This window comes from Schistocerca nitens, chromosome 2, assembly GCF_023898315.1.
Source record: "Schistocerca nitens isolate TAMUIC-IGC-003100 chromosome 2, iqSchNite1.1, whole genome shotgun sequence".
In the NCBI taxonomy this organism is placed as follows: Eukaryota; Metazoa; Arthropoda; class Insecta; order Orthoptera; family Acrididae; genus Schistocerca; species Schistocerca nitens.
In genome coordinates, this window is record NC_064615.1 from 194,942,905 (window position 1) to 195,507,956 (window position 565,052).

Consider the following 565,052-nt stretch of genomic DNA (forward strand, 5'->3'; position numbering starts at 1 on the left):
TTACTGCAAAATATTCCTTGCACCTTTTGCATATATCACCTGAAATAAAGAAAGCTATACAATAATTTATTCAAAAAATATCAACATTTTATTAATTTAATAAAGTGCATGTAACACACAACAAATGTGATAATACCTGCTCTTGTGGAGCTTTAACAGTATTTGTGGAATGTTGGGACAAATAAAAAGAAGAAAAAATAAACAGGCCAATTAAATAAGTATTACATAATACTGACATCCATACCAAATTCACAAAACAACCATTACAGTCTGTAACATGTAAGCTTTAAAAAATATATCATTTGTGTATCTGTCTTTGTAAATAACCATAAAAATAGTAAAAAAGAATACTACACTATAATTTCAGCTAAGTTCTTTGCAAAATAACTTATCTGTGACTGCAGAAAACAAGAACTTTGAACAACAGTTTCATTGTTCTTAATGGAACTGTTCGGTGGAGTGCCCAGTTCTGGCTGCAGTGAAACATTTGTGGCAAGATCCATTCTCCACAGACACTTTAGTGACCATCTTCGTTGATAATCACAAATGAAGGAACAGTTTTCAACATTCTATTTTCTGAGCATTAAATGTTTTCATGTTGTATATTTGCATGCCATAGTCTAATAATTCTGTACATATTTTCTGGTGTTAATACTTGGATTTCAATCCATATTTAAATGCAAGAGGTATGAGGACTTCTTCAGTTAAGTATCACTGCCCATCAAAACAAAGCCATGGCATTTCCATTACAATATTCAAATACTTATGACCAATGTTGATGTAAATACCTTTTTACATTTACAGATATATCCTTCACTTAAGCTGTACAGGAGTTATAAGTAACAAATTATTTTCGATAGATGAAGGGCACCTACTTTAGCATTTGAATCTGAATTAATGAAGTTCGACAACCATACAATACAGTAAACAATATTGCATTCTGAGCTTTGTTGTAAGGAACAATAGCATACGGAGAAAGAGTACCAGAATGTGAACTACATATTAAAAAAAAAGAGCAAATGTCCCACAATATTGCATCAAGAAAGGTTAACAAATACATAGATAACAGGTACCCAATAACTGAATTCCATTACTTTTGACTCTGCCACAGTTTCTAAAACATTTTATAAAATTTAGCATTCTGTTTCTAGGCACTGCCTGTTATTTTCTATATGTCCTTTAACACTTATGTGGCTTCAAAATTTTGCTTTATATGTATTAACTGAGTCACAGCTGATAAGAGGACTTGTTATCTACTTTAATATGGTCAGTGAACCTAATTTTCAATGCTATCAACTCAGCTCATTTGATTAGAGTGTTTATGACAATCTTCAAAAACTTTTATTGCTGACAGATACAGATTTCACAGTTGTAACCAATAATGACTGCTACTTTTACTGATATGTTTCAAAGTCAGTCTGTATTCTGACTAAAATTTAAAATATTGCTTCCCGTCAATTTTTATTATTATTTTTTCTCAACCAATACAAGATTCAACCATACCAAACTAATTTGCTGCTGTAGTTCACTGATGGAGGAACATTTATCAAATTTTTAAAACAATTATGTAAAAGGTTTTAAACATTTCCTTCTCCAGCACATGCAGACGAGATTTAGGGATAGTTTTAGAACAACTTTTATGCTGTAATAATGCGCCCAAAACATGTGGAAGCCCAGCATAGATTATTTTACAACATAAATACAGATCTGCCACACAATTTGTGACAGACACGTTTTTCCTCCCCAACACAGCTTATCAATTCCAAAAAATGTAAAGTGAACGTGCAGGAGGAAGCAATTTTATGCTTTTTAGGTATGACCAGAATATTACTGTTCCAGTGATTACATCTCAGAAATAGAAAGTTTGTTTTAGTTATTTTTAACAATCAGATCAATAATTAATATTTGCATATAAATAACAAGTCCCACATAAATTTATTTGTTATGTTCGTGGAAAAGTGCACTTGGCACACACATTTCATTCATGAAGATTAAATAACACAACATGAAATTCAATCTTAATATTCACACCTTTTGTCACATTATAAATTGTATTTGTCACTTTAGATTTTCCATTTAATAATGAGATTGTGTTGACAGTAGAATTACCAATGCCCAATGCTATTAAGTACAAAATTTTCAATTAAAATGTTCAATAGATATGGAGCAGGGAGTGGCCTTCCACTGCTACGAGCTTCTGGCTTTGTGCTGCTACACAGTCATCAGTTTCCTTTGCACATTGTTGATGATGCAGAAAATCACCATTCTTTATTATATCCATTTGTCAAATACAGCTTCTGTAGACTCCAGCCATAAGAAGTCTTTTCCCCTCCAAAACCACTTCTGTAATTTTGAGTATCAGAAAATGCAGTCTCCAATCCAGTTAAACTGAGAAGGATGAGGCACACACGGAGTGTAAAAACATAAGTATTTACCATCACACGTCAGAATACTTCAGGCACATATAACAGCTGCACAGGCAGTCAACAGAAATACTGCAACAGCAGGGTGTACGTCTGTCAATATTTCACTGTTGTTCTTTCTGTTGCAGATCTGCCATGAGTACCGACTGCAGGTAGGATTTTTTCAGTTTTAGTGTAAGCTTGTAGCACACACTGGAAGGCATCAGGGGGCAGCCTGTGCGTGGTGTCAGATTCATCCCTGCTACTGTCGCTACCGCGAGGCCTGCCAGCGAAACTTTCCCTTCATTATCCACTGCTGTCCAAGGGAACCGTCACATGGCAGCAGCAAAGGTTGGCTCTGGTCCCGTGGATCCGGTTTTGACAAGCAGTGCCCCGTGTTCACATGCTTGATTGTCCGATCCTGGAAATAGTAATATCTACATATTAGTTTCACTTTAACCATAAGCTGTATGAACAATGAAAGACAGAACCACTACCGTATTTACTCGAATCTAAGCCACACTTTTTTTCCGGTTTTTATAATCCAAAAAATCGCCTGCGGCTTAGAATCGAGTGCAAAGCAAGCGGAAATTCTGAAAAAAATTGGTGGGTGCCGCCACAACTTACTTCTGCCATCGAATATATGTAGCGCTACACAGGCATGCTGTGTAGTCACAAAGATAAATACTGGTGCCAAATAAATACTGGTGCCAAAACCTCTGCGTCAGTAAAAAAAAAAAAAAAAAAAAAAAAAGGGGGGGGTTATGGAAGACGAGCTATTTTCTTCACTCCGAGTTTCGACCGCTGCATTTCAATGTACTACGAAAATCCGACTGGCAAGACTGTTTGGGATGTTTGTCAATATGGCCAACTCTACGTTCTGAATTTTTTTCTATCTGTGATAAGAGATGGTTGCTAATAGGAACTTTTATAAATTGTAAATCACATGCAGTATTCTCGTCACCATAAGAATAATACGCATATAAACATTTTGCCATGTATTGTTTCATGTTTGCTGCTATCTCATTTAAATCCTGTCTGCGTAATAAACTACGAAACTAGAGTGAGGCAACAGCAAACGCGGAAGAATATACATATCATGTCGTGTTTATATTCGTATTATTCTTATGCTTAGTAGCAATACAGTCAGAAATGAAGCACGGCAACTGACTAGATTTTTAAATCTAAGATGACTAATTTCTGTGTAGAATGTAATGTACTAAAGAGGCGTCTGCAAATATTTTCAAACGGAGAAAAATTTTCGCTAAACTCTCATTCAGAACGTCATCTATCATACACAGTCTATTATTTGGTTCTTGTTGATCATTATCAAAGAAAGCAGCAGTGTAAGTAACAACAAATAGCAGTTTCTTGCCATTGTTTCGCTAATGAGACGATTCCTCTCTCTCTCTTTTTTTTTTTTTTTTAAATTGTAAGCGGCGGAAGCAAGCACAAAAGCAAGCCATGGCGTGAGTGGTGACAGGCCGTAAACATGCACTATCAGAATGCGACAAACAATGCATGACACAGTACAGTAATGCATTTTCAGCTTAGAGTGACGTAAACACCTACAACAAAGAAAACTGCGCTTATCAGATCAAAGAAAAATAAGCAATCAATTCAAACCAGACGAAGCACGTGAAAAAGGAAGGGTACCTGTATAAATACGGACGGAGCGCCTGACGCATAGCAATGGCTACCTGGTAAAGCTTAATTGCTAAGCTTGCGACTCGAACCAAACTACTGTAGCTGTATCGTCATTCATTCAACCTAAATTGTGTCTCATATTACAATGGACCAACTTTGTTTCGATTTGGAGATGCGGCCTATAATTTTTCTCTCCCCTTGAATTTCGAGTCTCAAATTTCAGGTGCGGCTTAGATTCGGGAAAATTTTTTTTTCCTTGATTTCGAGTCTGATTTTTCAGGTGCAGCTTAGATTCGAATGCGGCTTGGATTCGAGTAAATACGGTACACATTACTGAAAGCTTTGTCCAAAAATTATCTGTATTAATACTGAAGCCAGATTAAAGGTGGGGTGCAGGGCATGTCTACTCTGCAATTCATACTACTGCACCTGGCAGAGGGTTCACTGAACCACTTTCACAATATTTCTCAAACATTCCACTCTCAAATAATGCGAAAGAAGAACAAACACTTAAATCTTTCCATGCTAGCTCCGTTTCTTTATTTTATTACAATGATCATTTCTCCCTATGTAGGCAGGTGTCAACAAACAAAAACCCTTCTGTTTTAATGATTGCCACCCCAACTCATGTTCATATCTGACACGCACGCGCGCACGCGTATTATTGTGACTTGGAAGAATATTACTGAAGAGACTGCTTACACTACCAGATACAATTGGTGGAGGTCATCAAAAAAAGTTCAAAGGAGGCGCGCGCACGCACGCACGCACACACACACACACACACACACACACACACACACACCCATGTCACAATAATACAAAATGATGGCCTCCTTTGAACTTTTTTTGATGACCTCCACCAATTGTATCTGGTAGTGTAAGCAGTCTCTTCAGTAATATTTTTCCAAGCATTCTGCCAATAAAATGCAGTCTTCAGCTCGCCTTCCCAATGATATATTCTACATGATCATTCAGAGTTGGGTCATTCTTAATTGTAAAGTCTGTGCATTTAGTTGAATTGACAGCCTTTAGATTTGTGAGATTTATTATGTGACCAAAATTCAATGGATTGCTTTTAATGATCATGTGGATGACTTCACACTTTTCATTATTTAGAGCCAATTGCTGCTTTTTGCACCATATACATTTATTATCTAATTATATTGCAATTCGTTCTGATCTTCTGATGATTTTACTAGATGATACATGACAGATTATCTGCAGACAGTCTAAGAGGGCTGCTCAGATTGTCTCCCAATTCATTTATAAATATTCAGAAACAACAGAGGGCCTGTAACGCTTCCTTGGGAAACACCAAATATCTCTTCTGTTGCTCTAAAAGACTTTCCATCAACTACTATGAACGGTGACCTTTCTGACAGGTAACAATAAATCTAGCTGCACAACTGAGATGGTACTCCATAGGCAAGCGATTTGATTACAAGTAACTTGTGAGGAATGGTGTCAAAAGCAGATGAAAAGGAAGATGGACTGAAGATTGATGGAGAGGGGGGAGGTTTAGTTCAAATCGAACATTAAAAATATTTGAGACATGAGTGTCTATTTGCTAACCATTGAGACAGTAAACATAAGCACAGTCAGCTCCTGATGATGACGATGCAGGTAATCGTCGAAAGCTCGAGATTTTATCTAGAACTGATGCCGCAAGAATACCGAGAATGTTTTATACATAAGCATACTAAGATAAAAAATGTGAGTTAGTATTTAGCAGTCAGAAGTTTGAAAAGTCTGTGTAAGGCAATGAAGCACTTAAGCATTAACCACTTCCCTACACCTATAACCTTGATCAACATCTTTTATAAAAGCTGTTTTATAAAATCTGACAATGTAATGTGTGTGCTTTCATAAAATATTTTGTAAAAATATTACACTGGCTTATAGTCTGATTTAAAGTAGTTGTCACTTGACATTTGCGCTGCGAAGTTGCGGCGTTGTCACGTCAAGCACTGGCTGGAGGCAGCCGCCTCAGCCATCGCTACCCCCGGCGATAGAAAATCGTTTTAAAGCCTGTATCTTCTACAAATAGTAAGTAAAAAATTTCAAACCCACATATGATGTATATCTCTACAATGTCTCTCAATCTGTCAAATATCTATTCTTAATTTTAATTAGGACAAGAGTTACGTTATTTTGTTTGAAACCATTTAAATTCTCGATTTCGCAAACAGCTTCTAACTTATCACGTCATTACTGAAAAACTATTGGTGTCACAGCAGAATATTTTTTTCCATTCATTACCGAAATAATGCACTCGGCAAAGAATCCTTAAAAGTTTTCGTAGTGCATTACGTTTCCTGTATATAAATTTCTGAAAACAGCATTTTTAAGGAACCCTATCAGTACTGAGCTCAAAACAAGTATGACGTTTAAAATCTCTATCTCCTATAAATATTGTGTAAATATTTTGAAATGTACGTACAGTATCGGTCTCAGTGGTATCTATAAGCATATCAAATATCTTTTCTTAATTTTAATTAGGGCCGTTGTTACATTAACTATTTAAGTGTGAGAAATTTTCGCTTCCGTAAAAGTTTTCTTCTTTAGATTGCAAATCTCGAAAACTCTTAACACACATTGAATAACATCTTGGTGTATATACAAAATGAAATAGAATTAAAATTCAGTTTAACTTACAGTAAGGAGATGACGAGAGCTGGCCAAACAGTATTTCTTAGTCTCACAACAAGAATAAGAATTAATCGAAATAAATTCACAAACACACTATTTAATGGCAGTAAGTACAGTACACACTAATCAGACAATGCGAAAACACCGCTTAATTCATAGTCAGAGTCAGTGGAACTATCCGTGTCGCTGCTCGTATTGACAGATATAATCAAGTCTTCGACACTTTGTTGTAAGATACCTTCATTGTTCCGTGCGTCCTGTATCACTCCTTCTGCCAGTCTTCCGATGTCACAATTTCAACTGCCTCTTTCAAAAGGCGTTCCACTTCGGTTAATGTGAATTTCTTATTTTCTGCAGCAATATGCCGTTTAACCTGAGCCCAAATCAGCTCTATTGCGTTGAAATGGCAATGGAAAGGAGGCAACCTGAGCACTTTATGCCCGCAATTTTTTGCTACTTCATCCACAATGTAAATCCAGTTCTTTGGCCTGTGTTGCGATACAAGTTCTAATAATTCTGCCCTTGTCAAATTACTGTCGAACTGTACCTTATGTTTCAGTAACCAGCTAACAATGTCGCTTTTCCTCGTTGCCTTTGTGGGTGCTTTATCTTGTATTACTGAGTGATAAGGAGCGTTATCCATAACAATGACAGAGTTTTTTTGTTAAGTTCTGGAGCACACAGTCTTCAAATCATTTCACAAAAGTATTGTGGTTCATCTCTTCGTGGTACTCGGAGGTCTTATTTGAACTGAATAGCAGCAGACAATTTGGAATGAAACCTTTTGAATTTCCGGCATGTACTACAATTATCCTTTTTCCTCTGCCGATCGGAGCTGCCATACTACCTCTGATCGTACCGTCTGTCCAGCCTTTGTTTAAACTGTGTCCTACATTCACCCACGTTTCATCAAGCCAAACGATATCATCAAAATTCGTCCCCACTAATTCTCTAAGAAAGCGGCATCGCCAGGCTGCGTTTTATTAGAAACTTTCTGCCATGGATGGATTTATAGCGGAATCCTAACATTTTCACGAGTCTTAACAAAGACGATTTACTACCCTGGAACAGGTCAGCCGCTGTGAGGGTAGCATGTAGTTTTTTGAGTGTTGGATACTATTTCCTCGAAAAAAATGCGTATATTTGACGGCGAATGGCATCTTCCTGAAAAGAGTCAAGTTTTGTGACCCTCTTCTCTAGTCGCCTCTTTTTCCCAGGTGTCTCCAATTTAGATGATTCACTTTAGCCTTCTTTCGTGAATTTCTCCTTGCAGATTCTAATTACTGAACTTGCAGAGCAGCTGCAGTTCGGTCCACCATCTTATCCAAAGGAACGAGAGGCCCTTCTGCATCCCTCTCTCTCTCAAAATAGTTCCCTAAGGAACACACGTATTCACGTGTATAACGACGCCATGCCCGCCAGTTTTTGGAGGTTTCCGAGGAGTGTGTAGCCTCGGCCTCCCTCTCTTGCGACTGCTTTCATCAGACATCGTAAACACGCGAAGCTATAAGTCACTCAAATCTCTCACCCGCACGTCTACGACAGCTCGCTAAGGACTGGCTGTCACAATGCCTTGCCTTAGTCAGCTCAGCAGAGCGAAGTGGCAACGCAGTGGCAGCCGAGAGCGCCGGCTGCCATTGCTTTATTGGTAGCGGGAGCCCTGCAGCCCCTTGCCTGTCAAGTGACAACTACTTTAAATCAGACTATAAAAGAAGTGGATAAAAACACCTTAGTCTGGCAACATCTGTAATGAATCATTTCACTGGTCCCCATTTTGTTGATAGTACTGTGAGTACCTACACTTCCTAAGAGATATGCTGCTGCAGTTATTAGAAGACATTCCCTACACATCAGGCAATCCACATGATGTAAGATGATATATGGTATCAAAATAATGCATCTCCCACCTATTCACACAGATAATCACATATCTTCTAAACAAAGCATTTGGATACTGTTGGATCATTCGTTCAGGACACACTAAATGGTCCGCACACTCACCAAACTTAACTCTTTCAAGACTTTTATCAGCGAGGAAAATTAAAATACAATCTCTACGCCAATGACTGCTGAAGACATGACTTGCTATAGAACACGGGCCCATACTGCAATAAGCCTAGGTGAAATTCAATGTACAGTATGGTCCGTTCAGAATCACTGCATAATTCTTATCAAAGTTTTAAGTCAACATTTTGAGCACTTGATATGATCATCATAATAATAAGCACACAAACCTTGCCTGAATTATGTATTTGTTGGCATGTGATATGGTAGGCAGATGTTTGTAAGATCTCTTTTCCTGACAACAGGACAGGGGTTAGCAGTGCTGTTATCTTTTTTGTATTTGATCAGTTAAACATGTCATGTTACTGATGTCCTCTCCAAAGGTTCATTCCAATGTCACAGATCAAATTTTGCAGAACCACAAAAAAAGTTGCTTTCATAATTTGGCTGTTATGAATATTAAAAACTGCTTGTACATGACAGAAAAATTGCCACATTATGTGATCTGCCTAAGCAAAAACAGCACCTTGATATACTTACTCATTCTGGATACATTTTGGGTGGCTTGTCTTAGCTACCTCACCCTGTATACATCATTCCATCTCTATGACCTAACTGAAGTGCGAGTTGTCAGCGGGAGTTCTTAACAGTTATATGCAGACATTACACTGCGAGATATAAACAGTTCACAATGACACCTAGGAAACATAAGCCATGGATGTACCTCCATCCTCACCTGTGTATGATAAACCCATGCCTGGTTACCACCCATACCGTGGCAACGGACAAGCATCACAGGTCCCTTGCGACTCGATGCATCTAGGCAGTTGTCATCAGACATAATTTGCTGACGTTTCGTGTACGCGAATACCTGCAGGAAGAAAAATTTAATGCAGTTCTTTTAAAAAGCATACACTTTTTAAAGAAGTGTTGGTAGTACGATGTAACACAGAATATGCTTATTACATTTTTACAATAACATCAGAGATGGCACTTCACAATGTTGATGTTCTCAATAATGTTGAAATATACTTCACCTGATTGCCTCCAAGACCATGGCAGTAACTCATTCCAACTTTCTCTCCTCCTTTCCGTCCCAACGTATCCAGACAGTTCTGCGTTTCTGCATTTCTCACCTTAAGTGGGAAAAAAGTTCACTTTTAAACTCATAACAGTGATAGCTTTGTACATTAACTTATTCAGAAAGGGGTGAGTAAACACAAGAAAGTTGGACTATTGCAAATAATTTGAATTGTGGCTAAATAACCTATATTCCATAAGGTTAGAAAAACTGATTTTATATTCTCAAGCAAATTTTGTTTCTTTCCCACATAGAGTTTAAGCCAGATTTTTGTCAAATCAGTAGTTTTCAGATTATAGTGCGTTCTCTGGAATGTTTTCATATTGTTGCAAATTTTCTCTCCTCACTGATGAATCTAGTTTCCAAACACAGATATCATAAAAATAGACTATTATGTGCATTTATTGCGGCAAAGACTTTTACTCCAACTTGAACAGAATTTCTTTTTTGCAAACTGTAAACAACAAAAAGAATGTTGATGCAGTCACTAAAATGTAGCTTTATTCAAGTAAAGGTCTTGATTTAACTGTTCGTTTTCATTAATTATTATTCATGGCATAGATTTATAAAGGTGACAAATGTCTTTAATTTACCATCTTTAAAAGTCCTCTGATAACTATTTGGGACCAGCTGCAGTGTAACCAATAATGGAAGCTGCCGAGGATGATGGAATATATGCTGATAGTGATGGATACAGCCTGTACGAATTGTATGGTTCCATGTTTCACACCAGCATTGTAATTTAACAGGGACTACTACCCACTGTGATATTTAAGGTTGCATTTAGAGTTCTGTGAGAAAGATTACTATTTAAGTATTTCATTAATTTTAGAGGCTGTTGCTGAAGTATTTTTGAATTCTAACTCTGTCATCCCTGTACATACGAGGTCAGTTTAAAAAATTCTGGAACTTTGTCCACAATTTTTTTCTTTATTTACCTTTTACTTATTATGCACGGTCTACTTCAAAATACTGCTCTACAACTGATACACCGCTCTCAATGCCGTTCCCACTTCCGGAAGCAGTCTTGGTATGCCTCCTGCTGGACTGCAAAAAGTGCCGCCTGCAGTTTCTCTTTTATCTCATCTATCATTGCAAATAGTCATTCTTTCAATGGGGTTTCAACTTTGGAAATTAAAAAAAACTGCAGGGGCCAGGTCTAGAGAGTAAAGAGGATGAGGCAGCACAGTGATTTTGTTTTTTGTGCAACAGTCAAGAATGAATGTGCAGGTGAATTATCGTGATGCAAGAGCCATGAATTGTCTCACCACACCACATTTCAGGCCATTTGCTTCTCACATTTTCTCACAGACATCGCACAACATGTCCCAATAGTACCAAATATAAACAGTTTGTCCCTGTAGCACAAATTCACATTGAACTACTCCTTCGAAGTCAAAGAAAACTATTAGCCTGGCTTTGACATTTGACCTGATAACACAATCTGTTTTTGGTCTTGGAGAACTTTTCCCGACCCATTGTGATGACTGAATCTAGGTCGCAACATCATAACCATAGACCCACATCTTGTCACCAGTTACAATTCTCTTAAGGAAGATATTGTTCTCATTTGTGCGATCAAAAAGCTCTTCGCAGATTGTGACGCCAAGATCTTTCTGGTCTTGACTCACAAGTCACGGGATGAACTTGGCTGCAGCACGATGCATTCCGAGGTGCTGTGTAAGGATTTTATGACATGATCCAACTGAAATGGTCTATTCTTCTGCAGGCTCTTGGACAATCAATCTTTGATTGGCATGCACAGTTTTTTTGGGGTACAACATGGAGGGAGCCTCGTAGAAGGTGAACCCCAAACAATGCTGTAACATGGGACAGCAGCAAAAAGTCTACATAACTACAGCGGCTGGACGCACTAATGCCTCCCGGCCCACACAAAGGCAAATGGAGCATGCAAGGAATTTTGACATGAAGAGACTGAATGCATGTCATTTCGACACAGAAGGCTACACAAGGACAAAGGGAGAAATCCTTGAAAAAATCTTAGCGAGAGAACGAGTAAGTGTCTTATTTCTACAAGAGACCCACTTCACAGATGAATATCAACCAACTCAAAATACCTGATTTCACTAATGTAAGCTACATTGGCCACGACAAATGTGGTGTGGCCACCCTAGTGAAGAATGATATCTTAGACACAAAAATGGCACCAGAACACACAATAGGCATAAAACGGGAGAATTGAAATTGTATAATGTCTATAAACCTCCAACACAGAAATGGTCCATGGATATCTTGCCCAAGGCTAACCACCCAGCAATTTATGCTGGCAATTTTAGCTCCCAACATACCAGATGGGACTACCAGAGTTCCACAGATGAAGGTATTGGACTAAATGACTGGGCAAACAACCAGGACCTTCACTTCCTGTTCGACCGTAAGGACAAAGTGACCTTCAAATCAAAGGCTTGGGGCACAACATTTACACCCAACCTGACCTTCGTCATACGTGGAGCAACAGGCATACCCGTGCAAGCAACGAGGAGGGTCCTTAAGGCTTTTCCACAGAGCCAGCACAACCCAGTAATAGTAGAGATTGGACTGTCAATCCCAGTCATAAGAAGCCCTCCAATCCCCCGCTGAAATCTCAGGAAAGCTGACTGGAATAAAAACCGATCCTATGTCAAGAAGACAATAAATTGGATACCGCCGAAACCTGAGAACTACAAAAGAGTCACTAAACTGGTACACAAAGCAGCCTTAAATGCTATTCCATGAGGGCCAAGGAAGGAATACAACCCCTGCTGGACAAAAGAGTGCGAAACACTAGTGGAGGAATTTGAGAAGTGTGGGGACACTGAGACTCCGTACCAACTGATAAATGCTATGAATGAGGAACAAAGGAGTAGATGCAAAGAGGCAATGGAAAATCTAGATTTCACCCATTCTAGCTGAAAGACCTGGGGTCTGCTGAGGAAATTAGGCAGTACTACAGTGCCTCAGAGGCCGTCTCTTGGCACAAGTGCTTCTGAGATATCAGCTGTCCTGAAACACTCCTCCAAAATCCAACTAAAGGCAGATGAAAAGAAAGAGGTTTCCAGAAACATGAACAATTTATTAGTCAATAATCCAACCAACATGGACATTGTGAAAGAAGTGGAGACAGAAGAGATTACTCAAGCTCTGAAGCTAATGAAGAAAGAAAAGCAACCGGACCTCATGAGATCCTGCCAGAAATCCTGAAGGAACTGGGAACTCTAGGAAGAAGGTCGCTTGCAAAACTCTGCATGGAATGTATCAATACGGGTGCTCTCCCCAAGATTTGGAAAGAAGCAAAAGTCATCACTGTGCTGAAATCCTGAAAGACTGGAGATAACCCAAAGGACTACAGACCAATATCTCTGCTACGTACCTCCTATAAATTTTTTGAGAGAATATTACTGACTAGATTAACTCTGTAAATTGACACTAACCTTCCAACATACCAAGCCGGTTTTTGAGCAAGCAGAAATTGTTGCAATCAAGTGCTGTCCCTTACAACCAACATAGAGAAAGGCTTCCAAAACAAGATGAAAAGCTAACTAGAATCATAAAATGCAGACAGACCTACACAATACTCAAGAACATGTTAACAGGCAGGAAAATCAAAGTCTCACTTCATGGCACAAACAGCAAGAGCATGGTTCTAAATAATAGTCTGCCACAGGGTTCGGCACTAGCACCTGCTCTCTTCAACCTGTATATAGGTGACATGATAGAAACCAAATCACGTAAATTTGCACACGCTAATGACCTGGCTATCGCGTATCAAAATAAAAATTTTAATGATCTCGATGAAACAATGAATGCAGACTTGGAAGTCCTGAACACATATTACTCCAAGTGGCACCTACACCCAAACCCCAACCAGCACAAAAATGCATTTTAACAACAGAGAAGCACATACAAAATTACAGCTTTCTATGAATGGACAGCAGATCAGACACGAGAATAAGCCTAAATGTTGAAACTAGATAGCGCTCTAACATACAACGCACACCTAGAAGACACAAAACAGAAACTAAAATCCCGCAATGCTATCCTCTCGAAACTGGCTGGAACGACATGGGGTTGTGGGGCGAGCACTTTGAGGACATCAGCACTAGCTCTTGTCTACAGCATAGCTCAATATTGCTCACCAGTCTGGATGAGAAGTGTACACGTAGCTAAAGTGGACGTCCAGCTGAGGGAGACAATGTGAATAACCTCGGGATCACTCAGGACCACTCACTGTGCCTGGCTCCCTGTCCTAGCCAACATAGCGCCCCCTGATGTCAGGCAGTCACAGCTAGCCTAAGAACGTACTAAAAAATCCTAGACAATCTGGACCTCCCTATCCAGCAAGATCTAACAGCTACAAACAGGCTTAAATCCAGGACAGCTTTCTGGAAAATCGGCAAAGAGCTTCAAGGCTTCAACTGAAAACAGCCTGGAAGGAACTATGGGCTGCAAGTGCGCACAAGAACTGCAATTTGGTGGATGACCCCAACAAGAAGATTGAAGGACTCAACCTCCCAAAGAAACTGTGAACAACTTTGAACCGCCTAAGAACAGTTGTCGGCAGAAGCAAGCAACTAATGAAGAAATGGGGCCTGTCGGGCAGTCCTGAATGTGTGTGTGGTGAAATCCAAACAATGGACCATTTACTCGTGTGTGAAATGTATGAATATGATGGTGATTTGAAATACATAGACTCAGTGACTCAGCCTTTGGTAAGTGGTTGGAGAGTATTTGTAACGTTGTATAGTATTATAAGAGCACCTGTAAAGAGTATTGTTACCATAGTATATTGTAATTAATGTAAGAATGATTGCCTTTGTATATGCCGAACGAGTAAATAATGCACAATTTTGTTGACATACTTGACATGAGTGTCATTGGTAGAAGTTGAAGGGCATCCTGAAAAAGTTTTGTCTTTAACTTTCGTCCGGCCATTTTTAAACCACGTGAACTATTCATAACACTAAATATGTCTTAAGCATTCAGCACGTTAGGCTTCCTGCATCACTTAGTGTGTCTCTGAAAACGTTATCTTGAATTTCTCGAAAAATTTAACGAATTCACGTTGCTCCTCTAATTCTGTTATCTCAAAATTTACAAACTGTGTGACAATGTTCTACTCAGTACAGCAAACAACAATAACTAACAGATACATAACAAAGAAACTTCCGGCAGTTACACACTAAATATAGGCCTGTGCAGGGATGCAACTGCATTTTGCCCCAACACACAATTGGCAAGAAATTACAAATGTTCTGATATTTTTTGAACAGACCTCGTATGCTCCATCGTTACATAATTTGTTGTTGATAATACTGACTTGTGCAGAAGGAACTGCACATTTCATTCAATGAACAACAACAACACAATGGTTTGCATTTAATCATCATACAGAAAGGTGTGTACTATTTAGCAGGTTTCATGTTCAACAGGCTTGCAACAGAACTAAAAAAACGGTGATGAACCCGAAGTGTTCAAACCCTAGTTAAAAGTTTCTTTGTGGCACATTCTTTTTATCCAGTGCAGAAGTTCCTCACAGTAGTTTAGAAATTTCCTCAGTGTGTTATTTATTTATTGATTGGCGACTCCATGTTGTCTTGTGCACTATGACCAGATAACAGGTATACTTGAAAAAAGGAGACAGCATTGGTCGTATATTTTTTACTATTGCAAAATCGATTTTCTGTCACTGAGTGACCATCTTCAGTGCTAGAAGTTAAAAATTTTATTTCACATTACGATCAGAGAGTACAACATAGAAAATCACAATTACATCTGCATATGAACATAACACTTGTTAGAAACAAACCTATATTGTATAACTTAAATTGGGATGCACTGTTGTCACTAAGCTTATGGCAATCACATAGACTGAGGTCGCTGGTTACCTGCACTTGTTCAGCAGACCTCGGTGTGACGGGGCTTGACACGCCCTCTATGTGACATGTGTCACGTGAAGACATAGTATTATTGGTTTTGCGAATTATTAACACTAAATAACTCTTGTACTTTTGTGAATGGTGTAGTAATTCAAATTTAAAATGTACGTACAACACATAGCAGACGCAGGAGAATATCTAAAATACATTGGCATATTGTTTTTTATAAACTATAAAACATAAAATAGATCGATGATAAGTTGTTAAAGTGCAGAACATATAAAAAGCAAAAGATAATGCCAAAGAATAATAAATGAACAACATAAAAAGAGGCACAACACAGGTCTTTCTTAAAAACATAACACCCACCATCTGGCGTGGGAAGTCAAAAGTACAACGTTTGTAATTTATGTAACAAACGTTAATACCAAGGAGTCAATATATAAAAAATAATAACGTTAATACCAAGGAGTCAAATATATAAAAAATAATCACAGTACGAAACTGGCGTTACTTAATAATTAAAATGCCGTGCAAATGTAAGGTGCGAACAAGTAGTATACATCAATCATCGAGAAACCATCATGAGGAAGGACAAGTAATAGTGTCACTTATACCAAAATGTACATCGTACTTTAGAGAAATAAAACATAGACTATGCACGATATCCAGCACTTATTCAAATAGCAAAAGAATTGTTAACATACATTAAAAATAATTACGTAAAGTGATAACCGGTTTGTATTACTTTGTGTCAACGCCTATGAGAAGTCGACTGTCGTAAAATTATGTTCAGTAGGCGTAGGTTTTTTAAAAGATGCTTCTTTCTTTTTTGTTCTGTAATTTACACAACTTATGGACGCCTACTGAACATAATTTTACGACAGTCGACATCTCGTAGGCGTTGACACAAAGTAATACAAACCGGTTATCACTTTACGTAATTATTTTTAATGTATGTTAACAATTCTTTTGCTATTTGAATAAGTGCTGGATATCGTGCATAGTCTATGTTTTATTTCTCTAAAGTATGATGTACATTTTGGTATAAGTGTCACTATTACTTGTCCTTCCTCATGATGGTTTCTCGATGATTGATGTATACTACTTGTTCGCACCTTACATTTGCACGGCATTTTAATTATTAAGTAACGGCAGTTTCGTACTGTGATTATTTTTTATATATTTGACTCCTTGGTATTAACGTTATTATTTTTTATATATTGACTCCTTGGCATTAACGTTTGTTACATAAATTACGAACGTTGTACTTTTGACTTCCCACGCCAGATGGTGGGTGTTACGTTTTTAAGAAAGACCTGTGTTGTGCCTCTTTTTATGTTGTTCATTTATTATTCTTTGGCATTATCTTTTGCTTTTTAAATGTTCTGCACTCTAACAACTTATCATTGATCTATTTTATGTTTTATAGTTTATAAAAAACAATATGCCAATGTATTTTAGATATTCTCCTGCGTCTGCTATGTGTTGTACGTACATTTTAAATTTGAATTACTACACCATTCACAAAAGTACAAGAGTTATTTAGTGTTAATAATTCGCAAAACCAATAATACTATGTCTTCACGTGACACATGTCACATAGAGGGCGTGTCAAGCCCCGTCACACCGAGGTCTGCTGAACAAGTGCAGGTAACCAGCGACCTCAGTCTATGTGATTGCCATAAGCTTAGTGACAACAGTGCATCCCAATTTAAGTTATACAATATAGGTTTGTTTCTAACAAGTGTTATGTTCATATGCAGATGTAATTGTGATTTTCTATGTTGTACTCTCTGATCGTAATGTGAAAAAAATTTTTAACTTCTAGCACTAATGATGGTCACTCAGTAACAGAAAATCGATTTTGCAATACTAAAAAATATACAACCAATGCTGTCTCTTTTTTCAAGTATACCTGTTATTTATTTGTTGACACTCTCAAAAATTTTAAATGGTTTATTAATTTTCTTTGTAAGTATTGTTATCATAATTCTATAAACTATGTGCTGACTCAGTCCATGACCAAGAAGCTTTGCCTCTGGTGGTCCCACAAATATAGACAAATAAATAAATACATAAAATTGACTTTTGAGCCTACAAAAAAACACACTGACCCAATGTCAACAAAATCTGAAACAATGTGTATCTGCTACACCAAGCCCTCATCAGCTGTGATTTTTTTATGTTATCAAAAGAAATGTGCTCACTGTTCAATAGAAATGTCTAGTCATACATATTATATTTAATTATGATGCTCAGAAATGAGTGGTAATTATTCTGCAATGCATATTTGACACAACAGTACTAAATACAAATTGTCCAAAATTTAAGTCTCTACATTACAGTTCCCCAGGAAAGGGTAGTGATAAAATGAGAGAGGATTAGAACAACAATAGTGTTGTCAAAACATGATGCCTGATGAGGGAAACTACATGAAAAATTAAAAAATGCACTTTTCATCACCCTTCCGTAATTCATTCTTATTGGACAGAAAAATTAATTTATTACTGAAAGATATGTTTAGTGCATAATTATTGCAATAAAATAAATTTCACAACCAGAAATCAATAAAGGAAAATTACACACTTTCAGTACGCAATTCGATCTGTTGCATCCACTGTGAAAAGGTAAATAAATAGATATCCACAAATAAATCCAGAAATGTCATACTCTGAATTTTCCATCAAGGTACCTATGTAAAAGCTATTCCAAAATGCAAACAAGAAATAGCAGCTCATTCTTCCTACACAAACATTATCATCTCCCATTGCAATCATATGTAAACGCAGACACAGCAGCACTTCCAAAGTAATTAGATGAATAAATGGGTTATACACAATTTTCAAGTCATAAAAGTAAGTAAATAAAAAATATATCAAGCATTCTTAGTAAAAATATGTGCAGCAGAATGGCCACTTTAATATGGGTCATTATATCTGATGAAGTCACCCAAAAATAAGAAATCAGACTGTTTGTTCACCATCACTCAACCTAGGTTGAACACTATGGCAGCACAACAGGAAGCAGCGCAGTATTGTGATCCAATAAATACAGTACAACCATGTTGCACTCAAGAATGTAGAAACCATTCCTAATAAACTAACCACATCTTACTTACCAGGTTAACTACAATTATACTACTCTATTAACATTATCAAAATTGCAGGATTAGCTCTGATTAAGTACAAACCTCTCCTAGGTAGTAGTAATCAAGTGGCATCTGGGACTCAGGATATATATTTTCAAGATACCATCGGAAGCTCTTGCACTTCAGGCGTTCTCGAAGAGCTTTTCGCTCTGTCACATCACCTACATCCACTGCTCTTGCGCCTGTTTGGACACACATACATGTTTTTCAGGTGAATGAAAGAAAACAAGGGACATAGAATTTTACTATACTGAAATGTAAAATGCTTAAAAGACAAAAGCCAATACTGGATCCCTCTAACAGATGCAATTTAAAAAAGTTTGTTTTAAAACTACATCATAAGTTCATTATTATTATTATTATTATTATTATTTCTATATTTATTATTTCAATGGTAATTTGATGCCATATTAGGAGACATATATTGTGTCTTTTAAATGAAAGCATTTTGATGTGTGATTCCATAATATTCTGATTTTCAATGAAAATATATGATAACATAAACAGTATGGCAGTCAGTGGAAGGTTAGTATGACTGACCCGTATAAAATAATACAAGTAGTGTTACCCATGAAATGTTATTAATGACTAGTTGTTAAAGAAGCAGAGCACACATTTCATCACTATACATTCACAAAAAAAGAGAGAGAGAAAAAAAATTTCCAACAGCAGAAACAAAAATGACACAGTGAAGATAAGTAACACTTAAAATGTATGGTTCTGGAAATCTACGTAAACAAATGATTTTAAGATTAACACATGACAGGAAAATCCAGGAAGGAAAATGAAAAATGTAATAAGTGACAATATAAACTCATTCCGGGAACACACACACACACACACACACACACACACACACCTACAATGTCCTGATATCAAGTGGTATAATTAGGATCACAGGACTGAGAAAATGTTGTGGTGCTTGTCTCTCTCTCTCTCTCTCTCTCTCTCTCTCTCTCTCTCTCTCTCTCTCTATGTGTGTGTGTGTGTGTGTGTGTGTGTGTGTGTGTGTGTGTGTGTGTGTGTGTGTGTGTGTCTCCACTGTTCAGATCTTCACTATGCACTGAGCATTTAAAATTAGTTATTTCATTGTTTATACTTTTAGGATTACATACATAAGTAGCAACATCAAAAAATTTGGACCCCCACCCCCCCACATAAATACCCACACACTTGTGCACATACTAAACTTTGGCATTTGCACAGACAGGTACATGAAAGTGTTTACTGAAGCAGGAAAAACAACAAACATTCAAAAGCTAGCCATTATGCAATCTTTCTGCGTGTCTGCATGTTTAGGCAATGGTTGTCTTGTCCTCATTTTTTGTGTGGTGTTTCTATCTTGCAATTTACATTATCATAATATATAAGTGTTTTAGTACAAGGTGGAAAGTGGTTTGCATATAGGACTAGCCCCAAAAAGGCCAAATATGAATGTGAAAGATGCCCAGAATAAATGATTCTTTTCTTTGACCAACTATGTCTCATATTATTGGACACAGAATAGGCATCACTGCTTCTTTCACTTTCACTAGCACAAATATTGTTACGGATTTCACAAAACTCAGCAGTTATATTGTGCTGGCAAGATATGTCACAGATCTCAACATTTGCCACTTCTAATGCAGATACTAATGACTGAAACAATAAGCTGTTCCTCTACAGTTGTGAACATCCATTCAAGAATATTTCATGGCTCAGTTCTTTCTCAGTTTTTAATGTAATCCTATGATTTTAGTTGCTAAGTTTCTCCACTGCACAGACCAAATGCAGTGCACTGAAAGGATAGGAAAACAAACTTCTGGCAGTCCAATTGGCGGGGTAGGTGAGCAATCTGTATCCACTTAACTGAATCAGCAAGTCAAACCATTACATCTAAGCACAATCTTGTAGCATACCCCAAGATGAGAGGAATCTCCTACTGTGAGGACATGGGTGGTTTCCCCAACGTTGTCATAACAGTTGGATTCCTCTCACTGTAGGGTCTGAGTGATCCGCTCCTCCTTTCTAACTTTCCCGAACTTACCCGTTTCCTCCTAAAGGAAGAAACTAATAGTTTCGAAAGCTAGGAATAGTTATTTCACTTTTAAAGGTATCTATTGGTAGTAGTGGAAACCCCCCTTTAAAGTAATTATCAGTGGCATTATTAATTACCTTACACATGCTGAATTCCAGTACCCTCAATTGTCCTGTATGTTTTAGGGACGTCTTTTATGAATGCAAAATGTTAATTCAATGATATTTGAAGAGAATACAGAAAAATTACCCTGGAGTGGAATCAAACTGCTGTTCAACATTAGGAATACATGGTAATCACAAAAAGTTATTTAAGATGCCTCAAAATAAAAGTTAATTTTATATGTCTATTGCTCTATCAATGGAATGAAAAATATATACAAAACTTGGGATAATTACTATCACAGTGAGACAGTTAAAAGCAGCTGACTATGATTAAGAGGTATGGCAATTTTGCTACATGTTCAAAATATTAGTTCAACTGAGTATTTGGTGTACAATGGATACTTTGGTGTATCTTTCATGTAACAAAAGCAGGTATCATCATATAATGCTCAGTCTTGTGTGATAAAGGCCACCGATACTTATTATTGCATCTCATGGAAATTTTGTTGAGACGCAAAAGACGTAGCAGATGAATGTCCTGATAATTGAAGATTATTTGTCATTCAAAGCAATGTTTACTCTCACCTACATATAAGATGACAAAAGAAGTAGAAAATAAGTATGAAAAACATAATTTTGTTAAGATCAGATCAGCACCTACATTGGTTGGCTCCTACATTTAGAGCAGACCAATTAAATTTCAAGAGCATGGAAGAATATTTGCTATTTTGTTGTGTAAACAGATCATGCCTTCTACAACGGTGCCTTCCCAAATGACATAATGTTCCAATCTCTGAATGTGTTTTTATTGGGCATGTCAGCACATGAACTAAAGAGTTGCAATTAGTGTTCTTTCTGCTTTACCATACACAAATAAATTAGAATCAAATTACTGACAGTACTACTGAAATTTTAAAAGATAATTTGATCTACACACATTAACACAATAAAATTTCTCAAATGTAAGTGATATAGCTTGTTAACAACCAGGTGATATAATACTTATTTTGTAGTATTAATACAATTTCAGTTTTGCTTATATTTGGTTAAAAGACACAAATTAAGACGGGATTACAAAAAAAGATGCATTCATCTCTCTCTCTCTCTCTCTCTCTCTCTCTCTCTCTCTCTCTCTGTCATGCACACATCACATCACAAAAGCAACACATTTACTCAACTGATATAAAAAATATTTATGGAAGTCAGTTTTCTACAAAGATATGAAGAAGAAAGGCACGACAAATATTAAGATACATAAATGGACCCGAAGCAATACAAATATTATATTCATTCAAATCTTTGTTAAAGCATGCATGTTACAGATAAAGTGAAGTCATAAGCATTCTGTACTGCAATATCAAACTCCTGGAAATTTTTACACATAAAGACTCTGTTCAAGTGAAGCTGATTTAAGTCCACTCTGTTGAAAATTATTAGTACGCACTTCCCCAATCGGAAAATGTGCTATTTTGCAATTATTTGGTGTCTCCCATGTATACTGATGCTAACTGCTCTTTACTATGAAGTCTTTCACAGCACTACTGCCAGTCAGAACTATTTTCTGTCACTGCTAACAGTCACACAAATACAATCAGATATGTGGAGACAAGTAAGTACTATCTTGCATCACTTGCTGAAACGTAAATTGGTAAATTTAAAACAATATACCACCAGAGAAAGACAAATGAAATCATCTCCCCTGCTCATTCCCCCCCCCCCACCCCCACCCCCAGTTTGGACCACAGCCAAGAGAAAATGAATGTGTGTGTGTGTGTGTGTGTGTGTGTGTGTGTGTGTGTGTGTGTGGTGGTAGTAGTAGTAGTAATAGTAGTAGTAGTAGTAGTAGTAGTAGTAAACAAATCAAATTCATTTTCCACCTTGTATGTGTGAGGGAACATTCAAATATACCATGCTTCAAAATTGCTGTCCACTACCCCACTCCCTGACACATAGTGCACATGGTGAATTTAATTCTGGGGTCAACACTGTCCAGGAGCTTGATAGTGCAGTTTACAAAGATAGGAAGAAGCTCACAGCCTGACCTGGGTTAATGCTGTAATAAAAGTCCTTCCATTCGTCCAACCAGACCTCTGCGAGTCGTGCATTGTTGTGATTCACTATCCTAGAGGTACCACCAGGAAATGTGTAAGGAGTTGACTTGCGGAAGACGTGGCCTACGTGGGAACATGTTGCGATCTCCAGGCTACCTCCACACATCCAAACCTGGCACAGCAAAGGGAAGGCTCACTAAAAATCTGTGTGGGTATGAGGAACAGGGAGGTAAGGTAATTGTGGGAAAACCACATTTACGGTTCTGGAATTATAGTGAAGTTAGATTTCCATGCTGAGTGGGTAGAACTCGTGCCTCAGAACAAAATCTGAAAGAACTAAAGGTATTTTACAACAATCAGAGTTTCCTGACCTTGAGATTACACAGTATACTTGAGAAAATAAGACAAATACAGATTTTTCAGCACTGCAATAGAAGTAACGTGTTACCTAATTAATGGCAAGGGTAGTGGAAGCATTGTTAGTAAATTGCAGTCCACTATAGGTGATGACAAAACACAAATAATATTGAATAATGAAGTGAATATTGTGCTGTTACAAAACATATATTATTGCTCAATATGTTACACTGCTACATGACACACAGTGACGAACTATGTACACCCGCAAACTGCTGCCACTGAGGTCGACCAAACTGTAGTCTCACGAATTCATTATTTTCTCTGCCCTGTGACTGTCAGATTGCTACATAAAATTTTTTATCTATGTGCATCATTCATCAATTAACTAATTTTCTCACTTATAGCCCTTTCTATACACTTTTCATTTACGTACCAATTGCAATACTGACAAACTTACCAGCACTTAGCAGTCTTTGAATGTTTTCACTTTCTAACACACCATACTGGAAGGCACAGTAAAATAATTTATACATTTTTGTATGATTTTGGTAGCTGACAGTGCAACAACTGCGAGACACACAGAAGAAGCATTTGGTTTTCTGCACAGGTATAAGAGATTACTCAAGTTCGCACTTAGATGTCCTACCAATCCCCTGCCATTAGCAGCGGCAGTATGCATTAACTATCAAACCACAGGGTGCAAACTCTCAGAAACCTTGATATAGCACAAACAAAATAAATTCTTTGTCATCATGTAAAGATAGTGCATGAAGAGAAAGTGTGTCATATTGAGAAACATGTAAAATCCAACAGGCTGCAACTACAATGTGAAGAATAGCATCAGCATTCCCATAAAACATGATGTAGCCAGCCAGACCTTACAGAGAAATGGGATATTTGTTATATTACTAAAATTATGGTGGGAGACTAGTATGTCAGTTGGCCTAGGTCCTGGCTGCCCTTCTGATATTTCACAGTACAGTAGAATGTTCCCATCTCTTAGTACTACACAATTTTTTACTATCTGTAAATGATGCTGTTTGATGTTCCACAGAAAATCTCTTATTTACCACCTTCCCTGACACACACATGTAACAAGTGAGATTATGAAAGCATGTGTATCAGATTATTTATCTAAAGACACATTTTTCTGCTGCATAATCCTATTTTGAAAACCCACAAAATCATCTACTATGCGAAGACCTATTTTTCACTGGAAACTAGTTTTGATCCATGAAAGATATTTGTAATCTTTTTCTTCTAGACAAGTAATGGCCAAAGGTTCATTAAAAATAGACAAACATATTTATGCAACTATGAAATAACTGAGACAGAAGCACTAACTTTGTTTTTTTGCAAATGGACTGCTTATAGATAATTATTTTCACCTCAGTCCACAGTAGAACAGAAAAGGGAATGACTAGTAGCAGCACAAGGTACCCCCTGTCATGCACTATAGTGCAACTTATGGAGCATATTTGGATACAGATGTTTTTTGTGTCAAAATATTATATATGTATGACACAAATACAGATACTTGACCCTCTTGAGAGTTATACTTAATAAGTGATTTTTGCATTGCTGATGTGGTGCACCAACTGGGAAGTTTACTAGACACTATGTCAAGAACGGCATCAATGTCACCTGTCAGTTACATGTCAACTTCCACAGTGGTGCACCTAATAATTTAAAAATAGCGATAAAAAAGAAAATATGGGGAGAGTGACTGGACAAAAGAGACACCTGTGAGTAGCCAGATACTGTCATGGATAAATTTAGCTGTGTTTACCAAAAAGACGACAACTCGGTAAGCAATTCCAAATGGTGCACTTCTTCAATTGCGAAGTATGAGAGAACAAGAATGAATACATCTGTTGTGATTCACAAAATAAACAGAAACCTGAGAACGAAATGAAAGCTCGAACATCTCTCCTACATATACCCTACTCCAAACTCATTTCGTTTTTTCCCAATAAACACTTACGCAGATAATAACAAAGCAAGTATAATATCAACTGTAACCCTTAAGCAGCTGCATTAGTGAAGACAATCACAGAGATCTAATGAAATGTGAATCAAATCTGATGCAGTTCTGCAAATAGCAAACTAAAATAAGCTATTCAAAAAATACTAATAGCTACCAATATACACACATAAAAGTACACACACTATCCTAGCTTTAGGAACAACTAGTTCTGAACTACTTCACCTCTGAGAGCCAGACCTACAAACAAATCAGGGGTATTGCTACAGGAACCAGGATGGTGCTGCCCTATGCCAACCTTTTCAAGGGCTATATAGAAGAGGCATTTTTTCAAGACCAAGAAGATGTAACTTCTCCCTGGCTTGGTACAGATTTAGTAACTACACCTTTGTGGTTGAGATTCACAGTGAAGAAGAACACCTCCATTTCCTGCAAGAGCTAAACCTCTTTTCCCAGCTCAAGTTCAGTTTGAAACTGAATCCCTCAACACTTACACTAACAAACTCTCCCACAAATACCCCATAGATACTGCTCACAAACAAATCTCCCATGCAGTATCCTGCTGTCAACCCATGGACAATAGAGATCCCACATCCATGAAGACTCAGAAGCAGTCCCTTTGTCACCCTGTATCACTCAGCACTTGAATACCTCCATACTTTACTCTGTAAAGGCCAGTGCTGTTTTTCTGGGAGAATGCTGGGAGATGCGTACCCCTAAACTTTTTCGTCAACAAAATAATTTTTTTTACGATGTTGAGAACTTGGAAGAGTGCCAAAGATTTATTTCACAGACAAATTTTTTTATTTCAATTTTTCGTGTTGGTAATTGCAATACGAACGATACCAGTGCAGTTTTTGGTGGGAAAAGTGATGTCATTGACTGTTTCGAGCATTTCGAAGCTGCGGCAACCGTTCTCGGCAACTGAATCGTTGGCAACCAGTTCAACAAGCATGTAGTGCCCTCGCCAGCTAATAGTGGGCGATGGTAGTGCTAAACGGATATGCGTACGCTCAAATGCCGAGCTATCAATAGATGTCTCTACGGTCCAGCTACAAGGCTAAAAGCAGACAGGTGGTACCCCATGCTTAAGTTATAAGTAATTTTCGCTGCATTATATCCAATGTTGGAGTAACCTCAAACTTTTTTTCATAAAAAAAGCACTGGTCAAGGCTATACATTTCTCACATCAAACCCCAAAATGAAATCCTCCCTCCCTAATAGCCTCCCAATATCAGCAACTGTCATCTTGTCATTCTCCTAAATTCCATAGCTTGTTAGTCAAATAATATGATGTTCCTAAACTCTCATCCTTAGCCCAAGGTCCCTGCTTCTGAAATCATTCTTGCTGTAAAGCAACTTTCTTGTGCCAACAGCACAGTGTTTCATAATCACTATTAAACTGCATGAGTGCAGGAATGGGCATAGAGAAGAACTGTCTGCCTTTGTGTACATAACATCTCATTATTTTCTCCAGATCTTAACTTTGTCTCCTTTTTCCTACTCTTCCCCCCCCCCCCTTTTTCATCTTTGTCTCCTCTCGTCCTCACCACTACAGGTGGGTCCTGTTCATCCTGCAATGTGAGTGACTGTCTTGCCTTTTTAATGTTCCCTAACTTATCACTTTCTCCTCTTTAAGACAAAATTAATAGCTCCTCAGCACATATAGGAGGCACTGAGTCACAGACAGGTACAAAGAAAAAGAATGCTAAAAATATTTCAGATTTTGGACACTCTTCCTTCAGTAGTAGAAAACACACTGGGGTCAAAGGCACCAACCACCTTACTACCCGGAGACAGTCATCGTGTGTGCGAATTGTTTTTGTATGGATGTGTGAGAGTTTTCTGCTTCTGAAATACAACTTTGTCCAAAAGATAAAATGTTTCTAGTGTTCTTTTTTATTGCGCCTGTCTGCAGCTCAATGCATCCTTTATGTGGTGAGCCGCTATCTATTCTTTCCACATGGTTGTTATCCCATCCTGGATTTTCCAACGGTTTTATTCTGAACTAATAGTTTTGAAAGCTAGGATAGAGTGTGTACTTTTACATGCACTCTATGTATTGGCAGTACTAAACACGTCACATCCTAAAGGTAATCATTACCCAACAGTTATGTCTCATATGTTCTTAGTTTTCCTGAGTGAAGTTTTCTTTTGATAGAATAAATATTTACTTCCAAGTTTGTTTCTGGCTTAATTAGGACACAAACACTCTCACAGTGAACATTTTCAACATCTGCACAGGAGAGTATCATAGCATTAAAGTAAATTCCCACACTTAGGAGCAAATTGGTTCATTACATTAGTTATTATTTCAGTACTGCCATACTGAAAAAGTGCTTTCTTTGAACTGATGCTAACAAAAGTATGTGTACTGACTACATGTTAATAATCACAGGTTAGTTAAGCATTCCCAAAACAATGCCTTCAAAGCAGTGCAACAAATTCATTACATATTGAATACCACCCCACTGCAACCACACACAGGTAACATGTTAGCACACCAATGATACTCATGCTGCTAATCAAATTACCTTTCAGACAGATGACAAAGATATGATAAGTACCTATAAGAAAATTAGATGAATGACACAGTAAATTAAGGGTTTGTAAACACAGTGCATTTGGAACAAACACTGGTTATTTCACACCAAAAGAAAGTCATTGCCAACACAGTCAATTACTCTGTTTCTTGGTTAAAAATATAGTTCTGCCAGGATAATTGTTACAACCACATCTAAGAAAGTTAATCTGGTATGTTTATATCTACTTGTTATTAACCTGTCCATACAGAACACTTAAATTATATGGTTACTACTAGGACTCATAAACAAATAGCCAATGCACAGGTTTTAGAGTAGCTAACATGTAAAACAACAGTGAGGAATAAATTTTTATCTAATGATTGTTACCACATCTGTTTCCACAAAACAAATCAGAAACAGCGAGAGAGGTATGTGCCTTGTTTCTTGATTTAAGAATAAAAACATAATGTATAAAGCACAAAATATAAAAAGGGTAGATTGCTACGTATCACATAGAGGAGGCATTGAGCCACTGATAAGACCTATGACAAAATTGCTATATTTATATTCAGCTTTTGGACTAAGTCCTCCATCTCACTTGCACACGGGCGGGCGGGCGCACGCACGCACGCACGCACGCACGCACGCACGCACGCACACACACGCACACACACACACACACACACACACACACACACACACACACGGCCACTGTCAACTCCTAGCATTAGGGCCTCAGTGACCGGAGCTGACAGCGGCCATTTTATGCTGATTGTGCTTGTATGAATATGTGTGAGTTTTCTATGTCTGATGAAAGACTTAGTCCAATAGCTGAACATAAATACAGTATCCTTTTCAGTGTGCTGTCTGCTACCCAACAGTTCCTCTATGGAGTGAGTAGCAATCTATCCTTCCCATATTATTTTTAATCCATTCAGTATTTTCCATCGTTTGAAAGCATAAATTATGGCGTATTCCCAATTACACTTTTCTTTCTTACTGAATTACAGAAGCTCCACATAGGATTCATACAAGTGACGTGCACCAACATAACCGTTATTCGTTAGAGCAAAGAGTTATTGAAACCCGAACCCACATGCCGACCAAATGGCTAACTGCCATGATGATTATTCGGTCTGACCGATATGTCGGCAGGCCTGTAGCTGACCTGGATTCATGGCATAGTAAAAGTCACGCCACTCGTCCATCCAGACCTCGGCGACACGGGCGGCGTTGTGCAACACTATCTTAGACACTCCGCCAGGGAAAGTGTAGGGGGACTTGTCCCTGAACACGTGGCCGACGTGCGAGCAGGGGATGATCTCCAATTTTCCGCCGCACTGCCACACCTGCAAACACAACGCTCATGCTCCGCACAGTTTTCTGCAGCTTTATGTGGTACATGACCCAACATTCACAGCAATATAGTCTATTTCAAGCAGATGATCAGTCTGTCATAACAAAACAGGTATACTACCTAATATCCATGGGTTAATTTAACATTGACTATTTGAAAAGTTAACATGTTAAAAAGTAGATAACAATACTTGTACAATACAGATTCTTTCTCTAGTGACACCATAAAATCATGTGTGTATATCAAATCAGTCATACACAGTATTTCCATTAACTACAGTTTCCTCTCTTCTATATTAAATGGGCCTTATTCTCACTCTTCAAAAAATGATTATGACACATCCAATAAATGCAAAAAACAGTCCTGTCTCAATATTCTAAAAGGATTGTGATGTTTTGAAGGGAAAAAGCAGACAATTGTCTTTATGGGAAAATCTCAACCATTATCTTTTATCAGAAGCTTGCAACCATAATCCCTTCCCCATGACTATGACCAAAAGAAATAATAATTTAAAAAAATGTCACTATGTGATTGGTGATTATAACTGAAGTCATTAATGTTGTAATTTCTCTTGATTCCCTTAACTGATGAGATTACTGTACCTTATGGTTGCATCAAACATACCTTTCATTGGTGTCCAAATAAAAATAAGTCTTTATTGAGAAACAACTTGTAACATTGGTCCACTGGAAATAGTGGTTATGTTCTCCTAGAGAAGATAGGTTACAGGAATTCGACATGCAGTTTTCATGGAAATGTGCTTCCCTCCATTATTGGAAAAGATTGCTTTAATTGCAAGACTGAATTGAGATCCTGTCCATTCTAGTCGGCACAACATGAAGCATGAACTAACAGATTTTTCCACCTCTTTTTGGTAGAACAACATTATAAATGGATAGCACAATACTATGCTTTTCATTAATAATTATGAAATCAGCTAAGTCAAACATTAGGTAAAACATTATGGCAGCAGAGACCGAAACAAATATAAAATAACACAAACAGCAACGTTCAGAACCAGCTTCTCCACCCCATTCCCACACAATTAAACAAAGGTCGACGTGGCACCTAGATTTTTATCAAATATTACTCCATTTTGCAATTTTTCTTACAGCTAGTGCCCAAAAATGATGTGCTAATTTAATTTTTATTAACTAGCAACACCCTCCCCCCACCCTCTCATCCGCTTTATGTTTTACTCCATTAGATTTCTGTGAGCAATAGAGGCAACGAGACAGTAGTGTAACATCAATGATGTGATGCAAGACTGGATTACAGAATGGTGGGATGGGAAACAGACCACGGCCTTTTCCAGGGGACCATCCCAGCTTTCACCATTTACAAAATTTAATTTTAGTTTATGGATCCTGAATTGCTAAGTTATCTGGTGTGCTTTTGTTCATTACTGTGATGTTTCATTTACGTACAGTACACAAGTAGCAGTAACTTCATACCTATTGAATACTGAACACATATTCATATTTGCATTCAAAACTTCCCATACTTTAATATTCTCAAACGATAATTGCTCTTCTACCTCAAACAACATGGACAGCCTGTGAGGTGATCAAATTTAATTCATTACTGAAACTACTGTTCTCCATGACGAAATAGTTCCTCTGCATGGAATTGTGTACTATGAGGGGGGGAAAAAAGTCAGCATAATTGTGTACTATGAGGCCAGAAGCTCTTTAAAAAAAAGTCAACATAATTTAAAGAAACAGAAACAGTCCTAGTACACACATAATATGACACAAATTGTAAACTAGTCCACTAATTTACTAGGGAAGGTACAGACAGTAGAGATATGCCTCACTGCAGTAAAAATGTGGCATCAAAAAATCTATTAAAAATGACAAATTTTAAATCCCAGCTGCAACAAACCACAAGCATCTAAAATATAGCATTCACATGAGGAGATTCATAAAAGACTATCCATACAATTTCAATAAAACACAGCAGAATAACTAGATAAGATCAAGAATTAAATATCAGTACACACACAGTTAAAAAGGTTGCTGATTACTTTGGCTAGGTGCCTATTTAAATATAATGGGTGACCAAGCCACTATGTGACACATTAAACTCTTACACCCAATATTTTGGGAAGGAGTCCTAACATCACACAATACCTTAAAACATGAATCACACTCATCTCATTATCAGTTAAAATAGAGAGCAGCCCTGTTGGAGACCAAGGTCTATGATAAGGTGGTCTACAAAGATACTCAATTAAAATAGGCTGTATTGACACCTGTGTTCCACATCACTGATGCAGTAGTGGCTCCTTGCAATGGAGGAGAAAGCCATGTGTCAACAGGCAATATCCTACTCTGGCCTGTAAGGTCTACTTCTTCAGCTCATAATGGTCGACAGGAGGTAAGCCGTGGTCGCAATGAAGGTTCCACTGATGGCAGCTTATTACCAGCCATTTAGCCTCCCACAAACACATGGTCTTCTGGGTCACGTATGTGGCAACAGCCTGCAGGGGGGGGTTGAACAGCAATCAGGAGGTGGAAGGTGGCAAGCTGCCTTGACAGCTGTGTCTGTGAGTTCACTGCCCCAGATCCCCTGTATGTCCTGATACGCAGTAGAAAATTATTTGCTTTTCACGTCTTTCCAAGAGAAAGAGAGTGTCCTGCACCTCTTCCACCATCCTACCTACCGGGTACATCAGACCAATGAAGGAGAACACTTTGTGAATCTGAGCAGATGAGAAATTTCTTGCCACTACGTCATCTCATGTGCTCTATTGCCCTTAGGATAGCAACCAATTTTGCATAATAAATTTTAACTGCTCTGGGACCCCTATCCTAGGCCAAAGTCATGGAATATGGAGCACCTGATACAATCCCCCTGCATAGGATCATCCAAGTAAACACTAATAAAATGTAGTAAACACTAATAAAATGTAGGTCGCAGTTTAAAATCTTGTAAAATTTTGAAAGTATAAGATGGTGCACAGTTCTTCCTGTGCTCAGTGAATTCGAAAACTAACCTGAGCCTCTTTAGTAGCCAATGGCCTCATTGCCCTGGTGATCTTGGAACAGCCAGAGCCCTGTGTGCTTGATGTACGATGAGGAGGAAATATCAAACAGACAGTGGAGGCTTACTAGCCTCTGCACACAAACTAGCAACTGGACTCGTCCAACAAGCACAATGCTCTCATGGTGAACTACATTCAGCATTCTGAGGTATGAAAGCCTCACAGATCCATAAATCTGGCATCCGTATTCAAGCAAGGTTTCTGCAAAGACTTCGTAAAACTGGAGCAAAACTGCCCCATCGGCTCCAATATACTGATGAGTGAGCATTTGGAGATGTTTCAAGCCTTGAATTTTCTTAATTTCTGATCTTTAAGGTGTGGTGGCCACATTAGCCAATCACCAAATGTGAGGCACAGATATTTCAGCTTTTCCTAAAAAGTGTGAATAGTATCCCCATTTTAAAACAGGCAAGTTAAAAAATGAATGGGAGCGATCAAAAATCGCCATACAGGATTTAAAAACTGCGACGTTCACCCATTCCTCCATCCACCTGATCATCAAATGCAACTGTCAAGCAGCTGTTGCAAGGCTGGAGGAAGCACAGTTTCAGGCTCTGTCTCAGGCTGATACTGATCTTCGGCCTGACATGGCTGCTTGTCCTGTTCCAGAGGTTGGCCCTCAGTCTGCAAGATCCGGGCGGTCGCAGAGGGTGGGCTTACTGGTAGTTGGGAGCTCCAACATCAGGCGCGTAATGGGGCCCCTTAGGGAAATGGCAGCAAGAGAGGAGAAGAAAACCAATGTGCAATCCGTGTGCATACCGGGGGGAGTCATTCCAGATGTGGAAAGGGTCCTTCCGGATGCCATGAAGGGTACAGGGTGCACCCATCTGCAGGTGATCACTCATGTCGGCACCAATGATGTGTGTCGTTATGGATCGGAGGAAATCCTCTCTGGCTTCCGGCGGCTATCTGATTTGGTGAAGACTGCCAGTCTCGCTAGCGGGATGAAAGCAGAGCTCACCATCTGCAGCATCGTCGACAGGACTGACTGCGGACCTTTGGTACAGAGCCGAGTGGAGGGTCTGAATCAGAGGCTGAGACGGTTCTGCGACCATGTGGGCTGCAGATTCCTCGACTTGCGCCATAGGGTGGTGGGGTTTCGGGTTCCGCTGGATAGGTCAGGAGTCCACTACACGCAACAAGCGGCTACACGGGTAGCAGGGGTTGTGTGGCGTGGGCTGGGCGGTTTTTTAGGTTAGATGGCCTTGGGCAAGTACAGAAAGGGCAACAGCCTCAACGGGTGCGGGGCAAAGTCAGGACATGCGGGGACCAAGCAGCAATCGGTATTGTAATTGTCAACTGTCAAAGCTGCGTTGGTAAAGTACCGGAACTTCAAGCGCTGATAGAAAGCACCGAAGCTGAAATTGTTATAGGTACAGAAAGCTGGCTGAAGCCAGAGATAAATTCTGCCAAAATTTTTACAAAGGTACAGACGGTGTTTAGAAAGGATAGATTGCATGCAACCGGTGGTGGAGTGTTCGTCGCTGTTAGTAGTAGTTTATCCTGTAATGAAGTAGAAGTGGATAGTTCCTGTGAATTATTATGGGTGGAGGTTACACTCAACAACCGAGATAGGTTAATAATTGGCTCCTTTTACCGACCTCCCGACTCAGCAGCATTAGTGGCAGAACAACTGAGAGAAAATTTGGAATACATTTCACATAAATTTTCTCAGCATGTTATAGTCTTAGGTGGAGATTTCAATTTACCAGATATAGACTGGGACACTCAGATGTTTAGGACGGGTGGTAGGGACAGAGCATCGAGTGACATTATACTGAATGCACTATCCGAAAATTACCTCGAGCAATTAAACAGAGAACCGACTCGTGGAGATAACATCTTGGACCTACTGATAACAAACAGACCCGAACTTTTCGACTCTGTATGTGCAGAACAGGGAATCGGTGATCATAAGGCCATTGCAGCATCCCTGAATATGGAAGTTAATAGGAATATAAAAAAAGGAAGGAAGGTTTATCTGTTTAGCAAGAGTAATAGAAGGCAGATTTCAGACTACCTAACAGATCAAAACGAAAATTTCTGTTCCGACACTGACAATGTTGAGTGTTTATGCAAAAAGTTCAAGGCAATCGTAAAATGCGTTTTAGACAGGTACGTGCCGAGTAAAACTGTGAGGGATGGGAAAAACCCACGGTGGTACAACAACAAAGTTAGGAAACTACTGCGAAAGCAAAGAGAGCTTCACTCCAAGTTTAAACGCAGCCAAAACCTCTCGGACAAACAGAAGCTAAACGATGTCAAAGTTAGTGTAAGGAGGGCTATGCGTGAAGCGTTCAGTGAATTCGAAAGTAAAATTCTATGTACCGACTTGACAGAAAATCCTAGGAAGTTCTGGTCTTACGTTAAATCAGTAAGTGGCTCGAAACAGCATATCCAGACACTCCGGGATGATGATGGCATTGAAACAGAGGATGACACGCGTAAAGCTGAAATACTAAACACCTTTTTCCAAAGCTGTTTCACAGAGGAAGACCGCACTGCAGTTCCTTCCCTAAATCCTCGCACAAACGAAAAAATGGCTGACATCGAAATAAGTGTCCAAGGAATAGAAAAGCAACTGGAATCACTCAACAGAGGAAAGTCCACTGGACCCGACAGGATACCAATTCAATTCTACACAGACTACACGAAAGAACTTGCCCCCCTTCTAACAGCCGTGTACCGCAAGTCTCTAGAGGAACGGAGGGTTCCAAATGATTGGAAAAGAGCACAGGTAGTCCCAGTCTTCAAGAAGGGTCGTCGAGCAGATGCGCAAAACTATAGACCTATATTTCTGACGTCGATCTGTTGTAGAATTTTAGAACATGTTTTTTTGCTAGAGTATCATGTCGTTTTTGGAAACCCAGAATCTACTATGTAGGAATCAACATGGATTCCGGAAACAGCAATCGTGTGAGACCCAACTCGCTTTATTTGTTCATGAGACCCAGAAAATATTAGATACAGGCTCCCAGGCAGATGCTATTTTTCTTGACTTCCGGAAGGCGTTCGATACAGTTCCGCACTGTCGCCTGATAAACAAAGTAAGAGCCTACGGAATATCAGACCAGCTGTGTGGCTGGATTGAAGAGTTTTTAGCAAACAGAACACAGCATGTTGTTATCAATGGAGAGACGTCTACAGACGTTAAAGTAACCTCTGGCGTGCCACAGGGGAGTGTTATGGGACCATTGCTTTTCACAATATATATAAATGACCTAGTAGATAGTGTCGGAAGTTCCATGCGGCTTTTTGCGGATGATGCTGTAGTATACAGAGAAGTTGCAGCATTAGAAAATTGTAGCGAAATACAGGAAGATCTACAGCAGATAGGCACTTGGTGCAGGGAGTGGCAACTGTCCCTTAACATAGACAAATGTAATGTATTGCGAATACATAGAAAGAAGGATCCTTTATTGTATGATTATATGATAGCGGAACAAACACTGGTAGCAGTTACTTCTGTAAAATATCTGGGAGTATGCGTGCGGAACGATTTGAAGTGGAATGATCATATAAAATTAATTGTTGGTAAGGCGGGTACCAGGTTGAGATTCATTGGGAGAGTGCTTAGAAAATGTAGTCCATCAACAAAGGAGGTGGCTTACAAAACACTCGTTCGACCTATACTTGAGTATTGCTCATCAGTGTGGGATCCATACCAGATCGGGTTGACGGAGGAGATAGAGAAGATCCAAAGAAGAGCGGCGCGTTTCGTCAAAGGGTTATTTGGTAACTGTGATAGCGTTACGGAGATGTTTAATAAACTCAAGTGGCAGACTCTGCAAGAGAGGCGCTCTGCAACCCGATGTAGCTTGCTCGCCAGGTTTCGAGAGGGTGTGTTTCTGGATGAGGTATCGAATATATTGCTTCCCCCTACTTATACCTCCCGAAGAGATCACAAATGTAAAATTAGAGAGATTAAAGCACGCACGGAGGCTTTCAGACAGTTGTTCTTCCCGCGAACCATACGCGACTGGAACAGGAAAGGGAGGTAATGACAGTGGCACGTAAAGTGCCCTCCGCCACACACCGTTGGGTGGCTTGCGGAGTATAAATGTAGATGTAGATGTAGATGAAGTCATCCACGAAACAGGAACACTGTATGACACTCCTTACTGTGGGTGCAATACTGTCTAAAGTAATGGCAACCGAAGTTACACTTCGAACACGCTCTTGAGGGATGCCGTTCTCCTGTATCTAAAATACCTTTCTGATAGGAAGGTATATTTGAATGTGGTCAGGATCCCATAGGAACCTCACTTGTAAAGCTGCAATGTAATGTCATGCCTCCAGGTAGTATCGTAGGCCTTTTCCAAATTGAAGAATACACCGACATTATGTTGCTTAAGTACGAAAGCTCATTGAACTGTTGCTTCGAGCAGAGTCAGTTTATTAAGTGTCAAGTGATATGAGTGATACCTTGTGTACCTGCACTAGGTGTGGACAATGAAGACTCCAACTCCCAGAGAAAAAAGGCCAGGTGTTTCCTTCCATGTTAGTGGAATGGAAATCAAAACCAACCTTCTCCTGTGTCAACTGATGACAGAAATCTGGGTCCCAGCTACAATCAGCTGTAATATTTGTATAAGATTCAGCCAATGTCTGAGTGATGTCTCCCAGCAGTGTGAGGTGGCACCTCCATTCTCTTGCAGCTGCTACTAGTGGATGGGAGCTTCACCTGGAAATCCTCCTAATCGCTTCCCAATACTTGACTTGTGGATGTGGACCCACTGCTGGCGCTCAGGAACTCTTGCCAAAACCTTTCCTCATTTTCTCAAGTTATTCTCCTTCCTTTTTCCCTTGCCACCCAAATGTTGCAAATTTCCCATGTCTAGGGCACCAACTGAACCTTCTTGTAGCTACCCCCCTGTCCCCGATTGCAGAAAACCACTTATCAATCCACCAAGGGACTTACTGCTTCCTCGGTTTTCCTGAGACTTTGGAATGGATGCATTAGTGGCTTCTTGTATCATGGCTGTAATGGGATGCACCTAGTCCTGGACGTACCCACATTGCTAAAAAACAGCTAACTAGCTGTAAAGGATCCAGTTAGCCTCTCTGAACAGCCATCTCAGCAGCCTCCTTTAGAGATCTGCTCCATCTGGCAGATGGATCTAGACTCATGTTCATCAGTGTGATGTTTTCAGTTTGAGTGCAATCCTTAAGTACTTGATCCCTGAGACAAGTGGTGCTGGATCACCACAGTCCACTGTGTGTATTAAAATCTCCTAAAAAGAGAAAGGTAAGGGGCAGTTCCAGCAACAAGCTGTTGAGGATCTCACCGTCAACTTCTCATGGTGCAGTAGTACAACATAGCAGACTGTGACCTAATGTCGACCGCTAGTAGTGTTGCGATTAAGAGCACTGTTGAGTAATGGAATGTGTCCTTAATGAACATTGCTACCTCACCTCACCAATAAGGTAGTCTTTTCTGCGGGGGTGATAGCCTCCAAGAAGGTGTGTGTCAGTGGTTTTAAAATGGGTCTCCTGGAGACACAGGCAGACAGGTCTGTCCTCTAAGATGAGCCTCAATTCCCCAATTTGGATCCTGTATCCATTAATATTCCACTGAAGTAAGGGAACCATTTCAATGATGTTGTTTCAATTTACTCCTATCTTTGTGTTGGGACGTTGAGGCACTTGTAGAGCAAGGGGGAATGGAGGGGCTGTTAGGGTCTCGTCATAAGGCAACTAACTCTATGACACCCTTCTCGTCAGTCAGACATGCCAGAATGATGTTTGATGACATCTGGGGACAATACTGTGAATCTTTCCCTGTCCCTTTTCCCTTCAAGGATGATGGAGCAAGGTGACACTGGAAGACACTCTGCTTTAGGGCTGCCTTGTCTATGTTCACTGCTGAAGTGATGCACTTCTCTGGGTGTCAATGTTACCTGTATTGGTTTGACTTTTCTATGTTTGCTTTGGGATGTACAGCTGCAATTTGGGTGCCAGTGGAGGATAATAGTTCACTCGGCATCATATGCATTGAAGCACTTTTTTTGGAAACAGGTTTCTTCAACGAGGAAGCAAAAAATGTGGGAAAGACAGGGGTTTCATAGCCTCATATTCCTTCTTGGCTTCAGCATAAGGAAACCACTTTGTCACTTTTATTTCCTGAATTTTAAGCTCTTTGGCAAATACTGTGCAGTCTTTCCTCCACACTGGGTGACTCCCAGAGCAGTTGGTGTATACCACTGGAAAAGGGCAGTCAGTACCACATTCATGGGCTGCCTTTCCACATTTCCCCCAAGTTCCTTCACCTCTGTAACTCAGGGTTGTGTGGCAAAACCGATGACAGTCATTTTTATCTCACCATTATTTCCAGCACATTCTTTGTACAATGTTGAATAAGACCAGTGACACCCACTCTTGTTTCAGTTCCTAGATGTCCAAGTCCATTATATCATAGGATTGACTACACCCATGCTTGAGTTGAAGGAGCTGTATGTCTCAACGCTATCACAGTGGCCCAGTTTTTTTTTTTTTTTTTTTTTTTAGTTCCATAGAAGCACCACCTGCTTTGACCCGTTAGTTTCAACCAAAAAGATTTTAAGGTACCAATCTGACCCTTTATGAATATAGAAGGGCGACACTTTTTCAAATGTCCCCTCCTTCTTGTTCAGTAGAAACACAGTCTAGTTTAAGACTCCTTGATCCCTATTACAAAATACAATCTCATTAACAGGAGAACCAACCTCCCTCAGTATTTTTGTTGAGTAGGTGCGAATACTTCCAGATGGTACACCATCGCATTGAGAGTGGAGGTACTAATTTGATTCACCATGGTTTTCCCTCGAGCAGCTAGGGACATGACAGTCCACCCAGACAGAACCCACTTGCCTGGGTAAGCCTTACACAAAGAATATTAAAGTGGATGTGTTATTCTGATTATGACGCAAAGTTCCCTTAGGCATGCATGCATGCATGTCCATTGCAGTGACTACAGCTGTTATGAAATACATTACATGTATTCACAATTGTGAATAAGGACAACCATCAGCTGTAGAATGGAATGACTACAATGAAAATTTGTGCTGGACCGGGACTCGAACCCAGATTTCCTGCTTACTGCAAGCGGTCGCCTTACCATTTGGCTATCTGTGCACGACTCACGGCCAGACCCACGGTTGACAACATATGGAAGTTTGGGTCTGGCCATGAGTCATGCATGGATAGCCAAATGATAAGGCGACCTCTCGCGATAAGCGGAAAATCCAGGTTCGAGTCCCTCTCTGGCACAAATTTTCATTGTCATCATTCAATCCTACAGCTGATGGTTGTCCTTATTCACAATTGCAAATACATTTAATGTATTATATAAATTAGGTGCGGTGGCAGGTCCCCAGAGGTTGCTTGATAATGACTTCCACCTCACCAGCCACACATCTCATCAGTGCACACCATACCTTGACACTGACAGCTTTCTTTATAGAGGTTTTAACCATTCTCACAATTCGGGTGGTTAAGCCACGATCTCCGCTCCCTGTGACACACAACATTCCACGATTGCACCACATGGTGGTCGCGAAAGAATAGCCACAGCTTATGGTTACAGAGGACTGGCGACCTTGGATCACTAAACTTCTCGCAACAAACGAATGCTAAGCTCTCTCAGGTGCTCGTCATTTGAAACAACTCGAGACACAAACGAGGCTTTATCAAAAACATCACGGATGTGGCAAGCATTACACCCCTCTACCCCACAGGGAGGGAGGGAGGGAGAGGGGTGAGGGGAAGGGGGGATTTAAAATGGCATTCTATTTGACATCGAAGTTCCTACAGGATTGGACATTTCTTTCTGCAACTATTTTCAGAGAACTGTTACCATCCAGCTGCTGTAAAAGCATGTTATGAAGGAAATGACATAGTTGAGTTAACAGGTTGATATTATGGGCAAATACTATGCTGTAATGTTTATGGGCATTGTTATAGGCTTGGTCTTTGAATTCTATCAATAAATCATGGACTGAATACTGGCTACTGAAGTAACTGTTTCTATGTTGTACAAACAACATTGTTCACCACTGTATTTAGTTCCTGGAATAAAGCAACAACTGGGAGCTCAAAGACAAGGTATCAAATGCCAACGGAACTCTATGTTTTCTGTGTACTCCAGTTTTCAAACTGTCCGCGAGTTCAGAGGCAGCACTAGAAACAGAGAGTTATAAATGGTCTTAGACTCTATTTAAACTAGATACTGAAAAATGGTACATCTTGCAACTAAAGCTACTAAGAGTTAAATCTGCTTCCTCAATTTTAGGTGGACTTACCCTGAAAGACATTTCCAGATTTTCACCACCCCAGATGTCCATTCCTTCATCATATGCTCCTAATTCATAGAAGTAATCACGGTCAATTGAAAACAATCCACCTGCCATTGTTGGTGTCCGCAAGGGGGCAGTGCGATCTCCACTCCGCCTGTCCATTTCCCTCTGAGGCACCCGGTACCTGTAAAAAACAGATGCTGACCTGTTGGTATGAGCTTGATTTAACTTCCAGTGAGTCAATTACAAGTTACATGTTTCTGTCTTGTTCACTTGAACACTTTTACAATGTTATCACAAAACTTTTCCAGAAGAAAATTTCATATTACTTTGTTGGGATACACTAATCGGATACAGTTTGTATAATTATTATTAACAAGACAGGTTTCTAGCCACTTTAATAATGTAGTCGTAACAGTTGAGGTGAATAGGGATGAATAATTTTTAATTTTGTAAGACACACTTTTCTCCAAAGTTAATCCCTAGGATCACTGTGATGCTATGGCCTAGAGAGTATGTGCATGTATGTGTGCATGCATATGCCCACATGTCCGTGAAGGTACATGTTCTCATGCTTTATAAAAACAAGGCTATATCAATTATTTTGATTTGTTGTTTAGCTGTTAGCATTTTTTCCTTGTGGTAAGTATTTGCCTACCTCCCAGATAACAGTATGACCTTCCATTCTGTATCCTCTGCTTTTGCTGCTATTGATTTATTGACAATTTTTCATTCTTTAAAAAAATCATCTGTAAATATTACAGATGGTCCTTCTTTTGCTGGCAGCAAATTCTAGAACAACTAACTGGATCCATTTTTATGAATAACACTTTGTCGACAGTAATATCATTCGACACACATAATTAGCTTAGTTTCAATACATTTACAGTCTATACACCTCTTCTTCTACAATATCTAATTTTCCGTTGTGATTTTACATTATTAGGACTCAAATATATGTTCAGACTGTTTTCTTTCTTCACCTTTTCTGTCTCATTCATGATTTTCTTTTCTGTTTTACCACTGTCTCATTCATCATTTTCTTTTCTGTTTCACTATTTTCCTTGTTTGCTTAAGTGCTGCTGTTTTGTCTCGCATCACATGCACCTGATAGACATATCACTAACTTGGTAATAGAGCTGTATCAGGAACACAGCTGGTAAGAAATGGTTCAAGTACTGACACAATACAAAAGGGAATAAATTTCTCTCTTTCCTACCTGATAATCTTTGCATTAAGTAATGTTAAGTTTCCACAGTTTTGCACTACAAATATTTGTGGAAAAAAAAACAACATTTTGTCACATGTTCAATTAATACCAAAATAGTAGGCAAATCATATCAGCCAAACACAGAAGATCATTTTGATTCACAGCAGATCATATGCCACCCTCAACAACGCTAGCCGTGCTAGCAATGTAAGCTAAACTGCAGAGCAGTCTTAAAGTTCAGCAATCAGTTTCTAGTTGGTCCAGGTTTTATTTTATTTATTTTGACCTAATATCACTTTTATCTCTGGAAAAACTTTTCAAAATGTGGTTGGTCATCAAACACACACAAATTCATGCAATTAAGAACTCGTGCCCATATTGCAACACAAATAATGTTACTCTCATGTTTGCTTCTTTGTTATGGCATAATGCCAAACGTGCTAGAAGATTAAAATGTGCACTTGAAACGCAGTGAACAGTTGAAACTAGCCAATAATGTGGAATTAGACACTTCGTTTCAAGTAAATTCACTGCCTCAGCAGGAAACCCTTTTAAAAGCCAAACTTCTTTAGCAAACTGACAAAAATAACTTTATTGTTCTGCAAGGCGATTAATGCTTGACTGTCAGAAAGGTGGAAACAAAATAAAATCTGAAACTAGTAACATATTTTAGGCTTCCGTAATTATGTGAATATATTTTAATTCACTTGATAGCTCACAGCCACAGATATCCGTCTTGTTTTCATTTGATGTGAGAGCAGTAAACGAAGAGGAAACAGAAAAATCACTAAATGTAAACACGGGTCACGTGGAGACTACACCCCCCCCCCCCCCCCTCACTACAGCTCAGACTGCTCTGTGCATCAGACATCTAAAAAAAAAAAAATACTTTTCAAAAATAAGTTCATTTTGCAGCGCACATCTTTCTGAAGAGTCTGATACATAAAACATATATCTTCGAGGAAATGTAAGACACATTATTTGGTCTTAAGTGTGCAGTGCAGTGCCACGCCTCTTCAAACAATATTCTTATAGCGCAGGTCACTGTATTTCGCTCTGTGGAACTCAAACGTGTATATTTTGTAATGGATGCCATCAAACTATTTCAGGACAGTGGACATTAATATGTCCTGAAGTGCCTATCCTGCTCCCAGTGGGCCAGTTTGACATTGTGCCCAACCTCTCGCAATTAATACTGGATAGGATTGAGAATGAGGTCCCGAGTTCGAGTCTCGGCCCGGCACACAGTTTTAATCTGTCAGGAAGTTTCATTACTGGATAGGATTATTTGTAACCAGGAGAACAAGTACTCTTCAGAAAATCTGGACTCTTTATTGCCTATTAGCAAATAACTTGCTCTTCTGTGTAACATAAAATTAAATATAGGATACCTAAAACCAGTAAAGACAGGAGACAGGCAAGACAGTACACATTTCTTCAATCCTTAGGTCCTAGCGATTTTTCTCTCTGATCTTGCTACAGCTTTACATGGCGTTCTTTCCTTTCTGCGAAAGAACTATTACCTTATCAAAATTCGTCAAACGTTTTGCTACGTGAAGAATGGAAACGTCATTGTCTAATACTGAAAAAGCTGTTAATACAATTAGTACCCAAGACTGGTGTGGTTTCTCGATCTGATTACGTCTATTCTGTCACTGTGTGCCGGATAAAATGAAATAGGCCTTTCTAATATTGCAGAAATTGTAACACACACCAAATAAGCGACACTGTTTTGGCAATAATTATCAGTTTTATAACACGACAAAATAATTCAGTATCAATACGAAATACCTATTTGGCCTACTACAAGCAAAAAGCTTTACGTTAGAAAATAGTTTCACATTTCATTATTGGCTCCAGTTTCTCACACACGAGACCGTCATATTCTTTCATAATTTATGTGATGTCCCCATTTCTTCTCCTTCCTCATTCTAACAAACAGTCTTATCATCACTAATTCTGTAACTATTCCTACCACTGTCAAAACTCATTCTCCGGTTAACTTTACTACCCCTGCCACAATCACCGGTTTAGTTATCCAGAGATATCCAGTTAGTCGTTATTACAAGTTTGTACAATGCGTTTCCCACGCTACTCCCAGAATGGGACTTAAACGGCTGCTAGCCGGGGACTGCAACTGGCCCTGTCTAGTGTAACGATCTGGCCAAAAATTTTCTGTCAATATTTCACTTTCATGGATACATCGATAAGATAATACATAATCTTTCTTACCTGTTATTCCTGTTAGTCATTTATTTCCACTCTGGTGGTCTGAATCTATGGATTTCGCTAGTAATTATAACAATGCTGAACATTCGCAAAACAAATCAACCACATAAACAAGCAGCAGTTGGCATTCTCCGGTTCAGTTTTATTCCGCTCAGCTCATTAAGCCCCGTCCCATTTTGTCTACAGGAAAGTTTGTTTCTAGATGTGACGATGATTCCCTGGCAGAGGCATCACGTATAATATGTACGCATTCAAAAATCAACTTATAATTCATTCAGAAATCAGCTTAGAATGTGTTCAAAAACCAGCAGGTGTGCGTTTCAAAATCGTATGAATAATTGACTTGTGCTGGATGCTAGGTGCTTTGTGAAACAAGAATTTTTTCCTCAAAAATATGAATTTGCTCCCTCCCTCCTCCCCTCCCCCGAAATTGCCACCCGGTTCAGATACCCCGGTTTGCACCATTTTGTCATATTGATGTACTGTAACCACAGCGGTGCACAAACACTTTACACACTTAGCCATTTCGGAAATGCTTCCACCCTTGGCCCGAAAGCCAATGATCATGCCCTTTTGGATGTCAGATAAATTGCTCTGTTACCGCATTGCAACAATGATTGCAGTTTTCTGCATCCCCGACATGCTTTATATACCCTCCACTGCTAGTGCTGCCACCTGCTGTCTGTAAGTGGTTATTGCACATTGACATCGGACACAGGTGCTGGTCACAGTAACATGACTGGACTATATACCTAAAGCAGAGTGTATGTATGTATGTATGTCCGGGATCACTTCCCAAACCCCTGGATCAGTTTCAACCAAATTTCGAACACAAGCAGAAGGCTTCACATATATCAGGACTGTGGGGTTTATAATGTCCTAGCTCCAATAGAAGCTGATATATGGGCAAAAACATGTTGGACAGAGCATGGGGAAGAAGGAAATGGACAGAGAGAGGGGAGATGCATGAGGCAGGTGGAAGGTAGAAGGTGTAGAGGGCCGGTGAAAAAGGAAGAGGGGTAGTGGGCAGGTAGGAAAGGTAGAGGGCGAAGTGCAGATGGAAAAGGAAGAGGCGAAGGTGGAGATGTAAATGGAAGAGGGGATGTGCAGATGGAAGAGTAAGAGGGAGAGGTGCAGATGGAAAAGGAGGAAGAGGAGGAGGTGTAGATGGAAAGAGTAGGGGAGGTGTAGATCGAAAGAGTAGGGGAGGTGCAGATGAAAAGAGAGGAGGTGGTGCAGATAGAAAGAAAGGGGAGGTGCAGATGGTCAGGGTGAGGGTGGAGGAAGATATGATCAGAGGGTGGAAGAGATTGGGGGGGGGGGGGGGGGGGGAGATAAGAGAGAGAGAGAGAGAGAGAGAGAGAGAGAGAGAGAGAGAGAGGGCATGGTGGGGGGGTGGGGGGGGGGCAGTATAGGGGAACACAGTGAGTGGGAGAAAAAGAAGGTATGTTCAATATGTGCATCAAACACATTTGTGGATGAACCAGTGGGGAGAGGCTAGTACCACAATAGACAAAAATAAACAAAAATGAAAATATGCAAATGGTATCAACTTTGAATACATATATGCAAAATTATCTTGGCCTATACTGTAATTTATACATTCAATTGCTCTGGAAAATTCTCATGTAGCACATGGATAAAACATTTTTGCTTTGTTTATCATTTCTATTAGTTGCTCTACTAAAACTGCACAAAAAAATTAAAGGTACATATATTAGTAAAAGCAAACCCCATTAACTGAAAGCTGTTGTAGAATGTTCTTACCATCTGAAATTGAGCTTCCAGTTGAAACCTCCCCATGTCATGTCTGAGGCTGTTATGTACTCAAAAGTCTCATCAGATATGACATCTATAATTGGACAAACAACAGTTTTCCTGAAACACAAGTATCATGAATAGTACTTCTATAAGTTATTTATATACAAAAAATATTACCCACAACTAACTTATTGCAATTTCGCTAGCAAGCAAAGCCTGTTTCCATCACTTGTTAATAAAAAAATATAGACAACTCTGAGATACAAGTTTTATTCTACATCTACACTGATATTTTGCAAGTCACAGTATAGTGCATGATGGAGAGTATTTCACAATACATTCTTTGTCTGATTCGATTTAGGTATTGAGCAAAGAAAAAGTGGCTGTAAGAATGTTTTTCTAAGTGTTCTAATGCCACTCACCTTATTAAGATGATATACATATGAGATATACAACGGGAGCAGCAGATCTGCCGCACTGTTTACTAAAAATACCTTTGAAAGGAAGTTATTTTTCTGCAAGGGCAACTGTTTTATTTTCAAACACAATTTCATAATTTAGCAATTATCTAAAGTCGTCCACGTGTAAAATTGGTAACACACAACCCTAGCATGTGTTTAGTAACCCCGCAAGCATACAATACATTAAAATATGTTACTACAGCTACAAATTTTACACATGTTGCTGCATCCGACTTAATATTTATTTTAAGTGTAGTTAAACTTGGAAAAAATTTACCTTCCACACAAGCCTTATTATAACAAATGCACTCTCTCTCTCAATATTATGAAAAGGATAGTTGCTACTCACCATATAGCAGAGATGCCGAGTCGCAGTCGGGCGCACACACACACACACACACACACACACACACACACACACACACACACACACACACACACACAAACAAAAAAAAAAACTGCCAAACAAAGAGTTTGGCCAAACAGGCCTTCTTCAGAAAACACACACACACACACACACACACACACACACACACAGTGACTCTGGCTACCAAGGCCAGACTGCAGCCAGAGATTTTGTGTGTGTGTGTGTGTGTGTGTGTGTGTGTGTGTGTGTTGTGTTTATTCTGATGAAGGCCTGTTTGACCAAAAGCTTTGTTTGCCCTTTTTTTTGTGCCTATTTGCAATTCAGCTTCTTCACTGAAATGCGAGTAGCAATTACCCTTTTCAAAATATTGTCATTATTCCATCCTGGAGTTTCCATTGCTTGTACTCTCAAGAAATCCACAGTGATTGGACCTGTACTATATAAGACTATCGAGAACCTGTTCTTTACATTTCCCACAATGGTTTTGTGAAAACATCACCATTTTTATTCCAAGTATTCCATTAAGTTTATTGAGCTTCTGTTATACTTGCTTATGGGCAATAGTGAGTAAGTTACTTGCATGTTCTATGGATCACAAATACAACCTGTCACTATGATATGGAAGTTCTAAAATTATAGTAAATCTTCTCAGAGGAAAACATGACAACATGCTGATCATTTTCATGAACTCTTATCCTCCTCCTCCTCCTCCTCCTCCTCATCATCATCATCATCATCATCATCATCATCATCAGTGATCTGTGTGTTTTGAACATTGTTCCTTTGAATTAGGTATGCTTCATTGTTGTACTAAGCTGACACCTACAATATCTTCAAATTGTAAAATAACCCATGGATGAGTAAACATTTAATTCTGTGATGTCTTCTGACAGGCCTATCAGGGTTGCAAACACTCAAAGAAAACGCATATTTGCCCTAACACCTTTGGTGAAAGTTGCAATATTCAGCTTTTTGTTGACCATGTGACATGTATAACAGAAAACACAAAGAGGGGGCAGGAGGTATTTTATGAATTTTAATTGGATAGGTGAATACTTGCAGATATAAAAGGTGAACAAGCTGAAATTCATGAAAATTTTGCACTGGCAATGTTCATTAAGTCTTTATGGATAAATGACTTTAAACATTCAGTTGCAAAAGAACAGATGATTTCACTCCGGACAGTCCACTAGAATCAAAACAACACAAACCATCTACAACATTCACGATAGGGCAATGGAATATCAGAGGCTGTAGATGCCCTAGAAAGGTGACACACACCCATCTTGGCTAAGTGAGACTACTATGTACGAACGAGAAACACAACGTGGATGAGCCCTGTACTCCACGATTTCAAGGCATATCTGACAATATCTGGACACAATCCTCAGGACCTCTTGTGCGTGTTTGGAACTGGATGGGACTTTAATCCATTACAATATTCCAGTGTCCAAGCAACAACCCATAAATAACAATAGTTTTAAGGCTGTCAGGGTATCATCCAACCCGATAACTTACGACACAAGCAAAACTGTGACTGGAACCTTTACTCCTTCACACAAAAACAAACAACACATCATATAAGAATGACCTCTTTCACAAGAACAGTATCCAATTGCATAAACTAGCTGACAAAGCATCTCTTCATCATACACCTTGGTCTCTTGATTTAGCCCCAAGTAATTTCTTCCTGCCTTCTGCCTCAAAACCTCAGCTTGCAAGGAACAAATTTTCATCAAAGACTGAGCGGCAGGGGGTTGGACATGGTGGAGGGAAGTGAATGTCTTCACAATGCAATATTTTGCTGAGTCTCAAAGATTCTATTTTTGCTAGTGGAAACAGAAAGTTAGAATATTTGTGTGCCAAGTTTACAGGCACCAAATGAGCCTAAATGTAGAGACAAGGTGGATTTTCTCAGTACCAAAAACATTAATTTTAATTTTTTATCTGGTTAGTCATTCTAAAATAATTAATTGACAGCATTAAATTCAGTCCAGTACAATAAACATTAATGTACCGAATACAGGAAAAGATCGTAAAATGGTGAACTGATTAAATAAATTCTATATTGACACACTTTAACTAGCTGAGTAAGTTCAAAGGGCAGAGGAAGGCACTGTCTTCAATAGGAATATGCCCAGTAACACGCTGCCTTTTCAAATCGACATTTGAGCTGTCGACAGCTTTGACTTATGCAGACAACTTTGGTTTGGGGTGGGGCATAAGTTACAATAATTTTTCCTGAATGCTCTAAGAAAACATTTACCTGATAGCAGAGATAGTGACATTTAAAGTATGACCTGAGCTATTTATTTCATACACACCTGTCCTCTGAGATACGAGCCAGAAGGGGTTCCAGCCAGCCTTCGGTGCACTCACAGTGTGCATCCAGGAATGTAATAACCTCGCCCGTGACATGTTTGGCACCCAGTAGGCGGGCACGGATCAGGCCTGATCTCTTGTCTGTGCGTAGAACCTTCACTGGCACAGGCAGCCTTGATACGTATTCCTCAAGCTGGTGACCTAAGTGCTCTGTAAACATGTGGAAGGCCATAGTACATTCCTCTATTTTATGAGTACACTGCAAAAAATAAAGACAGAGAGAGAGAGAGAGAGAGAGAGAGAGAGAGAGAGAGAGAGAGAGAGAGAGAGAGAGTTTTATCCATTTATTTTCAACATAGTACAAAAATACTGCTTGTGCAAAAGCTGACAAATACTGGAGGATTCCTCTCAGAGCAATAAGAGTACTCCAAATATACGACGTCAACATGTACACAATTACTCTTTGAAAGAATATGTCACAGTTAATTAAGTGATGAATATTTAGAAATAACCAAGTTACTTATTTCAGTAATGGATCAATGCCTTCGATGGTGTACTGCCAGAGCTCGAACATTATCGTATATCAATTTTTCTGGAGCTAGGAAAAGAAATAACCTGGCCCCCCCTCTATATCTTCACTTGAAGCATGAGTACGAGTCACGTATTTTATATTATTATTATTATTATTATTATTATTATTATCTTTACTTTCTCAGACGTTAAGTCTGGTTAAGAATGGAGTGACGCGGACCTTTATCAAGTGTCACTTCCTTTTAACTGTACGGTATATGTTATATTGCATTTAGGAATTTTCAGGTAATTGAACATGTATCAATAATTATGGATTTCTGTAGTTGTATATATATGTTTGGATGTAGCTGTATTGCATTGATGTATTGGTGGATATTGTGTGGTATGACTCCTGTAGTTGATAGTATAATTGGTATGATGTCAACTTTATCCTGATGCCACATGACCTTGACTTCCTCAGCCAGTTGGATGTATTTTTCAATTTTTTCTCCTGTTTTCTTTTGTATATTTGTTGTATTGGGTATGGATATTTCGATTAGTTGTGTTAATTTCTTCTTTTTATTGGTGAGTATGATGTCAGGTTTGTTATGTGGTGTTGTTTTATCTGTTATAATGGTTCTGTTCCAGTATAATTTGTATTCATCATTCTCCAGTACATTTTGTGGTGCATACTTGTATGTGGGAACATGTTCTTTTATTAGTTTATGTTGTATGGCAAGTTGCTGATGTATTATTTTTGCTACATTGTCATGTCTTCTGGGGTATTCTGTATTTGCTAGTATTGTACATCCGCCTGTGATGTGATCTACTGTTTCTATTTGTTGTTTGCAAAGTCTGCATTTATCTCTTGTGGTATTGGGATCTTTAATAATATGCTTGCTGTAATATCTGGTGTTTATTGTTTGATCCTGTATTGCAATCATGAAACCTTCAGTCTCACTGTATATATTGCCTTTTCTTAGCCATGTGTTGGATGCGTCTTGATCGATGTGTGGCTGTGTTAGATGATATGGGTGCTTGCCATGTAGTGTTTTCTTTTTCCAATTTACTTTCTTCGTATCTGTTGATGTTATGTGATCCAAAGGGTTGTAGAAGTGGTTTTGAAATTGCAGTGGTGTAGCCGATGTATTTATATGAGTGATTGCTTTGTGTATTTTGCTAGTTTCTGCGCGTTCTAGAAAGAATTTTCTTAAATTGTCTACCTGTCCATAATGTAGATTTTTATGTCGATAAATCCCCTTCCTCCTTCCTTTCTGCTTAATGTGAATCGTATTCTATATTTGTGGCATTGTGATCGTGTAAGTGATTGAGTGCTTCTAGGTCTGTGTTACTCCATTTCACTACTCCAAATGAGTAGGTCAGTATTGGTATAGCATAAGTATTTATAGCTTTTGTCTTGTTTCTTGCTGTCAATTCTGTTTTCAGTATTTTTGTTAGTCTATATTTTTCTTTTAGTTCTTCTTTAATATTTGTATTATCTATTCCTATTTAATGAAAACTTTCGCACAATAAACACAGATGAAATGATTTATTTAATTTTCGACTGCCTTCCCAAACTATGGCAACGGCCTTGCCGCAGTGGCTACACCGGTTCCCGTGAGATCACCGAAGTTAAGCGCTGTCGGGCGTGGCCGGCGCTTGGATGGGTCACCATCCCGCCGCCATGTGCTGTTGCCATTTTTCGGGGTGCACTCAGCCTCGTGATGCCAATTGAGGAGCTACTCGACCGATTAGTAGCGGCTTCGGTCACAGAATACTGTCCTAACGGTTGGGAGTGCGGTGTGCTGACCACACGCCCCTCCTTATCCGCATCCTCCTCGGAAGATGACACGGCGGCCGGACGGTCCCGGAAGGGCCACTTGTGGCCTACAGACGGAGCTTTTTTTTTTTTTTATTTTTTGTCTGTATCCTAGATATTTATAGGCATCTGTTTTTTCCATTGCTTCTATGCAGTCGCTGTGGTTATCCATTATGTAATCTTCTTGTTTAGTGTGTTTTCCCTTGACTATGCTATTTTTCTTACATTTGTCTGTTCCAAAAGCCATATTTATATCATTGCTGAATACTTCTGTTATCTTTAGTAATTGGTTGAGTTGTTGATTTGTTGCTGCCAGTAGTTTTAGATCATCCATGTATAGCAAATGTGTGATTTTGTGTGAGTATGTTCCAGTAATATTGTATCCGTAATTTGTATTATTTAGCATGTTGGATAGTGGGTTCAGAGCAAGGCAGAACCAGAAAGGACTTAATGAGTCTCCTTGGTATATTCCACACTTAATCTGTATTGGCTGTGATGTGATGATATTTGAATTTATTTGGATATTAAGTGTGGTTTTCCAATTTTTCATTACTATGTTTAGGAACTGTACAATTTAGGATCTACTTTGTATATTTCCAATATTTGTAGTAACCATGAGTGGGGTAAACTATCAAAAGCTTTTTGGTAATCAATGTATGCGTAGTGTAGCGACCTTTGTTTAGTTTTAGCTTGATATGTCACCTCTGCATCTATTACCAGTTGCTCTTTACATCCTCGTGCTGCTTTGCAACAGCTTTTTTCTTCTTCATTTATAATTTTGTTCTGTGTTGTACGTGTCAATAATTTCTGTGTAATGACTGAAGTTAAAATTTTGTATACTGTTGGTAGGCATGTTATGGGGCGATATTTAGCTGGGTTTGCTGTGTCTGCTTGATCTTTAGGTTTCAGATAAGTTATTCCATGTGTAAGTGTATCAGGGAATGTGTATGGGTCTGCAATGTAACTGTTAAATAATTTAGTTAGATGTGAATGTGTTGAGGTGAACTTCTTTAGCCAGAAATTTGCTATTTTATCTTTTCCAGGGGCTTTCCAATTGTGAGTAGAATTAATTGCTCGGGTGACTTCATGTTGCAAAATTTTCACTTCAGGCATCTGTGGCATCATCTTGTATGTGTCTGTTTCTGCTTGTATCCACCGTGCATGCCTGTTATGTTGTACCGGGATTGACCATATGTTGCTCCAGAAGTGTTCCATGTCTGTTATGTTTGGTGGATTGTCTATTTTAATGTGTGTGTTATCTATTGTCTGGTAAAATTTCTTTTGGTTTGTGTTGAATGTTTGGTTTTGTTTCCTTCTATTTTCACTTTTTTTGTATCTTCTAAGTCGTTTGGCCAATGCTTGTAATTTCTGCTTCTTTTCATCTAATTGCTCTATTGCTTCTTGTTGTAAGATTTTACCTAACCTTTTTCGTTTTTTTTCTGACATTTCATTTCTTATAAATTGTGTTAGCTGTCCGATGTCTTTTCTCAGTTTTTCTACTCTGATCTGTAACCTGTGTTTCCATGCTGGTTTTGTGGGTTTCTTCTGTGTGTTGGTTGGTTCTGATCTCTGCCTAGTGTGTATATTTAGTGTAGTGAGTGCTCCGATATAAACCAGTAGTTGTAACTCTTCCATAGTTGTGTTTTCATTTATTTTGTTGTGTATGATTGTGTTGATAGTTTTTATTGTTGTTTCGACTTGTGGGTTATTTGGCGGTCTATGCAAGAATGGTCTGTATTTGTGTCTTTGTATTCTATACATGTCAGCTGAAATTTTTCTTCTATATCTAACATGTGTGTCACTTCGTGTTGTATTTGTACTTGTGCTGGTGGCTGTCTTAAGATTTCGTTTTCCTCTGATTGTTTAATTGATGCGTGTTGTTCTTTGTTTGTTTGCTCTGGGATGTTTGAGTCCATTACTGTATTTTCTTCTTCTTCTGATTGCACATTATTTGGTTCCAGTATTTGTTGTACTTGTTGTTTGATGTTTTCTAATTCTGACTGGGGTATCCTGTTATTTTTGATTATTACACGGATCTGATCAGCTAGTCGTTGTTCTGTTAAAAATTTTAATTCTGCGTATCTGGTAATAAATGTTGTGTATACTTGTGATCTGTATCCAGTTGTGTTGGTTCCTAGGTTTGTTGCTTGGTAATAACAGAACATGAGGTGTCGATTAACTTCATCTGACCATCTCATCCTCTGTCTGTTTTCCTTCTAGGGTGGTTGCAGGAAGCATATCCTGCAAAACACCGTTATTTGGATTTAAATCATCTTCCAGTTGGCTAGCAGTGTCGTTACCATTGTGGGCGGGCATAGGGTTCAAACGTCATCCCCGACCATGACGGCGCTTGTCCGAGGCTTCTTTAGTTCTGTCCTGAACCAACTAATCACACTAAAAGGGGGGTTAGCCCTATTAGCGGTTTGTTCTTTTCGTCGCCTTTTACGACTGGCAGAACATACCGGAGGCCTATTCTTTTCCCGGGCCTCCACAGGAATTATTATTATTATTATTACTACTACTACTATTTCTTTCCTTTCTCAGACGTTGTCTGGTAAAAAAAGGAAAGTGAGGCGGACCTTGATCAAGCGTGACTCCCTTTCAACTGTACGGTATATGGGACATTGCATTTAGGAACTTTCGGGTAATTGAACGTGTATCAATAATTACGGATTTCTGTAGTTGTACATATATGTTTGGATGTAGCTGTATTGCGTTGATGTACAGGTGGATATTGTGTGGTATGACTACTGTACTTGATAGTGTAATTGGTACAATGTCAACTTTATCCTGATGCCACATGCCGTTGACTTCCTCAGCCAGTTGGATGTATTTTTCAATTTTTTCTCCTGTTTTCTCCTGTACATTTGTTGTGTTGGGTATGGATATTTCGATTAGTTGTGTTAATTTCTTCTTTTTATTGGTGAGTATGATGTCAGGTTTGTTATGTGGTGTTGTTTTATCTGTTATAATGGTTCTGTTCCAGTATAATTTGTATTCATCATTCTAAAGTACATTTTGTGGTGCATTCTTGTATGTGGGAATGTGTTGTTTTATTAGTTTATGTTGTATGGCAAGTTGTTGATGTATTATTTTTGCTATATTGTCATGTCTTCTGATGTATTCTGTATTTGCTAGTATTGTACATCTGCTTGTGATGTGATCTACTGTTTCTATTTGTTGTTTGCAAAGTCTGCATTTGTATGTTGTGGTATTTGGATCTTTAATAATATGCTTCCTGTAATATCTGGTGTTTATTGTTTGATCCTGTATTGAATCATGAATCCTTCCGTCTCACTATATATATTGCCTTTTCTTAGCCATGTGTTGGATGCTTCTTGATCGATGTGTGGCTGTCTTAGATGATACGGGTGCTTGTCATGTAGTGTTTTCTTTTTCCAATTTTCTTTCTTCATCTCTGTTGATGTTATGTGATATAAAGGGTTGTAGATATGGTTATGAAATTGCAATGGTGTAGCCGATGTATTTATATAAGGTGATTGCTGTGTGTATTTTGCTAGTTTATGCTCGTTCTATAAAGAATTTTCTTAAATTGTCTACCGGTCCATAATGTAGGTTTTTTATGTCGATAAATCCCCTTCCTCCTTCCTTTCTGCTTAATGTGAATCTTTCTGTTGCTGAATGTATGAGATGTATTCTATATTTGTGGCATTGTGATCATGTAAGTGTATTAAGTGCTTCTAGGTCTGTGTTACTCCATTTCACTACTCCTAATGAGTAGGTCAATATTGGTATAGCGTAAGTATTTATAGCTTTTGTCTTGTTTCTTGCTGTCAAATCTATTTTCAGTATTTTTTTAGTCTTTGTCTATATTTTTCCTTTCAGTTGTTCTTTAATATTTGTATTACCTATTCCTATTTTTTGTCTGTAACCAAGATATTTATAGGCATCTGTTTTTTCCATCGCTTCTATGCAGTCGCTGTGGTTATCCAATATGTAATCTTCTTGTTTAGTCTGTTTTCCCCTGACTATGTTATTTTTCTTACATTTGTCTGTTCCAAAAGCCATATTTATATCATTGCTGACTACTTCTGTTATCTTTAGTAATTGGTTGAGTTGTTGATTTGTTGCTGCCAGTAGTTTTAGATCATCCATGTGCTCCTTTGCAACAGCCTTTTTGTTCTTCATTATTATTATTATTATTTCTTTACTTTCTCAGACTTTTTAGAAGTCTGGTTAAGAATGGAGTGACGCGGACCTTTATCAAGTGTCACTTCCTTTTTGCTGTACGGTACATGTTATATTGCATTTAGGAACTTTCGGGTAATTGAACATGTATCAATAATTACGGATTTCTGTAATTGTATATATATGTTTGGATGTAGCTGTATTGCATTGATGTATTGGTGGATATTGTGTGGTATGACTCCTGTAGTTGATAGTATAATTGGTATGATGTCAACTTTATCCTGATGCCACATGTCTTTGACTTCCTCTGCCAGTTGGATGTATTTTTCAATTTTTTCTCCTGTTTTCTTTTGTATATTTATTGTATTGGGTATGGATATTTCGATTAATTGTGTTAATTTCTTCTTTTTATTGGTGAGTATGATGTCAGGTTTGTTATGTGGCGTTGTTTTATCTGTTATAATGGTTCTGTTCCAGTATAATTTGTATTCATCATTCTCCAGTACATTTTGTGGTGCATACTTGTATGTAGGAACGTGTTGTTTTATAAGTTTATGTTGTAAGGCAAGCTGTTGATGTATTATTTTTGCGACATTGTCATGTCTTCTGGGGTATTCTGTATTTGCTAGTATTGTACATCCGCTTGTGATGTGATCTACTGTTTCTATTTGTTGTTTACAAAGTCTGCATTTATCTGTTGTGGTATTGGGATCTTTAATAATATGCTTGCTGTAATACCTGGTGTTTATTGTTTGATCCTGTATTGCAATCATGAATCCTTCTGTCTCACTGTATATATTGCCTTTTCTTAGCCATGTGTTGGATGCGTCTTGATCGATGTGTGGCTGTGTTAGATGATACGGGTGCTTGCCATGTAGTGTTTTCTTTTTCCAATTTACTTTCTTCGTATTTGTTGATGTTATGTGATCTAAAGGGTTGTAGAAGTGGTTATGAAGTTGCAGTGGTGTAGCCGATGTATTTATATGAGTGATTGCCTTGTGTATTTTGCTAGTTTCTGCTCGTTCTAGAAAGAATTTTCTTAAATTGTCTACCTGTCCATAGTGTAGGTTTTTTATGTCGATAAATCCCCTTCCTCCTTCCTTTCTGCTTAATGTGAATCTTTCTGTTGCTGAATGTATGTGATGTATTCTATATTTGTGGCATTGTGATCGTGTAAGTGATTGAGTGCTTCTAGGTCTGTGTTACTCCATTTCACTACTCCAAATGAGTAGGTCAATATTGGTATGGCATAAGTATTTATAGCTTTTGTCTTGTTTCTTGCTGTCAATTCTGTTTTCAGTATTTTTGTTAGTCTTTGTCTATATTTTTCTTTTAGTTCTTCTTTAATATTTGTATTATTATTATTATTATTATTATTATTATTATTATTATTTACATGTGATCCCATTAGACCACACACAGTGTACAACACAGCACACTTTAAAATGTTCTTTTACCATGGCCGTACTACTTCCATTCTTTCAGAAAGGGTTCTTCTCATTTTCTCGGTCCAAGTGGTTCCATTCTCCTTGTGTTTTTCTGCCAAGACAACTGTATAGCCACGAATTGTGTGGCTAAAATTTTCACGTTTTATGTCCTGTTGGGTTAACCATTCTTGTTTTAGGACTTATTTTATCGCTGTGTTTCACCTTATTGTATCTTAAGTATGGCTGCCAGCAGACATCGATATGGACGCAGGTGATGTTACCACATGTGTTTACTTGTCAGTGGTGATAGGCGTGGCTGGTCAGTTCTTATGACGACTTCAGCTACCTTGGGTACAAGTACGTAAAAGAGCCGTGGTCCTTGCTCGCAACAAAATGTTAAGGATTCAAGTGTCTGCAGATTCAAGAGTCAGTTTTTGAACTCTTCACTATAATTTATCATTGTCACTTGTGAAGCAAGATATAATTCCACACCCATAATAACTGAAACTTCAAGGTCCCTGCAGAATATCAAAAATTTCATCTCCACAGCAAAATATCATTTTTCTTTCCTTCACGTACCAGTCAAACTGATTGCCTGACATCAAATATTCCTAATGACTTATGTTCACATTGATATAGTTCTATTTTCCAGCTACAGTGAACTGAATGAAGCACTTGTCTAACTAGAATTGATTGCTTCTACTCAGTTTTAGAAAGGAGGCAACAAAACAAGTTTCTATTGGAATAATAATTAAACATAAAACAAAGTTCATAAGAAAAGGGAACTCTACCATTTTAACACATTTTTATTAGGTCTCTTTCTTGTATATCTATCCAGTACAAATTTTGCAATTGGTTTTGAACTAACTTCCCAATGAGCTAGATACTTGAAATCTTACAGATAACTCGTAACTGGATGACACTGGAATATTAACACACTTTCTTGTCTGTCTGTTCAGTAGGGGTGGGTAATAGCCGACATCTCAATGGGCCTGGAGGAGCAGTATGTTGTTCAGGTACTATCTGGTATGTTGTACATATATTATCAGAATGTATTCCAAGTGGTATGCAAGAGGACAGGCACGACTGACCATATGGTGTGAGGTGGGGGTGGGGGGGGGGTGGGGGGGAGACTGACAGAGAGAAGGGGAAAAGCAGATGTGTTCAATATACATCATACAAGTATACAGACAATACCATGGGTACGAAGTCAGTATATATACCCTGACATGAGAAAAGTCATGGAATGCATGTTTACAGATGGTGGTAGTATCGCGTACACAAGGTATAAAAGGGCAGAGCATTGCTGGAGCTGTCATTTGTTCTCGGGTGATTCATATGAAAAGGTTGCAGAATGGTTGTCATAGCCGAACACATGGGACATTTCAGTTCAGAAATCATTAGGAAATTCAATATTCCAAGAGTCACAGTGTCAAGAGTATGCTGAGAATAAAAAATTTCAGGCATTACCTCTCACCATGAGCAATGCAGTGGGAAATGGCCTTCACTCAACGACCTAGAGCAGCGGTTTTTGTGTGAAGTTGTCTGTGCTAACAGACAAGCAACACTTCATGAAATAACCACAGCAATCAATGTGTGACGTATGATGCACGTATCTGTTAGGACAATGTGGTGAAATTTGGCATTAATGGGCTATGTCAGCAGGTGACTGATGCGAGTGGTTTTATTAACAGCACATCAGCTACAGAGCATCTCCTGGGCTTGTGACCATGTTGGTTGGACTGTAGACAACTATAAAACCATGGCCTGATCACTGGAATCTCAATTTCAGTTTGTACAAGCTAATTGTAGGGTTCAAGTGTGGCACAAATGCCTCAAAGCCGTGGACCCAAGTAGTCAACAAGGTGCTGTGCAAGCTGCTAGTGTCTCCATAATGGTGTGGGCTGCTTTTACATGGTATGGGCTGGGTCCTCTGGTCTAACTGCACCGATCATTCACTGGAAATGGTTATGTTTGGCTACGTGGAGAACATTTGGAGCCATTTATGTACTTGGAGCCATTTATGTACTTCATGTTCCCAAACAATGACAGAATTCTTATGGGTGACAATGTGCCATGTCACAAGGCCACAATTGTTCACAATTGGTTTGAAGAACATTCTGGTCAGTTCGAGTTAATAATTTGGCGACCCAGATCACCCAACATGAATCCCATTGAACATTTATAGGACATAATCGAGGGGTCAGTCAGTGTGCAAAATTCTGCACCAGTGTCACTTTCGCAACTTTCAATGGCTATTGATGCAGCACAGCTCAACATTCCTGCAGGCGACTTCCAACGACTTATTGAGTCCATGCCATGTCAAGTTGCTGCATTATGCCAAGCAAAAAGAGGTCCAACACACTATTAGGAGGTATCCCATGACATTTGTGACCCCACTGTATATAAAAAATTATTTATATAAAAAAATCTGATTAAAAAGTTTAAAATACACTGAGAAAACACACACACACACACACACACACACACAGAAAAATTATTATTTAAATAAACATTAATTTTTAATATTAAACATTTTTTTAATCTGACTAAGAGGTACAATTTCTCCTAGCCCCCTGCAGATTCCTAAGTCCTTACAGAAAGTCCTGAAAACTTGTGCTTACAATTTTTTATAGGCTTGACAATACTTGTTAAGGTTTAAAACAAAAATTTGGGGCACTTACAACAGATAAAAGTTAGGAGGTGAACCATTTGTGCATCAATTACGTGATGCTTGTGCCCCACATTTTTTGTTATAAATCTTAGGAGTCTTGTTGTAGCTATTAAAAATTCACAAGCAAAAATTTTCATGACTATCTGTATGGGGTTAGGAATCTGGCTGGGGTCTCGAAGAAATTGTTCTATACTTTTTACTTCATTTTAAAAAAGTGTCATACTAGTTTCTTTTACCAAGCCCTTTTGGAGCCAGTGGCTCCTCCTTAAGGCAGAAGGGTTGAAGGAAAAGGACTGGAGGTCTAGGAAAAGGGGTAGATTTTGGTAAAGTCACCCAGAACCACAGGTCAGGGGGGGCTCACTGTACGGGATGAGAAGGAAAGATTGATTGCTGGGAATTGCATCAGACGAGATTTGAAAGGTTTTCATATCTCGTCTACATGAACAAATGGACATTTAAACTATGTAAAAGGAAAGGAGAAGGAAGAGGAGGAACAATAGGGTTTAATGTTCAGTATACCTGGTGATCATTAGAGAATAGCACAAGCTCAGACTGGAATGAACAGGAAAGAAATCAGACTTCAGGTGTAATATCTGGATGTCCAAATAGGAATTTGAACCTCTCTTCTCCTGAATAAGAGTCAACTGTTTTAAGCTGTGCCTCCTCACTTGGTGCATACATGGAGGAAAAACCGAGCGAGGTGGTCCAGTAGTTAGCACACTGGACTCTCAGTCAGGAGGACGACACTTCAAACCCGCATCTGGCCATCCTGATTTAGGTTTTCCATGACTTCCCTAAATCGCTTGAGGCAAATGCTGGGATAGCTCCTTTGAAAGAAGCATGGCTGACTTCCTTCCCTAATTCGATGGGACCGATGAGCTCACTGTTTGATCCCCTCCCCCAAATCAACCAACCAACCAACCAACCAACCAACCAACCATGGAGGAAAAACTGAAATACAGTAGGGGATTTAGAAACACTTACCCCTCTCACTGGCATCATCGACCAGAATTATTTCATGCAGAAGGGCACGAGGAGACCTGTTTATAGCACTCCAGATTGTCCGCAGTAGAGTTGACCAGGCCTCATTGTGGAAGACAATGACAATTGATGTGGACGGCAGTAACTCTGGATACTGTTTTGTTTTACACCTGTACAGAAAATAATAGAAATGAACAACAGACACAAAACATCTTTCAGTTAATTAATACAACAGAAAAACAATCAAAGTTTCAACTTGTCCTGCAGTTACTCCAGTAGGCTGAAAGTTCACATCTTTCAGCTACTTTTACATTAAAAATCAGGATACATAATCAGATAACTTGCTAAATATTTGCTATGATTACATCTAAGAAAATATGGTAAACCGCTTCTAATAGTAATACAATGTGTACATTAAATTCACGAAGAGACAGATAAACTGACTGTTACCTGAAAATTACCAGTACAACTGAAAGTCATACATACAAATATATGAGACAGTATCCCTAGCTTTTCGAGCTGCTGGTTCCTTCTTCAGTGGTGAAAAGAGGAAATGGTTGGGGAGGACCCCTGGAAAAGAGGGAGTTCAGGGGCTAGAGGGGTAATAGATTTCTAAATGTAACGTTACATATTAAATAGTATGCATGCTTCTTTGCAAGTTCAAAAACACTACACTCAGAGTAAAGAACATCACATTCAATTTACCACTATCTACGGATGCCAACTAAAATAGCAGCATTTGATTATTTCTCAGTGTGCCTCTCTCAAAATGGTTTCTCGTTGGTCACTGCTCATTCAAATTTTGCTTTTAGTAAGATAAATAGTCACTGATAACTTAAACTGACTAATATTATAAGGGGCATTCAAAAAGAAATGAGCCGGAGGAATAATTACAGAAACCAGTACCTGTATGTTAGAAATATTGACCCTGGCTATTGAGGCACTTGTCCCACTGTGACGCAAGGCAGTGAATGGCTGTCTCATAAAATTCTCGGGGCTGCAATTTTAACCAGTTCTGCACATACAGCTGGATGTCGTCATCCAAGGCGAATCGTTTGCCCCTCAGAGCCTTTTTAAGGGGACCAAAAATGGCATAATCACAGGGAGAGAGGTCCAGACTGTATGGAGGTTGGCCGAGAACCTCTCATTTGAATTTCTGCAGGAGTGCCGCGACTATGTTGGCCATATGACACTTTGCATTGTTGTGGAGCAGAATGACCCTACACATGAGATTGCCTGGTCGTTTTGATTTGATTGCTTGGCAGAAGGTGGTCAAGGTTTGCGAGTAACTCTGGGCATTCACTGTTGTCCTGTGCTGCAGGAAATGAATCGGAAGGGGGCCATCTTGGTCAAAGAAGGACGCCAGCATCACCTTTCCAGCACTTGTGTGGATGGCACGTCCAGCTGTACTTGCAGAATGGGTTAACATTGCAGCCCGGGGAATTTTATGAGACAGCCATTCACTGCCTTGTGTCACAGTGGGACGAGTGTCTCTAGAGCCAGGGTCAATACTTCTAACACACAGGTACTGGTTTCTGTAATTATGCCTCTGGCTCGTTCTTTTTGAACGCCCCTTATACTTAGACAGTAACATCCAAATTGTTTTGTGTCAATGTTGAGGTATGAAATTTGAGTCAAACTGAAATAAAGGGAGGAGAGGATTAGGAATGTTTACAAATGCCACTCAACCATGTCCTAAATCACGTGAGACAAAGACCTCACAGGGTTGTTTTTTAACACACAAATATACCACAGAAAATCTTACTGAATAAATTATTTTACTCAGTTCATTGGAGGGGGGATTAAGGGATAAACAGCGAGATCACCAGCCCCCCTGTCAACAGATGGTTCTGACACTGGTCAGAAATTTGACTGAACAGTGGAATCATGTAGGAGTAGTAAAATCATGGCATTGAAAGCAATTTTGACAGGACAGTGGATTCCTTATGAAAGAAATGTAAGGAGGCATGCCATATAGCAATAGGCCACCAAATGATGTTCCACATCTGATTGAGGAGATGTCTTAACTGTGCCCATGAATCTGAAACTGAGATCAGAATGTTGGGTGGGTAATAGCTTCTCAAGCCAAATGGTTGGCCAGTTCATTCCTTGGGACACCCATATGACTTGAGATCCTGATAAAGCCAGCGGAGCATGTATCATGAAGGAGGTCACAGATAGGACCTTGAATAGCAGCTATCACAGGGTGACAAGAATAACATCGATCAATAGTCTGGAGACTGCTCACCGAGTCACTGAAAACTATAACACTGTTGCGAGAGGGCTCTGTTAATGGTAAGAGACCAGAGCCTGCTAAATCTGGTGTCGAATAATGCGATCCACACTTCACGTGGTGTGGGCAAGGATGCAGATAGTGTTAAGCTTTTGCATGCATCTAGTCTTTAGTCAACGAATGTAGAGCAGCCATGGCAGCTTTCAATCAAAGAGGTGTTCCAAAAAGTGGAATGAGCAACCTAAAGCTGTGAGGGTGGGGCGTGAGTCGTGCTTGGGTAGCTCAGTTGGTAGAGCATTTGCTCGTGAAAGGCAAAGGTCCCGAGTTCGAGTCTCGGTCCGCCACACAGTTTTAATCTGCCAAGAAGTTTCAGATAGGTAGTAGTTCACATGGTGAATTTTACTGAAGTGGGTGGCCACAATACACCAGGAATACATATGCCTGAAGTTATTTAAAGCACCGGCATTTAAAGCACTGTGTTTTATTAAATCTGGTCTACTGCATACCTTTCTGATGAACTATACTTTATCAGGCTTACTTCCCAGCAAGTGGATGATGATTTGACAAATTCCAGTTCATTCATCATGTGGGTATTAGTATAGGTCCAGAATGAATTTTCATTCTGTAGCAGAGTGTGCCCTACTCCGTGGCAGGCTAGAACTGCATGCTGGACCAGGACTAGAACCTCGACTTTCACAGGAAAATGCTCTACCGATTGAGCTATCCACGCACGACTGACGACCCACTCTCACAGCTTTAGGTCCGTCAGTACCACTCTCCTACGAACTAAGTGATATAAATGAGATGTCTTTACTATGAAGATATACAATGCTTGTCCCAAAACCTTTCTTTGATGGAAGACATGGCATTTACTCTTCTTTTATGATGCAGTTGCCTAGCTTCTAGAAAGGGCCATAACTTGCTTTAAAAAAATCCTCACAATTCTCCCCCGCCCCAATCTCCTATCAACCTCACAATCCTCTTCGTGTGTGCGCGCGTGCGCGCACACACGCACGCACGCACGCACGCACGCACGCACACACACACACACACACACACACACACACGCACGCACACGCACACACACACACACACGCGCGCGCACGCGCACGCGCACGCGCACACCTGCAACCGCGAATTTAAAATAATAATAATAATAATAATAATAAATGTAGTTTCACAGGTTGGCAACGATTACAAACTGCACGAAAACAAACGAACAGACATAAGCACTGTAATACTGTACAGAATGGGAAGCCGGCCGTTGTGGCCGAGCGGTTCTAGGCGCTTCAGTCCGGAACCGCGCGACTGCTACGGTCGCAGGTTCGAATCCTGCCTGGGGCATGGATGTGTGTGATGTCCTTAGGTTAGTTAGGTTTAAATAGTTCTAAGTTCTAGGGGACTGATGACCTCAGATGTTAAGTCCCATAATGCTCAGAGCCATTTTGAACCAGAATGGGAAAACACACACACTTCAGTTCGATTTACGAAGGTGAAATGTAAATAACCCAAATGCAGTACAAGAAGTATTGCGGAATGGCAAAAACTGCCAAGAGTCTATGTGAAACGAAATCTTTCGATATCAACTGCTGCTGCTAGCAAGGAGGGAAGCAACAGTAATTTGGAGAATATGCAAAGAAACACCGTAAGTAGCTTGCGCTCCAACTTAATAAACAAAAAGATTTTTTAATTTATAACAACAAAAAATATACAAATATATGCATCCACTTTGCAGAATAACCACGGAAGGTGTTTTACACATAAAAGCGAAACGCATCTGGTGCAAAATTCTCTTTGTGATTAAATTGCAGTAAGCGCAAGACGGAAAAACCAATAATAACTGACCCCACAAAACATTTATGAAATGTATTAAATGTGGACTCAAAATATCCCGGCAGATTTTGGCCTTTCATTTAGCACATTTACTGGACTGTTTTCCAATATGCTTAAATACGGACATTAATAAATGTATCACCAAGCTATCGAATGTCTTTAGAAGTATTTAGTTCCATTTTAAAACCCATAGTTATTCCAAAACATGAATAAATAACAATATTATGAAAATTAAGCACACTATAAAAAATTGTTAAGATTTTCGTGGCCACTTGTTTGACAAACTGACCGTTGGTTTCTGTCTCGGGCTCCACCGTCAATAACAGACGATGAAGCTTTGACACTGCCAGCCACTTCGTGCTGGACCAACTTCAGAAAAAATCACCAAACAAAACGTCGGCCTAAGAATCCGAGACAGAAGCCAACAGGCAGTTTGTCATACTACACAAAAAAAATCGCTCGCCCGTTTGCGTTACCAAAGCACGCCAATAGGTTTGTTTTGATATCGTGAACCATTAATGAAATGTAAGAGTACGTTGTAACTATATAAAATTGAGAAGCCGTGTTAATGAGAGAGGCAATCGCAGTCGAAAGGAAATTAGGATTAACTTAGAGATTTCTGACGACAGGTCATTCGATTGCCTTAAGTTCAGCGCTGTACTGTTATCAAACGCAGTCAGCAAAATAGTTGTGGAAACCTATGAAGCAATTATATTTACTAGAGGATTTGCTACGTCTTTGCTACTTTATTAATTTGTAAACATAGCTTTTTTGTTGTTGTTGTTGTTGTTGTGGTCTTCAGTCCTGAGACTGGTTTGATGCAGCTCTCCACGCTACTCTATCCTGTGCAAGCTTCTTCATCTCCCAGTACCTACTGCAACCTACATCCTTCTGAATCTGCTTAGTGTATTCATCTCTTGGTCTCCCTCTACGATTTTTACCCACCACGCTGCCCTCCAATGCTAAATTTGTGATCCCTTGATGCCTCAAAACATGTCCTACCAACCGATCCCTTCTTCTAGTCAAGTTGTGCCACAAACTTCTCTTCTCCCCAATCCTATTCAATACCTCCTCATTAGTTACGTGATCTACCCACCTTATCTTCAGCATTCTTCTGTAGCACCACATTTCGAAAGCTTCTATTCTCTGCTTGTCCAAACTGGTTATCGTCCATGTTTCACTTCCATATATGGCTACACTCCATACAAATACTTTCAGAAACGACTTTCTCACACTTAAATCTATACTCGATGTTAACAAATTTCTCTTCTTCAGAAACGATTTCCTTGCCATTGCCAGTCTACATTTTATATCCTCTCTACTTCGACCATCATCAGTTATTTTACTCCCTAAATAGCAAAACTCCTTTACTACTTTAAGTGTCTCATTTCCTAATCTAATCCCCTCAGCATCACCCGATTTAATTTGACTACATTCCATTATCCTCGTTTTGCTTTTGTTGATGTTCATTTTATATCCTCCTTTCAAGACACTGTCCATTCCGTTCAGCTGCTCTTCCAAGTCCTTTGCTGTCTCTGACAGAATTACAATGTCATCGGCGAACCTCAAAGTTTTTACTTCTTCTCCATGAATTTTAATACCTACTCCGAATTTTTCTTTTGTTTCCTTCACTGTTTGCTCAATATACAGATTGAATAACATCGGGGAGAGGCTACAACCCTGTCTCACTCCTTTCCCAACCACTGCTTCCCTCTTCATCTACATCCTCTTCCATTTCCATAATATTGTCCTCAAGTACATCGCCCTTGTATAAACCTTCTATATACTCCTTCCACCTTTCTGCCTTCCCTTCTTTGCTTAGAACTGGGTTGCCATCTGAGCTCTTGATATTCATACAAGTGGTTCTCTTGTCTCCAAAGGTCTCTCTAATTTTCCTGTAGGCAGTATCTATCTTACCCCTAGTGAGACAAGCCTCTACATCCTTACATTTGTCCTCTAGCCATCCCTGCTTAGCCATTTTGCACTTCCTGTCGATCTCATTTTTGAGACGTTTGTATTCCTTTTTGCCTGCTTCATTTACTGCATTTTTATATTTTCTTATTTCATCAATTAAATTCAATATTTCTTCTGTTACCCAAGGATTTCTATTAGCCCTCGTCGTCTTACCTACTTGATCCTCTGCTGCCTTCACTACTTCATCCCTCAGAGCTACCCATTCTTCTTCTACTGTATTTCTTTCCCCCATTCCTGTCAATTGTCCCCTTATGCTCTCCCTGAAACTCTCTACAACCTCTGGTTCTTTCAGTTTATCCAGGTCCCATCTCCTTAAATTCCCACCTTTTTGCAGTTTCTTCAGTTTCAATCTGCAGGTCATAACCAATAGATTGTGGTCAGAATCCACATCTGCCCCTGGAAATGTCTTACAATTTAAAACCTGGTTCCTAAATCTCTGTCTTACCATTATATAATCTATCTGATACCTTTTAGTATCTCCAGGATTCTTCCAGGTATACAACCTTCTTTTATGATTCTTGAACCAAGTGTTAGCCATGATTAAGTTATGCTCTGTGCAAAATTCTACAAGGCGGCTTCCTCTTTCATTTCTTCCCCCCAATCCATATTCACCTACTATGTTTCCTTCTTTCCCTTTTCCTACTGACGAATTCCAGTCGCCCATGACTATTAAATTTTCGTTTCCCTTCACTACCTGAATAATTTCTTTTATCTCGTCATACATTTCATCAATTTCTTCCTCATCTGTAGAGCTAGTTGGCATATAAACTTGTACTACTGTAGTAGGCATGGGCTTTGTGTCTATCTTGGCCACAATAATGCGTTCACTATGCTGTTTGTAGTAGCTAACCCGCACTCCTATTTTTATTCATTATTAAACCTACTCCTGCATTACCCCTATTTGATTTTGTATTTATAACCCTGTAATCACATGACCAAAAGTCTTGTTCCTCCTGCCACCGAACTTTACTAATTCCCACTATATCTAACTTTAACCTATCCATTTCCCTTTTTAAATTTTCTAACCTACCTGCCCGATTAAGGGATCTGACATTCCACGCTCCGATCCGTAGAACGCCAGTTTTCTTTCTCCTGATAACGACGTCCTCTTGAGTAGTCCCCGCCCGGAGATCCGAATGGGGGACTATTTTACCTCCGGAATATTTTACCCAAGAGGACGCCATCATCATTTAATCATACAGTAAAGCTTTATCTTGTTGAATACGACAGCGTGGCGAAAAACGCTTTTATTTCGATAAGTCCGTCACATAAATGCAATGAGTAGTAAGATAGGTGTGAAATGCACGTCATATTCACTACATTATCACAAAGGGTAATAAACGGTATATCATTGCAGGGCCGATATGATGGCTTCACAGGCTTCCACAACGATTTTGCTAACTGTGTTTGCTAATATTACAGCACTAAACTCAAGCATTCGAATTACCCGCCTGTCGTCAGAAATCTTGAAGTTACTCCTACTTTCTCGTCGACTGCGATTGCCTCTCTCATTAACATACCTAGCTTCCGTATTTCCTGTAGTATCAACATTAACAATTTGTCATAAGATGCAGGACTTATCCTATTATATTTTAAGAAATCTTAGGACCTATGGACGTGATTTCTGTCAGTAAATTAACATGCGACAAGTAGCTTCTTTTTTCAGCCATTCTCGGACCCATTCCCTCTTTTATGTTGTTAGCTGCCACCTATAGCTAATACAATTGCAGCATATTCCATTGCCAACAGTCAATAGTATTTATGGAGTTAGAGTGGCTTCAATATATTGAAGGTTTGACAAACTAGTACTGTCAATCAATAAATCTTGAGAGCGTGCAGGCCGCTTTAAGAATGACAAACTTGTTTTCTTCTTTCTTTATTGATACAACTGATTGTGCTACACATGCTTTTTTAGTAAAACCCATGTCAGAAATGAAAATAAACGATAATATTCACATTACTCATGAAATGTATTCGCAATTGCAAATATAAACAACCGTCAGTTGTATAATGGAACGAAGACAGCAAAAATTTGTGCCCGACCGGAACTCGAACCCGGGTTTCCCGCTTATCGCGAGCGGTCGCCTTACCATTACGCTTTCCGAGCATGACTCACGGCCAGACCCAAACTTCCATAAGCCGTCATGCGTTTCCTTGCGAGATATAACCGGGAAGTCTGGATTCGACTCCTGGTCTTGCGCAGATTTTCATTGTCGTCATTCCATCATAAAGGTGATGGTTGTCTATATTCGCAACTGCGAATACGTTTCGTGTATTCCGTAACGGCTGTAACCGGCTCAGTGCCTGTCATGCACGCATGTTCAAAGGAATGTTGTTTCGTACTTCTGAACAACACAGTCGCTCCATATATTGTATCGTGTAGTTTACCAGCCGCTTGGAGCGCTGCTGTCGCTATGCGTGACAGAGATGAGCGGGAGTATCGCTATTCGCGACTGTATGTATTAGCGGTTCTAACTTAAGGAGGATGTCAGTCTGCTGACTGTACATTAGTGTGGTATTATACACGCGGACGCCCAGAGACGCGTCCCCAAAAACGTTAACTAAGCCTGTAGATGGCACCCGAGCACGCGCGTGCCTGTGCTTTCACTGGCAGCGCGGGTGAAAGGTGGCTCTTCTCCGCACTCCCCAAGACTCCTGCATTCGTCTCGTGACTTCTGCTCCTCCGCTGCGGGTCGAGATAGGCAATCTGCTGGAAGCGCTGCTCTTCCCACAGTGGTCAAAGCTGTACCTAGAGAGCGTTAACCACACTGCTCTCCGTCACCTTACTAGATTTCCACCTGCCTCCCGCGCCTCAACTGCCCGCTTATCTGTGCATAAAGCGTGATGCTGGCTGTTCTCGCTCACTGGACCTCTTTCTCCGTCTCGATCCCTTGGCGTTTCTCAACAACTCGTGAAAGCAACTTTAGAAAATCTGGTAGTAAAAAGACCTGCCCAGCATCGACGCTTGGCATGGAGGGCTGGCTGTTGACCCTTAACCCTAGGCGGATCACAAGGGAGAGGGGGGGGGGGTCGTCCCCTCCTCCCAGCAGCACAGGAACAAGTGGTATTTATAACTCAGCCTGAAAATTATGCACTGTTTTCGATTTCCTGGACGATCATACAACTGGCAACTGATCACTAGAAACGGTACCTACCATGAAATATCTACAAGTACAGGGTGTTTCAAAAATGACCGGTATATTTGAAACGGCAATAAAAACTAAACGAGCAGCGATAGAAATACACCGTTTGTTGCAATATGCTTGGGACAACAGTACATTTTCAGGCAGACAAACTTTCGAAATTACAGTAGTTACAATTTTCAACAACAGATGGCGCTGCGGTCTGGGAAACTCTATAGTACGATATTTTCCACATATCCACCATGCGTAGCAATAATATGGCGTAGTCTCTGAATGAAATTACCCGAAACCTTTGACAACGTGTCTGGCGGAATGGCTTCACATGCAGATGAGATGTACTGCTTCAGCTGTTCAATTGTTTCTGGATTCTGGCGGTACACCTGGTCTTTCAAGTGTCCCCACAGAAAGAAGTCACAGGGGTTCATGTCTGGCGAATAGGGAGGCCAATCCACGCCGCCTCCTGTATGTTTCGGATAGCCCAAAGCAATCACACGATCATCGAAATATTCATTCAGGAAATTAAAGACGTCGGCCGTGCGATGTGGCCGGGCACCATCTTGCATAAACCACGAGGTGTTCGCAGTGTCGTCTAAGGCAGTTTGTACCGCCACAAATTCACGAAGAATGTCCAGATAACGTGATGCAGTAATCGTTTCGGATCTGAAAAATGGGCCAATGATTCCTTTGGAAGAAATGGCGGCCCAGACCAGTACTCTTTGAGGATGCAGGGACGATGGGACTGCAACATGGGGCTTTTCGGTTCCCCACATGCGCTAGTTCTGTTTATTGACGAAGCCGTCCAGGTAAAAATAAGCTTCGTCAGTAAACCAAATGCTGCCCACATGCATATCGCCGTCATCAATCCTGTGCACTATGTCGTTAGCGAATGTCTCTCGTGCAGCAATGGTAGCGGCGCTGAGGGGTTGCCGCGTTTGAATTTTGTATGGATAGAGGTGTAAACTCTGGCGCATGAGGCGATACGTGGACGTTGGCGTCATTTGGACCGCAGCTGCAACACGGCGAACGGAAACCCGAGGCCGCTGTTGGATCACCTGCTGCACTAGCTGCGCGTTGCCCTCTGTGGTTGCCGTACGCGGTCGCCCTACCTTTCCAGCACGTTCATCCGTCACGTTCCCAGTCCGTTGAAATTTTGCAAACAGATCCTTCATTGTATCGCTTTTAGGTCCTTTGGTTACATTAAACCTCCGTTGAAAACTTCGTCTTGTTGCAACAACACTGTGTTCTAGGCGGTGGAATTCCAACACCAGAAAAATCCTCTGTTCTAAGGAATAAACCATGTTGTCTACAGCACACTTGCACGTTGTGAACAGCACACGCTTACAGCAGAAAGACGACGTACAGAATGACGCACCCACAAACTGCGTTGTCTTGTATATCTTTCACATCACTTGCAGCGCCATCTGTTGTTGAAAATTGTAACTACTGTAATTTCGAAAGTTTGTCTCCCTGAAAATGTACTGTTGTCCCAAGCATATTGCAACAAACGGTGTATTTCTATCGCTGCTCGTTTAGTTTTTACTGCCGTTTCAAATATACCGGTCATTTTTGAAACACCCTGTATATGTCCGGAGTGGCCCGCCCGGTTGGTCGTGCGGTCTAACGCACGGCTTTCCGGGCGGGACTGAGCGCCTGGTCCCCGGCACGAAGCCGCCCTGCGGATGTGTGTCGAGGTCCGGTGAACCGGCCAGTCTGTGGGTGGTTTTCCATCTGCCTCGGCGAACGCGGGCTGGTTCTCCTTATTCCGCCTCAGTTACACTATGTCGGCGATTGCTGCGCAAACAAGTTCTCCATGTACGCGTACACCACCATTACTCTACCACGCAAACATAGGGGTTACACTCGTCTGGTGTGAGATGTATCTCTGGGGGGGGGGGGGGGGGTCCACAGGGGGCCGAACCGCACAATAAGCCTGGATTCGGTGTGGGGCGGCGAAGGGGTGAAGTGACTGCGATAGTCGTCGTGGGGTTGTGGACCACCGCGGCTGCGGCGGGGACGGAGCCTCTCCGTTGTTTCTAGGTCCCCGGTTAACATACAATACAATATGTCCGGAGTGACCTAAAGAGAACGACTGTGGCAGTAAAATGAAAATGAGACAGATGGAAAAAAGTAAGCTGTTTATTATTTCAAAAGAAACGCTGCAACTGTTACTGTACTTATTCCATTGTGCGACAAGACGGCCAAACCATCGTGAAAAAATATTTCCGGTTGTCTATGGAACCACGATTGTAATTAGGCGTGCACCTCTCCGTCCGAAGCAAATCGACGGCCACGAACGCCTTTCTTCAGGGTTCGAAAAAATGTGGACAGAGCACGGGGATGGATCGGGACTTTATGGAGGATTTTTAAGGAATTCTCAACGAAACTTCTGCAGCGTACTCCAAACAGCCTTGGCAACATGTGGGCGGGCTTTATCCTGTCACGTAATGATGCCGTCCGTCAACATTCCTGGGCGTTTGGACTTGATGGCTGCCGCGCGGAGGAAACGTTAGTGACAGCCCCGGACATTTGCACAAGCCCCGCTCATTTACCCCCCTCCACACCTACCCCCGCCACACCAACCAAGAGCCCATCAATATGATCTTTGGTAGTCCTCGTCGCTGTCGTGTTTTTGATCGTCGTTTTTTGTTTTACCGCGGTTGTTCATACTAGCAGTGTTGTGCTGTTAGTACTTCTTAGCAGTTTGTGTAATTCTGCCAAAATGAAACACAGATATGCACTCTCACTAATGTTACCATACACAAGGTACCTAATCTTGACTGTTGTGGCCAACTGCTGTCAAAACTGATATCTAACAGACATTAAAGTACGATAAGATGTGTTGGAATGACACTGACGAAATTATGTGCATATGTTTAACAATAGGCAGCTCTAAAGCTCTCAAACACTGAAGAAGAACTCAAAGTAATCTCCTGTCTGCTATAAGCAAGCAGTAATAAGAGTTCAAAAGTAAAAAATTCACCCATTACACAGGCAAATATTAATGAAGAATGTCACTGTATAAATATCTGACTGCCTACATTACGCATTTCTACATTATCCCACTCTTATATTCTTTAGTCTTAATGAGGTAATCAGAAACAAACCAAGACATCGACTTTGCCTTGTTTATGCACAACATTGGCTTTAGACAATCGAGATAATGGACAGCATCCTTGGCAATACTACCAATTAATATTTCCCAACAGAATTTCTTACACTACGCGAGGTGACGGAAATTTGCGCTCACTGCAGTTAATAAATATCAGACGTTTTGATATAGTGCAGATGAAAGCTCATGAAATAAAACAGACAGTGTTGATACCATCTTTACTTTTCATTCTTATTGATGATTTTTCAACTCGCATATTCAATGAACATTTTTCTAATTCTTTTCACTATGGTACCGGAAAAACTATTTCGTACTAACTACTGATTTTCTTCCTTGTTATGACTGGCATATCTGTGATACGAACAACTTTGATGTTGGAACATGCGTCAGACCGTGGGCGGAGCTTAGGATATGGATTGGTGTGGAGGGGGGTGATTGGGCGGGACTTGTGCACCGTTCGGGGCTGTCGCTAACGTTACGTCCACGCGGGATTAGCCGAGCGGTCTATGGGCGCTGCAGTCATGGACTGTGCAGCTGGTCCCGGCGGAGGTTCGAGTCCTCCCTCGGGCATGGGTATGGGTGTGTGTGTGTGTGTGTGTGTGTGTGTGTGTGTGTGTGTGTGTGTGTGTGTGTGTGTCCTTAGGATAGTTTAGGTTACGTAGTGTGTAAGCTAAGGGACTGATGATCGTAGCAGTGAAGTCCCATAAGATTTCACACACATTTTAACATTTTCTTTTACTTGATGGCCCACTTCAAAATTCGCAAGTGTCCACATACCGCCGAGCGTTAACTGTGGCGCCATGTTCCAGAAAAACTGGTGTGAAGCCATCATACAACTGTTATTCAAATTTGAGGATATTGAGCCCAGTTGTCAATTGTGCCCGTCCGTTGTGGCCGAGCGGTTCTAGGTACTTCACTTCGGAACCACGCGGCTGCTACGCAGGTTCGAATCCTGCCTCGGGCATGGATGTGTGTGATGTCCTTAGGTTAGTTACGTTTAAGTAGTTCTAAGTCTAGGAGACTGATGACCCACCAGATGTTAGTGCTTAGAGCCATTTGATCCATTTGTCAATCGTGCGATTATTGCCATATATTTCGGGACATTATCATATCATTTTCAAATGCTACAAACAAGGAAACCAGGTAACACAGTCCTCCTTATACCGACAGACGCATGAGGATTAGACTTCCTGAGTTATAAACTACATTAAAAAAAATTTTTATGCCTTTAGGCCTCGTCATAACTTAAAAACAAACTGCACACTTGCACTGTCAACACAAACCATGAAACATAAAACATCAGAAGCTAGTGGAGGAGGAGGAGATTAGTGTTTAACGTCCCGTCGACAACGAGGTCATTAGAGACGGAGCGCAAGCTCGGGTGAGGGAAGGATGGGGAAGGAAATCGGCCGTGCCCTTTCAAAGGAACCATCCCGGCATTTGCCTGAAGCGATTTAGGGAAATCACGGAAAACCTAAATCAGGATGGCCGGAGACGGGATTGAACCGTCGTCCTCCCGAATGCGAGTCCAGTGTGCTAACCACTGCGCCACCTCGCTCGGTCAGAAGCTGGTGCATCCATCCTTCATGAGGTACAGTTTCAAACAAAGCCACTGTCATCACCTAACAACGCATAATATTTACGTAAAGACTAACGCTCAGCACCAACGATACTACTGTCTGTCATAAAATGTCTGAGAAATGCCTGTGTGCTCCTATCCCATTCTAACTTGAAACTTACTCTGTGCTGCGGCTGTGAACAGAAATAGCATGCGATAAAGTGAGATGCTTCGGAAATGGTATACTTATAATGAAACCTTTTCGGTTAAAAATACTAAGAAGGTAGCGCAAGCTACTTGCATGACGGTGCAATGTTGGCATCATATGTGATTAATTTGTATGCACTATGTGTCAGTGGAGAAAATGACAGACGTTATAGGAAACAACTTACGAGAGCGTGGTCAAATATCTGATGTGGGAATTGATGAATTTATACGTTTATTAAAGTTTGTTTTATCATTCAACTATTTTAATTTAAATGATAAGTTTTATGTACAGGATAAAGGTTTAGCAATGGGATGTGCACTAGCACGCAGACGGCAGACATCTTGGTGAATAAGTACGAAACGGCTTTTTTAAAGGCAAATATTAAGTACAGCGACAAAATACAGGTGTACATAAAGCACGTTGATGATATTTTCATAGTATATCAGCGGTCCCTGGAAGAAATAAATGAGTTAGAGAATGATTTTCATAAGATGCAGGAGGACATAGCTTTTTTAGCAGAGCATGAGCAACATGGAGTCTTAAATATCTGGAGCTGAGGATCGAGAATAAGAATAACAGGCGAGAGATAGGAATTTTTAGAAAAGCCAAGAGTTCACAGGGGCTGTTACTGGTAAGTTCTCATGCCGCCCCCTCCCCACACAAACATGAATTACCATTTTTCCAAAATGCGGTAGAAAATGTATTTGATGCACGGTTGATATATCGGTTGGCTGTAGCAGTTAGACTTGGTAACCAGGAAAATGATAAAAATCCAGACAAATATAGTCTTACCGTATTGGCGGACCATCTCACATGAATTAGTGAGGTGGTTTAGCAAGAAAGGGGTTAGAATTGCTTTCAAGACGGACAACAAATTAGGACAGAGGCTGAGGCATAAAATCGACACAGATGAGGATTGCATGAGGAAATCGGGATTGTATGAAGTAAAATGTCAGGATTGTGAAGCGAGATACGTGGGACAGACGGGACGGAATTTTAAAGTTAAATTTAAAGAGCATAATAACAGAGTGAACGGCTCGTCACTTGTAGCAAAGTATATCAAGAATGAGCAGCTTTCGCTGGCGGTTATAATGGAAAGCCTGAGGAGGTTGCACGTTGAAGAAAAAGGTTGGTTGCTATGAAATTTAGAGGAGGTAGAGATTTACTGTGCCTTGAAAGAGCTGTGTGTCGGCGCACTTCTGAGCACACTTCAGCTTGTGTTCTCATCAAGAAGCAGCCACCTACATACAGTATATTACCTAGTGACACAGGATTTTCTCGTGCTATTTCTGTTCAAACTGCAGCGTAGATGCAATGTTAGGTTAGAATGGGCTGCGATCCGACAGGCATTTCACAAAGATTTTATGACAGGCAGTAGTATCTTTGTTGCTGAGCATTGGCATTTAAGTAAATATCATAGTTCGTAGGTGATGGCAGCGGTTTTCAGTTTGCAACGGTACCTCGGGAACGGTGGATGCGCGGGCTTCTGATCTTATGTTTCATAGTTTACGGTTTGTTTTGACAATGCACGTGTGCAGCTTGTTTTTAAGTTGTGACGAAGTCTAATAGCATAACAAGAATTTAAGGTAGGCTACAGCTCAGGAAGTCTGTAATCCTTATAACTCTGTCGGTATAAGGAGGATTTGATGTCTGGTTTTCTTGTTTGTAGAATGGAAAAACTGGTAGAAACCGACCTCGGGGAAGATCAGTTTGGATTCCGTAGAAATGCTGGAACACGTGAGGCAATACTGACCCTTCGACTTGTCTTAGAAAATAGATTAAGGAAAGGCAAACCTACGTTTGTAGCATTTGTAGACTTAGAGAAAGCATTTGACAACATTGATTGGAATACTCTTTCAAATTCTGAAGGTGGCAGGGGTAAAATACAGGGAGCGAAAGGCTATTTACAATTTGTACAGAAACCAGATGGCAGTTATTAGAGTCGAGGGGCATGAAAGGGAAGCAGTGGTTGGGAAGTGAGTGAGACAGGGTTTTAGCCTATCTCCGATGTTATTCAATCTATATATTGAACAAGCAGTAAAGGAAACAAAAGAAAAATTCGGAGTAGGAATTAAAATCCATGGAGAAGAAGTAAAAAGTTTGAGGTTCGCCGATGACATTGTAATTCTGTCAGAGACAGCAAAGGACCTGGAAGAGCAACTGAACGGAATGGACAGTGCCTTGAAAAGGAGGATACAAGATGAACACCAACAAAAGCAAAACGAGGATAATGGAATGTAGTCGAATTAAGTCGGGTGATGCTGCGGGAACTATATTAGGAAATGAGATGCTTAAAGTAGTAAATGAGTTTTTCTATTTGGGGAGCAAAATAACTGATGATGGTCGAAGTAGAGAGGATATAAAATGTAGACTGGCAATGGCAAGGAAAGCGTTTCTGAAGAAGATGGGTAGATCACATAACTAATGAGGAGGTACTCAATAGAATTGGGGAGAAGAGAAATTTGTGGCACAACTTGACTAGAAGAAGGGATCGGTTGGTGGGGCATATTCTGAAGCATGGAGGGATCACCAATTTGGTATTGGAGGGCAGTGTGGAGTGTAAAAATTGTAGAGGGAGACCAAGAGATGAATACACTAAACAGATTCAGAAGGATGTAGGTTGCAGCAGGTACTTGGAGATGAAGCTTGCACGGGATAGAGTAGCATGGAGAGCTGCATATCACACACACACACACACACACACACACACACACACACACACACAGCACTTGAAAATGTGATAATGTTGTCCCGAAACATGTTGTGACAATAATCACATGATTGACAGCTGGACTGAATATCTTCAATATTGTGTGTTCCAGGAAGTCAATGGGCAGCGGGTTGACGGACAGATTCATTCTGTTGCATGATAATGCGCGCCCACGTGTCGCCAAGGTCGTTTCGACTACGCTGCACAGGTTTCGGTGGGAAGTCCTTACACATCCTCCATACAGTCCGGTCTAGTCCTGATCTCTCCCCGTGCGATTTACATATTTTTGGTGCCCGGAAGAAAGACATTCGTGGCCGTTGATTTGCTTCGGACGAAGACGTACGCGCCTGGGTACAACCTTGGTCCCGTACGCAACCACAAGCACTTTTCCATGAAGGCATTGAGCGTCCTGTCTCACAGTGGGATACATGCGTTAACAGTTACGGCGATTACTTTTGATATAACAAACAGTTTAAGTTTTTCCCTCAGTCTCGTTTTCATTTGAGGCCCCTTACCTGAAGCTAATTGGAAAAGCAGATGTCAGTCTAATTTGTTGGGAGAGTGGTCAGGAAATGTACAGTCCACCTACGAAAGAGGTAGCTTACGAAATTGTTTTTCGACAGATTCCTCAGTTTAGGACCCTTACCAGGTAGGAGTAATACAGGAGATAGGTGAGATCCAAAAAATAACGAAGCGTATCTTCGTGGTTTCGTTTAGTTAGTGCGAAAATATCATGGAGATGCTCACCGTTCTTCACCTGCAGACACTACAAGAGAGAAACAGTACGAGAACACATTTCAAACATGTTATTTCCTCCTACATCCTTTTCGCGCAATCAGAGATATTCGAGCACCTATGGAAGCTTACCGTCGCCGACAGTTGTCCTTCCCGAGCAACCATTCGCGAATGGAACACGAAATGGGCGCGAAAACCCTCCGCCACACACCCTAACACAGCTTGCGGATTAGATGTAGGATCGGATCTTTTCTCCCAATATGACCGATGATATTATCCTGATCTCTCAAATGTTCCTCTTCGAAACGTCATGCTGATCAGTACCACACTAAAACCGCGTTAAAAGAGTACGGAATGAGAGACAAATAAAAATTAAAAATAAACAGAAGAAATAAGTGATCACGATATATGCATCGGCAAAACTTGCGTCATTATACAAGACTGTGACCACATTTTTCATTCTCAAAATTTGATACAGTTACATGCTGGGTCCATGATGACGGACTGTGCTCTGGATGTAGAGGAGAATCAATTTAGTCGTAAACCTGGTGGATAAAACCAGTTAATTCTTTCTTTCAGAGAAAAAGGAAAATTGTCGTTGCATTATGGAAAAACTGCGTTCGTAAAGATAAATCTTATGAACCATCGCCTTACATGAATAGATAATACATGACTGCTGCGTTTAAAGAAACTTACTACTTCATCTCAGAATTTTCCAGGCTGCAACACGAAAAGTATTGTTATCAACATCATGTATCAAACAGCTGCTCATAAGTTCTCTCTAGGCACATTATGTATCATCACGTATTTTCACATACTTGTAATGCATTTTTATGTACAGTATAAATACTAATTCACATCTATCAGCAAGAAAGTTGAAACTTTTCCACTAGAGTAATACTGTTTACTTTCTTCGATGTTTGCTGGAAGTAACTCCGACTGGACGACAGTCCGGTTTCATTTTTGTTGTTATTGATCAGTTTGTGCAGAAATTTCCTAACGTCCCGAAAGTGAAATTACACAGCGGTAAGTGTGAAGATTAGAATGCGCACCCTTCAGAAGCAGAACACGCATTCTCTGACAACTTTCCACACTGTTTGGCAACTGTCCGTGGAGCCTCGGTTGTGAAAGTGAAGCCTATGACGACGTCTGTGGAATATACGAGCAGGAAGCCTAATGCCGCGGCGTGTCCAACGAACTGTCGTTGTGATATGTCTTAGAAGTTGAAATCTCTCGTGACACCACTGTATGATTAATACTGCAGCTTCCACTAGACTTCTTCACGATAATGAGGAATTCAGAATAGAAAGAGGAATTAGGAAATGAGGTTCCACCTCATCAAACCATTTTTGGAAGACCCACAAAGTTTTCAAATGACTCTAATGGGAAAACAAAGATGGAATAGGTGTTCCTGCAACAACCTCTACGTCCTTCTTTTTGATGATGACACTGAACTGTTTGCCTCGAGTGCAGATAAATTTAAAAAATGAATAGAAAAATGCAATAAAGAAACTATGAAAATAAGTCCGAAGATCGGTTATAATTAAACTAAAACAAATGTGTAATTACCACATCTAAGTGAAAATAGGATAAATTAGCAAGGAAGTAATAGTAAGTTAATGAATTTTTTGTTTACATTATTTTATCGACGACGAGTGAATGACAGCAAAGGAGAGAACAGGACAGTAAAAATAATCTGGTGTGCTCTTGGTAAACCAAATAAGGGCTTAAAAAACATTCAAGGGCAGAAATCTTAAGAATTAATATGTATTATTAGATTATACTTTGCCAAACACGAAAACCAATCAAGAACTAAGAATTGCCGGTCGAGGTGGCCGAGCGGTTCTAGGCGCTACAGTCTGGAACCGCGCGACCGCTTCGGTCGCAGGTTCGAATCCTGCCTCGGGCATGGATGTGTGTGATGTCCTCAGGTTAGTTAGGTTTAAGTAGTTCTAAGTTCTAGGGGACTGATGACCTTAGAAGTTAAGTTCCATAGTGCTCAGAACCATTTGATTTTTTTGAACTAAGAATTATTTAGCGAAAAATGACGAGATGCTTGATGTGAAATACATGAAAACAAACAAATGGCTTACGGGAAAACTAGAGTGGAAGACGTAACTATGACTGCAATGAAAATGAAATGAAATTAAAGTGGGCGGAATATGCAGACAGGCGGACAGAGGAAGGATAAGCCAACTAAGTTCTTTGTTGCATACCAATAACTAAGGCAGACCGTGATCACAACCTAATAGAAGGTGAAAAGATGATATTCGAAAACATGCAGGAACGAAAGGGATACATACTTTTGAATGACGCATATAGTGGGGAAGTTTTACCTAGCTGTGGATGTCCAATGGGTGGTGGAGAAACCCACCGAGATTTGGGCGTTACATCTTCCTGCCAAGAGTGTCCACTATCTTGGTCGTTTCGTCGGTGTTGACTACAAATTCAGTTTCAGCATTCGATCGATCCTCCAACCCCTGTCCTGTAATTTCTTTCTGCCATTTACCCCTACTTTCATCTTCGCCAGCGCTTTTGTACATGAAAAAGTTTCCTCTTGGTTCGGATTGCACCTTAATTTACAGATTTCCTTATAAAAAAGCTAGAAAATAACTGGTTCCTACTTTCCTGCCAAATATTAATTACTGAGTAAAATTATCTACACAATAAATTTTATTCGTCTAAGTTCCACGCACATATTGATCTCCACAGATAACTGTTTTACACCACTGGCTGGTTGAAACAGTCACTTAAATATACGATCTTATAAGTTCACGAATTTTTGGCGCCTTTCGTGTGCAGATTTTTTTACGCAGCGTTGAATGGGGATCAGTCTGAACATTTACATCTTATGGTGTGTGACAGAGGGCACAATGGCTTAACATATGATATCACTCCCACAACCCCCACCCCCGTGTTTTGCTGTTCCATTCGCGAACGGAGCGCGGGAGGAATGACTGTCAGTAAGCCTTTTCACATACTCGGATTCGTCAGGGTCATTTAATAAGATAAATATTGTTCTTGGAATGAGCGCTCTCGAGATTTTGTCAATTTAATAGTAAGCCTGCCTCTGAGGCACATCATCGCGATCCTTTCTGGTGACTTAACAGATTCGTGACGAAATGTTGCTGCTGGTATAATATTCCGCATCCGCCTGCCCCCCCCCCCCCCCCCCCCCCGCTCATAAATCCCAATCGCCCTCCCCGAAATACTCATGAACCAGTCGTACTAGGGTTCCATTACTAACTTCATTCGTGCTACTTAGATTTACTTAAGATTCTTCTAAATGTAAATTTCTGTGGTTCAATCCATAGTCGATCCTCGAGTTTTTCCTGTCACCTATCTGTGTGTAGAAGAAAATGCCGAAGTTGCACCGTGCATCTGAGGGTTGTTTGGTTTTAACAGACATGGCGTTGATGTCAATACTTTTGTCATGTTGTTATATCTTGTGCAGTCAGGTAAGTGAAGTCTCATCATGGTCAGAGAAGTATTTTTTTGTGATACGGCTTTGTAAAGTAGTCTTCTCGTCTGTATTTTGTTCAAGAACATAAACGAGAAGACAGTGCCACCATGAAATTCTTTGTTTTGAAAGGTTTATCGTGAACGAAGATGCATCCAAAGTTGGCGAAGGTTTCGAAGCGATGTTTTTTCTTCATTTTTAAATCTTAAGAAGCTGCGACTGAAATCAAAAGCAGGTTCTGAAGACAATGAACCCTCAGAACATAAAAAACTACAACAGATGAAAAAGTCGAGAAAGTGCAAAATATGGTACTGGGCGATAAGCGATTAAATGCCTGACGGCACATTTTAGATGGATGGTGATCAGCTTAGATGGCTCTGAGCACTATGGGACTTAACATCTATGGTCATCAGTCCCCTAGAACTTAGAACTACTTAAACCTAACTAACCTAAGGACAGCACACAACACCCAGCCATCACGAGGCAGAGAAAATCCCTGACCCCGCCGGGAATCGAACCCGGGAACCCGGGCGTGGGAAGCGAGAACGCTACCGCACGACCACGAGATGCGGGCGACGGCACATTTTGAACATAACACGAGGAAGCTTGATGCATTTGTGCCCTTTTCAGATTACCAAAAGCAGATGTTCAAACGAATTTTCCAGCAGTGTCCAGACAGTTATCAAAAAATGCAACTGATCGTGTACCAGTCAGTAACCTGTGGGTGAAGTGTGGCTCTAACAATAACCTCTGTACTTCGACCACAAAAAGTAGAGCCACCGTCAGAGAGTAGATCCACCGTCAGAGAGTAGAGCCACCACCAAAAAGTAGGCTTCAGAGACGTTAATTAAACTGACTATTTAAAAAGTACGCTTCATGAAAATTTACATTTATTGGAGATGAAACTCTAAAGACGCACTTTTATTCAAGTCGGACACGAAAGTGTAATGAAAGAGGTGTGGTAAGCCAGTGGCAACACAAAAAATGGTGAAAGTCGATTTCATCTGACGGAAAGGTTACACCTAGTGTCTCGCTGGAGGCAAAAAAAGATTCTTCTCATTGATTACCTCGCAAATGGTGCGGCAATACTGGCCCATCTAACAGGGGGAAAAGACAGAAAAGGGGTGGACATAAAAATGAAGGAAGGAAAGATATCTTCTGTCAGGGCAATGCATCCGGCCACAACAGTACACTAAGGTGACAAAAATCATGGGATACCTCCTAATATTGTATCAGACCATCATTTACCCGGGTAGTGCAGGATCTCGATATGGCATGGACTCAACAAGTCGTTGGAAGTCCCCCGCAGAAATATTGAGCCATGCTGCCTCTATAGTCGTCCGTAATTGCTAAAGTGTTGGAAATGCGGTATTTTGCACATGTGGTCTCTCGATCACGTGCTATAAATGTCTGATGGGATTCATGTCGGGCGATCTGAGTGACCAAATTTTTCACCCGACTTGTCCAGAACGTTCTTCAAAGAAGGCGCAAGTAACAGAGGCCCGGTAACATGGCACACTGTCATCCATAAAAATTCCATGCTTGTTTGGAGCAAGAGGTCCATGAATGGCTGCAAACGGTCTCCAAGAGAACATACATAGGAGAACATACCATTTCCAGTCAATGATCAGTCCAATTGGACAACAAGACTCAGTCCATTCAACGTAAACATAGCCCACATCGTTATGGAGCCACGACCAGTTTGCACAGTGCCTTGTTGACAACTTGGCTGATGACTCCACGGGGACTGTGTGACATTCGAAACCTACCATCAGTTCTTACCAACTGAAATCAGGACTCATCTGATCAGGCCACGGTTTTCCAGTCGCATAGAGTCCGACTGATATGGTCACGAGTCCAAGAGAGGCGCTGCAGGCGATGTCGTGCTTTTACGAACGTCACTCACGTTGGTCGTCTGCTGCCACAGCTCATTAACGTCAAATTTCGCCGCATTGCTCTAACGGATACGTTCGTCGTACGCCCATATGGATTTCTGCAATTATTTCACCCAGTGTTGTTTGTGTGTTACCACTGACAGCTCTACGAGAACGCCGCTGCTCTCGGTCGTTAAGTGAAGGCCGTTGGCCACTGTTGCTCTTGGTGAGAGGTAATGCGTGAAATGTGGTATTCTCGGCACACTCTTGACACTGTGGATCTCTGATTGAATTCCATAACGATTTCCAAAATGGAATGCCCAATCCGTCTAGCTCCAACTACCATTCCCTGTTCAAAATCTGTTAATTCCAGCCATAATCACGTTGGTCACCTTTCCAACTGAATCAGTTGAGTACAAACGACAGCTCCGCCAATGCACTGCCGTTTTTATGCCTTGTGTTCGTAAAGCTACCATCACATGTATACGTACATATCGTTATCCCATGACTTTTGTCACCTCAGTGTAGAGACAGTTGTATTTTTTTCTAATGAAACAATTGAGCAGAATACAAAGAACGAATCGTTCACCGTATTTGGTACCTTCTGGCTACCATCTATTTCTGCACCTAAGGAAATTTGTGACTGGAAAAAGTTTCGAGTTCAATGAAACTGTAATGGTAGTTATAGACGGGTGTTTTGCAAACCTTCCAGAATCCATCATAAAGATGGAAGTCTACTAGTGATAAAATAATTTGAGAAAATACACTGACATAAAATTTGATAAGTTTGAAAACAGTCCCTATTTTACCAACAAAAAAGTCTTTCCTTGCCAGGTCGAAAACTTTTAACCTCGCTCTCGTTTCTAGTGTAGTCTCTGACCTTGGGCCATTCCATGCAAAGTGGTGTAATTTCGGAAAAAATTCCCGCATGCCCATCAAGGATTTTGCTGAAATTTTGTGTGAACATTCGCACATGTTCCTAAAGAACATTGGTAAAGATTTACTTTCACTGATTTAATACTTGCAAAGAAATAGTCATTTGTTATTACGTGTTAAGTTTCAGGTTTATCCCGCAGTTCTTTTCGGAGACATAAAAAGCTAATCTTCACATGTTTTTTGAAGCGTCTATTTTTTCGGTCGACTTTGATTCAACTTGTTACGTTTTAGGGCGTTATCTGCAAGCACGTTAAAATCAAATGCAGGTTTTTAGATGGTTTAGAACACGGTCTTTCTAATGAAAACGATTTAAAAGACTTTGCAGAAGACTCTTCTTTGTAAAAGTGGACCAAAAATAACCATTTTTGGCGTTTTTTTATAAAAAATAAAATGTGCCCTCAATTTGTTAACCACTAGAAATCAGGAGGAGACTGAAATTTTATATTCTAAGACCTAGTATTGGTAAGTTATTATGTGCAAAGTTTCAGGTGTATCCCGCAATTACGTCCCGGATATATAAAAAGCTAAACGCAACTTTTTTTCGAGCGTCCACTTTTTCGACCGCTTTTGCTTCAAATGATCCACATGCAAATCGCTCAGAAAGTCATTTTTTATTATTTCACCTAAGAGAACGCAAAATGTTGTGAAAAGATGGCCTAGTTTTCTTTCTTTCAAGAAACTACTGCCAGAGATCATATGTCTCACAGCTGCCGAAACTTCGCGGTTTCACCGTTGATGATGCTCTATGGGATCGAACAAATGACAATACCTCAGCAAGTATTAAATTCGCGAAAGTAAAACTTTAATTGACGAAAGGAGAAAAAATAAAATGAAGCAGGCAAAAAGGAATACAAACGTCTCAAAAATTAGATCAACAGGAAGTGCAAAATGGCGAAGTACCCTCAGACTTCAAGAATAATATAATAATTCCAATCCCAAAGAAAGGAGGCGTTGACAGATGTGAAAATTACCGAACTATCAGTTTAATAAGTCACGGCTGCAAAATACTAACGCGAATTCTTTACAGACGAATGGAAAAACTGGTAGAAGCCGATCTTGAGGAAAATCAGTTTGGATTCCGTAGAAATATGGGAACACGTGAGGCAATACTGACCCTACGACCTATTTTAGAAGCTAGATTAAGAAAAGGCAAACCTACGTTTCTGGCATTTGTAGACTTAGAGAAAGCTTTTGACAATGTTGACTGGAATACTCTCTTTCAAATTCTGAAGGTGGCAGGGGTAAAATACAGGGAGCGAAGGGCTATTTACGATTTGTACAGAAACCAGATGGCAGTTATAAGAGTCGAGGGACATGAAAGGGAAGCAGTGGTTGTGAAGGGAATGAGACAGGGTTGTAGCCTCTCCCCGATGTTGTTCAATCTGTATATTGAGCAAGCAGTTAAAGGAAACAAAAGAAAAATTCGGAGTAGGTATTAAAATCCATGGAGAAGAAATAAAAACTTTGAGGTTCGCCGATGACATTGTAATTCTGTCAGAGACAGCAAAGGACTTTTTTTTTATTTTTTTTTTTATTTTGGTTTTAGGGCGCAAAACTGCTATGGTCATTAGCGCCCGGTCCGCGACTGAGGAAAGAATAAAAACTGAAAATGGAAAACAGCAAAAATGGGAACAAAAACTCAAAAAATTGGACACGAAAAGCAGAAACAAGGCTTAAAAGTCCACTACAGAGAGGGGTTGATGGTCCCCGATAAAACTTCAAATGACTGACGTCATTTCACTGTCACTAATAAACTGGAGAACGCGGTCGGCTGAGCGCGTGTCATCTGCTAAAATCGACGATAGATCAGGCGATAGCTGTAGACGGGAGCGTAACGGATTAAAATAGGGGCATTCAATTAAAAGGTGTCTTACCGTCCACAGCTGAGAGCAGTGGGGACAGAGTGGGGGAGGATCGCCGCTTAAAAGATGCCGATGGCTAAAACGACAGTGCCCTATCCGGAGTCTAGCTAAAATTACCTCCTCCCGACGACGCGTTCGGGAGGAAGAGGTCCAAGCGCAAGGAAGGGCTTTCACTTCCCGCAATTTATTACGGGGAAGTGTTGACCAATGCGCATGCCATAAATGAGCAACTTTGCGACATAAACCGCTCCGTAGATCGGTGAAGGGAAGCGACTGAATAGCTGGCCGAGGAAGAGAAACTGCAGCCTTGGCTGCTATATCAGCCGCCTCATTCCCACAGATACCAGCGTGTCCCGGGAGCCAGAGGAACGCCACCGAGACGCCCCCCAGGTGGAGCAAGCGCAGACAGTCCTGAATCCGGTGGACCAGAGGGTGCACAGGGTAAAGAGCTTGGAGACTGAGGAGAGAGCTGAGAGAATCTGAGCAGATTACGTACTGTATCCGCTGATGGCGGCGGATGTAGTGGACAGCCTGGAGAACAGCGAAAAGCTCCGCAGTATAAACAGAACACTGGTCGGGAAGCCGAAAGTGATTTGGGGCGTCGCCAACAATATAGGCACTCCCTACACCCAACGATGTTTTCGAGCCGTCGGTGTAAATAAAGGTGGCGTCTGTCATTTGTGCACATAGAGCAGCAAATGCCCGACGATAAACAAGTGAAGGCGTACCATCCTTGGGAAATTGACAAAGATCACGGAGCAGACAGATCCGGGGACGAAGCCAAGGCGGTGCCGTACCCCAAGTTGTCAAGAAGGTTTTAGGAAAGCGGAAGGAAAGAGAATGGAGCAGTTGACGGAAGCGGACTCCCGGGGGTAGTAGGGAGGAGGAGCGGCCTGCATACCCTACATCAAAGGAGGCGTCGAAAAAAGGGTCGTGGGCTGGATTAGCAGGCATGGAAGACAGATGGCTAGCATAACGGCTCAGAAGGACCGCTCGCCGATTGGACAGCGGAGGTTCAGCAGTCTCAGCATAAAGGCTTTCCACAGGGCTAGTGTAAAAAGCTCCAGACGCTAAACGTAATCCACGGTGGTGGAGAGAGTCGAGACGCCGAAGAATAGACGGCCGAGCAGAGGAGTAGACGATGCTTCCATAGTCCAATTTCGAGCGCACTAAGGCGCGATAGAGGCGGAGAAGGACCACTCGGTCCGCTCCCCAGGAGGTACCATTCAGGACACGGAGGGCGTTGAGCGTTCGCAGACAGCGAGCCGAAAGATAGGAAACGTGGGAGGACCAGCACAGTTTTCTGTCAAACATAAGACCCAAGAATTTAGTGACGTCTGAAAACGGAGGGTTGACAGGACCTAGATGTAAGGAGGGCGGAAGAAACTCCTTACGTCGCCAAAAATTAATACAAACGGTCTTACTGGGAGAAAAACGGAAGCCGGTTTCGAGGCTCCAAGAGTGGAGGCGATCGAGACATCCTTGAAGACGTCGTTCAAGAAGGCTGGTCCGTTGAGAGCTGTAGTAGATCGCAAAATCGTCCACAAAGAGGGAGCCCGAGACGTCAGGAAGGAGACAATCCATAATTGGATTTATAGCGATGGCAAACAGTACAACACTCAGCACGGAGCCCTGGGGTACCCCGTTTTCTTGAGAGAAAGTACGGGAGAGAGTAGTGTTCACCCGCACCCTAAATGTTCGCTCTGCCATAAATTCGCGAAGAAAAAGGGGCAGCCGGCCTCGAAAGCCCCAAGAGAACAGTGTGCGGAGGATGCCTGTCCTCCAACAGGTATCGTATGCTCTCTCCAGATCAAAAAATATTGCTACTGTTTGGCGTTTCCGGAGAAAATTGTTCATGATATAAGTGGAGAGAGCAACAAGATGGTCAACGGCAGAGCGATGCTTTCGGAATCCGCATTGGGCAGGTGTTAAAAGACTGCGGGATTCCAGCCACCAAGCTAAACGGTAATTCACCATACGCTCCAAAATCTTACAGACACTACTCGTGAGAGAAATGGGGCGATAACTAGAGGGGAGATGTTTGTCCTTTCCAGGTTTCGGAATGGGAACGACGATAGCTTCCCGCCATCGTCTGGGAAAGGTACTGTCGGTCCAAATTCGATTATAAAGGCGAAGGAGGTAACGCAGACTATGGGTTGATAAATGCAGCAACATTTGGACATGGATACCATCCGATCCAGGGGCGGAGGAGCGAGAAGAAGAGAGGGCATGTTAGAGTTCCCGCATGGAGAAAACAGTATTGTAGCTTTCGCGATTTTGAGAGGAGAAAGCAAGAGGTCGCACTTCCGCTGCACGTTTCTTCGGGAGAAACGCTGGCGGGTAATTTGAAGAGCTCGAAATCTCAGCAAAGTGCTGACCCAATGAGTTAGAAATTGCGACGGGGTCCACTAAGGTATCATGCGCGACAGTGAGCCCAGAGACCGGGGAGAAACTAGGCGCGCCTGAGAACCGTAGAAGCCGACTCCAAACTTCCGAGGAGGGAGTGAAGGTGTTAAAGGAGCTAATAAAGAATTGCCAGCTTGCCTTCTTGCTATCGCGGATGACGCGACGGCATCGCGCACGGAGTTGCTTATAGCGGATACAGTTTGCTAAAGTAGGATGGTGACGGAAAATGCGAAGAGCACGTCGCCGCTCACGGATTGCGTCACGGCATGCCTCGTTCCACCAAGGAACTGGGGGGCGCCGGGGCAATTCGGAGGTGCGTGGAATGGAACGTTCCGCAGCTGTAAGAATAACGTCGGTAATATGTGTGACCTCATCGTCGACGCTGGGAAAGCGACGGTCATCGAATGTCGCTAGAGACGAAAAAAGTGTCCAATCGGCTTGGGCAAACTTCCAGCGTCGCGGGCGCATATACGGCAGTTGAGGCTGCAGCCTAAGGACACATGGAAAGTGGTCACTCGAGTGTGTATCATCAAGGGCGAACCATTCGAAGCGCCGAGCAAGCGGAACAGTACCGATCGCAAGGTCCAAATGAGATAAATTTGTCGTGGAGGCAGACAAAAACGTGGGGACCCCAGTGTTGAGGCAAACTAGATCCGCTTGGTGGAAGACGTCTAGCAATAGGGAGCCACGTGGACAAGGATGTGGAGATCCCCAAAGCGGGTGGTGGGCATTGAAGTCCCCAACCAGCAAATAGGGGGGTGGAAGCTGACCAAGAAGATGAAGGAGATCAGCTCGTGCCATTGGTGTGGACGATGGAATGTATACAGTACAAAGAGAGAACGTGTATCCAGAAAGGGAAACACGGACGGCGACAGCTTGGAAGGAACTGTCTAAGGGGATTGGATGATAATGGAGAGTATCATGGAGAAGAATCATGAGTCCTCCATGGGCTGGAGTGCCTTCCACAGAGGGGAGGTCATATCGGATGGACTGAAAATGAGGGAGAACAAAGCGGTCATTAGGACGCAGCTTTGTTTCCTGAAGACAGAAGATGACCGGCGAGTAGGATCGTAAGAGGATCGACAATTCATCCCGATTGGCTCGAATGCCGCGGATATTCCAGTGGATAATGGACATAGGGTGAACAGAAAATGGAGGAATGTGACCAAGGGTGCTGTCAACTCAACGACTGCTCAGAGCTTGCGACCGACAGCATGGAATGGCATTCGGCCGAAGGCAGAAGATCCTGATCCATAGGTTGGTCAGGAGCAGCTCCTGCCACCAGTGATCGGCCGGTGGACCGGCCACCAGCAGTGCGCCTCGGCGACACAGAAGACGGCCGAGGGCGATTTCCGCCAGGTGGCGCTGTGGATGGGACACGCCTTGGCGGAGAAGGAGAGGAACTGGGTTTCTTTGTAGCCTTCTTGGAAGTATGAGGTTTAGAGGAAGGAGGAACCGATGGTGGTGAAGTTGCCGTACGTAAAAACTCTTCACGAGTATGCTCTTTCTTCGAAGACTTGGTGTCTGACTTTTGGGCTCGAGATTTAGCAGAACCCGACGAAGGGTGAGCCAAAGAGTGGGCAGGCGAAAGTGGTGAAGTTGAACGGGCGATCTTTGCGCTGGCCGATCGGACGACCGTGGCACTAAAGGTGAGGTCGCAAGTCTGCGTGGCCGCCTCCTTTGTTGGCCGAGGAGAAGCAAGGACAGTGCTGTATTTGCCTGTCTGAGGCACGGTGGGCTGTCGACTGGCGAACAACTTCCGAGCAGCAAAGGTCGACACCTTTTCCTTCACTCTTATTTCCTGGATGAGCTTTTCGTCCTTAAAAACTGGGCAATCTCTAGAGGAAGCAGCGTGGTCACCCATACAGTTGATGCAGCGAGGGGATGGAGGTGGACAAGCACCCTCATGGGCATCCCTGCCACACGTAACACATTTGGCCGGATTAGAACAGGACTGGCTGGTGTGATTGAATCGCTGGCACCGATAGCAACGCGTAGGGTTTGGGACGTAAGGACGAACGGAAATTATCTCATAGCCTGCTTTGATTTTCGATGGGAGTTGCACTTTGTCAAATGTCAAAAAGACAGTGCGGGTTGGAATGATCTTCGTGTCAACCCTTTTCATAACCCTATGAACAGCCGTTACGCCCTGGTCTGACAGGTAGTGCTGAATTTCTTCGTCAGACAGTCCATCGAGGGAGCGTGTATAAACAACTCCAAGCGAGGAATTTAAGGTACGGTGCGGTTCCACCCGGACAGGGAAAGTGTGTAGTAGTGAGGTACGCAGCAATTTTTGTGCCTGGAGGGCACTGTGTGTTTCTAACAACAGGGTGCCATTCCGTAATCTGGAACAAGACTTTACAGGACCTGCAATTGCGTCGACACCTTTCTGAATTATGAAAGGGTTGACTGTGGAGAAGTCGTGACCTTCGTCAGACCGAGAAACAACAAGGAACTGTGGCAACGATGGAAGAACTGACTGTGGTTGAGACTCAGTGAACTTACGTTTGTGAGCAGACATAGTGGAAGATGAGGAAACCATTGCGGAAGAATCCCCCATGATTACCGGCGTCTCCGATGGCGCGCTCCTCCCTTGTGGGGGCCCTCTCTGAGGGCACTCCCGCCTTAGGTGATTGTTCACACCTCAGGTCACACCTCCCGACAAACGGACGGAGGGACCAATCGGCACTTTCGGAAGGTATCAGCTCGGGTAATCACCCCTCCCTGGGCCTGGCCGTTACCAGGGGGTACGTACGTGTCCTACCTGTCTACCCGGGGCGGGGAATTACGCGTTACCCCGTCACCGGCTACGCATGGAAGTGCGTGGGTCGGCCTTCAGACACGCACAGGGAGGAAGAAAGAGAAAGGGAAAGGGAAAGGAAAGAAGAGGTCTCAAACGCCGCAGCGGAGAAAAGGGTAGAGAGAAGAGGTAAGGAAAAGAGAGGGACAAGGGAAGGACGAAGACTTACAAGTAAAGAAGGCGAAGAATGTGGTGCATTTACGAGCGTCCGTCTCCGGACGTAGGCACAAACCATTCCCCCAGAGGGGGAGAAAAGGAAGGAAAGAGCCAGAGGTGAGGGGGGGGGGGCGAAGATGGGGGATGGGGAAGGATGCGGAAAGGGAAGGTATGCAGCCCGGAAAGGAAGGAAGGCCACATCAGCTCGGGGTCCCGTGTTCGCTACGCACGTATCCACAAAAGAGTTGTGGATCCCCTGGGGGGAGCAAAGGACTTGGAAGAGCAGTTGAACGGAATGGACAGTGTCTTAAGAGGATATAAGATGAACATCAACAAAAGCAAAACGAGGATAATGGAATGTAGTCGAATTAAGTCGGGTGAAGCTGAGGGAATTAGATTAGGAAATGAGACACTTAAAGTAGTAAAGGACTTTTGCTATTTGGGGAGCAAAATAACTGATGATGGTCGAAGTAGAGAGGATATAAAATGTAGACTGGCAATGGCAAGGAAATCGTTTCTGAAGAAGAGAAATTTGTTAACATCGAGTATAGATTTAAGTGCCAGGAAGTCGTTTCTGAAAGTATATGTATGGAGTGTAGCCATGTATGGAAGTCAAACATGGACGATAACTAGTTTGGACAAGAAGAGAATAGAAGCTTTCGAAATGTGGTGCTACAGAAGAATGCTAAAGATTAGATGGGTAGATCACATAACTAATGAGGAAGTACTGAATAGGACTGGGGAAAAGAGGAGTTTGTGGCACAACTTGACTAGAAGAAGGGATCGGTTAGTAGGACATGTTCTGAGGCATCAAGGGATCACAAATTTAGTATTGGAGGCCAGCCCCGGAGGGTAAAAATCGTAGAGGGAGACCAAGGGATGAATACATAAGCAGATTCAGAAGGATGTGGTGCAGTAGGTGCTGGGAGATGAAGAAGCTTGCACAGGATAGAGTAGCATGGAGAGCTGCATCAAACCGGTCTCAGGACTGAAGACCACAACAACAACAACAACAAAACTTTACCAATACTCATCGGGAGAATAAGCGCTTGTTCACACAAAATTCCATTACAATCCGTTCATGGTCATGAGGGAGCCTCTAGACTGCTTGGCACGGAATGACCCCCGCGAAGCTAGTCCTCACGGTACGCGCACACAGCGAGCGCCCGGCTGCGGAGGGAACTCGAGACGGGGAGGGCAGTGGCCTTCGCGGGGGCGGCTGGGAACGGGACGGTCACGCCCCGCCGACTTGGCTGGAGTGCCTCGGAGGCCGCGGCTGCGGCTGTTGCCAGTTTATTATGCTCTGCTTCCAGCCAGTTCTACTGCCTCTCCCACAACACTGTATTACCTCCATCCACAGCAAATCCAGTTTCCAGACACTGGCGATCAGGTGAAGTTCAGCGCTCCCTCGGGCTGGCGCCTCCTGCAATACGGGGAGATGCTGCCGATGAGGTTGCCACCCTGCTCCAAACTGCTAGGAGGAGAGGGGCTTGTTGAAATATCCGCAAAATCATCCCACCAAACATGGGAGGCCCGCTGCAACACCACAATTTATCATCACAGCTTCCCGATCTCAGTTATATGTCCTATGACTTTTTTCCCCTCCGAATTTGTTTTTAGGCCAAATGTCAGAGTACTGTCTTGCACTCTCTTCCGTCAGAGACGTCTTAGTGAACGGATCGAATAAACAGAGGTTTGGTTCAAATGGCTCTGAGCACTATGGGACTTAACATCTGTGGTCATCAGTCCCCTAGAACTTAGAACTACTTAAATCTAACTAACCTTAGGACATCACACACATCCATGCCCGAGGCAGGATTCGAACCTGCGCGGTTCCAGACTGTAGCGCCTAGAACCGCTCGGCCACAAAGGCCGGCTAAACAGAGGTTTCTTGTGATGTTATTTTGAATAAGCAGAATTACACTACTGTGGTTATTTACTTTATTCGTCTGTACTATTTAATTTACTCGTCTGATAATTTTTAATATTTTTCAACAAATATTCGTTGATTGTTTTAATACGATGATGCAATGGATTGGCTGCCAGTGTCGCAGTCGTAAGTGAACCTATCTTCATTCAGTTGCATGGTAACGAAGTCCGATGCCGATTTATGAGCATCATTTTATTGCAAAGTTTAATTCTGACGCACAAAACTGATTAACAATCTTTCCACTGTCGTCTTAAAGTTAGACCTACAAACATAGGCTTCGCCGATTTTCGTCGTTCTTCTCATCGTTATAATCGCTCTTTCTCTCTTGTGCCAATTACATACACTACAACCAATATTAACGTAAACGGAAAGAGAGAATATAAGAATATAGGAGCAAAGTTAGATCCGTAACCGAGAGAGTAAGTAATCCAAAGTACCATCTTGCTATTCCGTCCCTGTAGGTGTCACAAAACGCACTAATGTAAAGGCCTGGATTTTTCTTTCAGGCTGAGGTACGTTGCTTCTGCGATGTTTCAAAAAACTTTCAGGTGCCACCTTGTCATCCAAATTCTGCTAAAAAGTCCTGAAGCGAAATTTGTATTTCTGGTAACGGTAGAGTAAAAAATCCACATGTGGTTATTGTGGAAAAGAACGAGAGCATAACGTCAAGTTCGCTTAATAAAGCGGAGCAGCTTAGAGGCGCGCGCGCGCGCACACACACACACACACACACACACACACACACACACACACACACACACAGAGAGAGAGAGAGAGAGAGAGAGAGAGAGTCCGCAGCTCGTGGTCGTGCGGTAGCGTTCTCGCTTCCCACGCCCGGGTTCGATTCCCGGCGGGGTCAGGGATTTTCTCTGCCTCGTGATGACTGGGTGTTGTGTGCTGTCCTTAGGTTAGTTAGGTTTAAGTAGTTCTAAGTTCTAGGGGACTGATGACCATAGATGTTAAGTCCCATGGTGCTCAGAGCCATTTGAACCATTTTTTTAAGAGAGAGAGAGAGAGAGAGAGAGAGAGAGAGAGAGAGAGAGAGCTCTTCCCGTTAGGATGAAGATGTTTCAGTTGTCAGGTGACTGGGGTGTCTTCGGGCCATGTACTGGCAAGCATGCAGACATGTCGAGTGCAAGATATGGAAGACGCTCGATATATCGATGCATTTGATGGCGGCTATTGCAGATGCTCGACGTATGGGACGCATCCTCTTCGAGATCGAATTCAGGGGTGCCCATTGAGTACCTCGAATGGAGAAAAACCACCCCAGCTGTAAATGCTATTTACCAGCACTTCAGTATCCGCAATCACTTAGCAATTCTTGCCTAACTTTCGGTGTTTCGAAACAAACATAGTCTTATATATTACAGTTTGTAACAATGGCACGACTACACTTGTGCATACGTCGTATCGGGTAAACCATTGGTTTCCAGACCAATTTTTATTAGGATAATGTCTCTCTCTCATATCCTCTACCCGCCCCTTTCGATTGTATGTCTAATGGGCAAACACCCTGTATATTCCACTGAATACTGCATCGTACTAATGTTACCGAGTATCTTTTCTATTCCATTCGCTTAATGAGATCAAAATGCCTCTACGTGTATTCTACTCTCTCTCATCTTAATCTCTATGGGATATGTACGATGGCGGCAGCGTAATGGTCGCACAGTTTTGTTTGAATATTATAGATTCTCTAAGCATACCAAAAAGGGTTTCGCGGGAACTAACTAGTCTTGCAAGGATTCCCACGTTAGCTCCCCGAGAATTTCTGTTACAATCCTTGCATACCGTATCTCAATTCATTCCTTTCTGTTGTCATACCTACTTGACAAAGACTCCACACACTAGAACAATATGTAAACACTCTAGAATTAGTCGCTCTAGCGACTTGTACGCGATTTACTTTACAGATACACTTCATTTTCTCAGAACTCTTTAACAAATCTTTATCTTTCATTCGCCTTCACAAAATACTTATTTTACGCGATCGTCCCATTTCCTATCGGTTCTTAATATTACCACTAAATAATTGTAGTATCTGACGTGCTCTAGTTGTTCACCACTGATTTTGTAATATTGTGCTGTTCCTTTAGATAGTTTAACGACACTATCTTCCTGTCCACAGCAGAATCGTCAGCTAACAATCTTTTAGTGATCCTTTTTTTTTTACATCGTTTATATGTACTGAAAACATTACGGTTCCTAATACGCTTCCTTGTATCAGTTCCTACTACGCTCCCTTGTATCAGATCCGATGTTACTTTCGTTTCTTTGGAGCATTCGTTGACGAGTATAACTTAGTGTTTCAATTATTTAAATAATATTTGTCGAGGCTGTCATGTATCAGCAAACACACTCGATATTATAGCACCTTCGTTAGTAGCAGAAGGTCGCCTTTTGGAAATCTAGGAAGACGGAATCTAAAAGTTAATCGGCATCTACTGTTTGCAAGTTATGAATGAAGCAATGTGTGTATCACGCGAGTAGGTGACAGATCCTCTCTCATACAATGAAGTGGTACGGTCGCACCCAAATAGAGGAAACAGTAAGATAAACTATGTTCGTTGCTTGCATATTCAAGGCTAAGTAACGGCTTCGATAATAGGTCGTGAAACTGATAGTTCTAACATTTGTATGTGTAGAAATGCATCCAACACGATGCTGCTATTTTCAGTCGGATGATAGAGAGTTACCAGGGAGAGTGCCGAGGATTTTCTCACTATTTTCAGTACTTCCAAATTAAGTTAGAAACATATTTACCATCTCTTTTTTTCTTGTATTTAATTTAGAATGTAGCACTCTATGAACGCCAAGATCAAGATTACTTAACTCAGCTACCCGAAAATACACTCTCTCAGCTTGCGTAATCTGAACCATAAAAATCTGAAAAATATTTAAGAACCGCCTAAGTGGAATAACGCAAAGTGTCAGTCTGCAGTCAGTTAGAACACGATATGTCGGACATGGGTGGGTTTAGAGTTCAGCTGGTAAGCCTGAAGCAGCTACCACCTGAAATGGTGCATTGGACTTGCACTGGGCGACGGCGGTTCAAATCCCCGTACAGCCACATACATTCAGATATCCTAAATCGCTTACGGTGAATGCTACGTAGTTACTTCGAAATGAGCGGGGTCGAATTCCTTCTCCATTTTTTTTTCCAGTCCGACCTGGTGCTCTTTATGTATTGACATCGTCGTCAGACAGAAGATAAATCCTAATCTTCTTTCTTTCAAGCAACTCCAGGTAACGCACAGTGGTTGGGAAGGAAGTGAGACAGGGTTGTAACCGCTCCCCGATGTTATTCAATCTGTATATCGAGCAAGCAGTAAAGGAAACAAAAGAAAAATTCGGAGTAGGTATTAAAATCACTGGAGAAGAAATAAAAACGTTAAGGTTCACCGATGACACTGTAATTCTGTCAGAGACAGCAAAAGACTTGGAAGAGCAGTTGAACGGAATGGATAGTGTCTTGAAGGGAGGATATAAGATGAACATCAACAAATGCAAAACGAGGATAATGGAATGTAGGCGAATTAAGTCGGGTGAAGCTGAGGGAATTAGATTAGGAAATGAGACACTTAAAGTAGTAAAGGACTTTTGCTATTTGGGGAGCAAAATAACTGATGATGGTCGAAGTAGAGAGGATATAAAATGTAGACTGGCAATGGCAAGGAAAGCGTTTCTGAAGAAGAGAAATTTGTTAACATCGAGTATAGATTTAAGTGCCAGGAAGTCGTTTCTGAAAGTAAATGTATGGAGTGTAGCCATGTATGGAAGTGAAACATGGACGATAAATAGTTTGGACAGGAAGAGAATAGAAGCTTTCGAAATGTGGTTCTACAGAAGAATGCTGAAGATTAGATGGGTAGATCACATAACTAATGATGCATTGAATAGAATTGGGGAGAAGAGGAGTTTGTGGCACAACTTGACAAGAAGAAGGGATCGGTTGGTAGGACATGTTCTGAGGCATCAAGGGATCACCAATTTAGTATTGGAAGGCAGCGTGGAGGGTAAAAATCGTAGAGGGAGACCAAGAGATGAATACACTAAGCAGATTCAGAAGGATGTAGCCTGCAGTACGTATTGGGAGATGATGAAGCTTGCACAGGATAGAGTAGCATGGAGAGCTGCATCAAACCAGTCCCAGGACTGAAGACAACAACAACAACAAAGATATTCACAATTTATTTTACAAAAGGAGAATATATAAAAATACAACAAATGAAGCAGGTAAAAGGGAATACAGACGCCTAAAAAATGAGATTGGCAGAAAGTGCAAAATGGCTAAGCAGGAATTGCTAGAGGAGAAATGGAAGTCTGTAGAAGCACGAAGGATAATGCGAAAGACGCGGGAAAGGCAGATGTCAGAGAGAGCTTTGGAGAAAAGAGAAGCATCAGCATGAACATATGTAACTCACAATGAACGCCTGCAGCGCGAGATCGCAACAGGCCAATGATTGTTTACGGCACTCGACGCCCCACGTATCGTCTAGCACGCAACCACAATATTGGCAGCTAATGGCAACAGGGAGCGGGACTGGAGGTATCCAGTGGTGAGCACAGCATGAAGCTACGGGGCTAGTCGAACTGCTTAGTCAACTAGTAACTCACAACAGTGCTACAGTGCTAGTGGTGTTGATACAAAGCACGGCACATGCAACGACAAACATCCATTTCGGATATCGTTAAGGGATTCAATATTCCGAGATTCATGAAGTCAAGAGTGCGTCAACAGTACCAGATTTCATGCATTACCTCTCAAGGACAACGCAGTGCCTCACGGCCTTCACGTAGAGTTACACTATGTGATCAAAAGTATCTGGACACCCCCCAAAACATACGTTTTTCATGTTAGTTGCATTGTGCTGCTACTTCCTGCGGGGTACTCCATATCAGCGACCTTAGTAGTCATTAGACATCGTGAGACAGCAGAATGGGGCGCTCCGCGGAACTCACGGACTTCGAACGTGGTCAGGTGATTGGGTGTCACTTGTGTCTTATGTCTGTACGCGAGATTTTCACACACCTAAACATCCCCAGGTCCACTGTTTCCGATGTGATAGTGAATTGGTAACGTGAAGGGACAGGCACAGCACGAAAGGGTTCAGACCGACCTCGTCTGTTGAGTGACAGAGACCGCCGAAAGTTGAAGAGGGTCATAATGTGTAATATGCAGACATCTATCCAGACCATCACACAGGAATTCCAAATTGCTTCAGGATCCACTGCAAGCACTATGACAGTTAGACGGGAGTTGAGAGAACTTGGATTTCATGTTCGAGCGGCTGCTCATATGCCACACCTCGCGCCGGTAATTGCCAAACGCCGCCTCGCTTGGTGTAAGGAACGTAAACATTGCCCGATTGAACAGTGGAAAAACGTTTTGTGGAGTGACGAATCACAGTACACAATGTGGCGATCCAATGGCAGGGTGTGGGTATGGCGAATACCCGGTGAACGTTATCTCCCAGCGTGTATAGTGCCTATAGTAAAATTCGGAGGTGTTATGGTGTGATTGTGTTTTCATGGAGGTGGCTTGCACCCCTTGTTTTGCGTGGCACTATCATAGCACAGGCCTACACTGATGTTTTAAGCACCTTCTTGCTTCCCACGGTTGAAGAGCAATTCGGCGATGGCCACTGCATCTTTCACCACGATCGAGCACCTGTTCATAATGCACGGCCTGTGGCGGAGTGGTTACTCGACAAGAACATCCCTGTAATGGACTGGCGTGCACACAGTCCTGACCTGAATCCTACAGAACACCTTTGGGATGTTTGGGACGCCGACTTCTTGCCAGGGCTCACCGACCGACATCAATACTTCTCCTCGTGCAGCACTCCGTGACGAATGGGCTGCCAGTCCTCAAGAAACCTTCCAACACCTGACTGAAGTATGCCTGCGAGAGTGAAGTTGTCATCAAGGCTAAGAGTGGGCCAACACCATACTGAATTCCAGCATTATCGTTGGAGGGCGCCACGAACTTGTCAGTCCTTTTAGTCATCTGTCCAGATACTTTTGATCACATAGTGTATTAGTGCTAACAGACAAGCCACACTGAGTGAGATACCTGGAGAAATCAATGCTGGACGTACGACGAATGTATCCGTTTGGTCAGTGCGGCGAAATTTGGCATTAGACTGGAAAACCATTGCCTGGTCACATGGGTCCCGATTTCAGCTGGTAAGAGCTGATGACAGGGTTCGAGTGTGGCGCAAACGCCACGTAGTCATGGACTTCGGGTTATCAACAAGGCACTGTGCAAGCTGGTCGTAGTTCCATAATAGTGTGGGCTGTGTTTACATTTAACAGATTGGATCCTCTGGTCCAACTGAACCGATTATTGCCTGGAAATGGTTATCTTCGGCTACTTTGTGACCATTGGCAGCCATTGATGGACTCCATAGTTCTCAAACAACGATGTAATTCTTATGGATGACCATCTGCCATGTCACGAGGCCACAGTTGTTCGCGATTGGTTTGAAGAACATTCTGGATAGTTTGGGCGAACGATTTGGCCAATCAGCTCGGCCGACTTGACTCCCATCGCACATTTATGGGACATAATCGAAAGGTCAGTTCGCGCTCAAAATCCTGTACCGGTGACACTTTCGCAGTTATGGACGGCTATGGAGGCAGAATGGCTCAATGTTTCTGCGAGGGACTTTCAAAGATTGCTGCTACACTACGCCAGGCGAAAGGATGATTTGAGGAGGTATCCCAACGTTTTTGTCACCTCAGTGTTTGACCATTGGGCACCGCGAGACTGAGACCGCACCGTGGCATTTGGGGACGTAAAACGACCAGTATCGTGAGCAGAGACGAATGGGGAATCATTCTAGCGATAATACGGATCGTACACGTGGGGAAACCCACTGGCAAAAGCGACTTTGACAAAAGGCTAGATTGTTACTGGGTGGGAACAAGCGTCTCTGCAACGGCGAAGCTGGTGGGCTGAGCGCGTGCTACTGCAGTGAGTAATCTACGGAAAATTGTTGAAGGTCGGTGAAACCACGAGTAGCGACAAGGTGTGCGGCCACGCCTCGTTACAGAACATAGAGATAGCAGGCTTGGCTGCTCTGCAATGAACGATAGGCAGCCACTGTGGGAGATCGGGTACAATGATTGTGCAAGACCATGTTTTTCGGAGCACACCGTTCAGCGCACATTGCCGAAAATGGGCCTCTGGAGCTGACGATCTCTTTTGAGTTCCCGTATTGACCCAATGATACCGCCAATCACGATTCCAGTGGGCTTGGGATCACTGAGATTGGTGAGTGGATCCGGTCGTAGAGGCCTTCACTGGAAAGGGGCCTTCTCTCAATGAATGACTCTGCAGCGGAGTGTTGCTGTTACGAAACTTCCTGGTAGATTATAACTCTGCATCGTGCCAGGATGGAACTCTAAGACGCTCTTCGCAGGCATGGCTCTTACCGACTGAGCTACCTGTTTTTTAAATTTATATATCAAGTCTGTCATTGCGCTGAAATACAATGAACTACAACGTCGTAGAAACGCTGATGGAAAGCTTATATACTATCAACACTTGCTTCAAATTTTCTCCATTAAGCAAGGAATTCAAATAAATAAATAACAGATGACAGTACCAATAAACATTTTTATCCACAAGAAAGTGACTCTTTTAAAACCATGTTCTATCAGAAAATTTTCTCTGTGCTATTGTGGTATATTGTTCGAAATGGTTTTCGATGAATAAAAGAGAGAAATAAAACAGTAGACCTGCAACAGTTTGCACAAAATATGTCATCCTAAAACAACAATTTCTAGTGTTTCACAGGACATCGAATATATGATATTTATATTAATGATATGAATGGTTTGTTCAAATTTGTTGTAGATTTGAACGAATTACTTTAATTCGTTCAAATCTTTGCTATCTAAACTTTGTATGTGACGAAACTAACAAGATGTATCATAAAAAAATATGCAAAGTTACACAAAACAATACTTTTGTATCTAGTGCATGCTCATCTGGCAAACTGTTCATACTGTAGACTCAAGAACAGTCTGATTTTCTTAATGGTCTTGTTCCATTAGGTGTTTTTGATGTTGTTTTTATTATGTCTCTATGCTCGTCGTCAACTATGTGGAGTCTAGGAATCCTACATACTATCTTCGCTAGAAAAACAATTCAGACAAATCGAGGTAAGTTTTACTACAAAAAAGTAAATGACAATAATTCGACAATTACACAGATGTGTCGCAACGCGAAGTACGACATACAAAATAAGTTCTCTCTTCAGTATAACAATTCCCAAGTCTGTGTTACATTAAGTGTACAAGCGAAGTAACGAGCGCTGACGCTTGTATCCAAGTCGCTAGTCCTGCTTTTCAACTGAGGCGTCGCCAGTCGGTCGCGGCGCTTATGTCCTCTTCACACACGGGCCGCTGCTGTCGCGTTCTCGTCCTGGAAAGGAGTTGGTCAGCGTGCGATTCACTGACGTCTTCTCACAGCCGTCTCTTCTCTATCGTTCCCGACTAGCAGGCCGGCGCTTGACTTTACGCCGTAACAGTTTTGTATGCGAAATCATTTTTAGTTCTTAGCTAGTTCACAGACGGATAATTGTGCGATTACAGTTTATCAACGGCTCCTAAGCCCCAATGTTGCAATGAAAAAGTGTCAAATTTCTGTGTGTCAATGCCCTTCAGTTTGGCGAGAAAATATGTAAACGACCATCAATGCAGCAAAGCTATTGTTCTAGTGTCCAATAAAATTTCCAGTTGGCCACAAAACTTAGTCGACGTTTATCGAATTTATGGCGGTTCTCGTAAAAGAGCTTTTTTCCTTATCCCGTTCCGAATGGTGATCGTTTTCTTGTATAGATTATATGCGCCGTATTCGCATCGACATTAAAAGCACACATAAAGCTGAAGGAGCAATTTAATTTTATATCACTTGCAGCTTCATTTCAACCAGTACCTCTATCCAACGTTCTAAACTTCATACAAGTTGTCCTGCTAAATTAAGAGACCAGAGCATCTGGAAGAAAGGGTATTGCAAAGAAATGACGTAGTCACAGCCGAGGGGATTGTTTCCAGAATGAAATTTGTGAAGGGGGTGCCGTTAGTCGTGCCTGGATAGCTCAGTGGGTAAGAACACTGCCTGCAGAGGACAGAAGGAGCAATTTAATTTTATATCACTTGCAGCTTCATTTCAACCAGTACCTCTATCCAACGTTCTAAACTTCATACAAGTTGTCCTGCTAAATTATGAGACCAGAGCATCTGGAAGAAAGGGTATTGCAAAGAAATGACGTAGTCACAGCCGAGGGGATTGTTTCCAGAATGAAATTTGTGAAGGGGGTGCCGTTAGTCGTGCCTGGATAGCTCAGTGGGTAAGAACACTGCCTGCAGAGGACAAAGTTCCCAGACCCAGTTGAGCACACAGTCTTAATCTGCTTGGAAGTTTCATGATAGTGAACCCTCAGCTATAAGATGAAACATTTATTGAGGAAAGGACAACATTTTCCACTGGCGGCCTTCACGACCGGGTGTCTTAGCTGCTGGTGAATCTTTTGGTTGTGTGGTCGTGGTCCATGAAACACACTCGTTTCTGACGTTTCGCCCATAGCTATGCTGTACATCCTTCAGAGGTGCTCCTAGTTACGTTGAGTCTTGCTGAAGCATGTGTCAGACGCCAGAGAGCTACAAAATACTGGGAAAAAGGGCGTGGTAGAAGCTTACGCAAGATTACCAGATATAATCTTTGTCAGAGATAAAACTTATCTATCGATTCTGTAGAGCTATTGCCAATATATCGTGATGTTTCACAGCGGCTTCTTTTCTGTTAAAATCTCGCCCCCCCACCCCACCCCCCGCCCTATATCGATGGGTTCTCTGTATCGTCATAGTAAATAGTTAAAGTTTCATTTCGGAAAACACTATTTCATGATTTCCTGACTGAGGAACATGCTCTGCTAAAGGAAACATTTTCTTTGTTGGTCTAAAAACCGATCTGATGTAATGTTTCTGTAAGATCTTCCCGATCTGATCAGTTACTTTTTTAATAAAAGGGAAAGAAACATCTTTCTGCCTTCTTTGTATTTTAACTTTCTTCTTTGGACTACTGTTATTTCCTCGAAGAACTCTATTGACTTCTTCCCTTGCATATCACTTTTCTCAAAAGCGTGCTTCAGATGTTTTAATTCGGCATCTAGGTTTCTAAACCCTGCTTCACATGTTTTAATTCGGCGTCTAGGTTTTTGCTCTTTCGAGAAAACGTTTAATGACACCCTTCTTTTGTCCAGGATGATGATGGGGCTGCAAACATCTATCCGTATGTGTAACTTTGCGAAAAAACGTTATGTTCCAGCCTTCCATTGGTCGGTCTCGTAACTAAAACATCCAAGACGGACATTCCGTTGTCATTTTCCATTGTCATGGTAAACTGGATTTTTTGATATGTATTATTTAGATAAAAGAATTCTTCAGAAGTTTTTTACTATATGACCAAACCACATATGTAACATCCACAAAACGATACCTTAGAGGTGACTTCTTATTTGCTTTTTTTTAGAGCTGAATGTTCGAATTTTCCTACATAAAAATTAGCGATTGCACGACCTAATGGGTACATTGCGACGTCATCAAATTGTTTATAAAATTGTTAGTCCCACCGGAACTGACTATAAGTAAGGCAAATTGTAAAAAGAACAGTCATATCTCTGAGTCATTAATTGGAATCACAGTAAATACAGACACTATGTCGAAACTTACAAGAATATTTCCAGGAGCCAAAATTAGCCTTCAAGTTTCTCGATAAAAAAACTCAGTTTTCCCCATAAATGGTTGTAAACGAATTGCCAGATATCTGATACGTGGGAAATTGGTAGCAGTATCAATTGGTCTAAGTTGAAGATCAATTTTATGACTTTTGGGTAGGCCATAAAGTCTGGTATATCCACTTTCCGTCTTCAAAAAGTTTTTTTTTTTAATCTTCTTTCCGGATTGAGGTAGATGACTAAATCAGAATATATGTTTTCTTCAGTACATTGGCTGTAGCGTCTTTCTTAAGTCTTTTGCGCTGCACTCATACAAAGAGATTCAAAATTTTCGCTTCAATTATCCTCTTTAATCATAATAGTAGTGTTCCCTTTGCCAATACCAATAACCACTGTATGTTCACCTGCATTTACATATTTGTACCTTTAATGTGTTAAGACCTTCGATCAATCCAAAATTTTGTCTACAATGACGAACTATTGCCCACTGATATACAGAGGACTCATTGGAAACACATAATGATGGGAATGATTTCAACAGAAGAAGCGATGAAACTTAGTGGTATATGCACAGTAGACAGAATTGATACGTTTTATCTTTGACAGACGACTGTTCGTTAGTAAAGTTTTACCTCTGACCAAGATTACCTCAGAATATTACCAAAAATACTGTAATATTTTACGAACAGTCGTTGAAATGTCAAGAAGTATATACGTACTGACAGGCACTAATAAAGCGAATAATAAGATTAAAACTATATGGGATATTGTCAAATCGGAGAGAGGACAGCCAATCAGTGTACAAGATACCATACCAATCAAACTAAATGACAGTACGCGACTGATAAATCACAAGTTGCGAGTACTTTCAACAATCACTTTCCAAACATAGAAGCAAAAACAGAACTGAATAGTTCAGCAGAAGAAGTAAGAAAATATATTGAATTGTCATTCCACAAAATTTTAAACAACTAGAAATAGCAGCAACAGTCATCATTGAAATTAATAGAATTATGAATATTCTAAAAAGAAATCGATGATAGGCAATGGAAACAACGTAACTACAGTTTGTTCAGTTTTATAGGTCACGCAAAACGGTTTCCTGAAAAAATATACAGAAAGTTGATAAACGTGTAACTGAATAGTAGAAGCCTAGTCATAGACAAACTAGAGAAATACAGGCATTTTCAAATCTCTCTTTGCCTGCGGCATTTACTGGTTACTAGAAGTTTTCGCAGACATATGGAGTTACGAAGTTTTCATTGATTACCACCGAAATGGTTATGTTGTGCCCATGGAATTTCAAACAGAATTCTGAAAAGTTGTTCCTACTTAATAAGCAATGTCTTTAGCGATATAAGTGTTGCATCACTGGCACAGGGAATTCTTGCAGACAGAATAATACACTCCTGGAAATGGAAAAAAGAACACATTGACACCAGTGTGTCAGACCCACCATACTTGCTCCGGACACTGCGAGAGGGCTGTACAAGCAATGATCACACGCACGGCACAGCGGACACACCAGGAACCGCGGTGTTGGCCGTCGAATGGCGCTAGCTGCGCAGCATTTGTGCACCGCCGCCGTCAGTGTCAGCCAGTTTGCCGTGGCATACGGAGCTCCATCGCAGTCTTTAACACTGGTAGCATGCCGCGACAGCGTGGACGTGAACCGTATGTGCAGTTGACGGACTTTGAGCGAGGGCGTATAGTGGGCATGCGGGAGGCCGGGTGGACGTACCGCCGAATTGCTCAACACGTGGGGCGTGAGGTCTCCACAGTACATCGATGTTGTCGTCAGTGGTCGGCGGAAGGTGCACGTGCCCGTCGACCTGGGACCGGACCGCAGCGACGCACGGATGCACGCCAAGACCGTAGGATCCTACGCAGTGCCGTAGGGGACCGCACCGCCACTTCCCAGCAAATTAGGGACACTGTTGCTCCTGGGGTATCGGCGAGGACCATTCGCAACCGTCTCCATGAAGCTGGGCTACGGTCCCGCACACCGTTAGGCCGTCTTCCGCTCACGCCCCAACATCGTGCAGCCCGCCTCCAGTGGTGTCGCGACAGGCGTGAATGGAGGGACGAATGGAGACGTGTCGTCTTCAGTGATGAGAGTCGCTTCTGCCTTGGTGCCAATGATGGTCGTATGCGTGTTTGGCGCCGTGCAGGTGAGCGCCACAATCAGGACTGCATACGACCGAGGCACACAGGGCCAACACCCGGCATCATGGTGTGGGGAGCGATCTCCTACACTGGCCGTACACCACTGGTGATCGTCGAGGGGACACTGAATAGTGCACGGTACATCCAAACCGTCATCGAACCCATCGTTCTACCATTCCTAGACCGGCAAGGGAACTTGCTGTTCCAACAAGACAATGCACGTCCGCATGTATCCCGTGCCACCCAACGTGCTCTAGAAGGTGTAAGTCAACTACCCTGGCCAGCAAGATCTCCGGATCTGTCCCCCATTGAGCATGTTTGGGACTGGATGAAGCGTCGTCTCACGCGGTCTGCACGTCCAGCACGAACGCTGGTCCAACTGAGGCGCCAGGTGGAAATGGCATGGCAAGCCGTTCCACAGGACTACATCCAGCATCTCTACGATCGTCTCCATGGGAGAATAGCAGCCTGCATTGCTGCGAAAGGTGGATATACACTGTACTAGTGCCGACATTGTGCATGCTCTGTTGCCTGTGTCTATGTGCCTGTGGTTCTGTCAGTGTGATCATGTGATGTATCTGACCCCAGGAATGTGTCAATAAAGTTTCCCCTTCCTGGGACAATGAATTCACGGTGTTCTTATTTCAATTTCCAGGAGTGTATATGCAGTTATTAAACCTCTTCATAAGATAGGTGGCAAGACGGACTTCGTTTACCATCCAGTTTCCATACTGTTATGTTTTTCCAAAATATCCGAAGAAGTGATGTACACAAGAGTAGTCGCACACTTACACTGATGAGCCAAAACATTATGATCACCTGCTTAATAGCTTATCTGTCAGTCCTTGGAACGAAATACATCACTAATTCTGCGTATCAGGAATCCGACAGTTTGTTGGTAGGTTTGTGGAGGTAAGTGGCGCTAAATGCCCAAGCACACGTCACGTAATTCACGCAAATAACGGACCGCTGATTTGCGTACGCTGTGATGGCGTCCGATAGCGACCCAGATGGGTTCCAGGATCGACATCAGGAGAATTTGGTCGTCGAGACATCAACTGAGTTCACTATAATGCTCCTCAAACCACGGTAGCACGGTCCTGGCTCCGAGGCACGGAAAATCGTACTGCTGAAAGACGACATCGCCGTCGAAGAAGACATCAAGCATGTCAAGCATGAAGGGATGCAGGTGGTTCGCAGCTGTCAGCATGTCTCATATTACCACCACAGGTGCAGGAGACTCTCCCACAGCATAATACTGCTCCCAGCAGCCTGCGTCCCTCGTGAGCTGCACGTTTTGAGCCGCCGTTCACCTCGATGACCGGTTTGTGGAGACGACCATCGACCTAATGAAGCAAAAATGTGATTCAGCCGAAAAGCTTCCACTGATCAGCGGTCGAATCCCGATGGTCCCATAGCCCCATGCCCACTGCAGTCATAACTGACGATGTCGCTGGGTCACCATGTGAACAAGTAGGGGTATTTCTTGTTCTGATTATTCTAATAAATTGCTTTGTCAGTCTGAGCGTCTTTACGATAGTACGTACAATAAATATGATAAAATAATGGACATTTCCACTTTTCCAGTCCCCTAAAGTTGTATACGCAGATGAGTTCCCCTAACGTTGTATGCGCAGACGAATCTTCGTAAGTCACACTGTACGACTCGCTGAGAAGAACGTTCAGGACATTGTAGGCAGATACAGCTGCTTCCAAGGACCCGAAACGTTCCACAAATATTGCATTCCTTCACTTTCTGGAGGAGGAAAAATATCACGTGGCGGTACGCTGTAAGGATAGTGTAATAAGTTATTCGGTTGCCTTGTGGAAAACAGGCTTCTTGGTGTGGGACGGCATACCAATCTAGGTCTCTTCTACTCGATTCTTTTGATTTTTTTTTCCAAAATGTTTGGATGGCATACATCAGTATACCACTCTAAAAGTACCATCTTGTCCCGATCAAGTGTGTCAACATGCACCGAAAGAATAAGACTTACGTAGCCCACATTCCTCATTCATTGTGTGTGGCAATAAACTGTGTTCTAGGCGAGCGTTGGTTTCATGATTCGATTAATCTCGTTAAACATTATATCTATCTTATTTTCTCAGGTAGGCGTGCAAATTCTGCACGGATGGACACACGTATGGTTACCACAATGATGTTAATTTGTTTTTCCACATCCATCTCCGTCAGTGATTCCCAATCTTTCTGAGATCATTACACCTGAGTGTAACAGGATATTATATAGTACACCCGCTCCACCCTCCCCCTACCCACATTAACATTATGATTAACTAAAATTTGGAATGAAAAAAATTCCTTGAACACTTTTATTTTTAAACTGACGAAAGGTAGATGATATTTAGTTTTTTAAGGGGTTTTATTGGCCCACGAACTAGGTCATTCAGACAGTTGGTACAATTTATTTATAAAAACCTTTTTTTTATACGATAACGAAGCAATATTTTCTGAGCATCACGAGTGCTACTCGAAGCTCCTTCCCAAAAAAGAAAGGTAACTATCCGCAGTGATGGTAGAAACCGCTTCCTTTGCAACCATTCCTCTCCCGAGCGACACGTGGTTCAACCATACCCTACACAGCCATTTAAATGCAACCAAATTAAAGTGTTTGCACTATACTTACTGTTTGTACATCACTTGATTGCAGGACTTAACTTAGGAACTGACAGAAATTGGAAGACTTCAGGCTGGCAATGCTTTTCTGAGCACTGCCATTATTACTGTTATTATTATTATTATTTTCGGTTATTCCCTTTTGAGAGAGCGATTGAACTTGAGTTGTCATTGTAACAAACGGAAGAAATATTCGGAGCTCGAAACAATCACAGTAACAAAAGAAGGCTGGGTGACCATCCCAACCAATTGTCAGATCACAATCTAGATATACGCAGGTACGCCAACTCTATGTGACTGAATTGGTCGAACACTTCGCTCGTTTATTTGTATCACTTTTCTAGCTTTTGTGTTGTATCCTTCGTAGCATCGAAGGCAAAGTAATGATCTTGCTATCATCGGACGTAAAAACGAGGACGCGATTGTGTGTAACTATTTGTATTTCTTTGACATCGCCATTTCTGGGGAATTTATGCTGAAGTAAGCGAATATAAAGTAAAGCGCCGTTCGAAAACGCTATTGCCTGCTCGCGTATCTCGTGCCTGCAGCCTATTAGCAAGAACGAAATATAAAGTTAGTGTAAACAGTCGAGCAATTTAACGAGCTCCCCAGGCTGTAAAACAGAGGCGAAGTCAGACCACTGTGCCCACAGTTTGCCAGAACTTTGCGAGGACCGAACTCTCCCCCCTCTCGGCCGGACAAGCATTTTTACAACCGTCCTTTGCAGTATGCTGCTAAGGATTCATTCCTCCCTAATAAGAAGTGTGATTAATAAAACACACATCTTCAGGTATCCAAAGCGATTTTAAGTTTGACAGAGTGCAAGATATCTCGGACTCCAGCGTCCATTTTTAAAAGCCTTTGTTCTTCAGTTTTAAGATCCTATCATGATTTTATCGTTATTTATGTGGGCGGGTCTAAGCAAGGGAATATACACTTATCAGCGAAAACATCATGATCACACCGACCTACTGCCGATATAAACCCGCCCAGACGATAGCAGGGTCACCTGGCGAGGAGTGGCTTCAAGTCAGACGCAAGCACGGCGCACGTAGTATCAGTGAGTGAGCTGTCCGTTTTTAGAATGGGGAAGGTGGGACCTATCTGAGTTTGACCAAAGACAGATTGTGATGGCCCGGAGGCTCGGCACGAGCGTTTCGGAAACTGCACGACTTGTCGAGTGTCTTCAACACGTGGCGAAACCAAGGTGAAAACACGTCCAGATGTCGTGGGACTGGGTGGCCACCCCTCATTACAGATGTCGATCGTCGTAGACTGGTAAAACAGGACAGGCGGCGAACTTAGGCGGAACTAACATCAGACTTTAATGCTGGGCAGTGTACAAGTGTGTCCGAACACACAGTGCACGTAACGCTCCTAACGATAGGTCTCCGCAGCTGACGACCAATGCATGTGTCAGTGTTGACACCACGACATCGTTAACTACGACAGAACGTTGGGTTCGGAGGCTTGTCTGCTCAGTACAGTAGGATACATGGTGGGTGATCTGTGGCTTCTCTGCCGTAAGAGCATAGTGCGGGCGCGAACACTCACTCAAAACTCTAACGATTCGATGATGAATTCGCTGATGTTGACGCTTTTTCCAAAAACATATATTCCGGTAAAGAGGTAGTCGAAACTGCAAACAATTTGGCTACAATTACCTTCAACGACGGCTTCATGGGACTCGCACAGACAATGAATGTCACGGGCATTCAACTTAGCAACACGGCGTTCGAATTCTGCAGAAGGCGAAACGCAGACTGCCTTTTGCTTTCAGAGCACCGCGCGACTACGGCCAACCCGATCTACGTACGCCCCGGGAGGAAACGGTGCACGCGAACGAGATTTTCGAGATCGAGGAAGGCATACTGTATGCTCAAGGCATCGCATACTGATGGTAAGTCCCAAAAAGTCAGAGAAAACCATTTCCAAAACTTTAAACGCTTTTTCCTGAAAGTAACTTATTTTGCTAGGCGTTTGGACTGTCAAAAGTTACTCGGCAGATTTTAATGCCGCTTAGCTATTTTTGTAGGGAATTGAATTGGCTATGATCGGAACCTCTAAAGGTTACACACCTTACAAAATATCGATTTTTATGTACGTTTTAATGCCCAAAAAAGTCGATTTCTCGTACTTTTTTCCCAAATAGCCGCCATTTGTAGCTACACCCACATATTTTAATAATTTTTTTGTTCTAGTCTGTTTCAGACCACCAGTTGCCTGAACCAGGTCCACCCGCCTGCCGGTGCATGGAGTGCATTACGGTTTTCGGCGCCATTTTGTTTAAAAAAACCCTAATATTTTTGGAGAAAAATTTTTTAATGCAAGGAAAAGATAGATGAATAAAAGAATACAAGCATTGTTTAACTTATCTTTTGATTACACCTTTAAAAAATGTTCAAAATGAGATAAGAATCGGACCTCTAGGCCATAAAACTCATTTAACGATAGACTTTCCATTCGATTTGATGTGATATTGTCTGTTATATACTGTCTTGATGCAAGGGTGTACGCGTACGTCGCAAGTGTGTGTGTTGCAAGACTTTACTTCGAGCGGCGTTTCATCTATCATGTCTCGCCAGTGTCAAAAGGTCAGCGACCGTAATGAATTGTATAAAGCAAAAAAGAGATACGTGTGTACTTACGCCACTGAGCTGTGTGTCACGTTTATTTTTCTTCTTCGTCGGCAACGAGGAGTCCAAGAAGGAACGCAGAAATGTTAATCAAAGAGGAAGATAAAACAAGTAGAAAGAAAGACGAAAAACTCTGTTTCAGTATGTATGTGTGTGTGTGTGTGTGTGTGTGTGTGTGAAAACTATGGGACTTAACTGCTAAGGTGGTCATCCCTAAGCTTACACACAACTTAATCTAAATTATCCCAAGGAGAAACACACACACCCATGCCCGAGGGGGGGGGGGGGGACTTGAACCTCCGCCAGGATCAGCTGCACAGTCCATGACTGCAGCGCCATAGACCGCTCGGCTAATCCCGTGCACTGATGAGATCGAGGTCGCACTTTAAAAACCATTCATAAAGGCATTCGTCTTTTGCTGAGATATGTGACACAACGATAACTGCCTAGTGGCTCAAAATAGTTTCAAAATAAAGAACGGTGAGCGACTTCTGCAGAACTTCAAGAAGCAGCAGCTCGCCTCATGGCGATTTTGATAGCGCGTTGTTTGGAGGATATGAAACTGAACACCCGGCATATACGAGACGACGCAAGCGAAGAGCGAGACTGCTCGTGAGAGAACTCTGGCGAACATAAACTAACAGACTTGATGGGCGGGGATGGCGGATCAACAAACAGCGACTGTGGAAGGCGGCCGGCCGCCGCAGCACAAGCGCGAGTTCAGTGCGGAAGGGTCTGCACGTCGTCTGCGTCTAAATCCGTCCCGGAGACTCCAGCCTCGCTGTATGAGGCAGAGAACTCGTCTTCAGAATTAACTGTCTGCCGTCACAAGTGCCACCAAAATGGATACCGATAACGTCTGATGCCTTCATGCAACTTGCAGAAATGAGGATACTGAGGGACCAAGTCGACACTGCCGCAGACCGTCCTTTTACTAGGCGGACAGAAATTCTGTAGGAAACTGCTAATAGGTGACCTGAGTTATCTCTACATTTCAAATGACAAGCATCGTTGGTTTTCACGATATGAACGAAGAAACAAGAAAAACGAGGGACGTTGGGTCTATATAACGACTAAGGAAAGTTTGTCTACAAAACTCCTAATTAAACACAAATTGACATGGAACTGACAGATCTAACTATAAACAACGTTCCTAAAAGAGACGACATTCCCTTGGAGTTATTTAGTCCACTGGAACAACCAACCGTTCCTCCTGGTACGCAAAATACCTGAGACGAGAGAAATACCATTGGATTTTAAGAAGAACGTAATAATCTAATATATGAGGGTCACCCCAAAAGAAATGCACACTATTTTTTTTAAATCCATCTTTTATTCTACATGTTTGAAAGTTTTACAGTGTGTAGATGTATCATTTAGGAAGAATATTTTCATTTTTCCACATAATTTCCATCCCTCTCAACTGCCTTACGCCATCTTGGAACCAGCGCCTGTATACCCGCACAGTAAAATTCTGGACCAACCTGTTGGAGCCACTGTTTGGCAGCGTGCCCAAGAGTGTCATCATCTTCAAACCTTGTTCCTCGAAGAGTGTCTTTCAGTTCCCCAAAGATAATAGTCACATGGAGCCAGGTACGAGTTTTGTGATCGCTTCCATGGTTTTTATACTGCCATGTGGCCGTGCAACAGCAAAACATCCTGCTTTTGCCGATGTGGTCGAACACGACTCGGTCGAGCTTGAAGTTTCTTCAGTGTCATCACATATGCATCAGAATTTATGGTGGTTCCACTTGGCATGATGTCCACAAGCAAGAGTCCTCCGGAATCGATAAACACTGTAGCCATAACTTTTTCAGAAGCAGAAGGTGTGGTTTTGAATTTTTTTCTTGGGTGAATTTGCATGATGCCACTCCCTTGATTGCCTCTTCGTCTCTGGTGAAAAATGGAGCCATGTTTCATCACCTGTCACAATTCTTCCAAGAAATTCATCTCCACCATTCTCGTACTGTTCCGAAAGTTCGCTGCATACTTTTTTCTTGTTTCTTTGTGAGCCACTGTCAACATTCTGGGAACCCACCTGGCACAAACCTTTTTTAACGCCAACACTTTCAGTATTCTGCAAACACTTCCTTCCCCTATCCCAGCCGACCTCAGTGGCCGTGCGGTTCTAGGCGCTGCAGTCTGGAACCGCGAGACCGCTACGGTCGCAGGTTCGAATCATGCCTCGGGCATGGTTGTGTGTGATGTCCTTAGGTTAGTTAGATTTAACTAGTTCTAAGTTCTAGGGGACTAATGATCTCAGCAGTTGAGTCCCACAGTGCTCAGAGCCATTTGAACCATCTGAACCCCTATCCCAACGTAGCGTGACAATTCGTTCACTGTGATGCGTCTGTCAGCAGTCACCAATTCGTTAACTCTCTGCACACTGTCTGGGGTGTGTGCTGTACGTGGCCTGCCGCTGCGGATTGTACTGCGATCGACAGCTGCATCTCCATACACCTTTTTCAACCTCTTGTGGATGTTTCCCACTGTCTCCTTTTCACAGCACGGGAATTCTACGACAGCACGTTGCTTCTGACGAATCTCAAGTGTAGCAGCCATCTTGAAGACATGCTGTGACGGCGCCACTCACGGGAACAGGTTGAACTAAGTTTGAAAACAAGCGGGAAGGATGTATCTACACACTGTAAAACTTTCACACATGCAGAATGAAAACAATATTTTTACAAAAATAGTGTGCATTTCTTTTGGAGTGATCCTCGTAAAAAACCAGCTGCTGAAAAAGAGTATTAGCTATCAGTTTCGTAAGTCTTGGTTGCGAAGTACTAAAACAGTTTTCTGTACAAGAATGAAACGACTGGGAGAAGCCGAACTCGAGGTAGGATCAGTTGGGGTTCTGGGGAAACGTAGGAGGAGGCAAGGTATAGAGTCATGCATTTATAACATTTGAGACTGAGGAAAAGCATTTGATAACGTTTACTGAAATACACGGTATGGAATTCTGAAGTTGTCAGGGATAAAATGTAGGGACCGAAAGCTTGTACAGAATGCAGTTATAAGAGTCGAAAGGCTTACATGTGGGCAGTCGTTAAGAAAGTTATGAGACAGGGTTACATCCTGTCACTCATACTATTCAATATGCATATAAATCAAGCAGTACAGGATATCAAACAGAATAGCTTTGTGCGTGTGTGTTTCGGTGGATAACTATTCCGAGGTGGCATAGACTGACGACTATGCTAAGCCTAATTATGCATGGCGTGCGATTTCTAATTTGTACTAATTGCGAGGATGACTTATCCACATACATGTGCCGTAGAGAATGAGCAAAGGTCGAAATAAAAAAACTGTTTTAAAACAACAGCCCAGTACGCAGTGTAGCCTCGTACGGAAGTGAAACGTGTACAATAAACAGCTCAAGCAAAAAGAGAACAGAAGTTTATGAAATACGGTGGCTACAGAAGAATACTGGACATTACATTGGTACATCTTGCAACTACTGAAGTAGTACTGGACAGAAGAGGGGTCAAAACATTTATGGCACAACTTAATTAAACTAAGTGATCGGCCGATGTGAGACATCGAGGAATCGTCGGTTTGGTTCTGGTAGGACGAAATGTATGCCAGAATACCGAGTGAGTGCCACAGACTGGTAAAAAGCATATAAAATACGAGAGAAACATTTCTTATATTGCTCGTAGCAACAACTTTAGTAATTTCGTAAGCCTTCTGCAAAGTTAGGAACTCAATACTGTAAGACATTGTAATTCATTTATACTATGAAAGTCAACATGTGGTTTCAGTTTGATATCAACAACGAAACTTCATCTTTGGTCAACTCTTACTGTGCAGTATGTGAGCTTTTTCCATCTTGCCTGGAAAATATTGAGCTCTGAGTGAGGCGCAGACTTCTCGTGACGAGCAGTTATTAATATTTCATGATGAAGTCAAAAAAATTATAAAAATTCTCCCATCTTCTCTGGTAAGTTCTCCTCATACTTCCCTTTCTTTCTTTCTTTGTTGTTCGGTCATATTTTGTTAGTCAGTTTTTCTTTTTCTTTCTCTCTAGTACAAAAATGGGTACTTTTACGAGATCTACTCGCTTAACACTGATGAATACTATATGAATTACACCTACATATGCGCCTACACGATCCGAAACGAATCGAACAAACCATAACAAGCTTTTCCCAAACTGAACGGAAAATTTTCAGCGTATGCTTCTTTAAATGTGAAACAGTTAAATTTATTGGTGACACTAATGGACAACTACAAAGGAAACAAATTTAGGCAGTCTCCTTGGAACTAGGTCGCTTGTTCATTACTTAGGCCGGTCCAGTAACGACTTCAGTCGTAATATAAAAGCACTGAAGGTCTTTGATAACGACGCGACTTTTTAGAGCGGATGCGAGCGTCAGCGTCGGCCGACGTTGGTCTTCGGGCCTTTACAGCATTTCCGCACACCCTTTCTACAAAGCTGCTCGAAACTTTAATAAGGAATTTCTTTTTGTCATTCAGAACGCATCCCTCCCGGCGCGCTTTTAACTTTTGCAGGCACAAAGCGGGCGCCTGTAGCAACTTCAACCAGCACGGAAGCGTTCAGACTCTGTAGCCGAACCAAGCTTAATACGAGCCAGGGTCTATATATTCCTGTTACGAGACAGTTCAATTTTTTTATACTAATGCTTCTTACACATTTTATTTTGGCCTTCTCCTCCACATCGACCCTCAACTGTAGTCATTCCTGACGCTCCCAATACTGTTACATAAAATTGTAGCTTTACTTTCCTGTACGGTGTTGCAACTGACCAATGTTAGCGAAATTTTGGAACAAAAAAAAGTAACTATATAAAATCGTAGTGAAAATTAAATTTCTAAAACAACTAAAAACGCGTTCTGAAATACAACTTTTACGGATATGTGCCGCGTTGTCTTTTTTGTGCTTATTGGCCTTTAGTTGCATCCGTACAGCCAGTCCAGGTACACAACGTCTTAGAATAATACTGAAATAAATGATACTAATTATTTACAAATATCTGAATTCTTCGTGAATAAGAGCACTAACACAAGAGAAGATTGACGCACTCCCGTTAGTGTCAAAATACAGCGTACAGGGACAGCGTCTGCTTCAAAAGTGACGTTAAATTGACGAACTGTGTTGGTACCAAGTACGAGCTTGTTTGACAAATCCATGTCTAGATAAGAGCAAATTTGAGAAACAAGTCTGACTGCTTACGAGTACTGCCCGCGAAAGGCGAGGTTCCGTGTTCGAATTCAGATCCGGCTCTCCGTCCATCATCAGCCAATATCGCGTTCTTAAAACCCGAGATTCAAAGGTGAGCTATAAGGAAGGGCGGCAAACTACGAGGATATGGGACGTCAATAACGAATCACCAAAGCCACACTTGCGAGTTTTGTTGTACGGGATAAAACTATGAGTCATTATCAATACGAAGCTGGCATAAGGCAGTGGAATTTTTCCGTGACAAACATGAGGAGGAAAGTCATACAGAAGTGATTTCCTTGACGGAGTACAGTTGATTAGAGGGAGCAGCAGCCAACAACTCCTGTTACAGTTGCGATGGATCACACCTCATCTGTGCCCGTCCATTATCTTCACCATACCGATTAAGGCCACTTGCAACGGTAGCCGAACCGTTGGTCTACGTCTACATAACAACACGACGAATCTCTCACATAGCCGGAAAAGCTTTATTGAAAGTAACAACCACTATGGAAACCTACAACAGTAAATGTGCGTTGTCTGCTGTTTTAAATAATCACAGTGTGTATACGGGGATACGGGAACAGCAAATGTTTCACTGAACATTTTGAGATGGTATCTGCAAAAGGAGGTATGGGTGTACAAATGTCAGTTGGCAGGTGAACCGTTCACGACAGTAAATTTCTTTCCACTGATGTATTCTCTATAAAGCCCTGCGCGTGTAATTTACAAGTACGTATTTCCCAAAATACCTGGGAATCACTCTAGATAGAACCCTGAGTTACAAAGAGCACATCACCAACGGCTTTCTCATATAGTTGCTGCAAGGAACAACATACTACATAAGCTCAGTGGTACGACCTGTGGAACCACTGCTGACTGACTGCGTTTAACTGGAATCAGTCTTGTGTACTCTGCTGCTGAGTACTGTGCACCTGTCTAGTTGGAAAATGTACATGTGAAGAAGGTAGACACAAAACTTAGTGACACAATGCGCTGTATTACTGGTTCCATCAAATCAACCCCATGCCACTGGTTACCTGTACTGAGTCACATCCCTCCACCTCACTTAAGGCGGAAACAAGCTCTACTGAGAGAGCGGACAAGAGAATGTCTGCATCACCCTCTCTACCACTGCACCAGGAATTCTGTCATCCGCCACAGCAACGATTGCGATCAAGAATACCAGCAAGTGTTACTGCAGGACAACTCATCGCGGATGGTTTTGATCTAAATGAAAGCTGGAAGCATGAATGGACAACAAAAACATTGGGTACAAGAGCCCATCACCTTGATCCCACAACGAAGCCAAAAGGTTTTGACCTACCGAGGAACCTCTGGTGCCGTCTCAACAGGTTAAGGACTGGACATGCTTGTTGTAGCTACTTCAGGTACAAATGGGGCTGGATCAGTTCACGAATGTGTGAACGTAATCAAGAAGAGCAGACAATTGAACATTTAGTCCAACGCTGTCCACTTCATTCATACCCTAGAATTCCCGACGAGTTGTTGACTCTCACACCCAGCTTAATTAATTGGTTGAAAAACACGGACCTTAAGGTTTAATCTTGCCTTATATCATATGTATATTGTATAAAATCACTTGCCTTGTATCAACTGTATATTGTATAAAATCAACATACGATTAAATAAATAAATTGTGACCGTTCACAAGATGATTGTGATTACGTTGCTAGTGACGATTCATAACAACGGAGATCCCTAGTGTAGATGTGCACAACCGGTATTTTCTGGATGTTGGAGGTAAGGTGAAGAGCCCTCTTGCTTGTCAGATGACTCTATGAAATCCTAGCGGACATGACCACCAGTTTAGTTATTAGAATTTTAGTTTCTTGTGGAAATATTTTAAAAGGGCCAGTGACACGAATGTGTGGCCAATTCGAGCAAAGTGAAACTACGGGATATCTCAATTAGTTTGCCAGCTCGGCCAGTTGGACCTTCCCCCTCTCGTATAAGAGTCCGATCCTCAACCCGCATTGCCTTGCATGAACTCCGAACATGTAGACTTGCACAGTCGAACCAGTATCTACATATTTTATACATATTATAAATTAAAATTCCCCACCGCGGCTTCTGTCTGTATGTTCAGGGTAATCTCAGTAATTACTATAAGAGTTTTATACAGCTTTCAATAATAGCCTGATTCATGAGGAAGGTTTCTGAATATTATTTATTATCGCTAGGTAACGATGATTGTGTGATATATGTACTGTTATCCGTCCGATATTTAACTGGCTTTTGGAAATAACAAGTGGTCAGCTACAAAGGAGGCGGTATCTGGAGGGAAAAGCAGTAAACAGCCGCTGCAACTCGAGAGAGCAGCGAAGCTTGACCAGAATATACACTCCTGGAAATGGAAAAAAGAACACATTGACACCGGTGTGTCAGACCCACCATACTTGCTCCGGACACTGCGAGAGGGCTGTACAAGCAATGATCACACGCACGGCACAGCGGACACACCAGGAACCGCGGTGTTGGCCGTCGAATGGCGCTATCTGCGCAGCATTTGTGCACCGCCGCCGTCAGTGTCAGCCAGTTTGCCGTGGCATACGGAGCTCCATCGCAGTCTTTAACACTGGTAGCATGCCGCGACAGCGTGGACGTGAACCGTATGTGCAGTTGACGGACTTTGAGCGAGGGCGTATAGTGGGCATGCGGGAGGCCGGGTGGACGTACCGCCGAATTGCTCAACACGTGGGGCGTGAGGTCTCCACAGTACATCGATGTTGTCGCCAGTGGTCGGCGGAAGGTGCACGTGCCCGTCGACCTGGGACCGGACCGCAGCGACGCACGGATGCACGCCAAGACCGTAGGATCCTACGCAGTGCCGTAGGGGACCGCACCGCCACTTCCCAGCAAATTAGGGACACTGTTGCTCCTGGGGTATCGGCGAGGACCATTCGCAACCGTCTCCATGAAGGTGGGCTACGGTCCCGCACACCGTTAGGCCGTCTTCCGCTCACGCCCCAACATCGTGCAGCCCGCCTCCAGTGGTGTCGCGACAGGCGTGAATGGAGGGACGAATGGAGACGTGTCGTCTTCAGCGATGAGAGTCGCTTCTGCCTTGGTGCCAATGATGGTCGTATGCGTGTTTGGCGCCGTGCAGGTGAGCGCCACAATCAGGACTGCATACGACCGAGGCACACAGGACCAACACCCGGCATCATGGTGTGGGGAGCGATCTCCTACACTGGCCGTACACCACTGGTGATCATCAAGGGGACACTGAATAGTGCACGGTACATCCAAACCGTCATCCAACCCATCGTTCTACCATTCCTAGACCGGCAAGGGAACTTGCTGTTCCAACAGGACAATGCACGTCCGCATGTATCCCGTGCCACCCAACGTGCTCTAGAAGGTGTAAGTCAACTACCCTGGCCAGCAAGATCTCCGGATCTGTCCCCCATTGAGCATGTTTGGGACTGGATGAAGCGTCGTCTCACGCGGTCTGCACGTCCAGCACGAACGCTGGTCCAACTGAGGCGCCAGGTGGAAATGGCATGGCAAGCCGTTCCACAGGACTACATTCAGCATCTCTACGATCGTCTCCATGGGAGAATAGCAGCCTGCATTGCTGCGAAAGGTGGATATACACTGTACTAGTGCCGACATTGTGCATGCTCTGTTGCCTGTGTCTATGTGCCTGTGGTTCTGTCAGTGTGATCATGTGATGTATCTGACCCCAGGAATGTGTCAATAAAGTTTCCCCTTCCTGGGACAATGAATTCACGGTGTTCTTATTTCAATTTCCAGGAGTGTATGTTGGCCCCGGTGGTCTAACGGTAAAGCCCGTGCCTAGAAGCCGAAAGGTCGCGGGATCGAATCCCTGGAGCACATTTTCTCAGTGATGTGGAGATTCTGCAGAAACTACATGTGGGTTGGGATTTCACATTAATCTGTAGGTCCCCTTCCATCGGTTGGGTAACGGGAGTAGTTCCGACAAAGGAGTAGGAGAAGTGGCGTTCAATTGAAAGACTTGCACCAGATGAGTGAGCCACATATAATAATAATAACAATAATAATAATAAACCACGTGGAGGCCCGGGAAAAGAATAGGCCTCCGGTATGTTCTGCCAGTCGTAAAAGGCGACGAAAAGAACAAACCACTAATAGGGCTAACCCCCCTTTTAGTGTGATTACTTGGTTCAGGACAGAACTAAAGAAGCCTCGGACAAGCGCCGTCATGGTCGGGGACGACGTTTGAACCCTATGCCCGCCCACAATGGTAACGACACTGCTAGCCAACTGGAAGATGATTTAAATCCAAATAACGGTGTTTTGCAGGATATGCTTCCTGCAACCACCCTAGAAGGAAAACAGACAGAGGATGAGATGGTCAGATGAAGTTAATCGACACCTCATGTTCTGTTATTACCAAGCAACAAACCTAGGAACCAACACAACTGGATACAGATCACAAGTATACACAACATTTATTACCAGATACCCAGAATTAAAATTTTTAACAGAACAACGTCTAGCTGATCAGATTCGTGTAATAATAAAAAATAACAGGATACCCCAGTCAGAATTAGAAAACATCAAACAACAAGTACAACAAATACTGGAACAAAATAATGTGCAATTAGAAGAAGAAGAAAATACAGTAATGGACTCAAACATCCCAGAGCAAACAAACAAAGAACAACACGCATCAATTAAACAATCAGAGGAAAATGAAATCTTAAGACAGCCACCAGCACAAGCACAAATAGAACATGAAGTGACACACATGTTAGATATAGAAGAAAAATTTCAGTTGACATATATAGAATACAAAGACACAAATACAGACATTAGACCATTCTTGCATAGACCACCAAATAGCCCACAAGTCGAAACAACAATAAAAACTATCAACACAATCATACACAACAAAATAAATGAATACACAACTATGGAAGAGTTACAACTACTGGTTTATGTAGGAGCACTCACTACACTAAATATACACACTAGGCAGAGATCAGAACCAACCAACGCACAGAAGATACCCACAAAACCAGCATGGCAACACAGGCTACAGATCAGAATAGAAAAACTGAGAAAAGACATCGGACAGCTAACACAATTTATAAGAAATGAAATACCAGACAAAAAACGAAAAAGGTTAGGTAAAATCTCACAACAAGAAGCAATAGAGCAATTAGATGAAAAGAAGCAAAAATTACAAGCTTTGGCGAAACGACTTAGGAGATACAAAAAAAGTGAAAATAGAAGGAAACAAAACCAAACATTCAACACAAACCAAAAGAAATTTTACCAAACAATAGATAACACACACATTAAAATAGACAATCCACCAAACATAACAGACATGGAACACTTCTGGAGCAACATATGGTCAAATCCCGGTACAACATAACAGGCATGCACGGTGGATACAAGCAGAAACAGATACATACAAGATGATACCACAAATGCCTGAAGTGATAATTTTGCAACATGAAGTCACCCGAGCAATTAATTCTACGCACAATTGGAAAGCCCCTGGAAATGATAAAATAGCAAATTTCTGGCTAAAGAAGTTCACCTCAACACATTCACATCTAACTAAATTATTTAACAGTTACATTGCAGACTCATACATATTCCCTGATACACTTACACATGGAATAACTTATCTGAAACCTAAAGATCAAGCAGACACAGCAAACCCAGCTAAATATCGCCCCATAACATGCCTACCAACAATATACAAGATATTAACTTCAGTCATTACACAGAAATTAATGACACATACAACACAGAACAAAATTATAAATGAAGAACAAAAAGGCTGCTGCAAAGGGGCGCGAGGATGTAAAGAGCAACTGATAATAGATGCAGAGGTGACATATCGAGCTAAAACTAAACAAAGGTCTCTACACTACGCATACATTGATTACCAAAAAGCTTTTGATAGTGTACCCCACTCATGGTTACTACAGATATTGGAAATATACAAAGTAGATCCTAAATTGGTACAGTATCTAAACATAGTAATGAAAAACTGGAAAACCACACTTAATATCCAAACAAATTCAGATAATATCACATCACAGCCAATACAGATTAAGTGTGGAATATACCAAGGAGACTCATTAAGTCCTTTCTGGTTCTGTCTTGCTCTGAACCCACTATCCAACATACTAAATAATTCAAATTATGGATATAATATTACTGGAACATACCCACACAAAATCACACATTTGCTATACATGGATGATCTAAAACTACTGGCAGCAACCAATCAACAACTCAACCAATTATTAAAGATAACAGAAGTATTCAGCAATGATATAAATATGGCTTTTGGAACAGACAAATGTAAGAAAAATAGCATAGTCAAGGGAAAACACACTAAACAAGAAGATTACATACTGGATAACCACAGCGACTGCATAGAAGCGATGGAAAAGACAGATGCCTATAAATACCTAGGATACAGACAAAAAATAGGAATAGATAATACAAATATTAGGGAAGAACTAAAAGAAAAATATAGACAAAGACTAACAAAAATACTGAAAACAGAATTGACAGCAAGAAACAAGACAAAAGCTATAAATACTTATGCTATACCAATACTGACCTACTCATTTGGAGTAGTGAAATGGAGTAACACAGACCTAGAAGCATTAAATACACTTACACGTTCACAATGCCACAAATATAGAATACATCACATACATTCAGCAACAGAAAGATTCACATTAAGCAGAAAGGAAGGAGGAAGGGGATTTATCGACATAAAAAACCTACATTATGGACAGGTAGACAATTTAAGAAAATTCTTTATAGAACGAGCAGAAACTAGCAAAATACACAAAGCAATTACTCATATAAATACATCGGCTACACCACTGCAATTTCATAACCACTTCTACAACCCTTTAGATCACATAACATCAACAGATACGAAGAAAGTAAATTGGAAAAAGAAAACACTTCATGGCAAGCACCCGTATCATCTAACACAGCCACACATCGATCAAGACGCATCCAACACATGGCTAAGAAAAGGCAATATATACAGTGAGACAGAAGGATTCATGATTGCAATACAGGATCAAACAATAAACACCAGGTATTACAGCAAGCATATTATTAAAGATCCCAATACCACAACAGATAAATGCAGACTTTGTAAACAACAAATAGAAACAGTAGATCACATCTCAAGCAGATGTACAATACTAGCAAATACAGAATACCCCAGAAGACATGACAATGTCGCAAAAATAATACATCCACAGCTTGCCTTACAACATAAACTTATAAAACAACACGTTCCTACATACAAGTATGCACCACAAAATGTACTGGAGAATGATGAATACAAATTATACTGGAACAGAACCATTATAACAGATAAAACAACGCCACATAACAAACCTGACATCATACTCACCAATAAAAAGAAGAAATTAACACAACTAATCGAAATATCCATACCCAATACAACAAATATACAAAAGAAAACAGGAGAAAAAATTGAAAATACATCCAACTGGCTGAGGAAGTCAAAGACATGTGGCATCAGGATAAAGTTGACATCATACCAATTATCAGGATAAAGTTGACATCATACCAATTATACTATCAACTACAGGAGTCATACCACACAATATCCACCAGTACATCAATGCAATAGAGCTACATCCAAACGTATATATACAACTACAGAAATCAGTAATTATTGATACATGTTCAATTACCCGAAAGTTCCTAAATGCAATAAAACACATACCATACAGTTAAAAGGAAGTGACGCCTGATCAAGGTCCGCGTCACTTTCCATTTTTAACCAGACTTAACGTCTGAGAAAGTAAAGAATAATAATAATAATAATAATAACACTAAGATAGAAACGACACCACGAAGCAATTATAGGAACGGTACAGATATAGGTAGATAATTAAAAATAATTACAACTTCACAAAAATTTGATGATTTATTCACAAAAAAAAAAAACTTCACGATCGAGCAGGTCAATAACGCATTGGTCCTCCTCTGGTCCTTACGCATGCAGTTATTCGGCTTGGCACTGATTGACAGAACTTTAATTTTACCCATACTGGATCATTGATTGACAGAGTTGTTGGATGTCAACCTGAGGGATATCGTGCCAAATTCTGCCTACCTGGCATGTCAGATCGCCAAAATCTTAAGCTGGTTTGAGGGCCCTGCCCATAATGCTCCAAAGGTTCTCAATTGGAGAGACACAAGGCGATCTTGCTGTCCAAAGTAGGGTTTGGCAAGTACGAAGACAAGCAGTATAAACACTCGCCATGTGCGGGGTGGGGGGGCAATACCTTGCGAAGTGTAAGCCCAGGATGGCTTGCCATGAAGTGCAACAAAACGGGGCCCCAACTGAGAATGTTTAGAGCCTCATGCGCAGGACCTCTAACCAGCTCGGGATTTCGACGATCTAACGCGCCGATTGGACAGATCCCTGAGGAGCACATCCAACAACACTATCAGACAATGCCAAGCCGAATAACTGCTTGCATGAAGACCAGAGGTGGTCCAACGCGTTATTGGTTTGCTCAATTTGTATAGCTCTATCTCTTGAATAAAACTTGCAGTTTTTTTCAGAAATTGTAATCATTTGTTTGTCTGCACTTGTGAGTCACATCTATAGATTTCTGTCCCATTCGGGTAATTCCTAAGTGCTGCGTCTTTTTTCCTCAGAGTATATTATTATTATTGTTATTATTATTAGAGTATACATAACTTCTGTTCCATGTTTCTGTTGTATGTGAAGGCTAATGTCAGGAACTGCTGTACGAATTTTGATACGGTTTTCACTAATAGATAGAATGATTAACTTTTCCTGTCGTAGATACTTAGTGCTGCCCGTGCGAAGCCAGGGAAGATCGCTGAACGTTCTCTGTAGCTTACTAGATCTACGGAGACAATAAACAGTAACTTCACACCAGAATCACTACGAAAACTCTCAGACTCTTCTTTCTCACCACTCAGAGCTGCTGAGATGAGGATGGTGTCTATCGTGACACCAGACATCAAAATTTTATTTGATTTCTTATTAGCACGTCTCACTAGGTAATTACTGGGCTACGATACGCAGGAAATACTTCTTAGCTTTCTGGGTTCGTACTGACGTCATAAGTATTACCGCTGACGCTAAAAAAGAAAACCTTTAGATGCCACGTTACTTTGATATCTCCGATCGAGCTCACTCGACAACAAAGTGCGGGCGTGGTCTTATTGACACCCAGCGAGAACAATCCAAGATTACAAGTCTTATCTTTGAATTGTCTGCAGTGCTAACAGCTCTCGTTCCTTGAACACAACAGCCAGCAGACATGTTATTCTGAGTTCCCTGCAAGAACGATGATGGTGCATCACACGCTTCGTGGACATCACTGCACTGATATTCTGCCATATCCTTAAAACGAAGCATTTCGCTCAAACCGCGAAGTCATATCATGCACATTTCACTTCATTTGAAGTTACTAATTTTATTAGGAGATGCAAATTAGCCAAAAAAAGGATCGCGTCCTAACAAGGCGATAAGGTGATATCTGTAGCGCTTGTATGTCAATGTTATCGATTCCATCCTTACCAGCTATTTCCCCAAACACCCGTTACCTACCTAGGAAAAGACGAAGGAGGTTTGGAGTATAACGTCCCAACGACGAGGAGGCCACTAGAGACGAAGAATACGAGTGGACTGGAGGACAGGGAAGGATATCAGCCATGACATTTTCAAAGAAACCATTCTGAAACTTGCCTTAAACGATTTAGGGAAACCAATGATAGCCTAAATCTGGATGGTCAGTCGTAGATCTGAACCACCTACGCTCGAAACTACGTCCAGTGCCTCGTTACTGCACCATCTCACTCTGTGCGTTCCTGGAAGATGGAGTTGATTGTATAAGAGCGCACTGTAGTATTAATATGAAGTACATAAAAATAGTAAAATTTTTGCATCGGGATGCAACGAGACTACAAGAACTCTATTTCCTACAGTCAGATCTGCCGTAACTGTTCATCATTTAACTTTTACGTCGCTCTGGGATATACACTTTTCTCGGGAGCTGAAAGTGGATCAAAGTTTTTAAGATAAGGGTCCAGTGCTTGGGGGAAACTGATCCAATCGGACAATCTGTCCAATTGGTTCAAACACATAATTTCAAACTTAAAGTGCTTCACCACTCAAGATCCACTATCTGTTGCTGAAGCGAATCTGACGCGGTAACGAAGCCAGCGAGAGAGAAATCCTTCAAATAATTTACAGCTGAAATTCCCACAATTCTTCAAGACCATATTAAAATGTGGTTTCCCTTAGTCAATGATTTTCTATTCACTAAATGTGAAAGCGGATCGTGAGTCCTCCCAGGGTAGTTCAGTCCGTAGGAGTACGTCCCGCCAATGGTAAGGTTCCTGGTTCGAATCTCGATCCTGCACACATTTTTCACCTACCACCACTTCTTTTAAAAAACAATTAAAAATAAAAAGTGCACACTTCATTGTTGGTTGGTTGGTTGTTTGGGGGAAGAGACCAAACAGCGAGGTTATCGGTCTCATAGGGTTAGGGAAGGATGGGGAAGGAAGTCGGCCGTGCCCTTTCAAAGGAACCATCCCGGCATTTGCCTGGAGCGATTTAGGGAAATCACAGAAAACCTAAATCAGGATGGCCGGACGCGGGATTGAACCGTCGTCCTTCCGAATGCGAGTCCAGTGTGCTAACCACTGCGCCACCTCGGTCGGTCACTTCATTGTAAACGAGTTATTCTGGACACACACACACACACACACGACCCATTACCACAGTTATTACGATCGAGAGCAAATACATCAGACCTACTGGTTTTAAAACTTTAACTATTATTATTATTATTATTATTATTATTATTATTATTATTATTATTATCACATTATTTTTCTACCAGTCCATTAATTGGTAACAAATAGAATAGCACGATGTCCAATAAAACGACCAGAGTGACTATAGTGAAATATGGCTGACCTATTCCACAGGATCCCTCGTTAATGAAATTAGTAGATAATTAATGAAGCCGCAGCGAATGCACATTAAAATTAATGATAATAGGGTTTAAACAACGTACACACTCAGGAGGCCTAATATTTACGCTGCTGTGGTCACTCTATAAAGATGTAAATATTTAAATATATATTCATAATTAAGAATAATCAGTTTGTTCATTGTAGGACCCACTGAAAATTCCTGGGACAACGTGGCGAACATGTTTGCGTAGTTAAAAATAAAAAATAAAGCTGAAAAATACGTCCAATTACAAAAGGAATCTACGAAAAGGCTAGAAATATTCCGCATATGTTGCGCATGGACTACTCAGTTTGTATATTTTGCTTATTTTTTTCATAGTTCCACACAACTTCTTCCTGTTATCTCGATTGATCTGTGTTCAGTTTTCAAGGCCTATCCACTGTGCCAACTTGTAACTAAATCTGAGGGGGGTGCGATGGGGAGGTTCCCTTGTGAGTAACACAGGCGCTATAACATCGAGACAGATTAGGGCCCTTACAGAGAGAGATCCATCCGCCGTATCGTACTCAAGTGGACTATAGTACAGAATCGTCAACTTACGCAGGACTTCGATTGTTTAAAATGAACTGTGCACTACAAAGTCCCGACTTCTGTGAGGTCAGAGATTTTACTTTGTTTATGAATGCTAAAGGAAGTGGGTGGTGACACGACAATGGGCGAAAGAAATGTGAAAGAAGGAGTGAGGATAGTCTCACAATAAAGAAACTCCACCCAGAGGTCCGTCACTCATCACAGATGAACTGAAGAAATCATGTGAATAACGAATAACTCAAAAAGGTTTCTTGACTTTTTTTTAAGTAATGGCGAGGTGAAGAATGAATGATTGCCTTAACGGAATAGCGATAAGAAACTACATCTGAATGCTTTTACAGAGAAATGAGGTACATCGGAATGCTTATATAGAGAAATGAAGTAAGCTTCAATTTTGTGACGTTTCTTCCTTTATAAGCCACATTCCTCCGATTTATTGAAGGCGAAGGACCTGGAATGTCGTATAATGGTTGAAATGGCTCTGAGCACTATGGGACTTAACTTCTGAGGTCATCAGTCCCCTAGAACTCTAACTACTTAAACCTAACTAACCTAAGGACATCACACAAATACCCATGCCCGAGGCAGGATTCGAACCTGCGACTATAGCGGTCGCACGGTTCCAGACTAGCGCCTAGAGCCGCTCGGCAACCCCTCGTATAGTGACCTGAAGGAATGGGACGATGTATGTGCCCTACTACCAGAAGACAGCTGGGGAAAATGATTTATGATGGGACACACTGAAAATAATTGTGACGACATAAACCGTGTATACTGATAAATTGGAAAAAAAAAAATCGCAATAACCGGGGCCAGACAGCTCCGAGTGGCTTCCCCAAGCGGGGCCACAGTGTGAGCGGAGTGACGCGCATATCCGCTACCTTGTTGTAGGCACCGTATGCTCCTTGCTGAGTGAAACAGCAACGCTAAGCACCGCCGATACTGGCGGGCAATCGTTTTCGATGGCGGATCACGAAACCGCAGCGGAAGGGAAGCGCCAAGTCACGCGCGCCGCCACCAGGAGAAACCTGCTTGCGTCACGCTCAGAGGCAATCCTGCCAGCCAGCAGGTGTCTTCCGTGCTGGAAGGGCAAACCGAACTCAGGTGTTGTGAACAACATTCACAACCAGCGTTTAATCGGGCCTACACCGTTTTTCTTACTGGTCGCTGGTATTTTACAGGCGAACTAGTTTATGTACACTGAGGTGAGAAAAGCCATTGGAATGGCGTTATGCAAAAATAACAGATGGCAGTACTATCGTGTACACAAGGTATAAACGTCAGTACACTGGCGGAGCTGTCATTTGTACTCAGGTGATTCACGTGAAAAGGTTTCTGAAGTGACTATGGTCGCACGACGGGAATTGAGTCTTTGAAGGAGCAACGGTAGTTGGAACTTGGCACATGGGATATTTCATTTCGGAAATTAATACGGAATTCAGTATTCCGAGATCCAGAAGAGCGTGCGGCGGACACCACTTCTGAGGCATTACTTCTCACCACTGAAAATGCAGTGGCTGACGGCCTTCACCTAACGGCCGAGAGCAGCCACGTTTGTGTAGAGTTGTCAGTGCTAACAGGCAAGCAACACCGCGTGAAATAAATCTGTGTGGGACGTACGACGTACGTATCTGTTAGGGCAGTGCGGCGAAATGTGACGTTGATGGGCTCTCTGAGCTCGTGACCATATCAGTTGGACCCTAGACGACTGCAAACTGTGGTCTGGTCAAATGAGTCCATGTTTCAGTTGTAAGAGCTGATGGTAAGGTTCGAGTGTGGCGCAGACCCCGCGAAGCCATGGATCCAAGTTATCAGCAACGCACTGTGCAAGCTGGTGCCGGCTCCACAATGGTTTGGGCTGTGTTTACATGGAATGGTCTGGGTCCCCGTGTCCAAATGAACACATCTTTGACTGGAAAAGATTATGTTCCGCTATTTGAAGTCTATGACTAGCTGTAAACGGTCTCCATGTTCCCAAACGACGATGTCATCTCACTGGGCCACAGCTGTTCGCGACTGGTTTGAAGAACATTAGGGACGATTCGAGCGAATGAGTTGGCCACCCACATCGCCCGACTTGAACTCCATCCAACGTTTATGGGACATAATCGAGACGTCAAATCGCACATAAAATCCTGGACCAGCAACACTTTCACAATTGTGGACGGCTATAGAGGCAGCATGGCTCAATATTTCTGCAGGAGACTTCCAACGATTTCTGGAGTCCATGCCATGCCGACATCCTGCACTTCACCCGGCAAAAGGAGTTCCGACAAGATATTAGAAGCTAGCTCACGACTTTTATCACCTCAGCGTACAGTATATGCACTGTTACATATTTTGTTGTGCGTTCGCTAAAAATGAGGAGAGAGAATACAACACAGGAAAACAACGCGTGTTTGCCTATGTTTCGTTATACAAGCCCTCTTTCTAGGGTAACTCCTTGGTGCACTTTGTGAAATATCGAAGAATCTACAACCAACTAAGAAAATTAATTGATATCTCCGAACACACCACTGTCTTACACTGTACAACAAAGAAATTAAAAATCCTTGGTAAGTACGTACTAGATTAGTTTTCCAATATATAGTGTAACGAGGAACTTCATATTTAACCTGTAATCTATAACACATTTAACCACCAATCCCTCATAAACCCACATAACTTCTTTGTATCAAACTGTTACATATGGGTGTATGTCTAATTACCACTTAATTTCTCGACTGGAAGTACACTCTTTGTTTCCTAGTACAGCTGAAGACCTGAACAACATCGAAACAGCAACAATAGGAAATGCGATTTTAACCTGAATGCCACGTCTTGTAAAATTAAATGGTTGCGAAGTAATTGTATCTTTCATTGTGGAGTAATTTACGATGTCTCACGAAGAACAAACAATAAACATGTTTGGAAAGAAGTGACTCTAGTTGTTTTCTTCTTCTTAATAAGAAAGTAGTCCATTACATTGTTTGCACATTACAACATTTCAATGAATTCATCTCTGGCGTTTACACAAGTAAAACGCCATCAAATTCACTGGAAATGAGTATCAAACCGTGCAAAATGTCGGGCTGTGACACAAAGTAAGGCATAGAAAAATGTAGATAAAGAGTATTTAAGTTGACACTTTGACAACTGGTTTGGTCCCATGAGTGAGTAGTGAATGTTCATTTTTAAATGATCTCCAATTTACTTAATGAGGTACTTGTGAGACATACTATGAAGATTACATAGCGCTAAACACTAACGAACGCCCATTTCACTCAGACGTATCGCAAAACAGTGACCAAGGACATCCAGTCATGCGGCATACCGAGTGCAATTACGAAACAAACGAGATGCCCGGTTTCTTTCGAAACCAGTTCCAATCGCAAACAACAGTTCTGACAGAGCTACATTATGAAAGTAAAGGAACCATTAACCTGATGTTTTGTTGGGACACACTGAGCGGTATCACCCACGGCTGTTTTGGTGAAGGACAGAGATAGTTGACCTTTTTACGGGAGCAGGGTTAGTAGAGCACTGTAGTGTGCAGGCAAGCCATCGACCTGAGAGAATACATCGTTAGAATAATCTAACAACCGACTTTACGGACTGCTCCTCCTGAAGATTTGATGATTTACGAGCATTGTTAATTATAGAACGTTCGTAGCGCATTAGGGCAGGCGCTAGTACTTCAGCAGCAGCATAAATGTTTTGTAATCGTAAAGTCGCTGATTCGAATCTCGACTGTAGGAACACTTTTTAACTTTTCCTTGAATTTTACATTTATTAACGAATAGAAATGTTGAATCATAATTTTAAAACATATTTTTAGTTTTGATTGTAATTCGCAAAAAAATGCGAGATTTACAATAACTTTAAATTTGCCAAAAGTGCGAAACCTCAAATAGAAAATAGGATTAAATAGTATTATCGATGTAGTAATCTTTAATTTCACAATGTGGCATTTCGTGTGTCGTCAAATTTTATTTTCATACCACCAGTAATAACATAAGAAATGTCGTTTTAATTAAAAATTATGAAGCAATATTTATTAATTAAAATTTCTATTTAATAATAAATATATAATTTTAATAAAATAAAAAAGTTACTCGTAACGAGAATCAAACCAGCTACTTTTAATTAAGAGGCATGTACGGTATGTGCACTTAGTAAATAGCTACAAATATTTTTCTTTTAACAGCTCTTGGAAATCTAATGTTCAAAAGCGATTTTTTTTAGAATTTTTTATGAGAATTGCGTCGCACTGCTTTGGAAACTGATGACCGGTCAGAGACTTTCAAGTTTTATAAGTATAAAGAGAATGTAAGAGGGTTAATACGTTAAGGTCCCCTCGTAAGCCAAATCTCAAGTTGCGGAATCCATCTTGCGCGGAAAGAAGGGAATGAAAACGGGTTTCAAGGCTCCTGGACAAAATGGCTATTTTTTGAGACGGAATAAATCTCGTACTGGACAAGGATGGGAAAGGAATTCTGCTTTACACACTTCAAAAGAACCAACCCAGCAATCGCCTAAATCGACTTAGAGAAATTGCGGAAAATCTAAAACACGATGCTCGCTGGACTGAACGCCTCTCCTCATCCAGAATGTGATTTAGCGTCTTTCCACTGGACTCCCTCGCTCGGTTTGGTACGTAGAGCTGGTTTTATGTGATCGTCAGGTAAACACACGATAATACGTTATGATTCAAACTATAGCATGACAGTCCGCCTCGCCCATACCAACGCCACCAAGCAAATAGCCCGAAACGCCTGAGTCTCCAAAGAACTTATTTATCCTGCACCGAATATCTCTTGAAATAATTTTACAGACACTGAGAGAACACCCTCCCTGGTAAAGGCAGTGACGAAAAATGAAAAGTTGTCCTTAGATATGTCTGAGATTAATAAAAGCCATTTTCTTAGTTTCTGCTGAAGGTTTAGACTAATTCGTTCTCTTTCTTGGCAGATTTTTCCCCATGAACAAGAGTTATTAAGCAAGTAACAACAACCACAGGTTGTGTGCATGCTCAAAAACCGTGAGCCATCTCAATTAAATCGGTACTCACATCAAACCTGCAACTATATAAATAGCCATAGAATTGAAACTTCCTGGCAGATTAAAACTCTGTGCCGGACCGAGACTCGAACTCGGGACCTTTGCCTTTCGCGGGCAAGTGCTCTACAATCTGAGCTACCCAAGCACGACTCACGCCCCGTCTTCATAGCTTTACTTCTGCCAGTACCTGCTGGGGATGGGGCGTGAGTCGTGCTTGGGTAGCTCAGATGATAGAGCACTTGCCCGCGAAAGGCAAAGGTCCCGAGTTCGAGTCTCAGTCCAGGACACAGTTTTAATCTGCCAGGGAGTTTCATATCAGCGCACATTCCGCTGCAGAGTGAAAATCTCATTCTGGAGCCAAATAATTATCTTAGCAGGTCGTGTTGTCGTCGTCTTAGGCGTGTTCAATCTGATAACTGGTTTGATGCACCTTTCCACGCTGGTCTACCTTGCTCATGTCTCTTCATCTCTGTGTATGTGGAAATAAAAAAGTTAACTCTATTCATGAGTATCTCTCCGAAGCCGGTTTTTGCTAGCGTATATTCCAAGAGCGAGACGTGACTGTACGAATAGACTTTTGACATGTACTTTACTCGTACACGCAATTCTTCCTCTTAAAACATTACTTTGCTGCAGATGATCGGCGTACCTGTAACGAAAGTTTAGAGCCTAGTTGGTACATCAATCTCTCTTAGGACAGAACGTACAATTCTTTCCATCCTCTACGTTTCGCTGAAACGAAAATGTGGTTGCCGTGCAATATAAACAGTTGAGGTCCTTAGGAATAATGGCTGTTAGGTACATGTTCTGGATTTCAGCCGTAAAATTTGTAAACGATGTAGCTCAATACGGATTTAAATCGTCTACTGTGAGAAACGTTACGCGTGGATTTTACATCAAATTTTGCGGCTGAGCATTTCCTTTAGTCGGCGTTTAATCTTTTGAGACCTGTGACCTCGATATACACTGACACAAAAAAAAGCGACATTCTCAGAGGAGGAGGAAACTAAATGGAACTTCCCGGGTCGAGAGGGTATGCGATATTTCAGTGAATACAAAACAGCGTCACACTTACAAAAAAAAACTTGGCAGTAACAGCCCAGTTATCAGTATGACGCTACGCCCCCTCCGGCCTGCATGCATGCACTGAGAGGCAGTCATGAAGTCGATGTATTCTCTCCTAACGCAAGCTGTCTCACAACTTTGGTAACTGATCCTTGATATCCTGGTTACTCGCACCAATTTTAAATGGTAACTAACAACAAATAAACCATAATAACATTTTAAAAAGCTACAGCCTACAAAATGTCGGAAAAATTCACCATGTTATTACAAGTTTTTCGCAGAGCACTTTATTCCGCGAAACACAGTTTGGGAACCCCTGGTCTACGGTCGCTGAACAGCTCCCTCATTCATTCATTGTTCCGGTTCCGCGAATAGCATTCCACATCTCAATACCACACGAAAGAAGAAAGAAAACGAATTCGCACTGAGGGAGTTGACGTCCGACCGAGCGAGGTGGCGCAGTAATTAGCACACTGGACTCGCATTCGGTAGGACGACGGTTCAAACCTGCGTCCGGCCATCCTGATTTAGGTTTTTCTATCATTTCCCTAAGCTGCTTCAGGCAAATGCCAGGATGGTACCTTCGACAGGTCATGGCCCCTTTCCATCTCCATCCGTCCCTATTCCGAGCTTGTGCTCCGTCTCTAACGATCTCGATGTTGACGAGACGTTAAACGCCAATCGCCGCCTCTTCCAGTTGACGTCGCAGTTGGTCCCACACATCTTCTATCGAGGGCAAATCCGGGAATCATAGTGGCCAAACAAGCGCCTTAACATCACGCATACAGTTCACAGAAACACATGCCATGTGTCGATGAACACTATCCTGTTGAAAAATGACACGGGGATACTGTAATGTGAGAGGTAACAGATGTGTGCGCAGGATGTCCATGGTGTACTATCGCGCTGCCAAGAGTTGCTTCAGCCCTTACCAGCCCTGGCCTGATGTCATACCTGACGGTTGCCCATACCAAGACACGAGGAGCAACACCGCCGTGCCTCCCCAAAAATCGGAAGAATGATATCGCTCCCTAGGTTGCCTCCACGCTCGCCGACGATGCTCATCTAGGACTGTGCACAGCCGCCATTCATCACTGAACGCCATGCGAAGCCATTCATCATCAGCACTCCATGTCTCCTAGTCGAATCTCCACTTCACTTCAAACAAAGCATAAGCATGGGACTCCCACCAGTTATGCGGGATGATGCAAATTGTCACAGGGAGTTCATTACTTGTTCTCGGATGGCGGCACAGATGTGAAGGGGTTAGATGTGCTTGAAGCACTGTCCTCTTTTGGTGGTCAGACAAGTCGACAGGAACCTTGACGACAAGAATACGTGCTCTCATGTTTCCATACAGTCCAAAATTCCATTGCCCCGTAAATCAGCATATTGCACGATTCGATCAGTCGGCCAAACGAAAGTCTACGATGAAGCCCCTTTCAAAGTCTGTCAGGTGCTAACGCTGCTTCACATACAGACGAGACAACTGTGACTCATTCGCAGTGATCCCTGAACCTCTGACGCTGTTCACGCCCGTTATATAGGCCTACCCTACAATCGCGCTTGGAAACAACATTAATGCACTTTGATGGTCGTTCTACCTGTCACAGAGAATTGCTGAGAATACGCGCCGATGTATACATGTACTAAATTATAACGTCATCCAACCAAAATCTTCTGGGTGCTTCAATTTGTCAGGTAGTGTAATAGCTTATATGGATGAACAGAAATTAATCAACATATCTTTTGTTTTTTAGACCACGTCAAATTTACACAGACACATAACTGCGGAACAGTCTATACGGTGCGTGGTGGAGTGTACACAATGTACCATTCAACTCTACTTTTCCCCCTCTAAGCCTATTCCAACCGCGGTAGTGCGTGAGAACCTCTGTATTTAAACTATCTCGGCCATCGCATCGCGGATGGCAATGTTCTTTGATTACTGTGAGTAACTGTTAGTCTTGGAATTTCAGAAGCTGTGTCTTCCTTTTATCATCTGCTGTTAGTCCGATTTCCTCTTCATGGTCTCTAAGCGGGGCGACACGTACGGGGTGGGAGAAGTATTTACTATGATGGCCGTTTTCTTTTCAGTTTCTCATGGCATATTTGAGAGGTAGATTCTTTCTTCAAGAGCGCCAGTTAGAATTTTTCTGCAATTTATTTTAGAGTCTCTCGACGATCAAACAAGCTTGTGACCATTCGCGCTGCCCTTCTTTGTACACTGAAGAGCCAAAGAAACTGGTACACCTTCCTAATATCGCGTAGGACCACCGCGAGCAAGCAGAAGTGCGCAACACGACGTGGAATGGACTCGACTAATTTATGAAGTTGAGCTGTAAGGAACTAACACCAAGAATCCTGCAGGGCTGTCTATAAACCCGTAAGACTACGACGGGGTGGAGATCTCTTCTGAACAGCACGTTGCAAGACATCCCAGATATGCTCAATAATGTTCATGTCGGGGAGTTTCGTGGCCAGCGGAAGTGTTTCAACTTTGAAGAGTTTTCCTGGAGCCAGTCTCTAGCGATTCTGGACGTGAGGAGTGCCGCACTGTCCTGCTGGAATTGTCTAAGACCGTCCGAATGCACAGTGGACATGAAGGGTGATCAGACAGGCTGCTTATGTACGTGTCTCCTATCACAGTCGTATCTAGACGTATCAGGGCTCCCATATCATTCCAACTGCACACGCCCCACACCATTACAGAGCCTGGACCACCTTGAACAGTTCCCTACTGACATGCAAGATCCACGTGTTCATGAGGTTGTCTCCATACCCATACACGTCCATCCGCTCGATACAATTTGAAACGAGACTCGTCCACCAAGCAACATGTTTCCAGTCATCAACAGTCCAATTTCGGTGTTGACGGACCCAGGGGAGGCGTAAAGCTTTGTGTCATGCAGTCATCAAGGGTACATGAGTGGACCTTCGGTTCCGTAAGCCCATACCGATGATGTTTCGTTGAATGGGTCGCATGCTGACACCTGTTGACAGCCCAGCATTGAAATCTGCACCAATTTGCGGAATGTTTACACTTCTGTCACGTTGAATGATTCTCCTCAATCGTCGTTGATCCCGCTCTTGCAGGATCTGTTTACATATCTCTGTATTTGAGAACTCATGCCTATATCAGTTTCTTTGGCGCTTCAGTGTATATGAACGATGTATATGATCCGACACGACACGATCTTTTCAAACAGAGACGTTTTATTCCAATAAAGGAAACACACGTGCATTAGAAAACCACACCTTTGTTAGGTAAACTGCACTTTCTCAGTAGCCCACACAACAAAAAATCAAAGACTGCTATTCGCTTCGCCTTCGCTTTTCGGCTCTTTCGCCTATCATGATCGTTCCATGTCGAATCATGGTGTATTTTTGCTCTTCGGTTATTATTTCGACATGGTAGTCACCGAATATGATTCATTAATCTTGGAGTCAAAAGACACTACAGTTTACATTCCGAAATTTCCATACGTTTGATGTTAATTCTCAGTGCGACTTCGCTTTCTTCCTTCTTTCGTGTGGTATAGAGATGTGGAACAATGAATGATTGGGGGAACTCTTCAGATGTCATACTAAAGACTTTGAAAAGTACCTCCATCACTGTCTTCCGACGCGGTCGCATGAGCTCGGGGTCTGAACTAAGGCAATGAAGAGAAGTACCTCGACCGTGGAGCAAGGTTTCCTAAACTGCGTTCCGCGGAAGTGAGCAAGTGCTCCGCAAAAAACTATTAATAACATGGTAAATTCTTTTTTCAACATTTTAATTTTATTATTATTTCTGTGTTGTTAGTTATGATTTAAAATTGAAGTAATCACTGAACAAAACAAGTTTTTCTTATGTTTTAAAATTCTAATAACCTTCAAAATAAGCAAGGTGTTCCATGAAAGTTCCAGGGTTCTCAAAGTGTTCCGTCGGAAGTAAAGTTTAGGAACCCCTAATATAGAGGGTGGGAAAGCAGGTTCCATCGATCAAACGCGCCACACTGTGCGGGGAACATGTTGGCATTGTGAGAAACGAGGACGCCAGGATGTATTTATACTTCAGTACATTGAAGTGACAGACATTCGCTTCCCATGCCGTTTCCGCTTACAATTTCGTCAGTTACTGCAAATGTATCACGATGTGTCGTCTATTGTATTAGATAGTCTACTAACATGGACATTACCAGTAAATAGCCTGAAGTGATATTCAGAAAGTACAGAGGGCGTGGCTCATGGCAGTAGGACGCTAACTTGACGCCCACATCTTCCGAACAGATTTAACATCTTAACCAAAAGAGTCATGTAGCTACATTCAATTTCTGGTTCTTGGTAATATTTAGATCAGTTAGCACTATCGCCCTGTACAGAACACAATTTAAAAACTGTATAATAGCATACTAGATTAAATGCGAGAGAGCACCAACTGCTAATTCTCCCATTATAAGGAGCCCATTAAGTGGAGATATCCTGGCTTTATCGTAAGAGGAGAGTATGTACACAGCTGTTTCGTTGCAGCAGTGCGCCTTAAAATGCAAAATAATGTTATTTTAGCATTCACTGCGGACGTAGAAAAAAATTACAGCACCAGCTACAATTTTATTTTTTCAAGACCATTACATGTTTCAGCCACCAACGTCATTTTAAAATGAACAAAGATATAAAACAAAATTTTAAAAATGTGCAAATGGAATAAGTTACATAAAAAGAGAAAGTAACAACAATCATCATCAGGGCAACATAGCACAGTATGAATTAGACAACGCAAAATAAATAATGGTGTTAAAAAATAAAATAGCAACGAGCGTTGTAATTTGTTTCCGTTTAATGGCTACAGTTGCGGATACCCAGAACCATCACGTTCAATATGGTTTGGGTGGTGGGCGAACTGCGTAGTTACGCACAACGGACAGGGTAAGGCAACGGTAGATAGCTGTGTGTGGACGAGGAGGGAGTTACACTTTCGTATCCCGTCAGTATCCTGGTTATCAGAGACTTAGCATTCGCTTGGAGACACAAAGAGCAATCTGCCGAAGTCTACGCAGATCACTTTCATATCGAGTCCAGTGTCGTGGTGGCAAAGATGTAAGATTACAAAACGTAAAGTTGTCACATTCGATCCGGAAGTACCCCCCCCCTCTCTCTCTCTCTCTCTCTCTCTCTCTCTCTCTCTCTCTCTCTCTCTCTCTCTCTCTCTCACACACACACACACACACACACACACACTTTTTTCTCCTTTCTGCATCACTTATTCCTTCTTTCTCATCACTGATACAGAGCTGCAAATGTGAAAATGCGAAGTTGCTTCGCGTCTGGAGTCTCGTTACACTGCAGTTTTTCACAGGTCAAAGGTATGCAGGGGCACTCACCCTATAAAAACAGCATATCTCATAAAAAGATGTGCTTTAAATAACATTCGAACATCGGTTTTATGATTATTTACCAATCAAGAATCCACTGTCATAACTATTTTTAGTTATAGCGCTCTTTTTTGTATGATTTTTCCCCCAAAACGAAGCTCTCTCAAGACAGATTATCGTCCCAATTAGTATGTCGCGAAAGAGCAATTGTCAGGCTAGTACACAGCTCAAGCATCTGTTCTCTCCGTGAGAATCTCCACATTTAAGTCTCCGGCAGCAGTTTTATTATGTGTATGCAAAAATCTCTCATGCCTGTTTAACCGACAACTTTTTGTAACCAACGCACTGTCGCGCGCGCCCATAGATTCCCGGGGCAGCTATCTTTCGTTAACATCACACCCAGAACGCACCGCTCTCATCTTCCTAATTAGCTGACAGAGAGGGTTCAATGCTCCATCGCAACCCACATTGTTAGCGTTGCAACACTGAAGAAAATTGTGAGAACAGTCTCTTGGCACACTGAAATCACAATAATACTGCTGCAGCTTCAAAGACCAACGAAATCCAGTTTCGTCCAGAAGGAAACCACGGAAACCACAAACGAATATTTCTCTTTTACAAACCCATGTTGTATTTACAGGGCAAATAGACACAGTGCAAGAAATATCACGATTAACCCAAAAGAAACGAGAATACTTGCATGACCAAGAAAAACTTAGTGTCACGTTAGTGCGCAATTGGTTTTAGACGTTGTACTCTGGTCTCACGCCGTGGCAAGTCTCAAGAGCTAGTAGAGAGAAGTTTATTCAGGCGTTTTCTTGCTCAGTATCAAAATATGTTGAAGGCACTCTGACAGGGAAAAAATCTCTGTTTTCGATTATTCAGCTGATTTCTATACACCACTTTTCGTGAGGCTGTGCAAGGCTCGGGCGTTTTAGCGCAGAGCCAAAGAAAACGTCTGGAAAAAAATTCTCGATTCTGATGAAACCGGTCACAGCGTAATGACTCAGTTCAAGGTTATCATCATTTGTTACGCATGCACGGTGAGATACACCCTAAGTATTTCAGCACTGTGTGCTAAAAACACGTTGGATGTGCCTGTCACAAACACAATGCACCTGATGACATGGCCATTGTTATCCGCAATGCAATTAAAGAGAAAAAGGACAAAACCGATGTTATTTGTGGGCTAGAGAAGCTTTTCAGTTTTAGTGAGAGAGGACGCACTCGCCGTTGCCTTGCATTCGCAGTAGCATAAGGGTCCCGAAAAATCCTAAAGTAAGACTTTGTTTCCAGAATAAGATTTTCACTCTGCACCGGAGTGTGCGTTGATATGAAACTTCCTGGCACATTAAAACTGTGTGCCCGACCGAGACTCGAACTCGGGACCTTTGCCTTTCGCGGGCAAGGGCTCTACCATCTCAGCTACCGAAGCACGACTCACGCCCGGTAGTTTGGAAGGTAGGAGACGAGGTACTGGCAGAAGTAAAGCTGTGAGTACCGGGCGTGAGTCGTGCTTCGACAGCTCAGATGGTACAGCACTTGCCCGCGAAAGGCAAAGGTCCCGAGTTCGAGTCTCGGTCGGGCACACAGTTTTAATCTGCCAGGAAGTTTCATAAGACTTTGTTGTTGTTGTTGTCTTCAGTCCAAAGACTACTTTGATGAAGCTCTCCATGCTACTCTACCTCGTGCAAACATCTACATCTACTAGTAACTACTGCAACCTATATCCTTCTGAATTTGCTTAATGTATTCATCTCTGTCTCCCTCTACGATTTTTACCCCCACACTTCGCTCCAGTACCAAACTGGAGTTCCCTTGATGCCTCAGAATGTGTCCTGCCAACCGAGCCCTTCTTCTAGTCAGGTTGTACCACATACTCCTCTTCTCCCCAATTCTATTCAATACCTTCCCATTAGTTATATGATCTTCCCATCTAATCTTCAGCATTCTTCTATAGCACCTCATTTCGAAAGGTTCTACTCTCTTCTTGTCTAAACTGTTTATCGTCCATGTTTCACTTCCATACATGGCTACACTCCATGCAAATACTTTCAGAAATGACTTCTTGACAAATCTATAGACGATGTGTATAGATCTTCATCAGAAACGCTCTCCTTGCCATTGCCAGTCTACATTTTATATCCTCTCTACTTCGACTGTCATCAGTTCATCAGTTATTTTGTTCTCCAAATAGCAAGACTGATCTACTAATTCGAATGTCTCATTTCCTAATCTAATTCCCTCAGCATCACCTGATTTAATTCTACCACATTCCATTACGTCTGTCGATTCCGTTCAACTGCTCTTCCAGGTCTTTTGCTGTCTGACAGAATTACAATGTCATCGGCAAACCTCAAAGTTTTTATTTCTTCTCCATGGGTTTTAATTCCTACACCACATTTTTTTCTTTTGTTTCCTTTATTGCTTGCTAAGTATACAGATCGTATAACATCGGGGATAGGCTACAACACTGTGTACTCCCTTCTCAACCACCACTTCAGTTTCGTGCCCCACGGCTGTTATAACTGCCATCTGGTTTCTGTACAAGTTGTAAATACCCTTTCGCTCCCTGTATTTTATCGCTGCCACCCGTAGAATTTGAAACAGAGTATTCCAGTCAACACTGTCAAAAGTTTTCTCTAATTCTATAAATGTTATAAACGTAGCTTTGGCTTTCCTTAACCTATCCTCTATGAGAAGTCGTCGAGTCAATACTGAGTGTTCCTACATTTCTCCGTAATCCAAACTGATCTTCCTCGAGGGCGGCTTCTACCAGTTTTTCCATCCTTCTGTAAAGGATCCGTGTTGTTATTTCGCAACCGTGACTTATCAAACTGATAGTTCAGTAATCGTCAAACCTGTCAGCACCTACTTTTTTTCGGAATTGGAATTATGTTCTTCTTGAAGTCAGTGGGTATCTCGCCAGTCTCATACATCTTGCTCACCAGATGGAAGCGTTTTGTCATGAATGGGTCTCCCAAGGCTATCAGCAGCTCTAACGGGATGTTGGCTACGTTATTCCTTACAAATTTCCGGATAGGAAAGTCCCGCGGGGAGGCTGTCACGAAAACAGCAGACAGATAGTTCCTGAACACTAGAGGCTGACTGTATCGCTGAAACGTCAACCACAGATATAAAGGTGGTGTCAATAACCAATCTTCAGCTTTCTTATACGAGTATGTTAAGAGAGAGAGAGCGTAAAGGAAGTACCATTAGAGCATTTACATGACATAAGCAGAGATCGAACAATGACATGGCAAAATGACGCTAATAAGGTTGTTAGAGTTCTCTTCCACGCGCATCGAATATCTTTGTTCGTTACTAGTATAGTTTCTAACGTGATCCATCCTGACACGCAGATTCTCATTTTCTCGCCGAGTAGATTCTCCCTCCGTGAACGTTAGGCACACGGAGAATCCGCCTGTTGCTTGAGACCGGCCCATTGACAGAATGTAGCAGATGCTGGAGGGGGTAGGGGAAAGGTAGCGGAACGGAGCCCACTCAGCGCCCTGAGGTCAAATGAATAGATATTTGAATGAACACACAATGGCATGATTCACACCGACTCCTGCCATCGCCAAACTCGCTACTCACGCTTCGTCCTTGTTTGGCAATAGGCGCAGGTCACGGACCCCTATGACGCTGCAGAAAACTGATGAATACCTGTTGAAGGCCCGCACGGCTTTTCGGGCGGGACGGAGCGCCTGGTCCCCGGCACGAATCCGCCCGGCGGATTTGTGTCGAGGTCCGGTGAATCGGCCAGTCTGTGGATGGTTTTTAGGCGGTTTTCCATCTGCCTCGGCGAATGCGGGCTGGTTTCCCTTATTCCGCCTCAGTTACACTATGTCGGCGATTGCTGCGCAAACAAGTTCTCCACGTAAGCGTACACCACCATTACTCTACCACGCAAACATAGGGGTTACACTCGTCTGGTGTGAGACGTTCCCTGGGGGGTCCACAGGGGGCAGAACCGCACAACAACCCTGGGTTCGGTATGGGGCGGCGGAGGGGTGAAGTGGACTGCGGTAGTCGTCGTGGGGTTGTGGACCATTGCGACTGCGACTGCGGCGGGGACGGAGCCTCTCCGTCGTTTCTAGGTCCCCGGTTAACATACAATACCTGTTGAAGACGAGAATAAAACACACACACACACACACACACACACACACACACACACACACACACACACACACACACACACACACCTTGTTTGTGTATGAAACAATTGTGTAATGAAAGTGGTGAGACCATTTCGAGATAAGCAAGCGTGTAGTGTTAGCGGTGAAAGTAATGAATAATGGCTTACCACAGGGGTCCGTCGTTGCTCTTTTGTTTAATCTACATATATCTCATATCCCTCAAACATAGTCAGGCAAGTTTGGCAATGCAGACGACTGGGCAATAGCTAAACAACACAAAATTTTTGATAAAACTGAAGAGATCCTAGTAGCTTCTGATCTACATATCTTAGGTCATTATTCCCGCAAATGGAGGCTACAACGAAACTCAAAACAGAAGTTTCATGTTTTCATCTGTCCAATGATTGGCACACAGAGCCCTCCATGTATATTTTGAAGGAAACAAACTTCATAATAATATGCACCCAAAATACATTGGGAGCAAGTTAGATAGGACACTTCCTTTTAAGGAGCACTTGACACGGACATCTGCTAAGCTCAAAACCAGATACAAACTCTCCATAAACTCTGCAGCTCCTACTGCGGATCGTCAGCAGACACTCTCCGGGCGTCAGCACTCGGCTTGGTATACTCAGCAGCAGAGTACTATGCGCCTGTCTGGCTTAATAGACCACACACAGAAAAGATAGACCGTGGCCATGCGCATTGTTAGTGTGTCAGTACCATCTACTCCCACATACTGACTTTGTGCCAAACAACTGTTTACCAACATGTCAGGTGCTAAACGATAATGAAATAAACTTCTTTTTAATTATATCCCTGAGCATTGTTACATGTCCTGAAGATGGAACATCACCACGCCTTCTTCGTCCGACTTATCCCGTCTAGCCAGTGTGTCTGTCCCTGTTAACATATATCTTTAAATCGAATATCATACCAGACTATGTTCGGGACATTCTTTCGAATAGGCACATAAAATTGCGCTTTACTTGGTGCAAGAAACGATGTAATTGGTGACATACAACGAAACGTTCCTTCTCATCCGTCGTCTAAGAGCGTTAAAATACAACCAAACCCCAACGCTAAGAAATAATTAATGTATATAATGAAATTTCTGGAATACATGTGTCTAGGTAAAATATTTAAGTTATTAACATTGCAAGATTACAGGTTAATGAAGGCGCGAGATAAGTCATCGCAAATGTGAAATGCTGGTACATCAATAACTGGTGTAACCGTCAGAATGTTGAATGCATTTGCTCATGCTAGGGCCGGACGTCAGTTTGTGGTTGGTCAGTACAGAGACGTTAATGCTGTTATGGATGATGCTGGAGTTGTCTGTGGTGACCGTGCAGGCCAAGGCAACATGTCGACATTCTGTAGAGCATATCGGGTTACAATAACGGTATGTTGGCGAGCGTTACTTGTTGGAAAACACACTCTGGAATGCTGTTCTTGAATGGCAGCACAACAGATCGAATCAGCAGACTGACGTCAGTTTTGCAGTCAGTGCTCCAGCTTGTCATACAAAATCCCATCCCAGATCATAAATCCATGTGTAGAACCAGTGGGTCTAGCATGCAGACAGATCGGTTGCAGGCCCCTAACCGGCCGCCTCCTAACCAGCAGACAGCTATCGCTGGCACCGAGGCAGAACCAGCTTTCATCATGAAACACAATAGCCCTTCACCGTGCCCTCCCATGAGCTCCTCGCCTGACACCTCTGAAGTCGCAAATGGCGGTGGTTTGGGGTCGATGGAATGCACGCTACAGAGCGTCTGGCTCGAGGCTGTCCTCGGTTGGTTGGTTCGATGGATGGATGGATGGATCATTAAAGGGACCAAACTACTAGTCCATCAGTCCCTTTGTCCTCGAACACACAGGTCTACATGACTGTATACCAGATATGGCTTAGCGCGCAAAACCCCCGGAGAAGAAAATCCCAAGGTCTACCAAAGGTCAACGAAGACTAGATAAGCGACAACAAAAGAAGAAAGGGTAGATAAAGGAAGGAAGACGGGCGAGATGCTTTTATCTAGGGAGCAGCCGCAAGCCCCTGAAAGCAAAATGCAATGAAGGGACATACATCCCCCTGCCCCTCCACCATTTACTAGAGGTAAACCACCCAAAAACTGCCTAGAAAGACTGAACTCGGACAGGTCAAGAGCAGCACAGATAGACATACGATAAAAGAAGTCGAACAGGCCATGCGAGAGGTTGGGAGAAAGAGTAAAAGAGCAGTTCGGGTGAGGGCCTAGGTGGAACGCCAAGCGCGGACAGCCGCAGCCTGGTCTGGGCAGAGGAGGCAACAGAGTGTACTTCCAATTCCTCGATGGACCGCTAAGCTTAAGTGGCCCTCCTTCAAAAGGGTGCTAAAAGATTCAGTCTCGAAGGAAACGTAAAACTAAGTCATCCGCTGAGGCATCGGCTCCCAATACCAGGAGTAACGAGTCAGGGAGATTCAGTGTCCGCTGCAGGGCGGCTAGGTTTCATCAGTCCAGCAAAATGTGGACCACCGTCAAACGGGAGCCACATCGACAGTGGGATGGGTTCTCGCGAGCTGTCCTTGAAGTAACAGTTCGTTATGTCACTTTGGTACCAACTGCTGCTCAAATTACTGCTGCAGATGCAGTACGATGCGCCAGAGCCATAGCCGAAATCGACGGTCTTTTCTCTAACAAGGGAACCTCCCCATCGCACCCCCCTCAGATTTAGTTGTAAGTTGGCACAGTGGATAGGCCTTGAAAAACTGAACACAGATCAATCGAGAAAACAGGAAGAAGTTGTGTGGAACTATGAAAAAAATAATCAAAATATACAAACTGAGTAGGTCATGCGCAAGATAGGCAACACAAGGAGGGTTTGAGTTCAGGAGCGCCGTGGTCCCGTGGTTAGCGTGAGCAGCTGCGGAACGAGAGGTCCTTGGTTCAAGTCTCCCCTCGATTGAAAAGTTTACTTTCTTTATTTCAGCAAAGTTATGATCTGTCCCTTCGTTCATTGACGTCTCTGTTCACTGTAGTAAGTTTAGTGTCGGACGGACAGATAATAATTGTCTGAAAATAAAAAATTAAACTTTTCACTCGATGAAAGACTTGAACCAAGGACCTCTCGTTTCGCAGCTGCTCACGCTAACCACCGTGCCCCTGAGCTCACAGTTTCCTTGTGTTGCCTATCTTGCCCATGAACTACTAAGTTTGTATATTTTTCTTATTTTTTTCATAGTTCCACACAACTTCTTCCTGTTTTCTCGATTGATCTGTGTTGTTTTTCAAGGCCTATCCACTGCGCCAACTTATAACTAAATCTGAGGGGGGTGCGATGGGGAGGTTCCCTTGTCAGTAGCGCCACGTTGTCGTGGGAGCCCGGTCTTCCTGCGATCGTGTCTTCTAGTGACGACCGCTGCTAGCAGTCATGTACAGTGGCTACATTCCTGCCAAGTCTTCCTGCAATATCATGGAAGCGACACCCAGTTTCTCGTAGCCCAGTTTCACGACCTCGTTCCAACTGTGTGAGGCGTGTTTGTCGTCTTGAAGGCATTCTTGATAACTACCTACGTCTAATCTCAACGCTAAGTAACGCTCACGACCGTTACGGCGCGTATTTAGGGCAAACCCGATTTGCATCCTCATAGTGGCGGTACGAACGCCACTTTTATGGTTCTGTCACGCAAGCTGAACAGATGACGTCTCTCGTTTATCTCGCGTAACTCCTCCTTAGTGTTGGAATTTTTTTAGTCAATATAGTTATTTCTTCTGTGTCACACGTAGATGTCCTATAGCAGCCTGGGTCCTTAAAAAAGAACTTCCGAACCAGATCACTGTACGGGAAAATGAACACGCAGTCAGTGACAAAACCGTCACCAAATGGTTTCTACAACCTCCTTTGTAAGCAAAACTGGATCACAGTCTACAGCCAAAGAGCATCACTTCAAATATCCACTTAGGTAAAACGGAATTTATTAGAATAACCATCGTCAAGCCAGCCTTGTCAGATAACGCCAACTGCCTAGTTGCTCCACACTCTGCTAGGCGGCCTCTTGCTAAACCAGTCCGTGTACGCTCGCTAAAGAGCTACACCCGCCTTGAAAAAACGCAACTGATTAAGCCGGTTCGCAAGCCCGCGAACGAGACTGCACTTCCGAATACTTTCTAAACATTCTACACAGAGAGAAAAACTTTACTGATCCCATTTCCGAAATACACAGAGCCACACCATCTCCGTCCCAGAGGGTCAAAAACTAGACTCCTGCATACCACCTGCCGGCCGGCGTGGCCGAGCGGTTCTAGGCGCTTCAGTTTGGAACCGCGCGACTGCTACGGTCGCAGGTTCGAATCCTGCCTCGGGCATGGATGTGTGTGATGTCCTTAGGTTAGTTAGGTTTAAGTAGTTCTAAGTTCTAGGGGACTGATGACCTCAGATGTTAAGTCCCATAGTGCTCAGAGCCATTTGAACCATTTTTTGCATACCACCAGGACTGCCGGCAGACTTTCTCGACTTCGCCCGCTCCCAACTGCTCAGTCAAATTTTAACATGGAGGCGTTTGGGCCAATTAGCTTCCAGAGCAGAATTCAGGCATTTCGCTATCTCTTGTTAACGCCCATGCACTGTTCAAAAGAATTAAGGTAACGTCCAGTATGTTAGATCTATTTTGATCTATTTTGGTGTTTCAGTGTTTTCTAATGAGTTACAAAGATGGCAATTGTCATTTTTTAGTGGATGTTGTATTCAGCCAAGCACATTCAATGCGACATCTTAATGCAGTATTAATTGCAAGGTCGCTCTGTTCGATCCCAAAAGAACGGACTTGCGGTCGTATTGCTGCAGATGCAAATGCCGCTCCAGTGTAATCCACAGGTTGTGCACACCCTACAGGAAGACAGGTCAGCACACAACGCGATTTGGACAAGGTCGCCGTTGCATTACAACCCCACGTGAAGACCAATATCTGGCCACCTCTGCGTTGCGGCGGTGTACGGATACCCCCATCAAGGCACTGCAAGACAATCTCAGAAGGGCCATTCGTGCCGCTGTGTCCGATCAGTCTGTAATTAACAGGACATGAGAAAGTACTTTACGACCCACATGTCCTGTTCGAACACCTCGCTTGGCATATCATCTTGCAGCTCGCCTTCAGGTCTGCCATTCACATGTCTATTGGCAACTTCGTGACTGGCGGAACGTGTTACCCACAGACGAGTGCAGATATACTCTGACGCAAGATTATGGCCGTTGATGATGATGATGATGTTTGGTTTGTGGGGCGCTCAACTGCGCGGTTATTAGCGCCCGTACAAATTTCCAACCTTTGCTCAGTCCAAACTCGCCACTTTCAGGAATGATGATGACAACACAAACACCCAGTCATCTCGAGGCAAATGAAAATCCCTGCTCCCTCCGGGAATCGAACCCGAGACCCTGTGCTCGGGAAGCGAGAACACGACCACGAGACCACGAGCTGCGGACGGTTATGGCCGTGTTCATGTGCGGAGACCCGTGGTGAGCGGTGCTAAATGTCGTCCAGGAAATTTCCAAAGTCTTATGATGAACTGGGGAGGCTTCAGTGGTGACACCGACCACCGACACGGATTTTGTCGTTGTCTATGAGCGAGTTACCGCCAGGCAATTTATCGAGCAGATCCTGTTGGACCATGTGGTGCCTGCTGCATACGGTGGTGGGCTTGAATTCCTTTCTAATGCCAGGGCCTATGTGACGGGCGTCAGCAAGGATGTTTTGCGAAGCCTAGACAGTGAAGAAATGGAATGGCCGGTGGTGAGTCCCGACGTAAGTCGCTTCGTGCAAATGTGGGATATGCTTGGCAGACCTGCTCGTGGTCTACCTGTTCCACCACAAACTCTAAAAGAACTCTCATTGAAGAGTGATAACGGACACCATAAGGCGACTTCTGCAGAATTATACGGAGCTACGTTTCAGGCAGTAATAAACGCTCACGGAGGACATACAAGTTACTGAAGCTCTCAAAGTCCAAAGAAAAGCACCCAAGATGACGGAATAATTGTTTCCACAATGTCTTGGACACCTGTCGGACATTTCAGTTCTTTTTACGTAAACGATGGAGGATGTAATGATGTTTTGTTCCATGCTTAACTTTCTAAAGATAAAAGAATAATTTGCAACATACCCATCCTTAATTATTTCTCAATGGAGGCCGAAAGTAATGTTCCTCTAATTCTTTTGAGCAGTTAATTACCGCTGTAAGGCACTGCTACCTGCTGGCACTCCTAGTACACTACTGGCCATTAAAATTGCTACACCAAGAAGAAATGCAGATAATAAACGGGTATTCATTGGACAAATATATTATACTAGAACTGACATGTGATTACATTTTCACGCAATTTGGGTGCATAGATCCTGAGAAATCAATACCGAGAACAACCACCTCTGGCCGTAATAACGCCCATGATACGCCTGGACATTGAGTCAAACAGAGCTTGGATGGTGTGTACAGGTATAGCTACCCATGCAACTTCAACACGATACCACGGTTCATCAAGAGTAGTGACTGGCGTATTGTGACGAGCCAGTTGCTCGGACACCATTGACCAGACGTTTTCAATTGGTGAGAGACCTGGAGAATGTGCTGGCCAGGGCAGCAGTCGAACATTTGCTGTATCCAGAAAGGCCCGTACAGGACCCGCAACATGCGGTCGTGCATTAGCCTGCTCAAATGTAGGGTTTCGCAGGGATCGAATGAAGGGTAGAGCCACGGGTCGTAACACATCTGAAATGTAACGTCCACTGTTCAAAGTGCCGTCAATGCGAACAAGAGGTGACCGAGACATGTAACCAATGGCACCCCATACCATCACGCCGTCTGATACGCCAGTATGGCGATAACGAATACACGCTTCCAATGTGCGTTCACCGCGATGTCGCCAAACACGGATGCAACCATCTTGATGCTGTAAACCGAACCTGGATTCATCCGAAAAAATGACGTTTTGCCATTCGTACACCCAGGTTCGTCGTTGAGTACACAATCGAAGGCGCTCCTGTCTGTGACGCAGCGTCACGGGTAACCGCAGCCACGGTCTCCGAGCTGATAGTCCGTGCTGCTGCAAACGCCGTCGCACTGTTCGTTCAGATGGTTGTTTCTTGCAAACGTCCCCATCTGTTGACTCAGTGATCGAGACGTGGCTGCACGATCCGTTACAGCCATGCGGATAAGATGCCTGTCATCTCGACTGATAGTGATACGAGGCCGTTGGGATCCAGCACGGCGTTCCGTATTACCCTCCTGAACCCACCGATTCTGTATTCATCTAACAGTAATTGGATCTCGACCAACACGAGGAGCAATGTCGCGATACAATAAACCGCAATCGCGGTAGGCTACGATCCGACCTTTATCAAAGTTGGAAACGTGATGGTACGCATTTCTCCTCCTTACACGAGGCATCACAACAATGTTTCACCAGCAACGCCGGTCAACTGCTGTTTGAGTATGAGAAATCGGTTGGAAAGTTTCCTCATGTCAGCACGTTGTAGGAGTCGCCACTGGCGCCAACCTTGTGTGAATGCTCTGAAAAGCTAATCATTTGCATATCACAGCATCTTCTTCCTGTCGGTTAAATTTCGCGTCTGTAGCATGTCATCTTTGTGGTGTAGCGATTTTAATGGCCAGTAGTGTAGTTTGTTCCCAAAGAATTTAAAAAAGACCAGCCATCCAGTGCAAACCACTCGCCTTCGAAAACAGTCGGGTCTGCCCAGACAACCTCAATTTAGAAGGATTAGGGGAACCCTGCTATATCTCCAGACTGGAAAATAGCTCCAGCAGTCCCGCGTAAAACGGCGCTGCCGATCACAATAGCGACCAGCTATAGCCAACTGGCACGAGCCGGAAATGATAAGTTACACACACACACACACACACACACACACACACACACACACACACACCCGCGCGCGATCGCGTCCCGGCCGATATTGGAACACACTGGTCGCGGAGACTGCTACCTGCAGCTGCCAACATCCGGCCGGCAGCTGAGCAGGAATGTCTCGATTCGTGACCTCCAACTGCCCGCGGTGCTCAGCTTCCGTAAGCGTGAGCGACGTCTCTTGGGCTGGTGTGGGCTGCGTGTTTTAGGCCTGTAGGTAGGCGGCAGCTACGCTGCCTGACCTTGCCGTATAACGGTGACAAGAGGAGGGGCCAGGCGCCACACAAGCGAGCAGCACCGCCTCTTTCCCTTCGTTCCTCCGACCGCCGATAATCCCATACAGCTGGCGCACGCGATGCAGCGGCTAAACATAACCGAGTCGTTCATGTTCTGTCGCTAGCAAACACTTTTATACTAGTCACGAAGTGCATCTGCAAGCCTTATATCTACACAGGTCTTATTTTTTGGTGATGTATTATGATACTGTGTGGTCCAAGGTCCACCCTTGAGTATATAAAATTTCCTCTCGTATACGGTCCTGCTATCGTTCGCACACATTACACTATGATTCAAATAAATGAATACATTTGTGGCCGGCCTGGGTGGCCGAGTGGTTCTAGGCGCTACAGTCTGGAACCGCACGACCGCTACGGTCGCAGGTTCGAATCCTGCCTCGGGCATGGATGTGTGTGATGTCCTTAGGTTAGTTAGGTTTAAGTAGTTCTAAGTTCTAGGGGACTGATGACCTCAGCAGTTAAGTCCCATAGCGCTCAGAGCCATTTGAACCATTACATTTGTGAAAAAATGAGCTGAGAAGTCCCAAGACAAACTAACATGTGTAAAAGCTGAAAATACTTGGCATCAACAACTACAAACAAAATTACTACATGGTAGTTCTGTTCTAATGCAACAGTAAACATTCATTTCAATTGCGTGAGAGAGAGAGAGAGAGAGAGAGAGAGAGAGAGAGAATTTTGATGGTGCGTGCCCAAGTACCGTAAATTTCGCTTTTGTCCTGCCCATTCGTTTAGTGGTTGTGGTACAATCTTCCACTTGAGTGCCACTTACCTAATTTAGACCGAGTTACTGCAGCCAACGTCTCCTGTAACATACTTACTAGTTCTAGTTGATTCTCCACAACGAGTACTGTTACAATTATCTGACTCACTGTATTGCCATGTTTCGCATTTTCTGCCAACCACATCCCCACCGTGACGATCAGTAATACTGAGGACGCCTGTTGGGCGCACGTGGCAGATAATCTTCATAAGTCACACCTTGTACTGGACGGATAAACCTTAAACAAAAATTCTGATCCACTAGTAGACGTTTCTTCATTTTTAATGAATATTCTTGGCTTTCCCTATACTCGCTAATATCTACGTTTGTGTGATACTAGAATGAGATCTAGTGTCCACCCAGGGTGAACTCGCTAGAACTTGGATAATTGGTTCAATAAAGGTCACATCAGCCCACATAATGCATTCATGTTTCCCAGTAAATCAATGTCTCGTGTAATCGAAACCTGTCCAACCGCGCCCTGAAAATCTTGAATCGCGCCCATTACTTGTACTACGGTAATCCCAAAAGTAAGGTCTCCTATTTTTTTGTAAGTACATATACCTGTTTATTTCTACAATGGTTTACATCAGTTTACAGCTTGAACATTTAGCTATTTTTCGACATAATCACCATTTCTGTCGATGCATTTGTAGACGGTGTAGCAGTTTTTATATGCCCATGTTACACCAGCTCGCCGCCATGCTGTTATGAAAGTTATGAACCTCTTCTTCCACCTCGTCGTCGGAGCTGAATCGCTGGGACCACAATTAACGCTGACAGGTACTGTGAGACTCTGAAAAAACTCAAACGGGCAATTCAGAACCGGAGAAGAGGAATGTTGAGCAAGGACGTACAGATTCTCCATGACAACGCTCGCCCACACATCGCTCGGCAAACCGTTGCTCGCCTGCAACAGTTTCAGTGGAACATAATCACCCACCCACCCTATAGTCCTGACTTGGTGCCCGGTGACTGTCACCTGTTCCCTAGGTTAAAAGAACATTTGGCCGGAAAGCGATTCAGCTCCGACGATGGTGAAAGAAGAAGTTCGTAACTTTGTGAACAGCATGGCGGCGAGCTGGTATGACATGGGCATACAAAAACTGCCACAGCGTCTACAAAAATGCATCGACAAAAATGGTGATTATGTCGAAAAATAGCTAAATCTTCAAGCTGTAAACTGATGAAAACCATTGCAGAAATAAACAGGTCTATATACTTACAAAAAAATAGGAGACCTTACTTTTGGGATTACCCCTCATATAATCAAAGGGTATAATATGCAGTCCTATTAACTACACATCTAATGGGTCTCATAGTTCATTTAAGCCTGAATTTCCCAAAACGCATTTCATATACCTATACGGTCATGTGACAGCCTGTAACGCGAACTCGCCGAAAAGTGGAATGTTTAGGGAAAAATTATTTCCTTGAAAGAAAAGCTGCAGGAATGTGTATTTACTGGATGTGTCCAGTTATTGGTATTGTCTTCAAAACAGCACCTAACACGTTTGCATTTGTTCTTTTCAGCTCCTCGAAGCACTGCTGCCTGTCGTTTCCTTTGATGTCGTGCAGGGACACACGGTCGCGCTTGGCTTTCGGCGGGAAGCGAGAATAAATCTAAAGTAAAATGCTCGTCCAGCGACAGTGAGTTGATCAACTTCGATGATAAACGTCACAGCTTAACGACGCAATTCCGAGTCCAAAAGCAGTCACGCACGAACACGGTCCGTCGTTAGCTCAGTAAATTGATAAGTCTAGTTTGCGTCAAGCTGGTAGCTGCAGCCGGCCGGTGTGGCCGTGCGGTTCTAGGCGCTTCAGTCTGGAACCGCGTGACCGCTACGGTCGCAGGTTCGAATCCTGCCTCGGGCATGGATGTGTGTGATGTCCTTAGGTTAGTTAGGTTTAAGTCGTTCTAGGTTCTAGGGGACTGATAACCACAGATGATGTCCCATAGTGCTCAGAGCCATTTGAACCATTTTTGGTAGCTGTAGCAGTAAGCTAAAGACTTTGGGATTCTATCTTCTGACGCCGTTTTATAGTAAAATCAACATGACTTTTAAATCGCTCTTTACGCTACTTACCATACAAGGATGTTGTGAATAAGCCCAACAGTTTTTTGGGTTAACTCTCACTGCTTTAGCGAATGATATGGGTGGTATATGAACCTATCTTCACGCCGACGATTTCTTTATTACTCGAGAAAGCGAAGTGGAGACCCGGCCGCAGTGGCAACTGAACTGATCATGTAATTAGGTACAGCCAAGTTTCATTTCCAAGTAGTGTGTGTTGTTACGTCGCAGTGCAAGAATCGAATGTGAGCGCGGAAAATGCCTTCTCGGGCATTCATGGCAGCTTTATGTTAAATGTCGTTAAATTTACTGAAGAAGAGATGGAAGTGACTGTGATGTCGGAAAAGATGACGGAACGTGCAAGCAAAATATTACAGTTTAGTAGATGGAGTGCAAATTAAAGTAGGAGGGACACGACGCTGGATTCAGGTGTCTACCCCAAAGAGGACGTAGCAAAATATTCACAATAAATATCCTACTTACCATATGAATAATAGGCAGCAATTTCTGGGTTCGTATGAATGACAGAAATAAATACCAACTTTACGAAACTTGAGAGCCAATGGTCACACACAACTGGACTTCTTGTTCTGTTTATGAAACTTGATTTTAAAAGGTGCCAAAGGAAACAAGTCATCGTTTGCCAACGGGTCGATGTGGTGTCTATAAATGTTGTCACGGTAATAGTTTAGGAGGACTATTGTCCTACAAAATACCGGTCTTCTTTGTGCTACGCACAGCACTGGCGTGCATAGGTGTAGTGTGTGTGTGTGTGTGTGTGTGTGTGTGTGTGTGTGTGTGTGTGTGTGTGTGCGTGCGTGCGCGTGCTCCACTTGCAAGAATACTGGAGTGTATGCTATTGCTACCTTCTCTCCCTTTTTCTAGGGCAGGAACATGACGCAACCCTCGTCAAGTTTTCATTTCTTTTTGGCAGACAATACTTTCCAGCCAATTCAGCCGGCATCCCTGTTATGAATCGTGCGCTCACTACCTAAGCTAGACAAGAACTAGGATGTAAATCGACCACCACCTTGTGTATAAAACTTTCTCGGACAATTCAGAGTAAAAGCTCGAGCTTTCGACGATTTCCTTCGTCGTCTTCGTCAAGAGCAACTGACTGTCAAAATTGCTGCTGCGGTGGCCTTATATACCAAAGACGGCTTCTGATTGGTCGGTGGTAATTATGTCACGCTGTCGCAGATGGTGTCAACTTCTACGCTGGTGCAGTCACCGCTAAAACGCAAGCGTAAACATTGTGACGAATATCTGCATCTGCATCGACAGCTCGCTTCCATGCACCGCTAAGATTACATCCGCAATCACGGTTGTAGATTTACCTCCACATTCTTATTTCTACAGCCTCTGTAATTATAGTGTCCCAGTAAGCGGAAGTAATTACATCGGGTCAGTCCATACGCACCGTTTCCGACCGCTGTGCAGAACATCAACGGCATTTTACCAATCGAGAACTCGATGAATCTGCTGTTGCTGATTACAGCGACACAAACGAACATAAAATACCGTTTGACGAAACAAAAGTTTTGCCGCAGCTCCTGCATACCGGGATTCTATAATTAAAGATCCTGTAGAAATAAGAATGTGTGAGAAAACCTTCAACCGTGACGGCGGATATAATCTTAGCGGTGCATGGAAGCGAGCTCTCTATGCAGAGAAGAGGGAGAGATATTCGTCGCAATTTTCACGCTACGCAATTTTCACGCTACGGCGGGAGCTGTGACACCACCAGAGCACACCGAAACACCATCAAGGGTCAAGCATGGCATAATTACCGACCAGTCAGAAGCCGTCTTTGGCCTATATAAAGGCACCACTGCACCGATTTTGATAGTCAGTTCCTCCTCACGAAGATGAAAGCTCGAGCTTTTAGCCTGAATTGACACGACAATAAGTCCGAGAATGTTTTATAGAACAGTGCCGTCGGGGAAGACTTTTCTAGATCACATCCTTGTTTAATGCGTCAACCCCGCAGTGATGTAGATAAAGCAGAGAAAACCTAAACAGGATGGCCAGACCCCGACTAGACAGCCGCGAATTCGGAATGAGAGACAAATGTCTTCTTCATTGAGCAACCACCATTTCAGTTTTCGCTCCAAGCCTTTACGCATCTAGCCTAGATTAGGAATTGGTCTAGAACAGAAACTGGCAGGCCGTGACAGCGAACAACAGGTATGTTGCTGTTGTTATTGATGTTCTTACGACACGCGATTGTAACAGTTGTAGTACACCTCGCTGCGCTGACCGTAACAATGCACTTCATTCATACAGGAGCGGGAGAGTTAGCGCGCTGAACCACACCTGTGGCCGTGCAGAGCAGCGTTATGCAAGACGAAAGCAGAACCAGACTGGCTGGCGACTGGCACGCGCCCGCCAAGTGTATCTCCGCAGAAATCTACATTCTACGCGAGCGCGCCTTTCGGTCCAGCACGCGTTGTGAAGGACGAAAGCTCTCAGGGAGTTCCGCCCACCTCTTACCGCATGCTCTGCTAGCGTGAGCCAAGGAGTGCTACTGAAGTACGACGCACGTCTCGGGAACAGCCCAGCAGTCAACAACTGCGGGCGTGGCAAATGTTAACTGACAACATACAGTCAACAGAGCCAAATCACCGTCGCTGACAGTTAAGCGAACTAACTGCGTGATTTCTTTTACACAAAAAAGTACCACTTTCGCACGTGATAGTATTGCTCAAAGCTAGAATAAACAATCCCAATGAAAGTATAGCTGAAAATAAATACTTCATGCGACATGGGTGATTTTATCCTTGGATAGCCATTTGTCTGTTGACACTCTAGAACGTGTTCTTTTCGCTCACCCTAAAAATAATTACGAACGCATGTCGATGTCCTAGGATTTGGTGATATAAATGTCCAGGTTATCGAAGGATGAGGAATACACGAATGCCTTTATATCTACAGAATTGGGGTCGGAGACGTAGGCTGGTTGGTTTTTGGGTTTGATGGGGGCGAAACATCGAGGTCATCAGACCCCTGTTCCAAACAGACATACTTGTAAAAGGCCTATACAGTAAAAGCGTAACCTCTGCACCCACAGGGAGGGAACACCAAGGGGTACAGAGCTAAAGTGAACACCGCAACAACACAAAATAGAGGACACTTAAAAGGAGCAGAGCAAATAGTTGATTAGAGTAAAACAGACCACAGTGGTTGATGGATCAGGTAAAAGGTCAACCACTCAACGGTAAACGAAGAACCTCCAGCTGGAAAACGTTGATAGAGGTACCAACACAGCTTGTTACCATAAAAGACACTATTTTGGTATCCACGTCACAATTAAAAGTCGCTGGAGTGGGTGTAGCCTGAGAAATCATGTGAGAGCGCCCGCACTAGAGTGAGTGATAAAACCAGCTGCACGGATAAAACTTAAAACTGAGTCAGCTATAGAGGCATCGTCGTCTAGAGTTAAAGGGAGTAAAGCTGGTAAATTAAAGGACTGCCGCAAGGGGGCAGTCCATCAGAAGATGGACCACTGTCAGTCCTGCATCACAGCGACACATGGGCGGGTTCTCACGGCGAAGGCGATAGCTGTGGGTCAACTGCGAGAGACGTAGGAAATGTGGTGATACCCCGCCGTGAGTAAACCATATCCACTGTGTTTCTGCAAGGGTATCACTCACCAATAACGTGGGTGATCTCTCTCTCTCAGATACTGATGATAAACAGCACCTTTTAATTAGTTCAGTAAAGTTTGAGCCCTAACAATCTCATACACAATTCCTGACCACAAACTGGTACTAAATGGAACCTAGTGCACAACTTCCTTGATCTTTAGAGGACTTGCGACCGCCCACGCAGCGCTGGCGTAATTTATTATTCCAAACTGTATGAAAATCGCCTCAACGAAAACAAAATGCAAGCAGCGGGCGAACTGCCTATCTTCAAATCCTCTCTTACAGCCCACTGCCAAACTGTAATTCGGCAAGTTCGTCTTGTGCTCTGATAATTTCCAAAAGGTGGAAATGACACGGATAAATTGGCTGGTTGGTTGATTTGGGATGGGGGGACAAACAGCGAGATCATCGGTCCAATCGAATTAGAGAAGGATGAGGAAGTAAGTCGGCCGTGACCTTGGAAAGGAACCATATGAGCATTTAGGGAAATCACGAAAAAACTAGATCAGGATGCCCGGACGTGGGTTTGACCGTCATCCTCCCGAATGCGAGCCCAGTGTGCTAACCACTGCGCCACCTCGCTGCGTAACACGGATAAAGTAACTGCTTCTGCAGAACTGAGCACACATGAGCGTCATCAGCCGTCCCAATTCTTCTCACACTTGCGAAGGAACCTCTACTTACCGTCAACACTATCGCTTACGTACCCGGTGTCCGAGCTGTACGAGGTGTAAATCGTATCCTTTTGCTTGTGGCTACAGATCTAACGTACAATGAGGTGACAAAAGTCATGAGTAAGTGATATGCACATATAACGATAGCGGCAGTTTCGCGTACACAAGGTACAAAAGGCCGATGCACTGGACGAGCTGTCGTGTGTACTCAGGTTATTCATGTGAAAACGTTTCCAACGTCATTACGGCCGCACGACAGGAATTAACAGGCTTTGAGCGCGCAATGGTAATTGGAGCTAGAGGCACGGGTCATTGCATTTCGGAAATCGTAGGGAGTTCAATATTCCGCGATCCACAACGTCAAGAGTGTGCCTCTCACCATGGATAATGCACTGGCCGACGGCCTTCACTTAACGACTGAGAGCAGCGGCGTTTGCGTAAAAGTGTCGGTGCTAACAGACATGCAACACTGCGTGGAATAACCGCAGAAATCAACGTGGGACTTGTGACAAACGTATCCGTTAGCACAGTGTGGCGAAATTTGGCGTTAATGGCATACGGTAGCTACCATCACGACATCACCTGCAACGCCTCTCTTTGGACTCGTTACCGTATCGGATGGACACCAGACGACTGGAAAACCGCGACCTGGTCCAATGAGTCCCGATTCAAGTTGGTAGGAGCTGACGGTAAGGTGCGAGTATGTGCAGACCCAACGAAGTCATGGACTCACTCGTGGTACCTCCAAAATGGTGTAGCCCACGTTTACATGGACTGAACCGACACTGATTGAGAATGGTTATGTTGGGCTCCTTGCAGACCATTTGAACCTGTTCATGGACTGTTCCCAAACAACCATTGAATTTTTATGTGCCATGTTATCACGCCACAATTGTTTCGCGATTGGTTTGAAGAAAATTTTGGGCAATTCGAGCGAATGTTTTCGCCACCCAGATCGGCCGACATGAATCCCATCGAACATTTATGGGACATAATCGAGTGGTTTGTTCGTACACAAAATCCTTCACCGGCAACAATTTCGCAATTATGGACGGCTAGATATAGCTATAGATGATGATTATTAGTTTGTGGGGTGCTCAACTTCGCGGTTACTAGCGTCCGTACAAATTCCCAATCTTTACACAGTTCAATCTCGGCACTTTAACGAATGATGATGAAATGATAACAACACAAACACTCAGTCCCCAACCCGGCCGGGAATCGAGCCCAGGCTTCCAACGACTTGTTGACCCCATGCCACGTCGAGTTGCTGCACTACGCCGAGCAAAAGGATGTCCGATGCGATATTAGGAAGTATTCCATGACTTTTGTCACCTCAGTTTATATACATGTACAGGTTATCGATGGGTGAGGAATACACTAATGCTTTTAGAAATATAGAATCAAGGTCAGACACGTAGGAAACGGGGTGATACTACATCGAACCTAATTAATGTATTACTTGCTTGATCTCTAGAGGACTTGCGTTGCCCACGCAGCATTGTCGTAATTTATTATTCCAGTATGTATGAATCTCGCCTCATACGTACACAATGCAAACTGCAGATCTCCAAAAGGCCCTGTGTATTGTGCTCTGCCAAACTGTAATCTGTTAAGTTGGTCTTATGGGCTTATAGTTCCCAAAAGCTAGAAGTGACACTGATAAAGTATCTGCTTGTGCAGAACTAATCACACAAGAGCGTGGTTATGTCTGAAGCAGCCCCCATTCCTTGCACACGTGCGTCAGGAAAATCTTTCTGTCGCCAACACTGGCTCCTCCATACCTGTGTCCGAGCTGTGCGAGGTGTAAATCGTACCATTTTGCTTGTTGCTACTGCTCCGATGTATAAAAGTCGCTGGAACAAGTTGCTGAAAATTTTCTTTGACAAAATGCGGCGTTGAAAACGCCATTCAGCGTACATCAAAAGTGGCTGTCGATTAATGCCGTTGACTAAACCATAGCAGAATATCAGAGCCTACCATTCGCGCATGGAACAAGTTTTTTGCGTTTTTCACACTATACGGAATCACCAACTTTGTTCTGATGCCAGCATATCCTCGTAACGCTACAAACTGAATGGTTGCTGGTGTCAGGACCGGAGCTAATACGCAAACAGCAGAGCAGTAGTATTTTTGTCATTTTAAAAAAAAATAATATTTATGGTACGTTATGTTAGCTGCAACTCTCAAAAATTCTCGAGGAAATGGACGTTGGAAGTTTCCGAGCGTCTTTGATTCCGTAATTCACGGCTAAATTTGAGGATGGGGCAGCGTGGGTTCGATTCCAGGCCTGTGCAGATTTTTGAACAACGGTGCATCTTCGACGATTATATCCGTGAGGTGTTAATTTCATAAACATGAAAATAATATGTAATGGCTTTTTACTTAATTTTTATTCACAATTTCTTATAAGAGTATTATTTAAGAATTTATACTAATATTCTGTGTGCGATACCTACAAATAAGACGTGCATTTTTTCATAAAAAACTTAGAGTATATTCGATGAAGTTTGTATTGAAAAGACGTAGGTATTAAATCTGCACGGAAAATACAAAAAAATAATTACCGAAACGAGACGCGAACCAGTGCTTATCACCTTCGAGAACTGCCGATTTTTTTCATCTTTATGTAGTTTACGCTTCTCGGAAATGCTCGTAGAAAATGCACCAAGGTTAAAAAACTAGCATCAGCCGAGCTTTCTACCACAGAGCCATGTGACTAGTCGAGAAAACCGGCGTGAATCACTGAATTAAAGACCATCAGAAGATTTGAAAGTAATTTTCTAGAGACTGGTATTTGAGTTCTGAACTTCACGTACCATAAATGTAAAAAATTACAAAAGCTCTATTGCGTCGCGGTCGCTTATACTCACATTGACACGTGGTGGCTGTTCTGTTGGATGTGTCCGACAGAACATACCAGGCGCCACTGGTGGTACACCAGCTATAAGGGAACTAAATCAGTCTTCAGCCGCTTATACGCATTGAAATAAATCAATGATAAAAATTGAATATTTGTGCCGGACCGGGACTCCAAACTGGATGCTGCGCTTCTTTAGAAAGGTTGCCTTATCGCTCGGCTATCCGGATACGCTTCCCCTCCAACACAAATTCTCAACCTGTCAGACAGCGCCCCAGTGTTCGTAACATTCGCTAGGTCCTGAACGAGTTCAGAAGATATTGTGCATCAGTAACGAAAGTGCTAAATTAAATTTAATGACAGTCGCCGTCCCTATTACTACAAGAGGATCTGACATTATACAGTTACTGCACTTTAAAAAACGATCCGGTTGAACCGGAGATCTGGATTAATGAGGACCGGATAAACGAGTTTCCACCGTGCACGCCTATGACAGACTACGACTATGTCGAAAACTGGGTCAGGCATACTGATGGTGGAGGAAATCTAGTATGGAGAAAGTTGGCATGGGATTAAATGTGTCTCCTGAAGAGTCAGCCATCGTCTCCCACTAGCGAAACGGTACAGGCCAATAATAAAAACTTCGCGTGGCTCAACGGCCTGGTGAAGTCTTTCAATTGGACACCACTCCGGCAACTTGCGTGGCCTCCATACCAGTGATTCTGCTGTGGAAAAATGGGGGCTAAAATTTAACGTGGAATCCGAATCGCGTGTCGTACATTGCGAATCTTCACATCGTTGATATGTGAAGGTTAGGTTGGAGGCAGACGAAAAAAGAGTGGTCCGATCACGATTAGATCCCTCGACCTTTCGGTTTCTTACCGCTAGATCACCAGGCCCAATTGACCAATGATGTGCATCCGTCTGTATCCTGCAGACGATCTGAAACTTTGACAAACATCAGGCTGTCGTCCCAGACTCCCAAGTCAAAAAAGTAGCTGTCTGTTTTCAAAATTACTTTCTTTAATTATACAAGTTCGCACGGTCTCCCCCCCCCCCCCCCCCCCCACACACACACACACACAGAGAGAGAGAGAGAGAGAGAGAGAGAGAGAGAGAGAGAGAGAGAAATTTGGTCGACTAGGGACAGACTCATTTTATTTTCTCTTAGGCTGTTTTCACAATCTGTATTTTCCCCCCTTGTCTTACGCTGTCCGCGCATTGACCTGAAATAACTTCCACCACTTAAACCGAAACAGCAGCAGGGTTCTTTGGAATCTCCTGATTTCAAATACGAGTAAAAGTACCCAGGATCCAGAGTGTCAGGGAAACCTATAATTGAACATGTGGTCACGGGTTGCAGCTCAGATCCTCCCATTCGATCGGAGGTCATTTTACCAGCGAGTCACTCAACATTTCAGCGTTGCAAGTAAAGCCTCCTTGATAGCTCCTACATTCACCGGCCTAGAAGACTTTAGAAAGGCGTGACAACTGGAGAGCGTTCTTGCAGGAGCGGCGACTGGAAGGCAGTGAAAGGAGAACGACCCTAACCGCAACATCGGAACACACAAGCTGGAAACCCGTCGAAATTACACAAATCTCTTCGATTCCAGAGGAGGGATGGTTCTGAGACGATGTGAACAGTACGTCAAGCTGTCTGTTTAATTAACTTGCAGACACCTGCTTTTTACAGCCATACTGTCTGCTTAAATGCCGTCGAAATAATAGCGTTCCCTGTTTAATTAACCTCTATTTTTTTGTTAAAATTATATTTATTTTGGCGTAACTTAAGTCTGTCATGATGTCCCTGCCATGACGTGGCGGCAATATGAAGGCGTTGGCGAAATGTAGTCCGACTGGTTTTTTCACTGATACGGGCAAATGTAATACATTTAACTTAAAAGAAAAAAGGTGGAACTTTAAATGAAGTTGGCTTGTAATATTATTCCTTCGCAGCCCAATATCCAATGTAATCCAAGAATAGTTTTTACTTGTCGCTACCCTAACAGTAAAATCACCTTTACCGCATATAGGGAAAAATGTAAACATTATAGATACGGGAGCAGATAGTAATGGCCATCTCAATTAAAACAGTCCAGCTATGTTGGAAGAATGGGGAGAGGGAGCGAGGGGGGGGGACGGGGGGGGGGGGGTCTCCCGCTGAACGGGATGGCTTGGCATGACGTACAAAGTTGCACTTGTTGTTTAATGACTGTTGCGCAGAGGGTGGGCGGTACCAACATCTCAGCACATTTGCGCTGGCATTAGGGCTAGCAGTATGGGCATGCCATCGTAGGCGCCGTTTTGGGGCTAGGCGTATAGGGACGAGATAGTAATGACGTACCGTGTACCTCCATTGGTGGGAGACCACCAAGAGAAGATTAGAAAGCCAGGACCAACAATACGCGACGAGTGAGATCGCGGTCAGCTTGTTCGCACTGTAACTAGAGGTAGACGTTCTGCTGTAGAACGAACCACTTACCAGTTCTCCATTTGACAGTTCAGTATGTTACTAGTCAATCTCCCACAGTCGCCTTCCAAGACATACCAGACAGCAGCGCCCCTATGAGCACCTTCAGTAATAACACGTCGTCTGGGCTGATAACTTGCAATACACATCAAAGGTAAGGTACCAGTTGGAGAAGAGGAAGACAAAAGAAAAGAAAAAAAAAAAAAAAAAACCACACACACACACACACACACACACACACACACACACACTACACAGATCTGCTTGTCACAGAGTACAGTCTACGCTGCTGGTTATTTGCTCTTAAGACACCATGAGCTGTGACAGCTTACTTAAGATGTAAACTCTTTTCGTTCAGGGGAACAGAAACCTTAGATGCCCGAGAAACATTATCACTAGAACAGAAAAAGAAAAGAAAAATGAATTTTAGCTATGACACCCAACGTTCAGGGTCGACCGACATTCCTGAAAGCTGAGATCGCATGGTAACTTTCGGTTCACAACAGCAGCAATTCCACCTTCAGTTTCGCAAGATATGCGCCAAACCGAATTACAGAGACGACGGTGTCTACAGGACAGAGTAGGTTAGAATGGTTATCATCTTCCATTTGGGTCATGGAAGGCACACAACCGACTGAGAAATGGAGTTGCAGGACTATTTAGGCCAAATAGGGCTGCACTGAAGGAAATGAGATTCCTGGACTTAAAATCACACTGCAACAGAGTGTACTGTGGATAATCTAGTAAAAAAAAAAAAAAAAAAAAGGGACTTAACTTCTGAGGTCATCAGTCCCTTAGAACTTAGAACTACTTAAACCTAACTAACCTAAGGACATCACACACATTCATGCCCGAGGCAGGATAGGAACCTGCGACCGTAGCGGTCGCGCGGTTCAAGACTTTAGCGCCTAGAACCGCTCGGCCACCCCGGACGGCAATTTAGTCTCTGCAAAGGATTCGACCTTCACACAGGCTAATGAACATTAGTCTGTTCCTCTCCTAGTTCCAATGTTATTTTAAAATGTACTCTCCACTGGTTTCAAATTAAGGTAAATGAATAAACCACGGATGAAACGGGACCTGGATCAAGCGGAAGATCATGTGGATCCACTTGTCCAGCTAAACCACTCCGTTGACAAGCTTTACATTCAGTAAGGCAATCCACCACTTCTACACTCCCCGACTGTTTTCGGAAGACATAAAGGCCACTTCCATAGACTTCCTTCGTAAGTCATCTGACTTAAGTATTACTGAGTGTGTCTGAGGAGTGGGATCACCCTGGAAGAATGTTTCGATAATCATCCGTGAACAGCACGCCTATGAATTTATTGCTCACGTTTATAACATGAAAAGATTTTCCATAAAGCCGTGGGCTCCGTAATCGTACACATAAACATATTCTTTGAGGTATGTGCACATCTCAGTCATTCCATCAGTTTCCCCCAGAAGGGGACTACCGGCTAATAACGCCCCACACGATAACTTCAGTTCTACTTCGAGGCCGACACAGTCTCTTCAGAACCTGCAGTCCATGTTTTTATCCCGTTTAGACGCCACCTGATGATGATGTGTAAATAAAGTAGATAATTAATAAAAATCACCGAAACCCCTTCCGCGCAAGCCCTAGAGATCTTCAAAACACTTTTATAATCAAAGCATGGTACTGTTTGTTCCATTGTTCCGTGATTGGTTAAAGGTGTGGTTGCCTGTAGATTACAGTCTGTGTGTTCCACACTGCACACGGCATTCAGGAAGCACTTAAGTTCTCGTTTTTGTTTCGATTTTATTCTTTGTTAATGTCTACGTACGGTCTTTTTCACAAATCTGAGTTGCGTGCAACCTTATTCTTTCCGTTCCTTAATTTATGACGTGCAGTGTAAATACAAACACTGTACTAGCGAAATGAAGTGGATACTTCCTCAGATAAACGTCCCACAATCGCCCTGTTTTTATTGCAGCATCGATCCTTGTTGTTTTAACCTTACCCACATTGCACTCTTGGCTTATGGTTTAACGCCCTTTTTTCACTGTATGAGCGAGTTGTTACCAGAAACGTTTATCTACACGACACAATACTCCAAATTTCCGAGAATTTGAATAGATATGTTATACTCGTGTAGTTTAGCACCGTCTTTTGCGATTTTAACGAAAGTCTTATTTAGAAAGCACGTGTTTTGCTTCATTTTAAAGCGTCTTCAGTGGTCACACGGTATAAGCCAAACAATACCAACGCATTTTCCATAACGCGTACTACCAAGGAGGGGTGGGGGTATTTTAGCCCTACTACAAAAATTTAAAAAAAAATTTAACTGCTGTTAATTTTTATTAACAACACAGTTTTAAATGGACACTGATGGGTAAGTTGTATCCAGAACCTGAAAATATCCTTTAGCATAAACTTAGCAACACCGACGTATTTTCCGTAATGTGTACACTGTGGGGAAGGGTACTTTATACTCACCACAAAAAAATTACAAATTTCATTAACTGTCGTTGACATTTATTCACAACATACTTTTTAAAGATATATAGATGTGTAAGAAGAGGCCTGAACCTCAAAATGTGGATAAGACGTTTCTTGCAAAGTAACATTCACTACTAAGACTTTTTTGGGTTAAGTTACACTGAAAATTTTAAAACAATTATTAAATCTGGTACAAGAAATCATTAAAACAGTACACAGTTTTTAAATAATTTTTTCAAAATTTTAGAACGTAAAGCACATGGCATAATATAATCCTCCCTCCTCTTGATATTGCGAGCATTAACCTACATAACTTGCACACTTACGACTGCGGAAAAAGAGTACTGCGCCCGAACAATCAACAGTGCAAACTTTCGCCGCAAGGCGCCTTGTAGTTGTGTATGGCCTTCAGGTCTAAAGTCAAAATAAATAAATAAAACTGCCAGATTGCCACGCTGTGCCTTGCGAGTTGCTTATTCCTTTACACCATGTTCTACTTTGTCTGCGAATTGCGAAATGGTTGGCCCGAAGGAATTATGCTTCGTTTTAAGCTCCGCAAAAACTGCAGCTGGAACTCATCGAATGCTAAGGGAGGCTTTGCTGGGCAAGATTTTAGTTCAGCAGGAACATCGCGATTTGAAGACGGCAGAGTCTGTGGAGGAAGACCAACACGCGGACCGGCCGTCATCATGGACAACTCCGGAAACGATTGCGAAAGTGTGGAAGTTAACTACAAGAAGAGGAAGCAAACAACCCATGATGTTCGCGCACGATAAATATTTCATACGGGGCACATCCACGCATTCTAGCTGATGAGTTGAATAGGGGACGAAATTAAGTTCATTCCTCGTCTTTTGAACACCAGCGAGCAACACAGTAAGCTTCAGGTGCGCACTGAACTGCAAACAATAGTTCGAGATGATTCAGACTTGTTGTCCAGGGTATTATTGCCGATGAATCGTGGGTGTACGCTTACGACTCTGAAACAAAACAGCTATCTTTGCAGTGGAACACACCATCTTGTTAGCCGCCCAAAAAGTCGCGACCAGTTCCTGGCAACATCAAGGCAATCCTAAATGATTTTTCTGACATCCATGTCCATAAGGGAATTTCTTCCAAGTCGTCAAACATTCAGACGGAAGTCTGCTGTTATGTTCTGAGGAGAATGAGGTAATATGATGGATACAAACTGCATGAGAGCTTGGTGAGTGAAGACGTTGTGTTGCATTATAACAACACACCTACGTAACACCTCGCTCACTGTGAGGGAATTCCTGACAAAAAGCAACAGGGCACAGCCCAGCATCCACCTTATACCTTGCAATTCCTTCTTATATCCGAAAATGAAATTAAAGGTGAAAAGGCGGTGATCTGACTCCATTGAAGAGATTGAAGCGGAATCGCAATTCTGAACACGAATTAGTAAGCAGACTTTCAGCATTGCTTCCAATAATGATTTTATTTTTTCCAATTTACTGGCTCTCTGGTACGGATGGAGGTTATCGCTGAAGCAACCGGTTTTCGGTAATATCGGTAGTTTTCAACGCCTGTGTTCCGGCCTATTAAAACTGCTTGCAATAACCGGTTTCTGATATTACTGATTTTCGGTTTTTTATTCCTATGATTTCTTGTACTAAATCGAAGAAAGACTGAAAAATTTTCTCTTTCTCAATTTTACAACTGATAAGTTACAGGTATTCTCCTCACACTACGTCACAATTTTTTTTTTTTTATCTTTTAGGGCAACTTCGCTGAGATCGCACTTCGTACTAACTTCCACACTAGGGATGCTGCCACTATGTCATACAACTGACGACGATAGCGAGAAACTACCATTAAGACCGGATGGGGCAAGTCTTACATACTGCATGTACTCACATGCCATGTTATCGGCCACAACACATGGTAACACGTACATGAATGATCGTCTTACCAATTTTTATGCCGTGTGTTTGCTGCTCCTTTCTGTCAACACTTATTAAAATAGCACTGATCTCCTTTCCTACTTCAATAATAGCGTAGCATAAAATTTCCGAACAAAAATTACTCGTTCTTTTAAAAAATTATTTAAAAACGAAAAATTTTAACGCTGCTGCTATACCTAATTGTATTTTGGTTTTTGGCTGGTTATTAGAAAAAAATAAAAACACCTATTAAAGCCGAAAGGAAAACAAAAAACCGGAAAAAGATCGGTTTGGTTCAAATGGCTCTGAGCACTATGGGACTTAACTTCTGAGGTCATCAGTCCCCTAGAACTTAGAACTACTTAAACCTAACCAACCTAAGGACATCACACACATCCATGCCAGAGGCAGGATTCGAACCTGCGACCGTAGCGGTCGCGCGGTTCCAGACTGTAGCGCCTAGAGCCGCTCGGCCACCCCAAACATCGGTTTGTCGGAACTAAAATATCGGTATCTGTTTTTCCCATGCCTACTTTCAGGTGGTGCCCATTCACCCAGGTCAGCAGTGGAATGTCAATTATGACGATACGAATGTAAGAACAACACAACACCCAGTTCCCGAGCGGAGAAAAATTCCGACCCAGCCGGGAATCGAAATTCGGGACGCCTCCCTTGGCAATCCGCCGCGCTGAGGGTACAGCTACCGAGGCCGACAACAATGGGAAATTACTGGAACCTTTGCATCCGAGCGCGAGGGAACTACTTTCACCGTGACGGCGGAAATAAGGATGTAAATTAAGTTCTCTGGTTTGTACGGGGATTTTCTTGGAAACTACTGGTAGCAACTCTTACAGCAGATGCGAATTGCTTTGTAGTTTTTGCTATTGCAATTGTGTTCGGCACTGATTGTACGGATGGCCGTGAACAACTGACGCCCTCGACGACAGCATCGCGCGACGGCATCAAATGGTAGCACAGGAACGGCTCGCTGGGTGTTGCCGGGCGCCTTCCGCGGACGATGTAATCAACTAGGCGGAAATTGCGCCTCGTCGCTGCTAACGCCGTGCCGTCTGCCGTCGATCTGGAGCGCGTCAATGCTCCGTGAGCCACCGTCCGCAAACACGCTGGCGAGCTCCGCTAGGCGGTACAGTCTGTGTTTGTTCTACTGCCACTGTACAACGTGGTTCTTATAAAATCTTTAATGCTACTGCCCGTGCTTCTGTTCTTTAGTATACTAAGCAAAATCATAACACAGGATAGACAGACGTATACGTTCAAAAAGAAGCTGCTTAAGGTCACGAGGTCGTGATGGACCAGTTAAGAAAATTTTGAAAGACTGAGCGATCAGGAGGTTAGGCCGGTATTACACTATCAAATTTCTTTGTCCAATATCTTTGTCGAAGATATTTGATGGTGTAATAGGGAACTTTGTCAAATGTCGTCCAATATTTGATCAAATCTAGGGCCTGGCTGTAGATTTGATCAAAGAAATCGCTTGTCTTCTGTTCACTGCAATGTGACATGTTACCACATGGAGCGCTAGCATCGCTGCATTCTGTCGTCTGTAGTGTTTTTATAAACATTGCCGGTAAATACAACTGGTGTGTGCCGACAACTACAAAATTAATAGAGACGTATGAAGCTGATGAGGCGCTTTACAACGTGAGGCACGCTGAATACTAAAATAGATTACGAAGATTGGAGACCTGGCCTGACCTAACCTGACCTAACCTGACCTAACCTAACCCAACCCTCTCCTGTAGCAAGGAACCGGAGTGTTACAGTGAGCCTGTCTTCTGCAGATGTAGCAGTTCTTAAGTGAATATTGTGCTTTGTGATATGAGGATACACTTCATTAAGCACATACAGAAATGTATGCTCATCCATTCTTAACTAATTGATGTAAGACTTAACGTCCTCCACTATAAGCTCACGGAACAAGTTTTGTTGAATGCTTTTATCGTGTCGTCGTAAAACCCACGGCTTCACCCAGGTATGTCTCCCGTTTTTTCCCCCAGCTTCTCTTCCGCATATGCACACAGTGCAATTGTGGTGCGGTTAATAACAAGTTGTTGTTGTCAGCCATCTTGAACTTTGACGAAAAATATGATGACAGTGTAATACTAATACCCCTTCTAGCGCTACGTCAAAGATCTTTGTCAAATATATTTGACGGAATATCTGATCACATCTTTGATCAAATCTTTGACAAAGAAATTTGATAGTGTAATACCGGCCTTATCGTCTGAAAAGGAAGGAGTCTGTATTGAAACAGCACTATTCAAGAAGGTTATTTGTCATTATGAAATCTAAGGAAGTCCTAGTTTATCTTCTGCAGATTTGTGATTGGGAGACATGCAGTATGGTCAACGGAGAGAGTATATGAGTTCACCTGAAGCACACGCAGGATAGTGCACATTACGAACATGTGTAAAAAAAACTTTTTGGATTACACAGAAACAGTCGATTTTAGTGTGCACAGTAATCTGTAAAGATTTGAGGATATCTGCTCATCCACTTCTAGCCCCGAAATATTATCATTAAATACAAAAAAAAGATGTGTTTGTACTCCGTAATACTACGCGACTTGGCTATGTTAGGATTATTAAATCACTGCCAGGTGAAAGAAACGAGAGATTACAGAAACAAATCCTAGAATTGATTGTTCATCAAACACCAAACCTTTACATCTCCCACAGAATAATTCCTTCCTTGCCCCAGAAATTCTCCTGATGCACTGTCTGTTGCGGACAGTTCGCAGATGTGGACTTGAAACGAACTGGCTTGCAGCTGCAATGCGAGAAACCGGCGGTTTTGCTCAAGATCATGTTAAACTAAAAAGAAGAAAAGAGTAACCCCTTGTTTGAAAGACGCTACATTTCGTAAAAGGACAAATGAGGCCATACTATAGTTCAGCGTTTCGCCTGATACATTTTATACTAAGCACAACGCAAATTCCCTTTTCTGTTTACAATTTGCGCTACAAATTTAGCACTGACAGGACAAAAATCACAATACAAATATTAATTATAGTGCAGAATCCAATTATGGTTCGACTCAGCAAGTTGTTGGAACACCAACAGATACATATTGAGTATTGCTATTTTCATAGCTGCTCCTGAAAATTATACTAAGAGGGATCCCAGGCACGAATGCAAGTGTGCTCAGGTTCTACAAAAACTCTTTCGAGGTTCCGTGGGGCGTACTTGCTTGTTAAGGCAGCTGTTAGAAATTTCCCCCGATACATTATCAAAACGAGTTTGCAAAATGCTTGCCCCACGACTTGGTGCATTGTGTAATTACTCGTCGTGAGGACATGCGAACAACGTGAAACGGCGCCAGTGGTATTCAAACAACATTCACTGCGTATACAGTCTGGGACACGTGAAGCAACTACATGTGTATGGAAGAGGCACCAGAGCGTTCAGTGCCTTTACAAAAAGGTTGGGGCCATCTCAAAAACTCTGCGTCCTTTCCGAATCCAATCACCATCTCGAAATCATCGTTAATCACCTGATTATGCTTTTTCCACTTTTTTTCACTATGTGAAAGATTACAGAATTCCTTAGGCAACACTTTACTGATGCTGATGTTTTAACAAACATACGATCGATTGTGGACTATACTCGTACCAGGAAGCTGGTGACCACTGATATCCACTTTATCATGTAGGAAAATCACGTAAATTTGTGCTTTTTTAAAATTTCTGTATTGTGTTTTAAAGCGCATATGAAAACGAACCACCGTGAAGCGTATAAACCAAATTTAAGGATATCGAAAAGGCTGTATTTAAATTCGAAAACCTTAATTTCACAGATGATATAGCCCTTTTTCGCGCAAAATCTGGATATCGCAAATAAACCAACAAAAGTCCTAAAACCAATAGCAGAGAAGACAGGTTTACAAATCCCCTTTGGAAACACAGTACATGAGCGTTGATGCAAGAGATCCAATGTGAACAATGAAGACATGGTGACATCAAGAGAACACTGAGGTTCAAGAATTTAGGTGAAATTATCAATCCAAACATCAACGAGGTGTCAGGAGTCTAAAACAGGGCCAGAAAGAGGAAGATAGCATTCAGACTACTCCAGAACATGTTGTTGTTGTTGTCTTCAGTCCAGAGACTGGTTTTATGCAGCTCTCACGCCAGAACATATGCAAATCCAAATCACTATCTTGTCAAATTCAGGTACTACAGTACCATAGTTAAAACTGAATATTTATTTGCAGCAGAGAGAATTACCAGAAAAGGACTGCCAGGAATATAGGAAAAAGAGAGGAAATTTTTAAGGAAGATCCTGGGAGCGAAAAAACTATCGGCAGGTGAGTTTACGTTTCCTCTGTGATAAAACACGGAATTATTTGAAAAGTTTGAAAATCACACAGCAAAAACAAAGAAAACACGGCTAACATCCTATTAATTAAAAAATAAACCTTGCAAATAGGAGATTCTTATCGAGTGAACATAAATTCATAGTTCCAGCAGATTAAACTAGTACATCAGGATTCAGGGAAGCGTGGATCAGTAAAGACAGTAAAGGAAACAGCATGAATAACGAGAAGTGTTCTCAGAAGGTAATGAACGGAGGAATATTCGCGAAAGAGAAAATAACTTAAAATATGCAAACACCTGGATGTAATAGTATGAACCTGGAAAAATGCAGTCAGTTTACCAAGGAAACTACATATAAACCAGTTGTACGTCTAGTTATCCAATTGTTTGGGATCCGCACCAAATAGAGCAAACAACAATTACTGAACTTATACAGAGCAGAGCGGCACGAATGGTCACAGATTTCCCTCACTCATGCGAGAGCGGCTTGGGAAAATTAAATTTTATATTGACAGATTCCTGAATATGAACGCAAATTCTACCGCGAAAGCTTACTTGCAAAATTTCAAGTACACCTACTTACATACTCCGCAAGCTACAGTGCGATGCATGGCGGAGGGTACCACGTACAATTATTAGTCATTTTTTTTCCTGGTCCACTCGCAAATAGAGCGAGGGAATAACGATTGCTATAAGCCACTGTACGAGCCAAATTTCTCTTATCTCCGTGGACATTACGCGAAACTGCTGGCAGTAGGACAGTTCCGCATCCGGCCTAAAATGCCGATACTCCGCAATAGTTCCACGAGAAAAGAAAGTAATCTTCTCTGCAGGGATTGCCATTTGACTTCACCCAGCATCTCCGTAATATCTGCGTGCTGATCGAATCTACCGGTAACCGATCTCGTGACGATCGGCAACAATCTAGCAGTTCTTAAGAATAGGTCGCCGTCTCTTTTACGGATGAACCACACTTTTCCAAAGTTATCGAATATAACAAACTACACCATTCGTCTTCCTTTCTACTGACCACTCCTCATTCCATTTCATATTGATTTGCAAGGTTAAACCCAGAAATTTAATCGATATGACAACCAAGCAGCGCACTACTAACGCTCCATTAGAAGAAATTGTGGCTTCTTTCGCTTATTCATCCGCATTAACTTACTTTTTTTCTACATTTCGGGCAAGCTGCCATTCATCACATCACCTAGAAATTTTCTCTAACAAGGGGAGGCCGCCAATTGTGAAATTCAGATTAGATTCATACTGCGCATAATAAAAGCTCATGGCCAGAGGTGTAATGTGGCAAAGCACCAAGATGCACTTCTCAGCCGTTGTCGAGAAAATCGACAGTTAAAAGAAACCGTTGCGTTGAAATACTCTCTACGATTAATAGTTTTCTACAGCATCGTGGCGCCGCGGTAAGCGCTCGGGTTCGTAATCCGAAGGTCGCCGGATCGAGTCTCGCGCCATGCAATTTTTTTTATTATTAGATTTTTGCAATATATATATACTATTAATGAATTGCTTATGCATGTTGGTGAAGGCGGATCGCTCTCCAATTGTACCGCCTCCATTTTTCAGTTTTCAACAGGGTGTACCAAAGCACTCCCGTCCGCACTGATTTTCGACGATGTTATAAGTTGCGCTAGGGACCGCATCTACCTTCTTTCGAAGTTAGCAGGTAACTACGCTGTTATGTGGCGGCTCGTTTCGGCCCATTCAACATCTGTCCTTCAAGTGTAACGAGCGAGTAACGGAGTATATATTACATACCCGCCACAGCAAATTTGTGTTCGTGGGGTCTCTACTCTAATTCGAAAGTTTGACTTACGCTATACGTATTCGTTTCGGAATATCGTCTATACGTCTTCCGTTAACTATACGTGGTTAACATTATGAAGACAATTAATAACATTTGTGAAATACAACTTTCTTTGCGGAAAACATAATGATGTTCGAAGTCGCCAGTTTTTCCACGACAAACGACTTTCAACAACTTATTATATGCATAATTGTTGCAACTGATTGCCGGGAATATATATATATATATATATATGAATTACAAAAAACAAATACTAAAAAAAAGGTTCCATGGCGCGAGATTCGATCCGGCGACCTTCGGATTACAAACCCGAGTGCTTACCGCGGCGCCACGACGCTGTAGAAAGTTATTAATCGTAGAGAGTATTTCACCGCAACGGTTTCTTTTAACTGTAGATTTTCTCGACAACGGCTGAGAAGTGCATCTTGGTGCTTTGCCACATTACACCTCTGGCCATGAGCTTTTATTATGCACAGTATGAATCGAATCTGAATTTCACAATTGGCGGCCTCCCCTTGTAAGTACTCTTGTATCCTCCTACTGTAACTCAATGACGACACCGTTCCGTAGACCACAGCGTCCTCAGCAAACAGCCGTAGATTACTGCTAACCCAGCCCGACAGATCATTTATTTATATAGAGACTAAGAGCGGCCCTGTCACACTTCCCTGGGGCACTCCTGACGATATCCTTATCTCCGATGAACATTCGCCGTCAAGGACAATGTATTGGGTTCTATTACTTAAGAATTCTTCGAGCTATTCACATATCTGGGAACCTAATCCGTACGCTCGAACCTTCTACAGTCTGCAGTGTAGCTTCGTGACTAACTAGAATTTGAAGAATCTACATAGAACGTGGAAACAAAGCAAGGATAATTACAGCGCGCACAAACGCATGTAAGCAGCTATTCTTCCTGTGCTCCATACGTGATCACCGAACGAGGTGGCGCAGGGGTTAGCACTCTGCACTCGCATTCGGGAGGATGACGGATCAAACCCGCGCCCGGCCATCTTCATTTAAGTTTTCCGTGATTTCTCTAAATCGCTTTAGGCAAAAGCCGGGATGGTTCCTATGAAAGGGCACGGCCGATTTCCTTCCCTAATCCGATGGGACCAATGATCTCACTGTTCGGTCCCAGCTCCCCCCCCCCCCCCCCCCAAGCCAACCAATCAGCCATAAGTGATCGGAAAGAGAGGTGGTACGGACAGTGATACCATGCTGAGTACCCCCTGCAATACACTTTACAGTGCTTCGTATGCATTGTATGAGTAGACATGAAGGCAACTGTGCAACAGTAGCCCATACGTGGGTGTAAGAATCAAAATAAAAAAATAAATAAAAGATGACTGCTTCAAGAAAAATTTATATCTAACTTCCTTCTTATTTGCTATGCTACTGCACTGAGGTGTCAGAGGTCATCAAATAGCTGTATACATATATACAGATGGCGATACTATCGCGTACACAATGTGGAACAGGGCAGTGCACTGGTCCAGCTATCATTTGTACTCAGGTGATCATTGTGAACAGGTTTCCGACATGATTATGGCCGCACGACGCGAATTAACGGACTTTGAATACGGAATGGTAGTTAGAGCTGGACACACAGGGCGCTCCATTTCAGCAATCGTCAGAGAATTCAATATTCCGAGATCCACAGCGTCAAGAGTGTGCCAAGAATACCGAATTTCAGGCATTACCTCTCATCACAAATAACGCAGTGGCCGATGATGGCCTTCACTTAACGACCGAGAGCAGCGGTGTTTGCATACAATTGTCATTGCTAACAGACAAGTATCACTACGTGAAATAACCTCAGAAATCGGTGTGGGAAGTACGACGAACGTATCCGTTAGGTCAGTGCGCCTTTGCTAACAGCACGATATCGCCTGCAGCGCCTCTCCTGGACTCGTGGCCTTATCGGTTAGACATTAGACGACTGAAAAACTGTGGCCTCGTCAGATGAGTCCCGATTTCAGTTGGTAAGAGCTAATGGTAGTGTGGGAGCAAACCCCACGAAGCCATGGACCCAAGTTGTAAGCGAGGCACTGTGAAGCCTGATAGTGGTGCCATAATATTGTGGGCTGTATTTACACGAAATACGTTGCATCCTCTGGTCCAGCTGAAGTGTTCACTGACTCGAAATAATTCCTTTCGGCTACTTGGGGACAATACACAGCCATCCATAAACTTCATGTTCCACAAGGACGATGGAATTTGTATTGGATGGCAATGCGCTGTCACTGGGCCTCATTGTTCGCGACTGGTTTGAAGAACATTCTGGTCAATTACAGCGAATGATTTGGCCACCACTTCGCCCGACATTAATCCCATCAAACATTTATGAGACATAATCGAGAGGCTAGTTCGTGTACAAAATCCTGCATTCGCAATTAGGGATGTCGGTAGAGGCAAAATGACTCAGTATTTCTGATGCGGACTTCCAACGACTTGTTGAGTCCGTGCCACGTCGAATTGCTGCACTGCGCCGGGATAGTGGTCCGACACGATTTAGGAGGTATCCATGTCCTTTGTTACCTGTCTGTATATATTTAGGTAGCAGAGCACGTTTTCGAGACACGCTGTACTGTGACCTACCGAAAGCCCGTCTCTCTCTCTCTCTCTCTCTCTCTCTCTCTCTCTCCCTCTTTTTTTCCGTACAGTAGCCACGACATAAGGAACGATAATACCACTGCCTCGGTGGGCCACTCCTCACAGCAGAGTGGCGGGCTGTCGCAATGCAGATGGGGGCGTGTGCGTAGGCGTAGCCGCCGGCAGGGCCGGATACCCGCCGCCCCACATCTGCCACCAGATAAAGAAGGACCGCAACCACGGCCCACGCCCCTTGCCGCGTCTGCGGCAAGTGTTCGCACGCGCTCGGTGCGTGACGGGGCACTGTCGTGGCCTGCTGTTCGTTCTGGCACGTGACGGCCATCACGAGAGAAATAACTTATCTATTATAATTACCAGCTGAAAAGACTGAGCCGGCTGGGGTGGCCGAGCGGTTCTAGGCCCTACAGTCTGGAACCGCGTGACCGCTACGGTCGCAGGTTAGAATCCTGCCTTGGGCGTGGATGTGTGTGATGTCCTTAGGTTCTTTAAGTTTAAGTAGTTCTAAGTTCTAGGGGACGGATGACCTCAGATGTTAAGTCCCATAGTGCTGAGAGCGATTTGAACCATTTTTTTTGAAAAGACTGAAGTCATCTGCCATTGATGGTCTAATTTTCATTCAAAACGCGTTTGTTGAAATATACACACATTTACGAATTAAACTACATCCACGCAACTGAATTGGAGTCACTGAGGATGGAATCAATGAACTGCCAGGTTACCAAACAACCCCACTGAAATCCGTTCGGAAATGCTGAACTTACAATATAATGCCCACCTAAAGCTGTCATCGATCCAAAGGGTGGTTTGAACATCTCAGTGGTTTACCAGGTCCAGATGCTCTTCCTCCGACCTTTGAACCGATTAACCTAGTCAGTTATACGGAGGACCTACAGTTTAACGTGAACGACGAAGCAACTCAGAATTTTTCACGTTGATAAACACTGTAAGATGTGAATAAAGTGATAAGTGACAGAAAGTCCTAGCACTGGCCGGGTATTGAACGCGAGTTCTTCGAATAGAATGTGACACACTTAACCAAGGATCTATGTATGTGACGACAAATAGTGACTAGTAACAGACTGGGATTCAAACTCTTTCTCAGCCTAAATTATTTTTGTTATTTTTTCTCAACTTATTTTTTATTTAAGTTTGGTTTTGATTTTTATCGTTCCTTTTCGATATTTTCGTACATTTCATTTTTTCTTCTTCTTTATTTTCTATTTGGTATGTTATGTTTCTATTTTATTCTTTTTGTGTTTTTTACGACTACCATTAGTTTATCAGCGCTAACTTCGAAGTCTGACTCAGATTTTTATAGGTGCAAATGTTTCCACCTATGATTTGCGAACAGTACAATCATATGTGGAACTTTAGATTCTCCCGGCGTATCTAATTTTCATATAACTTGAAGGAATGCAACCGGGTGACGCCCTCGACAATTGCTTGTCGAGTAGTTTACCCAGTTAAAAAACCATAAGTTATTTGAAGAGGACAACCAGATGTTCTGTCACGGGGTATATGGTAATAACACCATTGGGAAAAAATTGTTGGAGGACCGCGGCTTGCCCAGCTTCACTGACAGAACATAACTGTACCATATTCACTGAAATGAATCAAATCAATGAAATACAGAGACATAAAAATCATTGAAATAAGTGCTGAACCTGCAATGTAATGAATATGATGTGAATAATCCAAGTTGGTTCCTTCCTTACATATCGCATGGGGGAAACTACGGCTGTGTGTCTACATCACTACTCTACAATTCACAATTAAGTGCCTGGCAGAGGTTTCATTGAACCACCTTCAAGCTATTTCTTTACCGTTCCACTCTCGAACGGCGCGGAAAAAGGAGCACTTAAGTGTTTCTGAGCGAGTTCTGATTTTTCCAACAGAATATTTTCGCAGTTGGAGGAGAAAATTCACTACAAGAACCTGCCGCAATGAAAAAGGCGTTTGTTTTAATGATTGCCACCCCAACTGGCGTGTCATGTCCGTAGCATTCTATTCCGCGATAATACAAAACGAGCTGCCCTATGTCCTCCGTCAGCACACGATGCGGATCCCACGCCTCACAGCACTTTCTAAGTATTGTGCCAATAAATCGCAGACTTTAGTTTGCTTTACCCACAACATTATCGTTCCAATTTAAGTTATTCGTAAGTGTAATCCCAAAGTATTTAGATGAATTTACAGCCTTTAGATTTGTGTGATTTGTCATATAATTGAAATTTAACGCATTTCTTTTACTACTCATGCGGATGACATCACACTCTAAATAGAGTCAGTTACCACTTTTCGCACCATACAGATATCTTGTCTAAATTATTTTGCAATTGGCAGTGTTTGCCAACAGGAGGAAATATCAGAACGAGAATATTGTACTAGACTTCGAGGAGTGCTTAGATGGCCTACGTTGTTAAGACCAATGTTCACGATAAGTAGATCTGGATTCGAATCCTAGTCTGTTACTAATTTTTATTTGTCATGACGTACTCTTTCGATCACAACTGTGCTCGATGACGTCGTTGTGGCCTGTCTACAATGTTAAACCACCCCTACAAACAAGAGGCCACTATTCCAACGACTGCACGGGCTCATCGTTGTGATTCACTTGGATCCTCAGCGATCACAGCAATGTCCTCGACTGCCTTCTGTAACTACCTCAAGAAAATTGTGTTTCCACGGTAGCTCTTCACTGCAGTTCTTTTAATATTCCACTGGTTCAATAACAGTAACTGACAAACTAACGAAATTAAACGAGCTTTAAGTAACGGTACTCGAAGTGTACGCAGAACCTTGAAAGCGAAATTTCAGAGTTCTTCATCAGGTTACACGACAGTTGAAGACAGTAATTTGTCATTTAGCTTGAGCGTATATGAAGCATTGTGTGTTAATGAGTTAACGAGTGCCCTACTAGGTTGTAAGTCGTGGGACGATGGTATTTCTTTTCCGCACTTTCAGAGCTGAACGTCAGCTCTACTCCCCAAGGCATCTTACGGTGTATGACGGAGGGTACTTCGGGTATCACTGTTCTTCCCCTCTTTCCTGTTGCATTCGCGAATGGTGCGTGTGAAGAATGACTGACAGTAAAGCTCCGTATGGCATCTAACTTCCATGATTTCATCGTCGTGATCATTTCGTGGGAAGTATGTGGGAGACAGTGGTACTTTGCCCGAATCTTAACGTATGCCCTCAAAATTTCAACAGCACGACGTCTTTCTTCTAGCGTCTACGCTGGCGTTTGTTAAGTATCTGCGTAACGCTCTCGCACGGAGATTATTATTCCGCGATTCGTTGGATCTTCTCTACCTCCACTATTAACCCTGATTGGTAAGAGCATCAGGCTAATGAAAAATGCGCAAGAATCAGTTGAACGAGTATTTTGAAAACTAGTTTTTTCGTAGATGAATTACATTTTGTTAATATTTTCCCTATGAATCTCATTCTGGCATCTGATTTTCCTACTAGTTGTTTTATGTCGTCGTTCCACTTTATGCCTGTACGAATGGTTACTCCTAAGTTTTTTTACGGTAGTCTCCGATTGGTGCGATCCGTTTCCAGTAGTGTAATCGAATAGTTGTGGACCTTTATTATAAATTTTAAATAGTAGCGTTCCTCTGGGAACTCTCAAAATTATCTTTACATTTGAAGATTGTGGAATTACAGATTTTTGTCTAATGGTCCCGAACCTCCACGTCTCGAACGACGTGTCTTAATATTCGTCTGGTTTTCCTTTCAACCTGACTGGACCATGTCGTGGGATTTCCAACGGTATGGACCGCCATATTCACGGCGTGACTTATACTTGATCTGGTAACGCATCGTGACAACTATCTTTGCGTCAGCTGCGATCAGGTTAGTTACAGAGCGATTTCAAACTAACAAAAGATCGCAAGACTTTCTGCTTTTCCTCATAGTAGGATGTGTTATTACGTCTGCTTCTTATTGGCGGCGGTGGTGTTTCGTTTTTCCCTTGGTCGTCTCAATGATTTTCGCATCCCTAGCAGATTTTTACGTACATTTCTATTTGCTTATTTTCGGTTACTATTTCGCGCGTGGTACGCTATGATCGTCTAAATATCTAGTCTTTAGTCTTACTGGTCGGGAAATGTAAAGACTGTGTTCTACTGATAGGCGAAGTTCATGAGTAGCCTTTTGTGTTGATACAGCTCGCTTTTTTGTCGCACGGCATCTTACAAAATAAGCAGTTGCATGCGGACAGCTAGATATCGCCTTACTACATTTCCATACGGCTTTTTACACTGTACCTTACAGTTGACACAACCAACATTACCTTATCAGTGTCTTCACTGCCGCGAAAACTTTTTCACTGACAGAACAGCTAATTTTCAGTAAAAATGAATGTAGCATTGCATGTCCTCCGCGGAAGCTACGAATACCAGTAGTCACATAAGGTTAGCAGCACGAAGGATTGTCCGTTGACGATTCTTTGGCTGAAGTATCGTCGCTGAGCGATCGCAACGAAATGTAGGCCCAAGACAGTAATTCCATTTCGTATGTTGAAATGACAGCGGGCTTCAAATACAATTAAATGCATTAAGCGAGATGAAACTGAACGAAATAAGTAATTTTAAGTCGAAAGGAAGACTTTTAACATTTCTAGCAACATTTCCCGGAAAGTATAGCGTACTTTAACAAACAAGCGCTGCAGAAAATGTGATCGCATCATACCTTGTAATAACTTGGTATTTGAATTATTTGACGTGTTTAATAACTGGGTTATTGTCACACATTAGAGAAAGAAATGGGCGAATAAAACCAAGCTTAGATACATTCTCCGCCAGATCCCAACAAATGGACACAGAGAAACTAAAAGTTTGTTCAAATTAACGCTATTCTTTTAAAAAATCATTCATGTTATCCTCAAAGCTAAAACGAAACACACCGTTCTGTAGTTGCAGTATCACTGCAAAGATATTTCCAAAAATTCTCGAAAAAATCTTAAAAAGTCCTTCAAAAGTTTTTTTTTTAATGAATAAAAATTCTTGCAGGTCTTATTAGTTGTCTGGAGGTTCCTTCATTAGGCAACAACCGCGGCTTCACACCATTGTGGGTGCATTTTCAGGTTATGATAACTTTTCACTCCATGGGACTACAAAAAACGTACGATGTCTCAACATTCGAGTCGTAAACTGATTAGTTGCGTAACCTCTTAAAGGGTTTATCATTGATGGTTAAACACGCAATTATACACCACAAGGTAAACGTCGGAAACGTCAAAACTCATGCTCCAATAAAAAACCATCGTAGTGTTTTACTAGACACAGGGTCTAAAAAGTTGACTTCGTATTAAACTTGGTCCTGAAATGCAGTTCCCATTAAAACACAAGTGCAGTTACCAAATACAAGGTCTCAGTCTGGCAGATAAAAAGCATAATTCATGTAGATCACTGTCATAGCTATCATATTTACATGAACTACGCTTTTATCTACCTGCTGGAGACGTTTTATGTGGTAAAAGCACTCGTCTTTTAATGGAGACTGCATTAGGACTACGGTTAATAACCCTGAGCCTATTACAATATAGCTTTGGTTTTGCTACTGGAGCAAGAGTTTTGACGCTTCCGACGTTCACCTTACGGTGTACGATTACGAGCTTAGCCATTTGATAATATGCCGTTTAAAAGGTTACGCAACTAATCGGTTTACAGCTTGATTGTTGGGACGTTTTTCTCTACACTCATAGAGTGGTAAGTTATCACCACCTGAAGATGCACCTATATTGGTGTGAAATCGTTTTTGTTGCGTAATAAACGAACCTCGAAACAGCTAATGAGGCTTTGAAGAATTCTGATTCATTTGCAGAAAAATTTTAAAGGATTTTTTGGAAAATTTTCGCAATATTTTTACAGTAACAACGTAAAATGAAACAGTTGAGAAAACAGAGATCTGTGCCACGAGATTCTAAAAACACACTGTATCTTCAACTGGTCACCATTTCTCCCACTTTCTAACTCCTGAAGACTGCCGCCCGTGTTACGATCCCTTGTCGGCGGACACGAAAGCGGACGCCTCGCGCCATCCTATCTGCAGCGCTTCCCGCCTTGCATTCAACTCTCACTCGCCACGTAGCCTTCCCAGCTGATACGAGACCAGTTAACGCGAGCAACAAGACGCGCCACTTCCGTGTTCACCGGCTTACCTGGCTAATTGCAAAATCGCACAACGCTTCACCTCGTTATCGCTATTCCTACGACGTGGCGCAGCATTACAAAGTACCGAGGCTAACAACAATGTCGACGACATTTCCCTACTGACACGGCCTCACGGCTATAGCGTTCAGTAGTAATGATAATACACTAATGGCCATTAAAATTGCTACACCACGAAGATGACGTGCTACAGACGCGAAATTTAACCGACAGGAAGAAGATGCCGTGATATGCAAATGATTAGCTTTTCAGAGCATTCATACAAGGTTGGCGCCGGTGGCGACACCTACAACGTGCATACGTGAGGAAAGTTTCCAACCGATTTCTCATACACAAACAGCAGCTGACCGGCGTTGCCTGGTGGAACATTGTTGTGATGCCTCGTGTAAGGAGGAGAAATGCGTACCATCACGTTTCCGACTTTGATAAAGGTCGGATTGTAGCCTACCGCGATTGCGGTTTATCGTATCGCGACATTGCTGCTCGCGTTGGTCGAGATCCAATGACTGTTAGCAGAATAAGGAATCGGTGGTTTCAGGAGGGTAATACGGAACGCCGTGCTGGATCCCAACGGCCTCGTATCACTAGCAGTCGAGATGACAGACATCTTATCCACATGGCTGTAACGGATCTTGCAGCCACGTCTCGATCCCTGAGTCAACAGATGAGGACGTTTGCAAGTCAACAACCATCTGCACGAACAGTTCGACGGCGTTTGCGACAGCACGGAGTATCAGATCGGGGACCATGGCTGCGGTTACCCTTGAAGCTGAAAGGAGCGCCTGTGATGGTGTACTCAACGACGAACCTGGGTGCACGAATGGCAAAACGTCATTTTTTAAGATGAATGCAGGTTCTGTTTACAGCATCATGATGATCGCATCCGTGTTTGGCGACAACACGGTGAACACAAATTGGAGGGCGTGTATTCGTCATCGTCATACTGGCGTATCACCCGGCGTGATGGTATAGGGTGCCATTGGTTACACGTCTCTGCCACCTCTTGTTCGCATTGACGGCACTTTGAACAGTGGACGTCACATTTCAGATGTGTTACGACCCGTGGCTCTACCATTCGTTCGACCCCTGTGAAACCCTACATTTCAGCAGGATAACGCACGACCGCATGTTGCAGGTCCTGTACGGGCCTTTCGGGATACAGAAAACGTTCGACTGCTGCCATGGCCACCACATTCTCCAGATCTCTCAAGAATTGAAAACGTCTGCTCAATGGTGGCCGAGCAACTGGCTCATCACAATATGCCAGTCACTACTCTTGATGAACTGTGGTATCGTGTTGAAGCTGCCTGGGCAGCTGTACCTGTATACGCCATCCAAGCTCTGATTGACTCAATGCCCAGGCGTATGAAGGCCGTTATTACGGCCAGAGGAGGTTGTTCTGGGTACTGGTTTCTCGGGATCTATGCACCCAAACTGCGTGAAAATGTAACAACATGTCAGTTCTAGTACAATGTATTTGTCCAATGAATACCCGTTTATCATCTGCATTTCTTCTTGGTGTAGCAATTTTAATGGCCAGTAGTGTAAAATGCAAACACCACTCACGGATTAGACATTTCTATTAGTGGTATTTACCGTGTATTCGAAGTTTAACGGAATTTTTTAGTACTAATGTGGAGGACATCTCGCTTTTTACTGATCAGGGTCAATCACCACTTTTCGCACCATGGAGATATCTTTTCTAAATCATTCTGCAATTTGATTTCACCTTCTGATGACTTTACGCATCATCTGAAAACAATCTAAAAGGACTGCTCATATTGTTTCCTAAATCGTTAACATACGTTAAGAATAGCGGAGAGCCTGTAACACTTCCTTGGGGAACCCCACAATCATTTCGGTTTCACTAAAGGGCTTCCCGTCTGTTACTATGAACTGTGACTTTTCTTAGAGGAAATAACGAATCCAATTGTACAACTGAGACGACACTTCATACGCACGTAATCTGTGTTGAAGCCACTTGTGAGGAACTGTCAGAACCTTTCAGAAAATACAAAAATGTGAAACCAACACGCTACTCTTTCTTAAGTGAAGATGATTGAACACTTTTAGAGGCAAGGTTCTGCTGGACTTGTATGCCCTCGCCTTCCCCTGACCTGTGAACTGATTCATCAAATGATTCAAATGGCTCTGAGCACTATGGGACTTCACATCTGAGGTCATCAGTCCCCTAGAACTACTTAAACCTAACTAACCTAAGGACATCACACACACACACACACACACACACACACACACACACACACACACACACACACACACACACGCCTGAGGCAGTAGTCGAACCTGCGACCGTAGCGGTCTGAAGACTGAAGCGCCCAGAACCGCTCGGTCACTGCGGCCGGCACTGATCCATCGAGCTATGACGGGACAAACAGCCCGAAGTTGAAGCCGAATCACAGAACACAATCTAATTTTTCAAATATGAAAACAGTATCAAATCCGAAAATAGTATAATGTGACAGGAGGAGTCCCAGAAATAATGGACCTCCAGATATACTGGTAATTTCTGACAAAGTGACATGGAGCGACAGTAAGTTTTGAGTTTATAGTAACGTACGACACAAGTCTCATTTGCACAGTGAAATTTAGTTAACGACCTGTTTCAGGTTACAATTAGCGGCGAAGTCACGACTTCGTCACAGTCTTGAGGCGCCAAGGCACTGTGACGAAATGGTGGTTTCCATGCTAATTGTAGCTTGAAACTAGATGCGTGACATCCGAAACCGGTAGTTAAATTTAGCTGCGCAAGTGAGATTATATATTACCCCACATATTTAGTTATCCTGACATACATTACGCCATCAAAAAATGGCTCTGAGTACTATGTGACTTAACATCTGAGGTCATCAGTCCCCTAGAATTTAGAACTACTTAAACCTAACTAACCTAAGGACATCACAGACAACCATGCCCGAGGCAGGATTCGAACCTGCGACCGTAGCGGTCGAGCGGTTCCAGACTGTAGCGCCTAGAACCGCTCGGCCACCCCGGCCGGCATTACGCCATCAAGTCCTTTTGATTTACAGTAACAGTGTTAACAACAATGTATACAGGCTTTTTAATTAACGGGTTAATTAACTTTAAATACAGCAACCGCAAGTTGCTAGCGTGCGTGTAATTAGCATAAATGCAGATAAACGGTTACTAATGAGCTTTCTCTAACGGAGTAGGAGCGGTGAGTACCTGATTTGGTAGTTACGTACTCTTCGTCCGCTGAGGTGTCCCGTTAGGGCCACAAGCGTCCAGCTACCTAAACTCTACAGTTAACGGTTTCAGCCATTCATACCGAGCGAGGAGGCGCAGAGGTTAGCACACTGGACTCGCATTCGGGAGGACGACTGTTCAAACTGGGATTAGGCCATCCTGATTTAGTTTTTCCGTGAATTCCCTAAATCGCTTCAAGCAAATGCGGGGACGATTCGTTTGAAAGGGCAGGGCCGATTTCCTTCCCCATCCTTCCCTAATCCGAGCTTCTGTTCCGTCTTTGATGACCTCGTTGTCGACAGGACGTTAAACATTAATTTCCTCCTTCCTCAGCCATTCATTCTACGGCTACATCGGTTCCCCTCCAAAGGCGTGTTTACAGCTGTGCGCCTTGTAGATAGTCACCGCGCGACTACTCTTGCTTCACAAGTAAGCAGAGGCACGCGTGTACCTCCGTGCCCTTTCCTCAAGATGTGCGTGTGAGTGACTCCTTTCACACTTGTGTTCACAATAGGTGCCATATGAGCCAAGCTACAGCCACACGACGACTAGCTGCAAGATGTACAGGTGTAAACGCGCCAAAAACACTCGTGCGCGCACGCACGCACGCACACACGCGCACACACACACACACAAGCGCGCGCGCAGTTCTGTTATAGCACCTAAAGCCGTCGGCACACGGCCCGTGCATCCGAACGTTGAGGGTTGAGTGTGCCGAGTTTCTGACGTCATAGAGTGGAATAGCACGTTCGGGAGTCTTTCCGAAAGACCAGAGCAATATCTAGCATGTCAAGAAATTCTGAGCGTGCGTCTGGGCGTTGACCAATCAGATAAAACGCCACCTACGTCACATGCACGCCATCTCCCTTCAGCATTGAGCTGTGAGGCGCTATATTGGCATACAGTTCAAGCCGATACATATATATGTCGTTTCTGAGCACCAGCGAATTGAGAATTACTCGAAAACCCGTTGTTAACTGCGTGATTCATTGCAATAAAATAATGAGACACATCATATTCGTGGCAAAAGAATTATTGTAACTTGCGTATTATAAGAGTATGTCATTTGAAGGTAGCGACACACTGAGGACCCACCAAAAACACACTGTTCTTGGTACAATTTGTTATAATTACATTTCAGTTAGTAACATAGCTACGATCAAAGCATTTAGCAAGTGGCAACGTCTTAGAATTGGCCATAAATGAATTGTTGTCACTTTACCATAATGAGTAGCGTTGATGATTCATGAGTTTGTTCGACTGGCTTAATCTACAGGACAGCTTGCGCTACTTGTATAAAGATATTTTGTTCCTTTTTCTTTTGAATTTCGTAAGATACATGTTGTAAAGATTCTGCTATAGGTAGGAACAGTGATCAAGTTATTATGACCTTAGGGTTTTACTAAAATGTGGTTCAAATGGTTCAAATGGCTCTGAGCACTATGGGACTCAACTGCTGTGGTCATCAGTCCCCTAGAACTTAGAACTACTTAAACCTAACTAACCTAAGGACAACACACACATCCATGCCCGAGGCAGGATTCGAACCTGCGACCGTAGCAGTCGTACGGTTCCGGACTGCGCGCCTAGAACCGCGAGACCACCGCGGCCGGCACTAAAATGTGGGAAAGACAAAATAGTGTTTATCTAATGTGGAGAACTATTGCAAATTTGTGTCGGACTGTTTATAATGGAGCTTTTATAAGCCTGTGTCCTTACTGATTCGACATGGTACTTTTCTTTTTGTCTTTACATACGTAAAATGGATACGAGCGTTTGGCGTCATTGGCTGGGAGATATAGAACAACGTGACTAGGATATGAACAATGGAGGAAATGTGCGTTTTAATAGAACTAACGTGGGAATTTTACGCGTGCCTATTGAGGAAACTGTGATTTACGAACTAGAAAAATCCCCCAAGTGCCGCTGGAGTGCGTTGCGATCGCCCTATACCACGTTTGGGGCCCACGTACCGTACGCACAAGTCGCATAGTTCCTGAGCGTTCAGCAGCACGTTGAACTTGGCACGCTCAACGTTAACGTTCTACAGCACGGTCCGTGTGCCGACGGCTTTAGGCACAGGAAGCTTGTTACAGAATAGCATACGCAACCATTTCTTCCGCGCTCCATTACAGAGATAGCAGAAAAAGAAATCTTTCGCGCTACATAATTTATTTACAGGTTATATCTGTGTAGAATTTATTATTATCTTTACTTTCTCAGACGTTAAGTCTGGTGAGGAATGGAGTGACGCGGACCTTTATCAAGCGTCACTTCCTTTTTGCTGTACGGTATATGTTATATTGCATTTAGGAACTTTCGGGTAATTGAACATGTATCAATAATTACGGATTTCTGTAATTGTATATATATGTTTGGATGTAGCTGTATTGCATTGATGTATTGGTGGATATTGTGTGGTATGACTCCTGTAGTTGATAGTATAATTGGTATGATGTCAACTTTATCCTGATGCCACATGTCTTTGACTTCCTCAGCCAGTTGGAGGTATTTTTCAATTTTTTCTCCTGTTTTCTTTTGTATATTTGTTGTATTGGGTATGGATATTTCGATTAGTTGTGTTAATTTCTTCTTTTTATTGGTGAGTATGATGTCAGGTTTGTTATGTGGCGTTGTTTTATCTGTTATAATGGTTCTGTTCCAGTATAATTTGTATTCATCATTCTCCAGTACATTTTGTGGTGCATACTTGTATGTAGGAACGTGTTGTTTTATAAGTTTATGTTGTAAGGCAAGCTGTTGATGTATTATTTTTGCGACATTGTCATGTCTTCTGGGGTATTCTGTATTTGCTAGTATTGTACATCCGCTTGTGATGTGATCTACTGTTTCTATTTGTTGTTTACAAAGTCTGCATTTATCTGTTGTGGTATTGGGATCTTTAATAATATGCTTGCTGAAATACCTGGTGTTTATTGTTTGATCCTGTATTGCAATCATGAATCCTTCTGTCTCACTGTATATATTGCCTTTTCTTAGCCATGTGTTGGATGCGTCTTGATCGATGTGTGGCTGTGTTAGATGATATGGGTGCTTGCCATGAAGTGTTTTCTTTTTCCAATTTGCTTTCTTCGTATCTGTTGATGTTATGTGATCTAAAGGGTTGTAGAAGTGGTTATGAAATTGCAGTGGTGTAGCCGATGTATTTATATGAGTGATTGCTTTGTGTATTTTGCTAGTTTCTGCTCGTTCTATAAAGAATTTTCTTAAATTGTCTACCTGTCCATAATGTAGGTTTTTTATGTCGATAAATCCCCTTCCTCCTTCCTTTCTGCTTAATGTGAATCTTTCTGTTGCTGAATGTATGTGATGTATTCTATATTTGTGGCATTGTGATCGTGTAAGTGTATTGAGTGCTTCTAGGTCTGTGTTACTCCATTTCACTACTCCAAATGAGTAGGTCAATATTGGTATGGCATAAGTATTTATAGCTTTTGTCTTGTTTCTTGCTGTCAGTTCTGTTTTCAGTATTTTTGTTAGTCTTTGTCTATATTTTTCTTTTAGTTCTTCTTTAATATTTGTATTATCTATTCCTATTTTTTGCCTGTATCCTAGATATTTATAGGCATCCGTTTTTTCCATCGCTTCTATGCAGTCGCTGTTATCCAATATGTAATCTTCTTGTTTAGTGTGTTTTCCCTTGACTATGCTATTTTTCTTACATTTGTCTGTTCCAAAAGCCATACTTATATCATTGCTGAATACTTCTGTTATCTTTAGTAATTGGTTGAGTTGTTGATTGGTTGCTGCCAGTAGTTTTAGATCATCCATGTATAGCAAATGTGTGATTTTGTGTGGGTATGTTCCAGTAATATTGTATCCATAATTTGTATTGTTTAGCATGTTGGATAGTGGGTTCAGAGCAAGGCAGAACCAGAAAGGACTTAATGAGTCTCCTTGGTATATTCCACGCTTAATCTGTATTGGCTGTGATGTGATATTATTAGAGTTTGTTTGGATATTAAGTGTGGTTTTCCAGTTTTTCATAACTATGTTTAGGAACTGCATCAATTTAGGATCTACTTTGTATATTTCCAATATTTGTAGTAACCATGAGTGGGGTACACTATCAAAAGCTTTTTGGTAATCAATGTATGCGTAGTGTAGCGACCTTTGTTTAGTTTTAGCTTGATATGTCACCTCTGCATCTATTATCAGTTGCTCTTTACATCCTCGTGCTGCTTTGCAACAGCCTTTTTGTTCTTCATTTATAATTTTGTTCTGTGTTGTATGTGTCATTAATTTCTGTGTAATGACTGAAGTTAATATTTTGTAGATTGTTGGTAGGCATGTTATGGGGCGATATTTAGCTGGGTTTGCTGTGTCTGCTTGATCTTTAGGTTTCAGATATGTTATTCCATGTGTAAGTGTATCAGGGAATGTGTATGGGTCTGCAATGTAACTGTTAAATAATTTAGTTAGATGTGAATGTGTTGAGGTGAACTTCTTTAGCCAGAAATTTGCTATTTTATCATTTCCAGGGGCTTTCCAATTGTGCGTAGAATTAATTGCTCGGGTGACTTCATGTTGCAAAATTATCACTTCAGGCATTTGTGGTATCATCTTGTATGAGTCTGTTTCTGCTTGTATCCACCGTGCATGCCTGTTATGTTGTACCGGGTTTGACCATATGTTGCTCCAGAAGTGTTCCATGTCTGTTATGTTTGGTGGATTGTCTATTTTAATGTGTGTGTTATCTATTGTCTGGTAAAATTTCTTTTGGTTTGTGTTGAATGTTTGGTTTTGTTTCCTTCTATTTTCACTTTTTTTGTATCTTCTAAGTCGTTTGGCCAATGCTTGTAACTTCTGCTTCTTTTCATCTAATTGCTCCATTGCTTCTTGTTGTGAGATTTTACCTAACCTTTTTCGTTTTTTGTCTGATATTTCATTTCTTATAAATTGTGTTAGCTGTCCGATGTCTTTTCTCAGTTTTTCTATTCTGATCTGTAGCCTGTGTTGCCATGCTGGTTTTGTGGGTTTGTTCTGTGTGTTGGTTGGTTCTGATCTCTGCCTAGTGTGTATATTTAGTGTAGTGAGTGCTCCTACATAAACCAGTAGTTGTAACTCTTCCATTGTTGTATTTTCATTTATTTTGTTGTGTATGATTGTGTTGATAGTTGTTATTGTTGTTTCGACTTGTGGGTTATTTGGTGGTCTATGCAAGAATGGTCTAATGTCTGTATTTGTGTCTTTGTATTCTATATATGTCAGCTGAAATTTCTCTTCTATATCTAACATGTGTGTCACTTCGTGTTCTATTTGTGCTTGTTCTGGTGGCTGTCTTAAGATGTCGTTTTCCTCTGATTGTTTAATTGATGTGTGTTGTTCTTTGTTTGTTTGCTCTGGGATGTTTGAGTCCATTACTGTATTTTCTTCTTCTTCTTCTGATTGCACATTATTTTGTTCTAGTATTTGTTGTACTTGTTGTTTGATGTTTTCTAATTCTGACTGGGGTATCCTGTTATTTTTGATTATTACACGGATCTGATCAGCTAGTCGTTGTTCTGTTAAAAATTTTAATTCTGGGTATCTGGTAATAAATGTTGTGTGTACTTGTGATCTGTATCCAGTTGTGTTGGTTCCTAGGTTTGTTGCTTGGTAATAACAGAACATGAGGTGTCGATTAACTTCATCTGACCATCTCATCCTCTGTCTTTGTTTTCCTTCTAGGGTGGTTGCAGGAAGCATATCCTGCAAAACACCTCTATTTGGATTTAAATCATTTTCCAGTTGGCTAGCAGTGTCGTTACCATTGTGGGCGGGCATAGGGTTCAAGCGTCGTCCCCGACCATGACGGCGCTTGTCCGAGGCTTCTTTAGTTCTGTCCTGAACCAAGTAATCACACTAAAAGGGGGGTTAGCCCTATTAGTGGTTTGTTCTTTTCGTCGCCTTTTACGACTGGCAGAACATACCGGAGGCCTATTCTTTTCCCGGGCCTCCACGGGGGTTATATCTGTGTAGAATTTATTATTATTATTATTATTATTATTATTATTATTATTATTATTATAGAGCTGGGAGCGTACATGTTAAGACGATTTTCCTACTTTAGGAAGACTGCAGTGCCCATTCCATTTTAAGTGCGGGATACATGGAAAAGTGACCTCACCATGACTGGACTTGGTATCAACTAATGTCTCTCCACATACGAGCCAAGTGTGTTAAACAATACGCACCAAGGTGCTTCGGGTGCTCAAGGTCAGTAATAGGTACCCTGCACCTCACGGTCACTTAGGAGTTATTGGTACAACCAAATCATCCAGGAGTAACAACAGGCACCTTACAGGTTTGACAATTCAATTATTCCGTGCTATATACGGTGAAGCCGAAGTCCGACAAAATTTCAATGATTGTTATGGGTCATTTTCTGAATTTGTGACAGGGACACAGAGCTCCGCTAGCTCGTTCCAGAGGAATAAAGTAATCATGATTAACTCGGTTTGTTAGTCCAGCTACCTTTATCTCTGTGAATATAACCTCACATCAGTGAAAGCCTGCAATACGCATTCACCAAAAAGTAAAACACACAACGGACTGATGTAACAACCGTCGGACGCAAAAGCTCTCTGATGTGGCTGGGGTCGCTGCGGGGTACGTTCAGCATGGCGCTCTTCCGTCGCGTTCAGTGAATCCATACACGAGATTCACATCTGCCAACTCTGTCTATACTGCTGTGTATATCTGTAGAAGAACAAATAACGGTTCCGGAAAAACAGACCACAGACACAATCGAGCAATATTTCACGCGAGCGTGGAGGTGAAGTGTAAAGTGGGCATTACTGTCATCAATTGCAGATACCGTGAGTGAACGGAACAAGTCTGTTTACAAACACCACACACAGCGCGTACCGTTGACATTTGTACCGTTGGGCTGTCTTTTTTTTTCTGCGCAATGCAGATACAAAGATACTGTGGGTAAGAAATCGAACTATTCTGTGGCGAGCCAACGGAGACCAAGACTCATTTCACACTCAACTACCAAGAAAATATCTCCGAACAATCTTGTCAGCGGAGTTCAGGTCCACCTTGTACGTCAACGGCTGATATATTCGTGTTCGGTAGCAGTCTCGAAACGCAGCACCGGAAGATTTTTTTGGTAATTACGAGGGCATGCTGATGAGTAATGCCTACGAGTTTACGTGAAAGTTCTTAAAACTTTTTAAATGAAACGAACGTTATCAACATTCTACATATTTATTATTCATGTCTACATATTCATTTCTAACTGGTCATCTAAGGATATTACAAAGGTTGCGACTTTACTTTGTCTATCTTATATAAAGCGTTAACTTTCATCAGGGACGTATTCTTCCTAGTGACGTCATTTTTAAAAGATGACTCACGGAATTTATTGTTCCACCGGGTTTTACCGATTTAGGCCTTAGTGTTTTGTAATTCAAAGTTATTAACAAAATTCGAAAAAGAACTTAGTACTTAAGTTTTGATGAAGTGAAAGTTACGAGTGGTCTATATTTTCACCAGGCAGAGGACATTATCGAAGGAACACACAACAATGCTCAAATTATGGTTATCAGAAGTTTGGTAGGAAAATGGAAGCAAGCCTATTTATTATAACTTTGTCATAGCTGTTTCTAAGGATTCGTTGGCTGAAACGATTGAAGTAATATAAAACGTTGAATTTACGATGAGAGAATTTGTGTGTGATATGGGGGCCACCAAATAGAAAACTTATGGGGAATCTAAAGGTCACATTTAACAACTCAGGATCCGAAAATCAATCGACTCAAAAGAGGAAAGTATGGTTTTATGCTATGTGCTTCACGCCTTAAAACTGTTACGGATTCATCTGCATCAGTCGACACAGGATGTTAACTGGTCTACCCGAATAACATTACATCTGTACGAGTATTTACGTAATTTGCAGGCTAATAGTTATAGCTATTAAACGTCGTATATTTTTACGTTGAGTAGTACTTCCATGTACATATGGCAAGAGCAAGCCATTAATGCTTATTTTCCGCTGGCAGCAGGTCGGGTGTTGAAGTGTGGACGCAAAACGGGTAGTCAGCACTCCACAGACAGGCGGAGTTTACTTAGTGGAGCAGTTGCGACCGTGCAGAAAACGTCAGGACGCAAAGTTTGTGACGAGTTTGTGGAAAGACTGTTTAACACAGAGAAAAAACACTGATGATTAAAATAACAAACATAAACTGGACGGCTACGGAACGAAATGGATCGGAAGGCGACGTCACCGCGCAAAGACGGTGTGTTCATACCACGGATACTTCAATATGTCACTTCGCACGGCACGGCACCGAAGAGTGAACGTTAGGTTATGAGATACCATCCGCGATGCAAACCGTCGAAGTATAGTATCAGAATTAGGAACTTGCAATGATCAAATTTATTAACGGCCAAAGCAGAATTCGTAACGAATATTTTGCCAAATTTGCACATGATACAATAGGTAAAGCGTCATCCAAGCATCGATATTTACTTGCTAGAAAACATAATCGCAGATACATGCCAAACAATGTTTAGAATGCTGTACATAAAGACTTTTTATCTCTACGATTGTTTTTCCTCCAAGTAACAAATAACGTCAAAAAGAACTGTATTTTTCCTCGTCAATAGAGGTGACTTTTTCAAGGATCCAAAAAAGATTTTTTTTTTCATTTATGTGCTTACTTATGCACAGTAAAGCTTTTTCTTTGTCCAGATAATGTATAACCTAAATGATTTTTCGCTTTCCGATTCCTGGTCTCTTTTGTAGAAAAAAAAAATACAAATGCGCTTGGAACTTTTGCAACGTGTCACGAAAACAAAGCAAACAAAATAAAGGCTAAGCAGGCACAACACCACAAAATCTACTACTAATATACAACGACACGAGGGAATGCAAGTTAATAACTGGTACTAAATTATAAATTTGTCTCAATAGATGGACAATGATTTTTATGTAAATTTATTCTCCCCCGCCTCCCAACCACCCGCCTGTTCCCACCCATCCAACACCTATAATTATATTTCGGCAAATGCTGAGATGACGTAAACAGAAAGCTGGTAATTGTTTGGTGCCTTATCGCTTTTCAAGCATATACTGTCCCTCGACTGTAGTACTTTTATGCGAGAAATATTTGTCATCATTCATTAATTTTCTTAGAATTTATTTAATTAATACAGTTCCATAATACCAATCACTCTTGCAGAAATCGCACTTTGTACATCGCACTGAATTTATCTTATGGATCACTTTTTATCCAGTCATGATTCCTTGCATTCCCACGCCATTAAGCGTTTCGGCATTCTGACAAAGTTCACTATTAAGAAAACAGCTAGTCACAAGCAAAGGTGAAAAGCTGAACTGAAAGCCAGTTATTCGCACTCAGTAAAAGACAAACATGCAAATACGGGAACGACAATAACAGTGACAACACAGTGCAGTCAACAATCCCATGGCAAAACGGTTCAGTCTCACACGTAGAATGGAATGCACAGGATTGCGCTGACGTTTTTCATTCTGTTGCTCCCACAGGCTGGTTTTTACTCGAAAGAATGAATGAACAGTCCAACCGATACGTAAAGCTAAAATCGCTAGATTGTTTTCATACAGTTGCTCCGATAGACCCGTGTCACTCAAAAAAATGAATGAACAATTCAACCGAAACGTTTTCGAACAACCCACTGAATAGACTGTTTTCATTAGTTTGTATTCATCAGTGGACTGAACTCTGAACTGACTCTCCCACGCAATTATAACGGGACTTTCACTGTAAGCAAGCTCCATACATTTTTCGTGGGAGTGGTACTATGGCGGAGAACGATAACCCGTTGTGTTTTTTTTTTTAAAGAACAATCCGGCATTCACTTTAAACAACTTTCGAAGAGCAAGGAGAAATTAAATCTAGTAGTCCACGCGAGGATCTGAACTCTGCTCGTCCTGAATGCAATTCAAATGTCTTACTCACTGTGCCATCTAGACAGACTTGTTTCGAACTGCTCACCGCAAATTATTTCGTTTTTAAAACAGTATCCAGTATCCCAATCACGCATTTGCGGATATTTAAATTTTTGCTCGTATCACGCAATGGCCTGAAAAGAAATCTATAGCGATTAAGCTTACGGCGAGACGATATAGCGAAACCACATTGCCCATCGGTAAACGCTTACTTTCATCAAAAAATGGCTCTGAGCACTATGGGACTTAACATCTATGGTCATCAGTCCCCTAGAACTTAGAACTTCTTAAACCTAACCAACCTAAGGACATCACACAACAGCCAGTCATCACGAGGCAGAGAAAATCCCTGACCCCGCCGGGAATCGAACCCGGGCGTGGGAAGCGAGAACGCTACCGCACGACCATTACTTTTATCCGTGAACTGTTGTGTTAATAAAAACAGATCGTAACACTAAGCAACCTTTAGTTTCCTGAGTCTCGTACCTAATACACTAGTTTCTGCTGAAATTCTGGTTTACTAGAAGTAGTATGAATCAACAACCACCATTCGATTCATTTAGGTGTATGTGGAATATTATTATTTTGAGAGTCGCGGCTCGTATTATTGTGCTGGCGTTCGTATGCAATTAGTCGCATTTTCCCTTCTCACGTCACTGGTGAGACTGTCACGAACTTCTTTTTGGGTTTTGATGGTGAACATTGCGTCGTTTCTACATTGAGGTGACGAAAGTCATGGGATGACTCCTAACATCGTGCCAGACCGCCTTTTGCCCGGCGTAGTGCACCAAGTCGACGTGGCATTGACTCAACAAGTCGCTGGAAGTTCTCTCCAGAAATGCTGCCTCTATAACCGTCCATAACTGCGAAAGTGTTGGCAGTGCAGGATTTTGTACACAGACTGAGCTCTCGATTAAGTCCCATAAATGTTCGATGGGATGCATATCAGGCGATCTGGGTGGCCAAATCATTCTCTCGTATTGTCCAGAATGTTCTTCAAACCAATTATGAACAATCGTGCCCTGCTGACACGTTTGGGAACATGAAGCCCATGAATGGCTGCAGATCGTTTCCAAATAGCAGAACACAACCATTTACAGTCAATGATAGGTTCATTTGGACCAGAAGACCGAGTCCATTCTATGTAAACACAGCCCACACATTCATGGACCCACCATCAATTTGGACAGTGCCTTGTTGACAACTTGGGTCCACTGGCTTCGCTGGGTCCGAGCCACACTCGAACCCTACCATCAGCTCTTACCAACTGAAATCGGGATTCATCTGACGAGGCCATGGTTTTCCAGTCGTCTACGATCCAACCGATACGGTCACGGGCCCAGGAGAGGCACTGCAGTCGATGTTGTGCTGTTAGCAAAGGCACTCGCGTCGGTCGTCTGTTGCTGTAGCTCATTAACGCCAGAGTTCGCCGCACTGCCCTAGCTGATACCTTCGACGTACGTCCAACGTTTCGACCGCGATTACAGTGGCCTTTTTTCTGAGACTACTGGTGTGTTTTAGCTGTGCAAAGTCACTTATAAACTGCTCGCTGAGCATAATGTTACATCACAATTTTAAAACATCGCTGTTATGATTGGTCTCTTGAGACGAAATGACTGGGAACGATATTGTGGTAGGCTCCTACGGTGGAGGGAGTGGGGATCTCCTGTGACCTATTGCTTCTTGCATTGCATGCCTTGATTGGTGGTCATGCTGGCAGCCAGGATGGGGTAAGGCCGACTCCATCCTATCTATTCATGTTGTTAGAGTATTTTAATATTTCCATGGCTTCTCTGATCTTGCGTTTTATCAAAGCGGCTGCGTGGCAAGTAAGCTGGTTTCCTTAAATTTTATTTCCTTGCCGCATTCTTGCTGTTGGTCGGCCGCTGCAGATCTGCTGAGTTCCCCTAGACGAATGTAACGCTAGTGTTTTGTAATGTCTCTTGCAGCGGTCTCTCCGCGATATTTTCAGAAATTTTCTAAATTATATCAGTACATATCTCGAAATATCTCTTCTTATCTTACCGATTCCTAAACTTTAATATACGATGATTATCAATGCAAAGTAGTTTCAAGCCCTATTATTCCTTGGAGCGTCCATTTACTGCATGGAATAGCTTCTCTGCTATCTATGTTTTTCTCTTATGAAAAGAATGAAGGAGATCTTGCCGATTAGCCGTAAAAGAACGAAGATGTATATGTATGTATTGTTGAGCTAGTCACCATCTTTTGAGATTCTGTATGAGAAGGAACTTAATACATGAACTAAACTAAAGTAAGTGTGTTCGCGTATTGTTTAACTGATTATTATTGACAGTGTCTACTTACTACGCTGTGTTGCACGGGATCAGTGGGAACGTCTGATTTGCACTGGACGAACCTGCCGTTTTGTATGCTCAACATATCCAGCTTATTACTTTCAATAAATAGGCTAACACGGTCTTACCAGCAGATCTCCGGTCTTCGTCATGTGATCACCGAAAGTTAATAATTATTACAAATGTTTTCAGGAGATCGACTGACAATTTTCGTCGCACCGAGACTTCGAAATTGCTTCACTGCCTTATGGAATTTAAGTTAAGCTCAATTTAATCAGGATAGAACAGTATTGAACTGTGTGAATGTGATAAGCCTGCTTTGTGAATGAAAATTCCCTTAATATACGCATGTTTTTTACTATCCTGCTCAGTGAAGCTAAATCAGGCCGGTGTGTCAGAGGTTTTTAAATTTTAGATCCCACAAAAGTTTCCGTATGCGTTAAGTTCACAACATAATTAGAGCAAAAAGAGAAGTTTCATACCCCAAATGTTTCTGCTACTGCTGTCTCATAAGAAGCAAGGCGTAACTGTAAGTCAACACATACGACACCAAAGTCGACTAAAGCCTGAAGACGACAGCTGTGAACGACAACGAAGCCCGAAGGCTCTACGATCGTTTGGCTCACTACCGGAAGTGTGAAGGAAAATGGGCACAAGTGTACCTAAGAAGAATCAGTAATAATATAATGGCGTGTGACGAGGGCCTCCCGTCGGGTAGACCGCTCGCCTGGTGCAAGTCTTTCGATTTGACGCCACTTCGGCGACTTGCGCGTGAAAGATAATAATTCTGATTCGCCGTCATGCTGTCTGGAGGCAGCAAGATATTGTTGGACCCGACAGCGTGGCCCATATGGTGCGGGACGTACAAAAAAACTAGATACATTACGAGGGGGAGGGGGGGAGAGAGACTTAGAGAAATGGAAATGAGCGTATGGCATTGTTGGCTGGGAGACCCCATGCGGGGGAGTTTGGCCGCCGTATTGCAAGTCCTTTTTAGCTGACGCCACTTCGGCGACTTGCGGGTCAATGGTGATGAAAATGATAAAGGACACACAACGCCCAATCACCTGCCGGGAATAGAAACCCGGGCCCCCTGCGTGATAGGCGGAAATGCTACCGCTACGCGACTGTGTGATTGAGAGTTTGGATAGAGGAGGGAGGCATGATAGGGTAGTCCGTGCAGTTGAGCGAGCAAAGCCATTGCGCCAGCTGACGCGCATCTGCCTAGTGTGCAGGTGGAGCTAATTTCAAATCCTAGCCTTTCATTCATCGCTTGTCTGCATATATACGTTAAGAAAAATTAGTGTGTTGGACACCGCAAACTTACTTTTCTTGATGCAATAAGTTACCAATAGCCGTATGTATTGTAGAAATTTATTTTATGAACTTCTTATGTGCTACCAGTATCGGCATTACACTGATGCCATCTTCAGGCCCTACACATCGTAGTCGTAAAATCGCTATACACGGAAGGAGCCATAAAACTGGATCCGTGAGTCAAATCGCTATGCAACAGCGCTTGGTGGCCAGGCGACACCTGGCCTCCAGGAGCTGTTGCATAGCGATTTGATTCACGGATCAATGTAATGCCGAAACTGGTAGCACATAAGAAGTTCATAAAATAAATTTCTACAATACATAGGGCTGTTGGTAACTTACTGCATCAAGAAATACGTGCCAGCCGTTATCCCACAGTCCATATTGGATCAACGAAGACCGCAAACTTAGTTCAACATTCAGAATAGAAAACAAATAAAAAGAAATGATTACCACAAAGATTCAGATAAATGTAATTTTATACGCAACATCCCATTGTTGTCCTCCAGAAAGCTGACTAGAATAAATAAATGTAAACCTCAATAAAATGACTTCCATTCTTACGCAAAGTGGTATCAACTACGTGGACTGAAGCGTTGCTCATACTTTTTATGCGAAGAGGACTGGAGTAGTCGCAAGAGGAATTGAATACTCTACGAGGCCAAAGTCGAGAAAGGTGTAAGGCAAGGTTGATCACTGTTACTACTGCTATTTAGATTGTATACTGAAGAGGCAATGAGAATAGTAACCGACTATCTAGCTGTGGACGTTGCTCCTCTGGTACAAGAAGTCAGCATGTTACGGTTCGCTGACGACAAAGCGATAGGCTCAGAAGTTTAATAAAGTGGAGTGCGTGCTAGCTGATGGCTGTGATATGCACATGAAGAGAGAACTAAGGTAATAGTGACCGCACCTAGTAGACATGCTGAATGGCTAAATACTGAATTTCGACAACACACTCTTTAAGCGGAGGACGAATAGATAAAGGAGAAGGAAGATGAAAGACACTGTATCAACAGTCGCACGCAACAATAAACCTTTTTTTTTTAAGAAAAAAGAAGACAACTGCTAACATATAAAAATATAAATCTTGAGACCAGAATAACATTCACACTGAGCTGTTTGGGAAGACGTGTGTACAAGTGAATCTAAGTACGACCAAGCACTTGTGTCTTACAATTAGTCGCCGAAATGTACGCTTCAGCGCCTGCAATAGTCAGCTATGCAATGTGTCAGTCATAAATAAAGGTAACGTAGAGTGGATTAGCGAAAGCGTGATGCCGTCGCTCATGTTATCGATAAAGATAAGCAACGCTTCATAGCGAATGAGCAACTTCTCAGCTTGTTCGATGAACATGTTGACTGCGAGTAAGTATCTTCGTCAAATACCAACAAAGTAATTCAGAACGACTTGCATGAAAATTCCACTTAAAACTAAATAAGTGTAGTGTAACACGCGTGAAAAAAAAATATTGTGCCCTGCATCCCATGGTTGACAAAGGTAGTACTCAAGAACTGGCTCAGTAATCATTTTTCACTTCCAAAAAGAGGCTACCCGCAAAACAAAATTTCAGAAAGACTTCCTAAAACTTTCATTTAGGTCAGATGCGAATAGATTTATCTTTTCAATTAAAGCTTTTCATGATAATGCCAATCTGCATTTTATATAGTCTTTAATTCTAATTGCGAGCTTTCCGCTGTTCATCCGAGTAGTGAATTCAGTTTTTCTGCACGGTATTTCCGACCACAGGCGAGTAGATGTAACAGCACAGACTGCACCACCACCTCGAAAACTGCTGGGTCGGTCGAAGAAATGTCGTAAAAAATTGAATAAAATATTCGATTGCACACCCGAAAGCAAGCAGAGAAAGTCTGAGACCTCAGACTTTATTTCTGCCTTTGTCAGGTATTTCGCTGTCCAAATAGTACACCCCATCTACCACAACTCGAATATCCTTAACGTCACTTGATTTATTTCGTCTGCATTTCATTACTAGTGTTAATCTTCATGTCATAGCCTCCATATAAGCCAGCATCCATTCCGCTGGACTAACCTACATCTACATAATTGCTCCGCAAGCCACTGTACGATCTATGGTGCACCGTACCTTGTACTACTGCCAGTCATTCCCTTTCCTGTTCCAATAGGCAAATGGGACAAGAGAAAAACAACCGCCTACATGCTTCCGAACGTACCCTGAATTCTCTTATTTGTCACGTTCCTTACGCGAGATGTATGCTGACGGTAGTAGGGTCTTCCCAACTCCTATGCTGTCACTTACAAACTTACAAAGTCATCGGCAAACCTCACAGTTATTATTTCCCCTCCCTGCACTTCAATTCGTTTTCCAAACACCTCCTTTGTGTCCTTTACTGCTAGCTATATGTAAGGAATAGGTTACAGTCTGCGTCACTCCCTTCTCAACTACTGCCTCCCTTTCATGTCTTCCTATTCGGTTTCCATACAGCTGTTAGGTGCCCTCTCACTCTCTGAATTTTATCCCTTATAACTTCAAAATCTCAAAGTGTCATTCCAGTCGACAGTCAAGCGCTTTTTTGCGTTCCGTACCTCCATCGGTAAAAACAGAAGCCTTATAGGATCACACTGTTTGCGTCCGTCTTTATTTCTTTCTTTCTTTCTTTCTGTCCGACTGTTAAAAACACATTCTCTCAGGAACGAGTGTACGTATCAAGTTGAAATTTTATGTCACATACTAAGGTCTACAGGCCCTTGGCGGTGTTAAAAATTGAAGCTTCTAAGTAAGTGTAATCAAAAGATTTTATGTCACATATTTTGGACTCGCAAAATCATAAAATTTCGCAAGAAGCAAGGTTACACAATAAAAGAGTAAAAAAAACTTAGAAAAATGCTAATTTGTAATTATAGCACACGAAAAAAAATATTTCGTTCTTCATTTGTTACCTGACTACAAATTTGAAATTAAAACATTCTCGAAAGCGTTGTCATCCCCCGGACCGCTATCTTACCAGTGTCAATTTCAATAATAGGCAAAAATCGTCAAAATTCTCAATTTACGGAATGGATGAACTGTCTATATGCATAATTGAATTTGCACGGAATCTCAGTGCGAGATTTCTACTCGCAGCTGGCAAATTTTTCTAAATCTACAACTGCTGTAAATGTAGGTATATTTCATAGTGCGAAAAAATTACAAACGTCGATAATGAAGTCCCTATGTGCATTTCCAAAGCTCTCTTTGCCTACCCAATGTTGTCTCATACCTTAACCAATCCCTTTATATTTTCGGAACAGCGAGAGCGTCGTAAGAGTGGCAATACCGGAAGAAATGCATAGGACGAAAATAAATTACAAAAATGGCTCTGAGCACTATGGGACTTAACATCTATGGTCATCAGTCCCCTAGAACTTAGAACTACTTAAACCTAACTAACCTAAGGACAGCACCCAACACCCAGTCATCACGAGGCAGAGAAAATCCCTGACCCCGCCGGGAATCGAACCCGGGAAGCCGGGTGCGGGAAGCGAGAACGCTACCGCACGACCACGAGCTGCGGACAAAATAAATTACAAATTCTGCCTTTCGCTAAACGTGTGTTACATATGTGGGAGCATTGATATATCTTGCTTTCTTCTCGGCGTACGCGTGTTACTCCAGTCCAGACGTCAGACAATGACCAAAATGCCGCATCGGCGTTAGCGCTCTTATCGACCAGTCACTGGAGCGCGCCAAGCATTGAAGTTCAGTACGATCATAAAAAACTCGGCTATCTCGGGAGTTTAACTAACGTCGCCACGAGCAGCCCAGTCCAAAGACGGAATACTGCACTCGTAAAAGGTCGACTTCAGGCATCTGCTCAGTTAATATGCAGGGGCGGGACATACCAGGGGAACCGTCCATTAATGACGCTTTTACCGAAATGAAAAGCAAGGTTTTGTCCCTCGCTAACATTAGCACAGAAATCAAAACTCTACGGTTGGATTCGAAGTGGAGCGTGAGCGGTCGACAAACCAGAAAATATTTTGCCAGTACTACACTGATATGCCACAACATTATGGCAAACTGCCCACCGCGAAATTTAACTCCGCTTGGTGGTGTTGCTGGCACGTTATGCCTGAGGAAAGTACAAAGTGCGCCCACGTGAAAAGGAGATTACAGTTATGTGTAAAGAACCTTTAACAACAATATTATAATTACAAATATACTTAATTGCCATTGGCGCTGATACACCGATCCAGGTGGGTAGGAAGGGAGTAGATACCTTCAGTACAGAAACTCATGGGTTGCAGACTGATCAAGTGTTCCCCGGTGTGCTGCACCTCCTAGTCACAGGTGAAGCTATGACCTACCAGAGATTGTTTTAAGGGGGGGGGGGGGTAAGGGGTGAAGATATGCGAAGCATATGGAGAAATATCGAGGCAATAGGGAGGATCTTCCACGACACCCCATCGAAACTTTTGATCGAGCTTTAGGGTCGTCTTGGCCACATGTGGCCTAGCGATATCCCAGAGAAGCAATAGCACATTCGAGAGCATGCCCCTAACGCTTGTTCTTGATGGCCTTTTTGAGCCTCAGCAACGTGTTGCTATATTTTTCAACATTAAAAGTTGCACCCTGTGTTACACATTCGATGAGTAGAGGTCAATCTCTGTCGAAAAAAAAAAAAAAAAAAAAAAAAAAAGAAAAGAAACTGAGCACCAATTTTCTGGCCTTCTGGGAAGACTTTTCATATATTTTTTAGATTAGGAGGCCGCGATGCTACCACTCCATGCCTCATTTGGAGGCAGGGTCGAAGTGATGACGCCAAGTTTCATCGCGTACAACAAACTGAGCGGTGACGTCCATTCCTTGTTCAATGTATCCCAACAGATGGGTACGGCAAACAGTTTCCCGCCATCTTCAGATTATCTGGAGGATGCTTGGAAGCCCACTGTTCACAAACTTTGCCGTAACTAAGTTTCTCTTGGATTATGTGATGTTTGTTTATCGACAGTTGAACAGCAATGTCACGTATGGTGATACGATAATTCGTCCGTATGAGCTACTCTGTAGACGAAATCGTGGCCATATCGCTGATACAAATGGAATATTGTTCACCGTGCGAGACACTGCTCTCGGTACACCTCTTTCATCCCGCGATAATTTTATGAAGCATGCTCACATTCTGCAGGAAGAAATTGGATAATCGCTGTTCGTGCTGATCGAGACGAATACATCATGCAACGAACTGCGGAAACATCTATCGAGATACGAGGAAACTGCTGAGAAATCAACTAAGGTTGTGCAACTGGGATTACCACCACGCAATCTCACAGGTACAATGGGACTGCAGCGAAGGTCTGCTTTTCAGTTGGGCATACCTTACATCTAAGCGGAGCGGAGAAGAATGGGGAACAATCTAGCGACGATACGAGATGTATGTGATGAAATCAACAGACACATATGCGACTGTGATAGAGGTATTGTTATCGCCTGGGAACAAGCGCCTCGAAAACGGCAAACCTGGTCGGCTGTTGGTGTGCTACTGCCGTGATCATCTGTGGAAACTGGTTGAAAGACGGTGGAACCACAAGTAGGCGAAAAGGTGTTGGACGCCCACGCCTCAGCACAGAATGTGCAGGTCGCAGGCTTGCCTAGTCAACAAAGCAGGATAGGTGGCGATTTGTGGAACACAGAGTACAATGCTGTTGCAGTCACAAGCATTTTAGAGCACACCGATCAGTGCACATCGTTGAACACGGCGCTCCGCAGCAGCAGCCCCTACGTGTTACCATGTTGACTCAGTGGCAGCGTCAATTACGACTGCAGTGGGCATGGGATCGTCGAGATTAGACCATAGAACAGTGGAACGTGTCGCCTTGTCGGGGGAATCACTTTTTTGTTACGCCTTGGCGATGTTTGTTCCCAGATAAGCCGTCATCCAGACGAACGGTTGCTACAAAAAAGCACCGCGCGACGGACGTGGGTGGTAGAGGCAGTCTTAGGCTTTGGGTGAAATTCAACTGGGCTTTCGTGGGACTTGGGGTAGTAGTGGAAGGTACCGTGACAGCTATGGACTACTTCCGCAGGATAAATGTCCGCATCACAAGGCCAGTATCGTGCTACAGTGGGTACAGGAAAGTGACAGTGAACTCATGCTGAAGTTCTGGATACTGAATTCCCTGATCTGAAACCGATGGAACATAGTGGGATGCTATCGGACGCCCGATGCGCTCCTACAAATCTCCGGCCGGCAATTTAATGTAATTGCTTGCCTGTGCGTACACATCCTATGCCGTATTCCTCCGGAAACCTACCAAGGGCTTGTCGACTCCACTGCAGGCAGAATCGCTTCTGTATTGCGCAACTAAGCAGGTGGTCATAATATCATACGATCTTCAGTGTATGTTGAAATTTTCGTAGGTGTATGGTAAAATAGAAATGTCAAACTGCTACCAACCACGATGTAATGCAATATTTCAGTAATTATGGCGTATAAGCTTACGATCGCCAAAATGAGGAAGGAAGCCGCAGATAAACGTCCCATCGACGAAGGAAAATTTCAATTTAACATCTCGATGACAATGGAGTCATTCGAGAATAAGCACAGCCCGCATTCAGGAAGGATGGAGAAAAAATAATAGAGAGTACTTTTTTTAAAGAAACCATAATGGCATTTAAGCCATTTAGGGGAATCACGGACTACTGCACGATCCCGATAGGTCCCACTACTCTTTCAGTGGGAGGACGTCGTGCAATTTGGACAGCTTATCTTCGTATGGCTTCAGTTCATTTCCGAACAAGTGATATCAAAGACTGTTACTTCTTAATGCAATGGTGCAACTAAAATCGACCCATTCTGGTGCTCTGTTTATGCTCGATCGCTAAGTAGGAACTCTCAGCCTAGACATACAAAGAAGCAGGTTTCGACCGCCGGTCCGTCCTAGATTATTCGTGTTACTTGTAGCTTATTTGACATCTGGAAATATCTACACATGTGAAAGAAGGCAAGCCAACCGTTGACTAGAGCCCATGTTAAGCAGTAGGTCCTCTTATAAATGGATACGGAAGAAGGAAGGCAAAGACACACCGTCTCCCATAGTACCTGTAATGATTCTCGTCGTCAGTTGTTATGATGACAGGTAGCCAATGCTAAATAGAGAGAGATATTGCAGGTTTGGCAGTGAAGTCGGTAAGAGGCTGGCTGCATAGTCAGTATCTGCAACGACTAAAATAATTAGTAGTCATTGGTAAAAAATAATATATATTGTACTTGTGGCTTCTTCATATGCTACATACATATAATTACAAACAGATATCTAGAGAGGCATTCCTTATGCCATACTTGACTAAACGCCTTGTTAGAGGTTGCTTCCTATCAGCTGAAGGCTATGCTACATTCCTAGTGGACGACCCGAGCAAGAGTGGCCGAGAGCTCGCTAGATACTTTTCACAAGCCGCGGAGCGGCGCTAGGGGGCGCTAGTCGCGACTCGCGGGTCCAGCGACATCTATTACGGACCGCGGTCGATGTCTGCAAGCCCTAACAAGTGTGGTACCGAACGTTGATACCACAGTACCATGTTTAGTAAAGCACTGTGATGTTCAAATCAACATTCCGGCTGATGATAACTTTACTTATCTAAAGACAAAACAGTACTGCAGGAAAATGTGAACGAATCGTTCGTACTTTTCACTGTCAACAACACGATTCTTTGGACAAAAATGTAAGTAGTGCACCACACACCTATGAGAAACCAACAAGACCTTCCACTATTCAAAACGTGATGTTATTAATTTATAATAAAAATATACACTGAGGTGACAAAATACATTGGATATCTCCGAATATCGTGTCGGACCTCCTTTTGCAAAGTGTAGTGCAGCAACTAGACGTTGCAGGGACTCAACAGGTCGTTGGAAGTTCTCTGAAGAAATATTGAGCCAATGTGCCTCTACAGCCGTTCATAATTGGGAAAGTACTGCCGGTGCAAAACGTTGTGCGCCAACTGAGCTCTCGATTATCTCCCATAAATATTCGTTTGGATTTATGTCGGGAGATCGGGGCGGCCAAATCCTTCACTCAAATTGTCCGGAATGTTTCTCAAATCAGTCGCGAACAATTGTGGCCCAGTGAGATGACATCGTTGTTTGAGAACATGAAGTCCGTGAATGGATTCAGATCGTCTCCGAATAGCACAATACAATCATTTCCAGTCAATGATAGGTTCATTTGAACCAGAAAACCAAGTCCATTCCATGTAAACACAGCCCACACCATTGTGGATCCACCGCCAGCTTGCACATTGCCTTGTTGACAACTTGGCTTCGTTGGCTCTGCGCCACACTCGAATTCTACCATCAGTTATTATCGGGACTCATCTGACGAGACCACGTTTTTCCTGTCGTCTCTGGTCCAACCGATATGGTCACAAGCCCAGGAGATGCGCCGCAGGCGTGTCGTGGTGTTGGCAAAGGCACTCGCTTCGGTCGTATGTTGCCACAGCCTATTAACGTCATATTTCGCCGTGCTGTCCTAACGGATACGTTCGTTCTACGTCCCACATTTTTGCTGTAGTTCGCCAGCACGAGAAAAACCTTCTATAGAACATGCGATTCAGAGTTCTATGTCAATGCAATTAAAAATCATCAAATAACACAGGTATTAGAATCTGAAGTTGAAGCAGTCATTTGGAAATCAATAAAATGTTTCTTTCAAATGAATAGGGCAACTATGGGGCATATATCTACAAAGTCTGGGACATGTTCTTACGGACATGTCCTTTCATGATTCCGTAGTCGCAGGTCTCAAAGAACAGACACCACACATGTAAATATATGCACGTTGACGGCAATTAATGATCATTCGGTGCAGAAGCACTCTTCGTATTAACTATTGCGGTAATTAGCGTGAGGCTGGGAGCTATGAAGACAATAGACAGGAGACGCTACATCTATAGTATGGGACAAGTTGGGAATTTGGATTGGACGGGAAGCGTACTCTGATAGCTAAAGCGGTTAAGGCGACGGCTCGCCTGAAGCGGGAAATCCAGGTTCGAGTCAGGTCCGGCATAAATTTTCACTTGCCGCGACTGAATTTATTTCAGTGCCCGATTGCGGCTAAGATCGGAATTTCAATTTCATCAAACTCAAGAGTTCTTCAAACCCCCTCACTGCACTGTATAACGCTCCAAGATCTCGCTTGAAGTCCCGCAGAACTGCATGGGATGAAGGTGTCCTGTTGCAGGGTCAACCTTTTCTCCAGAAGGAAGCACACATTGAGAGAGAGAGAGAGAGAAGTCTACTGTAGGTTTCCATCGTAAAGGCTACAAAGACCCTACTCATCCAACGTGAGGGTCTGAACTGCCGAGGAAGATACGGTGCCGTCCGAATAGCCCAGGGCTACACAAATGGGATATCGTCTATTGCCTTGAGCGTGACTGAGGAGCTGCAGAGTAGACGGTGGAGGACTTTGTCAAACAGTGCTCCAAGGGACGTTACTTCGGGAGGGAGGGAGGGAGGGAGGGAGGGAGGGAGATTGGGTTTAACGCCCCGTCGACATAGAGATCTTTAGAGACGAATTACACGCTCAGATTGTGTGGATGGGGAAGGAAATTGGGCGTGCCCTTTCAAAGGAACCATCCTGGCATTTGCCTGAAAGTGATGTAGGGAAAACACGGAAAACCTAATTCTGGTTGACCGGACGCCGGTTTGAAGCGTCGTCCTCCCGAATGAGAGTTCAGAGTGCTAACCACTGCGCCATCTCGCTTCTCTGTGTAATCGAGTAATGTCCTGGAAGCTTCAGCTGAAGATGTTAACTAGATATGGAATACTGATATACATCTGTGAATTTAGAATTCTGTGACCGTTTTTTCGTAGGATTTACGATTTTCATTATTTCTTTCGTTGATGTTGTAATTTGTTTGTTTCGTAAAAAATAATCGTCAACACAGTGTTGTGAGTGTTCAATGGTGCCGAGCAGAGCTTTAAACCTTTAACGTGGAGCCATCAGGGCAGTAAATACGAGGGTTGGAACTTTAATAGTGGTAACTATTTATTTACAGCTCGTACAAAATAGATACGTGTTTCAAAGTTTTACTGACCTTCAAAGTGGTCACCTGCATTGTGTATAACCCGTTGCCAGCGATGTGGAAGTCGTAGGATACTCTTAGCAGTGCCAGTTGTGTTGACAGTTCGAGCGGCGCAGTCTATTGCCCGACGAATTTGTAGCAGTTCTGAATCGAATGCCGTGAAGTGTTTCCTTCAGTTTAGAAATCGAGTTGAACTCACGAGGGCTTAAGTTAGGGGAGTGCAGTAGGTGGTATAACACTTGGCAGCCCCATCAATCATACAAATCAGAAACAGCTTGCACCGTACGTGCTTGAGCATTGTCCTGCAAAATGATGGTCAGGTCCTGCAGAAAGTGTCACCACTTCTGTCGCTAAGCTTTTCATTTATGGAACACAACCTAAGACCAGCTTAGAGACAGAAGTGATGACACTTTCTGCAGGACCTGACCATCATTTTGCAGGACAATGCTCAAGCACGTACAGTGCAAGCTGTTACTGATTTGTATGATTGATGGGGCTGCCAAGTGTTATACCACCTACTGCACTCCCCTAACTTAAGCCCTCGTGAGTTCAACTCGATTTCTAAACTGAAGGAAACACTTCACAGCATTCGATTCAGAACTGCTACAAATTCGTCGGGCAATAGACCGCGCCGCTCGACCTGTCAACACAACTGGCACTGCTAAGAGTATCCTACGACTTCCACATCGCTGGCACCGGTTTATACACAATGCTGGTGGCTACTTTGCACGTCAGTAAAACTTTGAAACACGAGTCTATTTTTTACGAATTGTAAATAAATAGTTGCCACTATTAGAGTTCCAATCCTCGTATATACAAAAATGCTAGCGTGTAACGAGGGAAATTAGAAATAGAGGGGTTGGACAAAAATATGGAAAAACAGCGAGAAATGCATGCTTGAACATAGACGCGGATATTAGCCAAGCCCGCAGGTGGTGCTGTTGTATTTGGCCATGAATGGCACAAGTGCGATGCCCGCAATACGTTGCAAGTGTCAGTCGTGGTCAGAATAGTGTTTTGTTTAGTTGTGAGTACATTACGTCGGGGGTCAGTGAATTCGAAGGTGGGTGAACTGTTGGCTTTCTTATGGTGTGGGTACTTCAGCAACCAAGGCAGTCTTAAGAGTTTCAAGGGACAACGTATCGAAGATTAGTACCGTCTACAAGGAAAGATGAAAAGCACCATCCGTTAAGTCGCAACGTGGACGAAAGTATTTGTCGAGTAATCGTATCAGAGGGTCATGAGGAGGAATGTGGCGAAAAATAAAACTACGACAGCTGCAAAAGTGACTGCAGAACTGAATGTAGATCTCGCGAACCCTGTCCTGCCAAAACAACACGAAGGGAGCTCCACAAGCAGGGAACTTCAGGGGAGCTGGAATTCCAAAACCACATATCAGTATTGCAAACGCCTGTCACACGAAAACGTGGTGCCGGAGCCATAAAAACTGGTCTATGCAGCAATGGTACGTCAATTGGTCGGATTAGTCTTGTTTCCAACTTCTGGCCGAGTTTACGTCCCAAGAGTGAAATGTGGTGGGGGTTCAGTGATGATTTGGGAAGCGATATCGTAGTATTCCATGGGTCCCGAGGTTAATAGTCAAGGCTGCATTACTGCCAAGGATTTTGTGATCATTTTGGCTGATCAGTACATCCATGGTGCAACGTTTGTTCTCCATTCCCAAACGTTGACGCTGTGCTACAGGTTGACAGGGCTCCTAATAACACAGCTCGCATCGTCCAGGACGGTTGTGGGAGCACCAGGATGAATTGGTCGCATCTCCCCTGGCCACAACAGTCACCAGATCTCAATATTATTGAACCTTTGTACTCTACTACGGAGAGAAAGGTGCGTCATCGCTATCCACTTCCATTATCGTTACCTGAAGGTTATTTTGCAGGAAGAATTTATAGGATTCCCACGAAAACCAATAGGGCCTGAATTTATCCATTACGAAATGACTGCAAGCAGTTTCGAAGGCACAGTTCCTACACCGTAATAGGCATGGTAATGTGTTTTTGGAGTTTCCATGTTTTTGTCTATCCCATTACATCAAATACACTACTGGCCATTAAAATTGCTACACCACGAAGATGACGCGCTACAGACGCGAAATGTAACCGAGAGAAGAAGATGCTGTGATATGCAAATGATTAGCTTTTCAGAGCATTCACACACGCTTGGCGCCGGTGGCGATACCTACAAGGTGCTGACATGAGGAAAGATTCCAACCGATTTCTCATACACAAACAGCAGTTGGCCGCCGTTGCCTGGTGAAATGTTGTGATGCCTCGTGTAGGGGGAGAACTGCGTACCATCACGTTTCTGACTTTGATAAAGGTCCCGATTGCGGTTTACCGTATCGCGACATTGCTGCTCGCGTTGGTCGAAATCCAATGACTGTTAGAAGAATATGGAATCGGTAGGTTCAGGAGGGTATTACGGAACGTCGTGCTGGATCCCAACGGCCTCGCATCACTAGCAGTCGAGATGACAGGCATCTTATCCGCATGGCTGTAACGGATCGTGCAGCCACGTCTCGATCCCTGAGTCAACAGATGGGGACGTTTGCAAGACAACAACCATCTGCACCAACAGTTCAACGACGTTTGCAGCAACATGGACTATCAGCTCGGAGACCGTGGCTGCGGTTACCCTTGATGCTGCATCACAGACAGGAGCGCCTGCAATGGTGTACTCAACGACGAACCTGGGTGCAAGAATGGCAAAACATTATTTTTTCGGATGAATCCAGGTTCTGTTTACAGTATCATGACGGTCGCATCCGTGTTTGGCGACATCGCAGTGAACGCACATTGGAAGCGTGTATTCGTCATCGCCATACTGGCGGATCACCCGGCGTGATGGTATGGCGTGCCATTGGTTACACGTCTCGGTCACCTCTTGTTCGCGCTGACGGCACTTTGAACAGTGGACGTTACATTTCAGATGTGTTACGACCCGTGGTTCTACCCTTCATTCGATCCCTGCGAAACCCTACATTTCAGCAGGATAATGCACGATCGCATGTTGCAGGTCCTGTGCGGGCCTTTCTGGATACAGAAAATGTGCGACTGCTGCCCTAGCCAGCACATTCTCCACATCTCTCACCAATTGAAAACGTCTGGTCAATGGTGGCCGAACAACTGGCTCGTCACAATACGCGTCACTACTCATGATGAACTGTGGTATCGTGTTGAAGCTGCATGGGCAGCTGTAACTGTACACGCCGTCCAAGCTCTGTTTGACTCAATGCCCAGGCGTGTCAAGGCCGTTATCGCGGCCAGAGGTGGTTGTTCTGGGTACTGATTTCTCAGGATCTATGCACCCCAATTGCGTGAAAATGTAATCACATGTTAGTTCTAGTATAATATATTTGCCCAATGAATACCCGATTATCAACTGCATTTCTTCTTGGTGTAGCAATTTTAATGGCCAGTAGTGTAATAATGGCGGTTTCACCTGTTCACTAATTTTTATTTTCAGTACGAAATAGTGTCTCAAGACACTTGTCGACAAGATAGCATACCTACTTTAATTCCTCGCCGTTTATTTCGTCATTTCTCCTTTTGTATGTCACCTGCTGCACCAATGACTTGGTTTCGCGGTGCCAGTTTGTAGGCGAAGCAGTGCGTACTACGTCAGCGGCTTGTGACCACCGCCCTTGCGCCGCAGTGTGGAAACCGGTTACAGCAGGCAGCAGGTTACCAGAGCGGAGCGTGAAGTGGCCGACGTGCCAGTCTGGGCCGCTTCAGAGGCCTCTGCGGATCGCATGAATGGCTGCTTGTAAACTGAGCGTGGGCGCACTAACTGCACGTGAGGGGCATTGCTATTTCACAACGAGGGAACCCTGTTGGGGAAACCTAATTACCCGTGTCCTCCATCAAGCTCACTGCCAACCATATCTTGTTGTTTTCATCTGAGCGTAACTTGAATGCAATTTTCGCGGCCCTCGGGCACACAAGTTGACTTACTTCTGCGAAAAACCTTCGGGGCTAGTAGAATACCAGTGAACAACCCCCCACCCCCCCCCCCTCCCACGATTCTTTGAACAAAGAAATCCTATCAGTCAAGTTTGTTGGAAGTGACCAAGCGCTCTCATTCTAAAGTACTGGATGAATACAGCCTGGGTAATTCGCGTGCAATCAGTATCGCTGCCTCAACACTCACGAGGTGTGTGAGGAAAGCAATGAGACTGATTTTTTACAAGCCAAAGCTTTTTTTCCGGACAACAATATTGTCCCCTTCAGAGTAGTTCCCTTCGGCAACTATACACTGGCGGAGTCGTCATTCCCAGTCTTGGTATCAGCGCTGAAAGGCATTAACTGGTAGGGCCTGTAACATGCCAGTCATATTCTTCTAAATGTTCTCCAGATCCCCAAAATGACTTCTGTTTAAGAAATTTTTCAACTTCGGGAAAAGAAAAAATTCACAGAGACTCTGATAAGGTGAACAGGAGGGCTATGGAAAACAGGAATGCCTTTTCAGGTCAAAAATTCCACAATGAAAGTGGAGGTGTGACATGGGGCGTTGTCATGATGCAGCACCTACTTGTCTGCAACGTCCGGTCTCACTCGATTCACCATTTTCCTGCGCCTTTCAAGGACACTTTGTTAACAATTTGTCCTGGAGGAACAAATTCTTTATGCACGATACCCCTCCTGTCAAAAAGACAAATCAGTATTGTTTCGATCTTTGATTTGATCATTCGAGCTTTTTTCGATCGAGGAGATGTCAGAGTGCCACTCCTCATTTTGCCGCTTTGTCTCAGGACCGTACTCAAAAACCACCTGTGATCACACGACTGAACCATTCGTGGTCATTGGCAATCCACTCAAGAAGATCAACAGACACATTTATCGATTGTCCTGAGCAGTCGTGAAGCTCTTTGGCACAAAATGGTTCAAATGGCTCTGAGCACTATGGGACCCAACTTCTGAGGTCATCAGTCCCCTAGAACTTAGAACTACTTAGACCTAACTAACCTAAGGACATCACACACATCCATGCCCGAGGGACGATTCGAACCTACAACCGTAGCAGTCGCGCGGTTCCAGACCGAAGCGCCTTTAACCGCACGGCCACACCGGCCGGCTCCCTCGTGAGGGATTCACAGCACTTTTACTCGGAGTTGTTTTCATGTGACAAAGGTTAAAAGTTTAATACTTTACTAAAACACGGCGTTTGGGAGTTTAGTTTGCCTACCCTATTATTATCATTCCTTATTGATTTACTTCCAGACTGTAGCGCCTAGAACCGATCGGCCACTCCGGCCGGCAGATGTAAGGGTAAGCTTTTAATTTTAACAGATAACCGATTATCTGTTAAACGACGGTCTGATCTCGGAAGACGTTCTCGTTGGTTTTTAAGGCTAAAGGTCTCCCTGAGAGAGGTTCGTCTTCAACGTCTTCTCGGCCCTCCAAAAATGGTTTGTACCGGCGAAAAACTTGTGCTCTTAATAAGGAATGTTCCCCATAGGCCTGTTTCCAACTTTTCAGATGTCACACTAGCAGCTTCCCCAAGTTAAACACAAATCTTGATGGCATAAAATCGTTCTAAATTCCGCTGTTCCATTTCCGTAACACACAACAAAAACACAACTTCATTGATGGCACTCTCACAAATCACTTGATGGCTGTTAGGAACTGAAATTCAGGCTGAGGAAGGGATGGACACACCGGCCTATACAAGCAGAACAACACAGCGATGTCAGATCGCTCGCTGTGTTGTCAATCTCATTACTTTTCTCACACACCTCGTACACGCACTTTCTAACTTTGATACGTGATTTAGAGCGTTAAACCTATAATTTACGATTATACCGCTTATTAATTAGATTATAGCAGCATTTTAAATTTTTAAACTCGGTCAGTAATTAGACGATATATTAAAAATAACATTTTTGTTGCCCCTGGGAGCCCTACAGAGGCAACCTGAAATTGGGATCGGGTGAGAGTTTTAGTCGTTCCGTAATATACTGTGCAATTTGACTAGCTCGCAGAGCTTTAAATTTTAACTAGACTGAAAACCTTTGGCAACCGCCTGGAGCAACGGAACAATTCAGGAACGGCATCTACGCTATTTTATCGAGCGTCATTAGCTATTGCAGAACGGTTCAATCCACGAGTATATTACTCGTAAAGTAGTCATAAACCCAGAGGCTTCATTATGCAAGGCCCTGGCAGAAATTGTGCCCCGTTGCCGTCCTTCAACCTGAGACCAAGATCTCACAGCCGACGTGCTAACATTGTACTTTCCACAATGAAGGAAAATTACTATGTCACGTTCCGTCTACAATTAGATTATTGGAGTAACAAGGATGGAAGTCGGCCATGTCCTTTACAAAGAAAAGAGCCCAACATTTTTGGCCACAGATGATTGGGGGAAACCATCAAAACTCAAGAGTCTTTGAGAGCAGATAAGGATTTAGATACAGATTCTCGATAAACAAATTTCATTGTGTTTCCCAGTACTGGCTAATTGATATTTCGGTTTTCTTCCCGGTTATTAGTAAAATTTCTTCCTGGTTATCAGTAAAACATAAAAGCACCAGTCACAACCGAGACAAAACAAATACCGAAAAATGCCGATTATTCAGAACTAAAATAGTGGTATTGGTATTAACAGTCCCACCTCTGCTCCACATGCAACAATTCGAAACAAACAATCTGCGTTGTTAGCTTGTCGGACGCAGTAATGTGTCATGGCAGGAACCCTTCTTACCTCACCCAATTAATTTATTAGTTAGAAATCGGTTAGAAGTGGAAATTCTACGCGAACTCAAATGGAATCCCTGGAGGAAAGAAGACATTCTTCTCGTGAAAACTGTGAAGAAAGTTTAGAAAACCTGCGTTTGCGATGGACTGCGCAACGATTTTACTGTCACCATCATGCATCTTGCTTAGGGCCTGTGAAGACAAGTGTGGGCTTTTACAGAACTATAGAGGCAGTTGCTTTTCCCTCGCTCCATTTGCAAGTGGAAAACGACAGGAAGTGGCTAGTAGTACGAATAGTAGTACAAAGTACCCTCCGGCCTGCACAGTGTGGTGGCTTGCGAGGTATGTACGTGCGTATATGTACACTGAAGCACCAAAGAAACTGGTATAAAGCATGCGTTTTCAAATAAAGAGATATGTAAACAGGCAGAATACGGCGCTGACGTCGGCAACGCCTATATAAGACGACAAGTGTCTGGCGCAGATGTAAGGTCGGTTACTGATGCTACAATGGCAGGTTGAATGCGGTGTTATAGTCGGAGTACGAGCGATAGGACACAGCATCTCCGAGGTAGCGATGAAGTGGGGATTTTCCCGTACAACCATTTCACGAGTGCACTGAATATCAGTAATCCTGTAAAACATCAAATCTCCGACATCGCTGCAGCCGGGTAAAGATCCTGCAAGAACGGGACCAACGACGACTGAAGAGAATCGTTCAACGTGACAGACGTGCAACCCTTGCGCGAACGGCTGCAGATTTAAATGCTGGGCCATCAACAAGTGTCAGCGTGCGAATCATTCAACGTCGGAGCCGACGGCCCACTCGTGTACCCTTGATGACTGCACGACACAAAGCTTTACGCCTCGCCTGGTCCCGATAACACCAACATTGGACCGTTGATGACTGTAAACATGTTGCCTGGTCGGACGAGTCTCGTTTCAAATTGTATCGAGCCGATACGGGTATGGAGACAACCTCATGAATCCATTGACCCTGCACGTCAGCAGGGGACTGTTCAAGCAGGTGGAGGCTATGTAATGGTCTGAGGCGTGTGCAGTTGGAGTGATATGGGACCCCTAATACGTCTAGATACTACTCTGACAGATGACACGTACGTAAGCATCCTGTCTGATCACCTGAATCCAGTCATGTACATTGTGCATTCCGACGGCCTTGGACAATTCCAGCAGGACAATGTGACACCCCACACATCCAGAATTGTTACAAAGCGGCTCCAGGAACACACTTTGTGTTTAAACACTTATGCCGCCCACCAAACTCTCCAGACATGAACATTATTGGGCATGTCTGGGATGCCTTGCAACGTGCTGTTCAGAAGGTATCTCCACTCCCTCGTACTCTTACGGATTTATTGATAGCCCTGCAGGATTCGTGAAATCCATTCCCTCCAACTCTACTTCAGACACTAGTCGAGTCCATGCCACGTCGTGTTGCGGCAGCGGGGTCCCTATACGGGGTGTTACAAAAAGGTACGGCCAAACTTTTAGGAAACATTCCTCACACACAAAGAAAGAAAATATGTTATGTGGACATGTGTCCGGAAACGCTTACTTTCCATGTTAGAGCTCATTTTATTACTTCTCTTCAAATCACATTAATCATGGAATGGAACACACAGCAACACAACGTATCAGCGTGACTTCAAACACTTTGTTACAGGAAATGTTCAAAATGTCCTCCGTTAGCGAGCATATATGCATCCACCCTCCGTCGCATGGAATCCCTGATGCGCTGATGCAGCCCTGGAGAATGGCGTATTGTATCACAGCCGTCCACAATACGAGCACGAAGAGTCTCTACATTTGGTACCGGGGTTGCGTAGACAAGAGCTTTCAAATGCCCCCATAAATGAAAGTCAAGAGGGTTGAGGTCAGGAGAGCGTGGAGGCCATGGAATTGGTCCGCCTCTACCAATACATCGGTCACCGAATCAGTTGTTGAGAAGCGTACGAACACTTCGACTGAAATGTGCAGGAGCTCCATCGTGCATGAACCACGTGTTGTGTCGTACTTGTAAAGGCACATGTTCAAGCAGCATAGGTAGAGTATCCCGTATGAAATCATGATAACGTGGGTAGGTGAGAGAACATGGGGCCCAATCAAGACATCACCAACAATGCCTGCCCAAACGTTCAAAGAAAATCTGTGTTGATGATGTGATTGCACAATTGCGTGCAGATTCTCGTCAGCCCACACATGTTGATTGTGAAAATTTACAATTTGATCACGCCGGAATGAAGCCTCATACGTAAAGAGAACATTTGTGCTGAAATGAGGATTGACACATTGTTGGATGAACCATTCGCAGAAGTGTACCCGTGGAGGCCAATCAGCTGCTGATAGTGCCGGCACACGCTGTACATGGTACGTAAACAACTGGTTCTCCCGTAGCACTCTCCATACAGTGACGTGGTCAGCGTTACCTTGTACAGCAGCAACTTCTCTGACGCTGACATTAGGGTTGTCGTCAACTGCACGAAGAATTGCCTCGTCCATTGCAGGTGTCCTCGTCGTTCTAGGTCTTCCCCAGTCGTGAGTCATAGGCTGGAATGTTCCGTGCTCCCTAAGACGCCGATCAATTGCTTCGAACGTGTTCCTGTCGGGACACCTTCGTTCTGGAAATCTCTCTCGATAGAAACGTACCGCGCCACGGCTATTGCCCCGTGCTAATCCATACATCAAATGGGCATCTGCCAACTCCGCATTTGTAAACATTGCACTCACTGCAAAACCACGTTCGTGATTAACACTAACCTGTTGATGCTACGTACTGATGTGCTTGATGTTAGTACTGTAGAGCAATGAGTTGCATGTCAACACAAGCACCGAAGTCAACATTACCTTCCTTCAATTGGGTCAACTGGCGGTGAATCGAGGAAGTACAGTACATACTGACGAAACTAAAATGAGCTCTAACATGGAAATTAAGCGTTTCCGGACACATGTCCACATAACATCTTTTCTTTATTTGTGTGTGAGGAATGTTTCCTGAAAGTTTGCCCGTACCTTTTTGTAACACTCTGCATTAGCGAGGTGTACCAGTTTCTTTGGCTCTTCAGTGTAAGTCACGAAGGAAATCAAAAAAATTATTTACTGCCTGCGCCGTATAGGGTCGCAAAAATCGGAGGAGTAGGTGCGAGTCGCTTCACGGGGAAACGCGCACGAGGTGTGAACGCGGGGAGACGGAGGACAGTGACGGATGAGCGCGCGGCGCCAGAAGCGGGCAGAGGGGGACGGCTGCAGCGCCTGACCACAGCGCAGCCAGAGGGGCTCGCCTCGGTGAGCGCGTCCATTAGAAGAGCCGCACAGTGCTGGCGCGCGCACAATGGCCCGGAAAACCCAATAACGAGCCGCCCCAAAGTGCGCGAAGCCGCGACGAACTCGCCGGAACACCGCGAGAGTGTTTGCTTCTGCAGCTACCGGCGTGTACGAGCCGACAGGCGGCATTCTCTTCACGTTTTTGTTGTAGTCCGAAGACAACTAGCACTCCCCACCAGTCTATTCCGTGCATGGCTCTTTATTCTGTTAACTACTGCAACCCACATCCGTGTGAACTGTTTACTTCAGAGTCTCTTGGTCTCCATCTACAATTTTTGCAGCGTCACTTCCATTACCAAATTGAGGATTCTTCGATGTCTCACAATGTGTCTTACCACCAGATCCTCACCTTTAGGCACGTTGTGCCATAAATTTCTTCTTTCCTCAACTCTATTGCGTACATCCTCATTGGGTATACGACCTGTCCATCTAATTTTCACCATTCTTCCGTAGCGCCACTTTTCTAGGGGACTGGTGACTCAGAAGTTAAGTCCCATAGTGCTCAGAGCCATTTGAACCTTTTATTCTCTTCTTGTCTGAACTGCCTATCGTTCATGTTTTACATCCGTACCAGACTACACTTCCCGCAAACACTTAGCAGATAATATTAGTTCTTATACAAATCTTACACGACGAGTGAACAGGAAACAAAAATGGTTCAAATGGCTCTAAGCACTATGGGACTTAAACATTTGAGGTCATCATTCCCCCAGACTTAGAACTACTTAAACCTAACTAACCTAAGGATGTCACACCAGCCATGCCCGAGGCAGGATTCGAGCCTGCAACCGTAGCAGCAGCACGGTTACGGACTGAAGCGACAAGAACCGCTCAGCCACAGCGGCCGGCGAACAGGAAACACTAAAGCCAATCGTGTCATATCTAAAAACTTCGCCATCGTAACCACCCGAATGTGTTAAATTCAACTTCCCGCATTCGCTTTGCGCTGTGTTCGATTCCAATGCGGTCTTCATTCAGGAAACACACTAGACTGCTTTCCATACGTCCATAAAAATGTACAAAAATACCGACAATTTAGAGAGTCCTGTGTCGTTCGCGACGAAACGTAGTCGTATGACAAGTCATAAATACCTGTCAGCAAAAATAGCATTCCTGCATCGAAGATGTTCACCAAACACTGGATCCTTACATTAATTTCAATTATTTCTCATACCGCAGACGTTTACGCCTAGTACTTCGGCGTTGCACGTATTTAAATGTGACAGCCTGGCTTATATGTTTGTATAGCGGTAGCTTATACTTTAGCTTTGAGCTCATGTTGTTGTTGTTGTTGTTGTTGTGGTCTTCTGTCGTGAGACTGGTTTGATGCAGCTCTCCATGCTACTCTATCCTGTGCAAGCTTCTTTTCTCCTGATAACGACGTCCTCTTGAGTAGTCCCCGCCCGTAGATCCGAATGGGGGACTATTTTACCTCCGGAATATTTTACCCAAGAGGACGCCACCATCATTTAACCATACAGTAAAGCTGCATGCCCTCGGGAAAAATTACGGCTGTAGTTTCCCCTTGCTTTCAGCCGTTCGCAGTACCAGCACAGCAAGGGCGTTTTGGTTAGTGTTACTAGGCCAGATCAGTCAATCATCCAGACTGTTGCCCCTGCAACTACTGAAAAGGCTGCTGCCTCTCTTCAGGAACCATACGTTTGTCTGGCCTCTCACTCAACAGATACCCCTCCGTTGTGGTTGCACCTACGGTACGGCCATCTGTATCGCTGAGGCAGGCAAGCCTCCCCACCAACGGCAAGGTCCATGGTTCATTGGGGGGTTTGAGCTCATATACACCAGAATCTGTAGTATCAATGCTGTTACCATCAATCCTGGAAAGTTTTAAAGCCAACCACCATTTTCTTCTCCTTCCTCCTATTCTCATTTCTGTCCTTTCTTCCTCTTTGCAAGATTTTATTTTGTACGTAAGCAAGGTGGTAGTTTCCCTAATCCTGAAGATTGGTTTGAACACCAAAGTGCTGCACTAGGCATGATTCTATTAGGGGTGTAATGCCTTTGCCCTCCTTCGGCCTTAGAAGTGACTTGCCCATCTATTTATAGAGGCACCTAAGCGTTAACGAGGACTCCAAACCACGGGGCAACCTGTCACATTAAACAAATACAAATCGTTGACAGAGATGGTGGAACCGTTAAGTGATGGGAAAATCCAAGAACAATCTAAGAATGCTTGATTTGTAGCCTGACAACCATTTAGCCTATCGTTGCTCTAACTAAGACAGTACGCCATATATAAATCGCTCATATGTTCTCAGATTATCTCTTTTTCACGTAAAAATATGTACTCGCAGGCCTTACAGAATAAGATTATCATAACAGATTTTACTGCTCCAGTGTTCACAAAAGTTTTGTGTAGCATATGTGGCGTGCAGTACACAAGGTAGACAGGCCGTAATTTCAATGCTCGCTTTAAGGAATACACTACTGGATTTGCATTCAGTAAATGCTTATTTGGACAACAACTGTTATAAAGTAAACTCTCGGGGAGGGAGGGGGGGGGGACAATCAGCGACAATGTAAAGATTTTACATTACGCTTCTGAAGGTCTTATTAGATGCACTGGAAGAAATGGTGTTTTACGGTCAGCATAAAAATCGGGCCCAAAGTCTTTTGAACGAACAAATCAGTTTTAATGAGAAAAATTTTTACGATTTGTTTGATGATTTTTTATAATGTTCTTATTGCTCTTCTGTTTTAAACTTTCCTATTTAGCTTTGTGTTTTCCCGACTTTTAGAAACAGTCAAATTCCGAGTTGTTTTAGAATATTTTTATTTCTCTGCAGAATTCCTCATAAGTTCTTTATCTTTTTAAATATGACATTCCTATATTCTACAACAAATAGCAATGCTATGCTCCTTCACTTCATTTCTTTACGCCTAGTTTGCACTTGTTATTGTGAGCTACTAATAACCTACACTACTGTCCATTAAAATTGCTACACCAAGAAGAAATGCAGATGATAAACGGGTATTCATGGGACAAATATATTTTACTAGAACTGACATGTGATTACATTTTCACGCAATTTGGGTGCATAGATCCTGAGAAATCAGTACCCAGAACAACCACCTCTGGCCGTAATAACGGCCTTGATACGCCTGAGCATTGAGTCAAACAGAGCTTGGATGACGAGTACAGGTACAGCTGCCCATGCAGCTTCAACACGATACCACAGTTCATCAAGAGTAGTGACTGGCGTATTGTGACGAGCCAGTTGCTCGGCCACCATTGACCAGACGTCTTCAATTGGTGAGAGATCTGGAGAATGTGCTAGCCAGGGCAGCAGTCGAACATTTTCTGTACCCAGAAAGGCCCGTACAGGACGTGCAACATGCGGTCGTGCATTATCCTGCTGAAATGTAGGGTTTCGCAGGCATCGAATGAAGGGTAGAGCCACGGGACATAACACATCTGAAATATAACGGCCACTGTTCAAAGTGCCGTCAATGCGAACAAGAGGTGACCGAGACGTGTAACCAATGGCACCCTATACCATCACGCCGGGTGACACGCCAGTATGACGATGACGAATACACGCTTCCAATATGCGTTCACCGCGATGTCGCCCAACACGGGTGGGACGCTCATCATGCTGTAAACAGAATCTGGATTCATCCCAAAAATGATGTTTTGCCATTCGTGCACCCAGGTTCGTCGTTGAGTATACCATTGCAGGCGCTCCTGTCTGTGATGCAGCGTGAAGGGCAACCGCAGCCATGGTCTCCGAGCTAATAGTCCATGCTGCTGCCACGTCGTCGAACTGTTCGTGCAGATGGTTGTTGTCTTGAAAACGTCCCCATCTGTTGACTCAGGGATAGAGACGTGGCTGCACGATCCATTACAGCCATGCGGATAAGATGCCTGTCATCTCGACTGCCAGTGATACGAGGCCGTTGGGATCCAGCACGGCGTTCTGTATTACCCTCCTGAACCCACCGATTACATATTTTGCTAACAGTCATTGGATTTCGACCAACGCGAGCAGCAATGTCGCGATTCGATAAACCGCAATCGCGATAGGCTACAATCCGACCTTTTTCAAAGTCGGAAACTCATTGGTACACATTTCTCCTCCTTACACGAGGCATCACAACAACGTTTCACCAGGCAACGCCGTCAACTGCTGTTTGTGTATGAGAAATCGGTTGGAAACTTTCCTCATGTCCGCACGTTGTAGGTGTCGCCACCGGCGCCAACCTTGTGTGAATGCTCTGAAAAGCTAATCATTTGCATATCACAGCATCTTTTTCCTATTGGTTAAATTTCGCGTCTGTAGCACGTCATCTTCGTGGTGTAGCAATTTTAATAGCCTTTAGTGTAAGATAACGTACGTAAGTTAATTTATACTACTATTTAAATACAACTCGGCCCTATATTCGCGTTAGTTTAATATTCGGACACTTTGCAGAAATAATCATTTCAAGACGAGATTTTGTGCAACATTAAATGTTTCAATATCTTGTCGGGTAGCCATTCTGCTTTATCACTTCTTTCCAACGCTGCGGCATACTGCAAATGACTTCTTTTTTAAATAGTATCCCATTCTTCTTTTAATCGACGCTTCAGACTTTTCTTGGACGATACTGGTGTTTTTCTTACACGTCGCTCCAGTTCCCCTCACACATTCTCAGTGGGGTTGATATATGCTGATTGAGGTGGTGGTTGTAAGACTTTGGGGCAATTGTACAACAACTATTCCTGCACAATGCGAGTCTTATGTTTCGGGTCACTGTCCTGGTAAAACTTGAACGTGTTTGATATCGCCACGGTTTCAGCACTTTCCCGTAAATTGTTCTTTAACATGTTCAGATAATACTGCTGATGAACACCAATTCGTCCGCTCCAAATATCGATATACAGCCCCAGGCAAGAACGCTGCCACCTTCATGTTTTACAGTCGGTTTAATATATGTGACTAAGTTCTTCGTTCTTCTTCCACCACACCATGCTTCGTCCATCCGACTCACAAACGTTAAATTTACTTTCGTCGGCAAAAATTACGTCGTTCCACCATATTTCATCCTTCGTAATAAACTCCCTGCCAAAGTACAATCTCTCCTTCCGATTCTGTTAATTCACATACGGTTTCTTCGTGGCCACTCTATTTTCATTCCATGCTCTGCGAATCGTTTGAGGATGTACCTTCTTGCCAGTCTCGTTTAGCAGCTCACGTGCTAATCTGGGTGCACTGAGTGTAGGATCCTTCGTTACTTTCCGTATTAGCTGCGTCTTGTAACGTGCATCCAGCTTCGGTGGCTGGCCCTTTTGCGGTATAGAGTCGATAGGTCCTCTTTTTTTGAATCGTCTGACGATATCTGCCACAGTACTCTTACTTATGTTGAGCGTCGCAGCAATTTGTCTATATGATTTACCTTTCGTGTTGTGAAAAATCACAAGCTGTATCTCAAAACTAGTATTAGCTTTGCATGGCATCGTACCATCTGGACAGTCGACCGCGCTTGTAACCCACACTTGCCATCTGACTCGAAGATGTGTGTGAACGGTGAAAACAAGTGCGGCACTGCCATTTCTCCGGCTATTAAAGTAACGTGACCATCGAAGCGTGCTTTATTTCAATCGAATTATTTAACAAGTGGTATACGTTGTGTAAACATCATTCATACTATTATTTACTAGACATTTACCTTCATATAATACGTGAATATATTATATTTTTCTTTTATTCAGTATACAGTTACGATGCAGCAAAGAAAACATCTCTTAGTGTACGAATATTAAGGTTATTCATTGTAACTCCATCCCACAAACTGACATCCGGACCTGTACAACAAAATGCATGCACGTCTGCATGTTTGCATTCACCATCCTGGCGGTTATATACCGAAATAATAAGCAATCAGTTGAAATGTAATTTCTCTACAGGTTTCGGGCACCTGGGCATAACCTTCTGAAGAAGGGCAGTAAATCCCCGGAACCGGTAAGGAAATTAAATTTCTTTTATGCTACTGGTTACTTATTATTTCGTTGTATATGACTACAGTTTCTAAGGACGGACAAAATACTAAATTCTGGCGGTTACACTGGTTATTAATGTACCAGCATTTCTCCTTTGTAATGGATTATCTCGCGCTTACATTAACCTGTGATCTTGCAATGTTAATCACTTAAATATATATTTACCTAGACAAAAGCTTTCTCGAACTTTCATTACTCTCCATTAATTATTTTTTGGTGTTGCGAATTTCTTCCGTCAGTGTATTTTACAAAGATCTTGCAGTGGAATGCACTTCCTGTACTAAATGCCAGCGGACGTAAATTACCGCTGTAGCAGCGGCCCTAGCCAGCACCGTTCCCTTGGACACCCGTTCTAGACACGTTTGTGTATATGTCTGCATTGTCTATGCCATCATCTTTGGCAAGATTTGAGTAAATAGTTTTAGCTATTGCGAATAGACGGCAGTTCTTTGTATTTTAGCCTCCACGAATCTGCTACTCTAGTACTTAATTTTTTTTTTCAATTATGTCTAACATGTTTAAAACGTTTTTATCTTTTGTAACTAACGGTGTAACCTTACTCTTATAGTACTCAAATCAGTATAATTATACACCCACTATTTTGTATGTATCAATGTTATTGGATGTTTAACGTATCATGTGCCGATCGAACGGGGGAGCTCTCTCTCTCTACAACCTATTATCATCCCTCAGCTAGCCAGCAGTTACATGTACCTCTTGCACTTACAATAGATCCGCGCATCGACTCCATGCGTCACCAGTGGGTATATACACGACGTATGTTATTTAATATGCAACTATGTTGCTTACCCAATATTATTTAAGGTAAATAGCTGTGTTATTTCTGACCTACTCTACTAATTTCAGAGACATTACTGATATGAAGATGGTCTACGTACGACTAAAACTGGTTACCATACTACAAAAAGAAACATTTGCGATCTGGACTGATTGGTTTTCTTTTGTTACATTCAGCGTTGAGAGTAAAAATCGTAGAGGGAGACCAAGAGATGAATACACTAAACAGATTCAGAAGGATGTAGGTTGCAGTAGGTACTGGGAGACAATGAAGCTTACACAGGATAGAGTAGCATGGAGTCCAGTCTCTGGACTGAAGACCACAACAACAACAACGACGAAGACGACGACGATACAAGATCGCTGAAGTTCCAATTATGAGTTCAGAAATTATAAAATGTGTACGTCAAGTATGTATGTATAAGGAATGTTCAAATAAGAGGAAACGAAAGGTCTTAATAATCAAACCGACTGAAATTTGCACATGCCGCTTTCGGATAACATTACGAGACATCTAGGGACGCGAATGCAGTGTTCCACCTGTCCCTAAAAAATTAAAAGGTATATCCTCTGCAGGAAAGGTGATGAACACCGTCTTTTTCGACGTCCGAGGTCCGATACTCATTGGACTCCTCGAGTATGAAAAAACGACTAACAGTGATGTGTACTGACACACACTCCGCAGCCTACTCCAGTCCGCCAAGAGGAAACGGCCTAGGCTGTTCACAGAGGGAGATATTCTGCTCCACGATAAGGCGCATCCACACGTCTCCAACGTCACACGAAGTGTAGTGGTCAAGTTCAAGTGGGAGCAGCTTGAACATCAGCCCTACAACCGGAACCTGTTGCCCTGCGACTTCCATGTGTCCGGTTCTCTAAGAAAGAATCTCAAAGGAAAGTGCTTCAACTCGGTCGACGAACTGAAGGACACAGTGGAGGACTTGTTCTGTCACAGCTACAGGAATTCTGGGAACAGGGATTCCATCGACTCATGAAACAGTGGGATCATGTGCCTCTGGTCATTACTCTGAATTACTTCATTACACTCAAAGTGTTGTTCTGTACCTTTTCTTTTGAACGCCCCTCATCTGTATGTACTTTACGAAGGCCCTAATCTGGAAATAACCAAATAGGAAATAATCAAATAAAACGGTTTTCGACAAAGTATTAGGTTGAAATTACAATTAAATCAGACCTTTAGCCGCTTACAGGCATTGATAAATACCAACGGGGACCGTTGAAAAATGTGTGCCACGACCGGGACTCGAACCTGGGATCTTCTGCTTACACGGCAGACACTCAATCCAGCTGAGCCATCGAGGACACTGAGGATAGTGCGACTGAAGGGTCTTATCTCTGACACGCTCCCCGTGAGACCCACATTTACCACTTACTGTCCACACACTACATTAGTAGTGCCCCTGTCCACTATACTCATTACTTCGGACATGTCCGAAAGAACAGATGCCATTGGTGATCTTGCAGCTCTCCGAGAATGAAATTACAATGAAATCTGGTGGCACTACAAATGTAGTGCGTGGACAGAATGTTGGAAAGTGTGGGTCTCACGGGGAGCGTGCCAGAGATAAGTCCCTGCAGTCGCACTATCGTCTGTGTCCTCGGTGGCTCAGTCGCTTGCCGGCACGGTAGCTCAGCGTGTTCTGTCAGAGAGCTGGTTAGCCTCTGTAATAAAAAAACTGAGTGAAAGGATTAACTACGGACTTGAACGGATGTCATGTGACGTCCGCAACGACCTAACACAATGATCAACAACGAACACAAGGAAAAAACGAATAAGACAGAGCGCGCGCCCGCCATATAAGCAGGTGGCCCCGGGTTCGAGTCCCGGTCGGGGTACACATTTTTCAACTGTCACCGTTGATATATATCAACGCCTGTAAGCAGCTACAGAATGGTTCAAATGGCTCTGAGCACTATGGGACTTAACATCTATGGTCATCAGTCCCCTAGAACTTAGAACTACTTAAACCTAACTAACCTAAGGACATCACACAACACCCAGTCATCACGAGGCAGAGAAAATCCCTGACCCCGCCGGGAATCGAACCCGGGAACCCGGGCGTGGGAAGCGAGAACGCTACCGCACGACCACGAGCTGCGGACAATCAGCTAAAGGTCTGATTTCATTGTAATTTCATTCTTTGTGAGCAACAAGATCACCAATGGTGTCTGTACAGATACCAGCTTCAAGTAAGTATTTGGTTGGTGCATAAGTTCGTTGCGTTTTTGTTTTGCATGTTGGTATTTCGGTTGCTATGGATTTATTTATCGACTGTCATTTTCTATTTGTATTTCACTGTTGCTACTCGAGTTTACATATTGTCATTTTATCGTCTGGAGGTACAGTGAGTGCAGTTGTGGACGCTAGAGACTAGAGTGCCAAGTGGAGAACTCTGAACATTTCCGACATATTTTTCTGTCGGAGTTCAACAGAGGGGTGACAACAGCGGAGTCAGCCAGAAACATTTGCGCCGTGTGTGGGGCTACTGCAGTTGGCCAGAGCACGATAAGCAAATTATTTTCTCGTTTTAAGGAGGATCGTTTTGACGTCAGTGACTCTCCACGTTCAGGAAGACCTTCGGGGTTTGAAGAAGATCGTTTAAACGCATTAATCCACAATCATCCCATTCAGTGCACTCGAGAACTGGCAAATGTGATGAACTGTGATCGTTCCAACATCGTACGACATTTGCTTGCAGTGGGAAAAGTTCAGAAATCGAGTGTGTGGGTACCGCATGCCATAAGCCAAAATCACAAAAATCAGCGGGTGGTCATATTTGCATCTTGCTTGCTCGTAATCAATTGACTCGTGAACAACATCCGCCTTTCCTAACCCCTATCGTTACTGTTCACGACTAATGGCGTCTTTATGCTAACATAAGGAAAAGGGAGGAACGACTGAGCCCTAGCAAAGCAGCAACTTCCCGTAAAAAGACCTGCGCGCGTCCACAAAAGATAATGTTATGCATCTGGTGAAACAGCAACAGTGTGGCGTACTACGAATTGCTGACATTTGTTGTCAACAACTGAGACGTCTTGCAGATGCAATCCGAGAACGACGACCAGTAAGACTGCGTGAAGTGATGCTACTTCACGATAACGCACGTCCGCATTCCGCTAGACCGACAAAAAACACGATACAAGAGTTAGCTTGGTAGTCATTCCGCACCCACCTTATTCACCTGATCTTACGCCTCAGATTTTCACCTTTTCCGTTTTCTAGCAAACAGCTTTCACGGAAAATGTGCTCCGAACACGGCTCGATGAATTCTTCACATTAAAACCACGTGATCTCTACAGTTGCCGAATCGAAGAATTACCCCAGTGTTGGCAGACTGTTGCGAACAGTGAAAGACAATATATTATTGATGACTAATTTCTGTTATTTTGTATCTGTTGCGTAAACTTATAGAAAAATGCGAAGCACTTATGCAGCAACGCAATATTTAAAGTAGGGAACAGAAACTGCTTAAAGAGTACAAAATGTACTTTTTCATTGATACAGCTAACCTAAGGAAAATACGGTCAGTCATTGCCCCACGAAGTAATACAGTAGCACATACAACGAATGGGGAAATTTTTAACCATGGTGTGTATGAGCTGCATTCGAAATGAATGTGCTCTTCCTGTAAAGCTACTTTTAGGGCAACAGGTATTTGGATAGAAGGACTGCGGGAAGCAATTGTACCAGAGTGTGAAAGCTGAACTGTTTGTTTTTGAAGTTACTCACTGACGTGAGGGGTCGTGTGTGCTCGAGCAGTAGTTTCTTGTAGAATGGATCGTCTGCTGCACTGATGTAAAGAAGGGCATAAAACATCAAGAATACCACCTCTACTACTCCTACGTATGAGAGTCTTTCTCCGCAGTTCTGTATACCTACGTGCTATAAACCTGAAATGGTGCTTCAAGAACGGTCGTCAACGTTTTCAGCTTTTAATGTGTAGTTTCAGCGAAATACTACCGGCAGTGACGTAAGAGGCATGTGCCATCAGGCGATGGAACAAACAGGAAACTAAGGAGACATTCGCATCTAGAAGCCGCCGGCTAAACACAAAACGAACACCTGTTTTAAGAGAGGTTTTTTCGAGAGTGTAACGGTACTCTAGCGTTGGTTGACGAAAGAAGACTGGACCATTAACGAACCACCAAGTCGCTCACAGTTGTTTTCGTGGGAACCAGGAAAATTTTAAGTTGCTGCTACTGTATAACTATCGGTAATGGGCCAAGCTCATAGCACTGCGACGCATCTGCTAGCACTAACATCTGATTTTGTGCTACAGACATTGCTTCGTTAGATGATTCAGCAGTAGCATTAGAAGCTATTTGAGACTTTTTTGGGTTGAAAACTGCAAGATAAAAATTTCGTTATTGCAGTAGCTGCCTAGGAACTGAGGCGCCGACAAATACAAACTGACTTTACGGTGAGTAAATGCCTTCGATTAAATTAGTATCTGGAACCCCCTTGTAACAGACAAAGAATGCCAAATTTGCAACTACATATTTACTCCCCAGGCTTCCCACGGCTTGTGGCAGACGGCATATATTTTGTTCAAGTGTGATTTTACTCTCGCTGTATTTTATTTTCATGGGCGAGAGGCACAGCTATCAATACATTTTTGTGTAGAGAGGAATCTACGTAATTTTGTAGAAATGGTCACTGTGCGAGATGTACGTGTGAAGAAGTAACATGTTTCTCGAGTTTTGGCTGAAAGTTCGCCATCGCATTTTTAAGAGTGCACCTGGCATAACTTTTGTTTCACATCCTTCACTAGAATTCTCTGAGAATTCCAGTAGTCTCCAATCAATAAAAAAAGCTCTGAGCTCTTCTCTAAATCCCCTCTTACTTCTTTATTAAGGTAACTTGGTGAGGGTCCCATACAATACTCAAAAAACAGTTGAACGAGTGTTTAAAGCAATACCCGTTTCGTATGGACTATCTTCTATTACGACAAGAATCGCTCCTGAGAGCTGGATTTCAAAGTATGGTGGAAGGAAGAGGCTGATACGCGACGCAGGATGAAGAAGCTATAATAAATAAAGATTCCAGACAAGCAACAATAATGCATCAAACTAGTATTAAATGCTGCTGAGCGACACAATAGGTTCCGTTATAAGGAAATTGAAGGGGTGTGGGTGGGGGGGTGGGGGGTGGGGGAGGAAAGGGAAGGGATTACTGATGTCCGCTGCAACGGTACATTACGTGGAATCAGCGGCGATGAGTGGAAAATGTTGCCGGACCGAGATTCGAACCCGGGATCGCCTGCTTCCTAGGCAGGTGCGTTAACCACTGCGCCACCCGGAACACAGTGTAATCGCAACTGCGCAGATATCTCGGCACGCCTCCCGGCCGACCCACAATCCCACCGAGTGATATCTATCCGCAGTCCTTGTCCATTTTCTCCATGCTCGCTACTCAGAGCCCTGCAGGAGGTCGGACGGAATTGTACAATGGCACTGACGAAGGTGGATCCATAGCCCATCCAGGCGAATCAGTTTTATGAATGCGCGTGTCCGAAAGAACAGGCACCACGCATACATACAACAGGTTCCTTTCAGTGAATTTAGCTTACCATCTGCCCTTTCCACAACTGGATTTATGTCGTCGTTCTATCTTATGTTGCTCCATACTTTCACACGGGCGCCGTTAAATATTTGTAGGTTGAGTGTCACCAGCAATGAAATAATATTGTGGCTTTTCTCCAGTTTGCTGGCCGCGCGGGGTATCCCCGCGGTCTTGCGCGCCTTGCCACGGTTCGCGCGGCTCCACCGATCGGAGGTTCAAGTGCTGCCTCGGGCATGGGTGTGTGTGTGTGTGTGTGTGTGTGTGTGTGTGTGTGTGTTGTCTTTAGCGTAAGTTAGATTAAGTAGTGTGTAAGCCTAGGGATCGATAACCTCAGCAGTCTGGTCCTATAGGAACTTACCAGAAATTTCCAAATTTTTTCCAATGTCCTGCCACTACATTACATATGGATATGTTGAGTGTCTAAAGCCTTCTTTGAACCAAGTGTTTTTCGTAAGTTGCATCTAGCAGCCAATATAAGAGCTAAGGAATGACGTCAGCTTTTGTTAACCGAAGAATGGCACTACACCTGATGACAATCGTCTGCGAATGTGTCAGCGACGTTGGGTGAGATCCCATTCTTCCAATGTTTTGGAAAGCACAGCTGTGTTACTCCTTGTGTCACGGTAGTGAGAGCCATCGGGTATCACTTCAGGTCACGGCTGGTAGAGGTTCAGGAAACTGAGGGCACGGCGGTATGTCACAGACATGCTGGGACCTCACATGTTACCCCTCATGCGACAACACGTGGTGCCATTTTTCAACAGAGCAATGCTCGTCCATACACGGTACGTGTCTCCCTGAACTGTGTGCGTGATGTTGAGATACTTCAGCGGCCAAAAAGATATATCTGTCCCCGATAGAACGTGCGTGGGGCCAGCTCGGAAGTCAACTCAGTTTCAGCGTTCAAGGTATCAAGTACCAGATACGCCAATTGTGGACCAGCTTGTCTCAGGACAGGATAAAACGGTTTTGTGGCAACCTTCCCAATCGAAGCAGTGCATCCATTCAGGCCGAGGGTGGTGTGCAACATCATACTGGTAAGTGGGTTTAAACTCCCCAGTTGGTTGTAAATTTGATTTGATTTTGTAATCATTTGAATAACATCACATACGATCTCAGCCAGTCACGTTTCATTTCACCTCCGCTTCCAGGTGCTTAATTTTTGTCAGGCAGTATACAGGGCGTTTCTTATTAACGTGTAAAAACCCCCGAAGCGACGTAGATGACGCTGAGGAAAGCAATTTAATATACGACACACGGGCCGAAAATGTCGGGAAATATCCCAAAAATTGATGACAAATGTTCAGCATGTGACGTCACCAGATGACACCTCGCCGCACGTGCAGCGGGCAGGCATGGGCGTGAAAGGATGACTAAGCGATGCAATACTTGCACACGAGCAAACCAGGCATATTTCCAACACCTTTTGTAAATGTGATCTGTTGTAAATGCAGAAGTCCCACAATTACTGTCCTCGTTGAAACCAAGTAAAAGCTGTTCTTATTTTCTATTCCTTACGTCTCTTCTTTATTGTTTACACACATTATTTAGTATAGAAAACATGTCATTTACTAGTAAGGACATAATTCGGAAGCTTATACCCATTTACTTGTGAAGCAATACGGTATGTTTTTCTTGTACTTTACTTTGCAATAAACCAGTGGAGGCCGCGAGACGGGCAAAATAAAATAAATTTTACCTAAATGTCAATTCAGAACTGTCTAACGCAATGAAAAGAAAAATGCCAGACGCAAGATTCAAACCTTGAGCTCTGCGCGCTAAAGTCGACGTGAATTCTTGACTTGGGTTGGGATGATCAGGTGCGAAAAACCGATAAGCTCAACCGCTGCACGTGCGGGGAGGAACTTCATCTGGTGACGTCACATGTTCAACATTTGTCATCCACTTTTGGAGTATTTCCCGACATTTGCGACCCCATGTGTCTCACATTTAATCATTTGTCCCAGCGCCACCTACGTCATTTCGGAGGTTTATAAACGTTAGTACGAATCACACTGTATATACATGGTGTCCCATTTATCTTTACCACCCCAAACGACTTTCTGTACGGAAGCAACTGGTATCAAGCATGCGTATTCAAATACAGACATATGCAAACAGGCAGAATACGGCGCTGCGGTCGGCAACGCCTATATAAAACGTGTATGCCGCAGTTGGCAGATCGGTTACTGCTGCTCGAATGGCACGTTATCAAGATTTAAGTGAGTTTGAACGTGGTGTTATAGTCGGCGCACGAGCGATGCGACACAGCATCTCCGACGTAGCGATGGTTCAAATGGCTCTGAGCACTATGGGACTAAACATCTATGGTCATCAGCCCCCTAGAACTTAGAACTACTTAAACCTAACTAACCTAAGGACATCACACAACACCCAGCCATCACGAGGCAGAGAAAATCCCTGACCCCGCCGGGAATCGAACCCGGGAACCCGAGCGTGGGAAGCGAGAACGCCACCGCACGACCACGAGATGCGGGCACGTAGCGATGGAGTAGGGATTTTCCCGTATTACCATTTCACGAGTGTACCGTGAATATCAAGCAATCCGGTAAAACATCAAATCTTCGACATCGCTGCGGCCGGAAAAAGTTACTGCAAGAACGGGACCAACGACGACTGAAGAGAATCGTTCAACGTGACAGTTGCTGCAGGTTTCAACGCTGGGCCATCAAAAAGTGTCAGCGTGCGAAACATTCAACGAAACATCATCGATATGAGCTTTCGTAGCCGAAGGCTCAGTCGTGTACCCTTGATGACTGCACGACACAAAGCATTGTCTCGGCCTTTCAACACTGTCATTGGACTGTTAATGACTGGAAACATGTTGCCTGGTCGGACGAGTCTCGTTTCAAATTGCATCGAGCGGATGGACGTGTTCAGGTATGGAGACAACCTCGCGAATTCATGGACCCTGCATGTCAGCAAGGGACTGTTCAAGCTGGTAGAGGCTCTGTAATGGTGTGGGGCGTGTACAGTTGGAGCGATATGGGACCCCTGATACGTCTAGATACAACACTGATAGGTGACACGTACGTAAGCATCCTGTCTGATCACCTGCATCCATTCATGTCCATTGTGCATTCAGACGAACTTGGGCAATTCCAGAAGGACAATGCGACACTTCACACGTCCAGAATTGCTACAGAGTGGTTCCAGGAACACACTTCCGAATTTAAACACTTCCGCTGGCTACCAAACTCCACAGAGTTTGAGCATATCTGGGGTGCCTTGCAACGTGCTGTTCAGAAGAGATCTCCGCCTCCTCGTACTCTTACGGATTTATGGACAGCCCTGCATGATTCGCGGTGTCAATTCCATCCAGCACTACTTCAGACATTAGTCGGGTCCGTGCCACGTAGTGTTGCGGCCCTTCTGCACGACCGCGGGGGTCCTACACGATATTAGGCAGGTGTACCAGTTTCTTTGGCTCTTCAGTATATATGAGATAGGGGAAATACCCTCAGACTTCAAGAAGGATGTAATAATTCCCATTGCAAAGACAGCAGGTGCTAATAGGTGTGAATACTACCGAATCATCAGTTTAGTAAGCAATGGATGCAAATCACTGACACGAATTATTTACAGGACAATGGAAAAACTGATAGGAGCAGGCCTTGAGGGAGATTAGTTTGGGCTCAGGAGAGCTGGAGGAATACGCGAAGCAATACTAACTCTACGAAAGTTGAAGAAAGTCAAACATACATTTACAGGATTTGCAGAATTGGAGAAAGACTCAATTTTTGGGGATATGGCCCGTCTATGCATCTAAATGAAAGGTTGTTCATTTAGTGCCTTGTTGCATAGCCCGATCGTACCTCCAAGAATACAGAATCAACTAAAGAGCGAGGGAAAACATAAAAAACGAAGATTTTTACGATTTTGGCTGGAATATACTCTTTGAAATTCTGAAGGTAGCAACGATAAAACACAGGAAGTTACACCATCTACGCAAACCAAACTGTAGTTATTAGGGTTGAAAGACGTGAAAGGGAAGCAGTGACTGAAAAGGGAGTGAGACACTATTGTACCCTATCCCATTTTATTCAGTCTGTACAATGTGCAAACAGTAAAGAAAAATCTGGAGAAGGAATTAAAAGTCAGAGAGGAGAAATAGAAATTTTGAGGTTTGCTGATAACATTGTAATTCTGTCAGCCAGCAAAGGACTTGCACGAGGATCTGAACGGAATGGACAATGTCTTGAAAAGGAAATAAAAGATGATCAACAAAAGTAAGACAGGGGTAACAGAAAATAGTCGAATAAGGCGATGCTCAGGGAATAAGATGAGAAATAAGACACTACAAGTAGCCGGCGATATTTGTTATCTAGGCAGCAAAGTAAGGAAGTAGAAGAGTATGTAAAATGTACACTGGCAGTAACAAGAAAAGCTAAAAGAGAAATTTATTAGTATCTAATATAAATTTAAGTGCTAGAAAGTCTTTTCTGAAGGGCTATGTGTGGCGTGTAGCCAGATACGGAAGTTAAATGTGAGCGATAAGCACTTCAGACAAGAGGAGACAGAAGGTTTTGAAATATGGTGCTACAGAATATCGTTCGAGATTAGGCTGGCAGCTCGACTAACAAATGGTTCAAAATGGCTCTGAGCACTGTGGGACTTAACTTCGGAGGTCATCGGTCCCCTAGAACTACTTAAACCTAACTAACCTAAGGACATACCACACATCCATGCCCGAGGCAGGATTCGAACCTGCGACCGCAGTGGTCGCGCGGTCGACTAACAAACAACGATGTTTTGAATCGAGATGGGGAGAAACTAAATTTATGGCACAACTTGATGTAAAGAAGGGAGCAGTTGATAGGATACATATTAAGGCATGAACTATTCGTCAATTTGGCAATGGAAGGAAGGGTGGAGCATAAAAAATATACAGGAAGAAATAAAGTAAGCAGGTTCAAATGGATGTACTTCCAGGTTGCAGTAGTTATTCAGAGACGAATCCGGACTGAAGACCACTACAATCATCATCTATTGGGTATTTCACTACGATGTCAGAACCTGAACCAGAACCTGGTTCGCTGGTCATTCTTGAAAATTTCTAACAACTGGCAAGACGTTGTATTTAGTCCTTGTGAACTCCACGATTAACTTTTGAGACTTGTTGAATGTAATTTTTAGTGATCGAAAGACTTATTGATAGCGTGGTTTTAAAAGGAGTCATCTACTGAAGTCACAAGCATCAGTGTTCCCTCAATGGTCTTAATCTAGTTGAACGGACTCTGTGACGGGTTGCTGCAGTCCGGAACTACTTCCTTGGTACAAAAGAAGCTCCACAGTTCGCTTCAACAATGCACCGCGAGGTGCATTATTGCGCGAGTGTCCGACCTTCAAGCACGTCTTCACGTTGTAGTAAGTTTCATCGAAATTTAAGTCAGTAGCAGGAGACAAGCACTTTACAGCAGACGTAAACTCGCTCTCCCTAAGACAAAACTGGCGGAGTCTGCGCAGCATCGCAAAACGAATGATATTTCCCGTACCCAGCAACAGATGGCTGCACTTATCTCTAAGCTTTTACACGCCTTCAAATGTTTTGGGCAGTGGAAGGAAGTCCTACTTTGAAGGCAACCACCACTAAATGATCAAGGCTGGTATGTCCACAAAATTTGGTGTGGCACCCACGTTTCTTTTGTGACAGACCTCGTGCGGGCATTTTGTACAAAGTCCCATGAATCTCAGCTGCCAGTCTATAAACAAAATTTTCGGCATTATTTTAGGGAAGTGGATTGCGCGTCTTCCGTTATACAGATAAGGAAATTAAACAAGAAAAACTTAAGCGCAACTCTTGCCGAAATTTCATATGCCATTCTAGTACATCGCCAAGTGGGACTGATGGCCTTCGTCATTGGTAGGCTACACGCTTACAAACCTGAGTCATTGCAAATGTCAGTAATGACATGAGCAATACACCTACTATTCCATGTACAGTCCTGGAGGGAATAACAACAATAATATGAAAAGGATTGATTGCTACTCTCCATACAGAGGAAGCAATAGAGTCGCAGAAAAGCACAACGACAAATCTGCTATACCTTTAAGCTTTCAGTGAAAAGACCTTCTTCCGTAGTAGAAAACACACACACACGACCACTGTCTTTCGCTGGTGTGTCTGGACTGCAATTGCGCTTCATGGGAGCAGCAATCTGGCGTGGATGCGCCATCCCATCAGGAGCAATTGCAGTCCAGCCACGCTGGTCAGAAACAGTGATCATGTGTATGTGAGTTATGTACATTCTACTTCGGAAAAAAACGCCGTTTCGCCGAAAACTTAAATTTATAGCAGTCTTTTCGTTGTGTCCGCGTGCGATGCAAAATCTAGCAGTCTGTCCTTTTCATAATACTGTTGTTCACCCATTATTTGGTTAGTCCAAGACAACCATTATTTCGTTTTTCTCGTACGAATTAACCACAGCGCCCCTATACTGAACAATGGAACAGCTCACAACTGAAAATTTTTAAATACAAGATATATTTTACCACTGGCCAGCACTGGTAAGTTGCTTACAAGGGAACCTCCCCATCGCACCCCCCTCAGATTTAGTTATAAGTTGTCACAGTGGATAGGCCTTGATAAATTGAACACAGATCAATTGAGAAAACAGGAAGAAGTTGTGTGGAACTGTGAAAAAATAAGCAAAATATACAAACTGAGTAGTCCACGGGTCGCATAGGCAACATCATGGACAGCTTTTGCTCAGGAGCGTCGTGGTCTGGTGGTAGCGTGAGCAGCTGCTAAACTAGAGGTCCTTGGTTCAAGTCTTCCCTCCAGTGAAAATTTTATTTTCTTTATTTTTGCATAGTTATTATCTGTCCGTTCGTTCATTGACGTCTTTGTTCATTGTAATAAGTTTAGTGTCTGTGTTTTGCGACCGCATCGCAAAACCGTGCGATTAGTAGACGAAAGGACGTGCCTCTCCAATGGGAACCGAAAACATTTGATCGCAAGGTCATACGTCAACTGATTCCCCCACAGGAAAACACATCTGATATATTCTATACGACACTGGTGACGGCATGTGCGTCACATGACAGGAATATGTTGTCGACCCACCTAACTTGTACACTTGGCGAAGGGGTAAAAAGATTCTTCTACCTTGCCCGATTTAGGTTTTCTTGTGGATGTGATAATCACTCCCAAAAAAGTGATGAAAACATAAGAGTTTGTCACATAAACTGAAAATAAAAAATTAAACTCTTTACTTGATGGAAGATTTGAACCATGGACCTTTCGTTCCGCAGCTACTCACGTTACCACGAGACCACGGCGCTCCTGCATTTTCTCTCTCCTTGACGTTGCCTATCTTCCCATGAACTACTCAGTTTGTATATTTTGCTTATTTTTTCACAGTTCCACACAACTTCTTCCTGTTTTCTCAATTCATCTGTTTTCAGTTTTTCAAGGCCTATCCACTGTGCCAACTTATAACTAAATCTGAGGGGGGTGCGATGGGGAGGTTCCCTTGTTAGTTGCATTCTATTCAGTACGGGACTCTACTGATCACCCAATGGTTTCCATAAAGCATCCATAACATACAGCAATGTGAATGAGTAACTACATTTGCTACCACTGCAGCGTATCTTCACGGAATTGCATTACAGCTTTGATGTCAACAAAAGCTAGTAGGCAAAAAAGTTTTCTGGGGACATGCTAAAACAAGTACGGTTATCAGCAGCTCAAAGGCTGGGTTGACCATCACATTGTTTTGCTACGCACAACTGTATTGGAGGTGGTGCTCTGTCGCCTTCCTCTGACTTTTGAATTGATTTTCCTGGGAGTTTACAGGGGAACCCCTATAGTTCAAAGTGTACTCTGAACAACAGTGAAATTCAGCATTTTTCGTGTTAACAAACATTGTCCACATACATGAGATGTCCTCAGTTGTTATCACAAAATTGCATATTTTTGTAACCTTATAACAGGTGACCCTGTTATAGATTATTAATTAACAAGGGCATGATTATCCCACACAAATATCTATTACCATTGTTTTCAGAACACATGTGCCTGCTCTGTCTCCTTAAAATTTACTTAATTAGCTGTGTCGCTTGGTGCTATTCTTTGACAGCTGAAGTGGCTGAGCCACTGGTATATCAGGACAGAAAAGTGATTGTTACTACCCGCTAGACCCACATTCCTAAAAGCTATAATGACCAAATTAGCTTCACACAGAGCTGATAGTAAAAGTTACTTTCATTTGAGTAAAAGCCACTTTACTGGGTGGAGGGCACATTAAGATTATCTATCAGGCAGTCAAAGCACTCTGTCATTGTTATCATCTCCATTTTTAATTAGAGTACACACACATTTTTGGTAAATCTACTTTCCATCAAGTCCAGGAATGACATGAAATCCAACACACTAGCCTATATGAAAGTTACATATCAACTGACTGCAAAAGCCTATTTAATCTCTCATCCATTGAGCAACCATTCAGTCAAGAGTAGCAACCAACTTTTGAACAACAAAGTTGCCAGCCTTTTTGGAAAAAACATCTCGGCTTTCAGCTAAAAAGCAAACAGAATTCACAGTAGACCCCAACTAGAAGCCATAAAGATGTTCGGATCCTTCCAGTCAGAAGTTCAGTGCTCGCTGATACTCTTTTGAGCAAGATAAAATAATGCAACCAACTGACATCAAATTTGTGACTATAATTTCAGCTGCTACAGTTCTTTTTACCTAACTTGCCCTAACAGTGTCACAGACAGAGTTTAACCCTCAACACATTTTTCAATCAACTGACATTTGTGTATAAATCAAAAATTGACAGTTTCTCGTAAACTGTTATGCCACCACATACTTCACTGTACAGCAAAACATCTGTTACAAGACAAACCAAAGAAGTAGAGCCTGGAGCAACTACTCTATGGGTATACACTGGATTCACAAAATAATTATCATGTGACTTTAGGTTGTAATTCCACATAAATCTAGCCTTGGGAAAGGTAGATGCCAGACAGATGTATTGGAAGAAAGTGAAATCCAGTCTCCAAGAAGATAGCTTAAAATTCAATTAACCAACCAAGTTTTTAGTACTGCCTGGAATTTTTAGCAAGTGCAAAAGAATCCTATAAACGTTCAACAAATTCCAACAGGAGAAATTACAAGCTGGATATTATTATACATTGTGAAGAGCCTTATTCTCAAAATATCAACATGAGTCAAGAGAAATGTTATTCCTTCCAACATATATCTTGCTTAGAAGCCACAATCATAAAATCGGACAAAATTCATGCTGCACAGAAGGCTACTAACAACCGAGAACTATGGATTTCATGCATCTTCCACAAACAGTAAGAGAGAAAATGATTTTAATAGCCTGCACAGCGTGTTCTGCATCATAGAGATGTGCAAGCATTGTAGATGCTTAGTTTTTTTCTCTGAAAGTGCTCCATCAAACAAATGAAATATGATACTTCTTTAGTCACTTTGGCAGTTTAATGATGAGTCACTGAGATTGTTTACTGAAAGGCACAATACCTGATCAAATGAACATCTGCAAATATTTTAAAACAACAGTTCTAGTATTATGTTAAATCACATTATGTAAGCTGAAGATACTTAAATCATTGTAACTGAATCAGGATGTGAATGCAGCTGCTCACTAATATCAGGCCACAATTTTACACCTATGCCTTTCCCAATTACTGCTTATCTTGTATAACTTCTCTCATAAAAAAATAAGTTACTCAAATCTTGTGAATAATGCAGATCATCGGTGTATTCTTTAAAGTACATCATACCTTACGTAACTGGCACCTGTAATGTTTTAGTTTGTATGTTTTATTTGTACAAATATCATTTTTGTTCTTTAATAATAAGCCCCAAGATATTTCATTATTGTGGGTGGTAGCTTATAATGTGTTGTATGGTAGTTCTACCGGTACACAAGTCTATAGGAGATGGCAAATGTATTGTAGATCACAATACTGCCATTCTGTTTTGCACTTTTGTTTTTTAGTGACTATTCGGGTGACAGACTGACCTGTAGTACAACCTGAGGTCTTTGTTAAACAGAAAGGTGGTAGCTTAGTTGAGAGTTGGCGAAGCCAACAAAAATGTTACAATACAAAAGCTATTTTTAAAAATGAAGGTAGAGATGTCAACTGATCTGTAATATAATGCAACCCTTAGGTTAGATTGAAAAAAAGTACAAAGGAATTACAGACATTGTGTTAGTTCATAATGGTCACTGGATCAAAATCATGCATGCTCATTTGAACTTGTCCAAAAGGGCACACACCACAGATACATTTTTTTCATATTACATTTTCTGCAGTTATAATTACGTCCATGGCAAAATGATATTTTACTACTGAGATCTAATATTTTTCAAGTTTTTAATATGTTTTGAGGTGAATCACATTACTTTGCGGTTTTTTGGTTCACTAATGTTTCTGTATCATTAGTGGCATCATCTATTGGTCACTTCTTGGTGCTCTCATCTCTGTGCCATTAATGTCGTCATCAGACTGTCAGTGCAGTATCACATTATTTACAATCTCCAGATACTATACGCAATAACTGCAGATCCAAAGCATAAGTACATATTAGTACTAAAAAGTGAGTGAATTTTGTACAAAATAAACCACCCAGTAGAAGCACTGTACAATGCTTTCTTTAGTCTGTGAAGCTACGGTAGGGTCAGTGAAAGAAGATCCTTGATAACTGGCAGTGTCGTTGCCAGCTTTCAACTGTGAAGCACAAATGGCTACAGGCAAACAACAGTCAACTACAGAGGTGTTACAACATTTGAGGCATTCCCAGAAAGACACATACAAAATTGTGTTACATGACTGATTGGAGCAGATGTTTGGAGCAGATGTTTGGAGCAGCCTGCAACTGCCAGAGATCTTTCACAGACTCTAACATAGCACATATTCTTCATTTGGACAGTGACGGTAATTCATTTGGACAGTGACGGTAATGTTGTCTTACACTGGTTTCTTCAGTGCAACAGTCCAACTTCCAGGCAAAATAAAGACTGTTCATTAAATGTACATGTTTTATACCAGTAGCTGGTAACAAAATTGCTTACTAGCAATATCTAAAACATTATATGGAGTACTGATGCTCTGTGTCTACCACATTTATGTTGCTGTCCTGACCAAGCATGTAAGGAAACTGCATTCCATCTCATTTCTGCATCGTAATACAGATATGTCCTTACCTAAAACCTTGCTATTCCTGCAGGAACACTGATACTTCAAAAGTTTTTAACGCGATGTCATATTCGTCACGATGTTTATAGTGCCGGCATATGATTACCTTCTTCATAGTGTCGCCAGTCGAAGCTCTATCATATTTTTCACTACTTCCGACATGGGAGAGTCAAATTACAGATTTCTTTAACACTGTAAAAATGTCACTGCTACAGTCGACCGTTTCAGGAAGTCCTCCAGAGAGGTTTTACACCTTATGGAAAAATGTAGGCTACTATTAAAATTCCAAGAAATTAGTAACTCTTGTACAACTCACATGACAGTGAAATTATATTAGAGAAACTCAGACATACATGTAAATGCACATGAGGGGAAAAAAAAATTAAAGAAAAATCTGTAAGTGGTGGGGATTGGGGGGAGATCTTGCTAGTACATTATGCACCCTCCATCACTAACTGTAGAATAGCTTGCCAAGAACAAATGTGGATACTGTAATCCATGGACAACTAGTTGAAAAATTATGGCCATTATTCAGCAGGTACTGGAAGAAATGTGGGTCCTTCAGTTTTGAAGCAATCAATTTTGGGATGTAAAATACACATATTGTAGCAACACACACAGAAGTTTGTTGTTGCTAGCTAAAGACCACATCACCATTACTTGTTTGAATCTTTTCTCTACCCAGTTTCCTGTGGAACTCAAAGTGAACAGTCTCCCTGAATGGATCAAAAAATATTCTGTGAGTAACTAACTTCATAAATTAATACACTGATAATACTCCAAATGAATCTCAGCTTAGCAACCACTTTCCTGATAATTATATACATCCCAAAACTGTATGTCATTTCCACTGGCCTATATATTGTCTGGCTGAAGGCTTCATAATGCAAATTTAAAGTGTTCTGGCTAAACAATTAACCAACATGCAACACAAAATCTCTTATCTAAGCATCTTATTCCTTACAGTTGACTAATATTAACTTCAAAAGTGGCCCCACAATGGTATTTCATGTGGGGGAGCAAACATTTGAAGTGAAATCATGAATTATACTAAACTCACAAAGCAAGCTTACAGTTCCATTAACAGACTCCCAGAAACCACTTTAGATTCAAAACCTGTAACTTATCTCCAGAGACTGGCGAGAAAGCTGACATGAACAAATCAGTGATAATATTCTGTTCCACCAAAGTCGCACCCCCAAAGATTTTTTTTCACTTTTTGTCCACATGCACATAAAGATGACTCGCAGTTTTTCAGACTTTTGACAGTTGTTTCCAGTTTGTTTTGCAACAGACAGGAATCGTTTGAAAACATAGCTCTGCTTCATCTAGTTTTTAATATATAACCACAGTACAACATGGCTGCATTGTTGTTATACCGACCAATAAAGAGATTATTTGACAAATAAACTAAAGGAAAGGAATTAGTTTCACAGTAACACAGTAACACAGTAACACACACACACACACACACACACACACACAGAGAGAGAGAAGAGAGAGAGAGAGAGAGAGAGAGAGAGAGAGAGAGGGGAGTGTAAGCCTACAGATGAAAACTGTGTTAGGGCCTATAAGGTGCAACTTACCCCTCTAGTCTGACATCAGTCAGGGATCGGTTCAGCGAGATCATGTCACTGGCCAGCAGGTTGAACTGGTTCAGCTTGAACTTCTCTTTCATGACAGCTTCTTGATCTGATGGCACTACCACTGGTTTCCCCCTCTCACCTGGTGAACCGTGCACTTCTGGTACAGAAGCCGCTGGCCACCACCGCTTCAGTTTCGACAGTGGGTACCGTCCAAAACCTTCAGTCTGCTGGGACTCCTTGTGCTGCACTGCATGGTCTCCTCGTTCTAGTGCCTCAAATCCATGTGCCCCCTGTCTCGAGTCAACACTGCTGCCTGAAAGAGCCGCAGGAGCGGCAGGCGGGTGTGATGGCACTGCACATCCCCAACCATTGCCACCGACTGTGCAGTCTGAGTAGTATGTCAGTATCCCCACAAACACCAGCAGCCACACCAGTGAGGTCACTAATATAACTTTGCAAGTGTGGAAGCGCACTTTAGTCCGAAACATTGTGCACAGGGCTGTGAACACTCAACTTGCTACTTCACTGATTATAGCATGTGCAACTTACGGAACATTTGAAACTGGGATGTGTGAAGGGGGGGAAAATTAAATTACGAAGTCTTGTCCGGACTAAAACGAAATGTGGTCATGTGTCTTCAAATTCACGTATTCTTGATTTCAAACCTGAAACAAATGTTAATGCAATTCAGTATAGGCCCAATCCTTCATAACTATACAATTTTTTTTACACATACTTCTTTGGGCATTACAATTAAAGAGACTTCGATTCTGGATGCATCCTTAAGCATGCATATCATCAAAACATACAAATATATTAATGTTAACCATAAATATTATTAGCATGGCGTAGCACACTATAAAAATTTAGGATTTTCAGAAAAAGAGAACCACGTAAAGTGTGACTAAGGAAAGACCATACAATTATTGTGTGTGTTTTTGTGTTTAAATGATTGCTTAGATAACACTGCGTCTGCCAGACTAGCAGTTATTTATCTCTCAGATACGTTTCCATATTAGCCTAACTGTTCAGTTTTATTCGTTGAAAACGTACGTATAAGGTTAGATAATGGGATGGAACTTCAATAAAACATTTTTTTCTCGTTTTACTCACGCTGTTGACAATTCTTCACTTACAAAGCCGGCACCAACAGTTACAAAAATGTCAACCTGTATCATTTCGTGTTGTCATTCTCATACATGCGTTTCCAACCAATAAAGCTTTCCTCTTTCGCTTAACAGTGCCAAACAATGACGTGTACTAATCATCATTCACAACGTTCTTGGTCAATCGCTGAGAAAATGATACTGTTTTTCTTTCACGCACTTCATTCGGGACGCTATCTACAGACTGTTAAAGTAATTAGAATCCGGAATCACAAATATGTTACGCGGTACTACTGCGTTAATGTCTCTGATAGAAATTGTATCATTAGTAACGATGAATGTCGTATGCAGAATAAAAAATACCGATAAGCTTCCTCGACTGGACTATAAACAGCAATCGGCTTTCTCACATGATGCTACAATAAATGGAGATATTTTACATGTCTGAGGATTCTAATTCACATTTAGCGCCAAGAAATGCTCGGTGTCCATGTATTTGGTGAAATGTATTATTTTAATGTCAACTAACAAGGCGAGATAGCTGCGCTGTTTGAGACACAGAAGCTGTGATATTTTATGCCACTGAATTTAAGAAGTTGATAAATGACAGATGACGATAAACTGTAAGTGGTTACGGAGCTTTTTTCGGCACGTAAGCAGGGCATTTCACTAAAGCAGGTAAACTTTTGAACAAAAATAAGAAAATACCGCCACTCAAAGTCCGCGTCTCACTGCAGCAGTTTAAAACAGAACACACTTACGTGTATTAGTAATATCAAAATGCACACTTAGAGAATCAAGCTTGGTACAACTCGGTTCCTCGTATTCAAACAAATTTTTCAGTTGAGCTTGAGGATTACTGCTGTCAAACTAAATGTTGTAAAAGCAACTGAGCGACCCAGATGTACGTCAAACTTACGCTTGATACGTCAACTTCAAACAAATACATTGTACCGCAAAATTCTACGTGTGCACTCGCCTATCTTCCGTATCTTCACGTAACGGGACAAGAATATAGCTTTTATAACCAAACCAAAAACCTCGCAGGAGGCAAAAGTCTTTAACCTTTGGAAAAGGTCGTCTGTGATACTATAATATTCGCACATAGAAATATTCCAACAGTTTACGTCCGGCACGGCTCACTAAAACAACACACGCATGACACCTCTGCTTGTCACTTTAAACTCGCTAACGCGGATTCTCGTGAAAGAGGTTTCTAAACTTCAGCTACTGCAAAGTCTTTGTTGTCAGAATATCTTACGTGACACAAAATGAAATATTTAAACCGTACCTTACACAGTATTTCTCAAAAATTGCCCGCACAGCGTTCCTGCCACACGCATCCTTTTCGCATCACTTTCCATGACCTCACAAAACACTTCGCTCACAAAGATACGTCGCAGAGATATGCCGAGCTACCCATAGGTCTGAAAACTGGCGCCAGGTGGCAGCGCGGTGCAGCCACGTCAGGCGCCCTGAGGCACAATGAACTCAACACCGCCGCTCGTCTCCCACGCCCCAGGTACTCTCTTAACGAGAAGTCGCCGACCGGTCACGCAGCGGTTCGTCCTTAACAAGCTTCTAAACACAGTTAAATCTCGTGGAAAATCAATGTTCAGATTATAAAAGTCCTGCCCATTCGTGAAATTGAGTCGTAGAAGAGTAGTTTGTGTTTCCGTAGTGCGGTTTCTTATGGCTCAGTGACGTGTCGCACAATTTTGCTACACAAAGATGCTGTGAACACGAATGATATTTTGACTTCGCAAGAAACACACCTTTGTATATGATTACTACGTTTTTGCAGTAGCTTACTTTCCCTGAGTGGAACAGTTCTCTCATAGCCTCATGTATCGCATGAACTGGTGGTTTCCACAAATTCCTCCCTCGTGAGCTCTCGGATAAAATATTTTAATACTGTTATTGGTATCCGAGAACGGGAGAGAAGCTCAAAAGACTGTGTCGGAAGTATCGGCTTCGGATAAGTGTATTTTATTTGTTCTCTGGATTAACGACACATCTTACCAGTATTATGATTACTCTTTAAGTCTCATTTACTACCTAAATGGAATACTATTGACTCATTGAATCAGTATTACCGATTAATGGAATGATACTAAAATTACGAGTACATGTCAGGAGATAACTTGAAATTCATTGTACCGTTTACTTCAGGTTGGATAGTTTACACAGATGTCAATGAAATTATGTTACTAACATTACGTGCGCTTGTGGTGTAAACGGGCAGCTGACTATCGTATTTTAAATGAGCTTGTCCTATAGAAGATATTGCATATTTAAACCAAATGCCTCCATAGAAAACTTATAACCTGTTGTAACTATTTTTGACTTAGTAGTGACTGTTTACTCGTAGCCCATTCGGTAGATACGACAGATAGCTTCCACGAGCAAATGTCTAGCGAAAGTTGACATTGACAAGATTCGCTACCTCATTTGAAACTCTCCACGGTTTCGGCGATGGCGGACAATTTTGAAAAGACACAAATCGTTGTTTCAGGGACAAGTATGGACGGTACGCGCAAACGTATGACTTCAGATAAAAACAGGTTACAAATAAGGAAATCAGTTCTTTCGAAATTGGAAATGTAGAAAAGACGTATATTCTAACAGTAATTATATTACCTGCACGGCAACTTCGCATCCGTTGTCCGAGATAAAAAGACGAATACCAGAAGTGATGTGTGGTAGGTCATTTACATATGTCAGGAAATACTGCGGCTCTGTCACACTACTGAGGTGTGGGCGACGAACTGAGCACTGTGTGTGAAGAAGTCTACTATCAAATCGTCTATCTGTTAGGATATTCCGTAATATGTACCTAGTTAGTATCTTAGGCGACGGTGTAAAAGTGTATCGAAGGTGTTCTGGAAGTCAAGGGACAACAACTTGAGCTCCACCATGCCGTCTGCATGACATGGACGAGCACAGCAGGTTAGTTTCACATGATCGGTGGTTGCGGAAATCATATAGATTCACACAGAGAAGTTATCGTGTTTCCAGTAAACTCATTGAACACGATCACATAATACGTTCCTTAATTTGTTAATAGGAGTGAGAGAAGCTTGTAGTTCTGTGTATTTGTCCTGTGAAACTTCTTCTAGATTGATACGGTCGGCACATGTATACGGACACACTTCGTTGTTTTAGTGCACAAACTATTGCTAATGATGGATCGGTTCTCTCGTATATGTGATACACAGCCTAAAGGATTTGCCAGCAAATCTAGTGGTCTCTCTACTAGTGAGGGAGCTGATTTTCAGTTCTGTGTTCACCAATTTTTACGAGAGGTTTAATCATGATCTTGAAAAAGAAAATAATGGAGTTAATTTTCTGTTTATTTGCCGATACACGTGTGCATACTGGTCTCTCGCCATAGTACCGCAGTGCGCCACTAGAGGGTCAAAAACAAAATGGCGCAGCCCTTTGATAGAGTATCGTGCAGTTATCACTTTTCTGTGTGTAAAAACGAACAAAGCTGCAACAAATACTTGTTGAGTTCGTGAAGCGACGAATCCACGCTGAGTTCAGGGAAATGAAAGGCTCTGTCCGCACTGGGACCCATGTTGCGCGTCTTTGTTGCGCGGCTGAGTCGAGTCTGAATTGCTTCAATTTAGGGATGGCGGTTATAGCTGAAGCAACTGGTTTTCATTTATATTGTTTTTTTCCCTGTTGGTTTTTCAACATTTATTTAACACATTCTAAGTTGATTTCTGAACGAATCGTAAGTTGATTCTTGGATGCGTGCATAGTGTACGTGTGTCTGCCAGGGGAATCCCCATCGCATCTAAAAATAAAAATAAACTTTCCCTCAGACAAAAAGGGGCGGGACTAAACGAACTGAGCCGAATAAACACGAATGCGTGAATGCCAGTTGCTGTTTGTTTATGTTGTTGATTGGGTGAGCGAATGATCAGCGTTGTTATAATTATTTGCTGAATCCATAGTTTCAGATTATCAGAGTGGAAATAAACGACTAACAGGAATAGCATGTAAGAAAGTTTACATATTATTTTCTTGGTGTATTCAAGAGAATGAAATTTTTGCCAGATCGCTACACTAACAGTCGTACTGTACAGTCCCCGGTCACCAGCCACTCTAAACTCTATTCTAGAAACGGCGCGGAAAACGCATCGTACGAACACGTAATAACACGTAACCGGAGTATATACGCGGTTTAACTGAACCCGTGATACTGGCAAGGTTAGTGAATCTAATCTGAGAATAAGTTTTGACAATGCAGGAATAGTTAACAGAGTTAGTGATGACAAGATTCTTAGAACGAGGAAGGAGAAGAAACGGGGACATCACACAAATTGTATGGAAGAATATGACGATTCCAAATTTATATAAAAATTTCGTACTGCTACTTTTCGATCTCATGTTTGGGAAACAGGAGTGTGCGAATGAAATGTGAAACTATTTCCTAACATAAAACTTTTCGCTTGTAGTGGGCCTAATACGCGTTTGATATTGGTATATTGTGAATTATGTTCTGTCGTGTTATTTATATAAATGAGAAACATAAAACAGACCATTTGTGCCAAAACAGTCTCGTTTATTTGGCGTGTGTTACAATTGCTGCAACATTAGAAAGGCATATTTCGTTTCATCTAGCATACAGTGACAAAATAGACGTAATCAAATCTAGAAACCACTCCAGTCTTGGGTACTATTCGTATTAACAGCTTTTTCAGGATTAGAGAACGACATTTTGATATTTCGAGTAGCAAAATGATTGACGAATTTGAGGTAATAGATTGTTTCGCAGAAGGAAAAGCGCGTCGTGTAAAGCTGTAGCAAGATTAGAGAGAAAAAAATGCTGGGGCCTAAGGATTGAAGAAATGTGTGCTGTCTTGCTTGCTCAACTTTACTGGTTTTGTGTTTCCTATATTTGATTTTATGTCACACAAAAGAGAAAGTTATTAGTTAACAGGCAATAAAGAGTGCAAATTTTCTGAAGATGTCGTACTCTACCGGTCATAAATAATCCCACCAAGTACACTACTAGCCATTAAAATTGCTACGCCACGAAGATGACGTGCTAGAGGCGCGAAATTTAACCGACAGGAAGAAGATGCCGTGATATGCAAATGATTTGCTTTTCAGAGCATTCCTCACAAGGTTGGTGCCGGTGGTGAGACCTACAACGTGCTGACATGGGGAAAGTTTCCAACCGATTTCTCATACACAAACAGAAGTTGACCGGCGTTGCCTGGTGAAACGTTGTTGTGATGCCTCGTGTAAGGAGGAGTAATGCGTACCATCACGTTTCCGACTTTGGTAAAGGTCGGATTGTAGCTTATCGCGATTGGGGTTTATCGTATCGAGACATTGCTGCTCGCGTTGGTCGAGATCCAATCACTGTTAGCAGAATATGGAATCGGTGGGTTCAGGAGGGTAATACGGAACGCCGTGCTGAATCCCAACAGTCTCGTATCACTAGCAGTCGAGATGACAGGCATCTAATCCTCATGGCTGTAACGCATCGTGCAGCCACGTCTCGATCCCTGAGTCAACAGATGAGGACGTTTGCAAGACAACAACCATCTGCACGAACAGTTCGACGACGTTTGCAGCAGCATGGACTATCAGCTCGGAGACCATGGCTGCGGTTACCCTTGCTGCATCACAGACAGGAGCGCCTACGATGGTGTACTCAACGACGAACCTGGGTGCACGAATGGCAAAACGTCATTTTTTCGGATGAATCCAGGTTCTGTTCACAGCATCATGATGGTCGCATCCGTATTTGGCGATATCGCGGTGAACGCACATTGGAGGCGTGTATTCGTCATCGCCATACAGGCGTATCACCCGGTGTGATGGTATGGGGTGCCATTGGTTACACGTCTCGGTCACCTCTTGTTCGCATTGATGGCACTTTGAACAGTGGACGTTATATCAGATGTGTTACGACCTGTGGCTGTACCCTTATTCGATCCCTGCGAAACCCTACATTTCAGCAGGATAATGCGCGACCGCATGTTGCACGTCCTGTACGGGCCTTTCTGGGTACAGAAAATGTTCGACTGCTGCCCTGGCTAGCACATTCTCCAGGTCTCTCACCAATTGAAAACGTCTGGTCAATGGTGCCCGAGCAACTGGCTCGTCACAATACGCCAGTCACCACTCTGGATGAACTATGGCATCGTGTTGTAGCTGCATGGGCAGCTGTACCTGTACACGCCATCCAAGCTCTGTTTGACTCAATGCCCATGCGTATCAAGGCCGTTATAACGGCCAGAGGTGGTTGTTCTGAGCACTGATTTCTCAGGATCTATGCACCCACATTGCATGAAAATGTAATCACATATCAGTTCTAGTATAATATATTTGTCCAATGAATACCCGTTTATCATCTCCATTTCTTCTTGGTGTAGCAATTTTAATGGCCAGTTAATTGTGAGTCCGTTGTTTTCAAGCGCGGTAGGATGTCAAACCGGCCGACTCGGAGCAGGAGAGGCACCACAGGCCGTTTTAACTTCCTCTATCCTTAATATACGATGGTCGTTCAATAAGTAATGTCCCACATTTCTTTTAAAAAAGCCATTAATATACGTAGACAAACGTCCTTATTGGTGCTTCACATTTGACGTTTGTTCTGTGCGCCGGTGTAGTTTCGAACCGTTCCTGGCTGATGGCAGAGCCCTAGTACAGCATCAAAATGGCGTCTACATACGACTCACGTTACAAGCAGCGTGCTGTTATTGAATTCTTGTGTGCAGAAAAAGAAACTGTGGGGAACATCCATAAACGCTTGTGTGCAGTGTATGGCGATGCTGCAGTTGATAGGAGGAGTACAGTTGGGCGATGGGTACAGAAAGTTACAGCCTCAGGAAATGCAGAAACAGAGCTCTATGACCAGTCACGCTCGGGACGTTCTGTCACAGCCACTGCTCCAGACATGCTGAATCGTGCAGATGCCACTATCCGCGCCGACCGGCGCATCACAACTCAAAAATGGCTCTGAGCACTATGGGACTCAACATCTTAGGTCATAAGTCCCCTAGAACTTAGAACTACTTAAACCGAACTAACCTAAGGACATCACACACACCCATGCCCGAGGCAGGATTCGAACCTGCGACCGTAGCAGTCCCGCGGTTCCGGACTGCAGCGCCAGAACCGCACGGCCACCGCGGCCGGCCGCATCACAACTCCACAGTTTGCCCTGCAGTCATCGGTCAGCATTGGAAGTACGTCTGCAATGATCGAGACTCTCGAATATTCATAGCGGTGCCAACGATGGGAACCAGGAATGCTCACAGCGGACCACAAGATTCAAAGAAAGGCCATTTTATTTGAACTGTTGGAGCGTTTTGAGACCGACGGAGAGACCTTTCTGTCACGGATCTTTACGGTGGACGAAAGCTGGGTGCACAACTTTGCTCCGGAAAGAAGGGCAGTCCATTGAGCGGCATCATCCCCATTCACCACAAAAGAAGAAATTCAAGACAACCACCTCTGCCGGAAAAGTCATGGTGACAGTCTTCTAGGATTGTGATGGCGTCATTCTCGTGGATGCTTGCCAAGAGGATCGACCATCATTTCAGAGGCATAAGTGAAGACTCTGAATAAACTCAAGAACCGTTTCCGACGTGTTCGATCGGACAAGAATCCAGCAGAAATCTTGCTACAACACGATGATGCACGCCCACACACAAGTCTGAAACCCAGGAACACATCGCTAAACTGGGTTGGAAATCATTGCCTCATCCACACTACAGTCCAGACCTGGCACCCTCGGACTTCCATCTCTTTGGGCCGCTTAAAGATTCTCTACGCGGAACAAACATTGAAGATGACAAGATTGTCAGTCATGCAGTGAAATCATGGCTACGCCTACAGGACAAGAGCTTTTACCAGCAGGGAATACATGCTCTTCCACAACGTTGGCGTACGGCCATAGAACGTGATGGAGACTACGTACAAAAATAGGACATGGTCAAGACACGTTGATGTATATTGTCATCAAATTCTGCCTCTTAACAATAAATATGTTGTAAGAAAAAAAAAGTGGGGCATTACTTATTGAACGACCCTCGTAGGTTTGAGGGCTTCCATCACAAAATATAACGTTTGAATTTCACAGAGGGAAATACAATGACGTGCGATGGAAGAATGCTCTGTGAAGAGGCGAATCATTGCACTTTGACGTACTGAAGATAATAACATGTCTTGCATCTCCTCGGACATAAATGTTTTAGCCGGCCACGGTGGACGAGCGGTTCTAGGCGCTTCAGTCAGGAACCGCGCGATTGCTACGGTCGCAGGCTCGAATCCTGCCTCGGGCATGGATGTGTGTGATGTCCTTAGGTTGGTTAGGTTTAAGTAGTTCTAAGTTCTAGGGGAGTGATGACCTAAGATGTTACTCCCCATAGTGCTCAGAGCCATTTAAACCATAAATGTTTTATACGAGGGTTGCCCAGAAAGTGATGCACCACATTTTTTTCTTCAACATTTCTTTGTTGAAGATAATGATAATTACACACACGAAAGAATCTCGTTGTATGGCCTTCCTCCGGCGCAAAACAAATGCGTGTATGCCCTGTCGGTACCATTCCATATCCTGGTGGCGGAGCCAGTGCTTAACTGTGTGGATCACCTGCTCATAATCTTCAAAATGTCTTCCACGAATAGCGTCCTTTAATGGTCCAAACAAGTGGAAGTCCGAGGGGGCTAGGTCAGGGCTGTAGGGTGAATGGTGCAACACTGTCGAACGCTGTTTTGCGGTGTGTTCAGCAGTCTTGATACATGTGTGGAGCCGAGAGTTATCGTGTTGCAGCAAAACATCTCCTGGGTTGCTGTGACGCCGAAGTCGCCAGGAGAGCGTATTCAGTTTTGTTAATGTGATGAAGTATGCTTCTGAATTAATGGTATCTCCTCTTGGAAACACATCAATGAGAATCACACGTTCACAGTCCCAGAACACAGAGATCTTCAACTTACCGGTGGAAGTAGTTGCTTTGAATTTTTTCTTCTATGGGGAGTGGGGGAGTGGGACGGCGTCATTCCATCGACTGTCGTTTTGTTTCGGACTCAAAATGGCGAACCCAGGTTTCATCATATGTCAAAATCCGGGACAAGAAGGCCTCCACCTCAGCTTCAAAACGTTGCAACGAATCAAGACAAATGTTTTTTTCTGTGCGATGTGTGATCCACCATTAGACACCACTATTAGACACATCTTGCACACACTTTTGAATATCCAAGAGTGCAGATAATTGCATCCACGCTTCCTTTGCTGATTGACAGATGCAGCGCCAATTGCCGAGTCGTAATGTGTCTGTCCTCGCGAATGACATCAGCTCGCTGTAACATGTCAGGTGTGACAGCCGTGGATGGTCTCCCCGACCGCTGCAAATTGTGGAGCTCCGCGAACCGCCTTCTGATGACCTCACCCTCCGTGCCTAGCGACTAACTGTACCTCTTTCGACAGCAGATGCTCCATAGACTTTGCACACGCGTTTGTGAATACACCCCAAAGTTTCTTTCTCTGCAGTGAGAAATTCAATGACGGTACGTTGCTTGTAACGTACATCACCTACAGACGCCATTTTGAAACTGTCCTACAGTTACGCTATCTGTCGGAAGTGACAGAAACTTGGCACGCTCACTCTGGAGACTTCAGATAATACATAACTGTTTCGCAGTCGTAGCATTGTTTTCGGCTGAGAAAAAAAAAATGCGGTGCATTACTTTCTGGACAACCCTCGTATTTCAAACTCTTCAGAAATACACGCGCTACCAAACGAAGATTTTTTGAAAAATCTTTTTTTTTTTAATTTTCTGCGTTTTATCTCAAATACTCGAGAGAGGGAAGGGGGCGGGGGGCGCCACGATCAAGTTTTTGCCCTGATCCGGAAATATCGTAGATCCGGGGCTGCCTGTAATAAACGTAGAAATCGAACAAGAAGTGAAAATTTTCGACTCTCTCAGTTTAAAGATACATAGAATCAAAACATTAAATTAAACAAGCAAATAAAAGAATACTTAGTTTGTACACCATTCACTCCTTTTGTTGAAGAGTGATAAGTGGTTGAATGCTACAAAAATCAGAAATATTCTCCTATGAATCGAATTTTTTGAAACGCTGCTCAAGAATCATGTTGTAATCGGGATTTTATCACTGCTTGGGCACAAAGGATGGTCAGTGCTAAACGGGTGAAAACTGAGGTAGAACAACTGTAGTTTTTGTGTTGATTTGTGCGTTTTCAAGGGCTGCAGGCAGATAGAGGCATATTATGCGGACATACGCAGCTGATCAGCTATTTTGTATTTGTGTTGTATGACGTGAATGAATTGGTATTAAGTTTTTAATTTATTACTGTTGTAATAATTTCCGTTCTCTAAATATTTTCGTAGAAATGGCAGACAAATCATTTAAAGCAAATGAAGCATTGTATACTTCACTGCTACATCACTTAGTAAAAATACTTCAAGACTATGGCTGGTGTCAATCTGCAGTACAATAGATTTACGGCGATGACAGTGAGGAATTACCCTTTAGACTAGGGGGAAAGTCTTGCACACCGCCGATACACTTGTACCTTAATACAAGGCACACGGCAAGGGGGACATTATGGTCTCTGCAGTGCTGTACCAATTCTTATGCCATGTGTTTGTTGCTCTTCTCTGTCGGCATTGTTGTTAAATACCACTTATCGCTTTTTCCCTTGCCTGTAATTACGCAATATTTTAAACGCATGCAAATTTTACGAATAAAAATTACACCTTTTTTTAAAAAAAGGTTTATTTATAAAACAAATTTGCAGTGCTGCCATTGTTAACTGACATTTCGGTTTTTGTAATCGGTTATTAGTAAAAAATAAAAAAAATCCCCTGTTATAACCGAGACCAAACAAAAACCGAAAAATACCGGTTGTTCAGAACTAAATACCGGTATCGGTTTTAGACGATCGGTTTTCCCCGTCCCTATTGCGATTTAGAACAGCAACGTGTTCCCACGTCCATGGAGTGTATTGTGGGTCTAAAGTTATGTGAGATTTGAATCCCATCGAAAGGGGATTCTCTGAAACAATGTCGCGCAACATTCCAAGTGTGGACGTGCTCTGGGAGAAGTTTGGCTCACTATGGCACGTAGTCACCAGTGTTACTGTCGTAGTCTAGCGTGGTTGTATATATTTTGTAGTATGCGGATGCCTGAAGCTGCTTTGAAACTAGTTGAAGATCTTCATATGAACAACTGCTTGTGGAACATCACATACCGTACCGAAAACAGCAATCCAACAGTAACAGAGAGTTTTTTGAGCCTTGTCAAGGAACAAGAGTGGCAGGATGTTTATAGTGCCGATAACATGATAAATATAATGCTTTCCTTACCACATTTCTCATGCTCTTTGAGAGCTGCTTTCCATTAGAACGTTTTAAACGGGGTACTGGCAGTAATAGGCAGCCTGGGTGGCTGACTAGTGGGATAAGGATATCATGTAGAACAAAGCGGAAATTATATCAAAATGTTAGAAGTAGTCACACTCAAACTACAGTACCCATTACAAACAGTATTGTAAGGTGCTTAAAAATGTTATTAGGAAGGCAAAGAGTATGTGATATGCAAATAGAATAGCTAATTCACAGGATAAAATTAAAACCATATGGTCAGTTGTGAAGGAAGTGTCTGACCCGCAGCACAAGGTCGACAATATAAAGTCAGTTTGCTGTAAAAATATTTCTGTTACTGATAAATCAGATATATGTACAGTATTTAACAATTATTTTCTGAGCATTGCTGGTGAATCAAATAAAAATTTAGTTTCTACAGGGAGTCATATAACTTTCTTGGCAAATGCCTTTCCGAGATTGATGTCTGAAATACTCCTCTGTGATACAGACAAGAGGGAGATCGAGTCAATAATTAAATCACTGAAGACTAAGACCCCTCATGGTTATGATGAAGTGCCTAGCACAATATTAAAATTCTGTGCTGCACGTGTTAGCCCTGTATTTAGCCATATTTGTAATTTTTCCTTTAGGAATGGTCAGTTTCCTGAACGATTAAAGTACTCACTAGTAAAGCCGCTTTTTAAAAAGGGAGAAAGGGATAATGTAGATAATTTTAGACCTATTTCTGTGCCATCAGTGTCTGCAGAAGTCATTGAAAAGGCTGTGTATATAAGGGTAATTGATCATTTTATATCACACGATTTGCTATCAAATGTACAGTTCGGCTTTAGAAGTGTTTAACAGTTGAAAATGCTATATTCGATTTTTTCTGTGACGTACTAGATGGGTTAAACAGAAGGTTGCGAACGCTAGGCATATTTTTTGATTTGACTAAGGCACTTGATTGTGTTGATCACAAAATAGATTAAGGAAAGGCAAACCTACATTTCTAGCATTTGTAGACTTAGAGAAAGCTTTTGACAATGTTGACTGGAATACTCTCTTTCAAATTCTAAATGTGGCAGGGGTAAAATACAGGGAGCGAAAGGCTATTTACAATTTGTACAGAAACCAGATGGCAGTTTTAAGAGTCGAGGGGCATGAAAGGGAAGCAGCGGTTGGGAAGGGAGTGAGACAGGGTTGTAGCCTGTCCCCGATGTTATTCAATCTGTATATTGAGCAAGCAGTAAAGGAAACGAAAGAAAAATTCGGAGTAGGTATTAAAGTCCATGGAGAAGAAATAAAAACTTTGAGGTTCGCCGATGACATTGTAATTCTGTCAGAGACAGCAAAGGACTTGGAAGAGCAGTTGAACGTAATGGACAGTGTCTTGAAAGGAGGGTATAAGATGAACATCAACAAAAGCAAAACGAGGATAATGGAATGTAGTCGAATAAGTCGGGTGATGCTGAGGGAATTAGATTAGGAAATGAGACACTTAAAGTAGTAAAGGAGTTTTGCTATTTGGGGAGCAAAATAACTGATGATGGTCGAAGTAGAGAGGATATAAAATGTAGACTGGCAATGGCAAGGAAAGCGTTTCTGAAGAAGAGAAATTTGTTAACATCAAGTATAGATTTAAGTGTCAGGAAGTCGTTTCTGAAAGTATTTGTATGGAGTGTAGCCATGTATGGAAGTGAAATATGGACGATTAATAGTTTGGACAAGAAGAGAATAGAAGCTTTCGAAATGTGGTGCTACAGAAGAATGCTGAAGATTAGATGGGTAGACCTCATAACTAATGAGGAGGTATTGAATAGAACTGGGGAGAAGAGGAGTTTGTAGCACAACTTGACAAGAAGAAGGGACCGGTTGGTAGGACATGTTCTGAGGCATCAAGGGATCATAAATTTAGCATTGGAGGGCAGCGTGGAGGGTAAAAATCGTAGGGGGAGACCAAGAGATGAATACACTAAGCAGAATCAGAAGGATGTAGGTTGCAGTAAGTACTGGGAGATGAAGAAGCTTGCACAGGATAGAGTAGCATGGAGAGCTGCATCAAACCAGTCTCAGGACTGAAGACAATAACAACAAAGATCACAAAATATTGTTCCAAAAGTTGGACCATTACGGAATGTGAGGAGTAGCTCACAATTGGTTCACCTCTTACTTTAGCAACAGACAGCAAAAGATCATTATTCACACTGTTGAAAATGGCTGTGATGTGGGGTCATGGGGGGGGGGGGGGGGGGCAGGGATCAGTGTTGGAGCCACTCGTGTTCCTTATTTATATAAATGATATGTCGTCTAGTATTACGGGTAACTCTAAAATATTTCTGTTTGCTGATGACACTAACTTGGTAGTAAAGGATGTTGTGTGCAACACTGGCTAAGTTTCAAATAGTGCAGTTCATGACCTAAGTTCATGGCTTGTGGAAAGTAATTCTAACGCCCAATTCAACAAAACCTGACGTTTTAATTTCACACAATTGGCAAACGATTAGTTAAACTGAACAGTTCAAATTTCTAGGTGTTCAGATAGATAGTAAGCTGTCGTGGAAAGCCGAAGCTCAGGATCTTGTTCAAAGACTTAATGCTGCAATTTTTACTATTCGAACGGTATCTGAAGTGAGTGATCGTTCGATATGAAAATTAGTCTACTTTTCTTATTTTCATTCGCTTATGTTATTATATTTTGGGATAACTCTTCCCATTCTAAAAGGATATTTTTGGCTCAGAAACGCGCAGTCCGGGCAATCAGTGGTGTAAGTTCACGAACTTCTTGTCGACCCCTGTTCACGAGTCTGGGTATTTTGACATTGGCCTCTCAATATATATATATTCCCTACTGTCATTTCTTGTTAACAATATTAGCTTATTCCCAAGAATAAGCAGCTTTCACTCAGTTAATACTTGGCAGAAATCAAACCTGCATTTGGATCGGACTTCCTTAACTCTTGTGCAGAAAGGTGTGCAGTATACTGATACATCCATTTTCAATAAGCAATCACTCAAATTCAAAAATCTTAGCAGTAATCCACGCGCTTTCAAATCGAAACTGAAGAGTTTCCTCATGGGTCACTCCTTCTATTCTGTCGAGGAGTTCCTTGAAAACTTAAGCTGAATCTTGTTGTATTGTTAATTGCGTTTACTTAAACTTATGGACTGACTTTTTCGGGTTCATAAACATTTATTTTTATCTGTTATTTCTTTTATGTTGTAATTTCATGTACTGACACGTTTCATGACCTTGTAGATTTGCTCCTCGATTTGGTCCTACGGAACTTGACGTGTAAATAAAATAAATAAAAATAAAACGCGACAAACCAGGAGAAGCATTAAGATGGAAACGTTTGGCGTTTTAATAGAGGAAATCGGAAAAAAGATTCATGCTTTGAAAAGCCAGTTTCGGCGGAAACACAAGAAATTAGTGGAAAGCAGTAAGAGTGGGTCTTCTAAAAATATTCGTGGTTCGGATAAGAACCTCTCATATTTCTTCTACCTGCCCATCAGTTAAAAGGAAATCATAGGACTGACTAAAAAGAATATAAGGTAAGAGAATATAAAATTAATAATTGTTATAAACTTCATATCACATTTATTGAAAAAAAAATACAGAACATGTATTGGGCAAAAGCAGTACATATCCATTTTTTCAAATAATTTCATCCTTCCAAGGCACTGACCCTTCAGCTGGCACAAAGTAATCTCTACATTCATGTATGGTTCCTGCACTTTATTTGGGGCTCTCCTCAGTACAGGTTGTAGCTCTAGAAGTTGTGATTCTTGAAGTTCTGATCTCCTCGCTCCATATATAAAATTCCCATCTGAGTCCCCCTTGTCAAAAAGCGCCTGGTGGAGTGTAATTTGTTTTTGAATGGCATCTTAAAAAAATATGTTAATAGACTCTTGCAAGAACCAATATTTCCACTTTACTAGGATGCAGTGTTATAGGTTTCAACAGAACCAGGAAATTTTTACGGCTTATATACCAAAAACATTTTCATTAACGCAGCGCGCACGACTTAGCTAAGGTAAATGAATATTCTATCAGCATGCGATAATGATCGGCTGCTATAGTCAGGGTACAGCTTCATCAAATTTCGCAGAAGACGAATCTGCCACAAACATCAACAGGACGGAGTTTTCTCTCCCTGGCAATGACGTGGACTGAGGTAAATTTAACGTTACATTGTTTATTTTTTCATGTAATGTTGTATATTTAAAGTTACCACTATCAGAAAATCTACCTTTGTAAGTAGGCTGTTTAGGTTTTTATGTTGGTAACGCCACGTAGCGCTCTGTATGAAAATCACTGACTGTGCTGTGTGCAGTCTTTGGCTGCTTTGCATTGTTGGAAATTTTGCTATTGTAGTGTTGGGCAGTTGGATGTGAACAGCGCGTAGCGTTGTGCAGTTGGAGGTGAGCCGCCAGCAGTGGTGGTGTATGTGGGGAGAGAGATGGCAGAATTTTAAGAGCGGACGATCTGGCCGTGTGTCCGCCAGAAAGAGTAAATTTGTAATACTGGATAACATGAACTGATATATATATATATATATATATATATATATATATATATATATATATATATATAATGACTTTTGAACACTATTAAGGTAAATACATTGTTTGTTCTCTATCAAAGTCTTCATTTGCTTAGTATGCCTATCAGTAGTTAGTGCCTTCAATAGTTAGAATCTTTTATTTAGCTGGCAGTATTGGCGCTTGCTGTATTGCATTAGTTGGAGTAACGAAGATTTTTGTGAGGTAAGTGATTCATGAAAAGTATAGGTTATTGTTAGTCAGGGCCATTCTTTTGTAGGGATTATTGAAAGTCATATTGCGTTGCGCTAAAAATCTTGTGTGTCAATTTAGTGACGATCAGAATAAGTAAAGAGAGAAATGTCTGAGTACGTTCAGTTTTGCTCAGCTGTTTGAAAATCAAATAACGTAAGGGGTTTACCAGCACAGTAATTCATAAACTTTTCTAAGGGAACGTTTCATATGTCGACCCTTAGCCGAGGATACCTCACTGGAATCTTCTGATTGTTTCTTGTAGTTCGTGTAATTAGTGTGGCTATTGTTCATGCGCTTACAATTAACGAGATATTATTTTCAGCGCTACGCTAATGTGTTTTCTTGTTTTTGCTCTTCAAATTGTGCTTTACTTGTTATCGTGTGAAATACGTGATAATTATGGCGTGTGAGAAACGTAACACTAGACTCCAAAGTAAATTGACAAATGATACTGACGACGATTATAGCTTATCAGCACCACCGTGTAATGAATTAACAGACATACAAAGTAGTAATTTGGTAATTGCGCATAGGGAAATGGAGCGGGCGGCAAATAATGGTGTAGACAATGAAACAATTAGTGAGCAGGGAAGCATTATCGATCGATCGGTCGGCAACGGCTCACTTCCAACTGCGCAATGCTACGCGCTGTTCACATCCAACTGCCCAACACTGCAATAGCAAAATTTCCAACAATGCAAAGCATCCAAAGACTGCACACAACACAGTCAGTGATTTTCATACAGAGCGCTACGTGGCGTTACCAACATAAAAACCTAAACAGCCTACTTACACCTTTACACCCACATCCAAGCGTATTAAATTGTGTTGTCCGATTCAAATTACTTGGTAGTTGGGACTTCACTCGTTAAAGCTGCTTTCCCACAATAAGAGCTTTCCACGTCACGCCCAGATCGTTGCCAAATTGCCACAACAACTGGTCAGTTCACCTCCAGTTCCTTGTCCAGCAATTTCTTGATGTGTTTGGATCACGAATCATGGGTCTGGCATTTGTCCTTCGTATTTCATCGTACATGGTAGCCGTACAAAAAACAACTCACACAAACGCACACACACACCGATGCTAATGAAATACCCACGTTTCATACACAGCACTAACCAAATACTACTAGATATTTCTGCACTAGACGCGACTCAGCGTCACATACACAGTTATCATAATGATAGAGATAGGCTTGTATAAGATAGGCTTCGCACAATATTTTGTGAAGCCGAATTTTTGAACGCTGCAATTCTTCGTTGTGACTGGAGCACCACAGACATAAATAAAACCGCTTAAACCAATGTTGTGACCGTGCCGATTGCTGTGTAAGAGCGCAAGAGCACGTGAACACCATAACTTTCGACATCTTGCGGACGGCACTACGGCTCCTTTAGAGTCCATAAAACTTGCCATCAGCGTCACGAGCACACCTTACATTGTGCACGTTTTAAGGAGCCTTTGTGCGTGCGCAAATGGCCTGACGTAATTGCCTTACGCGCCACATACATGCACTAAGTGATCAAAAATATCCGGACACCCCCAAAAACATACGTTTTTCATATTGCGTGTATAGTGCTGCCACCCGCTGCCAGGAATTCCATATCAGCGACCTCGGTAGTCATTAGACATCGTGAGAGAGCAGAATGGGGCGCTCCGCGGAACTCACGGCTTCGAACGTCTTCAGGTCATTGAATGCCACTTGTGTCACACGTCTGTACGCGAGATTTCCACAGTCCTAAACATCCCTAGGTCCATTGTTTCTGATATGATAGTGAAGTGGAAACATGAAGGGACATGTACAGCACAAAAGCGTACAGGCCGACCTCTTCTGTTGACTGACAGTTGAAGGGGGTCATAATGTGTAATAGGCAGACATCTATCCAGACCATCACACAGGACTTCCAAACTGCATCAGGATCCACTGCAAAGTACTATGACAGGCGGGAGGTGAGAAAACTTGGATTTCATGGTCGAGCGGCTGCTCATAAGCCACACATCAAGCTGGTAAATGTCAAACGACACCTCACTTGATGTAAGGAGCGTTAACACTGGACGACTGAACAGTGGGAAAACGTTGTGTGGAGTGACGAATCACTGTACACAGTGTGGCAATCCGATGGCAAGGTGTGGGTTTGGCGAATGCCCGGTGAACGTCATCTGCCAGCGCGTGTACTGCCACCAGTAGAATTCGGAGGCGGTGGTGTTATGTTGCGGTCGTGTTTTTCATGGAGGGGGCTTGCACCCCTTGTTATTTGGCGTGGCACTATCACAGCACTGGCCTACATTGATGTTTTAAGCACCTTGTTGCTTCCCACTGTTGAAGAGCAATTCGGGGAAGGTGATTGCATCTGTCAACACGATCGAGCACCTGTTCATAGTGCACTGCCTGTGGCGGAGTGGTCACACGACAATAACATCCCTGTAATTGACTGGCCTGCACAGAGTCCCGACCTGAATCCTATAGAAAACCTTTGGAATGTTTCGGAACGCCGACTTCGTGCCAGGCCTCACTGACAGACTTCGATACTTCTCCTCAGTGCAGCACTCTGTGAAGAATGGGCTGCCATTCCCCAAGAAACCTTCCAGCACCTGGCTGAACGTATGCCTGCGAGAGTGGAAGCTGTCATCAAGGCTACGAGTCGGGCAACATATTGAAATCCATCATTACCGATGGGGGGCGCCACGAAGTTGCAAGTCATTTTCAGCCAGGTGTCCGGATACTTTTGATCACATAGTGTACGTATTTGATAAACGAAGTGCACGGTTCACCATACGAATAGCTAGCCCCAACCAATCAACTGCAAGTTCATGGTAGTGCCACCAGATGGTAGCCCACTGCGGCAAAGGGGATAACCTTTCGCTCGGCATAAATCCCGTTACATGATAGCACACTTCTCAAATATGCCAATTCTCTCGCTATATAGCGAAATTAGGTTCGACGTCAGTATATGTTATAGTTATACAGGCAGAAAAACATATTTTGTGGGTTTCTGAATGAATTATAGTATATTAAGTCTTGAATTTTAACTTCCAGTAATCCATTTGAGGCACTGAGAATTGTAAGGGCCTGAGCACGTCACTGTCGATTATGAGACTGTAGCTTTTATTCATGTTTCTGAAATCTGTTGGTCTTATGGTGAGTCAAGTTTATCTGTGCTGTAGGCCCACATTGTGTATGTGAAAATTCCTGTCGTTGGGTTTCTTTTGACGGAAAACCAGAGCATCGCAGATATTCGTAGGAGCTTACGGAATGTTTACGGAGACCCGGTAGTGAACAAAAGCATGGCGAGTCGTTGGGCGAGGTGTCTGTCATGATCGCAACAAGATCGCGGAAACCTGTCTGATCTTCTGCATGCAGGCCAGCTGCACACAGCTGTGACTCCTACAATGTTGGAATGTGTGGACACTCTCATTCAAGGTGATCGATGGATCACAATCACGAAAGTCCGCGTGTCCGAGTGAACAAAAGCACGGTGAGTCGTTGGGCGAGGTGTCTGTCATGATCGCAACAAGATCGCGGAAACCCGTCTGATCTTCTGCATGACAGCTGGCTGCACACAGCAGTGACTCCTACAATGTTGGAATGTGTGGACACCCTCATTCAAGGTGACCAATGGAACACAATCACAAAATTCCGCGCGTCCGAGAGGTCACAAAACTTCATTGACCATTCGTGCTTGTCCACCATACATCCTGAATCTGGCGCCTTCCAGCTTTCGTTTGACCCAGCGAAGGATGCCCTCTGTGGGAAGCAGTATGTCGATGATTCGTTGGTTACTGAGGCAGCAGGACGTTGATTCCCGCGTCGACCAGTAAGAGTGCTACCATGTGAGCATACAGGCCCTGCCATGGACGGTGGTCTAAGGCCGTCGCATTCAAGGGAGATTATGTTGGAAAATAAGGTTTTGCAGCCAAAAGAGTGAGGAATAATATGGTGTACTGGAATTCTGAATAAAACCAACCTTCTTTCAGAAAATGTGTTGCATTGCTTACTGAATGGTCCTGGTATTAGTTTAGCATCTCATCTTATGGAGGGGTATATTTTGGAATACTGTATTCTGAGCTAACATTTGATCATTGCTTGTATTTCTTGTGATTCTTTTCCTGTTGCATGACATCTTTGTTTGTTGCATGCTGTCTTTATACACACACACACACACACACACACACACACACACACACACACACACACACACACACATATATATATATATGTGTGTGTGTGTGTTTTTCATGAGCAATCAAAAAATTCCAATTATATATATAATTGGAATAGAGATCAACATAAACATCATTTCCGCCCTTTTTACTGCTCATGAAAACCACACATTGCATGTTGCATCACCATACTGCGAGACCTTCAGAGGTGGTACTCCAGATTGCTGTACACACCGGTACCTCTAATACCCAACAGCACGTCCCCTTGCATTGATACATGCCTGTATTCGTCGTGGCATACTATCCACAAGTTCATCAAGGCACTGTTAGTCCATATTGTCCCTCTACTCGGCGTAGATCCATATTGTCCCTCTACTCGGCGTAGATCCCTCAGAGTGGTTGGTGGGTCACGTCGTCCATAAACAGCCCTTTTCAATCTATCCCAAGCATGTTCGATAGGGTACATGTCTGGAGAACATGCTGGCCACTGTAGTCGAGCGATGTCGTTATCCCGAAGGAAGTCATTCACAAGATGTGCACCACGTGGCCGCGAATTGTCGTCCAAGAAGACGAATGGCTCGCCAATATGCTGCGTTTACGGTTGCACTATCGGCCGGAGGATGGAATTCACGTATCGCACAGCCGCTGCGGCGCCTTCCATGACCACCAGCGGCGTACGTCGGCCGCACATAATGCCACCCCAAAACAACAGGAAACCTCCACCTTGCTGCACTCGCTGGACAGTGTGTCTACGACGTTCAGCCTGACCGGGTTGTTTCCAAACACATATCCGATGATTGCCTAGTTGATGGCATATGCCACACTCATTGGTGAAGAGAATGTGATACCAACCTTGAGCGGTCCATTCGGCATGTTGTTGCGCCCATCTGTACTGCGCTGCATGGTGTCGTGGTTGCAAAGACGGACCTCGCCATGGACGTCGGGAGTGAAGTTGCGCATCATGCAGCTTATTGCGCACAGTTTCAGTCCTAACTCGACGTCCTGTGGCTGCACGAAAAGTATTATTCTACATGGTGGTGTTACTGTCAGGGTTCCTCCGAGCCATAAAACGTAGGAAGCGGTCAACCACTGCAGTAGTAGCCCTTGGGCGGTCTGAGCAAGACATGTCATCGACAGTTCCTGTATCTCTGTATCTCCTCCATGCCCGAACAACATCGCTTTGATTCACTCCTAGACGTCTGGCACTTCACTTGTTGAGAGCCCTTCCTGGTGCAAAGTAACAATGCGGAAGCGATCGACCCGCGGTATTGACCGTCTAAGCGTGGTTGAACCACAGGCAACACGAGCCGTGTACCTCCTTCCTGGTGGAATGACTGGAACTGATCGCTGTCGGACCCCCTCCGTCTAATAGGCGCTGCTCATGCGTGGTTGTTTACATCTTTGGGCGCGTTCAGTGACATCTCTGAACAATCAAAGTGACTGTGTCTGTGATACAATATCCAGAGTCAACGTCTATCTTCAGGAGTTCTGGTTCAAAATGGTTTCAAATGGCTCTGAGCACTATGGGACTCAAATGCTGTGGTCATCAGTCCCCTAGAACTTAGAACTACTTAAACCTAACTAACCTAAGGACATCACACACATCCATGCCCGAGGCAGGATTCGAACCTGCGACCGTAGCAGTCGCACGGTTCCGGACTGCGCGCCTAGAACCGCGAGACCACCGCGGCCGGCCAGGAGTTCTGGGAACCGGGGTAATGCAAAACATATATACAGGGTGGTCCATTGATAGTGACCGGGCCAAATATCTCACCAAATAAGCATCAAACGAAAAAACTACAAAGAACGAAACTCGTCTAGCTTGAAGGGGGAAACCAGATGGCGCTTTGGTTGCCCCGCTAGAAGCGCGTGCCATAGGTCAAACGGATATCAACTGCGTTTTTTTAAATAGGAACTCCCATTTTCTATTACATATTTGTGTAGTACATAAGGAAATATGAATGTTTTAGTTGGACCACTTTTTTCGATTTGTGATAGATGGCGCTGTGATGGTCACTAACGTAGAAGTACGTGGTATCACGTAACATTCCGTCAGTGCGGACGGTATTTGCTTCGTGACACATTAGCCGTGTTAAAATGAACCGTTTACCAATTGCGGAAAAGGTCGATATCGTGTTGATGTAAAACTATTGTGATCAAAATGCCCAACGAGCGTGTGCTACGTATGCTGCTCGGTATCCAGGACGACATCATCCAAGCGTCCGGACCGTTTGCCGGATAGTTATGTTATTTAAGGAAACAGGAAGTTCAAAAATGGTTCAAATGGCTCTGAGCACTATGGGACTCAACTGCTGAGGTCATTAGTCCCCTAGAACTTAGAACTAGTTAAACCTAACTAACCTAACGACATCACAAACATCCATGCCCGAGGCAGGATTCGAACCTGCGACCGTAGCGGTCTTGCGGTTCCAGACTGCAGCGCCTTTAACCGCACGGCCACTTCGGCCGGCGAAACAGGAAGTGTTCAGCCACATGTGAAACGTCAACCACGATCTGCAACAAATGATGCTGCCCAAGTAGGTGTTTTAGCTGCTGTCGCGGCTAATCCGCACATCAGTAGCAGCCAAACTGCGCGAGAATTGGGAATCTCAAAAACGTCGGTGTTGAGAATGCTACATCAACATCGATTTCATCCGTACCATATTTCTATGCACCAGGAATTGCATGGCGATTACTTTGAACGTCGTGTACAGTTCTGCCACTGGGCACAAGAGAAATTACGGGACGATGACAGAGTTTTTGCACGCGTTCTATTTAGCGACGATGTGTCATTCACCAACAGCGGTAACGTAAACCGGCATAAGATGCACCCACAGGATCCCCAATCCACCGTTTCCTGCGGCATATCGTTTATCTGTGAAGAAAATGTTATCGCTTCTTGGGTGTTGGTTGACGGTGTGGTTCAGCGTACAACGGCGTCCGGAAATCTAGGAGGGCAGACTATAACTGTTGACCTGCAACAGCAACTTGCAAGATATCGCGTGTGAATAAAGTTATCTGTGTGCCATAAGATTTCTCTGGGAGGCGCTCGTTTTGCTTCGTAAACGGCATAATTTGAGCTTGGAATGTTCAGTAGACCCGTGTTAACGGCATTCTGTGTCGCTGTTGCATCCGTCTGTTCACCCCTATTGGTAAACAAGAGATACCTGCGCTCTTTTCCAGTCAAACGCCAGAGTTCACTGTGTGAGATATTCTCGATAAATAGCTAGGAATGACAGCTGTGACTTGAGGTCACGCAGGGTTCCTTCTTAGCAACATACACTCGTGAACATAACCGCTATGGCTACCTAGTTAATGGCGTGCAGCTCTACCTTTGGAACACAGTACTACTATGATTCTGCATGACGTGCTCCCATAACTCCTTGATAGATTTCCGCAGGTACTGGGCAGCCGATATCCACGCACGTTACGCGGTTCCCGAAAAATTACAGGCCGGTGGTTTGTGGGAAAGGAGCTAGCGCTCTATTGCGTTCCAGAAGTGTTCCATCGGATTCAGATCAGGCAAATTTGGTAGCTAAGACGTCAAAGTTAGTTGACCTTCACGCTGCTCAAAATTTGTAGCAGAATTCTGGCCTTGTGAAACGGACAGTTATCATACTGAAAAATGCCATCGCCGTCAAGCATGAAGGGATGCGGTTTGCCCACAGTTATGTTCACATACTCCTCAGTTCTCATGATGGCTCCGATGAAAACAGTGGAAGCCCAGGCGAATGTTCCCTAAAGCATAATACTGTCCCGACCGCCCTGATCGAGCAGTTGTTCGCCTGAATGACGGCAAGCAGTTGTCGTTATACACTCATGCTCATAAATTAAGGATAATTGCAGAATGTGGTACCACACAACGCGGCACTACATAAAACTGGCGCTAATAGCATAGGCACATAGGGAGCACACACGACACAGATCCGTAAGTCCACGGTATTGGTGATAGGTTGAGAAAACCGTCCCGAAAGACTTGAGCTACAAAACGCCACTGTTTCCTGCGCATGTACCCCGACATCAATATGTGATATGATCACCATGCACACGTACACAGGCCGCACAACGGGTTGGCGTACTCTTGATCAGGTGGTCGAGCAGCTGGTGGGGTATAACCTCACATTCTTGCACCAGTGCCTGTCGGAGCTCCTGAAGTGTCTTAGGGGTTCGAAGACGTGCAGCGATACGTCGACCGAGAGCATCCCAGACGTGCTCGTTGGGGTTTAGGCCTGGAGAACACGCAGGCCACTCCATTCGCCTGATATCTTCTGTTTCAAGGTACTCCTCCACGATGGCAGCTCGGTGGGGCCGTGTATTATCATCCATCAGGAGGAAGATGGGACCCACTGCACTCCTGAAAAGGCGGACATACTGGTGCAAAATGACGTCCCGATACACCTGAACTGTTACAGTTCCTCTGTCAAAGACATGCAGGGGTGTACGTGCACCAATCGTAATCCCACCCCACACCATCAAACCACGACCTCCATACAGGTCTCTTTCAAGGACATTAAGGGGTTGGTATGTGGTTCCTGGTTCACGCCAGATGAAAACCCGGCGATAATCACTGTTCAGACTATACCTGGACTCGTCCGTGAACATAACGTGGACCAGTCTTCCAATGACCATGTACTGGGTTCTTGACACCAGGCTTTAAGGGCTCTCCTGTGACCAGGGGTCAGTGGAATGCACCTTGCAGGTCTCCGGGCGAATAAACCATGTCTGTTCAGTGGTCTGTAGACTGCGTGTCTGGAGACAACTGTTCCAGTGGCTGCGATAAGGTCCCGAGCAAGGCTACCTGCAGTACTCCAAGGCCCTCTGTGGGCACTGATGGTGAGATATCGGTCTTCTTGTGGTGTTGTACACTGTGCACGTCCCGTTCTGTAGCGCCTGGACATGTTTCCTGTCTGCTGCAATCGTTGCCATAATCTTGAGATCACACATTGTGGCACACAGTGGGCCCGTGCTACGACCTGCTGTATTAGAGCAGCCCCCAGTCGCTCTAGTATTCTACCCATCATAACGTCATCAATATGTGTTATTTGAGCCATTTTCAACACACAGTCACCATTAGCACGTCTGAAAACGTCTGCACACTAGTAGAGGCAGCCAGAAACATCTGCGCCGTGTATGGGGATAATGCCATTGGACAGAGTACAACAAGATAATGATATTGTGGTTTTAATGAGGATCGTTTGACGTTAGTGACTCCATGTTCAGGAAGATGTTCGCGGTTTGACGAAGGCCGTTTAAAGGCATTAATTCACACTGCTTCACATCAGTGTACTAGAGAACTGGCTAATGTGATGAACTGTTATCATTCTGCCATCGTGCGGCATTTGCATGTAATGGTGAAGGTTCAAAAATCGAGTGCATAGGTACCGAATGCTCTAGGCCAAAATCACAAAAATCAGCGGGGGGCCATATGTGCATCTCTGCTTGATCGTTGTCAATTGGCTCGTGAACAACAGACCATTCGTACCCTGTATCGTGACTAGTGACGAGGAACATAAGGAAAAGAAAGGAATGGTTGAGCCCAAACAAAGCAGTAACTCCCCGTACAAAGACCAACGTTCGTCCTCAAAAGATAATGGTATGCATCTGGTGGAACAGCGGCGGTGTGGTGTAGTGTAAATTGCTTCCCCGAGGTTTAACCATTACTGCTGACATTTATTGACAACAACCGAGACGTCTTGCAGAAACACTACAAGAAGAACGACCAGGAAGACTGCTTAAAGTGATGCTACTCCACGGCAACGCCCGTATGCATTCTGCTGGAGTGACTAAAAACGCTGTACAAGCGTTGGGTTAGGAACCATTCCGCACCCACCTTATTCATCTGACCTTGCGACCTCAGATTTTCACCGTTTCCGCTCTCCATCGAACAACATGCAATGAACCTCCTTTCCGAATGAAAATGCGCTCCGAACATTGTTCGACGAGTTCTTCACCCCATAACCACGTGATTTCTACAGTCGCGGACTCGAAAAGCTACCCTCGCGTTGGCAGACTATTATAAATAGTGAAGGAGACTATACGAGGGTAATCCCAAAAGTAAGGTCTCCTACCTTTTTATAAGTACATAGACCCGTTTATTTCTACGATGGCTTACATCAGTTTACAGCTTGAACATTTAGCTATTTTTCGACATTATCACCATTTCTGTCGCCGGCCGGTGTGGACGAGCGTTTCTAGACGCTTCAGTCTGGAACCGCGCGAACGCTACGGTCGCAGGTTCGAATCCTGCCTCGGGCATGGATGTGTGTGATGTCCTGTGATGAGTTAGGTTTAAGTAGCTCCAAGTTCTAGGGGACTGATGACCTCAGACGTTAAGCCCCATAGTGCTCAGAGCCATTTCTGTCGATGCATTTTCGTAGACGCTGTGGCAGTTTTTGTATGCCCATGTCGTACCAGTTCGCCGCCATGCTGTTCAGAAAGTTATGAACCTCTTCTTTCACCTCGTCGTCGGAGCTGAATCGCTTTCCGGCCAAATGCACCCAGGGAGCAGGTGATAGTCACTGGGCGCCAAGGCAGGACTAAAGGGTGGGTGGGTAATGATGTTCCACTGCAGGAGAGCAACGGGCGAGCGTTGTCATGGAGAATGTGTAGGCCCTTGCTCAACATTCCTCTTCTCCGGTTCTGAAATGCCCGTTTGAGGTTTTTCAAGAGTCTGACAGTACCTTTCAGCGTTAACTGTAGTCAGAGTGATTCAGCTCCGACGACGAGGCGAAAGAGGAGGTTCATAACTTTCTGAGCAGCATGGCGGCGAGCTGGTATGATAAAACTGCCACAGCGTCTACAAAAATGCATCGACAGAATGGTGATTATGTCGAAAAATAGCTAAATGTTCAAGCTGTAAACTGATGGAAACCATTGTAGAAATAAACAGGTCTATGTACAGGGCTATTACAAATGATTGAAGCGATTTCATAAATTCACTGTAGCTCCATTCATTGACATATGGTCACGACACACTACAGATACGTAGAAAAACTCATAAAGTTTTGTTCGGCTGAAGCCGCACTTCAGGTTTCTGCCGCCAGAGCGCTCGAGAGCGCAGTGAGACAAAATGGCGACAGGAGCTGAGAAAGCGTATATCGCGCTTGAAATGCACTCACATCAGTCAGTCATAACAGTGCAACGACACTTCAGGACGAAGTTCAATAAAGATCCACCAACTGCTAACTCCATTCGGCGATGGTATGCGCAGTTTAAAGCTTCTGGATGCCTCTGTAAGGGGAAATCAACGGGTCGGCCTGCAGTGAGCGAAGAAACGGTTGAACGCGTGCGGGCAAGTTTCACGCGTAGCCCGCGGAAGTCGACGAATAAAGCAAGCAGGGAGCTAAACGTACCACAGCCGACGGTTTGGAAAATCTTACGGAAAAGGCTAAAGCAGAAGCCTTACCGTTCACAATTGCTACAAGCCCTGACACCCGATGACAAAATCAAACGCTTTGAATTTTCGGCGCGGTTGCAACAGCTCATGGAAGAGGATGCGTTCAGTGCGAAACTTGTTTTCAGTGATGAAGCAACATTTTTTCTTAATGGTGAAGTGAACAGACACAATGTGCGAATCTGGGCGGTAGAGAATCCTCACGCATTTGTGCAGCAAATTCGCAATTCACCAAAAGTTAACATGTTTTGTGCAATCTCGCGGTTTAAAGTTTACGGCCCCTTTTTCTTCTGCGAAAAAAACGTTAGAGGACACGTGTATCTCGACATGCTGGAAAATTGGCTCATGCCACAACTGGAGACCGACAGCGCCGACTTCATCTTTCAACAGGATGGTGCTCCACCGCACTTGCATCATGATGTTAGGCATTTCTTAAACAGGAGATTGGAAAACCGATGGATCGGTCGTGGTGGAGATCATGATCAGCAATTCATGTCATGGCTTCCACGCTCTCCCGACTTAACCCCATGCGATTTCTTTCTGTGGGGTTATGTGAAAGATTCAGTGTTTAAACCTCCTCTACCAAGAAACGTGCCAGAACTGCGAGCTCGCATCAACGATGCTTTCGAACTCATTGGTGGGGACATGCTGCGCCAAGTGTGGGAGGAACTTGATTATCGGCTTGATGTCTGCCGAATCACTAAAGGGGCACATATCGAACATTTGTGAATGCCTAAAAATACTTTTTGAGTTTTTGTATGTGTGTGCAAAGCATTGTGAAAATATCTCAAATAATAAAGTTATTGTAGAGCTGTGAAATCGCTTCAATCATTTGTAATAACCCTGTACTTATAAAAAATAGGAGACCTTACTTTTGGGATTACCCTCGAATTAGTGATAACTGAAGTGTCTGTTATGTGTATCTGTTGTGTTTAAAACTTACGGATTACCCCACGAACTTAGGCTTCAATCTAATATTTCATACAAGCTGCAATTATCGTTTACATTTGTTGGCGTGGCCACTTGTTAACTTCCGTTTGTAGCTATTTCACTGGGAACACATCAGTGCTTCGTCGTTGTGGGCACGTGTTAAACATATAACTGTGTACATTAGAGAGTAAAACAGTGTTGGTTTTAACATGCGACAAGAAGGAGATGCTGGAAATTCGGCAGTATTTTGGCAGCTGCGAGGTGTTTTCCTATTGAAGGATCTGGCTTGTGCGTAGTGGGGTAAGACACGACAGTCGACATGGCGCAGAAGGAAACGGAACGCATTCGACCAGACGGCAAGATTCCATTGCCTCGTGGACCAATGTCGATGACACCGCGCCCACTGCGGTCGTAATTGTCGAAGTGACTGTGGTAACATGTTGACCCTTGTGGGTCGTCTGCTGGAGACTCCCGGTTTCACAATGTGCGCCGAACGATTCGGTCTGAAGCGCTTCTGTCTGCACCAGCATTGTCATCTACCGCCAGACGTGCCACAGACCGCCACCTATCCTTCTTCACAGAGCGACCAAACCTCCGAACCCCAGGTACTGTGATGATACGCGAGTGTCCAACATCTTGTCACCTACTCGTGGTTTCACCGACCTTCGACCACTTCCCACACATGTTCATCACAACGACGCGCCAACAACCGGCCAGGTATGCCATTGCTGAGGTGCTCGTTCCCAAGCGCCAGGTGATATCAATCTGTCCTTTGTCACTGTCACTTATGTCAGCGGATTTCCCCATGTGTGGCCCCTATCTTCGCTAGATTTATTTTGCCTTTGTCTCTGCTCCGCTTAAATACGAGCGGCGTTCAGTAAATACCGCAACACGTTTTTTCTCGGTCAGTTCCGGTCGAAAAAAAATGCGGAATTTGTTGTGGGACATTGTGGAATATTCCCGCTTCAGCTCCTATAGCTTCATGAAGTTCCGATTGGCGGCTGCGCTATAAGTAGCTTAAAAAATGGGAGCTGCAACGGAGGTACTTTCCAAGCAGAGAGTTATTTTATTTACTTAGTTTATGGCATGGTACACTACATTGGAAACAGCATAAAATACACTCCTGGAAATGGAAAAAAGAACACATTGACACCGGTGTGTCAGACCCACCATACTTGCTCCGGACACTGCGAGAGGGCTGTACAAGCAATGATCACACGCACGGCACAGCGGACACACCAGGAACCGCGGTGTTGGCCGTCGAATGGCGCTAGCTGCGCAGCATTTGTGCACCGCCGCCGTCAGTGTCAGCCAGTTTGCCGTGGCATACGGAGCTCCATCGCAGTCTTTAACACTGGTAGCATGCCGCGACAGCGTGGACGTGAACCGTATGTGCAGTTGACGGACTTTGAGTGAGGGCGTATAGTGGGCATGCGGGAGGCCGGGTGGACGTACCGCCGAATTGCTCAACACGTGGGGCGTGAGGTCTCCACAGTACATCGATGTTGTCGCCAGTGGTCGGCGGAAGGTGCACGTGCCCGTCGACCTGGGACCGGACCGCAGCGACGCACGGATGCACGCCAAGACTGTAGGATCCTACGCAGTGCCGTAGGGGACCGCACCGCCACTTCCCAGCAAATTAGGGACACTGTTGCTCCTGGGGTATCGGCGAGGACCATTCGCAACCGTCTCCATGAAGCTGGGCTACGGTCCCGCACACCGTTAGGCCGTCTTCCGCTCACGCCCCAACATCGTGCAGCCCGCCTCCAGTGGTGTCGCGACAGGCGTGAATGGAGGGACGAATGGAGACGTGTCGTCTTCAGCGATGAGAGTCGCTTCTGCCTTGGTGCCAATGATGGTCGTATGCGTGTTTGGCGCCGTGCAGGTGAGCGCCACAATCAGGACTGCATACGACCGAGGCACACAGGGCCAACACCCGGCATCATGGTGTGGGGAGCGATCTCCTACACTGGCCGTACACCACTGGTGATCGTCGAGGGGACACTGAATAGTGCACGGTACATCCAAACCGTCATCGAACCCATCATTCTACCATTCCTAGACCGGCAAGGGAACTTGCTGTTCCAACAGGACAATGCACGTCCGCATGTATCCCGTGCCACCCAACGTGCTCTAGAAGGTGTAAGTCAACTACCCTGACCAGCAAGATCTCCGGATCTGTCCCCCATTGAGCATGTTTGGGACTGGATGAAGCGTCGTCTCACGCGGTCTGCACGTCCAGCACGAACGCTGGTCCAACTGAGGCGCCAGGTGGAAATGGCGTGGCAAGCCGTTCCACAGGACTACATCCAGCATCTCTACGATCGTCTCCATGGGAGAATAGCAGCCTGCATTGCTGCGAAAGGTGGATATACACTGTACTAGTGCCGACATTGTGCATGCTCTGTTGCCTGTGTCTATGTGCCTGTGGTTCTGTCAGTGTGATCATGTGATGTATCTGACCCCAGGAATGTGTCAATAAAGTTTCCCCTTCCTGGGACAATGAATTCACGGCGTTCTTATTTCAATTTCCAGGAGTGTAGTATATACGTTGTTAAAATACACGATACAAATATAAAAAAATAATGTAAATTGAACTTTGGCTCATAACAAGTATAACTACATTACAAAACAGTAAGATTGCATAAAGTTCAGATTCTAGTATTTTCAGCAATCACAATTCCACGCTTAGATTCTGCAGCCACTCCACAGATTGTGGTGTTGTCCTCAGGAAGTCGTCATCAGTGCCGGTGAACGCCTTCAGAGGAAACTCGCTGATGATGTGGTGGATCGTTTGTTCTTTGGCATCACAGTCGCAGCTAGGGTCAGGTCTCAAGTTCCATCTGTACATCGAGGATCCGCATCGGCCATGACCTGTCCGTACTCTGTTCAGTGGTACCCAAGTTTTCCTTGGGAGGTGAAGGCCCACTGGATGGCTGGGAGTCTGAAATAAAGTATGCCATCTTGGATTGGCTCTTTCTCTCCTGTCCGTTCGCCAGAATTCAACGCCATTGTAGTTTTGGTTCAGTAGTTGCTGTGAAGTCTTCACAGGGGGATTTCCGGACTTGAGTCTTCTAAATACAATAAGGTCCTGGGGGACTGGCAGGGCTGTATTACTGGAGATCTTTTTAACTCTCTTATGAGTATGTTGCATCGTCATATATAAGGCGATACGATGTTACTGAGGATTGGTAGCCAGTAGAGTGGCGTGGTTTTAATAGCTCCAGCAATTAGTCGCATCATATGATTTAGCACCACATCTACTTTTGCCACATGTGGGCTGTTTAGCTACACTGATGCGTAGTATTCAGCTGTTGAGTAGACCAAGCTTAGAGCGGTGGTAGAGAGTGTCTCTGCACCTGCTCCCCAGGTCGTTCCCGCTAATTTGTGGAGGATGTTGTTTCCGGATTTCAGTTTTGTGACCAGTTTGATAGTGTTTTTTTTATAAGAGAGAGTGAGATCCAATGTTAACCCGAAAGGGTAGCCGAGAGCGCTAACGCGCTGCTTCCTGGACTCGGGTGGGCGCGCCAGCCCTGGATCGAATCCGCCTGGCGGATTATTGACGAGGGCCGGTGTGCCGGCCAGCCTGGATGTGGTTTTTAGGCGGTTTTCCACATCCCACTAGGTGAATACTGGGCTGGTCCCCACGTTCTGTCTCAATTAGATGCATTGCAGACATTTGAAAACACATTCGCACTATTACAAGATTTACACTAGATGCAGACAGCTGGGGCACACTCATTCCATTCCTGGGGGTACGGGGTGGCGGCAGGAAGGGCATCCGGCCACCCCTAAAACTCACCTAGCCAAATCCGTTGTAACCACGCCGACCCTGCGATCGCTGTGGGACTATGGCGTAAGCGAAAGAAAGAAAGAAAGTGAGATCCAATGTTACGCCTAGATATTTTGGATGGGAATTGTGAGGAAGCGCAGTACCATACAGAGATATCTGTTGAGGTGTTCCAGTCAGCCTGTTATTTAAGTGGAAGCAATGAGGTCTCCGTTTTAAGTGCGTTTGGGATTAGTCGCCATTTCCTGAAGTATTCAGCCATCAGTTCCAGATATTAGGTGAGAGTCTGTTCAAGAGCAGTCATATTAGTGTGTTGGCATGCAAGAGTGATCTCATCTGTGTAATTAAATTTTCTGAATGCGGTAGTTGGTATGTCGGCTACATAGATATTGAATATCAGAGGCGCAAGCACTGATCCTTGGGGGAGCCCATTACTCAGAAGTTTTGATTTGCTAAAAGAGCCTAGCATTGAGATTTACAAGACTCTATTTGACAACATGTTCTCTAAAAGAACCGTCATCGTTTTACATCTAGTAGCTTTTAGGAACTTATGAGTTAGACCCTCTCTCCAGACAGTATCAAATGCTGCTGTCAAATCGACGAAAACCGCACCATTTTTCAAGCGTTGTTCATACCCCGCTCAATGAACGTTGTACATGCAAGGACCTGTTCCTCACAGTTTCGATTGGGTCTGAAGCCGGGTTGGTTGATAGGCAGAGATTCCAATATGATTGGATTTAATCTCTTGTAAAGGAGACGCTCAAGTAGTTTATATGCTAAACTTAAGAGAGTGTTGGGTCTATAGCTTTCTGGTTTATCGTCTAGCTTTCCTGGTTTGAGGATGGCAATGATCTTTGCCCTCTTGAATTCTTTTGGCAAAACTCTTGACTGGAGTATGTGGGAGTAAAATGTCGTCAGAGAGTGTTACGGCGTAAAGTGAAGCGCCGGCACTCCGGTCGGGAACAACAGAGCAGCGAGGGCTGTCAGAAGACGTCAGCCAACTGCACGCTGACCGACCCTTCTCCAGGACGACAACGCGACAGCAGCGGCCTCTATGTGAAGAGGACACAAGCGCAGCGCCCAACTAGTTGTGGCCCAGTTGAACAGCAGCCTCAAGACTAGCGACTTGCATAGAGTGTCAAAGCTGATTACTTCACTTGTACACTCTATGTACTTCACTTGTACACTCTATGTAACAAACTTGGAATTGTTATACTGAAGAAACTTGATTATTTTGCATGTCGCCCTTTGCTTGCGACTCATCTGTGTAATATTCATAGCTAAGTAGTGTCGTTTACCTTTTTGTAATAAAACTCATTAATACGACTCGTTTGAATGTCGTCTAGTGATCCGAGAAAACAGGTTTCCTAGGTACCCCATATTCGACGACTAGGCAGGGTTCAACAGAGAGCTGTCATTGAGTTTCTTTTGGCGCAAAACCAGAACATCGCATATATTCATAGGCACTTGCAGAATGTCTACGGAAAGCTGGCAGTGAACAAAAGCACGGCGAGTCGTTGGGCGAGGCGTCCGTCATCATCACAACAAGGTAGCGCAAACCTGCCGATCTCCCGTATGCTGGTCGGCCACACACAGCTGTGAGTCCTGCAGTCTTGGAATGTGTGGACACTTTCACTCGAGGTGATCGACGGACCACTATCAGACACCTTGTCGCACAACTGGAGGCCTCTGCTGGTAGTGTAACGACCAACTCGGTGCTACCCTCTGGCAATTGAACAAAGGAGTTCAGCGTGGTCGTCGCCACAAAAATGCCGACGAACTTCTTTCGACATGACAACTCACGGCCTCACGAAAGTGTGCGCACTGGAGAGGAGTTCACAGAAGTTCATTGGGGTTTTCTTCCTCATCCACTCTACATCCCGGATCTTGCACCTATCATCTGTTTGGTTCAATGAAGGATGCAACTCGTAGAAAACAGTACATGGGTAATATGAACGTTATTGATGTAGCAAGACGTTGTCTCTAACGTCGACCAGTAGATGATGACGATGATGATGATGTTTGGTTTGTGGGGCGCTCAACTGTGCTGTCATCAGCGCCTGTACAGAGTCCCAATTTTTACACAGTCCATTTTGTTTCACAGTACAATTTGGTCTCTGTCACAAATGATGATGATGATGAAATGATGAGGACAACACAAACACCCAGTCCTCGGGCAGAGAAAATTCCCCAACCCGGCCGGGAATCGAACCCAGGACCCCGTGATCCAGAGGCAGCAACGCTAGCCACTAGACCACGAGCTGCGGACTCGACCAGTAGAGTAGTACCATGTGGGCATAGAGGCCTCCCAATTAAGGCGGCATAAGACCGTCGCATAGAATAAAGATCATGTTGAAAAATAGGGTTTTGTAGTCATAAGTGTGGGGAATAACATGGTATATTGGAATTGAAAGTGCTTTCCCAGGAAACGTGCAAGCAGGAAGGAATGTTGATAAGAAATGGGCAAAACTCTCGGGAGCAATCTACAACTCAGCAGTATTGGCCTATGGAATAAAAGGAAAAAGAAATTAGGACTGGTACGAGCAAAATTTGGAAGAAATGGAACCAGTCACTGAGGCTAAAAAAAGCCCTGCTTGCTTACAAAAGAAACCCAAATGAAAGAACTCGAGATGACCTACGAAAAGCAAAGAACAGGGCACAGCAAACATCCAGGAGATGCGCAAATAACTACTGGCTGAATTTATGTGTAGGTATACAGAAAGCGACCGACTCTGGGAATGCTAAGGCAATGTACGATGGTATTAAGAAAGCAATTGGACCAACTGTCAGAAAAACAGCTCCTCTGAAGTCCAAGACGGGTGAAGTCATTACTGATGAAGGCAAACAAATGGAACGCTGGGTTGAACACTATCTCGAGTTGTATGCAGTCGAGAATGAAGTTAGCAAGGATGCATGTGACGCCATCAAACAAATGCCAGTTATGGAAGAACTAGATGCAATGCCTACTATGGAAGAACTTAGTAGAGAAATAGATTCTCTTGCTAACAGAAAGGCCCCAGGTGAAGATGGGATCCCTGCAGAGGTTATTAAGTATAATAAGTCTGTTCTTCTCAAACATTTATATTCACTTATCACAACCAGCTGGGAAGAAGGTTATGTCCCGATGAGTATGCGGAATTCGAGGATAGTTACTCTATATAAACAGAAAGGGAACAGAAGTGACTGTAACAAAATGGCTCTGAGCACTATGGGACTCAACTGCTGTGGTCATAAGTCCCCTAGAACTTAGAACTACTTAAACCTAACTAACCTAAGGACATCACACACATCCATGCCCGAGGCAGGATTCGACCCTGCCGTCGTAGCGGTCGTGCGGTTCCAGACTGTAGCGCCTTTAACCGCTCGGCCACTCCGGCCGGCTGACTGTACCAATTACCGAGGCATTTCATTACTAAGTGTAGCCGGGAAAGCTTATGCAAGAGTCATCCTAATGCGATTACAGATCTTAGCTTCCAGAATCTGCCCAGAATCTCAGTGTGGCTTCAGGCCCGGCCGATCAACCGTAGATATGATCTTCTCCTTAAGACAGCTACAAGAGAAATGTCGTGAGCAGCAGAGGCCACTTTATATTGCTTTCATTGACCTTGTTAAAGCGTTTGATTTAGTGAGCAGAAATGGGATTTTCAAACTGTTGCAGAAGATTGGATGCCCACCTAAACTACTGCAGATAATTGTCTCTTTCCATGAGAAAACACAAGCAACAATTTGCTTCAACGGTAAAACATCAGAAGCATTCCCTTTTAATAGTGGTGTGAAACAGGGGTGTGTGTTAGCTCCTACATTGTTTGGGATTTTCTTTTCCCTTCTGCTCAGATTTGCCTTTGAAGACTGAGAGGAGGGAGTGTATCTACATACGAGGTCTGATGGAAATCTTTTCAACATTGCTCGCCTCAAGGCCAAGATCAAAGTAAATACAGTTGTTATCCGTGAGTTGTTATATGCGGACGATGCAGCTCTAGTAGCGAACACAGAAGATGAGCTGCAGTATATAATCAACAAATTATCAAATGCCTGTGAAAAGTTTGGTCTACTCATCAGCCTTCAAAAGACTAAGATCATGGCGCAGAGCACTACCAACCTTCCATCCATTAGCATTGATGGCAATTCTCTCTAGATAGTTGATGACTTTACCTACTTGGGATCCACAATATGTAGCAACTTGTCCATGGACACTGAACTTACTAACAGAATCACAAAGGCATCATCTGTCATGGCTAGATTGAAAAACAGAGTATGGAACAACGGACTGCTTACCACAAAAACTAAATTAAAAGTCTACAACGTTTGTGTTATAAGCACCCTTCTCTATAGCTGTGAGACATGGACAACTCTTTCTAGGCATGAATCTCGACTCAACAGCTTCCATCTCCGCTGTCTCCAGAAGATCCTTCAGATCTCTTGGAGAGATAGAGTACCCAACACCGAAGTCTTTCATCGTGCAAGCACAACCAGCATCTTTGCACTCCTGAGTCATCGACGTCTAAGATGGTTGGGACATGTCAGGCGCATGGATCCTGAGCGGATACCGAAACAGCTGCTGTACGGCGAACTTCAGGAAGGTGTGAGGCCAGTGGGACGACCGCATCTTCGTTTCAAGGATGTCTGCAAGAGAGACCTGACCAAGACCAGAATCAATCCAAGTCGCTGGGAAAGCATTGCAGATGACCGTGTCAAGTGGCGAGTAACTGTGCGCAACGGCGTCAAGCTCTCAGAGGACGAACGCACACAGGAACAAATCAGGAAGAGGACAAAGCGAAGAGACAGAGCGGCTTCTGTTCGAAGTCCCTCAAATTTCACATGTCTAAACTGCAGTAGGGACTGCCACTCTCGAGTGGGACTTTTTAGCCACAGCAGACGCTGCAGACTCTGAACCAAGCATGCTACACCATCATCCCTCAAGGATGGACGGATGCCATTATATTGGAATACTGAATAAAATCAACTGCTTTCAGAAAAAAGTGTAGCATTACTTATTGAACGGACCTGATACTTCCTTACTGTTTCAGGTATCCGCAACGCCAGCCGGCAGCGTCCAGTCTGGCGGTTCGCAGTGGTCGTGTTTTGACTCATCAGTATACATCTTTTTACACTTTTATTTTACTTTCATATAATACGTGAATGTAACGTCAAATAAAATTTTATTTCCCTAATTTAGTCACTGTCCACCTCCGCACCTGATTGGACAGCGTGCTTGACAGTGATGACAGGAACCTGGGTTCGACTCCTGTTGCCACCAGGGATTTTTCCTCGGTAGAAGAACTGGAACGTGGTGACCTCAGCGTCATGAGGTCAAATGAGGAGCTACTCGACCGATTAGTGACGTCCCAAGGTCAAGAAAGCGGACAACGGTCGGGTGAGTGGTGTGCTGACCACATGCCCCTCTGTACCACGTCCGAAAATGCCATTAGCGAAGGACGACATGACGGTCGGTCGGGACCAATTGGCTCGTCCAAGGCAAAAACGCGGAAATTTAAGCACTGTAGATACTACATACTTTCGTCTGGCCACACTGACAAAAATTAGTCAGGACACTAAAATTATCCCCCACTGCAGGCTACTGTAAGCAATAAAAAACTATTGTTTACACATGTAAATAAATATAACTGTTAACACGCTCAGCAAGCTTATTTGCAATTGTAACTCCCTTGCGGTTTGTTAGAGCATCTGATGATGTCACCAGCATTGGACGATAAAACTTTGGGCAGAGATACGTGGCCCAAGGCACCATGGCCTAGTGCTCATAAAACAAAACTTAATAATTAAATTCCATACATTCATTACCATATATATTGTAGTTATTGTTATTATTGTAGTTATTGTTATTATTATTATGTTGCTCATGTACCATTCAAATTGTAATGTTGACTTACTAAGGATGTCCAGTTAGACGTAAGAGTGGCCGTGAAGCCATAATCTTGCGATGTGAAATAAGTTGTAACGCTGCTCTTCCTTCTAAGTCAAAGCACTCAGAAGATATAGCGATTTATTTCACATATTTCAATACCCGAAAACTCACTTATCAATACTTACAGGTAATTTTCGTTTACCTAGAATCATGAAACCGGACAAGAAGCAAGGTTTCACAGTTGAAGTAAAGGAAGAAATCTGAAACACACACACACACACTTCCCTCCAGTACTAAGCTGGTGATTTCCTGGTGTCTCAGAATGTGACCCATCAACCGATCCCTTCTTTTGATCAAGTTTTGCCATAAATTCTTTGTCTCCCCAATTCTATTCAGTTCCTCCTCATTAGTTACGTGATCGACCTATCTAATCTTAAGATGTCTTCTGTAATATCACATTTAGAAAGTTTCAGGTCATTTCTTGTCCAAACTGTTTACCGTCCGGCTGAGGTATGGAACCCTTAAATGGTTGTCCTCCTCGCTTTGACGGCCGAGACAAGAATAATGTAATTAAAAGACTGTAGTGGTCTACCATTTTCAAGAAATATTCCGAGATGGGACCGCTGGACTGGAATGGGTTCACCGCTAACAGTTCCATTCACCCTTACAATGGGATACTGGAAAATTTCGCTGATAATCACCACAGCAACAAAACAGGAATACAGTTCAAATTCAATAGGGAAAGAGTCACACAAAAACACTAGTCTCAGATTTGCACAGAAACGAGTGAAGTTTATTGGTGTCAATCAAGCAACCACTTTTATCCGCCACCCCCATCTAGAAAATGGCTCCACACCATTATGGTCTGATGGAGATGTCTGCAAATAAAGAACATTTATTAAATATCCGTCGCTGTTAAATGATTGTATTAAGCCAATGTTCAGTGCTGATCGTGGTCATCGTTTGGTAACGTTAGACTACGTAAGTTCACTGATATTCTCATACCTAAAATTGCTAAATGGAAACTAGCGGACTTCATAGATATAAGTTCACACTACAGTCAAGAAATAATAAATGATGGAGAGCAAAAAGCATTCGATCGTCCAGTTAACAAACAATCAGCCACCAACTTATTCCACACGAAGAGAAAATTAAGCCCTTAATTAAATAAAACGGCAGGGATGAAAGGAAATCGTTTCTTGGAAAATTATACACTCCCTTGAACGTAATAACATCATTAGTAAAAACTTACTTCTCGTTCAGACAACGGGCAGAAGAAGAAGAGTGACGAACGTGTTAAAAAAACAAAGTGCACTCTCCTGAAACGCATAATTAGCAGAATCTTTGGTTTCTAATTACAAATCAGTCTCTGATGTGTCTTCCAGGCTGCGTCGCCAGGACCACCTAAGAAAATGCCCAGCGCAGCTGTGGACGAAACATCAGGAGCCGAAAAGTTTCTTCGACCACGGCCATACAGCCCGGAAGACTTGTTAGCAACTATGATATCCGGCCGTGAAAGACTTCATTGGAGGAACAAATCAGACTGCTAAGCCGTCGGCACACGGACGAGGCAACAAACGTTGTCATGTACGCAGACGGGCTATCCAACGTCACGAGAAACAGCACCGTCGACACACGGCAAGAGCCGGTTAACGTGATTTTGCGATTTCAGCGCTCTCCAGCGGCAGTTGTCGGCTTTTGTTGGCTCCCAGTTTGTTCCCAGATCTATTAAAACGCATATTTTCTCCCTTGTTTATATGCGGGTCGTGTTGTTCTGTATGTGGTATGCATTAATAAGAACTTCAATATCTGTGAACATGTAATAAGACAAAAAGGAAAGATACATGTCCATATAGTAAGGACATGAGCTTATAAAAGTTCACCAAATCGAACAAACCCACTCCTGACAGAGAAAGCACTTATACGAGTGTTTACATAACATCAGTTATTACATAAATTATTTCTATTAATTTCGTAAAAACGTCCTACAAACTTTCGAAAATATGAAGGTCATCAGTCCCCTAGAACTTAGAACTACTTAAACCTAACTAACCTAAGGACATCACACACATCCATGCCCGAGGCAGGATTCGAACCTGCGACCGTAGCGGTCGCACGGTTTATAAGATAAAATGTAATGAATGCTCACGTTTTTATACAGGTCGGAAGGGGAGGGCAATTAAAACTAGGTACAAAGAATATTTACTGGGCAAAGGGAGTATTAATATTCATGGCTCCGCATTCGCTGAACATTTCATTCAAAGCGGACATTCCCCTACTAATCTGGAAGATACTACTATTTCGCCTAAAGAGGTGAAGGAATATATGTTGGAGTTACTGGAAGGAAATTTGGAAATTTGTGCTCAATTACTATGAGACCAAACTGCTGAGGTCATCGGTCCCTAGGTTTACGCACTACTTAATCTGACTTAAACTAACTTACGATAAGGACAACACACACACACACACACACACACACACACACACACACACACACTCATGCCCGAGGGTGGACTCGAACCTCCGACGGGGGAGCCGAGCGAACCGTGGCTAGGCGCCCTACACCGCGCGGTTACGTCGCGCGGCTTTGCTGGAAGAATTTCATATTTTTAAACACAGTTTCAGCAATAAGGATTCTATTTTGAACGAACAACTGTAAATCAAAAATAAAAAAAAATTCTTGATGGTTTTCGTCCTGTGCTCTAATTGACGTAACAATTACATCGGGCTACTATATTGTTTTCTGAATCCCAAACTCTTCATAAGCATCACCAATAAAATGTTGTACATGTATGTATAATCACGTCGCTTCTCATGTAATTTTCAAAAGCATAGTTGTCCTATTGTGATAATATTTGATGCTTTCTGTCACTCACTACCTTCAGAATTTATGTCAGAGAAATGTTTCGATTTTAGTGTGTGGTACAATTAATCAACTGTTTGCTGTGACTATAGACCGCAGGGTGTACCAGCGCCATCTAGGCGCAGTTTCCTCAATTTCTGTTCACGCATGAATTTTCTTCCGTCAGTTGCGTGTTTATCCGTTCCTGGGCTTACGCGCCACATCTAATATGTGTATTATTTTATGTAGGATAAAGCCAGACGACTGTTTTTACCATTGTCAATTTTGATTATGACTAATCCTGTTGGTGGCACATCTTGAGCAGCATGTAAAACGTAAGTTGGAGCTTATTTTAATAATTAATAACTTTTGCCCTTTTTGAAATGTATCAGCACCCATGTTAAACACTTGGCTGTGTTTTGCACGTTGCCATTCAGTTTGCATTCATGATAACAAGTGGACATATTTTTATATATTTAATTGCATATTGTAATAAACTCTCATGTATATATGTATGTTGTGTTTTATAAAATCCTATTTCTTTGAACGTTGTAGTTACATTGAAGAGCCAAAGACTTACACCTGCCTAATATCGTGTCGGCCCCCGCGAGCACGCAGAAGTGCCGCAATACGACGTGGCATGGACTCGACTAATGTCTGAAGTAGTGCAAGTGGGGGGGTGGGGGGTGGGGGGTGGGGGGGAGGTGGGAGGTGGGGGAAGGGGGGAACTGACACCATGAATCCAGCAGGGCTGTCTATAAATCCGTAAGAGTACGAGGAGGTGGAGATCTCTTCTGAACAGCACGTTGCAAGGCATCCCAGAGATGCTCAATAATATTCATGTCTGGAGAGTTCGATGACCAGCTCAAGTGTTTCAACTCAGAAGAGTGTTCCTGCAGCCACTCTGCAGTAATTCTGGATGTGTGGGGTGTCGCATTGTCCTGCTGGAATTGCCTAAGTCCGTCGGAATGCACAATAGACATGAATGGATGCAGGTGATCAGACAGGATGCTGACGTACATGTCACCTGTCACAGTCGTATCTAGACGTGTCAGGAGTCCCATATCACTCCAACTATACACGCTCCAGACTATTACCGAGCCTCCACCAGCCTAAACAGTCCCTTGCTGACATGAAGGGTCCATGGATTCTTAAGGCTGTCTCCATACTCGTACACGTCCATCCGCTCGATACAATCTGAAACGAGACTCGTACGACCAGGCAAAATGTTTCCAGGCATCAACAGTCCAATTTCGGTGTTGACGGGCCCAAGCGAGGCGTAAAGCTTTGTGTCGTGCAGTTATCAATGGTACACGAATGGGCCTGCGGCCCAAGAAACCCATATCTATGATGTTTCGTTAAGTGGCTCGCACGCTTACACTTGTTGATGGCCCAGCATCGAAATCTGCAGCAATTTGCGGAAGGATTGCACTTCTGTCGCGTTAAACGATTCTCTTCAGTCGTCGTTGGTCCCGTTTTTCCAGGACCTTTCTCCGGCCGCAGCGATGTCGGAGATTTGATGTTTTACCGGATTCCTGACATTCACGGTACACTCGTGATATGGTTGTACGGGAAGATCCCCACCTCAACGCCACCTCGGAGATGCTGTATCCAAATGGTTCAAATGGCTGTAAGCATTATGGGACTTTACATCTGAAGTCATCAGTCCCCTAGACATAGAACTACTTAAACCTAAGTAACCTAAGGACATCACACACATCCATGCCCGAGGCACGATTAGAACCCGCGACCGTAGCAGCAGCGCGGTTCCGGACTGAAGCGCCTAGAACCGCTCGGTCACAACGGCCGGCGATGTTGTATCCCATTGCTCCTGCGCAGACTGTAACACCATGTTCAAACTTACTTAAATCTTGATAACCTGCCATTGTAGCAGCAGTAACCGATCTAACAACTGCGCCAGACACTTGTCTTATGTAGGCGTCGTCGACCGCAGCGCCGTGTTCTGCCTGTTTACGTATCTCTGTATTTGAATTCGCATTCTTCTACCAGTTTCTTTGACGCTGCAGTGGTATTTTTAATTGCATGTTGCAATAAGCTCCACTGTATGTATGTTGTGTTTTATAACAAAATTGCCGGATGCAGTGGCCGAGCGGTTCTAGGCGCTTCAGTCTGGAACCGCGCGACCGCTATGGTCGCAGGTTCGAATCCTGCCTTGGGCATGGATGTGTGTGATGTCCTTAGGTTAGTTAGGTTTAAGTAGTTCTAAGTTCTAGGGGACTGATGACCTCAGAAGTTAAGTCACATAGTGCTCAGAGCCATTTGAACCATTTTTTATAAAATCCTAATTTTTTGAACGGTGCATTTATCTGTATATATTTATTGCTAGGTATTAAGACTTGTGAAGAAGGTTCATTTATATAGGTTGAAAGCTAGGTCAAGTGCTTTCGTAACTAGTTGCTGTTTTTATTGCATATATAGGGTGTTACAAAAAGGTACGGCCAAACTTTCAGGAAACATTCCTCACACACAAATAAAGAAAAGATGTTATGTGGACATGTGTCCGGAAACGCTTAATTTCCAAGTTAGAGCTCATTTTAGTTTCGACAGTATGTACTGTACGTTATCATGATTTCATACCTGTGCTGCTAGAACATGGAGCTCCTGCACATTTCAGTCGAAGTGTTCGTACGCTTCTCAACAACAGATTCGGTGACCGATGGATTGGTAGAGGCGGACCAATTCCATGGCCTCCACGCTCTCCTGACCTCAACCCTCTTGACTTTCATTTATGAAAGCTCTTGTCTACGCAACCCCGGTACCAACTGTAGAGACTCTTCGTGCTCGTATTGTGGACAGCTGTGATACAATACGCCATTCTCCAGGGCTGCATCAGCGCATCAGAGATTCCATGAGACGGAGGGTGGATGCATGTATCCTCGCTAACGGAGGACATTTTGAACATTTCCTGTAACAAAGTGTTTGAAGTCACGCTGATATGTTGTGTTGCTGTGTGTTCCATTCCATGATTAATGTGATTTGAAGAGAAGTAATAAAATGAGCTCTAACATGGAAAGTAAGCGTTTCCGGACACATGTCCACATAACATATTTTCTTTCTTTGTGTGTGAGGAATGTTTCCTGAAAGTTTGGCCGTACCTTTTTGTAACACCCTGTATTACTGGTGACTTGTTCGGACGCAGATTTAAGTCCAGACATGCAGCTGAGCTCTTTGCGCAGCGGTAGGCGTCGGTGGCGATCCTTAACCAAGCAGACTCCTCGGCGCCCGTGGAAGATCGCCGGCGACCTTGGTCACGCGTTCCTCCAATGCCGTCCTGGCGCTGCCACAGTACATACAGCGGGGGACGCACGTCTACCTCTTCCCAGGTACGAGCATCTCGGCGGTGGCGGAACCGGTCTCTACGGGCCGCCTCCAGACCTTGGGACGCCCTTAGCAGGCAGTGAGTCAGTTGTCGTGTTGCCTCATGGCATTCCAGCGTGCCGCCGCTCACCGTCCAGGACGGCGTATTAGGCAATACTGCAGAAGAAATCTGCACCGGATTCTCTCCTCTCAGAGGAGCGGATCCAGTGTTTGGTTGGGGGAGGGGGACGAAAGGGGGGATGGCATCACAGTTCGTTACCGTCATTCCAAAAGCCTTCACCCGTCGCACCAGTTCCCAACCAAATATAGCATGCCGTCGCCCCCATGTTCAGTGTACCACACCTGGCTAATACCAAAGAAATATACAGAGTGGTCCATTGATCGTGACCAGACCAAATGTCTCACGAAATAAGCGTCAAACGAAAAAACTACACAGAACGAAACTTGTCTAGCTTGAAGGGGGAAACCAGATGGCGCTATGGTTGGCCCGTTAGATGGCGCTGCCATAGGTCAAACGCGTATCAACTGCGTTTTTTTAAATGGGAATCCCCATTTTTATTACATAATCGTGTAGTACGTAAAGAAATATGAATGTTTAAGTTGGACCACTTTTTTCGCTTTGTGATAGATGGCGCTGTAGTAGTCACAAACATATGGCTCATAATTTTAGAGGAACAGTTGGTAACAGGTAGGTTTTTTAAACTAAAATACAGAACGTAGGTACGTTTGAACATTTTATTTCGGTTGTTTCAGTGTGATACATGTACCTTTGTAAACTTATTATTTCTGAGAATGCATGCTGTTATAGCGTGATTACTTGTAATTACCACATTATTGCACTAAATGCTCAAAATAATGTCGTCAACCTCAATGCATTTGGCAATACGTGTAACGACATTCCTCTCAACAGCGAGTAGTTCTCCTTCCGTAATGTTCGCACATGCATTGACAATGCGCTGACGCATGTTGTCAGGCGTTGTCGGTGGATCACGATGGCAAATATCCTTCAACTTTCCCCACAGAAACAAATCCGGGGGCGTCAGATCCGGTGAACGTGCGGGCCATGGTACGGTGCTTCGACGACCAATCCACCTGTCATGAAATACGCTATTCAAGACCGCTTCAACCGCACGCGAGCTATGTGCCGTACATCCATCATGTTGGAAGTACATCGCCATTCCGTCATGCCGTGAAACGTCTTTTATTAATATCGATAGAACATTACGTAGTAAATCAGCATACATTGCACCATTTAGATTGCCATCGATGAAATTGGGGCTAATTATCCTTCCCCCCATAATGCCGCACCATACATTAACCCGCCAAGGTCGCTGATGTTCCACTTGTCGCAGCCATCGTGGATTTTCCGCTGCCCAATAGTGCATATTATGCCGGTTTACGTTACCGCTGTTGGTGAATGACGCTTCGTCGCTAAATAGAAGGCGTGCAAAAAATCAGTCATCGTACTGTAATTTCTCTTTTGCGCAGTGGCAGAACTGTACACGACGTTCAGAGTCGTCGCCATGCAATTCCTGGTGCATAGAAATATGGTACGGGTCCAATCGATGTTGATGTAGCATTCTCAACACCGACGTTTTTGAGATTCCCGATTCTCGCGCAATTCGTCTGATACTGATGTGCGGATTAGCCGCGACAGCAGCTAAAACACCTACTTTGGCATCATCATTTGTTGTCGGTCGTGGTTGACATTTCACATGTGGCTGAACACTTCCTGTTTCTTTAAATAACCTAACTATCCGGCGAACGGTCCGGACACTTGGATGATGTAGTCCAGGATTTCGAGCAGCATACATAGCACACGCCCGTCGGGCATTTTGATCACAATAGCCATACATCAGCACGATATCGACCTTTTCCGCAATTGGTAAACGGTCCATTTTGACACGGGTAATGTATCACGAAGCAAATACCGTCCGCACTGGCGGAATGTTACGTGATACCACGTACGTTTGTGACTATTACAGCGCCATCTATCTCAAAGCGAAAAAAGTGGTCCAACTAAAACATTCATATTTCTTTACGTACTACACGAATATGTAATAAAAAATGGAGTACCTATTTAAAAAAAGAAAAAAACGCAGTTGATATCCGTTTGACCTACGGCAGCGCTAGCGGGCCAACCATAGATCCATCTGGTTTCTCCCTTGAAGCTAGACAAGTTTCGTACTTTGTAGTTTTTTCGTTTGACGCTTATTTCGTGAGATATTTGGCCCGGTCACGATCAATGAACTACCCTGTATACAATGCGTTAATGCAGGGTACTGAACTATTATAGGTACAAACAAAAGGAGCAAACAGAGGACAATGAAACGAACAAATAATCCCAATAAACATAGGTCCGGAAAACAATAGTTTCCCTTACGACGTGACCAGAAGTCCACTAATGTCAGTGTTCTTGTTGTTATGCTCTTCAACCCGAAGACTAGTTTCTGCATCTACATCTACTCCGCAAGCCACAGTACGGTGCGTGGCAGTGGGTGCCCTGTATCACAACTAGTCATTTCCTTTCCTGTTGATTCGCAAATAGAGTGAGGGAAAACCTACTGCCTATATTCTTCCGTATGAACCCTAATTGCTCGTATTTTGTTTTGATGATTCTTAGGCGAAATGTATGTTGACAGGAGAAGAATCGATCTGCAGTCAGCTTCAGATCCCGGTTCTCTAAATTTTCTCAACAGTGTTTCTCGAAAAGAATGTCGCCTTCCCTCCTCGGATACCCATTTGAATTCCCAAGCATCTTCGTAAAACTGGTTGGAATCTATCATTCTGCTTCTGAATTGCTTCGATGTCTTCCTTTTATCCGATCTGGCACGGATCTCATACACTCAAGCAGTTCTCAAGAAAATGTCGCAATAGCATCCTATATGCGGTCTCCTTTACAGATGAACCATACTTTTCCAAAATCCTCCCAAGAAACCGAAGTTGACCACTCGCCTTCCTACCACAGTCCTCACATGTTCATCCCACTTTATATCGCATTTGCAAGGTTACGCCCAGATATTTAAACGAGTTAACTGTGTCAAGCAGGACACTGCTAATGCTGTATGCGAACATTACGGGTCTGTGTTTCCTTCTCATGTGCATTAGCTTACATCTTTCTACATTTAGAGTTGTCCGGTGACATTTAAAAGTTTTAGTGTATTTAACTCCGTTGATAGTATCGATGTACTCCAGGAAAGCACTGACGATGGTTGGCAATGCATTCGGAACACGCCAGGAATTTCTGAAAGGGTACAGGCATCGATGATGGCACGTGTTGAAGACTGCCTTCACATGAATAGTAGTCATGTTCGGCGCTTGTTGTGTGTTTGCCCTCAAGTGCATATCTACTGGTTGGAAGTTTGAATCCTAGGTGTTCATGGATTCAGTCATAATACGTCCTATCAGGGAAACCGTTAGTTTCTGGACCTATATTTGTGAGGATTATTTGCTTGTTTCATTGTCCTTTACTCGCCCCTTTCATTTGTACTAACAATAGTCAAACAACCTGTGTAGTAAAAAGTTTTTTAATTATAATACTATAGGCCTTTATAAGTTGTGTTAATACACTAACAAGAATATAACGTACAAGAAATTGTAGTTCAGAGAAATAAAGCATCTGAAAAGTATTTTACCCGAAAACTTGAGAAATCTGCCTCTCATGAATTAATTTGAGAACTATAATAGCAACAACCTCACACAACTTTGATACCGTAATTATTTACACAATATAAAATCGAAGTGTACACCATTACCAGTGTTTCATTGAGCACTACGACTGTGGACACAGGTCTGCAGATTTCCCTATGCGGACATGTAAACAACGGGAATGCTGTCTCTTTCTGTCGTTTACGTCTGCGTTAGGGAAGTCACTATTTCTGTTGTTCTTAACTTTTTCTTAGCGCAGAGTCGTTCCCTTCCTGTCTTTCCTTATCCAACTTTTTGTGTTTTATTGGTCCCCCCTGCGGGCCGACGAACCGTGTCAGATTTTTTGTTGACAACAAACACGACGTGTGATCAAAAAATAAGGTGAATGAACATTTTAAGCATAGTTTACCGTGTCTGTCAGGGTTCATGGATTTCGACAAACGCATGAACATTAAGTTCTGTTTCAAGTTGCAAAAAAGTGCCAAAGAAACTCATGAATTGGTGTAATTGGTGTATGTCGATCATGCTGTAGCTTTGACGACTATTTACAAGTCGTGTGAGCGATTCAAAAGCGGAAATGATTCGATTGCAGAGGAGCAACGTTGGGACATCTATTAACCTCAAAACAGAAGGAAACGTGAAAAAAATGGCAAAAATTGTTCGTTCAAACAGGCAAATCACTAGCCGAGGGGTTACCCCCAGAACTTGGCTTCACACAACGTTCGTACAAAGCATTTTAACCGATGATTCAAAAATAAGTCGAGTGAACGCAGAATTTTTCCTAGACTTTAGAGTGGTGAGAACAAGGAAATTCGTGTGTCTGTTTGCACGGAGTTAAAGGATTGTCTTCATTTAGATCCGGACTTCATGTACGAAATTGTAATTGGGGATGAAACTTGAGACGAAAAGTCAGAGCCGGCCGCCGTGGCCAAGCGGTTCTAGGCGCTTCAGTCCGGAGCCGCGCGACTGCTACAGTCGCAGGTTCGAATCCTGCCACGGGCATGGATGTGTGTGATGTCCTTAGGTTAGTTAGATTAAGTAGTTCTAAGTTCTAGCGGACTGTTGACCTCAGATGTTAAGTCCCATAGTCCTCAGAGCCATTTTTTGAAAATTCAGAGTTTCCTGTGGAAAACCAGTGAATCTCCTCGCCCTAAAAAGGCACGTAATTCAAAATCCAATATCAAAGTCAGGCTCTTTTTTTACGGTGAGGGCATAATGCAATGAGAGTTTGTTCCAAGAGCAACAACTGTGTACGCCGAATTTTACAAGGGCGTACAGAACTTATGCGAGATGATGTACCACGGAAGAGACCATTAACATCAGCCAGTGGCTTCCTCCTTCATCACGACAATGCACCATGCCACAACTCACTTTTGATTCACCAGTTTTTGTCCGGAAAAAGTTTTCCTGTCTGTTCACATCCGCCTTACTCACCAGATTTGCACTACTGGCCATTAAAATTGATACACCAAGAAAAAATGCAGATGATAAGCGGGTATTCACTGGACAAATATATTATACTATAACTGACATGTGATTACATTTTCACGCAATATGGGTGCATAGATCCTGAGAAATCAGTACCCAGAACAACCACCTCTGGCCGTAATAAAGGCCTTGATACGCCTGGGCATTGAGTCAAACAGAGCTTGGATGACGTGTACATGTACAGCTGCCCATGCAGCTTCAACACGATACCACAGTTCACCCAGGTTCGTCGTTGAGAACACCATCGCAGGCGCTCTTGTCTGTGATGCAGCGTTAAGGGTAACCGCAGGCATGGTCTTCGAGCTGATAGCCCATGCTGCTGCAAACGTCGTCGAACTGTTCGTGCAGATGGTTGTTGTCTTGAAAACGTCCCCATTTGTTGACTCAGGGAACGAGACGTGACTGCACGATCCGTTACAGCCATGCGGATAAGATGCGTGTCATCTCGACTGCTAGTGACACGAGGCCGTTGGGATCCAGCACGGCGTTCCGTATTACCCTCCTGAACCTACCGATTCCATATTCTGCTAACAGTCATTGGATCTCGACCAACTCGAGCAGCAATGTCGCGATACGATAAACCGCAATCGCGATAGGCTACAATCCGACTTTTATCAAAGTCGGAAACGTGAAGGTACGACGCAATGCTCCTTCTTACACGAGGCATCACAACAACGTTTCACCATGCAACGCCGGTCATCTGCTGTTTGTGTATGAGAAATCGGTTGGAATCTTTCCTCATGTTAGCACGTTGTAGGTGTCGCCACCGGCGCCAACCTTGTGTGAATACTCTGAAAAGCTAATCATTTGCATATCACAGCATCTTCTTCCTGTCGGTTAAATTTCGCGTCTGTAGCACGTCATCTTCGTGGTGTAGCAATTTTAATGGCAAGTTAAGCCAAGGACAGTACTTCAAGGAATTTAAATGAAGAGCTATGTAAGCTTATTACTTTGTTTCTAATAAAGTTAATCAACGTATTTTTTGATTACATTTTGTATAGATGATCAGACTTTACCTGCCTGGCATATTGCTGGTCAGGCCCATTCACGTGGGCAGACCTTCACGAAAGCAACTTAAAGATATTATAGGCTACACATAGCGTGCAGTCCAGAATTTATTGTCACTTGCAAGTCAAGTCGACCCGGGGACGATGGACCATTTCTGCACAGGACTTAGCGGCAGGGTGGTTCTTGGCAAAGATGCAGATTTGTGGCAGCTGAGCAAAACACCAGTAACAAGTCAATTATTATACCACAACTCATTCAGCTGTTCTCTGACGCTACATGATTAACTTAGAGGCAGACATCCTCGGTGTTGCAAAGCTCCTTAAATCATTTCATAAAGGCAAGGTCTTCGTTCCTGATTGTGTACCAGTCAGGTTCCTCTTAGAGTATGTTGATACAATAGCTCCATATTTACCAGTCATACACAACCGATCACTAATTGAAAGGTCTATAACCAAAGACTAGATGCAAAAAAATGAATAGGAGTAATCCGCTAAATTACAGACCCATATCGCTAACGTCGCATTTCAGTAAGACTTCGGAACATACAATGTGTTGCCGGCCGCGGTAGTCTAGCGGTTCTAGGCGCTCAGTCCGGAACCGCGCGGCTGCTACGGTCGCAGGTTCGAATCCTGCCTCGGGCATGGATGTGTGTGATGTAGTTAGGTTAGTTAGGTTTAAGTAGTTCTAAGTTCTAGGGGACTGATGACCACAGATGTTAAGTCCCATAGCGCTCAGAACCATTTGAGCCATACAATGTGTTCTAACATTGTCAGCTCTTGCGAAGAAAACGATTTCAGAATTCCTGATCCATATGGGAGGAAAAGCTAAGAAATGGCTGGCAGAATTCTTCACTGACATCCTGCTGACTGGTCAACTTCCATCTGAGTTTGAAAAGGTGAAGATAATATCTGTTCTGAAACCTGGCAAACCCAGCAACAGGGTAGAAAACTATCGCCCCATTTCCCTACTCAGCTGCTGCTACAAGCTTCTTGAAAGGCTAATATATAACAGAATAAGTAGCGCTATCTTAGAGAACGTTCCAGTTGATCAGGCAGGCTTCAGACCAGGGCGTAGCTGCTGCGACCAAGTATTGTCTCTCACATCCTTCATAGAGTCAGGATACCAAATGAAGCAGAAAACATCTGTGGCATTTGTTGATCTAACTGCCGCCTTCGACACTGTGTGGAGGGAAGGCCTTATCTACAAATTTCTCCGCATCATACCCTGCAGAACAATGGCTCGGCTGATTAACAGCATGCTAAGTGATCGGAAGTTCCAGGTAATCACTGGAAGCAACATAAGTAAGGAGAGGAAGCTGAACAACGGATTGCCTCAAGGATCGGTTCTCTCACCCTTACTGTTCAACCTATATCTATCTGATCTACCTGACACTTCGTCCAGAAAATACTGCTATGCCGATGACCTGGCTCTAGCCGTCAAACACCAGGAAATGAAGACAACAGAAGAGATTTTAGCCAATGAACTGTCTGCATTAGACAATTACTTCAAAATCTGGAGACTCCAACCCAGTGTGAGTAAAACAGAAGTGTGTTGCTTCCATCTAAATAACCAGTTGGCGAACGTAAAACTGGAGGTAAGTTTCAGAGGCAGAATTCTTCGTCACAACTGGAACCCAAAATATCTTGGTGTCATCCCGGATCGTACACTATGCTTCACCTTCACACCTTCTTAACGTAGCTCAAAAGCGGAGGACTCGAAACAACATCCTCCATAAGCTATGCGGAACTACCTGGGGATCTACAGCAACCACCCTGCGAACTTCATCTCTGGGCTTGGTATACTCAAGTGCTGAGTATTGTGCACCTGTTTGGATGAATAGTCATCATACAAGGCTTGCTGATACCCAGCTGAATACGACAATGCGCATAATATCTGGCACAATCAGATCTACTCCAGTTTATTGGCTTCCACTGTTAACCGGTATAATGCCTCCTGATCTACGCAGATGTACTGCCCTTATGAGAGAATTCCACAAGATCTCCAGGAATAATAATGTATTACATCTCCAGTAACTTGTACTTTAGCACATCTTCCTGCACCTTTAAACCACAGACACACACTCTCCTGTTCACTAATTTTACGATGATTCCTTGTTCTGAGCGAAAACGCCTGGTTAGATATGAAGTAGGAAATACCCAAGTCCCTATTATACACTTCTACAACATGAAAAGTGCGGAAGGCAATAACATCTCTTGCATTAAATGCTTCCAAACCAGTAACATTCTTCACTTGATTACCATCATAACGAACAACAGCAACAGTAATCCAACCATTACCAGCTTGATGTGCGTCTAATTGGGTAAGTGTAAAATTAATAATACAACCAGAAAACACTGATGGACCTTGCAAAATAACCTGTGCTCCTTTGTTAGCAACTTTGACCTCCAGATCGTCTAAGGCCTTATAAACAGTTAGACGCGAACGTCTATATCTTCTCCAGAGACTGAAATCACGTCATCCAACTCTGTGCGATGCTGCTGACATGGTTGCTAAGAATTTCAAACCTCTTGAAGAATGGAAAGGTCGGTGGGAAGCAGTGACAGATGTGCACCTGCATAACATCTTCTCAGGTGCTAAACTTCCAAGTGGATTCGACTTACCACGCAAGACGTGGTCTACTCTCAACAGAATCCGTACCAGCCATGGGCGATGCAGGGATGCTCTCTTTAAGTGGAAGAAGCTGCCTGATCCAGCTTGTGACTGCGGGACTCCATACCAGACTGTTCACCACATTGTCAGTGAATGCAGGATTCGAGCCTATCACGGCGCCAAAGAGGACTTCCTGCTAGCAACTCCAGATGCAGTGCGCTGGATTGAAGGACTGGATATTCAGTTGTAAAGACAAACTTAAGTTTCTTGTGTGTCAATATGTACATATGTATATGTAATTTCATGATATGTCTGTATTAGCCATACGCTAAATAAAATAATAAAAAATATTGATAAACACCCAACACAGATTCAGAAAATATTACTCTTGTGAAACACAGCTAGCTCTTTATTCTCATGAAGCAATGAGTGCTATTGACAGGGGATGTCAAACTGATTCCATATTTCTAGATTACCATAAGTCTTCTGACACCGTATCCGACAAGCAACTTTTAATCAAACTGCGTGCCTATGGACTATCGTCTTATTTGTGGAACGGATTCGAGATTTCCTGTTAGAAATGCCACAGTTCGAAGTAACTGACGGAAATTCTTTAAGTAGAAATAATACCTGGCGTTCCCCAACGAAGTGTTACAGGATCTCTGATGCTCCTTGTCTACATAAACGGTTTAGGAGACAATCTGAGTAGCACGCTTAGATTGTTTGCAGATGATGTTGTTATTTACATCTACATCTACATGGTTACGCTGCAATTCACACTTAAGTGCCTGGCAGAGGGTTCATCGAACCATTTTCATTCTACTTCTCTACCATTCCACTCTCGAATGGCGCGTGGGAAAAAGGAACACCTAAATCTTTCCGTTCGGGGTCTGATTTCTCTTATTTTATTATGATGATCATGTCTGCCTACGTAGGTGTGTGTCAACAAAATATTTACCCATTCGGAAGAGAAAGTTTGAAATTTCGTAAATAGATCTCACCGCAAAGAAAACCGCCTTTGTTTCAGTGATTGCCACCCCAACTCGCGTATCATATCAGTGACACTCTCACCCATATTGCGCGGTAACATGAAACGAGCTGCCGTTCTTAGCACTTTTTCGATGTCCTCCGTCAATCCTACCTGGTAAGGATCCCACACCTCGCAGCAATATTCCAGCAGAAGACGGACAAGTGTAAAGTAGGCTGTCACTTTAGTGGGTTTGTCGCATCTTCAAAGTGTTCTGCTAACAAAGCGCAGTCTTTGTTTCGCCTTCCTCACAATATTATATATGTGGTCTTTCCAATTTAAGTTGCTCGTAATTGTAATTCCTAGTTATTTAGTCGAATTGACAGCCCTTAGATTTGTGCGATTTATCGTAAACCCAAAATTTATCGGATTTCTTTTACCGTCTTTTAAAGTCACCGGATGATCAAAAACCCTAGAAAAATTATTTAGACATGGTATCTGTAAGGTGAGAAAAATGGCAATTGACTGTAAATAACGAAAAGTGTGGAGTCATGTATACGAATACTAAAAGAAATCCACTAAATTTCGCTTACACGGTAAGTCACACGAATCTAAAGGATGTAAATTCAGCTAAATACTTAGCGATTATAGTTACGAATGCCTTAAGTTGGAACAATCTCACAGTTAATGTTGTGAGTAATGCAACCGAAGACTACGATTTATTGGCAGAACACTGAGAAAATGCAACAGGTCTACTAAAGAGACTGCCTACAGTACGCTTGTCGGCCCTCCTCTGGAGTACTGCTGTGCGGTGTAGGATCCGCACAGACAGGATCGTCGGAGGACATCAAAGGAGTTCAAAGAAGGGCAGCTCGTTTTCTACGGTCGCGAAATAAGGCAGAGAGCGCCTCGGATATGATACGCTACCTGGGGTGGCAATCATGAAAGCAAAGTCGGTATCCGTTGCAGCAGGATCATGTTACGAAATTTAAATGACGAACTTTCTCCTCAGAGTGTGAAAATATTTCTTTGGCGCCCACCTACATACAGAGGAATGGTCATCATAATAAAATAACAGAAATAACTGCTCGCGCAGAACGATTTAAGTGTTCGTTTTTCCCGCATGCTATTCGAGAGTGAAACGGTAGAGAAATAGCTCGAAGGTGGTTCGATAAACCCTCTCTCAGGCACGTAGTTGTGAACTGCAGAGTACTTGATAGGTTACCAGAAATTACGCCGGATAATATTGTAGAAACCGCCCAATATTTCAGCGAGACAACTGCCCGCCATCTTCAAGTGTTACTGTCGCGTCGCTTTTTTTTTTCGTTATTGATTTTCAATTCCCCCCCGAAGGGGGTGAGCTGGCAGCAGCTTAGTACGCTGCTCTACAGCCTACAGACTTTTTTAAAAACGGAAGAAGAAAATAAACAAGAAAAACAGGCGATAAAACGGTGACTTAAAGTGTAAAATGGCGGAAAAATGCAGAAAGTTAAAACAGAAAGCAAAAGGGGTTGCCAATGTTAATAAAATACACAGGAATCAGACAAGTAATATAGTAGACACACAATTAAAAAACATGGCGACAGTCTGGTTTCTGTTCGCAAGAGATAAAAAATCACACCCAGGGACAGTATGATGGCCGTTCGCAACACTTCCCAAAAGACACAACACGGAACATTCACTGTGAAAACACTCACTGTAAAACACTGCACGAAAACGACGGCACAAAGATGACACTCCTGAGCCAAAGGCAGATGGGGAGGGGGGAGGGGGGGGACCTGGAGGAGGGGGAAAAACAAGGAGGGAGGAGAGGAAAAAACGAAAAGGGGGGGAACCAAGGAGGGAGAGGACTCATAAGGGGGAGAGGGGCAGGGCAGATGCGAGAGGGAATGAGAAGAGGCAGAGGAGGGAAATGCAAAAGGACTCGGGGGAGAGAAGGGGGCAGAGAGAGGGGAGGTGGGGAAAAAAAGAGGATGGAAGGGGGGAGAGGGAGCCCGGGAAAAGGACAGTGGAAAGGAGGGGGAGTGAGGATCAGAGTTGATAGGAGGGATAAATGGAGGGAGAGAGGGCACCATCCGGGAGGGGGAGTTGATGGAAGCCACCTTGGGAAAGGAGATGAAGGGTGTAGAGATGGAGGGTAGGGGGGACACAACAGTGAAGACGTAGCAGTCACGTCGCTAATAAGCTCGCCAATTTATATGTTGGCTTTCTAGAACAGCGCAGGCACCAGCAGGGCATAACGTCATCGAAGACCAATCGTAGACAGCGTCGAATACAAGAGCCCTCTGCTGGCGCAGCACAACTGCAGAGTAATCGGGTAGATCTAGTGTGGTGGCCACGCCCCTCATGGCACGTGGCGCGATAGAAAAATGTGGCACGGTGCCACGTGGCGGCCAGCCGGTTGTCAGGTGTTTGTGCACAAAAATGCTGATCCCATTACCAGCTACCAACATACACCTGCGTTAGGCATGCCGCGCTGAGCATAAGTGGCGCCAGCAACGCGGGATATGAGCGGAACACCTGCAGAGGATACCAGCCTCCCAGTGGGGAGTTACGCTTTTATCAGAAGTAGTGCAAGGCGCCACGGCAGCCTCACCACCTTAGAAGTAGGAGTGGTAGTACGATCCCAGTCACGACCCGCTGCCCCTGGGCAGAAGTCTGGCTGCTACTGGAGTGAACCTGGAAGCGGTCTGCCTGCCAGTGGAGAGGCACCTTGTCCCAGAAGGTGGGCTGCTAGAAAATGTTGCGGTGATGGCGTCTGACCCAACTCAATGTGGCTGCTTGCTGACTCACAGTGCACCACTGCCTGGTGTTGACCCCTCGTCATTGTCTTCTGGGCTGTTTATCTCTCTGCTAAAAAGTCACAGTTATTTATACGGAATGTCTGTTCATTTGTTGAACCGATGCACCGCTTCCACTCACGTTCCTGACTACATTTCCGCGGCCCGTCGATGGAGAAACACTCGGTCAGTCCTATAAGAACCCTGTCTTACAGCTGCACTGGTAGGTTAGAGGCGCCAGGCCTGGTCTGTCTCGTAATCCATAAAAAGCCCTGTTACTCTAACTGGCACGCCGAAATCCTGCGCTCACTGGCTGCCTACGGCTTCTGCAGTGCTGCAATACTATTTTTCGACAGAATCGCCCTAAAATAGTGGGGATGTTACACAAGAAAGTTATCAAGCTACTTTGTTCTCCGACACTTAGTTATGAAGTTTGGAAATTGATATGCATGTAGAAATACTCTGCCTGGCAATAATGTGAAGTGCCCGGAAGAGGAGCAAGAACCGAAACGAAAATTGATGGATCGAGAGGGTACATGACGTCATTTTAATGATTACAAAATGAATTAGATTTACAAAGAACTTGGAGTATTGTACCCCATGTGGCCTGAATGCATACATTGATTTGGTTGCGAAGGGCATCAAGCCGTTGTTTCACCTTCTGAGGCAAACTGATCCACCCGTGTTGTAACTAGCCCTTGATGTCATGGATACTGAGCAAACCCTATCCAATGACACATGAGGAGAGGAGACAGTGGTGGCTGAAGGGGAAGACAGCACACTGTAAGCGAGGAAGGAAGATATAGTGGTAGTGGCAGGGAAAAACAATGGGACAAAGACAATGACAGTGGGACAGTCAGTGAAAATGGCAGAGAAGGAGACAGTGGCAAGGAAAAGTGACAGAATGATATGAAGACAGTGATTATGGGAGAAAAAAGAGATAATTAGAGAGACACATATATAGACAGTGTCAGTAAGAAGGAGTTACCATTTTGTGGTCTGACAGGAGCGTTTATTTACATCTAGTTCTATGTACGAGGTTTGCCCGGAAAGTAATGCACCGCATTTTTTTCTTCAATAATTCAATTTTGAACATAATGAATGACACACGGAAGAACGGTGTTTTATCTACACAATCTATTTTTCGCAGTATTCATTATCCCGTTCTATGGCCTTCCTCCAGCATTAAACAATGACGTGTATGACCTGTCCGTATCAATCCTTGTCCTGGTGACGGAGCCAGTGCTTCACTGTGTGAATTACCTCCTCATCGTTTTCAAAATGTCTTGCAGGTGTGGCATCCTTTAATGGCCCAAACAAGTGGAGGCCCGAAGGGGCTAGGTCAGGGCTGTAGTGTGGATGGGGTAACACTACCCAACCCTGTTTTGCGACGTGTTCAGCAATCCTCTGACTCGCGTGGGGCCGAGCGTTATCGTGTTGCAGCAAAACATCTCCTTGTGATGCTGAAGTCGCCAGAAGAGCGTATTGAGTTTTGTTAATGTGTTGACACATGCTTCTGGATTAATGGTACCGCCTCTTGGCATCACATCAATGAGAATCACACCTTCACATTTCCAGAACACGCTGATCATGACCTTACAGGCGGAAGCAGTTGCTTTGATTTTTTCTTCTAAGGGGAGTGGTAATGGTGCCATTGCATCGGTTGTCGTTTTTCTTCGGGCTCAAAATGGTGAACTGAGGTTTCATCACCTGTTACAATCCGGAGAAGAAGGCCTCCCCTTCAGCTTCAAAACGTTGCAAGAAATCAAGACAATTGTTTTTTCTGTTCAATTTGCGATCCACCGTTAGACACCGCGGGACCCACCTTGCACACACTTTTTAATATCCAGGAGTGCGGATAATTGCATCCACACTTCCTTTGCTGATTGACAGATGCAGCTCCAACTGCCGAGTTGTAATGCGAATGACAACATCAGCTCGCTGCAACAGGTCAGGTGTGACAGCCGTGGATGGTCTCCCCGACCGCTGCAAATCGTCGAGCTCTGCCGAACCGCCTTCTGATGACCACACCCTCCGTGGTCAGCGACTAACTGTACTTCTGTTGACAGCAGATGCTCCATAGACTTTGCACAAGCGTTTGTGAATATTCCCTGCAGTTTCTATCCGCAGTGACAAATTCAATGACGACACGTTGCTTGTAACGTACATCTGTAACGCTATTTTGGAACTGACCTGCAGCTACGCTGTTTGTCGGAAGTGACGGAAACTTGGCGCGCTCACTCAGGGGACTACAGATAATACATACCTAACATTTCGCATTCGTAGCATTGTGCGGTGTATTACTTTCTGGGTAACCCTCGTACATACTACGGAAACCACCGTATGGCATCGGGTATCCATTTCTGTTCCACCCGCAAACAGAGCGAGGGAAAAACAATTGTCTGTGTGCATCCATACGAGACCTAGTATCTGTAATCTTATCTTTATTGTCCTTAAGCGAAATCATAGCTAACACTTGGTTTAAGAATCATGATAGAAGGTTGTATACATGGAAGAAGCCTGGAGATACTAACAGATATCAGATAGATTATATAATGGTAAGACAGAGATTTAGGAACCAGGTTTTAAATTGTAAGACATTTAAGGAGATGGGACCTGGATAAACTGAAAGAACCAGAGGTTGTACAGAGTTTCAGGGAGAGCATAAGGGAACATTTGACAGGAATGGGGGAAAGAAATACAGTAGAAGAAGAATGGGTAGCTTTGAGGGATAAAGTAGTGAAGGCAGCAGAGGATCAAGTAGGTAAAAAGACGAGGGCTAGTAGAAATCCTTGGGTAACAGAAGAAATATTGAATTTAATTGATGAAAGGAGAAAATATAAATATGCAGTAAATGAAGCAGGCAAAAAGCAATACAAACGTCTCAAAAATGAGATCGACAGGAAGTGCAAAATGGCTAAGCAGGGATGGCAAGAGAACAAATGTAAGGATGTAGAGGCTTATCTCACTAGGGGTAAGATAGATACTGCCTACAGGAAAATTAAAGAGACCTTTGGAGATAAGAGAACCACTTGTATGAACATCAAGAGCTCAGATGGAAACCCAGTTCTAAGCAAAGAAGGGAAAGCAGAAAGGTGGAAGGAGTATATAGAGGGTCTATACAAAGGCGATGTACTTGAGGGCAATATTATGGAAATGGAAGAGGATGTAGATGAAGATGAAATGGGAGATAAGATACTGCGTGAAGAGTTTGACAGAGCACTGAAAGACCTGAGTCGAAACAAGGCCCCCGGAGTAGACAACATTCCATTGGAACTACTGACAGCCTTGGGAGAGCCAGTCATGACAAAACTCTACCATCTGGTGAGCAAGATGTATGAAACAGGCGAAATACCCTCAGACTTCAAGAAGAATATAATAATTCCAATCCCAAAGAAAGCAGGTGTTGACAGATGTAAGAATTACCGAACAATCAGTTTAATAAGCCACAGCTGCAAAATACTAACACGAATTCTTTACAGACGAATGGAAAAACTAGTAGAAGCCGACCTCGGGGAAGATCAGTTTGGATTCCGTAGAAATACTGGAACACGTGAGGAAATACTGACCTTACGACTTATCTTAGAAGAAAGATTAAGGAAAGGCAAACCTACGTTTCTAGCATTTGTAGACTTAGAGAAAGCTTTCGACAGTGTTGACTGGAATACTCTCTTTCAAATTCTAAAGGTGGCAGGGGTAAAATACAGGGAGCGAAAGGCTATTTACAATTTGTACAGAAAGCAGATGGCAGTTATAAGAGTCGAGGGACATGAAAGGGAAGCAGTGGTTGGGAAGGGAGTAAGACAGGGTTGTAGCCTCTCCCCGATGTTATTCAATCTGTATATTGAGCAAGCAGTAAAGGAAACAAAAGAAAAATTCGGAGTAGGTATTAAAATCCATGGAGAAGAAATAAAAACTTTGAGGTTCGCCGATGACATTGTAATTCTGTCAGAGACAGCAAAGGACTTGGAAGAGCAGTTGAACGGAATGGATGGTGTCTTGAAGGGAGGATATAAGATGAACACCAACAAAAGCAAAACGAGGATAATGGCATGTAGTCGAATTAAGTCGGGTGATGTTGAGGGTATTAGATTAGGAAATGAGACACTTAAAGTAGTAAAGGAGTTTTGCTATTTGGGGAGCAAAATAACTGATGATGGTCGAAGTAGAGAGGATATAAAATGTAGACTGGCAATGGCAAGGAATGCGTTTCTGAAGAAGAGAAATTTGTTAACATCGAGTATAGATTTAAGTGTCAGGAAGTCATTTCTGAAAGTATTTGTATGGAGTGTAGCCATGTATGGAAGTGAAACATGGACGATAAATAGTTTGGACAAGAAGAGAATAGAAGCTTTCGAAATGTGGTGCTACAGAAGAATGCTGAAGATTAGATGGGTAGATCACATAACTAATGAGGAGGTACTGAATAGAATTGGGGAGAAGAGGAGTTTGTGGCACAACTTGACCAGAAGAAGGGATCGGTTGGTAGGACATGTTCTGAGGCATCAAGGGATCACCAATTTAGTATTGGAGGGCAGCGTGGAGGGTAAAAATCGTAGGGGGAGACCAAGAGATGCATACACTAAGCAGATTCAGAAGGATGTAGGTTGCAGTAGGTACTGGGAGATGAAGAAGCTTGCACAGGATAGAGTAGCATGGAGAGCTGCATCAAACCAGTCTCAAGACTGAAGACCACAACAACAACAACAACAAGCGAAATTTACGTTGGCGGCAGTAGAATCGTTCTGCAGTCACACTCAAATGCCGGTTCTCTAAAGTTCCTCAGTAGTACGCCTCGAAAAAACTTCAGTAATATTTGCACGGTTTTCGAACCTGCTGGCAACAAATCTAGCAGCCCGCCTCTGAATGCTTTGATGTCTTCCTATAATACGACATGGTGCGGATCCCAAACATTTGAACAGCACTTAGCAATGGGTCGCATGCACTAGAGTCCTATATGTGGTCTCCACTTGTAATATTTGGCTTTTATATCGGTTTCGAGGATGAGCTTTTTTTTCTTTTTTTGACGAATTTAGATGTTGGAATAACATTATTTACTTAGATAATTCTCATCGACAAATGCACTTTAAGAAGTAAGTTAAATCTACGGTAGTGCAATAAGTGTTTTGCAAAGCGGCGTCTGTGTCATATTGTGCCAAGCCGAGAATCATATGCGTTAGATGTCAACAACAAAAGACTTGTCGAAAGTTCAGATCGTTCAGATACCGTTGAGCGCTACTAAGATAGCTGCCCTTGGGGTACATTGTGATTGGCTGTTTTATTGCAATGGTCTGTAAAATACATGCTCTGATTGGAGGAGAGCAGAAGTTGTGGAGGTATTACAAAGCACAGCTGGGCTAGTTTCACAATCTTAGCTTTTTCGAATGTTTTTAATTTCCCGCCATCTTCCATTTTTATCGTTTCGTACCTCAGTGTGTAAAAATGGAACTGTTATAAACTAAACTCCGTCCGAAAAGGCCTTGGAAGGCCCATCGTACCGACCGGCCGCCGTGTCATCCTCGCCCATAGGCGTCACTGGATGCGGATATGGAGGAGCATGTGGTCAGCACATCGCTCTCCCGGCCGTATGTCAGTTTACGAGACCGGAGCCGCTACTTCTCGATCAAGTAGCTCCGCAGTTTGCCTCACAAGGCTGAGTGCACCCCGCTTGCCAACAGCGCTCGGCAGACCGGATGGTCACCCATCCAACTGCTAGCCCAGCCCGGAACTGTTATAGGATCACTTTTTTGTACGCCTGTTTGTCTGTTTGTCCGTCCGATTGTTAAGGACCATTTTTTCTCAGGGACGAACAGCCGTATCAAGTTCAAATTTCTGTCATATTTTAAGATCTACAGTTAAAACATTGAAGCTTCTAAGCCAATACAATCGAAAGATACGGCCATTTATGTCATTTTGATAATAGCAAACTCACTCATTGAAACCTATGGGGTGCGTCCCATTGACCTATAGTAATGAAATTTGGCAAGAAGCAAGGTTTCACAGTGACAAGTAAAGGAAAAACCCGAAAATTGGTAATTTGTGATTATATCTCACGGAAATATATATTTTTTGTGATTTTTTATCCGTCTTTATGTCTGTTAAGACTCCTTTTTTTCAGTAATGGATGGGTGTACCAAGTTCAAATTGACGTCACATTCTAAGATCTACAGTGGTGTAAAACGTTGAAGCTTCTAAGTCAATGCAATCAAAAGATACGACCATTTATGTCATATACCTCGAAAATCGCCAACTCACTCATTGGAGTCTATAGAGTACGTCCCGTTGACCTGGAATCATGAAATGTGGCAAGAAACAGAGTTTCACAGCGCAAGAAAAAAAATTCGAAAATTGTAAATTTGTGATTATATCACACATGGAAATCGTTATCCGACTATCTGTCTGTCCGTTTGTTGAAAAACCCCTTTTTCTCAGAAATGGGTAGACGTATCAGGTACAAATATATGTCACATACTAGGGAGTATGGTTTCTTGGGAGTGTAAAAATTTTAAGGTTAACGCAATTAAAAAATACGTCCATTTATGCCACATACACTCCTGGAAATGGAAAAAAGAACACATTGACACCGGTGTGTCAGACCCACCATACTTGCTCCGGACACTGCGAGAGGGCTGTACAAGCAATGATCACACGCACGGCACAGCGGACACACCAGGAACCGCGGTGTTGGCCGTCGAATGGCGCTAGCTGCGCAGCATTTGTGCACCGCCGCCGTCAGTGTCAGCCAGTTTGCCGTGGCATACGGAGCTCCATCGCAGTCTTTATCACTGGTAGCATGCCGCGACAGCGTGGACGTGAACCGTATGTGCAGTTGACGGACTTTGAGCGAGGGCGTATAGTGGGCATGCGGGAGGCCGGGTGGACGTACCGCCGAATTGCTCAACACGTGGGGCGTGAGGTCTCCACAGTACATCGATGTTGTCGCCAGTGGTCGGCGGAAGGTGCACGTGCCCGTCGACCTGGGACCGGACCGCAGCGACGCACGGATGCACGCCAAGACCGTAGGATCCTACGCAGTGCCGTAGGGGACCGCACCGCCACTTCCCAGCAAATTAGGGACACTGTTGCTCCTGGGGTATCGGCGAGGACCATTCGCAACCGTCTCCATGAAGCTGGGCTACGGTCCCGCACACCGTTAGGCCGTCTTCCGCTCACGCCCCAACATCGTGCAGCCCGCCTCCAGTGGTGTCGCGACAGGCGTGAATGGAGGGACGAATGGAGACGTGTCGTCTTCAGCGATGAGAGTCGCTTCTGCCTTGGTGCCAATGATGGTCGTATGCGTGTTTGGCGCCGTACAGGTGAGCGCCACAATCAGGACTGCATACGACCGAGGCACACAGGGCCAACACCCGGCATCATGGTGTGGGGAGCGATCTCCTACACTGGCCGTACACCACTGGTGATCGTCGAGGGGACACTGAATAGTGCACGGTACATCCAAACCGTCATCGAACCCATCGTTCTACCATTCCTAGACCGGCAAGGGAACTTGCTGTTCTAACAGGACAATGCACGTCCGCATGTATCCCGTGCCACCCAACGTGCTCTAGAAGGTGTAAGTCAACTACCCTGGCCAGCAAGATCTCCGGATCTGTCCCCCATTGAGCATGTTTGGGACTGGATGAAGCGTCGTCTCACGCGGTCTGCACGTCCAGCACGAACGCTGGTCCAACTGAGGCGCCAGGTGGAAATGGCATGGCACGCCGTTCCACAGGACTACATCCAGCATCTCTACGATCGTCTCCATGGGAGAATAGCAGCCTGCATTGCTGCGAAAGGTGGATATACACTGTACTAGTGCCGACATTGTGCATGCTCTGTTGCCTGTGTCTATGTGCCTGTGGTTCTGTCAGTGTGATCATGTGATGTATCTGACCCCAGGAATGTGTCAATAAAGTTTCCCCTTCCTGGGACAATGAATTCACGGTGTTCTTATTTCAATTTCCAGGAGTGTATTTTGATACTCGCAAACTCACTTTTCAAAAGTCATGGGGTACTTCCCGTTGACTTAGAACCATGAAATTTGGCAAGAAACAAAGTTGTACACTACAAGTAAAGGCAAAAATCCGAAAGTAGTTAAATTGTAATTATATCACATAAAAATATCTTTTTGCCATTAGAAGTAACATTGCATTCATAATCTGTCAAAAGCATGACAGAAAAATATTTCTGCATGTAAAAGTAAAAAGTAAATTGTACTCATGTTTTATTAAGCAAATAAATATATTGTTTTAAACGTCTCTCTCTCTATACATAAACTTAAGTCCCAGATAGCTTTTCTATCTTTCTTTTTTATATGTCCCGGCTAGACTCATAAACTACAGCAGAGTTGCTGATTCGGTCATGGAATTCCCGTGACCATTGTCTTGCCAGTATCGATATCGGTAACAGGAAACTATCTATACATATAGTTAAGTTTGTACGGAACCCTGCGGACAGTGCCCAAGTCTTACTCGCACTTGGCCAATTTTTAAATTTTCCCCCAACACTATCTTGCATTCCTTAAGTTCCCACCATCTGCCATCTTGATGATGTCATGCTGCCATAATTTCTACATGTATGGGTCAACAGCCACAGTGTCTCGTCTAAATGATGGAGCCGTATTAACCACCACAGGCTGCAGTTTTATTCCTTTGATGTACGATGCATATAAATTACATTACTGACCAGTTTCGTCCTTAGGCCATTATCAAAAGTATGACATTGGTGATGTGAGTGTCATATTTAAAATGTTTGTCTCGTATAATGTGGGGGCCGATATGCTCCCACACATACACGAGTCGAATTTTACAGATGTAGTGTTGCACATACCAATCAGGCTACGAGAGCAACTTTCACAACAAAACCATTACTAACATGTAGCTTATTAGCCCTTACACATTCGTTTAGCTGCATATCGTATACTTTCCCATACATTTTTAAATGTGACACACACATCACCTATATCATAATCTGATAATGGCTTAAGGCCCAGACAGGCCAGTAATATAATTTATATACATGCTGCATTAAAGGAATAAAACTGATAGCCTAGGGTGGTTAAAATTTTTCCATCATTTAGACGATCGTGCTGTCATCTTGCTCATTTTAAATACTTTTTGCTGTCAAGTGGAACAACAGTAATCATATTGTAAGGTGGCTATAATTTCGCACCTTTCAAGCACTCATCTCCATACTTCGCCGTGATCTACACCCGCAATTAGGTATCACTTGATAGGTTGTACATCGTACATACGAGTGTTTTAACAAAGACTTACATTGTCACGTACGCCTTGTAAAATAATTGTTAACGCTTTTGCATGAAAGGTGACAGAGTGTCTTTATTATCAAAACAGGGAAATGAATGATTGCCTATACTAGTAGAGGTTGGAACACCAGTGGAGGTGAAAAGGCAGACGGAACACAAGCCCTGTGTGGAAGGCGTAACAGGTGTGTTGGTGCTGCTTAAACACAGGAAGTAGCAAGACAGACGTTGGGGCACCTGAGCGCTGGAGCACAGTAGAGATGCGGCCGGCCAGGATTTGGAGCAAGACCAGAAGGATAACCGGGAACTCTGCAAATCTTGGACACAGCTGAGAGGAACGAGGAAGCGTCACCTCGGAAATCACGCAGGCTGGGTTATTTCCAAGGATTTTTAATCAGAAGCATACCATTATACGGGTATAGGCATCCCCACGCAAACTTTCCGCGCTGGACGACTAAAGACTAAAATATGGTTGGTTGGCGTTCGGAAGAATCTGTAGAGAGGAAGAATATTCCGTGGTTTCGTGAAGATTATTCGCCTTCTGCAGTTACGAGGGAGGGGAACCGAGTCTTTCTGGGAAGCCAGCTGTGGAGAGCAAAAGGTCTTCCGTTTTGAGCGCCCGTGTGTGACGGTCGATCACTATAAGCTTTATTGGTACAGACGGACTTGCTGTCTTTGCTCTCAGGGGAGTTTATAGTTTATAGTTAGAACGGTTAGGCAATGTACTGTTGCGAACTAATACGATTCTGGACTTCGCCTCCGGGTTGGAAGTCGTCGTTGAGTACGCGGTGTTCAGTGATTCAGAGCACTTCTTCTGCCTATGCTTACATTGAGACGTTATTTGAACTCCATCTTTGTGGCTGGGAGTTCGCGTTTCTCGTCTGTAGAACACAGAGAGGAGAAAGCTGTATTAGAGTGTATTAGTCAGAGGACCGCCTTCTGCCGTCCTAATGTATGAAAGAGTTTTATTTTGTGGCTGGTGTTCTTCCATCGACGCAGACGTGTATGAGAACCATCACTCCGACGAAACGGACACAGTGCATACAGTGATATTGTTTCGACTTATTAGGGCTATAAAGCTAAACAGCATTGATCACGCTAGTTTATTTCCACTGGGGTTTCACACCACCGTAGATCATCTTTGATAGTAATATCATCTAGTGTTTGGTACGTAGATGATGTCTGTCATTTCGCGTTATTTATGTTAGATAGCGTGGCCATAAAAAGGGGCAGAGTTGGACAGTTGATCAGCAATTTTTAGTCAGGAAATATAGACAAATATAAGAGTTGTTTTTTAATCTACAATAAATGTATAATAAGAAACAACGTTCATCATTTAGTAGTATTAGTTGCCTTAATCATTCATTTATGTTGAGGTTGTAATTTATATGTTAAAGAGCATTAAAAGATCCTAAGATCTGCTTCAGGGGGACAGTCAGACAGGGCAAAATCATCATTTTAGCGTTCATTATTTTCCATTGCGCGCACTAGTTTTACACCCACCTGGAGTAGCATCATGGAATATTTAATAGTATAATTATATATACATAATCATATTCTAAAATACTGCTTACATTTCTAACCAGCACAATCTTGGATATTTTAATGTTCCACGTCAGCCGTATTGGATTTTGAATTCCCCGACACTGCCAGTGACTGAAGCGTCGCCTTGCAACAAAACCTGGAACTGTGAGCAAGGGTCACCACAGATATACTGCTCTGGCTACCGCATGATTCGACAAGCTAGGGTTCCACAATGAGGCGCTTTTCAAATACTGTCCGATTCTGATAACATTGTCTCACATGAAAGACGCAGCTTCTCTGTGCCCGTCACCAACATCATTCAATATCTGATGCTGTATACGCCACTTGTATACCATACCAGGCCTGGTAACAACACTAAACGTAAATGCACTTTCGTAGCCAGTGTACCCGTCACAGTTAATTACAACTCTAATCATTTACATATTTACTGGTGATGTGCACATATACAAAGTTGCATTGACTTCGACCTTATCTTCTGAGTGCTTTATTTTTTGTCAGACAGTGCATAAATGTTTCGACTCAAATATTTTCGTGTGACTGGGTCATGACATCCAAGAAAGAAGAAACATAAAGCTCAAAACAGCATTTTCTGCCAAGGAATAAAATTTTACAATTAATTACTAAAACAAATTTATTTAAAATGGCATTTAAAAAGTACTTGTTAAGCTATACATGTTATATATTGACCGATTGCTTAGATAACACAGAGTAGGGGTTTGTTAAAAAATGAATACTAATAGCGATAATGGAACACCTATCAATTCACATAACACTTTCACAGTATATATTTTCCTTATTTTTTTCTTTTAGTAAAAACTAACTCCCAAAGCTATGGAATATATAATACTAACACCTATCTTCTTACTGAGCTCAGCATCTCACTCGTTACAGAGGTATGCAGACTCTGTTTTTTTATACAAGCCAGCAATAGCGTCCAACTGAGCACAAATGTTATGTTTCTGATATGGTAAATGATATTTATCATGGTAGCAACCGCATGGAGCAGGAATGCTGTGGCCGGCCCGTGTGACCGTGCGGTTCTAGGCGCTTCAGTCTGGAACCGCGTGACTGCTACGGTCGCAGGTTCGAATCCTGCCTCGGGCATGGATGTGTGTGATGTCCTTAGGTTAGTTAGGTTTAAGTAGTTCTAAGTTCTAGGCGACAGATGACCACAGATGTTACGTCCCATAGTGCTCAGAGCCATTTGAACCATTTTTGAACCAGGAATGCTGTAGGTGTCGAGCTCCCGTAGAGTAATGTTTTAATACAATAATTGATTTTATCTTCCAGAGCTCTCAGCGACGGAAATTTGGCACACTCTTGTAAAATAGATATTCCAGTTAACTATTGCAGTTTAAGAAAAACATTCTGACCAAAGCATCAATTCAAACAAAAAAATAGGTACTTTAACGTTCTTGACCATTAAGGATACAGCTTGAACTAATTGATTACAATTATCAAAGCAGTTTTAAAACCAATAAAAGAATAAAGTAACAGCTTTAAATACTTGGTCACCAGTAGGATTGATGGAAGATAGGTTTAAAAAGCAATAACAATTCGTAATCAGCTCTTCCGTAGCAAGGAAACCGAGTCAACATATCAACAAATTAAATTCGGTTCTGTACAGGTGTGTGTGCCTTGAAATTTACGAATAACACTAGCGCTAATGCGCCACGTGACTAAGACATCCAGAAAAGAAAGTTACTTACGTGCCATACACCTGAATACATAAGAAATATATTGACGGAAAAAAATCGTAATGCCAAAAATTGAACAATGAAGAGTAATGAAAATTTGTGAATATATTTCTGTCGGTAAAATATTTAAATCATTAACATTGCAAATCACAGGTTAATGTAAACAAGAGACAAGCAATTGCAAATGTGAAATGCTTCTTCATTAATGACCGGTGTAATCGACAGACTCTTGAATGCAAACATACATGCATTGTGTTGTGTAGGTGCCGGATGTCAGTTTGTGGGCTGGAGTTCCATACGTGTTGCACTTGGTCGCTCAATTCAGGGACGGTTAAAGCTGTTTGTGAATGTCCCATATGAGCTCGACTGGAGACAGATTTTATGATCGAGTAGACCAAGGCAACATGCCGACACTCTGTAGAGCATGTTTGGTTACAGTAGCGGTATGTGGGCAAGCGTTATTCTGTTGGAAAACACGCCCTGGAATGCTGTTCAATAATGGCAACGCGACGGATCGAATTACCAGAGTGAAGCGCACTTTTGCAGTCAGGATGTGTGCTCCTGCTGTCATACGAAATCGCACCCCAGACCATAACTCCAGGTCCAGTGGGTCTAGCAGGTTGGCTGCAGGTTCTCAACTGGCCTCCTTCTAACCAACACTCGGCCATCACTGGCACCGAGGCAAAACCAGCTTTCATCAGAATACACGACAGACTTCCATCCTGCCCTCCACTGAGCTCTCACTTGATACCACGGAAGTTGCAAGCAGCGGTGGTTTGGATTCTACATCTACATTTCTACTCCGCAAGCCAACCAACGGTGTGTAGCGGAGGGCACTTTACGTGCCACTGTCATTACCTCTCTTTCCTGTCCCAGTCGCGTATGGTTCGCGGGAAGAACGACTGCCGGAAAGCCTCCGTGCGCGCTCGAATCTCTCTAATTTTGCATTCGTGATCTCCTCGGGAGGTATAAGTAGGGGGAAGCAATATACTCGATACCTCATCCAGAAACGCACCCTCTCGAAACCTGGACAGCAAGTTATACCGCGATGCAGAGCGCCTCTCTTGCAGAGCCTGCCACTTGAGTTTGCTAAACATCTCCGTAACGCTATCACGCTTACCAGATAACCCTGTGACGAAGCGCGCCGCTCTTCTTTGGATCTTCTCTATCTCCTCTGTCAACCCGACCTGGTACGTATCCCACACTGATGAGCAATACTCAAGAATAGGTCGAACGAGTGTTTTGTAAGCCACCTGTAAGGCACCTCCTTTGTTGATGGACTACATTTTCTAAGGACTCTCCCAATGAATCTCAACCTGGCACCCGCCTGACCAACAATTAATTTTATATGAGCATTCCACTTCAAATCGTTCCGTACGCATACTCCCAGATATTTTACAGAAGTAACTGCTACCAGTGTTTGTTCCGCTATCACATAATCATACAATAAAGGATCCTTCTTTCTATGTATTCGCAATACATTACATTTGTCTATGTTAAGGGTAGTTGCCACACCCTGCACCAAGTGTCTATCCGCTGCAGATCTTCCTGCATTTCGCTGCAATTTTCTACTGCTGCAACTTCTCTGCATACTGCAGCATCATCCGCGAAAAGCCGCATGGAACTTCCGACACTATCTACTAGGTCATTTATATATATTGTGAAATGCAATGGTCCCATAACACTCCCCTGTGGCACACCAGAGGTTACTTTAACGTCTGTAGACGTCTCTCCATTGAGAACAACATGCTGTGTTCTGTTTGCTAAAAACTCTTCAATCAAGCCACCCAGCTGGTCTGATATTCCGTAGGCTCTTACTTTGTTTATCAGGCGACAGCGCGGAAGTGTATCGAACGCCTTCCGGAAGTCAAGGAAAATGGCATCTATCTGGGAGCCTGTATCTAATATTTTCTGGGTCTCATGAACAAATAAAGCGAGTTGGGTCTCACACGATCGCTGTTTCCGGAACCCATGTTGATTCCTACAGAGTAGATTCTGGGTTTCCAGAAATGACATGATACGCGAGCAAAAAACATGTTCTAAAATTGTACAACAGATCGACGTCAGAGATATAGGCCTATAGTTTTGCGCATCTGTTCGACGACCCTTCTTGATAACTGGAACTACCAGTGCTCTTTTCCAATCATTTCGAACCTTCCGTTCCTCTAAAGACTTGCGGTAGACGGCTGTTAGAAGCTGCATTCAGTGGAATACACGCTGCAGGGCGTCTGGCTCGGAGCTGCCTTTGATGTAACCGATTTGTAACAGTTCGTTGTGTCACTGTGATGCCAACTGCTGCTCAAATTGCCGGCCGAAGTGGCCGCGCGGTTCTGGCGCTGCAGTCTGGAACCGCGAGACCGCTACGGTCGCAGGTTCGAATCCTGCATCGGGCATGGATGTGTGTGATGTCCTTAGGTTAGTTAGGTTTAACTAGTTCTAAGTTCTAGGGGACTAATAACCTCAGCAGTTGAGTCCCATAGTGCTCAGAGCCATTTGAACCATTTTTTTTGCTGCTCAAATTGGTACTGCAGCCGCAGTACGGTGCGCCAGAGCTACACACCGAACACGATGGTCTTCCCTCTCGGTAGTGCCACAGTCTTAACATAACGGTCGCGACATTCCGTCTCTTTTTTGTTACCCGGTTGCAGCGCGCCAAGCGGTAGGAAGTTATACTATTGAATTCGGCGGGATCTTCTGTAAGCGAAAGCGAATTGTAATTGTTTATATCGGTCTTTAGAATTGTTTTTACAAACGGGAGCGTCTGTAGCGCAATTAACCGCATCAACAACAAGAAAAAGACAGCACATTTGTCTTTTTTTCTAGGTTTCCTAACGACCCTGGGAGGTGTGAACCGCTACATTACAGAACAGTTTATTTACGATTTCCTTGTCAGCTACAGATATTTATTGGAGAATGTCGTGTTCTTTAAGAACAAAAAATTCCAAGTAAACAGCAGAAGACCTCGTATACCTACTCAAAAACGCGAAGTTTTCTTCGCTAAACTTCCAGGTAAATCAGTGAATGTGGAACTTAGCTAACGTGTATGCAATGCAATACTTACATTATTTAACGTAGCAGACAAGCTGCCACAAATATAGCTGAAGAAAAAACCACAGATGCGATGATAAAAGAACAAAAGCAGTAAAACTGTTCCCAACGTAGGAGAAACCAATTCCATAATTGTTGCTGCATCTGAGCCAAACACGGCAAGAATCTTCAACACATTCGCTTTCGAAACAAAAGTAGTTACATTTACAAAACATATTTATGTATTAGAAAGTACAGTGAAGTGTAAGACTGCGCGAATCATTAGGCTCTCTAAAAAGTTGTTACGTGTCAAGGAAAGTGTCTATCATAATAAGACAAGATAAAAAGGAAATATATTCTTCTCATTAATGAAATGTGTGTTTATCTCGCCATGTAAGCTGCAGTAATACACATATTCGAAAGTATTTCTTCATCATTAAGTTGTAGCTTCTGTCACTGAACCAAGGAGATTCAGCTGTATTTACATGTTTTTAATTATCTTTCCTGTCTTGACAGTTTCATAATGCTTGGAACGCAAAAATATATCATTTCGCTAATTAACTAGAAAAATGAATAAAAATAAACTTTAGTATTAAGGTTGCTTTCTCGTCGCTTGGGGTGCTAGTGTCGCGCCAACTGTCAGACGTTAACAAATGCTTCAAATGGCTCTGAACACTATGGGACTTACATCTGAGGTCATAAGTCCCCTAGAACTTAGAACTACTTAAACCTAAGGACATCACACACATCCATGCCCGAGGCAGGATTCGAACCCGTGACCGTAGCGGTCGCGCGGTTCCAGACTGAAGCGCCTAGAACCGCTCGGCCACACCGGCCGGCAGACGTTAACAACTTTCATAGCAGTGAGTGTCGCAACTGTACATGTTAGGCTGCGGTAGCGCTACGTGGCAGTCCGGAGCCCGGTCTTCTTTCGCCTCTACATTCTCGTGAGCACCGCTCCAAGCAATCATGTGCCGTGGCTACAAATGGTTCAAATGGCTCTGAGCACTATGGGACTTAACAGCTATGGTCATCAGTCCCCTAGAACTTAGAACTACTTAAACCTAACTAACCTAAGGACAGCACACAACAGCCAGCCATCACGAGGCAGAGAAAATCCCTGACCCCGCCGGGAATCGAACCCGGGAACCCGGGCGTGGGAAGCGAGAACGCTACCGCACGACAACGAGATGCGGGCCCGTGGCTACATTCCCGCCCAGTCTTTGTGCAGTGTCGCAGAAGGGACATCCACCTTCTCGTAGGCGTCTTACATGAACTCGTTCAAACTTAGTGCGGTTTTGATAACGGCGTCTTTGTCGCCTTAAGGGCATTCTTGACTAACGTTAACTCGCCATGTCTAATCTCAAAGGTACACTACTGGCCATTAAAATTGCTACACCAAGAAGAAATGCAGATGATAAACGGGTATTCATTGGACAAATATATTATACTAGAACTGACATGTGATTACATTTTCACGCAGTTTGGGTGCATAGATCCTGAGAAATCAGTACCCAGAACAACCACCTCTGTCCGTAATAACGGCCTTGATACGCCTGGGCATTGAGTCAGACAGAGCTTGGATGGCGTGTACAGGTACAGTTGCTCATGCACCTTCAACACGACACCACAGTTCATCAAGAGTAGTGACTGGCGTATTGTGACGAGCCAGTTGCTCGGCCACCATTGACCAGACGTTTTCAATTGGTGAGAGATCTGGAGAATGTGCTGGCCAGGGCAGCAATCGAGCATTCTCTGCATCCAGAAAGGCCCGTACAGGACTTGCAATATGCATTATCCTGCTGAAATGTAGGGTTTCGCAGGGATCGAATGAAGGGTAGAGCCACGGGTCGTAACACATCTGAAATGTAACGTCCACTGTGCAAAGTGCCGTCAATGCGAACAAGAGGTGACCGAGACGTGTAACCAATGGCACCCCATACCATCACACCGGGTGATACGCCAGTATGGCGATGACGAATACATGCCTCCAATGTGCGTTCACCGCGATGTCGCCAGACACGGATGCGACCATCATGATGCTGTAAACAGAACCTGGATTCATCCGAAATAATGACGTTTTGCCATTCGTACACCCAGGTTCGTCGTTGAGTGCACCATCGCAGGCGCTCCTGTCTGTGATGCAGCGTCAGGGGTAACAGAAGCCATGGTCTCGGAGCAGATAGTCCATGCTGCTGCAAACGTCGTCGAACTGTTCGTGCAGATGGTTGTTGTCTTGCAAACGTCCCCATCTGTTGACTCAGGGATCGAGACGTGGCTGCAAGATCCGTTACAGCCATGCGGATAAGATGCCTGTCATCTCGACTACTAGTGATACGAGGCCGTTGGGATCCAGCACGGCGTTCCGTATTACCCTCCTGAACCCACCGATTCCATATTCTGCTAACAGTAATTGCATCTCGACCAACGCGAACAGAAATGTCGCGATACGATAAACAGCAATCGCGATAGCCTACAACCCGACCTTTATCAAAGTCGGAAACGTGATGGAATGCGTTTCTCCTCCTTAGACGAGGCATCACAACTACGTTTCACCAGGCAACGCCGGTCAACTGCTGTTTGTGTATGAGAAATAGGTTGGAAACTTTCCTCATGTCAGCACGTTGTAGGTGTCGCTACCGGCGCCAACCTTGTGTGAATGCCCTGAAAAGCTAATCATTTGCATATCACAGCATCTTCTTCCTGTCGGTTAAATTTCGCGTCTGTAGCACATCTTCGCGGTGTAGCAATTTTAATGGGCAGTAGTGTAAATAACGCTCTCAACCGTTACGACACGTATTTAAAGAAAATCCAATTGTCATCCTCATAGAGGTGCCACCAGCGCCACTATTAATGCGAGTGGTGCGAAATTTGAACAAACATCATCTTCCAGATGTAGAAACACGACTACAACTTTCGTTTAAGTCGCACAACTGTTTTTTGGTGTTGCCATTTTTTTCCGTCGTCATGCCAAAAATAATCCTGGTTAAGCTGTGTTTGGCAGTGCGCTGAACTTAATAATCGGAAAGGATGGAAATAATCAGTTTGTGCAACATCAGAGCCTAGCTGGTTCGTAAAAATGGTTCAAACGGCTCTGAGCACAATGGGACTTAACTTCTGAGGTCATCAGTCCCCTAGAACTTAGAACTACTTAAACCTAACTAACCTAAGGACATCACACACATCCATGCCCGAGGCAGGATTCGAACCTGCGACCGTAGGAGTCCCGCGGTTCCGGACTGAAGCGCCTACAACCGCACGGCCACCGCGGCCGGCGTGCTGGTTCGTACTTTAAGTTAATAGAGTCATGTACACTAACCAGAATAAAAACTGGTTTCACCACAAGAAAAATCATTTAAAACAATGTTCGACAGAACTACTCCTACTGTCCCTTAAGCGCGTCCAGGGACAGTATAGTCAAAACAGGTCTCTTACAAAACAAAACGCACGTTGACAAATAAAGAAGCCTCACCAGATTCAACAAAATCACTGCTGTGCAGATGAGATGGGCGTAAATCACCAGTCGATATGTCTGAGCAACGTGCAGCCAAGTTTAAATCTAGCCTGGCAGAAATCTTCAGTACCGACGTCGTTACACGCTATCGGACGACACTGTTCGATAACACCGTTCCTTGCGTTGCATTACACCTCGATAAACAGCCGGTAAAACTCGTCTAGCGCAATACGTGGCGCCTCTGTATTCTTCCACATCAGGTAGCATAGCAAACTAGCGCTCTTACGCAAGACCCCCACCAGTAAAACTTCTACCTCTCTCTCTCTCTCTCCGTCGTGCTGCATTAAATCCTATTTCTTTTCGCCCACCTCCTATCGGGCTGTTGCGAAGTCTGTCGTGCTGTGGTGCAGCAACACGGCCTCGTCGGGTTTCGATAGGAACCGGCGCACGGCTCGACTTCAATCTGTCGACGAAGTCATTACAGCGCAGGAGTAGCTTAAATTAGGCGAAAGATGAACGAGAAAACAGGCAGCATTCCTTGAACTCACTTAACGAAGCTTCAGAAAACAACGTGCTTACTTCCTTCTTAGCCACAAAAAGTCGCGAAAACACCAGAGAGCCACGGTCCATGCGTACCAGACCTTTGCGACACATGCGACTTAATAGCACATCGGTTTGCAAGGGCTCTTAATGGTGAATGCACATTAACGCTCATCGCTACTATCAGGCACGGATTCACGGAGGTATCATTTGGTTGTGACTCTCTGCCCCCTCAAAATAAACATTTTAGTACAAGCATTTATATTTTTACATACACTGACGTTTTGACAGCTGGCAGCTTTCATCTTACGTGTTCAGCGCTTAACACGTCCCTTCTTCTGCACCGGCTCACTGCCGACCTTAAGCCGTCGGCACACGGACCGTGCATCCGAACGTTGAGCGTGCCCAGTTTCTGACGTCATAGCGTGGAATAGCACGTTAGGGAGTCTTTCCGAACGTGCAGAGCAATATCTGGTATGTCAAATATTCTGAGCGTTGACCAATGAGATGGCACAACGCCACCTACGTCACACGCACGCTGTCTCCCTTCAGGACAGAGTTGTGAGGCGCCATATTGGCATTCATTTCAAGCCTATACGTATGTACGCCGTTTCTGGGCACCAGTAAATTGAGAACCAAGGGAAAACCCGTTGTTAGTTGTGTGATTAGTTCCAATAAAATAATGAGAAACATCGTATTCATGGCAAAAGAATTATTGTAACAAGCGTATTATGAGAGGGCTATTAGAAGGCAGCGACACACTGAAGATCCACCAAAACAGATTGTTCTTCGTACAATTTGTTATAATTAAATTTCAATTAATAACATTGTGGTGTCACAGCCAGACACCACACGTGCTAGGTGGTAGCTTAAATCGGCCGCGGTCCTGTAGTACATGTCGGACCCGCGTGTCGCCACTGTGTGATCGCAAACCTAGCGCCACCACAAGGCAGGTCTCGAGAGACTGACTCGAACTCAGCCCAGTTGTACGGACGACAGAGCTAGCGACTAGACGTACTAAGCCTTTCTCTCTCATTAGCCGAGAGACAGAATAGCCTTCAGCTAAGTTAATGGCTACGAACTAGCAAGGCGCCATTAGCCTTACAGTTATTGTAATTAAAGTCTCCTTTGTGCGATGTACCACAATGAGTGATTAAAGATAAGTATAATAACAGCTACGTACTTTTCTTCATAGCATTAATTACGTATCCTGTTCCAGTACTTCACGCCCGTCTGCGTTAGTCTCGCGTGCCTTTTTAAGCCACCTCTATCTACAAGGTGTTGGCCCAGCTGCCGACACATCAAACATAATTATCTACGATTAACATTTTTAGCAACGGGTAACACAATATTTTTAAGAAATAGGAGTCTGTTGTTGGTTTAGCGGAAGCCGGCACCGTAGCTCAGCGTGTTCGGTCAGAGAGCTGGTTGGCCTCTGTAATAAAAAGCTGAGTGGAAGGATCAACAAACAAACTTGAACGGATGTCATGTGACGTCTGCAACGACCAAACGCAACGATCAACAACGAAGAAAATGAAAAAAAAGAGAAAAAAAGCGGAATGAGTAACGTCTTTGCGCAGTGATGAGTTGTTGCTGGGGCGGTGGTTCGCGTCTTAATGCTCCCAAAAATTTTTTCTTAACATTCGCGTTTTTATTTAGTTCTGACACATTATTATTAGTTTAATATAATTATATGCTATAATATTTGATGTTATGTAAATATAAGTTCACCTTTTTTTGAGGGGTGACTTTGTTGGATTGGCTTAATCTACAGGACAGCTTGCGCTACTTGTATAAAGATATTTTGCTCCTTTTTCTTATGCGCTTCGTAATTCACATGTTGCAAAGATTCTGTTACTGGGTAGGAACAGTGATCAAGTAACACTGACCTTGGGGTTTTACTAAAATGTGGGAATGATGAAATAATGTTTATCTTATGCGGAGAAGTATTCCAAATTTCTACCGCACTGTTTGTAATGGAACTTTTATAAACCTGTGTAATTATTGATTGGACATGGTACTTTCCTTTTCGAGGACGATGGAAGAAATGTGCGTTTTAAAAGAGCTAACGTGGGAATTTTACGCGCGCCCGTTGAGTAAACAGTGTGATTTACGAACTAGAAACGTCCCTCAAACTGCCGCTGGAGTGCGTTGCGATCGCTATACCACGTTGGTGCCCACGTACCGTATGCATAAGTCGCATCGTTCCTGAGCGTTCGATAACACCGTTCCTTGCGTTGCATTACACCTCGATAAACAGCCGGTAAAACTGGTCTAGTGCAATACGTGGCGCCTCTGTATTCTTCCACATCAGGTAGCATAGCAAACTAGCGCTCTTACGCAAATCGTAAAAATGGTTCAAACGGCTCTGAGCACTATGGGACTTAACTTCTGAGGTCATCAGTCCCCTAGAACTTAGAACTACTTAAACCTAACTAACCTAAGGACGTTCGACAGCACGGCCCGTGTGCCGACGAATTTAATCATTCAGGAAGTGTGAGACTCGCTGGCCGATGCATTGCTCGTGTTTCTGGAATCTCACAAGGGAACCTCCCCATCGCACCCCCCTCAGATTTAGTTATAAGTTGGCACAGTGGATAGGCCTTCAAAAACTGAACACAGATCAATCGAGAAAACAGGAAGAAGTTGTGTGGAACTATGAAAAAATTAGTAAAATATACAAACTGAGTAGTCCATGCACAAGATAGGCAACATCAAGGAGAGTGTGAGCTCACGAGCGCCGTGGTCCCGTGGTTAGCGAGAGCAGCTACGGAACGAGAGGTCCTAGGTTCAAGTCTTACATCGAGTGAAAAGTTTAATTTTTTATTTTCAGTTTATGTGACAAACTCTTATGTTTTCATCACTTTTTTGGGAGTGATTATCACATCCACAAGAAAACCTGAATCGGGCAAGGTAGATGAATCTTTTTACCCATTCGCTAAGTACAAGTTAGGTGGGTCGACAACATATTCCTGTCATGTGACGCACATGCCGTCACCAGTGTCGTATAGAATATATCAGATGTGTTTTCCTGTGGAGGAATCGGTTGACCTATGACCTTGCGATCAAATGTTTTCGGTTCCGATTGGAGAGGCACGTCCTTTCGTCTACTAATCGCACGGTTTTGCGGTGCGGTCGCAAAACACAGACACTAAACTTATTACAGTTAACAGAGACGTCAGTGAACGAACGGACGGATCATAACTTTGCGAAAATAAAGAAAGTAAAATTTTCAGTCGAGGGAAGACTTGAACCAAGGACCTGTTGTATCGTAGCTACTCGGGCTAACCACGGGACCACGGCGCTCCTGACCTCACACTCTCCTTGATGTTGCCTATCTTACGCATGGACTACTCAGTTTGTATATTTTACTAATTTATTTCATAGTTCCACACAACTTCTTCCTGTTTTCTCGATTGATCTGTGTTCAGTTTGTCAAGGCCTATCCACTGTGCCAAATTATAACTAAATCTGAGGGGGGTGCGATGGGGAGGTTCCCTTGTCACTGACGGTTGACAGTGGTAACTGTCTCGCAGAAACGTTGATAGCATAATACACTGAAGAGCCAAAGAAACTGGTACACCTTCCTTATATCGTGTAGGGCCCCCGCGAGCATGCAGAAGTGGCGCAACACGACGTGGCAAGGACTAATGACTGAAGCAGTGCTGGAGGGAGCTGAAACCACGAATCCTGCAGGGCTGTCCATAAGTCCGTAAAAATACGATGGGGTGGAGATCTCTTCTGAACAGCACGTTGCAAGGCATCCCAGATATGCTCAGTACTGTTCATATCTGGGAAGTATGGTGGCCAACTGAATTGTTTAAACTCAGAAGATTGTTCCTGGAGTCGCACTCTAGCAGTTCTGGACGTGAGCAGTGTCGCATTGTCCTGCTGGAATTGCCCAAGGCCATCGGAATGCACAATGGACCTGAATGGATGCAGGTGATCAGACAGGATGTTTACGTACGTGTCACCTGTCAGAGTCGTATTCAGATGTGTCAGGGGTCCCATATCACTCCAGCTGCACACGTCCCACACCATTACAGATCCTCCACCAACTTGACCAGTCCCCTGCTGACATGCAGGGTCGATTGATTCATTAGGTTGTCTCCATACACGTACAGGTCCAACCACTCGATACAATTTGAAATGGAACTCATTCGACCATGTAACATGTTTCCAGTCATCAACAGTCCAATATCGGTGTCGATGGGCCCAGGCGAGACGTGAAGTTTTTTGTCGTGCAGCCGTCAAGGGTACAAGAGTGGGCCTCCGGCTCCGAAAGCCCACATCGATGATGTTTCGTTTACACTTGTTGATGGCCCAGCACTGAAATCGGCAGCAATTTGCGGAAGGTTTGCACTTCTGTCAAGTTGAACGAGTCTCTTCAGTCGCCGTTGGTCCCGTTCTTGCAGGATCGTTTCCCGGTACACTCGTGAAATGGTCGTACGGGAAAATCCCCACTTCATCGCTAATTCGGAGATGCTGCATCCCATCGCTCGTGCGCCGACTGTAACACCACGTTCAAAGTCACTTAAATCTTGATAACCAACAGCAATAACCGATCTAACAACTGCGCCAGACACTTGTTGTCTTATATAGGCGTTGCCGACCGCAGCGCCGCCTTTTGCCTGTTTACATATCTCTGTATTTGGCCCTTTAGTGTATTTGGAGGCTGAGGTCAGAAAGGGAAAGAGGTCGAATACGTAAATATCCCAGTACTGGGCCACAATATAAATTCATTTAGCATGTAGCAGGAAGAGTGCTAAAACAAAGCTGATAAAAATGGAATGAAAGCAGGAATCTGACTCAAAGTCTGAAGACTGAGTCGACAATAGTTTGGCATGCTTCCAGAAGGCAAACTTGCTGTCTCTTCTGATTCCTCCGGCTGTGCGTTGATAGCCCACTGACTTCTCACTCACCTGCCTCTCTTTCCTGAGCATCTGCCTGACTATCCACTGCCTGATTGGCTGTTTCAGATGGCTCTGAGCACTATGGAACTTAACTTCTGAGGTCATCAGTCCCCTAGAACTTAGAACTACTTAAACATAACTAACCTAAGGACATCACACACATCCATGCCCGAGGCAGGATTCGAACCTGCGACCGTAGCGGTCGCGTGGTTCCAGACTGAAGCGCCTAGAATCGCTCGGCTACTGCCTGATTGCATCTGCACTGCGTGATTATTCGCTCGCTCTCTTATTGACTGCCTGTCACACTCACTCTATCCTCCAAGAGACTAAATTTTTCATTGTATCAACTTTGTCGTTGGCAGACCCCAATTTTCAACCTCACGTAATGACTTTCCGATGCTGTGTAATAACCCCCCCACAAGTCTACGGGCAGGGTGAAAATTACTGATCTTGCACAGCTGACAGAAACTCTCGTCTCATTCTCTCGTGTTCCATGTTGTGGCAACTCCTACCGTGAGCTACAGTCTTCACAGCGAATTGTTTAAAATATTCGTCTGCATTTCTGTGTTATCAGTGAAGCGTTACACAAACAAACCTGCTTGTTTGGAATGGGAATGCCTGTGTTTCGTTCAAGTTTCCCTAGATATCGTGACTTGGCTGCGTCCCTCACGCTGTCTATCACACATCACACAGGGCAATCCTCTTCTGTGCAAGACAAACATTCTACAGTAGTTAACCCTTTGAGCACCAGAGGCTTCTGTCTGAACCAGCATTTTAATTTTTTTTTAAATACCAGTACTTTAAGCATGAAACCTCCTGTGATAGCCCCACGTCGGAGGTTCGAGTCCTCCATCAGGCATGGGTGAGTGTGTTGTCTTTAGCGTAAGTTAGTTTATGATAGATTAAGTAGTGTGCATGCCTAGGGAGCGATGGTGGCGGCAGGAAGGGCATCCGGCCACCCCTTAAACTAACACTGCCAAATTAGATTAACCATGCCGACCCTGCCTAACCGCGGGAAAAGGCGCAAGCGAAAGAATGCCTAGGGACCGATGACCTCAGCAGTTTGGTCCCACAGGAACTTACCACAAAATTATCCATATTTTCCAGGGCTATTGCAAGACAGAGACATATAGTGGTATACTGAGGTATCTCTACGAATGTAGTAATCATTTACAGCGCTCAAAGCAACAATCGGCTCGGAGATTGTGCTATGTGATTGTAGATGGTTGCACACTCAGTTTTTTTAATAGTGACGGTGTTCAAGAGTTCATTGACAGTGAAAGTAAGTATATCTAAAACTTCTGTAAAGTAAATTTTAATTTTTTCTATTGATTTTCTTAATGGTTTCAAAATGAAACCATTGGGACAGTATGTAGTTTTGATAAAAAAATTTATTTAGTAGATTTTAGGCTCATTTTTGTTCGTTAGTTACGACTACAATTTGTTTTAGGCATTACAAGTTCATGCAACTTTCGAGATTTGAAATTGTGTCTAGGAAAAACGCGAATTTGCTTTTAAATATATCACATGAAATGATAGGTGATTGAAAACTGTGTGACTTGTGACCAGTGACTGTGTTCCAGAGTGAAACAGGCTCCTTAAAACAATTGATTGTTTACTTTCTGCCAATTTCTTCACGTATTCGTTGCTTAATACGATAATATAGGTTACTTTTGTGAAATGTTTTAAAATTATATACTTTTTTAAGTTGTTGGCTTTTCGGAAAGTCTTAACACTGGTTGTGGCTTAAATGCGCCTCTCACCTGTAGTGCGCGGCAGCGAAGTGTTACAGTAGGATTTTTTAGTTGCTTTTTGAAAGCAGGGAGGAGTCATGTGGACACAATATACAGGATCTACATCTACATCTACATGATTACTCTGCAATTCACATTTAAGTGCTTGGCAGAGGGTTCATCGAACCACAATCATACTATCTCTCTACCATTCCACTCCCGAACAGCGCGCGGGAAAAACGAACACCTAAACCTTTCTGTTCGAGCTCTGATTTCTCTTATTTTATTTTGATGATCATTCCTACCTATGTAGGTTGGGCTCAACAGAATATTTTCGCGTTCGAAAGAGAAAGTTGGTGACTGAAATTTCGTAAATAGATCTCGCCGCGACGAAAAACGTCTTTGCTTTAATGACTTCCTTCCCAACTCGCGTACCATATCTGCCACCCTCTCTCCCCTATTACGTGATAATACAAAACGACGTGCCCTTTTTTGCTCCCTTTCGATGTCCTCCGTCAATCCCACCTGGTAAGCAATATTCTAACAGAGGACGAACGAGTATAGTGTAAGCTGTCTCTTTAGTGGACTTGTTGCATCTTCTAAGTGTCCTGCCAATGAAACGCAACCTTTGGCTCGCCTTCCCCACAATATTATCTATGTGGTCTTCCCAACTAAAGTTGTTCGTAATTTTAACACCCAGATACTTAGTTGAATTGACAGCCTTGAGAATTGTACTGTTTATCGAGTAATCGAATTCCAACGGATTTCTTTTGGAACTCATGTGGATCACCTCACACTTTTCGTTATTTAGCGTCAACTGCCACCTGCCACACCATACAGCAATCTTTTCTAAATCGCTTTGCTGGTCTTCGGATGGCCTTACTAGACGGTAAATTACAGCATCATCTGCGAACAACCTAAGAGAACCACTCAGATTGTCACCCAGGTCATTTATATAGATCAGGAACAGCAGAGGCCCCAGGACGCTTCCCTGTGGAACACCTGATATCGCTTCAGTTTTACTCGATGATTTGCCGTCTATTACTACGAACTGCGACCTTTCTGACAGGAAATCACGAATCCAGTCGCACAACCGAGACGATACCCCATAGGCCCGCAGCTTGATTAGAAGTCGCTTGTGAGGAACGGTGTCAAAAGCCTTCTGGAAATCTAGGAATATGGAATCGATCTGAGAGCCCTTGTCGACAGCACTCATTACTTCATGGGAATAAAGAGCTACGTGTGTTGCACAAGAACGATGTTTTCGAAACCATGCTGATTACGTATCAATAGATCGTTCCCTTCGAGGTGATTCATAATGTTTGAATACAGTATATGCTCCAAAACCCTACTGCAAACCGACGTCAGTGATATGGGTCTGTAGTTCGATGGATTACTCCTACTACCCTTCTTAAACACTGGTGCGACCTGTGCTATTTTCCAATCTGTAGGTACAGATCTATCGGTGAGCGAGCGGTTGTATATGATTGCTAAGTAGGGAGCTATTGTATCAGCGTAATCTGAAAGGAACCTAATCGGTATACAATGTGGACCTGAAGACTTGCCCGTATCAAGCGATTTGAGTTGCTTCGCAACCCGTAAGGTATCTACTTCTCTGAAACTCATGCTAGCAGCTGTTCGTGTTTCAAATTCTTGAATATTCCATTCGTCTTCCCTGGTGAAGGAATTTCGGAAAACTGCGTTCAATAACTCCGCTTTAGCGGCACAGTTGTCGGTAACAGTGCCATCGGCACTGCGCAGCGAAGGTATTGACTGCGTCTTGCCGCTTGTGTACTTTACATACGACCAGAATTTCTTCGGATTTTCTACCAAATTTCGAGACAATGTTTCGTTGTGGAACCTATTAAAGGCATCTCGCATTGAAGTCCGTGCCAAATTTCGCTGCGTCTGTAAATTTTAGCCAATCTTCGGGATTTGGCGTTCTTCTGAACTTCGCATCCTTTTTCCGTTGCCTCTGCAACAGCGTTCGGACCTGTTTTGCGTACCACGGGGGAATAGTTCCATCTCTTACCAATTTATGAGGTATGAATCTCTCAATTGCTGTTGCTACTATATCTTTGAATTTGAGCCACATTTCGTCTACATTTGCATAGTCAGTTCGGAAAGAATGGAGACTGTCTCTTAGGAAGGCTTCTAGTGACACTTTATCCGCTTTTTTAAATAAAATTATTTTTCGTTTGTTTCTGGTGGATTTGGAAGAAACGGTATTGAGCCTAGCTACAACGACCTTGTGATCACTAATCCCTGTATCAGTCATGATGCTCTCTGTTAGCTCTGGATTGTTTGTGGCTAAGAGGTCAAGTGTGTTTTCGCAACCATTTACAATTCGCGTGGGTTCGTGGACTAACTGCTCGAAATAATTTTCGGAGAAAGCATTTAGGACAATCTCGGAAGATGTTTTCTGCCTACCACCGGTTTTGAACAAGTATTTTTGCCAACATATCGAGGGAAGGTTGAAGTCCCTACCAATATAACCGTATGAGTGGGGTATTTATTTGTTACGAGACTCAAATTTTCTCTGAACTGTTCAGCAACTATATCATCGGAGTCCGCGGAGCAAGCCTGGTCCATGGTGAGAGGCAATAACGACACTAGCTAATTCCTATGGAAATAAGTAACATGTTGGAACTTCTTGGCAGCGTAAGACTGAGGGTTAAATCGGGACTGCCTCGTGATGGCTGGGTGTTGTGTGCTGTCCTTAGGTTAGTTAGGTTTAAGTAGTTCTAAGTTCTAGGGGACTGATGACCATAGATGTTAAGTCCCATAGTGCTCAGAGCCATTTGAACCATTTAAATCGGGACTCGAACCCCGGGACGCTGCCTTTCGCAGGCATTGGTGTGCAAAACCTAAGGACGAAACTTTCACGGGCTAAATCACTGCCAAGTAACAAAGCTCTATGAAACTTGAACATACATAGAAAGAAGCACTACAATATAGTACGGAAAGTAACTGTGGGAAATACGCAAGGAGACGAACAGAAATGACATGTATACTCAGAAATAATAATTACACTTTAGCCAACCGCAATTTATGAAGGTCTCCTGTACATTACAAAAAGTGGCACTTGGATGCTCTGCAACGTACTATCATGATGGTCAAAAGGTTGGTAAGGTATTCTTGTGGTAGGGCATTCCGTTTGTCCACCAGCGCGGCTGACAACTGGACGATGGTCGGTTGTGCCTGTACAAATGCTTAAGCCGTGCACGGCTCGTGTTCATGCCATTTATTGTTTGTCATCTTCTACTGCGGTACTGCCGCCTCGTTTTCTTATTCCATTTACTGGCGTCACTAACTTCCTGCCTTACTTGCCCGTGAGCGGCAGCAGCAGCGCGTATCGATAAGTGCACTGTCGTAACGTCTCTGGAGCGACCGATAGTATTTCCGGGTCGTCGTGTGTCTGGCAGTCAGTTGGAGACGGATCAGCAGTGCAGTCGGGACGCAGCAGCAGTGAAGTCGGGGACGGAGCGCCGGTGAGGCGCCGACAGCCAGTGCTCGCCGACCGCTGGCAACACACATCAACCGTCCGACGGAGGGAGATTGGAGCGGGACGACCGTTGGTTGGTCGTTCGGTTGGTCGCCTCATCGGCCGACGTATATTTGGTCCTTTCACCGTTTCCGGGCCTGGGCAGTCAGTCGGTTGGCGTGGAGCAGCGGGGAAGTCTCCGTCGCACGTACTCTGGCTGGGGCAGCTGGCGGTGTGCACGCGCGGTTGGAGTGTGAGGTGCTGCTTGCGAGTGCTACGAAGTACGTCTCCCACCGATCTTGGACATGAAAGTTGAGTCCTCACTCAACCTACTATCGAGCCTCAACTGTTTACATTTCTTCGTTTGATCCTGGTTGTCGCTTTTGGGACATTCCCGCGAGTAATAGCGTGTGGGTATTCAAGTCGGCTAAGATTCCAGCCATCTTTCTGTGGAATTTAAATTAATTTATTCCATGTTATTGAAGTTGACCAGCGGTATCTTCGGCCTTGTGGCCGTTGACGTTCCGGTTACCTGCCCTGGTCGTTGACGTAATTTTCGGCAGTGTATTTTCCTCGTCATGTTGTTGCTGTAGTTCAGGGCTTAACAACTGGCCGGTTTTGAGCGCGAGTACTCGCGTCTGCTCAGGGACGTGCTCGCGAGCAGCTGCAAGGTCGAGGAGTACGGAGGGAGGGGAGGGAGGGGAAATGCGCGCGCACGTTTGAATAGGGCTGCAGCGTGCCTATTGAATTCACGCCGACTGTGTAACGTTTAAAGTACTGCGATCAGCTCTTAACAGTCACTTCGCTGGTTAAGAATCATGTCAAGTCGCCGTTGTGTAACCCCAACCATGCTTTCGCAGTTCAAACCCCATTGGGAGGAATTGTATCTGTTTACTGAAAAAGATGGTGTTGCAAAATGTTTAGTATGTCACAAAACGCTGAATTCTTTTACGAAATTTAATTTGCAGTGACATTATATGTCGTACCACGCGAAAGACTACGGACGTGGAAAATGTGATTGACCAGATCGTGCACAGGAAGTTATTAAACTTAAAAGGAAGCTATCCGAAGAAGATCTGGACGACGAAGAAAAATCAACTGAGGCAGCTCTCAGAGTGGGTTACAAAATTGCTTTGCGTTTAGCAAAATCCCTGCGCCCCTTAACTGATGGCGATTTAATAAAAGAATGTTTGGTAGTTGCAGCGGAACATTTGTGTCCATCTCAAGTTGAACAGTTTCGGATTGTGTCATTATCTAACATGAGCATTATGCGTCGCATACAGGACATGGCAGACGACGTCCAGAGCCAGCTTGCAAATATCTGTTAAGATTTTATGGCGTATTCTCTAGCTCTGGACGAAAGTGTTGATATCACTGGAACAGCGCAGCTTGCCATATTTATTAGAGGTGTTAATACAGATCTTCAGGCGAGGGAGGAGCTCCTCGATGTAGTAGCCATAAAGAACACCGGAGGTGATATTTTAAGTAGTGTTGAAGAAAGTGTTGAAAATATAGGATTGTCGTGGAATTCTTTAGTTTCAGTGTCTACAGATGGTAGAGGCATACACTAAGCTAATAAAATTATGTGGCACGTGTACATTCTCCTTTATTTGTTTCATTTGTCGCAGTAATAATTCGTGAGTGATATCCCTGCAGGTGGCCGCGGATTTACATTGACTGGCGGCAGCTTTTGTGTACCCCACGTGACTCTCCCCACTCTCCGCTCTGGTCTGGTAGTGGGGGTAGCGTGCTCGCGCTGCTCCGTGCTCGCGCCTTGCTGCTCACAGCTTGCTCCGCGAGCACGTATGTTCTGAAGCCCTGCTGTAGTTCGACAGCTGAGGTGTTGTTGGTCGTTGTGGGCGCCAATATTCTGTGTGTCGTTGTATTGAAATCTTGTGGTCGTTTTGCTGGTTGCGTGGAGCGAAACTGATTTTGTTGATTGGTCGGTCAGCTGTGTGTCAGTTGGGTTGCCATCAGGTTGAGAAGTCGTTGGGCAGGCTGCCTGTCTCAGCTAAACGGGCATTAGTGTTACAGTCCGAGGCCGACCCTTGGAAACTTCTGACCGCCGTTCCTTGTGTGTTACATAGTAATTTCCCTGTTTGGGTTTTATTTGGTTGATGTGTGGCCTTCAGCCGAGTATCAGTATCTCTTAAATTGATGTTCTTGTCTTGCCCTTGAGGCATGAGGTTGTTATTCTTTTATATGGGGCCTTCAACCGTGAGCAACAGCGAGTGTACGAGTTGGCGAAAATTTGGTCACCATCCGGTGGAGCTTAACTGTAATTTGGTTATTTGAAGTCCAAGTGCACCAGCGGAATTTTCTGCCTTGTGGCCGTTAGCGTTCCGGTTACCTGCCCTGGCCGCTGACGTAAAATTCAGGCACTGTCCTTTCCTCACCGTGTTGTCGCTGTCTAACACGTGTGTGTAGTTTTGACAGCTTATGTGTTGTGTCGATTCCCTAAGGTCTCGACACAATGAGTGGCTAGGTGCACGCGAAACTAACGCAGACGGGCGTAAATTCTGAAACAGGAGACTGGATGAAAAACTATAAAGAAAAGAACGTATTGGGTAGATTACTTAACTTTAATGTAGTCTTGTTCTTGTTGAAATACATCTCTTGCATAGTAGTAAGCAATTAGCAATGATACACATGGCGCCTTGCTAGGTAGTAGCGATGGACTAGCTGAAGGCTATTTAATCTGTCTCTCGGCAAATGAGAGGAATACTTGATACGTCTAGTCGCAAGCTATGTCGTCCGTACAACTGGGGCGAGGTCATGTCCGTGTCTTGTGACCTGCCATGTGGTGGCGCTAGGATTGCGAGTACACAGTGGCGACACGCGGGTCCGACATGTACTACAGGACCGCGGCCGATTTAAGTTACCACCTAGCAAGTGTGGTGTCTAGCGGTGACACCACATTATGCATACTTGGTTGAGACGGCTAGTCCTTTTATATTTGGCTTTGGAATTCCTTCTGTACTGGTCGGGTGGAAAGCAAGTCTTCTTGTCGGTGGGTCCGTTGACTGTCTCTTGGTTGGATTGCCGGCAGATCGGATATAGTTGGGCCGACTACCTGTCTCACCTAAGCGAACGTTAATGTTTCAAGTTCAGACCGACCCCAGGAAACTTCTGAGCGCCGCTGACTGTACTGCCTTTTCTTATTGGTGTTTGTGTATTTTAATGGCTCATAGCCGATGGTTTGAATTTGCATGCTTTTAGTTGGGTTTTAAATAATGGGCCTTCAGCCACTTTAAAATTGAAAGTTCCTTACTTCTCAAGTCTTGCATTGTTTGGGCCTTCAGCCTCGTCTAAAATATTTTTTTTTCGATAAAGCTTTGGGCTTTCTGCCTTTTGAAAATTCATTCTAGTTGTGTTTTTCAATCATCGGCTTTCAGCTGTCTTAAAATTAAAATTCATTACTTGTTAATTCTTAGATATTTTGGGACTTCAGCCTCATTTAAAATATTTTGGATAAAGCTTTGGGCCTTCTGCCTTTTGACAATTTATTGTAGCTGTGTTTTTCAATCATGAGCCTTCAGCCGTCTTAAAATTTAAATTCCTTACTTGTTAAATCTTAGATTGCTTGGGCCTACAGCCTCATTTAAAAAAAATTTAAGGATAAAGCCTTGGGCTTTCTGCCTTGTAAAAATTTATTGTAGTTGTGTTTTGAATCATGGGCTTTCAGCCGTTTTAAAGGTAAAATTTGTTATTGTTAAGTCTCAGATTGTTTGGGCCTTCAGCCTCCTTTTTTAAAAATTATTTAAGGATAAAGCTTTGGGCCTTCTGCCTTTGAAAATTTATTGTAGTTGTGTTTTTAAATCATGGGCCACCAGCCGTTTTAAAATTAAAATCCTTACTTGTCAAGTCTTAGACTGTTTGGGCCTTCAGCCTCATTTGAAATATTAGTTAAGGATAAAACCTTGCGCTTTATGCCTTTTGAAAATTTATTGTAGTTGTGTTTTAAATCATGGGCCTTCAGTTGTTTTAAAAAATTAAAGAGGTTGTGCCCTTAAGCCAGTCGATAGTTGAGCTCGGAAATTTGCGCTGTAATGTTTGGGCAACCCAACAAAGTTATCTGTGTTCGAGTGTTACTGACAGCCGCTCATTTTTGGCCCCTTTCCACAACTCCAACTATCTGTTGCGTCCTGCGGATTTAATTAGGCATTTCAATGCCTCCACACTCCATTGCACTTGGACGACCGAAACTATCATGTTCCACAATATTGAACCTACCCACATATGGGAACACACAATGCACACATTGCACTCCATTGATGAATTTCTCAGTAAAACCAACTGATTTGTGTGCATATATATAACTTCTGCACAATTTCAGTGCAGTAATGTGTTCATTGTAAATATGTGTGTGTGTGTGTGTGTGTAAGTACAATCTAACTTCTGCACCATTTCAGTACAGTAATGTGTTCATTGTAAATAAGTATTATAGTAGTTGTATTACACGTTTACTACCTTATAAATAAATAAAAAACTTTTTTATTTTAAATTCAGTGCATTAGTATTTGTAAAATTACTCTTTCATATGACGATCATTCCACTTGGGACCTGTGAAATGGTACATTAGCTTATTTGTTTTAGTTCAAATGGTTCAAATGGCTCTGAGCACTATGGGACTTAACTACTGTGGTCATCAGTCCCCTAGAACTTAGAACTACTTAAACCTAACTAACCTAAGGACATCACACACATCCATGCCCGAGGCAGGATTCGAACCTGCGACCGTAGCAGTCGTGCGGTTCCGACTGCGCGCCTAGAACCGCTAGACCACCGCGGCCGGCTTTGTTTTAGTTGTAAATATTTGTCATGTATTGCTGCTTTTCTGACATGTTCTACATCCTTGAGGACCTCCTCACTACGGTTCAATTGGAATGAAAGGAAATCTAATCTAATCTAATTTAAACCCAGGAACCTTGTCAAATATGATCATTTTGGTGGTCCATGTGTTACGGAATGGGGAGACATATCGTTGCCTGGACGTACTGATCTCCAAATCCTTGTATACGCAACACTCATGGGTCACTGCTAGTGTGACACCGTACTTCTCCCCGACGCGCTTCTTTTCAGGGATGCGTTAAGCCCTGATTTAATTTTTATGGACAACAGTGAGTGACCGTATCAGACAGCGCAGGTGGAATAACTCTTGAAACTAGACGATATTGGTCGGATGGACTGGCCTGTCCGTTCCCGCGACTTTGAACCTATCAAGCAAGTGTGGGATGCGTTAGGGAGACGCACTGTCGCACGTCCACAAGCACCGACGACCATCCGACATCTGTGAACAGCGCTGGTGGGGGAATGGGACGCCCTACCATAAGAACCCATGACCCACCTTGTGGCCTGCACAGGAGAGCACGATGCACAGCACGCATTGCTGTCCTCGTTGATCACACATCCTATTTTAGAACCATGTCCTGTGTTTTTGTAATGTCCGGAGGATCATCACAAATCATGGTGACTTTAGTAGTGTAATTAATATTTCTGAATAAAAGGGTCATTTCTGTTCGTATCATTGCGTATTTGTTTCAGGTGCCTTCTGTATTATCCTGTAGCAGTTCTTTGTGTATACGGTCCAAGTTTCATTGAGCTATGTTACTTCGCAGTGAGACATCATGCGAAAGTTACTTTCATCCTTAAGTTTTGCATTCCAATGTAGAAACATGGCGTTTGCGGTATCACGTACAAAACTAAAAAAAAATGCGCAAAATCATTACACTTCTATGTGATCCCCTTTTGTAACCCGTAAAATGTCTAGAAGATAGTCTGCCTCAGCTGATGTTCGCAGAAGCATGTCTGGACTGATGGAGATTAATGCGTCCACAATTCTTCTGTCGAAGCATCTAAGATCACGTACAGGTGAGGCATACACGATGTACACTCATGCTAATAAATTAAAGATAATTGCAGAATGTGGTGCCACACAACGTGGCACTACACAAAACTGGCGCTAATAGCTTAGGCGCGTAGGGATCACACACAACACAGATCTGTAAGTCCACGGTATTGGTGATAGGTTGAGAAAACAGTCCCGAAACACATGTGCTACAAAACGCCACTGTTTCCTGCGCGTGTACCCCGACATCAGTATGGGATATGCTCACCATGCACACGTACACAGGCCGCAAAACGGGTTGGCATACTATGGGTAAGGTGGTCGAGCAGCTGCTGGGGTACAGCCTCCCATTCTTGCACCAGTGCCCGTCGGAGCTCCTGAAGTGTCCTAGGGGTTTGTAGACGTGCAGCGATACGTCGACCGAGAGAATCCCAGACGTGCTCTGGAGAACAGGCAGACCACGCCATTCGCCTGGTATCTTCTGTTTCAAGGTACTCCCCCACGATGGCAGTTTGGTGGGGCCGTGCGTTATCACCCACCAGGAGGAAAGTAAGGCCCTCTGCACCCCTGAAGAGGCGGACGTACGAGGTGCGGCTAGAAAAAAACCGGACTGATGCTGGAAAAAACATTCATTTACAATTATTTACAATTTCATGTTATCTCCTTCAATGTACTCTCCTCCTCGGTCTCTACACCGCTCCATACGAATTTTCCACTGTTCATAGCAATGCTGCAGATCATTTTCGGTAAGTCCATACATTACTTCCGTCGCTTTTTCTTTTACTGCTTCAACAGTCTCAAATCTAGTTCCTTTCAAAGCTGACTTGACTTTAGGGGAAAGAAAAAAGTCACAGGGGGCCAAATCAGGTGAGTAGGGTGGATGATCTAAGATGGGAATGTTGTGTTTTGCCAAAAACGTCTTCACTGACAACGCACTGTGAGCTGGGGCATTGTCTTGGTGAAGGATCCATGACTTTTTTCTCCACAAATCGTTCCGTTTTCTCCGTACTCGCTCACGTAGGGTAGCCAGGACGCTAATGTAGTAATGCTGATTCACTGTTTGTCCCTCTGGTACCCAATCAATGTGCACAATCCCTTTGATGTCAAAAAAAAAAAAACAATCATCATTGCGTTGAATTTCGATTTTGACATTCGTGCTTTTTTTTGTCGTGGAGAACCAGGAGTTTTCCAATGCATCGATTGGCGTTTAGTTTCGGGATCGTAAGTAAAAAAACCACGATTCATCGCAAGTAATAACATTTTGTAAGAAGGTGGGATCACTTTCAATGTTTTCCAGGATGTCAGAACAAATCATTCTTCGGCGTTCCTTCTGTTCAATTGTGAGACACTTTGGAACCATTTTTGAACACACTTTGTTCATGTTGAAACTTTCATGAAGAATCTACCTAACACTTTCCTTGTCAACTCCTGTTAACTCAGACACTGCTCTGATTGTTAAACGGCGATCTTGTCGAACAAGTTTACCGATTTTTTCAATGTTTGCATCAGTTTTTGCTGACAATGGTCTGCCAGTGCGAGTGTCATCACTGGTGTCTTCGCGGCCATCTTTAAATCGTTTAAACCACTCAAACAATTGTGTTCGCGATAAACAATCATCGCCGTACACTTGTTGTAACATTACAAACGTTTCACTTGCAGATTTTCCTAGTTTGAAACAAAATTTGATGTTAACACGCTGTTCTTTCTGTACACTCAACATTTTCCGACGCACAGACAAAACGTCAACTACTTAAAACAGACGCCACGGGCAGACTGAGTGCAGGAGGCAGAAGAAACTCGAGCAGTAGGCGGAGCGAGAGTCACGTGACAGGCCACGCGACTTTCAGCCTTATTGCATTCGTTTTATTGTTTCACCAGTACTAGTCCGGTTTTTTTCTAGCCACACCTCGTACTGGTGCAAAATGACGTCCCGATACACCTGACCTGTTACAGTTCCTCTGTCAAAGACACGTAGGGGTGTACGTGCACCAATCATAATCCCGCTCCACACCATCAAACCACGACCTCCATACAGATCCCTTTCAAAGACATTAAGGCGTTGGTATCTGGTTCCTGGTTCACGCCAGATGAAAACCCGGCGATAATCACTGTTCAGACTATACCTGGACTCGTCCGTGAACATAACCTGGGACCACTGTTCCAATGACCATATGACCACGTACTGTGTTCTTGACACCAGGCTTTACGGGCTCTCCTGTGACAAGGGATCAGTGGGATGCGGGATGCACCTTGCAGGTCTCCGGGCGAATAAACCAAGTCTGTTCAGTCGTCTGTAGACTGTATGTCTGGAGACAACTGTTCTAGTGGCTGCGGTAAGGTCCCGAGCAAGGCTACCTGCAGAACTCCGTGGCCGTCTGTGGGCGCTGATGGCAAGATATCGGTCTTCTTGTGGTGTTGTACACTGTGGGCGTCCCATACTGTAGCGCCTGGACACGTTTCCTGTCTGCTGGAATCGTTGCCATAATCTTGAGATCACACTTTGTGGCACACGGAGGGCCCGTGCTACGACCTGCTGTGGTTGACCAGCCTCCACTCGCCCTAGTATTCTACCGCTCATAACGTCATCAATATGTGTTCTTTGAGCCATTTTCAACACACAGTCACCATTAGCACGTCTGAAAACGTCTGCACACTTACACGCTGCGCCATACTCTGACATGCACCAGCACACCTCTGCGTATGTGGACTGCTGCCAGCGCCACCGTGCGACGATCGCAGGTCAAATGCAACGCACGGTCATACCCCGAGGTGATTTAAGCCAGCAAACGGCCCACCAGAGCGTTGTTTCACCATGTATCAGCATTATCCTTAATTTATGAGCATGAGTGGATTTTACATGACCTCACGGGAAGAAAAGCAGAGGGGCTATGTCCAGAAATCACCGTCCATAAAGTCCTGTCTGACGTTGTGGACATGTTCGGTCTTGGAAGTAATGATCATGTAAACTCCAGTTCGATGTTGCATCTATCACATTTGGTTGAAGGGGAAGTATCTGCGCAAATCGCACAAGCGTGTCCGAATAAACAGTTCCTGTTACTGTTTGCTGGGTGAACTGGATGAGTCGTCCAACTATGCTTTCTTTCATCAGCGCTCACCACAAATTCACCTTCTCGCTGTGTCCGACACGTTCCACTGTTCTGTGGGATTTTTCTGAATCCCAGACGGTAACATTGTGCCGATTAAGCATCACACATATGTGAAACGCTGTTTCGTCAGGGAAAACGGAATTTCCTAGATAGTTGGGGTTTTGTCCGATCCTGTCCAAATCTCAATAGCAAATTCGTCACGAAGCCGCAAGTCATGTCGAATCAAACAATGCTTGTAAAATCTGAACATTGCAAGCGTGCAAGCGATGTCGTTTACGCAGCACCTTGTGAACAACTAACCGAGGGAGTTTTAGCTCTCGTGATGCTAGGCGAAAATACGTTGGTGGGCTCCTTTGGTAGATGCCTCTGATCCGTTCTACCATTTCAATAGACCTGCTGTTTCCGCCAGAACATGACAGTCTGTTTACACTCTCGGTGGCTAGAAACTTGTCACACAAAGCCTTAATCGTCTTAACGTCTGGTGGCTCTCTTCGAAGTACACGTCGGAAATTTCTTTTGATAGCAATGGCCGTGCTCTCTCTTGAGGTATACTCTTGTCTGGTAATTATTTAACACCTGAAACAAGACAAAAGGAATCGTTCAGAAAAAAAAATCTACACAAACCTCTTTGAGTTTGTGGTGTCACCGCCAGACACCACACTTGCTAGGTGGTAGCCTTTAAATCGGACGCGGTCCGTTAGTATACGTCGGACCCGCGTGTCGCCACTATCAGTGATTGCAGACCGAGCGCCGCCACACGGCAGGTCTAGAGAGACTCCCTAGCACTCGCCCCAGTTGTACAGCCGACATTGCTAGCGATGGTTCACTGACAAAATACGCTATCATTTGCCGAGACGATAGTTAGCATAGCCTTCAGTTACGTCATTTGCTATGACCTAGCAAGGCGCCAGTACCAGTTCCTATTGATACTGTAATCATGTACCGTCAAGAGCGACGCTCATCATTAATCGATTAAAGTTAAGTTTTCCACCAGCTACGTCCGTTTTTCTAAAGTCTAAATTCCTTGTCCTGTTCCAGACCTCACGCCAGCCTGCGTGAGCTAAAACGCGTGCCTTTCGGCTTCCTCTAATAATACGGTGTTGGCTCTCCTGCCAACCCACAACAGAGTTGCTTTACGTGATGCCGCAAACGTCAAGTAAATATGCCTCACAGTTTTTTAAATTGCGTTTAGAAATCGTGGAGGTTTCATGTGGACGAACTCTATATTAATGATCCTGCAGACAATACGAGGGTGAGTCAAATGAAAACCTTAAACTTGTAACAACAAAGCGAAATTTCGCACCGTCATCCTGTAAGTTGGTAAGCCGGCCTGGGTGGCCGAGTGGTTCTAGGCGCTACAGTCTGGAACCGCGAGACCGCTACGGTCGCAGGTTCGAATCCTGCCTCGGGCATATATGTGTGTATGTGTGCGTTGTCCTTAGGTTAGTTAGGTTTAAGTAGTTCTAAGTTCTAGGGGACTGATGACCTCAGAAGTTAAGTCCCATAGTGCTCAGAGCCATTTTTTGTAAGTTGGTAAGCGTGCTACGAACAGGATGCAGAATGGCCTGTAGGTGGTAGCATAGTGCGGGTGCACACATGCCGTCGCAGTATCAGTATAAAGGAGGCCGCCCCACTTGCGACTTGCACGAGGGAAGAACAGCGTTCTGTTATTCGGTTTTTGCGTAGTGAAGGTGTGAAACCTATTGAAATTCATCGACGAATGAAGGTTCAGTACGGTGATGCATGTTTGTCACAGCAGCAAGTGTACGTATGGAGTAGACAATTCGCAAATGGTGTGACTTCAGTGGAAGATGCTCCTCGTCCAGGTTTTGACTCCACAGAACATTGCAGCAGTTGAAGCCATAGTGAAGTAAAACCGCCGAGGGACACTGAATGACATTGCAGCATGTTTAAAGATTAGTCATGGGTCAGCACACCACATTGTGCTTGATATGTTCCAGTTTCACAAAGTGTCTGCAAGATGGGTGCCACGGCAGCTGACTCCTGAAATGAGAGAACGACGTGTTGATGCTTCTGAAGAACTTCTTCGGAACTTTGAACGAGAAGGTGATGGCTTCCTGCAAGAATCGTTACTGGAAACGAAACCTGGGTTCACTTCCACCAACCAGAAACGAAGAGAGCGAGCAAGGAATGGAGACATTCCTCATCGCCAAAACCAAAGAAGTTTCGAACAGAACCATCAGCAGGGAAGGTTATGCTGACTCTCTTTTGGGACGAAAAATGCGTCATTTTGGAGCATTACATGCCTAGGGGGACCACTGTCACCAGTGCATCATACACAGATCTCCTAAAAAATCATCTGCGGCCTTCAATCAAATAAAAGCGACGTGGATTGCTGTCAGCAGATGTCCTTTTGCAACATGACAATGCAAGGGCCCACACTGCCCGTCCAACAGCTGCAACAATCACAGACCTGCGTTTTGAGTGTCTTCCTCATCCACCATACTCACCAGACTTTGCCCCAAGTGATTTCCATGTGCTTGGACCACTCAAAGACGCAATGGGAGGAAAGAAGTTCCGTTCTGATGAATAGATAAGCCACGCGGTGCATGGGTGGTTGTGTAGACTACCAAAAGAATTTTTTTCTAAAGGAATTTATGCACTTTGTAAGCGCTGGAGGACTTGCATTGAGCGTGGGGGAGATTATGTTGAAAAGTGATACAGCTTTGTACCACTTCTGCAAAAGAAATAATATTTAAATAATATTTAAGGTTTTCATTTGACTCACCCTCGTATTAAGAGTAACCTCACACTTCTCGCAGCTAATGTTGTTATTTGTAATGGTTTACTGTCTGAAAACAAGCTGCTCATATATTCACTCAGATCCTGATAAAATAAGTAATTCAGTGTGACGCAAAGATTCCTAAATTGATGTAGATATCCAGAAATGTGAAATTGTGCACTTTGTAGAACAGGAAACGTAGTAGTCACAGAACAGGATATATAGTGTTAACGGACGGTAGAACAAAAGAAAACTAGCACTTTTCATTGATTAGGCAACGTAGTATTATACGACTACAATATCAATGTGTCAAATGTGTCAATGTGTCAAATTAAACAATATCTGGGTGCAACATTTTTCAAGGATACGAAATAGAACAATTGCGTAGACTCACCCCTACGTAAAGCAGGTGGCTGGCTTAAGTTCGTTGTTAGGATACTAGGAAAACGAACTGAGTCTACAACGGACATTGCTTACAGATCAAGGACCCTTAGCAATTGTGGGTGACAAGGGATACTGAACGTATTCGAAGAACGGTACCATGAATGCCCATGATGCTAGTCCAGGCGGGTGTAAAATGAATGTGCACAACGGAGAATAATAAACGCTAAAATGATGATTTGGCCCTGTCTGACTAATCCCTGAAGCAGATCTTAGGATCTCTTAATACGCTTTTTAACATATAAATTACAATCTAAATATAAATAAATGATGAAAGCAACTAATACTACTAAATCATAATCGTTGTTGTCAATATATATTTATTATAGATTAAAATCAACCCTTTAAGTACAATTGTGTATATTTCCTAACTAAAATTATTAGTCAATTGCCCAACTCTGCCTCTTATTATGACTGCGCGGTCTAATATCACTAACGCAATATGACTGACATCATCTACGTACCAAACACTAGAAGACACTACTTTCAAAGAAGATCTACGGTGGTGTGGAACCTCAATGGAAATAAGCTAACGTGATCACAACTGTTTAGCTTTTATAGCCCTAATAAGCCGAAGCAATTTGCGATATCACCGTATGTACTGCGTCCGGTGCGTCGAAGTGATGGTTCTCGTGCTCGTCTGCGAAGATGGAAGAGCTCCAGCCACAAATAGACGCTTTCAAACACTAGGACGGCAGAAGGCGGTCCTCTGACTAATATACGCTAATACTGTCTTCTCCTCTCTGTGTTCTACAGACGAGAAACGCGAACTCCCAGCCACAAGGACGGATTTCAGATAACGTCTCAACGTAAGTATAGGCAGAAGAAGTGCTCTCAATTACTGAACTCTGCGTATTCAACGACGACTTCCAACCCGGAGGTAAAGTCCAGAATCGTATAGGTTCGCAACAGTACAGTGCCTAACTGATATAACTATAAACTCTCCTGAGAGCAAAGACAGCAAGTCTTTCTGTACCAACAAAGCTGATATCGAGCCACCGTCACACACGGGCGCTCACAACGGAAGACCTCGTCTCTCGACCGCTGGCTTCCCAACAAGGTTCGGCTCCCCACCCTCGTAATTCCGAAAAAGAGTCATATTCTCGAAACCACGGAATATTCTCCCTCTCTACAGATTCTTCCGAACGCCAGCCAACCATATTTTAGTCTTTTGTCGTCCAGCGCGGAAAGTTTGCGAGGAAAAACCTACACTCGTACAATGGTACGCTTCTGAGTAAAAATCCTTGGGAATAACTCAGACTGCGTGGTTTCCGAGGTGCCGCTTCTTCGTTCCTCTCACGTGCGTCCAAGATTTGCAGAGTTCCCGGTTATCCCTCCGGTCCTGCTACAATAGCAGCCGGCCGTCGCCCTATTGTGCTCCAGAACTCAGGTGCCACGACGTCCGTCTAGCTACTTCCTGTTTTTAAGCAGGACCAGCACCTCTGCGGGCCTTCCAACCAGAGCTTGAGTTCTGCCTGCCGTTTCATCTCCACTGGCGTTCCAACCTCTACTAATAAAAGCAATCATTCATTACGCCGTTCTGATAATAAAAACAATCCGTCACCTTTCATGCAATAAGCGTTAACGATTATTTACAAGGCGTACGTGACAATGTCAGTCTCCTTTAAATATTCATATATACGATGTACAACCAATCAAATGATTCCTAATTGTGGTTATAGTTCATGGCAAAATATGTGGATGAGTGCTTGTAAGGTGCGAAATTATAGCAACAATGGTCAGAGGTCTGCCAGACTCATGCGCGAGGGTCATGGCGATGACGAAAAAAATTAACTGACAGGTGCTCGAAGATAGGGAAAACTATGTGAAAGCCTACATAAAAAGTGTCCAGAACTAACTGTATGTGAGCAATGTAGGGTATATTACAATCCCCTAGTTATAACTCCCGTAGGGATCGCGAGGACAAGATTAAAATAATTACAGTGCGCACAGAAGCGTTTAAGCAATGATTTTTCCCACACTTCATATGTGAATGGAACGGGAAGAAGTCCTAATAACTGGCACAGTGGGAAGTACGCTCTGCCACGCAGATCGCACTGCTTTACGGATTACAAATGTAGCTGTAGCTGCGGAGAGGATGAGAAGCACAGTTTGCTCGAACTACCCTCTGGCCCACACATTATGTGGCTTGCAGAGTGTAGTATAGATGTACGTGAGACAATTTGTCAAAAGATCTTTGATGCTATAATAAGTCTAGGGAGCTGCCCAGCTGTAACGACATCGAGTTTGACGGACCATTAACACTTAACTGTTTCAATTAAGAAAATATTCCGGGCTATTATGCCGTTGCCGGATGGAATTTCAATTAAAACCCATTGTTTCGTCCCCATCTGCCTAGGACATTTTCAAGGGTGATCGTAGCTTCTCTGAATGCCGATTCACACCCGCGTTTGCTAGTGACTGTGGAAGGGTACAGTACCGCCCGGCATTGAAAATACGTACAACATTCTTCGTTATTCTTGTCAGAACAACATATTTTTTGCAATAATAACTCAATTTCACTTTATACACTGAAGCCGGATACCAGTGTATGAAAGAATGACAATTTGTTTATTTAATTGATCACATGTGCACTCCCACAAAATAAATCCCTACACCCAATTTGGTGAGATCTGTGACGTGAATGAATGTATGGTCGTCTGCTAACCGCAGATAGTGAATGTGCAATATATGATCTTCTTTGAGACGGTCCTTTGGTCACATTTGGTGGAACCAAAGAGATGAAATTTACCTGAACTTTGAGCGCCTGAAATGTGGCTGACCAATACGGTAAAATGGTGCTCCCCCACCTCGACGGAGGTGCGAGCTGACCTGAAGAACGGCCATGTTTCAGCACTCTGGCGCTGGATCTTGTGTTGGTAAGACCTGTTTTAGGTGTGCTCTGTAAAGACAAAAGAGTGGAGAGAATGGTATGCATGTGGAATACTTAAGAGTAGTTTTGAATAATTATTTCTCTATTTCAGGAACTTTTTTTTGGGGGGGGGGGGGGAGAATTAAATGACAGGCAGGTAATATTAAGGAGATCATAGTAATCTTCGGTAGTGAACAACGGTCACAATGAAACCACGTGTAGCAATAAGTTGAAATACTTGCAAGTGCTAGTACTAAGTTGGAATACTTGCGAGTGCTGAAGTTAAGCTGAATTACTGGCGTGTGTACTATAAGTTGGAAATATTTAAGAAATGGCGTGTGCAGGACTTGAAATTAGAGACGAGTACTTCCTCGTGGTGAGTACTGTGTGAGTCTCAATCTGTGTATGAGACAAAGGATAAAGAGAAGTACTCGTCCATGGTATCAGTTAAGGACTCGCGTGTGTGACGGATGTGTTCTTAATATTACTTTGCGTGTTATGTTTCCGTGTGACGCTGGATTCAAACTCTAATACTCTGAGAGCGAAGCAAGGTGAGTCAGCCGTCTATCCAACAACGACACTTGGCTTGCATTGAACGGGAAGACGTGCATATATCCTTCAGAGTTCGTAGTAGGAAAGAAAAGTTACGAAGTGGGGCAGTGTCGTGTGAAACTGGAATGAATACTAATTGAAGTGGGAAAGCTGAAAGTGATGTGATTCTAACGTTGTGACTATTCTTTGTGTCGTATTCTATGTTGCCAGTGTGACGTATTTCATGTAATTTAAGTATGTGTGGTTTGCATGGGAGAGTAGCAAGATAGGTTCAGAGGCAGTGGGTTATGCATATTCCTTTTTGTACCGCTCGGTCTGGAGGAAATTTTCGTGATGATGGGTGTAAGAGTCGAAGTGTGAGATTTAGCAAACGATCCACCATCCTATCCAGAAAGTGCCCTGTAGTGTTAGATAATTACGAGACCATAAGATAGAGAATCACCAATGTAAAGCCATGCCCACCGGGCGGAGTTTCTCATGTGTAATTGTTGTATAAAATGTAATGGTGTGTTTAGGTTATAGATTTTATCGGAATAAAAAAGATGGTGAAAAGAAAAAGATTGGTGGCCTTGTTCTTCGAATAATGTGTAGCCATGATATCCAGAATTTATAATGTGTGCGCCATTCATATTCAGTGCGATGGCCACGTGTTGATCAAAGCCGTTGAATAAGAAAGAAAATGTGGTATTGCCAGTGCGTAGTGGACAATCAGAGTTGAGTAAATTTCTAATAGTCATATGTGCGTTATCCGTTTCCGTTGCGTAATATTCAAACAGGAGAATAATTTGCAGCTTAATTGTGGGTACTAGAGCTCACAATCAGTCATTGATGTTTTGCGATAAATAAGAATAAATCCACTCGCTTGGCAGATCACTCATCTTGCAGGCCTGACTGCTTGATGCCACAGTATAAGCAAGGCATGTGGGTGCCTCTCAACTGCAGTAAAATTCCGTTTTCGCGTGCCCTGTCGCACTGGCGTAACGTCATGTGCTTTGAGTACCCGGGCGCAATTGGCTATTGTCGATGGCCGTCGTCCACTATTGATATCACCAGGACCAAGATGTCATTCAGTTTCACACCATCCTCCTTCCTGCTGAAATTTCTGGGGTGTTTTTCACTCCGTATGGCCTTTATATGTAGCCTTTCATGGCATCCGCTTGCTGCTGCCAGTACCTGAATCCTATCAAAATGAATGTGGCGGTCTCCTGGCAGCAAAGCATGTTCCGCAGCAGCTGATCAGTCAGACTCCCTCCTTCTACTGTTACGATTGTCGTCTTCTAGTCGTTTTTTGTAGCATACACGTACACCTCCACACAGCTACACGGAACCCTATAAATTGCTGCTTTTTTCAGCGAGCATCCTTGACCAACTTTAGGTGATCCTGTAACTTCCGAGTGGCTTTGCAGATTACCGCGATGTTGCCAGCGTTTTTCCTGTGCAGTCAGCAACGCTCTTAACGAAAGACGGGAAAACTTTTGATTGCACACTCGCTTGTACACCGCTATAATTTTTGCGCGGCGGTCTTTGTACTCTTTTTACCTCAGAGGACAACAACCAACCTTAAGCAATGAATTGGTGAGATGTTTTAATTCTGCGTCGAGGAGCTCTGGTTCACAAATGTTCCTTGCTCTATCCGCCAACGTTTTTACGATCCCTCGCTTTTGTTTTGGGTGGTGGTCCGAATCCCAATGTAGGTACCGGTCTGTTTGCTTGGGCTTTCTGTAAACTGTGTGGCCAAAGCAACCATCTCCTTTCTCGAAAACTAGCACAGCAAGAAAATTTAATCTTCCACCTACCTCCTCCTGCTCCATGGTGAACTGAATCTTTGTATCAGTCCAGTTGAGATGCTCGTGAAAACGACCTAGTTCCTCTCTACCATATTGTTATTGTTGCTGTTGTCGTGGTCTTCAACACAAGACTGGTTTGACGCAGCTCTGCATGCTACTTCATCGTGTGCGAACCTCTTCATCTCCCAGTAACTACTGCAACCTATATCTTTATGAATTTGCTTACTGTATTCGTTTCTCGGTCTTCCTCTACGATTTTTACCCCCCACCCCCTCACACCACGCCCACCCAACCACCCACCCACCCACCCACCCACACTCACACACACACACACACACACACACACACACACACACACACGCACACACTTCCCTCCAACACTAAACTGGTGATCCTTTGATGTCTCAGAATGTATGTCAACAGATCCCTTCTTTTGATCAAGTTGTGCTACAACTTTCTCCTCTCCCCATTTCTATTCAGTAATTCCTTATTAGTTATGTGATCGACCCATATAATCTTCAGCATTCTTCTGGAACACCACATTTCGAAAACTTCTGTTCTCTTCGTATCCAAACTGTTTATCGTCCATGTTTCACTTCATACACGGCAACACTCCATGCAAATACAGGGTGTTTCAAAAATGACCGGTATATTTGAAACGGCAATAAAAACTAAACGAGCAGCGATAGAAATACACCGTTTGTTGCAATATGCTTGGGACAACAGTACATTTTCAGGCAGACAAACTTTCGAAATTACAGTAGTTACAATTTTCAACAACAGATGGCGCTGCAAGTGATGTGAAAGATATAGAAGACAACGCAGTCTGTGGGTGCGCCATTCTGTACGTCGTCTTTCTGCTGTAAGCGTGTGCTATTCACAATGTGCAAGTGTGCTGTAGACAACATGGTTTACTCCTTAGAACAGAGGATTTTTCTGGTGTTGGAATTCCACCGCCTAGAACACTGTGTTGTTGCAACAGGACGAAGTTTTCAATGGAGGTTTAATGTAACCAAAGGACCGAAAAGCGATACAATAAAGGATCTGTTTGAAAAATTTCAACGGACTGGGAACGTGACGGATGAACGTGCTGGAAAGTTAGGGCGACCGCGTACGGCAACCACAGAGGGCAACGCGCAGCTAGTGCAGCAGGTGATCCAACAGCGGCCTCGGGTTTCCGTTCGCCGTGTTGCAGCTGCGGTCCAAATGACGCCAACGTCCACGTATCGTCTCATGTGCCAGAGTTTACACCTCTATCCATACAAAATTCAAACGCGGCAACCCCTCAGCGCCGCTACCATTGCTGCACGAGAGACATTCGCTAACGATATAGTGCACAGGATTGATGACGGCGATATGCATGTGGGCAGCATTTGGTTTACTGACGAAGCTTATTTTTACCTGGACGGCTTCGTCAATAAACAGAACTGGCGCATATGGGGAACCGAAAAGCCCCATGTTGCAGTCCCATCGTCCCTGCATCCTCAAAAAGTACTGGTCTGGGCCGCCATTTCTTCCAAAGGAATCATTGGCCCATTTTTCAGATCAGAAACGATTACTGCATCACGCTATCTGGACATTCTTCGTGAATTTGTGGCGCTACAAACTGCCTTAGACGACACTGCGAACACCTCGTGGTTTATGCACGATGGTGCCCGGCCACATCGCACGGCCGACGTCTTTAATTTCCTGAATGAATATTTCGATGATCGTGTGATTGCTTTGGGCTATCCGAAACATACAGGAGGCGGCGTGGATTGGCCTCCCTATTCGCCAGACATGAACCCCTGTGACTTCTTTCTGTGGGGACACTTGAAAGACCAGGTGTACCGCCAGAATCCATAAACAATTGAACAGCTGAAGCAGTACATCTCATCTGCATGTGAAGCCATTCCGCCAGACACGTTGTCAAAGGTTTCGGGTAATTTCATTCAGAGACTACGCCATATTATTGCTACGCATGGTGGATATGTGGAAAATATCGTACTATAGAGTTTCCCAGACCGCAGCGCCATCTGTTGTTGAATATTGTAACTACTGTAATTTCGAAAGTTTGTCTGCCTGAAAATGTACTGTTGTCCCACGCATATTGCAACAAACGGTGTATTTCTATCGCTGCTCGTTTAGTTTTTATTGCCGTTTCAAATATACCGGTCATTTTTGAAACACCCTGTACATTCAGATTGACTTCCCAACACTTAAATCTACATTCGATGTTAAGAAAGTTCTGTTCTTTAGAAATACTTTTCTTGACCTCCCTACTTCGGCCATCACCAGTTATATTGTTGCCCAAGCTGCAAAACACATCTACAACTTTAAGTGTCTCGTTACCTAATCTAATTCAATCAACATCACCCGATTTAATTCGATTACATTACATTATCCTCGTTTTGCTTTTGTTGACGTTCATCTTACATCCTTCTCTTAAGAAACTGTCCATTCCATTCAACTGCTCTTTCAAGTCCTTTGCAACCTCTGACAAAATTACAATGTCATCGGGAATCTTTATTTCTTCTTCCTGAACTTTAATTTTTAGTCCAAATTTTTCTTTGATTTCCTTTATTGCTTGTTCAGTGTAAATATTGAACAACATCGGGGATAGGCTACAAGCCTGTCTCACTCCCTTTTTAACCACTGCCTCCTTTTGATGCCCCTTGACTGTTATAACTGCCGTCTGGTTTCTGTGGAAGTTATGAATAGCCTTTCGCTCCCTGTATTTCACCTCTCTTACCTCCAAAATTTCAAAGAGAGTATTCCAGACAACACTGTCAAAAGCTTCCTCTAAGTTACAAATGCTATAAACTTAGGTCTGCCTTTCGTTAACCTATCTTCTAAGATAAGTCGTAGAGTCAGTATTGCGTCGCGTGTTCCAACATTTCTTCGGAATCCAAACTGATCTTCCCCGGGGCCGGCTTCTACTAGTTTTTCCCTTCTTCTCTAAAGAATTCGTGTTAGTATTTTGCAACCATGACTTATAAACTAGTAGTTCGATAATATTCGCACCTGTCAACACCTGCTTTCTTCGGTACTGGAATAATTATATTCTTTTTGAAGTCTGTAGGTATTTCGCCTGTCTCATGCATCTTGCAAACCAGATGGAAGATTTTTGTCATGGATGGGACTCCTAAGGCAATCAGTACTTCTGATGGAATATCGCGTATCCCTGGGGCCTTGTTTAGACTTAGGTCTGCCACACCTCTCGTCGCGGAACAAAATATTTGGTTTTTTATTGGCAGTTTCCAATGACTGCACCTTCAATTTTTCGATAAAGAAATTAGCTGTAACTGGGATTGATGAAATCCCCAGAGACATGCCACTAGTGTGTACATAGAACTCGTCGTTCCATTTGAAATAATGGTCGTGAGACAATATTTAAACAGTATTGCAATATCGGGAATAAACGGTGGATTTTAATAAAAAAAATCCAGCTGTCCATGGCATAACAATCTGAAATATTTTATTAACCGTGACATTTGCGACCCTTAAAGTTTAAATTTTACCCTTAAATTTTTCCATTCGGAGGACTGTCAGGTGAAATAATTAGACAGGTTGCGGCGGTCACTGGCGCGAAGCCAGCTGGGAAAGGCAAGGCGGATCGCAAGCAGAATTCCGGCCGGGCTACACAGTGCAGGGACCTCACTGCGAGTGTTTGTCCTCGCGTGAAGCTGTTCTGGTCAGACCGGGCGTTTTTTTGTAGCTCAGGCCTTAGCCGCTTGTGCCAACGACCCAACAACTGCTTATACAGGCTGGCCCAGGGAAACCGGAAATTTTGAAGTAGCGTAATTTGGAAAAATAAACAAAGGAAAAATACACCGACGGAAAACATCGCAACACCAAAAAAATTATTAATGCAGAGTACTGAAATTTCGGGAATACATTTGTCTAAGTAACATATGTAACTGATTAACTCTGCAAGATTACAGGTTAATGTAAGTGCTAGTTAATCCATTGCAAACGTTAAGTTCTGGTACATTAAAGCCTAGTTTACAGACGACATTTGGTTGCGCCACTCGTTGCGTGGAATGAGTTGCACGCAAGTGGATTCATATATGACTGTAGACATGGCGACACCAGTACCAGGTGTACCGGTATGAAATGAGCGTTAAGATACAAATGTGTCGATAGGGAACATTTGTTGTGAACGAGCCTTAATTTTTTTTTGTTTGGTTGGTATGACATCTGTCAAAGACATTTAGTATACATAAAGTCATGGAACAAACAACATCATATGTTTTCATCGTGTTAACAATGTCGAATTTTGTACCAGAAAGTGATGATTTGCGGAAAGCATTAATTTTTTGTTTTCATTTGGAAAAAAAAGTGCTGCAGAGTCGCATCGAATGCTTGCCGAGGCATATAGTGATCATGCTCTAACAGAAGCAACATGGAAAAGACGGTTTCAACGGTTCTGAAATAATGATTTTGATGTAAGAAATGAAGAACGTGGAAGACCACCAAAAAAGTTCGAAGATGCCGAGTTGCAAGCAATATTGGATGAAGATGATACTTTGAGTCAGAAGCAAATGGCAGCAATGCTAAATGTTGCACAACAAACAATTTCTGACCGTTTGAAAGCTATGGGAAGGATCCAAAAGTGTGGAAAATGGGTGCCACATGAATTGAATGAAAGACAGATGGAAAACCGACGAACCATTTGTCAAATTTTGCTTCAAAGACATGAAAGAAAATCAATTTTGTATCGAATTGTTACTGATGATGAAAAATGGATTTATTTTATGAATCCTAAACGGGAAAAATCATGGGTTAATTCGGGACAACCATCAACATCGACTGCAAAACTAGATCGATTCGGCAAGAAGACAATGCTCTGTGTTTGGTGGGATCAGAAAGGTGTGGTGTTTCATGAGCTTCTAAAACCCGGTGAAACTGTGAATACTAATCGCTACAGACAACAAATGATCAATTTGAACTATGCATTGATCGAAAAAAGACCAGAATGGGCCAGAAGACATGGCAAAGTAACTTTTTTACACGTCAATGCACCTGCACACAAAGCAAAACTGGTTCAGGATACAATCAAAACACTTGGCTGGGAGCTGCTACCCCACCCGCCGTATGCAACAGACTTGGCCCCTTCCGGCTATCATTTGTTTTCATCAATGGGACACGCATTGGCTGAGGAACACTTCGATTCCTACGAAGAAGTCGAAAATTGGGTGTTTGATTGGTTTGCTTCAAAAGACGAACATTTCTATTGGCGTGGTGTCCACAAATTGCCAGAAAGGTGGTCAAAATGTATAGAAAGCAATGGTCAGTACTTTGAATAAAATGTTTTTACTTTTCAATTCAAAATTAGTGTTTCATTTTCACAAAAAAAAAAAAACGCACATTTCATACCGGTACACCTGGTATACACTTCAGTTTCGTCGTTTTGTGGGTCCCTGAGTCGTGTCTGGAATGAAAGTTTTGGGAGCTGCACGTCGCACGAGTTGTGATATCAGTTAAAGCTTGTTGCGTGGAATCGCTGCATAATAAAATAAGAAAAGTGTCTCGATTCGTGACTAGATGAAGAAAAGACGTCACCTCGGTTGCTCAGCATCCTTGCTGAAATAATTTATAACGCAAGATCCAAGAAGTTCTTTTAATTATCAGAATGTCACCAGAACTGTTCACGTTTCTTCTAAATGGAGTTAATTATGCGATATGGAATAAAGGTACAGTAATGCATGAAGCACTGTCGCCAGAACTGAAATTACAAAACATCTTGCGTGCATTACAATCGAGAACACTCGGCGTGCTATAAGATAAGTTTCAGTTGGTGATGACGCTATTTCATTAACAGTAATAATTATTAACATTAGGAACAATAATTATTCGAAGCAGGCCTCATTAAGAAGAGAATGGTTTGCAAACTACTCTGTTGAAGATAGATCTGCACAGTGGCAATATTTCAAACTTCTGACATATGTGAATGGGGAACACTGTAGCGACGATAGATGAATATTGAATAAAGAATGCAGCTTCTTGAATTTGTATAGCCTTCCCTCCTGTTAACAATATTCCTTAACAAAGAGTTGGCCAACTCGAACGTTGGGATTTTAGTCTTGTAGACGAGAGCATTGCCACAGCTAGCATTTCTCTTGCTTGTATTTTTCTTAATTCAGTTGTATATGTGCTCTTAACTCAATAAATTTTGCCCTGCCGCTCAGATATTGTCAAACTATTCATGTTATGAACGCACATTACGGTCTCAGCGACAGCAATATATTGCTTATTTTTGTAATCAGCATCACTGAAGTCTCACAAACACCTATGCAAAGCATAGATATCCAAAAAGCGAACATTATTGTCCGTTACCAACTTCATTTTTCAGTTTGTCTACACTCTACGAACGCACATAACCTCGAAACTCATGCAACTAGTGTCGCCAAAGTTGGAACACGCCGAAAGTGTTTAGTTTCACTAACAAGTTGCGCAAACGCGCGGCGCGCATGCGCAGTAGCCGGTAGCGCAGTTGCCTGCAACCTAGTGTTGTGTAAACTAGGCTTAACAAACGGAGTAATCGCCACAGTTTTAATGCAATCATGTAAACGTGCAAGCATTGTGTTGTACAGGTGTCGAATGTCAGTTTATGGGATGGAAAAAAATGTTCAAATGTGTGTGAGATCTTATGGGACTTAACTGCTAAGGTCATCAGTCCCTAAGCTTACACACTACTTAACCTAAATTATCCTAAGGACAAACACACACACCCATGCCCAAGGGAGGACTCGAACCTCCGCCGGGACCACCCGCACAGTCCATGACTGTAGCGCCCTAGACCGCTCGGCTAATCCCACGCGGCTTATGGGATGGACTTCCATGCCTGTTGCATTTGGTCGGTTAATGCCTTTTTTGGATTACGTTGGAGTTTTCGTCCGATGATGTCCCATATGTGCTCGATTGGAGATTGATCTGGTGCTCGAGAAGGCCAAGGCAACATGTCGATGCTCTGTAGAACATTTTGGGTTACAAGACGGTATGTGTACGAGTGTTATCCTGTTGGAAAACACCTGAGGAATGCTGTTCATGAGTGGCAGCAAAACAGATCGAATCACCAGAGTGTCGTATAATTTTACAGTCAGGGTGCGTGGGGTAACCTCGAGAGTGCTCCTGCTATCATACGAAATCGGTCCCCGTATCATAACTACAGGTGGAGGTTCAGCGTGTCTGGTGCCCAAGCAGGTTGGTTGCAAGTCCTCGACTGGCCTCTTCCTAACCGACACACTGAAATCATTGGTACTGAGGCAAAACCAGTTTTCGTCAGAAAACACAACAGACGTCCACCAGGCCATCCAATGACCTCCCGCGTGACGCCACTGAAGTCGCAGATGGTGGTGGTTTGTGGCCAGGGGATTGTACACTACAGGGGGTCTGTCTCAGAGCTGGCCTCGAAGTAACCGATTCGTAACGGTTCGTTGTGTCACTGTGGTACCAACTGCCGGTGAAATTGCTGCTTCAGTTGCAGAACGATCCGCCTGAACCAAGCGCAGAACACAATGGTCTTTCGTCTCGATAGTTCTACAAACACTAAAACGGCTGACGTCGGCAACATTTGCTTTACGAATTTCGAATTTTGTCACGCTTCAATGACATTACCATCTCAAAGTCAGCTTACTTTGGCTATTTTCATTCAGTCATGTGTTATGGCATCATCTTCTGGGGCAATACACCTGCCGCAAAGAAAATCCTCACAGCACAAAAAAGAGCAATAAGAATCATTTGTGGTGTACCCCCACGAACCTCATGTCAAAATCTTTTTAAAAGACTTGAAATACTGACAGCAACATCTCAGTACATATATTCACTGATGTGCTTCATAATAAATAACCCCACTCTGTATGAAACGAATTGCCTACATCATGAACATAACACCAGAAGAAAAGAGGATTTCCACAGTGAGTTAAAGAACTTGACACTTATTCAGAAAGGGGTAAAGTACGCTGGAACGAAAATTTTCAATTCCCTACCAAACAGCATCAAAAGTATAAGGAGTAGTACATCAGTATTTAAACGTAGCTTGAAAAATTATTTACTTGAGACCTCACTTTATTCACTAGAGGAATTCTTTCAGAGAAATAAGTAAAACCCAGATTGGAAAGATGTTTTTAAATTTTTTGACACTGTTTACTGTTAAACTAATGTAATAATGCCCTAATGTAAAAATTCCTGTTTTTCTCATTTCCATTTTTGGGTCACTTTTAAACCCAAAGTGGGGAGTTTTGATTACTGTTCAAGGTTAAAATAAATGCAATAATGCCCTAAATATGAAACTGCTATCTTCACATTTATGCTGACTAGTTTTTAAGCTAATAAGTATGACTTTTGTACACTGTTATTAATATTATAACAATGTCTTTATTCTATGTATTTTTATTATGTATATTGACACGTTCCACATCTGAGTGACTTGCTCACATGTACAGATCTATGGAACAAGTATATAAATAAATAAATAAATAAATAAATAAATAAGTGCGACGGGACCGTCAGGAGCCCAGTCTTCTAGCGACCATACATTTTCCTGATTTTGCTGCCAGTTATCATGTACTGGCTACGTGCCTGCCAAGTCTTTCTGCAATACTGCAGAAGGAACATCCATCTTATCGGAGCCCAATTAGAGGTTCTCGTTCAGAGTCAATAACGTGTTGGTAATGGAGAATTAGTGGTGCCGGCCGCGGTGGTCTCGCGGTTCTAGGCGCGCAGTCCGGAACCGCGCGACTGCTACGGTCGCAGGTTCGAATCCTGCCTCGGGCATGGATGTGTGTGATGTCCTTAGATTAGTTAGGTTTAAGTAGTTCTAAGTTCTAGGGGACTGATGACCACAGCTGTTAAGTCCCATAGTGCTCAGAGCCATTTGAACCAAGTATTAGTGGTCTTTTATGAGGTGGTGGTAATGGCATCTTTGTCGCCTTAAGAGCATTCTTCTCTAACAACAAATCACCTCGTCCAATCTCAAGGGTAACTAACGCTCACGACCGTTACAGTGTATATTTAAAGCAAACCTGATGTGCATACTCGTAGTGGCACAACCAGGGCCACTCTCAAGCGAATGACGCGAAATTTGAATAGGTATGATCATTCAGATGTAGAAAAACGTCTACCGGCATGTTGCATGACTCCTTCTTGCTGCTGCTATTTTTTTTTTTGTCAGTGTATTTTTAGTGACGAAAGTGCATGTATGCAATGTGCCATTTATGTTTTCATTACAAAATGTAACAGACTGTCTGCTTACTTCTTAAAAATGACAACGGAAAGATGTGATCCCTTTTTGCGTTCGTACTCTAATGGCCTGTTATGGCAACCCCGGAATGCTCGGTGCAGCCTGTCTCGGGGACTGGCAATGATTTCGTCTTCAGTCATTTGTTTCAGTTCCTGCATTATTGCAGGACGTGTTTGCTTTGTAATGCCTGTACAGGAAGAAATCGCATGCAATAATATCATCGGATCTCACAGATCATGGAATATCACCGTTAAGTGAAATGGCGCGTCTTACAAACAATCGACGAATGGCTTCTAGCAGTATGAGAGGAGATTCCGTCCTGCTGAAACCATATGTTTTCGCTGTCAAGGTCGTTCAGTGTCGGTGTAAAGAAGTGTGTATATTTATATTTTTTATATGTCCGGCAGAACAGATACAACTCAAATATATACATTTCTGTAAGAGCGTGACGGCTCCTTGAAGTTTGTTTCAGTGCGGATGCACAAATATCGTCCGAACTGCTACGGGAATCAACAATTTCGGAGTAGGGGCTAATGGACTAGGAACGCTGCATTGCAGCATGTGATAAGATGGAAATTTGAGTCGGTCGGGGACCGTGTCCGGACGGCCGAAGCGGTTAATGCAACCACTCATGAGAAGCGGTAAATCCGGGTTCGAGTACCGGTCCACCCCAAATTTTCAACTTCTGGCGTTGCGTGACGACAGCGCACTGGGCGGCCCGAACTAACGAACTCCTGCCCACCCCTTTCATTTCTTTCCCTATTTTCTATTTCATATACGTGTAAAGAATGATTCAAGCATATCAACATACCGAGCGGGAAGGAAGGAGATTAGTGTTTAACGTCCCGTCGACAACGAGGTCATTAGAGACGGAGCGCAAGCTCGGGTGAGGGAAGGATGGGGAAGGAAATCGGCCGTGCCCTTTCAAAGGACCCATCCCGGCATTTGCCTGAAGCGATTTAGGGAAATCACGGAAAACCTAAATCAGGATGGCCGGAGACGGGATTGAACCGTCGTCCTCCCGAATGCGAGTCCAGTGTGCTAACCACTGCGCCACCTCGCTCGGTTTATACCGAGCGGATACTGCTGTTGTTGCAATGCCATCCTCACGTTCAAAAAAGAGTCAATGGCACCGTGACATTGTAAGGTGGCTATAACTTCGCACCTTACAAGCATCCATCTAAATACTTTGCCGTGATTTACAACCGGAATTAGGTATCATTTGGTAGGTTGTACATCGTATATATGAATATTTAAAGGAGACTGACATTGTCAAGTACACCTTGGAAATAGCTGTTAACGCTTATTGCAGGAAAGGTGACGGAGTGTCTTTATTATCAAAACGGCGTAATGAATGATTGCCTATACTAGTAGAGGTTGGAACGCCAGTGGAAATGAAACCGCAGGTGTAACTCAAGCCCTGGGTGGAAAAGCCCGCTCAGGTGTGTTGGTCCTGCTTCACGCGGGAAGTGCCAAGAAGGAAGGTCTGGGAATCTGAGCGCGGAAGGACAATACAGCGGCAGCCGGACGGTGATGTAGCGGGACGGGAAGGATAACTGGATAATACTTCGCAAACTCTGAAAATCTTGGACGCATCAGAGAGGAACGAGGAAGCGTTACCTCGGAAATCGCAGGCTAGGTTATTTCCGAGGATTTTACTCTGAGAAGCGTACCATTGTATGAGTATAGCTATTTCCTCGCATACATTCCGCGCTAGACGACAAAAGACTAAAATATGGCTGGTAGGCGTTCGGAAGAATCTGTAGAGAGGGAGAATATTGCGTGGTTTAGGGAATACGATTCGCCTTCTGAGTTACAAGGGAGGGGAGCCGAGCTTTTCTGGGTGGAGAGATTGGTGGTAAGCCAGCGGTGGAGAGAAGAAATCTTCTGCTTTGAGCGCCCGGATTTGACGGTCGCTCGGTATCAGCTTTTATTGGTACAGATGGACTTGCTGTCTTTGCTCTCAGGAGATTTTATAGTTAGAACAGTTAGGCACTGTACTGTTGTGAACTTATACGATTCTGGACTTCGCCTCCGGATAGGGAGTCGCCATTGAGTACACCGCGTTCAATGATTGAGAGAACTTATTCTGTCTATACGCACGTAGAGATGTTATCTGAACTCCGCCCTTGTCGCTGGTAGTTCACGTTGCTTGCCTGTAGAATTGGTATTAGACAGTATTAGAATATACTAGTCAGAGGACTGCCTTCTGCTGTCCTAGTGTTTTTATTTTGTGGCTGCAGTTCTTCCATCCTCTTAGACGAGTACGAGAACCATCACTCCGACGCACCGGACGCAGTACATACGGTGATATCACTAATTGCTTCGGCTTATTAGGGTTATAAGGCTAAACAGCTGTGATAAGGTAAGTTTTATTTCCACTGAGATTGCACACCACTGCAGATCATCTTTGAAAGTAGTGTCTTCTAGTGTTTGGTACGTAGATGATGTCAGTCATTTTGCGTTATTTAGGGTATATTAGATGGCGTACCCATAAAAAGGGGCAGATTTGGACAATTGAGCAGTAATAGCAGTAATTTTAGTTAGGAAATATAAATATTTGTAATATAAAGGGTTTTTTTTAATCTACTATAAGTGTATAAGCAGAAACAACGTTTATCATTTAGTAGTACTAGTTCCCTTAATCATTCATTTATGCTTAGGTTGTAATGTGTATGTTAAAGCGCAAGAGGGATGAAATAATATCACAATTAAGAGATCCTAAGATCTGCTCAGGGGGTAGTCAGACATGGCCAAATCTTCATTTTAGGGTTCAGTATTTTCCGTTGCGCACATTCATTTTACACCCGCCTAGAGTGGCGTTTTGAAATACTATAGCCCCAGAGTTTCGCGTTTTCCCTCTCCATCCTACACTTACGCTGGGGATCCCAAGCGGACGTAACTTACATTTTGCAGAGTGTCCGAGAGCATAGACTTTGTTTTCTTCGCTGTCAGATATGTTTTACGATAAAACCTGAAGAGAAAAGCCCGTGAAATGTTCCTGTTATCGCGATATTTAATTTTGCAACAAACGACTACTTCTGTTCACCTTCCTCCGTAGGCGAGGTCGCGAACGCAACGCTCGATTCAGTGGTAATCGGTTCGAATCCTGATGGTGGGGGGAAATTTTCGCCGCTAATACTTGGCCGACAGTGGGAGGAGACACGGTGCAGTGCAGATCCTGACTCCCAGATTTTGCACCAACGTCCTGGATTACATTTTAAACCTCTCCACAACGTCTCATGAAGCAGTGCGACGTTTTTGTTAATTTATGTTTTGCTATCTTAGACTGGTTGTTTTTATTTGTGTAATAGGTCGTCTTTACAAAATTTGTAGAAGTTGTACATTATGTGACTGATAACCAAATTGGGTTTCAGCTTATTAATAAGTGTATCACTAAAATAATAATAATAATAATAATAATAAGTATTTTTATTATTAATGATGAGCCAAAACATTATGACCACTGCCCATCGCGAGACTGAATGCCGCCTGGTGGAGTTGCAGACGTGTGAGGTGGTAGGGAAAGTATATAAGCGAAGCGGGGCCGAAAGTGGACTCACTCTAGTGATAATGTTGGTCGCAAATTGGGAAATTCACTGACATACGGGACTGACAAAGGGCAGATTGTTGCAGCCCGATGCTTGGGAACGAGCAACTCGCAAACGACAAAGCCGGTCGGTTTTTTGTGTGCTGTTGTTGTGAGAATCTATGGAGAGTGATCAGGGCGATAAAATCACGAGTAGGAGGCAAGCTGTTGGACGTCTACTCCTCAACACAGACCGCTGAGGTCGGAGGTTCGGCTCTGAGCACTATGGGACTTAACATCTATGGTCATCAGTCCCCTAGAACTTAGAACTACTTAAACCTAACTAACCTAAGGACATCACACAACACCCAGTCATCACGAGGCAGAGAAAATCCCTGACCCCGCCGGGAATCGAACCCGGGAACCCGCGCGTGGGAAGTGAGATCGCCACCGCACGACCACGAGCTGCGGACTCGGAGGTTTGCCTACTCTGTAAAGTAGGAAGGGTGGCAATCTGTGGCACGTCTGACGACAGAGCACTATGACTGTGCAGGCCACAGTGAAACTGGTCTGACTAAATCATGATCTACGTGCCAAGTGTAATTTGCGATACAAGATGTTTTATCACGCATTCTGCGATACCCTCTCTTAACTGTCGTAAATTTTGTAAATGTTTCTTATAAAACAAATTGTCGAGATTGTTTTCATGAATGTAAATGTCAGAGAGGTACGTAAGCATGCAGAAATTTGACAATCTTTGACCAGTGTGTTATTATCTTTGTATTTAACGATCAATGGACTGTCAGTGGGCAAAGTAAGTTAGTAGCTACAGGGTACTTGTCGAGAGAGGTTGTGTGTGGTCGCATGTGGTCAAAGCTGGACGAGTGCTGCCCATTACGTCTAAAAAGCAGTGTTCAAAAATATATTTTTATAACTTGTAAGGTGGCTACAATTTCGCACCTTACAAGTACGGTTGTACATCGTATATATGTATATTTAAATGAGACTGACATTGTCACGTACAATTTGTAAATATTTGTTAACGCTTATTGCATGAAAGGTGACGGAGTGTTTTTATTATAAAAACGGCGTAATGAATGATTGCCTATACTAGTAGAGGTTGTAACGCCCGTGGAGATGAAACGGCAAGCAGAAATCAAGCTCTGGGTGGAAGGCCCGCACAGGTGTTGGTCCTGCTTAAACACAGGAAGTAGCTAGACGGAAGTCGTGACACCTGAGCGCTGGGGCACAATAGAGTCGCGACCGGCCGCTATTGTAGCCGTTCAGGAAGGATTATACTTCGGAAACTACGAAAATCTTGGACGCAGCTGAGAGGAACGAGGAAGCGTCACCTTGGAAATCACGCAGGCTGGGTTATTGCCAAGGATTTTTACTCACAAGGGAACCTCCCCATCGCACCCCCCTCAGATTTAGTTATAAGTTGGCACAGTGGATAGGCCTTGAAAAACTGAACACAGATCAATCGAGAAAACAGGAAGAAGTTGTGTGGAACTATGAAAAAAATTAGTAAAATATACAAACTGAGTAGTCCATGCGCAAGATAGGCAACATCAAGGAGAGTGTGAGCTCACGAACGCCGTGGTCCCGTGGTTAGCGAGAGCAGCTACGGAACGAGAGGTCCTAGGTTCAAGTCTTACATCGAGTGAAAAGTTTAATTTTTTATTTTCAGTTTATGTGACAAACTCTTATGTTTTCATCACTTTTTTTGGGAGTGATTATCACATCCACAAGAAAACCTAAATCGGGCAAGGTAGAAGAATCTTTTTACCCATTCGCTAAGTGTACAAGTTAGGTGGGTCGACAACATATTCCTGTCATGTGACGCACATGCCGTCACCAGTGTCGTATAGAATATATCAGATGTGTTTTCCTGTGGAGGAATCGGTTGACCTATGACCTTGCGATCAAATGTTTTCGGTTCCCATTGGAGAGGCACGTCCTTTCGTCTACTAATCGCACGGTTTACCGGTGCGGTCGCAAAACACAGACACTAAACTTATTACAGTTAACGGAGACGTCAGTGAACGAACGGACAGATCATAACTTTGCGAAAATAAATAAAGTAAAATTTTCAGTCGAGGGAAGACTTGAACCAAGGACCTGTTGTATTGTAGCTACTCGGGCTAACCACGGGACCACGGCGCTCCTGAGCTCACACTCTCCTTGATGTTGCCTATCTTGCGCATGGACTACTCAGTTTGTATATTTTACTAATTCTTTTCATAGTTCCACACAACTTCTTCCTGTTTTCTCGATTGATCTGTGTTCAGTTTTTCAAGGCCTATCCACTGTGCCAAATTATAACTAAATCTGAGGGGGGTGCGATGGGGAGGTTCCCTTGTCAGAAGCGTACCATTGTATGAGTATAGGTTTTTCCTTGCAAACTGCCCGCATCTCGTGGTCGTGCGGTAGCGTTCTCGCTTCCCACGCCCGGGTTCCCGGGTTCGATCCCCGGCGGGGTCAGGGATTTTCTCTGCCTCGTGATGGCTGGGTGTTGTGTGCTGTCCTTAGGTTAGTTAGGTTTAAGTAGTTCTAAGTTCTAGGGGACTTATGACCACAGCAGTTGAGTCCCATAGTGCTCAGAGCCATTTGAACCATTTGAACCTTGCAAACTTTCGGCGCTGGACGACAAAAGACTAAAATATGGTTGGTCGGCGTACGGAAGAATCTGTAGAGGGGGAGAATATTCCGTGGTTTCGGGAATATAATTCGTTTTCGGAATTACGATGGTGGGGAGCTGAGCCTTGTTGGGAAGCCAGTGGTGGAGAGACGTGGTCTTCAGTTGGGAACGCCGGTGTGTGAAGGTCGCTCGCTATCAGCTTTGTTGGTACAGACGGACTTGCTGTCTTTGATCTCACAAGAGTTTATAGTTAGAGCAGTTAGGCACTGTACTGTTGCGAACCTATACGATTCTGGACTTTACCTCCGGGTTGGAAGTCGTCGTTGAGTACGCAGAGTTCAGTAATTGAGAGCACTTCCTCTGTCTATACTTTAGTTGAGACGTTATCTGATCTCCATCCTTGTAGCTGGGAGTTCGCGTTTCTCATCTGTAAAACACAGAGAGGAGAAGATAGTATTAGAATATATTAATCAGAGGACCGCCTTCTGCCGTCCTAGTGTTTGAAACAGTTTATTTGTTGCTGGAGTTCTTCCATCGTCGCGGACGAGTACGAGAACCATCACTTCGACGCACTGGCCGCAGTTCATACGGTGATATCGCAAATTGCTTCGGCTTATTATAGCTATAAAAGCTAAACAGCTGTGATCACGTTAGTTTGTTTCCACTGTAAATCATTTTTGAAAGTAGTGTCTTCTAGTGTATGGTACATAGATCATATCAGTAATTTCGCGTTATTGATATTAGACCGCGCAGTCAAAATAAGGGCCAGAGTTGGGCAATTGATTAGTAATTTTACTTAGGAAATGTAAACTTTGTAATGTAAAGGTTTTCTTAAATCTACAATAAAAATATAAGCAGGAGCAACGTTTATGATTTGTTGGTATTAGTTGCCTTCTTCATTCATTTATATTTAGATTGTAAATTATAGAATTAAGAGGTCATAAAATCTACTTCAGGGGGTAGTCAGACAGGGCCAAATCTTCGTTTTAGCGTTTATTATTTTCCGTTGCGCACATTCATTTTACACCAGCCTGGAGCAGCATCTTGGAAACTGTGAGCCAAAAGAAAAAGTGTTATTTAAAATTTTATGAAATGATTTCAAGAATATATCAACAAAGTGAAAACTGAAACGTGTTCATTGGTTTGATTAGAACTGATGCAACAAGATCAAACCCGTGGACTCCTGCAAATCCAAATATTTTGTCAATATTCTACAGGAAAGCGATAAAGAAGACCCCTAGACGCGAACCATGAGAAACAAAGACGAAGTATTTTACCAGCTAAGTACCAATTATTTCGTTCACTCCACATTTCTGAACGTTTCCCGCTGTTTGGTGAATGTGCTGTTACATCCCGAAAAATCAGCCGAGACAGAATTTAAATAATTAATTTGAATCAGTAACAGTACGGTGTGGGGATCAGAAGGCACTTGTTACACCCGGTCGATGACGGTGAGCAGCCGTAATTCGGGTGGACAGCTGCTTCAAACATATACCGCGCCGTGCGTGGGGGCAGCGGGACGGGAGGGGGGCGGGGGTCATTTTCCAGAATGACGTCCGTTCACATGGTTATGCCGAAGTGTTTTGAGCAGCAAGATAGTGAATACACGTTGACACGTCACCAAATTGGCCTGATGTCAACCTAACGGAACACATTTGAGACACTGCCGGGTGCTAGCTCCGAAATCACAAACCACCGGCTTGTAATTTAGGGGTATTTGTTCTGTGCAGAGAAACATGGTGCCAGTTACCTCTGGAAACCTACCAAGGACTTGCCGAATCCATGCCACGCAGAATCACCGCTGTATTCCGCTGCATACCTGGACCATCAAGCAGATCGCCGTAATAGCCGCATTTACGCGGATGGCCTTTCTGACGCTTTTGGAGCGCACACTCCAAACACGCACACTGTGGTGTCACCGCCAGACACCACACTTGCTAGGTGGTAGCTTTTAAATCGGCCGCGGTCCGGTAGTATACGTCGGACCCGCGTGTCGCCACTGTCAGTAATTGCAGACCGAGCGCCACCACACGGCAGGTCTAGAGAGACGTCCTGGCACTCGCCCCAGTTGTACAGCCGACTTTGCCTGAGATGGATTACTGACAAATACGCTCTCATTTGCCGAGACGATAGTTAGCATAGCCTTCAGCTACATTTGCTACGACCTAGCAAGGCGCCGTATTCAATTGATATTGAGATTCTATTAATGTATCATCAAGAGCGATGTTCTACAAATGTGGATTAAAGTTAAGTATTCCAGAAGCTACGTACTTTTCTTTATAGCATTCATTACGTATCCTGTTTCAGACCTCACGCCAGCCTGCGTGAGTTTAAGCGCGTGCCTTTCGGCTTCCTCTCATTGTGTCTAGGCTGTCTTGTCTAGACACAACATATTTGGCGACGAGTCTCAAAAGTGGATTTAGCGTTCGTATTGCCCTAAATTACTTGTGTCATGGCTTCGCCACAATCTCCAGATGTACTGTCCGAATTTTATCGCTTGCAGAATCAGCAGACGCAGGCGTTATTGGATGCCCTTGGACAGCTCGTCCAGGGTCAACGTGCAATGCAAAACGATGCGGCAGCCGCCGCTTCACCGCTCATGCAGGCACAACACGCAGTTGCAACACCTTTTCGTCCGTTTGACGCGGCAATGGAAAGCTGGACGGAGTGGTCACGCCAATTTGGATTCCATCTCGCCGCCTACAGAATTCAAGGTAACGAGCGGCAGCCTCACTTATTGGCGTGTGTAGGGGTGCAGACGCACCGTGTGATAGTGAAATTATTTCCCCGACGCGACGTAGTAACTCTGTCCTATGAAGAAATTTTGTCGGCATTAGATGCATATTTCACAGAGTCAGTCAATGTCGTTGCAAAATGGTATACGTTCTTTCGTAAAAAACGTACGGCCGGTCAAACTCATCGGGAGTGGGTTGCAACTTTGCAAGGCCTTACTAGGGATTGTGCTTTTGAGTGTGAATGTGGACTCCCCTATTCAGATACAATGGTACGTGATGCCATTGCACAGAACGTTTCTGATTTTCGTATACGGGAGCAAATTTTGAAACTAGTCAATCCCTCCCTTCAACAAGTGATAGACATATTGGATAGGCAAGACACACTTGACTTTGCTCAGGAATCATTTGCAACTTCGCCAGCTGTGTGTCACATTAACCGGCCCGCCGGGCGAGCTGCACGGACCTGTAAACAGCCCTCGCGCCCATCCGCGCAGCTGCCGCCACGATCTCCACCACGTGTCCCGCGGCAGCAAGCAAATGCAGTGAAATCATGCCCGCGGTGTGCTACTAGACATTCGCGTGAGAACTGCCCGTCACGCCTAGGTATATGCTTTTTCTGTAATAAAAAAGGACATGTTCAGAGTGTTTGCCAGAAAAAGCTCAGATCGGACGCTAACAACCATTCCAGGCCCTTTGCTTCACGCCGGAATCGGAATCGAACCAAGAATACTCAGGCTCGTGAACCTTCGCCCATGGATATTCATGTATTTAATTCCACTCCGCCCAGTGCCACTCTCTCTCAAAGTGACTGTGTGCGTCCCACAAAAAGTGTGCGTCGACGTCGCCGGAAATCATGTCAATTAGCAAGTGATTCTGTACCAGTGTCTGTTCAAATTGCACGAGACAGTCGCTCTTGTCGTCAGCAGGACAATAAACATTTTGTAGACTTGGACATTAATGGCAACGTGATCCCATTCCAGCTCGATACCGGAGCTGCTGTTTCATTCATCAATAAAGACACGTACAAACAACTGGGCACACCTCCGTTGCGTGCCGCCAATGTTACGTTAAATAGTTATTCAAGTCAGAATATCCCTGTGTTAGGACAGTGCAGCCTTCTTGCAACATACAAGGGACAAACTAAACATGTGTCTTTTTACGTCCTTCGTTCTTCTTCTGCTGTGAACTTGTTTGGTTTGGATTTATTTCACTTGTTTAACTTGTCTATAGTCAATCAGGTCCTATCAGTGAACCAGACTGTGCCTTCAGCCAGTGTTTCTAGTCTATGTGAAGAATTTGCAGACATTTTTGCACTGGGTCTTGGTTGCACTAAGAACTATAAAGCACATTTAGAACTGAAAGTATTGCAGACATTTTTGCACCGGGTCTTGGTTGCGCTAAGAACTATAAAGAACATTTAGAACTGAAAGTAAACGCGCAACCGAAATTTTTCAGAGCGTGCAATGTTCCCCACGCATTGCGTGATGAGGTCGCAAGAACATTAAATGATTTGGAATCACAAGGTGTGTTGGAACGTGTGCAGGCTTCTCTCTGGGCCTCACCCTTAGTAATTTTGCCAAAACCTTCCGGTAAATTGAGACTTTGTGTGGACTTCAAAGCTACAGTGAATCCACAACTAGTGATTGCAACTTTTCCTTTACCCCGCCCAGAAGATCTTTTTGACAAGCTGTGCCCGGGTAAATATTTTTCGAAGTTGGACCTAGCAGATGCGTACTTGCAAATACCAGTGGACGAAGAATCCCAGCGCGTCTTGGTGGTTATCATGCATCTTGGTTTGTACCGATTCAAAAGACTGCCATTCGGGTGTGCATCCGCCCCTGCATTGTTTCAGCAATATCTGCAAACTGTTTGTGCGTCGGTCCCTACTGCAGCAAACTATCTGGACGATATTGTGATCTCCGGAAAGACAGAAGAGGAACATTTAGCCAATCTCAGAACATTATTTCAGGTCTTGCGACAACATGGTCTTCGCTTGTGGAAGGACAAATGTGTGTTTTTTGCTCGTGACTTACCATATTTGGGACATGTAATCAATGCACAAGGCATACATCCGAGTCCAGCGCACCTCCGTGCCATACAGGACTTGCCTTCGCCGCGGAATTTGAAGCAGCTACAGAGTGTGCTGGGAAAAATTAATTCTTATAACAACTTTGTGCCGCGCGCTTCTTCCATTTCAGCTCTGCTTCATCGCTTACGCCGTAAAGGTGTTCCGTTCGTCTGGACGACGGAATGCGACCGCGCCTTTCGCCAGTTGAAATCGGCGTTGCTTTCAAATACTTGCCTTACGCCATTCGATCCCCAGAAACCCCTTTTGTTGATGGTAGATGCATCGGATTTCGGGATCGGTGCTGTGCTTGAGCACAAAGATGGATCGCATGATCGCCCTATTGCCTTTGCGTCCAAATTGCTCTCGTTTGCGCAAAAAATTTATTCACAGATAGAGAAAGAAGCCTTGGCTCTCGTATTTGGTGTTACTAAGTTTCACGATTTCTTGTATGGTCGTCACTTTACCATCATCACAGACCACAAACCTTTGACATCGCTTTTTCATCCAAACAAGCCTGTACCTCCACGTACAACGCAGAAATTCATTCGCTGGTCTATTTTCCTCTCGCAGTGCCGCTACGATATCTTGTATCGGTACACTGCTAAGCACGGGTCCCGTTTGCCTGTTGCTGAGGATAGAGCATTCGATTCTTCCGAACTTGCTTGCATGTTCATTGATGCGGATACCGATGACGTGGTCGAATCGTTTCCGATTGATTTTCGTCGTGTAGCTACAGCCACAGCTGCTGACCCTGTCCTTGCTACCGTTTTGCGTTTTGTTGCTACGCAATGGCCCTTGTCGAAGTTATGGATCGAGGATCCGTTGGTTCGCCAATTTTTTGCTCACAAGGAGCGACTTTTTGTTCGACGTGGTGTTTTGATGTTGCGTTCAGATAATGATCAGTCCAGGGTCGTGGTCCCACGTTCGTTACAGTCCTCTGTCTTACGGCTTCTCCACCAAGGACATTGGGGTATAGTGCGAACGAAACAACTTGCTCGTCAGCACTGTACTTGGTTCAGAATCGATGCTGCGGTTACGAATATGTGCTCTTCTTGCATGGCGTGTGCCGAACAACAATCTGCACCACCGCGGAAGTTCTTTGCATGGCCGAAAGCCACTTCCCCTTGGCAACGCTTACACATTGATTTTGCTGGTCCATTCTGGAATGCTCGATGGTTGGTTGTGGTCGATTCCTTCAGTAATTTTCCTTTTGTTATAAGGATGTCTTCCACGACGTCTTCTGCCACCATCCAAGCGTTATCTGCTATCTTTTGCATTGAAGGTCTTCCACAGACTTTTGTTTCCGACAATGGCCCACAATTCATGTCCGCAGAATTTCAGTCATTCTGCAAGGCCAATGGTGTTCAACATCTGACATCCGCGCCATTTTCGCCTCAGTCAAACGGTGCCGCTGAACGATTGGTCCGGACTTTCAAGTCACAGATGTTGAAGTTGAAAGCGTCGCATTCTCGGGAGGACGCGTTATTGCTCTTTTTGTCCTCGTATCGCTCTCAACCCCGAGATGGTAGCTCGCTGGCTGAGTTGCTCCACGGTCGTCGTCATCGAACCTTGATGTCTTTGCTGCATCCGCCGCATCAGGTTCCTGTGCAGCAGCAGCCACCTGCTTTTGCTCCAGGCGACGTTGTATATTATCGCCACTACCGAGGTTCACGGCGTTGGCTCGCAGGGCGCATTCTTCGCTGCCTCGGCCGCGCTATGTATTTGGTTTTGGGGGCCTCTGGTGAGGTGCGTCGGCATCTCAATCAGCTGCGCCTCTGTCGTCGCACGGGTTCTGCCGCTCCCCGTCTGCTTTCAGCGACGGTGCCGTCCGGTCAGCGCCCTGGGGACCCATCTACTGGCTCGCCTCATCCCCAGGTGTTACCGACGCTGCCTTCCATTTTGCCACATGGCGACGCGCCGCCGCCGCCGCCGCCGCCTGTTCTCCCGCCGGCGACGCCCGCAGTGGACGCTTCGCTGCAACCGCCAGGCGCCTCCCTGGGTCACGCGCTGCCGATCGCTTCCCGTGACCAGCTGTACTCCGACATGGAACTCTTGCCCGCTCCGGACCACATGTCGTCTACGCCCGTCGGGTACCCCGACGCGATGGAGGTCGACCCTTCGGCCCCTCCTGTCTCTCTCCGGACGCATACACCGCATGTTGGCGTGCAACCTGGACTAGGTTTTCAGGCGTTTCCTAGCTCCCCTCGGACCGAATGGCAGGGAGCGGGTGGCACAGCCTCGCCTGTTGTTAGGCTCCCCACCTCGTCGCATACGTCAACATGGGGTCCTCCCCACGGCGGGCGGAAGCCTTATAACACAACCGTACGCCGATTTGCGGGGGAGGAATGTGGTGTCACCGCCAGACACCACACTTGCTAGGTGGTAGCTTTTAAATCGGCCGCGGTCCGGTAGTATACGTCGGACCCGCGTGTCGCCACTGTCAGTAATTGCAGACCGAGCGCCACCACACGGCAGGTCTAGAGAGACGTCCTGGCACTCGCCCCAGTTGTACAGCCGACTTTGCCTGAGATGGATTACTGACAAATACGCTCTCATTTGCCGAGACGATAGTTAGCATAGCCTTCAGCTACATTTGCTACGATCTAGCAAGGCGCCGTATTCAATTGATATTGAGATTCTATTAATGTATCATCAAGAGCGATGTTCAACAAATGTGGATTAAAGTTAAGTATTCCAGAAGCCACGTACTTTTCTTTATAGCATTCATTACGTATCCTGTTTCAGACCTCACGCCAGCCTGCGTGAGTTTAAGCGCGTGCCTTTCGGCTTCCTCTCATTGTGTCTAGGCTGTCTTGTCTATACACAACACACACCAATGCTGGGCGCGTAGATACGACACGTAACAAATCTCAGAGGCGCTATACCGACACGCGCTTCTCGCTTGTAGGTGTGGTCTTGTCCAATAGGGCACGCGCAAATGCGGGATACAGCGAGCATCAGAAGCGCACTCTCGACCCACGCATCTGACATCGTTGACACTCTGTTTGAATATACAGGGTGGTCCATTGATCGTGACCGGTCCAAATATCTCACGAAATAAGCGTCAAACTAAAGAACTACAAAGAACGAAACTTGTCTAGCTTGAAGGGGGAAACCAGATGGCGCCATGGTTGGGCCGCTAGATGGAGCTGCCATAGGTCAAACGGATACCAACTGCGTTTTTTTTAAAGTAGGAACCCCCATTTTTTATTACATATTCGCGTAGAAATATGAATGTTTTAGTTGGACCACTTTTTTCGCTTTGTGATAGATGGCGCTGTAATAGTCACAAAAGTATAAGTACGTGTTATCACGTAACATTTTGGATTTCTACAGCTTCACCCTCTGTAGAAATCCAAAAACACGCGAACAGTTTCAACAAGAAAGAGGAAAGCCTTAAGGTAAACGGATCCTGGCTTCCCGTACTGCAGCGAACGACCGTCGCAGGTAGCAAGAGGAGAACCGCACCGGAAATGACCGCGGAGAAGCCCTCGGACGTTGGCGCGCCAGGTACATATAGTCTGCGGCCGCGAGCTCGCCTCCAGTTCACCACCGGCAATGGAGGGTGAAGCTTTGACAATGCCAGCCACTCGTGCTGGCGAAACGTCAGAAAAATCATTAGATGAACGTCGGCCGAAGAACCCGAGACAGAAGCCAATAGGCAGTTTGTCAACAAGTGGCCACGAAAGCCTTAACAATTTTGTATTCACGATTGCTGACGCGCTGCAATGTTAAAAGTTCTCAAGTTCCTACCAGCCGAGGTGTCTGATGCAGCTAGTAAATATTTAGATGTCACGTTTAAAGTGGCAAAAACAACTATGGCAATTAATTTTATTAAAAGTTCTCTGTTATAAGACGCTGCGATACCGGTGCACGTTCGGTCTTCCGTGTATGAAAAATGGACCTGTGAGCTGACGATTATTATTCCACACCACACGTTTACACTCCATGGATGCTGACGTTCCACCTGACGAAGCCAACGGGGATTGTCAACAGACCAATAGTGCATGTTTGGACGGTTTACCTGGCCACGATTGGTAAATGTGGCTTCATCACTAAACAAGATACGCGACAGATGCGGAGTATCCTGCCGTAATGCCCATGTACAGAAGTTAACGCGATTCTCATAATCGTTTCCATGCCGCTCTTGATGGAGAAGGATCTGACAGGAATGGAACCTTTGTCGATGGAGAATGCGTAGGGCACCTGCCTGTTTCTTGCTACTTCCTCGGGCGATCTCGCGGAAGATAACACGTGGATCAACTGCAACAGCAGCAAGAACGTTAATTTCCCCCTCTTCTGACGTCACTTGTTTCCTTCTGTTACGTTGTCTAGGTGTTACACTATCACATTCATGTAACTGGTTGAAGAGGCCGATAAATAACTGTCAAGATGGCTGACGTCTATTGGGATATTTTGCTGTGCACCCGTACAAAACGAACTGAATTCTTCCTACATTCTCGGTACACCATGAGCTTGTCGGCTTTTTCTGCATTAGTAAATCCCATCGTCCACTCATGATCTACTACTTCAACTGTCACACACTAACTGACCAGCAAGTTGCAGTGGACTCAAGGAACACACATGCACACTCTAAGCAAACATAGCGACATAGTATCTAGCAGCTACGCGTATTGGATGGCACAAACAAGTGGCAGTGCAGGAACTTTTCAAAACGCGGTGCCTCATAAAGGACTCGAATAGAATCCTGCAACAAATGCCACTGATATTCTAATTCACCCTACTTTTAGTTTGTTAATGTGAATAGGCATTGTTCCATTAAAAAAATGTATCTTTGCACAAAAAATGCACTCCCTAAGTATCTTCATAATATGTTGATTGACTACCGATACGCACCCTTGACTACCAATCCATTCTAAGAAAACCGCACATCAATAACACTTTCCATTTCCGCAATGTTTGCGGTGAAAGTTTTAAGTGATTCATCCTACATACTTTGTTGGGGTGGACCATCGCAACGCCGGTCATAGCGACATCCTTAGCCAACGGCCAGTGAATGCGAGAGGATGCCTCTGTTTTGTTCTAATTCCCTGCGAATATTGTTAATTTAAGTGTAAAAAGAACAAAAAAAATGTTTGATTCTATCTTTTGTAATGGGAAGTTACAGTTGCCTCATGTTTCGAAAGAATGTTTGCAATGTGACTTAATGTGGAGCGTGAAAGCAACTCAATTGTGTTTCCGACAATACTGACCAAACCGAGAATAAATATTTTTCTTGTCAAACGAGACAAAGTCACATCGTGCATAGACTTTGTTTTTTCAGATTGTTTGTGAGAAGCAAAAACAGGCAAAAAGTGAAGTTGTTATATGTTTATAAAGTTACGAGATTCATGAAACCAAAGATTACATATTAAAGCTAGTTACCGCAATATTATGGAAGTATTTGCAGCTTAAAAAACTAATAATGTGCAAATATTATAACTGATATAAAAAAGAAAAGGGAAATGATACTCCTGTGCTGAATGTACCGCAGACTGCAAAATATTACTTTAATCAGTTTCTTAAGTTGAACTACATCTCAGGTGCTGCGTATAAATTATATCGCTGATTGAAGTGGAACCAACGAAAAATAAAGAACATTCTAATGCATCGGTGTACAAACTACAAAACTATATAGATGCTAATAATAAATATTCCAGGCAAGAACCTGCAAAGAAAGAGAGATCATCGTATGGACACATAACTCAATGTATTTATAATAAATAAGAAGTTCCCGCCACGGTACCACACTGCTAAAGTGAGGCGTAGCAAGGCAGTACACTTGGTTCCTTTCGAAAGGAATTAAAGAAAGTTTATGAAGCAAGGAATAGTTCGTACGAGGAAGATTTGCGCAAGCCAAACCTATGGTATTTCGATTTACTGCTGTTTGTAAAGGACCACGAAGAGCCAACTTAAAACATTAGTACTCCTGACTGTGACACGAACGACGAAGTGCAAGGTGGTAGAACAGAGATAAATGAATTTTCCGATGAAGATGGACAGTACTCAGGGTACACACACGGAAACGTTAACACAGTCTGTTTTGAATAATGGACTGTTAAACAAAGTCACCCTCAAAACAATTTTTTCTTGAAACCAACGAGTGTCTTACTTGCCAACATGCAGTACAGACTGCAATTCCGGTACTATGTCCTGTTCTATAACTCCGGATATGCCACAGATCTCTCCACAACCAGTTAATGTCAATGAAAAGTTATAGGTACAAAATAAACAAGAATTGTTTGTTTCGTTTCACTATTAATGCACGTTTGCAACTTTAAAGACTGTTTGCAATTTATAAAATCTTGAGCATTTCGGTCCATTAAAAAAGTAAATCGTCTTTTTGTGAAAATTGTGTTCACTGATATGGAAAACGTGTGCTATTTTTTCAATAAATGTTCGTTATTTACTTACAGTTGCCTAATTTGTAGAATTGTTAGAGACATATATGCCTACTTATCTTTAAAAACTCATCGTTTAATGCGACGTAAATTTGGATTAAAAAGGGTGTAAGACAGGGATGCCATCTTTTGCCCCTGCTGTTAAGTCTATACTTACGGGAAAGCACTGATGGAAATAAAAGAAAGGTTCAAGAGTGGGCTTAAAATTCAAGATGAAAGGAAACCAATGATAAGATACGCTGAAAATATTGCTATTCTCAGGGAACGGAAAGAAGAATTACAGAATCTGTTCAATGGAATGAACCTCTAATGAGTGCAGAATATGGACTGAGAGTAAACCGAAGAAAGACGAAAATAAAGAGAAGCTGCAGAAATGAGAATAGTGAGAAATTTAACATCAAAAGTGGTGATCACGAAATAGACGAAGTTAATGAACTGGAAGCAAAATAACTCATGACGGATGAAGGAAGGAGGACAAAAAAGCACATTAGCACATGCAAAGAGGGCGTACCTGGCCAAAATAAGCCTATTAGTATCAAAGATTGCCCTTAATTTCTGAGAATGTAGGTTTGGAGCACAGCATTGTACGGTAGTGAAACCTGGATTGAGGGAAAATAGCTACAGAAGAGAGACGAAACATTTGAGACGTGGTGCTACAGACAAATGTTGAAAATTAGATGGACAGATAAGGTTAGAAAGGAGGATGTACTCCATACAATCGGCGAAGGAAGGGACATGTGGAAAATACGGACACGAAGAAAGGACATGTTTTAAGGTATGATGTTCATGAAAAAAACTATTTAAAAGATGTAACGAATCCACAATTTTTGAAGATACGGCAGTGAAATTTTGAACCATGCTTTATATGAAATTAACACATTTACTGTTAAATTTCTTGAATTATAAACATTTAACTTTTTCATGGAATTTAAAAAATTAATTTTCAAAAAATAATATGCGTTGTCTTTTCTCAGGAACTGTTCAAGAGGTTTCTAAAAAAATCTCTTTGTATGTAGTAAGATTCTCTTAAGGTTTTTTGAATGTATCGAATAGGAGAATTTTAATAGTTTTAAAATTATAATTCTATAAGTTGAAAGGTAACTGTCTTATTTGCTATGTCGGGTTTCAAGAAGTTTTGCCCATAAATATGAATGGCGTCGTGAATTTGATAAGTCTACTCGACCTCGGTAGTATCGACTTAACCATATTCCTTGTAAGTCTGTTCTTGAGACCACAGATGTTGGTCAGAGGGGTTACTTTCTCTTTTTTTTTGAGGCAGTAGCAGGCAGTGTGTGTTAGAGAGTCTGGCGATGTACTTGCTTCGGGAAGGAGGGAAACTGGCCTGCCGTGTAGTGGAGACAGCATTATTTGATAAGGATTTTGTATTAATATATCCTGAGGAAAAATTTTGTGGAAGTGAGATGATATGAACGCGAGAACGTCAGAAGGAAGTTTTCTAAGGTAATCTAGTTATTTTTTTATACATATATTCGTAATTGTGTAGTTTTTTAATGTTACAACATAGTGTATGATTAAAGTTTACGGTAAAACTTTTATAGTGAAGCACATGGATTTATCTTATAATTGAATCAAGTGTCAAGGAAAGTAATTGTACACAGGAAAATTATTGAGTAATATTTTGCTAACTTGTCAAGTTGTGAGAACTTTATGAAAGGGTATATTGTTGTTATGGCTTAATAAAGTGTAGTTTGACTTGGACTCTTTTTCTCATTTGTCAGTCGTTAAGTTTAGTTCCTCATTTTTCGTTCTTACCTTCATTAATATGTTTGTATACTCGCATTGCAGATCGCGAGTTGTGTGCTGCAGAAGCATTTTGTGAAAATTGCTAAGATACTGTCTTCTATTGCAGATCTCAAGTACGGCAAATGAAATTTGGTTTTGGGCGATCAGATCATTATTCCTAATAGCAACAGGCTGCAGAACAGACGAGCGTTCCTTGCACGCTCGTAGGACAACAAGTTTAATTATCATCAAATTTCATGTCCACTGTACGGTACAGTGATTGTAGGAATGTATTTGTGGGAATATCAGCTCAGAGACTTCATATCAGTAAAATATTTCTGAAAAGTGCTATCTTGTAAGTTTTCAAGCAGTTTATCAGTTACGTTATACACAAACACGCGTTTATAACTTTTTGCACTAACATTTCAAAGCACAATATAAAATTCACGCAAAATTTCAAGCACTTCGCCCCATATCTCAGTTGACATTCGGAATTTCACAATTTCCTCCTGACACAACATTTATTGGGTTTATCGAAATAAGAGTACAAAATTACGTAATTCTAGCATTCATAGATGCTAAGAAAACATGAACTTTAAAAAACCTAATTTTTAGGAAGTGCAATTTGAAGTTCAGCCTAACATTTTTCCTTATGTCACCTTTTGAGAAGGCCGCAGAACTGTACTCAGGATCCTCTTTGCAATAAGGGCTTCACTTCTGGTTTCTTGTTTTCTGCCTTCTTTCCTTCAACCGTGCTGTCAGCTGTAGAGAGTGCTGTAAATCTGTTTTGCTGAAGAAGTCTTCAGTGAAATTTCCTATCTTAAAGTCTATTCTCTCTCGTACCTTCATTCTTCCTACGTTCCCATAATTAAATACAATAACTGCATGATAAGTTGCAATTTTGATGACTCTAACAGATGAAAAAGTAATTTTTGGCCATCGTTTTCATTTGAGTGAATTTAGAGACTTATTTGTACTCTGGGTTGTGCCATACTTTTTTAGACGTTCAGTATCGGCCAGAAACCGCTAAGTGGCTTGACAGCATCCAGGATAGCGTTTTGAAGCCTCTCCTTGGGGATGTAGGGGCTGTTATCCCTCTGAGTCTGTTATTTACACCAGTTAAGGTGGCACATACGACGAAAAAGTTCATCTGCTTTTTTTTTAGGTACTTCGGATGAAATTTCATCATTGAAACTTCGGGAACTTATTGTCCGCGAGAAATTGAAAATTGCTCGAACAATCCACGGGTGTACTGCCGGTCCATACTGTCCAACGGGCACAATATTTCGGCGATCAGACATGTCGCCATCGTCAGGTGTGCTGACGAACTGAGCTCCTGAGGGTGGGCGGCCGTATTAAATCCCCTCCGCTCGCGAGGCGTTCTCTCCGCGGTCCGCGCCCGCGCGTCAGCAGTCGCTGAGACGCTGGCGTCGGCGTCCAGGTCAGCATCGAAGCTTCACCACCAACGACTCCTCTCTGGTACTTGCGCTATCACACAAGATGTCCACCACCACCCACAACCCACAGCAGTGGTAGGAAATGCCCATCGGGTAAAGCCTACGTTCCAGATAGTCCAGAAGGTATGAGGCCGCGCACTTCGGCGTCTGTGGTGACGTCGGTGTAATTGCCTCGTCCGTCCTAGTCGCCCGTTCGTTTCCTTTGCTGAGCGTATTTTTAATTAGACTCAGTTCTGGTTCCCATGCCCTGCTGAGGTTGTAGCATCAATCTCGGTTGATGAGTCCGTCCCTGGTACGAATTTCGATAGCCTCTCTAACGACGCTGTCCCAATATTTAGATGTCTGTGCCAATTGAAATTTTCGATCAATTTCATGAACGTCCTCTCTTAAGAGATCGGGGAATAATTTCCAGGGTATTAGAAGGAGCTGTAGAGGGCAAAAACTATAGACGAAGACAGAGATTGGAATACATCCAACAAACACATGGTCCAGTCACAGCAATACGGCCACCGCCTATATTCGACGTCAGTGTGCAACAATCACTCGCAAACGGCAGGTAGCAGCACTAGCTGGGGTATATAAACCGTGTCGGGATGGGCAGGGGGGGGGGGGGGGGGAACAGTGCAGTCATTGTCGTAATACGGAATCAGAACGACTTATCCGACATGAAGAAGGACATTATCATTGGATTTCAGGTCAAGGGCAAAAGCATTTCGTAAAAGTTTGTGACTTATTAGCATGCTGCTTTGGTTAACGCGCATGGAAAAATGGCGCTATCTATAGCCAGCGTTGAGTAGGCTGTGGTGCACCATGGATCACACACATGACAGGGGTGAGCGACGGCTGCTGAGTTGTGTACGGGCGAATAGACGTGCAACCGTTGAGCAGCTGGCCACACAGATGAACCAAGGGGCTACCAACAGTGTCTCTTCGACGACCATTCAGAGAAAGTTGCTGCGTATGGGTCTCCGCAGCAGGTGTCTGGTTCATGCATCCATGCTAACTGCTGTTCATAGGCGACGAAGGCTGCAATTTGAATGCCAGTAACGCAGCGGAATGTCTGCTGAGTGGTGACAGGTGGTCTTTTCTGAAGAATTGCGTTTTATGCCCCATCGGACAGATGCCTTTGGCGTGAACGGCTCTGCAACAACACTTGGAAGAGTCCAGGCCGGAGGAGGGAGCGTTATAGCCTGGGAAATGTTTTTGTGGCATTCTCTGGATTATCTCGCCATTCTGGAAGGCACATTGGATCAATATCTCTTCTCACGGATCATGTCCCCCCCCCCGCAACCCTCTCCCCCCACCCCAAGCAGTTTTTTCTTTCTCATCACGATGGCATCTACCAAGAGGACATGACGTCTACCAAGCATGCCAAATTTAAAAGAACGCAAAATCCCCAAGATTGGCAAAGTTTTACAGAAATTCGAAATGTGGCACGCACTTCAATGCGAGATGCTTTTAGTAATTTCCACAACAAAATTCTGTCTCGAAATCTGGCAGAAAACCCAAAGAGATTCTGGTCATACATAAAGCACACCAGTGGCAAGACGCAATCAATACCTTCACTGCGCGATAACAACGGTGAAGTCGCTGATGACAGTGCCACTAAAGCAGAGTTATTAAACACGGTTTTCCGAAACTCCTTCACCAAAGAAGACGAAGTAAATATTCCTGAATCCCCATCAAGAACAACTGCGAAGATCAGAAATATAGAAGAAGATATCCTCGGAGTAACGAAGCAGCTTAAATCACTTAATAAAGGCAAGGCCTCCGGTCCAGATTATAAACCAGTCAGGTTCCTGTCAGAGTATGCTGATAAAATAGCTCCATAATTAGCAGTTATATACAACCGCTCGCTCACAGAAACATCCGTACCTAAAGACTGGAAAATTGATCAAGTCACACCCATACCCAAAAAGGGAAGAAGGAGTAATCCGCTGAATTAAACACCTATATCACTAACGCCGATTTGCAGTAGGGTTTTGGAACGTATGCTGTATTCGAACATTATGAAGTACCTCGAAGAAAACGATTTATTGACATATAGTCAGCACGGATTCAGAAACACAACTAGCTCTTTATACTCATGGAGTAGTAAGTGCTGTCGACAGGGGATGTCAAATTGATTCCATATTTTTAGATTTCCAGAAGGCTTTCGACACCGTTCCTAACAAGCGTCTTCTAATCAAACTGCGTGCCTACGGAAAGTCGCCTCAGTTGTGCGACTGGATTCGTGATTTCCTGTCAGAAAGGTCACAGTTCGTAGTAATAGACGGAAAGTCATCGAGTAAAACAGAAGTAATATCCGGCGTTCCCCAAGGAAGTGTTATAGGCCCTCTATTGTTCCTGATCTATATTAACGACATAGGAGACAATCTGAGTAGCCATCTTAGATTGTTTGCAGACGATGCTGTCATTTACCGTCTTGTAAAGTCATCACATGATCAAAACTACTTGCAAAATGATTTAGATAAGATATCTGTATAGTGCGAAAAGTGGCAATTGACCCTGAATAAGGAAAACTGTGAAGTTATTCACATGAGTACTAAAAGAAATCAGCTAAATTTCGATTACTCGATAAGTCACACAAATCTGAGGGCTCTAAATTCAACTAAATACTTAGCGATTACAAATACAAATAACCTGAATTGGAACGATCACATAGATAATATTGTGGGTAGAGCAAACCAAACACTGCGATTCATTGGCAGGACACTTAGAAGGTGCAACAGGTCTACTACAGAGACTGCCTACACCACGCTTGTCCGTCCTATTCTGGAATATTGTTGTGCGGTGTGGGATCCGCATCAGGTGAGACTGACGGCGACGTCGAAAAAGTACAAAGAAGGGCAGCTTGTTTTGTATTATCGCGAAGTAGAGGAGATAGTGCCACAGACATGATACGTGAACTGGAGTGACTGTCATTAAAACTACGGCGTTTTTCGTTGCGACGGGATCTTCTCATGAAATTTCAATCACCAATTTTTTCCTCTGATTGCGAAAACATTCTGTTGGCACCCACCTACATAGGGAGAAATGATCATCACGATAAAATAAATCAGGGCTCGCACAGAAAAATTTAAGTGCTCGTTTTTCCCGCGTGCCTTTCGAGAGTGGAACGGTAGACAGACAGCTTGAAGGTGGTTCATTGAACCCAGTGCCAGGCACTTTATTGTGAAAAGCAGAGTAATCAACTAGATGTAGATGTAGACAATGCAACGCGTTGCCCAGCTCGCAGTGTGCGTGCGTGGTTCGAAAAGCACCATGATGAATTTAGTCTACTCAAATGCTTCAAATGGCTCTGAGCACTATGGGACTTAACATCTGAGGTCATCAGTCCCATAGACTTAGAACTACTTAAACCTAACCTAAGGACATCACACACATCCATGCCCGAGACAGGATTCAAACCTGTGACCTTAGCAGAAGCGCGGCTCCGGACTGCAGCGCCTAGAACCGCTCGGTCACAGCGGCCGGCCTTTACTGTACTCTCCTGTCACCAGATGCCTCTGGTTTAAACCGAATCCAGCATCCGTGGGACCACTTCAAACGGGCTGTTCGCACTCTGGATCCTCAGCCACGAAACTTGGCGCAGTTGGCCACGACGCTGGACTTGGCATGGCTCCACATGTCTGTCGGTACCTTCCAGAACATCATTGGCTCTCTGCCTGCAAGTTCGCCCTGCAAAAGTTAGTTATTCAGAATTTTGATAGGTGGTCACATTAATGTCACTGGGCCGTGTAATGAGGCTCTTGTGTGCAAAAGCTACTCTGAGATGAGGAGGTTGCAACAGGAGAGAAATTCGTGGCCGTACGCATCAAACCAGTCAGAAGACTGACGGGGAAAAAGAAAAAAATACTTACCCAATATGTTTGTGTCTGCAGCTCGTGGTCTTGCGGTAGCGTTCTCGCTTCCCGCGCACGGGGTCTCGGGTTCGATTCCCGGCGGGGTCAGGGATTTTTCCCTGCCTCGAGATGACAGGGTGTGGTTGTGTTGTGTTCATCATCATCATTCATCCCCATTACTGTCGGAAGAAGGCAATGGCAAACCACCTCCGCTAGGACCTTGCCTAGTCGGCGGTGCGGGTCTCCGGCATCGTTCCCTACGCTCCTCGGAGTATGGGACTTCATCATCAATATGTTTGTGACATCAGATAAAGTAAAGATACTGCAAGTTCGAAGCAGAGAATTTTAAGTCTTGAAATGAACGCCTAGTTGCCAGATAACGGAGCGTGGCTGCCTAATGTTCATCTAGTAGCATGCATTTCATCATAACGGTACCTCGTTTCACGGTATTAAGCTTAAGTTATATTCAAACGTGCATCCGTAAATTCTTCTTCTTCTACACTTCATGAATTAGATTTTGAGCCTCTTTCTTCTTCAGAAACTCTCTCTCCACCTCCTCTTAGGCCTTCCAACACCTCTCATCTTGCCAGTCAGTAAACTAATGGCAGTTTGAGAACTGTTTTAGTGTCCATTCTTTGCACGTGTTTGTAGCAGGTGGTGCGATATTGTCTCATTGTTTCGTTCTTTATGTAGTCTGCGCTTTTTGTTCCTCTTGGAAATTTCATTTCTGCCCTTTGTATTGTACGAAATATTCGTTTTTAGGTACCTAGCACTCACTCCTAGGAAGAAGTGCTGAAAAATGCATAGTTCTAAAAAATTTATTCTCGTTTCTTCTTATTTTTAAATGGTGCCATATTTATATCCAAATCTAGCTTTTTTTACCTATAGATCTTTATTATTGTCTAGGCTAATTTGACACTCACAATGAGTGAAGGATGATATTTGTTCTAAAGTTACTCTTCCACAAAGATTTTAGACTGGGCCAAATCTTTGCCCGCAAAGCCTTCTTGGCTTTAGAAAACTGAACCTCATGTTGTTTATAATAGTAGTTCAGATGGTACAGTGCACGTGGTAAGAATTCTTATTTTTCATGCAGTATCAAAATATCTTCTGCATAACATAGTGTCTTTTGATTTTTAGTATGTCTTTGCATGTGTCACCTCCAATTCATGATAATACATTAAACCAGAGGTTGTACAGAGTTTGAGGGAGAGCATAAGGGAACAATTGACAGCAGTGGGGTAAAGAAGTACAGTAGAAGAAGAATGGGTAGCTCTGAGGGATGAAGTAGTGAAGGCAGCAGAGGATCAAGTAGGTAAAAAGATGAGGGCTAGTAGAAATCCTTGGGTAACAGAGGAAATATTGAATTTAATTGATGAAAGGAGGAAACATAAAAACGCAGTAAATGAAGCAGGCAAAAAGGAATACAAACGTCTCAAAAATGAGATCGACAGGAAGTGCAAAATGGCTAAGCAGGAATGGCTAGAGGACAAATGTAAGGATGTAAAGGCTTATCTCACGAGAGTTGAGATAGATACTGCCTACAGGAAAATTAAAGAGACCTTTGGAGAAAAGAGAACCACTTGTATGAATATCAAGAGCTCAGATGGAAACCCACTCCTAGCCAAAGAAGGGAAAGCAGAAAAGTGGAAGGCGTATATAGAAGGTCTATACAAGGGCGATGTACTTGAGGACAATATTATGGAAATGGAAGAGGATGTAGATGAAGATGAAATGGGAGATATGATACTGCGTGAAGAGTTTGACAGAGCACTGAGAGACCTGAGTCGAAACAAGGCCCCGGGATTAGACAACATTCCATTAGAACTACTGACGGCCTTGGGAGAGCCAGTCCTGACAAAACTCTACCATCTGGTGAGCAAGAAAGCAGGTGTGACAGATGTGAAAATAACCGAACTATCAGTTTAATAAGTCACAGCTGCAAAATACTAACGCGAATTCTTTACAGACGAATGGAAAAACTGGTAGAAGCCGACCTCGGGGAAGATCAGTTTGGATTCCGTAGAAATATTTGTACACGTGAGGCAATACTGACCTTACGACTTATCTTAGAAGAAAGATTAAGGAAAGGCAAACCTACGTTTCTAGCATTTGTAGACTTAGAGAAAGCTTTTGACAATGTTGACTGGAATATTCTCTTTCAAATTCTGAAGGTGGCAGGGTAAAATACAGGGAGCGAAAGGCTATTTACAATTTGTACAGAAACCAGATGGCAGTTATAAGAGTCGAGGGGCATGAAAGGGAAGCAGTGGTTGGGAAGGGAGTGAGACAGGGTTATAGCCTCTCCCCAATTTATTCAATCTGTATATTGAGCAAGCAGTAAAGAAAACAAAAGAAAAATTCGGAGTAGGTATTAAAATCCATGGAGAAGAAATAAAAACTTTGAGGTTCGCCGATGACATTGTAATTCTGTCAGAGACAGCAAATGACTTGGAAGAGCAGTTGAACGGAATGGACAGTGTCTTGAAAGGAGGATATAAGATGAACATCAACAAAAGCAAAACGACGATAAAGGAATGTAGTCGAATTAAGTCGGGTGATACTGAGGGAATTAGATTAGGAAATGAGACACTTAAAGTAGTAAGGGAGTTTTGCTATTTAGGGTGCAAAATAACTGACGATGGTCGAAGTAGAGAAGATATAAAATGTAGACTGGCAATGGCAAGGAAAGCGTTTCTGAAGTAGAGAAATTTGTTAACATCGAGTATAGATTTAAGTGTCAGGAAGTCGTTTCTGAAAGTATTTGTATGGAGTGTAGCCATGTATGGAAGTGAAACATGGACGATAAATAGCTTGGACAGGAAGAGAAAAGAAGCTTTCGAAATGCGGTGCTGTAGAAGAATGCTGAAGATTGGATGAGTAGATCACATAACTAATGTGGAGGTATTGAATAGAATTGGGGAGAAGAGGAGTTTGTGGCACAACTTGACGTGAAGAAGGGACCGGTTGGTAGGACATGTTTTGAGGCATCAAGGGATTACAAATTTAGCATTGGAGGGCAGCGTGGAGGGTAAAAATCGTAGAGGGAGACCAAGAGATGAATACACTAAGCAGATTCAGAAGGATGTAGGTTGCAGTAGGTACTGGGAGATGAAAAAACTTGCACAGGATAGGGTAGCATGGAGAGCCGCATCAAACCGGTCTCAGGACTGAAGACCACAACAACAACAACAACATCAAATTTATTCGCAATTGCGAATATGGAAAACCAACAGTTGTAGAATGGGATGACGACAATGAACATTTGTGCCAGACCGGGACTCGAACCCGGGTTTCCCGTTTACTACGAGCGGTCGCCTTACCATTTGGCTATCCGTAAACGACTCTCTGCCACACCCAAACTTCCATACGTTGCCAGCCATGCGTGTACAACTTGTACATCCATTATGTATATTCCCATACAGGTGAGACATTTTACTTGAAAGTCGCTTGCCCAGTGTCGTTGGATAAGTACGATATTGCAGTGCTTGTGTTATTCAAAGTTCAAATGGTTCTGAGCACTATGGGACTTAACAAGTGAGGTCATGAGTCCCCTAGAACTTAGAACTACTTAAACCTAACTAACCTACGGACATCACACACATCCATGCCCCAGGCAGGATTCGAACCTGCGGAATATCGAATTTACGACAAAGCCGTTAATATGAGTATTAAAAAGAATGGGTGATACTGTGCACTGTTGTCGAGCTCCTTTATTCATTAAAACTCCTTCTGTTGTTGCATCAGTTTGCATTATAATTTTTGCTTCTTTGTATAAGTTTCTTGTGGCCTTATGGGATACGCATTTATAGAATTCCGGTACATAGCGATAGCGAACGATGGACGACAGAGTTGTACAGAGTACACAACACACTTTATTTTTTAGGAAGTCCATACATGCAAGGACACACGACGTGAAACACTCGAGTCACTGAGCGAACTGAACTTCTACCGTCAACCATCAGAGATAAGAATGAGAGCTGTTTTTTGTGGCCAGCGATGCTAATGTTCCCACAGAGCGCACTCCTCGATAGTGTGGAGCACATTGCGGAAACTACGAACTACTAGGTTGGGGGGTGGGGGAGGAGGCGGGTGGGGGGGGGGGGGAGGTTGATGGGCGGAAGGGGTGGCGAGTGCAGGGATAGTGCCGACAGTGTGAGACATTGAGGTCTTGTTTATCCCTATCCTTATACATAAAATTTTCGTGTCACAGTGTTAGTTGCCATACTCCTCCGAAACGGCTCGATCGATTCTGATGAAATTTTGCATGTATATTCGGTATGTCTGAGAATCGGTCGTATTCTGTTTTTCATACCCCAAAGTGATAAGGGTGGTCTACCCCCAAAATTTTTTTCTTGCTTTTTGGACAGAACTTTTTATTTTATTTTTATGATCTGTCATTACAAAATACACGCAACCCTAAATTTTCACCCTTCTACCACCAACCCCTATTTTTTAATATCGATTTTAGTAATTTAAGAAAACGTACCAAAAGCAACGACTCGAATATTCCTCTTTGAGTCGACGTAACTAGACCGAGAAGTTTAACTAGGTAGCACGCGTCATTCGCCAAACCAAAATTTAGGCCTAGCGCACACGCATCGCCGGCCGCGGTGGTCTAGCGGTTCTGGCGCTGCAGTCCGGAACCGCGGGACTGCTACGGTCGCAGGTTCGAATCCTGCCTCGGGCATGGGTGTGTGTGATGTCCTTAGGTTAGTTAGGTTTAGGTAGTTCTAAGTTCTAGGGGACTTATGACCTCAGATGTTGAGTCCCATAGTGCTCAGAGCCATTTGAACCATTTCGCACACGCATCGATTTTTATCGTACGGAAATATATCGTACGATTGAATTCTTTTACTGGAACAAAGAAGTTCCTATGCTCTCCTTTGTTCCTCCAAAAGAATTTAATCGTATAGTATTTTTACGTACAATAAAAATCGATGCGTGTGCGCTTGGCCTTATTCATAATGCTGGCGAACACGTTTCGACACGAAATTGCCGCTATGTTTGTACGCTCATGGACGAGTCGTGTATCGGCTGCAATTATTAAATCCACGCGATCAACCGTAAAAACTCCAGAACTAATAGTGGCGGATACTGCCGGACTCCCCCCTAAGCCTTTTCTCACTCCCTACTCAGTTTTCGGCCATCATTATTGTCTGTGACACGAGCTCCCGCCAACAACGGCTATTGTGTTACACGTATACATTAGCCGGCCGCTGTGGTCGAACGGTTCTAGGCGCTTCAGTCCGGAGCCACGCGGCTGCTACGGTCGCAGGTTCGAATCCTGCCTCGGGCATGGATGTGTGTGATGTCCTTAGGTTAGTTAGGTTTAAGTAATTCTAAGTTCTAGGGGACTGATGACCTCAGAAGTTAAGTCCCATGGTGCTTAGAGCCAATTCAACCAACACGTATACATTGTGTTACAAATATACATTATTCTTATAGACTAGAGATAATTTATATGGCAAAACAACGTTTGCCGGGTCAGCTATAACATATAAAGATTTTCAGAGGAGTAACGACGTTCGCCGGGTATAGCTAGTCATACATATTATCATTTATATCTCTATAGTTTTTACTGTCTTCCATTCAGCTTTCTCCAGCGTAGTTATTGCTTTTGCTGTTTTCCTTAGCTGAAGTCTTTCACTTGTCTGCCAACATAGGTTGAACTGCCTCCATATGTTAATAGATCTGCGTCTATTTTATCCGTTACAGTTGGTTTTCTGTTTTCAATTTCTTATAGGGATTTCCGATGCCCTTCCATCCGTAACCAATTTTTAAAATCATCTTGTTCACAGGGTCCACGTAAGTACGGTATATCCACATCAACCTCTGTTCTCGCTCCACCTTTTAACCCATTTTGACATCTCTTTGTATTTTAATGTGTAGATATGAACATATAAAACGGCACAAGCAACAACACGTGTTTTTAACTCTCTTGAGAACATTACGGTCGAAAATACACATTCGCAAACTTAGCACACCACTGAAAACGTCCGAAGAAAACTTCCGGTGTCGACGGAAATGCCACACTTCGCGCATGTAACTGTTGTTACCGGAAAATACATACACTCCAGCCAGAGCCACCCACCCGGATAGCCGCGAGTATTAACGCAACCGTTCCCGGGAAGTGGATGTAATATTCGCGCAAACGAAGCTGACACTTGGCGCAGTGCCTGATGGGAGCGACAGCGAATGGGAAATGCCTTTACGGTCGCTCCCATCAGCCACCGCTCCGAGGGGCAACTTCGTTTGCGCATATAGTACGCCGGCTCCGGATCAAATTCTCCCGGCGGATTAACAATGAAGGGTCGGTATGCCGGCCAGCCTGGATGTGGTTGTAGGTGGTTCCTCACATGTGAATACTGGGCTTGTTCTCATGTATCAGCTCAGATACACACTACGCAAACGTTTATAACACTTTCTCACATTTGCACACAGAATTTAGTCTATACCGGAACGGATTGGGTACACTGCTTCTGTCATTGGAGGTGATGACCTTAGCTGTTTGGTCTCCCTAAAGCCGTCGGCACACGGACCGTGCTGTCGAAAGTCAAAGTTGAGCGTGCTGAGTTCAATGTGCCACTGAACGCTCAGAAACGATGCGACTTGGGCACACGGTACGTGGGCCCCAGTGTGGTATACGCAATCACAGTGCATTCCAGCGGCAGTTGCGGGATGTTTCTGGTTCGTAAATCACACTGTTTACTAAACGGGCGCTCGTAAAATTCCCACATTAGCTCTGTTAAAACGCCCATTTCCTCCATTGTCCATATATCAGTCACGTTGTTCTATATGTAATATACACAAATAAAAACTTCAGTATCCATATCCATCTTTTAAGACGAAAAGGAAAGTACCATGCCCAATCAGTAAGGACACAGGCTTACAAAAGCTCCATTACAAACAGTCTGATACAAATTTGCGATAGTTCTCCACATAAGATAAACATTGTTTCATCATTCCCACATTTTAGTAAAACCCAAGGTCATCCTTACTTGATCACTGTTCCTACCCAGTAGCTGAAACTTTGCAACCTGTAAATTACAAACGTATAAAGATATTTTTCTCTTTTTTCTTTTACAAATAGCGCAAGCTGTCCTGTAGATTAAGCCAATCTAACAAACTCACTCCTCAATAAATGGTGAACTTATATTTTCATAACATTAAATATTGTAGTATATACATGTATTACACTAATAATAAAGCGTCAGAACCTATGAAAAACGCGAAAGTTGGGGAAAAAAATGTAGACATGGTGAGAGGCGAACGACCGTCCGAACACGCATGCAGTTCATAATCAATAACGCTACTCACTACGCTAAAACAAATTATTAGTCTGACAGCCAGTTATACTATCTTATGACTTGCTGAAAGCTTAAATCGTAGTTATATTACTGATTGAAATTTAATTACCACAAATTGTACCAAGAACAATGTGTTTTTAGTGGATCCTCAGTGTGTCGTTGCCTTCAAATGACGTACTCTCATAATACGCAAGTTCCAATATTTCTTTTGCCACGAATATGATCTTTGTTATTATTTTATTGCAACGAATCACACAGTTAACAACGGGTTTTAGAGTGATTCTCAATTTGCTGGTGCTCAGAAACGGCATATACACGTATAGGCTTGAAATGAATGCCAATATGGCGCCTCACAACTCCTTGCTGAAGGGAGATGGCGTGCAAGTGACGTAGGTGGCGTTGTGCCATCTCATTGGTCAATGCTCAGACGCACGCTCTGAATATCTGACATACTAGATACTGCTCTGCACGTTCGGAAAGACCCCCAAAAGTGCTATTCCACGCTATGACGTCAGAAACTCGGCAAGCTCAACGCTCAACGTTCGGGTGCACGGTCCGTGTGCCGACGGCTTAAGCATGTACTCGGAATTAGCATTCCACAGCCACAGTTTGGCGTGCAGACTGGAATATGTTTCTACACTCCTGGAAATTGAAATAAGAACACCGTGAATTCATTGTCCCAGGAAGGGGAAACTTTATTGACACATTCCTGGGGTCACATACATCACATGATCACACTGACAGAACCACAGGCACATAGACACAGGCAACAGAGCAAGCACAATGTCGGCACTAGTACAGTGTATATCCACCTTTCGCAGCAATGCAGGCTGCTATTCTCCCATGGAGACGATCGTAGAGATGCTGGATGTAGTCCTGTGGAACGGCTTGCCATGCCATTTCCACCTGGCGCCTCAGTTGGACCAGCGTTCGTGCTGGACGTGCAGACCGCGTGAGACGACGCTTCATCCAGTCCCAAACATGCTCAATGGGGGACAGATCCGGAGATCTTGCTGGCCAGGGTAGTTGACTTACACCTTCTAGAGCACGTTGGGTGGCACGGGATACATGCGGACGTGCATTGTCCTGTTGGAACAGCAAGTTGCCTTGCCGGTCTAGGAATGGTAGAACGATGGGTTCGATAACGGTTTGGACGTACCGTGCACTATTCAGTGTCCCCTCGACGATCACCAGTGGTGTACGGCCAGTGTAGGAGATCGCTCCCCACACCATGATGCCGGGTGTTGGCCCTGTGTGCCTCGGTCGTATGCAGTCCTGATTGTGGCGCTCACCTGCACGGCGCCAAACACGCATACGACCATCATTGGCACCAAGGCAGAAGCGACTCACATCGCTGAAGACGACACGTCTCCATTCGTCCCTCCATTCACGCCTGTCGCGACACCACTGGAGGCGGGCTGCACGATGTTGGGGCGTGAGCGGAAGACGGCGTAACGGTGTGCGGGACCGTAGCCCAGCTTCATGGAGACGGTTGCGAATGGTCCTCGCCGATACCCCAGGAGCAACAGTGTCCCTAATTTGCTGGGAAGTGGCGGTGCGGTCCCCTACGGCACTGCGTAGGATCCTACGGTCTTGGCGTGCATCCGTGCGTCGCTGCGGTCCGGTCCCAGGTCGACGGGCACGTGCACCTTCCGCCGACCACTGGCGACAACATCGATGTACTGTGGAGACCTCACGCCCCACGTGTTGAGCAATTCGGCGGTACGTCCACCCGGCCTCCCGCATGCCCACTATACGCCCTCGCTCAAAGTCCGTCAACTGCACATACGGTTCACGTCCACGCTGTCGCGGCATGCTACCAGTGTTAAAGACTGCGATGGAGCTCCGTATGCCACGGCAAACTGGCTGACACTGAAGGCGGCGGTGCACAAATGCTGCGCAGCTAGCGCCATTCGACGGCCAACACCGCGGTTCCTGGTGTGTCCGCTGTGCCGTGCGTGTGATCATTGCTTGTACAGCCCTCTCGCAGTGTCCGGAGCAAGTATGGTGGGTCTGACACACCGGTGTCAATGTGTTCTTTTTTCCATTTCCAGGAGTGTATTTTCTAGCCGTGCACTGCGCGTATGCACCAGGTTTGAGCTCCTGAATACCGCTCCGGAACTTTTGGGTAAACAAGACTAAAGTTTTGGCTCATCGGTATATATCGGATAGCGTACGTGAAGGGCTAAAGGTACTATGATGACATGCATGTATAGGGTGTTTCGCACTACCTATTAGAGGATTAAGTTTGAACGTCGCATATCTTTCAAATCTCCCACTTCAAGGTACGCACTCTGCAGAGGCAATGAGCTCTTGCCTGTGTAGTCTGCAGCTGCCCGTATCATGGGAAATGTTCCCAGTGCTCGTCGTCGGTTGCCTTCTACGTGATGGAGAGCGTCCTCTTCAAAGTCAAGGGTGCAGCGCGTTCGTGGAGCAACACTGTGAACGCCACTAGTTGCAGAAAGTGACATTTATAGACAAACATGCCCATTAAAAGCAGTTTTTCACAATCAACATAACACAACTTTCAGGCATACATCTTGTTGTGTCGGCTACTGTGGGAGTCAACACTGACACCAACAAGGAAAGAGAGAGAAGTTGCGATGGCCTGTGCGAGGAATCCAAAATCATCTGCACCAACCACTTGAAGATTGATCAAACTCTTTATTCTAAAAAGAAAATAAAGTTAACTACTCTTGATTCCTGTGCTCCCTGTGTCTCCTAAATACAAGTACTACACTACTGGCCATTAAAACTGCTACACCGCGAAGATCACGTGCCGCAGACGGCAAATTTAAGCGACAGGAACAAGATGCTGTGATATGCAAATGATTAGCTTTTCAGAGCATTCACACAAGGTTGGCGCCGGTGGCGGCACCTACAACGTGCTGACATGAGGAAAGTTTCCAACCGATTTCTCATACACAAACAGCAGTTGACCGGCGTTGCCTGATGAAACGTTGTTGTGATGCCTCGTGTAAGGCGGAGAAATGCGTACCATCACGTTTCCGACTGTGATAAAGGACGGATTGTAGCCTATCGCGATTGCGGTTTATCGTGTCGCGACACTGCTGCTCACGTTGGTCGAGATCCAGTGACTGTTAGCAGAATATGGAATCGGTAGGTTCAGAAGGGTAATACGGAACGCCGTGCTGGATCCCAACGGCCTCGTATCACTAGCAGTCGATATGACAGGCATCTCATCCGCATGGCTGTAACGGAGTCAACAGATGGGAACGTTTGCAAGACAACAGCCATCTGCACGAATAGTTCGACGACGTTTGCAGCAGCATGGACTATCAACTCGGAGACCATGGCTGCGGTCACCCTTGACACTGCATCACAGACAGGAGCGCCTGCGATGGTGTCTCAACGACGAACCTGGGTGCGCGAATGGCAAAACGTCATTTTTTCGGATGAATCCAGGTTCCGTTTATAGCATCATGATGATCGCATCCGTGTTTGGCGACATCGCGGTGAACGCACATTGGAAGCGTGTATTCGTCATCGCCATATTGGCGTATCACCCGGCGTGATGGTATGGGGTGCCATTGGTTACACGTCTCGGTCACCTCTTGTTCGCATTGACGGCACTTTGAACAGTGGACGTTACATTGCAGATGTATTACGACTCATGGCTCTACCCTTCATTCGATCCCTGCGAAACCCTACATTTCAGAAGGATAATGCACGACCGCATGTTGCAGGTCCTGTATGGGCCTTTCTGGACAAAGAAAATGTTCAGCTGATGCCTTGGCCAGTATATTCTCCAGATCTCTTACCAATTGAAAACGTCTGGTCAATGGTGGCCGAGCAACTGGCTCGTCACAATACGCCAGTCATTCATCCTCTTGATGAACTGTGGTATCGTGTTGAAGCTGCATGGGCAGCTGTACCTGTACACGCCATCCAAGCTCGGTTTGAGTCAGTGCCTAGGCGTATCAAGGCCGTTATTACGGCCAGAGGTGGTTGTTCTGGGTACTGATTTCTCAGGATCTATGCACGCAAATTGCGTGAAAATGTAATCACATGTCAGTTCTAGTATAATATATTTGTTCAAAGAATACCCGTTTATCATCTGCATTTCTTCTTGGTGTAGCAATTTTAATGGCCATTAGTGTATATTCTCTATTACAAATCGCAGAATGCAGTCTAAGTTACGTCTTCCTATTACTCCGTAATGATGCTCTCGAAGATTGCGGCGGAACTGGCCTGCCGGCCAGAGTGGCCGAGCGGTTCCAGGCGCTACAGTCTGGAACTGCGCGACCGCCATGGTAGCAGGTTCGAATCCTGCCTCGGGCATGGATGTGTGTGGTGTCCTTGGGTTAGTTAGGTTTAAGTAGTTCTAAGTTCTAAGGGACTGATGACCTCAGAATTTAAGTTCCATAGTGCTCAGAGTCATTTGAACCATTTTTGGAACTGGGCCAACCGCCCGTGCGTGGTGGTTAAGTCAGCGTTGACAGGGGGCGCTGACCTTCTTCGTGGAGGTATGGCATTGCCCTCTGTTTCCATTGGCGCGCGGGTCAGTGCCTTCTTGATGCCACTTCATATCACTGCGATGGTCGGTGTATGGTCGATGTTTTAGGACTGCATACATATGAAGAAAATAACATATGGCAATGCAAACGCCTTTATTTTTTTGCCAAAACGCAGTTCATAGCTCTAAATCAAATCCACAGTGAAATATTCCTTTAAAAAGTACATTTAAATATGGGCGTGTTTTCATTTCTATGACTTTTTTGACACGTTCGGCTATGGATGATTTTCAAAAGCAAATACCTAGTTTTCTTCTCAAAATAACTTGTATGTTACTGATTAATGCTTGCCACACTACACCACATTACATATCAAGGAAAAAAACTGAAAATTGGCAGCTGTAATATTGGCTGATAGCAGTGTTCTACCGGAAGTTCTGATTTCATTACTGCTTCACAATTATTTAAAATATTTGAAATCAGCATAACAGACTACAATAATCTAAGAGTGGGATTACCTATTAATAGAACGGTTCTTTGAGGTAAGTGTTACACTCAAGCATACAAACCAGAAGCACCTTCTGAACAATCACAAGCAGTTTCCTCTACCTCTGTGTTGAACAACATGGTTGTATCGTCAATGATGGATGCATACCAGCTTAAGTCCTCTTGATTTTCCGGTCTTCACCGAAAATAGTTTAAAGTACAGGTAACCGTCCACATCTTCCTTCTTGTCATATGAGATTCCATAACTGAGGAAAGGGTTTTGTAATAGTCCATCCGCCTTCCTAATGCGACTTCCGCTATTGTACATCTTTCTGGGCCCTCTAGAATGCAGTTGCCTCCACATCAATAAGGATGTTTCCAATAGATTCGTACTTGTATTCGAAAATTCGTTTGTTTCACTTACACTCCTGGAAATGGAAAAAAGAACACATTGACACCGGTGTGTCAGACCCACCATACTTGCTCCGGACACTGCGAGAGGGCTGTACAAGCAATGATCACACGCACGGCACAGCGGACACACCAGGAACCGCGGTGTTGGCCGTCGAATGGCGCTAGCTGCGCAGTATTTGTGCACCGCCGCCGTCAGTGTCAGCCAGTTTGCCGTGGCATACGGAGCTCCATCGCAGTCTTCAACACTGGCAGCATGCCGCGACAGCGTGGACGTGAACCGTATGTGCAGTTGACGGACTTTGAGCGAGGGCGTATAGTGGGCATGCGGGAGGCCGGGTGGACGTACCGCCGAATTGCTCAACACGTGGGGCGTGAGGTCTCCACAGTACATCGATGTTGTCGCCAGTGGTCGGCGGAAGGTGCACGTGCCCGTCGACCTGGGACCGGACCGCAGCGACGCACGGATGCACGCCAAGACCGTAGGATCCTACGCAGTGCCGTAGGGGACCGCACCGCCACTTCCCAGCAAATTAGGGACACTGTTGCTCCTGGGGTATCGGCGAGGACCATTCGCAACCGTCTCCATGAAGCTGGGCTACGGTCCCGCACACCGTTAGGCCGTCTTCCGCTCACGCCCCAACATCGTGCAGCCCGCCTCCAGTGGTGTCGCGACAGGCGTGAATGGAGGGACGAATGGAGACGTGTCGTCTTCAGCGATGAGAGTCGCTTCTGCCTTGGTGCCAATGATGGTCGTATGCGTGTTTGGCGCCGTGCAGGTGAGCGCCACAATCAGGACTGCATACGACCGAGGCACACAGGGCCAACACCCGGCATCATGGTGTGGGGAGCGATCTCCTACACTGGCCGTACACCACTGGTGATCGTCGAGGGGACACTGAATAGTGCACGGTACATCCAAACCGTCATCGAACCCATCGTTCTACCATTCCTAGACCGGCAAGGGAACTTGCTGTTCCAACAGGACAATGCACGTCCGCATGTATCCCGTGCCACCCAACGTGCTCTAGAAGGTGTAAGTCAACTACCCTGGCCAGCAAGATCTCCGGATCTGTCCCCCATTGAGCATGTTTGGGACTGGATGAAGCGTCGTCTCACGCGGTCTGCACGTCCAGCACGAACGCTGGTCCAACTGAGGCGCCAGGTGGAAATGGCATGGTAAGCCGTTCCACAGGACTACATCCAGCATCTCTACGATCGTCTCCATGGGAGAATAGCAGCCTGCATTGCTGCGAAAGGTGGATATACACTGTACTAGTGCCGACATTGTGCATGCTCTGTTGCCTGTGTCTATGTGCCTGTGGTTCTGTCAGTGTGATCATGTGATGTATCTGACCCCAGGAATGTGTCAATAAAGTTTCCCCTTCCTGGGACAATGAATTCACGGTGTTCTTATTTCAATTTCCAGGAGTGTATTTGATCTAAATTTCGTAGGCCTTTAAATAAGAATTTCAAGTGTGTCTCTCCCATTACTGTTCCTTACTACACCTACTGACTGGTAGACGTCGTAATATTCCTGTTTTGTTACAATTGTTGGGGTTTTTGGTTGACGTTTCTCTTCTCTATCGAAAATGCGGTAGCAGGTAAGTAACAGTGTCCTCGTAATAATAATTATCAATATTAATTGTTTTGTAAATAAAAACCGTCTTCCCTTGCTGCACTGTATTTTATTTTAAGGCGTTTTTTATTTACAAAACAAATATTTCTGTACTTGCTGCGGAGGATGGCCGCCCAAACAGACTCATTATCAGTATTGGTACGATGTAATATTATTACGAGGGAACACGGAAGCACAAACTGATACTAACAGCTGATCTGCGCTGGAACGTCCGGTTACAACCGAAATGGGAATCACGTGACTGGAATCAGCGTCCCCTATTGACCGTAAAGGACTAGTTCTTCTTTGCACGAAATGTATTTGTGACAGGTTCGTGTCTGCTGGGAACCATGCATTTTCACAGGCTTCTATCACGGCACATGAACGATTTCACTTAAATTGCGTGATGTATTTAGAATACTGCTTATCTTATATGTACCGTACCAGTCCATAGGTCCCCTTTTTATATTCTGGACATGTTCGTCTTTGCGTTCACCTCCTCATTCCATTTCATTTGTTGTAGATCGACGACAATGATATTCTGTCAGCCCAAAAAATTTTGAGACTGGGTTAATGAAAAGTAGAGAACAGTTAAGATGGGTGGTGTTACTGCTATAGGTTTCTACGTGGTCTCACCCCACCGGAGTAAAAAGCACAGAACGTTCATACTACCATGTGAAACTGCCAGAAAATTCCTTTGGGATGTTGTCCAACTCGCACAACACAATAGCTTGAACGTTGGTTATATCGTTAGTGTTAACCCATTATGTGAATTTCTGCACTGCATCGCTTTGTGGTAAGTTCTTATTGAGAACACCAGCTCTCGTTGCACGTGCTGATTTTTTCTAGAAAAAGTTGTCCGCGTTTCGCATTTCAATCAAGTCGTGGCAGGCGCCCACGCGTCGTTGTGTTGAGTGACCCTGAGGATGTGCGGAACAAATTTCGCAAACACGTCTCTTTTTCAAAAACGTTCTGGAGAATGTGTTAGGAGCTGCTCCACTGCGATTTGTGGCACTGCAGCGTTGACACACAACGACCACACGTCCACTACTTAACCTTGACCTACTACCATTGGGCCTCAGAGGCCTGCCCATGATGTTTAACATCTTCTGTGTTAGTAACTACACATTTTACACTACTAGCCATTAAAATTGCTGCACAACGAAGATGACGTGCTACAGGCGTGAAATTTAACCGAGAGGAAGAAGATGCTGTGATATGCAAATGATTAGCTTTTCAGAGCATTCACACAAGGTTCGCGCCGGTGGCGACACCTACAACGAGCTGACATGAGGAAAGTTTCCAACCGATTTCTCATACACAAACAGCAGCTGACCGGCGTTGCCTGGTAAAACGTTGTTGTGATGCCTCGTGTAAGGAGGAGAAATGTGTACCATCACGTTTCCGAATTTGATAAAGGTCGGATTGTAGCCTACCGCGATTGTGGTTTATCGTATCGCGACATTGCTGCTCGCGTTGGTCGAGATCCAATGACTGTTAGCAGAATATGGTCTCGGTGGGTTCAGGAGCGTAATACGGAACGCCGTGCTGGATTACAACGGCCTCGTATCACTAGCAGTCGAGATGACAGGCATCTTATCCGCATGGCTGTAACGGATCGTGCAGCCACGTCTCGATCCCTGAGTCAACAGATGGGGACGTTTGCAAGACAACAACCATCTGCACGAACAGTTCGACGACGTTTGCAGCAGCATGGACTATCAGCTCGGAGGCCATGGCTGCGGTTACCCTTGACGCTGCATCACAGACAGGAGAGCCTGCGATGGTGTACTCAACGACGAATCTGGGTGCACGAATGGCAAAACGTCATTCTTTCGGATGAATCCAGGTTCTGTATACAGCATCATGATGATCGCATCCGTGTTTGGCGACGTCGCGGTGAACGCACATTGGAAGCGTGTATTCGTCATCGCCATATTGGCGTATCACCCGGCGTGATGGTATGGGGTGCCATTGGTTACACGTCTCGGTCACCTCTTGTTCGCATTGACGGCACTTTGAACAGTGGACGTAACATTGTAGATGTGTTACGACCCGTGGCTCTACCCTTCATTCGATCCCTGCGAAACCCTACATTTCAGCAGGATAATGCACGACAGCATGTTGCAAGTCCTGTACGGGCCTTTCTGGATACAGAAAATGTTCGACTGCTGCCCTGGCCGGCACATTCTCCAGATCTCTCACCAATTGAAAACGTCTGGTCAATGGTGGCCGAGCAACTGGCTCGTCACAATACACCAGTCACTACTCTTGGTGAACTGTGGTACGGTGTTGAAGCTGCATGGGCAGCTGTACCTGTACACGCCATCCAAGCTCCGTTTGACTCAATTCCCAGGCGTATCAAGGGCGTTATTACGGCCAGAGGTGGTTGTTCTGGGTACTAATTTCTGAGGATCTATGCACCCAAATTGCGTGAAAATGTAATCACATGTCAGTTATATTATAATATGTTTGTCCAATGATACCCGTTTATCATCTGCATTTCTTCTTGGTGTAGCAATTTTAATGGCCAGTAGTGTACTTAACCTTGACCTACTACCATTGGACCTCAGAGGCCTGCCCATGATGTTTAACATCTGCTGTGTTAGTAACTACACATTTTATTTTAATTGAATTTATGACTTTTCCTAATTTATTAGGTTAGAAATAATTTTGGAAAAAAATTACCTACGGCTTTGTGTTGAAGTGTTGGTGCACGTTTCCTCCCGTCGGGGCATCGCGGTCCTTGTGGGTAGAAGCAATTTTTCAACTACCCCGCGTCTGTCTACGCAGCGTCTGCTACGTCATTTGTCATTGTTGATTCGCGTTGTCACTCTTTCAGTGTTCAACAGTGCGCCTTGTCATATGGCTGGCATTACACTACCATATTTCTTTGAGAAAGAAATCTGATCAAATTATCGTCAAATTTCTTTCACAAAGATCTTTGACGTAGCGCTAAAAACGGGTATTATCCTGTCGTCATATTTTTCGTCAAATTTCCAGATGGCGGACAACAACAACTTGTTATTATGCACTGCAGTTGCATGTACCACAATTGCATTGTGTGTGCATTTGGAAGAAAAGCTCCGGAAAAAGATAATGCATACATGGGTGAAGCTACGGGTATTATGTCGATATAATACATTGAATCACCAAAGATACTGGTAAAGGCATGCGCATTCAAATACAGAGATATGTAAACAGGCAGAATACGGCTTTGCGTTCGGAAAGCCTATATAAGACAACAAGTGTCTGGCGCAGTTGTTAGATCGGTTACTGCTGCCACAATGGCAGGTTATCAAGATTTATGTGAATTTGAACGTGGCCTTATAGTCGGCGCACGAGCGATGGGACACAGCATATCCGAGGTAGCGATGAAGTGGGGAATTTCCCGTATGACCATTTCACGACTGTACCATGGATACCAGGAATCCGGTAAAACAGCAAATCTCCGACAATGTGGTCGGAAAAAGATCCTGCAAGACGGGACCATCGACGACAGAAGAGAAACGTTCATCCTGACGGAAGTGCAACCCTTCCGTAAATTGCTGCAGATTTCAAAGTCGGGCTATCAACAAGTGTCAGCCAAACATAATCGATATGGGCTTTCGGGGCCGAAGGCCCACTCGTGTACCCTTGACGACTGTACATCACGAAGCTTTACGCCTAGCCTGCGCCCGTCAACACCGACATTGGACTGTTTATGGCTGGAAAAACGTTGCCTGGTCGGAAGAGTTTGGTTTCAAATTGTATCGAGCGGATGTACGGGTATGGGGACAACTTTATCAATCAATGGACCCTGAATGTCAGCAGGGGACTGCTCAAGCTGGTGGAGGCTCTGTAATGGTGTGGGGCGTGTGGAGTTGGAGTGATATGGGACCCCTGAAACGTCTAGATACGACTGACAGGTGACAACTTACGTAAGCATCCTGTCTGGTCGCCTGAATCCATTCATGTCCATTGTGCATTCCGACGGACTTTGGCAATTCCAGCTGGATAGTCCGACACCCCACACGTCCAGAATTGCAACAAAGTGGCTCCGGGAGCAGTCTTCCGAGTTTAAATATTCCGCTGGCCACCGTACTCCTCAGACACGAATATTATTGAGCATATCTGGGATGCCTTGCAACGTGCTGTTCAGAAGAGGTCTCTCCCCTCGTTCTCTTACGGATTTATGGACAGCCCTGCAGGATTCATTGTCATTTCCCTCTAGCATTACTTCAGACGTTAGACGAGTCCATGCCACGTCGTGTTGCGGCACTTCTTCGTGCTCGCGGGGGCCTTACACGATATTACGCAGGTCTACCAGTTTCTTTCTCTCTTCAGTGTAAAACCATTCACATAATTTGTCTCGAAGCAGCATGTGGAAGACATCAAGTCTTAAAATTACTTACGAATGCATGAGAGTGTATTTCAGTATTTTCTCACTAAAGTGGCTTCTCATATTACGAAACAGAATATTCTCTTAAGAAATGCTATATGTGCAGAAGACAGGTTCATCGTGACACTGCGATTTCTTGATACTGGAGAGAGAGCTGCTCTGGTTTACAACACAACACTCGAATACCACAGCGCGCATTAACCAAAATTATTCCAGAAATGTGTGAGCGATTTATAAAGTAATGAAGGGGGAATGTCTGAAGGAAATAAATGTTTAGTACACTATACAGGGTGGTCCACTGATCGTGACCGGGTCAAATATCTCACGAAATAAGCGTAAAACGAAAAACCTATAAATAACGAAACTTTCTAGCTTGAAGGGGGAAACTAGATGGCGCTATGGTTGGCCCCTTAGATGGCGCTCCCATAGGTCAAACGGATATCAATTCCGTTTTTTAAAAATAGGAACCCCTACTTTTTATTACATATTCGTGTAGTACGTAAATAAATATGAATGTTTTATTTGGCCCACTTTTTTCGCTTTGTGATAGATGGCGCTGTAATAGTCACATACATATGGCTCACAATTTCAGACGAACAGTTGGTAACAGGTAGGTTTTTTAAATTAAAATAGGGAACGTAGGTACGTTTGAACATTTCATTTCGGTTGTTCCAATGTGATACATGTACCTTTGTGAACTTATCATTTCTGAGAACGCATGCAGTTACAGCGTGATTACCTGTAAATACCACATTAATGCAATAAATGCTCAAAATGATGTCCGTCAACCTCAATGCATTTGGCAATACGTGTAACGACATTCCTCTCAACAGCAAGTAGTACGCCTTCCGTAATGTTCGCACATGCATTGACAGTGCGCTGACGCATGTTGTCAGGCGTTGTCGGTGGATCACGATAGTAAATATCCGTCAACTTTCCCCACAGAAAGAAATCCGGGGACGTCAGATCCGGTGAACGTGCGGGCCATGGTACGGTGCTTCGACGACCAATCCCCCTGTCATGAAATATGCTATTCAATACCGCTTCAACCGCACGCGAGCTATGTGCCGGACATCCATCATGTTGGGCGTATGTCGCCATTCTGTGATGCAGTAAAACATCTTGCAGTAACATCGGTAGAACATTACGTAGGAAATCAGCATACATTGCTCCATTCAGATTGCCATCCATAAAATGGGGGCCAATTATCCTTCCTCTCATAATGCCGCACCATACATTAACCCGCCAAGGTCGGAGCCATCGTGGATTTTCCGTTGCCCAATAGCGCATATTATGCCGATTTACAGTACCGCTGTTGGTGAATGACGCTTCCTCGCTAAATGGAACGCGTGCAAAAAATCTGTCATCGTCCCGTAATTTCTCTTGTGCCCAGTGGCAGAACTGTACGCGACGTTCAAAGTCGTCGCCATGCAATTCCTGGTGCATAGAAATATGGTACGGGTGCAATCGATGTTGATGTAGCATTCTCAACACCGCCTTTTTTGAGATTACCGATTCTCGCGCAATTTGTCTGCTAATGATGTGCGGATTAGCCGCGACAGCAGCTAAAACACCTACTTGGGCATCATCATATGTTGCAGGTCGTGGTTGACGTTTCACACGTGGCTGAAAACTTCCTGTTTCCTTAAATAAGGTAACTATCCGGCGAACGATCCGGACACTTGGATGATGTCGTCCAGGATACCGAGCAGCACACATAGCACTCGCCCGTTGGTCATTTTGATCACAATAGCCATACATCAACACGATTTCGACCTTTTCTGCGATTGGTAAACGGTCCATTTTAACACGGGTAATGTATCACGAAGCAAATACCGTCCGCGCTGGCGGAATGTTACGTGATAACACGTAGTTATACGTTTGTGACTATTACAGTGCCATCTATCACAAAGCGAAGAAAGTAGTCAAACTGAAACATTCATATTTATTTACTTACTACACGAACATGTAATAAAAAATAAGGGTTCCTATTTAAAAAACGCAGTTGATATCCGTTTGACCTATGGCAGCGCCATCTAGCGGGCCAACCATAGCGCCACCCGGTTTCCCCCTCCAAGCTAGACGAGTTTCGTTCTTTGTAGTTTTTTCGTTTGATGCTTATTTCGTGAAATATTTGTCCCGGTCACTATCAATGGACCACCCAGTATAGGCAATAAGAACTATTCTTATTTTTGAATAATTTAATTAATAGAATCAGTGTTCCAACAACTACAAAATTAATCAAAAGTATGAAACACATGAAGCACTTTTTAACTTGTGGCATCTAGGATTAAAAAATAGGCAAAGTAGAATGGAAAGCTAAGAAGCTTTTTTATATTAGTGTGTGACCACCTCCTCTATTCTAGCTTGCTGAATAGCTTCCTGGATGTTTCCAGTTGTCTTGGTTGATGGCTGTAGCTGTCATTGTGGACATGAAGTCGCCTGCAGCATATTCCACCTGCCTGCCAGCACACGATTAATAGCATGCATTGTACCCCATGCTCACCTCCCACTGCAGTCGATCAAGGTTATTAAAAAGAGTCGAAGGAACACACCAGCTTTGAAGCCATGTTTACAAACACACAACAGAGACGTCAAGTATCTGTAGCAATGCCAGCGCTCCAAGCGATTACATTTCACATTGCAAAGAACAGAAGACGAACGACTTTTATGATCAAATCTACGGCGAGGTTCTAGATTTGATCGTATTTCTTTGATGAAAGGTAAGATTTGACAAAGTTCCCTATTATACTGTCGAATTTCTTTGACATAAATATTTGACGTATCAACTTTGACAAAGAAATGTGGTAGCGTAATATCGGCCTAAGCACATGTTTATTTTGGTGCATTATTTCGTAACAGTTGCCTGTTCTACAAGCTGAGAATGTTACGGAGAAGAGAACTATCAGATGAGGAAATAAGGGAATTTTTGGAGCAGTCTTCTGATTCTGAAAACCCACCTAGTGAATGTGGATCCTCCAATGATAATGGCACTGAGGTAGACGTCAGGGCTCTAAACTCAGAACTACACGAAGATGATGATCATGAAGAATCCCTTTATGAAGATGGAAAAGAATAGTTTAGAGAAAATTCTGTTGAGTGTGACTTTTTGTCTTCTCGTTATGGGCATGAAATATGGGCTACAAATACTTAGAGGTTTTTTTTAAATTACCGCTACCAGTGACAAACTTTATTGACTATCGTATTACTTATTTATTTAGCGACATGTTTCGAGGGATTACCTCATCTTCAGGCTACATGGCATTAGAAAAACAATTTTACAGTAAGATCATACTGATGTTACATAGTCTTTTCGTAAATGCTGTGGTTATCCTGTGGAAGAATAGAAAACTTAGTAAGAGGCGATGTCACTTATGAAGCTGGACTGATGTTTGCATGAAAATGTGATGGAAACACCTCAGCGCATCACAACGAGACTGCCGGGCCAGAAGAACAAAGTGAGTGGCCTTTACAAAACACTTTCATGCAAACATCAGTCCAACTTCCAAAGTGCCATCGTCTCTTACTACGTTTTCTCTTCTTCCACAGGATGACCACATCATTTACGAAAAGACTGTGTAACATCAGTATGACCTTATTGTAAAATTGATTTGTAATGGCATTTAGCCTGAAGATGAAGTATTCCCTCGATACATGTCGCCAAATAAATAAGTAATACAATAGTCAACAAAGTTTGTGACTTTTAGCGGTAATTAAAAAAACTTTTACATATTTCTTGAGACAGTCACGGTCGAAAAATAGTCAAAATGGCTTCAAATGGGCTACAGCTCCTCAAGCTGGAATTTCTGCTGCGTAGAGCAAAAAAGGACGTATTGAAAGAAAACCAGGGACCTAGAAGTTATTCGATTGGGAACTGTAGTAATAAAGAATCCTGTTTTATGTTGTTCTTTCGTGTGCCCCTCATTAACAAAGTGTGTATGTGGACCAACAGGGATGTTCGAATCCTTTACGAAGACTGCGTGGATACAGATATGGATGAAATGAGAAAGTTTCTTGGTGTTCTGACCCTGACGGGAGTTTACAAGTTAAGAAATGAAGATATCAGTCGAATTTGGAGTGCTGAGAATGGGCGACCACTTTTCAATGAAATTATGATTCGCAAGAACTTCCATGCTATTCTGAGGTTTGTTGCGCTTTGGCAATGCAGCAGTCCGACGTGAATGTAGGTCAAGTGACAAATTGGAACCAATCACAGAAGTTTTGAGATGTGGGAAACTATCCTTAGAAATGCCTACATTCCTGGATGATGCATGACCGTAATGAACAGTTGGTCACATTTGGAGGTCGCTGTCCATTTCGACAATACATCCCGTCCAAACCTGGTAGATACGGCATAAAGTTCCGGACAATTTGTGACAGTGCGACAGGCTACTGCTGGAAGATGAAAGTGTATTTGGGAACGGAGAAAGAAGCCAGAGCCCTGCGACTTGGAGAATATGTCGTGAAAATCCTGCTGAATGAACTTGAAAAGCCTGGACGTAATGACACCTGTATTAATTTTTTTTTTACGTTTCTCGACTTAGCTTATTATTTGTTTCAAAAGATCTGGCACTAGTTGAAGTCTGCTTTCGGCCGGTGAGCGGCGAGGACGTCTTGTTTTCGTCCCGTCCGCAGCTAATACTCGCGTCCGTTGACATTGAGTCGCCATGGCTCATTCGTACAGGAAAGCTACTATCAAGATCAGCTTCCTGCCCGACTACGCACGCCCACGAGCCTTTGAAGTCGAACGATTCATCCGTGACGAAGTTCAAATACCAACACAGCACATAATCGGTATTCAAGTATCCATCACAAGTAGCGTCGTTTACGTCAAGATGATCGATGACGAGTTATGTCACGCAGTTGTGAACAGATGCGCGAACACTCTCAAGTTCAAACACTCCGATGGTCACATCGGAGAGGTTACTGTTGACCATGCTGGACTAGGATTACGCACACTAAGAGTCTTCGAACTCCCTTTCGAAGTGCCAGCGGACGTAGTTACCTCAGCTTTCCGCCCTTATGGGACGGTAATTAGCCACGTGGCCGAAAAATGGAACACCTTCGAGACGTACCAGGTCCTCAACGGCGTCCGACAAGTGAAAATCGAATTAAAGTGACATGTGCCATCCTACTTAGTCATAGGTGGCTGTCGAGCAATAGTAATGTACGACGGCCAACCTCGTACTTGTTCTGGTTGCGGCCAGGAGGGTCATGTGCGCTCGGCGTGTATTCAATGTCGGGTTACACAAATTCCATTACATGACACGGCACCACCTCCTACGCTCACGGACCTCCCCCTCAATTACGCTGGGGTGACACGATCGACCGTCATGACAGACGACAAACCACTTGGCAGACAGGAAGCGTTAGAACGCACACCTGTCGCCAGTCCTGGATTGACCAACAACATTACGGTGTCCGCAGAGATTGAAGAACGCCGCCCATTGACTCCTCGTGAAGATTCGGACGAGAGAATGGAACTCGACGCTAGGGTTGTACCGACCTCTGCCTTTCTCCCTGAGAGGGATGCGATACGGGAACCACAAACTCTTTCCGACACAGAAACCCACGTCCGAAAACAAAGGTCACCGAGAAAACATAAAAGGCGACGTCGCACACCCTCAGACGATTGCCTCCAGCGGACGTCTTCTCCAGTTGACGACCGGACGGCCGACGAAACGACGAGGAAAATGGATGACACAGGATCGCCCTCACCTGTCACTTTGTCTGATTTTGACAAACCTCATTCCGCTCTCTCGGGCAAAAAGATGGCAAGCACAGCGCCCGCCGTTGGTGCACAACCAGAAACAACTGCGGGTTCACCCTTAGTCACTCAGCCCACAAGTGTTCTACTGCAGCCACCGTTAACTTACGGACGTTAGGCGGATGACATTGAAGACGATTTTACGCCCGCTGTGGTGGATGAGGGGTCTCTCCTCCCACACCTCGCCCCTCCCGAGTAGCAACAGATGCCGGCGCGGATGCGGCCTGCAGATCACAGGCCCCACCTTTAACAGCGACACTGACGACGGCCCCCACCGCAGGAGACGATCTGCACACCTATCGCTTAACAACCATCAGCAGTAACACCATTCGGACACACAGCAGACGTTGACATTCTCTTTCTTCAATAAGTCTTCGTCGCCGATTTCCCGGGTATGTATGGTTATACGGCTCATGTTTCCCACGCCTCGCCAACTAACAGTGGAGTCGCCATTCTCCTCAGAAAGGGCCTCGAGGCGGACGAAGTCCGATATCTCCCCGACGCTAGAGGAATGGCCGTACCGGTGCAAGGCGTCCGGTTTATCAATGTGTACGCCCCTTCCGGAACGAATCGCCGTCGTGACCGATCGCTCTTCTTCGCAGAACGAATAGCACCGCTTTTTCAGGGCAAGCACGATGACTTGATATTAGGGGGCGATTTCAATTGCACCCAAGCACCTAAAAAACAGCTGCCACGCCATTCACCGTGCCCCGAACTTGGGACACTCATCGGCGACTCCAGCTGGTAGATACATGGGAACATGTCCGAGGAAATAGACCGGGATACACCCATTTCATGAGTCACTCGTCTAGTCGCATCGATAGGATTTACGTCTCCTGTTCTCTCGCGGCAACGGTGAGTGACGCGGAGGTGTGGCCAGTAGCCTTTTCTGATCACGAGGCCTATACAGGGTGAGTCATCTAACGTTACCGCTGGATATATTTCGTAAACCACATCAAATACTGACGAACCGATTCCACAGACCGAACGTGAGGAGAGGGGCTAGTGTAATTGTTTAATACAAACCATACAAAAATGCACGGAAGTATGTTTTTTAACTCAAACCTACGTTTTTTTAAATGGCACCACGTTAGTTTTGTTAGCACATTTGAGCATATAAACAAATACGTAATCAGTGCCGTTTGTTGCATTGTAAAATGTTAATTACATCCGGAGATATTGTAACCTAAAGTTGACGCTTGAAACCTCCGACGTTCAGTTGCGTGTTGTAACAAACACGGGCCACGGTCGGCGAGCAGCATCTGCAGGGACATGTTTACGATGACGACCGTGTTTACGAGTGTGGCTGTAGTGCACTGTTGTGGTTTGGTCTAGCTGTCGCAGTGTCCGCATGCTGCTATTGTTATTCTGCATTCGTCTCCGCACGCAGACCAACTGTAGTACACCGTGTTACCAGACGTCTGTGATAGTGTAGTGTTGTAGGAAATGTGACCATGGTGTATTCGAACTCTGAAAAGGCGGAGATGATACTCATCTATGGCGAGTGTCGACGAAATGCAGCTGAAGCCTGCAGGGTGTATGCAGAACGGTACCCGGACAGAGAGCATCCAACGTGCCGCACATTGCAAAACATCTACCGGCAACTGTATGCAACAGGTATGGCCGTAGCACGCAAACGGGTCCGTAACAGGCCCGTCACAGGAGAAGCGGGTGCAGTTGGTGTGTTAGCTGCTGTTGCCATGAACCCACACATGAGTACACGGGACATTGCGAGAGCCGGTGGACTGAGTCAAAAGTAGTGTCATGCGCATACTGCATCGTCACTGCTTTCACCCGTTTCATGTGTCGCTACATCAGCAATTACATGGTAATGACTTTAATCATCGAGTGCAATTCTGTCAATGGGCATTAACAGAGAATGCGTTGCAGTTCTACCTGTTTACCGATGAAGCGGGTTTCACAAACCACGGGGCAGTGAATCTACGGAACATGCATTACTGGTCCGTGGACAATCCTCGCTGGCTCAGACAGGTAGAGCGACAGCGACCGTGGACTGTAAATGTATGGTGCGGAATCATTGGCGACCACCTCATTGGTCCTCACTTCATTGCAGGGGCCCAAACAGCTGCAACATACATCGGGTTTCTACAGAATGATGTGCCAACGTTGCTCGAAAATGTCCCACTGGAAACGCGTCGACGTATGTGGTATCACCATGATGGTGCACCTGCACATTCCGCAACTAACACTAGGCTGACCCTTGACAGGATGTTCGACGGGCGTTTCATAGGACGTGGAGGACGCATAAATTGGCCAGCCCGTTCTCCTGATCTTACACCTCTGGACTTCTTTCTGTGGGGTACGTTAAAGGAGAATGTGTACCGTGATGTGCCTACAACCCCAGAGGATACGAAACAACGTATTGTGGCAGCCTGCGGCGACATTACACCAGATGTACTGCGGCGTGTACGACATTCATTACGCCAGAGATTGCAGTTGTGTGCAGCAAATGATGGCCACCACATTGAACATCTATTGGCCTGACATGTCGGGACACACTCTATTCCACTCCGTAATTGAAAACGGAAACCACCTGTGTACGTGTACCTCACCCCTCATGGTAATGTACATGTGCGTCAGTGAAAAAGACCAATAAAAAGATGTTAGCATGTGGACGTAATGTGCTGTTCCAGTCTCTTCTGTACCTAAGGTCCATCACCGTTCCCTTTGGATTCCTACGTAATTCGGTGCTCTCCGATACACACGATCAAACAGCGGAGGAGTGGTACTCAAGCGTCAACTTTAGGTTACAATATCTCGGGATGTAATTAACATTTTACAATGCAACAAACGGCACTGATTACGTATTTGTTTATATGTTCAGATGTGCTAACAAAACTAACGGGGTTCCATTTAAAAAAAATGTAGGTTTGTGTTAAAAAACATACGTCCGTGCATTTCTTTATGGTTTGTATTAACCAATTACACTAGCCCCTCTCCTCACGTTCGGTCTGTGGAATCGATTCGTCAGTATTTGATGTGGTTTACGAAATATATCCAGCGGTAATGTTAGGTGACTCACCCTGTATATGTGCCGTCACCCTTCGTCGCCAACGGGTGTGGCGCAGCCGACATCCCTGGAAATTAAACCTGGCTCATCCCGCTTCTCCGGATTGTCGACGCGCCATCGAAGACACATGGAATTCGTGCGTCTGCCGCCTTCCGACGTATCCTGCATCGATTAGTTCGTGGTTAAACGGCGCCAAGCCGGCCCTACGGAGAACCTTTATTACCTATGGTCGTGAGACTACTGCTTGGAGGCGGCAGACCCTCGATTTTTATTTTACCATCCTTCGTGAATGCGCCTCCTTGCCACCCACACCGGAACGACAGTTGACAGTTCAGCGTGCGAAGGCACAGATCGTAGCCCATATTCGCCGACACCTCGAAGGGACGATCGTCCGAGCGCGAACACAAGACAGACTCACAACGAAACGATCCACCATGTACCACGTCATCCGAGAACGTACACTGCGAAGACAGGCGGTGATACATGCCATCACCACTGAGGACAGCCGTCATCACACCACACAACGCGATATTGCTGCAGCCTTCTTCGACCATTACGCACGACTTTATTCTCCTCAATGTTCCGACCCGACGACGGTGACAGCAGTCTCACAACTGGTTTACGGCATTGTCCCACAGGATTTACAAACTGAATTATTGAACGACATTACGGAAGACGAAGTTATCGACGCCATAGGTAAAGGAGCGGCGAATAAGTCTCCTGGCCCCGACGGGCTCCCTGTGGAGTTTTATAGAACTTTCCAGTATTTACTGGCTCCCAAGTTAACAGACATGTGTCGGGAGCTTATGCCCCCCGCGGTGCCGCTCCCTGCGACCTTCGTAGAAGGAATAATTATACCGGTTCACAAACCTAAAGGTGGGGTTCGAGTACAATATTACCGCCCGCTAACACTCATCATATGCGATATGAAGATATTCACCAGACTATTAGCAAACCGTCTACGAGCGACCCTGCCTTACGTCATCTCACCAGATTAGACCTCCCCAGGGTGTATCAACAACATCCACACAGCACTGTGTCGATACCGTGACCTAATAGCCCTAGCCAGGGCACACCGCATCCCGGGAGCGCTGGCATCACTAGATTTTAGCCAAGCTTTTGATCGAGTGGATCACGCGTACGCAACGTCCGTTCTCCAGCACATGCAGTACGCACAGCAATTCACAGACGTCGTGATGCGCCTCCTCCGAGGGGCGACTTCCAAAGTGCTCGTTAACGGGTGTCTCTCGCAGTCCCGCCCGATCTTCCGCTCCGTGCGTCAAGGCTGCCCCTTGTCGACGTTACTATATGCTCTGGCACTGGAACCGCTCCTCTGTGGCCTCCGTCAACGCATCACCGGTCTTACCCTACGTGACGTCACATTTCGCTGTACAGCATATGCAGACGACCTGGTTCTCGTGTTCCGCAATCGCGACGATGTCATCAGAGCACTAGAATGGATTACCACGTACGGTGTGGCTTCCGGCAGCTGTCTCAACGTCGCCAAATCGGTCGCCATGGCCATAGGAGACGGGTTGACCCCAGCGTGTGTCGAACCCCTACAGCTTCGTGGCACTTTCAAATGTCTCGGAATAGAGTTTCATGACGACATACGGCGCACTGCGGCTCTTAACTACCGCCACTTATTACAACAAATTCGAGTCCAGATCCTCCACCTTCGTCTGCGGATCCTCGACATTCTACAAAGGACACACCTTGTCAATGTTTACCTCGCATCGCGCCTTTCACACATAGCGCGTGTTCTTCCAATACCGTTACTGATAGCTCGACGTCTATTAGCGGCATTCGGAGCCTACGTCAGCACAGGCATGCTCTTCAAAGTCAGTTATGAATCGCTGACCCTTGCCCCAGAAAGGGGAGGTCTTGGTCTAGTCCATGTCCACGACAGAGCTGTGGCCCTGTATGTCAGCTCACATCAAGCTGTGGCGCCACCACCCGGAATGTTTGACGAGTTTGCTGTTGGAGTCCTTAGCTCCGCCCTCCCTTATTGCCCCACTGACGACGCAAGACATACCCCCACCCTTCTACTACTTCTGGAACTTTTACATTGAACACAGCTATGTCCGTATCGCAGTACCACCGACGAAACAGGCGTCGGCGCGGAATATATATCATGTCCTATAGCAGAGGCGCCCACCAAACATCGTGGAGACCAAAAGCCCTCAGGTTAATTGGAAGGTGGTGTGGAAGACGATTCACGCGGTTACACTGGCCACAGACGTCCGATCCACATGGTACATCACAGTCAATGGTAAACAGATCACCCGATCACGACTTCACAAGATAAACATGGCGGAATCGCCTCTATGTGTAGACTGCGGGATGCCAGACACGGACGAACACCGTCTCACATGTGGCGCGGCAGAAGGCGTATGGCGTTTGGTGCGGCAAATTTTGTCGTATTTTCTACGAGTGACTCCGGAACACATTACACCTCGGTTTCTACTATTTCCGGATCAACAGTATTTCCCGCGCACCAAGACCAACGCTGTCACGTGGATCCGTGAGCATGCGGTACACTACTTATTTCACGATGGACCTAAAGATGTATTCGACTTTTGGAACTACCTACAAGAACGTCATTGCAAGATCGTACGGAAACCAAAATACAGACAGTTGTTGTTGTTGTGGTCTTCAGTCCTGAGACTGGTTTGATGCAGCTCTCCATGCTAATCTATCCTGTGCAAGCTCCTTCATCTCCCAGTACCTACTGCAACCTACATCGTTCTGAATCTGCTTAGTGTATTCATCTCTCGGTCTCCCTCTACGATTTTTATCCTCCAGGCTGCCCTCCAATGCTAAATTTATGATCCCTTGATGCCTCAGAACATGTCCTACCAACCGCTCCCTTCTTCACGTCAAGCTGTGGCACAAACTCCTCTTCTCCCCAATTCTATTCAATACCTCCTCATTAGTTATGTGATCTACCCATCTAATCTTCAGCATTCTTCTATAGCACCGCATTTCGAAAGCTTCTATTCTCTTCCTGTCCAAGCTATTTATCGTCCATGTTTCACTTCCATACATGGCTACACTCCATACAAATACTTTCAGAAACGACTTCCTGACACTTAAATCTGTACTCGATGTTAACAAATTTCTCTTCTTCAGAAACGCTTTCCTTGCCATTGCCAGTCTACATTTTATATCTTCTCTACTTCGACCATCGTCAGTTATTTTGCTCCCTAAATAGCAAAACTCCTTTACTACTTCAAGTGTCTCACTTCCTAATCTAATTCCCTCAGCATCACCCGACTTAATTCGACTACATTCCATTATCCTCGTTTTGCTTTTGTTGATGTTCATCTTATATCCTCCTTTCAAGACACTGTCCATTCCGTTCAACTGCTCTTCCAAGTTCTTTATACAGACAGTATTTTTCTAATTACTTAGGGAGTGTCCTACGCGACGCTCCACGCAGCTGGATCATCAACAGGTAGGAGAAGACACCAATTGAGTGAGCTGACAAGACTAAGTTCGATTCTCCGTGGAAAACATACGACATACGTGAAGACGTACCTGGATGATGAAGCGTAAGGAGAGTAGCGACACACCCTTCTGCAGCATGTACGCAGCACTTTTTTTCGTTTTCCCCATATCATTACCTCGGTGAAGGAACGCGCCAAGATATTGCTTTCTTTACTCAGAGCACGATGCGGTGCTAGGTACATTTATTTTTGTTGTGGTATAAAGTAAAACCAAATGAGGAATATATTAAAAACAGTAAATAAATAAATAAAAATTCCCACAAAAGATTTCCCCTTACCATCCCTGATCCCTTGACGGGCGAGGGGAACACTGTGACCAGGGCTCGGGTTATGACCCCTGATCGATCCGCCCTCCCTGCCCTCCTTAAAAAAAAAAAAAAATAGAGTCGGTACTACCCGAGAAAACTAAGGTGAACTTCCTGCCGATTTTACACTCCTGGAAATGGAAAAAAGAACACATTGACACCGGTGTGTCAGACCCACCATACTTGCTCCGGACACTGCGAGAGGGCTGTACAAGCAATGATCACACGCACGGCACAGCGGACACACCAGGAACCGCGGTGTTGGCCGTCGAATGGCGCTAGCTGCGCAGCATTTGTGCACCGCCGCCGTCAGTGTCAGCCAGTTTGCCGTGGCATACGGAGCTCCATCGCAGTCTTTAACACTGGTAGCATGCCGCGACAGCGTGGACGTGAACCGTATGTGCAGTTGACGGACTTTGAGCGAGGGCGTATAGTGGGCATGCGGGAGGCCGGGTGGACGTACCGCCGAATTGCTCAACACGTGGGGCGTGAGGTCTCCACAGTACATCGATGTTGTCGCCAGTGGTCGGCGGAAGGTGCACGTGCCCGTCGACCTGGGACCGGACCGCAGCGACGCACGGATGCACGCCAAGACCGTAGGATCCTACGCAGTGCCGTAGGGGACCGCACCGCCACTTCCCAGCAAATTAGGGACACTGGGGTATCGGCGAGGACCATTCGCAACCGTCTCCATGAAGCTGGGCTACGGTCCCGCACACCGTTAGGCCGTCTTCCGCTCACGCCCCAACATCGTGCAGCCCGCCTCCAGTGGTGTCGCGACAGGCGTGAATGGAGGGACGAATGGAGACGTGTCGTCTTCAGCGATGAGAGTCGCTTCTGCCTTGGTGCCAATGATGGTCGTATGCGTGTTTGGCGCCGTGCAGGTGAGCGCCACAATCAGGACTGCATACGACCGAGGCACACAGGGCCAACACCCGGCATCATGGTGTGGGGAGCGATCTCCTACACTGGCCGTACACCACTGGTGATCGTCGAGGGGACACTGAATAGTGCACGGTACATCGAAACCGTCATCGAACCCATCGTTCTACCATTCCTAGACCGGCAAGGGAACTTGCTGTTCCAACAGGACAATGCACGTCCGCATGTATCCCGTGCCACCCAACGTGCTCTAGAAGGTGTAAGTCAACTACCCTGGCCAGCAAGATCTCCGGATCTGTCCCCCATTGAGCATGTTTGGGACTGGATGAAGCGTCGTCTCACGTGGTCTGCACGTCCAGCACGAACGCTGGTCCAACTGAGGCGCCAGGTGGAAATGGCATGGCAAGCCGTTCCACAGGACTACATCCAGCATCTCTACGATCGTCTCCATGGGAGAATAGCAGCCTGCATTGCTGCGAAAGGTGGATATACACTGTACTAGTGCCGACATTGTGCATGCTCTGTTGCCTGTGTCTATGTGCGTGTGGTTCTGTCAGTGTGATCATGTGATGTATCTGACCCCAGGAATGTGTCAATAAAGTTTCCCCTTCCTGGGACAATGAATTCACGGTGTTCTTATTTCAATTTCCAGGAGTGTATTTCACCTAAGGGACTTTAAATATTTTCTACATTATTTTGTTTTTAACCACATGTGATGACAGCCACCTGTGTTCCTAAGAGAAACAAAGTTGTTACCATTGTTAGCTCTCTTGATGACCAACCAGCGGTGTCATCATCAAAAGAGAAGAAGCCTGAAGCTTTAATGACATACATTGCCGCAAACGGCGGTGTTGGCACTATAGACCAGAAGACGCGATGCTACAATGTGAGGAGAAAAAGAAGGCGCTTGCCATTGGTGGTTTTCTTCAACATGATCGATGTAAGTGTAATAAATGCGTACATAATTTGGATGACCTGGTTACCAATAAAAAAATCAGACGTCGGATTTTCGTGGTCAATTTGGGAAAGCAACTAGTAGGACCGGATCCTATTAAGCAGTGAATCCACCACCTAAGAAAAGGAGATGTGGATATTGTGTAGAGAAGAAAGATAGAAAAAGCCAAATTACATGTTATAAATGCACGAAACCAAACCTGCATGCTGCTGTTGTCTGTAGACCTTGCGAAAACTTGCATAAAGAATAAAAGCCACCAGCAAAAGTAAAAAAAAAACACTATGTTTTTTAAAATGTAAGGTTTGCATAAATAAACTGTCTGTTCGAATGCACATCAGTTCTCGGAACTTTTGGAGCGATGATGCAAGTGACGTTATAATTAAATTGTGGCTGACTGCGAAGCCCTTTTCTCAGTTTCTGTGTGTAACGTGAAGCAGGAGATTTGAAAGTGATCCCATATTCAAATTTATTTCCGACTGGACTGGATTCCTTGTCAACACTTTATCTACGATGTCCCCTCCACAAACCTTATAAGCATGTAATAGGAATTGTATACTCTGTAATTCAGTGTACAGTGTAAAGAGAGTGCCTGTAGAGGTGACGATGTGCTCACTGCGATGCGCAGACATGTCGGATGGTTATCAGCACCGACAGCCTTCTGGAGACTACATGTCATGCCATGTGTGTCGCCTGTCCAGTTTATGGCCGCCTAGTCTGATAATACAGCTTATCTAGAGCCGCTAACGAACATGTCCTCGTTCCAGCAGCGATAATTTGCATGCTTTTTAAATAGCAGTCTTGCAACAATGAGGAACACGTCAGTACCCTGTTGTTAAATCTTATCTGGGAAAAGTTTTAAGGATAATCTTTGCTTTAGACCCATCATTTCACACATAATCAGGGGTGCCGAACTGAGATAAAATATTACACCCTGTAATCAACAAGCTGAACGCCAGGTCAGTAGAACAATGTGGTTACCTGTGGCTCGCTATCAAAGGGCAACCACTGGGATTGTGAAAGTTGGGCTAATTTTTACCCGTATGTGTTCGGAAAAACCGAGCTCCTTCTTGTTACAAAGTGTTCGTTACTCGTTGCTTGCGCCTGACCACGGAGTCTCCATTAACCAATTGCTCTTATTGGCTGACTGAGAACAGACCGTAAGTAAGCCGTACGAAGAATGGATATGGAAAACGCTCTAAGTGCCAAATCTGACATTTGTCAGAACAGTAAAGAAACAACTAATTTGTAATCCCAAAAATTTGAGGAAGCAATCTGATACCACTAAGTTACGCTACTCTCAGCGTCACCACAAAAATGAGAGAAACTAGAAAACATATATTTTATTAAAAACGATCTACGTGTCATACCATTAGCAGCTCATGTCTTGTGGTTACTGTTGCTGACTCACGAGCGCGGGACTTCAGCTGCGATTCCCGGCAGGTCAGGAAGTATTTGCGTTCGGAGCTGGATATGAGTTGTCAGCACCTTTGAATTGTCAACCACGCTCAAGTCGTCCAAAGTGGCGTCAATTAAAGAGACTCATACTAGGCGGCTGTCCCTTTACGACGAACCTGCACCTACCTGTGAACATTGTCTCAGCAGATCATCAGTAGGAAAGCCGAGTGAAACCTACTGTACTTCGACGTGAACCAGGCTGCAATTAAAGTCACTAATCTACGTTTCGGGAGAAACACGAATTGAAAGGTTGGAAATTTTGTCCTTAATTAATATATTCTGAAACTTAGGTGAACAAGTATCACTGCCAAGCCCGTGCTAGTCTTAACACAGTCACTCACAATCCCTTTCACTCACGTTACATTTTCCGAAAACGTAATAGCGGCAAAAATACTGATTGTTTTTGATTGAGAATGCTCGCCAAATATTACGTCTGTCGGTACCAAATGCAGTTACAGTTTTTAGCCACCGACCTGCTCAATACGCCACGCGGAATGTATGTCTTTTCTCGTCACAAAATTCACTTAAAAATCCCAAAATTTCTACACACACAGCGGAATAATTGTGCCGTCACTTTACAACACTTTTGATGTATGAAACACTGCTAGATCCGGCAATTTATCATTTCCATCGGAACTACTACTGCACACGTCCGATCTCTTTCATGGCTAGGCTTCGACTCCTCTCCAGAGTTCAAATGGTTCAAATGGCTCTGAGCACTATGGGACTTAACAGCTATGGTCATCAGTCCCCTAGAACTTAGAACTACTTAAACCTAACTAACCTAAGGACAGCACACAACACCCAGCCATCACGAGGCAGAGGATATCCCTGACCCCGCCGGGAATCGAACCCGGGAACCCGGGCGCGGGAAGCGAGAACGCTACCGCACGACCACGAGATGCGGGCCCTCTCCAGAGTACTCTAAGTCTTCTCTACCAGCAGAGAAAGGCGTGCGAAGAATATTGCTTTACCATTGGTCAGTTTAGTCAACAGCCAATAGCAAATCAACATTCTCCGCGTCAGTCTGCGCTTTTCATCAATAACCAATCGCAAAATAGTAAACCTAACGACTGCACTTTTTACCGACGTAACTATCTAATAGGCTGAATTTTGCTTATGCATAAAGTGATATACTATTGTTATTTATACCTGAATTAACTTTCACTTTACCATAAACTTGCTTTACAAATCTATTCTACAAAAATCCCCTTTGTCCACATCCATACTTCTTCGAAATGTTCCCACACTAAATTCTACTACATAACTCGTTAAACAATTATCTTCATATTAACCTTACGTCACACTCACGCATCATTCATACTGCTAAAACACATTTATAACATTTTACATACACAAAAAGACATAATAACACTTTATGAAAATACTAGAACAGTTTATGAAAAACGTTCTATTACTTTAGTGCACTCTAGTGGGCACAATCGAAACTAAAATCACATTCCCCCTAACCAATATTGTCCTCTATTGGCTGATACATAAACTACGTGCTCGTCCGATCTCGCATCACCATATGTCACTCTCCAGCTCTGAGACACATCTCCCACTTAACCGCCTCCAAGGCAGGATCTTTATACGGCGCTACGCCTCAATACGAACATCTCATTTTATTTTGCGTGTCATAACAGGAAACTGGCTGGTTACCAGTGTGAGACAGTTTTTACAAATATAAGAAAGTTATTACAAACTGATTCTTGCAAAGAAAAAAACAGCAACCAGACACTGTTAATAACGCTGTTTATTTACACAAACAGCGCTTCAACCGGTTTCGAACCGACAGGTTCATCTTCAGACTGATTTTCACCTCTGTATTACATCTGTTGTTGTTCACATTAGATGTTGGCTCTTTTGTTTTCAATAATAAATCTAAACAAGACCAACAAATGTAATGTAAACGTAAACAGCCACCTGAAGATGAACCTGTTGACTCATAATCCGTAAAGGCGCTGTTTGCCTAAATATGTTGTCGTTGTTGTGGTTTTCAGTCCAAAGACCGCTTTGGTGCAGCTCTCCACGCTACTCTATCCTGTGCAAACCTTATCATCTCAGAGTAACTACTGCAACCTACATACTTATGAATCTGCTTACTGTATTCATCTCTTGGTCTCCCTCTACGATTTTTACCCCCCTCTCTTTCCTCCACTACTAAATTGGTCATCTATTGATGTCTCAAAATGTGATTTACCAATTGATCCCTTCTTCTAGTCAGCTTGTTGCACAAATTTCTTTTCTCCCCAATTCTGTTCAGTACCTCCTCATTTGTTACGTGACCTACCCACCTAATCTTCAGCATTCTTTTGTAGCACCATATTTCAAACGTTTCTGTTTTCTTCTTGGGTAAACTGTTTATCGTCCATGTCTCACTTCCATATATGGCTACAGTCCATACAAATAGTTTCAGAAAAGATTTCTTGACACTTAAATCTATACTCGATGTTAACAAAACTCTCTTCCTCAGAAACGCTTTTCTTGCCATCGCCAGTCTACATTTACATCCTCTCTACTTCGACCATCATAGTTATTTTGCTACCCGAATAGCAAAACTCATCTACTACTTTAAGTGCCTCATTTCCTAACCTAATTCCCTCACCATCAGCTGATTTAATCCGACTGCGTTCCATTATCCGCGTTTTGCTTTTGTTGATGTTCATCTTATACCCAACTTTGAAGGCACTGCCCATTCCGTTCAACTGATACTCCAAGTCCTTTGCTATCTCTGACAGAAATCCAACGTCATTGGCAAACCTCAAAGTTTTATTTCTTCTTCCTGAACCTTAATTCCTACTCCAATTTTTTCTTTTGTTTCCTTTACTGCTTGCTCAGTATACAGATTGAATAACATCTGGGATAGGCTTCAACCCTGTCTCACTCCCTCCTCAACTACTGCTTCCCTTTCATGTCCGTCAACTCTTATAGCCGGCCTGGGTGGCCGAGCGGTTCTAGGCACTACAGTCTGGAATTGCGCGTCCGCTACGGTCGCAGGTTCGAATCCTGCCTTGGCATGGATGTGTGTGATGTCCTTAGGTTAGTTAGGTTTAAGTAGTTCTAAGTCTAGGGGATTGATGACCTCAGATGTTAAGTCCCATAGTGCTTATTTGAACCAACTGAGGGGAGGCTCTGAACCACCCGATTATGATTTCTTCGTACTCTATCCCAAGGTCACAATCTTCGGCAGACAGTTTCTGGCAGCAATGTGTCTTCCATGAAGGAAATTCCAATTGGTTTTTAAGGACATTTCGGATCGTGTACTGCATTAGACTGTCTGGCGTGTTAGTTTTTTGGTGACTTCGGGTGAACATTTACCACATGAATGGTACCCTATCCTGTATCGTCGATACCCGGGAATGACCACAGCCCCGATCCCACACTCATTAGTTTTGTTTGGTTCTTCCTGATGGAATAAGTTAAGTCCCATAGTGCTCAGAGCCTTTTGAACCATTTTTTTTTGAACTCTTATAAATGCCATCTTGTTTCTGTACAAATTGTAAATATCCTTTCGTTCCCTATATTTTACCTCTGCCACCTTTAGGATCCTATCAGCATTCTCAAAAGCTTTCTCTAAGTCAACAAATGCTAAAAATGTAGGTTTGTCTTTCTTTAATCTATCTTCTATGAGAAGTCGTAGGGTCAGTATTGCCTCGCGTGTTCATTCATTTCTCCGGAATCCAAACTGATCTCCGAGGTTCTTAACAGTGGCACGTCGCTGTTTTCTTTTTTACAAGAACCAACTTTTGTTGTGTATTCAGCCACTGCCTCAAGAAAGCAAGTTTTAGAAAAAAGTTTGTATTTCAAGTGCCATTGAACTAAGGCACGTCGTTGTACTTGTGACAATACAAGCAAAGACATACTGCATTAAGTTTTTAGTTATTGGAACTATAGTGAAAAAAACCATTTCTCATATCTTTCAAGTCGTGGAACTCCAGAGTGAAACGCAGCTTGGCACAAAGACCATGTGCCGTCTACTGACACATGTCTGTCTTTGGTTTGGTTTGGTAGTGAGGTCGGAAACACTCTTAAAGTTTCTGAAATCCTCAGCGTCCATTTCACAGACTGAAATGCTGAAATCATGAAATGTGACGTTATGGTAAGGCACTTGTTCAAGAACTTCCAGCTTTTATGTAGAAATGGGCGCCTGGTTACCCTCGCCGCTTTCCTACAGCAATGGAAATTTGTGCTTTGGACCCATATGGAAGTGAGTATCAGAGAAATCGGCGAGAAAGCTTTTCGTGTCATCAGATATACAACGTGCGGCTACAGCACAGGTAAAGGTAGTTCACCATCAGATCAACAGATGTCAGGAGCATGCATTCGCGCTACAATGCAAACTCGACGGCGGTCCGTCGTGACTTCACGAGGCCTTTTGCCTCGGTGAAACGTATGTTAAGCAGCCTGTACTGCTGTTCCTACTGCTGCCTATGGTGACTGTTACTTATTGGTTTGGGTTGTCGTCCGGGTGTCACTGTTTTGGTTTCCTTCACTTCTTTTGCTGCTGGTGCGTGGTTGCTACTCGCGCAGCAGATCCCATCAGTGTATGGTCGGTCACCAGTGCATCTTGTTGCCCGGGCCAATGGTGAGTTGATTTTCCGACTCCTGCTTTGTAGTGTAGAATCGCGTTGCTATTTACCGGAAGCGTGTTTTAGCGTCGGTAGCAAGCTGGTGCAGTTCCTTGGTGGGAAAATCTCGTGGCAGGTGCAGTGCCAGCCTGGGAGCTTTGCTCTGCACGGTTTGGAGTACCTTCAGCGACGTGTCGGCCTTGTTATCTCACACTACGGTGGCGTACTCCAACACGTGCGTGATGAGTGTTAGGTACAGCGTCCTGCCACAGTCTGGGGGTAGTGTCGTCTCTGGATTGAGCAGCGGCTACAGTAGGCGCATTCTGCGCTGAAGCCTTTGCCCGCACTTCCCGAATGTTCTCTTACACGTCAGGCGCCTGTCCAGTGTAACCGAGGTGTGTGACCACGGGATGGGGCCTCCCACGATTTGCACCGGCCGGATGTCCGCTGTCACATTCTTCCGCGTGAATATCTCCTCCTGGCTCTTGCCCGCGTTGAATTTGAGCCGCCAGTTGGTGGCCCAAGCTACAAGCTCGTCGCTGGCGACCTGCAGGCGGAGGTACAGCAGTTGCGCGGTCATACTTTCCGTGAGAGTGCGGTGTCGTCCGCATAAAGCGCCAGTTGGACCCTCGGTGTCTTTGGGACGTTGGCTACATAGGGGAAACACAGTTAGTGGGCCGCTATGCTACTCCCGCTCGGGTAGGACGTGCTGTTGACGCACCGTCGTCAGCTCGCACGTGGACGGCGGTGTACATCAGGCTTTTATGGTTCTCAGAGCCAATTATAAAATTACGGCCTTAATTCTTTTTATTACACGTACATGTCTGCGGCAACGGCCTTGCCGCAGTGGATACACCGGTTCCAGTGAGATCACCGAAGTTAAGCGCTGTCGGGCGTGGTCCGCACTTGGATGGGTGGCCACCCAGGCCGCCCTGCGCTGTTGCCATTTTCGGGATGCACTCAGCCTCGTGATGCCAATTGAGGAGCTATAGTCCGTGAGACGAGTGATTGATACTGACAGTTCCGGCGGGCAGACGGCGCTGTTGCCGAACGTGGCTCACAGCACGCGGCGCCCTGTCTGCTACACGCATTCTCTAGCAGCAGAAATAAAAGCGACACAAAATACAAGTCGTATTGGTACGCGTGAATTTATTTAAAGTTGATGTTGAAATATATTAACTCGAAAACTGATAAGAGCTATTTAGTACAAGTATATAAGATGCTGAAACATAATAAAGTTATTTGTTAAACTTCACAACTGAAATGAAAACTATTTTCGCAAGTTGTTGAACATTAGCAGTTTTGGTTTCCATTGTTAAGTATTACCATTATTAATTTGTTCTACTACAAGCTACAGAATAATTGGTCAGTGTATTAAGAGTTATAATCTGAAGAAAGTACTCACAATATGATGATCTGGTTGTAGATCGATAGCAAACTCCCTCCTTACATTCCTGAATACGTTGTAGTTACTGTAATGGAAAAACACCACTCACATCACTGTCAGAATCTGATTTGACATTGTGTTCCTCAGCACTACTCGAACTATCACTGCTCCCTCCCAGATGTATAATTAAATTTTCGATGCATTCTTCCACAACCCCTTCGGTTTTGGCCGCCTCTCTGATGGCACTTGCAGTGCTGTTTACAATTTTAGCCCACGTCTCGCTTGTCACTTTATTGATAGCTGCTGGAAGGAGAGTTTCCACTTCAGAGATCGTGAACTTTTTATTGTTTGCAGCAATGTAATTTTTTATCTGCGCCCACACTCCTTCAATTGCATTGAAGTGACAGTGGTATGGAGGAAGCCGAACGATTTCATGCCCGTGCCTTTTAGCAATCTCGTCAATTACATATGTTGGAAATTGGGGTTTCTTTTGTGCCACAATTTCGAGCAGTTCCGCCTTCCTTAAATCTTCTCTGAAATCTACTTTTCGCCGTTTCAACCACTGAATGATATCGTCTTTTTTTGTTGCCAAGGTTGGTGCATTATCGTGAACAACGGAATGATAAGGCGCATTGTCCATAACAATCACTGATGGACTTGTCAGATTCGTCATAAGCGATGTCTCGAACCATTCTTGAAATACTACACTGTTCATTTCTTCATGGTAATCTCCCGTCTTTTTTGACCGAAACATTTTCAAGCAGTTTGGCACAAAACCTTTCAATGTTCCTGCATGTAAGACAATAATACGCCCTCCTTTGCCAACAGGCACTGCCATTGTCAACTCGGGCGTTCCATCATTCCAGCCTCTACGTAAAGAATGGCTGGCATTGACCCAAGTCTCATCTAACCACACTATACTTTCGAATTCCACACCCACGATCCTGCGCAGAAATCTGCACCGCCATGCAACTACATCTGTCCTTTCCATTAATATTTTGCGTCCGTTAAACAGTGAATAGCTGAAGCCTATGTCTTTCAACACTGTACGCAATGAAAATTTGCTCCCTTTAAAAAGATCGTCTTTCTGAAGCGACACCTGTAATTTAGATAGAGTGGGATGTTCCCTTCTCTTATAATAGCTGTATATATGACGACGAATAGCGTCTTTCTGAAAATCGTCCAAAGCTGTCACCAGCTTATTTCTCGGTCGCTTCTTTCCTGGTGTGTGCAGCTTTGTTGTGCCACTCTCGTCACAATCTACACTATACTGTTCTTTCCCTATCTTTACAACAGTGTTCTTACTTATTTTCAATGCTGCTGCAGTTCTCTTCACAACCTGAACCTTTGTCCTTTTCTTTCTCAAAGTAATCCCTCACAGAGCACACGAATTCACGGGCCTGGTGTGTAGCACACTTTTCTTCCTCCGTTTCACTTCTTGTGTTGGGCTGGTACTACCCGCCGCACTAGACATTGTTTACAACGAAACATAAACAAAGAAACACTGAAAACAACAAAAAAGAAATAAACTGCGAATTCAACTTCAGACAAACGACGAACGACAGCACCACCTGCACGCGAGACACTGGTAAGTTTCATAAGCGCGCGCGACCGGGTTTCAGAGCGGCAACGTGGCCCTTGCTACCCGCTCAAAGTCAGGCCGTCATTGGCTGCCTGCCTGCGGTCGCTAGGCAACGGAAAGACGCTACCGAGCTGTCAGTACCAAAGACTCGTCTCCCAGACTATACTCGACCGAATAGTAGCGGCTTCGGTCAAGAATACCATCATTACGACCGGGAGAGCGGTGTGCTGACCACAAGCCCCTCCTATCGGCATCCTCCACTGAGGATGACACGGCGGTCGGATGGTCCCGGTAGGCCACTCATGGCCAGAAGATGGAGTGTACACGTACATGTCTGCAGTCCTCATACACATGAAATCCTCGTGCCACCGTAGACAGTACCGTAGTGCGCCATTAGAGAAATCAAAACATGTCGCAGCCTATTGATAAAAATGGGGTTCCGGGAAGTCATTTATTTTCAACAGCAGGAAAATTGTTGCAGATGTGTCAGACCAATTTCAGACGGCTAAAGACATCATGTGGATTTGTCTGTTAGAGCTGAAACAATTCCATAATCGAGAGCAACGAAACGGAATACATAGTCACTACTCCGTGTCGTTACTGACTTGGCTCGCTGAGACGAACTGATGGTACGCAAAAACTACCGAGTCGGGCACTAATTGCGTGCGGAAAGAACAAGTGAGTTATGCGAGGTTACAGAAATGTGGGAACCGGATTGAACTGTCTTTTGGCGACACATGAGCAACTGATCTTGAGTAAGACTTAACCTTCTCACTACATAAGCGTTTACCATGTGGGTACTGAAGCGGCAGTTGTTAAGGTTTCTTACCTCGATTTCTGGAAAAGTATGCGTTTTCGGACCCCATACCTAATGATGAAACATGCTCTATTTACAATTATCTATCGATCCGCCATTTTTGAGTTGGTTTCTCGTCATAACCTTTAGGGGTGATTTTCTCAAAATTGCGGGGGTGTTGACCCAAAATATCTTAGATTCCTTCGTTTTAGGTTCTACACAAGCGAACTGCAAAATTTGAGCCGAATCGGTTGGCCGTGTCTGAGGCCTTCCCCTTGTAAGAGCAACTTCCCAATATCGAAAGGATGGTCGGAACAAGATCAAAAATGGTTCAAATGGCTCTGAGCACTATGGGACTTAACTGCTGAGGTCATCAGTCCCCTAGAACTTAGAACTACTTAAACCTATCTAACCTAAGGACATCACACACATCCCTGCCCAAGGCTGGATTCGAACCTGCGACCTCAGCGGTCGCGCGGATCCAGACTCTAGCGCCTAGAACCGCTCGGCCACTCCGGCCGGCGGAACAAGATCGTTGGCGAAGAAAACCAGTAGGAGACTAGCTACGCTTGGTAACGATGTTGTCGTGAGCAGTGCACACAGATAGAGGAGAACGTGTAAATATGGGCACCTTCTTTTGTTTTTTACTTAAAGATACTTTCTTTTGGAAACATTTTAGCTTTTTGACCGTCTAAACAACTACGCTGTGCAGTAAAGTTAATGTGACCATCTGCAGAAGCCTGAATAAGCAACTTTTGCAGTGCGGACCATTGCAAGACGCCCAGGAAGAGAGTCAAAAAGGTTCTGGACGGGGATGAGGAGCCATGTCGACTTCAGTGCTGGAGCCAGCTGCGCTAGGGTTGTCTTTGAGGTTCCTGCGCGAAGAGCCCTATCGAGGTGGTGCCACAGTTTCTCGATTGGGTTTAAATCCGACGAGTTTGGTGGCCAGGGGAGGACGGTGAACTTATCCTGGTATTCTTCAAACCACATACGTAGACTGCGAGCTGTGTTACACGTTACGTAGTTCTGTCGGTTGATGCAATCGTGCCGAGGAAAAACAAACGGCATGTAAGGGTGGACATAGTCTCTAAAGAGATATGCTTGCTTGTGTTGATTCACTGTCGCCTTTCAGAATGACGAGGTCACACAGGGAATGACACGAAAACATTCCATTGACCATAACGCTCCCTCCTCTGACCTGGACACTTCAGACGATTGTTGCAGGGTGTTTGGTTGCAGACATTTCTGGCCGTACACGCCAATGGCCGTGTGTACGATGGAGCATAAAACGCAATTCATCTGAAAAGGCCACCTGTCACCACTCAGTGGACGTCAAGTTCTGTAATGGTGTGCAAATTCCAATCTTCGTCGCCGATGAACAGCAGTCAGCATGGGTTCATCCTACAGACACCCGCGGCGAAGGCCCATTTGCAGCAATGTTCGCTGAACGGTCGCTGAGGGGACACTGCTGGTCGCCCCTTGGTTCATCTGGACGGTCACATGCTCAACAGTTGCATTTCCGTTCTCTTTTATATACACTACTGGCCATTAAAATTGCTACACCACGAAGATGACGTGCTACAGACGCGAAATTTAACCGACAGGAAGAAGATGCTGTGATATGCAAATGATTAGCTTTTCAGAGCATTCACACTAGGTTGGCGCAGGTGGCGACACCTACAACGTGCTGACATGAGGAAAGTTTCCAACCGGTTTCTCATACACAAACAGCAGTTGACCGGTGTTGCCTGGTGAAACGTTGTTGTGATGCCTCGTGTAAGGAGGAGAAATGCGTACCATCACGTTGCCGACTTTGATAAAGGTCTGATTGTAGCCTATTGCGATTGCGGTTTATCCTATCGCCACACTGCTGCTCGCGTTGATCGAGACCCAATGACTGTTAGCAGAATGTGGACTCGGTGGGCTCAGGAGGGTAATACGGAACGCCGTGCTGGATCCCAACGGCCTCGTATCACTAGCAGTCGAGATGACAGGCATCTTATCCGCATGGCTGTAACGGATCGTGCAGCCACGTCTCGATCCCTGAGTCAACAGATGGGGACGTTTGCAAGACAACAACCATCTGCACGAAAAGTTCGACGTCGTTGCAGCAGCGTGGACTATCAGCTCGGAGACCGTTGCTGCGGTTACCCTTGACGCTGCATCACAGAGAGGAGCGCCTACGATGGTGTATTCTACGACGAACCTGGGTGCACGAATGACAAAACGTCATTTTTTCGGATGAATCCAGGTTCTGTTTACAGCATCATGATGGTCGCATCCGTGTTTAGTGACGTCGCGGTGAACGCACATTGGAAGCGTGTATTTGTCATCGCCATATTGGCGTATCACCCGGCGTGATGTGTATGGGGTGCCATTGGTTACACGTCTCGGTCACCTCTTGTTCTCATTCACGGCACTTTGAACAGTGGACGTTACATTTCAGATGTGTTACGACCCGCGGCTCTACCCTTCATTCGATCCCTGCGAAACCCTACATTTCAGCAGGATAATGCACGATCGCATGTTGCAGGTCCTGTACGGGCCTTTCTGGATACAGAAAATGTTCGACTGCTGCCCTGGCCAGCATATTCTGCAGACCTCTCACCAATTGAAAACGTCTGGTCAATGGTGGCCGAGCAACTGGCTCGTCGCAACACGCCAGTCACTACTCTTCATGAGCTGGAGATATCGTGTTGAAGCTGCATGGGCAGCTGTACCTGTACACGCCATCCAAGCTCTGTTTGACTCAATGCCCAGGCGTATCAAGGGCGCTATTATGGCCAGAGGTGGTTGTTCTGGGTACTGATTTCTCAAGATCTATGCACCCAAATTGCGTGATAATGTAATCACATATCAGTTCTAGTATAATATATTTGTGCAATGAATACCCGTTTATCATCTGCATTTCTTCTTGGTGTAGCAGTTTTAATGGCCAGTAGTGTATGTACATTGGAATCCTGAATAAAACCAACTTGCTTTAAAAAAGTGTGTTGCGTTAGTCATTGAACAGCACTTGTATAATACGTTTCCTGATGATGATTCTTCCAATGAATCTCTGTATGGCATCTGCCATACCTATACACGATTACTTTTATGTCTTCGTTCCACTTTAAATCTCTCCATACGGATACTGGCAGATATTTTACAAGTATCGTTACTTATGCTGGCTGTTCTGGAATTGTGCAATCGTACAATAGCGGCGATTTCCTCGTTCTTACGCGTAATAAGCTACATTACTTCACAAAGAGGGTCAACTGCCAATTACTGCACCGAGCGTCAATCCTCTGCAGATCTTTCCGCATTTCGCTACGAACTCCTGCCATTACTGGTTCATTTTATACAACAGCATTGTCTGGAAACAATTTCGTAGAGCTCCTGACGTCATCCATTACGTCTTGTAAATATACGGAGTGTAAACGATAACTGTTTATAGCGCATCACAACAGCGTAGATAAACATTATGATACAGGACACTTGCAGTCTATCATGCCTAAAACTGGCCTACAATACAGTAGTGTAAAACAGTATAAAGGCAGAGGTCCTACGAAAGAAATCGTACAGTGTCTTAAATATACGTATAACGAATTTATTATTAAAGTAGTGAATACATAGAAAACAATCAATCATGACGGAATTACTTAGTTTCTTTCGTAGCACGAGTAACAAAATACGGCGATTGCATTTCCTAGGTGGAAATTGCTATAAAGGCACCCCTTGTTCTGTTATTGCATTGCTAGTACTTTGTCCAACCTCTTGTAACACCATGGCTCTGCTGCTCTACTAATCTATTTTCTTTTTTGTTTATTTAATGTTACTTCGTTGTGCTTCTGTAAATGTGTGTGATTGAATCGATAACATAAAATTGTATACTGCTTTCTTTGTATAAACTTTGATGTCATGGTTTGATTGTATGCTGTGTAGCATAACTGTCATTTATATTCTTTGTCCCATTTGGAGGGAATAAAACTTAATATATATAATTGTAATTTCTGTGTGAATAATTTTTTGTAGAAATGTCTATATGTGCAAACGTTCTGGTTTGTTTAAAATGATTGTTTGCTGTTATGTAAACTGCTGACCTTCACTTAGGGCTCTTAGTTATTCTGTATGTAAAAGGTGTAGGGGTTCCCCTCGGGAACGGTACAGCGCAACGCGCGCAAAATGTGGTTGGCCTAGGTGGAAAAGGTGGAACTGATAGTCAGTCGGGGACGAGCAGTCAGTCGGAGATGAGCTAAGAGTCCGTGCACTGCCGTGTAAAAGTTGCATAGTGCTGGTTTCGAGAGAGGCTTTCCTGTTATTTTCCAATGCCTCGGATGGATGGATAAATCGCTGGGCTATTCTGGAATTTGTATCTATCATCGCCACCAAGAAATGACAGAGTCCAGCTATTCTGTCTGCAATTCCATCTACCAACCTGCAGTTGCCACCACATTGCGCAATCACTGTAATATACTATCACGATGTACAGTGAAGGATCAGCTTAATGGATGTGTTATTGTGCTGAAATATAAGGTAATTTATATCTGAACTTATGTACCTACCTTGACTTTTCTCATCATAATACCTCTCAGGGTCCTCTCCGTTTGAACTAAAGTAATCACCGAGTATCCCTACTGAAAGAACTGTTATGACCAATGTTATGCTAATTTATGCCTCTTGAACTCAGTAAAAAGAAAGTTAAAGTTAATATGACAAGAGAGTGAGTTAAAGTAAATGTTGCTTGCTGAATATAATTTTCCTATTAAAACTGCTTATTAAAGTGCTGTTGCCAACTGCAAAATCAAAGTTCTTGAGACTGAGGCTTCTAAAGTTTTGCTTAGCTAATGATCACCTTGATACCTGAGTAAATTCTAAAAGGTGAGTCAGTTCTTGCAATTTTATTAATATTGTGTTTCGAAGTAGAAAAAGTGGAAAACTGCATAGTAGGAAATTATATGTCTATAATTACTAAGTGTTTGTCTCTCTTGTGTGCATATTAACAGTATAAAGACCACTCAAGTTTGTGTAAGCCCTGAAAGTGATAGTGTTTTTCTGTACGTGTTATAATTTTGCAAATAGTTTTTGTGCTCCCCCAGTTGTTAGCTTCAATCTTAAAACATATGTGTGTCAGAGTTCAGTGCATTCGCGTGTGGCCAAGTCTAGGTTGTGTTTGTCTGTTATAATTACTAATAAATATTTTCTTGAACGAGAATGTTAATCATTCTCATGCCTAATTAGGCTGGCGACCGGTTTCGTTATTCATTAAACAATATAGCTAGGCAAAATCTTGTTTGTTACTATTCCGATATTTACGTAATTCTGACTTTCATTTCCGATAAGCCACCTCCGTTAGGAACAACACGGTCAACATAACAAAATTCCTCTCAGAGGGTAACACTGCTCTGTTGCTATATACCATAATTGCTATAACAAAATAAGTCTGTTTTGCAAACTGCCTCCTACTTAAAGGTTATGGTATAGCAGTAGCGGACAGGGGAGGGTTATACTCTGTTCTACAAAACTACCTCAAAAATTTTCTTCAGCATTGATTTTATTAGGGTCTGCGGTTCTTGCAGTGAAATTGTCACGCACTCATTTCGTATTACTTTTTTCAGCTCACGTATGGCATCAAATTGCTTTCCATTGGGATCAATACGCCTTGCAAACATTTCCCAAAGGTTTTCCATGGGGTTGAAATCCGGGCTACGTGCAGGCCAGGGCAAGAAGTCGATGTCTTTATCTTGGCTGTAGCAGAAACATATGCATATGCATTATTTTTTGAATATTAGACTTTCGTCCCTTAGGTCCTCAAACATTCTAATCAGTTCTGTCTCTGGCATCGCAGTATACATGTTACAGTTCATTTTAGTATTGAGCCATGCAGTCATGATCTACCTTCAGCCCAGAAAGCTGCCCAAATCTTAACACTTCTACCATCAATATTTCTGCTCATCTTACCTGCTGCTCTGTCCTCAGATCATGCCAGTAATATTGAAATCCATCTGGCCCATCTAATTTAAACTACTTCTCATCACTGAGGATCACTTTATCCCATTCTGAAGTCCATGTTTTTCAGCAAACTCCAGAATAGCTTGATTACATTCGGGTGTTACAGCAGGCTTCTGCAGTCGTTCTTTGAATGCAAGATGTTTCTCATTTGACAAAATTTTTCGTACAAGTCTGGCAGTTATTGGCAACTGTAAATCAGCCACAAGTTGAGAAGAATAACAGCTTGTGGCCCTCTCTTTGCACAAAGTTAACCGTTTCGATGCCTCAGATAATTTGCTACGTTAATTATATTTTCCATAGTTTCTACAGGGTGTTACAAAAAGGTACGGCCAAACTTTCAGGAAACATTTCTCACACACAAATAAAGAAAAGATGTTATGTGGACATGTATCCGGAAACGCTTAATTTCCATGTTAGAGATCATTTTAGTTTCCAACGTGATCAAATTGTAAATTTTCACAATCAACATGTGTGGGCAGACGAGAATCCGCACGCAATTGTGCAATCACGTCATCAACACAGATTTTCTGTGAACGTTTGGGCAGGCATTGTTGGTGATGTCTTGATTGGGCCCCATGTTCTTCCACCTACGCTCAATGGAGCACGTTATCATGATTTCATACGGGATACTCTACCTATGCTGCTAGAACATGTGCCTTTACAAGTACGACGCAACATGTGGTTCATGCACGATGGAGCTCCTGCACATTTCAGTCGAAGTGTTCGTACGCTTCTCAACAACAGATTCGGTGACCGATGGATTGGTAGAGGCGGACCAATGCCATGGCCTCCACGCTCTCCTGACCTCGACCCTCTTGACTTTCATTTATGGGGGAATTTGAAAGCTCTTGTCTACGCAACCCCGGTAACAAATGTAGAGACTCTTCGTGCTCGTATTGTGGACGGCTGTGATACAATACGCCGTTCTCCAGGGCTGCATCAGCGCATCAGGGATTCCAGGCGACGGAGGGTGGATGCATGCATCCTCGCTAACGGAGGACATTTTGAACATTTCCTGTAACAAAGTGTTTGAAGTCACGCTGGTACGTTCTGTTGCTGTGTGTTTCCATTCCATGATTAATGTGATTTGAAGAGAAGTAATAAAATGAGCTCTAACATGGAAAGTAAACGTTTCCGAACACATGTCCACATAACATATTTTCTTTCTTTGTGTGAGGAATGTTTCCTGAAAGTTTAGGCGTACCTTTTTGTAACGCCCTGTATATTGTGTACCCAATCTTACAAAATTGTCAACAACTGTACTTTGACGATTCAAGTTCTTGGCGATATGACAATTAGAGAGAGCCATTTCCTTGCATGCACCGATTTTTGCCTTTTAATCACATTAAAACTGTTTTCCGTCTGGCATTGTCGCAATGATGGTTAATGTATATAACACGCATTGTCACGAATGGTTTCTGTTTCCTGTCTGCAGTAAAGGCACGTACGCAAACACTAACACCGCACAGAGCTGGCTGCCTTAATACCGAGTTCCACCCCGTATCTCCTGATCGTTGATGTCTTGTTATATGCTGTACAACTGACGTCAAATGCGATATCACTGGACTGGATTTGTCGCTGTGCTGGATCTCATACTTGCATAAACACTGCGCACAACTATTCCAACAGACAATTTTTTTTTCTTACAAATATCCATACCTTTATACTGATTTCCACTACTGTATTCACCTAACATCCAGCGCTGTGCGAGATTTTCACTAAAATCGTCCTTCAGTGGTTAAAAACCCCTTGGTCTCGCGCTTACAAAATGTAAAATTAATGTTTGTGTAAATTTTATCTCAAAATATCGGAATTAAACTGTTTTGTTTATATTGCCTTCTTACTACGGGACTACTGTGCTTATAAGAATTAAGTTTAGATCGAACTGTAAACGTAATTAGTTTTGTATGTTTACAAAATAGCTTTTTTCATTACCCTTGTGCGAAAGATAAATTAATAATATTTGAAAGCAACTAATGAAAAAATATTTACTGATGGTAAATTGCCGTAAGTATCTAATACAATGAAAATTATCTAATTTGAAAATTTCTGATGAAACGAACTTTGAATATTGACCGTATTAAATGAAATTAATCTTGTCACTGAAAGGCTCACTCCTAGTGGCTATACACTGTGTATCGAGAATGTGTTCACGTCTAATTTATTTCACTGCATGAAAAAGGAAATCTCCGTCCAAATGAGTTCTGTAATTATGTTGTGATGTCTTACCTGCAACGGACGCTCGGTTCTTTTCTGTATCGGCATAGTTGCCAACGACAAGACTTTTGCAACATAATAAGCTGAAACAGAAAAGCGCTGTGTTGCGTGCTGCAATCTACCACTTATCAAGAAAGACGACACCCCATCCACTCATCGTTCTGTTCATTTACTATCACTCCTCTTAGTACTCATTGAATTCAAAATATGCCATTTAAGAAAAGGTAGAGGATGATTGTAAATGAAAAATAAAATGAAATCAGAGCTTATTTAATTTTCTCAAAATTGCAGATCTAACATTTAAACTCCTTTTAATAAAATCATTCATTCCATTTAACCCTTTCACAGACACCAATGATTATTGAAGTATAAAATTGCCATCAGTTTTAGTTTTAAATTGTTAAATCAAAATCTCCTTTTAACTAACAGAAGTGGATGGAACCTGCTAATGCCTTGGGCATTGATAAAACCATCTCCTTTATCCAATATCGGAAATCACTGAACAGTGAAAATTAACGAACTACAATAATCAATAAATGAATGAAAAGCAATGCGACAAAAACCTTTGGTTGCTGAGACGTTTCTGCATCAAAATCAAATTCCAAAAATCTTTCCCTCAATAATAGTCAATTCTTAGCTGTTCTCTACTTCTCAAAAGTTCCAATCTTCGAAAGGGAACCATTTGCTCTGATCCAGAACTCCTCAGCTAAGCCATCCTCTCAACATTCCATGTCACCCAGGGCTCGACTACGACTCGCTCTGCCCGCTGCTGCCGTTCTGCCTAGTGCGCACTGTTTCTTAATACTCGAAGACAATGTATCCTTTCATGTGTCCAGGTTTTAAAAATCTATCTCTGATCTCTAATCGATATGTTACACAAGTGACTGATAAACTATAAAAATGTATGTCTCAGTAAATCGATACGTTACAATAAATCGATATTTTATAATTATACCTGACAAACTACTTTTTATAAATACAATTCGTTCATGATATAAGTGGTAGCCCCCCCATGAACCATGGACCTTGCCGTTGGTAGGGAGGCTTGCGTGCCTCAGCGATACAGATGGCCGTACCGTAGGTGCAACCACAACGGAGGGGTATCTGTTGAGAGGCCAGACAAACATGTGGTTCCTGAAGAGGGGCAGCAGCCTTTTCAGTAGTTGCAGGGGCAACAGTCTGGATGATTGACTGAACTGGCCTTGTAACATTAACCAAAACGGCCTTGCTGTGCTGGTACTGCGAACGGCTGAAAGCAAGGGGAAACTACAGCCGTAATTTTTCCCGAGGACATGCAGCTTTACTGTATGATTAAATGATGATGGCGTTCTCTTGGGTAAAATATTCCGGAAGTAAAATAGTCCCCCATTCGGATCTCCGGGCGGGGACTACTCAAGAGGACGTCGTTATCAGGAGAAAGAAAACTGGCGTTCTACGGATCGGAGCGTGGAATGTCAGATCCCTTAATCGGGCAGGTAGGTTAGAAAATTTAAAAAGGGAAATGGATAGGTTAAAGTTAGATATAGTGGGAATTAGTGAAGTTCGGTGGCAGGAGGAACAAGACTTTTGGTCAGGTGATTACAGGGTTATAAATACAAAATCAAATAGGGGTAATGCAGGAGTAGGTTTAATAATGAATAGGAAAATAGGAATGCGGGTAAACTGCTACAAACAGCATAGTGAACGCATTATTGTGGCCAAGATAGATACGAAGCCCACACCTACTACAGTAGTACAAGTTTATATGCCATCTAGCTCTGCAGATGATGAAGAAATTGAAGAAATGTATGATGAAATAAAAGAAATTATTCAGATAGTGAAGGGTGACGAAAATTTAATAGTCATGGGTGACTAGAATTCGAGTGTAGGAAAAGGGAGAGAAGGAAACATAATAGGTGAATATGGATTGGTGCTAAGAAATGAAAGAGGAAGCCACCTGGTAGAATATTGCACAGAGCACAACTTAATCATAGCTAACACTTGGTTTAAGAATCATGATAGAAGGTTGTATACATGGAAGAACCCTGGAGATACTAAAAGGTATCAGATAGATTATATAATGGTAAGACAGAGATTTAGGAACCAGGTTTTAAATTGTAAGACATTTCCAGGGGCAGATGTGGATTCTGACCACAATCTATTGGTTATGAACTGCAGATTGAAACTGAAGAAACTGCAAAAAGGTGGGAATTTAAGGAGATGGGACCTGGATAAACTGAAAGAACCAGAGGTTGTAGAGAGTTTCAGGGAGAGCATAAGGGAACAATTGACAGGAATGGGGGAAAGAAATACAGTAGAAGAAGAATGGGTAGCTCTGAGGGATGAAGTAGTGAAGGCAGCAGACGATCAAGTAGGTAAAAAGACGAGGGCTAATAGAAATCCTTGGGTAACAGAAGAAATATTGAATTTAATTGATGAAAGGAGAAAATATAAAAATGCAGTAAATGAAGCAGGCAAAAAGGAATACAAACGTCTCAAAAATGAGATCGACAGGAAGTGCAAAATGGCTAAGCAGGGATGGCTAGAGGACAAATGTAAGGATGTAGAGGCTTGTCTCACTAGGGGTAAGATAGATACTGCCTACAGGAAAATTAAAGAGAACTTTGGAGAGAAGAGAACCACTTGTATGAATATCAAGAGCTCAGATGGCAACCCAGTTCTAAGCAAAGAAGGGAAGGCAGAAAGGTGGAAGGAGTATATAGAGGGTTTATACAAGGGCGATGTACTTGAGGACAATATTATGGAAATGGAAGAGGATGTAGATGAAGACGAAATGGGAGATAAGATACTGCGTGAAGAGTTTGACAGAGCACTGAAAGACCTGAGTCGAAACAAGGCCCCCGGAGTAGACAACATTCCATTGGAACTAGTGACGGCCTTGGGAGAGCCAGTCCTGACAAAACACTACCATCTGGTGAGCAAGATGTATGAGACAGGTGAAATACCCTTAGACTTCAAGAAGAATATAATAATTCCAATCCCAAAGAAAGCAGGTGGTGATAGATGTGAAAATTACCGAACTATCAGTTTAATAAGTCACTGCTACAAAATGCTAACGCGAATTCTTTACATACGAATGGAAAAACTGGTAGTAGCCGACCTCGGGGAAGATCAGTATGGATTCCGTAGAAATGTTGGAACACGTGAGGCAATACTGACCTTACGACTTACCGTAGAAGAAAGATTAAGGAAAGGCAAACCTACGTTTCTAGCATTTGTAGACTTAGCTTTTGACAATGTTGACTGGAATACTCTCCTTCAAATTCTGAAGGTGGCAGGGGTAAAATACAGAGAGAGAAAGGCTATTTATAATTTGTACAGAAACCAGATGGCAGTTATAAGAGTCGAGGGACATGAAAGTGAAGCAGTGGTTGGGAAAGGAGTGAGACAGGGTTGTAGCCTCTCCCCGATGTTATTCAATCTGTATATTGAGCAAGCAGTAAAGGAAACAAAACAAAAATTCGGAGTAGGTATTAAAATCCATGGAGAAGAGGTAAAAACTTTGAGGTTCGCCGATGACATTGTAATTCTGTCAGAGACAGCAAAGGACTTGGAAGAGCAGTTGAACGGAATGGACAGTGTCTTGAAAGGAGGATATAAGATGAACATCAACAAAAGAAAAACGAGGATAATGGAATGTAGTCAAATTAAATCGGGTGATGCTGAGGGAATTAGATTAGGAAATGAGACACTTAAAGTAGTAAAGGAGTTTTGCTATTTAGGGAGTAAAATAACTGATGATGGTCGAAGTAGAGAGGAAATAAAATGTAGACTGGCAATGGCAAGGAAATCGTTTCTGAAGAAGAGAAATTTGTTAACATCAAGTATAGATTTAAGTGTCAGGAAGTCGTTTCTGAAAGTATTTGTATGGAGTGTAGCCATGTATGGAAGTGAAACATGGGCGATAACTAGTTTGGACAAGAAGAGAATAGAAGCTTTCGAAATGTGGTGCTACAGAAGAATGCTGAAGATAAGGTGGGTAGATCACGTAACTAATGAGGAGGTATTGAATAGGATTGGGAAGAAGAGGAGTTTGTGGCACAACTTGACTAGAAGAAGGGATCGGTTGGTAGGACATGTTTTGAGGCATCAAGGGATCACAAATTTAGCATTGGAGGGCAGCGTGGAGGGTAAAAATCGTAGAGGGAGGCCAAGAGATGAATACACCAAGCAGATTCAGAAGGATGTAGGTTGCAGTAGGTACTGGGAGATGAAGAAGCTTGCACAGGATAGAGTAGCATGGAGAGCTGCATCAAACCAGTCTCAGGACTGAAGACAACAACAACAACATAAGTGGTAGACAAGTTGTTCGTCTAAGATTCTCCTATAATATAAGTCTAATTGATCTATAAAATGTTCCAGTATCATTCAAAGTAGGTGGTTTTCTCCTTATGCGAACTTTTCACATTAACGAAATCGTGGATTAAGCCTATGGTGTAAGAGAGCGAGAGGATACTGAATATCTCACCGACGCGCACACGCTGTAGCTTCTACGGCCGTTTGTAGGCCAATTTGAGGTTGTTTTCTGGCTCAATAGATTAGAGGCTGAAAGGTGGCTACACTGAGTCACAGCGCCAGAGATTGCGCCAAAGATTATTATTCCACCGCCTCCACTGGTGCAGTAGTAGTTCAGAGGATGTCGAGTGCAGTTGTTGTTCTGTTGGGCGAGAGAGTAGATGCTGTTCAGATGGTGTAATGTATAGATGGAAGATGTTACAATTATCACAGTGTATTTTTCGTCAGTATATATTGAGGTAAAAAAAAGTATTACAGATTTCTTTAAGGACAATGCCTCTTGGTCACAGGTACAGTCAACAAAGCGTCTGGCTCGTGTTCACGTATTAGATTTGTAATTCTGGGTTCTATGTGCAATTATAGTATTTCTGATTTTTCAATTGGTTCATTGTAAATGGTGTTTAAAATATCTTGTCGTATTGAGGAAAAACCGAGCCAGATACATGTACGTTGAGTCACACTACTACACACAGAAAAGTCACACTTGTGCTTTGTTGTTTCGTAGTTTTTATAGTTGCAGGGGACTTAATTAATCAATTGTGTTAATGGAAATTCCTTGTATTCTTTATTTTTATTTTATGCAGTCAGATTGTGTGCTAATAATAGTCAGGGCCAACCGGTTACGAGACTTCGTAACCGGTCACACAGCTACTAAAATTATTGCATTTATTAATTATTCTTTTTAATTAAGCCCCCATGCACGTAGCGACCGCTGCTTCGGATCGTCCCTTGGAAATCTTCTGATAGTAAAAATAGCAGACATTAGTATTGTTGTAGTAATTTGTAGTTTAGTGATTGTAGTCTATATTGCACGTATAGATTTTGTAATTGAAGATTTGTAGTTGTATTGTCATTCTTCTGATGGTATTTTTGTAGAATTTAATTTTTGATGAGTCGTATACGGGTTTGACAATTTTGTGCAATTGTGAAGATTTTAATTGTTTGTTAATCGTGTTTGTCGGGAAGCATTTCGTATGGATGGTATTGTTGGTGATAAAGTGTTATATTGTGTGTAATTTTCGTATAGTGACGTTAAAGATTACATCGAATAATAATGTCTGCACTTACAGAATTAGACACATACATATTTGTTCCTCCACCACCAGTTTTGTATATTTTGTAAATGATTAGGCGATTGATGAAAAAGGCAAAAATGATGAATAATCAGAATAACGAAATTGTTAACATGGCGAACGCACCAACACGGGAGAACTGTATGATGAATAATGACGTAGAAAACAATTTAATAAGCCGGAAAAATAGTCCGGAAGCATTTCAAAATTCTTCACAATCAAAACATTTTCAGAATACGAGATTAACGACAGAAGATTCTGGAACAGTATCGAACACAGGTAGCTTTACGGCTATGACGAAGGAAGTTAGTTTTACGGTAAATGTTAGGGGCGAAAAGAATTTCGAACCAGTCAATGTGGAGCAGTTGATGAGTGCAATATTAAATTTGGGATCTGAATTAAAAACAGTGGGATCACAGTTACGATCTGAAATTAAAACAGAGATAGGAACAATTAAAACAGAGATAGGAACAATTAAAATTGATATGGGAACCATGGAAACACGGTTAGACTCACGAATAGGGACATGTTTCAAAAACATGAAAGATGAATTAAAGAAAGAAATTAGAGAAGAAGTACATCCGATTTTGAATACTCACAATAATAGATTAACTTCAATAGAAATTATACAAAAGGAACAGGATAGAGAACAGGAATGAAGAGATCGCGTGATGGTACAAAAATTTTCAGAGTTAAATTTACAACGTGCACACGATAAGGAAGAAATATTTGAAAGAATCGAGGAATCCGTGCCAAATGACAGAATAAATAACCTAACACAACAATGCGAACAGTTAACTACTAAATGTGTCAATACTGAAACCCGAGTCGCGACACTTACGGAAGACGTAAATAAACAGAAAGAACAAATAGGTGACTTATCGGAAATAGTTGTGGAGATTTCAGATAAATTGACAAGTCTTAGTTTAAATGGGGACAGAGATTCAGATGATACAGCTCCATTGCCATTTGCAGAAACAGAAGAGTACCAGAATATAAATAAACATGTTGAAAATCAGGGAAAATTTAATGAACGCGTTAAAAGGGAATTAGAGGCTTTACGAAGGCAAGTTAAACAAATTGAAAGCGAAATCGTAGGAAAAGACAGTAGAAGAAATTTAGAATCACCGATAGCAGCGGGTTTTGAAGAAAATAATTTATTTCATTTACGAGATGCAACAAGAGAGCGCCAGGCGCGCGAACTTGACAATAATCGACATTCGCACTGGGACAGACGCGGTAGGTCTTTGTCGCCACGAGGCGAAATATTTTACTATAAACACTTTTTAACTGTTCGGAAATTTAAGATCTTTCGCAATTCTAATAATGACATACACCCTTATTCATGCTTAGATCAATTTATGTACGCACTTCCACCAAATTGGCCACTAAGTCACGAACTGGAATTTATGTGTGGCTATTTATGTCCTCAGGGGATTCACTACACCACACTATAAGTAAATATGTGCCGTAGTGTGCACAGGGCCCCGAGCTGTAGTGGTGCTATGTCCCTTTTACTTTTCTGCACTGCTGCCTACTCTTTTACTATTCTTTGTATCTATCAAAACAACTCCTCAACTATCAATCTATCTAGAAAAGGAGTCAGTAAAGAATAACCGGATATGACTATTTTAACCAAAAGTGACAGTTTTCAGGATATTGATGAAAAACGAACCGGCGATGCGCGCACTTATTAGAGATTGTAATTATTTAAATGATTTTTATCATGTATTTCTATCGGCATATTGGTCCGAAAACACGCAAGACAGAGTCAAACATAATCTTATTATGCAGCGTAATTTTAAAGTCTGAGTTCCGCACGCCGTCAGAACACTTTGAAGACATGATTCGAAAGAATCAATTCCTTTCCAACCCTTATAGCCCGACTGAAGTAATTCGTATTTTTTTAACTAAGCTGCCACAATCGATAAGACCCATTGCTTTAGCCGGAAGATGTAAAGACGACATTGAAACTTTTAAGACTTTGCTACAAGAACTTGAGTATGACAACGACGACGGAACTTCCTGTAATTTTTTCAGTAACGGTAATCACAATAGATTTTCAGAGAAAAGGGATAATGATCGGAACGGACGTTATAGCGGTAGTTTTGAAAATGGCAGACGAAACAGACAAGACAATAGATACCAGCCTTATGACAATAACAGACGTTCTAACAGAAATTACACAGACAAGTATAATAATAGAAATCCGGAATGATCAATCATACGAAAACAGTAATCGGTATCATCAAGACAGAAATTATTCATACAATAATAGAAATTCTTACTACAGAAATAACCAGGGTAGTAGATCTAACAATAATTTCAGAAATGACAGTCGAAATTACACAAGAAGTAGTCATACAGATATCCAGGAAAACAGAAATTTTAATAATAGACACAACGAAGAATTTACATGTAACAGACAGGAGGGACCTAATTGGCATCCTCCACGTGACAGAAATTCAGAGAGACAAGTGCAAATCGTAGAAATTGATCCGCGAAATGACGCGAATAATCAAAGACGTGACGCAAACAATCGTCAATGACTTGTAGCTTCGGCTTCTGGCAGCAATATAGACGGTTCAGAAAGTGATGACACTACTACTTTACACTACGTACGCTTGGAAGACATGAGAGATATTTTGCTAGACGAAAAGGAAAATAATGTAGACGCATTTTTAAATCCTGTTATTGAAGTATGCGTGAGTAAGAATAAGTTCACTGCGGTTTTAGATTCTGGGAGCCCATTGGATGTTATTAGTGAATCAGTTTTTCATGTATGTGTAAGAACTATTGCTTGTCCTGTATTACCTGTTTCTAAAACAATTCGATGAGCTATTTCTGGAAAAAGTATGGAAGTCAAACAACAGACCAACTTAAATTTCATTTGTCAAGGATATGAATTTTCTGCTAACTTTATTATTGTTCCGTTACTCAATACACAAATTATATTAGGTATGGAGTTTCTTAACACATAAGAGAAGTGGAGGAGAAAGGAAAGCGTAGCGATTAGACAGTATTATTTAGTTCGCAATGATATTCTTTTTAAACGAAAATCGGTTGACAACTCTGTTTGGTTAGTTTGTATTCCTGATGAGTGGGTTAATAAATTGATTTGGTATACACATTTCAGTTATGCACACTTTGGTCCCAGAAAATGCTTTCATAAATAACGAGAAAATTGCTACTTCAGTAATATGGAAAAACGTATTCGGTTTGTTCTTGCCAAATGCAAATTATGTCAAAAGGCTAAGCCGCCAACTATTTCTCACAGAGCGCCATTGTTTCCTATGATTCCAGCGAAATTAAAGGAGATGGCTGCAGTCGATTTGTTCGGTCCAGCGGTTGGTTCTACTAATGGTTTTGCGTACATTTTGGTAGTGGTGGAATTGACATCAAAATATGTGTGTTTTACACCTTTACGCAAAGCAACAGCTCGTTCAGTATCTAATGCTTTCATCAAACATTTTCTTAAAGAAGTGGGTCATGTTGATAAAGTTATATCAGATAATGGATCACAGTTTCGCTCTAAAATTTGGCTTCGTACTCTACGGCGTCGTAAGATTAAACCAATTTTCATTTCACTTTTCACCCTCAATCTACGCTTCAGAGAGATGGATGAAGGAAATCAATAAATTGTGTCGTCTTTATTGTCATCATAATCACAGAACGTAGGATCAGTATCTTCATATTTTTCAAAACATTCTGAATGAACTCCCTAATGATTCAATTTCTTTACCGCCTATATTGATATTAAAAACTAAAGAACCGACAAATAGCATTTCTGAAATCGTTCCTTTTCCGCCTACACGGAAAGTGCGGCATTCTGAAGTTGTCAACCTGGCTCTGCAAAATATTGCATCTGCGGCTGCTAGAAGAGAGAAATCAGCTAAACGTCCTGGTCGTTTAAAAACTTTGTCAGTTGGTCAAAAGATGTTAATTAAGTCTCATCGTTTGTCTCACAAAGGAAAAGGCTTGTGTAGCAAATTTTTTCTGCTTGATAACGGTCCATATAGAGTTCGCAAAATTATTCATGATAACTCTGTTGAAATAGAAACTCTTAAATCACGGCGCTCTAAGGGAATACCACATATATCGAGAAATTAACACTTACACGTAAACACGCAGAGAAACGCGCCGTGCTCTAGCGGCAGCACATACACAAAGCGACAGTCAGTCCGTGCGCCGCACAAGGCAGCCGTTGACCGCAAACAATTACTTCCTACGTCACGCTTACCTACAGCCGATCGAGCGCTCAGTGCGAATGCACTGACAGCCGTAGACAAATACACAGTCTAATTTCTCCGATTAAATTCAGTATAATGCTATAGTGACTTGATAACTTATGTTATTAACGTTCAGTTTTTCCAGGATACAGTTGTATAAAATATTTAAGAACTTCAGGTAAATTCTCTGCGTGTCCGACTTTAAGAGGACTTGCTATCGAGAAAATTTCAGGAAGAATGTAATTTCGAAGAAGAAAGTAATAAACTAAAAAAGTAACTATTAATTGAGTTTATTTTTCTGGTAACATATTTCTACTTAGGTATGTACTTTATACGTAATTTGCTGCTCGCGATTATGTGATTTATACTTTGTGTAAAATTTTATGCTCTATGAATTTACTTGTGAAGCGACATGCTTGCGTACATTTGCTGATTTTGACAATGTTTTATTAATGTACAGGGTTGTTACTTGTGTATATTATGCATCGCGTGGCTGCTCTGCTTTTACACTGATGTAAAATTTTTTATTATGTGCCTGCTGTGCCTCTTTATTTCAATTATAATTGTCACCTGATTAGTTGTGCTGATATGGTTATGTACATAAGTTATACTTTGTGATTTATCTGCTTGCGCCTTCATGTTTACTTATTAAGATTACATATGAACTTTTATTTGCTTATGCTGATATGATACTAATGACCTATTTATTATGCAAGATATATACTTGCTGCTTTGCGTATGGATTGCATATTTACACGTTTCTGTTTTGTTGTCATAACTACTCTTTAATTTAGTATGTAGAAATACTTATATACTGTGTACGAACATAGAGTTTAGGTTATACTATGGTATTAATTATAGATTGTTCGCTTGGCAGAGCCTCGTTGTAGGAATTGTGCTGCATCCACTTGTTGACTTTCTGTTCTCTACTGGTATATTTACTCGCTATTGCATGTTTTGCTTACGCTCTGTGATTTATATTTTAAGATAAGAAAATGAACTGCTATAATTCTACCAACTACATGGGTACAAGAAACTTCACTGAAGTCGCATGAACTGGAGGTTTTATGGAAGCTGTATTAATTCGTTATAATAGAAAGAAAGCTGACGACATGAAATACCAACACTAGCTTTAGACCATTGACAGTTATTACACTGTATTCTTCGTGAGCAATTGAAATAGCAAGTGACACTTGACACAAAAAATACTCCACATGTTTGCTTCTGTTTTGCCATGATTCTTGAAGTGGTGTACACACTGTGAAATATTACGGTTTATTCACTCAAATTCTTATGTGATCATTAATACTGTGTACTCACACCTGATTACTAAATGTTATTCGAACTGAAGGCTGTTAGAGGTCATGTATACATTTCTTTTATTTTATGATGGACAAGGTAACCAAAATGTATTTTATAATTCATAATGAGTAGAAGATTTGGTTCAGGTGGATTACACAGAGGTTGTGTGTGGACACTGTTTTCGGACTGTATGGGAAGATGAATTGAAGTTTGCACTAGGATTTTATCTGTACTTGTTCGAGGAGACTGACTAGAGGAAGGAGTTGTTATAGAAATGAAATGATATTGTTGATAAGGTTTATATGTATCGACGTATTGAAGAGGTATTATTGAAGTATTGAGATTGTGTGATGTTGATGATTATTGGAGTTTTGGTGGATAAGAGGTAAGGTAAATCATATTGGTGATAAGGTTTATATATATCGACGTATTGAAGAGGTATTATTGAAGTATTGAGATTATGTGATGCTGATGATTTTTGGAGTTTTGGTGGATAAGAGGTAAAGTAAGTGAGGGAGCATATATTTTTGTTGTTGGTTTATATGGAACAAGAAGGATGAAGATGGCAGACTAGAACACTCCAGTGGAAGGAAGATTGTCTACACACACACTTTGTTAAATCAATAAGCAGTATATACCTTTTTTGGAGAGACTGGCACACTGACAGTTGTTCAGCAACCGTACGTTTTGATCTGGCTTCGCAATCATTGGTCTTGACATGATGACTATGACGTTGACTAACTATTATTAACTATTATACACTGCTGCGACTACTATTTGATACACATGTTGAACATCAAATTTTGACGGAATTGCATTTACACAGTTAACACTATTCAATTACACAGTAGTACTTAATATGTGGATGAAAGATGAGTCAGTGAATCCCAAATAATTGGTACCGACCTACCTCCTAAATATTATTTTACTTGTTTGTTGTGGCTTGCACTGACACCCGTAAATATTATAGGTTAACTGATATTTGTGTATTTGTAATAGTTAATATGACAATTATCTGATATCATTTGTGTGTTTATTATAATTTGTATGTTTAGTGTAAGAGCATTGATAATAATTTTGTAAAAGCAATTGCGGGTGCATTAAAACTGTTGTTCGTGCTTACACCTATTATCACTGACGGGTGCCACTTGGAATGTTTAATTTCTGCTGATGAACTCTGATGAACTGTTTAATTATTGCTGGTGAATATTATGGACTGTTACCTGCACTTGTTCAACTTTGCTGGGTGCCACTGTTGGATCTGCTGCTACTGAAAAGATGTAACTTGTTGCTGTCTGCACCTGTTCAACATTGCTGGGTGCCACTGTCGGAACTGCTCAACCACTGATGAGATGTCAGTTGTTGCTGTCTGCACCTGCTCGCCATTGATGGGTACCACTGTTGGAACTGCTGCTACTGAGATAATGTCACTTGTTGCTGTCTGCACCTGTTCAACATTGCTGGGTGCCACTGTTGGAACTGCTCAACCACTGATGAGATGTCACCTGTTGGTGTCTGCACCTGCTTGCCATTGATGGGTGCCACTGCTGGAACTGCTGCTACTGAAAAGAAGTAACTTGTTGCTGTCTGCACCTGTTCAACATTGCTGGGTGCCACTGTTGGAACTGCTCAACCACTGATGAGATGTCACCTGTTGGTGTCGGCACCTGTTCGCCATTGATGGGTGCCACTGTTGGAACTGCTGCTACTGAAATGATGTGACTTGTTGCTGTCTGCACTTGCTCGCCATTACTGGGTGCCACTGCTGGAACTGCTGCTACTGAGATAATGTCACTTGTTGCTGTCTGCACCTGTTCAACATTGCTGGGTGCCACTGTTGGAACTGCTCAACCACTGATGAGATGTCAGTTGTTGGTGTCTGCACTTGCTCGCCATTGCTGGGTGCTACTGTTGGAACTGCTGCTACTGAGATAATGTCACTTGTTGCTGTCTGCACCTGTTCAACATCGCTGGGTGCCACTGTTGGAACTGCTCAACCACTGATGAGATGTCACCTGTTGGTGTCTGCACCTGTTCGCCATTGATGGGTGCCACTGTTGGAACTGGTGCTACTGAAATGATGTGACTTGTTGCTGTCTGCACTTGCTCGCCATTACTGGGTGCCACTGTTGGAACTGCTGCTACTGAGATAATGTCACTTGTTGCTGTCTGCACTTGTTCAACATCGCTGGGTGCCACTGTTGGAACTGCTCAACCACTGATGAGATGTCACCTGTTGGTGTCTGCACCTGCTTGCCATTGATGGGTGCCACTGCTGGAACTGCTGCTACTGAAAAGAAGTAACTTGTTGCTGTCTGCACCTGTTCAACATTGCTGGGTGCCACTGTTGGAACTGCTCAACCACTGATGAGATGTCACCTGTTGGTGTCGGCACCTGTTCGCCATTGATGGGTGCCACTGTTGGAACTGCTGCTACTGAAATGATGTGACTTGTTGCTGTCTGCACTTGCTCGCCATTACTGGGTGCCACTGCTGGAACTGCTGCTACTGAGATAATGTCACTTGTTGCTGTCTGCACCTGTTCAACATTGCTGGGTGCCACTGTTGGAACTGCTCAACCACTGATGAGATATCAGTTGTTGGTGTCTGCACCTGCTCGCCATTGCTGGGTGCTACTGTTGGAACTGTCAACTACTCTGAGGAGTGCTACTTGTTTATTGAACTATTGAAAAGATTTTATGTGAGTATTTGTGTAAACTGATTTATTGTGTATTTACTGTTTATGAAATGCTATGGGACTGCTATTTGCACCTATTGACCATTGCTGGGTGCTACTGTTGAACTGTCAACTACTCTGAAGGGTGCAACTTGTTTATTGAACTATTGAAAAGATTTTATGTGAATATTTGTGTAAACTGATTTATTGTGTATACACTGTTTATGAAATGTTATGAGAATCTTATCTGCATTATTCGTCATTGCTGGTGCCATTGATTGAACTGTTTAACTACTCTGAGAAATGTTACTTGCGTAAAATATTATGTAAAATCACATGTATGCAAGCATTTGTATTCCTTACTGTATTTTTATATATTAGGTTATTGCAGGGTCAGTTCATTGCCAAAATTTATTTAGTTATGTGATATTTACTTATTAATATCATCTTTTATTTTTGTCTGTGTTTTTTGGACGAATTTGGTGGTATTTTGCACCACCAATGCTGGCAAAAATACCACCAAATTCTAGCCCGTGGAGGAGGGGCATATGAAAGGTGGCTACACTGAGTCACAGCGCCAGAGATTGCGCCAAAGATTATTATTCCGTCGCCTCCACTGGTGCAGTAGTAGTTCAGAGGATGTCGAGTGCAGTTATTGTTCTGTTGGGCGAGAGAGTAGATGCTGTTCGGATGGTGTAATGTATAGATGGAAGATGTTACAATTATCACAGTGTATTTTTCGTCAGTATATATTGAGGTAAAAAAAAAAGTATTACAGATTTCTTTAAGGACAATGCCTCTTGGTCACAGGTACAGTCAACAAAGTGTCTGGCTCGTGTTCACGTATTAGATTTGTAATTCTGGGTTCTATGTGCAATTATAGTATTTCTGATTTTTCAGTTGGTTCATTGTAAATGGTGTTTAAAATATCTTGTCGTATTGGGGAAGAACCGAGCCAGATACATGTACCTTGAGTCACACTACCGCACACAGAACAGTTACACTTGTGCTTTGTTGTTTCGTAGTTTTTATAGTTGCAGGGGACTTAATTAAGCCGGCCGTGGTGGCCGAGAGGTTCTAGGCGCTACAGTCTGGAACCGCGCGACCGCTACGGTCACAGGTTCGAATCCTGCCTCGGGCATGGATGTGTGTGATGTCCTTAGGTTAGTTAGGTTTAAGTAGTTCTAAGTTCTAAGGGGCTGATGACCTTAGAAGTTAAGTCCCATGGTGCTCAGAGCCATTTGAACCATTTTTTTTGGACTTAATTAATCAATTGTGTTAATGGAAATTCCTTGTATTCTTTATTTTTATTTTATGCAGTCAGATTGCGTGCTAATACTAGTCAGGGCCAACCGGTTACGAGACTTCGTATCCGGTCACACAGCTACTATAATTATTGCATTTATTAATTATTCTTTTTAATTAAGCCCCCATGCACGTGGCGACCGCTGCTTCGGATCGTCCCTTGGAAATCTTCTGATAGTAAAAATAGCAGACATTAGTATTGTTGTAGTAATTTGTAGTTTAGTAATTGTAGTCTATATTGCATGTATAGATTTTGTATTTGAAGATTTGTAGTTGTCTTGTCATTCTTCTGATGGTATTTTTGTAGAATTTAATTTTTGATGAGTCGTATACGGGTTCGACAATTTTGTGCAATTGTGAAGGTTTTAATTGTTCGTTAATCGTGTTTGTCGGGAAGCATTTCGTATGGATGGTATTGTTGGTGATAAAGTGTTATATTGCGTGTAATTTTCGTATAGTGACGTTAAAGATTACATCGAATAATAATGTCTGCACTTACAGATTTAGACACCTACATATTTGTCACCTCCACCACCAGATAAACATCCGGAAAAGCTAAAAGAATTGTATTTATAAAGTCAGTTCTCTGTTGCTGTATGTGTTGCTGGTAAAAGCAATATTTAACTTAAATTCCTCGGGATGTAAATTGCTCCGCTAGGAAAAAAAATCCTAAGTCTTACTGCAGCTGGTCCTCCTGTATGTGTATGACAGAATAATAATCTGCAGAATTTTTCTTTGAATCATTGTCGTTTATTTACGGAAAATACAATCACATTTCCAAAATGTTCCATCACAACGAACCACGTCAGTTCAACCGCCGTTAAAACTTTCTTCCAAAACCCATCTCTCACCTCAAACCTACCTTTTCCCAAAGAACAAACAAATGATAATCATTAATATCTCTGGAAATGGAAAATTAATAAATTAACAATTAAAATTAATATCAATAATTATGTCACACTTGAAAATGCGTAATTAAGATGTGCACGTAATATAAACGTTATTTGCATAAAATCGAAAGTTGAAATAATGTTATAAAACCTTTGGTGAAATAGTGTTACAGCAGTTATTTACATAAAACTGAAAGGAGGCATTGGGCTTGACAAACCAATCATCAACTTTGGATGAAGTACATAAGTGGCATCACTCCCACCAACCGACGGATAATATAATAACAAGGACAATGCCCTGGTGTATGTAAAGTTTCGTTACCACTGGTACTGTTGAAGCATGTGGCTGTCATTCGTTGCCAAATTAATTAAATAATTATAAAAGGAGTCTCTTCAAACGGTTTAAGGTTAAAAGACAGAATGAGACGGAAGAGAAGGCAGGAAGGAAAGGGGATAGAAATGAGAAAGTGGACGGGCAGACGAGAAAAACAATTCACCATGTATAATAGAGGTCTATAACAAGTGGATGTAATAGGCCTAGCCTAGTGGCCGAGCGGTTCTAGGCGCTGCAGTCTGGAACCGCGCGACCGCTACGATCGCAGGTTCGAATCCTGCCTCGGGTATCGATGTGTGTGATGTCCTTAGGTTAGTTAGGTTTAAGTAGTTCTAAGTTCTAGGGGACTGATGACCTCAGCAGTTAAGTCCCATAGCGCTCAGAGCCATTTGAACCATTTTAATAGGCCTAGCGTGCTGTGTAATTTAGGAGAACGCACATAATTTTTTCATCGCCTTTCCTTATTGAAAATGATATCCGGATACGTTTTAAAAGCCAAGGAACGTTCATATGAATGCCCATAAAATTGTTTAATGTTTGTTTTGTAATTGTGTTGCAGGTGTCATAAAGTCAGAATGCAGTACATGCTTGTCCGTGACTGTCTGCAGTGCATGAAAACCTGCCAGCCACGCAGTCCAGAGAAGTTACGGTCTACACAGGTAGCTTGCTACTGAGAGTGCATCCGACAGCCTTCACCAACACTAATGAAATTGTTAAAAGGGGTAGTGGCGCTGTACATTTGTTGAAAATTTAATGGTTCCCATCCTTTTATGTGCAATAGATAGGCAGTGCCATTTATACCAGACGAGAAGTCGGTTCGTATTAAGAAGGGTATAGTCCTGCGTACATGAGTTGTCGGGAGTGAGCAAACGTGTGCATTGAGTTGTAAGCGTAAGAGACCGCCGGATGTATATGTGTTTCCAAGTTTTCTCCCACGATAAATTTTGATATGACTCGGTTCGCTTGTTTCGTCATTGACGGTTTAGGTTTTGCTTAGTACGCATTGTTTGGCTTGGAGATTTGTGATTATGGTTTATAGCAGGGGTGGCCATGATTTCGGCTCGCAGGCTGTGCCTGGGCACGAATGCCGAAGCACTCAGCCTCGCTTCACATTTCCCTCACTGCCACGTCATGCTGTCTGAATGCGAGGAGGGGGAAGAGGGGCAACTACGAACACGCCTCATTTAAATGACAGTGCGTTCACATTGTGTATGACTTGGTTTCATATTTCAGATTTCTCTACAACACATATCACAAACATAACAAATTTTCAGTATTATTTAATTATTTTTGGTTGGCTGAAGACATAATTCATATCTGGTACACACTGCCAGTATGCGAACAGACGTAGACAATTTCGCAGAGTTTCGCACTCAAATTGCCATTGCGAGGTGCCGGGGCTAGCAGTGTTTTTATCACTAAATTCTACTAGAATCCACATGTGTAAATCATGCTCTAAGCCCCCCCTATTCTAACTCCGACTTTTGCTGTTGCACAAGGATAAAAAAAAAAAACGCGAACTGACTCTAATCAACCCTGCCAGTGGAGTAGAAGAGAGTTTGGCACCTGCAATAATTTAATTTGATAAATAAGTTAAATAAACAAAAGTTTCATTAGCATAGTGAGGAATGATAGGGTTGCTCTATCGATTAACAGAATGAAAGTTCTGTCCAAAATAACAATAGGATTTATTAAGACTAATCACAAAATAATAAACAAAAACACAAACATTTACAATAAATCAAATTGGCTCAAATTTGATACTCATACAAACACTGTAAAGGTGAAGTTGTCCCTGAACTAGATTGTGAGGTTTAAGACGAAGTGGTATGTGGAGCCAAATTCCTTGCCACTCAAATCTGAAGGGAGACAGACAGCTAACCTAACAATAATTGCTGCTACTCAAGACAGAACACAAAAAAAACGAACAGGCGCGCTCTGCTGAGCTCTGATTATCACCTAGGAAAATCCCTATCTGCCGGTGCTGCGGACATACATTACCAAAACTGTCTTCTTGGCTGCCAGAACACGATCTGGCGTACCGCAGGCGAGGGCTGGTTGCTTCGACGTCCTCGACCGAAAGGCGACTGCCGACTCCCACAAGAGCACCCGTACAGGCCGAACACAGAACATTCCCGCCCCCACGACAGTGGCCGTGGTTAAACGTTCCAATCAGCAACTCGAAACCCGGCGGAAATTCCACTCCATTGCCGGAGCACTACCATTCCACCAATGGAGATTCTTGGCGCCAATTTCTGTGCTGATTTTGCTACGTCACGGCGCTATGCCCTGAACAAACCAATCACCGTTACTATTTTGCAGAAAGTGCGGGAATTTTCCCGCCACAGCTGCCTGGGTACACAAGTCATTCCCACGCCTCGCTGGTAGCCCGCCAGAAAGTGTTTTCGCTAAGTTTCTCCGAAGTAACGGAACCTCTAGCCCAGCCGCTACTTCAAACCCCTCCGGGCGTGTCTTTTGACAATGTCGGTGTCTGCAAAGCCTTCACTCGACATCCTCACACCCGTCGGCTTAACCCTCTCCAGTTCAACAGAGCCCGCCTGTCACCGGACCACCCGGGTGACGAGAGACGCTGCGTGGGACGTCCGCGTGTGAAGGAATAGCAGCCCTCCACCGCATGCAAATAGAGAGGAGAGTCGTAAGATAGAAATATGAGAGGGGGCTCATGCCACCTCTCATAGCCCCTACGCCATTTTAGATTGTAATTGGTGAGCGGTTGGCTCACTTAGGAGCAAGGTAGTGAGTCAATCGCCCAAGACCAATCTCGCAACTGGCTCCACATGCCACACTCTATAAAGAAAATCACTGCAACTGAAAAATGCAGCTCATAGAGGGAGGATTATTTATGATGTAGCCAACTTCACCTTCTTAATATGGAACACTAACACTCACATCACACATCCATACCCAGGGAGCCCCTTCCAAACACCGATTCAGGCAGACATTCACGCTCTAAATATGGCCCGGGCATCTGAGCCAAATATGGAGCAGTTTATTCTTTACAATCAGAGTTGGAGTGCTCCGCAATTAAATGCCCAAGCTGTTACAACAATTTTAATCATTAAACTAACCTGAACTCACTCACACATGATACTATTTAAGTTAACAATCTCTTTGTGAGCTTTCAGAATCTAATTACAACCTCCGATTCATTCTGTCTCCCTGCAGCAAGAATAACCTTTACAAAATGTTCCCTGAACTGATGGTCCATTCACAATGACAGTGGTGGTATCTGCTTCAGTTTATGGGGACTTCAGGCACACTGTTCGCATACACACAACAATAAATACAAAATACAAAAAAAACATGGTGTGGAGAACAATACAGTAATTTGTAATAAGAATTACAGTGTAAAACACAAACGCATACAAGGTATAACATACATTACAAAAACAACATAAGAGAAATAAATTTAAGAAAAAAAACAAGGTTCATGGGGCATCAAATTGTGCGTGCACATTGCACAAAGTTCACGACTGTGCTGAGAATGAGGCACTAAATCACATTGTTAGAAATATCCGTGGCACTTCACTAATTCCACAGTACTGACATCACATAAGGCTAAACGTCGGGTGTTGTTGCTACGTTGTGGCAACAGCAATAGGGAGTTCTGGAGTGTCTGCAGTACGCTGTTGAGATTGTAGTCAGACCCACGCATATGATCACGGCAGTACGGTAGGAAGACACAGTGATAGGCTCTCCTCACGTCGATTAATTGTCTCTGAGGTCTACTCGTTGGGATACATCACTAGTCTAGGTCTCTTCTCTCGCTGGACAGAACTTTACGTTTCCCAATATTGCAGTTCGACGAGGGATGATGGCACGTGGAGTGACTCCACAAGTGTGTGATGTCATCCATACAGGATCGAACTAGGAGCGACTATTGTTAAAACTGCTCTCTAATAGAGAGGAGAAGTAAGAAATGAGACCATACATTTGTTAGTGTGGCACGATACTGCTTTATGTATGCAGATCGGCCAATGCTAGTGAGTTGTAAAAACCCAAACAGGTGAGTATAGAGCGTCCCTTTCTGTCCTGAGGCACATGAGGCGCAGGTTCTGACACGATATGTGATCTTCTTCCTGTACTCACGACAAGGTGGTCTGCCGCAGGGAATCCCTCCAAACGGCTGCCGCGTCCAGAGAGCTAGCAGGCTGTCGCGTGTGGGTCGCGTTTCGGTGTCAACGGCCAGCCACACTTTCGCTTGTGGCCCGGCGAGGGCTGTCTGCCGCCTAATCCCTCAGGTACAAGGCCCCGTGCTGTCAGCTTGTAGGACCGGATGCTCTCCCGCCCTTCACATCAGGTACCGCGCTGACGCTTTCTTCTTGCAGGTAGCCGATGACCTCCGGCTGGCCCCTGCATTGCCACGATCCCCGTCATCTGCACAATTCTTACAAAAATCTTATGCCTAACTTTTCCCCATGACCTTCTATGTTATAATAAATTTACATCACGATACATTGATGGTCTGTCATTTCAGACACTCTAATTTTAATTTTATAGTTATTTATCTGTAGCTATCATAACAAAAATCATGGAAATAATTTATCTTGATATTTGTGTAGAGACCGATCTCACTATTGTACATGGTGTGTGACGCTATATTGGATGAAGAACTAAATGTGCGGGCCCGCACTAATGTTACTATTAATTATATAGATCGACAGTAGACATGCTCAAGAATTAACTACCATTAGCCAACGATCTACATTCTATGTCCTTTAATTCAATTATGTTGTTATGCAGGTCTAAGTTTTACTGTGCTATAAGGAACATGCAACTATGCTACTTTCGCTCGCCCGTCGTCCCTCCATCTCGGGTCTGTGGTTTGGTGACCTGAAAAATAGCATCTCAACAGGCGCGCCACAAACACAACACTTGTGGTAGAAAACCCCCACAATATTAATCTAGTTATTGTAAAAATCCTAAAGTTTAATTTATCCTAGAATATGGTACTCTATTATTATTATTATTACCCTTTTTTTTCTTTTTTTTTATACACTACTCTTACATAATTCCTGTTACGTTGAGATGTCTCGCTGCTCGCCGCTATTGCCGACAGTGATGTGCGCGCCGTACGACATGACCTCCGAGTTTTCATTACGCCTCACTGAAACTCCAGAGACTGGGTTAGCCATGGCTATACACGACAATAAATTTATAGTTGCAACTTCCTTCTCTATCTGATGCGGTTTTCGGGATCAAAGCACACCTTTCCAGAAGCAATGTAATATGACCGAGCCAGGGGTGGTTCCTGTTGAGGATTCAGTCGCCCAACACACGCCAGCTACACAGTATGTCACGAATATCCAAGTATAAGTCCCTGGTTATTCATCTGTGACAGTCACGAGCAGCACGCTAAATCCCCAACCAGCACATTGGCATGGTAGGCTTTATGCTCGCATTTCTCTCGTCTAGGGCACCATTGGAGTCAAACGCTCACAGGATCACCCCGACTTGCAAGACAACGATGCTGGCCCAGCTCTGCAAAAAAAACTATACTGCCCATATTCATCCTCGAAATCACGCAATATACCACAATCTTGCAGTGCACTGACGCGTGCCTGCAAGCATTGGTATGAACGACTCACGAACTGGTTGTGGCCGCTATGGAGCGTATCACGACTTCTCAGAACGCTTCTAAGAGCACGTTCTTGTATGCGCCCGTTTGTGCGACATCTCGTCACTCATCATTATCCCTCAACATGGACACCAGATAGGAAGGGACAAAAACATTGCTCATGAAAAGGTAGTGTCTCCTACTCCATCGACATTGGAGATCGCGAACATAAACAAAAAGAGGATAGCAGCAGTAAATTCTTATGCAAGACAACGCAGCGTGTTAATACTTTAGCAATCTTAATCTATTAATGTAACGATTATTGTTCCCCGAAGAAAGGTTCATACATTTGCCTATTCTAATATGTACACCACTTAAACTACTATTATTCCACGAACTTCTTTGTGTGAGAGAAGTGGTGGAGTCCTATGGACTAGCGTCAATCCCTTCTTAGACTCCCCCTCCTCTGACGTGCATTAGGATTTGGAGGTCTAATTTCTATCTCCCGGTTCTCCTGTTGTCCTTGATTTCGCTCTCTCCAATTACGGTCGCTTTGCCGTTCGTCATTCCTCCTGTCCCAGATTGCTTGTCTAGATTGACCCTGTTCTCTGACGTTTTGGTTTCCGTGTCTCTGGTTTCCATAACCTTGAATAGCGTAACCTTGATTTCCGTAACCCTGGTTTCCTAACTGACCAGTCCGATTATGCGATCTGTTGTCGTCTTCCCTTGCTGGCCCGTGGTATTTGTTGTTTTGCGCCTTCTTCCTGTCCTTTGCGTCTTGTTTATCGAAGACTACTTCGAGTTCGCGCAGTAGACTCTTGAATGCATCTATGTCAGATCCACACTTCCCGACAAGTGTCTGTTGATACCTAACTGGCAATTTGGAAAAGCAAAATTTAATGATTTCTCCGTTGCTATATGGAATATCTAAAAACTGATTCTTCTTGAGTAAATCATCAAAAAATTTGGTTGCGCTCCTATGCCCGGACACTTCCAGTTCAGGACAAAATATTATTTCCTCTTTAATCCTGTCTTGCGTTTCCTTTGACCAGTAAGTCCGCAGGAATGCACCAACAAATTCCTGATAAGTCCGACACGTCACTGCCACACCCCGCATCTTTTCCGCGGCTTGGCCTTCGATGTGTCCACACATGAATTCTAATTTTGCCTGGGTTGGCCATGATGCCGGTAATGAATTTGTGAACTGCATCACCCAGCTCTTCGGATGCATCGACCCTCCATTTTCTTTGAACTTCTGGAATTTTAGTATCGACAGGAAGTGATTGTGATCAAAATCCGTTCCGATCCTCGCACTGTTGTTGTCACTCGTCTCCGATACTTGCACGTCTGCTGAGTGTCCTGCTCTATCTTGCTGATGACTGTGATGTGCTACCTCTGTATCACAGTGGAAGTGGCACTCAGAATTCACTCTCCTAAGTGGGCTATAATTATTGGAGCTATTACTCGCTGTTTCTGCGTGTGCAGTGTTAGTTCCGCACTCGGTCAATGGGCTAGAGCACGGCGGGCTTTTCCTCGGAGACACAGTTCTTTGTACTCCATCATTGGTACCCGAACGCGCAGTGCTCGTGTGCCCGTTTTGCTCTAGTTTTGCTATCCGACTCTCTACTTCTTCCATTCGTTTCGTGGTGTTCGCAACCGCGATATTACCTTGAGTTTTTAAGAATGCTAGGGATTTTGAGTGGGATTGTGTTGTACGTCGCAAGCGCCCTGCGAGTTTAGAAGTTGATTCCGCGACTTTCATTGCCCCTATTGCTGCCGTTTTGGCTAGGCCTGCTACTTTTTGTGCTACCATTGACATTTGTTTTGCTTCTCCACATTCTTTCTTTATTGTTAATAATTCCCCACGAATTTTCCCTATATGCGAAATTATTGCCTGAGTGTCCTTCTTACGCTGTTCGTCAGCTTCTTCCTTCTCCTTCTTACGTTGTTCGTCAGCTTCTTCTTTCTCCTTCTTACGTTGTTCGTCAGCTTCTTCTTTCATTGATCGTAGGAAGCTCAGTATTGGGTTAATGTCATCATCTTGATCCTCGTCACACATGGGTGATGTAACTCTGGACACCTGGGCGCTAGAGCTCTGACGTGGCCGAGCTGGCCCCTGTCTGCTCTCGTTCGTTTGATTATAAACCTCTACTACCGTCTCGACCTGTGTGCCTGTCTCTGTTTCATCCTCTACCTCACTCTCATAATCACGGCGGCGACGTTGCTCTAAGATCGCGTCCAAATCACCTTCCTCATCAATGAACCTGCCGTCCTGTCCTGCTAAAAATGTGCCCATCTCATCTCTGAACCTATCCCCGTCAGTAAACTGCCCCTTATCCATTATTCTATCCTCTTTTGTTTTAGCTTCGATCGATAATAGTCGTGCCTTACTTCTCGTTATCATTCATGAAAAACAAATTTATCTAGATTGCACAATTAAATTAATCTACTCCATATATTTTTACACATAGACATAAAATTTCAACAACGCTGTTCCAACGCTGTAATCACAAACACAATTTGATGTGGTACAGAAACCGCACACAAATCCGACAAAGTGCGATGTGGTACGGACACCACATCAACGAAACACAAAAAAAACAATGAACAAAAAAAATATATACACTGAAAACAAAAACTGTAATCATGCGCCGCTACTTAAAACTAAACGCGGAACTACCAGAAAAAAAACTTGGGTATTAATCAATAAAAAAAATTACAGAAAAAAAATTTGAATGTTCGTACTAAGAATACTGTTTGTTAATCAGTGATTCTCAGGAAAGATCCGAGGCTAAGGGTCGCCATATTATGCGAGGTGCCGGGGCTAGCAGTGTTTTTATCACTAAATTCTACTAGAATCCACATGTGTAAATCATGCTCTAAGCCCCCCCTATTCTAACTCCGACTTTTGCTGTTGCACAAGGATAAAAAAAAAAACGCGAACTGACTCTAATCAACCCTGCCAGTGGAGTAGAAGAGAGTTTGGCACCTGCAATAATTTAATTTGATAAATAAGTTAAATAAACAAAAGTTTCATTAGCATAGTGAGGAATGATAGGGTTGCTCTATCGATTAACAGAATGAAAGTTCTGTCCAAAATAACAATAGGATTTATTAAGACTAATCACAAAATAATAAACAAAAACACAAACATTTACAATAAATCAAATTGGCTCAAATTTGATACTCATACAAACACTGTAAAGGTGAAGTTGTCCCTGAACTAGATTGTGAGGTTTAAGACGAAGTGGTATGTGGAGCCAAATTCCTTGCCACTCAAATCTGAAGGGAGACAGACAGCTAACCTAACAATAATTGCTGCTACTCAAGACAGAACACAAAAAAAAACGAACAGGCGCGCTCTGCTGAGCTCTGATTATCACCTAGGAAAATCCCTATCTGCCGGTGCTGCGGACATACATTACCAAAACTGTCTTCTTGGCTGCCAGAACACGATCTGGCGTACCGCAGGCGAGGGCTGGTTGCTTCGACGTCCTCGACCGAAAGGCGACTGCCGACTCCCACAAGAGCACCCGTACAGGCCGAACACAGAACATTCCCGCCCCCACGACAGTGGCCGTGGTTAAACGTTCCAATCAGCAACTCGAAACCCGGCGGAAATTCCACTCCATTGCCGGAGCACTACCATTCCACCAATGGAGATTCTTGGCGCCAATTTCTGTGCTGATTTTGCTACGTCACGGCGCTATGCCCTGAACAAACCAATCACCGTTACTATTTTGCAGAAAGTGCGGGAATTTTCCCGCCACAGCTGCCTGGGTACACAAGTCATTCCCACGCCTCGCTGGTAGCCCGCCAGAAAGTGTTTTCGCTAAGTTTCTCCGAAGTAACGGAACCTCTAGCCCAGCCGCTACTTCAAACCCCTCCGGGCGTGTCTTTTGACAATGTCGGTGTCTGCAAAGCCTTCACTCGACATCCTCACACCCGTCGGCTTAACCCTCTCCAGTTCAACAGAGCCCGCCTGTCACCGGACCACCCGGGTGACGAGAGACGCTGCGTGGGACGTCCGCGTGTGAAGGAATAGCAGCCCTCCACCGCATGCAAATAGAGAGGAGAGTCGTAAGATAGAAATATGAGAGGGGGCTCATGCCACCTCTCACCATGTAATTCTCACTTAATTAGTTTCATAATCCAAAGAAGATCTTTCACACAAAGATGTCTCTTGAAATATTTGAAACTTTTTCAAACTTATATTATGGAGACTTGGAAACTCTACCTGAGGAAAGCAATGTAGACATCCTGGACAGTTTTAAAATATAAGGATTTGTCACTAAAACACGAGTTACCTTGTAGGTCAGTCAGTTACATTTGCACTCGCACAGGGGCGCTTTCAACTGAAAAGGCAAACGGTCTCGCAAACAGCTCGAAAACAGGTGTAAGATTGACAGTGCCCTCAAAACGTTTAGGAAACTATCATAGTAATTCTTTCAAAGCCACAATGCATTTCTGAAACTTCGCGTTTTATTTTATAGCAGTGAGCTAATGGAACTGGACTGTCTTTGTCAGAATGTGTCCCTTCCACAATGCGATTTTCTTTCTCAATGCATCCTCATCAAATCAGAAGGAAGTTACCTTTCCATGTCTTACTGCAGGGACTGTACAGTCAAGTCTACTTAAAATGCAAAGTTTACTCCCCATTCCGGATGTTCTAATTTTCGTTCCCGCACTCCTTTTTCCTTCATAAATTCACCAGTGGTGAGTTTTAAATGGAAAATTCGTTCTAGGCATGTCCCTTGGCTTGACCTGCATACCTTGCAGTAACAAATGAAGTCTGTATACTCTTGGTTCAGTTCCATTGAAAAGTGTTGCAACTAACAGTGAAATAATGCGTGCGACTTCAGAAGTTTTACTAATCGTACCATCACTTTCTTCACGTGCTCCAGGCATGCAAATTTAGCATAAAGTGCTTTTTTATGTACAGAACGATGAATGCCATCTACTGATCGTTGTAATTCTTTTGCTCTTTTGTTGTCAGCTAAATCTTTAAATTCTTTTTATGGTATTGTAATGTCTTTACTTAGCAAATATGTAGTACCTGTCACTTACGTGAATCGGGAATTCTCATCCCTGTCGTTTCCATTCATTTTAAAGAATTGCGGTAGTAGATCGCTAGAGCCTCTTTTTGTGTAAACAGCCACCGGACCTGTAACCGTCCTTTATGCCACGAACAAATAGCAAAAGTTAAACAGCGCAGACAGCACGATTCTGCCGGACTGAAGAGAGTTGTGCCGACAGAAAAACGCCGCAGAGCAATGCTAAATGAAATGTAGCGCTGTTCCGGATACTTCCGAGAAGCACCTAACAAAGTCGAGTGACAGGCCGGGCTTTGTCCCGCCCAAGGCCCACACACACTGCACGCTTGAAACTTGACTCTGATCTATAGTTTGCCGGGCTTGCAATTATTTGCAGTTATTTACTGGTAGGTAAGTATTTGATGAGCTGTAAGGAACAAGACTTAAAGACTGGTAAGTTTGGTTCGAGGATAGCGGACTAGGATCCGAACGTTTCCATGCTATAAATCTAGAGATTCGGTAAACTCACTCAAAGCTAGTTCCGTTGTGGACAGTTCATGGTGTGGCCCAACAGAATTGTGGCTGCTTTGTTGACGGTGAATTGGTATTTTGGACCTTGAGCGTAATTAATCAAGAGCGTTATTTTATTGCGATAGGTCCTAGTATATGCATATAGATATCTGACTTGTTCCTACAGAGTTAATTCGCCCCTGCTTCAGTCAGGATCTGTCCTAGCATTGTTAGAGAAGATACACAAAAGTGGAAAGAGCTGGGTTTTATGATCGCAACACAAAAATGAAACTAAGCCAGTAAAGGTGGTAAATTATGCGTCTGACCTAGATTGTAACATAATCTCTGGTACAGTATCAAACTGATAGAACAAAAGAACGCAATTTTAGCTGAATTTAATTTTGTTTACTTGGCAAGTATACATAAGAAATTTTACTGTTGACAAGTACCACAGAGTGAAAGGTTTTATTTCTTTTATTTTTTTATTTTTTATATTTCCAATATTAATTTTGAAGGGAATTAGCGTCTATAGATAGCACAATTTATTAATACAAATATGCGACAGAAAATTCACAGTGCAATTAACTTTAACTGCTTTTAAGTTAGCTAGGAATCATACACTCCTGGAAATGGAAAAAAGAACACATTGACACCGGTGTGTCAGACCCACCATACTTGCTCCGGACACTGCGAGAGGGCTGTACAAGCAATGATCACACGCACGGCACAGCGGACACACCAGGAACCGCGGTGTTGACCGTCGAATGGCGCTAGCTGCGCAGCATTTGTGCACCGCCGCCGTCAGTGTCAGCCAGTTTGCCGTGGCATACGGAGCTCCATCGCAGTCTTTAACACTGGTAGCATGCCGCGACAGCGTGGACGTGAACCGTATGTGCAGTTGACGGACTTTGAGCGAGGGCGTATAGTGGGCATGCGGGAGGCCGGGTGGACGTACCGCCGAATTGCTCAACACGTGGGGCGTGAGGTCTCCACAGTACATCGATGTTGTCGCCGGTGGTCGGCGGAAGGTGCACGTGCCCGTCGACCTGGGACCGGACCGCAGCGACGCACGGATGCACGCCAAGACCGTAGGATCCTACGCAGTGCCGTAGGGGACTGCACCGCCACTTCCCAGCGAATTAGGGACACTGTTGCTCCTGGGGTATCGGCGAGGACCATTCGCAACCGTCTCCATGAAGCTGGGCTACGGTCCCGCACACCGTTAGGCCGTCTTCCGCTCACGCCCCAACATCGTGCAGCCCGCCTCCAGTGGTGTCGCGACAGGTGTGAATGGAGGGACGAATGGAGACGTGTCGTCTTCAGCGATGAGAGTCGCTTCTGCCTTGGTGCCAATGATGGTCGTATGCATGTTTGGCGCCGTGGAGGTGAGCGCCACAATCAGGACTGCATACGACCGAGGCACACAGGGCCAACACCCGGCATCATGGTGTGGGGAGCGATCTCCTACACTGGCCGTACACCACTGGTGATCGTCGAGGGGACACTGAATAGTGCACGGTACGTCCAAACCGTCATCGAACCCATCGTTCTACCATTCCTAGACCGGCAAGGCAACTTGCTGTTCCAACAGGACAATGCACGTCCGCATGTATCCCGTGCCACCCAACGTGCTCCAGAAGGTGTAAGTCAACTACCCTGGCCAGCAAGATCTCCGGATCTGTCCCCCATTGAGCATGTTTGGGACTGGATGAAGCGTCGTCTCACGCGGTCTGCACGTCCAGCACGAACGCTGGTCCAACTGAGGCGCCAGGTGGAAATGGCATGGCAAGCCGTTCCACAGGACTACATCCAGCATCTCTACGATCGTCTCCATGGGAGAATAGCAGCCTGCACTGCTGCGAAAGGTGGATATACACTGTACTAGTGCCGACATTGTGCATGCTCTGTTGCCTGTGTCTATGTGCCTGTGGTTCTGTCAGTGTGATCATATGATGTATCTGACCCCAGGAATGTGTCAATAAAGTTTCCCCTTCCTGGGACAATGAATTCACGGTGTTCTTATTTCAATTTCCAGGAGTGTATTTCAAGGCAGATAACTGGGTTTAACTACAATTCTTTAACACGCAATTTATCTGTGAGGTGCTTCCGTATACTATTATCCCATACCTTGAAATTCACGCATACATATGAGCATTCCCTAAGAACTAAGTAATCTTTTTCATAGCAAGACAGTCAGATGTGTTAACTCTAACTGTGCATATACGTATATTATGTGCTGTAGAAACTATATTCAAGTACATGGATGCATAGGGTTATACACAATACATTGTAAATCGTCGTTGATTATTCAAGCGGCGTAGTACAATAGACCTAACAAAGGAAAAAAAGAAGAAGTAGAAAGAGGAGGAGAGAACAATTAAACTTCTCGTCAGGTATCTAGTTCTGCATCTCAAAAAAGGAATAGCACCTAAAACCACCGCAGAATGAATTCAATCTTCGCACCAGAAACTTTTGCTTGGAATTTCCGATCCAGTTATGTACCGGGTGATCAAAAAGTCAGTATAAATATGAAAACTGAATAAATCACGGAATAATGTCGATAGAGAGGTACAAATTGACACACATGCTTGGAATGACATGTGGTTTTATTAGAAAAAAAATACGAAAGTTCAAAAAATGTCCGACAGATGGCGCTTCATTTGATCAGAATAGCAATAATTAGCATAACAAAGTAAGACAAAGCAAAGATGATGTTCTTTACAGGAAATGCTCAATATGTCCACCATCATTCCTCAACAATAGCTGTAGTCGAGGAATAATGTTGTCGCCGGCCGAAGTGGCCGTGCGGTTAAAGGCGCTGCAGTCTGGAACCGCAAAACCGCTACGGTCGCAGGTTCGAATCCTGCCTCGGGCATGGATGTTTGTGATGTCCTTAGGTTAGTTAGGTTTAACTAGTTCTAAGTTCTAGGGGACTAATGACCTCAGCAGTTGAGTCCCATAGTGCTCAGAGCCATTTGAACCATTTTTATTTGAATAATGTTGTCAACAGCACTGTAAAGCATGTCCGGAGTTATGGTGAGGCATTGGCGTCGGATGTTGTCTTTCAGCATCCCTAGATATGTCGGTCAATCACGATACACTTGCGACTTCAGGTAACCCCAAAGCCAATAATCGCACGGACTGAGGTCTGGGAACCTGGGAGGCCAAGCATGACGGATCATCACCAAACGACGCGCGCAAGAGATCTTTCAAGCGTCTAGCAATATGGGGTGGAGCGGCTGGTTCTAATAAAAACCCATGTCACTCCAAGCATGTGTGTCAATTTTTACCTCTCTATCTACATTATTCCGTGGTTTATTAAGTTTTCAAATTTATACTGACTTTTTGATCACCCGGTACTTGCCCCAGCTGGAACTGGTCCTGATTATTCATAGGACGGCACTGGTTCACTCGTAGCTGCCAGTATGCCTGGGAGATCCCAACCTGATCGCGCGGCTACCTCTTTACCTGTGTGGCCCGTATAGCCTTACTGGCCTCTGCTGACCTTGTCCCAGTGACTGCTGAGTCGCGCGCAGCATTGACTGCCTGCTTATTTACAGTTGGTTACGCCTACACTGGCACGCTCGACATGCTACGCGCGTCACGGCGTGTTTGAACTTTCGTTATAACTAGAGAGTCATCGTTACGTAATCTCTCAGACTTTCACAGTCACCTCTTGACATACTGTCGGGAGGCGTCCTTTTCGTGCTCTTTGGCCGAGGTTGTTTACTGGCAAGAGTCGCTGTCATTCACGAAGAATTGTCTTTCATTGCTCTGATGTACACTACTGGCCATTAAAATTGCTACACCAAGAAGAAATGCAGATGATAAATAGTTATTCATTGGACAAATACATTATAATAGAACTGCCATGTGATTACATTTTCACGCAATTTGGGTGCATAGATCCTGAGAAATTATTACGCAGAACAACCACCTCTGGCCATAATAGCGGCCTTGATACGCCTGGGCATTGAATCAAACAGAGCTTGGATGACGTGTACAGGTACAGCTGCCCATGCAGCTTCAACAGGATACCACAGTTCATAAAGAGGAGTGACTGGCATATTGAGACGAGCCAGTTGCTCCGCCACCACTGACCAGACGTTTTCAATTGGTGTGAGATCTGGAGAATGTGCTGGCCAGGGCAGCAGTCGAACATTTTCTGTATCCAGAGAGGCCCGTACAGGACCTGCAACATGGGGTCGCGCATTATCCCGCTGAAATGTAGGGTTTCACAGGGATCGAAATAAGGGTAGAGCCACGGGTCGTAACACATCTGAAATGTAACGTCCACTGTTCAAAGTGCCGTCGATGCGAACAAGAGGTGACCGAGACGTGTAACCAATGGCACCCCATACCATCACGCCGGGTGATACGCCAGTATGGCGATGACGAATACACGCTTCCAATGTGCGTTCATAGCAATGTCGCAAAACACGGATGCGACCATGATGATGCTGTAAACAGAACCTGGATTCATCCGAAAAAAAAAGACGTTTTGCCATTCGTGCACCCAGATTCGTCGTTCAGTACCCCATCGCAGGAACTCCTGTCTGTGATGCAGCGTCAAGGGTAACCGCAGCCATGGTCTCCGAGCTGATAGTCCATGCTGCTGCAAACGTCGTCGAACTGTTGGTGCAGATGGTTGTTGTCTTACAAACATCCCAATCTGTTGACTCAGGGATCGAGACGTGGCTGCACGATCCGTTATAGCCATGCGGATAAATGCCTGTCATCTCGACTGCTAGTGATACGAGACCGTTGGGATCCAGCACGGCGTTCCGTAATACCCTCCTGAACCCACCGATTCCATATTCTGCTAACAGTCATTAGATCTCGACCAACGCGAGCAGCAATGTCGCGATACGATAAACCGCAATCGCGATAGGCTACAATCCGACCTTTATCAAAGTCGGAAACGTGATGGTACGTATTTCTCCTGTTTACACGAGGCATCATAACAACGTTTCACCAGGCAACGCCGGTCAACTGCTGTTTGCGTATGAGAAATCGGTTGGAAACTTTCCTCATGTCAGCACGTTGTAGGTGTCGCCACCAGCTCTAACCTTGTGTGAATGCTCTGAAAATTTAATCAGTTGCATATCACAGCATCTTCTTCCTGTCGGTTAAATTTCACGTCTGTATTACGTCATCTTCGTGGTGTAGCATTTTTAATGGCCAGTAGTGTATATAGTTTCTGGGTGAAATGTACCACGTAGCTGCACCAGAACGCTTCTCTGCAACCCGGTCTGACATAAAGAATCTTTGGACTCCTTTTAGTAGGTTAGGGGGGGTTGTTTGGAGGAAGAGACCAAACTACGAGGTCATCGGTCTCATCGGACTAGGGAAGGACAGGGAAGGAAGTCGGCCGTGCCCTTTCAAAGGAACCATCCCGGCATTTGCCTGGAGCGATTTAGGGAAATCGCGGAAAACCCAAATCAGGATGGCTAGAGACGGGATTGAACCGTCGTCCTCCCGAATGCGAGTCCAGTGTGCTAACCACTGCGCCACCTCGCTCTAGTAGGTTAGATCCAGCCTGAAATCCACCAGCGTTAGACTTGCCACGAAATGCCATTTCAAGAATTTGGAGGTGATTTTGAGACACAAGAAATGTTCGCCGTAGTGTAATTACAGTGGACCAAGAGTAGGCACTCCACAACAAGGACAATATCTGCCCGTAACTACCAGACGACGTGTAAAAATGTCCATAAGACAATTATATGGTGACACCGGTAGCGAGAACTGTTGCCTGGAGATCTTCTTCAGTCGTGACATGTTAGACAAGGCCCAGCAAGAAGAAATCAGATGTGGGGGAGATATCAGGGTAGGAGTTGGCCAAGAAACCGAACCTGCTCCTCTTGCCCACTTCTCAGGAAACGCTTGACGCTCGAGTTCACAACCAATATCTGCAAAGTTAGTTGGGGCTATATGATGTTTTAAGAACGAAGGAGTTGAAGTTTTAACGTGCTACCAACGACTTATCGAATTTTAAGGTCAGTATCCAGTCATCAGTTACCCGAAACAGTACGACGCAATTCTCAATAAAACTAAAAAAACTAACATTGAAAATTAAAAGGTTTCCAAGAGGAGTTAAGTACAAAACATTTCAGTCATTCTAATAGGGTCTCCTGTTTTATGCATAAGTACTCAGAAGAGGACAATATGATTTGGTGTGTGTTTCTCTTTGGTATAATCACATTTAAGTTCCTTTTTGTTTCATTGAACTCTGAAGAGGTTTATTTTACAAAAAAACTGAAATTATTATATGAGAAGTGCGTTGTGGACACAATCGAATTACAGTAAAGTCTTTGTTAATGTGAAAAAGTACATTATCGTTTTCGTCGTGTAATCGCGTAGTCTTTGGTTCGAATCTCGATAGTACTAACTTTTTTCACTTTCATTTGTATTCTTCTTCTTCTTCGCAGATAGATCACTTAGGACGACGCGTAATCAACATTTGTTAGCCTTCCTTTTCGCCCAGTATTCCTTCATACGCAACGAATGGGCTAGCTTTCGGTGTGTAGACCACGTATGTCGGTTAGTTTTTCTGTCTTCTTCCTAAAAACCCCGTGTGTTTGTGATTTTTCTGATTTCATTTCTGTCATGTAGATTTGGAGGCCCTAATTCTCTGAAGTCTTTTTCCGTATGTTTGTACCAGTTCGGTCTTACAGTTTTGTTCTTTAAAATGTATGGATTTTGTGCGTTAACCTGTTGAGTCCATTTTTTCTAAATGCCCCATGAATTGGATTCTTCTCATGGGCATTATGTCTGTTATTTTGGAGATATTTTTATATATTTCTGCATTGGGTTTTGGATAATGCACACCATCTTTAGTTCTTGGTCCTAGGATTTTCCTCATTATTTTACGTTCTTTCACTTCCAATTCCCCTTTTAGTGTTCTGTATTGAAGATTTAGAGCTCAGATGCGTAGAGAGCTTCGGGTTTAATTACTGTTGTGTAATGTGGTATTTTGCAGTTCCACGAGAGACTCTTTTTGTTGTAAACGTATTTTGTTAACTGAAACGCCGTCTCCATTTTCTGGAGTCTTGCTGTGACAGATTTCTTTTCATTACAATTTTCTGCAATCCATTCACCTAAATAATTAAATTTTTTTACTAGAGCAATGTAGTTATTACCAATTTTGAGATCAGAAGGTACATCTTTGATGTCAGTCATAAATTTTGTATTTGCATTCCATATTTTTATCAATTATAACTGTTAATTAATAACAATTGATTATCTGTCGTGAGGTCGGATGAGTTGAGCGCTGGCGCAAGCTCTTAGTGCCTCGGTCGCTTGCACGGTGCACTTGGTGCGGGCTGGCCCGCCGCCGGCACGTTACAAAGGCTCGGAATCTCTCACCAGGGCGTATTGCTTTCTGGTCGGGTATGCCGGCAACAGGCCTCACCCGGGGGAGTGATGTGCCATACATAGCCTCTCCTTCCCAAATGGCTCTTTCCGCCTTCCCGGGGTGCCAGACGTTAAGCTCGGCATTTCCCGGGCCTGCCCGGATTTGCCTTGCGTCAGAAGGGAGAGCTGCGACCCAACCCGAAACGAAAGCGAAGGGTGCGTGGCACAGGGGGAGCTGTGTCCAGGAACCGAAGAGAACCGAAGATCTGTCCCTTGGGGGGGGGGGGGGGGGGGAGGGTGTAGGTTTAAATGGGGCTGCTAGGCCGCGGGGTGTGTTGCTCACTCTGTGTGCGACCCCGCTGCACTGGGCGGCTGCCGCTCCTCTCCCTCTCTGTGCAGAACACAGAACACCAGTTGCTCTGCATGCCGCCGACCTCGTTTGTCGGCGTGGGATGTCGGCGTGAGTCGGCAAGGACGCTTCGCCGCGACCGTGGGTAACCGGGGCGTGTTCTGCCAAACCCAGGAGGTGGTGCGACGTGCCCTGAGCGCTAGGATTTCACCCGGAACAAGTCCCGCCCATTCACCCCCTCCACACCTATCCATAGTGTAAGGCCCTCCCCTAAACAGCCGGCAGTTCCACAAACTGGAAGCTACATCAAAGTTGTTATCGTCACAGTCCAACACATGTTACACTGTGATGAAATACAGTAATCATAAGAAATTTAAGTTTTTCTGGATAGTAATATAATATGAATCTGCATTATTAAAGAAGTAAAAATATTTATAGAGAATTGAAAGCATCGCCAGCAATAGAAAACAAAAAAATTACGTGATGTTATTTAAGGGCAATAAGGACAAATTTTCATTAACAAATTCACTTATTATAACACGTTTATTTGAGGGAAACAGCAGAGCAAACATACAATGCGAAAACAATGGTCTTGAATCTGTCATGTCGGTAGTAAAGCCACGGATACAGTTCAATAACTCTGTTGTCTAAAATCAACGTTATATAGAAATAAGTCAAAGTCATTTTGTTTATGTAGGCCCTCATAGTAGCACAAGAAAATTAAAGAATATAACAATGCCATAAAGTGGAAATGCCTAGTGAAAGCAGTGAGATATTTGCTTATATGACATATTTCGTTAGTATTTTCATGGGTAATGGGTGAATTTTAATTTGTAAGTTCTTCCACTGCCATACCTGCGAATTATAAACGAGGTTATAAAGAATTGTGGCTGTTGCTGTGGATTAGTGTCCTATATGCTGTTGCAAACGTCTCAGGAAAATTATCTGTCGTTATTCTTTGTCCTGTCTGTTGGCTCTGAGCACTATGGGACTTAACAGCTGTGGTCATCAGTCCCCTAGAACTTAGAACTACTTAAACCTAACTAACCTAAGGACATCACACACATCCATGCCCGAGGCAGGATTCGAACCTGCGACCGTAGCAGTCGCGCGGTTCCGGACTGCGCGCCTAGAACCGCGAGACCACCGCGGCCGGCTGTCCTGTCTGTTATTAACCAAAAGATTTATTAATTTCGTAAATGTCATTCAAACCATTTTTTAAAAATAATAATAATGATGCGTATGCTTGTCACAGAGCAGTTATGGAGGAAATAAATGCTGCAGTGTTTCACGGCTCTAAAACGTCCTTATGCTGCGCTGGTTCTTCTTCTACCCCTAAAAGTTTTCAGCAAAACTATTCAGTGAATAACACGCAAAAACAGCTTGGATCGATCTAGCAAGAACAATGTAATTTTGATGCCCTTTGGAAGTATACTGAACCATGGTGCTTGTTTCACATATACTGTCTGAGTTCTGAAACTTAAGTGTCAAATGTACTGTGGTTCCTCTTTCTCCAAGCGAATTATTATTTGAGGATAGGTTTTTCCTGTTTTAGCTTTGGGTGCTTTTTGTCACATAGAAGTATGTTTCTTCATAGGCTATTCATCTGAATACTGAGTTTTAAAGAATTCAGTGCCAAATTGTTTCCTCTTATGTTTGCTGTGGAAGTACCCGGCGCAGCTGAGGCCTATTGTGCATGTTTTTTGTAACGTGCCTTTTAACTATCTGGCAAAACTTAAGACCTAGCAAGATATTAATTTAACATTCACTCCAAGTGCAGCCGAACGCGGTAAACCACTTGGGTGAACTGAAACGATGCCGAGGCGCCGAACAAGGACCGGGAAAACCGGGGGTGAATGGGCGGGACTTTTTCCGGAGGGGTGAGTGGGCGGGACTTGTTCCGGGTTAAATCCTAGCGCTAATGATTCTTGGTGGTGCGGGGTGTACTTGCTGAGGAGCGCTGAGTGAAATCATCGATGACGGGGCCACCGTGCCGGTCGGTGTGGCCATGCGGTTCTAAGCGCTTCAGTTTGGAACCGCGTGATCGCTGCGGTCGCAGGTTCGAATCCTGCCTCGGGCATGGATGTGTTTGATGTCCTTAGGTTAGTTAGGTTTAAGTAGTTCTGAGTTCTAGGGGACTGATGACCTCAGAAGTTAAGTCCCATAGTGCTCAGAGCCATTTTTTTTTTTTTCGGGGCCACCGAGGGGGACCAGTACATTGGCGACGGCGTGCTGAACCCGGCAGCTCGAGAGTGCCCTTGGCGTAGGGGCGAGGCCGGTGGGCAAGCTACATCTGTCCCCCCCCCCCCCCCCCCACACACACACACACATGATAGAGGAGCTGGTCCGGGCCAAGAGACGGGGTCCCATCTTTTTATCACTCGCTAATACATGGTGGCTGACATAGAAACGAGTGATGTGAGTGCGCCTTCACGGGCATGTATGATGTCTGATCCCTCTACACAGGACGCGCTGGGACAGGCGACGGACGAGAATGTGTTAAATAGGCATGCTAGGATCACGCTGCTCTTGGAGCAGAACATCAAAAACGGCAAAATTAGTCAAGTGGCTCTAACGACCATTAAAAACGAGTTGGTAGCATGGGCTATTGCCAATGTCAAATTAGAAGGCCGCGTTGAAGAACTCGATATAGTGAATGAGAGATTACGAAAACAATCGACAAAGACTTGGGCGGGTGTGGCCGCGCGCGCGCCACCCAAGCCGCAAACCACAAAGGACACTATTGCGAAAGTGACCAAACGGCCAGACATGGCGGTCTTTCTTGGGCCCCTGCCTGGCCAGGACATTAAAAATGTACAGGAAACATTCACAACAATTGTAAATCCAGTAAAGGATAAAATTAAGATTAATGTCAAACCTGGAAAAAACGTTGTAATCTTAGATGTAGCTACTGAGGAGGACAAAGAAAAATTACTAAATAACCTAAAGTTATGCAAGGTGGTCAAAATCGAACCACCCAAGAAACGAAATCCTCTAGTTATTCTGTATGACGTACCCACTGTAATGAAAGATGAGGAATTATATGAAACGATAAAAAGGCAGAATTTTGAAGACGTGGAGGACAAGGAATTTAAAAGGAGCTTTAAGCTGAGATTTAAAACAGGGCCTCGGGAATGTGATGTCGTCCATCACGTCGCTGAGGCACTGGAGCTATGTGGAAGAAAGTGATGGCGATGGGCAAACTTTACATTGGTTTTCACGACGTCAGCCCCCCATAACTGTGGGGAGCTGGACTACATTCTCAAGCACTGTTCGAGGCGGTGGCTTGCTCCATGTGTGGCGAGGGAAATGACACAGGCAAGGACTGCAAGGCAGCAAGGGTATACATACCGTGTAAAAGGCGAGGTAAGAGATCATGTGGTTCCGCTGGTCGAAATTGCCCTACATACAAGATGCTTGAACAGAGGCTCATTTCGAGGATAGATTATGGCTAAAAACATAAATGGGAACAGGATGCCAAAGAGAAAATCCCAGAGAAAAAGGAGGAGGGACGCTATGAGGGTAAGAAAATTCAGAGAATTCTTGAGGTCGCTTTCAGGCACCCAAAAAGTAGAAATGGTCGACATCGGGATACAGACGGAGCTTCCCACGATGGTTGCAGCTCCCTCCACCCAAAGTCGGGGATACAGGCCGATAAAAGACCAAGAGCGGCAAGGGCATCCTGTGGTAGTGGCCCAAATGCCGGACGTTTGCCACGCCGGACATTTGCCACACTTGCCCCTTCGCCAGGTAGCGATCCCTCAGGTAAGGGACGCCCTTCCTCGTACCTCTTCTGTCCGCTTTCAAACCGCCGTCTCCACATCTTGCTCGATACAACCAGTACGTAAGGGACCTTCTTCTTCGACATCTTGGCCAAATACAGAGCTTCTTTTCCGAAATCAAAATATTTATAACTTTTGGGAAACGAAAGCAATACCGACGATTATGTCAGTATGTAATTAGTTCTGCCAAGTATAAAAATAGATTCCTCTGTCTGTACGGTAGCTTCCTTTCACGCTTACTGATTGCGATAGAAACAGTCCGTCGGCATGGGAGCAACAAGAAAAGAACGATGTAACGAGAATGGGAATGTACGCTAATCATTTCTTTTTGATCACTGCATTTGTGCCTACTTTAATTACTACAACTGCTTACTCAAAAGACAATGGGGGAAGAATAAATGGGTATGTGAATGTTTGAAAAGAAGAACGACATACTCCATATTAATTTACTCTCTAAAACATTAGTTAATAAAAGTGTAGCGGGACAATGCTCAAAACATAACTGAAAACACGTTCACTAAATAGAGATAAGAACATCTATGATTGACATGTCATATAAAGTCGACTTACAATTTTAAAATGTTGGAAATAAGGAAATGAAGTAATACAGAATGCTACGCTTGTAACGTACGTTGTTGTTGTTGTACATTGTTTAGCTCTGGTATTTACAGGGTCACAGAGAAAGCATCTTAGTTTCTGGAGGGAAAAGCCGTAATTGTAATTATGTGCACTACAACAGAAACAAGAAGGACAACTTAAGGAAAAATAATGTAAGCTCACAATCGACTTTGAAGCAGATAGTTCCTGTGACTTAGTATGGGCAAAGGTTATATTCGACAACCGGAATAAATTAATAACTGGCTCCTTTTACCGACCTCCTGTCTCAGATGAAACAGTTGCTGAACAGTTCAAAGAAAACTTGAGTCTCATCACAAATAGGTACCCTACTCATACAATTATAGTTGGCAGTAACTTGAATCTACCTTCCATATGTTGACAAAAATACATTTTCATACCCTATTGTAAATAGAAGACAACTTCCGTAATTGTTCTAAATGTTTTTTTAAATTATTTTTAATAATTAGTTGACGAGGCCATTCAAATTGTAAATGGTTACTAAAACAAATGGTTCAAATGGCTCTGAGCACTATGGGACTTAACATCTATGATCATCAGTCTCCTAGAACTTAGAACTACGTAAACCTAACTAACCTAAGGACAACACACAACACCCAGTCATCACGAGGCAGAGGAAATCCCTGACCCCACCGGGAATCGAACCCAGGAACCCGTGCGCGGGAAGCGAGAACGTTACGAAAACACGCTTGACCTTTTAGCCACAAATAATCCAGAGCATCACGACGGATACAGGGATTAGTGAACACGCAGTCGTAGCGAGGCTCAATTGCGTAACAAATAAATTCATCAAAACTAAACGCGAAATATATCTATTTATAAAAGCAGCTAAAAATTAGGGTGACGTATGTCTAAGAGATAGTCTCCAATCCTTCCAAACTACGTAAATGAAGACCATATGTGGCTTAAGTTCAAAGAAATAGTATCAACAGCACCCGAGATATACCAAATAAATTAATAAGAGACGGAACTGATTCCGCATGGTACACAAAACACGACAGAAAGCTGTTGCAGGAGCACCGCAAAAGGCACATAATTTAGACGAACGCAAAATCCCCAAGATTGGTGAAGTTTTACTGAGGCTCGAAATTTGGTGAGGATTTCAATGCGAGATACATTTAATAGTTTTCACAACGAAACTCGCTCTAGAAATGTGGCGGAAAATCCAAAGAGATACTGCTCCCATGTTAAGTAAACCAGCGGAAAGGCTCAGTAATTACCTTTACTGCACGACAGCGACGGTAATGTTACTGATGACAGTGCCACTAAAGAGGAGTTAGTAAATGCATTTTCCGAAATTCCTTCACCAAAGAAGACGAAGTAGATATTCCAGAATTCGAAATGAGAACAGCTGCAAACATAATTTAGAAGTGTGAAGTACACAAGCGGCAAGACGCAGTCAATACCTTCGCTGCCCAGTGCCGATGGTACTGTTACCGATGACTGTGCCGCTAAAGCGGAGTTATTGAACGCAGTTTTCCGAAATTCCTTCACCAGGGAAGACGAATGGAATATTCCAGAATTTGAAACACGAACAGCTGCTAGCATGAGTTTCTTAGAAGTAGATACCTTACGGGCTGCGAAGCAACTCAAATCGCTTGATACGCGCAAGTCTTCAGGTCCAGATTTTATACCGATTAGGTTCCTTTCAGATTACGCTGATACAATAGCTCCCTACTTAGCAATCATATACAACCGCTCGCTCACCGATAGATCTGTACCTACAGATTGGAAAATAGCGCAGGTCGCACCAGTAGTAGGGTAGTAGGAGTAATCCATCGAACTACAGACCTATATCATTGACGTCGGTTTGCAGTAGGGTTTTGGAACATATACTGTATTCAAACATTATGAATCCCCTCGAAGGGAACGATCTATTGATACGTAATCAGCATGGTTTCAGAAAACATCGTTCTTGTGCAACGCAGCAAGCTCTTTATTCGCACGAAGTAATGGCCGCTATCGACAGGGGATCATTAGATTAGATTAATACTTGTTCCATAGATCATGAATACGACACTTCGTAATGATGTGGAACGTGTCAGGTTAATAAAAGATGTCTGTACAAGATATTACATTACACAAAATATTGCATGACACTAGTGTTTAAGTTGGTTTTTTTTCACCCTTAATTTATATCTAAAAATTCAGCCAATGAGTAGAAGGAGTTGTCATCTCAAGTTGATTCCGTATTTCTAGATTTCCGGAAAGCTTTTGACACCGTTCCTCACAAGCGACTTCTAATGAAGCTGCGGGCCTATGAGGTATCGTCTCAGTTGTGCGACTGGATTCGTGATTTCCTGTCAGGAAGGTCGCAGTTCGTAATAATAGACGGCAAATCATCGAGTAAAACTGAAGTGATATCAGGTGTTCCCCAGGGAAGCGTCCTCGGACCTCTGCTGATCCTGATCTATATAAATGACCTGGGTGACAATCTGAGCAGTTCTCTTAGGTTTTTCGCGGATGATGCTGTGATTTACCGTCTAGTAAGGTCATCCGAAGACCAGTATCAGTTGCAAAGCGATTTAGAAAAGATTGCTGTATGGTGTGGCAGGTGGCAGTTGACGCTAAATAACGAAAAGTGTGAGGTGATCCACATGAGTTCCAAAAGAAATCCATTGGAATTCGATTACTCGATAAATAGTACAATTCTCAAGGCTGTCAATTCAACTAAGTACCTGGATGTAAAAATTACGAACAACTTCAGTTGGAAAGACCACGTAAATAATACTGTGGGGAAGGCGAGCCAAAGGTTGCGTTTCATTGGCAGGACACTTAGAAGATGCAACAAGTCCACTAAAGAGACAGCTTACACTACACTCGTTCGTCCTCTGTTAGAATATTGCTGCGCGGTGTGGGATCCTTACCAGGTGGGATTGACGGAGGACATCGAAAGTGTGCAAAAAAGGGCAGCTCGTGTTGTATTATCGCGTAATAGGGGAGAGAGTGTGGCAGATATGATACGCGAGTTGGGATGGAAGTCATTAAAGAAAAGACGTTTTTCGTCGCGGCGAGATCTATTTACGAAATTTCAGTCACCAACTTTCTCTTCCGAATGCGAAAATATTTTGTTGAGCCCAACCTACATAGGTAGGAATGATCATCAAAATAAAATAAGAGAAATCAGAGCTCGAACAGAAAGGTTTAGGTGTTCGTTTTTCCCTCGCGCTGTTCGGGAGTGGAATGGTAGGAAGATAGTATGATTGTGGTTCGATGAACCCTCTGCCAAGCACTTAAATGTGAATTGCAGAGTAATCATGTAGATGTAGATATCCCTGGTGTTGCAAAGCAACTGAAATTACACTGTCAGTGACAGAGGAAATGATCAAATATCTTTTCAAAAAGTCTCTAATGTACACTCCTGGAAATGGAAAAAAGAACACATTGACACCGGTGTGTCAGACCCACCATACTTGTTCCGGACACTGCGAGAGGGCTGTACAAGCAATGATCACACGCACGGCACAGCGGACACACCAGGACCCGCGGTGTTGGCCGTCGAATGGCGCTAGCTGCGCAGCATTTGTGCACCGCCGCCGTCAGTGTCAGCCAGTTTGCCGTGGCATACGGAGCTCCATCGCAGTCTTTAACACTGGTAGCATGCCGCGACAGCGTGGACGTGAACCGTATGTGCAGTTGACGGACTTTGAGCGAGGGCGTATAGTGGGCATGCGGGAGGCCGGGTGGACGTACCGCCGAATTGCTCAACACGTGGGGCGTGAGGTCTCCACAGTACATCGATGTTGTCGCCAGTGGTCGGCGGAAGGTGCACGTGCCCGTCGACCTGGGACCGGACCGCAGCGACGCACGGATGCACGCCAAGACCGTAGGATCCTACGCACTGCCGTAGGGGACCGCACCGCCACTTCCCAGCAAATTAGGGACACTGTTGCTCCTGGGGTATCGGCGAGGACCATTCGCAACCGTCTCCATGAAGCTGGGCTACGGTCCCGCACACCGTTAGGCCGTCTTCCGCTCACGCCCCAACATCGTGCAGCCCGCCTCCAGTGGTGTCGCGACAGGCGTGAATGGAGGGACGAATGGAGACGTGTCGTCTTCAGCGATGAGAGTCGCTTCTGCCTTGGTGCCAATGATGGTCGTATGCGTGTTTGGCGCCGTGCAGGTGAGCGCCACAATCAGGACTGCATACGACCGAGGCACACAGGGCCAACACCCGGCATCATGGTGTGGGGAGCGATCTCCTACACTGGCCGTACACCACTGGTGATCGTCGAGGGGACACTGAATAGTGCACGGTACATCCAAACCGTCATCGAACCCATCGTTCTACCATTCCTAGACCGGCAAGGGAACTTGCTGTTCCAACAGGACAATGCACGTCCGCATGTATCCCGTGCCACCCAACGTGCTCTAGAAGGTGTAAGTCAACTACCCTGGCCAGCAAGATCTCCGGATCTGTCCCCCATTGAGCATGTTTGGGACTGGATGAAGCGTCGTCTCACGCGGTCTGCACATCCAGCACGAACGCTGGTCCAACTGAGGCGCCAGGTGGAAATGGCATGGCAAGCCGTTCCACAGGACTACATCCAGCATCTCTACGATCGTCTCCATGGGAGAATAGCAGCCTGCATTGCTGCGAAAGGTGGATATACACTGTACTAGTGCCGACATTGTGCATGCTCTGTTGCCTGTGTCTATGTGCCTGTGGTTCTGTCAGTGTGATCATATGATGTATCTGACCCCAGGAATGTGTCAATAAAGTTTCCCCTTCCTGGGACAATGAATTCACGGTGTTCTTATTTCAATTTCCAGGAGTGTATAAGAAAAGTAGGTCTAATACATTTGTTTCTGACGTTCTTTAGTAACAATTAATTTTCAATAGTAAGCTCCTTGCTTTTACTGACCTGTTTAAAGATAATCAACAATTTAGTTAGAAATTTTAATTTTTAAAGGACTATATCTAAATGTACTTAAGTAGATTTACATCTACTATAAATGTTTGGAGCTAAACTTAAATAAAAATATTTGAGGTGCCAAAATTGTCAACCTTAGGATCAGATCTGTTTTGGATGTCAATTTTAGGTGGAATTCAAAGGTTCAGTTCCCATTTTCTTTTACAAAAACGTATACTATGAGTTAAACAAACCATGATATTTTAGATGATAGTTGCGATTCTGGAGCTTTAGAAAATTATTTTAGAACTCACAATTATTTAATAGTATGGCCATAATATTGGAAGAGAGAAAAAAGTTATCTTAAGGTGACAAAAATAGGGATACTTTTGTGGGGCCTAAAACACTTTTTAATCTTTACATTAAGGGCTGATTCACATCACACTTTGCACAGGCCTTGGACCGTGAAAATGATAAATGACCATCTACCATTCTAGCGTGTGTAAAATCAGCGTAAACACGCTGAACTAATGTACACTCTATTTACAATTACAACTTAATATTAGCTCCGATAATGCTGCTTCAATGTTTTAATAATTTTATCTCAGTAATCTGCGAGGACTCAGTGGTCTTCATAGTTCTTAATACATTATTTTTAACGTATTTTAGTCCAGTTTCTGAATATGGGCAATGGCTTTCAAGCAAGGCCTAATGTTGCCAGTCTCTTCATAATTCTTTACGATTCTCTCTATCTTGTCGTCCAGCTTCAAGTAGTTCTTCTTCCTCTTCTTACCTTCAAGATCCATTTCCAATTTCATGTACATGCAGTTTGTGAGCTCTGCTTCCTTTTTCAAGCACTCCACCAAATAGTTGATTCTAGGGTGAGGTTTTCCAATAATACTATTTATTTTGTTGTGCCACCCTTCAACAGCATTCGTCGTTCGATGCCTTTTTCCGTAACAGTCCCACATTTCTATTGCAATATCCTCATTCTCTAGCCAGTTATCCACAAAGTAGTCAAAAAATTGAGAGAACCTTCCGTTATCAGGAGCTTCTGCATGAATCTCAATCCATCCATTGCTTACTTCCTCCGGTTTTACAACTGCCAGCACTGCACACATGCTGACGTGAAGTCTTAAATCCTCGTTCTAGCGGTACTCCTCAGTTAGACCGAGAACTCGAATTCTTCTCCATAAACTCTTCTTCATATGGAAATAGAATCCATTTATTTCAGTTGTGGGAAAGTCGTGACGAATGACCGATATCGCAGCTGCCTCAAAGTCCACCTTTACTTGTTTAGGACGCCACTCAGAGACTGCCTGTTATCAGACGAAACAGACGAACATATGTGTCTTTCTTCTTATTAGAGAGCAGTGCAAATACAGTAGGAAGAATGTCTGTTTCTTTAATCGGGCCTCCTAAGTCTTACGTGTATGGTGTAGATTTGTGCAAACTGCTTGCTGCATCTCTTAAATGTTCCATCCATAAAAAAATGGGAACATGTTTTTAAACTTTTTTCCTTTGCGTCCACTAAAAATCATTATTCTCACCTCTAATCGATCGTCTTCCAGAAGAAAACTACTGCCATCTCCCATTTTTAATAGATCTTCATGAAGATCAATTTCATAAGAGTTCTTAGGCTCATGTTGGTTCCCCCGCTCTTGACTTCATCGACGACGCATGGTTCTCTTCATAGATTCTGAATTAGGCATCACTGTAACAAAGTCATAAACTTTATTATGTAGATTTCCCATTTCATCCGTGTGTATCTCCGATAACTGTGTAGTTTCTTCTCGAGACCTTCTCTTCTCTATTTCCACTTGCTTTCTCACTTTCAGAGCCGCATCGTCAGGTGGTCCACAGATATGTTCTAATACGTTCAACACTTCTCCGTTCCTCGAAAGCAGCTTTCCCTTGCAATGATCCGCTTTTCGGCGTAAGCACATCCATGTAACAACACCTTCTTTAGATTCCCTCTGTTTAAGATACGCGTAACCTTTCTAAGGAGCAGGAGGCCTGCCCTTGTTCGTTGTAATAACTTCCGTACTGATGGTCGCGTTAGGAACTTCGAAAGCAAACTGGGCGGGCGGGTGAGGTGGAGGACAAGGAGGAGGGTGGGGGGGGGGGGGATCAAGGGACCCAACCCTTCGAAGCAGGTAAAACCGTGGCAAATGTCCGGCGTGGCAAATGTCCGGCGTGGCAACAGTCCGGACACCAGTGGCCCGACCAGTGCCCATGCATAAAAACGAACTGCATAGAGTGGAACAACACCAGTTCAAGAAAATACAATAACAAGCACCAGTGTGCTCCTATACAAGACCTTACCCCTGTCAGAGTACCGCCTGTAGACCCTGTCCGAGTGTTTCCGAACATAGAACACGACATGCAAGGATGGAGCAACCGACTACCCTGACCACTGCGTTGCAACATGTGGTCCGGGTAGGACATAAATATGGTAGGAAAGTCACCTTCTCAGTGATGGAGACTGTTGACAGAATATAGCTCAAGTCCATGAATCTCCCCACCGACTTCGGAGCCCTGCGGGGTCTGGTCAAGAAAGTGTTTGAAAGATGAGGCGAAAAATTTGATGTTGAAGGTATCTACACACCATCAGTCTTGGCAAATGGACGCATTGCTTTCGATTGGCGAAAGAACTGGCCAGATGATCACATACATACATACTTCCCACTGGCTAATAATTAAAGCATCATTGTACCAAATATTCTAATAAACATGCTACGTGAACTTGACAACCCAGAACAAACCAAAAAACAAACACTAACTATTCTAAACACAAATGTTAATGAAATACAATTACACTTGCTGTCCCTTCAGGAATGAAACACATAAAAAAGGAAAACATTTACACAATTACAAATACATTATCCCCTATCTTGCGAGTCACACGGAAACATTTCATTCTGTGATTTTCTTGGCGTCAAAAAGTTGCTGATAGTTTTCCTAGAAACACTGTCTCGGTGTCAAAGCTCTCCCATGGTTACCCGGACGAAAGTCTTTAAGTCACTCAAATCGGCATTTTGAACACGCACTGAACAGTAAACTGTATCTCACATTAAACACAAATGTCATAGTCACTCTCAGAGCACCATCCACACGAATCTGGTCGTCCAGAAATGGCCCTACAACTACTATTACCCACGGTTCTGTCCTTTCAGTTCATGGTGTAATTAAAAGTCGTAAGTTCCAACAAACAGCACTTATTCCCGCGCCAATTCAAGAGATGTCTCCTACTACAGACGCAAATGTCAATGTCCCACTCTAGTTTCTTGCGCCCATACAATAATTAGTCACCAAACGACAACTGTCCTCTTCAAGCATACCAAGCATCCCACATGCAATTCACAAAGCACACTTAACAAGTCACTGCCAAAAGTTTATGGATCCCACCATTCAGTGGTCAAGACAAAACAAAACGATCGTCCTGTCTGCTAGAGACAAAATCTTTTCCACCACTCACAATGTGGAAACACCAGTCCTTCACTTTCCACCTTATGGAGACATACGAGCAGTCATCTTGTTTCACGGCTCCACAGTCCAGTACTAGTTAACAGTTGCTGGTAACAAATGCCCGCCGGGCTCTGCCGCGCGTCGTCCATTCTGCCGTGGCGCCGCTGCACGCGCCGTTGAGCAGAAGAAACCACCCACTGTTGCCTCCGCGGGATACTTTCCCCAGTCGTAAGGGTGGCGGAACTCATGAATGGCCAGTGGTACGTCCGTGTCGCCCCAGGCCGTTGACCTGCTGTAGCGGGCGCGTGGAGTGTACCTCGACCGGCAGTGGAGTGGGGAGTGCCGCGGCTCTGTCACCCGTCGCCATGGCGACGTCAGCTCGGCCCGCTAGCGGTATGGGCGTTACGACACCCAATCAGTCACACCCTTCCGTGCATCTCACAACATTACAGACAAAAGGATATTCTTACATTATTTAAATACTCATTGATTACATGTATGATCTATTAGATACATTGGTAATAAAAGAATCTTTGTTCTAAAAAACATAAAATTATACACCCTAGTTTTCTACACATACAACATCAACATTTATCCCTTTTCTATATACAGCCCACACTTGTGCTATTCATTGTACCTGTCGTCCCTCATACAAAACATGAAAGTGTAAAAAAAACAAAAGGAGTAATAAGCAATCTATACTGCTCATAATTACAATATCAAATAGTAGGCTACTCTAACATCCTATCACAGTGAAAATATTAGAAACTTTATTCTAAAACTACAATATACAGTCAACCTTTGTGCTTGTGACAGACTGAAATTAATACCCCTTGGAAGTGTTCTAACAAAAAAATAAGAAATAATCTACACAGCTCACAATTACCTACCACATGTAACTGGTAAACTACTTTAACATCCTAACACAACAAACATTTTAGAAACTGATGACTCTAAATCTACAACATACAATGCACCTTTGTGCTTATGACAGACTGAAATTAGTATCTTTCTATATATTTTACCTTTTTATTATATATAACAACATTTCTAGGACATGTATGAACCATCCACATTATGTCAGATCCTGACCTGCCATCGAGGTTCATCCCAATCAAACAATACATAATAATGTTTTAGTTACAGATCGGTAGCATCCCCTTTACAGGAGTGTGCGCATTGATCACACTACTCTACGACTCTCACTCACCAGACATCACATTTTCCTTCTCATTCAATCCATTAATACACTAACAGAATAGGTCTAGAAGTCAGCTAACCTTAACACCACCACACTCACGACAACATACCATACCTTTGCTCCCTTATACTCAACCACATAACACATGAAGCTGCTTCAGAGATAGCTTTCCAGTCTCCGAATTCGTCCTTTCACTCTGGCACCTCTCTCCATCGGCTTACCTCCGCATTCGCTTTACCCATTAATCATTCTGCTAAACACCAACTTAGAATTGCGACATTTCATCTAAGAACAAAAAATACACAAATTATTCAACCTGCAAAATAACTGTACACATTCTTGGTACCGTTTTGATTAGTTATACTGGTACCAGGCTTCAACAACAACAAAAAATATTATTTTTGCCAAATCGCAAATGTTATGCTAAGAATTAGATCTACACTTATATTACATCTTACGTATTCCACAACGTTCACCATCTGGGTCTCATACTCCCTTTATGTCCTTTCACATTGTGCAGTTGTCCTCATCTCTTCATTCGTATTTCGGCTCTCCGTCCGTCCATTACTCCATCATTTCCTGGTCTTCCTTCGCCATTGGCATCAATCTCTATTGCAGCATACACAGGCCTCTCTGTAACATACACCTAAGACATCTCCACATTATTCAATTCTACTCACCTTTATTTACCACTGTTTCATCACGTCGAATCTCTCTTTATTAATCACACTGCTTCACGTCGCTCCTTTCCTTACATATCACCTTTATCCACTACTATTTATCACGTCGCTTCTCTATCTACCATCTTTATTCACTCATTAATCATCACGTCGTTTCTGCTTGATCCTCATTCATATGACAAAAAATACGTACATACACCACTCTGTCGACTCCTGTTCATGACTCATTTGACCAGTCTATTCCGTCATACTTCCTGACATCCCGCCTGGAAATTCTTATGTTCGATTTGACCCTGCACAACGTTACACACCACAAATAAATACACTGACTATCTACCATAAATTGCCTACTTTCGATCTATCCTTAACTTTTCCATAATTTGATGTTAGAAATGTGATGAAGCCCACGAGACTGTTTTCCCTTGATCGTCTCAATCAGTACAGCATTTTCATGGACAATCCGCCTCACTCTGAATGGTCCACTATACACAGTAAAGAATTTGCTAGTTAGGAATCTAAGCTTACATGAAAATTAAATGTGTGCAGAGAATATACAAGCTGGGAGAAATGGGCAGCCCAAGTGTTAGAAACTTAGGTGGTAGTGGCCTCTTTCACTAACACCAGATTCCGAACAACCATACACAGCACTTCATTATAACTGTCACCACGACAATGACATACTATAGATCAGATGGCATCTAATTTAAAAACTTCGATCACAGTGTTTACTTCCTACATTACGTGTTTAGCACCTGCCATAGTCAAATCGCACTAATTAAACTAGACTCATTGGCATTATTACATAACATTTTAGCAACTGGTTTCTTTGAGGAAACAGTTCTTTCACTTTACTGTTCGAAATAAAAATTTGCAAATTTTGCTCTGAGAGACCAGCCTAACAAATGCCATTACTGGTGTTTTATTCTCTGATCAGAAGTATGGTATTTGCACTCCTACATATCAGTAGAGTATGTTTGCTACATAGACAATTTTCAGTGCCAGCTGCATGTGTTTTAAGGCAAAATGCTAAGGGCTGATGTGTTGGATTAGTTTACACAAATTCTTCAATCTACTACGACAAGAAAGAAATACCTGGATTCCATGCTCTCCTGTCATTCTGATAGTTTCTGCCGTTCCTATCCTCGACACTAACTGACTTATGAGTCGCGTTTCCGTTCACAATATTGCTTTCATTACCCAGTTCCTGTAAGAAGTGCTGAAATGACGCAGAATCGTCTAAGCCTCTGCCTGCTATCACTATACCTCTGCGCAATTTCACTGGAAACTTCGTTATACGGATCTTAATGAACTCCCCAGGTTCGTATGTCACATCCAAATACCTGTTTCGTCTGAACCTCTCCTGATAGCACGACACTGAATCCCTTGTACCACATTCGTTACAATTTGGCATCATCAATATGCTTTGCGTAACCTGGTCCTGCTTACTTTTCGGCCAGAATTCATTTAAATAGCTACTACAGTCTTTAATGTCTTCCTGCATTTTCGCTCTAGCCTCGTCCCTCGAATGGTTATCCACAAACTTCGTTTTGAGGAGCAGTCCCCACGATGAAGGTAATGAATCTTGAAATTGACACAGCCTTGGACTATACCCAGTTGGGTCTGTCACCTGTTTTATCCGACACAACCGTTCTTCTGACTCTCTGAATTCGTCTTGCTCTTTCTGCCCATTTTCGCTTTTTGAGTTTATCTCACTCTCCCTCTGCAATCTACCTGGTGGTGTGTCACCTTCGCTACTGCACGCTAATTGCAACTGTGCTAGTTCTTCAGTATGTTTCCTACTTATTTCTAATTTTGCCTCTTTAAACTGTAATGGTGATTGTATCTCCTCCTGATCGGCATAAACCTCTCGCTGCGTACTGTCAGAACCTGTCTCGCCTCTTGTACCGATCTTTTCTGCATCTGCACTAATCGTATTCATTCTGACCACTACCTCTTTGATTCGCTCATCCGGCAACACGTCCCTACGTTCAGTAGTATCACTCTCTATTGCAAATACTTGCACCTCCAAATTATTAGATTTTTCTTTCACGGTGTCACATACTTGCTTCAACGCACCCAGATTCTTCTCCACCTCATCTAACCGATTATTAACTGCGGGCAGACGCTCATCGATAACTGTGTGTAGCTTCTTCATTGCCTCTTTATTTCCCTTATCCATTGCCTCCAATTTTTCCTTAGTTGCTTCAAATCTTTCCTTATTCTCCCTATCTCTCTCCCTATCTCTTTCCTTATTCTCCCTATCTCTCTCCTTATTATCTCTATCAAATCTTTCCTTATTCTCCCTATCTCTCTCCTTATTATCTCTATCCATAGCTTCTAATCTTTCATCCATCCTCTGTAAAAACTGCAGTAGCACACTGTCATTTGCTACCGTCGACGCGCTCACCTCGTTCGCCTGAGAAACGGTAGCTTCGCTAAGGGTAGCTTCACTTTCACTGAATACCTGACCTAGTCCCGAGCCCGCGTCGTCGGGAAAAGCCTGCGTTTGTGGACAAAGCCCGCCGCATAAAGGATCCCCTTGCAGCGGTCCACTGAACAATACAGCCCCTTTGGAGTGTTTGTCTTTCTCGCTCATTAACCCATGGTCAACAGCTACTTCCTGCTGCACTGCTACGTTCACCCCAGAATCGCTATTCTCCATGGTGGCTACGCTTTTCGACTGCGACCTAGTTACTACGGACATTACGCAAAAAAAATTATACCACGATCTTCCAGCCTTGGACTATATAGCAATTAATTATGTAAAAAAAATAAAAGATCCTCACCAATCCAGAAAGAAATTGCAAACAGAAAAAATTTTACTTCTTAGCGCTATCACAATACATTCCATAAAAAAATCTTAACAGCAAAATATCCTGGCAGGGTCGAAATTATGAGAGGCACCCACTTGCCTTACTCATACTGTGGCATCAAGCAGTCAGGCCTGCAAGATGTGTGGTCTGCCAAGCGAGTGGATTCTTTCTTAATTTATCGAGTAACATGAACTCTCGTATCTTACTATTTAGTTACAAATTATCCTCCTGTATGAATAATACGCAACGGAAACGCATATCTGACTATCAGTGAATTACAGAACTCTGACTGTACACTACGCATTGGCAATACCACATTTTCTTTTTTGTCTTTTATTTAACGGCTTTTATTAACACGTGGCCACCGCACTGAATGTGAATGGCGCACACATTATAAATTCGGGGCATCATGACAACATGCAATTCAATGGAAAAATCCACCAATCTTTTTCTTTTCACTATATTATTTATTCCAAAACACACAAATTCTATAACCTACACAATATCACGTGAGAAATTCCGCCCAGTGGGCCTGGCTTTACATTAGTGAATCTCTATATTATGGTCTCGTAATTTATTTAACGCTACAGTGCACTTTCTGGATAGGATGGTGGATCTTTTATTATACCTCACACTTCGACTCTCACAATCATCATCACGAAACTTTCCTCCAGATCGAGCGACACAGAAGGAACAAGCATAACCCACTAATCTTTTGAAACTACCTTGCTACTCTCCCATGCAAACCACACATACCCAAAATTACATGACATACATCACACTGCAACATGAAATACAACACTAAATAGTCACAACACTATCACTTTCAGCTTTCCCACTTCAATTAATATTTATCCCAGTTTCACACGACACTGCCCCACTTTGTAATTCTACTTTCCTACTATGAACTCTGGAGATATATGCACGTCTTCCTGTGCAATGCAAGCCAAGTGGCGTTGCTGGATAGACGGCCGACTCACCTTGATTCTCTCTCAGAGTTTAAATCTAGCGTCACACGGAATAACATTACGAACATATTCATCACACACGCGAGTCCTCAACTGATATCATGGACGAGTACTTCTCTTTATCCTTTGTCTCATACACAGATTGAGACTCACACAGTACTCACCACGTGGAAGTACTCGTCTCTAATTTCAAGTCCTGCACACGCCGTTTCTTAAATATTTCAGCTTATGGTACACACACTATTTCTTAAATATTTCAACTTATTGTACACACGCTAGTAATTCGGCTTAACTTAAGCACACGGAAGTATTTTAACTTATTGCTACACGTGGTTTCATTGTGACTGTTGGTCACTTCCGAAGATTACTACAATCCCATTAATGTTACCTGCCTGACATTTAATTCTTCCCACAAAAGTTCCTGAGATAGAGAAATTATTAGTTCAAACTACTCTTAAATGTTCCACATGCATACCATGTCTCCACTCTTTCGTCATTACGGAGCACAACTAAAACAGGTCTTAACAGCACAAGATCCAGCGGCAGAGTGCTGAAATATGGCCGTATTCAGGTTCTCTCGCACCTCTGTCGAAGTGGGAGAAGCACCTTGCTACCCTATTGGTCAGCCACATTTCAGGCGCTCAAAGCTCTGGTAACTTTCATCTCTTTGGTCCCACCAAAGGTGGCCAAAGGATCGACTCAAAGATGATCATATATCCACATTCACTATCTGCGGTTAGCAGACGACCATACATTCATTCATTTCACAGATCTCACCAAACTGGATGTAGGGATTTACTTTGTGGGAGTGCACATGTGATCAGTTAAATAAATAAATTATCATTCTTTCCCACACTGGTATCCGGCTTCACTGTATTAATTGAAATTGAGTTATTTTACAAAAAAAAATGTGTTGTTCTGACAAAAATAATGAAGTATTTTGTACCTATTTTCAATGTCGGGCGGTACTGTACCCTTTCAGAGGGTATTTCGGAACGTAAAGATACACCGTACGCCAGAGGAACAGAAGAGTTTTGGCGAGCAAGTTGGCAACACTGGTGTTTACCTTGAACCGTTAGCTTTCTCCTCGCGGTCGTTCGGCAGTTGAACGTAGCTTCTGGTTGGAGTAGGTCGTGTTTAAAATGGCTGCGCCGATCAGAATCCCGCCAAATGTGAAGTGCGCTCTATCATACGTTTTCTTCATGCAAAAGGTCAGCGACCTTGCGGATATTCACAAAGAAATTGTTTCTGTTTATGGGAGCATTATGAATCGACAAAATGTAACGAAATGGTTACGTCATATCTTTGAAGGTAGGACCGATGTTCATGACGAACAAAGAACAGGTCGGCCATCTGTGATCTCTGATGCCCTTCTTCGGAGAACGGAGGAAGCAGTTCGTGCGAATAGACGTCTCACATTGAAGGAATTGCATCAGATCATACCGGACGTGTCAATGACAACTCTTTATGACGTTGTGACTGTCAAACAAACGCAGGGGAATGCTGACAAGTGGAGTCCGCTTGCTTCATGACAACGTTCGGCCTCACAGAGCGCTCGTAACCAAATCACTACTCAAACAATTCAAATGGGACATATTGGACCATCCGCCATACAGCCCGGACCTTGCGCCCACCGACGTCCATGTATTGCGTTACCTGAAGTCACATCTTGGTGGAAAATCATTCCACGACGATGAAGAGATCAAAGATGAAGTTGAAATGTGGTTCCGACAACAGGTGGCAGCCTTCTATGACTGTGAGATACAAAAGCTTGTGCACCGACTTAACAAATATTTGGATAACGGGGGTGATAATATCGAAAATTAACAAATAAGCCAGTTAATAAGATGTAACTGATATTTTCTAAATAAATGTTCTATTTAAGGACTGCGAGCCATTGTATCTTTATTTTTCGAAATGCCCTCGTACTTCCAGTATGGAGATGATATTGAGCAACATCTGGACCACCAGAGTAATCACGGTGTTGCGGGGATGCAAAGTGGTTGTAACTGCTGATATAAATGCAAAATCCCCCTATGGTACAGTGGCACAAGAGACGCAAATGGAGGAAAGAGGGAAGAAACGATTATGGCCTTGCAACTTGTCATGGCCAACTGGCCTGGTAACCTCCCACCTACATAGCGGGAGGGGGACAAGACACAAACATTGACATGACCCTAACCTCACCAAACGCCGTCAATATTGTAAAAAATTAGAAGGTTGAAGACAATGCCACCACAAGTGATCGCAATCTTATCACATTCAATATAGGCGACAGAGTGTGCCACTGGTCCTTGGGGTGGGAGGTCCAGCTGAACCATAGTAGAGCAGATTGGGAACGCCTAGCGAGGGAGTGCGACATTCCTGCATTACCACAAGGTGATCTACACCACGACATGACAAGTTTGCCGAATAGCTGGTGAGTGTGATTACCAGAGCGGTGAAAGCAGCCATACCAACTAGGAGGAAGGCCTTGGCGATCTCTCCATCACCATGGTCAGCTGAACTAGAGCATGTGCGTCAGTCTGTCAGAAGACTGAGGCGGCACTACCAACACAGTGTCGTCTGGTGGGAAAGAAAACGATGGTTGCAACAGTATTGGGAAGCAAGGGAAATATTCAAAAATGGACATCAGGCGGTTAGGGTATGAAGTTGGGAGAGCAAATGATAAACCAATTAGTTATAGGCCCATGGGGAGTACCTTACAAACTGGTAAGAGAAAAGATACGCTCTCCAATGGTGATATCGACAGTCAGGCATGGGGACAGGATGACGGAATCCTGGCAGTAAACTGGCGAGGTCCTCCTCCGGTTCCTGCTGCCTGATGACAGTGCGGATGGGGAAACCGAGAGCCAGCGCCAAATGGGAAATGAGGACCTAGTCAGACACACCAATGACAGGGCAGTATACCTCTTCTTCAAGGAGGAGGTGGCTGCCCTGATAAAATCGCTGAAGAAAGGGAAAGCCCCTGGGTCAGACGGCATTTTTGCGGAAGTAGTGCAATTCTTAGCCCCTAAGCTGGTAACACCATTTACCCAACTATTCAATGAGTGCCTCAGGAAGCAAAAATTTCCGAAAATTTGGAAAGTTGCAAACTCGGTAATTATAAAGAAAGGACCCGAAAAAGACCCGGACGAAACTAAATCATACAGACCGATTTGATTATTAAACCTTTTGGAAAACTACTCGAGAAACTGTTGGCTGACAGACTGGTTGCACATTCAGTGCTCTGCGGGATGAGAGACAGGCAGTTCGGCCTTAGGCCTGGGCAGTAGGCGGGTGACGCAATCGCCCTGGCGGCCGAGGTCTGTGACTCAGCCCCGTACAAGTACATAGTTGGCATCATGGTGGACATCAGTGGTGCCTTCGACCACCTGTGGTGGCCTTCACTCTTCTCCTGTTTACGGGAAAAAGAGTGTCCATTGCTGCTATACGGTTGTCTGAGGAGCTATTGCGAGGATCGGGAGGTCTGGCTATCATCCCCTAGTGGGAAAGTTGGAGAAACGGTAACAAAGGGATGCCCCTAGGGTTCTGTGTTAGGCCCCCTGTTGTGGGACATCCACTTGGAAACATTATTGGACAGCCTAAAACAGAGCGAAGAGCTGCTAGAGGTGATAGCCTACACAGATGACCTCCTACTGTTGGTTGGCGGTCGTAGACGCGAAGATATTGAGCGTAAGACAGAAAGGGCTATGGAAAAACTACAACTGTGGTGCCGAAATACAAAAATGACAATTTCACCAAATAAGTCAACGTATCTCTTACTAAAAGGACAACTCGTAAGGAACCCTACAGTGAGAATTGAGGGCTCGCCAGTTCTTTGGCGACGAGAGGTGCGCTTCTTGGGAGTCATCATTGATGAAAGGTGGAACTTTGCAAGCACATCGAAACCATCACCCAAAGAGCCCTAGAAGTACTCAATAACCTCATTTTCTTTGGTCATTAAAGATTCTATCTCCCCTTCATTAATAAAATTATACCATAACATCATATTAACATCAATAGTGGGTTACGGGTCGGAAGTCTGGGCGCACAGGCTGACGAGGGTGATTTCCGCACGACAGTGAGAAGGATGTGAAGGAACATTATATTAAGGTCAGTGGGGGCCTACAGGACACTCCAGGTGGGGCCCTTTTAATAATAGTAGGGCTCTGTCCTCTTGACATGAAAATCAGAGAGCAGGCAGCATGGATCTTGACCGAGAAAGGGGAAATGGGGAAAACAGGGGACATTCTGGGCGTTCGGGCTGGGGATAAGAGTGCAATTAGGAAATGAGGCGAAGAGCTGTGGCAGGAGTCATGGGAAGCTGATGACACTGGCCGAAGAACATTCCAGCTCCTACCAGACGTGAAAGTACGGTTAGGTATGAGATACTTAGAGCCAACACGGGGACTGTTCCATTTTCTCACTGGTCATGGGCCCTGTCCGACATATCCATGTAGGTTTGCGAGGAGGGCTTTGCCTTCGTGTGACTGGGTGCACCGGAGGGTACTCCCGACCGTTTGGTTTAAGAGTGCCCCCTTTACAATCATGTAGGAGCCGCATTACATCAACTACCGAACAACGACACGTGCATCCTACTGAAACGAGAGGATACATTTCGAACATTAAACAACCTAGCAAACGAGGTATCACGAAAAGTTCTATCGGAATATCTGAGAGACAATGTTGAGTAGTAACAAATAACCAAATGTGTCCCAGTACCCCGATCCCGTACCGCCGGTGCGTGGATGGGTCGACTACCATTACAGTTGGAGTCCGCCACGTGCAGGACTAGGGGGAGTGGGGTACAACTATACCGAACCAAGACAAGCACCGGAACTGAAAACAGGAACCTGAGGCGATATTCAAGTCATCCTTGGCCTGTTTAGTGTCGGGGGGATGCTCATCGGGATTAGCTCTGTGGGCAAGGCCGTGCAGTAGGTTTATACACTTCACTGATACACCTGTGACGCTGCAGGCAGTGTAGAGGTTTAGTCATAAGTAGCCATTAGAATAAGTAGAGTAATACTAATTGCCCATTGTAACACTACTGTAGCTCACCTGTAAACCTTCTAAATTAGCTGTTAACAATATTGTAACAATTAAGGACCCACTAATTATATGAGGTGGTGGGTTGCATGTATAATATAAAAATCAATAACTATTGAATCACATTTTAATAAAAATACTATATTTTTATTATTATTACTAATCATACGAAATGTGAATATTCACAATAAATTAAAATCGTATATATCCTAACATACAATCCTTTCTTATTTCTAGAGACTAAACAGTATTATTGATATAAATAAATTTTTAATTTAACAATAGGACATTTCGTTTTCCCATATCAAATTTTAGTTCTTTGGACGTGATTAGCAAAATAAAAATAAAAAAAGTTTTTTTTATTAATATTATGATTTATTATTTGTTTCTTTTTTCGTTAACAGACATTACCATTTCGTAACAAACATAGAATTCAAATGAAAGTAAAAAAAAAACGGTTGCAGCTAGCGAGAGTTGAATCAAAGACTTCATGATTACAAAACATGTTGTGCACTTTTTGAAGCCAAAATCTTTTGTAGTGCTGAAGTACAATGAATTACAACGTCAACTCAGCTACGTGCTACAACTTGCTTCAAATGTTTTGTACGTAAACAATGCTCTGTAGTTTTATCTTCAGAGTCGAACTTTTCGACGATTTTTTCACATCTTGTATGTGTGAAGAAAATCGAAGAAGGCGGAGCAGCCTCTAAGGTCCCCTTGTAAGTCGTTTCCGGACCAGAGTTCCTGTCTCAAAATGATGCATTAGCTCTTCTCCATCATCTGTGAAATTTTGTACCATCAATACGGAAACCACCTGTAAATGCGAGGACTACCGGATCTGAATCCAGAGCTGCATAAACTGTCTGGACGAACTGTAGCTCATTAGGGGAAAAAGAAGGAAGAAATATTGAAGTTTAACGCCGCGTCGACGACAAAGTCATTAGAGACGGAACACAAGCTCGAATTGGGGAACTTTTCAAAGCCACCATCCCACCATGTCAAACGGTCAGGCGTACGCTGGGCAACGTTAGGAGGACTCCTAGGGAAAATTCTTCAACTACTACGTTATCTGTATGAAACAACATCATCTATTAACTTATAGCAACCAACACTGCTTCGAACAACTGCGCTGTCATTGTGTTTCTCCGCAGCACAGTATTCTGTACCAGTCTGACAAAGTTCTCTACATGCCAAACAGTTTGATACAGCTTTGAATGAATCTGGACGCAGTGTGACAGACTATCTACGACCAATTCAATGAACTGTACCGAATTGTCCGCAGCTCGTGGTCGTGCGGTAGCGTTCTCGCTTCCCACGCCCGGGTTCCCGGGTTCGATTCCCGGCGGGGTCAGGGATTTTCTCTGCCTCGTGATGACTGGGTGTTGTTTGATGTCCTTAGGTTAGCTAGGTTTAAGTAGTTCTAAGTTCTAGGGGACTGATGACCAGAGATATTAAGTCCCATAGTGCTCAGAGCCTGTACCGAATTATGGTTATGGCGTCACCAAGCACTCGCAGGAAAGCAGCTTCAGAAGTGCAGAAGAAGAAACTGGAAACCGATCCCAGACATCCGTTGTTTGGACACGAGCCTCAGTAACGAAGGCGCATAACAAGAAAGAGCTTCATGCAGACAACTACAGTAATTCCTTCATCTCCCGGAACTCGACGAGTGGAGCCTTGACGAGATTTTTTTGCCTGAGGCACGCGGAACGAATGCCGAAGACGAGCTTGCCGCTGCTTCACACCTGCCTTACTCGATATGGAAGAGTCTGAACAGACTAGGAACTGGGGTGTCACGAAGCAGATCGAACCTAAGGAAATGGGGCTTCAGCAGAGGTAACGAAATTTGCCAGTGTGATGACCTGCACAACCAACAACATCAGCTAGTCTGCAGGAACCTGTACTACTGGTGATCTGGCTGCAGCTATCGAAACAGCAATCAAAACCACAGGATACTGGGCTCTCCGCAGAATATGAGGAGAACTATCCTGCTATTTTGAATATATATACTCCGTCCATATCGCACAAATTCTTATGTATATACTATTCTATGTATTTTTTATTGTTATTACTTTCTGTCTGTTCGTTATTGAATTTCATCTGTAACTGACTTTTGTATTATATTGTAGCAATGTCATGTCGTGGAAACTTAAAATAAACAAATAAATAAACTTTACACGGTTCAGGGAAATCACACAAAACCTAATTCTAGATTGGTAGGCGGCGTATTTAATGACTGTCCTCAACACGAGCCGCATGTCTTACTATTACACCAGTTAGATCAGTGCGGTCGTCTGTCCCACCAAGGACTCTTCAATGCCTTCGCTGTACTCTCGTAGGAAAGAGATCGGGTCAACCGAATCTGCCAATGCTACATGTCGTCTTTTTTTCCGTAAGGATATGATGATGTGGCCTTTGACTTCAAATGTGCGCGACAGAAAGAGAAAATAATATTGACAATGTTTTTGTTTATACGAGGCGTGGTTTTTAAGTAAGTACCGTTTTGAAATTAAAAAAAGATATGCTAAGATATCTCAATAATTTTATTTTTGCATGAAAGCCTGTACCTTAATCTACGCACTGACGCCATTACAGTCTGATTCTTCCTTGTTTACGTTGTGTACTGAGTGTTTAAGATGCCTCCGATAATCGTGAGTACCGCCAACTGTGAAGTACGGGCTGTTATAAGATTTCTTGGTGCTAAAAGGCTAAAAGCGATCGATATTCATCGTGAGATCTGTGCAGTTTACGGAGAAAACATTATGAGTGATGGAATGTGGAATGGTAAGAAAGTGGGTGAGAGAATTTAACGATGGCCGCACAAAAATGTGCACGATGAACAACGGAGTGGGCGTCCTTCGGTCATTAATGAAAGTTTGGTGCAGGAAGTGGACAATAAGGTGAGAGAAAACAGACGCTTTACGATTTCCTCCTTGTGGGATGACTTTCCTAATGTTCCTCGTAGTGTTTTGTATGGCATTGTGACCGAGCACTTGAATTGTGCGCACGTTGGGTACCGAAAATATTGACGGATGTGCACAAAACCAGACGTTTAGACAGTGCGTTAACTTTCCTTGAGCGGTACCACAACGACGGTGATGATTTCTTAAGCCAAATTGTTACGGGAGATGAAACATGGGTGGCCTACGTCACACCAGAATCAAAGCAACAGTCCATGGAAGTTGAGCAAGGACATCGTTTTGCTGCAAGACAATGCCCGCAAGCATTTGGCGAGTCAGGCAAAAGATCTCATCACATCTTTTCGATGGGAAATTCTAGATCAACCTCCGTACAGCCCCGATCTTGCGCCCAGTGACTACCATCTGTTCCTGCACTTGAAGAAATACCTGGGCGGTCAGCGTCTTCAAGACGATGACGAAGTCAAAAGAGTGGTTATGCACTGGTTAACAAGTCAGACTTCTATGAGGAGGGTATTCAAAAACTGGTACAACGTTACGACAAGTGCCTCAATATTGACGGAAATTATGTAGAAAAGTATATGAAGTTACAGCCTTTCATGTAAAAATAAAATTATTGAGATATCTTAGCACGTCTTTTTTTAATTTCAAAATGGTACTTACTTAGAAAACACGCCTCGTATTAGTTTCTAAAGTGTACCTTGTGGTGTCAGACCGATTGCAGCATAGCCCGAAGTTTAGATTATATTGGAGGTTTGATTGAGAGTTGGCGGAGCCAACGAATGTGAATCCGAGATCTGAGTTACGGTAACATACTGATGTGTTGCGTAGTCCGAGGTTGAAAAGTGACAGTTTGGTTCTTAGTTGTCGAAGCGATATCGAACATTTCACTTAATCTCCGAGACTGTCTCCTGAATCTCATCACGTCACATCGCTCACTAACTTGCATCTGTGGTATGTAGAAGTAAAAGACAGTATGTAATTAAAACTATCCACACACTCCTATGCAATGTGAACTGACCGCTAGATGTCATGAGAAGCGGACCCGCCAGTGCAATAGAAGGCGGAGGGTATTGTGTTATCAGCAGAGAAGCAGTATCAGCAAAATGGGACCGTCAGGAAAGCTCATTGACTGCGAACATGAGCTAGTCACTGGATGTCACCGAAGTAAGAGATCCTTCAGGAACATTTCAAACATTTTAAAGCTGCCCAAGTCGACAATAGTGATGTGACTGTGAAGCTGAAACGCGAAGGAGCTACCGCAGCTAAATCAAGCAAAAGCAGACCTCATAAACTGCGGGCATTATAAAAAATTGTATAAAACCAAAGGAAGGAATCACGAGTTATAAAGTGGTACGAGAAGTCCAGCAGAGCACATATACCGAGTGAGGTGGAGCAGTGGTTAGCACACTGGACTCGTATTCGGGAGGACAACGGTTAAATCCCGCGCCCGGCCATCCTGATTTAGGTTTTCCGTGATTTCCCTAAATCGCTCCAGGCAAATGTAATTTCCTGTGAAAGGGCACGGCTGACTTCCTTCCTCGTCCTTCCCTAATCCAACGAGACCTATGACCTCGCTGTTCGGTCTCTTCCCCAAACAACCCAACCCAACCAAGTGCGCAGATAGGGCTGTTTATAAAATATAGATATATCGATATTTCTCCCATTAAATATCGATATATATTGGCGACACGTTTAAGCTATATTTCGATGTAACGATATCGAAATCATAATATCGAGCGCCGATATTTTTATTTTATTTTATTTTTTTTTCACAATTCTCAATAAATATTTGAAATTGTTCTTTTGAATTTGTAGTGGAACATACGTAATTTTACTTTCACTCTGTGAAGGTATCTTACTGCTTTTTCAGCTTTCATCGCGTCCAGTCTTTCTATTTGATCATGTGAAGCAAATATGAGTGGCACAAAGAAGTAGTCCGATTGCACTAGGGGGTGGCGGTGTGAGAGGAATTACAAGATTTCCGATGTGAAGACATAGTCGCCGTAAGATCTTCTGGAAAACACTTTCAGAATGAGAAGGTTGAACAACAGTGGCAGTATGATGTCTTCTGACTAACAAACTGGTCGCTTAGGGAACGTCTTGAACACACAAGCTGACGGCGAATTATTGCGCGTCGTTCGGACCGTGATAGTAGCAGATTCGCCCAGTATTGTTAATTCACGAAGAAATCACTATGCACTGTATTGCTAAACACACTAATAGTTTTTATGAAGGTCCGGGGATCCAACATCGAATAAAAGTTCACAGACGATATTTATCTTTTTTTTCATAAGAGAAAACTTTTTTGTTCTTGATAATCGCGATTACAAGTTGGATCTCATTTGCACTTCAAAATTACTTCTATATGCAAACTTACCAGAACTAAAAATAAATAAATAAATGCCCAATCGGCATTCCTTATTTCCAACAATTACAAGAAAACACAGACGCTTTTTTTCTTCACAGCAAAGAGTGTTGTCGTCATAGCAAAGAGCGTTATCGTCTCAATTACGGTAGCGCATCATCGTTGGTACTCGCAGCTGGAATATTACAATAATATAAGATTATAGGGTACATACGATGGTTGGGCTGTGGCGTATTTTAAAAGTGTAAGCTGACACAGTGCAACGATAACGTTTAAAATGAATGAAGAATATAGGCTGGGTATTGGAGAAGCTCATCAAACTCTCATAATATATTTGTGTATGAATTGTAAATGTTTTAACTTTGTGCTTAATTTCAGAATATAATCCAATAGTTAAAATATTAACCTACTTTGATCCTTTCTGAAAAGCTCCTCTCCTGGAATTATTACAAATACCTAAGAGTTTCCTAACGGCCATAAGCCATTGCAGATAATTGCTGGATCGCGGCCACAAACCGCTAATAGCTTTATATTTATGTAATTATTTGCGGGCTTCACCTATCTTCTTGAATAATATTACATGTATAAAAATTAGTAGAATATTTAGTCTTTTAATGATACCATAAAACATGACTGCTCAGGAATAATTTTTGTTTTGATTATGTAATGAAATGCTCTGACTTGAAAGTTTCGCTTCACGAACTCTGATAATAATGAATATTTTATTGAAGAATTAACTTGAAGAGAAATACTGAACCGATGACCGAAGTTGAGTTTTTTCATTCTGGATGCTCAAATAATGACTTCATCACAGTAATTTTTCGTTACGTGAGTGTTTGTATTGGCAATCCCTCTCGACAATGTGCGTTGTATGTCCGGCAAAGCTAAACAATTTTATGCTATTGATGTCATATATGGTAAGCTTTATCAGACATATTGGTCCGCAAGATTAAATTTAACAAAATTTCAAAACATTTTGCTCACGTAATGTCATATCATTAACAGTGACAAACGCAAGGCAATTTTCTGTGCTTCGTCGATGTATTCATTTCATTGTTTTCACACACCGATCGAGCGAGGTGGCGCAGTGGTTAGCATACCGGTTATCCTAACTTAAGTTTCCCGTGATTTCCCTTAATCGCTTCAGGCAAATGCCGGGATGGTGTCTTTGACAGGGCATGGCCGATTTCCTTCCCCATCCTCCCCTAATCCGATGAGACCGATGACCTCGCTGTTTCGTCCCCTCCCCAAATCAAACCTACCCCAACCTAACCCTCACACGCCGAGCAGTTGCGGCATGCGTGTGTATAAATTATTACAGGCAATTCCGTTCGCGTGATCACCGACCAAGTAAGATCAATACGATTATGCATTCTTTAACATTATACATAAAATAAATTCAAATAAAAATAAACACTAGGAGAGGGAAGGCCACCACAGGCCCCCTTACTGGACTTAAGGAAACGCCGAAGGATTTGAACACATTTCGCAACATTGAGTACAGCGATCAATAGAGAAACAGTGCGGAGACGATGACCTTATCAGCATGACAGAGCACCCGGTGACAATGCAGCGCCTATGGGACAATGATTTGTAGACAGAAACAGTAGCGAAACGGAATGTCCTGCCCGGAGCACCAACCTGAATGGAACGCCTTTGGGACGAGTCAGAACGGCGGTTCCGGTGCAGGCCCCAGCTCCCAATGTCGCTAACTTCTCAGGTTTCGGCTCTTGAGGAAGAATCGGCTACCATTCCTCTAACTCTAAAGACATTCAGACATCTCCTTCAAAATATCGCCAGCAGATATCGATCTGTCATAAAGGCGGTGGATGGAGACAGCCCATATTAACGTCCACTGACAGATGTCAAGATGCTTTTGATCAGATAATGTGTCTCTCACATTTTATGTTTTGTTATTGTGGAAAGGAGTCTTCGTATTTGTTACACATTCACTACTGGCCATTAAAATTGCTACACCAATAAGAAATGCAGTTGATGAACGGGTATTCATTGGACAAATATATTATTCTAGAACTGACATACGATTACATTTTCACGCAATTTGGGTACATAGATCCTGAGAAATCAGTACCCAGAACAACCACCTCTGGCCGTAATAACGGCCTTGATACGCCTGGGCATTGCGTCAAACAGAGCTCGGATGACGAGTACAGGTACAGCTGCCCATACAGCTTCAACACGATACCATAGTTCATCAGGAGTAGTGACTGGCGTATTGTGACGAGCCAGTTGCTCGGCCACCAATGGCCAGACGTTTTCAATTGGTGAGAGATCTGGAGAATGTGCTGGCCATGGCAGCAGTCGAACACTTCCTGTATCCAGAAAGGCCCGTACAGGACCTGCAACATGCGATCGTGCATTATCCTGCTGAAATGTAGGGTTTCGCAGGGATCGAATGAAGGGTTGAGCCACGGGTCGTAACACATATGAAACGTCCACTGTTCAATGTGCGGTCAATGCGAACAAAGGTGACCGAGACGTGTAACCAACGGCACCCCATACCATCACGCCGGGTGATATGCCATTATGGCGATGATGAATACACGCTTCCAATGTGCGTTCACCGCGATGTCGCCAAACACGGATGCGACCATCATGATGCTGTAAACAGAACCTGGATTCATCCGAAAAAATGACGTTTTGCCATCGTGCACCTAGGTTCGTCATTGAGTACACCTTCGTAGGCGCTCCTGTCTGTGATGCAGCGTCAAGGGTAACCGCAGCCGTGGTCTCCGAGCTGATAGCCCATGCTGCTGCAAACGTCGTCGAACTATTCGTGCAGATGGTCGTTGTCTTGCAAACGTCCCCATCTGTTGACTCAGGGATCGAGACGTGGCTGCACGATCCGTTACAGCCATGGGGATAAGATACCTGTCATCTCGACTGCTAGTGATACGAGGCCGTTGGGATCCAGCACGGCGTTCCGTATTACCCTCCTGAACCCACCGATTCCATATTCTGCTAACAGTCATTGGATGTCGGCCAACGCGAGCACAATGTCACGATACGATAAAGCGCAATCGCGATAGGCTACAATCCGACCTTTATCAAAGTCGGAAACGTGATGGTACGCATTTCTCCTCCTTACACGAGGCATTACAACAACGTTTCACCAGGCAACGCCGGTCAACTGCTGTGTGTGTATGAGAAATCGGTTGGAAATTTTTCTCATGTCAGCACGTTGTAGGTGTCGCCACCGGCGACAACCTTGTGTGAATGCTCTGAAAAGCTAATCATTTGCATATCACAGTATGTTCTTCCTGTCGGTTAAATTTCGCGTCTGTAGCACGTCATCTTCATGGTGTAGCAATTTTAATGGCCAGTAGTCTAGTTAAAAAGGGAGACGCGTTAATTAGTTTCGGAACATTTCTGAATTTTTTTTTTCGTATTTCTCTTATGGTTTAGTTGTGCTTCCTTGTTTTTATCTTATTTAATGGATATAAGTATATCGCTAGTCTGTAAACACATTCTCTGTCCTCCCGTCTGGCGGCGCCATGTACTACGTTGTCGGTCACTTTGTTTCTTAGCTCTGCAGGAGGAGCCGTAAACGTGTGCCGTAAGGACGCATTATACTCCTGGCCTATGTTGTAAAAATGTCGTGCTCTGTGTTACGAGCGAACACGCGTAACACAGGTAAGTTCGACTCTTGCACGATTTTATTCTTTATTGTACTCATGTACTCTGTGAGCCAAGGTCTCTTAGCCATCAATATTTGTTCCTTTATCGCCAACTTATTTACGTGGTTTCTTATATTTGTTCCGCTTACCGCTCTTCGCCTTGAGACACACTTCTTTATTTCCGTGGGGGGATGTGTTCCGTATGTTTCATTGAACGATGTGCCATTTTTGGCGATTGCGGGATGTTCTGTACTCTTGGCAGTAGTCCTCGAGTGTTTTTACCCGGTGGATGTGTCCCGTAAATTTGACTGGATGTCGCGCGGGATTAGCCGAGCGGCCTGAGGCGCTGCAGTCGTGGACTGTGCGGCTGGTCCCGGCGGAGGTTCGAGTCCTCCCTCGGGCATGGGTGTGTGTGTTTGTCCTTAGGATAATTTAGGTTAAGTAGTGTGTAAGCACAGGGACTGATGACCTTAGCAGTTAAGTCCCATAAGATATCACACACATTTCAACAGTTTTTTTTTGATTGAATGACGTCCATTTTTGATGATTGCAGTATTTCCCTTACACTTGCCAATGGTCCTAAATTGTTTTTACCCGGCGAGTTTGTCTTTGGTTACGCTCTTTTCACAACTCTGGTCGTGATCTCCCAATTGCTTTATTTAACTGACAATGTAGCTTTATGGCTCCTTCCTGGACCACAAATTTGTATTGAGGAAACTTTTTTTTTTTACCCAAATGTCTGATGACGCTCCTGTGAGAGTGAAACGCGTCACAAATTAAATACATTAAAAAACCATTTCGCAACCGAGACTGCCTATTCTTTCTTAAATTAAATATCCTTCTTCACTGCCTCTCTCCCGTCTCTCTACGGAGTCGGCATTGTTATATGGGATCGGTTGGCAGCGAGATGCCCTCCCTAATGTCCTCCCCCCCCCCCCCAAAGGGATGGAATACATGTTCCTCATCTGTATCTAGAGTAAATCTCATGTTCAAGTGTGAGAACGTTTTCTAGATGTTTGCGAATCATATATCTGATGCAAGACTTGGGTACTGGCTTGGTTGGATATGGGAAACCGCCTATGAACCAAATCCAGGCTGAGTGGCTCACCAGACCTCGGCGTTAATTAGCAAGGCGGATTCGATTCTGGGCAGGCGCGTCTCCCTGAGTCCTGGAAGCGGCGCGTTAACGCGCTCGGACATCCGGGTGCGTTAGAACTATTAATTAAATGTCAGTAAATAACTTCAGTATTTTTATCTCTGTGAAGCAGAGGCTAATCACATGGGGACCAGGATCAAATGTGTACCGCATGGGCAACTATAGTCGCCCTCACGTGGAGAAAAGTTATTCTTACAGAAGTTCTGCAATCTGCGTATACATCTGCATCATACTCCGCAGGTCACCTAACGGTGTGTGGCGTAGGGTAGTTCTCGTACCACTAAATCATCCCCCCTTCCCTGTTCCACTCGTGAGAGGCGCTTGGGAAGAGTCATAGTCGATAAACTTCTGTATTAGTTCTAATATGTCAAAAATAGTTCAAATGGCTCTGAGCACTATGAGACTTAACATCTGAGGTCATCAGTCCACTAGAACGCAGAACTACTTAAACCTAACTAACCTAAGGACATCACACACATCCATTCTCGAGGCAGGATTCGAACCTGCGACCGTAGCGGTTGCGCGGTTCCAGACTGAAGCGCCTAGAACCGCTCAGCCACAACGCCCGGCCTCTAAAGCTTTCAATATAAAACTTCTCCATGACGCACAACGCCTCTCTTGTAACGTCTGCCATTAGACTTCGTTCAGCATCTCTATAACGCTCCCGCGGCAACTAACGATCCACTGGCGAAACGCGCCGCTCTTCTTTGGATCATCTCTATCTGTCATACTTGGTAAGAATCTCAGATTGATGAACAATACTCAAGAATCAGTTGGTTAATACACTGGACTAGCATTCGGGAGGACGACGGTTCAAGCTCGCGTCCGGCCATCCTGATTAAGTTTTCCGTGATTTCCCTAAATCGCTTCAGGCAAATGCCGGGGTGGTTCCTTTGAAAGGGCACGGCCGATTTTCTTCCCCATTCTTCCCTTATCCGAGCTTGTGCACCATCCCTAATGATCTCGTTGTCGACGGGACGTTAAACACTAAGCTCCTGCTCCTCAAGTACCGGTGGAACGAGAGCTTTGTAAGCGACCTCCTTCGTCGATGAGTTTCATTACCTTAACGTTATTCCTATGGCTCTTAGTCTGGCATTGTTTTTTCCGCTTTTTGTTTTATGTGGTCATTCCACTAAAGGTCGCTCTGGATAGTTACTCCTTAGACATCACGGTAGATTCTGTTCCCAGCAATTTGTCATAAATAGTGTAGTTGTATAGTAGTGTATTCTTTTCCCTTGTATGCGCAATATGCTGCATTAATTTACGTTCAGGATCAACTGCCAGAGCGTGCACCATTCATCAATCCTCTGCAGGTCATTCTTCAAATCACTATTGTCTTCTGCCGTTGCTACTTTCTTATAGACAACCGTATCATTTGCGAACAGTCTTAAAGAATTCTCGACGCTTTCTACTACATTTATATACACTGTAAACAGTAACAGTTCCATCACACTTCCTTGGGGTACTCAGGAAATTACTTTTACATCTCTCATTATCTGGTTATATATGATTCATATTGATAAGTTATATTACCTCTTCTGGTCCCGCCTGTAAAATATCAGGGTTTATGTTATAGTATTTAATAGGGCTGTTTAGTAATAGTTGTGTGGCTTATTGGAGTTGAGGTATTCTTGTCTCTGCTGTGATGATGTCTCCCATCATCATTGCATAACATTGTCTATTAATTACTTAAGAGTGTTAATGAGTTGTAAGTAAAAAGTGATTTTCTATTTTTTAATGTATAGTCACTTCCCAAAATCGACTACTTTAGTTATCCATTTGTTGGTCACAAGCTTCGCCCAATTCTATGCAATATTCATTTGCCTAAACCAGTTACACCCAATTCACTCTTGCTTTTATACAACTATTATAAGTTCATTCAATGTTTGTCTGATGTTCCTTATTGATTTGACATATTTTGACATTGTGTACTGACTCCTTTTGAGAAAATGTGTTCCATATAATTCCCGTTTGATTACAAGTTAGATGTCGCGAGCTACATCATTTTAGTCACACATATGAAAATGAAATAATGTTTGTATTGACAGATTTACCGCACGCTAGCCTTTAGGCATCCTTTATTAAACTGTTGAATTTTAACACTGTATGCTTTGTATTGTTTAACACTGCTTAGTTTTTCTTTTATCCACGATGGTGTAGCTTCTCAGTAATATACTGGGAATCTCAGTCTTAATCATTTGTCTCTCTCTCTGCCGGGACATGTGGTACACTGAATTGTATTTTATACTCAGTAATTATTTATAATGTACACTATCAGCACTTTTCTCTTAGTTATGTTTCAAAGGTTTATGTCACAGGTTACATTATTTACATTTTAATACATATTAAATAGATGGTACATCGTGTGTGCATATAAAATTTGTTGTACAAAAGTAAAATGAAAATGTAAATGTTTTTGGTAATTGATGCTCGTTATTAAGTGGCCATACCATTATCCTCTTTTATTTATGACTTTGCTACAAACGTTGTAATTAAGGTTTTTTCCCTAAAAACTTTTCTTCACACATCTCTATGTTGTTATATTTGAGGCTACGAGTGCTTTGGCTACACATGCTATGACTAGACCACGTATGTACAGTCTCCTATTGTAATGCCTGACGGAAGTTAATGATGTGGGAAAATTACTGTTCTTCTGTGTCATTTATCATGCGTTTGACAGCTTATACGATTTTATCCATCTACGTGATTGACATGTGACTTGTATTAGTTAATTTTCCGTAAGTTACATTTTTTATTTTCGTCTCCTTATGACGTTTTGTACATTGACGTTTTGTTGTCACTTTCGTTTTTTACGTTGATACAGATATCAGATGATAATCATTGGACGACACCGTTAGCAATAAATTGTTTTAATGCAGCCTAGTGTCGTGAATATTTTGAAATGTATATCCATTACTGACAATGACCTGTATAAAACATTCTATCATCGGGTAGTAAACTGATGGTGTCTTTTCTCCCTGTCTACAGTGGTACGACGCATTGTCCAGGGCAGTGACAGAACTAGGCGAAAGATTCTGGAACACCATCTTCAAAAAAGAAATTCTCAGAGTTCATTTGGTCACGATAATCGTCTTTCCCTTCGTCGATTTCGCCAAGTTCTTTAGCTCCGCTTGCTTCGCAACACCCCCCCCCCCTTTTTTTTTCAAGCCAACACTTGCCACTATCATTCTTCTGGAGGAACTTCTCTACACCATAGCTCCCAATACATCTTGCGGTCTCTGCTAGCATTTGCGTCATGTTACGTTGCTGTCAATCCATGACTCGTCAAGATAAAAAAATATTCTGTTGAGCTTCCCTAATGCTCCCCTTGTGCACTAGAAAACGTGACCGCCAAAGAACAATGTCGCTACGTTCCAGCAACAGGTTTCTTCTGTTCTGTACGGATTTCCACACGAATCCCGTCTATTTAAGTAAACCTTTTAATTAGGTACTGCCCCATTTCCAGTTTATCTTCTCACGCAGCACTGATAGGAGATTTGCCACGCTAGGATCTACTTTCTGTTGCGTGTAGAGTTCCTCGATGATAATCCTTATTACTAATTTACTGAAGTCGTCGACTTCTGCAATATCACTGCTCCTCTTTAAGTGAAAAATTATAAAAATATAGTAAATCGAAATTAATAACTGCCTATTTGGAAACATTGTCAAATATAAACAGCTATACACTTGTACAGTACAAATTAAAAATAAAATTGACCCTTTCTTCCCTGGAGCACCAGGCTATTTGTATGGATAAGAGCTTGAAAACGTTACGATCCTGTCTAGGGTTCGTACACTTTTGCTAGTGTAAATGGCAGCTCTCTAACGGACCTGAACGACGGGACGTAGGAGCTTCTCGCGATCCTTCTCCATCTCGCAGCACTCCATCACATTATGCATCATTTAAGGCTGTCACGAATGTAGTGAAACGAGAGACAGAGCAGCCAGCCACAGAACGGGATAACATCGCCACAGAACAGAATGGAAGAGCTATAAATGATGAGTCACAGGTAGCAAATACACTTATGATATGCCATATATATTAGTAAGCATAGGGACAAACAATTCAAGAGCAAAATCACAGCGGTATGTTGAAAAAGTAACTCTCATAAAATTCAATCATATGAATGTATCACCAACGTCTCCTACTGAAATTAAGAAAATTATACATTCTCTCAAAAATAAAAGCTCATCTGGTTTTGATGGTGTCTCCTTAGAGTACTAAAGATTTGCTCCCATCTAATGAGCCCAACCTTATCTGAAATATGTATTACTTAACTAACTCAAGGCATTTTTCCACCATCATCATAAACTAAAGGCTATGCCTTGTCGATTTAGCCACGTCCCTCTCTCCATTGTCATCCTTTTCAGTTCTTCATACGATTTTATCCCCATATCTTCTTTGATGTTATTAAAATACGTTGCTCTTGGCCTACCTCTTGGTTTTTTTCCCTAAACTTTTCCTTCAAATACATTCTTTAGGAACTGATTGTGTGTCATTATGTGCCCTATCATTTTTGATTTTCCTCTTCCTATATAATTTAGCAGCGTTCTGTTCGCGTTCACTTCCCTAAAGACCTGTTCATTACTATTTCTATCTACCCAGCTTGTTTTCGTCATTCTTCTCCATATCCACATTTCCATTGCTTCCCGTCTCTTTTTCTCTGCCTTTCCCAGAGTCCACACTTCACATCCGTATGTTAAGACACTCCAGACAAAAGTTTTGACAAACTTTTTACTACTCTCTGGGCTTATTTGACTGTCTGTTAGTAAATTCCTTTTATTTTGGAAAGCTTGCTTTGCCAAGGCTATTCTTCTCTTTATATCTGTGATACATTCATTGTCGTCAGTGATTGTGCTTCCCAAATAACAGAAGTTCATAACCCACTCTAGAACATCATCTTCTAGTTTAATATTAACTTTACCATTTTCTTTTGTCTTCCCTACTACCATAGTTCTTGTTTTCTTCTTATTTGTTTTTAGATTAAATTCTCTTAGAATTTTGGCAAATTTTAGCAATGTAAATTCCATTTCCTTACTGAGTCAGCAAGTACAACTATATCATCTGCAAAACGGATACAGTGTATTCGTTCCCCATTAATTTTAATTTCTTTGGTTATTCTTTTCAATTTTTCAATGGTTTTTTCAATAAATAAATTAAACAAATACGGTGATAATGGGCATCCTTGCCGGCCGCTGGTGGCCGAGCGGTTCTGGCGCTACAGTCTGGAACCGCGCGACCGCTACGGTCGCAGGTTCGAATCCTGCCTCGGGCATGGATGTGTGTGTTGTCCTTAGGTTAGTTAGGTTTAAGTAGTTCTAAGTTCTAGGGGACTTATGACCTCAGCAGTTGAGTCCCATAGTGCTCAGAGCCATTTGAACCATTTTTTTGGGCATCCTTGCCTTACTCCCCCCCCTTATTTTTGCTTTCTTCTTCACACCATTCACTTCTATCTCTGTTTCCTGCCTTTTATACAGGTTCCAGATTAATCTTCTGTCCCTCCAATCAAGATTTATTTCCTTCATTGTTCGGAATAACAATTTCCAATTAACCATGTCAAATGCTTTTTGTAAATCTATAAAGGCCAAGTAGATTTTTCTATTAACTCCAGTTCCTCAGAGCTGGTATTGCCTCTCTAGTTCCTTTTCCGGATCGGAAACCAAATTGGTCTTCTCCTAGGTGTTATCACAGTATTCTCCTATATAAGTGGATAATTTCATATCTGACCAGAAGAATGCAAAAAGTTGTACTTAGTAATTCCACCAATATAGCACGGTGTAATGGGACATCCTTTTCTAACGTAACTTCTTTTTTTTTTATAGAAGTAGCCGATACCAGGATTACTGCCTAATATTGTATAGGAGAACAGTCTCGGCTGTTTCACTGAAAGAATTTCATTTGATTTTATATACAATGTATTATATTTCAGGCTAAAATGTACAAAAAGAAATTAAGTTGTTACAATCGATACAGGTAAAATTATTCTTCTTGTAGAAATATTTGAAATTATGAAATATCTGGCAATCTTAAAATGCATATTATAAATTGCACAATATAACGCTAATTAACAAATTTATTTCTGGCTTCATTTATAAAATAATGTATAACTTGGTGATAATGCTTCTTTTTCCCCCCATGAGCCATGGACCTTGCCATTGGTGGGGAGGCTTGCATGCCTCAGCGATACAGATAGCCGTACCGTTGGTGCAACCACAATGGAGGGGTACCTGTTGAGACGCCAGACAAACGTATGGTTCCCAAAGAGGGGCAGCAGCCTTTTCAGTAGTTGCAGGGGCAACAGTCTGGATGATTGACTGATCTGGCTTTGTAACACTAACCAAAACGGCCTTGCTGTGCTGGTACTGTGAATGGCTCAAAGCAAGGGAAAACTACAACCTTAATTTTTCCCGAGGGCATGCAGCTTTACTGTGTGGTTAAATGATGATGGCGTTCTCTTGGGTAAACTATTCCGGAGGTAAAATAGCCCCTCATTCGGATCTCCTGGCGAGGACTACTCAGGAGGACGTTGTTATCAGGAGAAAGAAAACTGGCGTTCTACGGGTCGGAGTGTGGAATGTGAGATCCCTTAAACGGGCAGGTAGGTTAGAAAATTTAAAAAGGGAAATGGATAGGTTAAAGTTAGATATAGTAGGAATTAGTGAAGTTCGGTGGCAGGAGGAACAAGACTTCTGGTCAGGTGAATACAGGGTTATAAATACAAAATCAAATAGGGGTAATGCAGGAGTAGGTTGAATAATGAATAAAAAATAGGAGTGCGGGTAAGCTACTACAAACAGCATAGTGAACGTACTATTGTGGCCAAGATAGACACGAAGCCCACGCCTACCACAGTAGTACAAGTTTATATGCCAACTAGCTCCGCAGATGACGAAGAGATTGATGAAATGTATGATGAGATAAAAGAAATTATTCAGATAGTGAAGGGAGACGAAAATTTAATAGTCATGGGTGGCTGGAATTCAATAGTAGGAAAAGGAAGAGAAGGAAACGTTGTAGGTGAATATGGAATTGGGGTAAGGAATGAAAGAGGAAGCTGTCTGGCAGAATTTTGCACAGAGCATAAATTAATCATAGCTAACACTTGGTTCAAGAATCATGAAAGAAGGTTGTATACATGGAAGAAGCCTAGAGATACTGGAAGGTGTCAGATAGATTATATAATGATGAGACAGAGATTTGGGAACCATGTTTAAAATTGTAAGACATTTCCAGGGGCAGTTGTGGACTCTGACAACAATCTGTTGGTTATGAACTGTAGATTAAAACTGAAGAAAGTGCAAAAAGGTGGGAATTTAAAAAGATGGGACCTGGATAAACTGACAGAACCAGAGGTTTTAGAGAGATTCAGGGAGAGCATTAGGGAACCATTGACAAGAATGGGGGAAAGAACTACAACAGAAGAAGAATGGGTAGCTTTGAGAGATGAAATAGTGAAGGCAGCAGAGGATCAAATAGGTAAAAAGACGAGGGCTACTAGAAATCCTTGGGTAACAGAAGAGATACTGAATTTTATTGATGAAAGGAGAAAATACAAAAATGCAGTAAATGATGCAGGCAAAAAGGAATACAAATGAGATGGACAGGAAGTGCAAAATGGCTAATCAGGGATGACTAGAGGACAAATGTAAGGATGTAGAGGCGTATATCACTAGGGATAAGATAGATACTGCGTACAGGAATATTAAAGAGACCTTTGGAAAAAAGAGAACCACTTGCATGAATATCAAGAGCTCAGATGGAAACCCAGTTCTAAGCAAAGAAGGGAAATCAGAAACGTGGAAGGAGTATATACAGGGTCTATACAAGGGCGATGTAATTCAGGGCAATATTATGGAAATGGAAGAGGATGTAGATGAAGATGAAATGGGAGATATGATACTGCCTGAAGAGTTTGACAGAGCACTGGAAGATCTAAGTCGAAACAAGGCCCAAGGAGTAGACAACATTCCATTAGAACTACTGATAGCTTTGGGAGAGCCAGCCCTGACAAAACTCTACCATCTGGTGAGCAAGATGTACGAGACAGGCGAAATACCCTAAGGCTTCAAGAAGAATATAATAATTCCAATCACAAAGAAAGCAGCTGTTGACAGATGTGAAAATTACCGAACTATCAGTTTAATAAGCCACGGCTGCAAAATACTAACACGAATTCTTTACAGACGAATGGAAAAACTGTTAGAAGCCGACTTCGAGGAAGATCAGTTTGGATTCTGTAGAAATGTTGGAACACGTGAGGCAATACTGATCCCACGACTTATCTTAGAAAATAGATTAAGGAAAGGCACAGCTACGTTTCTAGCATTTGTAGACTTTGTAGCGGCACCACAGTTTAAGACAGGGAAGTTAGATTTTGTCCAGTATTTCGGAGCGCACAAGTTACAGCCGGGTGCGGGCTGGATTGCAGTAAGTTACACTGACCAGTGGTTGCGAAGTGGAATGGAGGCCACAAGATCCATCGAACCGCTGAAAAGCGAAAACGCAATGGTTCGCATGTCACAAGTTAGAGGAAGAAAGGGCCCATTGGCGCATCCTTGGTGTGGGGTGTATGTGGCTCGGAGCAGTGTGTTAGCGAAACAGAGCCGTGAAGCCGAGTATAAATAGGTTTGGTTTTCTAACGAGATCCATTCAAGTGTGGCAGCTCTCCTGGACGGCAGCGCGTGTCACACTGCCGGGCTACACGCAGCAATGGATGGGGCGACAGCGTCCCAGTCCACGGCGGGTCGTTGGTTCGACCCTCTGAGTCGGATGCGGGGTCTGCAGCCAGCAGGGTGGGCCAGTCTTTGGGTCACTATCGCAGACAGTTGTCTCGTCTCCCGACACGCGCCGGAGACTTACAAGGCGAGGGCCGCAGGTTCGGGCGCCGGACCAGGAGCGGTCATTGCCGCCGCATTCCTAGCTACGCCAGCCGAGGAAGAAGAGCAGCGCGGCCGGCTATGGCTCCCGGCGGAGCAGTGCGGAATGAATGGGGATGGTGGCAGCTGAGTCCTGACGTAATTGGAACGCTACAGCTGGCGAACAAGGCCGGCACGACACAGTGTTGCGTTGCACAGGCCACTGGGGGTACTTCCTCAGCAATGCGGGGCCTGTGATGCGGACTGAGGTCAACGAAGCTCTGCAGTGGAAAAAATAAATCATTTGAAAAGCTCGAACGAGCTTTAATACGGCACCTCCTGGCACCCATCCACTACAACTTAGAGAAAGCTTTTGACAATGTTGACTGGAATACGCTCTTTCAAATTCTAAACGTGGCAGGGCCAAATGCAGGGAGCGAAAGGCTATTTACAATTTGTACAGAAACCAGATGGCAGTTATAAGAGTCGAGGGGCACGAAAGGGAAGCAGCGGTTAGGAAGGGAGTGAGACAGGGTTGTAGCCTGTCCCCGATGTTATTCAATCTGTATATTGAGCAAGCAGTAAAGGAAACAAAAGAAAAATTCTGAGTAGTATTAAAGTCCATGGAGAAGAAATAAAAACGTTGAGGTTCGCCGATGCCATTGTAATTCTGTCAGAGACAGCAAAGGACTTGGAAGAGCAGTTGAACGGAATGGATAGTGTCTTGAAAGGAGGATATAAGATGAACATCAACAAAAGCAAAACGAGAATAATGGAATGTAGTCGAATTAAGTCGGGTGCTGCTGAGGGAATTAGATTAGGAAATGAGACACTTAAAGTAGTAAAGGAGTTTTGCTATTTGGGGAGCAAACTAACTGATGATGGTGGAAGTAGAGAGGATATAAAATGTAGACTGGCAATGGCAAGGAAAGCGTTTCTGAAGAAGAGAAATTTGTTAACATCGAGTATAGATTTAAGTGTCAGGAAGTCGTTTCTGAAAGTATTTGTATGGAGTGTAACCATGTATGGAAGTGAAATGTGGACGATAAATAGTTTAGACAATAAGAGAATAGAAGCTTTCGAACTGTGGTGCTACAGAAGAATGATGAAGATTAGATGGGTAGATCACATAAGTCATGAGAAAGTATTGAATTGAATTGGGGAGAAGAGAAATTTGTGGCACAACTTGACTAGGAGAAGGTATTACTTGGTAGGACATATTCTGAGGCATCAAGGGATCACCGTTTTAGTATTGGAGGGCAGCGTGGAGGGTAAAAATCGTAGAGGTAGACCAAGAGATGAATACACTAAACAGATTCAGAAGAATGTAGGCTGTAGTAGGTACTGGGAGATGAAGAAGCTTGCACAGGATAGAGTAGCATGGAGAGCTGCATCAAACCAATCTCTGGTCTGAAGACCACAACAACAACAACAATGCTTCTTTTGTCAAGATAGTATGTAAAAACTCTTCCGCTTTGTAAACTATTTCAAATATTGTGAGTACCGCAGAATGTTGGCAGTAGCAGTCATTCCTCTGATGGAAACTCACGTGTTTTTTCTTTTTTTTTAATTCTGTCAACAACCATGTAATTGATGGTTTTATGAAAATGGAAATTGAGAAGTCCGTGTAATATAGAAGAATGGGATAAAATCGTAGCAACAGATAATTCTTCATCATTTATTTAGTCATCAGGAAGCCACAACGTTAAATCAAAATTTCAGTCACCAGAATGTACCTCTAGATGCAAGAACTGGAGCCAACAACAGAAAATGAAGATATGTAAAAAGTTTTTCTTTTGGGTATCTTACGCCTGTCGAAGCTTTTGAAACTATAGAAGATGGTAAGAAAAATTTCATAGTAATGTGTGGGAGGGTACGTAATTTTGACTGGGAAGAAATCACGTATGGGGTTTCCAAAGGCTCAATCTTAGGTCCACTGTTGTCGCTGATGTATGTAAAAGATCTTCCATTTAATATAAAACAATCAGAATAAGTTCTTTTCGCAGATGACACCAGTATTCTAATGGAGGCAAGCAAACATTCAGAAACTGAAGATATGGTAAACAAAGGTCTTAAAAGTATCATTGACTGTTTTTCTGGTAATTGACTCACCTTCAGTTCTAAAAAGACAAGCAATATTCAGTTCTGCACAACTAGGGGGTACTAAACCAATAAATGTAACACATGCTGTGGAAATAATAAATAATGTGGAAATTTCAAAATTCTTAGGTGTCCATACTGATAAGAGTACAAAGCGGAAAAAGCATATTTTGGAGCTCTTAGAACTACTTAGTTCAGGGACATTTGCATTTAGAATCATCGCAAATATTTAGGAGAGGTAAATCAGTAAGTTGATATATTTTGCATACTTCCATTCAACAATGTCATATAGAATAAGGTTCTGCGATAACTCGTCTTCAAGAAAGAAAGGCTTTGTTGCTCAAAAACGTGCTGTAAGAATAATATGTTGTGCTCGTTGTAAGAATATTATGTCATGCTCGTATACGATCATCTTGTGGACATCTCTTTAACTGACTACTGCTTCACATTATCTATTTTTTATTTTTGTAAATAATGCACTACAGTTTAAAAGGAACAATGAGGTACACAATTGCAATACCAGAGGGAATAATGACATTCATTACACAGATTAAGGTTGTCTTTGGCACAAAAAGGGGTGCACAATGCTGCAAATTTTTTTTGGTCACTTACCCCGTGATATAAAATGTCTGAAAACAAAATGAAAAAGTTTCTTCTTGATAATTCATTATATCCCGTAGAAGCATTTCTATTATAGGAATCTGTAAAAGGTGGTGGGCAGGAATTACTAACTTACATCTGTATATTAAAAAAAACTTATAAATGTTCAGCAAGCAACCATATTTACCAATTAATTTGCCATGTGAATGTAAAAGGTCTCGTTCCACATCACTACGATTTATCTCTCGGTATGATCCATGGAGTATGAAACTAACTATCTAACTTACGTGCACCACTTCATACTATGAATATTATTCGCGGGAGTCATACATGAACCCCGTGATGGACCTGCAGTAGCGTATTCACTGATTTCAAAATGCGAGACATGAGCTACAAGAAACGCGCAAAACAACGCATATCAAAGCGGGGTAGAGTATACACGAGCCCTTAGGTAATGGTTGGCAGTACCGTAAAAGCAGTGGGACATGCCCTACCTCTACTGGAAACTTCAGCAAGCGTAGATTAGGAACCCCCCACCTAAGTCTGCCACGATAAAATGCACGAGCAATAGCTGTATTTGTTTCCCCATTTCGTGACAATTTGAAGATGGTCACTGTAAACCGAAACCGATGGTCTGACTACAGTCTGTAATCACTGTCTGGAACTAAAGTAATAAATCCTAAGAAATTTCCGCGTCGAGATTGTTCACTTCTTCCGTCGTTCCTCCTTAGTATAGAAATTACTTATAAGTGGTAACAATGAGCAACCATTCCTTTCTAATTATTTAAATTCTAAGCCTGACTGGCAGCGAGTACTGGAAGCTCGAGTATGGTGGACGTAGCCGACAGCGAGAGAGACGAATTGAAGGCGCCTGAGTCACAATGTGAGGAGTTGTCCCACGGCTATCAACGGCGCTGTGTGCACTTCTTAGGAGGTAGCGGCAGGCAGACACGACCTTGCGTGCGTCGACGCACTGTAAGACAAAACACGACAGTAACGTGTCGTCCGTGGGATACACAGACACGGGTCGGATCGGTTTTTCTGTCAACAAAACTGAATCGCGTGTGTTGTACAATTCTACATCTACGTGAATACTCTGTAATTCTCACGTTAAGTGCTTGGCAGAAGGTCCACAGAACCACATTCAATTTCTTGACCGTTCCTATCTCGAAGAAAGCCTGAGAAAGGAGAATACCTTAATCTTCCCGGTCGATCTCTGATTACTTCTGCTTTATCACGATAGGCGGTTCTCCGTATGTAGATGGGCGTCAAGAAAATATTTTCACATTCGGAGGAGAAATTTGTTGATTGAACTTTTGTGAAAAGATCTCCCGGCAATGAAAAATGCCTCTGTTTTAATGTTTGCCACTCCCACTCACTGTTTCGCGATAATAGAAAACGAGCTGCCTTTTTTGAAGTTTTTCAATGTCCTCCGTCAATTATATATGATAAGCACCCCTTACCGTGCAGCGAGACTAAAGAAGAGGGCGAGCACATGTGGTGTACCCAGTCTCCTCAGTAGAATTTTTTTTTTTGCGCCTTCAAAGTGGTCTGCCAATAAAGGAAGTCTTAGGTTCGCCTTTCCCACATAGTTCCAGTTTAATTTGTTCGTAATTCTAATCCTTACGTGTTTAGCTGAAACGACAACCTTTAAATTGGTATGACTGATCGTGTAACCGAAATTTAATACATTTTTTTAGTACTTGTAAGGACGACGTAACACTGTTTATCGTTCAGGGTCAGTTGCCGCATTTCGCACCCTAAAAATACCTTTTGTAAATTATTTTGTAACTCGTATTGACCTTCTTATGATTTTACTAGACGGTAAATGATAGCATCATCTGGAAACAATCCAAGAAGGCTCTTCACATTGCCTCCTAAATCGTTCATATACACTCCTGGAAAGAACTTAGTACACCGTTTTAGAGGTTTCCAGTTCACTAAAGATTTATTGTTGAAACAGTGCATATGGCGTACATGAAATGATTACATTTACGAACAACAGCAAAAGCGGTTTGAGGTACCAGGTATCGACGCATTCTGAAACACCCGTGTTAGTACAGCGCTGACTCGTACATCCACACTATCGTACAGATGGCGAATACTCTACTGAGATACATTATGCCGCGCCTGCTCGACTTTTTCACTTAGTTCTGTAAGAGTTTCCAAGATGGTACTCCCGGCAGGTGTAAAATGAATGTGCGCAACGGAGAATAATAAACGCTAAAATGAAGATTTGGCCCTGTCTGACTACCCCCTGAAGCAGATCTTAGGATCTCTTAATTCTGTAAATTACAATCTAAACACAAATGAATGGTGAAGACAACTAATCCTACTAAATGATAAACGTTGTTCCTGCTTATATATTTATTGTAGATAAAAAAACCTTTATATTACAAAGTTTACATTTACGAAGTAAAATAACTAATCATTTACCCAACTCTTCCCCTTATTATGACTGCGCAGTCTAATATCAGTAACGTGAAATGACTGACATCATCTACGTACCAAACACTAGAAGACACTACTTTCAAAGGTGATCAACAGTGGTGTGGAACCTCAGTGGAAATAAACTAGCGTGATCACAGCTGTTTAGCTTTTATAGCCCTAATAAGACGAAGCAATTTGCGATATCACCGTATATACTGCGTCCGGTGCGTCGAAATGATGGTTCTCGTACTCGTCTGCAACGATCCACAAATAAACTCTTTCAAACACTAGGAAGACAGAAGGCGGTTCTCTGACTAATACACTCTAATACTGTCTTCTCCTCTCTGTGTTCTACAGACAAGAAACGCGAACTCCTAGCCATAAGGACGGAGTTCAGATAACGTCTCAACGTAAGTATAGGCAGAGGAAATGCTCTCAATTACTGAACGCTGCATTCTCAACGACGACTTACAACCTGGAGATGAGGTCCAGAATCGTATAGGTTCGCATCAGTACAGTGCCTAACTATTCTAACTATAAACTCTCCTGAGAGGCAAAGACAGCAAGTCCGTCGGTACCATCAAAGCTGATACCTAGCGACTGTCACACACGGGCGCTCACAACAGAAGACCTCGTCTCTCCACCGCTGGCTTCCCAGCAAGGCTCCGCTCCCCACCATCGTAATTCCGAAAACGAATCATATTCCCGGAACCACGAAATATTCTCCCTCTCTACAGGTTCTTCCGAACGCCGACCAACCATATTTTAGTCTTTTGTCGTCCAGCGCGGAAAGTTTGCGAGGAAAAACCTATACTCATACAGTGGTACGTTTCTGAGTGAAAATTGTTGGAAATAATCCAGCCTGCGTGGTTTCCGAGGTGCCGCTTCTTCGCTCCTCTCACCTGCGTCCAAGATTTGCAGAGTTCAGAAGTATTATCCGGTTATCCTTCCGGCCCTACTACAATAGCGGCCGGTCGCTCCTGTATTGTGTCCTCGCGCTCAGGTGTCCAGACTGTCCTTCTTGGTACTTCCTATGTTTAAGCAGGACCACCACACCTGTGTGGGCCTTCCACCCAGGGCTTGAGTTCCGCCTGACATGTCATTTCCACTGTCGTTCCAACCTCTACTACACTACTGGCCATTAAAATTGCTACACCACGAAGACGACGTGCTACAGACGCGAAATTTAACCGACAGGAAGAAGATGCTGTGATATACAAATGATTAGCTTTTCAGAGCATTCACGCAAGGTTCGCACCGATCGCGACACCTACAACGTGCTGACATGAGGAAAGTTTCCAACCGATTTCTCATACACAAACAGCAGTTGACCGGCGTTGCCTGGTGAAACGTTGTTGTGATGCCTCGTGTAAGGAGGAGAAATGCGTATCATCACGATTCCGACTTTGACAGAGGTCGGATTGTAGCCTAACGCGATTGCGGTTTATCGTGTAGCGACATTGCTGCTCCCGTTGGCCGAGATCCAATGACTGTTAGCGGGTTATAGAATAGGTGGGTTCAGGAATGTAATACGGAACGCCGTGCTGGATCCCAACGGCCTCGTATCACTAGCAGTCGAGATGACAGGCATCTTATCCGCATGCCTGTAACGGATCGTGCAGCCACGTCTCGATCCCTGAGCCAACAGATGGGGACGTTTCCAAGACAACACATCTTCAGGAACAGTTCGACGACGTTTGCAGCAGCATGTACTATCAGCTCGGAGACCATGGCTGCGGTTACCCTTGACGCTGCATCACAGACAGGAGGGCCTGCGAAGGTGTACTCTACGACGAACCTGGGTGCACGAATAGCAAAACGTCATTTGTTGGGATGAATCCAGGTTCTGTTTACAGCTTCATAATGGTCGTATCCGTCTTTGGCTTCATCACGGTGGACACACATTGGGCCGGCCGGAGTGGCCGAGCGGTTCTAGGAGCTACAGTCTGGAAACGCGCGACCGCTACGGTCGCAGGTTCGAATTCTGCCTCGGGCATTGATGTGTGAGTTGTCCTTAGGTTAGTTGGGTTTAAGTAGTTCTAAGCTCTAGGGGACTGATGACCTCAGATGTTAAGTCCCATAGTGCTCAGAGCCATTTGAACCATTTTTGACGCACATTGGAAGCGTGTATTCGTCATCGCCATACTGGCGTATCACCCGGCGTGATGGTATGGGGTGCCATTGGTTACACGTCTCGGTCACCACTTGTCCGCATTGATGGCACTTTGAACAGTGGACGTTACATTTCAGATATGTTACGACCCGTGGCCCTACCCTTCGTTCGATCCCTGCGATAACCTACATTTCAGCAGGATAATGCCCGACCGCATGTTGGGCCTTTCTGGATTCAGAAAATGTTCGACTGCTGCCCTGGCCAGCGCATTCTCCAGATCTCTCACCAATTGAAAACGTCTGGTCAATGGTGGCCGAGCAACTGGCTCGTCACAGTAAGCCAGTCACCACTCTTGATGAACTGTGGTATCGTGTTGAAGCTACATGGGCAGCTGTACCTGTACATGCCATCCAAGCTCTGTTTGACTCAATGCCCAGGCGTATCTAGGCCGTTATTACGCCCAGAGGTGGTTGTTCTGGGTACTGATTTCTCAGGGTCTATGCACCTAAACTGCGTGAAAATGTAATCACATATCAGTTCTAGTATAATATATTTGTACCGTGAATACCCGTTTATGATCTGCAGTTCTTCTTGGTGTAGCAATTTTAATGGCCAGTAGTGTAGTGTGATAATAACGACACCCTGTCACCTTTCATGCAATAAGCGTTGACAATTATTTACAAGGTGTACGTGAGAATGTCGGTCTCCATTATATATTGATATATACGGCGTACAACCTATCCAATGATACCTAATTGTGGGTGTAGTTCACGGCAACGTATGTGGCTGAGTGCTTGTAAGTTGCGAAATTATAGCCACCCTACAAGTTGTTCGTTGACGCGTCACACGAGTCACTTCTCGTGCCGTCACATACCTCACGTGCTCGATTGGAGACAGGTCGGGAGATCGTGCTGGCCAGGGAAGTTGCTGCACGGCTTGCAGAGCATGGGCGAGCATTATCCCTTTGGAATAACACATCACCTTCCTCTAGCAAGAACGGCAAAAGAACTGGTCTAACAACATTCTGCACGTACCATGCGCTGGTTAGCGTCCCCTCCAGAAACACCAAAGGTGAACGAGGGTTGTAGCCTATCGCACCACAGACCATAATGCTTGCGGTGGGGCCAGCACGAGACAGCACTCACAGGTCTATGTCGAACACGAAAACGATCATCAGTTGCGTGTGGACGGAATCTACCGGGTGATCAAAAAGTCAGTATAAATTTGAAAACTGAATAAATCACGGAATAATGTAGATAGAGAGGTACAAATTGACACACAGGCTTGGAATGACATGGGGTTTTATTAGAACCAAAATATACAAAATTTCAAAAAATGTCCGACAGATGGCGCGTCATCCGATCAGAATAGCAATAATTAGCGTAACAAAGTAAGACAAAGCAAAGATGATGTTCTTTACAGGAAATGCTCAATATGTCCACCATCATTCCTCAACAATAGCTGTAGTCGAGGAATAATGTTGTGAACAGCACTGTAAAGCATGTCCGGAGTTATGGTGAGGCATTGGCGTCGGATGTTGTCTTTCAGCATCCCTAGAGATGTCGGTCAATCACGATAGACTTGCGACTTCAGGTAACCCCAGAGCCAATAATCGCACGGACTGAGGTCTGGGGACCTGGGAGGCCAAGCATGACGAAAGTGGCGGCTGAGCACACGATCATCACCAAACGACGCGCGCAGGAGATCATTCACGCGTCTAGCAATATGGGGTGGAGCGCCATCCTTCATAAACATCGTACGTTCCAGCAGGTGTTTATCAGCCAGGCTGGGGATGATGCGATTCTGTAACATACCGGCGTACCTTTCACCCGTCACGGTAGCAGTTACAAAACCAGAATCACGCATTTCCTCGAAGAAAAAAGACCCTATAACGGTAGATATGGTAAATCCAACCCACACCGTGACTTTCTCGTCGTGCAATGGAGTTTCCACGATAGTTCTAGGATTTTCGGTAGCCCAATTCTGCAGTTGTGGGCTTTGACAGACCCTCGGAGCGTGAAATGAGCGTCGTCGGTCCACAACACGTTACTCTACCAATCGTCATCTTCCGCCACCTTTTGAAACGCCCACACCGCAAATGCCCTCCGCTTCACTAAATCGCCAGATAACAGTTCATGATTCCGATGGATTTTGTACGCATAGCATCGGAGGGTATCAAGTGCCAACCAAGTAGTGTATGGAATGCCGGTGTGACGTGCGACTGCACGAGCGCTGACTTCCCCGTGCATAGACGAACCTGCTACAGTCTCCATTTCTTCCTGAAATGTCGCAGCAGCATCACGCCTTGTTCTCGGTCGGCCACTACGGGGTCTATCGTCTAAACAACCCGTGGCTTCGAACTTCGAAATCATTCTCGCCACAGCTGCATTTGCCAACGGACCTTTACCCGTTCGAATCCCCTTCCTATGGCGATAGGATCGTAACGCTGAACTAGCACATTCCCCATTCTGATAATACAGCTTCACTAAAAGCGCCTTTTCAGGTAACGTCAACATGCTGCGACTGCTGGCGCATCTGATTCTCTCTCTCATTACATCTCCTTTTATACACGATTGTCATGCGCAGTCACTGACGTTTTGCTGTCCAGCGCCATCTGTTGGACATTTTGTGGACGTTGTCTTTTTTTTTTGGTTCTAATAAAACCCCACGTCGTTCCAAGCATGTGTGTCAATATGTACCTCTCTATCTACAATATTCCGTAGTTTATTAATTTTTCAAATTTATACTGACTTTTTGATCACCCAGTACTTTCATCGCTAAAGCTCACGGCGCGCCATTCCATCTTCCAAGTGATCCTCTGACGGCACCAGTCGAGCCAAAAAACGTCGATGCTGTGGCGTGAGTGAACGACGGGCCAGAGGTGCGGGTGCCCGTTCTCCTACTGCTAATAACCGGTTCGCAACAGTACGTGTTGAAACGTCTGGGCAGACAAACCCTCTTATCTGTGCTGTGGTGGCTGTACGATCCGCCACTGCTGCCCTCACAATACGACGACACTACTAAACGTCCGTGCTCCGTGGACGTCCAGAACCTCGTCTACGGCTGTAGAATGTACACATGACCACTGATACCAGCACCGTTGCTCAACTGACGCAGCACGTCCAACTTGAGTGGTAGTTCTCCTAAAGAACCATCCCCCCACTCTCTAAGGCGCAATTTGACCCCTTTCAGACACGCTCAGATGGCTGTAGGAAGCACGTATTCGTCTCTGTGGCATGGTTGTTTCATTTATTCATACGTTTGCACCACACTGAGCCGTCCGCCCCGACGGCTGAGTGGTTGCCGGCACGGTAGCTCAGTGTGTTCAGTCAGAGGGTTAGCTACCCTCTGTAGTAAAAAAAAAAAAAAAAAAAAAAAAAAAAAACCTGAGTAAACGGATCAACGAAGAACCTGAACGGGTGTCATCGGACGTCCGCCCGGAACAAATTCAACGAACAACATAGAACAAAATGAGATAAACAAAAAAAAAAAAATGTGGTCAGCGTGACGGATTGCCGTCCTACGGGCCTGGGTTCGATTCCCGACTGGGTCGGGGATTTTCTCCGCTTGGGGACTGGGAATTGTGCTGTCTACATCATCATGTCATCCCCATCTGGCTCGCAGGTTGCCCAATGTGGCATCGAATGTAATAAGACCTGCACCAAGGCGGCCGGACCTGCCCCGCAAGGGGTCTCCCTGCCAATGACGCCAAACGCTCATTTCCATTTTACAACACTGAGTCTTTTGGCTGTAAGCAGTGTACCTCTGGATCACAGTATTGCGTGGAAATGAAACGTGGACAGTTGAAAATAAGGAGGAAAAGAAACTTGTTGCATTTGAAAAATGGTTCTTAGCAATTAACAGATTAAGCACGGAATGAAGAAAAAAAGTTGCGGAAAGAAATCTGTGGACGCAGAAGGGACAGAGTTAGTGGGACACCTGCATAGCTGGGCAACGTTAACCAGAGCGTTAATTTCTCTGATCGTTTATCCGTTACTAAAAGAGCTAAATTCGTTTAACGTTAACGTATTGCTTTACAAGAGATTTAAAGGAGGTTACAGTTAATCGTCAATCATTGTCGTAATTGTAAACCTTATGTTGTGGATGTAGTGAGATGGGCAAGTGAATCAAACGCATCACCGTTGCATAAATAAAAATCTTTTGGTTGGTGAAGTTTAGGTAGGATATCGTAGATAATGTTTTAATTATCGGTATTATATCACGGGAGAATCAAAATAAGGAGGATCAGATAGTATCTGACGTAAGGTGCGTATTTCCCTTCACGAACGTCAACATGTTTAAGTTTTCATCCGAGAGCGAGGCTTGTTTAGGAGACAAAATGTCTTCGCCCACAGAAAAAATCGTCGTTAGACTGCAGCACTGGAGGATATAGGGGGTCCTATAATTAATAAACGAATTTACTAAAACCTGTTATCCAATAAATATCGCATCGTTGAATCAGTCTTTTGATTTCATGTCCAGCCATGTTGTGACTAGATTGTGGGCTTCAGTTTTTACAGATGTGTTACAAATAGGCTTCCTTTCGACTGAGTGACAAATGTAAAAATAAATATTCCTCTTTGTCGTCGTTGTTGCTGCTTCCGCCATCGCCGCTTGACATTGAAGTTTCGGCGGATTCGTTTCTCAAGGCTTGTTGTATATCTTTTTCCATTCGTTTTCTTCCTATTTCCACTCGACCATTGTCATACATTTCCGGTCATATCACTCAAAACGTTGGATGAAAATCGGATACAAGTTTAGTATCCACACTAGCTTGAAGCACAGTGCTGCCTGTTGCTGCAATCCCAAAAGACTCTCCAATGTTTCTCTGTCGTATTCTTTTAAGCGGATTGCAGCTACTGGCTTCGCTGTCGCTATCTGAATGCCCAAGATTGACTTTTGTTTTTGGCTTTCCTCGATCGGACCCTTGCTTCATTGTTTCTTCAAAGTGTACGTACCAAGACTCATGTGTTCCCGTAATACAGATGTTGTTTAAAATTGTTGAGGCTCTATGTGTGAGCCCTAACTGTTGATTTTTTAGGCTAGCACTGTTTACAGTCTAAAAGTATTTGTTCTCCTGATCTCGGTCGAGGGTTCGAATCCTGCCTCGGGCATGGATGTGTGTGATGTCCTTAGGTTAGTTACGTTTAAGTAGTTCTAAGTTCTAGGTGACTGATGACCTCAGAAGTTAAGTCCCATAGTGCTCAGAGCCATTTGAACCGTCTCCCGATCTGAATATAAAACTAACGCAACCACTTAAATGCGGCCACAGATTGTAGCGGAGTTAGCCAGTCCATTACAAAAAGTATTTCTTAACGCGAACTCAGTAGACAAAAAACAATAAACAGCCAACATCACGTGATTCTCGCTCGCACTCGATTGTTAACAGCAGTCGCGCGCGTCCCGGCGTAGACCCTAACTTATCAGAACATGATGATCGCGGATGGCCTGGCGTGATTTTTGTCATAAATAGTAAGTACCTAATTAACAGACTCAAAAGAAAGTTGACGGAAGTTAAATGATCCGTTAATGATTTATTTAAAATTAACGTATAAGTTAATCCGTTACTCGCTAAACTTCGTTAATTAACGATTAACGGTCTTGTGCACAGCTATGGACACCTACCTGCACTACCCTGAAACTATCGCGCTGAATCTGTAGCGTTGTATATATTCTTCACTATTTGATGTGGGTTGAATCGATGGCTTCTTTCTGAGGAAGTGAAGTATATATTTTATTGAAACTGAATGTACAAATTCCAATCAAAGTGCTAACTCAAATTGCTAATCAATACTACCTTTTACATTGTCAGTGGTGACTGACAAGTCGTCCATTGCGTTATGTGCGCTTGTAATGCTAATTTCTTACTTTACTTGATTAAATTCCTATAGCTCTTCTATCCAATGTTTTTTAGCGTTTCGTGCACCAGTCGGTAAGAACGGAACGCTTACAGGATCACTTTGTGTGTATGTGTTGAATTCCTAAGGGACAAAACTGCTAAGGTCATCGGTCCCTAGACTTACACACTACTTTAACTTACTTATGGTAAGAACAATTCACACACACACACCCATGCCAGAGGGAGGACTCGAACCTCCGACCGGAGGGGCCGCGCAGTCCGTGACATGGCGCCTCAAACCATGCGGCTATCACTTTGTTTTCCATCCGTCTCTCCGGCTGTTAAAAGTCCTTTTTCTCAGGCTCGGTTAGACATGTCAAGTTGAAATTTGTGTCACATACCAAGATCTACGGTTCCTTGTCGGTTTAAAAATTCGAAACTTATTAGTCACATATTTTGATACTCGCAAAAAAACACATCGAAACCTGTAGGTTACATTACGTTGGTCTAGAATCGTGAAATTTGGCAAGAAATAAGGTTTTACTGTACAAGCAAAAGCAAAAATCCGAAATTTGTTTATTTATATCATATGAAAACATATTTTTTTCGTCGTTCTCAAAAGTCTTGGAATTTCCGGGACTGATAGATATCATGCCAGCAACGATATCGATAAGAGGCAAAATTGTCAAAATTCTGAATTCACAGGATGGATGAACTGTAAATATATATACGGTTTTCACGGTTGCACGGAACCCTCTGTGGGCGAGTGGTACTCCTGCTTATCCTATTTTTAAGGTATTTACTTTCAAATCTAGGTTTCTCATTTGATCATTTCTGCCATAGATTAAGATTTTTTCCTCATTACCTACGCACTTCGAATTCTCGAAGAATGTTTTGATGCTTGTGAGAGAGCTGTGTCTACTCTGTTCATCTCCAGGGACTTAGCAATATTTGTCGACTACGCCTGAAATTGGTTCTTGGAATTTTCTCATTAGCTTTTGCGAGATGCATATCGCCTTTTTCATAGCGAACGCCACTGGAATTTGATAAGCATCCCAGTGGTATTATCCCGCCTATTAAAAGACCCTGTAACGCAACGTGCGCTACGCTTTCGATATTCTATACCTCCTCTGTTAAATTCATGTGGTATGGGTTTCAGGCTGATGAGCAATAATTAAAATCGGTCGAACGACAGTTTTATAAGCTGCCTCATTATTTGGTGTATCGTATTTCGATATGATTCTTCCAGTGGACCTCAGCCTGGCATATGATGTGCCTAAGACTGGCTTTATATGTTCGTTGCATTTTAGGTCGCAGCGACTGTTTGTATTTCCTTTAGCTCGTCGTCAACAGAGCAATCAAACGGAAGAGTTTTTAGCACGTTTATTGTAGTGCGGTACATTTGTTTTTATTGAGTATCAACTGCCAGTCACTGCACCCTGCAGCTTTTCCTGCATTTCACTGGAATTTTCTACACTACTGGCCATTAAAATTGCTACACCAAGAAGAAAGGCAGATGATAAACGGGTATTCATTGGACAAATATATTGTACTAGAACTGTCATGTGATTACAGTTCCACGCAATTTGTGTGCATAGATCCTGAAAAATCAGTACCCAGAACAACCACCTCTGGCCGTAATAACGGCCATGATACGCCTGGGCATTCAGTCAAACAGACCTTGGATGACGTGTACAGTGCCCACGCAGCTTCAACACGATATCACAGTTCATCAAGAGTAGTGACTGTCGTATTATGACGAGCCGCCGGCCGGAGTGGCCGTGCGGTTCTAGGCGCTACAGTCTGGAGCCGAGCGACCGCTACGGTCACAGGTTCGAATCCTGCCTCGGACATGGATTTGTGTGATGTCCTTAGGTTAGTTAGGTTTAATTAGTTCTAAGTTCTAGGCGACTGATGACCTCAGGAGTTAAGTCACATAGTGCTCAGAGCCATTTGAACCATTTTTTGTGACGAGCCAGTTGCCAGGGCACCATTGACCAGACGTTTTCAGCTGGTGAGAGAGCTGGAGAATGTGCTGCCCAGGGCAGCAGTCGAACATTTCCTGTTTCCAGAAAGGCACGTACACGACCTGCAACATGCGGTCGTGCAGTATCCTGCTGGAAAGTAGGGTTTCGCAGGGATCGACTGAAGAGTAGAGCCACGGTCGTAACACATCTGCAATGTAACGTCCACTGTTCAAAGTGCCGTCAATGCGAACAAGAGGTGACCGAGACGTGTAACCAATGGCACCCCACGCCATCACGCCGGGTGATACGCCAGTAGCCCGCTTCTCGTGGGCGTGCGGTAGCGTTCTCGCTTCCCACGCCCGGGTTCCCGGGTTCGATTCCCGGCGGGGTCAGGGATTTTCTCTGCCTCGTGATGGCTGGGTGTTGTGTGCTGTCCTTAGGTTAGTTAGGTTTAAGTAGTTCTAAGTTCTAGGGGACTGATGACCATAGATGTTAAGTCCCATAGTGCTCAGAGCCATTTGAACCATTTTTTTTTTTTTTTTTTTTTTTTTGATGCGCCAGTATGGCGATGACGAATACACGCTTCCAATGTGCGTTCACCGCGATGTCGCCAAACACGGATGTGACCATCATGATGCTGTAAACAGAACAGGGGTTCAACCGAAAAAATGGCGTTTTGCCTTTCGTGCACCCAGGTTCGTCGTTGAGTACACCTTCGCAGGCGCTCCTATCTGTGATGCAGCGTCAAGGGTAACCGCAGCCACGGTCTCCGAGCTGATAGTCCATGCTGCTGCAAACGTCGTCGAACTGTTCGTGCAGATGGTTGATGTCTTGCAAACGTCCCCATCTGTTGACTCAGGGATCGAGACGTGGCTGCACGATCCGTTACAGCCATGCGGATAAGATGCCTGTGATCTCGACTGCTAGTGATACGAGGCCGTTGGGATCCAGCACGGCGTTCCGTATTACCCTCCTGAACCCACCGATTCCATATTCTGCTAACAGTCATTGGATCCTGACCAACGCGAGCAGCAATGTCGCGATACGATAAACCGCAATCGCGATAGGCTACAATCCGACATTTATCACAGTCGCAAACGTGATGGTACGCATCTCTCCTCCTTACACGAGGCGTCAGAACAAAGTTTCACCAGACAACGCCGGTCAACTGCTGTTTGTGTATGAGAAATCGGTTTGGAAACTTCCCTCATGTGAGCACGTTGTAGGTATCGCCACCGGCGCCAACCTTGTGTGAATGCTTTGAAAAGCTAATCATTTGCATATCACAGCGTCTTCTTCCTGTCGGTTAAATATCGCGTCTGTAGCACGTCATCTTCGTGGTGTAGCAATTTTAATGGCCAGTAGTGTAGTTTTGCGACTTTACTATATGAAACAGTACCTACTTCCTAATATTGCAACGGTTTCTACCAGTTAGGTGAAAATTACAAACATATCGTCTCAATGAAAGACGGCTCTGTGCAGTGGCTGTTAGCCAAGCTGCGAGAGTGCACGAGCATCTAATACCCGCAACCACCTGTTACGTTAGACGAGTGGGCGAGTTCAGCGACACTGCAGCCCGTAGAACTGACCTGCTCCACTTTCACTGCACATGCTTCTGAAGTTGCGCTCCTTCTGGTGGCGCCTTCGTGTACGTAGGCCAGGAAACAGGTTGCTTGGTCAGCAAATAAATACCAAACTCGTCTGGTAAAAACACGATATATTCAAAAAACTGCGTGTGAATTCCTAAGGGACCAAACTGCTGAGATCATCGGTCCCTAGACTTACACACTACATAAACTAACTTACGCTAAAAACAACACACACCGATGCCCGAGGGAGGACTCGAACCTCCGGCGGGAGGGGCCGCGCAATCCGTGTGATGGTGCCTCAAACCGCGCGGACACTCAGCGCGGCCAAAAAAATGGTTCAAATGGCTCTCAGCACTATGGGACTTAACATCTGTGGTCAGCAGTCCCCTAGAACTTAGAACTACTTAAACCTAACTAACCTAAGGACATCACACACATCCATGCCCGAGGCAGGATACGAACCTGCGACCGCAGCAGTCGCGCGGTTCCGGACTGAGCGCCTAGAACCGCTAGATCACCGCGGCCGGCAGCGCGGCCACACTATATTGTTGAGGCTCTGTGTCATCCAACGATGTTGGCGTACGTAAGTATGATATTCATAATCAGAGCGATATGTGTGCGTTAACGTTAGAATTGAAGGATAATGATGACGATAATGATGATTTGGTTTGTGGAGCGCTCAACGGTATGGTTATCAGTGCCCTGCCGGCCGCGGTGGTCTCGCGGTTCTAGGCGCGCAGTCCGGAACCGTGCGACTGCTACGGTCGCAGGTTCGAATCCTGCCTCGGGTATGGATGTGTGTGATGTCCTTAGGTTAGTTAGGTTTAAGTAGTTCTAAGTTCTAGGGGACTGATGACCACAGCAGTTGAGTCCCATAGTGCTCAGAGCCATCAGTGCCCTGTTCACTGACCAGTCTCGCCATTTTCCCGAATGACAGTGAAATGATGAGGACAGCACAAACACCCCGTCTCCGCGAGAATTGAAGAAGCCTTCATAAGAACTATTAATTCAGAGTAATCGTCTTCCCAACGTACTCTCTGCGAACTCGCAAAACCAACGAGAGATAAAATATCCAAGGTGAGCATGACTCGCTTACATTCGACGACTAAAGTACAAAATATTGCGCGAAGCAGGACTTTATGAGCTAAACACCAGTTTATTGAAATAACGCCTGGCACCGTTTACAAAAGGATTCTCCACTCTTATGACGTTTAACAACTTACTCGCGACCATAAGAAAACCGAAGAAAACGGTCTATTGACACACGGTCAACATGGGTTTAGAAATCATCGTTCCTGTGAAACACAACTAGCTCTTTATTCACATGAAGTGTTGACTGCTATTGACAGGGGATTTCAGATCGATTCCGTATTTCTGGAGTTCCGGAAGGCTTTTGACACTGTACTACACAAGCGGCTCGTAGTGAAATTGCGTGGTTATGGAATATCGTCTCAGTTATGTGACTCGATTTGTGATTTCCTGTCAGAGAGGTCACAGTTCGTAGTAACTGACGGAAAGCCGTCAAGTAAAACAGAAGTGATTTTTGGCGTTCCGCAAGGTAGTGTTATAGGCCCTTTGCTGTTCCTTATCTATATAAACGATTTGGGAGACAATCTGAGCAGCCGTCATCGGTTGTTTGCAGATGACGCTGTCGTTTATCGACTAATAATGTGATCAGAAGATCAAAACAAACTGCAAAACGATTTAGAAATGATATCGGAATGGTGCGAAAAGTGGCAGTTGACCCCAAATAACGAAAAGTGTGAGGTCATCCACATGAGTGCTAAAAGGAATTCGTTAAACTTCGGTTACACGATAAATCAGTCTAATCGAAAAGCCGTTAGTTCAACTAAATACCTAGGTATTACAGTTACGAACATCTTAAATTGGAAGGAACACATGGAAAATGTTGTGGGGAAGGCTAACCAAAGACTCCGTTTTATTGGCAGGACACTTAGAAAATGTAACAGATCTACTAAGGAGACTGCCTACACTACGCTTGTCCGCCATCTTTTAGAATACTGCTGCGCGTTGTGGGATCCTTACCAGATAGGACTGACGGAGTACATCGAAAAAGTTCAAAGAAAGGCAGCACGTTTTGTATTATCGCGAAATATAAATGAGAGTGTCACAGAAATGGTACAGGATTTGGGCTGGACGTCATTAAAAGAAAGACGTTTTTCGTTGCGACGAAATCTTCTCACGAAATTCCAATCACCAACATTCTCCTCCGAATGCGAAAATATTTTGTTGATACCGACCTACATAGGGAGAAACGGTCACCACGATAAAATAAGGGAAATAAGAGCTCGTACCGAAAGATATAGGTCTCCATTCTTTCCGCGCGCTATACAAGATTGGGATAATAGAGAATTGTGAAGGTGGTTTGATGGACCCTCTGCCAGGCAATTAAATGTGATTTGCAGAGTATCCATGTAGATGTGCATGTAGATGTAGATCAGCCCATCAGCGATTTCTGAAAGAAACACTGAGAAAATAATCAGCGTGATAGTTAGCACACACCTTCTTAGCATTAAAGTAGAGCGGCCTAAGCTTTGTTCGTCACTATCTGACCACATCTGGGTCCGTAAGTAATATTTCAATTAAAAATAAAAAATTTTGTCACCGTTCAAAATCACTTTCTACGCTGTTTTACATATTTCGCTTGGCAACATCAAATAAAGTACTAATTCAGCTTACTGCGTCACTGAGGTTCGACCAACACGAGCGACGTGATCTGCTCTGTGTCAATCCTCCTCACGATTTCCCTCAAACAAAGCACATCTACACGCGTAAGTAAACTCTGCTCAGATACTGATACGGTCGTATGATTTTCGGTTTGTGCTTCTGCGATGCATACATGCGACCGTATCGATTTCTGCCATCAGTGCGCCTTTACGCAAATAAAAATTGTTCTGTGGTCAGGGATGCAGGGCAAGTATGTGGTGTGACTGGTGGATTGGATGACAGAGGGCGGAGTAAGCCGCGTAGCGAAAGCCGGGCGCATGTTTGGTTGTCCACCGCAAGCGCGGCAAGTGCTACGGCGTCGTCCGAGTGATGGGTCAGCGGCCTGGAGGTGCAGTGAGTCCATAAAGTATTCATCTAGCTGCATATCTTTTAGAAAACTATGTCTGTGTAACATGAAAAGAAATGTATACAAAATCTATAGAGCCAGTTATGTAAGAAGTACCTTTGTAAGTCATTTTTGTTGAAAACCTAGGAAAGAAATACATCCAAATCGACAGCAAGGTTAACAAATTAGAAAATGTAATCCAAGATCTAGTTCATAAAGTATTCGTCCACCATCGGAACATGCCGAAATTCTGCGCGCAGCGGTTAAACTATAACGCTGACCCACGGCACACACTAGAGTCAACCGTGCTCAGCCCCACTGTATCACCTGTTGTGATTCTGAACGGCGCCGATATAGCGCAGTTAGCGGCATTGGCCGTAAGGGTTGTGAGACGACGCTTATCGAAAGGAAATTTGTTCTGCGCTTACATAATGAGTGCAAATCTTCTTACGAGATTGATAAAGTAGTCGGTAGACCTAGATCGACGGTTCAGTCGATAATAGAACGATTTTGCGCAACAAAATCATTAAGAAACCAACCGCGTACCGGACGCCCTCACATTTTGACTGATGCAGACGTGAGATTTATCATGAGGGAAATAAAGAAGAAATCTGAAATCAACGCTCCAAAGTTGGCTAGGGAGTTAGAGTCAAGGGGAAAGAAGGTATATGCTAACACAATCAGTAATACCTTCAAAACGTATGGGTATCACGGCCGGGTATTCGCAAGAAATTTTGGTTCAGTGAACAGAATCGAAAGAACATTTGCCATGGAACTAAGATTCAAAAAGGAAGACTTCTGGAATAGAGTAATATTTTCTTGAGAGTAAATATAACGTATTCGGGTCGGATGGCAGATGAATGGTGTGGCGTAAGAAGAATGCGGAGTGTTGCCACGCAATCTTGTGCCAACGGTTAAGCACAGTGGTGGCTCCCTGATGCTGTGGGGCTGTATGAATGCTGCTGTTGCTGGAAAATTACATTTCATAGAAGGTACAACGGATCACCATATGTATATCAACATTTTAAACGAAATTCTGAATCCTAGCGCCGAAAAATTAAGTCTGCAAGGAAATCACATTTTTCAACAAGATAACGACCCAAAGTATACGACACTAAATACAAGGCTGTGGCTCCAGTACAATACGCCAAAACAACGTAACACCCCTCCTCAGAGCCCAGGCATTAATCCTACTGAACACCTTCGGAAAGTACTGGAAAATAGCATCAGGAGAAGGCACATTTCTAACAAGAGAGACCTAAAAGAAGCACTTCAAGACGAATGGGACAAAATTCCAGCCTCTCTGACGGCAAACTTGCTCAAGTCGATGCCCAGACGAGTACAAGCAGTAATAGCTACAAACTGAAACTCCACTAAATATTAATTTTTGTAACTGAAATCATATTTTCAGATAGTAAATTTAAAAAAATATGAGTCGACGAATACTTTTTGAAGTAGCCCTTGAATAAATTCTCCAAGTTGTCAAATTTGTTGTCGCCATGGACGTATTTATTTCCTTGTCCAGCAATAAAAATGGCTTACCAAGGTTCGTTGCATATGACTGGATCTTCACATTTTATGTTCCCTTCCTTTCATGTGACATATAATTAGATTAAAAAAAAATACAACTAGACGAATACTTTTTGGACTCACTGTAGCTGTTTAGTCAGTGGATGGAGGGGCGCTAATCACTTCGGAACTAATGCCTCACACTGCTGCTGATTTTGCGTCGGAATTCAGTTTGGAATTTGAACTGAGTCATTCGCCTTGGCTGTAACAGTAAATCGTCCGTCTGTGATCGACTCCGGGTGCGTGCGTGGTCATCCTGTAAATTAAACTGTTTTCGTTTACCAAATCTCGGGAGCATTCTTCCTATTTCTTCTGGGAGACATCACATTGGATGTTACGCCGAAGAGCTGATTGGGCTTATCATTGACTGTAGTGTCACGAAATTGTACCCTGGCAGTGTTCTGCAAATTCCCATGTTATATGTGGCTAATCAGATGCCTTTCTGTTGAACACTTTCTGGGCTGTGCAAATCATGTTGGCTTACACGCATGGTATTCTAGAGAAGTGATGTCAGCTTCAGGGCACCTCCTAATTGTGGATACATGTTCTCAGGTTCCACTGGGCGAAATCTGCATGTAAGGGGGTTAATTTCTGTGATTACAAAGCTACGTCTAACTGTATTGTTCCAAATCGCCTCATGTTCAAGAGGCAGGGTGAACGTAAAGTTGGTTAAAACTGATATTGATACGTCGTTTGCAGTGTTTGTTCCTAACTTGGAACTGCAGTAAAGTGAGCCATGCACCGATGTATCTCATACTGACGAAAGGTAAATTTGTGTGCGGCCGCTTTACCGAATGTTATGCTCCTGTAAATTGTAATTAAATTTTGTTATAGGTTTTTCTGGTAACTACCCTAACGCAACAGGTTTGATTAAACTTACGGTAAGTTATTCAAATGTCAGTATCCCTATGACCAGTTACTGTGCACTAATGTGAAAGTGATTCTGAACTTAAGCTCAGTTGTTATAAAACGAATACCTTGTAGAATTTTTTTTACGTTATTGTTTTAATGTTTAAAGAAAAGGAATCTTGGGCAATCTAGAGCTTCAGTGATTATTCTACATATCTTGGATGATTTTAATTTTTATTAAGGTTATTGGTTCTGAAGTTTAAGGAAAAGGAAATGTTGGGTAATTTAGAATTTCAGTAATTACCTTTAAATATTACGAATGATCTGAAGTTCCTTTTAAAAGGTTATTGGTTCAAATGTTTTTTAAAAAAAGGGAAAATTCTGAAGCTCAGAACTTCAGGTAATATTCTAAAAAAATTGCATGATTTTAATGTTTTAAGGATTGCTTATTTTAATGTTGTAAGAGGTATGCGCTACCTGCGATATGCAAGGTATAAGAGAATCGCTGACCAGAGAGCAGTGTTGACTGAGTAGGAACTGTGTAGCTGTAGCAGTTAGTTGTTGCTAGTCGCTAGTCTGAAGTTGTCTGCGCTTGTCAGTCCCGTCTGGTGTATCATGTTGACTGGGCCGGTCGCGGTGCAGCGATGCCGGAGCCTGAGTATTATTGTATAAGGTAAAAAAAAACAGCCTCGCACATATCTAGTAATATTATGTAAACTCCCATGTATATCTTTTAGAAAATGTCCTAATAATAACAAGCATTCATTTCAATTTAAAGAATTTAATATTTTTTTAAATGCATGATCATTCCGATTGTTGCAAAAGAAAAATCATTTGCTTCGTTTCATAAATAACAAATGTATAGGCCAGCATTGCACAGAGCTGTGCCGGAAAAGAGCTATTGTAAGAGCAGATAATTACCGACTTTATCGAGGTGAGAATTTTTGCTTTTTATTCAGAATGATCTTACAGGGCCATGACGCAGCACTGCTGTAGTCCAAATTTTACCAGGTTACTGAATTTATTTTTTTATTACGAGGTTTAGGAATTTTTGTGTTTCGAGTTTACATTAAATGAGAAAAGAATTTTGTGGGTACATTAAATGGGAACCTGCTTTGTTCTGAGGTTACACTAAAATTAGAATCATTAACCAAAATAATATTTAAATAATTTTATGTGGGGAGGTTAAACTTAAATTTGGAATCATTAACGTGAATATTATTTATGTTAACATTTTCTGTTGAGAGGTTGCGGTAATTAATTTTATGTGGGGAGGTTACAATGTTTAAGGAAAAGAATGTACGAGTTTTCTGTATACCTGTGTAAACTAGGAAAACCAATAAATGTTCTGCTACTGAGCTCAGCCGCTTACCACACCAGAACCGTTGTTCTAGCTTGACCAGCTCCAAAGGTTACCTTAAGAGGAGGTCAGCGATATGTCAGTTTTTATAGCAAACCTAATTAAAATACCCTATTAGCATCAACTGTGACGAACGCTTATATCTACTCGGACCAACTATTATGAGAATATGACTAGATACACTGTGTGACAAAAAGCTTGCACCGCGAAGGTATTATCAGAATGAGATAGAAATTGGTAGATGTACATGTATAGGCAAACAAATGATAACATTTTCAGAAAAAAGCTGAATGATTTGTTCAAGAGACAGAGTTTCATCAATTTAGCAAGTCAGTAATGCGTTGGTTGACGTCTGGCCCTCATGCAAGCAAATATTCGGCTTGTCATTGATAGTTGTAGCACGTCCTCCTGAGGAATATCGTGCTAATTCTGTCTAACTGGCGAACGGTTCGACGGCCCTGCCCATAATGCTTCAAACATTCTCATTTCGGGAGAGATCCGACGACCTTGTTGGCCAAGATAGGGTTTGGCAAGCACGAAGACATCTAGTAGAAGCCTCACCGAGTGCATATGGGCATTATTTTGCTGAAATGTAAGTCCAGAATGGTTTGCCACGAAGGGGAACAAAAAGGGACGTAGAGTATCGTACTTTTTCGCATTTTGAGCGCCGCAGATGACAACCAAAGTGGTCCAGCTGTGAAATGAAATAGCACCACAGACCATCACCTATGGTTGTCGGACTGTATAGCGTGCGACAGTCAGGCTGATATCTCACAGCCGTCGATTCCAGAGACGTCTGCAGTGGTGGTGGTGGTGGTAAGTTCCTATGGGACCAAACTGCTGAGGTCATCGGTCCCTTGACCTACACACTATTTAGTCTAACTTAAACTAGCTTACGATAAGGACAACACACACACCCATGCCCGAGAGAGGACTCGAATCTCCGACGGCGGGGAGCGAGGAGCGGGGGGGGGGGGGGGGGGGAGGGGGGGGGAGAAACAAGCGAAACGTGAAACATGGCAAGGCCCCTCAGACCGCACGGCTACCCCACGCGGTACGTATTCTACTCCAGTGAATGAGATTCCAGGCCGAATTATGTGCTTATTGGTGTATAGCGGCCAATGGCAGTTGGCGCAAGGGCGCCAGGAGCTCAGCCCCTCTCTGTGAGCCGCCTATTGATGTTCCTTGTGGTCACTGAAGGACCAGTTACATGCCGGATCGATGATGATGATGAATCCAGGGCTCTGACTGCGTCTCTGACGATTACTCGGTCCTCTCGTTCTGCCGTGTCTGTAGGTGACACCGCATCCTTCTTGATGCTTCGTTCGGTCATGGTTCACCCATCCCTGCCAACATCACTGAACAGCGGCATCGCTGCTATTCAAATGTCAAGCGATTCCATTCCTTCAGGAACAATGACAAAAATGACTTTCTTGCACCTCCTTGGATTCTGCTGATACGCTAGCCATAAAGTCGCATAGAAAACAAAACGTTATATCGATATACGTGCTGATTGGACCAATTAATTGGAAATTTTCCGCTACATATTTTCCAACCTAGTCTTCTTCTTTTGCTTGTGTCTTTGTCCTGAGTATCGCAGGGATGGTTAGGGTCGGATATGGCAAGGTTAATTTAAGGGGTGGCCGGATGCCCTTCCTGTCACCACCATGTACCCCCCCCCCCTCCCCCCTCCCCAGGACCACAGCTGTCTACGTCAACTGTTCAAATGGTTCTGAGCACTATGGGACTTAAAATCTGAGCTCATCAGTCCGCTACAACTTAGAACGACTTAAACCTAACTAACCTAAGGACATCACACACATCCATGTCCGAGGAAGGATTCGAACCTGCGACCGTAGCGGTCATGCGATTCCAGGCTGAAGCGCCTAGAATTAATCAATATTAGATTGCACTTGCTTATGCATTTGTTTTATATTTGTCGGCAGAGGAAATCAGTTTCAAAATGTCGGGTCTAGTTTCCTAGTAGAAATGGAGGTTATCACATGATTTGTTGATGTTATTCTTGGTAGCCAAAATGACTTCCAAAACTGGAACACTTAACTGTGTTTTGTCACTTGTCCATATCTTATTCATTAAAGTGTCCCGTGGACAAAGTTCAAAACCATCGTACAATATGCATTAGATGAGTATGTGCCTAGTAAGAGCGTATGAGATGGAAAAGAGCCACCGTGGTACAACAACCGAGTTAGAAAACTGCTACGGAAGCAAAGGGAACTTCACAGCAAACATAAACATAGCCAAAGCCTTGCAGACAAACAAAAATTACACGAAGCGAAATGTAGTGTGAGAAGGGCTATGCGAGAGGCGTTCAATGAATTCGAAAGTAAAGTTATATGTACTGACTTGGCAGAAAATCCTAAGAAATTTTGGCCTTATGTCAAAGCGGTAGGTGGAACAAAACAAAATATCCAGACACTCTGTGACCGAAATGGTACTGAAACAGAGGATGACAGACTATAGGCCGAAATACTAAATGTCTTTTTCCAAAGCTGTTTCGCAGAGGAAGACTGCACTGTAGTTCCTTCTCTAGATTGTCGCACAGATGACAAAATGGTGGATATCGAAATAGATGAGAGAGGGATAGAAAAACAATTAAAATCGCTCAAAAGAGGAAAGGCCGCTGGACCTGATGGGATACCAGTTCGATTTTACACAGAGTACGCGAAGGAACTTGCCCCCCTTCTTGCAGCAGTGTACCGTAGGTCTCTGGAAGAGCGTAGCGTTCCAAAAGATTGGAAAAGGGAACAGGTCATCCCCATTTTCAAGAAGGGACGTCGAACAGATGTGCAGAACTATAGAGCTATATCTCTAACATCGATCAGTTGTAGAATTTTGGAACACGTATTATGTTCGAGTATAATGACTTTTCTGGAGACTAGAACTCTACTCTGTAGGAATCAGCATGGGTTTCGAAAAAGACGATCGTGTGAAACCCAGCTCGCGCTATTCGTCCACGAGACTCAGAGGGCCATAGACACGGGTTCCCAGGTAGATGCCATGTTTCTTGACTTCCGCAAGGCATTTGATACAGTTCCCCATAATCATTTGATGAACAAAGTAAGAGCATATGGACTATCAGACCAATTGTGTGATCGGATTGAAGAGTTCCTTGATAACAGAACGCAGCATGTCATTCTCAATGGAGAGAAGTCTTCCGAAGTAAGAGTGATTTCAGGTGTGCCGCAGGGGAGTGTCGTAGGACTGTTGCTATTCACAATATATATAAATGACCTTGTGGATAACATCGGAAGTTCACTGATGCTTTTTGCGAATGATGCTGTAGTATATCGGTAGGCTGTAACGATGGAAAATTGTACTGAAATACAGAAGGATCTGCAACGAATTGACGCATGGTGCAGGGAATAGCAATTGAATCTCAATGTAGACAAGTGTAATGTGCTGCGAATATATAGAAAGAAAGATCTTCACGAACAATACGAGACTGGAATGGAAGGCAGGTACTCAAGCTGCCCTCCTCCATACGCCGTCGGGTAGCTTACGGGGGGCCAAACTACTAAAGTCATAGGGCCCTAAGCTTACGCACTACTTAATCTAACGTAGACTAACTTACGCTAAGGACGACACACACACCCAAGCCAGAGGGAGGACTCGAACCTCCGACTGGGGGGGGGGGGGGGGGGGGGGAGCCGCCCGGACCGTGACAAGGCCCCCTAGACCAGGTCTTAACAACTGGCCGGTTTTGAGGGCGAGTACTCGCGTCTGCTCAGGCACCTGCTCGCGAGCAGCTGCAAGGTCGCGAAGTGGGGAGGGAGGGGAAATGCGCGCGCACGTTTGAATAGGGCCGCAGCGTGCCTATTGAATTCGCGCCGACTGTGTAACGTTTAAAGTACTACGATCAGCTCTAACAGTCACTTCGCTGGTTAAGAATCATGTGAAGTCGCCGTTGTGTAACCCCAACCATGCTTTCGCAGTTCAACCCCCATTGGGAGGAATTGTATCTGTTTACTGAAAAAGATGGTGTTGCACAATGATTAGTATGTCACAAAACGCTGAATTCTTTTACGAAATTTAATTTGCAGCGACATTATATGTCGTACCACGCGAAAGACTACGGACGTGGAAAATGTGATTGACCAGATCGTGCACAGGAAGTTATTAAACTTAAAAGGGAGCTATCCGAAGAAGATCTGGACGACGAAGAAAAATCAACTGAGGCAGCTCTCAGAGTGAGTGACAAAATTGCCTTATTTTTAGCAAAATCCCTGCGCCCCTTCACTGATGGCGATTTAATAAAAGATGGTTTTGTAGTTGCAGCGGAACATTTGTGTCTATCTCAAGCTGGACAGTTTCGGATTGTGCCAATATCTGACATGACCATTATGCGTCGCATACAGGACATGGCAGACGACGTCCAGAGCCAGTTTGCAAATATCTGTAAAGATTTTATGGCGTATTCTCTAGCTCTAGACGAAAGTGTTGATATCACTGGAACAGCGCAGCTTGCCATATTTATTAGAGGTGTTAATAGAGATCTTCAGGTGAGGGAGGAGCTCCTCGATGTAGTAGCCATGAAGAACACTACAACCGGAGGTGATATTTTAAGTAGTGTTGAAGAAAGTGTTGAAAATATAGGATTGTCGTGGAATTCTTTAGTTTCAGTGTCTACAGATGGTAGAGACATACACTAACCTAATAAAATTATGAGGCACTTGTACATTCTCCTTTATTTGTTTCATTTGTCGCAGTAATAATTCGTGAGTGATATCCCTGCAGGTGGCCGCGGATTTACATCGACTGGCGGCAGCTGTTGTGTACCCCACGTGACTCTCCCCACTCTCCGCTCTGGTCCGATAGTGGGGGTAGCGTGCTCGCGCTGCTCCGTGCTCGCGCCTTGCTGCTCACAGCTTGCTCCGCGAGCACGTATGTTGTGAAGCCCTGCCCTAGATCGAGCGGCTACCCCGCACGGCGAACTTTTAAGTGTTCCGAAACCCGTCGTGTACACAATAAAAGATTGTGGATTAAGGAACTGTCCTGAAGCTTCTTCATTTTTCAAAATGGACTTGTACAGTTGCGGCTTGCCCATAAGGAGAACCCTTTCTACAATGATTAGGATAATAATGTTATAAGGTACATCTAATGTTTACCATTAAGCGTCATCTAGAAATTTACTGTAATTCAAAACGAAAATAACAGCACAGTTCATGAGAGGTATGGCAATAAAGAAAACTTAGAAAAAGACAGAATTAAACTATGAGCGCCCGCCCGGCTAGCTTCGCAGTCTAACGCGATGCTTCTCGAGCGGGAAGGCGCCTAGGTCGCTGGCACGAATCTGCCCGGCGGATTAGTGTCTAGGTCCGGTGTGGCGGCCAACCTGTGGATGGTTTTTAAGGGGGTTTTCCATCTACGTCGGCGAATGCGGGCTGGTTCCCCTTGTTCCGCCTCAGTAACACTGTGTCGGCGATTGCTGTGCAAACACCGTTTCCATATACGCATACACCATAATTATTCTACTACGTAAACATTTGGGGTTACACTCGTCTGTCATGAGACGTTCTTGGAGGTCGGAGGGTCCACTGGAGGCCGAACCGCACAGTAACCCTGGGTTCAGTGTGGGGAGCGGTGGGGTGGGTGGACTGCTGTGGCCTGTTGTGGGGTTGTGAACGACTGAGAGCTGCGGCGGGACGAAGCCTCTCCGTCGTTTCTAGGTCCCGGTTTAATACATACATACATACAGACATGCCATCTATGAGCGCTAGGGGTAATAGACATAAGATGTGTGGAGGAGAAGAGGAACATTGTAGAAGACAATTAATGAAGACTGGGGGAAAGAAAGTGACGTGACTGAATGAGAAATGAAAAGAGAAAGAGTCGTAACTGAGCAAAGATGCCCGCACTTTCTTTACTGTTTGACGGGGGGAGGGGGAGGGGGACTAACCAAAGACGTTTGTTTCTGGGGAAACTTTATGAGTGACAAAAGGAAGTGCTTCACCATCTTGCTAAAAGCAACAGAGTATTGAATTGTATGCAGGGTAGCTAGTTCCAGACGCGAACGCTAACGAAAGAAAAGAAGTGTGCGAAAGTCTCTGTTTTGTGGATGAGTGCTGCTAAGATACTAGATAAGAGAGATCTGTTGCGATTATGAAGATATGACAGGTAATTAATCTCTGAAACTAAGTATGGATGTGCATGCGATCTGAGGAGTCGATGAAATGAATTTAGCTTATGGCAATCACGCAACGTGTTATATCCGCAACCAACCTAACTGGGCGCATGAAGCGTTGATGTCAACTAAACGAACGTTGCAAATGTACCGCACTTAAGCATTCATGGTTAGTTCTAACCGTCTAATGTACTGATTACTTGTGCCGTGTTGGATCACATTGCAATTGTGGAAGTTCGTTAGTATGAGTGACTGCCAAACTCTATGATTCACATCCTGCGAAAAGACAGTCCGAAACTTTTTAAGGGCGAAGAGACAAGCGAAAGTCTTTCCGCGTGTGGCGACAGTGGTTTCTGCACAATTGACATGCTCATCCAAAACCACTGTTTTTTGGTAACGCATTGCAATACCTTTGAGAAGAATAGGAGACAGCTGTTCGAGGAATTCAGATCATATAAATTTCTGATGAAATACTGAAGTTACGTGGGATCTTTCCGCATTTTGTTTAATTCTGAGGTTTTGCTCCCTTTCAGCACTGAAGACAGATTATCACCACGATTCATCTGGAAATTCGTAGTTTTGATGCCACCATGGATGTCGCCGGCTTAGAAATGATATTTGCAGGAGGATAGAATCAACGAGATATCTTCAACATACAGCGCAAGGAAAAATGGATCTAGGGATGATTCTTATGGCATCTCTGAAAGAACACACTTGCAAGACTATTTTTCCTTTCCCTCAGAAAACACGATGATGCTTGAGAATCAGCTTTCAACACTTCAGCGTACTATTTGATAACTTTAACTGTCAGATTCTTCTGAGCAACCTGTCAAATACGACGGTATTAAATGCATTGCTAACGTCTAGTACCGTCAATATTGTGCCTGTCACGGTTGTCCACGGAATATTTCAGTCATTATTTCCCTTAATTAAACCAAATTTTGTGTTACGGCGTGCACTGAAACCGGACTGATATTTGCCATATAAGTTGAAACTGCGTAATTTGGTAGTGAACGGTATGTTTCAGGGCTATGGATATAGCGGTTGAGATGCTAATCGGCTGCTAATAGCTAGTTGATTGTAGGTTCCTGTTCTAAGGATATCAGTTGCGAGGAATTGGATTTCTTCTACATCTACATCTACATCCATACTCCGCAAGCCACCTTACCGTGTGTGGCGGAGAACACCTTGAGTACCTCTATCGGTTCTCCTTTCTATTCCAGTCTCGTATTGTTCGTGGAAGGAAAGATTGTCAGTATGCCTCTGTGTGGGCTCTACTCTCTCTGATTTTATCCTCATGGTCTCTTCGCGAGATATACGTAGGAGGGAGCAATATACTGCTTGATCCTCGGTGAAGGTATGTTCTCGAAACTTCAACAAAAGCCCGCACCGAGCGTCTCTGTAGCATCTTCCACTGGAGGTTATCAATCATCTCCATAACTAGACCGCTCGTCTGGTACAAGTCTTTCGATTTGACGCCACTTCGGTGACTTGGGCGTCGATGGGGATGAAATGATGATGACTAGGACAACACAACACCCAGTCCCTGAGCGGAGAAAATCGCCGACCCAGCCGGGAATCGAACCCGGGCCCTTAGGATTGACAGCCCGTCGCGCTGACCACTCAGCTACCGGGGGCGGACTGATTACTAAATGATCCTTTAACGAAGCGCGCTGCTCTCCGTTGGACCTTCTGTATATCTTCTATCAACCCTATCTGGTACGGATCCCACACCGGTGAGCAGTATTCAAGCAGTGGGCGAACAAGTGTACTGTAACCTACTTCCTTTGTTTTCGAACTGCATTTCCTTAGGATTCTTCCAACGAATTTCAGTCTGGCATCTGCTTTACCAACGATTAACTTTATATGATCATTCCATTTTAAATCACTCCTAATGCCTACTCCGAGATAATTTATGGGATTAGCTGCCTCCAGTTGCTGACCTGCTATATTGTAGCTGAATGATAAAGGATCTTTCTATATATGCGCAGCACATTACTCTTGTCTACATTGAGATTCAATTGCCATTCTCTGCACCATGCGTCAATTCGTTGCAGATCCTCCTGCATTTCAGTACAATTTTCCATTGTTACAACCCCTCGATATACTACAGCAACGTCCGCAAAAAGCCTCAGTGAACTTCCGATGCTATCCACAAGTTCATTTATATATATTGTGAATAGCAACGGTCCTACGACACACCCCTGCGGCACACCTGAAATCAGACTTCTCTCCATTGAGAATAACATGCTGCGTTCTGTTATCTAGGAACTCATCACTCCAGTCTCACAATTGGTCTGATAGTCCATATGCTCTTACTTTGTTCATTAAGCGACTGTGGGGAACTGTATCGAACGCCTTGCGGAAGTGAAGAAATACGGCATCAACGGCGCTGGGAATACATGTTGATTTCCATGGAAGAGCCCATTCTATCCTAGGCAGACCACAAAGTTCTCTTACAACACACAGGTTAGTTGTAATGAATCTTCTGCTACTTCAGGAGGCCCCCATGAAAAACGAGTGATCGTCGGACAATGAAACTTTTGTGGCAACGTTTGTGAAGTTTCTGCGCTCGCTGAATAGAAAAGCTGAAAACACAAGTCCGAAAACAATTTATTAGACTCACCAAAACGAAACAATAATACAATCTCCAAAAGTACAACAGACTCGATCCCAACTGCTGATCGTCACAAATATAAAATAAAAGACAGTAATGGAAAAGACCCGACTCTTCACGGGGAGAGATCACAATCAAACACTTATACAATGCCAAGATGTTCATCGACTATACCAAGTCCCTCAGCAAGGGATCGGTCAGCTAGAAGAGGCGTCTGGTCGTGGCTGCCAGGGTGGCAGCTCCGTATACTTCCAAGCGGTTGGTAGAACTGCCCTTGGGCTTCTTTTTATATACAGGGTGTTACAAAAAGGTACGGCCAAACTTTCAGGAAAAGTTCCTCACACACAAATAAAGAAAAGATGTTATGTGGACATGTGTCCAGAAACGCTTAATTTCCGTGTTAGAGCTCATTTTAGTTTCGTCAGTATGTACTGTACTTCATCGATTCATCGCCAGTTGGCCCAATTGAAGGAAGGTAATGTTGACTTTGGTGCTTGTGTTGACGTACGACTCATTGCTCTACAGTACTAGCATCAAGCACATCAGTACGTAGCATCAACAGGTTAGTGTTCATCACGAACGTGGTTTTGCAGTCAGCGCAACGTTTACAAATGCGGAGTTGGCAGATGCTCATTTGATGTATGGATTAGCACGGGGCAATAGCCGTGGCGCGGTACGTCTGTATCGAGACAGATTTCCAGAACGAAGGTGCCCCGACAGGAAGACGTTCGAAGCAATTGATCGGCGTCTTAGGGAGCACGGAACATTCTAGCCTATGATTCGCGGCTGGGGAAGACCTAGAACGACGAGGACACCTGCAATGGACGAGGCAATTCTTCGTGCAGTTGACGATAACCTTAATGTCAGCGTCAGAGAAGTTGCTGTTGTACAAGGTAACGTTGACCACGTCACTGTATGGAGAGTGCTACGGGAGAACCAGTTATTTCCGTACCATGTACAGCGTGAGCAGGCACTATCAGCAGCTGATTGGCCTCCACGGTTACACTTCTGCGAATGGTTCATCCAACAATGTGCCAATCCTCATTTCAGTGCAAATGTTCTCTTTACGGATGAGGCTTCATTCCAACGTGACCAAATTGTAAATTTTCACAATCAACATGTGTGGGCTGACGATAATCCGCACGCAATTGTGCAATCACGTCATCAACACAGATTTTCTGTTAACGTTTGGGCAGGCATTGTTGGTGATGTCTTGATTGGGTCCCATATTCTTCCACCTACGCTCAATGGAGCACGTTATCATGATTTCATACGGGATACTCTACCTGTGCTGCTAGAACATGTGCCTTTACAAGTACGACACAACATGTGGTTCACGCACGATGGAGCTCCTGCACATTTCAGTCGAAGTGTTCGTACGCTTCTCAACAACAGATTCGGTGAGCGATGGATTGGTAGAGGCGGAGCAATTCCATGGCCTCCACGCTCTCCTGGCCTCAACCCTCTTGACTTTCACTTATGGGGGCATTTGAAAGCTCTTGTCTACGCAACCCCGGTACCAAATGTAGAGACTCTTCGTGCTCGTATTGTGGACGGATACAATACGCCATTCTCCAGGGCTGCATCAGCGCATCAGGGATTCCATGCGACGGAGAGTGGATGCATGTATCCTCGCTAACGGAGGACATTTTGAAAATTTCCTGTAGCAAAGTGTTTGAAGTCACGCTGGTACGTTCTGTTGCTGTGTGTTTCCATTCCATGATTAATGTGATTTGAAGAGAAGTAATAAAATGAGCTCTAACATAGAAAGTAAGCGTTTACGGACACATGTCCACGTAACATATTTTCTTTCTTTGTGTGTGAGGAAAGTTTCCTGAAAGTTTGGCCGTACCTTTTTGTAACACCCTGTATAGGATGGGGCCCCTCCGCGTCCACACCAACGTGGTGACGAAACCAAAAGTTCTACTGTCACCTTCGTGTAACATGTTAGTTTTCAAATCGTGAGTCACAGGATGTGGGCTGTGATGTTATCCGTGCGTCTGAGTAGGATTACCCATTGATATGGTCCATCAGGAGACAGAAAGTGGACGAAAGCGATCGAAGGGTAGCGGTTTGTAGGGGCAGAGGGAAAAAAGTGCCAAGGCAAGCGCCAAGGGCAAAAACCTCTGTGACAGTAGGACGGGTAGTAAGGGCAGTAGCGGCTTGCTAGCTACGACAGTACACGCAAGGTGTGGTTATGTTAGTGCGAGGTATCGTGCATCGTTACTTTTGTCGTTGCGGAAGCTCGTTGTAGGGCTTGCTGCAGCTGCTGCGTCCCTGTAAAATTCAAGGTCGTCATACATTAGTGGGCGATCGGTCATAGATCATCTCACAGTGTAGGGGGTGTGAGTGGCTGGTTTGCGTGCTGTGTGCAGTACGGTTTCCCTGCGATTGCCTGGTTTTCGGCGGGTCGAGATCTGGGGTTGCCAGTAGTAGCTGTGTTGCAGGGGCTCGCCAGTACTTGCTATAGACCATAGATGTTTAGTTTCTTGCTAATAATGTCTTTGGTCTATTATGCTTCCATCTATGGTTGAGGTCGTAGTTTCCGAGAGAAAGGATAAACGGGTTAAGCGAGGGTCTCGTGTTACAGTACAGTCGTGTGGGGAGTTTTTGGAATACCTGCAAGATGGTATCTAGCCGACGTTCCCGGTGAAGATGCGCGGTGCGTGTGTAGCGTGGAGCGTTGCTTATGATTCTGAGTACTTTGTTCTGTATGAGCTGCAGACGACGCAGGCGTGCGGGCGCAGCGAATCCCCAGACAGGGGCTGCGTACGTCATCAGGGGTCGAATAAGTGTCATGTACATGGACCTGGACACCCTCCTATTCAGTGTGCTACGCCTGTTAAGCATAGGGTAGAGTTGTTTGAGCCTCGCGTTTGCTTTGTTGGTCACGTGTTCAATGTGGTCCCCCCCAGAGTAGTTTCCGGTCCAGCCAGACAACGAGGTATTTGACCTTCTCACGGAAACGTATTGGGCGTGCATTTAGTGCTATTGAGTTGCAGTGTTGATGTTTGAGCAACAGTTTCGGTCTTCTAGTGAACAAAACGGCTTCGCACTTGTCGACGTTTACTCTAGCACGCCATTTCACCAGCCAAGTCTCTGCCGCTCTGAGTGCAGTCTGTAGTCGTGAGTTAATGTCAGACGGCTTCCAATCTTACGCAAGGATGGCAGTGTCGTCCTCGTAGATTGCCACCGTCGTGTTACATGTAGCTGGGAGGTCGTTAATGTAGAGGTTAAACAGTAAGGGCCCTAAGATGCTTCCTTGGGGTACTCCTGTCTGGATACCATGTCTTGTCGATTTTTTGCTCTGCACGTCGGTGTTGAAGCTCGTGTCCGTGAGATATGAGTGTATGAGACGTACGAGCCCGTCGGGGAACCCTGCGTCGCTGAGTTTGCGTACGAGGCCATTGTGCCACAGACGATGGAAGGCCTTTTCGATGTCCAGGAACACCGCCCCAGTCGCTTTGTTTGTGTTGTATTCGTGTGTTGCGTTTTCAACGACGCGGAGGAGTTGTTGTGTTATCGAGTGGTGATTCCTGAAGCCGAACCACTCTGGCCCCAGGGTGTCGTTTGTGATGCAGTGCCTAGTGAGTCGTTGTGCCCTTGGGAGTTTTTTTTTTTTTTTTTACTTTACTGTTATTTTAAAGCCCATACAACAGGCAGGCTGTCAGCAGCACACTACGCTGCTCTTCAGCCATAGAATATACAAGCAGCAAAACAGGAGAAGACACATAAGTTACAGAATGATGGGCAATAAAACAGGAGACACAGAGAGACAAACACGGAGCCGTTCACACTCGTCGATAATCCACACTGCTAACTGATGAGACGATGCACAAACACTGAAGATGACGATGGCACTGGTGAACGAGGGAGTGTGACGGGGAACACTGAACACCAAACACGACGGCACACACGAAACACTGATGGCGGTGATCTCCGGCGCGCGAATGTCCACTTAGCGTGTGCGAGTCCGGGGACCTGCCAAGAGGGGAACAGGGGTGAGGTGGGGGAGAGGGGAGAAAAAGGATGCCAATGGCGGAGGAGACGGGGGCAGGAGGAGAGGGACAAGGGAGGGGAGGCCCGGGGGAGGAGGGGGGAGAAAAGGAGGAGGGAGGGAGAGGAGGGTGCCCAGAGGAGCAAGCACAGGAGGAGGGCGGGAGGATCAAAGTTGGTAGGAGGGGTAGATGGAGGGGAGGAGGGCATCATCAGGGAGGGGGAGCTGGCGGAAGCCACCTTGGGAGAGCGTAAGGCGGGTGGAGAGATGGAGACCGGGCGGGACGTGGGAATACAGGCGCGGCAGCGGGCGGGGGTGGGAGAGGATCGGGGAGACGAGCGGGTGAGGGGGGTCGAGTTTACGGGAGGTGTACAGGATCCGTATCCTTTCAAGGAAAAGGAGGAGGTGGGGGAAGGGGATGAGATCATACAGGATTGGTAGGAGGGGTAGATGGAGGGGAGGAGGGCATCATCAGGGAGGGGGAGCTGGCGGAAGCCACCTTGGGAGAGCGTAAGGAGGGTGGAGAGATGGAGACCGGGCGGGACGTGGGAATACAGGCGCGGCAGCGGGCGGGGGTGGGAGAGGATCGGGGAGACGAGCGGGTGAGGGGGGTCGAGTTTATGGGAGGTGTACAGGATCCGTATCCTTTCAAGGAAAAGGAGGAGGTGGGGGAAGGGGATGAGATCATACAGGATCCGCGTGGGGGAGGGGAGACGGATGCGATAGGCGAGGCGGAGAGCATGACGTTCAAGGATTTGGAGGGATTTGTAAAAGGTAGGGGGGGCGGAGATCCAAGCTGGATGGGCATAACAAAGGATAGGGCGGATGAGGGACTTATAGGTGTGGAGGATGGTGGAGGGGTCCAGACCCCACGTACGGCCGGAAAGGAGCTTGAGGAGACGGAGTCGGGAACGTGCCTTGGCTTGGATTGTCTGGAGATGGGGCGTCCAGAAGAGGCGACGGTCGAGGGTGACGCCAAGGTACTTAAGGGTGGGAGCGAGGGCGATGGGATGGCCATAGACGGTGATGTAGAAATCAAGGTGGCGGAAGGAAGGGGTGGTTTTGCCTACAATGATCGCCTGGGTTTTGGAGGGATTGACCTTGAGCAACCACTGGTTGCACCAAGCGGTGAACCGGTCAAGATGGGATTGGAGAAGGTATTGGGAGCGCTGCAGGGTGGGGGCAAGGGCAAGGAAGGCGGTGTCATCGGCAAACTGGAGAAGGCGGACGGGGGGTGACGGCGGCGGCATGTCCGCCGTGTACAAAAGGTACAGAAGGGGGGAGAGGACGGAGCCTTGGGGCACACCGGCGGAGGGGAAAAAGGTGTAGGAATCTGTGTGATGGATGGTGACATAGGAAGGACGGCGGGAGAGAAAGGAGCCGATCAGACGGACGTAGTTAATGGGAAGGGCGAAGGTTTGGAGCTTGAGGAGGAGACCGGAATGCCATACGCGGTCATAAGCGCGTTCGAGGTCAAGAGAGAGGAAGATTGCGGAGCGACGGGAATTGAGCTGTTCGGAAAGGAGATGAGTGAGGTGAAGGAGAAGATCGTCGGAAGAGAAGGACGGCCGAAAGCCACACTGGGTTACGGGAAGGAGGCGGTGCTGGCGGAGATGCTGGTGGATGCGTCGGGTGAGGATAGATTCCAGGACCTTGCTGAAGACCCCTTGGGAGGCAGTGAGCCGCCCTATAAAGCCCGTCTGGCGGATGTATCTGCCAGAACTATTTGCGGTCACGTGCCTGGCGTATCAAAGTAGTTCCTGTGCAAGCTGCGACATCTGGTGAAGCTGTTCTGTAGGCTCTGCGAACGGATAGCGGTCCCTGGCGGCTATTGGTGGAGACCTGGAGTTGTATTGTATTGTGTTGTGCTGTGGCCGCCGGTAAATATTTGTGTTGACAACACAGAAGACGTAGATTTTCCTGGTGAATATACGCCTTGTGATGCAGGCATCCCGTATTGGTAGTACGTAAAGTGGTATGCCAATGCAGTAGGCGCTACGATGTCTAAAATGGGCGGTCACAGCAGTTTGTAAAGACATGCCGAAGAGAAATAACAAATAAACCATTGATAGAAACACTTTATAATTTCCACATGAGAGGGTAACATTCGTCAACTGCGTACCACGTTTGCGTTCCAAGTTACGAAAATTACTCAGTGTCACAACCACCTGCATCCACAGCCGCCTAGAGCCACACTAGGGTTTTCGAACTGTGGACCCTGGAATGTTCAGCTGTCGTGACACAGCTCGCGCACATTGCGTCCAGCATTCTCAGCCATGGCACCAGTAATTTCCTCAACAATCTGAGGCACAATTGGCCGTTGGCTTCTGTGAGGGCAATTCCGAAATCACCAGTTAATTCGAACTTCCGAATCATGTTCTTCAACCGAGTACAGAAAGAGAACCTCTCATATTGTTTTAATGCGTCGATGCTCGCGGATAGTAGCAGCACTATTGTTGTTGTTTTGATAAAACAGCTTTACGAGTAAAGCCCTGCTCATCTTGTCCAGACCCAAGTTGCTGTCTGCAACTGTAATCCACAATGATGCTTGTGTTTCAGCACTGTGTTGCCGTACCAGTACTGGCGCCTAAATGCAGGTCGTGACACTAACGCTAGTAACACTGCAAATCGTGCAGCACACAGTCTGAACATCATTCCTATGAACTTGGGTACCAATACGACAAATAGTTTTCCGTCTACAGTGCGTCAAGTAGACAAGGTTTAATTATAACTACGCTGTACATTACTGACAAGGGAACCTCCCCATCGCACCCCCCTCAGATTTAGTTATAAGTTGGCACAGTGGATAGGCCTTGATAAACTGAACACAGATCAATTGAGAAAACAGGAAGAAGTTGCGTGGAACTGTGAAAAAATAAGCAAAATATACAAACTGAGTAGTCCATGGGCCACATAGGCAACATCATGGACAATATGAGGTCAGGAGCACCGTGGTCTCGTGGTAGCGTGAGCAGCTGCAAAACGAAAGGTCCTTGGTTCAAGTCTTCCCTCCAGTGAGAATTTTACTTTCTTTATTTTTACATCGTTATTATCTGTCCGTTCGTTCATTGACGTCTCTGTTCACTGTAATAAGTTTAGTGTCTGTGTTTTGCAACCGCATCGCAAAACCGTGCGATTAGTAGACGAAAGGACGTGCCTCTCCAATGGGAACCGAAGGTCATAGATCAACCGATTCCTCCACAGGAAAACACATCTGATATATTCTCTACGACACTGGTAACGGCATGTGCGTCACATGACAGGAATATGTTGTCGACCCACCTAACTTGTACACTTGGCGAATGGATAAAAAGATTCTTCTACCTTGCCCGATTTAGGTTTTCTTGTGATGAAAACACAATGGTTTGTCACATAAACTGAAAATAAAAAAATTAAACTTTTTACTCGATGGAGGATTTGAACCAAGGACCTCTCGTTCCGCAGCTGCTCACGTTACCACGTGACCATGGCGCTCGTGTGTTCGTAGAGTCCTTGATGTCGCCTATCTTTCCATGAACTACTCAGTTTGTATATTTTGCTTATTTTTTCACAGTTCCACACAACTTCTTCCTGTTTTCTCAATTGATCTGTGTTCAGTTTATCAAGGCCTATCCACTGTGCCAACTTATAACTAAATCTGAGGGGGGTGCGATGGGGAGGTTCCCTTGTGAGTAACTGAATCCTATATGGGTGCTGTGTTGGAGACACATCTGCAAGGCCGCAGCGTATGGAGAAGTGGGGCGTGTCAAGTGACAGGAATGCCGTAAGACCTTGTAACGGTCGTCGTCGTGGCGGTAGAGTGCAGGCTGAGCAAGCCGCGGTATGAACAACGTGACCATTTGTTTATTTATTTTTGTCAGAGCGAACGCTTGCAGAATTTAGATAAAAAACTCATTTTACTGTTTATGGTTTATAGGGCACGAAAACAATGTATTAATTATATATAATTTGAATTAATCAACCGTTGTGCGGCCTGTGTACGTGTGCATGGTGATCATATCACATATCGATGTCGGGGTACATGCGCAGGAAACAGTGGCGTTTTGTAGCACAAGTCTTTCGGGACGGTTTTCTCAACCTATCACCAATACCGTGGACTGACGGATCTGTGTCGTGTGTGTTCCCTATGTGCATAAGCTATTAGCGCCAGTTTTGTGTAGTGCCACGTTGTGTGGAACCACATTCTGCAATTACCCTTAATTTATGAGCATGAGTGTAGTATCAAACGTAGGCCTTAATTTGAGGAAGAAATTTATGAGAATGTACGTCTGAAATACAGCGTTGTATGGTAGTGAAACATGGACTGTGGGAAAACTGGAACAGAAGAGAATCGAAGCATTTGAGATGTGGTGCTACAGAAGAATATTGAAAAGTAGGTGGGGAGTGATGAGGTAAGAAATGAAGAGGCTCTCCGAGTAATCGCCGAGGAGAGGAATATGTGGAAAACATTAACAAGAAGAAGGGACATGACGGTAGGACATCTGTTAAGACATCAGGAAATGACTTCTATGGTACTAGAGGAGAGTTGTAGAGGGTAAAAACTGCAGAGGAAGGTAGAGACGGGAATACATCGAGCAAATAATTGAGGATATAGGTTGCAACTGCTACTCTGAAATGAAAAGACTACAAAAGAAGAGGAATTCCTAGCAGGCCGCATCAATTAGTCTGATGACTCAAAAAGAAAAGTATTCGCAAAAATGTCAACTTCTTAGCAGAGAATGTAAATGTAGGTGAGAAAATGTCAGTGTTCTTCTGTAAATACATCTTGAGAAAATATCCGCTGAAAAATTTCTGTTCCGACACTACAGTGTTGAGTGTTTATGGAAAAAATACAAGGCAATCATAAAATGCGTTTTAGACAGGTACGCGCCGAGTAAAACTGTGAGGGACGGGAAAAACCCACCGTGGTTCAACAACAAAGTTAGGAAACTACTGCGAATGCAAAGAGAGCTTCACTGCAAATTTAAACGCAGCCAAAACCTCTCAGACAAACAGAAGCTAAACGATGTCCAAGTTAGCGTAAGGAGGGCTATGCGTGAAGCGTTCAGTGAATTCGAAAGTAAAATTCTATGTACCGACTTGACAGAAAATCCTAGGAAGTTCTGGTCTTACGTTAAATCAGTCAGTGGATCGAAACAGCATATCCAGACACTCTGGGATGATAAGGGCATTGAAACAGAGGATGACACGCGTAAAGCTGAAATACCAAACACCTTTTTCCAAAGCTGTTTCACAGAGGAAGACCCCACTGCAGTTCCTTCTCTAAATGCTCGCACAAACGAAAAAATGGCTGACATCGAAATAAGTGTCCAAGGAATAGAAAAGCAACTGAAATCACTCAACAGAGGAAAGTCCATTGGACCTGACGGGATACCAATTCGATTCTACGCAGAGTACGCGAAAGAACTTGCCCCCCTTCTAACAACCGTGTACCGCAAGTCTCTAGAGGAACGGAAGGTTCCAAATGATTGAAAAAGAGCACAGGTAGTCCCAGTTTTCAAGAAGGGTCGTCGAGCAGATACGAGAAACTATAGGCCTATATCTCTGACATCAATCTGTTATAGAATTTTAGAACATGTTTTTTGCTCGAGTATCATGTCATTTCTGGAAACCCAGAATCTACTCTGTAGGAATCAACATGGATTCCGGAAACAGCGATCGTGTGAGACCCAACTCGCTTTATTTGTTCATGAGACCCAGAAAATATTAGATACAGGCTCCCAGGCAGATGCCATTTTCCTTGACTTCCGGAAGGCGTTCGATACAGTTCCGCACTGTCGCCTGATAAACAAAGTAAGAGCCTACAGAATATCAGACCAGCTGTGTGGCTGGATTGAAGAGTTTTTAGCAAACAGAACACAGCGTGTTGTTCTCAATGGGGAGACGTCTACAGACATTAAAGTAACCTCTGGCGTGGCACAGGGGAGTGTTATGGGACCATTACTTTACACAATATATACAGGGTGAAAAGTATTTAAACCGACAAACTCTGGGAGGTTGTAGGAGACATCAAAACAAATATTTTTCCCTGATGTAATATTTTCCTATGAGGATTATTTAAACCGGTGGAGGCCGCATTACGCTCTTCAGTAGTTAGAGGCCGTATTACGATCTTCAGCTGTTAGAGGGCATATTTCGCTCTTCAGTTGTAGGCAACTGCTGTCCACCAGTGTAGTAGTGCATGGTCTCTGTTTACTAATGGAGCGATACACCTGGAGTGAGTACACTGACATGCTTGGTGCGTACTACGTAGCGCACCACAACGGACGAGCTGCACAGCGGTTTTATCAACAACAATATCCTAATCGTCGTATCCCGCATCATGCGACCTTTGCTGCTGTGTACCAACGTCTGCGTGAGACCGGGTCATTTAGCAGATTACCTGGACAGGGACGCCGTCGCACGGTAAGAACGCTGCAATTTTAGGAAGCTGTCTTGCAGCACGTGGAGCGGGATCCTTCAATCAGCACTCGTGCAATTGCACGTAACATGGGGACGAATCAGACGAATGTAAGAACAGTCCTTCGAGAGCAATTGTTACGTCCATTTCACTTACAGCGTGTCCTCAACCGGGAACCAGTTGATTATCCACCCAGAGCACAGTTATCGCGGTGGCACCTGGGTCACTGTGAAATGCATCCTACATTTCCATCCTCTGTGCTGTTTACCGATGAAGCAACGTTCAGGCGTGATGGAGTCTTCAACATGCACAATTCGCATGTTTGGAGTGAGGGTAACCCACATGCTACACTTACTAGCGCTCATCAAGTGCGGTTCGTCGTTAATGTGTGGGTCGGTGTTGTTGGGGACCGTTTAATTGGGCCGCATCTGCTACCTAGGCCATTAAATGGCAGGCACTATTACAATTTTCTCGCCAGAGCATTGACAGAATTGCTGGAAAACGTCCCGCTCCCTACAAGATAACGCATGTGGTTCCAACATGACGGGGCGCCAGCACATTTCAGTCGTCGTGTGCGTCGATTCCTGGACCAACGGTTCCCAGAAACGTGGATTAGCAGAGGTGGTCCTGTACCATGGCCTGCTCGATCCCCAGATATGTCCCCTCTGGACTTGTTTGTTGGTTTAATTAATTTGTCGCCAGAGAAATCTTTCTCTTCCGGTTTAAATACTCCTCATAGGAAAAAATGACATTAGGGAAAAATATTTGTTTTGATGTTCCCTACGACCTCCCAGAGTTTGTCGTTTAAATACTTTTCACCCTGTATAAACGACCTAGTAGATAGTGTCGGAAGTTCTATGCGGCTTTTCGCGGATGATGCTGTAGTATACAGAGAAGTTGCAGCATTAGAAAATTGCAGCGAAATGTAGGAAGATCTGCAGCGGATAGGCACTTGGTGCAGGGAGTGGCAACTGACCCTTAACATAGACAAATGTAATGTATTGTGAATACATAGAAAGAAGGATCCTTTATTGTATGATTATATGATAGCGGAACAAACACTGGTAGAAGTTACTTCTGTAAAATATCTGGGAGTATGCGTACGGAACGAATTGAAGTGGAATGATCATATAAAATTAATTGTTGGTAAGGCGGGTGCCAGGTTGAGATTCATTGGGAGAGTCCTTAGAATATGTAGTCCATCAACAAAGGAGGTGGCTTACAAAACACTCGTTCGACCTATACTTGAGTATTGCTCATCAGTGTGGGACCCGTACCAGGTCGGGTTGACAGAGGAGGTAGAGAAGATCCAAAGAAGAGCGGCGCGTTTCGTCACAGGGTTATTTGGTGGGCGTGATAGCGTTGCGGAGATGATTAGCAAACTCAACTGGCAGACTCTGCAAGAGAGGCGCTCTGCATCGCGGTGTAGCTTGCTGTCCAGGTTTCGAGAGGATGCGTTTCTGGATGAGGTATCGAATATATTGCTTCCCTCTAGTTATACCTCCCAAGGAGATTACGAATGAAACGGTCAGTTTGACATGGCGGAGACAGAATGTACTTCCTCTCTTAAAGATCTGACGCCTGTTCCAGCCGAGTGGTTGTCAAGTGTGCGAAGCAGAGCGCCACCTGGGTGCGGGCACGGCAAGCTGGCGCTGATGAGGGAAGGCTGGCAGACGCGGAGAGCTGGCGGTGCTGTAACTTCAGCCGCTGGCCATCCGTTTACTGGGAGACGCCTGCGCGACGCCTACCGGGAGTCTCAGCTGGAGAAGTGCGGGAGGATGGCCTTCTGGGTGCGTAGAAAGCGGCGCTCTGCTGAAAGGTCACCACGCCACTCCTGCTGCATTCCAGCCTCTACTGGCTGCTCGGTAGCACCATCTCCACTCTCGCACTTGTGATTCACCACGCGCACGTATGTTGCCCGGCCTCTGAGACCCTGAGACAACTTTCCTCCTCCGTGTGTGGCGGCTAATAAGCGTACAGGACCTTAGAGTATCATCCGTACGACAAAATTACGCGTTCCCTCCCTTCTAGGCTTTAGCTGGAAACTTCGTTTCCATGTACTGAAACGCGCGCAAAGTAAAAGGTGTTTGAATTTTTGATGTTCAAATGGCTCTGAGCACTATGGGACTTACCTTCTGCGGTCAGCAGTCTCCTAGAACTTAGAACTACTTAAACCTAACTAACCTAAGGACATCACACACATTCATGCCCAAGGCAGGATTCGAACCTGCGACCGTAGCGGTCGCGCGGTTCCAGACTGTAGCGCCTAAAACCGCTTTGCCACCCCAGCCGGCAGAGTTTTTGATAGTTCACCCTGTGTAATGAGAGATAAACTTCTAAAGATATTGATGTCGATAGTGGTGTCGGCGAAGTCGACACGTAAGCTATGTACGTCGCTGGTTTTCCAGCATTTCCTGTGCAATGCATAACTTGATAGCACGGGAACGCTTATTACAGTCTAATACGCGTGTAGACAATCGCGACGCTCACTGCTGTGAAAGTTGTAAAACAGCAGCGCACAACAGCGGCGAGTAAGCCAGCTGTAACATTAATGTTTGTTTTTAATCATATTTCCGCCTAAATAAAGAAATAGTTATTCTATTTTTGCGTTCCAAGCGTCAGTAGATTATCAAGAGGTATGAATGATTGTGAAATAAAAAGTAAAAAGAGCCGAATATCGCTGTCGTTCCAACCTCTACTACACTACTGGCCATTAAAACTGCTACACCACGAAGATGACGTGCTACAGACGCGAAATTTAACCGACAGGAAGAAGATGCTGTGATATGCAAATGATTAGCTTTTCAGAGCATTCACGCAAGGTTGGCGCCGGTGGAGACACCTACAACGTGCTGACATGAGGAAAGTTTCCAACCGATTTCTCATACACATACAGCAATTGACCGGCGTTGCCTGGTGAAACGTTGTTGTGTCTCGTGTAAGGAGGCGAAATGCGTACCATCACGTTTCCGACTCTGATAAAGGTCGGATTGTAGCCTATCGCGATTGCGGTTTATCGTATCGCAACATTGCTGCTCGCGTCGAGATCCAATGACTGTTAGCAGAATATGCAATCTGTGGGTTCAGGAGGATAATACGGAACGCCGTGCTGGATCCGAACGGCCTCGTATCACTAGCAGTCGAGATGACAGGCATCTTATCCGCATGGCTGTAACGGATCATGTAGCCACGTCTCGATCCGTGAGTCAAACAGATGGGGACGTCTGCAAGACAACAACCATCTGCACGAACAGTTCGACGACGTTTGCAGCAGCATGGACTATCTGCTCGAAGACCATCGCTGCGGTTACCCTTGACGCTGCATCACATACATGAGCGCCCGCAATGGTGTACTCAACGACGAACCTGGGTGCACGAATGGCAAAACGTCATTTTTTCGGAGAAATCCAGGTTCTGTTTACAGCATCATGATGGTCGCATCCGTCTTTGGCGACATCGCGGTGAACGCACATTGGAAGCGTGTATTCGTCATCGCCATACTGGCGTATCACCCGGCGTGATGGTATGGGGTGCCATTGGTTGCACGTCTCGGTCACCTCTTGTTCGCATTGACGGCACTTTGAACAGTGGACGTTATATTTCAGATGTGTTACGACCCGTGGCTATACCCTTCATTCGATCCCTGCGAAACCCTACATTTCAGCAGGATAATGCACGACCGCATGTTGCAGGTCCTGTACGGGCCTTCCTGGATACAGAAAATGTTCGACTGCTGCCCTGGCCAGCACATTCTCCAGATCTCTCACCAACTGAAAACGTCTGGTCAATGGCGGCCGAGCAACTGGCTCGTCACAATACGCCAGTCACTACTCTTGATGAACTGTGGTATCGTGTTGAAGCTGCATGGGCAGCTGTACCTGTACCCGCCATCCAAGCTCTATTTGACTCAATGCCCAGGCGTATCAAGGCCACTATTACGGCCAGAGGTGGTTGTTCTGGGTATTGATTTCTCAGGATCTATGCACCGAAATTGGGTAATCACATGTCAGTTCTAATGTAATATATTTGTCCAATGAATACCCGTGTATCATGTGCATTTCTGCTTGGTGTAGCAATTTTAATGGCCAGTATTTTATGTACGTCGCTGGTTTTCCAGCATTTCCTGTGCAATGCGTATGTTGAGAGCACGGGGACGCTGTTATTACAGTCTAATACGCATGTAAACAATAGCGACGCTCACTGCTATGAAAGTTGTTAACGTCTCACGGGTGACACGATACTAGCGCCCAACAGCGGCGAACAAGCCAGCGATAATATTAGTGTTTGTTTTTAGTTATATTTCCACCTAATTAAGGAAACAGTTACTCTATTTTTGCATTCCAAGCGTCAGTAGATTATCAAGAGGCATGAATGATCGTGAAATAAACGTAAAAATAGCCGAATATCGCGGACTCAGTGACGTACGCTGAACTTTAAACATAATTACAAACATTGACGAAACTTTTCTCGCTGGCAACTCCCACAAAGCGATGAAAGCAAAAAAATGTATCGTTTACAACACTTTCTCTCTCCACGCAATAAAATTGCCGCACGTAGCACGAAGTTTTAATTTGATACTTCTTTACTTGTAACAGTGTTCGCGATACATTTTGCAGGCAGTATTCACATATACCTTTGACTGTAGCAGCAAAAATATATGATTGTACGACACATACTTCTTGAGATATGATGTCCAATACTGAGATGCGTCAAAAAGTGCCGCATCATTCGTGACGTTTTAATTTATTAATTTAATTCTTTGTATTCCACAGACAGTAACCATGTATGCCACTGAATGTACAGTACCTTGAAAATTATGTCATAGTTCGACTCATAGTTCAGTTTTTTTTTTTTTTTTTTTTTTTGAGTTATCCATCTTCTGACTGGTTTCACGCGGCCCGCCACGAATTCCTTCATCTCTCAGTGGCAGTCACAGCCTACGTCCTCAATTATTTGCTGGATGTATTCCAATCTCCATCTTCCTCTACAGTTTTTACCCTCTGCACCACTCTCTAGCACAATGGGAGTTATTCCCCGATGTCTTAACAGATGCCCTATCATCCTGTTCTTCTTCTTGTCATTGTTTTATGTATATTCCTTTCCTCGCCGATTCTCGGTAGAAGTTCCTCATTCTTTATGTTATCAGTCGCCTAATCCTCTTCTGCAGCACCAAATTTCCAAGGCTTCGATTCTCTTCTTTTCCGGTTTTCCCATTGTCCGTGTTTCACTGTCACAAAATGCTGTGCTCCAAAAGCACGTCCTCAAATTAACAGCTATGTTTCACACTAACAGACTTCTTTTCGCCAGGAATTCCCTGTTTGCCAGAACTAGTTTGCTTTATATGTCGGTCTTGCTCCGTCCGTCATGGGTTATTTTGCTATCTACGTAGCAGAATTCCTTAATTTCGTCAATTCGTAATTTCTATTTCTGAAGTTAAGTTTTTTGCTGTTTCCATTCCGCCACTTCTAATTGTTTTCGTCTGACTTCGATTTACTCTAAGTCCCTATTCTGTACTCATTAGACTGTTCATTTCATACAACACATTCTTTAATTCTTCCTCACTGTCACTGAAGATAGCAATGTCATCAATGAATCTTATCATTGATATTCTTTCATCTTGAATTTTAATCGCACTTTTGTGCCTTCCCCTCACTTCTTCTTCGATGTATAGATTGAACACTAGGGGCGAAAGACTACATCCTGTCTTCCACCCTTTTTGATCGGAGCATTACGTTGTTGGTCTTCCACTCTTGTCGTTCCTTCTAGGTTCTTGTACATACTGTGTACTGCCCGTCTTTCTCTATAGCTTACCCAAGAACTTCGAACATCTTACACCGTTTTACATTGTCGAACGCTTTTTCCAGGTCAATAAATCCAGTGAATATGTCTCGATTTTTCTTCATTTTTACTTTAATTAAAAACCTCAACGTCAGACCTGCTTCTCTGGTGCCTTTACTTTTACTAAAGCCAAACTGATCGTCATCCATCAGATTCTCAATTTTCTTTTCCATTGTTCTGTATATTTTTCTTATCAGCAAATTCGATGTATGAGCTGTTAAGCTGATTGTGCGTTAATTCTCGCACTTGTCAACTCTTGCTATCTTCGGAACTGTATGGATTAAGTTTTTCCGAAAGTTTGATGGCATATTGCTGACGATCAGTAGTATAAACACAGTACTTCATGCATGAGAATCATATATTTCTTCTGCTGTCCAATGTTTCTCGACACGTCAGTTTTGTATGGAGCCTAATCACTCGCAATTTTTTTAGACTTCACTCGAGTTTCTAATACACAAATACTTATGTAATTGTACTTTTTCTTCGAAAGACACCTGTGCAGAAAATTCTTGCCGCTTATGGCTCGGAGGTTAAACAACTGCAGAACTGAATGAGTTTCTAATACACAAATACTTATGTAATTGTACTTTTTCTTCGAAAGACACCTGTGCTGAAAATTCTTGCCGCTTATGGCTCGGAGGTTAAACAACTGCAGAACTGAATGAGATTTTCACTGTGCAGCGGAGTGTGCGCTCGTATGAAACTTCCTGGCAGATTAAAACTGTGTGCCGGACCGAGACTCGAACTCGGAACCTTTGCCTTTCGCGGGTAAGTGCTCTACCATCTGAGCTACCCAAGCACGACTCACGCCCCGTCCTCACAGCTTTACTTCTGCCAGTACCTCGTCTCCTACCTTCCCAACTTTACAGAAGCTCTCCTGCGAACCTAGCAGAACTAGCACTCCTGAAAGAAAGGATATTGCGGAGACATGGCTTAGCCACAGCTTGGGTAGCTCAGATGGTAGAGCACTTGCCCGCGAAAGGCGAAGGTCCCGAGTTCGAGTCTCGGTCCGCAAATGCAGAACTGTTTTCTCCTCTGTTGTGAAACAGCTTTGTTGCTTTTGACGTTGGGTTTCTCTTCAGTTATAGTAACATTTGTGGTGGCTTATTTGGTACGTTAAATAACGGAGGTACTGCACTCGATAAAACTTACCTACCTTCGGTATTCAGTAATTTGGCTGGAAGTGTAGCGAACAATTCTCATAGAGTTTCTTCCATGCCGTCTGTCACAGCGAAGTTCTACTGAGGTGTTTTGAGAAGTAGGTGCAGAGGAGCCACCTGCTTGGAAAGCGTAGGTGCAGAAAATTTCAGAAAAAATTGTCCGAAACTTTGACTCCTTTGCTTCGAATTGAGACGCTATGCAGTACATTCACAGCACGGCTTCAGCGCCTGTTGCTGACCTGATGTTGCTCGCAGGCTAATGACTGCTCATCGGGGCATTCCTTGGGTATAATGGGGGTGCGAGACAATCTCATGGCGCGCCGGATACGCAGAGCCAGGGGACGGGGTGCGATTGCTTCGCTCTCTTGCTCGCAGACCTCCGACCTGCTAACGCAGTCGTCGTCCACATTCTCATGCCATCCCTGAGACTTCGGTCTACTGGCCGCTTTCCCAAACAACTGTACCCCATTTTTCATGAATAAGCCCTCCGTGGCTCTTCTCTGAATTTTCGAGTTCATTAGTTCAATGAACTCTACTCCTCCGGTCCGCAGCTCGTGGTCTCGCGGTTGCGTTCTCGCTTCCCGAGCACGGGGTCCCGGGTTCGATTCCCGGCGGGGTCAGGGATTTTCACCTGCCTCGAGATGACTGAGTGTTTGTGTTGTCCTCATCATTTCATCATCATTCAAGAAAGTGGCAAGATTGGACTAAGCAGAGGTTGGGAATTTGTACGGGCACTGATACCCGCGCAGTTGAGCGCCCCACAAACCATACATCATCATCATGTACTGCTCTGGATGCCCACACGTAACTCACTTTTGCCGTCCTATAACAGGAAAATGTATTGTTAACTTCGGCTAATGATTCATCAGAAGTTTACTTTCATGAACTATTTAGTTTAAATGATCCATATTTACTTAGGTACAAGTTTAAAATTGTAAGATATCACACACGTTTTTATCAAGCATTGTGGTCAAGTTGTTTACTCAGTAAAATACCCATTTTGTAGTTGAAAAATGTGTTTCTAAGAATGTATAATTCGCTACTTGATGCCCCTAATAGCACATGTGTGAATCGAAATTGTGGTTCATATGTGAGTACAAATGAGTGAAACCGTCGATATCATATAGTTTGTTTTACTGTGTTGACAAGTGCAACCCACAGTGCATGTAATTAACTCGCCTGATCAGTGTGTAGTATATGGGGACCACACAGTCGTGAGTGAGACGTGCAACCTTTTATAACGATGATTATTATGATTCCATAAAAGCTGATAGGCCGCAAAAAGTAAGTCACTAGATGTTAATTGGACTCCTTTATTTTCATAACGTGTTTTCAGCGTAGCCCACTGTCAGATGACCCGCTAAATTAATAGCACGTTTTTACATTTTAAATGTGAGCACATACAGAAATGTATTAATACAGGCACAATGATTTGGAACCAAAAATTCACTTTGTTTTCAGGAATGCTTACCACAATGCAGTATGACTGGAGTGCTGTAACAAAGAATTGTTTCGACTTACAAGACACGAAGGTGCTATATTCGCATGCAGAAACCTAGCAAGAGAATGAACGTAGCGGCCCTTAGCGGTGAGTGGTGGCGGTGCAAGCCGCCAATACAGGACGGTAAACCACTACCTTTTAACAAGAGTTATTTTACACTAACAACAGATATTTATATAAATTTAATGTAGGGTGTATTTCATGCCAACATATAAGCAAAGTAAAACATATTTAAGACAAATGGTAAAGGATAAAAAAGTAAAATAGAAAGATTAAATGTATTCATAAAATTATAATTACAAAGTAACTTGTTTCATGTGACACTATGTGTTCGTCACAAATAAAACGGAGGATAGTACAGTTGTACTAGTGAGAAATGTGAAAGAGAAATGAAGCTAGCAATTCGTCAAATATTCTGAAAAACCATTGTCTATTACTTGTTACTTGTTGATTCATTATGCTATCTAGGTTAGTACGACGATGAGTATACATTTGAAGGCCTTCTAAAATGTCAT

At 43.5% G+C, this 565,052-nt stretch overlaps 1 protein-coding gene, 2 non-coding genes and 1 pseudogene across 6 annotated transcripts; 2 read left to right on the forward strand and 2 right to left on the reverse strand.

Annotated features, from left to right (window-relative positions):
• Positions 1-200: 200 nt before the first annotated feature.
• LOC126235892 (polypeptide N-acetylgalactosaminyltransferase 5) lies at positions 201-248,567 on the reverse strand. 4 transcript variants are annotated; one of them, XM_049944824.1, is made up of 11 exons: positions 248,415-248,567; positions 246,018-246,682; positions 60,444-60,610; positions 48,883-49,090; positions 45,737-45,847; positions 40,537-40,714; positions 22,977-23,157; positions 18,856-18,995; positions 9,743-9,841; positions 9,442-9,576; positions 201-2,823 (listed from the first exon to the last, which is right to left on the reverse strand). In XM_049944824.1, exons 2-11 carry the CDS (start codon positions 246,503-246,505, stop codon positions 2,674-2,676), a joined length of 1,857 nt encoding a protein of 618 aa, XP_049800781.1. In that variant the 5' UTR covers positions 246,506-246,682; positions 248,415-248,567; the 3' UTR covers positions 201-2,673. The 4 variants fall into 4 exon arrangements, with proteins under 4 accessions (XP_049800781.1, XP_049800780.1, XP_049800783.1 ...); XM_049944823.1 differs by lacking the exon at positions 22,977-23,157 and adding an exon at positions 29,023-29,203; XM_049944826.1 differs by lacking the exon at positions 22,977-23,157 and adding an exon at positions 29,023-29,203 and having other exon boundaries at positions 248,420-248,510.
• Trnap-agg (transfer RNA proline (anticodon AGG)) lies at positions 232,902-232,974 on the reverse strand. The gene has a single exon. It is a non-coding gene; the product is annotated as a tRNA-Pro (tRNA).
• Positions 248,568-344,042: 95,475 nt separating the features above from the next.
• On the forward strand, positions 344,043-344,126 carry Trnap-ugg (transfer RNA proline (anticodon UGG)). Its single transcript has one exon. It is a non-coding gene; the product is annotated as a tRNA-Pro (tRNA).
• An 80,609-nt stretch (positions 344,127-424,735) lies between these two features.
• On the forward strand, positions 424,736-424,853 carry LOC126238223 (5S ribosomal RNA; annotated as a pseudogene).
• The last annotated feature ends 140,199 nt before the right edge of the window (positions 424,854-565,052 follow it).

Bases quoted from the DNA above. Each gene is read 5' to 3' on its own strand.
- LOC126235892 (XM_049944824.1), bottom strand. From the start codon at position 246,505: ATGTTTCGGACTAAAGTGCGCTTCCACACTTGCAAAGTTATATTAGTG. The intron at 45,848-48,882 runs GTGTGTATGAAA...CTTGTGTTTCAG, and splicing joins GCTCGTATCTCAGAGGACAG to GAAAACTGTTGTTTGTCCAA. The intron at 18,996-22,976 runs GTCAGGCTGTGA...GTGTCCAAACAG, and splicing joins TTATTACAGCATTAACCCAG to GCGCAAGAGCAGTGGATGTA.